The following is a 576,716-nucleotide window of genomic DNA, read 5'->3' as shown; positions in this document are numbered from 1 at the left end:
AGTATCCTGCCCGAGTTAACTGTAGCTGGTACATCCATGCGAACCCAGGGGAGATCATTACTATAAGGTAACAGTGCTCCTGTATTATCCATGTGGATTGAAGAAGTACTAACCAGACATTTTTAACTGCCACTTGTGCACGTACCAGTTTTCTCTTCCGTCCTGTAAGTGAAGGATTTCAGTTCTGTCCTTTGCCTTTCCTTTTATCTGATGTGTTCTCACACAGCCATGTAGCATTTGTTTTTAGCTGGAGAATTGGTGACTAGAAAAAATGTCAGTGTGCTCATTTATTTGAATCCTTTTAATGTGTCTGAAACATAAGAAATTTTCATTTAAAAGTGTGTAGAGTAAATGCTGTAATGCTTCATTGCTGTGAAGTCCCTTGGTGTGCTTAATAATGTCGGACAAATAGTGAGTCAATAGATACGACTGCAGTTTAGGAAGGGCCGAGTTTTGATATAGGGAGCTCCTCACAGTTTCCCATATCTTGTAACTTTTCTAAAGTAGTAATGTAAAAAACTTGTGGATTCAAGTTCTCATCAGTTCATTACCAGTTACTGGTTTCTTGTAGCATTAACATACAAGTTAGTACTGCTTAGACTTGATCATAAAACTGCATTACCTGTAGATTTTCTTCATTTTCCAGTATAGACTTGTTGACCTAAGGAATCTTTGACACAGTTACTTGTTTAAAGTACTGCTTCTTAATTTAAACAATCTTTCTACTGAATATTTAACTGGCATAAATGCAATGTAAAGTAGGTAAAACTGTTCAGCTACTAGAATGCTTTCTACACATTTCATACTGTTTATTTTTAATAAAACTCTTTTTCTTTCATGTTGTTTCCTTCCACTCATATGTATCACATTTCACTTCTGGCAGTGCTCTGTTGTCTGTGCAGACCTGTTTAGCACAGACTCTCTCCCCCTCACACATCATTACCATGGCAGCTCGTCTTGATTGAGTGCAGCCACACCATGGCATTCCATGACATAAAGGTTGGGTAGCTGAGTAGTGAGACTGGGAGGAAGTCTTACCTGAAAACATAGTTTTGAACAATTTAGCTGTATTTATAATGTCAAATCATATTATTGCCATAAGTGTAGCATTAGCTAAAATTCTCGTGAAATTTGGGTTAGACAAAATCACTTAGTAGTATATGAAAATCATTAAATGAGACACATAGGGACAATTTCATTAACAGAATTTATTTTTAGATTAAGACAACGTGTGTTTTTGTATAAAACTGCATTTCTGTAAGTGGTGGATGCAATATTTTATCTGACAGAATGCATTCTTGCTGTCCTCCTAATCTAGAAGTATCAGCACAAGGTTAAATCCTATTTCTACATGGGTAGAAAAGCTACTTTTTTTACTTCAGAAATATTTCTTTATTTCAAAAAGAACTTCAAGCTAATTTCCATGTGTAGTAATTAATCAGATTGTTTGTGTAATATTGAGTTCAGTAGCAATTTTGATATTTTTCTTTTTCAGCTTTCAAGATTTTGATGTTCAGGGATCTCGACGATGCAGCTCAGATTGGTTAACAATTGGAAGCTACAAGAATATTGAAGGCTATAGAGCATGTGGCTCTTCCATTCCCTCACCATACATCTCTTCACAGGATCATGTTTGGATAAGGTTTCATTCAGATGATAGCATCTCCAGAAAAGGCTTCAGATTGGCCTACTTTGCTGGTACGTTTCAAATGATACTTAGTATAATTTCATGGTTTCACTTTTTGTTTCCTGTTCCAAGAATTATGTCCTTCTAACGGGGTAAGTATTGACTATGGGTATTTCCTGTAGTCACCTCAAGGTTTATTGAAATCAGAGAAAATACAGATTAGGTAATGTATTTTGATCCCATGCATAACTTGAATATTCAAAGTGGGAATATCAGTAAGCAGATTGAATGATTTTTTGGGAAGAAAAAGGTTAGCCATTAGTAGTAGGCACCTAGAAGTTCTTTTAAAATAGTTTAAGATTTGAAATGTTTTCATCAGACTAAAATAAATTTGTTAAAGTAGTTGGGTAAACTTCTGAGTATCATAAATACAGTAAGAGAGGAAAGAAATGGCAGGATATTTTTTTTTTTACATTTCTCACAGAATGTGCATCATTTTTCCCATTTCCAGAAGGCATACTATCTTTTAAAAAAAAAATTCTGAAAAATCCCCACTGCATTAATATTACAGATTAATCCAGCCAAGAGCAGACATGGTTCTGTACCTGCAAAATTTTTCTTGTGTAATTACAGGATGTGATATAAACTAGTAACCAGTAGTAATAGTTTGAGAGTGTTTTGTGAGGCATTCTTGCTCTATTGGATCTTGCCAAGAGGAGGAAGCCAGTTGTGGCTCAAGACTAGTTCCAAACTTTTCCTGACTTTAAGAGGTATTACAGTTTTATGTAATAGCATGATTATGGTGTTCTACATCATGATCATCCCAAATACTGGATTAGATTTTTCTTGGTTTTCACAATGGTTTCATGTTACCTTGCTCACTCCAAGTGTATGCCTGTATCCATTCACTGGCCTGCTCCAGATCTCTGTGCACACTGACTTTTGGCTCCTCTCCTCCATGAAACAATTCATACTCTTACACATATCCAGTGCCACCCACCTTCAAAACAATTCCAACAAGATTCAGTAAATCTAGCCCTGATCTCTAGTCTAAGCTGTATTTGCTCCTGTTCTGTACTCTGCACTCTTCTTGCCTAGTAGCTTCCTTCACTGTGGCAAGTCTCTCGCAAACAAATGTCCAAGCAGGCTTACCCATCTCTATCACCTCTTCTCAAGTCTACAAAAAAGCTCCTTCTGTGGTTCAGCTCCTTGCAGTTTAGCAGGTCTTGGGGAAGTAATGCAGCCTTGCATTTGATGCTGGCCCAGCTCTCAGGGCAGTGCTCTACCTGGGTTTGGTGCACCATCTCACCAAAAAACGTATCAGGGAGCAGGGAAGAAGCCAGTGGCTGATCAGTCATCCTGTGCTGCTTTTTCTGCCAGTGGCCCAGGTGAACACTGTTACCCTGTGTCAGGCATCAGCTTCTGCCCTTTTCAACTCCCTCTCCAAGTAGGCACAGAGGAAAGGCAGCATTCCTTCCTGAGGGATTTTGAGAAGGAAGGGTACCTTGGATTAGAGTGTGAAATGGGTAGAGGAGGGAAGCCATGGGCTTTGTAGAATTTTTCTGAAAACCCTTCCCTTTTTCTCTGGTCTTGAGACAATTTTGTTATGTAACCCCTCTTGGAAGAAGCTGTAACATTTTCAATAATAAGCAGGTTTTTATGTTAATTGATTTCTTCTATGTTGTGTTGTAGATTAGAGTGCTTAAGACTTTAATCCTAAGTTTATGAATGTCTTTTTTAAAAGAAGGAAATACTATTTTGGGGAAGTTTGTTCATTTTTTAACAAATGAGCCATACTGAAACTTTGGCTTGAGTTTGCTCCCTATGTTTGATACAATACACAATTGAGATGAAAGTGTAGTGTTTCAGTGATCAGAGTGGTCTTCTAATGTTTTAAACCAATCTGTATATAGGAGAAGAGTTGACAACTGCTCTAATAATCATCTGGTCATTTCTGCCTTTGAGTGTTAAAAAAAAGCTCTTGAATGCTAACACTTTTGCTATGCATTCAACTGTGCCATTATGTTTGGTTTCTTCTTCTTTCTTCATTAGCACTATGCAGTAGTGCTCAAATTAACACCTCAATAGACTATTTAATTCAGTGTTTTTAAAGCTACTCTCAAAGTTGGCAAGTCATCGTAGAAAAAGGGGAAAAAACACTAATGCATTAGTTATTTGGATGCAAGTTAAGCCTGTCTGTGCTGGAATTATAGAAACACTACAGATTCCAAGTGCAAAAATGACCCTTAGGGAGCCCCATGTTTAAAATCTGATGTTGAAGATAGGTCATGTAAATTGTTTGAGTTAATTCTTGTTTAAAGAAAATAATAGGTAAATATTTATAGTTAATTTAAAACAAACAAACTAATAGAAAAAAGCATAACGGGTAGGAAGGGTACTGGGCTAGAAAGTAAATTTTGTGCCACTTTTACTTGCCTTTCTTCCCTCTGTCTTCCTCCCGCTACTTATAATTTATTAGCCATTTTAATTTGGGGAATTGAAATGGGACAGAATTTACTAGTGGTGATGTAGAGTGAAAAATAAAGTTATTAAAAGCACAGAGGTCAATGTCCACGGTAAATGCATGAAAGACTTGTGTTAGTCCTTTGGCTGTAACTATATATGGGTGCTGCTAATGATCTTGTACTATCCTCAAGTCTTTTGTGGTACAGCTCCCAAAGTTATTCTTACTTAGTACATCTCTTATCATTTTAAGATTCTTTTTGATTCACAGGTGAATTTTCTTTATGTAAGGATTGCATGATTGGTGATTAAAAATGCTACGTCAGGATCAAGTATCCCAACTCTTTTCTGAGATGTTTAAAAGCTTTTAGAAGGAAGGGCTTGGGTTGAAATTTTATCCTCTTTTGTTACTGCAGTATTCCTGTCAAAATTTATAACTCCATGTTACAGCTTTCTTTTCAAGCTCTTCCAGGTTCTGCAATGCAGAAGAACTGAGCTAGATTATAATTAGTACTTGTACAGGTTCATTGATGCATATTCTATATTGCCTGCACCTGTGAAGCATAGTCACTCAGTTAGGTAGGACTAGTCTAGCAGTTCAGTTTTACAGGTTTTGAATTCAAGGCCAAGGTTCCAACTTTGCCATACTAATATTGTGAACCATATGTACGTGTGTGTACTATATATATATAAATACTTATATATCTGTAACAGAACAAGAAGATGGTATCATTTATACTGCATCTCTTCGGACTTTTTCTAGTGAAATTAACGTTTTCTGAAAATCAGTCACTGGCAGCACATACATTTTGCTCTCCTTTCATTCTTCAGTCTCTGAAAGCAAATTTGTAGACTAAACATTCTTTAGCAGTGCTTGTAACATTTATCACTGTTGTTGATTTCATTTTTTCTGCATTCACTTTTTAAAAACCTTAGCATTTGTGAAATTTAAAAATGATGTGTTCTACTTTTCTAAAGAAGAATTATTATTTTAAGTTATTTAATGCTTTCTGAGAAGATAAAGTAGAAAAAAGGAGAACAGAGGTATGATATGACTTGACCTATCAGAGCAGATTAGTTGCAGCAAGGAAAATTCAAGCTAGCTGTGAAAACTTTTATCATGTTGCCTAATAAAGCACTGGAACTTTAAAAATACTTGATTGCAGAAGGTGCTGAAAAGCCTAATCAAACACCAGTTAGCCTTTTTTTGAGCAGATGATTTGATTAGATGGCCTCCATTCCAATCTGAATTGTTCTCTTGTAAAAAAGGATAGAACATGCTTCTCCTGGGAACATCAGGATTTCAGTGAGTTCATCATGCTGTCTTTCCTGTTTCCTTATTAAAACCTTAGGCATAGTGTTCCTTAGAATGAATATATATTTGTCTAGTTTAGTTTCTGAATTACTGCTGTGTAGGACCATCTGCATTGCAGACTCATTTTAAATTTTTTGACCATGATAGTTTGTTTTATAGCAAATTTTACATTCTGTACAGTGGTTTGTAGAAATAAGTGATTGAAAGTGATACAGCAGTGTTTGACTCAGCTGAACTGTTGCAGAGCTGAAATAGCTTGGATCCCAGGTATATTTGCTGCACTCTCATCTTAGTTGCTCCAGGAGAGGCAGGAGCAAACAGTGGGAAGAGGAGAGGACAGAGGTTTCTTTCTATGGTGGTAATGTGTAATCTTCAGCTGTCAGCTTCTCTCTTGCCTTAGATCCTTTGGTACAAAGTAGGAACCTCCAAAAGCAGAAGAGAGTCTGACTGCTTTTATGGGAAAGAATTTGAGGAGATAACCAGAAGTGCAGCACAAAATGTTTCTGTATTTTGAGTGATAGATGGGAGAGTATTTTTCTAACTTATTGTTAGCATATTAGAAGACAGATTTCTCAATAGCTATAAATGAGCATTGGTTTTGTTGCTTGGGTTAAAGTTATTTGACTGAAATCAGCTAAGGATAAGGTTCATGCTGATGTGTTGATGCAATTTTGCCTTGAAAAAACTGTTTTATCTTGAAATTTGCTGAAAGTTGTCATGATTTACAGACACTTCAGGCATTTGCTTTTCCCTTCTGAAGTACCTGGTACAGGAAATAAATATGCAACACAAACCATTAAAGTGCTAAACTCTAAGAAAAAATTTTTTTCTACTTCCAGGGAAATCTGATGAACCAAATTGTGATTGTGACCAGTTTCATTGTGCTAATGGGAAGTGTATTCCAGAAAGTTGGAAATGTAACAATATGGATGAATGTGGAGACAACTCGGATGAAGAAATGTGTGCCAAAGCTAATCTTCCAACAGCTTCTTCCTTTCAGCCTTGTGCTAACAATCAGTTCCAGTGTCTTTCCCGCTTCACCAAGCTTTACACTTGCCTTCCAGAATCTTTAAAATGTGATGGTAACATTGATTGTCTTGACCTAGGAGATGAAATAGACTGTGATGTGCCAACATGTGGGCAGTGGTTAAAATACTTTTATGGTACTTTCAGTTCTCCCAACTATCCTGACTTCTATCCACCTGGCAGCAACTGCACCTGGCTGATAGACACTGGTGATCATCGCAAAGTAATCTTGCGATTCACTGATTTTAAACTTGATGGTACAGGTTATGGAGACTATGTCAAAATATATGATGGGTTAGAGGAGAATCCACGGAGGCTGTTGCGTGTACTGACAGCATTTGATTCTCATGCTCCCCTCACAGTTGTTTCATCCTCAGGACAGATAAGAGTGCATTTTTGTGCTGACAAAGTGAATGCTGCAAGAGGGTTCAATGCAACCTATCAGGTTGATGGCTTCTGTTTGCCCTGGGAAATCCCATGTGGTGGAAACTGGGGGTGCTACACAGAGCAGCAACGCTGTGATGGCTACTGGCACTGTCCAAATGGAAGGGATGAAACCAACTGCACCATGTGCCAAAGAGATGAGTTTCCCTGCTCTCGAAATGGTGTTTGCTACCCTCGTTCAGATCGCTGCAACTACCAGAATCATTGCCCTAATGGTTCAGATGAAAAGAACTGTTTCTTCTGTCAGCCAGGCAATTTTCACTGTAAAAATAACCGCTGTGTGTTTGAGAGCTGGGTTTGTGATTCTCAAGATGACTGTGGTGATGGCAGTGACGAAGAGAATTGCCCAGTCATTGTGCCCACTAGAGTGATAACTGCAGCTGTCATTGGGAGTCTTATTTGTGGATTGCTGCTTGTCATTGCACTGGGATGTACTTGTAAATTGTACTCACTCAGGATGTTTGAGCGAAGGTAAGTTGAACCCAACTTTATTACAAGTTTTGGTATCTTGGTATTGTCTGTACTTGAAGCAGTTTTATTGCCATACAAATACTGTTGCATGTGATTTGTAAATATACTGTTCCTTTTTCTTTGATAGTAAAAAGAGGTTAGTTAATCACAGAGTTTATCAGGTTGGAAGGGACCCATAAGGAATATCAAGTCTAACTCCCTGCTTCTTGCAGGACATCTAAAACTAAACCTTGCTTAGACCTATGGCTGAGCATTGTTCAGATACTCCTTGGACTCTGAAGGCTGGGTGCCATGACCCAGTTCCCTGGGGAGCCTGTTCCAGTGACTGACTGCTCTCCCAGTGAAGAAAAGAGGATCGAAGTATTCTGATCACTTCACTGTTGAGGGTTAAGCTTTCAGACGATGTTAATAAAAAGGAAGTGTGGAAAAACTGCAGTTAATTAATTTGCAATTTATATTGCAGTTCTGTGTATGACAGCATGTTTCTTCTCTTGTAGGCTAGTTCATACCAGGATTACATATCCTTCAATTTTTTACAATAATATAAACATTACTCATGGTGCTTTTTATATTCAGCCCGTGGGTTTCGGCTGGCTTGTTTGTTTGCTTTTAAGAAACTTATTGCTGGGTTGGTTTTTTTACTCCCATTTCAGCTGGACGGACTCATAGGAATGACTTTATATTCTTTGTCAATTAAATTTCAATTAAATTAGCAAAATTTGATCTTCTGAAAATTTTTTTTCAGATTATAATAGTCTGATGTAGTTTTATTCTTTTCTATATGTATATGCATCAGTGTCTTATGTATTCTGAAATTTCTTTTCTCTTTGAAAGATCATTTGAAACTCACTTGTCAAGGGTTGAGGCTGAACTGTTAAGAAGAGAAGCTCCTCCATCCTATGGACAATTAATTGCCCAGGGTTTAATTCCACCAGTCGAAGATTTCCCTGTTTGTTCCCCAAATCAGGTAAGATTTCAAAATACCAGGCAGACCACTTAAATTTTAAGGAGACTGAAATAAAGATATTTTAACTTTCATGTACATTCTTTTGTTCTAGAGCATTTCCTTTTCCTCTTTCCAAGTCAATAATGTTACAGGAAAGATTAGCTGTTGGAAAAAATCATGATACAGTAACACCACAGTTTCCTTTGCAGGCTTTCTTTTGATAATTGATAGTTTTGATAATTTGATAGTTGATAATGCCAGTAATGCACACTATAGAACCCCTCTTGCATGAAAAGTAATAGACTGGTAGATCTAATTTTATGTTCTGTATTACTGTTGTGAAAGTAAGGATTGCATGATAACACTTTTTGTTTTGGGAAAGAAGACCTAAACTTCTAATGCAAAATGGTAGTTCACATGCACAGTGTGTAGGTATGTTCATGCCTGCTGTGAATAATGAGGTGATGGAGAAGGCCAGGCTGTAGTATCATATAAAATTACATGGACAAGTTACAAAGTAAAAGCTAGTAAATGGCAGTTAATAGTTCCTAGTCCTCCAGATTCAGAGGTGGATGATTAGCACATTTCTTACTTGGGTGATTAATGAATTTCTGTCAAACAACTTTTCAAGTAATTAAAAATGTCTTTCAGTTATAGAGCTCTTTTGAGAAATAGAAGGAACATCTTAGTCTAGGAATCCTGCATTAGAGTTGGCATTAATTATATTATGTTGCAGTTAATACAGGAAAGTTTACTGTAAGAAAAAATTACACTACTATCACATGTTCTTTCATGCACACATGTTCACAAACAGCTAGGATCTGTCACAAAAGATTTTTCAGAGGAAAAGAGGAAAATAAATTGCAATTTGCATGAGAGGCTTTAAAAATGTGTCAGAACACATTGTAAAGATTTTTTAGTAGCTAAATTGGCACTGAGCTTCATTAATTAAATAAATGCCTGTAGTGGACACTGTAGAATCCCTTGTTCAGTGGGTTACTGGGGTTATAATAAAGATCAGTATGTTACTGTTTCAAACCAATTTTGTACTTCTACAAATTTGGCTTGCTGTCCTCTTTTCCAAAATTAAGCTTCACCAGTTTATGATGGATCTATGTTCACAAGTCTCTTGAGGTAGGGTTTTAGCCCAAGAAAGTCTGTGGAGACAATGCAGTTATCATGCCCAGATGTGTAAGTCCTCTAGTACAGGTAACTTGGAACAAACCAATGTTTTCTGCAGGTGTGCGACACTTCAGGTTTGGGGTACATAAATATGTGTAGGAACAATTACGATTTTCAGAAAAATCTAGCTTGCTCAGACCCATTTTTCGTCATGAAATCACATAAAGGTGATGTAAAGATCTTGGTTTTTACTAAGAGGAAATCTTTGTCATAGAGAGGACAGTTCTGAAAGACCCAGACGTAGTGGCTGCAGTCAGAGATTGGTACTGGAGCTTTTGAAAAGCTGTGCAATTACTGACATTTTCTTTACTCTTTAGTTTGACTTAAATTGAATTACCCACTGTTTCTTTGGATACATTTTAAATTCATTTCAGAATATATTGAAATTATATGGCAATCTTTTGTAATTAAACATAACAAAATGTAGTTGCTTGATAGTATTTATACGTAACCATGATTTCACACTCCATAAAATATCAATGCATGTACAATAGTTTTGAACAGTGAGAGTGTTACTGAATTCCCATTAAGAACACCAGCACTTCAGATAAGACTTGAGGCCTTGAAAACTGAAGTAACTATACTGACCAATTAACTAGCATAGAAATCAGGAGTAGTAGTGAGCAGGCCATCAACTTCAAAAGTAATGAAAATGTCATTCTAAAGCACTGATGCTTCCATGATAAAAACTTTACTCATACTTGAACAATGAAGTTGCATTGCTTAAAACCTTTGTTTTTCAGAGGAGACAACATCAATAAAAACTCAAGGCAATGTAAATTGAATTCTATAAATTATAAAACTCGATTTTTAATATGGTAAAGTGTTGGGGGAAGGGAGTCAGTATTACATCAAGGTGTGTTAAAATTTGTTTCGAGCAAAATATACATCTTAAGATTGCAAACCTGTGTAGGACTGAAGATAGTTATTCAAGATTTCCTAGAAGTCTCAAGCTATAGGAATCTTGGATTTCTGTGTAGTGCTTTCTGCCTAAAACTGATACATGCCTTCAGAGCTGGATTTTCAAGGATGAGTAGCAGTCTCTTTAGCAGGTTTTGAGAGTAAGGCTGCTGTACACACATACTGTATGCTTGAATTCAATCATCCTGTGAACTAATGGAAGGGAAGAGGTAGGTTGTGCATGCAGTATTGTTCAGATACTCTGCTGTGTTGTCTGAAGAATGGTGGAAAGGAGGTGAAGGTGACAGCATGAGAACACTAAAGTTCCGTTTTTATAAACGAAGGGAAATACATGCATATATGTTAAGAGTTTAATTGGGGGAAAAGGGCTATTTTGAGGAATATTCTACATTTTTGCCGTAAGTGTCATCAAAAGTTGTGAATATGGGCTTTATCCTCTAATTATACACATTTGTGAATATTTTTAGAATGATGATAGACAATCTTCCACCCTATTTGAGAATTGAGCTACTTAGCTGAGGTAGTGTTCTCTCTTAAGTTTGAGTTAGTGATGCCTTAGGTTTTAACTTCCATATTTTTCAAATCCTGTACTGCCTAGTGTGTAACTGAAGTTTCCTGTAGCCTGTTCACTTCTGCTCTCTCATGCTAGGTAGGCATAACAAAGCCTGTCCAGGCCTGCTCTCCAAGGACACTCAGATCATCCTAGGCCCAAAAAATATAAACCAAAAGCCTCCAAAGGGAGGGGCAAGCTTGGGGAAATTACCTCATTAACTGAAGCTTTAATTGGAGAATTAACCCTGATATGCAAATGAACCAAACTTACAAAAGTGTGAAGAACTCGTGACCTGTCATCCATCTTGGGGTCCACCTTGGCAGTAGCCTCTGGCTCCCCAAGGGGTACCTTTGAAGGCCCTTCGAATAAATACCTACCTTCATTCCCTTATTCTTGTCTAGTCTCTGTTTTTAGGTGGCCACTTCAGGCATCATTAGGGATCCCCAATTCAAAGGAGTTTGTATGTTTGTGTTACCTTGCAGTTCAAAAGTTATACAGGGTTTTAAACAGGAAAATTCAGGTATGCATTCTTCTGTAGCTAAATGACTGGAAAACATATAGTGAATTTGGGAAATGTATAGTTTAGAACACAAAAGATAATTTTATTTCAACAGAAGCATAGCATTTTGAAACTGGAATTAACTGATGATACCAGAAGGGGGGGAAAAAAGTCAAACTATAAGCCTCTGCTGGAGAAGATATTTAATTTAGTCCCTTTGAGGCAGCCCTATGGTAATGGATAAAGAAGGTGGCCACCTTTGTTAAATCTTTCTGGAAGACTTTGTTTTTAAATCCTAAACTTTCTGAGACATGTTTCTATGTGCTGTTCTCTAAAATCCACAGTGACTACCTTTTTGGTAAGACTGTCTGTAATAGATTTAGTATGCCTGCTCTACTGGCTCTGTGGTTGTACTTTCCTTTAATCAGTGTTCCATATCCAGGCTATAGTGCCTTGCTTTTCACATTGTCTTATTTAGAGATCCTTGATTAGGGCAGAAATGTACCTTATATAGAATTCATTGCTCTTTTATTATCTTTGCATATGTATTTCCACTTAATTTGCCTGTTTATAATATTTTTTGCACTAGAGCATCTAAACTTTTTTCATGCCCACTTTTTTTTTTTTTAAATAGCCTATTGCTACATATACCAGATCCTTATTATGAAAGATGCAACATTTTTTTATATTTAAGACTCTACATTTAACTTCGTTAAATGCTGTTTTCCACAACAGTTATCATTCATTCTTTGCTAGTACCAGCAGACTGTCAACACTTGATTGTTGCTTGTCTTCTCATTTAGGCTTCAGTTCTGGAAAACCTGAGGCTGGCAGTACGATCTCAGCTTGGATTTACCTCAATCAGACTTCCTATGGCTGGCAGATCAAGTAACATTTGGAATCGAATTTTTAATTTTGCAAGGTCACGTCATTCTGGATCGTTGGCATTGGTCTCGGCGGATGGAGATGATGTTGCCAGCCAAAGTACTAGTAGAGAAGCTGAAAGAAATAATACTCACAGAAGTTTGTTTTCAGTTGAATCTGATGATACAGACACAGAAAATGAAAGAAGAGATGCAGCAGGAGCAGTTGGTGGTGTTGCTGCCACCTTGCCTCAAAAAGTCCCTCCTGCAACAGCAATAGAAGCAACAGTGGGAGCGTGTGGGAGTTCCTCTGCTCAGAGCAGCAGTAGCAGTGCCACGGATGGTGGAAGAGAAGTGACAAGTGTAGAGCCCCCAAGCACAAGTCCCGCACGCCACCAGCTCACGAGCGCACTAAGCCGTATGACTCAAGGCTTACGCTGGGTACGCTTTACTTTAGGGAGATCAAGCTCGGTGAATCAGAACCAAAGTCCTTTGAGACAGCTTGATAATGGGGTAAGTGGAAGAGAAGAGGATGATGATGTTGAAATGTTAATTCCAGTCTCTGATGTAGCATCAGACTTTGACATGAATGACTGTTCAAGACCTCTACTTGATCTCAGCTCAGATCAAGGACCAGGGCTTAGACAGCCTTACAGTGCAACACATCACAGTGTGAGGTCATGCAGTCGAGATGGCCCCTGTGAGAGCTGTGGCATCGTACACACTGCCCAGATACCCGACACTTGCTTAGAGGCAACAGTGAAAAATGAAACTAGTGATGATGAGGCATTATTACTCTGCTAGGTACGGATTGTTTAGGAAAGATTGTGTACAAGTTGGAGCAATATCTGTCATTGTTTTGTACTTCACAGTTAAAATTAGTTTTTAGTTTAAAAAAATCCAGGACAACAATATGTTAAAGCTATTTTAGCCTGTGTGGTTGATTAAACTTTTCTTATACTGGATGACATTATGGAACTATAAGAGTGAACATTTTAATGGCTCTGAATACACAATGTGTGTATCCAGTATAATCAGATTACTCTTTAAACTGAAGTTTTCCCCATTAGTTTCAAATTTAGTTTATCCTGGTACTGTAGTTAAAACCTGAAACATGGCTGCTCAAGACTTATTGGCTGCCTGTTTAACCCCATATTAACAGGTGAATTTGTACAGAATTATTTTCCTTTAGGAATTGACTCTGTTGTATTATTGCCAACATACTTGTAACTTAATATACTAAATACTGGTAAGGATTGTTTATGTAAAATATGTACTTTCCTTTGAGTTTATTCAACACTGTCTAAATATTCTTGAATTTCATCATAATGTGAACTTACTTAAAGGGAGGAGAAACTTTCTCCAGGAGCATTCTTTTTCTTTCAGAAGTACAAAATGCAATGATATATGAAATTTAGGCATAGTAGATAAACTGATGGCAAAAGCTTTTTTAGCACTGACTTTCCTAAACTGCAGTCTAATATGGTACAGCCAAATAGTATGTAAAATCCCCAGTCATTAGTCTTTTTGATTTGAAGTAAAAAAGGGCCGAAGATATTACAATATGTGTTAGTTCCTTAAATATCCAATATGTACAAATACACTACAGAATAAGTTCCAACTGGTAATAGATCTTTCCCTAATACTGTAGGGTATAAAGCTTGTTTGGACTCAAGGGATTTGCACTAAAATCATATTAAGGTCTCTAATGAGCTTAGTGCACAAGCACTATCACTTTAAGTACTATTATTGTCTAATATTGCAATGGCTATATATTTCCATGGCTCTTTTCTTGGGGTGTTGCGTTTTTGTTGCAATTGAATTTGCTTTACTAATTCCCTATTTATTCATTGTATTTAAAAACTGGTTTACTCGGTCGCAGACTGGTTGTTTAAAAAAAACCAAAAGAAAACCCTTTTAGTGTATTTTTTTATGATACTACATGTTGGAGCAAAACAGATCAGTGAGGAAAAAAGCTCATAACTCCCAATTTTGTGATAAGCAGGTTAATGCGTGGCTACTAGCGTGACAAGAAGAAACTACACCTTTTAAAATCAAAACTGTCAACTACTGTTTTATTTATTCTTTGCCAGTCTGTTTTTAGTAGGCTTAAAGATCCAGTATGAAATGTATTTGTGTGTGATTGTATGCTATTTATTAAATTTTAAATACTTTGTTGAATGTCATTTTAAAGCATGTTTAAAGTCTTGTGCATTTCTGTCGTGTTATGCTGTCGGGCAGAACTGACTAAAATTTTAATATGTATCAAAATTAAATTGAATTTTTGTTATGTTTTTGAGGTACTTTTAAAGATAAATCTAAGGTCTGTCTGGCTTTTTTATTTTTTTTTTAATTCTCATCTCTGGAGTACAAATCACATGCAGAAGAAACAAACAATTGAATAGGTTCCAAAGTGTCTGTATCTTCTCCCTCTTCTCTTCATTTACAGACACTGAGATGAGAAAAATAAACTATTTTACCGTCTGGTTAATTTTTTCATGCAGGTTAGCAGGTAAATTCTGAGTTCAGGATGCAATTATGTAGATTTGTGCTTTTGAGGAACCTTATGTGCAATACAGTTGTAAAAGATTTTATTATAATGACCCATGCGGTTTCAAGTTTCAGAACAGATCACATCACACTGGTACCAGATCAGGTACAAGTTGGCCCATAATTACACATACTCAAGTAAAAGTCATCAATGGCCATTTTTATTCACATTGAATAATATCTAAATCTGTGGGTAATCTTTAGTCTGATTTCAGTAGCATTGCTTATAGAGCAGGCAGCTTTGCAATAGGAACATGGTAACACACCCTGAAGTATATGTGAACAGTATGTCCTGGTATAAAATACTGGGTTTTTAAACCTTCCTAGTTAATTGTCATCAGAAAGTGGTTGTGGAAATGCTTGTCCCTGAGGCAGATAAATTTTGAAGAAAGAGTCTTCACAGAATACCTTCGGTGTTGAACACACACAGTGATCTAAATTTGTTCCATTAGATGCCCCAAATAGCATGTACCTATGGACTCCATATTGCAGATGTAAAAAGAACACAATGTTTAATTTGTTTTAAAGGACAAATGCTACACATTTAACTGAGAAGCTGGATTTGATTGATATTTGGAAAATTGTAAATAAAATTCATATTTGTATGAGGTGAATTTGTTGCAGTGATTTTTTTTTTTCTTGGGGATATTAAAAGGAGTGATTGGTTTTTGTTTTCAGTAATGTATGAGTGATTGGTTGCATTTGTTTAGTTTGGTTTTACTGAGGTTTCCGGTAAGTCATTATTACTTTGTTTCTTTGTATTCTGGAGAGCTTGAATTAGTGTTTTGTTTAATTGATCTTGATTTAGCTGTGCTACAATACCAGGGCGGTTTGAACAAAAGTCAGAATTACTTACTGTGGAATTACCTTGTTTTCTGTAATAAATCACTTTCATCTGCAAGCTTTGAAGAATGTAGGTTATTGTGAGGCAAGTTTTCTCCTCATGTAAAGTTATTAAAACATGGAAAGAGTTTGTCATTTTTCTTTTCCACATACCACACTTTGTCACTTGGTTTGCACTGAAACATTAGGGGGGCTGACTGAGCTTCAGATGGTGCAAGGGGTTGTTTTGTATCCAAAATAAAGGTCATTTTCAGTACAAGTTCAGCAAGTGTTGCTGATAACTCTTCTTTCAAAACAGGTTTCTGGAGAGGATGCTGGAATTAGTTACAGTATTATGTGTTCCACTTTCTATCCAAATGCCTAAGCATGAACTTGTGTCAAAGCTTGGATTCAGTCCAGGGAATTGAAGTTCAAGTTGGGACACAAATACTCTTTCAGTGAGGTTTCTATATTAAATACTCACTGCAGATCAAATCATGGCTTTTCCTATTGGGATGAGGTTTTGCTTCCTTTCTGAAAAGTGAGTGACTTATTTTCCTATATATATGTATATCTCCAGATACTCAACTGTGACAGTTGTACTGAGGAAGTGCTGCACATTTCCTGTAAATCTTGGTTTAAGTCAAAAGTTTTAATCTTCTGTAGTTGGGATGAAGCTTTTTGTAAAGTGTTTTGTCAGTTTGTGGTGCTTTTTGACTGTATCTCTTTTCTTCCTCCCTTGTGAGTTTCTGAAAATAAGCAGTTGGTAACTGAATTCCTCCAGGACATCAGCTACAACTCAGTTGCCCAAAATGGGGTGTGTTCTGAAAGGACAAAGGAGAAGTCTGTCTTGTCCCTTTGCCAAGTCACCAAACATATGGAGAGGTAAGCAGATTGATAGTTAAAACTCTTTCCCTTCTATCCTGCATTGGAGTTTCACTCTTGTAGTTAGATTTTCGCTCATCTAAGGAAATTAAAGTCCATAATTATTGGACTTGATACAGAGAAGTTTTATAGCACAACATTCATGTCAATATGTCTAGTTGAGATTTCTGTTCATATGCAGTACCCACTATGGTGGGTAGTAACTTGGGGGAAGAGAATGTAATATCCACTAAACTGAAGTATTATCTAAGAATTTGGATGGACAAGACTTCCCACGTCTGATGGAGGAGGTAAGAGATGTTGCTCTGAGCAGTGTCAGTGATTCCTAATCACATTTTGAGAAAAGGTATTGCGGCGGGGGCAGATGGCGAGGTGCCGCAACCTTCCAGAAGCACCTCCAACAAGGGGAGCCGCTCGGCAGGCCGCTTCTCACACACACACACCAGATACATTATAATCCACAAAGAGGCCGACAACAAGGAGCAGGGAAGGGTCTTCGTGTGAAGTTCCACAAGGTAGTTTATTACCACCCAGCTGAAGGTGTCCAGGGACGAAGACAAAGGAACAATGGAGGGCCCAAGGTTTAAATATAGGATTGGATGGGGGCAGAGAAAACACCAGGGCCCAATGGTCGGGGAATACAGGGGTGGAGCATAGGCGGGGTTAAGGTAGGGGAGCCAGTAAGGGAGTAGTGAGGGTGGAGCAAGGGAACAAAAGCCAATGGGAGAACCGGGAAGGGAGAACTTTTCAGAGGGAAGACATACAGGGTAAAAAGGGGCAGGGAGGCCAACGGGCCAACCAGGAAAACAGAACTGGGGTATATCAACATAATTGACGTATTTAACACAAAGCCTCTTGGGAGGGACCCTTTTCTCTCAGCCTAACCTAACAGAACCCTAGGGTTCATCCTTCCAGGGGGCCCCTGTGGTTCCTTCATTGATAGGTTCAGTGGTCTCCACAAAAGGGCATTTACCATAAACACAATTTAGCTTATCTTTGTGAATATCCAGCCACAAATTAGTGATATTTCTCCATGCACATTGAAATCTAGCAGAAGAGTTTAGCATTAATTTCTCCCTGTGACCAAGTGGCATCCTGTTATCAAAGAACCAAAGAAAACACTCAAATGCAAGTGAAGTTTTTCAGATTGAGATTTTCTTCAGTTTACAGTTACCCTGTGTGATGCTTGTGCAGGAAAGAAATTAGTGGAAAACACAGGAAGGAAAAAAAACAGATAAAAAGAGGAGTCTCTGAATTTTGAATTTGAATGATGGGAAAGTTGTAATAGACTAGAAACATTAAAGGAATATAATTGTATTACATTGTACAAAGGATTTTTTTCTCAGACAAACAATTGCAGGAGGCCTTCCCAAAAATAAGTCATAATGGGTAGGACATGTCAAATCAGAAATGTATAAGAAAAAGAAAGAAGCAGTTATGGTTCAGTGTGGACTTCCTAACAAATAATAAGGGTTTATTAGGCAAAATGTAAAGGACAAAGAAATAAACTTGTTTTGAGGAATAAGGACATGGTCCCTGAAATAAGCATACAGGTATCTGAATTTAGAGCAGAAATCTCAGATTTCATCACAGCATTGTTGACTTGGGGTGTTACAGAGGTTTAGTTGAATTGCATTTGTACCTTTGCAATGAAATAGTCATGCATCTGAAGGTATGCCAACAGAAATGAAGAAATAGGTTTATCTGCTTTTCCAGGTGTATAAAATTGAGGAAAAACAACTGGTAAAATGTACTGGTTTAAATCTGTCATCTTTCCTGTGGTTAGTTAAGAACCACCTTGGACAGCCACAGTTGGAGGAAGACGTTCTGGTGCGCCAGAGGAAAAACAGGAGCAATATACAGGACAGTGAGGAATGTCATAAACTGACATCATAATTCTGCAGTGGCATGGCAGGGAACAGAGACGTTCAGTTTTGCTTTCTCTCACCTACTCTGTTGGCCAGCAGTTACAGTCCTGACTTAGTGTTCCTTCAATAGAGAGATGTTGCATTTGGGAGTCGGAGAAACTACAGTTAATATTTTGCTGTGTTTTTCCAGATAATGCATTAGTAAAAATAACAGTTTCCAAAGATAGCTGTTCTCTGTGCTTTTGTGGTTGTGCTTCTTGGAGTCTGGAAAAATCCCACCTAAGAACCTAGTTTCTTTGACTGAGATTGTCCACCGGGAAATAACTGACAAGTATGATAAGTCTTTCTTTCCCAGAGCATTGTGAGACTTAGAATTTCAATGCCTGAGTTGAACTGTCTCACACATATTTATAAAGCTGGCATTTTATTAAACCCTTATTGAGCCAATTAATAGTGAAAAGAGCAAAGAGCACAGTATGAAGGTTTCTTAGATGCTCCTCTGCTGGGTTCCTGGTAATTCTTTCTTCGTTATTGGTTGTACTGTCTGTGGTTCACCATTTGTGTTGATCAAGGAGGAGGAGGCACTTGGCCTTATGAAAATGAGAGAAGAGTCACTAATTATTGTAGCTCTAAAAAGCAGGATGGTTTTCAGTACATGCACACCTTTGGCTGCCTTCCTTTGTGTCACACACGTGGGACCCAAGGCTGGGTGCTAATGGGCTGCATCACTGCTAATGGATCTGGGGAAAGACTGGCACTAGGATCTTGGATGTAGCCCAGTACTTAGGAGAGCATACTTATAATAGTTCATGTGATGTGGAACTAGAGGATTGAACTTCTTTCTTAATGTTTTTTAGCCCTGTTTTATTATAGAAAACCATAGGGCATGCTTGCTAGTTTGGGAAAGCTTTTACAACTGAAGAAGGCATTAGAGATTAGATTTTGAAACCTCACACTTGTGTCTGAAAATCCATCCCATGAAAGTAGTCAGCACCAGACTCTTCTGAAAACTTGTGAGGTTTTGACAAGGGCACCTGACTGGTCTCACAATTATGAAGACTTTACAGGTACAATTATGTTTCGACCATCTGGTTTTATTGAATGAATATTAAATTCCCACTGCAGAGGAGTGTGAAAGTAAATCTCAGGTGAACAGACATTATGGATTCTTTGTAGTAGTTGCAAAGAAACAAAAGAGTATTCAGTCCTTCTGGCTTTCTGAATATGGGAAAAGATAACCATTCTTTCCTTTCTGCAAATCCAGAGTGCACCTCAAATTGACACATCCTTTTACCAATTCTCTAACACCTAGTGCTTTATCCATCATTACTGAAAGTTGTTGGTATCCTTTTTATTCATTTTCTCATATTGCAAATGTGGTTCACGATCCAGTCTTTCTTCCTTGGAGGAAAGTTGTCAAAAATAAATACTAATAGCACATCTTCATTAGCTGAACTTTCTTCCCACTGCTCATTATCAATCTCTAGATTCCTTCACAAAATACTCTGTTTGTTCAAAAGCCTATTTGTCTGCCACTCCTGCATTTTGAGATACATTTCAGCTTCACCAACTTTAATTTGGAGGTTAATGCCAGTAAGACTCCTGGAGTTAAGAAAAAGCTGAAGACTGAGTGACAATAGAAGAGCTTTACAGAACTAGGGTATGGCAGGAAGAATGTGAAAATGGAAGCAAAGGGAGGATAAGAGTAAGGTGTGATAATTAAAGGAGAAGTTAAAAATTAATAGTATTTTATGTGGGGAGGTAGCAGTTAAAGGTTCCAGGATGAAGTGGATATGTGTGTCTCAGAAGACTTTAAACTGATTATGTCTGCATTACAATGACTTTTAGAAGACATCCTCAAGGTCTGCTGGATGTTCCAAACTTCAGTCCTCTGTTTCTTGCAAACTTATTCCTGAATTTGCAAAGTTATTTTCATTTGGTAAATCATAGGTGTGGATTGTGTTTTCTTCAGGGTTGTTCAAATGGAATCAGTTAATCATTAGGCTACTGAGAAAATTCTTACGATTGTACTTCTCTGGTAGCTCCACTAAACGAGACACTCCATGTTTAGATTTCTTGAGGATTTGCTTTGCTAGACACAACAAAAGTATTAACGTATGATTCAACTTCAGATTTGTGAGTTTGGGAAGACTTTCTGCAGTGGCTGTCAAATCACTGAGCTACTATGTAACATTTTAGGATCAGTAAAGTCTTCTAACATGAAATTTCTCTGCAGGGTTGTGGTTTAAGCCCAGCTGGCATTTGATCACCACACGGCCACTTGCTCAATCTATCTGGGTGATAGTGTGAAAACTCATGAGTTTGAGATAATGACAGTTTAATAGGTAAAGCAAATGCTGCACTTGCAAGCAAAGAAAAGGAAAGGAATTCATTCCTCACTTCCCAGGGGAAGGCAGATGTTCTGCCATCTCCAGGAAAGCAGGGCTCCACCATCCACGAACAGTGACTTGAGAAGACAAATGCTATTTACACTGGTGTCCCTCCCCTTCCTTCCTCTTTCCCCAGTTTTATATGCTGAGCATGATACCATACGGCCTGGGGTATCCCTGTGGTCAGTTGGGATTGGCTGTCCTGGCTGTGTCCCCTTCCAACTTCTTGTGCACCCCCAGCCTCCTCACTGGCGGGGCAATATGAGCTGCAGAAAAGCCCTTGTCGTAGTGCAAATGCTGCTCAGCAATAATGAGAACTTTCCTCTGTTACCAACACTGTTTTCAGCACAGAGTCAAAACAGAGCAATACCAGGTACTATTGACAGAGTTTAACTCTCTTCCAGCCCAGACCACTACAACAGTGCAGACTCAAACATTGATTACAGAGCAAAGATTTGTTTTAAACTGTGCAAAGAGAAGAACAAAAAAGTAAAATGCTTTGTAGGTGAGTAAATACTACAAAGTCAATTAGGAGCCAGAAGCCCTGTTGGAGAAGCAGTAGATAATCAGCGACCACTAAGAATATGGAGCCAGTTGTCTTCTCATGATATTTTAAGTATTATTTCTGTTCCACCAGTGATATTTCAAGCTATTTTTTCTAGGGACAGCTGAGCTGTGAAATACTGAATATTTATCAAGTGTACATAAATGCAACTGATGTGAGATTATCTTTTTGGTCCAAATGGATTAAATAAAAGGGCTTCTTAGACAGAATCTTGTTATGTACCAATACATTAAATAATGTGTTCAAAACCACCTGTGGGGTAAATTCAGTTTTCCTATGCACAGCATTGTAAGATGTTACGTTGCTGGTTTGTGGGCAGCTCTGCAATTCTGAGCTGGGAATGAAGTTACAGATAGAAAGGTTTAGGCACTTAAGAGTAGGATCCATAAAGTCTAAATTAGCCAGGAGGAAATCAGAGGAGGGGAAACAGTTCAAGCCTGTTCTTGTTCAGAAACAGACATAAATAGGATTTTGAGCTGTGCTACTCTTCATGCATTTATGTATAAAATTGTATCAGCTCTTTCCTGTGCAGCACACACAAAAAGGGAACTGGATATTCCAGTGTACACTACAATCTGCTGTGATGTGGCTGATCTGCCCTCAGATCTCCCTCTGCCCAGTTTGGCAGAAGGATTTGAGCATGAACAGTTTACCACTGCCACTAGCCCAAGAGCATACTCAGAGATGACTGTCTAGGTCTGTCACATAGAAACTCCTTTCATAGAAAATACTAAGTAATCATCTGCCAGGGAGAAATTACAAGAAAGTGGCTATTTTAGGTTGGCAGTTGAGGTACTGAAGTGGTATTGAAACTTCAGGGTGAAGTCTCTGCCAATAAATACTGAAAAATCTGTTGACACTGTTCTACATCAAATCATTAAATATCCATTGGGATGGGCAAAGGAACTTGACTGCTACAGCCCACATGACTGCACATGATCAAAAGAACCTCTGACCTTGCTACCCCTCTCCTCACTTAACAAAGGTCACTTCATTTATACAAAGTGAAACTGCTTTCCCAAATGAGCTTTGACCTGTTCTGTTGCTGTGTCATGTTATGAATCCCAGTGGGTCTCTGTCCCACTGCAGAAAGGTGAGGTGTAAGACAAGATACCTTGGGATGAGCAGATAGAAAGGCAAATGTATGGTAATGCTCTCCTACCCATCATGAGGGAAGGGACAAAGGTGACATGCCGATGGGAAGGTGAGTTTTTTCCAATCTTGTGTCCTTTGTCTAAATGGCTTTTTGGTGCCCTGTGTGTGCACCCTCTCACAGCCCTCAGAGACAATGTTCTATCTTGCTAAATCATCACCACTGAACTGGAAGAGGTGAGGGAATGAAGATGCAGGTGCTCAGCAGATTCAGGGACACACTTGAGTGGTGTCACTGCTGACTATGCAAATCCAGGGTTATGGCAGGAGAGAAGTGGGAAAATTCCATAGAAACTAGTACCTGTGAGATAGGACAGAGCAGGTCTTTCCCCTTCTGCTCCAAACCTTTAGCTCATTTTCCAGTTGTCCTCATTTTACTTTCCCACCTCTTTTTCCAGGTCTATATTCTGAAACACACAGGCCACATCTTTGCCAAGGTCACAGCAGCCTTGTGTGAAAGCTGCCACAGAAGATCCTGACTCTCCCTGGTGTAGGAGCTTGGGTGGGTTGGACGGTCGGGACGGACGGAGACGAGAGATCTCTGTAGTCAGATCTTGGAACATGCGGTTTATTGCAAAGGGCGTGGGTACAGGGGCACTGCTTAGAGCTGCAGCTGGCAGCTCTGAGCAGGCCCAAGAGAGCAAGAGTGTAAAAGTAAGAGCAAGTAGGTAAGAGTGGAGTAAGAGTGAGTGAAGAGGAGGTAAGTAAGAGAGTAAGCGGGTAAGGGAGTAAGTAGAGTGGATGGTGAAGTCCTGGTTACAATACAATAAATCATCTTCTGTACTGAATATTCTAATTTTCACTAGCCAATCTAATACAAGATACAAATCCTATAGCATTTACATCCAGCCTATAAGAATTGTTATATTACCATAGAGTGTTACATCTTAACTCCTAAAAACTACTCTTTGGACCCCTTCTGCTGAGCTAGTAGGGTCTGCTCTGACCCTTGGACCTGCCTGCAAGCAGAGGGTATTGTTCAATCAAGAGGGGATTACCTTCAGTCAGCCATACCATTGTTTTCCAGTTGTTCAGTAACTAAGACTTGGTATCTCAAAGGTGGCCTTCATTTCGATGTTGCTTATAGTTTTCATATTCCCAAAATCTTTTGTCAGGCAATCATATTTATAAGGCTTTCCTGTTTCATCTTCCCCAACACCCTGGCCCTCGGGAAGGGCCCCCCTGGGGTAGGGAGATTTGAGGGGCCAGCACAGCCTGGGGCTGCAGCTGGAGCCGGCAGTGGTTGTGTGGGCAGCAGTGTGGGGCTGTGGGGAGCACAGGCTGGGCCTGCCGGGCAGGCACAGCAGGGCCACGGGGCAGATGGAGTAGGGCATCAGATGCTGAAATGGGATTTTCACATGGATGTTGGCACACACCCCGGCTTCCCCCTCAGTCCAGAGTGCTGTCCGTGTAGTGTCATTGCAGGGGCAGGGGGGAGCTGTGTTTGGATCCTGAGGGTGGTGTGTCTAAAATCATTTGAGAAACAGCTTTGGAGCAGCGTGGACCCCACCATCTCCAATGAGAAGGGTGCATTTCCCTCTGCACAGGCCAGACCCACAGGCTCCCCAGACATGGCTGCAGGAAGCTCAGGTTACCCTTGGGCTCTCTGGCTTCTTCTGTGGAGAGCTCAGGTCACCCTTAGTTTCCTCAAATGCGGCTGCAAAGAGCTTGGTTTGCTTTTGGGCATCACCAGGTGATAAAATGGCCACATTTTCAAAGCAGCTCAGCAAGTTGCAAACCCCTGGGTGCACAGAGCAGGCTGGAACGAGTGCCATGAGAACACCCTAGGGCCCCTGAAAACCTGGCTTGCTTTATCCAGGCAGAGTCCAGAGGAAAATGGCCCGACGCCAGTGCTCTGCTCCCATTCATGTCACTGGGCCGGACAGGGGTGGGAGGTGGAGCCGCCGGGGGCAGAGGGGGCAGTTCCTCCAGTGTCTGTTTAAAGAGCATGGTGTGGTGTGTGTTTAGGGCTATTTGGAGATAACTGCTGCTCTGGGAGGAAGGGGCAGTGAAGTGCTCTCAAGCAAGAGCAATTTCTGAGCTGAGGTCTCACTCTTACCTGCTGACATGCCACCCCAAAAGCAGGCTCGGCAGAGACTTTTGATCAGAGGGGGAAAAGTTGTGAATGATGACCTCTCTGTGGTGGCTGATGTGTATGTGGAAGATGGAGTGGTGCAGCAGGTGGGACCAAACCTAAACCCGGAGCCCTCGACTGGACTTGTTGTGCTGGATGCGACCAACAAGCTGGTGATCCCTGGGGGCATCGATACTCACACACACATGGAGTTCCCTTTCATGGGTAGCAGGTCAAAAGATGACTTCTATACTGGAACCAAGGTGGGTGCACATATGCACATCTGTGTGTGCATCTGCGCTTTCTCAGAGAGGGATGTCTGCTGCTCATTCAGTATTACTTCTAAAAGAGAGAATAGAGTGTGACTCAAGCATGGGCAATTGTTCCTGTCCCTTTGATTGGGACATTGTCACAACACAGTTGGGGTACTCAGAGGTCCACCCTCAACCAGTATGTTATTTGGGTTCCTTCAGAAACTATTGTGACTGCGGGGGTCAAGTGGGGCAGGCATTTACCCTGGCTGTCAGCATGCAGACTATAACCTGCATTGGTACCTGCATCAAGCTTCATACTTTTCTGAGCAAAGGTTAACTAAAGCAACAGTTTAATTCTCCAGTGCCATTTGAGCACTTTTGTGATAATCTGATCTTTCTCCTCTGTTAGCATGAAGGAATGCAGGTTTTTCTTCTGTCATTTTCTTTGGTGCTTACTCTGTCTCTCAATGAAAGTCCACTTAAACACTTTCTGAAAGTACCTAATTTCTCCCAGTTTTACACTCAGAGTGGGGGTTTCTTTCAGCTTTTTAGCTGATCTCATTATATTCCCTGCATATGAATAGTGTATCAGTTACTCATATTAATGGTATAATGTATCATCTCCATACAGCTTCCATACCCAAAATTTTCAAGGTATTTTTCTAAGAGCTTTGTTGGGCAGACTGAAATCCTTTGTTCACAGAAAGGATCACATTGCCCTGTGATTTGGCTTGTCTGCTAGCCAGCACCTTCACAGAGACCGTTACACCCAGTTCCTCTCACAGCAGAACTGGGTTTACTAAAAAGCAGAAAATAAGTTTTTAAGGTTTTCTGAGTAACTCCGAGGTACTTATAGGACAGGGAAGCTGCAAAGCAGAGGCTGCGTACACAAAATAGGATGTCCAGATAGTCACTTCAGAGCCTACAAGAAGATTCTAGATCCAGCTTAGAGATCAGATAGGTCAAAAGTTAGATATTGGGGATATTCTTAAACCAAGTCAAAGTGTGGAGAGTGTTCAGACCTATTCACTGAAGGTCATCACCTGGCAAATATTTTGGCAAGAAATTCAGGGAGACAGAGTTGTATTCCAACTATTGCGAAATATGCTACAATGATTAGCTAAGATTTACCCATTCAGTTGAATACCTAAAGGCACCTCTCTTTACAAGTTGAGGGGAGAAAAAGTTGTAGGGGATAAAAAGAGTTTGAGTGGAGTTATGGAACCCACGACTTTTTTTTTTTTGGAAGTCTATAAATTTTCTTTAAATCCTGTTTAACAAATAAGTCAATCAGTCTTGTTGAAAAATATTTGACTGGTGGAACTTTTCCTGGAGAAAATATTTTGCTCAATTCATCAGAGATTTACAAATCTCCAAACTTCTCTTTTTGCAAAATATTTACAAATATTTTACAAAATATGTAATATTTGTAAATATTACATATTTACGAATTTTCTTCTGATTTCTAAGTGAACAGAAGGAAGGAAGAGAATGATTTTTCATTAGAAAAAGGAAGAGTAATATAGCATGAGGGACTGGGACAGGCTGGATAGATGGGCTGAGTCCAACAGTAGAAGGTTTAACAAGTTCAAGTGCTGGTTCCTGCACTTTGGCTGCAACAACCCCCTGGAGCACTACAGGCTGGGAACAGAGTGGATGGACAGTGCCCAGGTAGAAAGGGACCTGGGGGTATTGGTCGACAACCGACTGAACATGAGCCAGTGTGTGCCCAGGTGGCCAAGAGGGCCAGTAACATCCTCACCTGTATCAGCAATAGTGTGGCTGGCAGGACCAGGGCAGTGATTGTCCCTCTGTACTGGGCACTGATGAGGCCACACCTCGAGTGCTGTGTCCAGTCCTGGGCCCCTCCATCCAGGAAGGATGTTGAGATGTTCAAGCACATCCAGAGGAGGGCAACAAGGCTGTTGAAGGGTCTGGAACACAAGCCCTATGAGGAGCGGCTGAGAGAGCTGGGGTTGTTCAGCCTGGAGGAGGCTCAGGGGAGACCCTGTCACTCACAACTCCCTGCAAGGAGGATGTAGCCAGGTGGGGGTCAGGCTCTTCTCCCAGGCAACCAGCGACAGGACAAGACAACACAGTCTTAAGCTGCACATGGGGAAGTTTAGGCTGGACATTAGGAAAAAATTCTTCACAGAAAGAGTGATTGGGCATTGGAACGGGCTGCCCAGGGAGGTGGTGGAGTCACTGTCCCTAGAGATGTTTAAAAAAAGACTGGAGGTCTTTTTTACCTCACCAACTAAGCCATGGTCACTTAGTGCCATGGTATAGTTGGTAAGGTGGTGTTAGGTCATAGGCTGGACTTGATCTCAAAAAATTAACCTAGTTAATTCTGTCGTTCTGTGATCCTGTGAATTTGAACCATGCATATTTTGATCTGAATTAGTTGTACCTGCTTTGCAAAGGGACATTGTTGAGAGCAATAGAGAGGATTTCTTTTGCTAATCTGGAAGACAGCAACCATTTCAACAAAGGAATTTCTGTATTGGATCAATTTCTTTTAGTCAAGGATCTGGCATCTGAGAGATGTTTTTCCCCTCCAAAGGAAAACAAAGTAATAATTCAATTTTCATAAAGAAGAGAGAAAATTATTGGTTAAAAAGCAATTTTTGATCACCATACATCTATAAAGTAAGGTTGTAGTTTATTTATCTACTTGACAATGTTTATGTAGAGGATGTAAATTTCTCATTCTATTTAAAGCTCTCTGTACAGTTTTACTAAATGATACCCCGTTACTAATAAAAATACACTTTCGAACACCTTTAAAATCTTTTGGTGTTAGACAAGGGTTTGGGAATTTTCATACTGTATTTTCAAACTCAATGTGGATTTTTGTTGTTGTTGTGTATTTGTCCCTTAATTATTTGCCTGTCACTCAGGCTTGTTTTTTCTACTACATAGACTCTGAGGAAGCACGTCTCAAGTGGACTGTGCTCTTCTAGTGCTCTTCTTTCTCACTGATTCCACACACTTGAGGAAACTCACTGATGCATGAAGGCTACAGACACATCTCCAAGTCTTTGATAAGTTTTTGTACACGTGCGAAAGCTTCTCCTTCAGCCTGAAATTTTACTTGGATTCTCCTGAATACATTTTTGAGAACATTTTTCTAAAAGCAGATGAAATTAATCTCCACAATAATTTTGCGAGTCTGAACTTTACTCAGGGATACTCCTCAGTGGCTTTTGGCTTTTCAGTGTATCCAGATTAATTGTTGTAAGGGAGTGAGAGAGGGTGGGAGGAAATTTGCGTTCTTCCTGATTGCTAAATAATAACTTTCTTCTTTTCAGGCTGCTATAGCAGGAGGAACCACTATGATCATCGACTTTGCCATTCCTCAGAAAGGTTGTTCTCTTACTGAAGCTTTTGATACATGGAAAAGCCGGGCAGACCCTAAAGTCTGCTGTGATTATTCATTGCACGTGGCAGTTACATGGTGGAGCAACAAGGTAGACAACAGAGCTGGTTTTCAATTCCATAAACTGATACCACACCTGCTTTGAATTAGTCTTCACATGCTAAATATTGCTGGTTAGTGTTTTTGTGATTAAAAACAACATTTGAAATAGCCCCTACCCTTCTGAGAGTACACGTATTGAAAAAATAAAGCAAGTCTGTAGATAGCCTATAACCCTGGATAATACTGCACAAAGTTAGAGGTAGCGCTTGTGCAAGACCAAGACCAGGCTGGTCAGAGGGGGAAAGTGGTGTTTACAATAATTTTGTCTTTTGTTACTTGAATACTTAATATTTTATGCTCCTTCTGAGCTTTGGTGGTTTTGTTTGTTTGTTTGTTTTTTTAATAAGGGTATACATGAAAAATATGGTACTTGACTTCATTTGTAAAGGAAAACATCTTTTCCTGGGTGACTGCAGTAATACCCCTTTGAAGAAAAGCAGGACTGGAGTCAATAGTACATCGAATGGGAAATAATCTAAAAAACCTTTTTTGAATTTACATATGGGAAAATCATCTTTGCTGAGTGAATGTTGCTGATAGCTTAAATGAATAAAATATTTTTTCAGGTGCTCGATATCTATCTGAATGTGACCCATGTTTTACAAGACGACTTTGGATTCTCTGAGAACTATGCATCAGTACACAGATATGTGAAATAAATTTCCTATTTTGTATATGAGTACTTCTTCTAATTTTTAAATTCTAAAGTATATGCACCAAAGCCTTCACTCTGCAAACAGAGTATTTGGTATTCTGTGTACTGAGTGCCAAAATAGACTGACCACAACTTCTAACTTAAGGCAAAGACATGACATAAATTCTCCAATGAAGTTTGAGTAATGTGCATTTGAAACAGGCTTAGCAGACAATAGTGGAATTGTACTGCAAACCAAATAAAACTAGGGAGGTGTAAATCAATGAAATGTTCTAGTTTATCTTAAGAATCTAACTGTTTTTAAAGGCCAAGACTAAAAGAAATGGAAAGGTCAGGCGTTTTGTAGCTGTGAAAGGCCTGGGTGAAGAAGACTGATACTTCATGCCCATCTGATTAGCTCTCATCTCCTCAGGATTTAAAGTATTAATTAAAAGTATGCATTCTTTACAATGCCTTCTGTTAATTGTAGTAAATAGTGAAGAAGAGGATAAATGACATGTCTCTATAATTGTGCCAGAGCAGGGCCTTTTGTCAGGTATTTATTTGACAACTCCCACTCAAGATGTGCTCCCATCCCTCCTCTGGATAAATTTCTGAGTTTTTTATAAATCTTACCCTTCGTGGGCAGATCCAACCAGATCATTAGAGAGAAGATGAAAAATATTATTTTACTTTTTGAAAGGAATGAATCCCATGGAAATTGTAATAGCATTACAGCTACATGTCAATTACTGTCACCATCATTTGACTGGGAAGGGAGAGCCAAAGTTATGCAATATATGTTTCTAGCTAACCAGTTGTGAAAGAAGCCTTCAGACAAAAATATGTGTCTTTCTTTGGGATGTAATGTTTTTGCTGGGCTTCATAGGCTCTAGCAGAAGTGGGGAATCCTATCAAGCAGTGCATGCCCAAAAGAAAAAAAAAAAAAGCACAGGCTTACACTTAGCATTTTGGAGCTGTTTTGTTTGACAACAAGATGTTTCAAAAGGCTGTGTGTATTGTTTAGAGTCAGGACCAAGCTCTAAAAGATGAAATCTTTCCTGTCACCATGTTGTTTACCAGAAGCTGCAGCCTATTGCAATCCAATTTTGAACATCAGTTTTGCACAAATATCCATGTTGTCTTGAGTTGGGAACATTGACTGTAATATTAGAATGGGTGTTTTCAACATCAGGAGGTTTATTTGAAATAAAATTCTGCCTCATTACCTTTTGTAAAAAGCATTCCCTTCCTACAATTAGCTTGTGCTTCCAATATTTGCACTGCAGTGCTACTCTTTTATATACTTTGAGAATCAATTTGATATTAGAAGAATAGTCTAAGTCAGTCTTTAAATATGTGATTTGGCAGATCTGTACTGAACATATGTTTGATGGGTGAGTAGAGGCTCACCCTTTATATTTACGATTTCTTTATACCAAGTTATTAAAATGTAAAGTGTAATTGCTGTATTTTTCAGGTGAAGAATGAAATGGAAAGTCTTGTTCAAAACAAAGGTGTCAACTCCTTCAAGATGTTTATGGCCTATAAAGACATATACATGGTCAATGATGAGGAGCTGTATGAAGCCTTTTCCTGCTGTAAGGAACTTGGAGCAGTTGCTCAAGTCCATGCGGAGAATGGGGAACTAATTGCACAGGTGCACATTTGACATTTTGTCCATGAAAGTCAGGAATACAGATGGTCCTAACCATAGGGCTGTCCAAACATAGCTCATGTAACAGGAGCAAATCCAGAGGTATGAAGAAAGCTTCACTGACTGGGCACAAAAATCTCAACATCCCTCTATGCATAATTAGCCTCACTGCACACTTGCTACTGCCACCTTAGTGCTGTGTGGAGGCACTGAGAGTTCTGAGGCACTGAGACTGTAACTACACTGATTGTACTCGACACCAGTGATAACTTGAGTGGCTATAATGGAATAGTTTCTTCAACTGTTCCAGTCAACAGCATTTTCACTGTGCCCCAGGTCCCATAATGGAAATTAATTCATTGCTAAATAATCTCAAATCTGCACATCTTAAGTTTCTGAACAGAGTAGAGACAAAACCTTTTGCCTCTTAAAACCACGGAGTTTTCAGAGGCTCTGGATATGCATCTTTGTGCTTCGTAAGGATTTTTCCTTTTTTTTTCTTTCCAATGAGGGTTAGTAGCATCACTGGACGTCACTGGCCTTGATATTTAAGCATACATATTGTGAGAGGGGTAGGGTTTTCAAGAGCAATGATTTAATCCTGCAAGCCAGTGGAGTGTGTTCTCTGAATTTAATTAGGTATTCTGAGACCTGAATTTATTGAGAGATATATTGGATTTCAGATAAAACTACAGTAACTTCTTTTTGAAAAAAAAAATCATAACTGTCTAGTTATTTTTTTCCTTGAACTGGCTGCAACAGCTGGTTCAGAATCCATTTGACTGACAGGATGTTCACAACACCATGGCTACACTTTAACTGACTCTTACATGCTTTTGTGTGGTCTTCAGGGTGCAAAGAAGATGTTGGCAATGGGAATAACTGGCCCTGAGGGTCATGAGCTGTGTCGTCCTGAAGAAGTGGAAGCTGAAGCTACACAAAGAGCAATTACCATAGCAAATGCTGTGAACTGCCCCCTTTATGTAGTCCATGTAATGAGTAGATCTTCAGCAAAGGTGATCAGTAATGCACGAAGAGAAGGTAAAAGTTCTAATTCTTTTATGCTTGGACAATGGCATTGGGGGAAGGGTCATGGAAAACCAAACACAGTATTAGTGTCCTACTTGTCATGGGTGTCATAAGCCTCAGAATTTCTTGGAGTGGGATGTCTAAACTCTGTGTGTGTGTGTGTGTGTGTATGTTGTTGGGGCCCAAGGGGAGCAGTGTGGAAGAACAGCAACCAGAACTGAGACTTTCCCTTCTCCCCAGAGCAAACTTTTTTTCTCTTTGTACTGTACCTCCAAAGTCAAAGTGATGGCCAAGACAGCATTATTGCATTAAAAACGATGTGACCAGTTCAAGACAATAAATGCTCTACTATTCTCCTCCCTTGAGTTAGTCTGCAAGACTTTACCAGATATCTTGATGAGAAATTCTACATTAGAGACCACACCAAATTTTTACAGACAGTGCCATGATGTGACCATGACTCCTATTCACTGGGCACTTAGAAGTCATGGTGAAGATGATAGTGTCTGAAAGCTTTGATTCCCACCAGTGCAGGGTTGCTCAGGTTTGCACTGCAGTGTTCATGAATAATTCTGTTCAGCCAAGGGGGCCTGACCTTCCTGACCATCTCTTGGGCAGACTAGAAGCAGCCTGAAGGCTGTAGGTATTCAGGATGTTTCATCTCCTCATCTGTAAGTCCATTCAGAGCAGCACATGGAACACCAGCACCGTGAGGAGACATTATCAAGGTGGAAGCAGCAGGACAGAAGCCCATGTTTTGGAGGACCTAAAACTATCTGTCCTCATTATCTTTTTACATCTTTTTTATTATGTTTTTACATCTTTTGTGTTTACAGCTTGTTTTCACCTGACTTGATATGAATTTCATACAGACCTCAGTTTCCCTATTTCTTGTCTTCAGATAGTGCCTACACAGGGGGCATAGATTATTAATATTAAAATGTAGAGTGTGAGATTGTGATAAATCAGAGCAGTGTGATGTCATTGTGCTAATATAGATGGATATGTTTATGCACAATATGTATGACCATGACTTCTAGTAAGTATTAGCAGGAATTCAAGTTTATAAAAGAGTTTACCAGAATATATTTTAATAGCACATCTTTTTATACTGTGCTATACTGGATTCCTCCACTAGATGCCAGTGCTGCAGGGAATGTGGGTTATATCCATCAGTGCACGTTTGTTTGTACACTTCACAGGCGTCATGTGAACATTACCTACAAGCAGCTATAACAACAGTTGAAATACCCAGATTAAAGATGAAACACCGGCTGTGAACATAAAAGACCTAAACCAGTGTTTTATAATACACTGTTCCAGTAAAGAATTTTATGCTTACAGTAAATATTATAAAACATTGGTTAGGCGTGTTTTGTAAGAACAGTCTGCAGTGCCAGTTTGATTACTGAGGATAAATGTATGCTTTTCCAGTATGTGCAAAGAAAAAATTGGGACAATTTATGTACATTGTGGTGCAAATTGTATTTTATACCTTCCTTGGCTGATGCAGTCAGATTCATCAGTGTTTGCCTTTGTGCACAGCAACATATATCTTCATACTTTATATCTATCTGCATAAAAATGTACTGTTTAGAAAATAGAAATCTAAAATTGATTAAGAAATTTCAAAAGATAACTAGAGTACCACAAATGTAGTTACAAGAATTGTAGTTTTTAATGAGACTGATCTGTATAAATTCTGGTAATTGGAAATTTGTCATTGTTGGTTTCAGTAGATGTTATTTTCCATTTTTCAGTTAAGAGTGGTAATAGAAAGCAAGGAGTTCCAGGCAAAAAAAAATTCTCAAAGTATTTTATGAATGACATAAATGGAACTCAAATATTTCAATGAAAGACATTCAACTTGGACAGGTTAAAAACCACTCTAATATGAAAGTTGTGTAAACTCTTAAATATTGGGAGCCTCTCAAGCATTTGAAATATTCACTCTAATACAGTTTATTCATCTTTTCAAGATAATTTCTCCATGTCTTGATGCTAGGTTCCTACTATTCACAATTGTGAAATTTTTCATGTTCCTTTCCAAGCACTTAGCAAGAAATAAAAATTGTGTGCATATTCATCCCTGCCCATGTCAGAGAAAGACTGATATCCCTTCCAATTCCATCACTGACCTCAGAAGGGGAAAAACTGATCTTCAGTGAGTGAAATCTATTTTCTGGTTGAGAGTGTGATACCAGAACTGAAGCATTGCTTCTCAAATTCTATGGGATGGTGATTTTCCTAGTCAAAAATGTAAGTCAGAGCCCAATTCTTCCTTGTCCCTCATTTAGCTATACAAGATGAGAGCTAATACTGGAGGCTAAAGGCCTGATATAACTTGCTCAAGACAGTAGGCATAATTCTGTTGTCTTCAATGAGCTATGGCTCAGACCTTAAAGGTTAAAATCAGTCATACACTCTGTAAAGGAATAGCAGTTCTTATTCTAGATTAAGCAAACTTTAAGAGAATCAGATGAGAGAAAGTCTCTCCTTCTCTCTTCCATGCCAGAGCTCTGACCTACAGCAACACCATTCAAGGAAGGAAACCTCCAGATTATAGCAGCATGTTTTTCATGTACATCAGTAATAGCTACTGAATATTCAATAGGGAATCCAAAATTCCACATTGTGACCATGTTGGAGAGGGACAGGCTAACTCCTGCCCTCATCCTGTTCTTTTTGGAGGGTTCTACCAGCCTGTTTGCCAAAAGCAATGTTTTTTCAGTTCTTCACTGAGAGGGTCAAAGAATCTTTGTGAGAACTGTCTTTTCTCAGTGGGCTGTTTCTTCATCCCTATGTAAAACATGACCTTGAATCTTGAGAGAATAGGTAGAGGAACTGTATTCTTCTACAGAAGGAAAGTCTGATACATTTGTGTGCATGAAACTCTCATTCCTTTAAGCGGGAAGACAGAAGGGATTCTCTTCCTGCTATTGCGTAAAATCTTCCCTCCAGTGAGACTACAAGGCTGTAGAGCTCTGGTGTCAGGCAGTGCAGCTCCTTCTCCCTATTAGGATTACCTGATGTGAGCTTACTGGGGAAAATTAATGTGGCCTTGTCACCCATTCCTGCCACCAGAAATACTTGTGGAGAGAGCAAGGCTAATATAATGTGATTTAGGGGTAGATGATTTATACTGTTTCCCCCTAAAAAATTCTTTCAATTTAAGTGTGCTAAAGCTGGAGACCATAGAATCATAAATAGTTTGGGTTGGAAGGGACCTTAAAGATCATCCAGTGTGATGATTAAAGACTATGTCCCTTTCCTCATTTAATGTGCTGCTATAGCCAGGAAAATGGGACTTTCTAGTGGAGACCTGGAGAGCAAAATCTTACTGAAAAAGTCAATTTTTAAAAATGCTGCTTCTTTTTTTTTAAAAAAGTGCATACAAAAACATGTACTTGGCCAGATTCTAAGAAGCTTACTTAGACTTACAGGGTTGGTTCCTACCATCAGTCACAGGTTATGTCTCCTCTTAGTGAGAGGAAAGACCTGTCCATTGCTGAGAGTATACAAACTCTCAAGCTGATTCTGAGCACAGGAGTGCAACTAAAAATGTCAACTTTTTAGCTGTCTCATGCAGGACAGCTCAGGTCCGGACTGTATATAGCCTAATGGATGCAATGCTACCCCTGATTCAGTAAACCCTGCCTTGCACTTCTGCTCCTTTCAGAGCATAGCTTGTGAGTATCTTTGCCCCATATGACTTTATCTTAAGTGCTTCTAAACTTCTACTAGAATAAGAACATATGGACCAGTTTTTCAAGCCTGTAAATGTTAGTTGGTGTTTATCAGTGTTGTAACTCTTTTTGAGTTCTGGTAGCTGGTAAAAAAAATTGCAATTGAATGCTCTTTTTTTTTTTTTTTTAATAAAGTAATCTATTAAAAATAGCTCTTGCTAGCCAGTTTGGGCATCTGATAAAAAGTCACCAAATACACAGCTATTTACCAGCTGCTCAGAGGTGTCAGGAAGACCAAACAACAGAACACTTGCTGGTTCCTTTTTTTTTATTGAATTCTGGAAAAGTTAACAATTTGAAAGACATGATTTATTACTGCATTACTTCACTTTTATGCCTATAGGCAGAAGCCAATCAAGCTAGAAGAAACTTAATGCAGAATTTCCTTGTTGCCAGTCAAACTAAAAGAGCCTCAGTGCAGAATTTCCTTTTTATTGGGATTAAAGCAGAATCTTGATATTACTGTATCCTTCAGTCTGGCTAGTCATGGCCCAAATGAAATGTAAGAAATTGCACATTCAGCAGAACTGTCCAGAGGTAGTCTGTTGAAACTGCAGTGTTCAGACTCAAAATCACTTGACAGAACAGCTTCTACTCCTCGCCACTCATGGGAACAAAGGGAGATAGTAATCTCAAACTCTGACTGCAGAAACACTGTCATCAGCTACGGTACATGAGTTAGAATCAGTTCAGCATATCCAACTGGGAGCTTGGAAACTTCTTTTCATTTTCATGTTGTGAAGCTGAGATGAGAAAACTATTTTCTTGTTATTCTCTAAATTATTTATTAAGCTAAAAATTCAGTCTTGTCCTGATAATAGTTTGTAGCTATGTCTTAATTATTCATAGTTCAGGTTTACTTTGGATGAAAGCTTCTTTAGCTTGTTTACATGCAGTAGGAGAGACACAAACCACACTTCCCTCTCCCACCCCTTTCTGGTGAGTTTGATCATGGAAAATCTGTCAAAAGACTGATAGGTAAATATGACAGATTGGTTATATACACCAGACCTTCTCTACATACATCTAGATTGGTGGCAGCCTACCCTCAAATACAGTGTTTGGGGTTGCCCAGGGAAGACCAAGAGCCCCTGCAGGAGTCAGGGAAGACCCTGAACTAAGGTGAATTAGGTTTCATCCAGCTGTCCTGGTTTCATCCATCTCTCTTCTTAGGTTTCATCATTCAGCTCTGAATTAAGAAAACCCATATCTGCTTAAATCTCCTCATCAGTGAGTGGTCATATCACTTCCATGCATGGCCTCATAGTCAGTGCTTTTAAGTTCTGAAAACTAGGTGCAAAAAACAGTGAATAACTACCAAAGTCATGTTTTCAAGTCTAAAAAATGGTGCTCTCCCTCTGAGCGCAAGTATTAATCTATAACATACATAGGTAAGTGGGAGTGAGATCTTAGAATGCTCCAAGATGAGGCATCAGTCTGAGACAAGCACATTCAGCAGGTCAGAGCATGCTGAGGTGGTTGTAGGAAATCAGTAATGCTAACAGGGAGTCTTTAGGCTGAGGACGAAGTTGTACTAATATTCCAAGTACTCGGAATAAATACACAGTACAGTGACACCAGAGCAGACCTTGATTACCATGTAGAAATAATATTGTGTGAGGCCTTTTTGCAAATCTAGCACCAAAAATTTCAGGAATGGCACCAGTGCAATGGGAAATGTATTTTGAAAATAATTGAGCTCCTCAGTAGCTATCTATGCTAGTGCAGGAGTTACAATCCAGCAGCTCACAGAAGTAGCAGTCTAATGTACAGAGAGAAATCTGCAAAGGTTTGCTTTGTTGTTTTCCAGCAGGTAGTATGACTGTATGACTTACACACAGAAAGACAGAGAAAGGTCACAGTCTTGTATCACCAAGCAATTACCAGCTGTGGCCTTGCTGGGGCAATGCAGTGATAGTTCTAATAAAAATTATGCCTGGAGTGAAATCCAGCACCCATAGCAAAATACCCACTGCCTGTAGGGATCAGGGGAGAGAGAAGGCTCTTGCTGGGACCCAGCAGAGACTTCCTTTAACCAGCACCAAGCAGCCTCTGAGTGGGTATGGGAGGTCCCAGCTCATTCTGGTTCTTTAGTGACCACTGCAGTTGGAGGCATCAGCACCTGCCAGCTGCAGAACTGCAGAGTGTCTGGACCACTCGCTCAGGGAGTCAAACATTTTGTTCTGATGAGTTTCAAACCCATGTTTCCCAGGAGGAAAAAGTAGTTAAAATACGTTAGCTCTGTTTAAAGGCTAGCATTTAGTCTGGGCTGGTGTCCTCTTCTGAGGAAAACAGGATCCTGTGCAGCAAAGAATAAAAGATTAAAAATTAGGAGATAACTTTTAAAATTGAATTACTTATAGTTTTTGATTTGGGAAATGTTTCTATACTTCTTAGTTTATGTCTCCTGCCATATTGTTCTTCCTGGCACAATTATAGCCTGACAATTAAAAGTAGCACCTTGCAAAGTCTGTATGCTGTATATATTAACTTACACTGTTATGCAGTCAGTAATTTCAGAGCACTGAAAAGGTGCTACCATGTATATGAATCTTAAACATAATTAATTCAACTGAGGACTGCATTCCTTTTGAAATCTCAATCACATTCCTAGTAAACAATGTGTAAAACCCATTATAGTATATCTGTCAACAATTTAATTAAAAAACTTGCCCGAGCAACGTTCTTAAGAGGAAATATATTGGGAAATCACTAGCAGAATATTCAGAACAAAGATGCTGTGTTATAGCTTAGTTTATTATGTCCTTCCATATGTTGGTGTTTAATTTGAAACACTCATTAAAAGTTAAATTCATTGCCACCAAAAATATCCTCAACAGAGAAAATGCAAGTTACACATTTTTATGTTTGATGATGATACCTTTGCTTTACATTTTTCAGGAAAGGTGGTTTATGGGGAACCTATTGCTGCAAGTCTTGGCACCGATGGCACCAACTACTGGAATAAAGACTGGGCTCATGCTGCAGCATATGTGATGGGACCCCCACTGAGACCAGATCCATCTACTCCTGGTTTCCTCATGAACTTACTGGCCAAGTAAGCAGATGAACAAACAGTAGCAGCTGATACCCAAATGCACAGCAAATTTTGTCAGGAGTACATAACAGCAGGCTGATGCTCTGGAGATTTTCTAAGTACAGAATGTTACATTATCAGAAAGGAGAAACCGAAATAACAGATGAAAAATATTTCTGTTTTCATATTTTATTTCTCTGAACCCTTATGGCCTTCTGTCCACACTTGATTTTATTCAATATGTCTTGCCTTGCTCATACCACAGGAAAAATTGTAACATGACCAGGAAGACAGTAAGGCTGTAAGTCAATGGGAAATGTGTAAAATGTGAGGTCATAGCTAGATTTTCTGGCCTTTGTTGTCAGCTGCCTTTTTCACTTGAAATTCAAATGTTGCATGAAAATTAAGTCTGCTAACTTCTGAAGGTACATGTAAGTTGTCCACTTCATAATGTCTACTTCAGAACGAAGTGAAAAAAGAAGTATCTTTCAGATACCTGCAGTTTACATTATAAGATGTGTGGTTTGCTGGTATTTTATGACCAATAAATGTTAACTCCACAAAAGGGTTGAATTTGACTGAAGAGCCTGTACAGGTATGCCTAAACACTGGCTAACTGTTGTGCAGAGCCGTGGTAATTTCAGAGTTCATATGGAGTGACACAGACTAAAACTGCCCGAAGTGAGGATGAAACCAAGCTGCTTGCTCTGGGCAAAGAAGACAGTCCTCCATTTGTGGGACACCTTTGACATATCCAGAGCAAAAGTGTCAGTGTTGGTGCTTTTTTCTTCTTAGGGATTTCTGAAGAGGGAACTGCTTCCTAGGGCAACTGGCTGTTACTGTGGAGCCAGTCTTGGAAGATGGAACTGAAGGTAGGCTGGCAGGGCATATCAGTTTTTATCTTGAAGGATGGATGACTTGGTCTATGCAGCCTTACAACAGGTTTTCCTATGTGGTGCTGTCTGGTACATACTCTGACTCATAATGAACTTTGTTTCTCTGCAGTGGTGACCTATCTGTGACAGGGACTGACAATTGCACCTTTGACATATGCCAGAAAGCTCTGGGCAAAGACGACTTCACAAAAATCCCTAATGGAGTGAATGGTGTGGAAGACAGGATGTCAGTCATATGGGAAAAAGGCGTTGTAAGTATATCAAAATGTCCAAACATAGAGGTAATTGATTTCTCCAATAAAACATAATCTCTCAGCAGTTATTAACTCTTCAGTTTTATCAAGTGTGTTTATCATAGGATAACTTATTCAATTGAAAACCCTAACAGTCCTTATTAGCTCTCACTTTACGGTCCTGGAAGATGGAAGAAGATTCTTGGTGCTTAAAATATTTCCCTAAAGAATCATTTTTATTGTTAAGCAGTAAGGAATTGCTATTGTTTCAGTGGTACTGCAAGTACGTTTCCTTGAAGCATATTTTTCAATTCAAGAAATGAAAGTAAAAGGGAAGAGGTGCCTACAGTTTCAACTCTATCAGCTGTGTATTTTTTTCCTCTCTGATCTCTCTCAAACTTAGCCATTGGAGGTGTTTCTGCACTGGTGTGCCTGTCAACTTCTAATTTATGTTTTAAGAAATGCTTGTCTAATGTGTCACTTAGCCATGTGATAACATGAAATGGGCACTTTCACATCCCACTGACTTCAGATTCTCACTATCAACACAAGAATGGTCAGTGTTTCTCAGATAATGCCTGATGAGGGGGAAGGTAAGGAAATCTCTTGAGGAATCTGCTGCATACTGGGTTTTATGATCGCTCTGGCTTGTGCAAAACTGTTATGTTCTGGAAGATCTACTTCTATTTAATATTAAGTTTTCTTGCAATAGTGAAGTCATGCTGATAATGCACTGTGAAGCATATTCATTTGTCACAGTATAATTACCTACTCACACACTTGGTAAGAATGTGGTTCATGATGTCTCATTTATCTGTATCTGGGATTCAGCTCCAGTTGGTATGCACAAAACACACACACTTGTGCCTATACTCACCTGTGGCACAGCTCTAGTGAGATTTTTTTTATGGTGTAAACTGAAATCTAGCTTGTGGTTTGTATGAAACTGAGACATGAATGTGCTCATCAGTGCTGCTTTTGAACAGTGCATCCTGTTGGGCAAGACAATTTTTAAAAAGTTCTTCAATTGATAATATCCTCCCTTTTTTCACTTGTAAAATATTACATAGCTGTGTGAGTTTGTCTGAACAGCTTCCTTCCCTTCCCACATGCCATTACTTAGAAGAGCAGTGTTCACCATTTTCATTATACTTTTCTTCTCAGATGACTGCTCACAGGCCACCATAAACATGTTTTTATGACATTCTGATTCCCAGACTGACCTATGCACAATATTACAGCCAGTGTAGCTGGCTTTCCAAACAAACAGTCATGGAAGCTGGATTAAATTACACAGCAGTGTACAGTCACAAGACACAAGTAAATCCATTGTTATTTGCAATTTTGCTGAAGTGTCACATCTGCAAATCTGTTTTTTATACTACTTGATTTCAACATTTACTGAGCACTACTCTGCTCTGTGTTATTGCTACAGAAATTTGCAAATCAGTTTTCCTATACTACACATTGTGCCTTGCCTTGCTGTTACCACCTTCAAGACTCTCCTTAATACTGTCTCACCACTTTCCAAAACCTAGATACTTGAGAGATGGTATGTTTCCTGAGGAAATCGCTGAGCAGGACTACAGATTTAAAGCCAGCTAAAACAGTTGATTTCATTTGACTTGAGACTGGATCCACAGGGTGTTTGGTTTAAAGTTGTCCTTTTTTTCTCTTTGCTGTGGGATAAAGTAAGATAAAGTTACTGTATTTAGTGAAAGTACATTGCATTATGGGCATCTGAGACAAGTAGTTATTTTTACTTCTAAACTCTTCAGTATGACATTTAAAAAAATTGATGTGATGTCACTCACCCTAGCTTTTTCAACAAGAAGAGCATTGTTTTCATTCCTTGTTTAAAAAAGTAATGAGTTTTCTTTCGCGTACTCTTTTGCAGCACAGTGGAAAAATGGATGAAAACAGATTTGTAGCTGTTACCAGCACAAATGCAGCAAAGATCTTTAACCTTTACCCAAAGAAGGGGAGAATTGCTGTGGGCTCTGATGCTGACATTGTCATTTGGGATCCTAAAGCTACAAGGTATGTACAGGAAATTATTTCTTGCTCCACCCCCGCCCCCACCATCCCCCATCCAGCCTTTCTGCAGGAAAAAAAGCATCACAAAGCCTTTGTACAACAATCAGCCTTTGGGTGAGATTATGGTGGTTTCAAATAGCACCTCGCATGAATTAATTACAGGATTTTGTCTCGCACAATAGTGTATGTAAGGAGAGCTCTTTGATCTCTAGATGGATTCAACAACATTCTCTCTGATTGCTGACCAAGTGCAAAAATTAAAAATCTGTACATTATGCAGCCAGGGCTTGGTATCCTAAGAGTAAAACTAACCCCTTTGGGATGTCAGAGCAACTCTTTTTAGTGCGGGAGTATGTTTGAATTCCTCCCACTGCAAAGGGCAGGAGAAGAGCCTGCTGCAGCATGACCCATTACAAACTTGTGTTTTGAACTTACAGTTGCTTAAAAACTGTTCAAAGGTGGCTTGAACTTACTTTTGAAGCTCAATCTGTTCATGCTTATGCTTTTATTTAAGGAGTTTTCTGATTGTGTGCACAGTAATTCTGCTAGAATAGAGCTTGTTGCACCAACAGACACACAAACAGCATCCTGGTGTCTCACCCTGCATGACTTGATACCATGGTACATTTTTGCTAGAAGGGGCAGGAAGTGTTTTTCTAGGAGCCTCAACTCACCCAGCATACTGTGCACTACAGCTGATTCCTGTCCTCAGGTATATTCACACCATCAGCCAAGCCCATAGTCAGGACTCTATAAATATTTCAGGAATTACATCTTGAGTCTTGCTCTGTCTCTTGAGCCCATCCTGGTCTTGTTTAAACTGCCTGGAAATGGTCTGGCAGCTGTCTGTCACAGAGCCAGATCAGCTGGGGAGTTGTCTCTTAGTTGAGATGCCACTGAACTCTGTGAGTGCATCTCCACTGTTCCAGTGCTGGGCAGGGTAACTTAAGTCTGCAGGAGATTTAAGAACCGAGTCTTACCTCTGGCCACCTGTGCACACAGCAGCAGCAGCAGGTCAGGAAGTGTTCTGGGGTGGTTTTCTTCATGGGCTCAGCTCTAGTGAGCAGTGTGACCATACAACTGTGCTTTCTGCCTTTGATTTTTGAAAAGAAAAAAGCTGAACACTCTGTTCACGGTGTAGGAAAGTTCTGAAACGTAACTGGACATGTCTGATTTTGGCAGACAAATAGGTAACATGCTCCCCCCACCACCACCCCTGCCCAATCCTAGATTTACCTTACACAAGCAAAAGTCTTTTGACCAATCTTCTGGTGTTTTTAATTTTTGGTAATGTAATTCTCACTCATTTCAGTATATTAATGCATACCAAAAGCATGTGAAAGTGTGAAGAAAAGTCTTCTGTGTCTTAAGCTACAATATTTGAAGATATGGAGGTTGCTATTCAGAAGTCCCACAAAAAAACTGGCAGCACCAGCAAAAGAAGTTTCAGGAGTGTCAAAAACCCAAATAAATATAGAGGCCTGCCCAGTGCTGGGTCAGGGAGATTTTTGTGTGCATTATGCCTTCTGGCAGGTTGAGCAAGCATATTTTGAGATACCAGCACTGAGCTATTTCAGGACAGTGAAGTTATGAACTCTGATTAAAAAAGCCCTGAAGGATTGTTTTCTGAACTCTCTTCTGCTCTGCCAGGGGACAAATGAATCTAGAAGGATAGCAGAGTTCTGACAATGTTCTCAAGGTGCTTCATCAGCTCCTGTAATTATTTATCTTTTTTGCCTCTCAAACATTCCTTCTGCTTCTTCACTCTCTCCTGAGTGCTCTAATTGCCTTTTCACCCACTGCAGCTGTGAAGGTGCAGTTTTTCTTTAAGTATTTTTTAAACATTTAAACTGTATTTTCTTACTGAGCATGCTTATTTTAAGTTCAGCCAATATTTTTCTTTCTGATCTGGTACTGTTCCCATTGTTTATCAGTTTGGCTTTGCTGGGAATAGTCTCTCTGCAGGTACAGTTGTGTGAACTATATGAGTAAGTATAAATAAATCACGCTGGAACTTGTCTATTAATTTCACTACAAATCCTGAAGAGGGCATAAACAGCCCAGAAGAAAAAAGGAATCTAGCTAATGGATTTCAGCCATTTAAGATATTACACAAGGCGCAGCCTTGCGTGCTTTGTTGATTCTGGGAAGTGATTTTCAATTTCACAATAGGCTTGTTCCTCTTTCTTGCCAAGTTCTTCCCCTTTTGTGCATAACTTTTTTTCTTGTTTGCAACTCTAAGTCTTGTAAGGGGAAAATGCAATTTTTCACTTCTGGTTTGAGGTTGTTTTGCTGTAGTCTTGAAATACTGACTGATACCAGCCTAAAGAGTTAGCCAATTGCTGAATATTGCTGTGAGGAATTGGTATTATCACAATCTGTCAGAGATAGTCTATATGGAAGATTCTAGAGTCATTCAGAAAGGTAGTGCAGCTCTTCAATACAAAAAACTTGTATCCCTACAAAATCAGCTGCATTTCCCTGTCCATGTCATTGCACAGTAACAACATGTTGGGTGCTATCTGAGCATTCAGGATTGTTTCTTTCCAGGTTACAAAACCCTCATGAATTCAGTGTGACAGTTCTGCAAGCTGGAAGCAATTGCAATTTAAGGTTCTGCTTCCAGCACTCTGCTGCTCTAGCTGACGCTTTCCTTTTAAGGGTCAGCTTCAGTGACTGGCCTATTTCTGTAGCATTTTCTGGTAATTTCTGCAGAAAATACTGTATCAACAATTATCAGATTTTCTAGTGTATTTAAAAGCATCTGAATACTGGTTTTTGCAGAGCTGAATGACAGCAAGCATTATTGGGAAGAAACATTAAATGTACAAATAGGTTAGAAAATGCATTACCAAAGATGTGTTGTGAGTCCTGCCAAAGTGGATCTTTTTGTTAGCTTCCTCATACTTATTCTGTTCATTAAAGACCACATAAATATGAAAGGGATCTGTTAGTTTATTGCAAGCCATGTGCTACCAAATGTCATATTGCAGACCTCAACACCCTCAGCATCCCAAGTACAGTCTGTGCAAACAGGATTGTTCTGTGAAAGTTCCTTGGGAAAATGCATGTAGGCAGCAAATGTGTACTCACTGTACCATCTTATTTTAATCTGTGTTTTGATCAAGACTGTTCACTGACTTCTTTCAGCTGCACACAAATAATAAAAAAGCCCAAATTCTGTGGAACAAAAGCAACTGTAAAGACTTTTTCAGGAGGAGAGAGCAAAGTAAGGGAGAGGGAATTTCACCTGTCAGCAAGTCAGTGTCCTCTATAGCTGATGCCTTTAGCTATTTGAAAGCAAGCAGGAGTATAAAATCTCTAGGGTTTGTTTCAGCAAGGAATCTAAATACTGCAGTACCCAGTTCAGGCAGTGAAAAGAGCTGAGCATCCCTTGTAAAGGAGGGGCAGAAGGTCCTAAAGAGCTCCAGCTCCCAGCAGATATTAGGGCTCAGTTAATGCAATGTAGCCTGTTGGAGCCTTGCAAGTAAACTCTGGATCAAGTCCCAAAGGCAAGATCAAACACCCATAAGGATAAAAAACCTGTCTCAAATAGAGTTCAACTTTCTAAGTCCAGACACTTCATTATAACAACATGCAAATTGGGAAGCCTCACTCCCCAGGGTTTTTCCCTCATTCAATATAGCTGAAAAGTTAGATACTTCTGATTGCAAAGGCAGAGCTGGCTGTGCAGGTAGCACCATCCTCTCTGGGCTTTGCTGGAGTGGCCCTCTTTGGCAGGCCCAGCGTGTGCCCCATGTGTGCTGGTGGAGCTGGGCTCAAGCTCTGAGCAGGACAGTGGTGGCTGCAGCCCTGGTGTTCAGCTGCTGGACTGGGGTCCCTGACCAGCAGGGATGGGGGAAGCCTGAGGTGAGGATGGCAGGGAGGAAAACAACAGGTTATCTACCTGCCTGACATGACAGAGGAAGATGTGTTTTCTAGTTGTTTCCAGTATTTTGGCATTTTAAGGGAAATAGTGACTGGATGTGAATCAGCAAGAAGTCAAGAGTTCTCCTGTCTGCTGGCATATGTTCCCTCAATGCCTTTGCTTGCATGTAGATATGTTCATGGCTAAATCTTCTGCATTTGTTAGAACCAAAATCTGCAGCCTATGTCTGTCTTATTTGTAGTCAAGTCTTCAGCCTCAGAGGCTAAAGTGGGGATGTTACAACGTTTAAGCACTCTGCCAAGTAACTGCCTGTAATTTTTAGTAACAAAAGAGAGGAAGAAACCAAGATGTTAGCAGAAGATTAGAATAAATAATGCTGCAACTGTCTTACTCTTTTGATGAATGAGCATGATTTTGAATACTGAGTATATGGATAACTGCATCTAGTCACAATGAGACAAAATGAAAAAATGTGCTGTACAAATATCTATGCATAGGACAAGTATGTTCTGACATTTTCAATAGCCCCATGTTCTTTTGCACAAGTGAAGGCATGTGCATGCATGAATGTACACTAATTCACCAGAATCCTGCCAAAGACCTCTTATCTCAAATTAAGAAAATGGGGAGAAAGAAGCAATAGGCACAAATTAAAATATAGGTAATTTCATTTCCATAGGAAGTAATTTTTTTTTTCTGTGATGGCGATCAAGGTTGCCCATAGAGCTTGTGAATCTCCCTCTTTGGAGGCACTTATAACCCAATTTAACATGGCCCTGAGAAACCTACTTTGGCTAACCCTGATCAGAACAGAGGGCTTGGAATAGATGATCTCCAGAGATGCTTTCCAACCTCAGTGACACTCTGGTTTTGTGAACTGTAACAAGATAAGCCTCTCTGAGAGTGCATGATGTACGTTTCCCTAGTAACTTGCTGTTTCCAGAATGTCACTTGGTCTCTTTAGAGAAGTGAAATTCAGAAATATTACCAAAAAAAATTAAATCTTTCTTTATTTTCTCCTTACATAATTTTTAATTTTTCCCTTGTAAACACTTCAAGATCTTTTCTAGTCATTGAATAGACTAATTTGTGTTTTCCTCTTTGTGTATGCTTTTCTGCAAGCTAATTTCTCATTACTGCTTCTCTCCTGCCCACAGTTTTTCACAAATGTTCACTTCCATCCTGTAACAGCTTGGAGCAATTGGTAGGACCAGACTGGATAGTATTGTTGACAAATTAGCTACTTACCATAATATAAAAATTATTTAGTTGTCATTCTCTACCCCCCTTAAAATGATGAATTTTAGGAGATTTGATTGCATTAAATAAAGATCCCATTCCTTCAGATAAGTCACTTTGATCTGATGCTCCTGAACATTAACTTCCTGCCTCTTCTTGCATCTTCATGAATAGTTGCCTGTATATATTTGTATATGCAATTATTGCAATTCCTTAATATAAAGTAGGCCATGGGGTTTTTAATCCACATTATAGGCTTATACCTAGCATTTTCACACACAGATTGTTAGAATTTCTTATTTTTCCCCTTTTCTTTTTCCTGTTCTTTGCTTTTCTTTTTAAAACTCTTAATTATCATTATAAATGAGTGGTGACCCAGAAAACACAGAAAAGTGAAAAATTTATTTTCTCTAGATTTTAGAAGAGCAGGTTAACAATATGTGGAGTTCAAAAGCATCTGAAAGTGATGAGAAGAGGCAACTCACAAAGGCTGATACTGTCCTCAGCAAAGTGGCATTTCTCACCTACCCCCACCTCTGAAAAGCTCAGAGCGCTGTTAAGCACTGAGAGAAGTTGCTTACAGCTCAAATACTCACTCCTACACAAATTGATTTTCTTTGGCAGCTGTCAACAAAGCAGTTGTTTTCAAGGACAGACATTATTACTATTTTTTAAATTAAGTAGTTAATTGATTATATAACAGGCGTCCTCCCTTTACTGAGATGTTGAGCAGCTATTCTTGCCTAAGGGCTGTTGTCTACAGCATTCCTTCATATTCCTGTATCTGAAAGCTTTAAAGAAATCTGGGTGAGGTATGTATCCATTTCCATTAAATGTAATTACATTCTTCATTTGCTTGCTTATGTAACCTTGAAAATTAAAGGGATAACACTCGTGGTCAAAGTTTTGGTTCTAGAGCTGATGTATCTTCATGTCCTATGCATTACGTAAGGTAGAAGATCACTCTAATTTTTAATGGGTTCCCTTCATCCATATTCCCCTCCTGCCCACCTGTAACTCACTATTTACTGTTTCAATCTCTGACTGAGGCATAGACATGTTTGTTGAGATGAAAACTGGTACCTCTAACTCCTTAACAAAGCTTTAGGTCATAACTTGACCTGTATAATCTTGACTTTCACCCTACGTGTTGCTGCATTATCTTATCTGCTGCTCTTTTCTAAGTTTCAAGCTGCAGTTTGTAGTTTGTAAGTCCTTTATCACACAGAGCATAAATAAATACTGTTCTACTAGTCACTGAATCTTCACACAGTTAGAGGAAATCTGTCAGTTTTTCTTGGACTAAATTACTCTTTGACTCCAAACTAGTTGGACAGAAATATGGTGTTGAAAAATGACAATTTCAGAAGCATGTCTTCCTCTTTGGTACCAGAGGAATGGCAATGTTTATATTAATAGCTTTAAATTTCTTTGCAAGCCAGGTGTATCAAAAGAAGCTGAAGTGAACTGCATGGAAGCACTGATGTGAGTAGGAGCTATACAGGAGCAGGTGTCTTTACAGTATCCTCTTTATAGAGGAAAATGTTCTTTTACATTTTGAAGTAATTGTTCTGATCTCAGTCTCCATTTAAGAAAGGTTGTTTGAAACAAGAGCCACTGTAATTTATAAGCAGAATTTGTGAATTTTACAGATTTTATTTAAAAAATACAATACAATTTTTTGAAACCTGGATTCAGAACCTGTTCTCATGATGAGTAATTCCTTATGTCAGGCATCACTTAGGATGCTGGAGACAGCTGCTAAGTTGTACTCAACTATGGTGACAGTCCTGGTTTCCTGGATTATTAGTAGGTTACAACTGTTTTTGTCGTTAGCTGAGAGCAAACATCAGAATTTTGCTAAGCTGCCTGCTACTGAAATTGGTGATACAGCTGTAAGCAGTCTGTTGCATAAGACTGCTGAATTGTGATGTTGGGACCCAAACAGACCATCTAGTTCTGTTTTATTTGGTTGCTTGCTTGCTACCTGAAACTTTCACTGACATTGACAATGTCAGAGGGTTAAATCACAGGCAAATTTTTGGTGATTTCCATCAGGGAAAATGCACTTCACCTTCAGAAAGGGCAGCATGATCTACAGCTTGTTTCAACAGAAGAGTTATAAATGAGTTCTACAGAGGTTTGTTGTTGAGACAAGCTCTGGAAATGAATTTTGTCATGTTGCAAGGTTTAGATGTACAAATGGATATTACTTTTAAATGTGCCAACTTCCATTCATTTTGTATCTTTAAATTAAGGACGTACTTTCCCCTGAGGCATGGTTACCTCTAGTGATCCTGCTCTAGCACATTTAAACAGCTCACATGTTGATGAAGGATCTTGTTTATTTTTCTGTGTTTCCTCAAATTACCTTCTCCATTTTTCTGTTCATGTCCTGGTACTGTTGTGCAAATAGATAGGATATATAATCAGAGAATGCTAAAGATAATTATATTACAGTTGTTCTTACTTACTGCTCTAGCAATTGAACCCATAAGGCTAATGCAATAAGCTAAAGGAGTATGCTCACAAACTCCATATAGGGCTATAACAACACCCATGGATAAATTAGTTTGATAGTATTCAATAGGACCAGTGAAAATAAGAGAGGTTTGACTTTTCCCAACGTGAATCTACCAGGTGATGCTGATATTGGCGAGCAGGCATGCATAAGTTTTCTGTCCAAGGTGTGCTGTATAAGGCAAAGTTTTTATTCCTATGGGCAGATTGGTCATAGACAGTATTTACATATATACAGCCTTTGAAATGTCAGTTATCACCAAGATTTAAATGTAGCCCTTAGAAGAACCAATTTCTCTTAATTCAACAGAATGATAAGAAAGGAAAACTAAGTATCTTTCCATGAATTCTTTTCTCCTCTGTATAAGTAATCATGTCAAATATTTAATATGATTAATTTTGAAAGTGACTGTATTTCAAGTAAGATACAGATTTTTTCTGGTTTTCTCATTTTGAGGGGGATACTGAATGAAGTTTTAGAAAATTTTTCTCCAAATTGATCAATATTTTAACCTATTAATATTTCATATTGCTTGTGACTTTGATAATTCCTTTGCAAAAAGATGTACTCTGGAAAAATATGAATGCATGTATATGAATTATAATATATGCATGATAGACTTTTCATTGCGTGAGCACCCATACTGGAAAAAGCCCAACTGGCAGCCAAAAGCATGAAGCTTCCTTCTTTTCAGAAATGATGAATGACAGTAAAAATATAAACATTCCAAATAATAGATATAATCTGTAGATTGGATACAGGAAGTTAATAAAATAATTAGCTGAAATTCAAAATTCTTTTGACCAGCTGTAGTTACAGTACACAGTAAGTAGCTCAGTAGGGAAAATAAACAATAAAGGAAGTATACACAGCCTGCACTTCCAGATAGTAATGTCAGCTGTAGCATTGGCTCTGCCTTTAAATTAGCCAGTTAGAGTTGGAGAAATTGTCTAGAAAAATGGAAATCATATAGAATGAGGTCTACATATACACAAAGCAATAATACCATCATTCAAGTGAGTACTGTTGAAGTCTGAAATTATAATTTACTTAATACCCTTGGAGGAAAGGTATGTAGCAGTGTGATGTCATTATCTTTTAGCAGCATTGAGATATTTGGGCCGTCAGTCATTTAATCAATCCAGCTCACACTAAGAATTACCAAAAATCATTACCATCTACTGACTTCCCAATGAAATGGTCTTTTTGTGAGACTCAATATTTGAAACATTGCAGCTGTGCTTTTCAAACTTGAAACTGCAAGTCATTCCAGTTAAAAGGTCAGAGCTTTTTCTGATCGAATTGTGCATAGATATTTGCTTGACAAGGCAAAGTGAAATCATGTTATCCAAAGAAAATATTACAGCCTGGGTTTTTTGCCACTAATCTCTTTTGTAGTGGAAAATTTTGCATTTCAAGGCTGCTGAGTTCTGTCCTTTTGACTCCCCCTTCATTCTTTTGAAATGCAATTACTGTTCAATGAAATGTTATTGTGCTATCCTATTTTTACAGCTGCTCTATGATGTACTGTACAGTGTTGTAGTCAAATAACATTGCTAAATTTTTTTCTTACATCAATTTATCAAAATTTTCTAATGAAGTAAAAGGCAAGGATCATAGTAATTTCGTGTGTTGTTTTGTAAACACAGGAAAATATCTGCAAAAACACATCACCAGGCAAATAACTTCAATATATTTGAAGGAATGGTCTGCCATGGAGTTCCAGTTGCGACAGTTTCAAGAGGCAAAGTGGTTTATGAAGGCGGAGTTTTCAATGTCACAGCAGGAGAAGGCAAATATGTCTCCCGTCCACCATTCCCTCCATATGTCTACAAACGAGTCAGGCAGCGGGAACAGGTTAATTAAACTAATAAATCTCTGAAACGCCTTGTACAACATGAGGATAACTAGCTCTTGGGAAGAGAAGTTTGGGGATTCAATGGTAATTTTCCGTACTAATCAAAATATGCCAAGGTGGGAGGAAAGGAAACGAAGGACTCAATTTTTATTGCTCCTTATCTTACAGAAAAATATTATAGACTAGTTCCTGCTCTTACAGTAGTCTGTACAGCTTGTGAACTAAGCCTCAGTACTTTTAAAAATAAACATGTCCTACTTTCAATAAAAATGGACAAAGTTTTTCTTCTGAGTAATCTAACTGCTACATTTCATCACTGATTTCACTGAAAATCAGAGAGCCTAAATATCATATGCAGAATGAAACCTTGCACCAAGGAAGAAATCAAAAATTTTCTAACTTTTTCATGGATGAAATATTTTGAGCTAAACCCTGCAGAGCATTGAACATTTTGCTGTCTTCCAGCAAGAATGTGTTAAAAGCTGAATATGTGCAAAGGGTACTGCTGGGCCAAGCAAGATAGCTCTGTTCAAGCTTTTGTTCTATTTTTTAAAGAAAAATATTTCAAATACATAAAGATTGAATTTTCAGTGTCTATTTACTGTGCAAGCATTCATGATGCTTTTGCATCCTTACTCTATTGTGAATAGGATTTTCAGAAGCACACTGAGGAAGTACATTTTAAAATCACCACCTGAATTAATGGGATTTGCTGCAGGACCTAAAAATTGAATCAGACTAGCATCCTTGTTTAATACGGCCCAGTGAAATGCCCCCAAGATAATTCTGTATATTTCTTTCTGCTGTTGTCTTGATGGACTGAGAAGGGCTTTGCTCCAAAGACCACAATTTCACAGGAGGTAGTGAGCTGCTTGCAAGTTCATACACATAATACAGTATCAAAACTACAATAAACTGAAATTTGTAAGATATTTGATAATTACACAATTCTGAAAGACTTCCATGAACATAGCAGTTTTCATTTCCCTTCAAAGCTAGAGAGGATTTTCCCTTAACCCAAATATCAAATGCAGCATGTTTTCAAAAGTGATTTTTCAACCAGCTTGGCCTCCTGTAGCCAGCAGCTAGGATAGTGGGTGACAGATATCCAAACAAGGCAGAATTTGCTTCGTTTCATTGACATTTATTAACCTGATGTAATTAATCTGATGTATTAAAAACATCACTGGAAAATGTGAATACTCTAACAAATAGAAAAATCCATAACATGAGGTGGAACATGTCAAGTTGCTTCTTTAAAAAATGGATTTAGAATTGGTTTGTTACAGTGTTGAACATATTTAGCCACCTGACTCCTGATGAAAGCTGAAAATGGAACAGTTTAATCCCAGTGCATTACATAGAAAGATGGATTATCACAGGACTTCTATTTCAATAATGCCAAATTAGCAATTGCAAGGGAAGACAAAATAGTGAAATATTTTAAAAATTTTATTGCAGGTATCTCAACCTGTTCCTGTCAAGAGGGCACCATATACAGGCACGGTCTCAGGAACATCCGTCACGCGAAAATAACAGGGTCATTCCCCAGTTTTGGCTGTTGCAGGTAACCATCTCCTTTGGTTAGTGAAAACTATTTAATGCTTCTCTGAAACTTCAAGAAAACAGAAGTGTAGCAGGTTGTCTATCTGGTGACAGGCTTGTCTGAAATAAGCCCTCTCAGAAGCTGAGTTGTCTTGGTATCTGTAAATTTGACGAACAAGGTGTGGCAGCCCAGGTATGGAGAACCTAATTTTGACTGGAACCTCATTTAAAAAGTCCAGTTGAAAGAAACTGAGGAGTCTAACTGCTGGACTGAGACATGGGTATGAAGGCCCATCCAAAACCTGAGTTCAGTTAGCAACAGGAGAACAAAATGAAGGATGAATATTTGACTTCCAACTTTACAGAAAAAAAAAACAAAATCATGAACAAAACCAGCTTGATGTGAAAAACTAAATTGTCAGTGTCCCTGTGTTACATGGTAGAATAGCCATTGAAAAGAGAATAGGTTTAGATTAGGTATTAGGAAGAAATTCTTTACAGTAAAGCTGGTAAGGAACTGGAACAGGTTACCCAGAGAATTTGTGGATGCCCCATCCCTGGAAGCATTCAAGAGATGCTTGAATCCAAGCTGGATGGATGGGGCTCTGAGCAGCCTGGTCTAATGGAAGGTGTCCCTGCCCATGGTAGAAAGGTTGCAACTAGATGATCTTTAAAGTTCCTTCCAACCCAAGCCATTCTGCGATTCCATGAATTGCTGCAGTCAGTGCCAGCAGTGTTTAATTAATATAAGCTCATCACTGCTAACAGAGGAGTAACACCCAGCATCTCCCCTTCCCTCCTCTCCAGTGTTCACAGTGTGTAACTTGGTTATTGACAATCTTTGTATATGCCCTGGTGCTTGGCAGATCTTTCTATGAGCTGATTTCCTTGCTAAGGCAGCAGAAATCAATTAGCCTTGTTTTCTCAGTCAGTTTTCTGTTAGCTTGGTGAGTTGAAGTGTCTCTTAGAAGGTCTTAAAATCAAGAATCAAACACGGTTAGAAGGGAAAAAGGGGTTTTACCTCTGTATTTATTTAAGGATCCTTAGGTGCACCACATCCAGGTGGAATGCGCCGAAATGCATGCCGCAATGCACCCCCACAACAGACTGAGTGACACTGTTGTATTGCCCGAGGCAGCACAGCATCCAGCTGCAGATGTCCTTGGGGTCAGCTGCAGCCTGCAGGGAAAGCTGGCTCATTTGCAAGGAGCGAGCCCCGAACAAAGGTGGTGTAAAAGGATCAGTGGAGGCAAAGGACAAAAGCAGGGTCTTTGCATAGGTTCCTGCTGGTTTACTACAGCTGGAGAGTCCATGGACAAAGACCAGGGATAAGAGAGAACACAGCCTTTTATATGGGGGTGAACAAAGGGAAACAACCAATGGGGATGGACTAAGGGGGAGGACCCAACAGGGAAATATCCAATAGGGATAACCTAGGGGAGGGAATTACATGAGTAGACCAATGGGGGCGTCGAGGAAGGAAGAACTTTCCAGAACTAATACATAAGCAATTAAGGGAAATGCATAAACATGAGCTTATACATAAAAGTGGATGGAGAACTCCTAAACCAGTAAACTTAAAACATGTAAACTAAGAACCACTAGGAGCATGGGAGCTCGCCATAACCAAGGGGTGAGGATTAGACCATGGTGGAGACCATGGAGGCCTGTCCCCCAGTCTTCTGAATGCTCTGCTGCAGTGGCCACTGCCACATGCACCACAACAATTGAGTATAACATTATAGGTCTTAATAATTGGCATATCCATCAAAGATTCCCCAATGAGAGGCTCGAATGAGCCCTCCCTCCCCAAGGAACCTTCCCCTGGATGGTTCTATCTTAGTTTACAAAACGTGTTCTGGAGAGGACCTTGGTGTCTGAGGCATTCTGATCCCTAACTGTGAGGCTTCTAAGATGTTTAGTCTCCCAGCTTGATAAATAAGTCTAAGAATGTAGGCTAAAAACCACTAAGAATACAAAAGCTATATAAAGGTATATAAAAGGGGTATAAAAGAAAAGGCAAAAAAATCATCATGGCATCAGAAGAACCTAGCGAAGATCACTGCAGTGCAGCATATGGATGGGGTGAGGCAGCTGGGGACATGGACTAGTGACAGCCCCTCACTCTCTAACTGTTTAACAAGCAGAAGACCTGCTTCAGGAAAAGGTCAAAACTAGGTAAGTCCTTCAGCAAGCACAGTTAAGCCATGATGCTGCTGTGTGCCAGCTGCAGCTGAAATGATGTCTGCTACAGCAGGGGAGTTGATAAATATGGGTTGGGGGAACAGTGGGTGACAGGAAGCATGACAAAATCCAGGCTGAAGTTTTGGGTGCGTATGTGTACCAACAATGAGATCAGCTGGTTTGAGAAATGATTTCCCAACAGATGAACAGAAAGCTCCAGTTTGCACCTCACTAAAACGAGCCTGTTCTTAGTGCTAATTAATATGGGATAGGAACAAACCTGCAATATTTGGGGGGGTGAAATTAGCTTTTCCACATTTCATGGTATCATTCCTTTAAAGCTACCTTACAGCGAAACTCATCCAGGGCATCAGTAGCAGCAACAGAGTGCAGTATCCTATTTGTTTTTCTCTGCCATAAGGGAAAAGCTTTTCTAATAGAGAGCACTAAAGGCTAAACCTTCAGTAGAGTGAGGGAGCAATAATCATTCTTTCTAGCTCCTAGCAGTCCTTCTCCATTATTACCTCTGAGTGAAAAATTGCAAAGAAGAGATTTTCTTTTGAAATATGATATCATATTGTCTTTTTCTTCTCTGTAGATAAAAGCAAATGAAAATGACCTTGCTGCCCCCACGAGCAGTGCCTTCTGGTTCCAGCAGTCAATCCACAATCAACTTATCAAGAGCCAACATGAAACAACAGTAACCAATAAGCATTATATTTGTCTTCCTACATAAAATTGTCCTTGAAATTTTTCTTTGAAAAGATTTTTGCTATAATAATTGGAAAATTCCTTTTAGAAAATGGAGTAATAATAAAAAAAATAACTACAATTATAATGTGGCAACATCTCTGTACATTCTTAAAGTATGTAAGTTTTGGGATGGTATTTCTTAATGTTTATCTTCAAAAGGTATCAGCTAGCCAATAAAGTAAAAGCAATGAACAATGGTGTTTAAGCACATTTTTTAAACTCCTGCTCTTTTGGGTCCCAAGAGATGAATCCTAATTGTCTAATTTAATATGTTAGGAAGACCTCTATTGTGCTTGGCAATGCAGAGAGTTCTGAGAGCAGATGCTGAATTTTATTTTTTAATTTTCCCTATCTGGAAGGGGTCAGTACAGAAATATGCTGATTCAGCAGAGCACTCACTATTTTGGAGCTGCTGCCACATCTCCATGTTGCTGTCTTTAAAGAACTTTATATGTTTTGTCACTGCCAGCTGTACCACCAAGCATTTTTTGTTGGGTTCAAGTATTTCCTTCGTTGCACTCCAGGCAAACCTATGTGAACCATACTCAGGAACTCACCTACAGTAATAGTTTGTATTCTGGCTTTATGGAGAGACACACACCCATCACCTGAAGGCTTATGAAATGAGATCACCAGAGAAAAACATAATGCATTAATGTCAAAAAACATTTTTAACTGCAAGTGCAAAGTTTTTCTCAATGTAACTAATACTTTGTTTTTTGTAGGACAGGATTCCTAATTAGCAAAAAATCTTTTGCTCAATTATCTGATTTCCCTTTTCAGAGGTTGTTGTACTTTTAGAAGCATGATTCCGCTACCATGTCTAGACATATTTTGATTTGGAGAACTTGAATGTTGGTTAAAGTTGCACTTTCATATGTAATAGCTCTTCTTTTTAAGCAGCTGTCACTGGGAAAAATTTTAGAGAGTGGTTTAATCCCAGCTGGCAGCTAAGTACCACACAGACACTCGCTCAATTTCCCCCCAGTTAGGTGGGGAAGAAAATCAGAAGAGTAAAAGTTAGAAAACTCTTAGGCTGGGATAAAGATGTTTAATAGGTAGAGCAAAAGCCATGCACACAAGCAAAGCAAAACAAGGAATTCACTCCCCATCATCAGGCAGCTGTTCAGGCATCCTCAGGAAAGAACTCTGAATGTCCCTCCTGCTTCTTCCCCCAGTTTAACATGCTGAGCATGAGCACATGGTCCAGGGTATTCCTGGGGTCAGTTGAGGTCAGCTGTCTTGGCTGTGTCCCATCCCATCTGCTTGTGCACGCCCAGCCCTCTTGCTGATGGGCTGGGGTGAAAAGCAGAAAAGGCCTTGATGCTGTGTAAGCATTGCTCCTTGATAATGAAAACATCCTTTAAATTATCAACACCATTTCCAGCACAGATCCAAAACATAACCCCACACTAGCCGCTGTGTAGAAAATTAACTCTACCTCAGCCAAAAGTAGCACAGAGAGAGACGAGGCCAACACAAAATCACCTGTACAGTGAGTTGACTGTCCTCTGTGCAGAAACAATGTAACCTGTACTTCTGTGCAACCCACAGGCCAAACAGGCCCAGAAAGTGCTGCATATTTTAAGACATACCCATTAAACATATGATAATTACTAATATTTTTGACAGTGGAAAGCAGACTTGCAGTTCCTGCTATATTCACAGCCATACAGTGATGTATGAGCTTGTATGAAAAACAAACTCCTATTAGGTCAGTAGTTCTGGTGTCTCTAAACAGCAAAGCAGGGTTTTCTTTGTAAGATGATGGAGGATAGTCATGGGTATGGTCGAGAAGATCTAGCACCACTTCCTGTTTCTCAGGTTTGTCTTTGGGGTGGCAGAACAGCAGAACCAACAATCCAGCACTATTACAATGACTATTACAAGGAAACGGAGTTCATTGTTCAGTACAGACTTCTGTACTGTCATGCTCTGCATCTCAGTTTGTTGCCCAGTCTCCCTGTACAATCAACAGAGAAAGAGATGCTTTTGCAACTTCATTTGTCTCTGCATCAAGATCTCACACAGGTTAGATGAATCTGTCTGGAGCTGTTCTCCTTTGGGATGAGGTGGGCAGTTTTCTTGCAGTGCTGATTTGTCTCCACTGGCTACAAAGATTATGCAGTGTGTGTAACTATGGTGCTAATTTCTACTCTGCAGCTGCCTTCCATCTGTCTTTGCCTGTCAGAACTGGAACTTTCTTGTATAAAGGATGCCAGTCTTTTCTTTTGTTTTGTCTCATCAGTAGTGCAGGTCAACCATGAATCCATTCTTTCCAATTAATCTTTTGCCACCTTGGAGTAAGAGCAGAAATTCAGTAAGAGTAATCTCCAAACCATGAACATGTATTATCTATGGAAAAATGTAAGATATTTTTAGGTTTCCTACTCATTTTTATTAGAAATGAGTGAGCTTCCTCCTATATAATTAGCAAAGAATTCCTGAGCCCTATATTGGTACTTACTGCTCTGTATCATGGATTATTCTTCCTATGGGGGTTATACCTTTTTTTCTTAAGAAAAACCTACTTTTTAATTCCAGTGAGTCTTAACTATTGTGCAGATGTCATGAAAGAAACTACCTGCATTTTGTGAACTGGGATTTACACCAAATCATCTGCTGTATTTTTACATCCTTGAGTGCAACAAGTAATTGAGCCTGTCAGGTTTGTTATATTTATGAACATTTGTTTTGCCATGACACGTGCTGACCCTAGTACCTGAATCCTGCCTCAAGCCACAAGGTGCCAAGTAATAGCCCTTGAGGAACACTGTGACATCAAAAGAATTTCAACTGTGCCATTCAGGCACTCCTACTAAAGTTGAGGCTGTCAGACTGCAAATCTCTGTCATCCTTGTTCTTTTTCCACTTACATGGGCTATGCTATAATGGTGGGATCTTTGTAGGATGTAATTTTGGGACTGCCCAGGTCTCTACAAAGAACATCCTTTCCTTCCTCAGCACTTCTCTTTGGAATGCTACTGGTTTCCACCTCTTTCTTGTATGGAAAGGCTGAAGATTCAAACACACTGTTGAAGTAAGGAAATAACTCATATTTTCATCGCTCTCCCTACTCAGACAGAAATTTGGGATCTTTAGTACTCCATTCTCTCTGGTGATGTGGATTCCAGAGGCAGGAGCAGAAAAGCAATTTGGGAGCTCTGATCCCTGCTTACACAATACTGCTTTCATCCACATCATTTGGCAGTGAAAGCCTCATATAGACAGTAGGTGTTTATTGCCCGGTTGCTGGCACTCAGTTCACCACCTGTGACACTCACGGCTGTGGTGCAGACACCCACACCTGCAGCACTTCTCTCTTCAGCCTGCAGCACCAGGGATGGATCTCTGCACAGCAGCAGTACTGAGCCCTGTGGCTGTACTGGGCCACTGGAGGGCAGGGCAGGTATAATCTATCAGCAGTGAAAGGAGAAGGAAAGTACTCTCATGCACAGCAGCACCCCTGAAGCATGCTCACCTTTTGAAATCTGTGCTCCTAAAGTCGACAATAACATCCCTATTTTCAGGCTTTATTTCATCAGCAGCAGAGACTGATACTTTGATCCTTACTCTCCACTTCTGCGATGTAAAACAGAATTAGAGAAAAGGTTTTGATTATTCATTTCTTTTTTAACTGCATCTCTGGGCTATTTAAACTGCGATGGAAACTGAGTCCATGTGATAATATTGACAGAGCAGGGGTCACGGTTACAGCAGTTGTAAACCCCGCATCCTCCGACTTTGCACACCCAGCGGGTCACACGAAATGCTGCAACAAAACTAGCACAGAGGAAAAGAAACCTTTAGCTTGGCTTTGCTTTAGAAGCCAGCCAGGTTTGGGGGTATGGGGTGGTGATAAGGAGAGGTTCATAAACACTGTTACTGAAAGGAAATAGCCTTGTTTGTATTCCACTCCAGGAAGGTCAGGAGCACTAGCATGTCTCTCTGAATTACTTTCACAAGACAATAATTCATTAATTTTACAAACCAGATTTGATCCAATTGAAGGATTTTTCACAGTAAATCAAACAGCTTCTACACTAGTGAGGAATGTTTTAAAAGGAAGTTGAGTTCTGCTGTGAGCTGAGCAGGACAGGGATGAATAAGTCAAAAGCCAAATCCCAAATCCAGACTTCTCAGACTCTTGTTCTGAGAATGCATTTCTGACAAGCCCTAGACAGTCATTTAGAGACAAAGCCCAGTAACATGATATTAAACCAACAAATGAATAAAAATCCTTAATTTCAACGGCACCTATAGTTCCCTTGTGCTCAGCAGAAAGAAAAGTATTGTATACTTTTATGTATGAGAAAGAATGATGTTGGAGATGAAGAGAAAAGAGGAAAGAAGATTATGAATGACGGAAGAGCCAAAATAAAATGTAGGAAATCTGAGGAGAGGGTAGGCAAGAAGAGGAACAGAAATAATTGTGGGTGGAATGCTGTTTTTTTATTGGAACTTGTACACATTTTTTTTAAGAAAAGAGAACAACTGAATCCTGCGGTTGAGGGTTATGGTAAACAGAGAGGCCAAGGAAATAGCTGAACAACTTGCAGAGGAGACAGCTGAAGATAAACAAACCCCCAGACTTCCCCTACTCACAGGACAGAAACAAATGGGAGAAAATAAAAAGAAAATAAGGTCTGGAGAAAATGAGAAGTATGTTGCTGTGCAATTTCAGGGGAGCAACAGACCTGTACAGCTAAAGAAAGACACTGAAGAGCTGAAGGAATATGTTTAGTCAGGGTCAGGGTAAGAACTGTCCTACCACTGAGATAAAACTCAAGGCTGAGGTATAGAAGGTGGACTTGATTCAGAAAAGATTTAGAAAAAATAAAAAAAGTAGGTTCAGAATGTTCCATTTCCCCTGATAGACCAGGTTTAGCGAGATGGGGGAGAGCAAATTTATCTCCTTTGCCTGCTGTTCAGCTCATCTTCAGCATACAGGTATGTATGTGTATGGTCACAGAAACAAAGTGTATGTTAGTCCACTCAAGTATGTGACTCTTGTATGAGTGTAATGGTAACAATATTTGTCAGGTGGCACCCTTGATGCTGGCACAGCATATTCACAAATTAAAACCTGCTTTTGCTGTGCATATCTAGTATTTTTTCCTGCAATGTGCTGTGTTAACGTCAATAATCACAGAATGGCTGAGGCTGTCAGGCAGCTCTAGAGATATCTCCTCTAGCCCTGCTGCTCTGAGCTGCTCAGAGCCATGTCTAGTGGGTTTTGAGTATCTCCAAGGATGGAGATTCCATAACTGCTCTGGACATCCCATTCCAGTGTTTGACCACACTCACAGTAAGAAAGTTTTTTCTTGTGTTTCAGTGATATACCAGTCAACTTTCTGGCCTTTATGTTTGGAAGCAGCTACGAGGGGAAATTGTTCAATCACCTTCCCACAGATTGAGATGAGTCTGACAAATCTGTAGTTTCTCAGATTTTCCTTTTTTCACTGCTTGAAAATGGGAGTGACACGTGCTTTCTTCCAGTCCTCAGTAATCCCTCCTGATCACCATGACCTTCTACAAAAAAACTGAGATGCCTCTCAGTGACATCAACCAGTACCCTCTATACCCATGGATTCCTCCCATCATGTCTTGAGGTGTTTGAGTGCTCCTGTGTGTTTGAGTGCTCTCTAACCATTAGGGGTAAGTCTTCCTTGCTCCAGCCTTTCCTTCAGGTCTGAGTGGTCTGGTATGGCTAAAGATCAGTCTTACCTGTAAAGACCAAGATAAAGAAATACCTCAGGCTTTTCCATGTCTTCTGTCACTAGTAGTGTGGTCAAGCATCTAGGTAAAATATTTACCAGAACTGAACATGTACGGAATTACAATTATTTACCCAAGAAGGATTGTCTTTTACCAGTTTGAAGGGCAAACTAAGCAATACTTAATTGTCCTGACAGATAGCAGTGGGAGCGTCCACATTCAGCATTGGCTGAATTTCCTGAAGTGCAGGTATGGCATTGGCCTGAGACTCTACTCCAAAACTCAAAGTCCTAACAGATTTAGGCATCTCTCCCAACGACTGACCCACATCTGAGTCCTTTTGATGAACCATTCCCATGGGCTCCAAAGCTTTCACTTGCTCCTTGCAGAACAACAGAGAGAAAAGGTATTCTGAGTGGCAATACCATCAAACAGGAATGGCAAGAAACTCCACAGTTTTCCTCCTGATGACAAGTGAAGCAGGTGGTGGTGTTTTGTCAACCAGACTTGCCCCCATATTTGGGCTTGTCACCAGCTTGTCCTTTGGGATTGAAAGGAGCACATACAACTCCTGCCAGCAATTAGTCAGAACGCTGCCAAAAAATGTTCAGCTCTTAATGACATGTAGCTCTTCCCCTTTCATGTGCAATGGTAACAAGAGTGTATCTTCTTATCAATAGTACCTGGATAGCTATTCTGTTCTATGAGTCAAAATTTACAGCAACCTTCTAATTGCTTCTCTCTCACCAGAATGCTTCTTGCTACTGGTGCTTGACAGTAGCACCTAAAATACAAGCTGATGTTCTGCTACTATTCAGGGGTGTCCCACTTCAGCAAAAAGGACACAGTCAGGCCTCTCAGAGACATTCAGCACAACCCTCAATCATGCACGGCTTTAATCCAGCACCATTTTCCAGAGACAAATTGTTGTCACACCAGGAACCTGAACCACCTGCATCCATGGAGAAGTGAGACTTTGGAAGGCCCAAAGAAAAGAAGTCTTTGTGTTTTTCAGTGGTTTAGGCAGAAAATAACTTCTGACACTTGCTATCGTAGAGTTTTAAGTCTTAATTCATTCAGATAACAGAGACATTGATCAATGGCTGTCCTGAAACCATGCATTTATTATAGAGGAAGAGAGCAGAATTTCCTATTATCCAGCCTAAAAAAGGAAGTTGGCTGTGGCTGAAAATCAGAAATATACTGCCTGTTGGGCACATTTTTTAGCTCTACATTAAATCTCTAAAGCTACATCAGTCATTCCTATGTCTTTAGGCATTTTGCATTTGTTCTTGTATCATATGAATGTCACATCACCAATGTTGGCTGAATGGGTGAAGCGCTTCAGTATTGGCTCAATTTTATTTCATTGAGGGCAGTTGTGCTTATGCAACATATGCAACATATGCAAAGCCCATTTTTGTCTCTTCTGTAAGGTTCCTCAGTCTGCAAGATTTGAAACATTGTTCACCTCTATGTATATGCCCCACCCTTTAAAGACACCCTGTTGGCACCCACAGCACCTGATTCCTCTCCTAGCTCTCGTGAGCATTCTCACTTCTACCTGTTAACATGACCTCTCTCATGATTATCAAAGGCATGGTACAATCTGCTAGTGGTACATTCTATAGATACATGGAAGTGGGAGACTAAGACCAAGTAAGGAATTCTGGGTGGGAGACTAGGTAAGAGACTAGGAGCTAGGGATGACAAAGATCCAGGCTGAAGGGCTTGAGGCTTAAGAAATAGATAAAAATGTCTAGAAATATCTAAACTGCATCCCAGAAGGCAAGGGACAGCCTCTGCTGTGTCTTCTATCTTCAGTGTCTGGCAAACATGAAGAAGACAAACCTGCTGCTGCCATTACATCCTCTGTTAGCTGAACCCAAAAAGGTTTGTTCTGTAGTCCTAAAAGCTCCAAACTGTTTTATTGCTTTTAAACAGAAGAACAGATCATCCATGATTTTCTCAAGTTTCTCAGATAATGCAGACCCCAAGTTGAAAAACAAGTATTAATTCAGTCCAGGGCAATCTGTGGTGAACTGCACACTATCCACAATGGCATCTTTTCCAAAATACTGCTGCTCACCCTTTGAGTTTGAAATTTTTACATTTTAGAATTGACATTCCATAGGAAAGATGGCATGAAACACAGGTGGAACTAAAGCATCTCAGTCATATCCAAAGATTCACTTGGTCTTTTTCACATCATGCTGTCATTCTGCTACACTCCTTTCTTTCTTCCTCACTGCCTCTCTTGCCTTGAGTATTGGAAACCAAAAGTTGACCTGAAAAGACAGAAATATGATCTATATGGTAGTATTACTGAGTTAAGCTCACCCAGACACTAATAGCCTGTACAATCATTGAAGGCTGTAAAAAACCCAAACTTAAACAAACTGTATGTCTGCTGCTATCTGTCTGGATTTGCCTTAGATATATACATGTGTGTTAGTTATTTCCATTTGTGTGTGTGTATGTATATGTATATATATATGTACAGGATAAATGTTTTAGCAAGCAAAAAGTTCTGTTTCCTAATGGTATTTACAGTCACACTGTGTTTTAAAACAGAAATGTACCACCTTCCATTTTGCTAAGCAATATTGGAACATCTTTCTCAACATTTAAGGCTGCTCTTACTGCCTAGCACTTGCTGTCTAGATTGCAGGAATACTCTAAGTGCTTTTCATATGTTCATGAAAACAAAGTTTCTTCTATGCAGGACTCTGAATCGGGGAAGTATTTTCTTGCCAGCACATAGTCATTTGAGCATACCAATATCATGTCTGAGGCATGTGTGTTGAAGTACAGAACAAAACAATTAGATGTTCTAATCTTACCATTAAGTAATTTGTCTCTGGCTCCTGAGCATAGGGGAAAGCCTATTAGCACATAATTGAAGTTAACAAGTGTTTAAGTATTTCCTGGATCTGGCTACCACCCAGTGAGAAGATTTGGGTTTTTTTCCCCAGAGCTAATGGCTTACCGTTCTTGCAAACATGTTCTCCCCAGTTTTCTCTTGTAGCTTTCCTCTTTTTTTGAGTAATTTTGCATGCAAATAATGTATCCGTTTTATCTCAGTGTCAGGATAAAAGGAAGCTGACACGAGTATTTTAAGTTGGGTCAGGAGGCCAGAGAATAACCCAAAAATGATTAAGAAGAAGATGATAACTCCAAGCTGGATCCATGTCGTGGAGAGAGAGAGCTCTGGATGAGGGATGCAGTTATGCTTAAACAAAGGGATCTTGAAAGAATCAGTCTTTGCAATATGCTCTTTCATAGAAATGATATAGCTTTTCTCATTCTTCTGCACAAGAAAAGGTGAAAAAAAGGCATTGGTTATAATACTGACTCCCTCCTTTCTTAATATTTCTCCCACTGGACATTCAGATTTACAAAGGACCCTAAATCATCTAGACCATCCAGTGTCTATATATGGTATGCTCAAAACAATAAATTTATTGGCTATTTATAAATGTTTTGGACTGTATTTTCACGACTTCTCTTGGGACAATGTCCAGCATTTTGGACCATTAAGAACTTACCTTCTCAGTGGCTCTGTTGGGGAAATATTTGGCTAATCTGGTTAAAATGGTTTAATATTTTTCCACTCCTATGACTCTGCTCAGATGCCCTGTTGGAGGGTCCTTCGTTGAGAGTAAAACTGAAGATCAGGGTGTCTGTCCCTTTGGTTTTGTCTCAGCACATGATCAGCAGTGCTTCCACACCATAGTGGTTTAACACCAGCCAGAAGTCAAACTCCAAATAAGCCTCTCCCCTTCTGGTAAGAGAGGAACAAAGGCAGAGACTATGGGTTGAGATAAGTTACTGAAAGCAACAAGCAATGGAATAAGAGATGCACAGTAACAGCAGCAATATTAATAACAAAAGTATATAAAAAGAGAAGGTGGTTTACCCATGAAAGGTATTCACCACCTCAGTTTAGTTCCATGGTGCCCTGGGACAAAGACAAGATGGTGGATGCTCCCCATAGGTGACATCTGTGTGGCCTCCAGATGGTGGCTCTTCCCATGCCTGCCACCACATGGCATTCCCCAGACAAGGTGACAGGCACTCACCACAGCACTCTCCCTGTCCCCACGCCCGAGCTAGCAGAAAACAATAACAGACAAACTCCTGAAAGCAAGACTGTCTGTGTCACACCATGCCACCGCTTTGGACGCTGGATTCAGCTCTGTGCAGTTGCTTCCAGTACCGGCCCTGCCACTATTGACTGCTCCACCCAGCTTCCCTTGGCTCCTTTTGGCTCAGCTCAGACTTGTCTGGGCTCAGGCTTGCCTCTGCCACTCTGTTCACTGCAGCTGCCTCCCACACCAGCACTGTTTTTCAGCACCATATGCCTGAGTCAAGTCTCAGACGAACAGGAAGGCGGTGGGCAGCAAAGGACAGGGTAGGCAGGGGCAGGAGTGATCCTGACAACCTTCCTGAAGGAGAGAGGGAAGCAAAAAAGTTGCACATCCAGGGGTGCTCACCCTTTCTTCACCCTGAAACCACACCTGCAGTGATGTTGTGGGTGGTATAGAACAGCAATCCAGCCATGCCCACATGACACAAAGCCCCATCCCCTCTCTGCATCCAGGCACCGGCCCAGGCAATGCTCTGACCAAAGGTTGTCACACAGACAAGGCTGCCTGTCCTCCTCTTGTAGGTGCCTTTGCTTAGCTGATGTCTTTCACTGCTTGTGGACCGAAACGTTTAATGAGAGCAGTAAATTAGACATGCTGCTGGGACCATACTGGCAGGCAACTTTTCTGTTCTATGTGTAGGAACACTGTAGAGACACTGAATAACCCAGTCTCTTTTCTGATCATGTCAGAGGAATAACAAACTCTTCCTTGTGGATTTTCTAATCACCTTACAGAGGCCAGGCACTTATGTTAGGTGTTCGTTGGAGAAATCAAGTTTCCAAAGCATGCTACCCATTTTCAGCCTGTAAGCCTTTCCTTGACATTATCCTGTTCCAAACTATCTCAGGATATTTTATCCCTAAACTGAACTGATCTATAGGCAAGGAAAATCTTAATTAGGAACTCAATATGAAACAGGGGTACTAGTGCATGAAGAACTTTATTGTTCATGCTAATTAATAAACATCTCAAGTCTCTGAGTCTGTCCTGCTCACCCGGCTTCCAGACTCCCTGAGATCAGCAGCCCTGAGGCTTGATATAACAAATCTGTTGAGATTAAATTTTACATTTTAATGTAATTAGCTTTCCTTGGGGAACTAGAAACAATCTGATGATGGCATAGTTTTCTGTTTTGAAGGAGTCAACCAGCTTTCCATGTGAGTGAACAATGCACATAGAGAAAATTCGTAGTGCAGGAACCATGAATCAGCCAGGCATGGTCAGGCTCAGGACTTCTGTCCATAGGTAGTGGGACTAAGCTCCTTTGCCCTGACTTGGGTCATGCCCAAGGCAGGTGGTAAGAGGCTGCCCTCAAGGTACAAAGGATAGAAAAACAGGCAAAACCAAACACAACAGTACGCAGCAAATGTGAGGCTACTACAACAGGTTGATTAGGGTCATGATCAGTTGGGTTCTTAGTATCTCCAGGGATGGAGACCCCACAACCTGTCTCAGAAACTTTTTCTATTGTTTGATCACCTGAAGATTAAACAAAAATGTATTTCCTTCAGTTTGTCCTAATTGTCTCTTCTCCCTGCACTGTGCACCACTGAGAAGTCACAGAATCATAGAACCATTAAGGTTGCAAAAGACCTAACTCCATCATGGAGTCCAGTCGTTGACCAAATAACACTATAACAACTAAACCATTGAGTTGTTTCTTGAATACTTCTAGGGATGGTTACTCCATTACTTCCCTGGGCAGTCCCTTCCAATTCTTGACAACCCTTTCACTGAAGAAATTTCTCCTCTGTCTGGCTCCTTTTGTTACACCCACTCCTCATCACTTATTTACACGCACTTGTAAAATCCCCCTGAATCATCTCTCCTTCAGCCTGAACAGCCCCAGCCTCTTCTCACATGACAGTGCTTCAAGTCCCTTAATCATCTTCCTGACCCTTTCCTTGGCTCCTCACTCCAGTATATGCCCTTCTACTGGGTCTCAGCAGTGCTAAGCAGAGAGGAAGGATCACATCCTACAGCTTACTGGCAATGCTCTGCTTAATGCAGCCCAGATTAGCACTTTCTTTGCCGTAAGGGCACATTGCAGGCTTGTGGTCAACTTGGTGTCCAGCTCTCAAGGCCTTTTTGTGCAAAAAAAAGCCACCTCCCAGTCAGCTCCCAACATGTAACGTGCATGGAGTTGTTTCTCTTCAAGGACTGCAAGACATGGCACGTTCCTTTGCTGAACATTGTGAGGTTCCTCTCGGGCCAGTTTTCTAGCCGTTTCAAGACCTTCTGACTGATAGCACAATCCATTGGTATTTCAGACCTCTTCCAAGTTCTATATTGTCTGCAGGCTTGTGTGGCTACAATCTGTTTGTCTTTGCAGGTCATTAATGAAGAGGTTAAATAATATAGGTTCCAGTGTCTACTCCTGGGGGACATCAGAAATTGGTTTGTACCACAAGTCAGAACTTTTTGAGTCCAAGAGTTCAGTCAATTTTCTGTTCACATCATTCTCCATTTATGTAGCCCACACTTTATCAGATTGTCGATGAAGATGCTGTATTCCAGCGTTCCAGCATTGGAAACCTTAATAAAAGCACAGTCAGCATCCACTGTTCTCCCTTCATCCAGCAACCCAGTGTTTGTATCACAGAAAACTCTTAGATTGGTCAAGTATGATTTAGCCTTTATAAATCCATGCTTAATACTCCTAATAGATTTCCTGGCCTTCACATGTACAAAAATGACTTCCATTATTATATCCTCTGTCATCTTCCCAGGGATAAAGGTGAGAATGACCAGACTGTAGGTCCCTGGATTGTCCTCCTTCCCCTCCCTGAAGATGGGAGTAACATCTGCTTTCTTCTGCTCTCCAGGAACATCTCCCAGGCTCCATGACATTTCAAAGACAATCAAAAGTGGCCTTGCAGTGACATCAGCCAGCACCTTCAGCACCCATGCATGCCTCCCATCAGTTCCCATGGTTGCACATTTGCTTAAATGTGCCCTAGCTTAATTCTCCTCCACCAAGGGTAAGTCTTCCTTACTCCACACTTGCCCTTGTCTTGAAGGCCTGCGATTCCTAAGGGATGGTCTTCCTAGGAAAGGCACAGCTGAAGATGCCATTCAGTACCCTGGGCTTTCTGTGTCCTTTGTTGCCACCAGGACCCCTCCTGCTTTTCACAGTGGACCTACATTTCCCCATGTCTTTTGTTTGCTGCTTATGGACCTGTAGAAGCCCTTTGTGCTGCCTATCACCTGCCTTACCTGATTCAGCTCCAGGTGGGCTTTGGCTTTCCTGTCCCCATCCTTATACAATCAGCGTATCTGCATTCCTCCTGGGACTGCTGTCCCTTCTTTCACCTAGTCTATGCTTTTTTCAGGAGCTCCTTGCTCACCCATGCTGGCCTCCTGCTGTCCTTGCTTGATTTAGTTGGTATGAATAATTCTTGAGCTATCAAATTGGGCAGCTTTACTTTGCAGTAAAGGTGAAATCTCCACCTTTAAGTGTATTCGGACAAGATCCTGAGCAATCTGATCTGTCTCTGAAGTTTGCCACAGAATCACAGAATATTCTGAATTGGAAGGGACCCACAAGGACCATCAAGTCCAACTGTTAAGTGAATTGCCCACAGCCTCAAACCCACAACATTGGTGTTACTAGCAGCATGCTCTAGCCAGTTGTTCATCCAACCTTGCTTTGAGCATGAGGTTGGTCTTGATGGCCTCCAGACTTATCTTCCAACCTAGTTAATTGTTCTCTATGCTGCTGCTGCTGCTCCTGCTAGAGGAACCAGGAGCTTTTGGTGACAAGTTACTATTTCGTGTGTACACACCCATTGCATACAACGGATGAGCTCCTCACGCTACTCAGTTAAAGAAAGGTAGGCATCTCTTACATTAGTGTCACAGTGACTTTTGACTATAAAAGTAGTGCTTAACAAATATCTGTTTTGCGAGTTGTCAAATTTACGCTTCCAGTTTCCTTCATATATATATATATATATGGAAGAATGAAAGTCCTTCTTCTAAAATTTACCATTCTCTAGAAATATTACAATGCTCTGGAAAGAACTGGTCAAGTATGATTTAGCCTTTAGTCTGGTTCCATCCAACATACATATCTGTAGAGGCAATGGCCCTTTTTGAAATGAATGATATTCCAGGAAAGAATATGCTGAAGATGAAGGGAAAATTTTCAATGCTAAACTAAGAAATATATGGTACTGATAAGTACTTACATTCTGAAAGAGACTGAGTTGAATGTCTAGATCTGGTACTTCTTGGAGATATTTGTTCACAGAAATAATTAACAAATAAAACAAAGAGTCTACTGCAGCAAACAGAAGCCAGATGCAAAGATGAATAATTACAGGGAGAAAAGAACACAGCATTTTTTTCCTGTCCTTTCTTGTGAAGAAGAAAGATGGGATTGTCACATAATCTTTTCTCTCTTTTCTGTTAAGTGGCAGAAGACAGGGTCTTTGCTGTTGCTTTTGGTGCTCATCAAATGCAATGAACTGTTTTGTGATATAAGTATTCTTAAATTTGGTGCTATGAGAACCCACAAATTTTTTGATAAAGAGGCCAGTTCCAAAGGAAACTAGAAAAACCCCAACTATAGGCAATACTTTCTGACCTATATAGGGCAGTATAGTCAACATAAAAGATAGCTGGTTAGCCATTCTCTGGATTTCTTGCTCTGTCTCGTTTAGCTCTTGTTTTAATGCACCATCTGAAATTGAATAAGATGGTGTGAATTCGTGCTTTAGGACCACTATATCTTTAGATAGTTCAGCAGGAAGCTTGGCTGCCTCATAAATCCATTTTATTGCCTCAACATAATATTTTATCAAGGCAAATTGCTCATGCTTTAAATGACAGGTTATACTGTCTGCCAGAACTTTTAGATTGTGAAAAATATTTTGTATGTTGCTGGCCACCACAACACCAGTGCCAGCAGTTATAAGAGCATCCCTGCCATTTTTCAGTCCACAAGAAAGGAGGAACAGAACACTAAAACAGCGCAGGTGCTTGAAACAGAAGAGCATGATAGAAAGCAAAATCCAGATGAATCCAGAAATCAGTAAGGGCCCCAAAGAATGATGTGCCAAGGAAAAGTGCATGCTAAGGAAAAAAAGAAAGCTGGAGAGGAAGCCAACTGCAGAGCAAACTGCAAAAAGCTGTATCTGATACTTCCAGCCAGGCTTCCTTTCAGATATAAAAATTTCCCATGCATTCCGAGCTATTGAGATGCAAGTTGGCATTTTCTTCTGATTGTTGCTGCCACTGAAATGGCTCAAACTAAAAAGAAATGAAAAGAAAAACACTGTTATTTACAGGGTCACACTACTGACAATGATGTGTTTTTAACTGGCTGTCCAATACTTTTTCACACTGCAGGTCTGACTCATGTGGGGCTGAACTGCCACATGAGACCAAAATATTTGTCCTCAATGTCACAGATATAAATATTGAAGACGTGACTAAGAGGATTTCTATCTTTTGTCCTTTTATGTTTTGCACACTTTGATTTCCCATTAGCTGTGTAGAGATAGTGGTTCATATGTACATGTGGGTGTGTGGGTGTGGGTGTGTGTGTGTATGTATAAGAGAGACACCAGCCTCCTGTAGCACCCACTGCTCCCCGCAGACACTAGCATTGCCTTGTAGGCACCAAGAAGGGAAAGAGAGGAGCATGGAAACTTCATATTGGTACCCCCATGAAGAGGAGCATGGCTCGATCTGTGGGGAGCAGCCAGAGCAGCTTCCAGGGAGGAAGGAGCTGCTAAAGCAGCATGTGCACACTCCCTAGGGATGGGGAGTGAAGCACAGCTTCTTCAGCTGGCAGTAGGTTAGTACAGAGCAAAGAAAGTGTGCCTCAGAGGCACCATTCCTTCTTTGGGTCTCTCCTGGAATAGCACACCTACAAATTGGTCCATATATGACAAGCTGTCCATGAGCCAGCAGTGCCCTCGTGCCCAAGAAGGCCAACAGAATCTTGGGGTGCATTAGGAAGAGCACTGCCAGCAGGTTGAGGGAGGTGATCCTGTACCTCTGCTCAGCCCTGACGAGACACATCTGGAGTTCTGCATCCAGTTCTGGGCTCCTCAGTGCAAGAGAGACATGGAGCTCCTGAAACAGGCTCAGTGAAGGGCTATGAAGATGATGAGGGAACTGGAACATCTCTCTTAGGACAGGCTGAGGGAGTTGAGCTGTTCAGCTTTGAAAGAGATGACTGAGAGGGGAATCTCATAAATGTATACAAATATCTAAAGAGAAGGTGCCAAGAGGAGGAAACCAGGCTCTTCTCAGTGGTGTCAGCAACAGGAGAAGAGCCAATGGGCAGAAACTGATGCACAGGAAGTTCCACCTGAGCTTGAGGAAAAACTTCTTTACTGTTGTAAGGTGCCCAAAAACCTTGCTCAACATGGATCTTAAAAGGGCTTACAGTTGTTCATGTACTCTGAGCAAGACACACAGGACAAATACAGACAAGATATTCTCAAGAGGTCAAAACAACTAAAATACTTTACCGTCAACTTTAGAAAATCAGAGAACTTTGGCAAAAGATTTAGTGCAGCATTCAATCAACATAAAACCCTTCTCAAAGCATTAACTTAGCAAACTCTAAGCCTGTTCCATGTTAAGTTACTCAAAATTTCTAAGAAGGAAGAATTAGAAACAGAAAGAGAGAAAGACAGAAAATACATAGAAAAGGACACACATAACTACCAGTCCTGGGTTCCAGTGTGTTCAGCTGATAGAAATTCCAAGAGGAGGTAGAGTCAAGATGTGCTTGCCTCATGTTCTGCTTTCAACACTCCTTAGTATTCCTGGGCCCTTGCTGCAGGTGGGACTTCCAGTTATTTGGCCACCTAGGAGCTGGGTAAAGGGCTCCAGGGGTGGGGTGTGGAACACTGCCTCCAGTGTGCCAGTGATTGGCAGCCACTGCCAGGCTGGGATAGAGGCTCTAGGGGCAGGGGGTGTAGGGCAGGGCACTGCCTCACCAGGGCAAGGCTCGACCTGCCCCTTCCCCCACACACATGCATCCCAAAATGTCTCGAAACATCAATCATTCCAGTCTCTCATAACTGTGAGGGTGACTGGGCACTGGAACAGGCTGCCAGAGAAGCTGTGGAATCTTCCTCACTGGAGATACTCTGGAACCATCTGGATGCACTTCTGTCCCATGTGCTCTGGGATGATCCTGCTTGGGCAGGGAGGTTGGACCAGATGACTCACTGTGGTCCCTTCCAACCTTACCATTCTACAAGTTTGTGTTTAACCCTTTTAACCTTAATAGCCTGTGCTTGTCACCATCTCTCCTGCCTACCAGCATGCCCATTATGTAAATTACAGAGTATTTCTGTGATTCCTTTCAGTTTGATGGGAGATAGTTCAGTGCTCATTTCTTCCCTTCTTCTTTTACAATATAATATTTATAGTGCAATTTGTCCAAAGATGCAAGGTCAATTTATATGCATATTAGCCTTTTAACATACTAGAACAAATGTGATACTAATTAAATAAAATAAACAGTGGTAAGTTTATCTTAAATAGGGAATAGTTGTCTTTATAAAATACATCCTGAAGATATTACTTTGTCTTTTGCTTAGCTTGAACACAGCAGGTAGCCAGGAACTAAACTATAATTTTGTACACATACTGTATTTTATTAGCATCAGACTTTATGAATCCTGCTAGCATTCACTGCACCATTTTCCCCTTTTTCTCATTATAATTAGTTATTAGTTGTGTCATTATCTCCTTTGCATGCAACAGGAGCTGAGCATGATGGGAGCAAGCATCCATCCCCAGCTGGGACTTTCTTGGGCTGATGTGCTGCTTTTCCTTGGCCTTACTTGGGCCTGCTCCTTTACAGTGCTGAGGACTATCCTGAAAAATGCTAAGTGTTTTCTGTGTTTAACCACTTCAGCACAGGCAAACAGTGGGCAGTAGGCTCTCAGGGTGGGCTTAATTCTTGGCACTATCACAGGGCCTGGGAAGGCTGAGATAATTGCTTCCCTCCAGGGCATAAGTGAATTCAGCTGTAAATGGCGTGTAAGAGCAATTAACAGCTCCTTCACAGGTGCAAAATTAGTTGATCAATGCCCCAGAAGTAAGTAGAAGTCGCCATGTTTGGGAAGGTGCAGCAAGTGCAATGGGGAGGAGAGTCAGTACATGAGCCACCTGGCTCTAGCTCTGCCATGAGCAGAGCTGCCCTTCTGCTTATGTGGATGGTCTGCATTGTCCTCTTTCTACTAAAATAGGTTTTTAGGAACCAAAGTCAAAAAGGAGATGTTTATTATCCTGAAATCAAGCAGAACCAGACCTAACAGCCAGCAAACCTTGTCATCAAATCCTGTACTTCTGTGATCAGATTGTTAGATGGTATGTGCCACCACAACTTCTTTGTATATCTAAGAAAAATTGCTCTGCACAGAGAATACATCGGGCATTTTGTTCTTGATTTAAGAAGCATTAACAAAATAAAATGCAAAAAGACTAGCATTTATCTAGCTTCACACTCACATCCATGTGAGAATGCATTTTGAGTTTCTTTAGCAGCACCAATTTCACAGCTGTTTTCGGGTACAGTTTTTGCATGGTTTTGAGTGTTTTCATGTATGGGTATGGTGAATTTGTGTTAATGCTTATAAGCATTCAGTAAATGGTTGCAATATGTGACTGGGATTTTGGCATGACTGCATCCTTAGATTTAACAAAAGTACTTCTGAACTGGGAGGCTGGAGACTTGCAAAATATGGACAGAACTTGAAAATAATCAAGAAGTCTCCTTTTCTGGGCAGATTCAATGCTGTTACATGACATCCTGCAGTACTCAGAACATACATGGTAGGTTTGTCCCTAACCTGCATGAATCCAGAGCTTTAAGGCAGGAAAGGCATTATAGGGACACAGTGAATTTTGGAGCCTGTGGCATGAATGCTCAGGTGTCTCTCCATGGTCACTGAAGGTTGCAAAGGGAGCATTTCCACCCCTTCCAGAGCCCATCTCTAAGCTCAGACTTTTCCAGGGTAAGAGTCAGGCTCACAGTGTGCTTTTATGTTGCTTGTCTGACATCTCAGTTTTCCCCTCATAATGCATCAGCAACAGACATAGATGGTCAGCATCGAGTACAGGAGAATCACTCAAAGGAAAAAAGCTCTAAATCTTAAAAAAAACGTTTGGAAGCCGAACGTTCTTATATCACCAGGCACTTAAACAGCCGTGAATGCTTGGGAAAGGAATAATACTCTGGCTTAGAGATAGAAATGAATTTTTGGCACCACTAAAGAGGCTAATTCAGAGCTTAAAGAAATAGTATACCTTGAGAGCTTTTTAGAATGATTCCTCTTAAAAACATAAATCACAAAAGCTTTCCTGAAAGTGTTAGGTGCAGTTAGGTATTTTAACAGGAGGCTGACGAGCAAAACCCTCATTTCAATTGCAGTCTGAAGCAAAGTACTTTTTCTTCTGTCCTGTAACATGAACTAAGGTGGGGGCTGCTACCATTATTTATGTAGCATAAGGAAAGAATTATTCTTGGAAAGGACTTTCTTGCTCTTAACTGCCAATTTCTTTCCACCATAGTTTCTAGTGATGAGAAACTCCCAGTCCCACAGAGGAGAGCTGGAAACTCTTGTGCTCTAATTCTGCCTCTGTAACTAATTTCTTATTTGGGTCCAAGGGGAAGTTCTCTATGCTTTAGTTTTCCTCTCTAGGAAATTTTTACTCAGGTCTGGAAGCATGATATTCTTCTACCATATGGTGTGCTGGCAGGAGTGATTATAAAAACAAATTCTCCAAAGGAGCTTCTCTGGCAAGGAGGTTGGGCCACAGTTCTTAAGGCTTGTGATGTACTGAATTTAATGCAACATATTTAAAAGGTATTTTTCTAGTTTCATTTTAAAATAAATGAGAAAAATTTAAAAGCATTCTTAAGATCCTGCTTGTGATATTTCAGATATGGCTACAGATTTGAGTAAGCAGAAGATAAGTACATAGCATCAAGAGTCCCTAGAAAATCCAGCTCAGCCATGAGCCCTGTGATAGAGCTATGTAATTTTTTTATAGTATGTGTTCACGCTATGTATGATTTTTCCCTGCCTTCTATGGAGACTCCTCCATATTCATCATCCAAGTAGTTGTGGCTACCTCAAACTACCAGTTTGGTTCTGTCCTGTCCAGTTTGGTCCCTTGCTTACCCTGCAGCTGATGATGGCTTGCTACAGATAAAATGGAATAGAATAGGATAGTTGAGTTGGAAGGGGCCAACAATAATCATCTAGTCCAACTGCAATAGATTGAAACTCTAAATATTTGCAGAGTGTTTCTGAAACCTTCTCTACCCAGGCTATTCCTTGCTTAGAGGTGAGCAGCAGGTCTACATTTCTAGTATATGGATTAGTCACCGATGCAAACACCTTGCCAATTTTTAATATAATGGAAGAAGCAGGTATATCTGAAAAATATATAGTGAGTAAAAGAATGGGATTTACTAAATAATTAGGGGTTTTTTTTAACAGAGACATAGCTGACTTGGCAAAGCATGACAAAAGGAGTCAGATCTCTAATTCTACTTTCTATTTTGATACAGACCTAAGTCAGGCAAAGCCTGGGGACTACAAGTGCCACTGAGTTAGGACTGAATAGTACCACCTAGTTTTTGCACCTTCACACCAAGTCGGATACAACTTTCTCTGTACAGCACTGTTGTTTGGGCTCATCTCAGGAGGAGTATGGAAGTTTGGCAGGCTCTTTGCCCACAGTAGTGTGCAGGATATTTACACATAAAAACAAGGTCTTATTAAGAGAAACATTAGGATAAATGGGAAACACATCCCATTGATGCCCAGCTTCACAGTGATCTTTGCCTTGCTTCAGCTACATAGTGATCTTTGCCTCATAAATCCTATCGGGATTTTATACAGGAATTAAAGAAGAGAAGGCACACAATAAGAATATAAAAAAAATATTTCCTTTTTTGGCAGTTTCAGGAGCCTTCTTTTCTAGCCTGAATCAGTTACATTGAAATGTAAGAAAACTACTTCTCTTTTTTGTACACTGTCAAAAAATCCAGTGCTAAACTATGGCATAGTAAAAGAAAAATACAGGAGGGAGTCCCACTTTATCTCCTTTGGTCAATGCAGGGCATTCAACAGAGAAATAAAAGCCTAATCAAAAATCCAGCAACCTTACTGCAGCTATCCCCAAGGCTTCATTGGCACCATAATAATTTCTCATGTTCACATTATTTGCTTTTAACTGCATGAGGAAGGAAGGTAAATGGTACTAAGCACATTAAACAGGAGGGATGACTAAATATCTAATCATATATGTGCATAGAAACTTGAAATACTAAACACAGCAATGCAAATATAACAATTTATACACAAGCAAAACCAAGCAAAAATAGCAACTGATTGAGATTTCTTTTTCTTCTTGTATTGAAAATAGATAGCTTGGAATAATTCTGAACACTGCAAGATATTGCAAGTTTTTTAGGATGCCACAAATTGATTAAATGTCTTCTGAGATGTCTATAGCACTGGAGGTTGGACTAGATGATCTTTAAAAAGGGTTCTTCCAGCCCAGGTCTCCTGTGATTCTGTGATATCCACACCTGAGCTGTCTGTATGTCAATAAAGAGAAAAGGGCAGTTACCCAGAGCCGTTACTTCAGACCTGTTTTAGAATTCCACCCTCACAGAAGATGGATTGTGTCCTGTGAGAACTTTTTCTCTAGCTCCGCTGTGAAAAGTGTCTGGGTTACTCAGACAGAGCTATCCAAAGCCAGGGGAGATGAACCTCTCCCTGTGTTTCCTAATTGCCCGCACAGGTTGTATTTGACTAAGCTGGGCACTCGGAGAAGGACACAGGAAGTGTGGGCAGCCATAGAATATGGACAGCTATGGAAGGGCCATAGAACAAAAAATCAAATTTTCTCATAACTCTGTGGGCTGTGTTAGGAAGCTGTGATGCAACAAACCTACAGACATATTCTTCCCGTAAAGCATGGGAAGGAATGGAGGCACAGTTTGGGAAATCCAAATGGCAGTTTGCCTATTGCCAATAACAACTCTGCAAAACACAGAAAATTCCAGTGTGAGAGATGGAAGGGAACATATGAGATTACACAGTCCCTTCGCCTAAACAGAATAACTCTATGCATACTTTTGGGAGAGTTTAGGAGTAAATTGTTTCACAAACTTTAGACTCTCCAATCAGTAAGGTGACAACAGTTAACTTAAAGCAAGTCCTTTTACCTTAGAACAGCTAGCTCAGTTCATGATTACTGTCCAAAGTTCCTTGATATTAACCTTAAAGTGTTACTTACAGGCACTCCTGTAAAGCGCTTGAAGGTCCTTCACAGTGCTGTGTGTCTCTTGACTTTGGTGGGGAACCAAGACGGACGGTAGTACAAAATCTCACATGAGTAATTGTTTTCCTATACCCTCCCTCAATGAGTCAGACACACTACAGTTTTGAAATTGTTCTGGTTTTGACAAAGATTCATGTCTTCTTTATGCACAAGACCAAAATAGTATATCATTTGCAAGTGCCACTTTCCACCTTTTTTTCTGGCAGAGTAATAGATATCAGCAAATGAGTTCAGGGCACAAATTTCAAAGATTTAATATTATGTTGAGTAATGCCTTAGGTCTAGAACATTTTAGCTATTTTGGTACTTCCTTTGAAACTAGCAGCAATTCAGTACCCAAATAAATCTAAAGCTGTAAAATTTTTCACCCCACAAATGTTCCTACTGAGATCTGTGAAAATACTTTTGCAGACAGTCTGTCAGAATACAGCCCTTAGAATAAGGCACACCTTAAATATACAATAAAGACACAAATTATATACAAAAGATAATTTATATACAGGAGGGTAGAACTGCTATGCAGAGGAACTTTTGCTTTAACTTTGGCACCTAAACTTTTATTTTATATCTACTGTTGGTTTCTGAAGACACAGTTTGCATGTGCATTTTTGTGTACAGAGGAGAAAGATAATTCTGGACACCCATACTCCCCACTTAAAATGGGTCACACACATTCTACCAATTATTGATCTGTTGAACCACTCAGTCCTTTAATTCAGTTGTCATCAGGACCATCTGATAAAGAGGACAATAGATTTAAAGGAAACCAAATGCTGATACACAGCTTCACAAGGGGAACAGCAACAAAAAGAGTAAGAGGATTGTTACACACCTATGATACCTTTTCAATAACATCCTTCATACACTGCCTTTTTCAGCCATTTTCAGGACTAACTTGCAATTATGATTTTACTGTTTATGTTTAATCTTTCAGATTCATTTTTCTCAGAAATGTCATAGGTGGTTTGGTCCATTGCAGAGTTGTTACCTGCTACATGTAAGGAATTCTAAATTTGAGACTGACTCTCATTTAGACTCTGATTTCAAAGATCCAGAGCTGCACACCAGTCTCAGTTCTGTCCTTGGACTCTTTGCAGAATCCAATCAGCTACTACTGTAGTGCTGGCATGTACGCTATCTATTTGCCCTTGGTTGAAATGTCCCTGCATGTAATTTTCCAGACAGCTGGTTTTCCAGCAGGTACTGATAGCACTGAAGTAGCAGGTTGAGTCCAGATTTCCCTTCCACAGAGCAGCCATAGCCCTGCTCTTCCAAAAGCAGCTACTGAACAAGTTCAGAAAGCTGACAGACAGCAAGATGAACATAGCACAATGTTCATAGCATCTAAATTATGCATAATGTAGGGGTATAATTAGATACAGTGGACCATCTATAACTGGAGAAAGTCTCTGATTATTATAGGATGAATGGATGAAATGATCTTTTAGCAGAACATATCGTTCATATTATGAAATAAGGGAAAATTCTCTCAGGGGATGCAGGTAAGTGCATATTAAGTCAGACCAAGCCTCCATTGAACCCAGCATCTCAGCCTTGATAGCAGCATATAGCAGATGTTTACAGAATCACAGAATGGGGATTATGGACCGTTTGGACATGGTCTAGGTGACCCTGTGTGAGTGGGGGGGGGGGGGGGGGGGCTGGACCAGATGACCTCCAGAGGTCCCTTCCAACCTCAACCATTCTTTGATTCCATGACAATTGAAATTCCTCTTTACATTTTTCCAGCCTTTGAGGCCAATCCAAATGGCAGCACAGCCATCTGGAGTATCAGGCACTCCTCTTAGGTTATTATCATCTGCAAAGCTTCTGAGGGTGCACCCTTTCCAGGTCAATAATGAAGATGTTACACTGATTTGGCCCCGGTATCAACACGTGGGACACACCACTAGTGAACTTTGTATGACTGAACTTTTTGTTGCTCATCCATGGGCCCAGTAGTTCATCCAGTTTCCAGTGCAGGTCATTGTCCATTTATCTACATCATTTATGACACTTTGTCAGCTTGTCTATGAGAATATTATGGGAGACAGTGTTGAAAGCCTTTCTGAAGACGAGGTAAACAGCATCAACTGCTCTCCCCTGCCCCACTTAGTCATCTCACTGCAGTCTGTCACATTGGGTAACCATGAATTCCCCTTTGTAAATACATGCTGAATAGTCACTGCAAATGGTTTACAGGATTAGTTGCTTTGTAACCTTCCCAGGGATCAAAATGAGGCTGACCAGCTCCTTGGATCCTCCTCCTTCCCTCCTTGACAATGGGAGTAACATCTGCTTTCTTCTGCTCTCCAGGAACATCTCCCAGGCTCCATGACATTTCAAAGACAATCAAAAGTGGCCTTGCAGTGACATCAGCCAGCACCCTCAGCACCCATGCATGCCTCCCATCAGTTCCCATGGTTGCACATTTGCTTAAATGTGCCCTAGCTTGATTCTCCTCCACCAAGGGTAAGTCTTCCTTATTCCACACTTGCCCTTGTCTTGAAGGCCTGGGGTTCCTAAAGCCTGGTCTTCCTAAAGCCTGGTCTTCCTAGTAAAGGCAAAGCTGAAGAAAGGCATTTTTGCATTTCCTTGGGCTATATATGAGAAATAAAGTTGTTTACAATCATCTAGACGGACTAACTATTTCCACCCCTTACATTTTCAAGAACAAGGAGTTGTATGGCAGCCTTTACCCATACCCTGCAGTTTGGATCAAGTGGTGGCAGTGACTGGCAGCATTTCTAGTCTCTCCTAGAGAATCAAATATGCTCTAAAGTACATAGAGACAATGTAGAAATCAACCCCACAGTCTGAAAGATACCTAAGGCCACAGCTCCCTTCAGAGATACAGCATTTTGATAGAGAGCCTCAGCTGGCCTTTCTCAACCCATATGCTGCAACCAGATGTGCTGGTGTCACTGCATTTTTTTGGCAGGTTTTTTAACATAGAATACTTTAGTGACCCACTCACAGCACACCCTCACAAATTCTTGTCAGTACCACATTTTCTGGGATCAATGTGGATGCCTGCTGGCTGAGAGTGGCTGAGGCCACAGGATCAGCACAAGCCTATGTTGGGGGAATATTATCTCTAGCAAATATCAGCTGCTAGGGCTGGCTGGTTCCTGGATTTCCCTGCTGACATTGTCAACTACTGGCCACTGCGAAATGGGAGGAACTGACAGTTTACAAATTTGAACAACAGTACAAAAATGGTTGTTTTTTTAATTTCTGCTCTGTCTGCCAGTACAGTATAGATGCTTCTGCACTCAGGAAGTGAGGATCATTTCAAAATTAGTGCATTTATGACCTTTTTCCCAATTTTCTTCTTAATCCCTGCAGAATGACTAGCAAAACTTGCTTGCACATAAAGTATGTGCATAAGTCTGAAAAATGTCACTCCTCAAGATCCTACTGTTGTGGCAGTTCCTCAATGCATTTCAACAGATGTGATTAGCACAGTTTGCCTGTTAATTTCAACCGTGAGTAGCACAGTTTGGATAACACTGTGCTTCAGCCATTGTTACATGGAAACTGGATGAGTGTTTCTTTGGGTTTTTCTTTAGGATGCTGAAGATTTCTTCCTTTTGTGGGACCTGTGTGTGGCAAAAACAAGGCAAGTTCAGAGCTCTGAATACCATGTCTCATTAAAAGCACTCCCTATTCTGCTTTGCTTCCTCGTACCTAAGGAAGACCAGCTAGCACCTAATAGTCCTTCCTCCTGGCTGGCTTCCAAAGTGCAAGGAAAGAAACAAACATAAGCATTTGTAAATATTTGCGCCCTTGTTTTTGAGTCATGGCTTTAATTATTGTTTCTGTTTTACTGCTACAGCAAAAATTTAGATTAAAATAAGACAATTGCATTTTATTTTCTAAATATCTGAGGAAATGAAATAATGACAGTGGATTGTTACTCCCAATGAGCAGAGTTCCACCAGATGAGCAGTATGTCTGGAGCCAGCAACAAAACAGCTATGAGTAAATGGTTCTTGGATTGAATCAGGATTATAGAAACTCGGTTCTGAGGGGCCCCAGTGAAAAACCCAATCCAAATACTGCTGAGCTTGGGTAAAGTTTGTATTTAATGCTGGTAGCTGAAACTAATCTTAATATGATATACAGGTATTTGTTTGAGTCTTTGAAAACACTGACTGGATGTTTGCTATAAAGAATTATTCCAGTAGGCAAAGCTGGGGAAGATTCCTAAAAGTCCCCAGGAAAGTAGTTGAGCAGGAAGTTTTCAGCTGTGTAATTGTCATTGATGGCCACATAAATGCTTCTGACTTGGCCCCAGGAAAATGAGATCTTGATATCTCTCTATGGAGTCCTGATTGATTGTCCAACAGATAACATGAAGTGGCTGCCCAAGGCACAGATTTATCACATCCTTCTTTTTATGAAAGCTGGAAGTGCCTCTCTTTGCTGCTATAAGTTACTTTACTTTGTTTATGTTTCATAACCTCTTCTATATAGGAATTGCCACATCCAACAAATTATAGAGCCAGCTACAGCTGCTACCTCCAAATGCAGAGAGAATAGGCATTTCAAATGGAACATAAAATCAAAGTTTAAAGAAGCACTTTTATCAGTTTCACAGTTATAATGAGGAGCTGCACCTGCCAAACTAGCTCTTCCAGAAAAGAGGATACAGCATCTGTGAGATCCTGGATTAAGGAGTCTATAACAACAACCTTATTTGGAAATAAATGCTGGTTGGTTCATGGCTGCCTGTGGGATTCCTGCCCTTCACTCCACAGACTGAACTGCTGAGTAGATTCATGGGCACATACTTTTGGGCTGGAGTTTCCCCTGGTGCAGTCATGTACCTTGTTATGGACTCATGTGAGTCCCTGGCCTGAGCATTCCCACCCTCCTTAGCATTATGTACACATCTCCTCATCTATTCTTGCTTTAATTCATTTCAAAGTCCCACTGCTTGGAAAAAGTATATTATTAAAAACTTTTAAAATAAGTGGTATCACTTTGACACTGCTAGACTGGCTAGAGATTGAACAAGAGGTTATTCCAGAAAATTTGAGATGGGAAGTATTCTCTGCTGAGCCACAATTATGGGAATGGGCTGGGAAGAGCACAGAAAGTTCTCAGGCTGAAGATGCCATGTGCAGTCCTGCTTGGTGGGGGTACAGCTGGGGATACTCACAAGGCACATTTCCCAGAAGTGGCTTCCAGATTATTTTCATCTTAAAGTGACCCTCAAATTATTCATACATTGATAACTGATTTTTCATTCCTTTTTTTCTCCTTTGTGTTTTCAGCCAAATCTTTACTCAATATCCTATTAGCGTTTACACCAAAGCAAAAATACACCAGATGTAAGAACTGAATCCTTTAAAAGACTCTGAGGGAATTGAAAAACAAATAGGATGTGCCACAAAAACGTTTTGCCCCAGACAGTTACACTGTAATGAAATACCAAACAATTCCAATCCCATTTTTCTATAATATATGTTATTCCAGACAGCTGAAGCCAGCATTGCTCCACTGAAGATGCCCAAACAGCAAAGACTGACAAAATGATAAAGGAAAAAGGTTATATGGAAAAAAGAGAAAAAATGTAATAACAGCATTTGTTGGACCATATCTTACCAGGAAATCTGATACATTACTAATAAATTTCTTACTGTATGATATGAAAAGAATCAGTGAGATAAGGAAAGAAATAATGTATCCAAGGAACAGCAACTAGATATCAATCTTAGCTTAGAATAATGTAAGTTGAATTTATAATGGATCTATCAAAGCATCTGGCAATGTTGCTATAAAATAGGCCTGGCATTTCAATCTTTACCCCTCAGTTACTTTGAAGGCATTTATAACTTTGCTAACCTGATTGAAACTTGTAGTAAAGTATTATTTTCCAGCTTGGGTGTTTGGGTATTGTTAGTGACTAATAAGAAAAGTGCCTTCTGACAAAAAAAAAAAAAAAAAAAAAAAGAAGAAGAAGAAGAAATAAGGCAGCCAGAGGCTTACAAGACAATATTTGTACAGTTCTTTCCAAAGCCCTTCCTTGTGCTGCCTACGTCTGACCAAAGACTGGAATTTCTGTTTTCTGATTTCTGCCTTTCACATGATTTTGCTAAAGAATGGCTTCTTTATATTAAGAGAAATGACAAGGGAGGAAGTGGTTGATGCAATGAAGTAAGTTCTTGCGCACAATGAATATATGATACCAAAATCAGTATAGAAATAGAGTGTTTTGAGAAAGAAGAAGTGGTAAAACAAAGGGGAAGGCACAGAACGAAACCCACAGAGCATCGTAAAACAAACCTCAACACATGTGAGTTTGCAAAGTTATGGAAAGAGTTAGACTTTCATGAGACATTAATTTACAGGTTCCCATCTGCCCTATAACATTACAGGACATGCTATGTCCCAGGCTAATTAGTGGTTTGTGTTGGAAGGGATGTTAAAGACCATTTAGTTCCACCCCCCTGCCATGGGCAGGGGCATCTCCCACTAGACCAGGTTGCTCAGAGCCCCATCCAGCCTGGCCTTGAACACTTCCAAGGAGGAGGCATCCACAGCTTCTCTGGGCAGCCTATTCCAGTGCCTCACCATGCTCATAGTGAAGATTTTCTTCCTAACATCTAATCTAAATTTAGTCCCTGTCAGTTTAAGATGTATTATTTCTTATGGAAGCAAGCAAAGAGAGATGGTGCACAGCCTACCAACTGGAAGTTGTAGCTCATGACAGTTCTGGCCAGGAGGAAGATAACTCAAATATGTAAAATTTAAATGTTTATTTATAAATAATGTTAGAACACTAGTAAAAAGTGAGCTCCCCATGTGAAAAACTGAAAGGTGGTGTTGCTGCCTGTTCTGAGCTTCCCCTCCCCCTCCCAAAGACACTTGCCTCTGCCACGTGCTCTGAGCTCCTTTGTTCTAAGGGCAGGCAAAACCAAATGTAACTCAAACTCTTTAGCAGTGTCTGATTGGCCGGTCACCCTGGGTCCACCCCCAGTCCTCCCCTTTCCCCTTCTCCGAATAAAAGAGATCGTGGAGGGAGACCCTACCCTCTCTTGGCTCAGCTATTTTCCTGGGCACGTCTGGTTGTCTCTCTCTCATTTGAAAGCTTCTAACTGCAGGAAATTGAGTGACCAGGGAGCTGTATTTCTCCCTCTTTGCTTCTGCTGATGGTATTTGCTTTGCAGCTGATACAGGTACCGATTTTAGAGCTACTAAAGTGCTAGATCGCCCTTGCTACCTCTCTAGGCTGCTCGAGGCTTTCTAAGGCATTAAAGTACTAGCCTAGCCAGTATAAAGCTGAAAAGATACCTTCCACAAGGTGGGAATCCTACTCTTCTTCTGACCTATATAGAAAATTCTTCACCCCAATATTTACTAATAAAATCAGAGAATTACCTGTATGACATTTTAAAAGAAATTTGATGTAGTGCAACAGTCAAAGAAAAGCATTTTCTTATTGATGATATAAATACTGCTAGTTGTCTGCAAAGAGTGGAAAATGGAAGAAATTTTCTGTGGTTATACACTTTTTTTTTTTTTGCATCTTAAACTGGTTCATTATAAGTTTTGAAGTAAGTCTGGTACAGTGATTGCAGCAATTAATTATTTGTTACAGGTAAGCACTCAGCATACATCAAATGAAGCAAAATACAAAACCCAACATTAAATGGTAAAGTATATGATTTATAAGAAAATGAGTTTCTATTCTTGCAGATGTACTTCCTTCTGCATTTTTATGAAAATCAACATTCAGGCTTCCCATATATTATCCTTTCTTCAGTACTCACAACTTCAATTAGCATTTGTCAACATTTGTACTATGTTAGGAAGAAAACAGCTTATGAGCCATTTCCTTTCCTGCAATCAGGCAAAGATTGTGTTCAGGATGAGGCAAGCCAATTTGGAACTACAAGACTTTCTGTAAATATGGGAAAGATTGGGGGAAACAGGTTGCAGCATGGAAGACTTGTCCAGTAATAGAGCATTTGACAGAAAACAGATGGGTAAGGAGGTTTTGAGGAAGACAACTTTCCAGCTGAAGTTAGCCAGTCAGAGCTTGAGTTTTCTACAAGCACTCAAACAGCACAGATCACACTCCAACACCAGGCAAACATGATTAAAAACTGATTTTAACAAGAAGATTTATGGGAAAGGTAGCTGTCTTGAGGACACTTGTGCTGAACTGTAATTGCTAATGGGATGAATTACGCTGTGCTGAAAGAGCTCAATAATAGCCATGACACTATTAAGGATTATTTAGAGCCAAACTTCCTGGAAGCAGGACAGGGAGAGAGCCTGAGGCTGGTTCCTCCCTGCCCTATGAGAACCTGCAGCAGTACAGCAGAGAGTTTGCAAAGAGAGTTAGCCTGGGATGTGCTCAAAATCTGAAATGTAGATTATACTGTATTTGAAAAGCTCTACTATATGATAATTAAAGTCAATAATTCGTGCTGAAAAACTTGCTCCTAGCTGGCAAATGCCCTATTTTGTACTTTTCAGTGTTCCCAAAGAAAATATCAGTGCTCTGACATAATTATTGCGTTTTCTTTGCTTTTGGCATGCTGTAAATGTTTTACTCAGTTGGATGAGAATAAAGGAAGATGCACAATACACTGTAATTACTTTTCCTATTTCTTGATTTACCAGTTCTCAATGAATCTTCCCTCTTCATCACAATTATACTGAAAGCTCTTTATTTCTGTATCTTTTCCATAGAGATTGTTTAAATATGAATGAGATTAAATGACTATAAAAGGAAGTGCAACCAAGTCTTTTCAGTAAGAGTCAGTGAATTTCCTCCTTGTTTCACTTAAGTTTCATAACAAGATTTATATCTTAGTTACTGGAAAGAAAAAAATCCTTGTCATATCTTTAGTCAAATTGATTTGCTACCATTTATTCGGAACACCAATCCCATGGAGAGTTTAATCTTGTTCTAGTATAATGTGTAACTAGTGAAGTTTGTCATGTATTAACCCTATATTTCCTGTAGTTTGCTAAATGTCACTTAAAATACAATTCACTTGTTTCATGTTTTTAATGGAAAAACTTTTTTTTCTAAGTGCCGTGGCTCCAGTGTCACTAGAAGGGAAAGACCTAGTCCTCATCAGTGGAAATTATGTAGGTGGTAGTAAATTTGATTCAATCAATATGCCCTCTTTTTGGCAAAAAGAAACCCAACTTGGACCTTGTCCTACAGCTCTAGTCCTCTGTTCAAGCAGAAAATCTAGTTTTTGATTACAACACATGATGTCTCATAGCACACAAACTATGTTAACATTTCTAATACACTAATGATTCCTTTCTTCATGCTACCCAAACAAACCATGATGCAGACAAAACAATATAATACAACTTTCCATGCCTCCATGCTTCCCCACTCCTGACCATGCTTTGGGCTTTTATCTTTCTCCTTGGGAAGGAAACCCCATGTTCCACACCAGGCATTTTCTTCAAATCATGAAGTATCTCATATCCTCTCATATCCTTCTCTCTTTCTAAAACATCCAAACTTCCTTTCTGTATAGTTTATAATCCATATCAGGATGAAGACATGAAAAAACTCTTTTCAGATTGTTGTTACTGTCCCCATCAGACCTGTGGCTTAGCTACCAGCCAACCCAGGTGCCTTCTTGGTCTGGCCATACCCTTGTCCAGAGATTCAAGCAGAAGTGTTTTAGAGCTTCACGGAAGTCTGGTTTTAGTCCTGTGTCACCACATCCAAAATTTCAAAGATGAAAGCAAAAAATTTGCAGATTTGTCTACTCCAGTAATCAACATAGCAGTGGCAGTTCATAACTTCAGATGGAAATATTACCATAAGTTGGCTACAGATCACAAAATTGCCATGCAGAGGTGGTGATTGTATTCTTCAGCCTGGATACATTAGAAACTGGCTGAAAATGGGCTTGTCTCCAGTGCTCATGTAAAATCATCCAGGTCAGATCTGCCATGGTGGACAGATTTCCTCAAACCCTGCTACAGGGTCAGAGCTGCGACGTGCATCACAGGGCCACCCCGTGCTTCAGCTTCATCACAGATGTCGCCCTCTCCGCCTCCAGCCACAAGCCCAATTAGCAGCACTCTTGCAGCACTCAACCCTAACAGCTCCCTGCAGCTCCTCAGTACCAGCCCAGCACACCCAACACTCTCCTGTGCTCCTCCCACACAGGGGGAGAGGAGATATTGGTGGGGAAGGTGGCAGGAGAGAGGAAAAACTAAGTTAGACATTTTTAAGAACTTTCTGGGAACATGGGAAGAAGGAGAGCTTTAACCTTGGCCACTAGTCTTGGTCCACTCTCACACTGTAGTCAATCACCTACACAGTTCCCTCTTTAGACAGGACGGGAGGCTCTCCCAACCCACCCCATAGCTGGGTGTCAGTTTGTTTAGGGATTTTATGTTTGTTTGTTTGGGAGTTTTTGTGTTGATTTTTGGTTGTTGTTGTTGTTGTTTTGGGTTGGTTGGTTTTGATTTGATTTGTTTCTTTCTTTTTTGCTTTTTTTTTTCCCCTGTTCAGGATACATTTTTCCTTTTTCATATAATATAAAGAAAACTCTCACGCTGCCTTCTGGTGGGAGTGTGGAGTTGGCTTCCCAAGGATCATTTGAAGGATTTTACCCCACACATGTGTAAAGCTGTGTAACAACTGTATGTGCATTTAAAGTTTATTTGACCTTTTGTAAATAAAATACTTACCCACCCTCCAGGGCTATTCTTTGATGGCCCTTTCTCATATGTCTTTGCATTGAATAAATTGCTTTTCAGTTTCAGAGTGGTAGGGTGTGCTTCTGTGTGGGTGTGTGTCAGAAGAAATGTAAAACTCTTTTAGAGCCTAACTAAAATGTCTTGTTTCCACTTGTCTAAGAATTGTAAGGAATAAGAAGAGCAAACAACCTCTTCAGCTGATCATACCTGGTGGATGCCAGGGGGATACACATTACTGACAGTGCCATAAGGTACATTTGAGTGGGCAGACGAGTTCTTCCTGGGCTATCCAATGGCAAAACAGTGCACTTCACTTCCTATCCAAAAATCAGGGTTACTCAGCATGTACCACAGAGCTTGCTGCTGATCCTTCACCCCAATGTGATTGCTAAACATGTTCTTGAAATACACTAAACTGATTTAAAAACTCTTTGCAGGCACAACTCCATGCAGAAGGCTAAGATATATTCTGTCCACAACCCAGGGCTAAATAATATTTTCAGTATAACTGTAAAACTTTAATTTTTTGCAGAATATTATAATTTTATTTATGAAGGCATGAAATTATAACATATTTAGTTTATATATTTATCTCCCTTTTAACTGCAAAGCAATACTTGAAAGACCATGGAAAATGGCCTGTGGATGTTTTTCCATCAAAGTTAAAGTTCTTTACTTAAAACAGGTTGAGATAAATGGCTTTGGTGACACAAATGCAGCATATTAAAACTGGTTATTAGCCCATGTGGCAAAGAAGAATGGGACTTGTTTATTTTTCCCAAACTCAGAATGATTGTGTATATTTTATTTTATTTTGGTTTTGGTTTTAATTAAAACTTTAGTACAGCATCTTTTGTGTTTGTGGTAATTATGCTGAACTTTGTATCCCAAAGGAGAAACGTGTAAATGGTTCACTCTTTTGTGGCTATATGCTTATGCCATTAGCTCAGGAAATGTATTTTGAAAACTCTGCATTAGTTTGGCCAGCTGGTGTCAAAAGTAGTCATTTGTATTAACACAAGCAGAACAGAGTTAAACAACAAAATAGACTAACATAATATGACCATCTGAGGAAGTAGTAACTGTACAGAATGATTTGTCTTAAGTTTATTCTTTATTATTCATATGCTAGTTTTCAATGTGGATAGAGAATGGCTTGTAAATCATTGACAGCTGTCACTGGAAATGTTTGTCTTTTGAGAAATTTTCAAGCTGTCCTGCAGTCCTTGAACCCAATGTGGATACTACTCTCAACTTACAGTATAATAGGGAATTTAGGCTTTGTCCACCATACATAATATTGCTTTGGATTTGAAGGATCCACTACAGACTCTGCCCTGAGTCAGCAATGCTGCAGCACACAAGCAGTGATGCTGAGGGCCACTTACGAGCTGTCAGAGGGGAAATAACTGAGTGATCCTTCACCAGCACAAATAAAACTGGTATGGGCATGGCACGGGCATCCGTGAGCTACCAAACCAAAGATTTTGGAGAAAAAGGGGTATGGATTCTGAGACAAAAGCTTTGAAGTCAGTGCAAGTCCATCAACTTACAGCGAGTTCCCATGGAGGTAAATGTTGCAATATGCACAGTTTACACTCTTCAGGGTCCATTGGAGAATACAGGACAGATCTGGATTCCAGTGGTATGATGGGATTCAGGACAGTGATACCTGCCCAGTGGTGGTGAGCCACCTCTAGAGCTGCACATGGTTGCTGGAATGTCCCACGGTGCTCCTGGATTCCCACAAGCTCACTGGGACACAGAGAGGGACATGGACCTTGCACTGTGTTTACAAACTCCCATAGGGCTCCAGAATTGCAGACACCTGCCAAGCTCTCCTCCTGGCTGTCCTCTAGATCCACGTCTTGAAAGTCCCTGCTCCCTCCCCAAGTCCTTTCCATCTCCTCATTTCTCCTCTGGGGATCCCAGGGCTGCCACTTCTGCCAGGTCCACTGCCAGCCTTCAGTCTTGGCTGATCCTGCCGAAAAGCCAGCCTGAGTTTGGGCTGGCAGCATCCACGTCCCTGCAGACAGCCTGCCATGACCCTGAGCTCCCTGAGCACCCCAAGCTCCCAGCCCCATGCTGTTCCAGCCCACACCTGGCACAGTCTGTGCCTTATGCCAGGTAGCTGCCTGCTTCTGCAAAACTGCTCTGGAAATACCTTTCCAAAGAGCTTCTCAACTTAATATCAAGAGTCGGCATGGAATAGTGCCGGCACATTACTCAGAGTGTCTGGCATGCACTCCCTCTTAAAAACATCACCACTAAACCCCTTCTGTGTTTCAAATACTCCTGTTTTGTACTAAAACCAGGAGGTATTCCTGTAGAAAACTATGAAATGTAATAAATCCTGACAAGCAGACTTTTGCAGTTATCCTGTAAGTTTAAATTTCACTACAGTTTGCACTTCAAAGCTTGAATCTCATAAAAGGTGCATGTTTTCTCAAACGTGCCTGAAACTGAGGATCCTCCCATCCCAGCCAACTTCACCAGGTCACATCACCTGTACAATGATGTCCATATGCACTCAAGTCTCCTCCCCAGCAGGAGGCTGGACTAAAGTCCTACTGAGGTCCCATCCAGCCTGAATTACCCTATTATGATTCTACTGTTTCTTTCTAGGTACAGGACTTCGCATTTGCCTTTGTGGAATCTGTGCTTTTGGCCCAATGGCACACAGCCCTTGAGCATGTTGGCTGATTCCTGCCTCCCATTTTGGTGTTGAATGCAAACTTGCTGAGAGCAAACTCCACCAGGCCGTCAGTAAAGATGTTGAAGTTGACAAGTCCCAGGACAGACCCCTGAACTCTACTCCTGCAGCATCCAGAATTCCATGGATTATATCCCATTAACTGGTGCCCTTTGATCCTGACCACACAATCAGTTTTTTACCCACCTAGCTGTCTTCCCACTTAGACTGTCACATCCTATCTCTGATACTTGACAGACTTAATGTTTGCAAAACAGAGCACATGCTCTGTCAGCTCTTACTTCTTGAGTTTTCTAAGAACTACCATGAGGGTCTATTGATCCATTTTTCACGTCTACTCTACAGTCTTTAAAAGCTTCATTGTATGTCCTTTCCTTGTCTTGGATCTGTCTCAAATGAGTCTGAATCACTGATTATCCAAACTTTAACTGGAGTTTAAAGTCAGAGTAATCTTATGTGTCAACTAAGTTTAGAAAATCATTACATTGTAAACACTCTAGACAATAGCTGTTTCAATGATTATTTTATGTGATGTAGTTGAGAGCTGAGAGCTTTCTCCTGTCTGACTGTTGCCATTGACCTGCACTGCTTGTATTTTCTGTAATGACTCAAGGACAGATGAACAAGAGGCTATTCTGTCCCTCACAAAATACTGATCTTTTTAACAGTGTGCTAAGGAAATCAGACATTAGGAAACTAGAGACAAGTAATGCTTGGCTGGTTTTCTGCCACACTGAAGCACGCAAGCATGGTTTTGCTGGCCAGTGCACTCTGCCTGCTATGGACTGTTCTGAATCTTTCCTTAAAAGCTGAAAAAATCTGAATGATTTTGCCACCAGACTCCATAACAGAAAACATTAGAAATAGCAAGGGATATTGTTCAGTGTTTATTTATAGACTCATTGCTAATTGTTAAAGCCCAAAGACATTTCTAGACAAAAATGGAGATAAACCTGCTTGTCAGCAAGATAGGGTAAGAAACGCATACTCCAAATCACCTACTCTGAGCCCAGATGATTCAAACTCAAGCTAACAGAATTATGCTGACTACTAGTGATGTATCACTGAGACATCCACAAAAGCTTAATGCTTCCCCAGCAGTGATAACGTAAAAGAAAAAGTTTTCAAAAGCAGGTCTTTAAAAAAAATCACAAAATCAAAGAGTACTTGAGGCTGACAGACATCTCTGGAAACCATCTAGTTCAGTCTCCTATTCAGAGCAGTTTTGGCTACAGCAGGTTGCTTGGGACCATGTCCAGCTAGGATTTGAGTATCTCCAAGGATTGTCAGTCCATCATTTTCCTGGGTAATCTGCACCACTGTTTGACCAATCAAACAGTAATCTTATTATTTTCCTTATGTGGGAGTGCAGTTTCCCATTTCAGTATACCCCCATTGCCTCTTGTCCCCATACTGGGCACCACTGAGAGGAGTTGAGCTTTGAGAAGAGGTTGGACTGAGAAGTAGTTTGGACTCAATGATCTCAGAGCTCTTTTCCGATCTAAGTGATTCTTTGATTCTGTGATTCTAAGACTGAATCCTCTTCTTTACACCCCCTCTCTATCAGATATTTACACACACTGATGAGATCTTCCTGGGCCCTTTCTCTTTGGCCTCTCCTCATATCCCAGACGCTCCTGTTCTTTCATCAGCTTTGTGACCCTTCACTGGGCTTGTTCCAGTATGTCCTTGTCTCTCCTGTACTGGGAAGCTCAGCATGGGCACAGCTTTCCAGATGGGCCTCACTAGTGCTGAGCAGAGGGGAAGGATCCCCTGCTGCTACCTGCTGGTGATACTTGACCTCATACACCCCAGGATACATTGGCTTCCTTGCCACAGTGCTGGTTCATGATTAACCTCTTGTCCACACTCACAGGGTTTTCTTTGCAAAGCGTCTTCCCAACCAGCAGGCCCCCAGCCTGTGATGGTGCATGAAAATCCTTTCAGTCTGTCAAGAAAAAAAGAAGGGTAACATTCACCAAATGACCAAAGTCATCTCAGAGGCCTCCTTTTAGGGGTGCGCTGAGTGTCTCATACATGCTAACAACACATTGCACAAAACCTGCAGGTGTGCTGCTGCCTCTTACTGCTGTGGCTGTAATGGTCAGGGCACCAGAAAGTGTTACTTTTCCTTCACTCTTTGGTCCTTACCCAAGTTGCCCTGTGCTGAAGGCATATAACGGGGAAGAAAAAGAAAAATTACTTTTAATCACCTTAGATAGTGCAAGGAACTGACACAAAGCCTCCTTCCACGGAGCCACTGGAGGAAAGATACACACAGTGGCTTCTTTATAGTTCACTTTTTAGGGAAAGAAATGTAAGCCAGTCATTCCCATCCAAAGAATGTGACTGCGCAAAATGCAGTCCCACAAAAGTACCTCAAGGCTGCAGGTAGGCACTTCTGCCCAGAAAAGAAAGAGAGAAAGAAGAAAAAAGTCAGTTGCTTCTTCAGAATCATAATTCCTTTTTCCTCCCTCTCGGTGTACAGTTGTCATCTCCCTCTCAAGATAAATGGGATGGCTATGGGATTTCATCTTTGCAGGGCAGAAACAAAGATATTTGGATGTTTTAAGGATATTACAAGTTCATTTCAAGTTACAATCCAAATACCATTTTCTAGGTTTGTAATGAACAATTTTAATATAGTTATAAATTTCTGATGCTCTATGCTTCCTTTGCCTTCCTTTTCCTTCAATGCCATCTTAACATATCTGGGAACATCAACAAGAAAATTAATTCCAGTTTTTCTGTTGTTTTGCATCTCACTCTACATGTTCTTCTATAGATACATGTTCTGTACTACTGCTAAGAAAACTCCCCAGATTCTGACTATTCTTGTCATAAAGTATTTGTGTTATTGAAGCTGTAGATCCAGGAATGTCTAAACTTACTGAAACAGGGACAAAAGGTTGGAGGCTTTTTTGCCAGGAATATGTATGAGCCACTGAGCATTGCAAAACCTGAGGGTCAGGGTAAGGCTACAACAGTGTTGTACCCCCTCAGCAAGTAGAAGTTTCCTGCACACAGAAGAAGCTGGAATGACTCAGCAGCAGGGTGCACAGTGACTGCAGGTTTTAGGAACAGCTGGTTAGGAGTGATCCAAAAATATCTTCTGAATCACTGAAGGGTCCCAAACTGCATTCTCTGTGATACCATGACAAAGCCAGAGATGATGTGGCTTGTTTCTGTTTCGGGTCTTATCTGAGAGTGGGTGAAGCTCCTGTGTGCTCTTGAAATGTTGCCTGAGCATGTAAAGGCAGGTTTTTCCTCTCTTCAACTACAAGCAAAGAACACATTACTGTCAATCGAGCAAATATCACCAAAATCAATGGATCATGCCCATGGATCTCTAAATTCTGTGTGGATTTCACTTTCACGGCACTTGATCCTCAGTCTGTTAAAATCAATGAATTTCATGTAAGGACTAAGTATAGAAAACAATATATGAGAAGTATATAATATATAGAATTAATATAATGAAATAATTGGCTAATATATTTCATAAGCAATATATTATATTAATAATGTAAAACAATATCATAGTGATGTATGAGAAATATATAATAATAATAATAATACAGAAAAATATGTAGTATGAAAGTATAGAAAGGTCAGATACTATGACTGAATTTTTAACAGAGATTACCAAAGTGCTTATACTTGTGCTTTTTATGTGTGAGGCACAACAGACATAGTGGCACAAGTCAGCCATGTACCAGTGAGGTTGCTCAGTAGGAGCAGTAAGTGACTCTTTAATCACATCAGCCTCTTCACATAGACACAAGCAATGCAAAGCTCTCTTCCCAGCTGAACCTGCAGGGATCCCTCTGCCAGGAAGATACAATTGCCTGGAGCAGCAGACTTCCCGTCACATTTCTTACATAGTCCAGTGGCCAGAATGGCTCACCTTCAAACCCAAAACCAAATCCACCCCTTTAGGAGAATGTTGTGCATAAGGCCATACATAGCATCAGTGCAGCAGTTCTCAGTGGGAAAAGGCCACATCCTACATTGACAGTGCTGCTTTTCAGCTCTGTTGTGCAGAGCTATCCTGCCAGCCTCCGGCCGACCCTGAGATATCCCACTGGAACAGACACAGCTCAGCTCCAGAAAGACAGATGAAATCAGAGCACACAACCATACAGCTGGAGACCATCTGCTCTCTGGACTTAGCTCCAGGCAATAGGACCTACAGATGTGTGAGCATGTGTTACTACAAAGCACAGAACAAGAAATTGTGTGTGTAGTGAGGATGAAGATGTGAATGGGAACAATTAAATAAGTGCAGAGGCAGAAGGAACTGCAGGATTTGTGAAAGGAGTGCCTAGGGCATAGATCTTAACAATTGTGTAGCAGTGCCCTGGTCTGGTGCTTCTCTGTGGTCAGTGAATATTTGATTCTTACTCATCAAAATTAGGACACTTAATAGTACAGGTGGTGTATTCTGAAAATGCTTCTTAGTTTGTGTCCCCTGCCAATGTAGTCAGAGAATCTAGGTAGGACTTGGTAGCAAGTAGGTTTAACTAAATCATCAGATGACAATGCAGCTTTATTGCTTAAACCTCCCTGTTATCAGGGAGGACAATGTATTACTATAGGCAATTGCAGGATGGGGGTCCAATGTTTATAGAGGCAGTTAGCAGAGACCAAGAGTACATGTGCATCAAGACTCTGCTCTGTTGCTCAGGAGGTGCATGCAAGCTGCTCCAGTATGTTGCCTGAAGCCAGGTCCCTGGAACAGCGCTGAAATCCCAGAACAGACTCGCCCTTAGAGTGCAGCCCTGCAGCCACAGTACAAGCTGCTTCCAGGGAAGGTGGTTCCTCCCTGCCCTTACTCTGTGCCCATGTATTCTCCACACCACCTTCTGCCAGCCCTAGATTCACAAAAATGCATGGTTACTGGATCAGAGAACTGATAAGACCTACTGCTGGGCATAATACAGCTTACTTTTATTTGCAGTGTGACAGAGCTCAGCCTAACTTGACCTGAAATCCCACTCAGATTTATGTGCTTTGCCTTGAGGAACAAGGGGTTGTTCAAACCCAGTGCCAGACTTGATACAAAGTGGGCAAAGATGACCTGTTAGCATTCCAAAGGATCACATGATGACTGTGTGAATAATAACTGAACTCATCTTGTCCCACTACCAAAACAATTACCAAGGAAATTTGCAGATTTCTCATATGAATTCTCCCTGCCAGTCTCTTTCTCAGCTTTCTGCTCAGGTCTTTATAATGCGTCTTCTGAGCTTATTTTCCTCCCTTTAACTGGTAAGAAAAACTTCGCTTTAAGTTGAATGGAAACTGAATAAGGTTTGTATGAATAAGTTCCTCAGGTAAACATAAAACTACAAGGGTATAGGTAAAAAATTGCAGTAAGCCCTTCTAGTGGCATCAGAACATGATTTTGAGTAGCATTTATCTGCTAATGATCACTTAATGGTTATGTTTGACAAATAACACAATGAGAGGAACTTTAAAAATGTCTCAGCTGCTAGTTATGACTACTGTGGTGAGAGATAGAGATCTGTCTCGGGTGAGTCAGAGGTAGGGTATGGGAAACATTACAGTGACAAGTACTTGGTTTCAGATGTTTCTCATAGTCTATGGAGAAACACCAGTTATGGAAGTGTTGTATTTCATTTGACCCTGTAGGAAGACAAGTTTTCACAGATTGTGGTGGGGATTGTGAATCTTTGTCCCTTTGCTTTAAAACACAATAGCTGGCTCAGAGACGCAATCTTCACATTTTTGGTCTGGCTGCAGAACATGTTCAGCTCCACAACATAGCTGTGGTTTTCCTTCCTATTAAAACCAGGATATCATGTATTCAGCTATTACATTTCTTTATTTTTGTTATGTAAATGTGTAATACCAGGTATTACAAGAGGCTGTCCCCAGCCTACAGCATGAAATTCCATGCTATTCAGAAACCTTCCCACCACCATGAAGAAGAGTTGATAGCCCTGCCAGTTACCTCCTGTATGCCACTGTCTGTCTGTTCCCACCACAGTGCTCTCGCAGCCCTGGGGAAGGATGATAAAAGTAATTCCTTAAGTCAGGCACATTTGCATAAAACGTGTGTACAAGATAAATCGTAGCTTTAGGCTGCTCAGAGCTGTATTTTGGAGGAACCTTTTTCTAATCTTTCTCTAGTTTGTTTTATAGCATTTCTGTTTTCATGGCTGACTTAGCAAAGCAGGAAATCATGATTTACAATCATGGGATAAAAGCACATGTAAATATAAATAAATAAAAATAAATAAAGTGAAAATAACAAAATCTAAATATAAGAAAGAATCATCTGGATACAATCCTGTGTAATGTATTCTAGGACAACCCTGCCTGAGCAGAAAAGTTGGACCAGATGACCCACCGTGGTCCCTTCCAACCTTACCCAATCTGTGGTTCTGTAAATGGAAGACCTGGTGGCTCAGGACTTTGAAGGCTGTGGTACTTAAGGATATTTTCCAAGCTATTTGTTCCATCTAGGTTATAGAGGCACTTACCTACACACAATTTCTATGCATGATGTTGATCACACCTGTCTTAACGGGAAAAAAAATCACGTCTGCTTCTGCAATTGCTTTTGATTTTGCTCTGTTTTCACTAACACAGGCAGCACATCCCTAGACCACCACACTGGGACATCAGGGGACTGTGCAAGAACAGAGCCCTGGACTATCCTATTGCTATCCCTAGTAAGAGACCATAAGCTTTGACACAAGTCGGCAAGTCCTCAGGACTGAGGCTGGTCAGGCTTGCCTTGGCTGAGCTCTCCCTCACCTGCCTCCAGCTCTGGCTTACTTGGTTGAGAGCAGCTTCTCTGACTGTTCAGATGTCTATGGCTATGTCTTTTACTTTGTGTGACACAGAGTAACAAGCAGTTAGTCTGCACTGGATGAGATGCACCACTCCAACACTAGATGCAGTGCAGAGAAATACAGACCTGGTGCAACAGCAGAGATCTTGAGAAGCAGGGATATGGGATGCAACGTAGAGAAGCACAGGCAATGCATGATAAGAGATGGGGTGTAGGCTGTCACCAGAGACCCTGTAGCTATAAACAGTGTCCTAATGGTCAGTTTGTCTCTCCAGAGACAAACCTGGAGAAAAGTGGGTTTAGGGGTAACAAAGAGAATAAAAGGTAGCATTTAACCTATGTAAAAGGCAGCATTTACAGTAAATGTGCACACAACATGAAGATGCAGACTGGTGGAGAAAGGACAAAGGTGCAAGAGCATGTTAGCAAAGGATGACCTAGGTGGCTCTTGGAGAGAGGAAGAAGAAACCATCAACATGAACATTATATGCTTTCAGAGAGGCACCCCAGATACTGAATTCTCCCTCTTCAACGCCAGAATGTAGCCATCAGCCAAGACCCATTGGAGCAGCAGGGGGATGAGAAGGAAAAGGGGTAGAAAATAATGCGTATGTGTACAACAATTTTTAATTGGATTCTTGTTTTGGAAAGCACCCTCTAAGCACAAAAGCGAAGTACACAGAAATCCTCTGTGTTCTGAGCGGTGGCATTATTATTGTTGTTGTTGTTGCTGTTGTTGTAATTTTCTTCTAAATTGGGAACTGAGCTCCACGGGAATATTTAGTGTACTTACATATGGCTTCAATGACTACTTCCTGATTGTATAAGAAATCTGTGAAATACAGGCATCTCACAAAGGGTCACTGACTATGCTCCTTTCAGTTGCAGGGCCCACATCAGTCCTATTAGATAGCTCTGAAACCTCTCATGATCTATCCATATAGGCTTACTTCTCCATTTAAAGAAAATTGAACTAGTTATTCCTCCCTCTTGACATAGATCTTCAGTTCATTCAGTGAGTATTTATACTTTCTGACTTGATATTATTAACACTATAAAATATATTCTTAATACTAAGGAAATATGTGGACAATATTTTTATGGTTACTGTATAGCATCCAGAAACCTTGTTTCATGTCTCAGCCTTAACTATTCATGAATACATTCAGTTCCTAAAAAAGTCCCAATAGGCATAAACAGTCCTATTGATTTCTGTTGCATTTGGGAGGTCTGGAGCCAAGGTTTTAGTGCAAGATTACTCATGAGATATTTTCTGGGAACGGCACAAGTGGTTTAAAGTCTGCCAGCACTTAGAGGCCATGTGGGGATATTTGTATTACTACTGCTTTAGTGGGTAAAAGGAAAACTTCAGTGTCCAAGGATATAGAGCTGGCTCTAAGTATGTCTCCAGCAGCTTTGGTTCATTGTTGGCCAGAGAAGGGCTTGTGAAATCAGTTTTCATTATCCAAGGTAATCCAACAAGATGATGAATGGGCAAAATCCTCTTGCATAGTGAGTATAAGTACTCATGCAGTTTTGAGTGATGAAAGTTGTGATTTGGCATTTGCCTTCTGAGCAAGCTTTCAGGCAATTTCAGCCAAGTAGCTGCTGATACTATAGCCCAGATATTTATCAGTCTGAAACATGTAAAACATTTAATGTCTATACTATGACTACTGCATTTTTGAGGTTTTTGATACACAAAACCCTTGGAAGTTAAAAAACAGATTTGAAATCCAGTCCAGCACTGCATGTGTGTTGTACACAGTCACCCTTGCCTCATAGGTCAGGGAGACACATCTGAGAAGTGAAACTGGTTGCTGCAATTAGCAGAGAGCAGTGATTAAAAAACATCTGCACCATCTTAACATCAGTGGTTTGTAGATCTTAGGATTTAGCTTGCTCTGTGTGTGAGATGAATAAATGAGCAGAAAGTAATGCAGCTTGAGTAGACTGCAAAAATTTTTCTTGTCTTTCCTCTTTCTTTTATCTAATTATTTAATGGCCCTTATTTGTAAGTATTGATTCTTTAGTAAATGTTAATATGGGATTCTCCTCCAAGAAAAAGGTCAGAATATTAAACCATGTACTTTAGTGATCACATAACAGGGTTAAGTGGGACAGTGATGCATCTCATATCTACTGGAGGGAAAATGCCATCAGAGCTAGAGGATGGAAAAGAAGATGTCAGGACCCCATTGAACAGATTCATTTCACTGCATAGCCTATCTGTACCCTGGTGTCTTCACTGTCCCTGTGTGTGCATGGCTGGCCTCTGTCTGTCAAATGCAGTGCATGCAAAAGATAATGCTGAACAACAGGGAACAGAAGAATAGAAAAAACACAGAGAAAGGCACAAATGCCCATTGCTAAAGAATGCTCTTTTCTAGCTGGAAAAAGCAGTACATGTAGCACAGTTCAGCAAAAGGCTTTTCAGAGAAGGGCTGTGATGGCTGAGTGTCTCATTGCAGCTGCACTTTCCATGGAGCCTTGCACTGGAAGAGTGAGATAATCTAACCTGAAGTTCGTCTCTGTCCTGCACATCATGTGCGTGGGAATGTGACTGCAGAGCCCGCCACGGACAGGCAGCCAGGCAGGCGAGGGCCGTGCATGTGCTGGCAGGAGAGTCTGCTGCCAGCCTGTGGCTCTGCTGCCACGTGCCAGTAACACTTAGCACGATCTAATGTAGAACTCTTTTTTCTATAATCTGAGTATGCCGTGATCTGCAGTGGAATAAATTAATCCTCTAGCACAAAGATGAGAAGGAAAACCTCTTTCTCCACAGGTGGGGCAAAGTCCTCAGAACTAATTCGCAAAGAACAAACTAATGGTAGATAACCCTCCACTTTTCCTTTCTTGGGCAAGGGAAAGCAAAAATATTCAGACCACCACTAAAATTGAAATTTATTTTAGAGATCAAACCTTCTAATGCAGGAAATTAGAGGCTTTAGTGGAGATTAAAAGTTCTACCTTTTTGTTTCCTGCCACTCTTCAGTGCACAAGGCAAGCCTGTTATTTCCCACCAGTTTCCTGGGACTCTGCAGGGCCCCTAGGGACTCAGAGCAGAGGCTGCAGATCTTTCTCCAATCAGTCACCCTCAGCTGACTACTTCTTTCCATGGCTCTGTCCTCATCCATTCTGGAAATTGTCTCCCCTCTCAGTGTAACTCTTTATTTACCTTTGTTATGTCCTGGAGAAACATTCAAGAAAGAATCTTTTTGTGTTTCTCATCTTAATAGTCACCATATTAAAAAAAAAGAACATTGCATACTTTTCTCCACTCCCAAGTTCCTAGTCCTTAAAAGTCAATGGACAGATGTCCACCACAAATAGTTTTAACCACAACAGTCAACAGGAATTTTGTTGTTGACATTGATGAAAGAAGGATCTGAGGCTGGTATCTCCAAGGCTTCTCGAGTTTAAATAGTAAATTGTTTTAAAACAGAGAGTACAATTCCTGCATTGTTTTTCTGTGTTCTTAGCTTGTACTGAAAACACAGAGACTGACTTGCAGGTTCCAGTATCTTCCTTTATACATTTTTTCTACAAGCTTGGATTCAAAATAAGGTACAAGTTAAATAGTAGCCAGTTCAACCCAAGGTTAATAGCAGAGCCAGAGAGAGTGGCATAGGCAAAAATAATGGCATTCATCTTAATTTCATCTGCTTTAGAGTTGATATCTAATAATAAAAATAAATCTGAACAAAGCTGCTCTCCAAGGTAACAGTTATGTTTGTTTACCAACATGCTTGCACAAATCTGGTTTCAAACATATGATTATTTCCCTATCCTCTGAGTGTAGAGGAAAACAGATGAATGTGAGAATGGATGAGCATATTTAGGCCACAGAACCCTTCTCTAAAATTCCTTTAATCACTAAAATCACTGGTCTCCTCTCATACTGAAGGTAATCTTTTAGTACAACAACCAGACCTTAAAAACTAACAGTAGTGCTAAAAGCACCATGTCTGCAGGTTGGCAGCATATTAACTGATAATATCCCAGTGTTAAAGAAAAGGTTGCCATTTCATTATTGGAAAGTGTCAAATGCCTTACCACTTCGTCTTTGGTCTTGCTAAGCCTTTTCTGTGGGACTGGAGACCTGTCAATAAGCAGTGTTGTTCCTGAATAGACCAGGTTTGAAAATCTGAAAAGGGAAGACCAGGAGTAGCATACAGAGAGAACTTTAAGAAATACAAATAATATATTTCCCTAGTGTGCTCTGGCTTGCTTTCTCCTAGCGTCTGTTTGGTTGCATGCCTCTGGAGCAGCCTCAGGTGGCAGCACTCCTCCTCTAACTGTGCTCTGAGTGTGGTGCTGTCACCTCCTTGGGCTGGCCTGGCCTTTTGTTGTCCATAAGACTCATAAAGAAACCTCTATTACATGTTTGTGGTTTTCTTAACCAATGTCATGTATGTATTTTAGGCTAAGATATGTCTTACAAGAATGGCCCACTAAAATCAGGCTTAGCCTGCAAGTGTAGCCGCAATTTCTGCAGCTCATACACAAACCAGATTCCCTTTAGCACAACACCATAAGACAGCCTCACAATATTGGAATTTTCAGTCTAGACAACAACACCACCTTCCCCAGCCATGGGTTATATCAGCTGCTGTCCTACAGCACTCAAGATGTATCTCCAGTGGCTTCAGAGTGGATTCTACAGCAGGGCCTCTTCAGTGCTAGAGCAGTGTAGCAGGCTTCAGTCAAAAACCCATTTGAGTCAATAGCAAGACTCAGTTTATGGGTTTCAGTGGACTAGATGTGTATCTGAGCTTTTCCCTTCCTAGTTAGTGACAAGAATAGGTACAGCTAAGCTATGACTCAGTTTCTTCTTAAAGGAGTGTGCTGGTTTGAAAGTAAACTGGTGAGAGAAATGAACCCCACACAACTACCTTAAGAGAGATTTCAGGTCAGAGTTACAATTCAATAGAAAGTTTACAATAAATGCAATGATACACAGAAAACTGGCCTAAACCCACAATGTCAGAGTACAACCTAGCACCCTGTTGGTCAGGGTGGTGGCCATAGTTGAAAGCAGTGGTCCTGTAGAAATTCTGATCCTCCTCTGGATCCATCAAGTGGTGGTGGTATCCCGAGTCCCCAGTTATATATGGTCAGGTTCAGGTGGGAATGCTCAGTACTGCCCTCAGGGCGGGGAGTTTCACAAAGGAATGATGTAATCCTGTGAGTCACTGCAGCTGCCTATTCTGCTGGTGCCATTGAGTCCATGATGGCCCATTAGCAGAGATGACCCCCTCAGGATGGGTGGGACTGTGCTGGTGCTTCCCTGGAGGGAGCTATCACAGGTGAGTCATTTGTGAAGAAAAAGAAACACTGCCCTGCTTTGCAGGGTTGCTGCTTCTCCCTTACCTTATTTAACACCCAGCTTGTAGCTGGTGGTGTCAGGTGTGCACTGGGCAGCTACTGCAAAAGACCCATCATTACTAGTTTGTCAGAAATGATATAGGGGGGAGTAGAATACACAGTTTGGGTTACACCTGCATAGCGCTAAACTTCTTCTGTAACCAGGACAAGGAGACATCTAAAATATGTTTTTAAAGTACCGTTTCCACTGTCTATACAGAGAGACCAAAATACCCATATCCATCTGGCTGACCACTGAAGTTAGGTGAGATGAGTCATATCCATATAGATTTGCCACACAGAAGAGCACCCTCAAGCTTCAGCACCTAGTTGAAGGCACTTTAAGACACAGGGGAGGTGTTGATACAGTTAAGGGGCCTGCATAACCACAGACTAGGCATTTATGAAACCCATGCAGCAGGGAATAGAACCTGATGTCAGGGCAGGAGGAGAGCCCAATCTGTAACAGGGATCAACCATCACAAAATCTGTCCAGTACCATTAGATGCAAAAGCTGGAGCAGTCCTTTCTCACAGGGATACCCATCAGAGGGAGGTAATGTACCTCTTTTATGCAGATACCTGTCATGTTTCTATTAGATGGCAACATGCCGCAACCTTCCCAAAAGCATCTCCAAGGAGGCCTCTCGGTGTGGCCAGCACACTGGCGCACACACACACACCCCCACCCTGGATAGCCAGCTAAAACAGTCCGACGGTGAATGAACAGGAAGAGTTTTCGCATAGGGTTTTACAGGAGAGATTTGATGCACCCGCACTCATGAGAGGTTTCAGAGAAGTTCGGGGGTAGAGCAATGGGGGGTCCAGGGTAAGAGAACTAATCGAGAAACTCTGAGGACGTATCAGGTAACAACAGTTGTGGCAGCCAACAGAGCCAACCAGAGGAGCAGAACCGGGGTACATTAACAGAACAGAACAAGCATTCTGGGGAAGCTTTTCAGTCACCATAAGCTGGAAAGGAACCTAGGACTTATCCGACTGTAGGACTCCTTTCATTCATTGTCCAGCAGGCCCACCAGCCTCCACAGATACCAATGGAGAATTTATTTATCTGTTGTGAGCTGTCCCAGTCTTCTAGGGTAGGGGAGCACTTAGGAGAGGGCACTTCTCAGACAATGCATTGAAAGGGTTCAGTAGGTATAACGTAATTCAGTGCTGACTGGAGCAGTGATTAGAGGGCAAGCCTTGTTTCAAAGCTACATGCTGATCACCGTCTAACTCAGCCATGCCCATCATCCCTGAAGATCTCGAGGGATCTGTGTGGTTTCACAACCCTCACAAGTGGTTCCTCTGAGGCTGACTGGAGCGCGTCTCCCAACAAAGGAAAGTTCCAGAGAAAGCTCAGTGGGAGATGACTGCATCACAGCTCCTTCCAGCTTATTCTTCCCCTGCAGAGCTCGGGTAATAGCTCTTCACTTCCAGGGAAGATGATGTATGTGATTTGGCATCAGTTAACAATGGCCCATTGTGGAGCCATGCAAGGCCGGCACTTATTCCTTAACTTTCCTTTTCTGCATGAATTGTGAGCTATTTCCATCCAATTTGCCATGTTCTTCTTGGCTCTTACTCAATAAATCACTTTTTTTGCTTTTTTTTTTTTAAGAAGAATTGAACAATTGAACAATTCGAGCTGCATTAACAGTTATGACCTGAATACATGTGGTCAATAAATAATAGAATGGTAAATTATAAACCAAAATCACATTTGGGTGTAAGGCTACTGTTACAGTGGGGATTACTGTAACACGCCTATATCAAACCAGGAGTCCCATGGAAAGGAAGTATATATGGACAGATTCGTGGTAGATGTTTCAGAGGTCTTTATTTCTCCAGCCGCATGGCCGGGGCTCTGCTCTGGAACTCCTCAGTCACGGGACCCGAGGGTCCTTGGCCACACCAGGGAACACAAACCAACCCATGGGGAATGAGGCTGACCAGGGGCAGGGAAACCCCGTGTCTCCCCCCCAGGGCACCTCTCCCAGGGCTCCATGGCAGGGGGGAGGGACCCCAACAGGCTACTTGAGAAAGAAAGCATGTGTCACTTGATGAATTATAAACAAGTCATCTCATCTTTGTGCCATCTCATTTCACCGTTATTTGGCATCCTTAAAGACAGATCAGCAGCAAGATTAAAGCTGGCCTTGAAGAATATGGGAGTCACCATCCTGGATCTCAGCCTCTTGTTTCACTTTGGTTTGACAAGTATCCCTGCTAAATGCTTCAGAAGAAAGTATATGATATCCTTTGGATAGAAGCAGGGTAATCTGACCTAAAAAAGAACTTATCCTCTGTGGTGCTCAGAGCCCATTTTCAGCCTTGAAACTTGAGTAACTGCATCACTTCCAGAAATTTGTTAGGAGTGGTTATAAAATTGAGATCAATTATGGCTCTTTATGAGGAAACCCACCTGCATGCTGGTTTGTTATTTTACCTGTTAAAACAACAATGGGATAGTATCACAAGTGCTGAACTAGACAAGACAACATCCTGGTTGTAGCCAAGGGATGGAGAGGAAATAAGTAACACCTTAGCAGGTGTTTTGGTTTTTTTTCCTTTTCCTCAGGCTTAATTACTTTGCTTGGTTCATTCATGTTACCCTTATTAATTGTGATTGACTGGCCAAGAGTCTGGTCTCCTTTTGCAAATTTGTACAAGTAGGACCAACTTGAGCAATGTAAATATTCAGCCAGGACAGCAGACTTCTGGAAAAGTGGAAAATGGATCCCGTTATTTACTTTTCCTGCAGCATCTCCTCAGCAAGCTTGTTGGCTCTTACCCTTCCTGCTGATGGGAATCAGGGTATGTGTTGTAGTGCTTTTTAGTACCTTCTTCTGCTCCCACACCTCCCAACTCTCCTGTGGTGGCAGCAGCACACAGTGGTCCTTAAACACCACCCAGATGTTTAACAGAATCACAGAATTGTTAGGGTTGGAAGGGACCTCTGGAGATCATCCAGTCCAGCACCCTGCCAAAGCAGGGACACCTGGAGCAGGTGACACAGGAATGTGTCCCGAGAGTTTTTGAAAGTCTCCAAAGAGGGAGATTCCACAACCTCACTGGGCAGCCTGTTCCAGTGCTCTGCCACCCTCAAGGTAAAGAAGTTCTTCTTCATGTTGAGGTGGTACTTCTTGTGTTTTAGTTTGTGGCCTTTGCTTCTCATCCTCTCTCTGGGCACCACCAAAAACAGCCTGGCAGCACCATCTTAGCATCTGCCTTTGAGATATTTATACATATTGGTGAGATCCCCACTCAGTCTTCTCCAGACTAAACAGGCCCAGCTCCCAGTTTCTCCTCATAAGAGAGATGCTACATCCCCTCATCATCTTTGTAGCCCTGCTGGACCCACTGCAGTAGCTCCTTGTCTGCTTCAGACTAAAACTTCCAGTTTTGCTCACAGTGCCCAGGAGCTTGGCCATCTTACAATAGCTTTTAATTTCAAAATTCTTGTTGATTTCAGCCTTTCTCCCTTAACAGACTTGCATTTATTTACAGATTTATTTAAGACCACATGGAGTGAAAAAACAGGCTTCAAATCTGGCAAAAGAAGTGCTGTGTTCTCAGTTTGAAAAGAACTGATTTACCCTTTGCTCATCCACTTGGGTTCCCATCTGGCTCTGTGTCCCCACATGCAAATGTGGCCAGGCTGCATCTGTAAGCAGGAACAGACCATGCCCTAAAGCCCTGGCTTGTACCATATTCGCTGTCCCATCACTGGCATGGCCCCTGCCATGGTTTTAACCCACAGTAGACAGCACTCTCCCAGGAAATGCTTTGTGGTGGCATTGGCCAGCCCTTGTTCCCAGAAATTTGGGAGAGGAAAACTTATTTGAGGCAGGAAAGGGACAAGAGAAAGGAAGAGAGTTCAGGTGTACAGATGCAAAGCAAGCCATGCTGCTGGGTCTCCATGCCTGCAAATGGGAGCTGGCATGTTTCAGTGAGCAGTGCAGATGTGACCTAACTGAACAAGAGCCAGAGGCTGAAGGGAGACAAGGACACCAGAACAAAGCTGTTGTAGGGCTCCAGCAGCCAGCTGACACTTTCCTGTCTGCAAATGGAACTCACATAGCTGTTTGAGAGCAGGAATATGACCAAACCTCATGTCACGGCCTCTCACTGAGGCAAAGGTCAGCCATGGTGTTAGTCTGAAGGTCTGAGGTTTGCATGAGAGGATGGAGAAGCTTCAGTGGGTCCATTTTTCTGTCCCCCACATTTTTGCTTTCACAGTGTTCAATTTCATTGTCAGTCAGTTCTCAGGAGGAAGATTTTACCAGATGTTTTCTGGGAGCAAAAAGTACTGAAGGGAATAAGGACCTGTTATGTCTTATCCTATATCTTATCCAGAGAGAGGGCCTCCTGTCTCTTCCCATTAAGTGCGATTAAATAGACTCTTAATTTTGGCCCTCTGAGTTTCACCTAATTTAGATGTCTGAACACAGCCTGAGCATCCATCTTGGACTGCAGCTATGGCTTGATGTTGACACCCAGCTGTCACAATTAAGTTTGTAACTCAGCACTGGTTAGGAAAGCAAAGCTACTGAAGGTGTCAGAAAACTATATTCTGAATCTGTTGCCTAAGGCACCTGCTCATATTGTAAGTGTTAGATATGTATTAGATGTGGAAAAGTCACAAGGAAGCAGCTTGGTTCTGGATCATTCTTAATGAAAACAAGGAAATAAAAACTGTGCCTAAACAGGTAAAGGAAACAATATAAAAATATGTTCTTAGTTAAACATGTATAACTAAAGAAAACTAGCCCTACAGCTGTACACATACTGTGATCTTTACTGATAACATGCTAATTGTAAACAAGAAATCCTGGGTTAGAAATGAGAAGAATTCACATCCCAAAATGGGGAATCTTATATTAATTTTCTTTAGTTTTTCATCTTAATGAAATTTTCAGAGCTGGGAACTGTGCCAACGTATTTTTGTTTTGTTTAAGATTCTTTAAGGTGCTGACAGGAATATGTCACCTCTGTATCTCCATTTAGCATTTCCTTGTCTGTCACCTGACTCATATGTTTAGGGGACAACTTAGAGATGTAGTTGCATTTTAAGTGGTTTGGTGGCCTTGTTCCCTTCATGTGACCCAAATACTTCTTGTCCCACTCTGAGGTCTACCCTTCTTAGCTCTCACTCTACTTCAATGGCCAAAGTGCATCAGGATATATAAAAAAATGTCAATTCTCGAAGTTGTATTTTTTGCTAGTGAGGAATGAAGTTGTCTATTGGTGAACTGCCATGCTACCCCAGGGCTGTCCCTAGAGTGCCAGAGCTGCTGGCTTCCAGACTGTTGGGCCAAAACAGGGTTTGTACAGCCAAAACACAGGGAAGGACAGGACTCATTTGTTCGTGCATGAGGTTGTGTAACTGTGTGCACTGACACCTCAGGCATGTGGCAGATGGTGACTAAGGTATCTGGAAGACCAGGTTAGCAGATCTGAGAGTAAGCAGTTCTTGAGTACAAATTCCAAAAGACAAAATCACACCTTGGAATTTGGTATGGAATCAGAATATGGGCTGAGAAACTGATAAAGAAAATCGTTGTGTCATTTCTGGTGTGTGGGAGACTGTAAGAAGAAATTTCAAATGTCCTCAAGCTTCATAACTGAGTTTCTTCCCATGCCGCAGAACTCTCAGTGTGCTGGTCCCTGAGAGAGGATGCCTGGCATAAATGACTCTTCCTCATCTTCAGGGATCTGTCTGCCAGTATTCAGGAATGTTGCAGCTAAAATACTAATTAACCAGAAACAAAAGGGGGGGATCAGAATGGATATCAATAAAATATTTGCTACTTTGATAATTTCACATTTCTACTTAATCCCTCAGTATTACCTAAATCTCTTTTAATTATCATCAACAGGATAATAATTTTGGCTGCTATTGGCATTCAAACTAGGTTGCCATGCACTGGCAAGTAGTACTGGCCCTTTTCTTCACATGTCAGTGGCAGTATCAGCATAGCAGGACCTACTGGTTGAGTTGTAGCCTAGCAAGTGTTGGTGTTCTGCTTTGTTTACATTTCAGTGAATGGTGTCACCTTAATATAAATATCATCTTTAAAACAGTGATCATTCCTTTACCAAAACTGTAGCTGGATAGGACTTTGACTAACTTTGACTAACAGCTAACAACTTCAGATAAATCATGGAGTATCTCAAGTTGGAAGGGATCCATGAGGAGCATTGAGTCCAGCTCCCTGTTTCTCACAGGATCTCCTAAACTATGTGACTAAGAACATCATCCAGACACTCCTTGAACTCCTGACTGCTTCCCGGGAGAGCCTGTTCTGGTTACCGATCACCCTCTGGTTGAAAAGCCTTTCCCTAATGTTCAATCGAAACCTCGACCAATGCAGCTCTGTTCCATTTCCCCGTGTCACCAAAGAGGAGATCAGTAACTCCCCCTCCACTGGCCCCCTGGGAGGAATCTTTAGACTGTGGTGGAGTCACCCCTTATCCTTCTCCAAGCTGAACAAGCCAAGTGACTTCAGCCACTGCTCATGAGTCTTGCGCTTGAAACACTTCTACCAGTGCCAAACCTGCTCCCACCTCACTGCGGTATCCTAAACCTTCATGTCTATAAAATTAATGGCAACCAGTGCCACGCACCCATTCCATCTTCATGCCAACACCACTTCCATAATATGCACATTTTGGATAGCATTTAATAAACTATTCTTGGTTGCAGGAACAGTCACAGAGGACAAGGCACTTATGACAAACTTTCCTTAGTCCCACACCCTGCACTCTCTGCAGATCTAGGATGCTTTTTCCTTTCCATGTGGCCTCATGTCAAATATATTTTGGAACATCAATGCCCTGTGGTTTAATTAGTATGGCTGCTTCTCGTTCTCCCTGGGACTGGGCTGAGGAGTGACCTGACATGACAATGTGTCAGATCTGGGAAATTAATTCACAGCCATTTCCTCCTTCATCAGATATTGGCTGTCTGCTGCCCTCAGTCCTGATAATTATACAGGCAGCTCAGATAGGTCTTGCTACTGAAGGACTATGGAATCCTTATTCTTCTTTCTGGCTACTATGCCTGGACCTGCTTCTCCTAAGCACAGCTGCTATGAAGGTAGAAATTCAACACAAGCCAGTCATCGCTTTCTGCCTCTGTGGCCAGTGGAGAGAGAGGGAGAGAATGTGATGTCCCCAGTGTGACTCATCCCATCCTAAACAGGACATCTAAAAGAGACAGGTATTAAGCAAATAATTCCAGAAGTTAATCTTTGGTATTAGTAGCAGATAGCGGTAATTTTTTTTTTGTGCCAGCTAAGCTAGGCACAAAACCTGTTCTTTAAAGGTGAAACACTTTTTGCTGGGCAAATGTGCATCTTCTTTCTTGCATTGCTACTTGCTCCGGGTAAAGCATTGCTGTAAATATTTACCAAGGAAGGGACAGAGAGGACAGTCACAGTTGGAAACTGTGAGATCTACAGCTGTGGTGTCTGCTCATTGCTGCTTGGGTATCAGGGAGGTGAGAATTGCACAGATAGGAGCCAAGGGAAGAAGTACGAACTGTTCTAGACTTCCACACAGCATTACCTAACTTTGTGAGGAGGCTATGAAATCTATTGCTTTGTTACCTTTTATGCCATATTAAACCTCTATATAAAAACTATTATATCTTAATTATTGTTATACGATTGTGAACAGATATTTGACAGTAGTGGGAAGCTGCGAGAATGCAATGGTGAGCTGGTTAGGAGGGTGAGCCCCATGCTCACCCTCAACATGGCAAACATCATGCTACTTAAGCCTTGAAAACTTGAGGCGTGGAAGCAGAAAAGCCCCATAATGAGGGCGTCATGGTGTTTTACTGCATTTTTTTATTGGCACAAACTCTTCCCAGCATAACAGATGAATCAGCCATCTAGGCCAATGTTTCATAGTCATGAGTAAAGTGGTACTGTTAATATTAAATTATCTAGTTTTGTTTGGTTTAAAATTAAGTGGACATAGACAAGAAGAAATTGGAGAGGAGAAACAGCAAGCAGTCTTGAGAAACTGTTTCAGAGAATAGGACCCTTTAGAAAAGTGTATGTTGTAGCTGTTTTGGCCTGTACAGTGGTGTCAAAAGGCCTTCTCAAGGATTTGCTGAGTGTAATTGTGTTAATTTATAGCAAGTGCCAAAGGCAGAAAAGGTTTCATTTTCAGCTGTGGGAGGAGGTTTTGCTGCTCACGCCATCACAGGGCTGGAGATGATGTGCTCTGGGGCATGGGGCAGCCTCACCTGCCCCCATAGCCCAGCTCCCACCCAGGGACTTGCCTGACCTGGAACCCTTGCAACAGCAATGTCAGCATCAGCAGAAAAGAGGGACCTGCTGGGGTATTAGTGGTTTAACACACAAGGAATCTGGGTCTGTTCCTCCAGCAACCCAGCTGCAGATGCAGTGCAACAAATGGAGTTCCTATCTTCACAGTGCCCACCACTGCTCAGCCCAAAATACACTTGCTTGCTTTTTTGGTTTTGTCTCATGACAGTACTGCAGTGCTTTTCTTTCACCTCATATCTGGTAATACACACGTTTTGCTGTTGAAACTGTCAGCCACCCTCTCACTCTTCAGTAAATTTCCAAGTCGTAAGCTCTCAAGTTATGCCCAGTCTCCACTGCCTGTGCTGATGCTGCCCCTGAGGGGTCAGGCAGAGATAAAAGTCTCTACTCTCCCATCTCCACCCACTCCTCACATCCCTGTAGAAGTGTTGGACCACTCCTCCCTTCTGCAGAGACTGCATGAGTCCTTGCTCACTATCAGGTGAGCACTCTGTCCTCATTTGTACCCTGCTCATGAAAAAAAAGGTAGCTAATATTAGGTAGTATCTAGGGTCAGGGTAGAAGTTTAACTGGATAGTGCAGCCACTCCACAGCAGCTGGTGAGAGCACTTCATGGTCTCAGCATATTTAGTGTATCAGAGCTGGAGCACGTCCTCGCAGCCAGAGCTGGCAGCTTGGAGCCAGCTCCATCCTGGGAGCCGTGCGCTGTGGGCATGGGAGAGCCTGAGGGCCGGAGCGGAGCAGAGCCTGCGGCCTGGCTGGGTGACGGGCAGGCCTGGCCTCCCGCCGCTCCCCGTGCCTGGCAGTGAACGTGGCATCTTAAAACTGGCATTTCACTGGCAGCCCTGCTGGGAGAACAAAAGCATGCTTGTGCTCCAGCTGCGTGAGCTGCTTGCCACCAGCTCCGCTGAAGGGTATGGAAGGATGCTGCTGACCACCTTAGAGAAAAGCAACAAAATGCTGCACACAAATTCTGTAAAGAAAATGTTTTATTTAAAGTGTTAAATACCATCACCAGAATGAGTTTGATTTACATTAGTTGGTGTTCATTACAGGCCTAATCTGCCCTTTTTTTTCCCCCAACTGTAATTCCTTTTAGCTTTTTAAAACGTACTATTTACAAGACAGCAGTGATCACTGGAATAGTACTATTTACATGACTAAACCATAAGCAGAGTTGCAGACATGTGAAAATTAAAAAAAATACATTAATTTTTTTTTAAAATAAATACTGCATAATGACAATTATGTACAAACCTTCCATGCGTCATGTCCTTGATTTTAAAATTTGAAATAATTTATAGAGGACTATGCATACAAGAATGTGTGAGCACATCTCACAGTGTCAGGAAAATGGCTATGTATTTTTGTTTAATATCCTAGGGGATATTGTAGACTGCATGTTAATAGTTATTTGCTGCTGGTAGACAGGTGTCTAAATTATTTCAATAAATATAATTTTACCAGTCTATTAACTTAACAATAATCCATTATATAAACTCTGCAGACAAGACACAATCTCATTTTCTATGATATTGCACAAAGTAAAAGGCATTATAAGTGATACTGTTATTACTTCTTCCCTCTTAAGAGGCATGTACAATTTGTTAATGGGAAACTTCAATAGATTTTCAAATAAAATCAGAGTAATTCTGTGTGGCCATAAAGGTAAATGTAATGTACTTCAAAAATTATTGCAAGATTTCAATATTAAACCTTAAGTAGGTAGTCAAGGCATACAAAGACCCAGGGGAAAAAAAAAAAAAAAAAAAAAAAGAAGGATATTTTGTTATTAAACATTAGCCAGTTACATTCCCTTTAAATAAGGTAATTTAATGAGAAGCTTGAACTTGCAGCACCACCCAACGGTAGTTACTGTCTGCTACAAAACCCAGGGTTTTGAAGATCCATTAACTGCAGTGAGGTTCTGGTAATGGTGTCAAATAGCTGTCAGAGTGGTACTGATAAGCTTTCTTTAAGGCTATTTTACAAAACAAAGACTGATATTTTCCAGACAGATACTACCTAATTATGTCTTTTGCAATGCAAATGTAATTTATGAAAATTGAACTTTACAGCAGAAGAATTGTATGGATTTGTAACCTTTGTTGCTTTTGTTATTTCAAAAATGTAGCAATCAATTTGGTTCAGTGCAAATAAAAGTGCTTACATTTGCTTCCTAAAAATCAACCAGGTACTTAATTTTTCCTCTTTCCAAAAACCTTCAAGAAATGATAGCTCAGTCTTTGAATGAAAGATGCTGGTGCTGAAAACAAATTTATTGAAGACATCTTACAATGGCCACATGATTCCAGTATTTTGCTGTAGAATTCAATTTGAAGGTGAGAAAAAATGAAAATAAGTTACCATGCACTGTACAATAAATTGCAAAAGTTCAAATATCTTCTTTATCAAATACATGCTGAATTACATTAATGTACTCCCAAGCCATGTTGCAAAATCCTTTTCAACATGCTTGAAAAAAAGTAAGCTCTTAAACAATATTTTTCTCAAATAATTCAGAAATGCAGAACAATCTGCAACCCTGAACCAAATATGGGGCATAAGAGAGTAATAAGTCAAAAGGTAGCCATTTTAGAATATGCTGATCATCCTGGGAGGTAGAGGGGAAAAAGAGCAAAAGGAAGAAGGGAGATTGGGAGGAGAGATAGAGAAAGGAGGTAAAAGAAGTGTACAATTTGCACATTATGTTGAACTTTACAAGGCTTGTACCTTTTACATTTAAATAAATTTAATATATTACACTTATTTCTTGTCACATAAACAGAATTTTAAATATTTGCTAGAAATTATTTTTTATTTTTAATAGAAGTCTGCAAAAACACAGACCATGACTGGTTTAAAGAATGATAAACGTGGTGTGTCTTTGTATCACCCTGTTGCATTCTCTTCCCTTTAAAACCATGCACTAGTGAAATTTATTTTTAAAAATAATATAAACTGTTGAAAATGGCTGATTTATTCTTTTTTTTTTTTTGCAAGTTGCAGCCTCAAGAAAATAATTTAAGTGTTCAGCTAAATCTGTGTCCATGCAAAAAAATTTCTTAATTTCATACAGTACAGTATATCCACAGAACTTTATTTTTCAGAGAGTCCATAATGTCTGGGGTTTCACTGTGTGAATAGCTGGAGGTATGAAGCCCGCCACTTTAAGTCTTGAACCTTTTCAATATGAAGAGTTTTCAGATCTCAAGCAACTGCTTCAAGTGTCAGTTGACTTTTCCAGCATCCTTACATTCTTCCTTTCTTCCAATGTCTGCTAATCCACTGACTTGTAACGTGGCTTCATGGGAGGGTAACTCCGTTTCTGTGGCATAACCAAGCTTTAGGAGGGGAGGGCAGATAAATAAAGAAACGGGAGCAACAAAACAGATATGCCATTGAAAAGGACTTTTGTTGCATGAAACAGATTGATTTTTTAGTTTAGTCCATGGCTTCAGATTGGACCATAAACTGAGTCCCTGAACTCCAAACCTATCAGTTCTTCATGATTTCAGTCCATCACCTGAGGGCCTTCCATAGGGCACAATGTGTGCAACTTCCTTGAGAACACAGGATCGCGTTGCAGCCCTAGAAACAGGCTCAGAAGACACAACATTAAGCATGCAGTGTTACCAGGGTTTGCGACCTGTAATTTTATGGTTTTGTAACGCTGGTTGCTATGACAACAGTTTCACAGCTGCTATGAGCGAGCATACGAAGGTCCTGTTGAACTTTCAAGAGATGATTGGGAAGCTCTTCTAGTGAGAGGAGCTAAGGTTGGGTCTACTAGGGAAGAAGGAGGGAAAAGTTTGAACCACCCAATCACCATGTTGGACAGGTCCAGTTCATCTAAAAGTATCTGTGCCACTCCCATAAAAGATTTGTGATCCATACGTCCATAGTCTCCCCAAACAATTATCTGTTAGGAAAAGAAACACAAGAAAATTGAAAAAACTTCAGCAAAAATTACAAAAACTTTAATCTGATTTGTCAAAAGTCTCTGCTTAATTAATTACAGTAAGGAATGAAATATCTGACTGCAACCATAGTTTAGTTCTGTGTGTATATATATATATATATATATACACACGAATCATGATGCAATGACAGAAATGATCTGGGCACAAACAGCACTTATCCACAATACCAGAGAAAACCCAGTGAGAGGAGCCCATACATATATTAGAAGCAAAATAATCTATAACTGACTTTTGCTCAGTTCTATTTGCAAACTCAGTTTCTACTTACATGAATAGCTATAACTATTGTATTTATCTGCTCAACAAGTATATAAAATGTGAGAATTTTTTGCCAAATGAAGCCTGAAGGAAGTTTGAAACTCATTTAGTGAAAACTGTACAGGTGACATTTTCAGGTTCAGAGGAATGTTAATGCAAATTACCTGTAAAACTTTCCCTTGGGGACTTTCTTCAAATGATAGAAGTTGCTGATAAAGTGGTTCCAGCGTTTTTCTTGCTACCTTTGTTTTCTTTTTGGCTATGCAGACTCCATTTTCTAATAGATACACCTTTACATATGGTGCTTAGAAGAACAAAAATAAAGAACAGTAAGTAAAGAAGTCCAGATTTTTTGGTGTAACATACACACTTTCTATCACCATATAAAAATCTGCTTTTAATATAACTTGTAAGAACAAATCTCCACAAGCAGTGTTAACAGTTATTCCCATACAAAGCAGCCATGCATTTTCTTTACTCTTCTCCTTGGGTGTATTTTTTTTCTTGATGTATTTTGTATGTCTCTTCTACCATGAAACAATTCCAATTTTGACCTGAAAAAATCAGGTATTCCTATATATAGCATCCCTATACTGTGTAATATGCAAAATAGGGCTATTAAGTAAATGCACGACTTGCAATGACTTTGGTGAGATTTGGATCAATGCTCCAAATTGTTAATAATTTAAAATTATTAATTTTCACAAGGTGAAAATCAGTGAAGAAAAGACTGACACAATTTCTATTTTGGCAGAAGAGCTTGCTAAAAATATCATTATATTGTCCTTTTCACATAGTGTTATAGGACATCAGATTATAAAACAAGGAGTAAGTATCAAATACTGGTCTACTTTTTGAGACGGTCCTATTCCACATCTCTTGATTCCCTCTTCATTCCTAAGATTCCTATATAAAATCTTCAGTATATACCTTTCTTTCTACCCCATAATAAAGGATGCCTTTGCTATTATCAAAAACACTTTTGTGTCTTCTGGCAGCCTGATTTTTAATTTTCTCCTGAAGTAGGGCTGATTTTTGGTGTATCATTTCAATACGTTATGCATTTCAGTGTACATACAACATTGTAATCTACTGAGATGTGACTTTGTTAAGAGTTGACAAAACTGAACAGAAAAGCCACAGATTTTTTTGGTAGAATGCTATTAGAGTCATAGAATCATAGAATATACTGAGTTGGAAAGGACCCATTAGGATCATCAAGTCCAACGCTTGGCCCTGTGCTAAGATTGTTACTAAGGTTCCTCTTCCTTACCTGGCAGTGTCTTTGAACCTGGTTTTACAACAAGGCCACGGGCTCGGATTATTTCTACTTCCAGTTGTCCTTTCTTGTCCATCATTCCCACCTGAATATCTCCTAGAAAACAAAAAGAAACCCCAGCACTGTAATTCAGAACTACTTTAATATATGAAATGTTGAGATAGTTTCTAGGATAAGTATGTGGCGATTTGTATCATCTGTTTTCTATCAGTAAGTATGATCAGGATTTTAACACTAGATAATTTAATACTTATCCTCTTCACTGCTGTTTATGTTAGTAAACAATTTAAAACCTCTGCAATAACACCTTGTCTCCCATCTTCCATGCCTCTATTACTTCAAATTAATTTCTCTTTCTTAAGAGTTTCATATAAAAAAAAGGCAGCAAGGGAATTAATACAAAGCAGCTCTGTAAAACTGCCAGAGATCTCTTCACTGTGCCTCTAGTTTAAGACAAGTTATGAAAACATAACTTGTGAATATAAAAGTCTGTAAACACAATAACAAATATTTTGCACCTAAATTACCTATTTTTATACAATATTATCCAAGTGATTCAGAGAAGAGATTAGTCTCATTAGCCCCATTTTAAAGATGGAAAACTGAAAAAGAGGTAAAAGGTTGAATTTTTCAAAGCACCTTTCTACTTTTGCATGTCTTCATAAGCATCCACGATTACATTCAACTTTGGCTGAGGTTACAGCTTTGGTCTTAACTGAGTTGTTCAAAACCACAAGAGAAATCCATATTTAAAGAGAATCTAGATAAATTCTATGTTCTAATTACCTGACCAAATAGAATATATCATATCTAGAGGACATAAACACTTACCCATTGATGGTGTTGCTAAAGTCTGTCGTCCTACAAGCTGGGCAGGACCAAGTCCATCCAGAAAATCACTGAACTGGCTGTCTGCAGCCAACCTCACACCAGGGAAAATCAAACTAGAAATAATATTGAAAAAGCAAAAAAATAAATACACTTAAATTTGCCCTCTGTTTGTTTGTGGTTATTATTTATTTGGTTGGTTTTTTGTTAATTTTATTTTGGCTTGGGCTTGTTTTTTGTTTCCTAGGTGTTTTGCACTTAATGTTTGTGGGTTTGGTAGTACTGTAAGTAACTTACAAAACAATTACTGTAATTTTCAAAACCCACAGTGTTCGACAAGCAGCAATTTACTCTCCATCATATAAACAAAAAGGTAAGAAAGCACTAATCCTCAATAACTTCCACATTAGTATTCTTCCATCATGTTCTCCTTTTCCAATATATTAAAGACCACTGTTAATTATCAAAGTATTCATATGAGACCAGTTCATTAAGATACTAACACACACCCTTACCACTGATTTAGAAGGTTAAATTGCTCACAGTTCTCAGTTACTCTGAATTCAATGGCTAAATATCAAATGTACACAATGAAATGATAACATTAGACCAAATACTGGTTGCTATTTTTAAAATTGCCATCATTATAAATATTTTGTTTAAAATTTCTTTGAGAATGACATCTATTCAATAACAGAACTGAAATCCCTTGTGGCAAATGACCAAAGTAACTTAAAATTAAAATGCTTGCCATAAATTATCTGTGACCCATTACAGGGCAACAAGAACTAATGAAATTTGTAATGAGCAATCATTAAGAAATGGCCATCTCAAATGCTTATAGTGCATCAACTTGGACACATAAGATATATTGTGCAGCATAGATGTATTGTCCACTAATAAATCAAACTACAGTAAGACTTTTCTGTGCAATGTCTCATATACATCACTCAGAACTTAGGCTTTTATGAAAACCATGATATATGACAGATTCATTCTTCTGCCCACGTAACTTCTTCAGGATTAAAGCAGCAGAATCTTTGGAAAACTCTTGAGCCCAGTGAATGACACCTGAAAATGATCTGGAAATGCTTTGCTCTGCAAAGCACTGATGAATGCCAGGAGCTTTTGGAAGAGAACTTGTCCATATCTGTGTTTTACCTGGTGTATTGTACCTGTACCCCTCCTGACACACCTCATGATGATGATCTGACCCACCATGTGCCCTTCCCATGGCATAGCAGAAATGTTCCTCCTCCTTTCTGCACCAACAGTGGGAGACTCTTCTAGTCACAGGGGAAGACTTAGGCTTGGTCCATCAATGACACTGGCTTGTGAAGGGAATTCTGACTGAACAGGGCCTACAGCGCTCACTGTGCCTCTCTCTAATGACCAGTTTCATGGAGAAACATCAGGACACCAGAGTTGTAAATGCTGCTTACTTTCCCTCAGAGCTGTAGCTGTTCATGCTCCCATCCGTTGACTCCCGGCTAGCCTGACGAGTCATCCAGTTCCTCATCTCCACAGCCAGCCCTGTCTCAGTGCTCCTTTGGACGGTGCTCCGCAGCTTCTTGCCCCCTGCTTCTGTGGAGACAAAAGAGAAGCCCCCATGGCACTGTGCTGTCGCAGCTGGGCAACCGTGCACACCCATGCTCCATGTGGCACAAACACTCAGAGCCACAAATTAATGACCTGTAACAAAACTTCCATTTAAAAATTATCAATTTTTTAGTAACCGGCAAACAGCATCATAAATCTCTTTTACAGGATCTTAGTACTGTCACTGCCTGCTTTCCAAGGTCAGACAACACAAGTCTGCCCACGGAGGTAACCAGATTTAAACAACCCATAGTCTAGTATATTTAAAATATATTTTCCCTGGATGAATAAATCCCTCTTAGGAATTCAATTAAAAGGTTAACATGATGTCAAAACCTGCAGAGAAATGTTCTAATTCAGATGAATTATTGTTTTAAAAACATTTGGTCATTATCTGCTAAATAAGTCACAGATACCAATTAGTGAGGATAGTAAACCACAGATCGAGAACCTTCCCATGCTTTCTTCTCTATTCACTAGCTGCTTTAAATTTATATTTAAAATATACAGTATTGATTTTTATGCACAATATGAAACTTTATTTTCACCTCCAAGAATAACAATTTTTCCATCTATTTGCATAGTTTAATTTTACTTGTAAAAACAGCAATGTGACAGATGTCTGGGTATCAGATGAGGGGAAAAATAATCAATATATAGTAGCTTTTTAGTGTAGGAATTTTGATCAAGACCTCAGCTGGAAGAAATGAGTAGAAATGAAACCTCAGTTTTTCTTTCATGAGTAAGACAGCCACTCCATGTCATTTCTGATTTTAAATGCTGTTCCCTGCAATAGGGCAAGGAATTCTGCATCCTGCTTTCTTTCAATTTGTTCTATACACCTCTGAGTGCAGCACAGTGATGTGTGATATACTGATGTTATAAAAGAGCAAGAACTCTAAATACGCTACAACAAATAATAACAGAATTCTTAAATATGGGTAAAATGAGGGTAGAGTAATATCCAATATCCTAGGATATCGATGGACTCAACTTCCTTCTGCAGTTGTTCGTAGCATCTGCTACCCTTTACACCTTCTCTGCCTCGTCATGTACCAGAGGTCAGAAGAACTTCTGGACCTGTGAGGTTGGTGAAGCTTTAGGGATTTGAAAAAGGAAATGAGCAAAAGGAGGAGATTGTCTTGAGATGAGGACTATCACACCTCAGGGGAATGTATGAGCACGGGGACTGGTTTATAGGAAGAGGATCTCCATCCTTGGACAGGGAATGGGAGAGAGACATCAATTTCAATGTGTGCACTCAGTGTCACTGTCCTACAGGCTGCAGCATGGGTTGAAGTCTCCCAGGCCCATCAGTCAGGAGGAACATTGGGTAAGACAAAGAACATGGGAAATTTAGTGAAGTGGGAACTAGACACCAAAAATACCTTGAAAACCACTGGCTCCTCATCAAGAAAGATTAATAACTCTGCAATATTTAGCAGCAGTGAGACATTTCTACAGCAGTATCATGAGTGGTTGAAATGATATTGCTTATTACAAGCCTTCTACACATTCCTTAAGACCATAAATTTTAATCAGTACATACAAACAGGAATAATAATAGAAGTAATAATTTTCATCTAGAACTTCAGCTATCCAAATGAAGTCAGTACCCAGTAGAATGAAAAGATAAATTTTACTGCATCAAAATTACGTCTAAAAATGCCCATCAATACCTGATGCAATAAATGCAAATAAAAAAGATACCAGGCTACTACAACGTATGAAAAATGAAGGTCAGAAATCAACAATTTCTTTTTTTGGGGGGTTGTACCATTCTAAGTGCCTGCTGGTTTATTATTTATATTCAACTAATGAAAGCTGGCAGCTGACTTCCAACAGCGGTCTGGAGCTGTTCTAAAATACAAGCACTCATTTCAAAGAAATATTCCCACAAAACTCCAGGAAAATATTGTGCTATAGTTTTGTAGAAAAGGTACACTGCATCACAGTTACATGTGAAAGGCACACAACTCCTGAAACCCCACAGGATATCACGCTTCTGTTCTAAGAACTCTTTTGAGGAGTAAGTATTCATTTTCATTCAGCCTTGTTGAATGATGGTCATTCTCAATTCATTCTTGAAAACATGAAGTCTCTAATGCAAATTTAAAAGAACATCTCTATCTTGCATGATTCTTCAATATCTTCACATATCTTTCAAAGATTTGAGAGTTTGGGAGAAATATATGTTCAATTATGTAATATATGAAGGAGTATATAGTAACTTTTATTAATCTGTAAAGCAGATTTTTTTTCTGAACTAGAATTGTAAGTCTGTATGCCTTCACTGTAGAACAACAGAATAAAAAAATAAACACATCCATTGCACATCAATTTACTGAGAAATCAAGAACTCATGCAACTGCCATTCAAGTCTTCATAGAGGCACACGTGTAGCTGCTCATAGCATCCCTCTAAACCTTATTTTTAAGCAGTTTTACTTTCCCACATTAATTTTAACTGAAGTGGTCTGGTTCAAATGTCAAGAGGCACACAAAGATACAACTTTTATACAGCATTAAAGTTAGGCATGTATCCAACTTTTGTGTACGTTTGAGTGGTAAACAGTAATTATTTTGACCTTAACACTGAATTTAAGGAGGGCTGAAAGGAGGCTATGTGAATAACTATTTCCCAGTTTTCAGCAGAAATAGGCAGCGCTCTCTGATGGTCCCCAAAGAGAAAGATCTGACCTTTCATCAATAAAGATCATAATCATGACATTTGATGCTCCTTGAAGTAAGAACTGAAGGTTTTAGCAGCAAAATGGCAACTTGGAATAGAATTAACAGAAGACCTGGATCTGGGTGGTGTGACTCCTGGGTCACTGCTTTTGATGTGAATATTCTTTCAGATGAAATTTGGCTAAACTAATATATAATAATACATGAGAAATACCTCCACTTGCTTGCCCACAATACTAGCAATATATTTGTCCCTGGAAAAATATTAATAAATCAAAAATAATCCTACAATTCCTCAAACAATTTAAAAGCAAAGACAGTATTTGTGTCATCCATAATTCATGTTTCATAAACGCAGCATTAAAAATTTTAAAAGGTTTCAAGTGGCAATGAAAATGCAAAGTAGCTACTCAAGTCAAAGAAACAGCCTTTGGTGCCATACTTCCAAGCTGTAGCTGGTAGAACATCTGATTGAAGATCATATCACTCTAGTAAATGCAAACTGTTTTCCTTCATTCCTGCCTGGAAATTGACACCTCCTCTCTTGTGTTAATTCAACTATTCATGTGGCTGCATTCCATACTGGACTCAGACCAAAAGGAACAAACCAACAAAATGACTGAAAGTTGTTCTTTTACTTTCAAGACAGGTAATTTCTGAAATAAACATTTGTGAAGACAAGCATACAGTTGAATGAACCCAACTAAGGCGATACTAACCTCTAGCTAGATTAGTAACTTGGGAATGCAGCACTAATTCAGAAACAAACATCTAACTGGTGTCACTGTAAAAGTAAGGGTTGGGTTTATAATCCTAAAGTATGTTGTATGTGTATTTATACACTCATGTTATGCATGCTGTTTTAGTCTTACCAAATTAAAGGATATGGAAATGAGAGCTTAGAAGTGCACTTTGTTGTTACATTGCTGAGTACAATCAAAATAATTTTACTCACAATTTCCTAAACTCTAATAAAGAACATCGAAAATGTTCTCCAAATTAGTATAAGCTAATTGCCCTAGCAAAAAGAAATTTCTCTCAAGTCCCCACCACAAAATATGGAATACATTATCTGAAAAACACTAGTTCAGATTCTTGCAGCCATATTGTAAGGAGTGGAATAAATTGCTTTGGTATTTATGAAAGCACATTCATTCTTACAGTTAATCACACTGGTAATTTAACTAATATGGTTACTGCAAATAGACTCCGCAGGCCACATTTTCTAAGTTATGCATGGAATTATTTGTTCCCACAACTTGGGGTGCAAATCACTTACAAATTAGGGATGCAAAAATACTGATATGATCTTCAATAGCAGATAAGGACAAGTCAAAAACTGCAGTGAATGCAACAGATTATTTTCCATCATCTGGGATCTAGCCAGATGAAATCTACCGCTGGCGGTGAGAACAAGAACTCTCAGCTTGCTCTCCACAGGAGCTTCCTACAACTGCTCCCCAGCAGGCACCGAGCCAAGAGAGGACATGGCACAGGCACAGGCAGGTTGGCTATGCCAGTCCCCAGCTGGTATGTGATCTCTTGGTAGGACTTGTACAGAGTACAGAGCAGCTGTGCCTTCAGAAACACACTTAAGCACTTGAGGTGGCTCCTCTCTGCTCTCCCCACCTCACCAGAAAGGCTGCATAAAAACTCCTTCAGCATTTTCATCTGAACTCAGGAGTTAGAACCACAAAGAGAATAAGCTGCCTTAAACTGCCCATTTTTAAAGACTAAAATTCTTTACATACCTAGTTACCTGCTCTGGATATGTCAACAACTGGCTAGATAAAAGACAGTCTAAGAAAATTTGAACCTACGGAAGAAAAGGGAGACAGGGCAGGTCACAAATTCACTTGCAGCCACACAGCCCTGTTTCTGGAGCAGCCCAGGTTTTGTCTACATTGAACAAGGCATTTAGCTCTTGTTGAAGCACTAGGAAACACAGCCAAGTTTTTTCTTTCTTTGTGTTACCCACAGACCCCAAGCAGAAGACATGGTTTAGGATCTGCTAATTTAAGCAGGATTTGGGAAAAGTAGATTTCATTGTCACTTGAGTTTGAGCTCACTTCACTGATTCTCATATGCCAGTGCTAACAATCAGCTTATGAAGTTTTATGTTACAGTCCTTCCAATGGACATTTTCACAGTGCAGGCTGTCAGCATTTCTGAAACCCAAAGTGCATTGCAAACCCAGGGGGAAACTATAACCAGGGGTTTTCCCTTACGTGTAAGGCAGAAGGGAAGATCTGCATTCTAGTTCCTGCTTCCATGAGTATCTGAATGTAAAATACTGATAAATTTTGACTGGCACAGGAATGGCCTGCTCTGACAGGCCCAAAGCAGAGCTACCTTCAGCAAGAAAGCTCTTCAGTATGAAAACAGCCAGGTTTGGAAAGTGTGAGAGAGTCTGGGCTGACAGCCTCAGTCTGCCCCATGCATTTTTAAATTTCTTGGGAGGCTTCAGTAGTTTTACACTTTCAGTCAGAGCGAAGAAACACTTCTTCACTCTTGTCCTGTTCTTTGTGCTTCCTCCTCTCTCTTTCCTCTGGCCATAATGGAAACATGGTTAACTAAGATTAAGAGTAATTAAGACAGCACCTAAGAAAAAGTAAAAGAGAGAGCTGAATTAAATAATCAGCTGCAGAACTGTTGCTTGAGCTTCTGGTCAAAGGCTGGTATAGAAGATTTGACATCTCATTCTTGATGAATTTCCTACAGGACCCAAGAGGCAGCCATCATGAACCTCATTTGTTCCTGGTCAGATTGCAGCATCCATTGTCTGCACTGCACTTCCCTATCATGGAAAGGCAGGCCATTTGATCAGTCAACCCTGTGCCTTGTTGTGGCCTTGTGATGTGAAGTCACTTTACCACACATGGCTTCCAAGCAATGCTATGGTTTAAGGCAAGCACCTGCTCCTTATTGTCTCCCACATCTTCGTGTGTCTAAAGCTGTATTCTGCCACTTCAATTTCACTGCTGTTCTGATGTCCATTCTCCAGTCTTAACTGATCCTTCAGCAAATTGTTAAGAGCATCAGAAAAGAGAAACTGTTTTTGTCTGCATGTGTCATCCATCGCTTTAAGATCTTCAACTTATGGTCTTGTGTTCCCAAAAAGGTTTTGGAAATATTTTTGCAGGACCGAAGCATTAACAAAGAGCTGTTTTCCTACATACACAGTAAGTACTTAATGTTCCTAAAATTTTAGTATCCCCGGCGTTATTATTCAGAATCACATGCTACATATAAAAAGGACACATAACCATCTTGAACACCCTAGGGCTTGTTTTCAATATCTGTGCTAAGTAACACTCCTGGTAACCCCAAGTAAGTATACACAGAATCACAGCACAGAGGTTTGATGCTTGGCCATTCCCTTGACAAAGAATTTACCCCTGATAAGAGACAGCTGTCCCAGGGAATCAAAACTAATTAACCACAGCTGTAAGGAAGAGATGGGTTAGTACTGATGTAATTTCCACTTCTCTTTTGGTTACCTGGCTCTCACTATATAACAACAAACATGCAGGCTAGGCAGGTCTGGTTGGATCCTTTGTTTTACAGATGCTGATTACAGATCTTGACAGCGAGATGCAGATCCAGAATAGAAGTACACACAGCCACTCAGGCCTTTCCAGCACCACTGCAGAAGTCTCTATTTCTGTCACTGATAAGGCCATCAGTTTTCTAGGTGTGGTCAGAGGATTTACCTGCCAAAAGCCATTACCCTGCTGTAAACCTGAACACAGAGATACAACAACAAACAAGCACACGGCTCTGCAGCCCATAGCTGTGTGTCCCACGTGACAAGTGACCTGAATGAACAGTTCTTCAGGAGCCTTCATTTAGACCAGTTGTGATCTCCACACAGAGATTCTTATCATTCAAATGTAATAGGTCTATAATAATTTGTGCATATTTTGTGCATGTGTCAAAACAGAATGGTAGCATTTTATATCCACTTTGTACATCCTGTACAACAATCTATATAACTAAACAAGTGCAAAGCAGTGGGAAATCAGTCTCATCCCCAAGCTATTAAAATCCTGAAAAATAGAGCAAGCAATTTTGTGGAATTACATTCTAATTCTGTATACCATTTATATAAATAATAACTAGATAGGTGCACATCTTCATCACAGGAACTCTTCACATTCAGCCTCTGATTTTGCCAGTGACAAAGGATGATCATCTTAAGTAAACAGAAACCATTTCTGCAGTTTTAAGAGATAATGTTTTTATGTTTACACGTACATTCAGTTTTCTGGATGTATACCATTATAATGTATTTATTAATAAACATTATTTCGTGCAGTCCCAAGAGCAGATTAAAAATGCTTAAAAAGCAAAGAGTACCTATATTGAGAAGCTTAGAATTGCATTTTTTTTGCCATATATAAAGTGAGAGATACTTTCTAAATATGGAATAATGGCAGTAACACTACTCTTTACCCGAACCTTGATTATTTTTATTATAGCAAGGGTCACTGCATATACTATCAATCAGACAGATCTGTGCAGCATTTTTGAATGATGTAGCAAATGTGTTGAAACAATTCAACACCCTCTATTAAGGCTTAATGAGGTAGACGGTGCCAAGAAGTTGGATGGCTACTGAGATTACACAAATTAGAAACAGCTCTTTGCCCTTTGCTTTGTCTAAGATGAGTAATAATCCTATGCAAATATCATTATTTAAATAACCACAGCTCACAAAAAACTGAGCAAATTTCACACTGTTATGACCCATTTTCAAACTACTGCTGTTAAATACTTACCTCTTCAAATTGAAACAATGACAACACAGTGTGTTGCTGCTCTGATTACACTCTTGACCTTGACATTGAAAAATGGCAATTACAGCACACAGACATGAGACAGGTTTTTACACGTTTTTACACCAGAGATGCAACCTATCATAGACTGTAGCTTCACTGCTGCTGCTACAGCTACACCCGAATTATCTGCCAGCTATTCACGTACATGCTGCAGTGTAACCAGTAGCTCAGAAGAGAAACACAACTATAAGAGGAACACAGCTTTAAAAGTCTGCTGGGCATTTCTAACTCAGGTTGAAGTACGTTGTACTTTGAATGTCAATCATTCTGCAGTTTCTTCTACTTTTCCCTTAGTTTTCGAGAATACAAGTGAGTTTTTTTGTCATGCTCTTTACTTTGTCAGCAACAGTACAGTTTTTTCTATACTTTTTTTTTAAAGGTCTTATCAATGTTGGCATCTACACCTACTTCATTAGTATAGTACCTGCGTATAACTGGTAAAAACACTTGTGACTTGCTGGAAATGCCTGCTATATTGCCTCCATCCTGGAACTCAGCCCATGGAGCTGCAGAAATGGGACAGACCCACCACCATGATGGAAAGGCTGACTCAAGTCAGCCCCTGAACTGTATCCTAACAGCAAACAGAAAAAATTATCAACTATAAACTTAAATGTCATGCAGATTTTTACAGAACAATTATTATTGCATATTCAGAGTGCTTTTTATCCTCCAAGATGAGCGACCCCACTATTGCATGCAATGTGCAGCAGATGAGCTCTGGTATGTTAGCAACTATCAAGCCAAGATCTTTAAAGCTTCATCTCTTACAGTGGATAACCTGTCACAGGGCATTATACCCTTCTTTCATATCCTTCCTTGGCTCTGCCTATGAACATTCCACATAAATAAGGTCATCTTTACCACCAAGGCCAAAATGTAGGCCAATTCCCCCAAGATGATGTAGTTATTCTCATTTTCTTCATTGTCTGATACTCCCATATTACTTTATTCTTTTTAAGATGGTAATTTTAAAGCATAACTACTTCATGTGCAGGATTCTCTTCACTTTAATAATTACTGCGCTAATGAATTTATTGTTACTACTTCCCCCATGTTCTATTTCTGGTCAAATTATTGTCTGCTTGTTATTGTCTACTGGGACCTCCAGAGGGACACTGCGATCTGGCGGTCTAACCACAGGAACAGAATCCAGGAACTGCTGAGTTTTATTCCAGCTTTACCAATGCACAGTGAATAATTGGTGAGAAATGCCACTGAAGCCATTACCAGTGCTGAACTGAGCAGCTCAGAGTACCTTTAAATGAGTCCTGAGCCTTCACTGAGGGGCAGCACTCTCGCTGACACCTACGTGGGATCTAACAACCCCTCCAGCAAGTTCCCCAGCTAGTTATCAGCCAGGTGACAGGAGAGTATAATGTGCTTCTATTCCTGCTGAACTCCTGCAGCAACATTCAGATACTTCCTTCGGTAGACATCAATATGCAAAACTGTCATGTAACTTCTCCTCAGCTAATGCAACTAATTTTTGCTATTTTTGGCATGATTGTGTTGGACTGAAGAACATTCTGTGGCTTTTTTTTTTTAATTGCCTTTTGTTTTTCTAACATACTGGGAGACCAAGATGCTTTCCGGTTTTTCTGAATTAATCTATGTCTTAAATTATCATAAATTATCTCTTGAATTGTCTTCAGCACCTGCAAAGCATTTGGCTTTCCCCTTCAGTCTCATAGCTTCACTACCACCCAAAAACTTTGGCAAAAGAAGATATTAAATTGAAATGTACTCCCGTTTGATGGGCATAGTTCTGCACACAGATCTTGCCCTGACCAGCAGCTCCACAGCTGCATTCCTGGCAACGTGCTATTTAACTGTTTATAACAACACCTCAGTGTAAATGCAAATCAGAAGTGAATGTAAACAGAGTATAAAACGGGAACCATAGTGAAAATTTATTACAGTAAACAATACACACAGCATAATTTGAGGAAGCACCAAGTTACCAGTCCCACTCATAAAAACAGACGTAGGCTTTCTAGTGATCACATCATGTGATCTGACCCTCTCTTCTTTTCTCTGCATGTTCGATAACTCTACTTCTCCAGTAAGCTTCTCGTACATAAGAATTCATTTGCTCACAGGAAAGTTTAGTACACTCATGCACTACTTGTAAATACATCATGTGCATGAGATTTTGCACTATGTCTACACAGACATCTAAAAGGATGTCACATGCATTTACACTGGAAATTTTCTCATCTTTTGACAATCAAAAAATTCATTTTATTTCAACAAACACAAGATTTCAGAAAAAATATGAGGCTTGGAAGGCTTCAAGAGCATTCACACAGATACTGACTTGTACTCTGTCCCCACACCTCTTCAACATTTCCATATAATTTAAGTCTCTTATTTGACATGTTATTGTCAAATGTGTTATTGTCAAATGTGTTATTTGACACCAATTCTTAGTTCAGTATGCAGGCCATGCATCATCAATGAATCTAACAAAAAAAAAAAAAAAAGCAAGACACCTCTTTAAAATCCTTGATACTTCAACAACATAAATAATTTGCTCAGGCACCATGTTAGTCCTGTGTGTACACATGCAGAAATGCCAGAAAGAAACTGATGATGCAAAGAATTATCTTCTAACACCTTTTACTAGACGTGGCTAAGAATAATAAACTCCTAAATAATGAATGTGCATAAACTTGAAGGATTCATCTTAACTGATCAGTAGGTAAGAAATGCTACTTTGAACAGCAGTTCCCTGTGCTGCAAACCTGGCCAACCATGGCAAGTTCAGGCCTAGCCATGGCGAATTCCCCTGTACTCCACATTGGTGAGGCCACACTTCGAGTACTGTATTCAGTTCTGGGTTCTTCACTTCAAGAACGACACTGAGGTGCTGGAGGGTGTCCAGAAAAAGGCAACAAGGCTCTAAAAAACACAACTTATGAGAAATGGCTGAGGGAGCTGGGCATGTTTAGCCTGGAGAAGACTCAGGGGGGACCTCATCACTCTCTACATGCACCTGGCAAGAGGCTGTAGTGAAGTGGGGGTCAGTCTCTTCTGCCATGTCTGCAGTGAGAGGACAAGAGGAAATGGTCTTAAACTGAGACAGGGGAGATTCAGATTAGATAATATTAACAAAAATTCACTGTTAGGGTGGTCAGGCATTGGAATAGGTTGCCCAGGGAGATGGTGGAGTCACCACCCCTGGAGGTGTTCAAGAGGTGTCTGGATCTGGCTCTGGGTGATGCGGTTTAGTGGTTTAGGGGTTACAGTGTAGTGCTGGGTGGACAGCTGGACTGGATGTTCTTGAAGGTCCCTTCCAACCTTGATGATTCTGTGATTCAAGTTCATGGCTACCAACTGAAAACAGCAGCCTTTCCACAGCCCACTTGTTCAGTACATCACAGCTTGGATGCCAAGGCTTAAGAGGCCTCCTTCTTTAATCAGATGACATGTAAAGGGATCTTCTTCATCATCATGCTCAAAAATAGCTTCAAAAATTATTAATAAGTTGTACTGAGTTACTTACTACTAAATTACTTCTGAACTTGACAGTACTCATACTCTTTCCTACAGAAAGATACATCTCTGGACCAGTGTATTATTCATTTCAGCAGTTAATAAGAGAGTATCTCAAATAAATGCTTCAACAGATCAGGTTTTCTATATTTGTATTAAAAATATGATTGAGTGTGAAATGCAACAAAACAAAGAAAAGCACCCTTGTAGCAGGTTATCTTTTTTTTTAAGCTACACATCACACACAGAAATAACTACATCTTGAGGACAGTTAACTTATGAAATGGGTTTGACATTGATCTTTTTTCAAATTAAACTGTAAAAGAGCATTATGTATGTGGACATGGGAGCGCATGTACCACACCCACTTTAATTATGTTACATTAATATAATTGCATAAACACTCATAAGACAACAAATTCCAATTTGAGTGCAGAAGAGACTTGCCATCCAAAAAACACATCACAATTTTTTCTTTCTAATCCCAGTGAGAACACTTGGGAAACGATCTTAGCTGTCATGCCTGCCATTCCTTCTATAACCCGATATGTCTAAATTCAGGTACCAGAAACTCAAATCCATAAAAACTGCACAGCTATTACATTTCTATTTTTTCATGGGGATTAATGAAATGCATTTTCAAGTGTAGCCTACATCTAAACAGGATCAGGTAAGATAAATCAACACAATCTGTGACAACGTGTGAATCAGTATACAATCTTTTAACACTTCTGCTTAAATAATTTGCCAGCACAAAGTAAAACATTACAATTACCCTTAAATTTACACATATTTCTCTATTGACTTCCATGTACTTTCTATTTCTTTGAACCAGAGAACAGTTTTAAACAAACATAGATTCCACCAGGGAATAAGTAAAATACTTCCTAGAGAAGTAAAGAAAACCAAGTAGAACAAAACAAATCAATACTCTGGTTTCACAAAGGATTAATGCAATTACTGTAGCTAAAATTCAGGACTGAAAAGAAAATGCTTCTGGAATGATAAAGAAAAATAATTTTTAAAGAATACCTAAACATGTTTAGGATAATTTATTATATTTTCTGGGAGTGCTTTCACCCATAGTGTTTATTAGCACATCAAGAGTATTAAAAATGCCATGTGAAGCCTACCCTGCAGTGTACTGGCAATATTTTGCAGTTCACTTCATTGTTCAAGGCAGGGAGCAGATGAGAGTACTGAAGGACAGCACAGTTTGCCCCAGGGAGGCAGCCACTTCCTTTCCACTGAAAGGGGCAACCTGGCCAGCCATAGAAGAAGGGCAGGGAAAAGGTGAGGGACCACACCTAGGCATTCACATCAGAAATGAGAGACGCTTTGAAGAAAAAAATTCAGGGACTGTTGCACATGAAAAGATAAATCAAAAAACACAAAGACTGGGGACACACATTAGCCACTGTACTCTCAGCCTGAAATGTGAAAGGTGATAAATGAATAAGCAGATATTTTAAATAGATCATGAGTGGTGTACACACATAGCTGACACGTTTGCGTAGCAGCACTGGACATTGGTATCTCTGTTTTATAGTGTTCAAATCTATTGAAGGTGCAATTTGCTCTATTAATCTTAATGAAATTGAAAATCTTGAATTAGTTGTGATAAACAAGGGAAATCCCATCAGTTCATTCTATATATAAACATATTTAAATACACCAGACTATTTTCTTTATGAAACCAGTATACTCAAAACAAACTCAACATACAAGTTCCATCCTGGATAGAGTTTGGTGCCACACTTAACTATACATGTACATTTGCTACACACATTCCCAATAGCAAATCGTTTTGGGGGGCATGGCTACACAGAAAATCCATTGCATTTCTCTTGTTATTTAAAGTTCTGGTCCTGCAACAAAGATACTAAAATTACACACGTTCTTTACTGGTTGGACTTACTTTTACGAGTAGAGATTAACAATGAGTGAAACCTGCAAGGTCTATTTGTACACAGCCCTCCACATACACTGCTCCCCCTAAGGAAAGGTTACTCGGGGCCGGTATTTAATTGCTCAGTTCTGGTGTTCTGTGTAAATTATGTTGCAATGACAGGCAAGGGATACCTGAACAAGCCCGCAGATTGTTTGAAAACCACCTGCGAGGAAGTGTGGGTTTTCGTACGAACCAACAGAAAATGGAACGAATGGGAAAGACCCTCCATCCTTTGGTTTTCCCCCCAACATAACTAAAGTTCAGCTACTAACTTCATTCCCAATGTGACGGTAAACATCATCTGTTAAATCACACCTCACTCTCCAGCTACAAGCACGGTGCTACCGATCTCTCAGCCCAAGTCACTCGCGTTCGCCCATCCAGCTCCTCGTCCAGCACCGACCCCCGGCCCTTCCCGGCGGGCGGCCACCGCCAAGCCCAGCCCGGGCCGCCCCTGCAGTGACCCGGAGCGCCCGCGGTCCCCGCACACACCTGCCGCGACCCTGCCCCGGCCCCTCACCTCCGTCCTCCTCCTCCAGGGAGTTCATGCAGGGAAAGTAGACCGCCAGCGCCTCGAAGGAGGCGGAGAGGCTGCTCCGGCTCTGCGACCGCTGCATGGCGCGCCCGCTGGCCGCCGTCTGCCGGCCCATCTTGGCCGAGCGGCACCCGCCTTTGGCGCGGTACAAGAAGCGCGGCGTCTTGGCGGCGGCGGCGCGGAGCGGCGGCAGCGGGTGCGGGGCCGAGCCCAGCCCGGCCCTCCGCGGGGGCTGAGGGCGGCGGGGAGCGCTGGGCGGGCTGCGCGCCGCGGAGCTCGGCTCTGCCGCGCTGTGCCCGGCTCTGCCCCGCTGCCTCCGCCGCTGCTCTCGGCGGGGCGGGCCGCCGCAGCCAGCACGGAGCCGCCTACCAGCGGGGCGAGCAGTCAGCCGGCGGTGCGGGGCGCCGGGGCGGGCGGAGCGGGACGGCGCCGTCGTGCGAGAGTCGCGGGCGGGACGGCCCGGCCGCGGCGTCTGTAAATACCGAACGCGCCGGAGGCAGGACCGGGGCACGGCGCCGGCTGGTAGCGGCGGGACGTCCCGCAGGCACCGCCCGCAGACTTTGTTCTCCGCCCGGTCCCCGCTGGGCTGGCGAGCGGCCCCTGCGCGGCAGGAGGCGGGAGGGGCGCGCCGGGGCTGGCCGGGGGCTCACAGCGATGCTGGAGGCGGGGGCAGGCCGTAGAAGGGGCGGCCCCGGGGCTCGGCACGGACCGGAGAAGGCAGCAGCGGTCCCAGTGGGGAGCGGGGCTGGTCAGCGCTGCCCCCGCTCCTGGCCGGCAGGACGCACCTGCAGCCGACGGGCGAGAGTCTGCTCTCGGGTGGCGTCTGTAAAGAAAGGGAATGAACCACTGGACCAGAGAAAGGCTGAGGTGGGAAGGGGACCCTGGGTCACGAGGAAGGGTCACGTAGAGCCAGCTGCCCTGACTGGGGCCAGACGGTTTTGGGTATCTCCAAGGATGGAGACTCACGGCCTCTCTGGGCAACCTCACTCACCGATGCTCACTCACCCTCACAGTGAAAAAATGTTTCTTGATGCTCAGCGCGAACCTCCTGTGTGTGAGCTTGTGCCCATTTGCTTCGGCTTCTGTCAGTGGCCCAGCATCTCTTGAGGAACTGGCCCTGCAAGCCACAGGCAAATCCTTTACCTCTCCTCCACTTTAAACCAAGCTGTATTTCTCTAAAGCACATCTGCCTCCTTAGCAAACATGAGTGTACCTTTTTTGAATTCACAGGATTTGCTCATAGCTACAACACATAATTTTGGCGGGTTTTATCCAATCTTACTTCCGTATCTTCCTCAACACTATTTAATGTTACCCTTTTTTTTCTTTTACCCAGTATGTTATATTAATTGAGTGTATAGCAATTGGCAACCTTCCCCCTAAAATACTAAGAACTTAAAGCACTGGGCATGATTAAAAAGAGGCACTAGCTACTGTAGCAATCTTATGCAGCATCAGTAACTTATTCCACTGTAGTTCACGACAGTGCAAAAGTGCTATCAAACCTTGAACATAGTTGTTGTTTCCTTACTGGCCCTTTAAACTGTAATGATAGTAAATGCAGGGCAGGGGCTGTGTTCAGTTTTCTTCCAAATAAAAAAAAAAAAAAATCTCAAAATAATAGTAAATAATATTTAGGGTTTGATTGAACAAACTTTGCAGACAGAATGATGGTTTGAAGGGAACTGAAACTCTTCAGGAAGGAATTGTGTAGAGTGAAATACACTTCACACCTCTGAAGTGTATTTCACTGAGTTGATGTTTGAAAAGGATAATAATAAGACATTAAAACCACCCAACACTATCACTGACATAATTTGCTGAGGAATGAAAACTAGTCGGAACTTTAGCATTCAGGGATGGAACCCATCATCACTCAGTCTACAGCAAAGCAGTGAGTTTTTACAGCTATTTTTACAATTTGCACAATAATTTGATTTCTAGATAACTATAATCCAATAAAGCATGCATGTTTCATGTGGCATCATAGGAACTTATTTTAGAAGAACATCAATCCTTTTTATCTCTGTACTGGCTATAAAAGATGTCCAGGGCAACTTCTCTAGGCTCTGACATATTTTAAATGTCTCATTCAGGTCATGCTCCAATATGTGTGTTTAGTTGCTCGTTATTTTTCTCTGTCCACATGCCCAAGTTTGTCACCTCCCAACATATCTGTGATGTTTTACAGATTAACAAGAAGGTGAGCTGCCAAGACAGACACCTCTCTTTCATGCCACAGGCAGGCCCACGGGCACTCCATGATGGCAGAGACCTGCTGAGGTCTGCAGTGGACACCTGGTTAGCCTGCAGTACCTTTTCCACTAAAATGATCCTTTGCATTACATCCCATTAAAATACATTCAAGTGGCCGAGTGAACTTTTCTTGTTCACACTTTACTCTAAAAAGACATTACTAAAATACTATAGAGCAAACAACTCTAAAATAAAGTGAAATGGTAGTAATAATAATAAATGTCTAATATACAAAATCATGTAATTGGCAAAACCCAATAAAATGTGTTGAAGTAATTGCTAAGGATATTTTTAAAAGACTTGGTGACTATAGAATTTTCTATCTATAAACACTAAAGCAGACAAAATTACTTCCTTCAACATTTTTATGAGTGTAAGATATGGCAGAAAAGTAAATGTCCATTAAATAATAATTCATGACTGCTTTTGAGAAGTTGGATAATAAAAATGAGTTAATGTTCATTACATTTCAGATGAACTGCTGATTGCTTTCATGAAAACAGCTGAATAAAAGTGAAAAGACATTGAGAATGCAGGAAAAGGCAAAACTACAGTTGTGTGACTCGGAGATATTTACAAAAATATAGATAAACTGTAGAATACATATTCAAAGGAGAGCAACTGATTTGGAACATCTGTTTCATCTACTTTCACTCACATTTATAAATATTCTTGTGCAAGTACTCTCCTTAGAAGAGTAGGAGAAATCTCTTGTAAAAGAAATAATACCTGCTTAGGAGCCAGGAGGCTTTAAAGCAGTCTACACTTGTTTTCCTTCCCAAATAAGAGAATAAGCTTGTTCACCACCTCCCCCTAAGCTCTGACCTCAGCCGAAGCTGGAAGTCTCCCTGTGACACAGGGCCCTGATGGCACACTGGACCAAACAAGACACTAATGGGGCACTTCATTGGTTACGTGCAGCCTCAGTGGGAATTTGGCTGCACCCACAGGTGTGGCTGTCCCACAGCGCCAGAGCCCCAGCATCTCTCAGCCCCTCAGCACGGAACCAGACCTGGCAGCCACAGCTACTAAAACGAGTTAATGTTTTTGCTAGTATTGCATAGTATATAAAAAACCTGTTATTGTCATTGATAAAATAAGCCTCTACCAAGAAAAGCACTTTAAAACCTCAAAAATCTGTGGTCAGTTACTAATTACCCCAAACAGACATTGGGATACTAGGCACCTATGCAGAAATCTGTAACAAAACACTGGATCACCATCCCATTCAAGCTTCCTCAATATGCTTCTGTCCTAATTTTCTTTAAGATAAATGTTTAAATGAGAGAATGAAAATGGACACAAAACTGAGATGAGAAATCCATAAATTCTCATGGTATTTGGGGAGGCTGTCCTCAGTTTCTAATAATTACATTATACAAATAATCTAATCGATGGCAATCTAGACACATCCTGAACTGCAGAAAACAAGTTTACTACCCTGACATTGATAACATCCCCCAGTTGTTTTGCTGATTGTTTAAATTTTAACTGATACTCATTGATTTGTGTCACCAGGTGGAAGCGAATCAAATTCTTGTTAAAGGAACTGCATCCAAATTCCCATCTCAATGCTAAATATTAAGACAAAGCAAGAGACTCCCAGGTATGATATTTCTTTAACATTTTCATAGTTTGCTGAAAGAAACTATGTTGTAGGAATCCAGGTCAAACAGAACAAGGTCAAACATCTTCTATAAATGTATGTACTGTCCTGAGGAAAGTCTATTTGTAGGGTTGCATTTATTATAAAATATTTTGGTGGCTCATCTAAAGAACTACGGAAGCAATTGCTTACTAGTTGTAGTCCCTGAAAATTACCAGAAGATGAATTCGTGGCACTGGATATTCAGTGACAACCTACTCTAAATACAGCCAGCCAACAATAGGATTCTGAATCTAATAAATGTATCTTTCTCTTTCTGTATAGATATACCATGTGTGGTAATTTAAAAAATAGTATGGAAATCAATGTATTCCCCATGTTTTTCCATGTTTTGGCTGTAACTGGGTGTATTTCAGCAAGCATACCTCAAATAAACACAAATTATTAGACTTTAAATGGAGATGCTTTGGAAAAATGATGATTTGATGATTCCTTCATGAAGCCATACCTTTTTTCAAGGGAAGAAAAAAAAAAAGAAAAATGAAATTTCTTCACTTCCCATTTCTACTTCTGTGTATTGAACCCAGATGTCAGAATTCCCTGGAGAGAAGAATGCAATAATATTTATGGAGATTATTTTTTCATTATTGCCTACATTATGGATTAATTCCTAAAGCCTGCTTCAGCTTCTGAATACAAGATAAAAGCACACGTTGCCATAAAAGAGTTCTTGAGCCCTTGTGCTCATTTTGGAGAGGATTCTCCAGGGCAGTCGCTATGAAAAGGTGATCTAAAGTTTCTGAACACACTCCCTTAACCTGCAGTTAAGCAAGGTATTCTGGGAATAGAACTGGAAAGGAGTTATTGCCCTTTTCTTTGTCACCTCTCCTGTCAAGCATTGCCCACAGACTTCTTTTGTTTGCTACAGAAGGGATTTATTTTGTTCATGATTATCTTCAGAAAAAACAATTAAGCTGCTGAGCTCTTTATGCTGTTTAATTATCTTTAACTTGCACCACACCTATCAACTATTAGGCCTAACATATTACAATTATAATTCAAACTCTTAATGACTTCCCACTTTTAAGAAATCTTTGTGGAATGTGTTACTACAAGAGGGGCAAATTGCTTCCTCTTACAACAGGAGACAGAGTCCCCACACCTCCCACTGAGGTATAATACAGTGTTTTATTTCACTGAGTTTTGGCCTCTTCTCATGCCCTCAGTCTTCACTGATCAGAGACAGCCAACAGGTCAACAGAGAAGTAACACTTGTCAAGAGCCTCAAAAAAAGAGTTAACTGAATTGTCTCCCACTCCAAAAAATAACCCAGTTTCAAAACTCAGCAGTTATCTAATTCTAGGAAGACACAAAAGGAAAAAAAAATACCAGTATTGGTTGGAGGAAATGTTATTCTCCAACTGAGTTATTATTCAAGCAATTTCCAGTAATTTGTCCAGATTAAGTATCACTGGAATATACGACTGCTATTATTACTGAATTAAACCTTTTTTTTCCTTTGTGTAAAGCAAAAACAATACACTGAAAAGATCATTAAAAGCATGGCCCAGTTAGTATAAAACAGGGTTTATGTATGAAGATTTGTAACATTTAGTAACAAGCTGTTATTGCCTGTAATTTGCTAAATGTTAGGACTGTGCTGCCTGTCCTCATTGCCTACGGAGATGGCCATGTGCCAACTCCAGCCCAGCACTTGGAAAGGGCAGATTTCAGAAACCTAAAAAGTCCTTCACAAAGTAATGGCTCTTTTTACTAATTCCCATCTTATAAATTTCATTGTTCTTGACTTAGTATTTTTTGATCATGATCAAAGAATCATAGATGGTTTGGGTTAGAAGGGACAGTTAAAAGTCATCTAGTCCAATGCTCCTGTGATGAGCAGGGATGCCTTCCACTAGACCAGGTTGCTCAGAGCCCCATCCCATCTAGCCTGACCTTGAATGTTTCCAGGGTTGGGGCCTCTACTTGTTCCAGAGTTTTACCACCTTTTTTATAAAAAACCTTTTCCTTGTATCTTACCTAAACGTACTCTCTTTTCGTTTAAAACCATCACTCCTTGTCCTATCACAACAGGCTGTGCTAAATAGTTTGTCCCTGACTTGTCATGAACTTTGTCATAATCATGAACTCCTTCCCAGGGCAATAGCTCCCAGTCCATGCAGCACTGACGTTCAATGGTCTCCTACTCTTTTTAAAGTTTCATGATATAACAATAATTCCTACATTATTTCTATGTCTAGCAGTTAGATATACGTTTTCTAAATGCTACTTTATTTAAATCATACATTTTGGATTTTCTGAGGATCTCCTACTAAGCAGTCACAGAGAATGCAGGTACACTTTTCTGTGTGCTTACATGGTAACAGTAAATTTTTCCATTCTCCCACTTCTTTTGGCATTTTCTACTTTAAGGTCAACTCCATCCCAAATACCAAGCTAGGTACACAGTACAGATTTATACCAAAATAGCTTTTCTAACTGACACAGCTGTTCTGGGAGAATTCCCTAGTTGTTAGTGCAAGTGCAGTTATATCAGCAAAACAGGATTCTCCTAGAACTGCTTGTTTTGCATGCCCACTTTAGGACTCATTTACTGGTACGCAATTCCAATATTCCTATACAGGAAAAAGTGGTTCCACTGTTCCCATCATCTTAACAGTGTCTGCCAGCAGGATGCTACCTTTAACTAATTCAGCCCTTGTGGAGATAATTTTGAAGTCTTGCACATTTAAAGGATACAGATTTGAAGAGCTGAAAGAAATTATTTTCACTACATCTCTTCCAAAAACCCAACAAATTTCAATTTCTAAAAATAAAATTGGGAAATTTTAACGTAAAAAATGTTTTAAAAGGTAGAAATGGAAAAGTTGGGCTTTTTTTTCTTGGAAACAGAAGATGCTTTCAGATGTATAGAGACACCAATTTTAGTTTCTTAAACAATATAGATGGATTGCTTGTCCAGCAGCTGACATTATCTTCTGTATTAAGCTTTCTTTAATGAACTTAAAGGAAATCGATAAAAGTAACTATCTCTTTTGCTTTAAATCTAATACTAATCATATGTGAATGCTGTCTGTTCTTATTTAAACAAAATATATTTACTTTCCCCTCCAATGTTTATGAGAAAACCACAAAACCAAAATAAAGTCATAGTTTTTCTAAATAACAAAAGGAGTTTTTAATGGGCTAGCATGAAGCAGCACAATGCAGATAGCTCATCAGCTAAGAGGTTGGAGAGAGAACTACACTGCAGATTATTTCTGTTTTCATTAAAATAATTTCACATCTTTATGATCACAAGGCAATCTGCAAACCACAAGGTGTCTTAGAGCTTGGCAAAAAGTATTACCTCATAATGCTTCATCAGGGTGAGAAATCAAGAGCACAGAAGTAAAAAGCTGCATGCTCTTTTGAGGAAAATAAGTGTTTTTGAGAAAGAAACCCACAGGAAGAAATACCAAGCACTTTTAAAAACTAAAGCCAAGTGGTGGGGTTTTGTTTGACTTGGTTTGGGGTTTTTTTGTTATAAATGCATACATGCTATCTGCTTCCTCTGTTTTGGTCCCCATCCACCTTTTTGTCTCTGAGAATAACCTTTATAATTCATCACACCCATCAGCTTAGAAATCAGCTGTAGTTATTCATTTATATGCTCAAATTTTATTATTGCAGCTGCCTGTGTACTCCACTGAAAGTTTTCAGAATGTCTTGGAGGAGCACAGTGTAATTAGTTTCAGAAACTCTAACTTCATGAAACATGATTTGTTTCTCTAGTAATTCCTTCTTCAGTAGGACAGGACAAAACCAGTCCAGAACTATTGACACTTGAGTGGCCTGTGGAGCACAGTGTCCTGCACCTCTGTTGGTGCTGCAGTCTGCTGATGTTACTTAAGAGGATATACTGCAGAAAAGCACTCTATGATCTTTATGCTTGTATTCTCCCAGAAAAAAAAAAATACAAAAACCATCCTGCTGAGATGAAATGTGTTTTGCAAACAACATATAAAATGACAAACATGTAGACAGCAGGGAGGAAAGCAAGGTGTGTACCTGTTGCACCTTTTTCTCTGCACTCAAGAGCTGCAGTGTCTAGAGGGAACATAGTTTGCTGAGGACAATGCAGGTCTGGTTCAATATGTTTGCCTTTTAAGAGTAATATGTTATCATCAAGTGGCAAAAGCCTTGGTGAGTCCAAATGTCAGCACTGAAGAGACATTTTTCTTCCAAGTCAGTCAGGTAATTTTGAAATACCCTGTAGAAGGTTAATATATATTAAAATGGTGTAATTTTGCAAAGTTCTGTGCCTATTAGGTTATCTGTTTTCTTGAGACCACAGATTACACTCATTGAGAACACTGTGTGCCAGAGTCCTGTGCATTACTTCAGTGCTGAATAACCAAACAGGGTTTGCTGAGGCCTCTTATGCTCTGCAAAGCACTGCAGAGACTTTGCCACATCTGTTTTGTAAATCACACTCTTTCAAACTGCCTGCACTGTGTAGTCCACAGGTAACCAGCTCCATCCATCAGCCAGCCTGGTTTCCAGGCTGGCTGTAACCATCATATGGCTACATCTATAACCAAATGGTTACCATCCATATGGTTACTGCTAGCTGGCAGAGTGGAATCTCTGAACGCCTCGGAGTTCCACAATGTCATGGAAGCTACACCATTTTAATGAGGTCATAAATTTCCCTTCTTATGGGTGCAAATGTATGGGGTGGGAATACTTTAAATCTTAATGAGGATTTTACAAAGGGACCATATTTGCTAATGAAACACTATAATTTTAATGGTCAGCACTAAACTCACTGACTAGAATCTGAGTCAGTTGGTGGGTACTAGGATCTATCCAGAAATAACAATAAAAAATATTCTCCAAGCAAAGTTTAAATATATTTTTATCTACTGATGTCATGTTTATCTAACAAAATCACAGATTTCAGTTTTATTTTGTAAGTTGTCATGCTGTTTGTATTTCTGGCAGAGGAATGTGTGCTGTTGTCATTAAACTTCTCTCATTTCCATGGTGTTTTAGTCATAGCAGTGTCTCTTCAGCCATACTCACACAATCTGTGAATCCCAAAATTCCACTGCTAATGAAAAACAACTTTATTCTTCTCTTTCATTTGTTTATATCTGGCAATCCACAGCTATGTCTACATGAGCAAATACAATATCAAGACACATTCTGATGCATGGGAATCATAGAATGCATTGAGTTGAAAGGGACCTTAAAAATTATCTAGTTCAAGCTCCCCTGCCATGGGCAAAGACACCTTTCACTAGATCACATTGCTCCAAGCCCCATCCAGCCTGGCCTTGAACACTTCCAGAGGTGGGGCATCCGCTCAGCTTCTCTGGACAACCTGTTCCAGTGCCTCACCACACTGAGTAAAGAATTTCTTCCTAATATCTCATCTAAACCTTCCCTCTTTCAGTTTAAACCCATTACCTCTTGTCCTATCATTACATGCCCTCGTCAAAAGTCCCTCTCCAGCTTTTTGTAGGGCCCATTTTGGGTACTGGAAGGCTTCTATTAGGAACTAGATCATTTTACTGCTACATTTTTAAAAGAGTCTCTAGCACAGTTTAAAGTTCTAGAGCACTTCCAATGATGTTCTGATTCAGGAGTTCAAATGGGACAGAAATCACACCCAAAGTCTGGTTTTTGGTGTATCACAGTATGGATCTGCATAACCGCTCCAACTGGACTCAGTGCCAGGGAACCACCCTGTGTGATTTAACTCTGTAATACAGCAGAACCTTCTCTCAGGTATGACACTGCTACGGATTTAAAACTGCCAGTCAGGATTTGAATTGCAGATATAAAATATGAAGTTACCTTGCAAACAACTTATTTGGCCTCAGAGTCACTGTGCTGCAAATACCATTTCCTTAGTTAGATGTTTGAAAGCCAGTTAGCCATACTATCACCATATTAATCAGTTCAAATTGGATTTGAAACTCCATACAGGGAGGCTTAAATGTTTGTTGATAACCTGGAACTCTCAGAAACCTTTCATTCACATAGGATTGCATGTAAGGCCACACTGGACATAATTTCACAGTTTAGTATTTCAGGACTGAGAGTAACAGAGAGAAAGCAGTAAAATTTCATTGACTAAGGTTCTTCTACTACTGTTACTGTTGTTACTAGTAGCACTAGCTAATATTTATTACAGACCAGATATGCTGATACAAATTTGGCCTAATGCATCTGTTGTATCCTACAAAATACTGAATAACTTAAGCTTCTTTACTTACACTGACCTTTAAGAAATAAATTTTACTTCTCCAACTAGTAAGGTGTCCCATCCAAAATGATCTAAATATATCATACTTTCCAAAGATCCCTCAGATAGGAGGTTCATTCTCTTTCATGTATAATTTAGGCTGTGACCTAAAGAGTAAATAACTGAAAATAAGAAGGTGAGAAGTATGTAAGTAATATATAACCTCAAGATAATTTTTTTCATCTGCAAAACCACTTATGAGCATAGGTCTGTGAATAATGTTCACAATTTTGATCAGTTTTGCCATGATTATATGATATTTGCTATTTGTATTTCAGAATCTGGCTACTTTTTGCTGCATATTTAGTCAATGATAATGCTAGAAGAGCGAGAAAGCTTGGACCTGAATATAGAAAACACTGTATGAACTCATAATCTGAGGTTTTTTTCCTAAAAAAGTTTGCAGTCTGAATAGCACAGCAGATACAAACCTCAGGCTGCAGCATAGAAAGAAATGGCACCAAATTTACACTACGCCCAGTAAGTCAGCAGCAAAAACTTCCTGCCATCTGGATAATCTCCATCAGCATAGAATATTTCAAATGTACTAGCAAATAGCATCCTACAAATCTTTTCATATGTTTCTATATTAAGAGATAGTTTGTATCAACTTCCTTTTCACTAGTGTTATTCCAGACTGGCTTATTGAAGTGAGGACTGTGATTTCCTCAGTGTAAGAGACACTGAAGTGTGTGCCTCTTTCTTTATCTCCTTGTATTAGCTTTTTTAAATAAAAAGCAGCACCAGTATAATTCTAAGAATTCTATTCTTTTTCAAGGGTCATAGCAGTCCCCATTGCTAGTGGTAACTGACTCATCTACAGGCAAAGGTGTTGCTCTGGTTTAGAGAAAAAAAAAGAGTCTCTTAACTGAAGAGAAAGGAAAAAAAAACCCTCAGTGGTTCATGCTGAGTGACATAATATGTTTACTTACACAGCACAATGGACTCAGTACTTTAGCCCCAGCTCAGGTACTGGAAGCTAGATCAGTGCAGAGTCTGAGCAGGCTAAAGAGTTTTGCAGAGTATGACATATGTTTGTCCAGAGTTAGCTCAGGTATTTACAACGCTGCTGTGCTGTGTGACCGTGATATGCACCAAGAGACATCTCATTTCACTTCTGCATATTAAAACTAGGAGTCTAGTTTAAACAAGCAGCTTAGGCTCCCTCTGTACTCAATGGACAAAAATTTGAAACAATGTGACTGCAATGCCAGAGTACCAACTATAGCAAATGAATGAATTTTCAGTCCCAGAGGAGTTAACAGCCAGTGTTAACTGAAAATAGAAAGCCTATGGACTCCAATAGGAGCTACACTCGCCACAAAAATACCAGAACCAAACCTAGAAGATGACAGAACCCCAAACAACTGACTCAGCTGGTGTCAGCTATGTAAAAGGGCTTCTCAAACCTTTTCAGACTAGTAAAGGCACATCAAGATTTGAACTAAACAGTGCACAGTGGTACAACACAACTTCTTCTGAGTCACCTACTCAGAAGCCCAGGAGCCAATTTACAGGCAGATTAAATAGGCAGGTCACCTGTGGCTCCAGTCCAGACTGTGACTGCTCCTTTGCAGTACACACTTGAGTGTCTGTCTATATGCACTCACATATTTATATTCATACATAAAGAAATGCTATACTGTATTTATTCCCACCCACTTGTGTCTGTATCCTATTTTGTACAGGAAAAATTGTAGGAGTTGATGGTGGACTGATAAAAGCAATCAAGGCAACAGCCCAACTGTTTGACATATCCCACAAATAATGTATATTTAATTTGAAATGTTCTTATATATAAATGATACACTAAAAATAACACCCAAATATTCAACATAAATAAGTTTTTATAAAAAAAATAAATGTTTGTTACATCTTCCTCTGTAAATTTCAGCTGAATAGTACATAAGCTATTTCATGCAGGAGCTGAGAAATTTTCCTCCCACTTCTTTTGGAGCAATCTTTAAGGAACTCTGGGTTTTCAGAACCCTAAAAATCAAACCAATAATTCTTTTCTTATTTCTTTCCTCCTGCACTGCTTCTTTTGTTTCAGAAACAAAACAAAAAAGATACACATTTTGTTAATTAAAATTCCTTTTTTTTTTTTTTCTGTAAGAATACTGGCTATTGTTACTTTCTAAAATAATCCTTTGTGGATTTAACAAATGTCAGGATTCTGCACCAGCATTCTTGTTTAGAGAGCTCTACAAAATTCAATTAGAATAGAAGCAACCCACTAAGCTGAGCAAATGAGTTATTTGAATACATTTTGTTACATCTGCCTATTATGTAGTGCATCAAAAATAGTTGACTCTTTTCTTAATTTTATAATGCAAGCCATTAGTTAATGTTTTAATAAAGTTTAGCTAATAAGCTTTTTTAAATTTTCTCTACAGCTACCCTTATTCAGTCCCTCCAGTTTAATAATCTTAATATCTCTGTGTTTATTTTAGATTCATGGTCACTTAATACACTGATGAGTTCAGTTGTTCAGTTCTGTATGTATGAAAAGAGAGGAAAAATGTTCTCCAAGAATGAATGTGACGAATGAGCATATGAGAACATTTTTTCCCCGTAAATATTTAGAGAATGCTTTAAATTTTAATTTAAACCTTTTTTTACTCTATGAAATGTGATACATAGCAGAAAGGTACAAACTGCACAGCTAAACTATTGGTGTCTTCTATAGGCACCTCCTGTCTTTGCTTATACCCATGCAAATATGTAGCTATGCCATGAACCTCTCTAGATTATCATTAAATTTGATGTTTCATAAAAGTGTGCCAGGTAAGCACAGCAACCAGTTGAGTTATGCACCAATTTGATTTAAAATAATTTATACTTAAGCTAAGATCATAGTTAGAATATTGTTTTTAGGAGAAATGTATTATTGATCAGGAGTAAAGACAAAAACCTTAATAAAATGCTAAGCTCTTTAGCTGGGATTATGAAAACCAGCTTTGATATGAGCTACTTAGACTTTTGCCAAAAGCCAACCAAAATTTACAATAGATGAAGACTTCAGAATGAGGAAAGAGATGTTACTTTAAAGACCTTAATCTACCATGCTGGATAAATGACACAAAATTCTGGTTTCCCACATCCACATAGTCTAGTCATCAGACTGCTTTTTTCAAGTCCCAGACTAGAGGCAAATATGAACAAAACATAAGAAAATAAAAATGGCCATATCAGGAAAAAACAATTATTCAGTATCCTCTCTGTCAGCACAGCTAATACCAATGCCTAGGAAACATATGTAAGAAAAGAAAAGTATAGAAAGGAACACCTTTCTTTTGCTGACTGCTGGTTTAGAGGCTGAGTTAGAAGTTTTTGTGTCAAATTGCCATTGCTAGATCAAACCCAACTCATTTTGTCTAATCTCTTTTTGAGCCAGTGTATACATCAGCTCCATGCAGTATTGTATAGAACGGGTTCCTTAGTTTATATTTGTACTGTGAAGTACTTCCTCTTGTTTGTTTGCCTGGTAACTGTCTGCAATGCTCTAGTTCTTGCATTGTGGGAACAATTAATAAATCATTCTGTAGTCACTGTATTGCTGACTTTACAGCCCTCAATCATTTCCTTCAGTCATTTTTCTTCTGAACTGAAAAAATCCTGTTCCATATTCTTCATCATCCCTGCTGCAATCTCTTCCTACTTGCTTTAGCTCTGTGTTCTTTCTGAGGCTGTGGGGCCATTAGAGGTGCATACATCAGAATAATGATGTTTTCTGTGCTGCTTTGTTATATTATTTTCCTAAAAATTGTAGCTTCGTATTTGGGGGAAAAAAAGGCCATAGGAATTTGAGTGTGGAGTCAAAACAGAGGGGATAAAACATTAAACCACAACTTCAGTTTGGGATGACTAAATAAGAAGTGAACTCTTATTTTTTTTACAACTTCTAAGCTGTAAAGAGTGATGAAAATATTTCTTTTCTATTTTGGAAAGCCTTGAAACAAAAAAGTCTGTGTTCAGACAGTGACCAGCTCTGAGTGCTTGAACCAGGGATCTCTGCTTCTTTCAGCATACAGTGTTTGACTCAGGTACTATGTTTGCTTTCTGTTGCATGCAGAATGAATGAAGTGTATCAGATAATCCCATTTCAAGTTCATGTATAATTGACACAGACAGAAAATGATGAACTTGGACCATTTTAAAAAATGAAACTATAGAGAAAAATGGAAAACTTTTTTTTGGCCTTCATAAATAGGAAAGTCTTTGAGTGTAGGTAAAATTTTGTTAAGGGTTTAAGGAAAATTGGTGGCCAAGATGTCAGCAAACAGCTAAATCGATCTGTCAGAGGAAGCCAGCAATCACATCTGGAGAGAGAACTTAAATGTTAGGTGAAGATCATATACAAGTGAATGATAAAACAAAAGCAATTGCTTCCTAGTGGGAATCCTATGGTGCACACCAACAAATAACAGAGCCAAATATATATATGGAAACTGAAAACACCATAAAACACAGGAAAATACCTCAATCTGTAGTTTGATATAGATTTTACTGTTAATTTCTACATAAGACTAGGAGAAATCACTGATCTTCACTGCCAAATTTCAATTGGAAGGGAAGAAATATCCGATTCATACAATTCAGCATAGCCAGATAGTGAACTAAAAGATTGACTGTAGCCATGTACCCAGAAAATCCTTGGCCCAAATAACATAAAGGAACCTGTAGACAAAACCCCTAATGCCTTCAGAGGGATGGCGATCCTAATGAAAATCTGAAGGGACCTAAGGTCTGAATAGCTATTTACTAGATCTGCACCTTAGGAAAAGGATTTTTGATATAGGCAAGTACATGAACAGACCACTTGGAAGACAGATAATTGGTGCAGTAGTTTTCATTTTGAATTCAGTATGTCCAAGGATGGGATTTCTTCTAGAAGAGAAACAATTTAAAACAGAAAAAGTTAACTGTGAAAGGAAATGTCAGCAGTCATATGGAAATTGGGAGCATGGGGAAATTTGCAACAATTGCAGGGGAAAACACACTGAGCACACTGCTGAAGGTAGCTTCAGAAGATTGTGCTGGGAGGGTTACCTTGTGAGATTTGAAGAGCCTCTGAAGAGTTCAGAATTTATCCTTTTGAATTGGGTGAAGCTTGCAGAGAATTGTACCTATTTTTATTACAGAAACCACAGAGGCTTTGGTTATATTTTGGACTCCTAACCAAATGGCCAGATAACACACATAACTGACGTTATAGGAAATTAAGACCTTTTCTTCAACTGGCTAAAGCATCAAGTAATGTGGTCATTGCCTTTTCCACTGCCCTGAGTCCCTGCTACACACTCCCTGAGGTGCAGGGAAGCAGATCCTTTCAGCTGGTACCCTGACCAGCTCTGCCTGCCAGCTGAGGCAAACTCTTGGGACAGAGATCCAACAACTACACTGCAAATCACGACCTCCAGTCACTGTGAGGGAGTAAAAGAGGGAGTCTTCACTCAGTAACTAAGATTTATCAGGTCTGATACCAACTTTTTTTTTTGGCAGTGCTTTTGCAGGTATCCCTGCACATGGCAGAAGGCTTGGAACTACATGATTTTTACGGTGTCTTCCAACCCAAACTATTCCATCATCCCATGATTTTATGATTTTTCTGTTAATCAGACTAATATTTTCTTTTGTTTGCTTGTGCTTTCTCACTGTGGTCCTACATAGTGGCATCATATCCAAGGTTACTGCTAGAAGGCTGTTTTACATACACTTGGAGGCTGTTTTTTAAGATGGCATCATATCTTTGATTCACAGTTTAAACTCAAACATACAAATTGTCACACAAAAGCTACCTAAGCATTTTTAAATTAGGAAGACAGGCATTTTGTGTCATGGCTACCTCAAGAAATACCTCCTCCTTTTGTAATTACTCCATTAGAGAGTGTCAGCGGTACCTAATCTATCAAACAGAAGAGATGTGAAGAACAGGTTAGTTTTAGAAAAGGATCCTTCACTTTCTAATGTATTTCTGCTTAGAGATCAGGAATCACTACATTTTAGGGCAGTCTGTGAACCTTTCCTTCTTCCCTAGGATTTAATTTTTAGAAACAGCATTATATGAAAAGAATCCTTTAAGAAAATGTAAGAAATTTGTGGAAGATCATAGCACTAAATAAAGTTTGATCTGTGAGATACTGTATTTATAAATCAACTATTTGATTAGAAAGGATCCTTTAGCCTCAGTTTATATCAGGCTCATTTTGACTAAAAACACTGACTTTGACTGGGCACTGGAGGGGGTGTCAGTCCAAAACACATGGCTGGAAGGCACTCCTCGGGTCATTTGGGGTGCATGTCCCTTACTTCAGGACTTTGGAATACATGAGGTTTGAAAAGACTTAGCATTTGCAGGTGGCCACACTAATGTCTTTATTTTTCAGTCTCTCATCAAGATGCATTAAATGCTCTGTGCCACCTGCCCTGCTTTCCTTGTACTTCCACACAAGTGACAAAGGTGCATTAAGCCTCAAGATCTGTTTCTTTGCTACACTCCTGTTTAGGAAGATTAAGTAGTGAGAATATGGGAGAAAACAGTCAAATTCAGATTAATTGGGGTAAGAAATAATGATGCTGAAGTAAAATAATATTAGCATCGTAAGTTCTGAATATGATGAATCTGGGTAAACAGTCATGTGAAAATCAGGTTACCAGATTTCTAAAAGAGCTTTGGAGTTCAACAGCAAGGAACACATCTGTTCTTCCTCGCAACTGAGATACTTTTAGTGACCTTTTCTTTAAAAAGCTGTACTCTCAAGAATACATATTTATTATTTAACATTTTATTAAATCTGCAAAATCAAAAGATAATGTATGTGCTCTGAATGTCTAAATGATGAATTTGAGAGTGGAATGAAGTTGCATTCCTGTTCCTTTTATGGTTCTCTGTCTGTACTGGCAATTTATTTTCAGAACAAATAGAAGTTACACTGTAATTATTCTTTTATGCTAACAGTTTTGGTATTGTATTAAAAATGTTTTAAAAGGAGCACATGGCATTCACTGGCATAAACACTTGTGAAGTGGCTCCATTCTGCTTATGCTTCTTCACTGATACAATTTTCCACCAGTCTGTCTATACTGTATTTCTGTTACTGCAAGTTATCATTTTTATGAGCAAATACAGTATTGTTTGACAAAACAGAAGGAAACAGAGAAGTCCCGATCTACCTTATCAAGATCACATTATGTAATTAATTGCCACAAAACTTGTTAATTCTAATTTAATATGACCAGATGAAGTAAAATACAATAATGTTCAGAAAAATATCAGAATATCGTGTGCTAATGTTGGGATACAACTCAAAAGGAGTGAGTTTTTCTGGCATTTTAAGAAAAAAGGGTGCAAAAAAGAGTGTATGAAAAGTAAGTTTACTTATTTTAAATACATTATTAATGTTCATGCTCATCAGGTAATATGAATGAAGGTTCAACATTCATTCAGGAAGTGGGAAGAGCACCAAATGTGCAGAAAACCACATTTTTGTCAAAACAGCCAGAGAGCCAATGACATAACAGAGGTGCAGGTTGGGCAGAATAACTTTAGGCACTCCATACAGTCTACACATCAACCATGCACAGGACTAATCTTCTAATAAAAGTTAATCCCACTGAGATCTACCCTGTCTGACAAGCTTATATTAATTTCTCCATCACTGAAAGAGTATCCCCCAAAATTTCTTTTCTGAATGTTCATCTTACATCCCTTGTTGAACTATAATAATCTAAATAATTTTTTCCATGAAGTATAGTGGTATACATGTATATGCAAACAGAGTGGGTTAGAGAGAGAGGACAATCCTCTTCTCTTCCCATAATAAACATTCTTCATTTCCCCTCTTTTATGTAGACAAAACACTTTGTTCACATGCTCCATTGTTTTCTAGCCACGGAACAACGATGTACCCCAAACTTGAGGGCCTAAAACTGTAAAAGAGGTATTTTTACCCAAAAGAGAGATCATTTACCTAGTTTATAAATATGCAAGTATTTTGTGGAGCAAAGGAATTTACTCAAAAATGATGTATAAATAGGTATTAATAATACACTCCTTGCCATGGTCTATCCACAGTTGAGAACATAATTTTCTTGTTTTTCTTCAGTCTAAATGCTATCTGTGCATCTAGCTTAGCTGTGAGAGTGAAAGGAAGAGAAGTAACTTGGTGAGGAGCAAAACTGAGCTAGGACAAGAAGATGAATCATGAAGGATGTTGAAATTCAGGACACTGAGGTTAAATTTATGGACATGAAAAGCGAGGAAGTCTGTCAGAGCAATAGGTAGGGAAAATTATTTTTAACTGCCAAGTACATGAGGGTGTGCCGACAGACAGGAGAAACCAAAACCTGTTGGGCTGCAGGACAGAGCTCTACAGCACAACAGAACTTGATTACTGGTGAGAAATGGTATTACTATAAAATCAAGTTTGCCTTAAAAAATTCATTGTTTGTAATTTTCTCTACAGGCAGGCCAAGACTAATCTCTTTTTGCTCAATATCAAGTCTCATCGTTTCTGTGTCTGCCATATTCCTTCCCAGTAAAAATAAGTACTCTGCGCTTATGAAGCTAGGCAAGGATCTACAATTAAGTCCTGAAGAAAGTAACAGGAAAAAACCAGCTCCAGAAATAATCAATGCTGAAGTCGTTAATTTAATTTGAATTAATTTAATTTAATTTAATTGTAGTCATTCTTTCAATTGATCTTCTTCCTGCTTAGGGCTTAGGCTTTTGCAAAACAAAGCTTTGATGTGTTTTCAATCTGGTAAAGAGTGGGTGGAAGTAATAGTCACCATTATGAAATCATTTCCATGCCTTCATGTAAACCTCACTCTTCTTTCTTGGAGCACTTCTATGGTCTTCTTCACTCATGACTGAAATGTATTAAATTTTGCACATGATCTGCATATATATAGAGGGGGACCTGTAGATGGTCCCTGAAGCTGTCTCTTGACAGATCAGAAGAAAAAAGTTCCATATCCTTTTAATGCCAATTTTTTACAAAATAAACTGAAGCACTACCACAATGCAGAAGAACTTGCATGGAAGAGTCAGAAATCAAGCCATTGCTTGGCTTCCAGAGAAAGCGTAAGCATAGGCACTGTTACGTGGTGACTTTCTCATCATGTCTCAGTTGGGAAGCTGGGAATGGAGTTCAGTTAGAATAAAATCTATCACATATATAGAATACATCACTTTTGACCAAGAGAACTACAGAAATTAGAAACAGAGAACTCTGTTAATACAGCTACCCACTGCCAATGCCAGACCAAGTGTGTACACTCTCAGGAAGCCCATTCAGGAGAGGACCAAAAATTCTATCAGCATGAAACTATTAGTTTCTTTACGTTGCACAAATTGCATTTTTAAAAATAACTCAGCCTTTCTACAGTATACTATTAATTGTTATGTTAGGAAGGTATTAATTCACTCGCTTCACTTACACAGATTTGGCTTTAAATTTGGCTGAGAGCCCAGTTCATGGCAAAGTCCCTCAGAAAGACTTTGCAAACTTGATGACCAAATACCCAAGCAAACTCCCACATCCAGCTGGCAATTCTGTGCTTAGCCCAGAAAAATGACAGTGATGGTGAGAAAAGCTCCATTTCAGGACTGAAGTATACCACCAGTATTGATTATCCTGTCCTGGTGCACCAAGAACCCAGCAGTGCCCAGTGCTGCAGCCAGGCAGGGTCACTGCAGCTGCCCAGCACAAAAGCCAGGGATGTAATTCCTAGGTAACCCCTACTAAAAGGTTCTTATACAGCTGTGCTCTCTGCCTCTATGGACATTCTTCTCTTCTTACCAACTTTACAACCTATGAAACATTTTCATTTACATTCCATGGTAGATAGCAGTCTTAAAGGAATTCACTTCCTATGGGTTTAATGAAAACAAGGAGGCTGAGCTCAGGTGGGACTGTGCCAGTCACCATTTGCACAGCTCATCTCCCACAAGAGGGCATGTGGGAGGGAGATAAGAGACCTCCATGGATTTAGGAGGTTTGAACAAGAGCTGCAGTATACTGAGCAAAAGATGTGATATTATTGTTCAGATGAGAGATGTAGCTTCCAATGCTTCTAATATTTGTAGAACAACTGAAGTTAGGAAGAAATGAAAAACTTAAAGTAGGTATATAGAGAATACATATACATGTATATATGTGTGTTTGTTATAAATCTGTGACAGAAGTGTGTACCTCTCAAACATTTAAATCAGGAATGCTTTATTTGAGACTGTTGAATCTAAATTTTTTCAAAAGAATCAGACATTTTCTCTCTCATTTTTTGTTACAAAAGCAAAAGAGATACTTGAAAAAGACACCTTAAGACGTGTGTTAAGGTGACACAAAAATCCAGATGAACTTTTAAATCAAAATAAAAAGAGAATTTAACACAGCTGTCTTATTTTTTAATGCATTAAGCATGGCTTTGTGAAACTATAATCTCATTTTCTGTCCCCAACAAGGCAGCGATTTTCAATTACTATTTTTGCTTATTAGAAATGACATTTTTTATTATTAACTTTAATATGAATTATTTAATAATCAATATTAAAACAAAAAGGGGATACATTAACAATAAATATTTACTGAGCCCAAACAACAGCAGAAAGTTAATTAAGTCTTACAAGAAATGGGGAAGAAGAAAGCATAACACTGAGGAAAGAAAAGGAATTGCTGTCTGAGTTGCTCATGTACTCTGCTTTCTCAGGATTGCCCTGGTCACTCCAAGCAGTTCTACACAATTCTCCTTCACAAAAGCTTTTCTCTTTTGCTATAATTTTCCCCAGCTGTGAGTCTTCCTCTAACTCCCTTGTTCCTGATTCCCACACTCTAATGTGCAGCCAGAGCCATGCTGTCATTTAGTCCCCTCCTGTGTGTGCCTTCTTCTCCCTCTTTCACTGATATAATTGCTGAATTTCTCCATACTCCACTTCCCTCACCTCTTGACTTTCTTGCACATTACAGTCCGCTTGCTGCCTCCTGCTGTGGTTCATCCTCACCAATCACTTCTGCTCTCAGGCATCTTTGGCTCACCTTTGTTGAAAGTCTTCTCAACAGGCTCCCTGCTACCAGCCACAGACCCTGAGCCCTTCATCCTGGACCTGTACACTTTTACTAGTCAGATATACCTTCCTTTGATACCAGTATTATCCTGTATTAGTAAGTTCCATTCATACTGATTTAAGACCCACGTCTTAAAGAACTGTTTTCATAGAACAGTTGGTAGAAGGGCTTCTTCTTAATATTTTTAATTATCAAGTCTTTTTTTCTAAAATCTAGAAAATTCCTAGGAGGTCATTGTTTTCATATCTGGTATCATGTCAAGGATACTTACTTTTAGTGAGATCCAAACTCTCTGTGCTAAAAACAAAAAAGCAACCAAATATGTTCACATCTTTGGTGTTTAGATGCTGGACAGACATGCCATAACTCAGGATGAGAGATGGAGAAAAAAAGGGCTGAAGGTGGAACTGGAAAATGCAGTTAACTTTCCTAAAGGGAAGGAACTTAAATTAGCTAAAAATGGCTAACTAACCACCTACAAAGTATTTTCATATGAAAACAGAATTCTTGGTGATATGCCAAAAATTTAAATGGAAAATAAGTTCAAGGATTTTAATGAGTTTTACCTGTGTTGTAACTGACTGTGTTTTCAACCACTTCTATCCTGTCCACACACACACACACACACACATATATATGTAAAAGAAAAAAATTAGGGAACACAAAGCTATAAATCAGAATAACAAATGTGGAAATAGAGGCTGCAATAGGATTTATATGCAGGTATGTATTATAAGTACATTGATCTGCCATCTACCTTATCTTCCTGCATTTAATTATTTTTGTGGTCTACTTATTCACATGTAGATGAAATTAACCAAGGCATTATAAAATTGTAAGGAGTTATGGACGGTGCACACAGACAAATAAATCCTCCATCATGTAGTGGTGACTGCACAAAACTAATTTTCTCAGGCTATATTTAAAGTAGCAGAGACTGCAATCATTTTATTTATCCTTACAGATATAACCTTAAAAAAGACTGAGAGAGCTTTAGAGGTCTTTCCAGAAGGAGACCTTCAGGTTCCTTTCCATATACACTGCGTATCTTCAAATTCCAAATGAGTATAGGATGACACTAAGGTCAAATCAAATGACAAAAATTTTCTTTCTTAATCCTGAAGAGCTTAGAATATGCAACTTGGACAGAACCGACACATGCTTAGTTAGATTCATCGCCCCGCTGAGAAGAGACAAGCATGGTTGTAAAATCCAGGATCCAGCTCAAACCATCTGAAAAAAATTCATTTCAAAATTGCAAAGAATTCTTTTCCCAGTAGGGTTCTGTTCAACAATTCACATAACCAGCCAACACACTGCATTAAAGCATTTGCTTACATGGAATAGCAAAAGGCATGCAAGTTAATGACTTCTACTGAGCACTGAGCACACAGACTTCTTCATTCGAAAGCTGCTGAAGTGACTGATCTGTGTACTCCCATGCAGCCTGACCTCTGATGAGTGCCTGCTGCTGGCACCTGGCTTCAGCAGTGCAGTAACAGAACACGAGGAGTCTCAGCCTGCACTCTGCTGAGAAGTGGTGCTCTTGAAGGTAACTCCTATGGCTCTTCAGCCACAGATGGAACAGCACAGGCAACAGTTCTCTCCAGACTTTTATGTGCATTATTTAACTGCAAGTAAGCTGCAAGATACTTAACTGCAAGTAATTTTCTAAGCTTCCTGGCATTTCTGTCCTTTTCCTGATGAAGACATGACTTTGGCTATTGATAAGGTGGTCAAATTAAACCACAAACTGTAGCAATGGCGCAAGTGACAGACATGAAGAAGATTCATCTAGTTCTTGTCCCTTAGTGGTCTTACCAAAGAAAGAGAGCAGAAGAGGAAGCAGGGTTGCTTTTTTGTGAAAAGTGGATTCACATGTCTTCCCCCACTTTGTGAGCATCACAACTCCTCAAGTGAACTACTGGACTTCAGTGGAGCTACTCATATGCTTATTAGTAATCACTGTACTTAGCTAATTTCCAACATACATAAATAATATTAAAATTCAGAAATAAAATCAGAATTTCTTTCAAGCAGCAAACAACAAAAAGTCTGCCCAAACCTTTTTCTTCCTTCAAGTTACCCAGATTCATACAAACTAATTTTATTTGCATCCTCTAGACAGGAGCTCAATTTTCAGTCACTAATGCAACTCACTGTATGCAGAGATTAGGACCAGAAAGCGACCAAGGAATGGACCAAACGCTTCCTCTGTAGATAGGTCCAAGAACAGCAGGGAGGTCAGCATTACTACTGAAACAAGAGGACATAGCAACTGAGAAAGATTGACAGAACAAGGAGATATAGCTGGTAGCAGGGAGAAGTGCTTTGTCCTGTTCAAGAAAAAGAATCTTTTGGTGAAGCAGGCAATGCTTCTCACTAGACCTTCAAATTCAATGTTATTTTTCTGATGTTCATATATCCTAGCATATTTCTATGCTGTATTAAAAAAAAAAAAAAAAAGTAGAGTACTGCCTTGCTAGAACATGTAATTTACAAATTTTAGAATATCTAAAATAGAGTTTCTATAGAACTCAGTTTTATTTTTTTAAGGTGTTACTACATTATCTTTTCTACATAAATAGTTAAATTGGCAGTGCCTTAACACTGCAGTTTATACACAAAATATTGCATTAATTTTAAATTTTCAAATATATTTAAGATATCCACCTCATTAAAAAGTCAGTAATGCTGGTAACTATTAATTAATTTAATTAATCAGAGGGAAGTAATTTTTCCTTCACAGTACAAATTTGTTCTTGACAGGTCTGACTGCAGCAAATAGTAACAAGAACAGTACTTATTACTGTGAATATTTTCAATTAAGTCTCAACATGGTTTCATAGACTGAGCTAAAAATAATTTTTGCTGGCACCAAATTCTAACCAGACAAGGGCAAACCCAAAATATTAGAGTACCATAGTTACAAAAAAGAATAAAATCTGATCGTAACTTTTGGAGCAGAGATTTAATTAGTATAAGAAAACATATCTAGTTTAACATTTCATATTGTAATGAAATGATCATGACAGTAAAAAATTCAATGTCATTCACGCAAACACTTGCAAGCACAGAAAAAACTCCTAGAAGTAGTATAGAAGAACAACCCCCCTCCCACTGTTAAGGAAACTATGTTTTGATTACTTTACAAAAAAAATGTAAGACTGCTAAAAACGTATCTCCCAAAGCATCTTTTTATCTTATATAGATACACAAATAACCATGCACAAGTTATTTAGGTGATGAGGAAAAAGGTATTTTTTTGCATTTGTTATGGGGCAATTCACCTTTTCCTAGATACACTGTTTGCAAACAACTTTAATGTTTTCATCCTTCTATGAAATGTTCTCAGTGACATTTTTTTGCTTCTTAATATACCCCCTGAGCAGGCAAAGAGAGTTTAACTGAACTCACATATGCCTAACAGTATTAGAGAAAATCCTATCATGGTGTTCAACCAATACTCAAAAGGCAATAATAAAACCTGTACTGACATTTAAGACAAAACTTGGAGGAATTCCTCAGTTGTAAACTACCAATATAAAATACTGTTTCAAAAATACACAGCTCACCATTGCACTCTTTGAGTTGATTCTCATGTTTCTACTTAATTTAGATGCACTTTGGGATGTCTTTAATCTATCCATTTCCTTACTATCCATTGCCAAAGCATTAAGTATTTGTAAAGTGTAAGGATGTGTTTTACTTTCTCAAACTTCAAAAAAATTAAAACTTTAACCTGGAGTTCTCCAATAGCACAATTAATAAGCACAATGTACAATCCGGAAGGACAGAAAAAATAATTTCCCAAAATCCTTTTTGTTGTGCTAAAATAGAAAGTAGAGTATTGACAAGTTTTAGGTTTATATTATGGCACTCCATTGACTTCTGCTGGTCCCACATAATGTCTCTTTCCTGTTCTTTTCTTATCCTCCCCTGTGTTTGTCTCACTTCTCTACACAGACTGCAAGGTCACATATGAATGAAAAGCAGTTTAATATTGGATACAAGTCCCTAAAATGTACAGGAATCTGTCATCTCATTCCAAAGTAATAAAACTGGAAAATCCTGATCGTAGCCCCTGTGGTACATAAGTTCCTCAAATTCAGTGTTTTTATACTAATTTTCCTTCAAATTTTGATTCTGTACAATTTGAGAAACAACTGACTTGCCACCATGGAGATGGCAGGGACCTATCCTATACATCAGCGTTCAGAAAACAGAGGTCCTGAACATTCTGCCTCAGGGACAATCTGGAAGCTTTAAAAAATGCAGCTGCAGAACCTGGCTCAAGAAATGTGGTTTTGACTGCTGCTTTCTTTTATTATGTCACTAGAGAAGCAGACACCAAATGTCTCTCTCAGGTTGCAACTAACCAAGATGTATCTGTGATTGGAGATCTGTGTTCAGAGCACCTCCCTTTCTGAAGGAAAATAAAAAGTTTCCCAGTTTCTTGGAGAGTATCTGGTACACACCATCCGGCACATACCTGAGATGCTCTATTTTGCAAATTTAAGTTTTTGCTAGCACCCAAAAAAAAGGAAAAGGATGATCCAGTATGACAAATAAAGCATGGATAAGAGGGTAGGCTAGTAGGGTAACTTGATTGTGAGCAGATGGTTCAGCGTCCCAATCAAATGGTTGCTTGTGTATTTTTGGGGATTCATCAATGGTACACCTAACTAATTTCAAGTTACTCTGTTAATATAATTACTCCTGTAAGAGTTCTCTGCTAAGAGTTTGCTGTTAGTGGCACATGTAAGTTTTGGGTGATAGCATCATCACACTTGTTCCATGGAAGACCACACCAGCCTAAAGAGTCTGGAGATGCACAGCAATTCATAGCAGGAAAATGCCTGGAAGTATGAAGAGCACAGCTGTATTCTCGGCACCTGCATGATTTCCCACGAGCTGTACATCCTGTGTGGTGTTTAAAAGCAGAAGTTCTGTAACTTTTCCCTCCCTGTTTTATGCTACGGAGACCATGGATTGCTCATATTTATAATGCAGACACAGCAGCCAGCTTAAATGGGCAACAGGAGAGTGCAGTCAAACTGAACTTCTTTAAGACAGCAACATCCAGGTAACTGGGATACCAGTCAAGGCCAGAGAGCTGTTTTGAATTAGTCTGCACAGCATGCCTCTTTTACCACCTTTTCATGATCTTTTACTTTCTGGCAATTATTCTGTGCATTCACTTCTATCCTTAGAAAGAGAATTCCATTCATCAAAGGGTTATTAATAGTATTATTGATGGCATGCGTAGTGTTAAAGACATAAATTCAATATTAAGATGCAACTTGCCAAAAGGCATTTGATACTGCATTCCATTTAAGTACAAGGAAAGAAATCCTGTATTATGATGAAATGTTAAATTAAAAAAAGATGCAGCCTTAATGAATCTGTAAATATAACTGTAATATTTGTTTATTTTTGGTGCGCAAACCATGTCTCTGATTACTGTTCAACAGCAAAGTACTCCAGCCCTCTTCCTGCTGGCCTTTGGAGATCTGAAGTAAATTTCCCTTCACAGCACAGTGTTATGTAGTGATGATGGTTCACAGAGCAATGGATAGAATATTGTCCCTCTAGAACAAAACAAAGAGTATTCATTGAGGTGACTGTGTACGAAATTGACAAAACTAGAAAAATTATTTAAACTGAGAAAAAAACCCAACTGAATTTTCTTACTTGAAGTATTAACTACATTTATACACAGAATTGTAACTACAGGTAAGTATCCCAGACATTTCAGGGAAAGTGAAAACTGAATAATCGCCAAGGTATGAGAACGCCCTATAAAGTTCTTCTTTTCACTCTCAAGTTTCAGTATAATGAAATCAGAGCCCTCTTTCAAAGAATAATGAACAAGAAGTTCTCCTCTATTACATCACATGTTAACTAAGGGATTATAAAATCCCAAAAGGAGCTTTTAAATGGAAACTTTCTTAAGGAAAGCCTAAATCTTTCCTTATGTAACAACACAAAAAACCTCAGATCTTGTTTACTGCAAAAACAGAAATAAAACAGCTTTATAGTTTGGGGTTTTTTATGAGATGTATTTTTTTTTTTTAGCAGGGATCTTATGAGAATTCTTCTGCTCTGAAAAGGAAAAATAGTTTAGCAGTATTCTTACCAAGAAAGATCACCCTACATTTCTCTCTATTTTTACCTCTAATTATGGAAAGAAAAAAATCTTGTGGAAGGTCAAGCTAAATGTTCTGATCTCACTTAGAACTTTCTCCTTTTTTTCCCCTTATTAATGAGTTCAAGTACTAATAAAAGAAACTTTCTTTTTAAGTAAAGAAACAGAAAATAATTTTTTGAATGATAAGTATAGATTTTTAATATCATAAATGCCTACAGCCAGGGTTAGTTTTACTTCTACCACAGGCAGATGGAGATCTTACAGGTGTACACCTCACAGAGTGGATAACTATATTCCAGAAAAGTTCGATGAGTTATTTGTGACTGAGGCAGTATGGCTCAGTTAGTGTACATGGTCTGCACCTTATTTCCCTAAAATTAAGCCTTTTATTCTTACTCCCTAGTCTTACCCCAGGGCTTCCTTCTCATCTGCCTGGATTTTCTCCTTATATATGGCATAAGGTGTCTCCCACACTTTGTGTGTGAGAAATGTCTTCCAGAGGACTTGTACAAGATCATAGCTAGCATTGGCTGGAGTTCAGTTCTGGCATCTCAGCTCTGTGTTTGTTTTCACTGCATCCATCTCTCAGAAAAGCTTTGTGAATATGCACCTACTTCCTCTACGAAAAATCTGTTGAGGAAAGCTGCATAAATTTGTACTGCCATATCTTCTTTCCTAGTATTTTCCTACATATGGAGAAAAACAATTTAAAAACAATTTAATGACATTTAAAAGGATTTTTAGTTTGTAATTAGAGTCTATTTATTTATTAGCATACTTTTCAGAGTTTATTTAGTAAAAGCTGATTAATGCTCTTGGTAATGTATTTATTATAATGGTGCTTTCTCTTTGGTAAAGGATTCAGTTCACAATTATCAACTAATGAATAAGATAAATTTGCCTTAATCTCTTGTCAACTGCTAATCCTATACTTCTATCAATGTAATATGTGTTAATTTTGAAAGTAAATCAGATTACACATCAAGAATACTGCTGTAAGTGTAATACTACACATTAAAGCAATCTATTACATTAACAGTCTGTCTCTGGAATAGGAGAGGAAATAAACCACCAAACAAATGGAATGGCTTGTTTCAAATCACCTGAACTATATACATGATTTAAAAAAAATTAAAATACACGTCCAAATTAAAAGTAGAGAATGATAATTTCAGTTGCCATTTTGTCCACATAAATTAGTTCTAGGGATAGAAAATAACTATGTCTATTATGTAAACAAATACACTTTTATTCAGTAAATCGTATGCTTACCATATACTATCTCACTTTAGACAATGAAAGGCAATCAATGTAGCTTCTCCTTTAATTACCACGATTCCAAGTGATTAATCACCCTCTTTTTAATAGGAACCACATTGACTGTATGTGTAGTAGAAGAATGTTTTTATATAAATCAAATTTTGTATTGAGAAATGCGAAGTTTTATACCACATAAAACCCAATGTTACCAATAGATTCCCCTCAATTATTCCATAAGTTGAATAAATTGTTCTACAGGCTGCATCATTGGCTCCTGACAGACATAACTGAGACTGTTCTACTTATTAGTACAGCACTGCAGACTTCAATTTCAATGTATAGAATCCAAAATTTGGCTTATACAAATAAAATAAAACAAAACATCACTCAAACTTTTTGCTCTGAGAGACCTACTTCTCTTACATTTCTTCTAAGATGTAACCACAAAGCAACAAAATTTCTAAATACTTTAATCTTGTTCCACTTCGGACCTCTCCCGAATTTGTTAAAATGGAAGTGCCTTTTTTTGATGAAAACTATTGAATTCACACAATAGTAATCATCATTTTGTTGGTACTGAATCAGCTGATGTTTGTACTTTTCCTACAGAGAGCTGTAGCTTCAGTAATGTATGGCGAAGTTTAACCCCAGCAAAATTGTGAATGATGTCAAAAGATCTCATAACACTGTCTCAAAATTCCACTTTTTCAGCCATATAACTTCATGCCACATATGGCATCTTAGCAAGAGTTCTTAGGTGACATGGGGCAACATGTTGTAACAAAGCAAGTGCAGTTCAGGCAGCATCAGTTGCCCCCCAGCACCACCTGCTACGTTTACGTGTGCAGGGCCCTCCAGAGTGTGGCACCTTGGAGCAGCACTCTTCACAGACACACAGCAGCACTGATTTCTATCCAAACACGGTTACACCTCTCTGCAGGCATTGCTGCACTGGTCACTCTCAAGTCATGCTGTTACTTCCTTCTGTAATCTCTTTTAATAGATTCCATCTATTGTAATCACATACCCAAAGACATCACAGGACTCAGTCTCTAAGAGCGCGCTGGACCCTGTATTGGTGACTGAACATTCATATATGATGTTTTAGTATGTATGACCTGTGAAGTGCCCCAGAATCTGAAAACATACATTAAACTGCTTTGGCTCTTGGATATAATCAGCCTACAAGCACAACAGGTCTTGGCCAATGAAAGAAAAGACAAAACACTGACCTCGCTAGAAGAGAAATGTCAGCTAAATAAGGGAAGTGAAGGGAAGTGAAGGTATCTGCCTGCCAGAGACTGTGTGTGTAAATTGAAAGAGACACCTAAGACTGCATAAGAAGAAGACAGCAAAGATTTTACTCATTAATGAAATATAACTGATAATTAGGTCTGCATTTCTATAGAAGTCTGATCATCAGTTCCCTAAGGTCTGATCAGCAGGAAAACAATTTCGTTCCAGATATGAATAGCTAAGACAACACTGTTAAGAATTGCACTTTGCATTCCATTTTCCTCTATAAAGAAAGCCATTTTTTCCACTAGAAAATGCCTGTGGAATCAGGACCTGAAGGTTACAACATAAACTCCTTCTAACCCATCAAATGTTAGCTTCTAGGAATGATTGGTTGAATCAAGAATATGGAGTGTAACTTTAGCTATTTTTTGTAGAAAGGTACAGGAACCAGAACTAAAACAAATTCTAATTTATGTTGCTACTCTAGTCTTCAGTATCTTGTCATTTACTAAAGTCTTATCTAAAGTAAAAGCTACCTTAAGTAAAATTACTTTTATGTCATGCTCTTTACCCATAAAATAGCTGTTCCCACCTGAAAAGGACTACAGACCGGAATAAAAAATACATTTCTGTGTCTATTTGAGTGTCAACTTCTTAGCAATATGGAAAATAATAAGAAACAATATAAATAATTTGAAAGGACATTAAAAATGACCATATAAGCCATGTATTGTAAGCCTGATACACAGTCCTGAAAACAGTTATGATTACCTACTTTCAAAAAAACTTCTGGCATAGATTTCATTATAAAATATGAATGAAGAAAACCACTAAAGTAAAATTATACTTTACAAAATAATTGAAAACAGTTTCAGAGACACAGATAAGCATTTCTACACTGATTCCCATAGGAACACACAACTTCCTACTGAAGTAGTGTTATCTTCTGATACTGGTATGCTTTTTCAAGCCTGATATGTAAGGAGATATTTAGCCAGCCCATTGAATGATGTAATATCTTCAGAAAGTACCTAAGAAACTTTTATACTTTGACCAGTTTCTACATGGTACCAGTACCCTGACACCTGAGTATTTCCTGCCTCTCAGTTCCAGAAGATTATACTTACAGTATGCCTACAGGAAATTACTTTTTTGATTCCAGATTGTACCAATACATGATTCCTTGTGCAGGCACCTAACACCTGAGAAAAGGAACATGATGAGACAAACCAGAGAAATTCATAAATCCATTAAATACCTTAATTGCAAGTTTTATTCCTTTGGCATTAATGTACAATGCCGGTGTCCAACATTTTCTGTAAGATGTACCAATGGATGGAAACAGAATGGTTTGGGTTGGAAGGAACCTTAAAGACCATCCAGCTACACCCCCCCTGCCATGGGCAGGGACACCCTCCACTTGACCAGGTTGCTCCAAGCCCCATCCAGCCAAGCCGTGGTAATTTCCAGAGATGGGGCATCCACAACTTCTCTCGGCAACCTGTTCAGGTGTCTCACCATTCTCATTGTGAAGGATCTGAAGACATGCGAGATATTTCTTCATGGTGTGATCTCACCCTCACCCACGCTACAGCAGACACAGCACCATGCACACACCTCATCCAGGGGCTGACATGTGGCCACAGGCCTGTTCACCACAACCAGCAATGCCTGTATGACCCACCTATTTAAACAATTCTTGTGCCTGTGTTGTAGGAGCAGCCACATGTAGCCACCAGACAGGGCCCCTTGGAGATGCTTGTTAAATAGAGCAGCAGGAGCTGGTGTGAGGTACATGCTCTACAAAACAACCCTCAAGCCTTACCTGTATCCCTGTATCCAACCAACACGAGGGGCTTCTTTGGGAGATGGCAGCAGGAGCTGCACTGGCTGCTGTTATCAGGGCAGGCACAGGCCAGCCCTGAGCACAGGCCTGTCCCAGGGAGCATCTGAGGGAGAGGGGCTGACAGTCAGGGCCATGCAGGCTCCCCTGGCTCCTGCTGCTCTTTTAACAGCACTGAGTTACAGCTCCTCACTAAGAGTTTGTCAGAACACCCTAGTCACAGTCAGTGGGTCTAAAGACTTCCAGTACTCCTTGAGAGAATTATATTTCACATTTGTCCCTGACTTGAGCATCTAATCAGTCATTGGGCAACTGATTGGATATAACAGAGAGAAAAACTTCAACTTGAAAGTCCCAAATAACAAAGACAGCATGGTATTTAAATCAAATCTAGACCAGGCACACAATACAGATTCTCTCTAATGCTGAGACATACTTGAGCAATGTACGAAGAGCTGACATCCTTCCTTTGATAGCTCTTATGGCAAAAGAGACCAGATTAGATCTCTACAAAAAGTAGTGTAGTGCATTGTAAATGACTTGATATTCAAATGCATCTTACCAAGCTCTGTACTATCACAAGACAAAAATTTAGATTTCTAGATGAGCAAGTGATTAATTCTTTTCCTTGCCTAACCAGACACTTCCCAGATTTGTCTAAAGGTGACTTCATCTTTTATCTGTCATTCATTTCAAAGAAAATAGAAATGTACACAAACCTGCCATTTCCATAACCTGCAAGTGAGCTGGTAAAACATAAGACTGCTGCAAAGACTGGCCTACTGACAGAGTCACCAGGGTCTGCATGATATTCAGAGCTTCCACTGTATACGTTCTTTCCCCTCTTTTTCACTCCCTCCTGTTTCATACTGCATTCAAGAAGTCACACAGTCAAGCTCCCTGCCCTCTTCTGCACTTACCCCCCTTTTCTTTTTTTTTTAGTTCTACTCTTTACAGTACTTTAATCCCACCCACCCCCCAAAGTTTACTTAAAAATCTACCACAGTTTCTGACTGTGCAAATCATTGTTTTGCTCCATTTTGTTGTACATTAAAACTCTTATCACTTGGGTTTGGAGAGAACTGAAAAAATCTCTTATCTGTGTTTGAATGGTGGTTAGCACAATGGAGACCTTCAGATGGGACCTCACACAGCAGGGCACTGTAAACTTCCAACAGTTTTTCTTAAATACTGAGCATACAATATATCTTCTGTACACACCTTGAAATATATTACATATATGCATACTTATATAAATTTCTCAAACACTTCTTTTATATGAATGTTATTCAAATACAAGTAACTTTTTCCATGTAAAATACACTTGTCCTGTTCAGTTTCATTATTTGACATTGAGCTTTTCAGAGTGCATTATATGGATTTTCCCCACAAGAGGAAGAAATAGGAAAAAAATGTGTAAGATTTTAAACGCTTTAGGCATCAAAGCAGAAAAACTCTCAATTTTCCTTGGTAGCACATTTCAGTATCCAATCTGAACTAACAGAAACAGAAATGAGGAAAATTTCTACTGATGGCGATTATGCTTCTAGGCTGAAAAGAAATTAATTAGAAAGCAATAAAACATTTGCACTGAAGCAATATAACATATAATTTTGTTCAGGAAAATTGTTTTGTTTCAAAATAAGGTCGCATGTTCAAAGGTGAAAAAACCTCATGATGAAATACGCAAACACTATCTGTGACAAAAGCAAAGGTATCTTGCAACATTTCAGCAACCTTTCACAAACTGCTGTAAGGACTCCCCACAAATGCAAGTATGGCTCATGTCTGTTCCTGAAAAGCTGAAAAGTAAGGAATTAGTGTATTAAGCAGATTCCAGTAGGCAGAAAAGAAAAGCATCAGTACAACCTGAAAAGGATCTTTGCTTAAAAAAAAAAGTTTAGTAAATATTCACAGAAAAAAGATAATTGACCATTTTCTTCATTCCACAGAATATCGTTGATGACGCAACTTCAACAGGATCTTCAAATGATTAAACTGTAATACATAAATATTATGTACATTTAAATGGTAGTGTGAGAGAGAAAAAAATCTAGTTCCTACCAGTTTGGCTGAGTTGTGATGTGCTGCGGCTTTTTCTTGATAGCCCCACGATGGCGACCATCTTTGCACCAATGCTGGAGCGCCTCTTTTTGCTGCCACCACCAACAGTGCCCACCGCTGTGTCCGACTGGCTGCCGTCGTTCTTCTCCAGCGTGTACATCTCCCCGCTGATGCTGGTGCTCTTTGTCATGTTCTTTCCTGAGACGGCCATCTGTCTGCTTTGCATTTTGGATGTAAAGACACTGTCAGCCAGTTGACGGATAAACAGTGCAGACAAAGAGTAAAAAGGGGAAGACAGAAAAGGACAGGTTTCAGATGGAAGGTTTTGGGAGACTGGAGGGTAAAAGCAGCTAATCACACAGGTAGGGCTTGGTTTTGAGAGGTAAAAGGAGAAACTTTTCTAGCTTCTTGGTTGGTCCACTATTAATTTTCTCTGCTTCTGAATTTCGAGTTCTTTTACTCAGAGTTTGGATTAGAACTAAGGAGACACCAGGCTTTTCTTCTTTACTGACGTTTATTATTTCTTATCTTTAGCACAGCTGCACAGGTTGTGCTTTCTAGTTGGCAGGGTAGAAAATGGCCCCAAGTTCTAACTTTCAAGGCCTTTTAAAGTCCAGATCAACCAATTATGAAATACCAAGTAATATGTTTTTACTTATAGCCCAATTACTAAATTTTCATGTCCTGCAGTGCGGGACTTCTGGACCAATACCATAACGCCTAGATTTATGAAGAAGAAGGAGAAAGAAGAAGACATAAATCCACACCCAAAATCCTCCATATTGTAACTTATTATAACCTAAATCCCCTAAACCTAATTTTCTACATTTCTACATATTTCACCCAGTGATATAACTTTTAATTACAAAGCAACTACCTCGGTGTTATCACACAATTTAGGAAGCTTTTCCCAGGGTTTTGGATCCAATACAGTGTACTTCTGAGGATCACTGCCTCTCAGCACTGAAAGGCTGAAATTCCCAGAACCCAGGGTTCCAACAGCCCACTGTACAAATACTTGACTCATCAAATTTTGTTTTAAATAACAAGCTCTTACTTACTGATTGACTTAAAACTTATTACCAGCAAAAGCATACCAAAGATTTAATACATCCATATATCATATAATTGCTTTTTTGTTTGGAAAATTTAAATTCTGCAGTCAGTGCTCTGCCCCTCTTCTTCTCATATATATTCACACAAATAACCTATATTCCTCTGCGAAACAGACACTTGATTCATTACTGAGTGGAAAAGAATATCCGTTTGAAGCCTAGTTTTGGTTACTAAACATTCAGATATTTCAAGGATTTTTTCAGTAATCTGGTTAAGCTCAGTCATCATACAGTAATGAACACCCATAGGTTTTTTCTTCATCTCTGGATCAACAAATACAGGTACTACATATGCATTTCATACAACACTTGGCTGTTCCATGACAGATCATCATTACTGATAAAATGGAATTCAATTCTAATGCATCTTTTGTACTCATTTAGAGGCTGTGTAAATGTGCTCTGTGCGGCTGCATCTAAACTATCTGCTGCAGCATTTCACATGTCCCAGGGGAACTTCATCTACCAGTGGTCCAGGCTAAGGGACCTTTCCTTTCCATAGAAATGGCAATATACACTGATGACAACAGTACTTATCCAAATTTTGCTCTGACATCTAATTGGTAGGTGTCTAAACAAATATCCAGAACTGGAAGCTCTAGGGTACATGCGGGCCTGAGAATATATACAGAATTTTCTCTTTCAATTAAGTCCTTGCACAGAACTTAGCAAAATAATTTTTATTATTCTTTTCACTACAGTGCATTTCACCAAAAAATACCCATGAGATGTCATTTTAAACAATCCACAAAACAGGGGAATATTCCTGGAACCCAGGCGAAATGATTTTTGTGTTAAATCACCAATTTATAAGGCTAAAAATGAATATTTTTGCTTTTTAAACAGATTTTCAAAAACATGCAAAGGCATGCTCTGTTGCTAGAGGCATGCTCTGTTGCTAGAGCTGTAGTGCTCAGAAAATGGCTCTAGAGCAAATTGTTCTGAGTATAGCCTCACTCCTTTTCCCTTACCTATAATGACCTGAAATCTATTTCATAAAAGGAAGGTATTGTTTCTTTACGAAGTTTTTTGCAATACATATTCTGTCAATAACTTATCTATGGAATTAATGCACTCAAAAGTAAATGAAGACTTGTAGTTTAGCCACAATCCAGAGGGAAAACTTAAGAACTGGTTCATAGCAGAAGTAGACCTTTACCACTGAAAAATAGAGTGTACTTCTCAGAGAAGTTACAAGGAAAAATACAAAGGAGTGTTTGGATCAACAGATGGAGAAGCACAAAACAAAGCTGAGGGAGAGTCATAGTGGCCTTGACTGGACACACAATCACGAAAGACTGAACACAGTGGTAACCTGAAAGCTTTTTTCTTATCCTCTTTTAGCTCTCTTTGTTGTTATATGTTAGTAGACACCGACTCTCACTGCTACATTTATCACCAAGGGAGGAGTGGGATAGGATGTGGGTAAAGAGGAGGGCAGGGAAACAGTAAAAGAGAATTTGTATTTCTGTGTCTTATTAGCACTATGTTAACTTACTTGTTAACATGTTAACTTACTTGTTAGATGATAACATCACATGTATTTTTTATCAAACTAACACCTCTAAGAATTCAGTCACAGAAAACAGACGACACAGAAACTGGTTCTCAGTTTCAACATTATCTTGAATGTAAAAATAAAAGAGGCCTAGAAAAAACATTGCTGGGAAAAGCTAGTATCTTCAACTTTATCTTAAGCAAAATTTTACTAAGAATCAGAATAGAGCCCCTTATCCAGTAATGCTATTTTTAATCCAGGTTCTCAAAGGAAATAGGATTAATGTGAGTGTGTTTTCAGTCAGGTCTCTCTCTTCTCAATATTTTTTTAAAATCAGATCAAATTTGACAGAGCAGTAGGAAATGAAAGCTATTTAGTTTCTAAAACTGTTTTGAAAACAGATCCCTGGAGAGAGATCTTATGGATGCCTCTTTGGGGAAAGATTGCAGAAGTCGTCATTATTGAATCTCTCCTAATTTGCATATACAGGCTGATGGGAAAAGTAAGTTTTTCACTGCTTGCAGACCAACCTATTTAAGTGATCCATTTTTTACAAATAATATCCAGAAAATCAGTGAGTTCCTGTCATATGGAAAATAGTCATTAATGCATTGTTTTATAAGTGATATTACCATTCAATAAAGGTCCTGTGTAATCAGTGGAAACAGAAATATTCTGCATTTTAATATAAAAGTTAAACTGAAGAGGAAGTCATAATTTCCTGAGTTTAATGTGCCTTTGAAGTGCTTTTTGTGTCCTTTCCAAGATGTATAATTCTATTTAAGTGGAATGGATTACAATAGTTGCCCTTATTAAATAAATCAGTGTGTTTAAAGAGGTTGGTCACTATAGTTTCACTGTGCAGTTAGCTATGAAAGTACTATGAATTACTAAAGTTTGCTTCTTGGCTGCTGTCTAAAGGCTTCTCTATCACAAAATGTTTTGCTGTGTACTCCTGCCAATAATGATGTAGACTTCAGTCAGACACCTTTTCTTGGCCCACTTTTTGACAAAGGTTGGAAGGGGAATTCAAATAAGGAGAAAGGGATTTAGATATGAGTGGATATACCAAATACTAGTACAAATGGCTGATACTAAAATTCATTCACAAATCTCTATTATTTTTCCAAGTAGAGCTCTAAAACTATTTCCTCCAATTAAAGGTTTGGGTTTTTCCCTCCTTCTCTGAAAGCAGCAAAGACATCTTTGTTACAGTCCTAACTACAAACAGCCCTTGGAGAGAGCCATCCCATAGCAGGGACTTTGATTTTCTCAGCTCCTCTCTTAGCAAAAAAGCTTTGAGAACTACATACTAGGAGAGTTCTGAGTGGTATATAGTGCCTCATAGTAAACCTAGAGTGGTCATGAGCACTTCCTTCATCAGCACTCTGAATCCTTTCTGACCATCCAAACCCCCATTCACTAATTATTCTTGGTAGATGCCTGATATCCTCCCCAGTAGAAACCATCCTTCTACCCAGCCTGCTGTTTGACAGTGCCACAAATGGATCATTCTCAGAAAAACTGGGTGTTGTATGTCAGATTTGGTTCCTTTCTGAGATAACAGAAAGGTTGACTGAAGAGTAGAATTTAGAGAGTAAATCATACAACCTTCTGCCTTAACAGGAAACAGAAATTACTGGAAGTTTTCTTTACATGTACATATACACAAACATAATCTCACACACATCCAGTTAAATATGTTCAACAATATTGTAAAACAGACATTATATAAAAGTAATTTATGAAATTGTGTGAGTCAATGAATATGCAGTAAAAACAGGGTTCTCAAGGTGTCTTATAATAATCTTAAAAATATCCTCAGCAAAGAGAATATACAGCTGGATGCTGGGGGGATGGAGAATAAAATAAAGGGGGGAAAAAATAATTATCCTAATCCAAATAATATGTGCATAATGACATAATAATACCATTATTAGAACCAAAACAAGAACAAAATCAGCACACAACCCCAGCTGTGTGTCAGCCCACAGCCTACAGCAAAAGCAGAGTGAAGGTGGCAGCCAGGCAATTGTCTTTGGCTTAATAGGACCAAACTATCAACAAGAGCATGATGATGGGCAAAGCTCACACAGGAACATTGCTTCCTGCATTATCCCAAAATCCAGGAAACCTCTTCAGGAAACCAAGAGCTGCAGACAGGTCTCAGTGTAAGTAACTTTTCAGACACTTCAGTTTTCCAGTGAAAAAAGACAAAGGAAAGATGGATAAATTTTAGAGGAATAAGTTCTCAAAGCTAAAGCAGAAAGTTCTTTAAAAACACAAGTGAAAAACAAGACAATAGAAAAGAAATTACAGTAAGATATCTATATATATTTGTAATTTAAAACCAAAGGTGGAGTATGAGAACCCTAGTCACTAAATAGTATTCTTAAAAAGATACCATGTTAGCCAACTGAGGGGAGTCAGACTGACAGATACCTATGATGTCAAAGGTATTCTAAGTTTGTTAATGATACTAAATTAGGAGAAGCTCCTTACTCCCTTGAATGCAGAGAGCCTCAGCAGAGAGAATTTGACAAATTAGAGTCCTGGGAAATCACCAACCATATGAAGTTTGACGAAGACCAGTGCTGGATCCTGCACCTGGGATGGGGGATGTACATACAGACTGGGGAAGGAGAGTCTGGAGACCAGCACCCCAAAAAGGGACCTGGGAGTCACTGGCAAGGGAAATATGAGTCAGCAGTGCCCTGGCAGCCAGGAGGGCCACCCATGTCCTGGGGGGCATCAGGCACAGCATCACCAGCCGGGCAAGGGAGGGGATTGTCCCACTCTGCTCTGCACTGGGGTGTACCTCAAGTCCTGGAGGCAGTTTTGGGCATCACAATATAAGAAAAGTATTAAGGTCTGAGAGAGTGCACAAAGAAGAGCAACAAAGATGGTGAAAGGCCTTGAGGGGAAGCTGTATGAGGAGCAGATTAGGTTACTTGGTCTGTTCACTCTGGAGAAGAGACTGAGGGGAGACTTCATTGCAGTTACAACTTCCTCATGAGGGGAAGAGGAGAGGCAGGCACTGATCTCTGCTCTGTGGTGCCCAGTGACAGGATCCAAGGAAATGGATTGAAGCTGTGTCAGGGGAAGTTTAGGTTGGATATCAGAAAAAGGTTCTTCACCCAGAGGGTGTTTGGGCACTGGAACAGCTCCCCAGAGAAGTGGTCACACCATCAAGCCTGACAGGGTTCAAGATGTGTTTGGACAATGCTCTCAGACACATGGTGTGATTCTTGGGGCTGTCCTGTGCAGGGCCAGGAGCTGGACTTCGATGATCTTTGTGGGTCCCTTCCATTTCAGGAGATTCTGTGATTCTGTGAAATTTAATATGGTCCTTGTAGCCAATGAAGAGACCTGTGCCACACTTACAGCAGTTAATCAAATGTGTCAGGCCTGTTTTCTGACCTTGACGGCCTCTGTACGCACAGCAGGCTAGCTTACACCAGCTTACACCCTTTCCAAACCAGGGTTTTCTCACGCATCCTGCCTAGAGAAAACTGACCCCAACCCATGCTATCTCCTGAATTGTCCCTGATCTGAATCAGGGGCACCTTATCAGTGTGTCCAGCACAAAGCTATGCCAAAGAGAACACAAGCTGTTTAAACCATGTGGATGATCAAGACTGTGTCCTGGCCCTATCTCGCTTACTGGTCTAGACTTAGCCTTAAATTCCTTGAGGATATCAGAAACCTGAGATTGTTTTCAAATTCTGATATTCATCAGCCCAATTCTTGCCCATAAGCTTTTTCTGAATGCTTTTAAAGAAAAACAGTAAGCAACTATAAAACTGCTATTCAAACATGGCCTTCTGGAAATGCAACGTTAAGGTTTTGGATTTCTTAAAGGCATTAATCTTCACTCTCTTTGCAGAGACTCACCTGTTTTCAAAACATAGAGTGTAATTACTCTCTGGAAAAAAAAGTACTTTCAAAGTCTTCCAGACTCCTACTACAGCAGATCATCAGAAATGATCTGGTTTTTCTCTCCAGTTCATCAATATTTGTACTGAATTACAGAAAGATTACAAAACATTGCCAGAGAAACTTCCCAAAAACAATGATTAGAATTGGCTACTTGGAAAAAAATCCTTTCTGCAATTGTTGGATGGCCAGAGGGGAATTCCATAAAGTGCCTAAGGAAATCCTCATAGAAGAGAAGCAGACAAGTAGGTCTCACAAGAAGATTTTTGATTTAGTCTTAGTATCTCCTGCTTTAGGCAGACCGTTTCCTTGACATCTGACCAAGAAGGAAAGAAACTGTTTGCGAGGTTTGGGTTAAGGAGAGGGAAGATTTCACAGTGCAAAAGGATCCTGCCCTAAAGGCAGTGAAACTGATTTGAAGCCACTTTACCTGGGACAGTGTATGGGTTCTAACTCTTGCACTGGGTAAGATGGACTGCACTGTGGGCAAATGTTCTAGATCCTAAACAGCTTCCAGATAAAAACTTGGTTTACTCAATATCTTTGGATGTTAGGTAGTAAAAAACAAGTCAGAAACTTCATCCAACCTCTTTCAGTTTCTGATGGACTTGAAAGCATTTAATAATCTTACAAGAAAATACTAATTTTAGAGCTAATTGATACTATTTTTGGCTGTTATATTTTCCAGTAAGCAGGTACAGACACAGTAAATGCTCATTGTAACATATGTACTAAATGGAAAATCTCATCCTGTTGCCATAGGTAAAAAACTGCAGTCTTTGGTTGGAGGTTTTTTTTTTTAGTTGCAGACTTGGAAGGCATCTTGGTCAGATTTTTGTCTACAGAAACAGAAGTCTTTTCTAAAAACTGGGTGATTAGTACAGTAAGTGCCAAATTTCATCAGGAATCCTTTGTTTAGGCCAGAAAACCAAAAAACCCACCCCAAAACACAAACTGAAAACACCACTCTGATATCACAATCCATCTGCCAGCTCAAAGTAAGTCCCAGTGACAGGAACCCCAGCCCTTAGCTTCCTCTTCCCTCTTCACTAACCTGGTAAGTTCTACAGTAGTAACATACTGCTAAAGATTTATAAAACTGTCTTTTAAATCAGGCCCTGGCTCCGAACCACACCAGTCTATGGCAGAAAGCAGCACAGGGAGCAGTACAGAATCCTTATACCCAGTGACTTTGTAATGACTAACAAATTACAAAGAGTATCACTTATTCTACAAAGACTAAGTAAAGATGTAACAGATGTTATCTGTTTCCATGACTGATAGACTAAAATTATTACGAAAAACTTTTTTTTTTTTTCACTAATCAATTAATGCACTTTACTTAAACCAATGTTATGAAGTACGGCATTTTTCCAATCTACAATGTTGTTACTACTTTTAAATGTGAAGGAGAAGGTATCAATAAATTCCATTGTACTGTATATTGTGGGTAGGATTTTTGAGGATGTTGTTTGTATTTTTCAGTCGTCTTCACAGCAGTATTGGAAATGACAACTTGTAATCTCATTGCTCTGCTACATGCATATATATCAGAGAATCATATTTACACAAGTCATTTGGCAGACCTTGCAGGTTTCTTTATTTCTTTATTTCAAAGTCAAAGCAAAATTAATATTACTGATTTCCAGCTTAGTTCTCTGGTAATGATCCCGAATGAAAATAAGGCATCCATAATAGTGAAAATCAACGTTGCCATGTGTGTAGTACTGCTGTGGGCTGTGATGTCCTAAGGAAAGGATTTTAACAAACTTTCAATTGTTGTAATAGATATTTTCTAATACATGCCTCCTGTGAGACTGGAAGACCCACTGAAGACTTTGTTTACTGCTTTTTACATGCAAGAGATGAATTTTAATGCCATTCTTAATTGATCTTTTAACTCAATCAGAGAGGCTCTTATTTCATTAATTTACTGGAGAAATTTAACAAAAACAGCATTATGGGGACAGCTGTGATGTAGGAAATAACATTTCCATGGGAACAATGCTTCCGGCCAGTGCACGTACTCCTCTGCCAATTCACATCAAAGAGAGACACTGCAGGTTCAAAATTATAATGACTTAGTCTCTGGAGACCCACTTGTTCAAAAATTATTCCATTAACTTATTGGTGGTATAAATCTCTAATAGCTAATGGAATGACTTAATAATTAGGTTTATTTTATTGAAATTATAACAAGAAAGTTGTGGGGGAAAATAGAGCAGTGTTTATAATCTATTTTGTTATATATATTACTATTCAAAGAAGACTTATGACCACATCTCAAAATATGAGTAGCAATATTTTGATATGAAATGTCAAGGGTCTCTTTCTTTACAAATCAGGAATACCTCACCTCCTACAGTACATAGGTTGACTTGAGCTGGATCTCCTCCTCTCTGGTAAATATAAAGCTGTCCACACTACTTTATTATTATAAATTAATAGAAGTATAACCTATTCCATGACATCTCTAGCATACTTTTTTTCAAACAGGAACAAATTTCAAAATCATTTGGGGTCAGGCCATTAGATTATTTATGAAACGTTGCCACAACAAATGAGTGATGCAGAAAAAGCACTGTTATAGCTAGCTGTTAGAAACACTAGCAGCTGAATTATACACAGAGCTTCAGAGATTTCTGATAAAATTTCTCACTTTCTCTGATGGAATAATAGGCTATTTTTTAAACTAAAAATACAGTTGATAATTTAAAAAATTTAAACTGAAATTACAATGAAGATTATATTAATATTCATCTAGTGTTGATAAATGTTCAAATTTTCCTTGACAAAGATATAGAAAAGCTTTATTACCCTGCTAACAGTAATGATTCTTTGATGAAATCCATTTCTTTGATACAGTGAACTAAACCAGCCATTTACTCTGTGTGGATGCAAAAGAAGTCTAGCTAGAAAATTAGTTGAGGTATAGAAGTCTTGCATTAGTCAGCTGCCATATTCATTGGAAATAAAAGAAGTCCATATGAGCTATGATGGCTTGGCAATAAAGTACATTGCAGTCAAAGACCGAGTGAGTTTTGAATAACATCCAAATTCTTTGAGTTTAGAAACCATCTTCTTTAACCCAGCCTGGCAAAAAGCAGTTGTGTTTGTAAAAGCTGGTAAGAACCAGCTTGCTAAATTAAAACTGATCATGAGCAACCTGACTTAATCGAGAGTGTTCTCTTGCAGACATGCACCTTGCATGTACTCAGTCTGAAAGTTAAGTGCTGTGTGCCTGTTCCAACTTGCTGTTGAATTAGTCTTCCAAAAGGGATGGAGGAGAGAGCCCAGTATTAACACTGCTAAGTCACAGTCTGCACTGCAAACTTGCTTAGTGCTGCTCAGTGTTGTTTCTGGAAGTGCTGAATAGAGATCTATGAAATGAAAAGCAAGCAGTGAATTGTGAAACCAGACATTAAATCCAGTATGTGTCCCAGACCTAAAATCACTAGAGAAGTAATGTAAAATCGAATCAGGAAAGTGAGAAAAATTTCAGACTTGAAGGCTGAAATGCTCAAAAATATACAGAGGTAAGAGACACCATGTTTTGCCTGAGGGTAAGAAGTACCATGATTAATCATCTTGCTTAACTGAAATTGCTGTGAGGGAAATTTACTTATTTAGAAAACTCATTGACAGAAAACTTTGGAAGGTAGACATGGGGGAACTGGACAGGATGCACTACTGAGATTACATTAGGAGAAAAGTCGCGTAATACACAGAGGAGATCCAGATATCCTGAAAGGGCTTCATTTAAATAAATTGCTGTCAGCAATATGGATCTCACTGTAGCTGCATCTATAGTTCACTCATGAAAGACTGTATTGTTTTGATTAGTACTGCACAAAGGAAATAGGCTCAGGTTCGTTTTAATGCTTATGTGCATGTATGTGGCAGTGGCTGTCTAAAGAATGAAACAACTCTAACATTTCCTTCATCCTTGTAAATTCGGGTTGCTTGAGGACTCTGAAAAATCAGGGTCAGAATAGGCACTGCTAACATCTCCCAAACTCATAGCATGTCTCTGAATTGATCTTCTGGGACTGAGAACTAAACGGACATGAGCAAGAGATCTGAAGCCATAATTACTTCAACCAAAGAGACAATATCTGGGACATCATGATCTTGTTTGTCTGACTTCTATCACTTTGACAAAATGACTTTGAGTCACTTTTGGTCTCTGGAGGAAATTATAAAAGCATACAGAAAACTTAAGAGCATCATAAAAGAATATGTTAAAAAAGAAAATGTTGTAAGGAAAGATGTCTCACATCTTTCTGAACACAAGCCTGCAACCTTTGTTTTTCTGAGCTGGAGAAGGCAGGTCCATAACTGCCTGTCCCTGCTGAGGCAATGTGGACTTTGCACACCATGCAAGTTTGGAGCAACTCTCCTCTTGTTTACCTTGGGTCTCCATAGGAATCATGTTTATGTTATGGCTACTATTTGGGAAGTGCTGGGCTCTCCGTGGTATTTGTATGGAAATTTTATTTCCTGCTAGGGGCTACCTGATGACACATCTCCCAGCTTGTTTAGGTAGCACCTTATGAACACTAAGAGAAGTATGAACACCACACAGGTACAGTGAAATTACTGAAAATGTTCAGATGTTTGGTCAAAATCCATTAAAATCAGATATGTGGGCAATGCCCAACCACTGGAGCATCATCTTTCCATAGCCATTAAGCACACAATAGTGAGACCAGCACTGGGCCTCTTATCTTTAGTTAAAGCAAAGTACTTGCCAGATGGGTCTGGCAATGTGTTTCAAAGGCAATGGAAAAAACCCAGCAACTACATTTTAGAAATACTTCTAAAAAGTAACTTGAAGGAGTTTATGTTTGTTTCTTGGAAGGCTAAGTGATAAACTTATTAATTATTTTTAATAATTTACTTTTTTGGGAATATATATTAATTTTACAGAATCTTCTCACTCTTCTATTAAAATAATAGAAGAGGCAAAAAGAGTGAGAACATACATCACTAAGACAGAGCCATATCTGTCAAATCATAATGTCCAAGAAAGAAAAGCCTTACAAGCCTCACTATTCAATCCCTTGTTTTTATAAGTTTCTACCTCACTTCTAGTTTTTGGTGTTGCTATTCTTGTCAACAGATGTCGTGCTCAATCCTGTACAAATAAAGATTAAAAAGTCTGTCATTTGAAAATCTTATGATTCAATCTAGTTTTAAATATTTTCAGAAAGTAAATCTTTTTATAAAACACTTAAAAGTCCAAAAACTAATTTCAATATTTACATTTGCTTCAAGCTGTCACTTTAATTTTTTCCTTCATCTCTGCTTCCCTAGATGTCTACAGGGCTTTCTCCCTGCATCTCTCGTGGGTTTGTTTTGTTTTGTTTTGTTTAAACTACTGATGCACAGTTTTAAAATAAACTTTAGTAATAGGAGTGCATCGGTGCTTTATGGATCACAGGTCAGACTGGCTCAACAGAGGTTAAAGCTGCAGGCTGCATTCCATGGAGAGGGAAGCTGTTATTGCATTGCAGCCAAAGAAAAAATGTCTGAATTCCCTGCTAGGCATCGTATGTCAAAGCTGCAGACGGTTTCAAATGCGGTATTTTTACTGTTCCCCTGTTAATAACGTATACTTCCAGATTCATTAATTTATTATATCCCAGTGCATCAAAATGAATTTACTAACTGTAAAGGAGCCTATATATCTTGTGTATTTACTCCAAAGTAACAGGAAAAAACAGGTCTCCAAGGGTTTTGTAGATGGTGACAAATAATTTAGAAACAGGTACCTTTACTAGATTTCTTAAGTTACTTGTATTCTCTTCTCAGTACAGATTTCACAACAAATGTATTTGTTCATATAATTCCTTTTGGAACCATTGATATTTTGCATATTTTTCCATAATATTTTTCCAGAAGCTACAGATAATTTTCTTCTGCATGTCATCTATGAAAATTTGAAAAACTACATGGTCCAATTATTGTCCATGTGTGTTGGTAGAGACCCAGTAGCTCTATGAATTTATAGCTTTTGAATATTTGCCTTGCTGTAGAAAACTGAAGTTAAAAATCTTACATAAAAAAGTAATGGCTTTGAATCTGTGCTTCAAAGAGGCAAGAGTTTGTCATAAACCTCTAACTCTACCCATCTCAGTAATACTAACAAAATCTTACTGAAAAAACCTTTATTTTAGGTCCTCTGATTTTAAAGACACAGACTGGCAATACAGAAGCAGCTGTGCTTATCTAGTCATAAGTGTGCAGAAAAGTTATGTTAGAGAGACACAAAATAAAATTGCTGCTTCTTGTTCAAGGACCCAGTGCATCACACCTGCCCCAATTGCCTGGAAAATGCAATGTTTTGCAGCTGAAAAAATGCTGGGGAACATTGTACCGCAACCTGCCATTCTCATCCCAGGAATGGCAATATCACTTTGTTGTCATGTTGAAAAAATTGTTAGACCAACATCTTCTGTTGAGAGCTGCAGGAAACTGCATGCTGGCATGCTTTCCCTGAAAAACTACATGAACATTGACATAACTGGACCCAAGCTCTCTCTCCTTCCATGGCAGAAATGAGAAATGGCACTGGGTGAACCTTTATCTATCTATCTATCTATCTATCTATCTATCTATCTATCTATCTATCTATTGCTACTGGAAGCACAGACTGCCTGTACTGCAATTTTGCTAAAAGACTGATCATGCACTGGGGAAAGAGTCTCAGGCCCTGTTTTCTCTTCCAAACATATGGCCTGTTTGACTATAAAGGTTAGATACAATTAACTTCTTTCATCCTGTAACGCAGTTGAAGCAATCGTTGTAATACTTTTGAAATAGCTTTAAGAGACCAAACAGTACATACACATTGAAAATGGATTCTTGGTGTTCATTATCTTTTGTACAGTTTTTTATATTTTTACCAGAATAAACATTTTCAAAAACTTTACTGGCTTCCACCACTGTAAAGGAGCTTGCAAAGACTGCATTGGCATGCTTTTTCTTCCAGAAAAATACTGCATTTAACTGTTAATAGCTGCAGTCACAGTGGAAGGCTCATAAAACCTGAAATACTAAAATTACAATCTAATGAAAAAATAAGGAACAAATATTCACCAGCAATCAGTTGTAAAACCTACAAATTAAATTCTCTAAAGACTTTTTACTGAATGAACTAGAACTAGAAAGTGAATTTGAAATGAATCTTTATACCTAACAAAGGAAGGGGCACAAAAAGCATGAAGAACCTTTAGGAAGAGAAAAGGTTTTGTATCTGAAGAAATACATTACTTAAAGCTATATGTTGCACTCTGTTTCTTGAATTTTGAAGTGCTCTGCAAAATTACATCCCAGCTGAATTTTTCCACTACAAACTTTCCTTTCTTGGTTGTGTCATCTTCGTACTTAATCAGCTCTATTCCTTCTACTGTCTTTTAGAATTCACTTCCTTTCTTCAGATGGGACGTCACTGATTCCTTCCAAATACACAGAGAAACTTTGTGACTTGCACATGCTTTTATTTCACATCTCTGCCCTCTCTGTCCACCCACACAGATAACTGCTTTGTCCACTCTCTCACGATTTCAAAAGACAGATACTGCAGTGCTTTTCTCCAGCCCTGGCAGTTTACGCAACAACCCCTTCCAGGATACCAGAGGAAAGGTAAGTTTTGTAGCCTTTCTATTTGGCTGTTTCATCTCCCTCCACACAGCAGTAAAGAGTTACACTGTCTTTTACACAGGTGTACATAATTCATCCTAATTTCTTAGTATTTTAGCACTTGTTCCTTACCATATTTATCTTCTCTCATTCAAGACTGAAAGACAACTTCTCCTGATCATCAAACATGCCCTTCATCCACTTGATATATTTTTAGCAAGCACCTCCTGTTTTGTCCCCATTGTCTTGAATGCTTGAAAAGAGCTCTCCAGAAACATTCAAAAAGATATCTTATTTTCTTTCCTCAAATCTCTTCTTAGCATTTATTCTCTGTTGTCAAGATGTCCCCAAAACAGTGTTGTATACCTATCTCCCATCATGTGGAATATCTCTTTGTCCTGTGCTTCCCTCTCTGGACTCATATGTTATTTCATGATTTAGACTCCATGTGCTTGGAACAGAGGTTGTCTTTTTCTACTGTATTCCAATAGTGAAATCCTGCTCTGTGATTACATTTTCTGTGTATTCATACGGTAAAACGAAACCATTGTGACTGTCAGAATTAATGCTTAGGATTGATACTTAGAAAAACGTTAAGAAAGGGTAAAATTTAGAACAGTCTTAAACAGAGTACCCTCAATAAAAAAGTATTAATTATCAAAGATTAAATCTAAGAAGGCTTTATTTTTGGCCCTGAGATTATCAGGGAGATGGAGTAAGAAATAATGTAAGTGAACTGTACATAATGAATACTTAACAGCAAAACTGGAGCCACCCTTTGTTTGCTAACATGTACTGCCAAGAAAAAACACAATTATGATTTCCCTATAGGTCAAGCATATGCCAAAGTTTAGTTTTACAAAGTTTAATGAAGGCAAAATCTGATGCTGCAACTATTTCTGCCAAGAAAGATTAATTGATTTAATGTGCTCCAGTGCTCCAAAAGCTAATGCCTTTTATTGTGCCAAGGTACTTTAAAATAGGCATAGGATGCATTAGAGATGGATATCTGGGTCCACAGTCATTTCAACCCACCCATGATCTCAGCAGATTGAAGACCTTAGTGGGACTATTACCATTTCTCAGAAAGTATATAAACACAGTAACATCAAGAGGTATGAGGTACCCTAAACAAGGTAATTTTTGATGATGGAGTGATTGTGAGCAGCCCCTGCATTCCAGTGTGCACAGAGGAAAGGTGACTCCTCTCCAACCAAAGATGCACCTCTGAAGTAAAAATACATGTTGAAAATTCCCATCTGCAATATAGCTTTTCTTGACACCCAAGATCTCAAGAACTAGATGATAGTTTACTACTATTCTATCAAGGAAGAGTTGGCCACCTTTGTTCTGCTCTTAAATACCTATTGATATGTTTAATTGATATGTTTGGTTGCTTTTAATATTTGTGGTGTGTCTGGACACATTCTTTTTTTGGAAGCTGAAGGCATTACCTTATCTTATAAATTGCCAAGTATAAGTTATTTTATAAATTGCCAGAGAAACGAGCAGAAGGCACTGGGTTTGCAAAAGTGCTGGCAATTGATCCTGCCTTCGGGGTTGTCCACCGAATACACAAGTCATAATATTTCAATATGTTAATGATACACAACTATGTGTGTATATAAATGTGTATAGATACCTATACCTGCCCCTATCCAGGAATCAATCTGGCTTTTCTGTTTGGTTCTTACCCTATAGAAACATTTAGACAATACTAAAAAATGAGCACTGAATCTACCCTGGGAAAGGAAGGTGAATATAAACTTTTCTGTGTATTCACAACTTCCATACTAAAAGTGGTCAAAATGTGCAAAGTGGGCAAATTAATATTAGAGACTGATTTCCATGAAGGGAGCCAAAATCTAACACAAACTGAAGTCACTGCACAGCAGTCACTTAATAACATCTTGTTTCTTTATCGAGTAGAAACTCCTGACTTGTGTCACTTCTTCCTGAAGGCAGAGAGCAGCTAGCAACCAGAAGAACAAGCTAGCACAGGAAACAAGGAGTTGTATCTCAAAGGGGATTTTACTTTCTATGGGGGACAACATATTGGCTAAAGAGCAGCCTGAGTAAAGTCTAGAAACCAGGAACAGAGTCATGCTTTTGAAAGGCAGGACTTCCAGATCCATTAGACTGGGAAATTAGTGGGAAATGGAAGAGAAAAAGGTCTTTAAATAATCCTTTTGCACACTACCATACAGCAATCCCTGAAACACATCTGCCAAGGCACTCCTAAAGACAGCTGCTACTAATTGACTGTTTATGCTAAACTCTAAAATGCACGAATATGAGTGAAGGAATGATGGCACAACATATAAAGGCAGTAGTATGGCTAAAATAGTCTGTACCACCCAAGACTATACAGTAGACATTTTGATTCTCTCTTTGTATTCCCTTGTTTTGAGTATGTTGTTTGTGTGAGGATATACAGGCTTGTACATGTGTAAGTTTGTAGCAAGGAAAGAAAATGGATTTCCATAGATTTCTGTGTGCTTGCTCTAATGTATATGAGCACAATTTTACAGGCAGAAGTTATTTAGAGGTAGTGCAGAATTGGCAGGCTGAAAGAAAATGTATTTTTCTGAGATTTTCTGCCATTCTTGTGTGACTTGAGAATGGCAAGAATATTCATCAAATCTGAAATTCATTTTTTTTTAATGAAGAAAGAAGGAATATTCTATTTCTTTCAATGCAACATACATGGGTTTTGCAATACAAAATGTCAGACCTTTACATTGTTGTAAGGATTTGTGGCAAAATGCATGATTCTAGAATATTATCTGATAAAACCAGAGTCAGTTGTGCTGCAATGTTTCTGGATACAACACAGCAGCTGAAGTGCATGACTCCTCCACAATACAGCAATCCTTGACAGTTATTAACATGGAACAAAAAAAGAAAAAGGAAGACTCTGCTTATCCACACTGATTGTCAATCAGTATGCACCACAAAGAGGACTGAAAAAAAAAAAATCTAAATTTTCTTCTTTGGTATGGCCGTAAATAAAAGAAAAGATAATTTTGATATTGCTGAGTTTTCACTCAAAACATTTTTCCATGAAATACTAATTCAAGTAGGGAATATAATAAAAAAGCTTACAATTTCTACTGTTTATTATAGTCAAACCCAAACTTCAGTCTAAACCAATTTAAAAAAATAATATGCTGCAGCTGTATGCATATTAATGAGCCAAGTTGGTGTGCTGCCTCATTTGGTATGCAGAACAAGTTCATTGAAGCTGAGAATGAAACTTGATTAAATATGAAAGCATGATGACTGAGAGCAAAAACAAACAAAAAAAGAGCTGCAGGGAGCACAGGCAATAAGCAAGCAAAGGGAATAAAAAGGGAAGACAGGCACTGGTACAGGAGAAAGAACAGATCTATATAAACAGAAGTTAATTTTACCTGTCATCCTCTTTCCCTTCCTCAGCTTGGTCTTCTTGAGCTTTTTCATCATGTCCTGATTCTTTGATCTCCTCCTTATCACAGTTCTCTGTCACCTCTTGCCCTTCCCCTTTTTCATTAATTTCTTGCTCTTTTGCTTTTTCCTCCTCCTCTTTTTCTTCCTCCTCAGGAAATACTTCATCTTGTTCATCCCCTTCCAGCCCTCCCTCTTTTTTCCCCTCTATATCCCTTGTCCTTCTGAAGTCAACAGAAATTGAAAAAGGCATGCAAAAAGAAAAAAGAAAATAAATTAAAGTGAAGGTCATGGGGAACAGCATGCATGAAGAAAGGAAATGCAAAAGAAATTAAATAAAAACTAAAGGATAAAAGCAGACATAAGGTAAGTCATGCTGGCTAGGGGTCCAGCCTACACTAGAGAGCCTTGGAACATATTATGAGGACAGTCTGTAAGTCCCTCTTCAAATAAAACTTGCATGGCAATACCTCACATTTAGAAAGAACTGTATGACAGGCACAATGTGGTCCTAACAATGCTCATATAAGCAGATACTTAATTTTTGCAAATGCTATCTTTCAAGAGGACAATTTTCTGAGAATTAATATAGGTGACGGAGGCAGGTTACACCTTCCAGAAAAATTATCTTTCATTTGTGCACCAAATGAAAGCCAAAGCTCCTCTGAGAGCACACAGAGTGTAGGCAAAGAAAAGGCTGTGTTTTGGTCACAGATACACAATGTACATCTTATTGAAGAGCAGTTCAGTGATTGTATACCTACAGTTAAATTGGACTAGTGTATTAAATAAATTGAGTTGGTCTGTGTAAGTATTAAATAATACATCTATAAAAATTCAGTGTTCTATTTAAAAGGAAAATAATACGCCTCTGCTGGCAAAAATTTTCAAGTTAAACTGTCTTTTCAACCATATTAAGTATATTTTACAAAATGGTTTTCAGAAAGTGTGTCTAATGCTTGCTGACAGCATATGTTTGTTATTTTAGTGTATGTTAGATAATCCTAGACAACAAAACTCGACTAAAAACAAATACCATGAAGACTTGAAAAAACATGAGATGAAAAAGACATTTAAGCCAGTATTTTGCAAAATCCCTGCAAATGTCATTCTAGGCAAAATGCTAATGTCAAATACAAGTATCAATAAGTGTTCCATTACAAAAATGAGACAGCTATAGCTGACACTCTAGCTCATCATGCTCACCTTATTTTCATGTTTCCCCTCGGACGCTCTGACTGGACGGACATGTAGCTCGTGCTGCTGAACCGGGAAGCGCTGCTCGTCCGTGACACGGCCGAGACATCGCTGACATCGCTGTCCGAAGACTTATTGGAAACATTGTCTGAGCCTCGGTGAGGATCCCGCCCTGACCGATACTGCAAGAGGAAAGGGACAAAGACACGGTGTTGTCGTGACACGCTACCATGCATCAGCTACGGACCTGGTCCCTGCTGCTATCTAAACTGCCTTTGTCACCACACTGCCTGAACTTTTATAATAAAGTTTTTCACTGATACAGAACAGAAGTTATGTCTAATTTCTACTAATTTTACTCTGCTTTGCTATCTCAGTCAAGTTAGCTCCTCAGTTTCAACTTGTACAAAATTTCCAGCATGTAAAAAAGTTTCACAAAGCTTAGAAAAGACATCTAAACCCTCACAGAATATTCTTACCACAACTGTTTCACCAGTACAGAAGGGAAAGCATAGAGATTAGTGACTTGCCTGTGATTACTGAGCTCATGAAAGATTAAACAGGAGACAGAATGTGCTGCATGCTATCTGTAAAGTACATGTCTCTTTTGGGGCCTAGCCTGTTTACAAGAACTTCTAACTGACAAATGTTATTTTTTTTCCCCCAAGTAAATAGACAGATAAGATTATCAAATCAAAAGACAACGCAATGATGCAGCTGTGCAAACAAACCCGCATCTTGCTGAACTGCTGGGCTGGAAAGTCTGAAAGAATTGGACTGGACTAGAGGTAATTTGTAGGGAAACTGTACACGTGCCTTAGAAACTAAAAGACTACAAAGGTATTTGAGCTTGTTAACAGTACATATCAAACATGGAACTGGCAGGTGACTGGTGATCAGCAGTAAGCCCATACAACATAGACAGTATCATGCAGCAGTATTCAGCTTCGATCTGAACAAAATATGATGGCTATTTGTTTTTGTTACACATTAACTCTGAATTAATCTTAAATCTACGCACTCTGCATGGCACTATATACAAATATAATAAATAGCAGAAAGGTATTTTTTCTTCTCTTCATGTACAGGCATTTATGTGTATACAGAAATCTGATGGGCTGCTACTGGTAATCTTTTCAGGAATATAGTACTGCAAGGTGAATTGTCAATGATCACCAGGTGATTGTCTGAAAATAATACAGTACAAAAGATACGAAGAACAGCACAGACATGACTGAAAGAAAACAATGGGAAAAAATAATCTACCTAACACATCAGTGCTTTGTTGAACTCTTGGGGGTAGGAACATTGTACTCAGCCACATGGAAAAAATAATTCGTGTGAAATGGCAGACCTGTGTAGTACTGCAGAAGAGAAAGGTATCCAGGTTTAGCAATTAAATTTGTCTCTTTTTTATTTTAGAAGAACTGTCTTTCATGAACTACACAGATCGTTTGTTTCTATTCTCTTTCAAGAATGTTACACTGGGAAATGTTCTGAAAGACTGTACAGTATCTAAATAGGATTTCAGAATAACATTTCAGTGCTCTTCCTCAGAAACTGCTTTTACACTTAGAAAAAGTAAGCTATTTTGCTCATTTTAAGACAGGGAAATTAAATAAAGACAAGAAAAAATGCTCATGAAAGTTAGACTGTACATCTCCTGCAGAGAATGACCAAGCACAGCCATAACTACACACTTACAAAAATGGTTGCACAATGTACAGCAATCTTTATCATTCTTCCTGATCTGTACTAATTTACCATACTTGTGTTCATCAACAACCACTCAAGTCCCTCCCAGCCTTTAAAGAAAACTTAGCCACCCATAAACTCAGAGAGTATCTCCATGATTATAATGCTCACAAGTTTTAGTATTTACTGACTGGTTTTATTGATGCCATTGATGCATTATTTTTTTTCTTGATGAAGAAGACAGTGCATATTATGACTTATAAATTCATTTGGGAATGTAAAAGCAATTATTAAACTGTCCTGATCATCAGAGATAATGGAACATTATGCCAGAATAAAAGGAGTGTTCTTTTTCAGCAACTCCATTCAAAAGAGCAACTACTTAGCCCTTTAGAGAAATAAAAAATAATTATCCTTAGAGAAATGTGTATATATTGAGCCCTATTCCCCCCAACCTTCCCTAGGATAATTCCTCATTTAAGAAAAAGTTATGAATGTGGTTTCTGTTGAAATAGCCTAAAGCTACCAAGACTGGACAGTACAGACTGGTGTACTGGGCTACCATCACAAGTTATGGAAAATGCAACGCAGAGCTATGCTCAGGCCTTCAGCACCATCTGAGCCCCCAGGCAGATGTCACAGCTGTGCCAAACCCTGTGCTGCCATGGCTACACTGCCACTGGCTCTCACCAAACTAAGGGAAAGTCAAGACTTGGATGCCTGTGTGAACACGGGTCCTGCTGCCAGTGGCGCTGCCCCCAGGCCGGGAACACCGCTGGCATGGCAGAGCTGATGTGGCTCTGCTCTGGGGCAGAAAGATGGACCCTAGTGCCACATGGGAATCATTGATTGAATTGTTAACCATATTGCAATCAGGGCATAGATAATTAGGTGTGGTGATTCATAGAATAACAGCCCTCAGCCTGCAGATTCTACACTGAGCTTGCCCAGCAGTCCATGGAAATGAGCCCTTCTGAATTAAACATGAAGTGGCAAACAGTATCAGCATTGCACAAAGTTATTCTGAAGAGTCATTCTGCAGCACACAAAGTTTCGAAAACATGTGGTTTTGATTTTTTCTGTTCCATTTCCACACCTAGAGAATGTCAGTTCTTATTTGTGCCGTATATATCAAATCAGACATTTCCACAAATAAAAAAACCTTATTGTGTTGGTTTGGGGGGGTTTTTTAGCCAATGCAATAGTAATAATCTAGTGGTATATTGTGAAGACTGAGAATTGTTTTGGCAAGAAAAGCAACTTAAAAGTAAATAATTTTAGGAATATAATGTGAAAAAAGATCATCAAATCATTACCTTGTCTCTTTTTTTCTCAGTTGTACATAAAGGTATTTCCCATCAAATGCTTTTTGTTGGACCAGATGTCACTGAAATATTATTTGACTGTTACAGCTTCAGGATGTTTTAAGATTAAAATTGGGTAAGTTAATTGATCCTTTCATTAAATCTGAATGTCTTAATATACAATATTTTTAAAAGGTTTTATTAAGACCTTGTCTGAGTTACCATCTCAGCATCTGCTAGATGTCTAGCAAGGTAACATCAAGTAAATGAAATTAAATTGTCTTTCTTGCTGGATGAAGTTCAGATACCTCATATTCACTCATTAACTGCTCCTAATCAGTCTTTATTCTGCTGCTGAGGTCTACTTTGAACCTTATATCTGACTTGATTTTGTTTAGGAAATGGCTTACAGTAGTGTATTTACTGCGTGTCAGTGTTTCCATAACTCCAGCACAAAAGACCAAAGGAACCATACTGCTTGTCTGACAGAAGCCATGCTGGCACTTTAGTTTTACATTTATTTCTTAAATTGCAGTTCTATATAAGGCAGCTTTTGAAGTGCTCCTTTGCTGACTGCCTCCAGAGAAAAATGGTACTTCCATTGTGCAAATATTGATTTGTTAAAAAGTATTCGGTTCTTTCATGTCATATACTCCAACCATAAAATGCAACCATTTTTTCAGTTTTGTGCTATCACTTTTTTAGTTTTTGTGTGGTTAAAGTTGCCCCAAGGCATCGCATCTTCATATACTTCACATATTTCCTTGCTTTCTTCCTCCAAATTTCACTTTCTTATTTTCTAAAGGTCATTCACTTTCAATTCTAGATCAACTATTGGACTGAAAAAGTAATTTTTAACCAAGTGCAATCCCCCTATTATATCTGAAAAACAGATACCATTTCCCATCCCTCTCCAGTGCTGTCCCTATGTACTGTGCTGTAGGATTTGCACCATCTGAATGCACATTGCCAAGGAACTGCAGCCCACTGTGGCTGGATCAGTATGGCCACTGATTTGGATCATTGGCTTCAGCAACTACCCTGTGTGCTCCACTATCCCTCAGCAGAACACATGGCTACAGGGACAGTAATGAGCCTCATACCTCCCCTGGGTTGGACAATCGGGTGGTCCAGGGTATGGTGAAATGTACCTGCCCACTACGAAGGTTAATTTAAAAGTTTATTTCAGATTCTTTTTTTTTTCTTTTTTAAATACCAGCCACAACAGTAGGAAAATTATCTCCTGGCTTTCCCCACGCTTGAAATACAGGCCTCTTTTGTTGGAATATGGTTAAATTTTCATTTCCACCCCAATAAAGACTCATATAATAAAGGCAACATTCTGGACACTATGACCCATTAAGCAGCCAACCCAACCTCTTCAAGCTGTTTCAAAAATAGGAAGTCTGCTGAAAGCAGAGGGATTGACTAAAAGATGTTTTTGTAATTTTAATAGTAAGATGGTTTTGTCCTAATTTTCAGTGTTGAAGAATGAGAAAAACTTCATTATTACAGATTCTATCAAATAAGTATTCCAAAGTTTCTAAAAGCATTTTTACCTGTGTTAGGAGAATAATCAGCTGGAGAGCCTAACAAAAGGACAGTCAGGTGACAGCGTAGTGCCTGTGCCTTTTAACTTCAAGAGATTAACGTCCTTTTAGTGATGAATTCATGACTACTAAAGCTGAAAAACAAATACCTGCTCTGCTTCCTAATACAACAACCTCTGCAAACGTTTTGACCTCTTTGTGAACTACCAGCAAATGGCTGACAGGCCACATGGAGCTGGAACTCGTCTGACACTAATGCTCTTATTTCCACAACGAAACTGGTTTGGAACTTCTAGTTCAAAGGGAGTTTTAAAGTGTTTCATGTTGCTTTCCTCTAATGTTACCAGTCTTCCATCTCAGACTATACAGTCATGCAGTTGTCCAGGCAATTGACATTGTCAGTGATTTCTAACTGTCTTTCTATTTTATTATCTTTTCTTTTTTTATAGTCTACTCATCAGGTTTTATTTGCTAGCATTTACATAGGGACATACAAATCTGGTCAATGTTTTTAGTGATCAAAATGCTGGGAAGATGTTTCAGACAATTTTCCATTGTGCTACTACCAGAAGATTAAAGAACCATTCTGGACTATTTCAATAGTTCTTTGACTCCCTAACAAAAGCTCTCAGGCAGCCAGAGCACAGCAATTTGAAACGTTCTATAGCTTCCAGTGTGAATTCACAATTCTAAAGGCATTGAAAATTTTAGTTACCACATATCCTTTGAATGAATGTTACTGGATTGTTTGATTCTTTCTAAAACTTTTGTTAATGGCTGCCTAATGAAGGCTGCCATTAAAAATAGAGCCAAATACTTACTAATAATTACAACAATAACATTAGATTTATATAAAGCAAAAAATGCAGACATTTTTACAAAATAACACATACAAATGAGTACATAAAATACATGTTTATCTGCAGCTTTCATACACAGAAACTCAAGATGAAGGCTATGATTAATCTGCCCTTTCATGTAATTTATACTTAGCCAGCTCAGTAATCTGTTTATGTTTGTCATTCCTCTCAAGATCCATCAAGGCAATTGAGATACAGGTCTGCCTTTGGCAGTTCTGCTTTAGCTATCACATGGCACACAGCTGTCCCTCAGGAGATTAATTCTTGCCCTGCTCTTGTATTAGGTATACAATGAGATCCACAGTTGCCTTGATCTTCTCAATATGGAGCTTCAGCCAGTCTACCTTAGACTCATTCTTGGCTGCTGATCATGTCTTCTGCTTTGTAGTCCTGGATCCTATCCTATCTTCCTCCTTTTTATTTCTAATTCTTGGATCCTGCTTTTTTAACCCTATATTTTGCTTCTGATGAGTCACATGGGCATTGTTCCAACTGTTCTCCCTTTAGCCAGTTCTTGCTTCATATTCAGCACCTTTGATCTCCTGAGCCTGGCCCTGTGCACCTCTACTGACATTCTTGCCTTGCACTAACATAAAGGAGAGAGCTAGACATGGTGTTGTTACTTCTGAGCAGCACAGTGACTGGACCAGTAAATCTAGCTGGACGTACAGTGGTTCTCTGTACATTCATCCCTCACTCCCATTCCTTATCCAATAATTTTTTTCCTCAGTATTCAAAACATTCCAATCCACTTCTACCTTGAATAAAAAGAACTGACTGTAACTTGATTTGCAAAACCCACCTTCTAAACCACCCAATTTTCCAATAAATTTAGACCACAAATTAAAACATCAGTAAAAAGGAACATTCATATTTCTATTGAACATGTGTAAAAAACTTACTTCAAAAGTTCTCACATCCCTTCCCTTTGTGGTGTGGTGCCATCTATTTATCAATTTCATTAACCAACACTCACATATGCAGGCTTACAAAGGAGTTCCTAAAACCTGATTTCACCATGGGACTAAGCCATGTTGCAAATAGCATCCTACTGCCAAATTAGGGAAGGAAAACAACAATGAAGAAGATCAAGTGAGTCAGCAGTGGGCCTTGGCAGGAAAGAAGGGCAGCTTTGGTTATATTGACTTGAACACAAGTAGAACAAGAGAAGCGGTTATTCCCCTGTAAGCAGTTTTGAGACCCAAAGCAAAACACTGACCTCAATAAACTAAATTAAGTTTATTTGAAGGCCACCAAGATGGCTGGGGGAGCTGGGATTGTTCTGCCTGGAGAAGTGATGGCTGTGGGAGTACCTAACAGCAGTTTATGAGATCATACAGGGGAGAATGCAATTCACAGCAGCTCTGACTGCTATAAGTAGGCACATTTTTACCATAGGTACAGTGAAGTAATGGATCAAGTTGCCCAGAGAAGTTGTGCAGTTTTCATCCTTGAATGTTTTCAAGACCTGACCAGCTAAAGCCCTGAGAAACCTGTATTAATCTCATGCTGACCTGGCTTTGGACTCCTGCTAGGGGTTTGACCAGACAGCTCTTGAGGCCCTCTCCAACCCAAATTACTCTGTCATCCTATGGGTCAGGGTGATCCAGGAGTTGAAGTTAAAACTCCAAGGGCAGAAGTAATACAGAAGTCACCGATGTATCAGTGCCTAAGGACAACTGGAAATCCAGAGGGAAGTAGTCCAGAGGCAAGACAAATCAAAAGGCAAAAAATCATTGGCTTCACATATGTTGGCATATGGTGTAATTTTTTTAAGAACTCCCAAAGTGCACAATATTATATAAATACAGGAGAGCACTAGAAAATATTCTGGCATTACTTCAAGAGAACTTACAGACCCTGTAAATATTTGGTAAAGTAGGAAGCAGTAAGGCAGTTCTTAAGTATTTGTGTCTTTAAGTGAGCTTGAAAACTAGCTTGACAACAAGTTTGTCTCCCTACAAAAAATATGTTCCTGCAGTAATTTTCAAACACTAAGTAGCTTTTTGCTCTGACAGGTTTTTTAATACAATACGACTTTTGGAATATCGAGGCAACCTCTAATTTCAACTGCACTAATATCTATTCTGAAATCAAGCTGTTATTGATGCAGAATTAATTCACAAAGTTTCATCTAGTCTAGGGAACTAAATGTTATTATTTAATCTTACTTTACATCAGGACCAAATTTTAAAAATTTTGAAAGGAGAGAGCACTGCAAACTTTCTTCTGAAATATATAAAGTTACCACATTATTCCAGACCGTTCAAAATCACAAATACATTGTTTAAAATCCCATCTCTCATATGAAAAACACAGTGGATGAAAAAATGTTGTTTAAGATAAAGTAAAATACAAATAAATCAAGAGAAGAATCATTATAAGCATCACCACAAAAAATTCTTAAGAGGCAATCCAAGATGTGTTAGACATTGGAGTGAAACCACAGGGTTTATGTTGGCCAAGCAGGTGTCTCCTAATATCTCATCAAAAGCTACCTTAAAATCATTATACATAGAGAGAGCTTCTACATCAAATCATAATATAATTGAAACAGGACTCTGGGACACCACAGCTACACCACAGAGTCCTTTGGTGGTATGCCTTATCCACTAGATAACCAGACATCATCTTTAAAAGTGCAGGTAACTACTCTATTATTTAGCAAGGTAATTGAGATGTTTAAGAGGAGTTTTCACAGCTGGAATAAGAAAGTTGATTCTGACAGATTAACTGAGGCAAAAGAGAGACCCAGGTACAGCACATGGTTAGGGTGAAACAGCTATAATTGACTATCTAAACTGGAAGGAATAGAAAATTCCATGTGTCCTGTGGATGGACTTCATCTTGTTACAAGAGCCAATGCCTTGTAACAAGTTATAAGCGAACCACAGAATGCATTCTTGCAAACAGGATATTCCCAATGGTTTTTGAAAGAAAGCCAACATCTTGAAGAAATATGAATCTACATAATATGAAGGTGAATAACTAAGAGCTTCAAAAGAAGAACCCCATAATGATAATTAAGGGTAGAAGGATATCCAACAATCAGCCCCCTTTTCCAAAGTGACAGTAATTCAGGAAAGCAGAAAAAATGGAAAACAAAACTCTTCCAAAGACTTCTTTGAAACATTTACTATGCAAATTTCCTTTCATACTGCTGATCTCCACCGGAATTTTAACTACTATTTAAAATAGGGCACCAAGTTTCACTTTAGAGAAACGGGTCCACAGTCTGGCTGTGTGATGGCGGGTAATAAACTCTAATGTACATCTTCTCAAACTCCCCAGGATCTTTTTGACTGCCACACATTAACTTCTATTCTGTCTTGCACAGAAGGAAGAAAATTGATTTAAAATAGACACCAGAAATCCTTTAGCAATCCACAGCACCCTGTCAAGACTCCTTAAGATGCATCATCACGGACACTGTTCACTGTAAAAAGTCTGGGCTGTTCAAGTCAGGGCTGTTGCAAAACACAGGTATCCAGGGACTTCACAATTTACTGTGCAATTGCATTTAACAGTATCTCCAGTACTTTATTTCCTGGTGAACTTCAGGATGTTTGTAGGACAGTCTGGTGAGCCTACACTTGCTCAATGGGTCCAGTTTGAGTGATAATTCTGTTTTTTCTGATCCTTATTGGTCTTTTAATGCTAGTACATCCTACTCACATTGGATAAACTAAATCAAAGCATGCTTCCTGTATTTGTTTCCATTCCTCAAGTGGTTCACATGCCATTTCTGCCCCCACTGCACTCAAAATCTCTTGTACTTCATACAGACCTGGCATCCAGTCAACAGCTCATTTTTTAAAGAGAGTAACAAGGCAGAATTTCTGATTTAAAAAAAACCTCTTTTGTTTATGATTGTTCTACCTAATTTGGGCTTCTTTAAGATGTTACTTTGCAAATGTCAGCTAGGAAATCAAATAATATGCAGATTATTAATTTTTTTATACATTAACCTGGATTTTAAACTTCATTTCCATAATTCTTTTCAGTCCTTGGGTCTCATGAAAACAAACACAAATAAAATAAAAAGATGGCAAGGCAACCATCTTTTCTTATCACAGAATTTCTGTTTCATTACACTTTATTTTAACCCAAAAGCCTGTTAAGAATTTCAGCATACCTGATGGCTTAAGAACAGAGACATGAACTTTCCCCTTAATCCTACCTTCACTATGTAACATTTCATATGCCTTTCACCAAATTTGTCCTGGGACACAGCACCTTCAAAGGAATTTATGCTGAAGAGAACAGCTGGATTGACACATGGCCAACTGGTGAGTGCTTAGTCCTGTAAGCAGAAGTGCCTAAGGCCACAATTGTTCAAGAACTGGATATAAATATATCTTTATACATCTATGATTCCACTTTTTAAGTCCTTAAATCCATAGATATCAGAGCATAGCCTGCAAAATTAAGCAGGATTTGAAGGGACATCACATAATCTTTTTTTCTTAATCTCTTGTTTTCACTGATTATTAGGATACATCTTGGAAAATCTCTGCACAATAAGAAAACACAAGCTCAGCTGATAACTCTCCTGAAAATTTTCTGCTGATTCATGTCAAGCTAACGGAGAAACAAATCTGCAAGATATAGATACCACCATTTCCTTATCAATCCATAAACAAGGTAAACTGCTTAGAAAACAATTTCCCTAAAACATATTTCCTCAGCAGCTTTACTCTTGTTTTATTGCAACTAGCGAAAAAAAGGCTGCAGGGAGATCCTGAGCAAGCAAACTGCTCCTACAGATCAGAAAAACTGAACTGTCTTTTTCTCTCAGTCATTGTCCTTGAGGGAGTAATTAGAAAAGAATTATTATTTATGTGTCCCATATCTCATTGTAAATACTGTGATCTATCTCTGCTTGCTTGTAAGGTCAATCTGAGTTCACTTTTACTGAAAACATGCAACATCTATTAATACTATTTACAATTTCATCTTTACCACATCTTTGTTGCAGAAAAGAAACAACTAAAAAATATCAATTGAAACTGCATGAGAAATTTAGTTCATTTCGCAAGACAGGTACCTAGATTGGAACTATTCTGAGATCAAAAGCTTCTGTTAACATTTTTGAAGATCTTTAATGTCTATGAATTCTTAGAATAACTTCAGTTCTTGAAGTTATTTTCATCTTACAAATGTTTCCTTAGGATAGCATTAACATAGTATTTCCCAAATTTATGTGACTCAAAACTAGCTTAGATGAGGGAAAGGAAATATTTTAAACTGCCTCCTATATATCATCCAATCTGCTTCTTTACAATTCTTGAAACTGAGAGTCAGCCTGTTAACCAGAAGTAAATTTAAAGTATTGTCTCTTAGTTACAGAACACTATGTCACAGTGTTTTGAATTTTTTAATAGAAAATCATATGCTAAGTAAAGTTCAGATATTTTTACTTATCTATTTGTTTCAGATTAAACTGCAGAACCATGCAAATCGCCGGAATTGTTTTTTACATTATGGCATATGTAACTCAAGAGAAAGCAGAAACAGAATTATGCATCCTGGTTCTCTGAAGATGCTCTTTATGATGCAACTAATATAAAATCCTTTAAAGATTTTCCATGGTTTGAAGAAAAAGATATATCAGAAAAATTTTACTGTGATACAACAAGCAGAAGCTCAGCCAAAATTGTGTTATTCCCTGCTATTATTCACTGACTCCAGACTGTCAGTGAAATCTCTGGTAAAACTGATTTCCATCGGCTGAAGGAGGATAATACTCCTCCTGATAAATTACTGAAGAAAATACTCTGTTGCCTAGCACTACACAATACTAGTTCTTGTATGCAAAGCCTTTACTTCCCAGAAACAAGTCAGAAATCCCACAGGTTAGCAAGGACACAGTGGTAATTTCATGTCTTAGTAATATTCTCACTACAAGTGTTGCTGAAGGCATTGAGACTTTACAAAAACCTCCCTATGCTGAGACTCCAAGGTCCTGACCCTACTTTGATTAGCTCCATTGTGCAGAATCACCTCTTTCAGAATAATGGTTGTGTGCTAGATCTCCCTAAATCCTTCATATGAACTACTTGCAGTACAGATGCTTGAAGCCAAAGTTGTATTCCTGAAAAATAACCATAAGAGTTTAGGTAGTTAAGGTACTTAATAAAAAAAGAATCAAAAACCCACAGAAAAATCTGATAGATATACATGGCATTCTTTCCTGTGTGACAGCTGGCAAAAATTCCTCAAAACCTCAAACCTACTGTTTGGAAAAAAGTTGATAAGCTGGTGAAATTTTCATTGATAATTTTGGGGTTGCTATCAAAGAAAATAAACCTATTTAATAAAGATGAGCACTCCCAGATGATAAGAAAACATCCACACCACTAAAACCGTTTCACTGGTTCATCGTTATAGCCAGAGTTAAGAATGGTAACAGTAAAGTGTGGGAAAATCCTCCCTCTAAGGTGTGCTCAGCTAAAGCACACGGAGCGGCTCTCCCAGGAGCACCTCCTGGAGCTGCTGTAGCACAGGAGAGCTGGGCAGGGCAGGAGGGGTGTGAGGTGAGGGGGCAGCCAGTGTTCCTGCCTCCAAATCTGACAGTGCTCTGTCCCTTCTGAACCACCCCCTGTGAAGCAGACAAAGGTCCTGCTTCTTCAGCCTGGAGAAGAGAAGGCTCCCGGGAGACCTTAGAGAAGCCTTCAGTACCTAAAAGGGCCTACAAAAGAGCCAGAGAAGGATTTTTCTACAAGAGCCTGTAGTGATAAAAGGAGGGGTAATGGCTTTAAACTGAAAGAGCAGATTTAGATATTAGGAATAAATTCTTTACTGTGAGGGTGGTGAGACACTGGAACAAGCTGTCCAGAGAAATTGTGGATGCCCCATCCCTGGAAGTGTTCAAGACGCGGCTTGATGGGGCTTTGATCAGCCTGGTCTAGTGGAAGGTATCCCTGCTCATAGCAGCGGAATAGGAAGCAGATGATCTTTAAGGTCCCTTCCAACCCAGGCCATTCTGTGATTCTGTGGCTCATTTTGGATCCTACACATTTAAGCAGGCTCTGTGCAAGCCCTGCACTGAGATTTCAGGTCTGTCCTTTCTAAGCATGTGCCACACTTTCCTTGATTTTTCAAGGTCACTAACCTAGCAAATTGATCTAGCAAACCTGTTTCCATCACGGAGCCACTGCTCTAGACTTGCTGTATTTGATATGTGAATAATGGCTTTTTTGTACATATTTGCATGGTACAGAACTAAGTAGCACAAAGTGGTGTGATACACGTTATCACAGATTATCATTCTCACTTCATAGAGTTCTCTGATTTTTGCAGTAATTCAATTAACTTCATATATTCTCTATTTTTGAATGTCACACCTTGGCACACAGATATTTAGTACGTATTTCCCACTTAATTTTTTTTCTTGTTTTCTGCAGATTTTCTCACTTATTATCAGCATAACACCAGTTTCAGAACAACTTAAATAATTAATTCAAGCATAGTCACAGTATTTTGTACATTAATTGCCAGTTAGTTCAATAACATCTTGGAACTTTTCAGCTTAAATTCAGATTAAAACTGTAAAAAGAAATAATTGAGTTTACTGTGAAAAGACAGCCACTCTGAACAAAAAGACCAATAGTTTAGCAATTTGCTTGTCTATACAAAGCCTTCTGAAAGGAAAATATTTTCTATTATAAAAAGGATAAAAGGATTTAAGATAAATTGCAGTGATTGCTCTGGCTGGAAGTTGATCAAAACATCACCATCGTGAGTTTAAAATTTGATTATTAATGGAATGGTTACAATACTCAATTGAACCTGGTTTTTACAGAAAGCTTTTGATATAAGTTTTGCTGTAAATTTCATATATATGTGCTTGCTAAATTTTTTTTTCTTGAAAATACTTACTTTTTGCAAAAGAATATTTACTCATTGCTGTAAAATACAAGCCTATGGTACACTTAGAATTTATGCTTTTTTAATGGAAATCCAATTCTCTGCTGTTGAAAACCCCTTTTTTTTCCTAGTGGACTCTTATAATGAATGAAAATTCAGAGCTAAAATAGGCTTATGGTTTTATTTTTTTACTTTATGGGTCATTTTTTCTCTTTGAGATTCATTGTAAAATTATAAGGTACTTTAATAACATTCTATAATGTATTTAACCTCTTCTTTCTGAACATGATTACCTATAGAAGCTTACACAAAATCTAAGAAAATGTGTGACAACAGAAAGCACCTGTTGATAGGTAAAGACAGCCAGTATCAGTCTACTTTCAGATATTTAAATTTCAGCCACAATCATCATATGTGAATGCAGTTTTTTTGTTAACCACAGAATTACATTTAAAAATACCCTAAATTTCTGATAGAGACATGGATACTCAGGATTAAAAAAAAAAAAGAAAATTATCAAAGCCAAAATAAGTGAAAAGAGGGCTTGAATTTAATGAAAAATAAAAATGACAGCAACAGAAATATTTTCTGAGAGTTTGCACATCTTTGACTAAAGAAGAAAATACTAGAAATCACAGCAATCCACATCTATATTCAAAGTCATTAAATTAATTCTAACACATCCGCAAAATACAGTTTGATAAAAATAGAAATTAAAGAAGAGGTATTTTCTACATTACCACGTATATAGAGTTCAATTATAGAATTCTGAATTTATTTCATTTAGTTATATTTTTAAGTCTTATAATTGAGCTTTAAATCCTGTACTTATAGGAGCCAGAACTTCCATTTCAGCAATTTATTCCAAAATTTTTTTGTATTAAAAATACAATTAAATACTTGATTGAAAATATAAATGCTACCAGCACTATGGACCAGAGAGAGTCTCTGCTACTGACCAGCAAAATTCCTTACATATCACACACACATGAGAATGATTGATTAGGTGACCTGAGCACGCACAGGCTGTTGGGAGTGACAGGACCTGTCATTCCAGACCAGCTGGTTGAGCTACCAAGTTTCTGTCCCAAAGTACAATACTCATTAGTCCATAGGAAAGCACAAAAGCCATGGAACATGCTATAAGTAAAATGTTTCCTCAGCTGGGAAGTTCTTTATTGGTCTAATTGGTGTTTGGTTTATTTTCCAAAGATAAGAGCTTACTGGTGTGGAGGTGAGCAATGGGAGATGAAGGGAATTACACACTGCTATTCCCATTTGTAAGCCTATCAAATTCTACTGGTTAGGCCCTTAGCTGAATGGGTATTCTACAGAAATTTATTGCACTGAATATTTGTATGTGGTCTTATCTCTGTTAGTCTTTGCTTTTTTAATTATTCTCCAGCAGAACTCCATTCTAATTATTTTGTTTTTCCAAGTTTTATCCAGATATTTAAAATTTTAAAATTTAAACTGGTATGTTAAAAAGAAATACATACAAAACAATTTATGCACTGTTTTGAGGGCATATGGATATCTAACTAGCCTCCATTTTGTATTTAGTATTTTGAATATTTCTAATTACATTCTTAACAACATCAGTTGTAAGAAACAATTATAGATCAAATATTCATAATTATTATAATTATCAAATTATTACTGGGCATATCATGATCCTCTGAGAACTTTAAAACAGTTGTCAATATAAAACCAACATAAATCAAATACAGCTTATAGGCAGCAAAATATCAAAGTTCTCAACATCTCTTTAGTTGGATGTTTGTTTAATTCCCCTCTCCACATGGGTTTCAAGAAGAAAGGTGGCAAGTGCTTCTGCTAGCACTCTGCTGCTCTGTGTACTGCTCTGCTTTGATTTTTAATGAGGAGAAAAAGGGATTCCCAAAACACCAACAAACGAAATCTTTCAATCAACAGCACAGGTCAGAGGATACCACATGTAACTGTACCCATGGCACAACTATTTACTGCAGGTTTCAGAGGGGAAAGGCAGCTCTTGGCAGCACTTCTGCACTTTACAAGATCTTACAATTAAGATCTGCTTCTGAGGCATTCAAATTCAGCCTCTTCCACCTCCAGATCTCACGTTCCCTCACACAGAATCACTGCTGAATCAAAGTGTCTCATTCTGAAGAACTGCAGCTGTTCTGTCTGCATGCTCCAAGAGCATTTCAGCTGTATCTACTACACTAGTCAAATAAACTAAGCATATGCTTGACTCTTCTTTTCCACAGTTTAATTTGTCTTGGTCTTGTTATCAGGTTAGAAGATCACAAAATCGCATGCTAGTATGCCTTATAGTACTATTCTCCTACACCAAATACAGAGAATTATGCTTGTATCTAAAACTTGAATTGTGGTTATTGATTATCAGGAACTGCAGTTTTACATACATCTGACAATGCAGAAAGCTTCAGTCTTATCATCAATATGAATCATTAAAGGTGGAGTTAGGAAATCCTCTTTGATGTTCTATATTATTCTGTATTTGATGTACTCTTTTCCACATTTGGCTAAATGAGCTTCTTCAGCAAAAAAATCAGGTTTTATCTGCTCTTTTACCTCTTTTATCCCAACTTTATTCCTTGTTGCACTAACATATTATATTACTAATTACTACATTACTGACTATTACTAATTGCTATATTATGTAACTGGATTTCTCTGCCTTTTTGTAGGTCATTATTTTTTCCTAATAAAACAAATAAAACAAGTCTCAAGATACTTAGAGGTTTAAATGTGTGTCAGAGAGCTGTCAGTCTCTGTTTTATCTTTGATCCTAAAGAAAGCTATAGTTTCTCTGTTGCAATTTCTACATAAATCCAGCTCCCTTTAGTTTGACATCCAATGCTTTTAGTGATCAGACTTCTCTGTAGTGGTTAATATAGCCTGAGTTAATGGAATTCTCTCTTGATTCTACACTGAATGCAAATACTTCTAGGGTTCCATATACAAGAAGTATCTTCTCTCTTTTTTTCTCAGTATCAACAAAGCTTTTTAACTCTCCTAAGCTGATCCACTGTGCACGTTATAATCGTGGGGCAAGGAGAGAGGAATGACAGGATTTCTCACATCCTTCATCCTAAGTTTGTCAGCAGGAATTCCTGAATCTGAGCACTGGTGGGAATGGCCAGGGGAAGGAGCTGCACACCAAATATAGCGCTACCAATCTGTTTGCCAGAAGAGGTAATGGTGGCAGTATCAAGCAGGAAGCAAGGCAGAGAGGTGCAGAGAGGTTTGATGAGGCATTTTGGGAAGTGACTTCAAAAGCCAGTTCCACAAAATGTGAACTATGTGAGTCCAGCATCTGGCTCTCAGCTCCCATCTTGGCCCTTCCCTCTTCACAGTACATCTTGCTTAACAATGTAGAACTGGGAAGCTTAGTTCTTATGCAAAACAATAAACTAGTCACAGAAAGATTCTTGAGCAAAACCACACAAATCAGGTTGGTGTTGCAGAGGCACAGTATGATAAATGGACAATTTTGTCTCTGGTGGAAAACTCTTGTGCTACTGTGGGTTTTTTCTATTTCCAGAATTCAGGTTTTCCTGTATGTCAGCATCTACCAGCCCTGCAGTTCACACAGTAGCATACATCCTATTTAGTACAAGCCTACTAGTACTCAATAAGCAGAAATAGTTGTTCCAATATCAGAAATTAATTTACCTGATTCTTAGTGCCTACAATGTTTTTCTATCTGCTTAGCTGTAAATATTCATATGAAAGTTAATATGTTGCTTGCTTTCCATATGTCTGTCCTGAAACCACACTTCAGCAGCTTCTGAAGGAAGTTATTTAAGGAAATAACTCTTCTACACCCTGCTAAACTAATGTATACAAAATTTTATAGAAGCAGAATAATTATTGTTCCAAAAATAATGAGCCACGTATAAGAACAATAAAAATACAATCTGAAATTTTATCAATCATGAGGAAAAAATATAAGGGAGCATCAATTTTATAATTCAGTAGCTTCTAAGAACATTGAAGTCTGGAATTACACTTTTCCCACAAGCTGCTTAATGTATGACTATGCACAGCAGAAGGGTATGTACCTTCTTCTAAAGCCTCTAGCACTGACTTAGGTAGCACAAAGCTAGAGAGATAGAATACAGGATGCCTATTTCAATATTTGAATATTTAATACAATTTCAACTTTTATAGCTTTTGCCTTCTCAGAAAGGAAAGATATTGGGTATTTTTTCTTAACTCAAAGTAATCAAGAGGGACATAAAGATGCTGTTGACCTGTTGACTTCTATTTAAAGAAAGAAATAGAACAGAAAAGGCAAAAGAAAATTCTATGTGCTGGCTTTCCTGAATGTGGCTTAATGCCTACTTAATGACATCCTTCTCAGGCATGGCACTCATGACTGCCTGCTTGTGCCAGTTGAGAGGTCTAAAAAAATTGAAGTCACTGTATACGGTACAGAACATTTCAGTCAGCACTTGACATACGTGTTTCAGTTCACGATTCCAAAAGAATTTTTGTAGAAACCAGGTAGATAAATTGTACTTACTCGTTTTCTGTCTCTAGATAATACAAGAATTTAATTAAGGGGAATTGAAGCAGTGGTGAAAAAGTGAAGACAGAACTCTCATATGGCTTATGAGAGTTATGGTTCTCATATGGCTTTGAAACTACACGATTTTAAGAATTCATGTTGAATTAATACATATATGTGAATATTCAGTGTCTAGTTCCACAGGTTCATTGATATAATAAATAACTCATTTTCAAGTACTGAAACTACACTTAAGCAGAAGAGTAAATTATATTTTTATTTCTGGAGACATTGTTTGATGTGTGCAATAAATAAACCACCATATTCATAAAATTATTCAATTTATAATTTTCCTCTAATACATTCCAATAATACTGAACGCAAAATTTTAATTAAAAAGATAAAAGATGCAGAGTGAGGCCCAATAATATGGTGTAGGTGAAATGGCAAAACAAGGGTAGTAAATACTTCCTTATGTAGATATATTCTATCTAACTCCTTTACATGAGAACCAATTTAATCTGCACCAGTCCTACTTCTGACTCAAATTTCAGTGAAGCATTGAGGGAGCAGGAAAATCAGCAGATCAAGTCTGGTCATACATACAGTACATAAAGTCATATTTTTGTGGTACATACGGTCACAACACTTACGATGAGGTCTGCTCACAGTATTACGTTCATCTCTAAAAAGGTGACACCTTTCAAAGCCAACAATATAGAAACACTTTGCCATAAGTGTCAAAATAAAAGAAACATCTAAACACGACAGTATCCAAGTCCCTCTTACATGTTAATAAACATTCCTATGCCTTGTGTAGTTAAAACGACATTTGCAAAATACCCAAATAACCATGAAGCACGTCTACAGAGTTTTGAAGTATCTTAAGCCATTTTCACGGTCTTGGTTTTGTCAATTCTATTTTCATTAACAGGGTTTTCCATTTGGAAATGGACTTTGCTAAAGCTCTTCTATTTTCCCACACTGAAATGTATATTCTAGAAATTATATGAAGTGTATTAGTCTACATTATCTTCAAAACTAATAATTATACTAATTATAATAATAATTAATAATTAATAAAATTGATTCTTTATTTCCATTCAAATACTAAATGTCTCATTTTATAGTAGCTTTGCCAATCCTGGGAGCAAGGAAGCAAGACCTGGAAATAAAAGTCTAAAACAGATTTCTCTTCCTCAGCCAGGTTTTTATAGGTCAGAAATCTCATGTTTTCCACTTATAATACGACCTCAATTAATGAAGTCTTTTAGAGGACACTAAATTATTTTTATATAATAGAAATTTAAATTGAAAATATCTTGATTATTTTAATTAACACACTCTATATGACATGACCCTGTTCCAGATAGCAGGAAATTTTGGATAGTGTATTTAAGGTTATACTACTACATAGAGATTCAGATTCTTGGAAATCTGCCACAGCTGGGGTGAAAGCTTTTGTTGATGTATAAAACACTTTTCCAAGTGCTAAAAAGCCACTAAGTAACACTTCATCTTCCAGTTTTCAATAGATCAAGATAACTCTCTGTTCAACTATATGAAAGCCATGAACAAATTTCAATAGCTCTCATTCCATCTGTCACTCAATAAACATCTTTTTTCCTTCTCTTTGAGTTTTTAAATCATGGCACTATTGTTCATTCTGATAGACAATTACACTGCTTCTTTCATTTGCTTTAACTTACCCTTCTTAAATTTTAATAAACAAGAACACTGTGTGTTAAGAATTTTGCTGCACATTTCCAAAATTTTATTATAGACACACAAGAAAATTTTACTGAAGAAACAACCTGGCACTCATCTATTACTTTCTAATAGAATGTTGGGTATTTCAGTTTCGCATATTTTGTTGCTTTTCAAAACAAAACTCCCTTGCCTTAGAATGATAATCTTGTTCCAGCCTGGAATCTGATCCTGCTACCTGTTTGTACTTGCTCATTTTCATTTGGCGATTCCTTTCTTCTACATCCATTGCACCTGTTAAGTTAAAAACAGAAGAAGAAAAGAAAATAAATACACAAGCAGTCCTCAATTCCAAGGTTAAAATTATGCTCACGGAAATTTTAATAGAAAGAGATGAAATTTGATTTACTTAAATTCTGTGCATATAATTTTAGTTCCTGAATTACAATTTTTCAGAAAACCAGAAAGTTGTAACACAAGGAAAATAGCAGATAAGTATTTCAGCAGAATCTTAGTAAGTGTTGTATTATCTACACAATTCAAATGAAGCCAACTTTGTGAAAAAACCTCAATATAAATGAAACACAATGTTTCCACAGAACATAATTTTACTTTTTTAGTAATATTCAAGAGAAATTGAGTCTTTTATTTAATAAAGAGGAATAGAAAGATAACCTGCTTATTTGGGGTAGAGATTCTGGTTCTGCATTTATTATAGTCTGACTTATTAAATTAATAATCAAGTAACAACCACAGACTAGCAGACCTTCCATTTACTATTTGAGTATATTCTTACTATGCTCAAAAAATTTAAAGATGACTAAAGGAATCTTAAAGAGCCACCCAGTGGCATCACTGTATTACATTGTAATGAAACACAGCTTCAAGAACAATTTCAGGATTCACTCTTCCTGGATCAAATACATGATTAGTTTCAGTCAGGGATGGGTTCTCACTACATGACTCAGGCAGCAACTGGTTTCAACAAACTGGTACTGTAATACCACGATTTACAATGTAAAATAATAAGGAATTAAGTGACAAAGCTGAGGTGGAAGACTGAGAAATAGAAAAATGAGAGGAAGAAAACAGCTTACAAAAGATTTTCAAACAAAATATATGTGTGTATACACATATTCAATTCTTTTCTGCTTTAACCTGGTATAAGTCAAGCATAAATCATTATCCGCCAAATGCTAAAAAGCATTCATTTTGACTGACATTTTTATTAAACTATCCATAATTTTAACACAAAAGTTGTCTAGGATTAAAAATTCAGAAACCCACTAGTCATAAATAGAATTTTCTGTATATTGTATGTATTGAGCAATCTGGACCATATTTATGGAACTGAGATGGGAATATTAGATTCCAGTGTATTAAGAAACCTGATTTAAACTCTGAACTTCAGCTGTAAGTCATAATCTAACAACAAACTGGGGCTCTGCACAGAACCTGGGCCTCTCAGCTTTGTATTTTCTTTCTTGAGAACAATAGGGGTAGTAGCATATACTATGCGAGCTGCCACGTAAATGTTGTGGCACTTCATAGGAAATCTGGAAGGAGAGGAGGTGAAAGGAAATGGGAATGCAAAAAGACTAAGCTGTTCTGTTCTCTATAAACCTTCTGGCTTCTAGTTTTTGTATTCTAACTCTCTATCTTTACTTCCTATAGCAACATGAAAGAAAAGACTTCATCAAAAATTCTAAGAGAAATTAAATTTAAGAAAAATTAATGAGAAAGAATAAATGGTGTTTTATAGGGAGAAATAAAATGAAAAAGAAGCAGATGAAAAATTCTAAAATAAAGTTCAGCTAGTTTTTTGTATCATAATTTTCCTCACCCATTATAGAACCCATTGCACTGTTTGTCAATTTATCATTAAGATGAAGTGACTTTTTTAGGATCTAGTTTTAAAAACTCTAAAGATTTTTTTTTCTCTTGGAAACAAAAACTTTACACTGGAAAACGGTATCTTCTTTTTTCAATGACAGAAGTAACATGTACATTTTTTTGAAGTAAAATACTCCAGCCTCCTCTCAAAGAAAGAAATCATCTTTTGCTGAAATCATAATATTCTGCAAATCTTCTTGTCATTTTTCAGTAATGTAAGAAAGGAGATATTTTTCACAAAAAGGGAAATCTTGTCAATTTTTCTTGTGTTTTCTTATTAAATCATTGCATGTGTTCTTTGTCTCCAGACATTCTGCCAAATTTCAGGAAATTGAAAGTGAAGAAATAACGCTTCTTGAGCATAAATTAGAAATTTCACAATTACTTGAGAAAATATTCATTCTTATCTATGATCAGTTGACAAAGTGGAAGTTAGATTTCCAAAAATCTAATTGCCTATGATCTATAAAAAGTATGCCACTCAAAAGGGGAGCATAATATATAAGACCTTGGTATGAGGTGTCTGCAAAAAAACAAGCAAAATTTGTAGCTTATGTTTTCTCAAGAGAAAAACAAGACAGAAAAATTTTGAAAAAAATTATTCAATTCTCATAAAATTTTATTAAAGGAAAATCTAACTTGCTTTGTATTTTTGAAACTGTCTTTAACAAGTGAGTGAATTCAGTTATGTGCAAAAGGAGGAAAACCTAAGGGCAGTGGAAAGTTCCTAATGCAGAAGACCAGCTCTGGTTCTACTGTACATGGAACTGACATGCAGCAGGAGAGTGCAGGGTTACTGTGTGCCCGGGCTGATCTCACTGTGACTTCAGCCAGATGCAGCTGTGACCTGGATGGGAGTAGGAAAGGTTGAGAGAGCGTCACAGCACTTCCCATTCCCGTGCTCCGGTGTGAAAGCATGTCACACTAAGTGGTGGGAATGCAGGGCTGTCATCACCTCCACTTCTGCTGGCAAATCTCTACTCAGCTGACACCTATGTGGGAAGGTTTAGCAGGAGCAGAAAATACTTCTAGAGAGTTCAGTAACCGTCTGGGTGCATTAAAAGTTTCAGCTTTCAACATGAGTTTGGTAACCAAGGCAGAGCACCTGTCCTATCCCAAGGACCTCACTGCAGTAAGGAGCCATTCATGGAGCATGTGTCAACAAAGCAGAACTAACCTGAATCTAACCATTTTTTACCAACAGTGGTTAAAATGTAGGAACATAAGCTTTCACACATCTGAATCACTCAAGGGCTGACTGAGCCCATGTTCTTAGATCCTTAGCTAGAGCGCAGTACAACACATTTTCAGGACTGACACTAGAAAAGTTAAAGCTGCTTCTGATATACTGATGTACTGCCACAATGTACCAAAGTGTTATGAAACCAAATTTTGGCCAGGTAAAATGAGTTCATTTCTGCCTGAACTTCCTTCCAGAATTTTGCTTATAAACAGTAGTTGTGCCTCCAACAGAAATATCCAACGAGATACTCATATTCCAGCCATATGAACACGAAAAATTAAGACTGAATGGAAGAACAAAGCCTGGTGCTACTCACCAGACCTAACTGGGGTCATTGCACAGTAGGCAACATTCTGGAGTTTTGCTTGTTTTGAACTCTCTAACATTAAAAACCCATGGCCTGAAGGTTAGTTCAGTGGGGTTTTCATGGGCGCAAGGAAATTCCTGGCTGACCAAGACAACTGCTGTTTCATTACCAGCCATTCCCCATATTTTGAGAAGAGAGTGTGCTGAGGGAAAGCAATATAACTACAGTGCAAAGACTCCCGAAATGCCAGAGTAAGGCACAGAAGGACTGTGCAGTGCAGCCCTGTAATCTCTCCTTAGATCCACAAGGACTGCAGTGAGAGACTGTTGTGCTAGAGCTTAGCTCTAGTGACTACAGTAGATTAAACCTTAGGCCACGTGAATTCGACCTTTGTTTTTATCTATGGAAATGTAACCATTAGACAATGAACTGTAATTTCGACTTTAGCTATAGGATATTTTGTAACAAAAGATAGGGAAATTTCTCAAGGCACAGGCAAAAGGGTGCCTGGAGGCTGCCGGATTAAATCAGAAGAGAAGACCCCAGATGCTGCAAGCAGGATTGGATAAGCAGAAGTGCAATTGGAAAATTAAGCCACCTATAGAGACTATAAAATCCAGTAACAAGCAACAGGCAGAGCCCCTATTCAGAGGCACCCAGCTTCAGCTGTAACTACTATTGCCTACTAAGCATAGTAGAAAAAGGAACTCTGCTTGATTCTTTTACTGAAGTGGAATCTAGGGATAAGCCCTATTGAGGTAAGATCCACAATAATTCCTATCAAGGTCTAGCTGGTTGCTGTATAATTCCATTCCTACAACAGGAGTCAGGACAGGCACTAAAATCAATGCTTAAAAAACATTATTTTCATGTTTTAACTTGAAATAAGCTAAGATTAAAAAAGATAAATTTCAGCTACTTTACCACTAAAGTGAAGGGCTGCAATTGGTGATTTGATTAATACCTAACTTTTCCTAACCTCAGCTGCTCACTGAGTCACAGTTTTACAAGGAGATAAGCAATCATTGAATTCAGCCTGGAGCTAAAGATTGTTATTTGCTCTTCAGGTCAAATACTGGCTACTCGCTAGGGTAAGACTCTTCAGTTGATAGCCTGTGATCCACACCAGAGACAAAAGGGACAACAAACTGGCCTTATCATCCAGCTCAGCCTAAGGCAAACCTATCTGGCTAAAAATCAAAATAAAACCAGCTGGGACCTCTGCTCTTTCATTCTTTCTTTCATTGTCTTCTCCAGTGGAAATTATTAAACCATTCTAGTTCCTAGAGGTGATGGTGATCCTATACCAGGATTTCAGTTTGGACAAGGAGTTTGCTGTACAGTGAGGTTTCTGGGGCACAAAGAGTTAAAGGGAATCAGGTATGGAAGAGTGGAGTTTCCCTTACAATATTAGAACCGATTTTGTTTTGGATACATATGGACAAAAGGGATACAAAATCTGGGAGGGACAGCCACTAAGGCATGGGGAAAAAACTCATGATGAGGGGACTAAAGTAACACTGATGCTTTAGAAATCAGAAACCTGTAACAGAGCAGAAAAACGTGCAGGTGAGCATGCTCAGTGTTTGGAGAGGGGAGGACAGAAAAGAAGTCTTAAAGTGTATGACATCTGCCTTTAGCTGATTCTGGTCTCTTTCTTCCCATTTCTCACCCTTATTGGACACCCTTAAAACAGCAAAGGAAATACATTCGGGAAAGCCCTCTCTTAGGTTCCATTTTCTAGTGTCTATTTTGAAATCCCCAAAATACATCAAAATTGCACTCCAACTCTTTGCTACATATTTGCTTAAACATAACAGATCAAAGAATTTAAGGGAAAAGCACAAAAATATTTTTAATAAGTCACCCTACCTGTATCCCCATTCTCTGGATCTGTTTTCTTTTCTTCTACAAACAAATGAAAGCAATACGTAAAGCAAAAAGAGGGGGAGAGAAAAAAAATGCAGAAATAATAATAAAAGTAATATAAAAATGCATTAAAAAGGAAAAAATTGACAAAACTCAGCAAATTAATATAACTTGAAGAATTTAGTCAACCAACCAAGTATGATGCTCTAAATCTAGAGGCATATTCACTGCATGCTAGTGTATACATTTGTGTACTCTTATTGAACATTTACTGAAGGGAACCCATGGATATTTTGTGCACTTCCAGAATCATTCGCACACTCAAGAAAGAGAGAGCAAGGCAGGTGTCAGATAGAGTTACTTTACAGTTTCTTTGATTGGGATGACACAAAAATAGAAGTAAAAAAATTTGCTTGTGCTCTATGTTTTATGCAGTGCACACATGAGATACAGTCTAATGGTTCAGGCATAAAAACTGAATGTGTCAGAATAGGTTTTGGCAATTGCTTTATATCTTCATTGGTTTAATCAATTCTCATAGCTTCTACAGGTTAAAAGGTTTAAGAATGATATTGCTGTAGCTTTTCCTAGAGTTAAAAATTATGAAGAACAAAAGACACTAACATCAATACCCAGAATCCAGTTCATGCACATAAACTCAGCTGACTGATGCCAGCAAATACTCTGAATACATATCAAAGGTTGTAAATGTCTCAGGGCAATCGTCTGTCACAAAGAAATGAAAATACATTGGATCCCTATCAAATAATCTGGCAGCCCATAAATAATCTGAAATCCAGTTTTGGTAAATAATGTGAAAGAATTTTAAGTTAAAAGAAATTTAATTTAATTAGAAATACATTAACTTTGAAATAGATTGTTTACTTTTCAAAATTATATTAAATTCAATTAAAACAATCCCATGAATATGGAACAACAGCCCCCAAGCTACACACCAAAAATAGTATACATTACTATAACTAAATATTTTTCCAGAATTATTGGTTATTGAGGGTTGCTCACAAAATTTTGATCTAATTTACAGTACATAGACTGAAATGGGAAACAGAGCTGTTGTATTTTAAGGAAATACTATCTTGTAGGTGGGCATCAAAGCAGAGGATGAAGTCAAACTCAGAGAGAAATCATATTCAAGCAAGGTAGAAGCATAAGAATGAAAAATATGTTCCTGCAGAGAGCATAAATAATATGCTACACTTCAACAGGATCTGGCTTCCTATCATGTGTGGGATCAAGGTCATTGTTCTGCTGGCAATTTCTAGTGGAACTATTAGGCAAATTAATGGGAAACGGATATGGCAGGTCATAAACCTACACTTTTGTAAATCAGTGGGTATTAAATCAGTTCTTGGAACTTCTCCCATTCCCTGACCTGTCCTGCCCCATACTCAATATCATTTTTCAGTAAGGTTTTTTGCATTCTTCTGAATTGGCCTTTGGGCAGCCTGGCCTTATTATCTATGTGGGCTGTGGATAGTGCTAGGAAAATAGCAGAGAATGATAGTTTTGTTTGCTTTTCAACCTTTCAATTTTATTTTTTTATTTTTCTTTTAGTTTTAAATTGCTGTCACCAATATAAAATCTACAAGTACAATGTCTTCTACTGTCTCATTACTTTCTAAAGCAGAAATTTGGTAGCAATACCACTGATCCAACATAATGTACAATAGAGGAAAGTTACTTAAATGTACAATAGAGGAAAGTTACTTAAAACAGCCTTGAGCTTGAACTCAGAGAGAATGATGACATTTCTGAATTATTCCATATGCATAGTGAAAGGAAATCTTTGCCTAAATATTATCTTAATACAGGAATCTTATACTATATAGGGTAATTAATTTTTTAAGATGCCCAGAAGTCCATTCATCCTTATGTCTGAACATCTTTCAAACACAAATTTTTAAATAAATACATTGTCAAAATAAAGAAGTTTGAAACCTTTCACTCCAACTTTCCAACTTTCACTCACTCTTGCACTAGGTTTAAAAAGTACATAGAAAAATATTTCCAAATGGGATTGTAGAAATGAATATCACAGTACTAGCAAACATAAAATTCTATTGGATTTTTGAATTTTCAAAGTGGAATTGAAGTGAAAAATATTTACAATAGATATATTCTTTAGATTTTTAATAGAAAGGTCAATACAGGGGATTCTACTCTTCAAACTGAGGTTTCGGATGTGTTGTGAAGAGCTGTCTGAAGAGGTACTAGAAGGAACCGAAGATTGAATTGAGAAAGATCTTACTTGAATGGAAGCAGTAGAACTCAACAAAATTGGTATTATCCATCTACCAAGTAAAACAATATTAACTTCATAGCAGCAAAGATCTTCACTGTAGCTATGGGCCTAGTCATCACCTCTAAAAGAATTCAGAGCAGGTTCAGGATCTTGATACTAAAGTAATTAATGCTTTTGGTTGCAATGTGTTCAAAACAAAAAAGTTCTAAAGAGCCTTAATGTCTTGAAACTGCTGAAAACCCATAAATCACTATGAGATTATTTTAAAATGTCTCAAACTTAATAATATGAGATGACAAAGCCACCAGTCATTCCTAAAAAATCTTGATCTGATGTTTTTTTTATGACCAGTATCATCACATTAGTCAGTATTTGTCTACATTACTTGATTTAACCTTGGTTTGCAAAGTGAAAAGCATATATTGTATCCTGTGGTGTAATGATCTCTGTTCACGAACTAATTTTTTTCAGAGCTATACACTTTAGAGAAAATAAATCAATGCTTTCATGAAGGATACATTTCTGCACGTTACAGAAAATAACTATGTTTTCAGCTTAATCAGACTACAGATTATTTAAGTATATTGATAGAATATAGAGATGAACTATAGCCATAGAGATTGAAATGCTGCAATATTCTCTCTCAAAAGCTTCTTCCACCATCACAGTAGACATTGCTATTATAATGACCACTGACATTTCTTTTAATAGTAGACACAGCCATGTTGCCCTAGTCTAACTCCCTGTTCTTTCTAACTGGTCCTAACATCTGAGAAATATCTAACAATCTAACATGCATCTGGAAGATAAAATTAATAGAAAAGAATTCTTAATAAGAGCCTCATTCAAGAGCAAGCTTGTCAAGAACTAAAACTAATTTAAAATGGCCTTGATTTTCTTGGAAATGCCTCAACTCAATGAGCTTTGCTGTTCTGATGGGTACCTGGAGGTGCCAGGGCCCCATCAGACTTCACCCATCTCATGCCAAGAAGTCTCACGTAGCAGGGACTCCAAGTTCCTTGGAACAGAACATGTCCATCTCTGTACATGACAGAATAGAATAACAGTTCCACAGAGGAAGCAGGTTAGCAGATTTCTCCCTAGTCGTGGATACTGATGGCAGCATTGAACAATTGCTCAAAAATTTCTGGTTTCCTGGTGAAGATAAGGGGCAGCCTGACTTTGCAGCCTTAAGGTTACAACTGGGAGGTGCTGGACTTCATAGTCTTCCTCCCAGGGTTTCTCCCTTCTCTCACAGCTGAGTGCTCCGAACTTAAGGTTAGATCCTGGTTCTGCCTTGACCTTTCTCTTCTCTCTCACCTGGGATCCAGATGAATGAGATTTGCATAAACTGAACAGAGGCCTAAAATAAATCTTGACTTCCTTGTCTTGAATGAAAAAGATTGCAGCCTCCAATGCTGGAGGATACACATGTCATTGTAAGAGACAGACATGGAACTCCTTGTTTGTTTCTGAGTTCAGGCATAAGATAAGACAATGACATAAAATACTTTATTCTTCTATTTTTCATATTTGCAGACACTTACTAACAGCAATATGACTAGGAATTATATTTATACAGTGGATAAAATAGCTCCTCTACTTCTGTGCTTTATTGAAAATTGAGTCTGATGTCTCAAAGTAGACCAAATTATTAAATAACATTTTATTTTAAAGATCAAATATACATGTAGAAGCCTAACTTTTGGTTACTTCAAAAATGCTAGCTGAATTTCTTACTAGAGATTTCTCTTGAAATGCTATTCATGAGAATACAGAAAAATCAATTTTATTCTGAAAAGAAGGTCCCTGAAACAACATCACAAAATCACAGACTATTCTGAGCTGGAACGAACACATCAGTATTGAGTCCAGATCCTGGCCCTGTACAGACAGCCCCAAGAGTCACACCATGTGTGAGAGTATTGTTCAAACACTTCTTGAACTCTGTCAGGCTTGGTGCTGTGACCACTTCCCTGGGGAGCTGTTCCAGTGCCCAAACACCCTGTGGGTGAAGAATCCTTTTCTGATATCCAACCTAAACCTCCCCTGACACAACTTCAGGCCATTTCCTTGGAACCTGTCACTGGGCACCACAGAGCAGAGATCAGTGCCTGCCTCTCCTCTTCCCCTCATAAGGAAGTTGTAACTGCAATGAGGTCTCCCCTCAGTCTCCTCCAGGCTGAACAGAATAAGTCACCTCCATCATTCCTTGTATGCCTTCCACTCAAAGCCCTGCGCCGTCTTCATAGCCCTATTATCAAATTAGGCAAAGGAAAGAAGATTGTCTCCTAAAAGTAAAATGTAAAATGTAGAAGTATTTGCTTTGAACATCAAAACTTGTCAATTAAAGGTCGTGTACTCAAAGGATTAAATTTCCTCCTGTTTGCTGAGCTATTAAATTCCAATTCTACCTCTAAGGAATTAGCTCTAAATTTTTTCATTCTGGCTGTCAACAGTGTGAAAAATATAACTGCCTAACTGCTACAGGTCTAGCAAAGTATCAGATGCTGTGTGATATGAATGGTTACTGAACTTCACTCCAGGGCTTTATGTCCAATTTGTGACAAAAATAAAAAAGGTACTGTTGCAGCAAACAAGTTCTTTCCAAGTCTGTGATCCACATCACAGACTGAATGAAAATAAAAAATAATTAATGGTTGTGGAAGTGTTCTTCAACTTAATATTACTTATATATTCCTGATACTTATTATTACTATTTAAATGTGACTCAAGTGTCAATTATTGCCCTTAAAAGGGCATGCTCAAAAGAAGACTATTTCAGCCAGCCAGCTTCCTAGCAGGGAAGATGGCTTCACATTCCTGTTTTCTATTTGAGGATTGCTTGACGGATTTTTTATTTTTTTCTTCTTGTTGGTTTCAAGCTTGACACACTAAAGAAAGACTAAAACCCAGGGGACATTTCTTGCCACTTAAATAAATTTTTATCACAATGCTAAAAGCATGTTAACTATGTTACTTTGGCTTATTTGCAGAATACATGGCACTGTTTAGTAAAATAATTGAATAAAATAGTGCGGTGATCTAAACAGGGAAGTTAAAGAATCTCTACAGTCCTTGGTTTATAAATTGACAGGGTCAGCTCAGGTCTCCATCATTAGGGATAGATCAGTGCAGATGGTAAAGGACAAAGGTCTTTTGAAAAAAGCTGCAAAGTTCTATTTTGCATATTTATTAAAGTAATGATTAGGGCTATGGCTAGCCCTTTTTTATGCTGCCTAGATCCTTTTCCAAGGTCATTTTTGCAGGGTAGCTGGTGACATTTTTCTGTGCTGCCTCATACGAAGGTCTACATACACTTTGGTGGCTTTCATAAAATACTGAGGCCTACATGGAAAACGAATGGAAGAAAGAAGTAGTAAGTCAAATATTAGCTAAAACATCCCATTTTGTTTCTCCCAAGAACTCTGGCACATCCTCCCTATATAAATGACATGAAATAGGATTTTGAAAGTGTAAAAGAAAAATATCTGAGTGGTCAGTAGGCCCTTCTATTCTGTACTCATAAAAATCCATTCAGATCAGCCACACTATAAACTCTGCATTGCTTTTGGGAAAACCTGAGCACAGTCTTATTATTAAGATTTCCAACATCCTGTTTGCCAAGCATGCTCCTCGGAGCTCCCACCACTGGCACACTCCACAACATAACCACAGAGTATTCCACATTCTGATACAGCCACTTCCAATCATAAGCACAAACATTTGATGATAATTACACCTCTGCTTTCAGAAAAGCTAACCGGTATTAATAGAGATTCTTCAGCTATCCTAAGAATGCAGGATATCTTCATTAGCATCTCAATAACCAGAAAGATGGTCAAAGGTTTAACCAAAGAACACAAGACCATCAATGGGGTGTGCACCTGAATTTAGAACTCAGAAGAACTACAAATTAATGACCAAATGTTTTGCACAATTATGCTGCCACTTTAAATTACATAATCTGATGGTTTTAGTATTTTAGCTTCAGCAGACTGATCATCAGACTTTATTTTTGTGGTTTAGTACAGATGGCTACTTTGGAAGTCTTTGGTTTCTGGATTTAATTCTAAGCAAAACAAAAAATAAGGACAAAGAGCCTCCCAGCCATCCAGTATGATAGCAGGGTAGCCAGCCATATTACTATGCTAAGTACCTATAAACTGAATTTGGAGTTTACCCTTTGGGTTTTGTTGACCAAATACAGATTAAGATGCTTTAAATGTCTCTTTCACAGTCTACAGCATCAGATTTTAAACAAGCCTGTCAAACTAAATATCACAGAGGTGTTCAGAGATGCACAAGTAATTTAATCATATTTGTGCTAAAATGTTACAAATTCTACCCAGAAATGTTTTTTCAACATAAGGAAAATGGAAATAGAACAAGGCACCATCCTGCTCTTTAAAGGAAAGTGTGTCACAGAATACTGACTACAATAATAACAACTCAAAAGTAGAGGGGTGTCATGTTCTGTTTATAAAGGGTAAGTACATCACAGTAGATCCACTCTTGGAAGGCTTGAAAAACCTCTCATGGTACCGATAAGAATGGATTAAAAAAACTGTGCTCCTTGTCTTCTACTGCAGCTGATTTCTTAAACACTCTGAATTGTACCATTCTTTTGTCCTTGCTTTCTCCTACAGTATATTTGCCACACCCTTTCACTGTTTTGCCCTCCACTATCGAGGTCTACAAGCTCTTTCTACTCATCTTCAGTAGGGTTTGTTAGTTTTTGTAGGCTTCATTGCCATCAATCATGTTATTACAAAGAGATTTTATAAAGCACAGAAAAAAATTTATTTCAAAGTCCTTTTCTATTTGAATTGCACTCTGAAAGTTAACAAAAACTCTAATCAAGCCTTTGTGTGCCCTTAACGTGACAGTTTTACTTCAGAGCTTGCAAAAAGGGACTTCAATATCTATTTCCCTGCCTTTCATGGCCCTCTAGAAATGGAACAGTCCCTACTATCTTCTGACTTCCATCTAACTTAGAAAGTTTAGAATGCCTGGGCATCACTAAGCCACCTCTTCTCATCCTGGAATAAACCTGGAATCAATTACCCAGTACTATTTCTGCTGTATGTGCACTGACTGCCTTTGTACAGGCATGGATCTGCCTTTCCAATGCTTTGATGATCATTTTTTGGGCAGTTACTTGAGTCAACCAGATTAATTTTTGGAATTCTGAAGAATGTTCTCTGTGTTTCATATGTTTGAAGAACACAGTAAGTATTACATGCACTTGCCAGTAATTTTTGGCACAATGATAACTGGTTGGTCTGACCAACGTTACTGACAAAAATAAAGATGTCTGCTTTGTAACTAAGGCTCTTTGGCAGGTAGGGGCTTACTTCTACTTCTCCTGAATGGAAGTATTCTTTGTGAAGCCAAGGGGATGTGAACAGGCACACATCTCCTCCACAGTTTTCGCAATATCTAAACCTATAAAACATACTAATTTGAAAAATATGAAAATCATGCATCTAAAAGCAGGTTTGTGAAAACCCTGTATCACAAAGCTCCTCCTTCACCCAAGCAAAACAGGGTTTAGTCATTAAGGATTCTATCAAGCTCTACTGCTGTCAGATAACAAAATTTATATTAAAATACCTTTGCTTCTTAGCTTTCTGAACTTGCTTTTGTGCTTGAAATATACAGCAAAAGCTTTGCACTCACTTTCATAAAACTTATAATAAAAAATCTAGATTTTTTTCAAGGAATAAAATTTTATTTTTTACAGTTATAGATTATAATATCCAGAGAGAGGAAATGGCAACATTTTTCTATCAATACAACTGTAACATATTCAGATATTTAGCTTTCACAAGACTTCTTGGACTAGTAACACCTAAAATCAATAGCTAATCCTCTGGAATACATGAATGTTTGGTAGCATGATAAATAATGTGAAAACCATTTCCTAAGAAAACCTGTAAAGGGATAATCCCAGATTCACTTCTTAAAGCAAATTCTAAAACAATGGGAAAACACTTTGTTCTAAAGTATGGCTTTGAAATGTCACCCTTGCTTTTTAGCTGTGCTCCAAGTGCCTTGTACTGAAATGTGTAACCTGCTTTGTTACACAGGCAAGCATGGAAGAGCACCTGTTTCAAATGTACATCTGAAAATATATTACTATACACAGAACTGTATTTTCTCTTGAGTTTAAGGGCAGTAATAACAACTATTGCAACTGCAGTGCTGATCATTCTTTTGCATTTGTGTGCTAGACAATTAAATTCATCAGTGCCTAATACCTTTACCTAACACTCTGAGCTAAGTAGTGTTTTGCAGAAGAACTGCAATGTCAATAAAATTTAGTAATATACGGGTATTACCAACTTATATATGTTCAAGAAACACAGGTGATGAAAGGATATGCTTTTTTCTGACCATTTTAAGGTCTGATTTCTTCCAATACAAAGAGAGATATGGACTGATTCCATATTCTGATTTAATATACTGATTCAATCAATAACTCAGAAGAAGGCTTTTGAATAAAAAGACCCACAACTTTTATTATGAACAGATAGGAAATGGGTCACACAATCATCTAACTTCAGTTTTGTAATACAAGAGATTCAGAATCACTGCACAGGGACTGGCAATGAATCATAAGCACAAGGTAAGTAAACTCAGTCTTTCTACAGCATAATTTATTAATTTCTAAGAGTGGTCATTTACAAAAGAGGGAATTATGAACACTCTGCCAGTTGTCTTTTCTATCCATACCCAACTTTTTTTACCCTGTAATTCTAACAATTTCTATCTTGAGATTTGTTTAACATGAAAACCACAGCAAACATCTGCAAGATTCTGTAAAAATAATCTATGACTCTAATTAGGACAAGAATAGTATGAAAGGTAAAACTGAACTCTGAAGGAGCCAGTCATAGTAGAGAAAAGATGAAAGCGTTTCACTAAATATCACCTAAGTTTAATGGACCAGTCAATGTACCCCAAAACTTCTCCAGATTTTCTAATCTAAATGGCATCCAAGTGGCTTTTCTAATTTGTTGGGATAATAGCAGAGATACAGGAAATTAATTAAAGCTTTTACACAAAAATTTTAAAATTTAAATTTTATTGCTGAATTTAATTAACTTAAATATGGGTAACTTTGCTGTTGTTCTACATACCACAACTGAACAAGCAAAGAAGTGTGAACAAATACTGCATTTTCAGAGCTAGGATGCCTTGACAGACGTTAGTTCTCTGCCAGTAATATAAAGTACGTGGAAAATTCAATAAAATGGCAGATTAAAATTTTTTATGAAAGAAACCATAAGTAATGCACAAATAAAAGCCTCATAAACAATACAGCTAAGTAAGAACTCCTTCAATGTTCTGACTTCTTGCTCTCATGCGATCATAAACTTTTGATTTACACTTTTTGGCATGAGAAAAGAGCTTTTTTCACTAAAAATTCAACTTCTAATTGAAACAGGTTTTATTCAAAAAACTAAGTTTGAAATTCTAATGCATGAAATTTAACTTACTGAAATTATTCAATTTTGAAATTACATCCTCTCAGAGTCAAAAATAACTAGTTATATAAGAGTTTCTGCAGTTGTAGCAGTTTTCATAGCAGCTTTTGAATGCATAGATAAAAAATTATAGATTATTTTCATGTGTTAAGTGGAAGTTTAAAGGCTAATTTACAGATAATTTGAGATGTAAAATAAGAACTGATATGGTAGAAATCAAATCAGTCTAAAGTCTTAAGGCATATTCTACTTGCCATCAGTTACCTTTCATCACTTTTTATAGTGACCATAGTTTACAGGTAATAGAAATTGAAATTACATAAGCGTCTTAAATTCTTACACCTTGACAATATTTTGCCAATATATTGAGGGGGAAGAGAGGGAAAAGTATGTGAGGTGAGCTGTGATAAAATCTATAGAAAAGGTAAAATGAAAAAAATAACACAGAGAAAAGCAGTAGAAGAGACAGACCTGAGTTTGTTCTCCTTGATGATTCCGCTTCTTCTGTGATCACATCGTGTAATGTACAGACATAGACAAAGGAGATGGGCGTGAGAGGATGTATTCAGAAGGTTAAAACTGACACTGAGGGAAAGGGCCAAAAATTGTTTTAGAGAGAAGTCTGCAGAGCAGAGTTAGTAAGTGGAGAAAAAAATAAAAGACACTAGAAGAAAAAAGAAAGCTGAGAAAGAAGCGGTTAAACTACTGTTGTTGGAAAAGAACAGTAAAGACAGAGTTAGTATAGGAGCTGAGGAAATAATAAAAGTTATAACTGACAGCAAAGTCAATTCTTGCAATGATGCTGAAGAAAAAGCTGGACAGTAAAAGGTATGTTAACTAGCATAAATAGTTTTGTTCATGACTGTACAATTTTTTTGAATGTTATCTACTTGAACGCAAGTATTATTTTTCTCTTTCAAGTATTGAACACTCAGTTTAATGTCACCACGGGACTTGTAATATTAGATTTTTCAATTATTAAATTATTGTAATTTATGCTGAACCAAACTTCAGATATCCAAAACAGGAAATAGATTTTTTTTTCAAACTTAGGTACAAGCTCAGACATTTCGGAATCCACATAACACACTCTGGAAAGGACTGCATTATTGTAACACTCTGCCAAAGGCAAAATTATCAAGACCAAAATACAGAACGTGAGAAAAGAGAATTTATAGCTATTAAGTCTCATGGTCAATTCAGGGTACTTTTTCAGAACCAGTGTTGCTCTCATCTCACAGAAGTCTAAGTTACTACAAATGCATGCAAGTTAAATGCCAAAGCAACTATCTCATTACTTACTTTATTACTTCACATTCAAAAGCACACTGCCATTTCAGACTTGGAAAACATCTGAGGGACAGTGCCATGCTCTGTACTGAAAATGTATTCTTAGCAAAAGAATGGGAGGAATTAATCTTGAAAAGTAATAATAATTACAAAGAACTGTGAAGCCACTGTTGCTAGCAGAACAAATGTTTTCTTACAAAAATCATCAGAAATAGAAAAAAAATCTATAAACTTGGTCTAATTTCAACATGCAGTTTTTTAATGAGTCACAAAACACTGCTCATAAATCATTAATTCTGAAGATGCTAGATAAAGAAGTCCAGAAAGTTTTACACACCGCAAAAATATCTGTAATTTTATTGTCATTTTACAGTCAATAACAAGTTACCGTTGAAAAAAACATAAAATTAGAATAAACAGAAATCAATAAAACAAAATTAAAGACAACACTAAATTTTACCTGACAACCATTGTTCTATACTTAAACAATTTTATATTAGAGCAGTAGATTATATTTTCATCTACTATCAAATGCCAAGACTGTACCAAAAGTGTTGCAAAATCAAGCAGCTTGAAACATATATAATTAGAATGCACTTTCAAGCAATTAAATTTGCTTACAGAATGAACACACATTAGTGCTCTATATATGATATGTAGTGTGAAAGCATAGCAGCTGTCAGTTTTGACAAAGCTTGCCATGTCTTTGCGTGTTAAAAAACCAGTAATAGAGTATAAATATTTTTTTTTATCTGGGCAAGACAAAGAATTCATTGGAAGAAATACAAATAAGCAAATAGAAAGATCTACTTCTCCATGGCATGTTACAGCTCACACTAATACAGTGTAGCTATAATTGCTGTAAGTGCTAAATAAATAAATAAATGATTATTAGCACCACCAAAACACAGCTTAAAGTATTCAAAATGTTCTGAAAACATTTTATATTACATTTGTATAGCCCTGAAGTGAGCACTCCTAGTATAGCAAAACCAGTTATCAGAAAGTCTCTGTCAAGACCCCACTACCCTTGGTTTATTATTTTTAATATACATAAGAACAAGCAGCTTTGAGACATATACTGCAATAAAATAAATCCTTCTCTACAAATTTTCAAATAATTGAATCACATTATTTCCAAAATTGGAATATATCTGGTATGATAATGCAAGGTATTCTAGTAATGCCAGACAGACACAACTGAATAGCAAGGAAGCTCTCTTTGAGTATTTTAGAATCAAATGACCACTATTTGCATGCATATCAGTCACATATACCAATACTTTTTAAAAATAGCATTTTTAAAAGTTCTCATGCAAAATATTTGTTATGAAAAAAAATTACATATCAAAGTGGCAATCAAAAATCATTCTTAATTACAAATATTTTTCAGTTGTAGGTTTTTACTTATCAAACATATTAGAAGAATAATTCTAATAGAAGTCAGAAGAAAGAAAAAGATAATAATTGCCTTCTCACTGTGGATACCTGATCAACTGATACCTCATCTGTTGAGATAAATGGATTACAATATTTTTGTATTTATTGTTGGAAATATTAATGAATTTGCAGAAGTTGTGGCATGGTAATGGACCAACTTCTTTCAATTAATGATGTGAAGAAGGAAGTACTAATAGACTGATTAATTTAAACACAATATCACTTATGTGAGTCAATTTTCTCCTGATTAAGAAGCCATGCCATAAATCCCAAAAAATATTTGAAAATTCTCCGTTTCTGTAGCTCTTAATCTACAAAATAGATCTTTTTTTATATAAATACATTTAAACGAAAAAATAAAACAATGTCATCAATTCTATTAAATTTACATCACATCAATAGGCAGTCTTAATTTGTAAACTTACTGCTTTGTTGTGGAATTGATGCAAATTTATTTGCATCAATTGTTCATCTCAATATATGAGAGTAGTATGTATAAGGCTATTATATACAGACTTGGAAACAAATGAAAATCTTAATAAATAAACATAAAAAGTTAATGAAAAACTTCAAGTCTGAACTCCCCCCAAAATAAGTACCATCTCTTTTATCATGCTTTGACACAGAACTGTTCATTGTAAGTAATGTCACCCATAGAAGAGAAGTATTTAGGAACTCAGTGTTCAAAAAAAACTTTACATGGCAAACTTGCCCAACTAAAATTCTTAAAGTAGCAGAGGACAGAGAGATGTAAGTTAATCACTCTTTTTTTTTTTCCCCTTAAGAGTTTTCCTAATTTCAGTTTTATCTTTTCCTATGAACCAAAGATCTTTCACTGCAAATATAAGCTCAGATTTGAAAAGTCTCATTTCTGGACACTCTTCACAAAATACAATATGCAATACCAGAATCAAATAAACATAATCTTAAAACATGGAAGAGACTCTTAAGATAGAAATGCTCCACAGAGTCTGTATGTTCCATAAGTACATGTCATTAGTCTGGATATGATTAAACTTGAAGAGTGATCTAATACATTTAACTCTCAGGAAAGATGTCCCCTGACACAATTCAAACTCTGCAATGCTAAGGATACAGATACAGAAGAGTAGATAGAAAAGTTAAGAGTACAAATATTTGTTAGCAGATTTAGACAAAAAGGCTATTTTACTAGACTGAGATGTGAATAGAATCAGTATCCTTTAATACTCTTTAAAAGCTTTAAGCCCCAACTAGATACAGAGCCTGTCCCACACTTCTGATTTTTTTTAATGAGGTAGCTCCCTCTTAGTTAAAGTAGTTATCTTAAGGCATAAACTCATATACACAAAATCACAGCTGTATACTGGATATATGCTGGCATTTTTACTCAAATATATAGCAAGAAAATACAAGAAAGACTAAAGCAATACACTTAATTCTGCAATTACATAATATAGCCTATATGTAATATATGCTATGTAAAAAATACAATAGGTAAAGACAGTAAGCATGAAAAATCTTACTCTTATCCAAAGATAAGAACAGTAGAGATGAAAGTAGAAAATAACAAAAGAAGAAACTGTAAATATTCTCAGTATCATAAACTCTCTAAATCAAATTAAATCATGTAGACTGCATAACTTTTTCATAAGTCTCAAGAGATAAACTAAATGAAGAATCCATAGAGAGCTTTTATTATTTTGCTTCTCTGAATAAAGTTCACATGGTAATTTTATAAAGGGGGGAAAAGACAAAATAGTAACACCTCAAAGTATTAATGCACTACAGTTACACATTGGATTGGAAGTATCATGAATCCAGAAAAGACAATTACGTCTCTCTCTGTCCTATCATCACTTTGCCTTCTTCAATCTATTTCTAACCATATCCCCCTTTTCATAATTTTCAGTCTCTCATACTTTCAATTCTGACTACAAACTTCTTTTAAAATAAACACAACTTCATTTTTAATTATTTTTTACCACTGTTTTCACACTACAACTGAATTCATGGTAATAGATAAACTCAGTTTTCGTCACATTATATTAGAGTTCTGGAAGTCTTTGTGTATGTAAGTGTCCAGGCATAGTCCTACCCAGGAGAGAGACATAAATGCTCCACAAATAAAAATAAGCATGATTCCCTTTAAATTGAAAGCAAATCTATCCATCTAAAGATTTACCATTTGTAAGCACACATTATATTTTCTGATGTGTTTAATCTACCATTGCTATGATTTCTCCAAAACTTTGTTTTACTTCCGTATTACAGAAATATGGCTTTCCCCAAAATAATTACAAGGATACTCAATTTTTACTTAATTCCATTCCGAGATGTATAAATCCATTATAACTATCCTTTGTCCTTTTGTTCAAACATATTAATATATGTCAGCACTTTCCCACAGTTCTGTTCTTCAACTGCTCCTTGGAAATCAAACGTTTCTGTGGCAAAGGCTGGATATTTGATGACACTGTAATGTTCTTAACAGCCAGTGATAATGAAACCATTACAGGATGGTTTCCAGGTAATAGCCATCAAATCTACTGCCTCTCTGTAGGAAAAACATGGGAAAGCCAATAGCATTTTCTTTGCTATCTTATAAAGGCAGTTTCTGCATTGTTATCTCTAGAGGGAGACACAGGTTGCTAGACTGTATTCAGCATCCAATATTTTGGATAGTGAGACTGATTGAACACTTCAAAAACAATTGACAGGGAACAGAAATTAGTATCTCTGCCATGGTACCCTAAACTCTGTGCTTTTTCCATTTTAATCACCTTGATGGGTTCAAAAGACACTAGTGATGATAAGGATGAAAATAATTGTTTTTTAAGAAAAACAGTATCCTGCCTAACTTTATCTGAATCAGTACAGGACACATTCCCCATGCATAACCTTCTTTTCCAATTTCTTCTCTTAAGGTGTCACATATAAAAGTGCATAACCATGTGAAAATGTTTACATACCGTACTTCTTTTTTTCTTTTCACCGAGAAATGAAATCTAATTACAGGACTAGAACTTTATTCACTTTTCTTCAAATACCATCTATTACACCTCAGGTGCAGGGGTGAGTGCTGATGGTACTTAATGATCTCAGGTATGAAAAAATAACTGTTTCTCATGCTCTTTGGTTTAGTGGTGTCCGAGAATGCAATATTTTCTGACAGAGTGCTGACATCAGCTAAAGGAAGGGCACAGATTCAAAATATGGCTTGAAGTTTTATGCTATGCTTACCTATGATTCTGCAGTTTTACTCTTCCAATCCTTCAAAATCTTTGCATAAATTCAACTGAATATTTGAAATAAACATAACACTAATTCTGCAAATTACATCAGAATTTAAGAGATTAAAGACACTGTTTAAAAAAAAAAGTATTGATTTCTGATATTCAGGAAGAGAAATTTTATCAGCATCTTCTATTGAAAAGTCTGTAATACAAGAACCATTTTGCTACTTTATTTAATGACCTTAAATTGTCTTCCAACAAATTTTTTAATCTCATTTCTAGTCATGCATATTTTTTGACTATTCATGCTATACAGGATACAGTATTACTGTTATTTTTCTGGGGTTTGAAAATATTTTTATTATCTATTTATGTTTTTCTCTACACTTCGCTCACAGATCTAAGTTCTTCACTCATGGTACTTACGTAATCAATGTCTGCTTGTTCTCACAAGTTTTCTTAGCTATAATACTGCCGTGACTATTTCCATGGGTTAGGTTAAATTCTTAACAGACAAACTATACTTAAAGACAGTATAAGCTTTCATAGCAGGTCATATCAGAAAACACATCAACAGACAAAAAAGCAATGAAAACAGGGGAACAACAATATTGAGGTGTCCTTGCCTCCATTGCACCACCTGCATCCAGGGACTGTTAGTATCACTTCACTGTTTTCTGTGCAGGCAGAACATTTAAAGCATTCTCAGACAAAAGAGAGTGCAGTCCTGTGCAGAGGGTAAATCCCATATTGTAAAGGTTCAAGGAATTTGAAGCTTCCTTAGGTATATTCTGTCAGGCTGCATCACCGTTACATCACAGTCATAGATACAATATAGCTCAACATCCCGATGGGAGTACGGTGTTATGGTGCCTTCTTCTAGATGTCCTGACTACTATGCCTTTAAAAGAACCTGTTTGAAATGATATAGGGATGTCTATAGGGAACAGCAGTGTGCCACACATAGCAGATTGTGCCAGTCCTGGAAGCTGCTCTGATTACTCCTCCACTCCTAACACTGAAGTACATAGGTCTTTTGACAGAGTCAGTTTGGAAAAGCATCTGAGGAAAACAGGGATGTGCCATTTGATGCCCACTGCAGAGTGCTCAGAACCACCTCAGATGTTTTTTACCTCATGTATCATCATCCCATACAGAAGACTGATAACGGAAATCAGTATCAGGCATCTTATCAGGCATCAGCCCTCATAGAAAGACCTAGGACTGTGCAGTGAGGAACACAACTTCTACTCAACTTTGTATCTATTCTACACTTTGACAATTGAGATTGCAACTTTCCAAACCAATTCTGTGTACTCCCTGCAAGCACTGGAAATGAGTGGTTCTGTTCCAGACAGAAAAATAGAAAAAAATCAGATAAATACCATTTTAATATACAGAACACTTCTAAAGTGAGAACTTTGTGTTGTTCATATTTGATTTTGATTTCTGTTCTTCTGCCTGTTTTTGTCTTTCGATTACAAGATTTCGCTCCTGTTCCAAAATGTAGAATGCCCGAACAGCAGCCATCTAAAAAATGTCTCCTCTTTCTAAAAATTGGAGAACGTGGTCCTAAACAAATACTGCTAATAAGTATAAATAAATCATCTGCCTAGAACACAGTCCTAAGCCCACCTCAGCTGGGAGATGGAGTTAGTGTTCCTATCTAGCTATTATGTAAGAGAAAAGTCTGGGCAGAGGCACTATTCTGCTGAACTTTCTGTGGAAATACAATAGTGCAGATGTGTAGACGTATTTTGAATCTGTCAAGCATAGTTAAAACAGCTGGAAAAGAAGACATATCACATTCAGCAGTATTTGTTTTCGCCTGTAACAACTTCTGATGCATCAAAAAGTCAGAAAACAGGCAATGCAAGTGCAGATCTGGCCTTTTACAGCTTGGTTGCCTAATTCCTAAGTTAGAGCCAAGCCAGATTTTGCTGGTTTTCTTCAGTTCTGAGTCTTGCACTTCCAGCTGTACAGTAGTTGAGCTTCAGAAAAAAACTTGGGTATTATCAGTATTATACTATTATGTAGGTGAGATTACAGTGTTAATTTAGGAGGTGACACAGCTGGCCAATCTTGTAAACTTTAATTCGTGTGATTGGGAGAAGTGTTGTTACTAGAGTGAGACAACTAATATGCCCAATAGAGAGTTATTTGCAACACAAAACTGAACCTAGGTATACTTGCAACTAAAAAATCTCCATTCACTTGAGTAGATGTGGATTGACCTTTAAATATAGGATGAAACCTGCAAAAAAAAGATTCCTTTCCCTGTTCCCCTTCCTTTCCCTTCCCTTTCCTTTCCTCCCCTCCCTACCTTCTCTATTCCTCAAAGTGTGCTTGCCCTTTGCAAGTGTATAAATTAATGTGATTAGGACCTTTTATTCTCTGATTCTGAAGACAGAACAATACTATTATTATCATCATCGTTATTACTAGGTTTACTTTTTATTGCCATGCATTTGTAGGAACGAAGATAGCTGAATAACTGAACTTGACATTTGAGGTGAAAGAAAGCTTATGATAGTTCTTAGTTTCAGAAGAAGTCCATTCATGTACAGAATGGAGGAAAGAAGAGGTTTTTTTAGATTTGAGAACTCCAGACGTTTGAAGATATAAACTGCAGCTTGTACAAAAAATTGCACTGGAACATTATTTCTGCCATGTGTGATGGTGAAAGATGGTTTCAGATTCAAGTCTGTAGAAGATTATTTTCCCACCATGCATGCAGTAGATACCTTGGTTTGGTCAACTAAACAGGAATCAGCATAGCTTGTACTTGGATTCCTGAGGCTTGCACAAATATATTGTCATAACAAAATTCAAAACCAAAAAGCAAACTATGTCTAATATTGTGCCAGAATACTTCTTTTCTAATGCATGTGCATTCTAACACAATTGTTTACAAAAGCAGATCTATTTTGGCTATTCTAAAACAGAACTATGTAATCTAAATGGTCTCTACATGCTAAAAATTCCACACCAAAGTGAAAAAATAAGGTACATAAAGCACACACGCATTACAAAAGCATGAAATGTGGTTTTATAGTCTCATGCTTTCATGTGGTTTTCCAAACCCTGACAAACCTGTCTCAGAATGGTGTTTCTTTTTCAGCAATGGTTTTTCATCAGTTATTGTACCATTCACCTTTTTCTGCTGGTCCTCCCATGTAACTTCTAGCATAAACCAAAAAAAAAAAATCAGAAATATGATGTAACTTACATTATAAGACATCTAATATAATTTGGGACAACTTGATCTAAACAAACATGTGATCATTATCATTAAAATTTAAATCAGTTCTTAGAGGCCTGTGGTGAAGAGAATTAATACACATCTTAAACATTCTGGAACAGAACATCTTATCTGAAAGTTAGTAGCTATGTAACTCGTCAAATATTCTGCAGTGTTTTATATTGAACAATTGGTATAAAAAACAGGGGCTTGTTGACACAATAATTTGGTCTGCTTTTAAAAAGTTAGTGCTCTACATTCTATAGCTTCTTACATTATCTTTGTGTTTCTGTAAATTATAAATGAAGTTAGAAATATTTTGGTTAAAAAGTCTTTGCAAAGATATAATTAATAAAAATAACCAAACCAAACAAATGAACAAACAAAACAAAACCTGAACAAGCAACCATGCATGTTTAATGAAAAAGTGTTTTTAACAATTAATTCTTAAGCCAAAACTTAGTCAGATTCACTTTCTAAATCTGTAACGTGATTTAAATTCAGCTTTTAATTTGGGCAGATTAAACTACTCAATAAGAACTCTTGTGCCAGTTATTCCTGAATCTGAAATTGGCATTTCTGATTTAACTGCTCAGGAAAAGAGCTATAGATAGAAGCATGTACACTGCTCCACAGAACTACATTCTCTAGACTTGCAAGATGCTAGTGGTTCTGAGACTGTAAATTTTTTTTTTTTTTCACTTTAATTATCTCTCTTCTGACAAACTAGGTAGTTAGCATAAATATTATCAGCTTTAAACCCTTTGGAATCTCATGCCAAAACCAAATCTAGACCAATTAACAGGACAGATTCAATTCTCTAAACTCCATTTTTGCTTTGCACTGTTAAGAATCTGCTTATTTTGGTGATCCCATGAAGTGAGAAGTTCCTCAAACCATTGCCCACAGATGTTATCACTTTTATGGTCACACAAATAACCAGTGATGGAGAATAGTATGAAAGATATGGAAAACATTTTTAATCTTACCAATTCAAAATAAATTGATATAAAATGATTTTATCCTATTAGTTTTTGTTATTTATTACTATTTATTTTTTTTTTAATATTTATTTTTAATATTTATTTTTAATATTTATTATTTTTATTACTATTTATTATTATCCTTGTTAAAGAAGACTAATGGATATCTAACATTCAAAATGTAAACATGTGAAAGTGTTATCTACCTGCAGCCTTCTTCTCTGTGGCTGTTGTTGGTCCATGACAGGCTGCTGTCCTATAAATGTCTGCTTTGATTTTTGAAACTGATGGAAATGTAGGTTTGAAGTAAAATTGTCACCATAATGATTTCATGACACCACAGATATGCATGCTGAAACAGACTCTCTTGTCTTTGAAGTACCATGTGTAGTAACTACTAAATGAGAAATTTCAAACCGAACATTCTGTTACCAAAACGTGGAAATAAAATCCTATTATGATTCTTCCCAGCAAAAACGTGATTCTTTCTTTTTCCCTATGAATATACACAGTCTTCAGTAAAATATCTACTGATGTCATTTATCCTTTCTTTTTCTCAAGTAAGCCCAGAAGTGTCTTCTTAACTAGCAAGTAAAGAAATTCAATGGCCTTAGTAAAACTACTTTTGAATTTAAGGAGTAGTGACTGCTATGAAAAAAAACATCATTAACATTAATTTAGGCCATACAGTGGAGATTATACTTAGAATAAGATAAAAGGTAGGCATACAGTGAGCTAAAACACATGAATTTTTCATGATATAGAACAAATAATCTAAATATTGAAGAATATCAGAAAGCCCAGTGATTTCCATGCCAGTTTTATGTAAATTTTAGAAGACTCTCTTTCTGACTCTAGGTCAGAATCCTTTTCAGAACTCCTGATTCAGTTCTGAACCTAAAAACTGCAGTTGGCTCAGTGACCAAAAACATTTATTATAACAAAGTTCCCTATCAGAGGAAAAGCTTTACTAAGCCTTGATAATTCTTTGAGAGCTCAGTATCTAGAAAACAGCTAAGCCTCTCCATAACACTCCGTAATAACACTTGAATTGACAAGAGTGAGGAAATAAAAATCAAGTAAAAATATAATTCTTTGAATAAATAGTTTTGCTGCATGTTAACCTTAAAAAGAAAAACAAACATTACAAAAAGCAAGACAGGCTACTCAATGTTTTTGAGGAAAGTGATAGCATGAGCATGCAAACACTTTCAGAAAAGGTTCTAATGACCTCTTTTCTATAGCTTCAGTTATATTTATGGCATATCAGCATTAAATTCAAATGGCTATATAATTTTATCAGCAGTTAAGTACAACGTTTAGATTGAGTATATGGGGTTTGGCAGTACTCCAGATCAAGTGAACAGCTTTCTTGACTTCTAGAACATTGCAAGAGTTTTACTAGTAATGGTTATTGTTCCAACTGAGAAAGTAAAATAGATGTATCCACTGGATTTAACCAAACATTTGACCTTTTCTTCACCATTTTCTAATTTTATTTCCATCTCTGTGTTTTACAAAGATAAGAAAATATGTTTTAAGGAGAGCTTAAAGGAGAGCTTTCTGTTTGGGAGCTAGCATGAGATGCTGAAGATTAGTCAAAGTGCCAAAATGTCAGTGTTGCCCTTACACTCTCTGGTTAGACAAATAAGTTACTATAATGTACTTTACACAATGTAATCTCTAAAATCTCTTCTTTTCCCCAAGGCAAAGGGCCACCATCTATTCCCTCATTGTTTTAACCAAAGCCAACTTTGGTCAAAAATATTTGGAAAGAAACCATATAGTTTTCTAATTCATCATTCTCCTATTATCACTCTCACTTCCCATAACATGAACTTCATCCTGTCTTCTGTTGTGATAATCAGCTTTGACTTATGAAAGATGTAAAATTATTAAATATTTATACAAAAAGACCTTATAGAGATTACATAAAATCTGGGATTCTTGAGTGAGAACATTTTAAGCAGCTGATGCACCTTTAGGGCTAGAAGGATTTGCCAGGTGCCCCAATGCAGATTTTTCTCATTAGTATGAAATGTACAATCTTTAGATGCAGTTGTTTCTTTAGACTGAGTTGTTGCACCTACCCCTGGGCACTGCACACCACAGTGAATAATGAAGCTGTGGTGGCACTTGGTGTTGTGCCCTTCCCTCATGAGAATGATACTCACCTGTGCTGCCTGGGGGGGAGGGGGGGGTGCTCCAGTCCACCCTGTGTCAAGTACAACCTCAGCATTTCTTACACTTTTCTTTAGAGTATTTAATATGAAAAATATTAAAAGTGTGGAAATAATATATGAGAAGAATAGTTGCACATATATAGCTTTTCTGAATTTCTAACCATGCCAACTTAGCACCAGGAACGTTGCAGCAAACTGCAGAAGGACGAGAATTGGAAATGATGCAGCAAACTGCAGAAGTATGAGATGATGCAGCAAAATACCAGATACTAATGATGAGGAATTTTTGTATGCAAATACTTCCCTCCTCCCTTCTTTTCTCAATACTATAACCAGTAATAGTCCTTCTCACAACTACCCTTTACTTGAAACACTTTTATATTTTTTCTCTTTTACTGGAATTTGTCTTTTTTTTTTTTTTTTTTTTTTTTTAAATCCACTTCAGCTTTTATCTTCTTTTCAGCACCTAAAATTTCTGGGAACCAATTTTTATCAGTGCATTTCTAGTTTTAGACTTTTGATTAGGTTATCATAAAGTCTTCACTTTTCCATTAGGACATACTTAATTTAGTCATCTTTTTTCTGCAAATGAAAAGTACTCAGAACTTCTTTCTATTTTTAGTTTTAGATGATGAATGCTCAGAAAGAAACTATGTTATTAATATTATATGGTGACAACTACTGTAAAAATAAGTCAAAAATGGATTTGGCTAGTGCTTCTTAAACCAATGCATCACAAAAAGAAGTCATTAAAACTGTGGGGTAAACTGTCAAAAACTGAGAAACTGTTTTGAATCAGATACTCAAGGTCTCAACTCATGCATTAAGGATAAAAGAAAAAGAATTAATTAAGACTAAATTCACGGCATACAAGTTTTACTTTTTACAAAACAAAGTCCCTAAGAAAATTAAAGAGACATCAGCCTCCAGAGCTCACACAGAGAGAAGTATTCTCAGCATGTCAAACCTCCACTAAGGGAAAGCAAATGGCTTCAAACCATGATGTATGAATCATCCCAGATGTACTAAATTGTACCTGGAATGAATCCAGTCCCACCTTGCATCATCAGCAGGCTGCTAATGGCATCAAGGCCAACTCGAAGTGACACAAAGTCAGCAATCAAGATTTTATGCCAGAGTGCTGATGTTCCTACACCAGAGAAACCTTCAGGTGCCTCATTAAAAGAGTGTTGATGCTTCCCTACCGTGATGTAACAGGAACAAAAACAAGTACAGAGCAAGACCTCCTGCCTCCCCAGGTAGCATTCCACAGCCAACCTGAGGACATAATCTTTTAGCTTCCTCTTTTGTCAACATAAGAGTTGATCTACATTTTTTTCTCCATACACTGAATGAATATTTTACAGAATATCTCTAATGTATCTTAGAGATCAAGGCATTTACCTGAGACCTGATGATCTGTCTTTCCTTCAAAATCTTAAATGCTTCTTAGAACATTGCCCTGAGTACTGACGAAGTGTGGACAATATAAAGGCAGGGACACACACACGTATGTACACACATCCTTCACATTAAAATAGTTTGCAAATTAGTTCCAAATCAACAAATGAATGCTAAGAAATGTTATAAAATGTAAAAATAAATAAATTGTTCATAAGTGGCTTATATCATGGTTTTTAATGAATACAGTGCTCCAATAAAATTTCTGACATATCTTAATTATTTATTGTTTTGATTTCATCTTTCTTACTGATCTACATACACATTCTGCAAAAAAAAAGAAAAAACAAGAAAAAAACCCCAAACCCCAAACCCTGAGCTTCATTATCTGGGGCCGCAGTTGGAATACATTAAAAGAACTTCAATATAAGTCATCAGGTAAGCAATAAAAAGTACTGCAACGTATCTACATTTCATATTACTGTTATTAGTATTAAAAATTTGGTAGTGTACTGCAGGTTATTCCTTACTCCAAGAGTGTTTTCTTCAAGTTGACTCCAAGGCTACATTAATTATCTGTAGCTGTAAATCACTTGTTTAGACCAGTAGCAGTTTCTTCCCATCATATCCTCTACCTGCAAATTCATGTTTTATATTTAATTATAATTTATATTTAAAATTTCTTACTAGTGGATTCTTCTATATGGAGAATAAACTTATTGTAACTTTCTATTGCTTATTTTTATGAAAAATTGTAGATATACTCCAGCAAGGTCCCAGAGAGCACTTGTTGAAATAACAATCAGTAAAGTCATACCCTACCTTTAGCTAAAAGTCAGCTAAAAATCAGAGTACCATGTTGCTACTTTTATAAATAGAGTTGTAAAACATGAAGGAACACCAGAAAAAAATGTAATACTCCAAATAGCTGAGAAAAGACAGTTAATGTTACATTAAACATATGTACATTAATATTTAGTAAAGTATATTTAAAGAACACAAAGTAAAGATATTATTTGTAAGCCACTATCAAGGCTTTTTTTTCCTGTACCATTTGGGGCATGGGAGGATTTGTTTGTTTGTTTCACATCTTTGTTCATGTTTTTAAAATATGGCAGCTTTGCTCCCTCTTCTGGTTATACACCTGCACCACGCCAGACTGGTTAGGGCAGGCCCGCTCCCAGTCGGTTTCTTTGAACATCTGGGAAGAAACGCTCCCCCAAGTCACTTGTTTGGACAAGCACGTCGGGGCAATTTTGGAAGGACTGATATAAGGGGGAAGAAACAGTGCAGAGAACCTATGAGGGAGACGAAGACACCATGCAAAGACACCATTGCTGTTTATGTAGATTTCTGAGGTACAAATCATAGGAGACTGGGCAGCCAGTATCCTGGATAAGCTTTACTACACACTTGTCCTGCTTATATCCCTTTCTCCCAGCAGCCATGCCTGGTCTACTGAAGACCAGACACTAGACTAGATGGATTTTCAGTCTGAGCTGGTAGGGTATCCTCATACTGCTGCAATAGGTAAACACAAGAAAAATCAAAATATCTCCAGAATTTAATGAACAGTGAATTTAAAAAAGGAAAATTACAAGCAATGTCCAAAATAAATGTGGAGCAAAGTACAAGCTTCTGCTCTACACCTCTCTGCCACAGTGTCTCCTCAGTTTGCATTTCCATTCCCTGGGTGTCAGGGAATACTCTGTGCATGCAAGGAAATGTGAACAGCCTACAAATTCACTCTGCAGAATGCAGAAGGTAAGGTTTAGCTTGATATAGGGTTTGGGATATTTTTTCCATGTTATTTTTATATTTATTGAAAAAGGTGCAATCTTATAGCAAGTCTTCAAATATTTTCTAAGCAGAAAGATAATTTTTTACTATATGATTATACATTCTCTCACAAACACAAACACACAAAAAAGCGCTGCAGAAAATCACAGGTACTCTACCCTTTTTAAATGCAGCTAAGATTGAAGCTTATGGTGCAATTCTAAAATGTTAAAAAAATCATTCTAATCATAAAAGGGGTCTGAAACTAAGTCAGTAGTTTTAAGCACTAATACTGACCAATGAAGAAAATAAAATAAACAGGTTACACAAAGATGAAAAATATAGATTTGTTTCTTCAGAAAGCTCTAGGTTTTTCTGAATGTCAAGTACTGCTACTTCATCATATAGAACTTTTCTTATTGCTCAAATTTACACACAAATTTACACACAAATTTTACATTCATCTTTACATGCAAATACTGTCCGCACCAAAAGGCCCATTTTATTCTTCTGCCTTATCTCTGAAAGGTTAGATTAGTAACCAGACAAACTGTGTTTGACTAGGAGACAAAATGACATCCCATTGTCACATACCAGTCTTAGAAATGCTATGCAGTGCTGTGATGTAGTTTCGAAAGATGCAAACTCAAAATTTTTATAAGTAAAATTTGAAGGTTTTTATGGAAAAGTTAGTAGCTAGACTCTTTCTCACCTGTAATACCTCCCTGGTAGTTTTAGAGCTAAATTTGTAAAATCATAAGGATATCACAAGGAATTTTAACAGAATGTAGGTTCCTCAGTCTAGAGCATTTTATTGGTACTTTACTTTTCCTGGTTTATGTTGTTGTGTTGTGGGGTTTTTTTAATTTCACTCTTTTCCCAGCATGAAAGTTGCACTTATGTGCCTGGCTACAACTAGCACAATCTAACCAGGTCTATACTTTATTTAAACCTTACTTTGCTTGAACTAGAATTTAATTAAAATGCAGTATTTCTCTAAGTACTCCTAACACATACAAATATGTTAAGTATTTTCACAGCACACATAAAACACATCCAGTATCATTTCTCATGCAAAATTCAGAAGCTGTTGTGGTCTCTTAGTGGTCTAGAGTCAGTAAGCCAGAGGAAGAGAAAGCACTTAGGAGACTCACAGCAGTCATATTCAGTAGTTCAGGGAAAGTGTAGGCCCCATTTCCACAAATCCAAGTGGTCTTAGATGGAAAAACTGCTTGGGTCAGCTATCAGGATGAGAGTGCCCTCTGGCCTTGTTTTTCAAAAAAGTGTATTTGAACACTACTTCTGCAAGTCAGTTAAGCAGGTCCATCTGTCAACACTTTGACTGGCATCCCTTTATTCTGCCTAGTTTGCCCTTCAGTCACCTAAACTCTAGACTGTGTCTAAACTGTGCAACAGTTCAGAATAATCTGGAATACAGCGTAGTTTCAGTTCTATTCCTTCAGGCATCCAGACTGCTCACAGAGCAGTGGGACTCCCATGCATGTGGAAATCAGAGTGCACAGAAAGGGCAGAGACTTGGGTCTTGTCTTGCTGTAAACTCAAGACACCAATATGCTCCAGACACTTCTCAGTCTGGGAGATGAGAACTGGAAAGCATTCCTGATTCCTAATATAGACAAAGATATGGTGTAATCCTATAAAATATTCCAAAGAGTGAGGGAATATGAAACACTTAAAATTTTGCTTTGGTAACTACATCGTTTTCTATGCACCCTAAATTAAGACAGTAAAGGGCAGAATTTTACCTGGATCCTTTTCTCACAAACTCAAATGACCAAAAGATGTCATACAAAATACATGAAAGAGAAATGCAAAAGACCTGAGGAAGATTGGAAAGGGATAACAGTTTTGGTAATAAATATTTGAAATTGAATATTTGGCACTGATCATTCTTTTGGAGAGTAAGAGCCCTGCAGAAGAAACTTCTAAAACATAAAATGGACTCCTTAGAGAACTAAATAAAAGTATGAAACAATCTATTTTAAATGCAAGTTAGTAGTATTTAGTTGATTGTGCAATATACATCTTCCAGGCTCTATAAGTGTATAAAATATTGGTTTTGTTGAAGGAGTGGAAGATAGACCAAGAACAAAAACTACTTTTGCCTGACTAAATCACTATTTATCATTTTGTCAGCTTTGTCAGATCAGTGGCAAAAGCTTCCAATTTTCCTACGACTGGAATTTAGATCTTAAAAGCATGACACTGAACCATCTGGTAAGTAGCATGGATTACAGTTACAGCAGCAGACTCCCAGTATTTGAATTCATTCAGGACTATGCTGGCACAGCCACCAGAGCAAGCCAGGTAACCCCGTGAACTGCTCTGCCAGTCTGGTGACACGGCACCTTCTCTGCAAAGGCACACCATTCAGTCTTGTCTACACTTGATAACAAGAGGCATTAAAAATGGTGTGGTCTTCCTTCCCAGACAATGAACTAGCACAGGCAAAACAGAATCCCTGCTCTCCTGATATCTGTGTTCCCTCCTCTGAGTTACTCTAGGGAATAGACAGCTAGGAATGGCCCATAACAGTGCAACTGGGTCTATACCCCTTGAAGGTTCCTGGCAGAGATGGAACTGTAAGAGTGAATACCCAAATTTTAATAAATACAAGAAACTACTAGTTTATATTTCATTCACTGGCAGAAGATGTCAATGACACAAAATCTAAATGTAGTATGGCCCTAGAAGTATATGGAAAAGTAGTAATATATTTCTTCAAAATTATCAAAGCAATTTGGAAGCATGAACTCGAATAAAACTTCAAAGTAAGCTGCGGTTGTTCATTGCAACTTTCTTGTTCTATTTTTTAGATAAGAAACCTAAATCTCCATGTTAACATTTCAGTGCTTTGAATTAAGCTCATTTCTACAGCATTTGAAAGAGAGGAGAACATCAAACATAATACACACTAGACAACAGAAATGATGGCTAATAACATAAGCCTTTCTCTAGAAGTATATGATAATTAAAATGGTCCATTTTTTCTAGGCACATTAAAATGTGACAAGCTTGTAAAATATGTATCCAAGCAATGTAAAAGAATATAGACCTGGTAAAAAGTGGAAGACAATGCAGACAATTTTGCAAGTGTCTGCAAACTGTACTTGGCCTTTTAGGGTAAGACAGACTGGGATTTCCAAAACGAGAAGAAATACAGAAACTACCCCCTTAGCTCTCCATAGCCAACCTGGTGAAATATCTGCCTAGTGTAAACTATATCCTCAGTAATACAGTTAGCTGCAAAAACATAAAAATGTGGAGCTTTTGATTACAAAAAATATTTTTAAACCACAGTTGAAATAATTATATCCAAGAAGTAAAACAACACACTGAAACTGAATATATGTGAACTTACTAGTTTTGAGCTAGTGAACTAAGCAACACACACACACGCAGCAAAAAAATAAATGAAATTTTTCAAGCACCCACAATTCATAAGCAATATCATAATCAACTTGCCTTTTCGCCCATTAACAGGTGGGGTTTGATGTTTTTCCTCACAATCTTTACAACATTAAAAACAGACAATGATGATTAACAACTGGAACAGCTGCTATGATGAACAATGTAACTACAAGCACACACAAACGTGTTGCAGCTATGTGAGCCAAACTCCATGCACTATGCTTGAGTTACCACAAAACACACAGAGCAAAGAGCACACAGTACATGCACCACTGAACACCACAGCAACAGAACCATTAAAAAAGCAATTAAAAAGTAAACTGTACTATAATAAAAAATGGGAAGGCAAAGATCTTAAAGGACACTTTGGATGCCTAAGTGAGAACTAAAATTAAAAAAAAGTAAACCTGCTTTCCACCTCTGAAATCATGAAATTACTCTAGCTACTTCAGTGTTTTGAACAAGTAATGAGTCCCGTCACAGTCATTATTCCTGACCTTTTTTCATAGAAGAAAATAGTAATCCATATTTTCTTCTCTTAAATAACAATGGGAAGAGAGTTCAGGGCACAGGATTCAGGCACTAACACTTTTAAGCAGCATTTAGCATTTTAGGCATGCATTTGTATGCTAGTAATTTTCCCTACCAGCTAGTACTAAATGTGTTTCTTGATTAGTTCATCTTTTTTATATTTTATTGCACCACACTTCCACCACTTGTGGCAATTATTAACAACTAATTATGGAAGACAGAATGTAACATATTACCAAGGCATGTAAACGCAAATTTATGCATTTATGATTCTTCCTTTGAAAAAGAAGCTGAAGAACAAAAAAATGATTGAAAAAGATCTTTAGATCTCTGCATATCTTTGAACCCATACTGGGCGTTTTTTGAAATTAGAAGTTAAAGTTTTATGTTTTAATCACATGGTGTTCCAGTTGAAAAAAGTATTTTCAACTGTTTGATTTGATCATGAGCTATCAGTTGTCACCACACTACCAACTGAACTGTCTTCCAAGCAGGATGAAGGACATTATACAAAATGGTCAAAGTATTGCCATGTAATGCAGTTGTCTACTATTTTTGTCCAGCATCAGTCTGCTTACACAAACTAAGGGGGAAAAAAAAGTGTCATGACACAAAAAAATTTCCTTCCCTGCTTGTAAAAATTATTAATGCAAAGTAGACTGTACCACATTTAAGAAGCATCCACCCAGATCTGCTAAGTCTGTAACTTGAGCATAGTGCCAGAGTATTTTCATAAAAAAGAATAAAAAGAGTAAAATAGTTGGGTACTTTTTCCACATTGAAATATTTTAAGCATTCCCAACTGGCAAATAAACAGTGTTACAATTAATTTGTTTGTGTTGTTTTTTTCATAAAATGATACAAATACTCTCTGGATTCTTTATGCTTAATCTGTTTACAAGCTGGCTGGTAAAGCTTCCCTATGTACTCAGGGGAGAACATATCTAAAGGAGATGGGCACTGTGGTCAGACAGACCTGCCTCGACCTCTGCCTCCTGAACTCCAGTACGCTTGTTTTCTTCATCTCCTGCTGCATTTGTATAGGCAAGGGATGAGAGGGGGGAAAAAAGCAGGACAAAAACATGCATGCTTTGTTACAAGCTGTTCAAATAAAAGATGAACATCAAACAAAAACATCCACAATAACATACAAACCCTCAGTCTGTGGCAGTGACTCAAAGATTAAATAAATTGTAGTGCTATTTTTCATTTATATCTATAGCTTAATCCAGTGAGATCTTTCTGCAAGTAATGATGCCCACATGCAGCCCTTAGTATTCTTTGTTGCCAATCTCTTACTAAATTTTTAACCACTGGAAAGCAGACAATGAGAACTAAAGAAGACAAAACAGACATATTGGTAGATAATTAGTTTACATTTTCTGCTTGGCTTTGCTTTAGTTTTTCCAGGAATAAAGTCCAAGCCTCCATTCTCAAACAGCATATTTAAAATTGTATATAAATCATAAGCTAGTGGACATACTTGGTACCTTAAAAAGTGCAGAAGAAACAAAGCAAAATATCCTCAATTTGCCAGATAATAGGCTTTTTTTACCTGGATTTCAGAGTAGTTAGAATGCCAAAAGAAATACATTTTCCACTAGCATCTACAGTTGCCTAGAGCATATTTAAATACTAGAGAATGCTGAAATAGTTGAGAACAACAGTGAAAGTGCCATTGATAATAAGAAACAAAGATATTTTTAAAGTCATTAATAAAGAACCACAACTTTCTTTGGTGACAAAGTTCATGAGGGTAACAACAGTAATAATCCTGAAGAGTCTCAAACTGAATAACTGATTTACCATACACCTGCTTTAATTTAAATGCCAGTTATTGATTAAACACCTTTGATGTGATGCAATATAATGCAGTTTTTCCAGGTTCCGATTTAAATTGTTTATTGATTTTTCATGTTCTCTGTTCCCGGAATTCTTTCCACTTCTCTCATTACTTGTATAAGTTTATGTGCAATTAAATAGCTCATTGAATTACTTGACTTCAGATTTAGCTAGCATGTAAAATTAATTTTAAAACTACTTGTTCTAGGAAGTTATTGTTAATAGATAAATTCAGGCTATAATCAAACCAGTGCAATGGAAACTAATCTGTGCTTAGATTTCTGCTCTACAATTCTGTGATAAAATCATTACATTTAAATTCCAGTTGAAATCATGACATTGAAAATTCCAATTAAAATATTCAGCAGATTTATCATCTGTACAGTCAACCTTCTCTCATAGAAACAAATGTCTAGAAGATGTGCCTAAGACTTTAAAAAATCATTTGCAGTGAATTGAATTTAAATGGTTTTGGCATGTTGGTACCCTGAAATGCAAATTAACAATGGCTGTCATGAGCAGAACTGTATGACTTCTCAGTGATTTTCCTTTATCCCCTTTCAGACCTAGACAGAAAGATCTTCAAATTTCATAAAGCTGTTTAATTTCTCCTTTTGCCAATATGAAGAAAATTATAAACTATGACTTCCCTTGAAAGATCAGAACATTTTAAGCAAGTACTTTAAACTCTGGGTTATAGGTAAAGTTTGTTTGAGTTTTTCTATGGAAATTGCACCAATGCAAATAAAATATTTTAATATTCTTCAAGGGCTGAGGATTCTGCTGCCTTTCAGGAAAGTGAACTAAGCATCCACAATTAAAACCCCAAGGTGCATTTTTGCAAATTCGTAGTTGAAATCAAAACCCCAAAGCAGATTCAGGAAGTATCCTAAGGAAGCCTTGTTACTGATGATAACTAACCTATTCTGTTTACTTTGCTGTCAAGCACACAAAATGCAAATTACACTGTGCAAGTATGAAGGTTTCTAACATCCCACATAGAAATATCCACACAAAAAAAAGGGATGGGTGCAAAGCTCCGTACTTCCATTTTTTGGACTGCTGTGTTTGCCTAAGTCATCAAATTCATAGCTAAGCTGAAGATAATGTAAGGTCCTATCCTATATTTTATAGATGTGATCAATCATTTTTATAAAACAAAATACCCATATGCCATATATTTTAAAAACCCTGCAAAATCATAGCTTATAGAGTATGATAAAATCATGACCAGTCTTAATACTGGTCCTCTCCAATTGCATTGTAACCATCTTTCTCTATCTCCCATCAAACTACGGTAGGGTTATGTAAAACACACAGTAAAATTCCTTTTAATTTTGCAAAACTGTACCTCATTTAAAGAAATTATGTTCTGAATGAGATAAAACCCCTTAAAATAAACAGCATGTACTTCTCTCAATAGTATCTGTGCTTTCCTAACCATCAGAATGTCTCTGTGGCTTCCATTCCAGACTGTATGAGTTGCAACACCACATTGTCACTAGACATCTGTCCTTTTTAGAGATTTGAATATGTATCTGAGAGATATAAAAACTGACTAAAGGTTGCTTAGCTATCCCTGATTAAACCTAATCGAGTATTCCTGTTAATTCCACTAATATCTAATTTTATTCTGGAAAAAGATTACCCACACCTGAAGTTAAGAGAGGACAGTTAATCAGCACTACTATCAGCCCTTAACAGGTTCTGAAATAACTTTCCCAAGACACAAGATTATTATGGGATCATATAATTAAAGTCTGTACCATAGAGCATAAATAGAAGGGCAAATCCTTACTGAGCTCTACTATTTGCTAAATATCTGAGCACTTCATTTCCAAATTTTAAGGTTTTATTACATCTATTTGGGTTAACACGATTTTCTAGTTTTTATGGTTGGGTGGATGGTTGGGGGATAGTTTTGTGGAAAGAAGAAAGAAAGGGCTATGTTTTATTTTTAAAAGGAAAAGCAAAAATCTATTATTAGGAAAAAATATTTTCTCTCTGATTAGTAATTAACAATGAACTGGAAGGGTGCATACTGAATACTTTCACTTTATGGTGTTCCATTTTAATTAGCAGCAAGCAGTCAGTGATTTCACCCTCCTGCCAAGGAGAGTAAGAACAAAGAAATACATTATACCCATATATAAATGAAAAAAAATCATGTTAATCCTTAAGAACTATAAATACTGCTGAATTCACTTCTTGGCAATAGTGTGAAACATAGCATGTACTTAAGGGTACATCAGCATTTCAGCACTAAAACCAAGTTTGATTTAACAACACTTAAACAATTAACAATGCTTTAACAATTTAACAAATGTTCATTTAAACATGGTATCTCTATCTCTACCATAATTTAAAAATATACAAACAAAATTTCAGCTGAAAAAAAGCCTTCAGGCACATCAGTAGTGAAAACTTGTTAGGTGGTCCCAGACATATTTTCAGAACTATTTTCTAACCACATAACATGAAAATATACTAAACTAATTATGTCTACAGCAAAACCCAAACTGCCTAGATGCCAAGGTATAGCCTGGGTAGATAAGCTAAAGACATGCATTTCAGAAATACCCAGTCTTTCTTCTGAACAGGCAAATCTGATACTGAAAGCAACACACCAGTGGCAACCTAAGGAATTAGCAAAAATATGATGACCATAAAAGGCTGTAAATGCAACATAACTAAGGATATTGTATGTTCTACTGAGCATGTGGGACACTGATAAAAATATGTTTGGGTCAGTACACCACAGACACGAATTCATAGCTACTCCCAGGTAGCTTTCTTAAAAGCAAACATCTTAGGCTATCTTGAAATAAAGTATTCAAGAGGTACCTACATGTCCTGGAGCAAAAACTCCCAACCACATAAAACAGTTCATTCAAATAAATCTAACCCAAATCAATGTATTTTAATTCTCATCCTAATTTGGAAAGCAATTACCCAGAGGGTTGGGTTTTTCCCTGTAGATTCCTTCCCTTCCATTTCTAGTCACACAGCCATAAGCATACCATATCCCATATTCTAATGAGTGCTGCCCTATAACAAAAAAATATCTCCAACAGCAAATTACTCCCTTCTTTCTACTTGAGTTATGGCATTTCTACTACATTTAAAGAAAAGGTATGCAGTTACAACCTTGTAAGAAATACAGATTATTCAAATGCATGCAAACAAAATGAGACCACTGTAGGAGTCCACAGCAGATAAGTTTTTCCCTCTTTTTCACAAAGCTGAGATGACTTCCAATTCATCGTTGTCTATAAGGTATCTTTTACTAACTCTTTTCATCAGTTTTATTTTGATTTAATCTAGTCAACAATAAAATCCTTGATTTCAAAATAAAAAAGTTTAACCTTCACAGCACGTTTCCATGGAATATAGAAACACCTCTCTCATTTGAGTCAAGTATGTGTTCTGCAAGAGCAGAAAGGACTACTCTGTGACAACATTTTTTGGTATGGTGATATAGCCTTCCCAACATGGCACAAAAGTTTTGATTATCACTGGGGCTTAAAAAAAGGCATTGAAACCTACTCAAATATCTACAAAACTTTCAGGTTTAATGATGGTATATTTGTTAAATAACAACATACACTCCTTCTATGGTAGTCAGTGTTTCCGATTCTATTAAATTTCAGGTTTTTTAACTGGTACTTAATTTGCCTAAAATAACTTTCTGTAAAATTCTCCACAGTAAAAAGGCTGCTATTAATCTTAATTACGTTCTGTCACTGAACGAAGTTAGGTAATCTGCTGTTCTTGCAGAGCACTATCCTTTATAAAGAAAATTATTGCTCCCTTCAAAGAAAATTATTAGAAAATCCTGAAGAAGGACAGAAAAAGCCTCAAAGAAGAACTCTATTGGTATTAGAATATGAGCTCTTAATTCATGACAGAAATTTACATAGAATGCTCTATGAAAGCTGTATCTATGGATTCTGTTTTTAAGAGTGTTTACTATCTTTATATGTGTAAATTCAATATGAAATGTGTTGAGTTACTGTATCTTGAGTCACTGATGATGCTTTGATTGTCTGTTAGAACATCAACATCTGTGGATCTGGAAATTTTCCATAACCCAGATTTTCCAAAAGACTGCTTTTTTTCAAAAGACAAAGTAAAAGGAAAATATTACTCAGTTTTCGAGTAAAAACAGAGTTCCTCAAGTCTCAGCAGTACTTACCAGAGGAAACAATTCTAGCACTCCTATAAAAAATAATTATTTTATTTGTGTTTGTTACATTTCTCTCTATAGAACCTACGATGTAAATAATAAGACTGCTACCCTCTCTAATCAAACACAGTAAAAATATGCAGTACTTCACAATTGCTGCTCTAAGGAGCGCACAGTCTAAATAGATACACTAAGCAAAGAGCAGGGAAGAGTGGTAAAACATAAAAGCATATACAGCAATGACAGCAAACATCATGGGATTAGATGTGATTATTTCCTGGAATATCTAGACTGTATTTCAAAGAAGCAATTCACAACACATAAGACAACAAAGAAATTAATATAATAGAGTGATGATCTGAGAAAACAGGAGTTTTCTTTTCATGAAGTTTTGTTTCCAAAATGGAAAGAAATACTGTAAATATTTGAAATACTAAATTAAAAAGTCTGATGAGACAAACACAGTAATACTACATAAAGACCCTCAGTGGTATAACCAAGGACTGCAATTGATAACTTGTGGCTTGCTATTAAGTAAATTAAGTGGTTTTAATACTATAAAATATAAGGGAATTTTATTCTAAGCAAAAATATTTTAATTTTTTGAAAGACTATTTTAATTCAATTAATTTTTGTTCCCATATTATTTGAAAATTGCCTACCAATTCAGCAAATGTATCACACTATAGCATATTTGCAATAAAAACATTGTTCTGAGTAAATGTATGGCTAACATAAAACATGTCAAATAGCCTCCAATGCTTATACTTAAACATGTGCCTGAATACCTGCTAATCCCAGAAGTGTACATACATAACTGCCAAAATGCTCTTATTTGCCATAGGGTAAATTCTAGGTCTTTAGAAATGGGTATATGTCTAGGTACTTTTCTAATGACAATCATATTTAGATAGTATTATTTATATTGTCTTTTTTCATGTAGAATCCTGTAAAATTTATGAGCCACAGGTCTAAAAATAAAGACTAAATCATATGACAATAATTCTGACTATGTGCAGTCAAGTAACACCAATTGCAGTTGGGTTTGTTTTTCCCTACACAGCCTCTGAAAAAGGCTTTCAGGTGAAAAACAAGTCCTTCTTTACGTACAGACCTTCATAAGATTCTATCTCCTTGTCTCCATTGTCTACGGAAAGTCACAAAACCAAAACAAACAAACAAAAACAAACAAAAAAAAGGAACCAAAGCACAGGGGTTAAAAACAACAGAAGTTTTTTAAAAGATACAATATACATGTTAAGAAGGATTTAAAAAAATGAGTGTATATGGCCATTTAGACTGATTTTGCACAGCACATCTAGTTACTACAAATGGAAGGGTGAAAATGTATCTGCTATCAAAAATGCATTTATATACCTGTTTCTAAACATTTTAGAAATGTCTCCATCAACCAGTGCTTTTAATAGACATTAAAGAGAAGCACAATTACAGTAGCAGTAAAACGCAAATCATTAAATACCTGACATTTCTAATTTTAAAGATTTTTACCTGTCTTCTTGCTCTTCGTGTTTCAAGATGCAGAGGTTTTATATTAGCAATCTGTAATACACTCCATGTGAACCTACAAGTGATCAGCTAGGTTCCTGACTCCCAAAAGAGCCAGAATTCTGTCACTAGACAACATACTAAAGATAATTTCCTGTGCCTGTTGAAGTCAATGACAAAACACCTACTGAGTTCAAAAGGAACAGGATCATGCTAATAGTCCACCTTGTTTCATGTGCATTATACTGCTGATTATTCACGTCAGCCAAGAGTATTGTAGATATTAAAACATAATAGAAAAAACCACAGTAAAAAATGCAATACCACTACCAAATTCTAATTCTGTACACCAAAACTCAAGAGATTTCAACTGTCATGGCAAAAGAGAATTAATAAATATAATTGACTTTCATGAGCAATTTGGGAGCATCATTAAGGATAAAACCATGCACTTACTTCTCTCCAACGTCCCCTTTGGTGGGAGCTGTGGTAACTGCCTGCCCCTTCGCCCTACTACTGGAGTACTTGAAGGACTTGTCTGGACAGACCCAGTTCGAGGATGTGACCTATGAGACACATATCAAAACAAACCACAACCATTAAAATACAAATTCATTCCTAAATATCATTAAGAACTGATAACATGACTAAGTAGACTTTACATCATTTGGGACCCTTGCAGTCCCAGAGGGAAACTATTATCTCTTTTCAGAAAAAGACCTGATTAAAAAGAGAAATCTCTCAATAAAAAGGAAGCCAAACTAACGCTGAGGATGCTTCCATAAGCTGTTCCCATAAGATGCTTGTTCCCACAGTCAAGCCAGAAAATGTGTTGTGTGCATATTCATGTGCATGTGGATATAATAGCCACACACACATAAATTTATTCACAAGTCAAATTCAATTATCTTTACTCAGCTTGTATTTTCTTAAATCACCTTTGAGTTGCAATGAGAGTACATGGATTTGTCTAAACAAAGTAATAAACTGAGAAAAGACACTGATATTTGACTCAATTCTCACTGGGGATTTGATACTAACTCTAACTTTCAGAAAACGAAAGAATGTACTCAGCAGTTCTAAAATAGAGGCTTTCCTGAACACGATATAGACCAAAATGTGCTCGTCTTGTTATCATATTATGTTTGTTTAAACTAAGAATAATGTATGGAAATCCTCAATATCAATCAGGGGTACTCAAACAGGAACAATACAGACTATGGCACAGTAAAATGTAGTCAGAGAAAATGGTGGTTAAAATGGTAAGTAATTGACAAAGTTAGTACAGTGCATCTAAAGAAACTTTTTTTTAAAAAAAAATAGTTTCATTTGATGTTTTGATGGTTGTTCCATAAGCAATGTCTGATGAACACAAATAATTTCTCATTCTGTAAGAGAAGAATATGATAGTTATGAGGTGTTTTATGTGGAAACCATCCAGGATTCCTGACAAATGAGAAAACATAAACAAATGTAGTTAAATACTGTTAGCAAGCAATTTGCAATGGTAGCCACACCATTATATCCAGAGTAGAATATAAATAGTGTGTTCGCACTGAACGGGTTAGTATCTATTGCTGCTAGTGATCAGCTAAGGATGAGGCGATACCACTTAGCTACTGGGAAAATAAAATGGTGAGCTGGTGGGGCAGAAGGGGTTTAGTCTGATTGATTTGTCTGTTTCACCTCGGTAAGGCAGGTGAAGGAGGGGCAGATCTTCCAGTCATTAATGAAGGCATCGACCTGATGAGGTTTGAGTCAGGACGCTCTGTGGATCGGGAGCGGGAGTTGGTCCGCTCTAGCACAGGACGTTGCTCTGTTGATCTGGATCTTTGATATGGCTCTCTATCTGCTGCTTCACAATTCCTGTAATGTTAGTCAAAAAGCAGCTCAGTTGAACTTTGACTTTTCTATTAATTATAAAATATGCTGCATGATACTGGTTTGGAGCAAATCATATTGTTATATACATTTTTAGGGGGAATAAATTTTCTGAGATAACTTCTTGATAACATACAGTTTTTTACACATATGATTTGACTTGCTCCATACTCTTGATAAATGGACTGAAATGTTTCCAATGTCTCAGTAATGACTATCCATGCAATAGTCTGTTTCCTGACAATTTTTGGGTTAAAATATTGTTGTTTTCTCAATTAACATATGAACCTGGGAATAAAAGAGTAGCTGACATAATATTAAGTCTCATTAAAGCTAAGGATTCATTAATTGTGCAGTTTAATTGTGCATTATTCCTCATATTAATAGATTTTTACAGATTTTTTACAGATTGCATTTTCTCTAGAGGTAGCATTCTTGTTTGTAGGAAAGTCCACATTCTAGATGTTATAATTACCATGTAGCACTGTTAACTGTTATTAGACTTGAGGATGTCTGTTATAATATAGGCTAGGCTATAGTGATAGATTCGTATGTGGTGCTCAGACTGTAATCAGATGAAAATGTACATCATTAGTACTTACACAGGTTCCAACAACTATAAAAATTTGATTTGTAATTTAAAAATTCTTTTAACCCACAGCCTACAGAACTGTACCAAAACAGCAGTGGAAAAAGTTATTTTTAGAGATGCAATGGGAAGAAATTAGACTGAGTAAAAGAGAATTTCTTGATCAAACAGTCATGTCTTCTACTATCTTAGGCAATTAATCAGGCCATTAACTTCAGAAATTAATCAAGCCCCACCTTTTTTCACAATGTACTTGGTCTGTTTTCAAGGAGTAATATTTGCTAGCAATATCCTCAGGTACATTAAATCAAGGCAATTTTAAAAGTAAAATCCATGCCCTAATGGAGCTATTTATTAAAATCTCACTCCTCCCAGTTCTCCTTGAGTAACTGAGCAGATAACAGAATACAGATGGGGAATGTGTACCCTTCAGGACTTTTCCTTGAGCGAAGTCATGCATTTTACAATGAAGTCAGTTAATACAATGAGTGGCTCGATGGTGATTAAGTGTAACAAGAAGTCAAATTTTAATTAGTATCAAAAAAGAGAGAGACATACCACAGAGTCATTATGAAGACTTTTATGTTAGCGACAGCATTTTATTTCTAAAGGCATTGAAAAGGAGTGTACTGGCTAACCTTGCTGAATGCTTTTATAAAACATTCATTAAAAGCAATGTCTTTTCAGGCCTTCCATGAGGTCATAATTTGACTCCTAGAGCATATGAAGGAATTGCCACAGACAAATTCAGAATAATACCATACATCATGAACCTACATCTATAAGCTCCTAACAAGCAAACACACCACAGCGTGACACATAAATGGTAATTGTAAGCTGAGGCACTAAAGACTGTAGGAAAAGTACAATGAGCCTGGCACAAAACCACATCAAAATTACCTCACTTCTTCCTCTATCAGTTCTGTTTCTGAATGGGAAGCTTCATCAGCAAAAATATCCACTGTCTCGCTTCTTTTACATTGTTGACAGACAGAGAAACACAACCTTAGCTTTGATAGGAATGTTGTTTAGTTCACGTAATTGTTTAAGAGATGTTTCAGTGTTATGGAAGGTGAGAAAAATGTCAGCCATCCGCATGATGGCAAGAAATGACCACAGAATACATTCTTTGACTATGGGAATAAATCCCGAGGGAAAAAAAAATCCTAAATTCAACAGAATTACAAAAAAATAACAATATCAAGGTCTGGAAAACTCACTCTTATCTTTTTTATCCACATATTTAAGAATATTAATGAGCCCACAAAGACTTTTTTGGGTCTGTCAGCATTTCCCCTGTCAGTGACTGCTGGAGGACTGCTGGAGCAGCAGGGACTGAGGAATATGGTAAGGGTATCATTCCATATTCTATTTCTCTCTCCTTCCAACAGCCAGTAAGACATACAGAGGACCAGGTGAGAGCAACCACATGCTTCTCATAAAGACTTCATGCGAAGTTACAGCTCCCACTTGTTACTCTTAAGGCCTCATTCTCTTTAGCTCTATAGGTACAAAAAGTAGTTTTTAGGATATTAGGGGTCTGACCTATTGCCTGATTAGAAAGAGGGAGGCATTTTTACCATTAGGATCAATACTAATGGCTTAGTGGGCAGGTTTTATGTTCTACAGAACATCATGGAGCCAGTCTAGCTAACCACTATGCTAACAGATAAAGGCCTCAAAAATTTCACACTTAATAGCTAATATAAATATTCAGTTTGCTACAATCTGCAGCAGGCATTTACTTCAAATGGAAAAGCAACCAGGAGTTCCCAGAAGCGAAGGAGAGGGTGCATTTTGGCAGTAAACCTTTGAAGTTTTGGCAATGCTGTTCTGTAGACTAAAGGATTTGAAGAGTGAGTCCTGAAGTTAAACTGAGTTGTCATCCTCAGGTTCCAGGCTACAGGCTGCAATCCTCTCAGTAACCACTATGGCAAATGGAGGCTATTTCAGGTGGACAGTTTTCCACTTGAAAGCTTCACTTTGTGGTTCTACATCATACACATATAAAGAGCAATTCAAAAAATAGTTTTACTGTCCGGTCTTCATCCTCACTTATTCTTTTATCCTTTTTAACAGTAAACACATGGACTGCATGATCCCAGTCTTCAGGAACTGTCCCTTTTATAGGAAAACTATCATTCAGATAGGCTGCTTGGGCAGTGAAACTCCTCCCTTACCACTGTATACAATTATGCATGAATATCAAAATCCAGCCATAATTATGGGAGGAAGTTAAATTAAAGATGGAAGTTTCTAACTTTTCAGTTATCATTCTTAAAGACTTATGCTTACAAATAACCTAGATGAAACTTTCTTCCTTTCTCATTACAAATCGTATCATATGAATTACTGATTTTTAAAGAGGGAAATATGGTAGTTTTAGTTAAACTATTCAACATCCATATGGTATTTTCATGTACACTAGCACTGTTTACCTTTGCTTACAGACTCTTCATTCTGAAAATACAGTTAATGAAAGGTCAAAAAATGCTGTCCTCCATTTACAGCCTATTTTAGCACCCTTCTACCTTTGCTAGGGAAGACAGGCATGGTAGACAGCTGATCTCCTTGTCAAAGTCTGCAAGTCTTGTAAGCATAACTATCCCCTATTCTGAGGAATGGGCACAGCAGTGTTTGCTTCTAAACCAAGCAAGCCAATCACTATGAGACTGTTTAAGCTCTCTGTAAGTCACTACACAGAAAGTTCTGTGAGTATTCAGTCTAACTTCTTATTCCAAACCCATTAGAACTAGAATCTAATATTATTTAGATACCACTGTAAACTCTAGTTGCTATAGTACCTAAGCAAAGGTGCTACCAAATTTTATTTTATATACTGATTTATCTCCATTTTTTTATATATATATACTGCAAATTTCAAATGTGAACTCTTTCCCAATGCAGAAAATAATAATTTCTGATTTTTAATTTCTCAGATTTGTTACTTTTCTTAAGAAATAAAATGAATTTTCAACAAATAATTATAGTCATTGATCTAAACTTATGGAAAGAGAAAGCTTTATAAAAGATTAACATTTTCCAACAGCAAGCAATTGTAAAAGCTTACATAACAAATAGAACTTTTTTTTCCCCCAAAATGACTGAAAACAATTTATTTAAAACCCCACATCAAACTCTTTTACTTTGTACAAACTATGAGATCATGCCAATCACCATTTTAGCATTAGGTTTTTCTTGTAACAAAAACCTGAAGAAATAAAAAGAGAATTGTTGTAGGATTACAGTACACTACAATTCAGCTCCTAGTGCATCTTTTTCATCTAGAAACACTGAACAGAACAAGAAAAATGCAACAATACACTTTCTAATTATTATAATTTCAAACTCCAGCTAATATACAATGGCAATACCTGTCAGTGTCTGTGGACGGCTGCTGGATTTCAATCCTTGGACATGTTATTCTTCTACTAGCTATAGGAACTTTGCTGTTTAGTCACAGACACAAGATCCTCTGTTAGCATAACATAGATAAGCATGTCTAAAAACAAATCAGATTTCTAGTACCAAGCAAATTTAAATTTGAGTTATAAATATTGCAATGGAAAATGGGAAGGAGCAGTACACTGCCAAATATCTAGACAAACTGGTGACAGGATACCTCACCAAATAACTCATCTATACTCATAAAGCAACTTAATATAAAATTATGTGCCTCTATAGTTTTTAAAAGACGGGAATGTAAAGCTTGTAGGTACTCTGGTTTAAAAGAAAAGTAAAGCAAGATATTTTGGTTGCTGTAATATTCTATAATGGTTTTTATAAATGTAACACATACACACACACATATATATATATATACACACATACACACACACACAGACACACATACATATATACATATCTACAAGCATCCATACACTGATATGATCTAGTCACATGCATATTACCCTGTGGTATATGTGATAACTACCAGTATATCTCCATGCCACTCAAAGGTATGATTAAACTGTAACATGCCAGTGTCTGAACTACTCTACTAACTCAGCTAAGAAAACAAAGCAGAGAACTCTCCTATGATCCCAGGCATGTTGTGCTCCACACTCCTATGTTCTGCTACAGCTACAGAAATTCAGTTGCTTACAGCTTGCTCGGGTATCTGGACATTGCACTGCAGTCACTTTGGTGACTTTGTTGTCAACATATCTAATGATAACACATGGCATGGTACAATTATAAAAATGCTTAAGGAAAGCATATCTATCTAAACCTGTTGAAATTTACTCTCCAAAGTATGTGTTGTCATTGATATCTGTGATGAGAAATAGCAAAGTCCTGCTTTACACAGGGAGTTGGAGCAGACAGTTTTTTCAATGTTTTTTCCAACCCAAATTATTTTATGATTCTGTGGATGCAGTTAGAGGTTTATACTAGCTATTGCAATCAAATATCAATAAAACCAGTAAGTAATGTAAAACCTGGGACAATTAAGACTGAAATGATATGCATTTCATATCCTTTTTATCTGTAAAAAAAAATTTGTAAAGTTTTTTACTTTATTGCTTTTGGTACTTGCAATGTACATTTTCAGTTATACAGCCAGTTGCCTTACATAGTATCTTGTATTTTGCCAACTACTTCTAACTTTCATCATCTTTAACACAGACCCTTAACTGACACATATAAGAGAATCACCCTGCAGGAATACACATCTCTGTGTTCATGAGATGATTAGCTGAAGATTATGATAAAGCCGATTAGGATTCAAAAGCTGGGAATTCAAAATTCTCAAAGATGAGAGCTGAAATCCTCTCCTCTCCTTCACCCCAGCTCAGTTCTATAACTGAATCTACTGCAGTGATTCCAGATAATAATCCAAACCTCCATTAAAGTACTGGAAATATTCCAAAATAGAACACTTTTAGCTTTATATTATATTTCACAGTTTTTCCCATTTCAGAACACAATATTTCACCCACTCAATTTGAATGTTATATCATAAGGTATGAGCAGAAACAGGAACATTCATGGGTTTTAATTAACATGTGTTTCATGACAGAAGTATAGTGGTATATAAGACAATGGATAAAGAATCTTGAGAAGGAAGCAAGGAAAAGGAAGAATCTCCTAGCAGGGCTTGAATGTTCAAATGTAGTTCAGCAGAGCACCTATAGACTAATCAATTGAAGTAGTCTTAGGCTTAAAAGTAAGCGTGTACTGAAATATGCCTTTTTAAAGTGAAGTTCTAAATGCAAAATACGACAAGTACTTGGTTCTTGGATTTTGTGGGACTTTTTCCTCAGATCTTAAATATAACTTTATTTCTACATGGCACATATACATAGTTGGCTTTTTTTTTCTTCAGTGACATTTTTAAACACCAATATTATGGCAGATATTTAAATAGTAAATGACCACAACCAGAGTTGTATCTATGCAGTTATTGTCTACACATACTGCAGCTACGTGTTTATCTTCTTAACTTTCAGCAACAGACCTGTAATTCTGACCTCTCTGACATCAAGAGTTTTGTCTCTTGATGAGACCGGAATTTCAATTAGATCATTCCAACAGGAGCAGGTATGTAAAACTTTATTATCTTTTAAGTTATTAAACTATCAATGAGCAAAATAGCATTCAGTTTCTGTTAAAGGCATTCTCTCAGTGCATTGTCTGTACAGAATCTGATCTATTTCTTTATTCTATTAAAGTGTTTTCTATGCCTCATGGTTTACTTAAAAGTCATAATGGTTCACAATAAATGATTTTATCTTTTATTTCTTTTCCAAATATTTCTGGAGCTAAATTTAAATGGAGACAGAGAGTAGTAGCAAATAAATTTCTTTTTCAAGTTAAAAATCTATTTTTAGATATTTAACCCTGATATTTACCTATGTTAGCATCTATTCAGGACTAAAAGTAAGAAGAGAGAAGTAAGCCAGGAGTATTTAATGTGACTATCAAAAGCAAAAGTTTTAGTTATACTAAGCACTTTTCAGCCTTCTTTAAATGCTGTTCCTTTTCAGTACACTTGGGCAGTTTCCAAGATGAAGTAGTAAGTATGGCCCTTGCCGTATGCTTAAAAATGAAGAGCCAATGAACAGTGGCACTGTGGCTCAAACAGTTAGAGAAGATATATGGTCTCAAGTCTCTGCAACCGCACTGATGTTTAGCCAAAAGACCCTCACAAATCCCTCGTCTCTAAAGAAGAGAGAAGCCTGCATTAAAATATTGATGCATTAATTCTGGGTTTTATCAGATCTTCTAAGTTTCAATTTAACAGTGGCTTATGTTCTCTGTTCACATTCACAAAGGAAGGAGGTAGAAATAAAGAAAATTCTTGCAAGAGCAAGAAGAAAATGAGGGGGAAGCAGTAAAGTCAACGAACTAAAAGCAAGGAAAATTTGTGTGCTTTCTTGATCAGAAGCCAGCTACAACTGGGAAGAACTAAAGATTGTAAGGCTCACAGCACTTTGCATGGGTTATGCATCAACCACAAAGAAAGATAGGTAGGACAGATAGAACTGGGATTACTTCTGAAAGTAAAAAAGTATTAGGTCTCAAAGACACATTCCTCAACACTGCAAATGTAGGCAGGTACTATCAGTAAAAAAGCCCCTTTTTATTAAAACAGCCCTGAACAGTGAGAAAATGTTTTAAAAATATTTCAAACATTATTAAAGTTCTTTTTCTATTTGTAAATGAATAAAACAGTTTAATCTTGGAAAAAAGACTAGAACATAAATGCCCTAGTTCTGAGTCAAGAAAGAAAGACATCAAGAAAAATACATTTATTAGGAATAAATTTGGTACAATTATAAATGAACTCTTATTATAAAGATTCAAAATACATTTTAGTTTTATCTATAACACTACACTCTTTACTTACCCATATTTTTCAGCTGAACCATTGACTATATCATCTGCCCATGAACTTGCACCATTGTACCACCTTTGCAATGCAGTTAAAATAAAGAAGTGTTATTAAAAAATTATGTATTACTATTATTAGCACTCTAATTCATGTGACATGACCACTTCTCAACAAAATGGGAAGATTTCCAAATGTTTTCAAATAATTTTGTACATTTGATATTTTCTTTCAGGTATGAAGAAAACCAACTTCTTCAAAACCATACACCAAGAAGAAGTTTATAGGGCTTTTTCCTGATACAATTATTATATTTCATCTCTAGTCTTTTCAGCCATGAATTTCAGTTCCATAAAGACTAATTGATCCCTTATCTTTTTGTACATAAATGTCTTCATGTTTTCAATGGCTATTGAGTTTGTGGAATAATTTAAAAGTAATTGTGGAGATAAAACATTAACAAAAATAACATTATATGCATTAATAGTTTAAAATACTGCTTTTAACTTTAAATACATGACCTTTCCAATTGTAATCTTTTTTTTTCTATTTGATACAGTAGTTGGTTTCTCACAGCTATGTAAGAAGCAGAAGAAAATTCACTTCAATGATTAAACACTGAAAAATAATTACATTTTATTGTGGCATTATTCTTCCAAGTACTGAATAGGGGCTGCCCAAGCATTTGCAGCATCACTTCAGAAAATCAGTTGAACACAACATAAAACACATACAGAAGTATTTTATCTTAAGAAGAACCACTGAAAAAAGAAATAATGGCACAAAAAAGGCTGCTTTAAGAAATCAGGGAATAAACTGTTTATGTGCCATTACTCCAGTACAATAAAACTAGATACAAATCATTCACCATTTGGTTAAGGAGTCTCAACTAAATATCTGGAGTTTTGTACTTTCAGGATCTTGCTAGGGTAAAGTCTTGCAACTCCCATGTTCTCACTATTCAGTGATTTCCACATGACAGTAAGTGAGAAGACAGGGATTATCAGAAATAATCAAGGGACCCCAATATTATAAATCTGGACAAAAATATTCCTATATATGTAACATAATATTATATGAAAATACTAACCATAGGCTAAAGGACAAACTTTTTAATGGCTTGAATACACTGATCCAAGAGTTTTCATGAATCTGTTCCTGGGAATCCCAGCAGTATTTTTCGCTTGACTGCCTTTTCTCCAAACTTTCATACTGCAGAACCTGAGGGTTTTGCAATATGCTTACAAACTTAATAACCCCACATCTCCTGGTCATGATGTTGAGGGAAGACCTTATGGGATGCAATATATGTGAATGTAAATCAGCTGCCCTTGTTTCTTCTATGTCCAATTGGATGGCATGGGGAATGGCTTTTTTTTTTTTTTTTTTTTGCATGGTTTATAGCCAGATCAATGGCTGAATGAAAGTCACTTTAGTTTAATCTAATTAAGTTTTAGATTAGATTTAGATTAAATCCAGTATAGATTAAAATACTGCTGGAGAATGACAGGTATATCTTTACACTGTCCCCGATAATCCATATCCTCGAAACTGAAGCCACTCTCTACAGTTAACCAGTATTTTAAATAAGATTTTTTGCTAAAACCACTTTATTGCAGACACCATAAATACATAAATATGGGTTCAAAATTGCAGTGCACATTTTTTTTAATATGACTGTATTTATTAATCGTAATCACATTAAAAAAAAAAATCTTGCTATTATTTAGGAAAAAATCCCTGCTTTACCTGTTCCCATAGCGTAGACAAAAATCAGACATTTACTTAAAAATGGACAGAGAAATATAAAACATCTAATTGTAAAGAGGGAGAGGAACATTGATTTTTTCCTTTCTTCAAATTTCCTTCTCTTTTAGCCTAGCTCTTTATACATGAAAAGCTGTTATCAAAAAACTATTTCCAGGGACACCAAAATTTTTCAGATTACATGTCAGATTTTAGTTATATTATGTTCACTATGATACATTATATGCATAACAGAATTTAGGAAGAACAATAGTACTTTGGTTCCTAGCACAGCAAACACTCAAAACCAATTCGAAGGCATTTTGTTTTCTAAGTCATTGTGAGCAGTAACATGTTAAAAGCTGAGCACCATCTTAAGGTACTCAGATTATTGAAAGAATGAAATTGAGGACTCTAAATTGCCCTAGAATCACTCCTAGTGACTGAAAAGGTTAGCCATTAGAATTATGGTGCAGTTAAGTTGAGAAAAAAATATTCAGTTGTACCTAAGCTCCTCTGTACTATTCAGTTTTCCTCCCACATCTAATGAATAAAAAATTTTTCAAGTTAAGAATTAAGCTTAAAAAGAATCCAAAGTCAAATAAATGGAGGGCTGAAAAGAAAATTAGGTACTTAAAACTATGGAGGTTAGTTGTTCTGTATTTAGAGAAATATGGCATAAAGTGCACTGTAAATTTAAATATCATTAGTCTAGGCCAATTAGAATTTTTGACTCTGGTTCATAAAAATTTATTACTCAACTCTATCTATTTTTACTATATAAATTAAAATACCTTTCAGGAGTATAGGCTGTGTCATCATAATATGAATTAGGCACTCTTCTCTCCTGCCTAGTCCTCCTGAATATGAAATAAATAGCACAGATATTTCAGACATTTTAGAGGGAGCTTTTTTCATTATGTATACCCTTACTTTTTTATAAAATGGAATGAAGATAGAGCACTTTTATGTTCAATTCAGCAGTATACTCTGAACATATATGAAAATATATAGATATATAAAATTTTAAACTTCTGCTTTCAATTTCTATTCAGAAATAATTAACAACATATTAAGAACATTTGATCAATGCACACATATTTCATAGAAGGAAAAAGTTACATTGACAGGAAACCAGTAGTTGAGCAACTGAGAATTTTCACCAAAAATAGGATATGGATGTTAGAAAATTTCTTCTGGGTAAAACGAAAGTCATGAAAAATCAGAAGCAAAATCTAATTTCCTTAAGTGAAACAACAGAAATTCTGCCTGAAATAAACCTCACATCCTGCACAAAACATACACCAACCAGCTTTTATGGACTTACAAACACTAAACTCAAAGGCTAAGTGGAAAAAATAAATAGCACATAGTGTGGTGTTCTTGCTGATTAAGCTGAGCTCTGAGGTAGGTAAGTTGACAAAGGATTTCATACAGTGAGGTTTTCAGCATATTTTTATTTGGAACAAACTGCTAATATTTTTTTTTAAACATAAGGATAAGAACCTTGAGAACCTTACTTTGTCACTGACAACGTGTGTGTCAGACAATTTAAAATGTGGGACTTACAGATATGAATTAGCCCTATATATAATAGAACTATAGGATTCTGAACTGGGGGATATAAATAAAAGTGTAAGTAGAGCTCAACACGTCCAGCCATGATGTCTTGTGTACATTCAGTGTGAGCAGCTGCAGCAGTGTGAACAGACACCAGCTGGTGCTACCGTGCTGACAACAACATTGAAGAGTCAAGGAAACTTGGGGGGCCCTACTGAGCAGCAGGATGTTCTTGAGAAGACCCCAGGTCCTAAGGGCTCTGAAGTCACTGAAGATGCACAGGTGCTTATTGCCTTTCTTAGGCATATGCTGGAATAAGTACCTTTATATTATATTTCACAGTTTTTCCCATTTCAGAACACAATATTTCACCCACTCAACTTGAATGTTATATCATAAGGTATGAGGAGAAATGGGAACATTCACGGGTTTTAATTAACATCTGTTTCATGACATTTTGTCATTTGACATTTTGTATCTTGTTAATGCTGCCGTTCCTTTGGGGAGGGAAAGGGCTGGATTCCTTCAAAAGGGGGGAGCTATCAGAAAGACAAAATGATGAATGCCATAACCTAAGAATGACCTCAGAAATTAAGATTTTTGATAATGTCAATGTGTCCTAGAACTAATGAACTAAAGTCTGTAACATCTGATAAACAGTAACCGAAACAAACTTCAGCAGAGAAAAGATGAAAAAGAATCAAGTAGTCATTCCGTGGGGGGAAAAAAAAAGAAAAAAATGCTAGAAGAGACCACAATTTAATGGTCTGGCTGTGAATGACCACAAGATAAGCAATGAAAGGAGCCATGAATAACAAAGGCAAGTAATTTTGACTAACATATCTATATGATATATTTGCCTGCAGGACACAGACTCTGGTGGATTCAGAGTGATATAAGATAAAAAACTCTCTGTCCCAGATGAGAGACTCTTTCCTGAATGCTGGACTGTACAGAACAATATTTGCTATTTTGATGAATAGTGGAAACTGGAAAGTTGTTTCATATGCTTAATAAAGTCAAAGATAGGAAGAGATGTGGTTGCTTCACATCAACAAGACATTGATTAAGAAGGTGGAACAAAGAAGACAGGAATAACACCTTGGCCTACAAAACAACGCTTTTTAGAGTAAGCATTATATGGGGAAAAAGAGTAAAGATAAAAGAGGAATATTGTTTAAAAAGTAATTTTTCATATATTTACAATAAAAACGGGGAATAGAAAATTAATTGGTGTTTTTCAATGTGCAAGGAGGAACTGGATAACAATTATGTTATTAATTGTCCTTAAATTGCTGTTAGAATGCAGAAAGACCAAAAGGATAAAAAACTAGGCACTATGATTGTGGCTGTGGGGTACTCAGAGGAGTGCATATCTGGTGGGATGATTCAAGTAACTTGAACACTAATGTTACCCACAGGCAGCCTGGATTCAAGAGGATCACAGAATCCAGGATCAGTTTCTAGGCCCAAGGAATCCCAAGATACTGTTCTAACAGTGAGCTAGAAATATTCCACTTCATGTCAGATTTTCATTTCTGATCCCAGGCAGAATTAGCTTTAATAGCCTTCTGTTCCATAAAGCCCTGGAAAAGATTTTCTCACTGCTTAAATCCCAGCTTTTTCATTTTTATGAAGTACTGTTACTTTTGCCCTTTACCACTGATTTTACTTTGAGAGATTAGTTTCAGAAACAAAGATTAAGATTTACAAGTCAAGAACCTTAAAGTAAGACAAATTGAGAAGAGCTTCAACTTCCACTAATATCCAAACAGTCACAGACATAACCAGCAATCTGAAACAGGTTCAGATAGTGCAAATCAGACTATATATCTAAGGCAAAAAAAAGTATATAAAAATTAATTATTGAAATAGCACACAAATGAGCACATTTCATCATGCATTTTAAGAAAACAAACCAAAAATCCCTCTCCTTATCAGAGTTTCTACATGTGGACAGACCAATTTATACACTTCCTTTATATTAGGTTTCATGTAAAACAGCATCATTTCAAAACAAATGTTTAACTGAGTTCTAAATGCTATAATGTCTAATATACTACAGCTTTGGAGAATTTTTAAAAAGTAATATTTCTTTGGAAGGATATTTTGGATCCTTTTTTGTTTCTGCTTCCAAAAGTAATTTCACATTTACTTAAAAATATGGTGACATATGATCTGAATCCAGAGCGAACATTAATGAACTTCTCTGAAGAACTCATATCCAGAGGGCAGTCATGAAGTTAATATATCGAGAGTTCTTTACTTCTTGATGTGGAAATTTTTACATGGCCCCTCTAGTAAAGCAATACCTGCATCAACCAGTGTATCTGATCTGAAGCCACCACTTCCTTTTTATTGCCTCACAGTTTTCAGTTTGATATTCTGATTTCTATTTGCACACAACTCTGTAAACTTTTTCCTCCTTGGCAATACTTCTGAAAATATCTTAATTACAGTACTACACCAGCATCCCTTAAAAGCCACTGTATTTCAAGTGGCAAATTATTTCACAGAAACTGCTATGGGCTCAAATTCTCTCTCCATACATTTAATGTATAAATAGGAACTATCATGTTCTGCCATCACACACAGGTATGAATATATACAAGTAATTCTGAACTACAGAATATGCGGTATACAAACACATAGAACGTAAGCTTATATAAGCATACGCTTTTACTCTTCACACTATTTTTCAGTTAAGCAAAGTATAAGACTTCAGAAAGACTCTTTCTGTGTACTTCAAAGTAGAGAGGCTTTTCCTTGTTATTTCAAAGAGAATAAAAAATGCTATAAGCACTCTGGAAAATTCCAGCAAAAATAAGGGTTATAAAAGACAGAGACATATACTGTCCATATAACCTATTTTAAGACTGGCTTCTGTGAAGCTATTCAGCACCTCTTGGGATTTACCCACAGCCCTGAGTAGTCAGTTTTAGATGCATACATATCCAGAGTATTATAAAACTTATTTACTGTATGTGTTTATCTCTTAAAATATAGATCACATCCTCAGTTTGGAGAGCAAACATGGCACTGTCAGTGTGGCAGAGCTAATGATACACTCCACAACAATTGTACCTCTCGAGATCATAGTAAGCACCCTCAGAATAGGTACGGCACATCTTACGGGAGCGGAGTAATCTGATTGCATCTTCACAAAACAGAGGATACATTGTGTGATCCTGGCTGCCAAAACATAATGGGTGAACACAAAAGAAAAGCAACAAAATGGTGAAACAAGGACAAAACAACATGAAAAGCAAGCAATGTCAGCAACATAACAAAACACTGGAACAAAACATGACTGGAACTATGGTGAACTTTGCAAAACTACTTTTAAAAATTAAAGTATATTGGCTCGCAGCTACATGAGCTACAAGACTGTGAGAAAGGTATCACTCTCCAGTTTTATCATAACCTTTAACACAGCCATTAATATATTATTTTCTGAATATTAAAATCACAGTATTAACAAGTATTAGTGTTTGATGACTAAAATTATTTTCTTTATATACTCTCTAAAAGACATCAGAGTGATGTAAATAAAGCATCATCTTTCTGGACCATCAATTACAGCTTATCAGCAGTAAAAAATATTCAAATGAAACACAGGAAGAATTACTCAGTGTTTGTGTGCATACTACATTATCAAATCTAATGATGATACTAACTCAACTTCTAAGTTTTCTACCACTATACACAGACAAATAAAACCATAAGTGGACGTGTAGGTACACAGAAGTACATGCATTATCCACACACAGTCACACAGAGGAAAACATATACCTGACGTCCCTGTAATGGTGATCTGTGGACTGGGTGTACCGGGAACGAGGTAAAGTAACATAATGACTGAGGTGATGGCAGAAAGAAAAATACAGATATGACACAATAAGATGGAGAACGAATGACACACCTTGCAAAACAGAACACATTATAATCTGAGAATACAGGACCTACAAAACATTGCTTAAGAGCACTGGACTTATTAACAAAAAAATATATGGTATATGGTTCTAAAGATAAAATTATCTAGATGATTCATGTATTTATTCTGAGAAGCCAGTGGGAGATTATGGATCAAAAAGATAGCTAAAATTTGGGATTTTCTACAGTATTTCAGTTAGGAATAAAAGATGCATAAATCTCTGAAAGCAAATCAAGAAGTCAGATTGCCTATTCCCTTGCTGGAAGGTAGTTATAACTTTAGTATGAATAACATCTTTGAAAGAAGTTTACCTAGTCTGTCTGAAAGGCTACCACCATTTGGAAATCTGTCCCCACATAGTTCCAGAGCTTTCCTGTTTCTAAGTGTTAAATTCTCCTAATACTGATCATATTGTGATAAAAGGTGAATTTAGATGAAAGTGTTTCATTATTTAAATAAATAATGAAGAAATATAACATCAGTACCAGAATATGCCAAAAAACCCCAAATGCAGTTCAAAGTAACAAAACTAAGTTATTTATATTTTGTTTGTATTTTGAAACAATGTCAAAATGTATACATTTTAAACATATTTGTTAAAACACTAGATATTCTCCAATCATCAAAAATAGAAGAAAGTTATTTTACTTTTAATATAAATGTATGCACACAGTACAGGGAAAAGGATTTGGAAAATAGAGGGGTTTACCATTAACAAGGAGTTATTGACTACGGTTTCCCTGAAGCTGGGATATTTCAAAGGAAAGTCTAATCACAACAGTCCACCTTGATTTCACAAGAACCATGGAAAACCTCATTCTTCATTTTTATTTCTCATATCTTAATTTAAAATTATAATTTCCTTATAATTAATGATTTTCCAGGAATCAAACACATTGTTACCAGTAGGTATATTACCTACACTTCTTATATTTGCCTCTTTTTCATGAGGATAAAATGTGCCATCACCCACATGAAAATATTCCTTATATTAGGTCAATTATGTATAGTACAAGAGGTCTTTGTGTTCACTTCTTGTCAAATAAATGCAAAAGCAGAGTCACCACTATAAAAAACTAACTTAAATCCATGATTATGCAATTTAAACTTTGCAGTTTGTTGTAAGAATGAGGAACTGTACACAATTCAACAGGGCACAATTTGACATGGTACAGTGAAAATTTGAAGAAGGACTAATAATTATTAAAATAGCCATAGAGTTTACACTGCAAACTGCAAAAAAACTGTTAGTGCTTTTAAACTAATGCAAATACCTAAGTATCAAAAGCAGTCTACCCATAACAGCCTGTCAGTCAGCATGCTGCCAAGAAACACTGAAAAAAATCCACCACTTAAAATTTTTTTTAGAATATATGGACACCCACAGGAAGAAAAATCAAATAAAAATGTAGGAGTATACCCCGCAGCAGCATACAGCAAATGTATGATGATGGCAAAGAATTGCATACCAGCTTATTCTCTACACTACATGGGGACATTCCCAGGCTACATCCACATGAATATGCCTTTAAATTATTCAGATGCAACCCTGGAATTAACACCTCAAAACACTTGCTCTAGTATTAATAAGCAATTAAGCGTTTCCAGCTGGTAGATGACATTTTAATTTTAACAATTCACTTTGCCTTTTATCTTTCCAGTGAACTGCTGACAAGTTCTCCTGGTAGTCTTTGAAAAATATATGACATTAATAAATACTATATATTTAACCATTATTTAAAAACCAAAGTCTTAAACAAAACTAGGACGTCAGGCAGAATATATGTTGCAGAACATGAAATTCATGGAAATGCACATGCTATTTGCAAGTAGATTACTTACTGTCCATAAGAAGGAACACCCCAAACTGTTCACTTCACTTATTTGTATGTGAATGAAACACCATCAGTTCATGTTCTGCTCAGGATTTCAGTCCTAACAACTTTTCATATCTCCACCAAACTATGTTAATTGTCCTACTTCTGGTATCAAGTTTTGTTCTAATACTTCTAGAAACTCAGAACTCTAGTGTTCTTACCAAGTTCCGGGAATTTTTCTTGGGAATGTCTGGCAGGCAGTTCAACCTTATCCCTTTTTTGTTTTTTTTTTAATTCATTTCAGGATCTCAGAGTCAGAGTAAGCTGGCATTTTGATACAACCACTTACAGAACTTGATATGCAATAACTTTTAACAAGTTTAAAATAAGGTCCCTCATCAGCCAGAACTTTGCTTATGTTCATAGAGGAGTGGGATAAGCTTGAGTTTATAGTTGACCTAACCCTCTGGAATTACTGGCTATTCATACTTCTCCTTTTCTTTTCAGAGCCCATGTTAACCATGCTATCTAAGTCTTAATAGAATCATAGAATCACTATCAAAGATCATCACACCCAACCTTTGACCAAATACCACAATGCCCACTAAACTATATTGTAAATTGCCCCTTCTACTTGTTTTTTGGACACATTCAGGGATGGTGACTCGACCGTTTCCCTGGGGAGTATGTTCCAATGCATAGACTCTCCTCTCTTTCCGTGGAGAAATATTTGTTAATACCCAACCTGAACCTCCCCTGGGGCAGCTTGAGGCCATTTGCCCTTGTCCTGTCACTGGTTTCCTCAGAGAAGAGGCCAACCCTCACCTGGATACAACCTCCTTTCAGGTAGTTGGAGATAATAGATAATAACTTAGATTAGGTCTGGATCAATTAAGAAGCGAAAGCACAGTTCTATCCATGAATCAACACAGTAAATTACCAGAGTACAAGGCATTAATCATAAATCAAGAATATACAGCCTAACAATTTTTGTGCATTTCCATAAAATCTCTAACTATATTACAATAATAATTACAGAGATATTATTCATGTAAGCAAGTGTCTGTCTGAAAATGGTTTCTATTGAAGCACAGTAATATTTTCCATAAGTAGGCATGGTTAGTCAAAAAGAAAGGAAAGGGCCATAACACATCAGTATGAGAGAATGACTGATATCCCATACGTCAAAGGATGCACAGTTTGAAGCAGCATATTTTCCTGTGCTTTGTGTATTTCAACATGCAGAGCAAAATGCTTAAATGCCATCTTTCTTCTGAGCACACAACCCACACCACACTAGTTGTTTTTTTATTATTAAATATATTACTATACATTTTTATGTATTTAGGTTAATATAAATTCTTTATGGTTTTATAAATATGTTAGCAACACCAAAAATGCCCATGATTTATTCTAAATGTCCAAAACTGAAACATACACCACATTATTTGGCCAATATCCAGTATAAACCAATTAAAATCATGAAGTAAATGTATCATAAAGTAGTAAAAACATTAAGCTTCGCATTGCCTAAGTGCAAAAGAACTTCAGTAATGTTCCAGATCTCCATCTAAACTAAATATATCATTTGAGCTGTTAATGAAAATCATGACCCCATGTGCACATATACATGGGAATGCTCAGAAGATGATGGAGACATGGATGAAATTTAGATATGTCAGATTTTTAATCTGACAAAAGAACTCCAGGATACCTTTTTTTGTGCAGCCTTGCTTTACATTTCTAGCCTCTTATCACACATTCCTTACTTCCTACATTATAGTAGTCCACGGCAGAAGTATGGTAAATGATGGTATGGCAAAATGAACATAATAATATGCATCCTCACAGATTTATGAAGCATTACATATTTTGTTACAGATAAATAGGAAATTTGCAGCAACAACTCATTTTACTTATATTAAAGTAATGAAGTTAGTCTAATAAGGCAGCATTTTAAGTTTTGCAATATGATCATTACTACAACACATACATACCCATCCCCTTCCACACTGTGGTGAAAAGAGATTTCCACTGTTCTGACAAGATTCCAGGTATACAGGTAAACAGGATAACTTTCTTTTTTTAAAGTGAGTAGAAAATTACTTAAAATTTTTCTGATACTGGTCACCCATGTGTCCATTTTCCTACACATTCATAAAAAATCAGTGAACCATTAGGGTAAGAAAACAGAAATCAGTGATTCAGCAACTGATTAGATTGCCTAATTGGAAGTAATTAGTACCCAGGAACAGGCTTAACATACCAGAAGAGTCACAGAAGCACACTTGAAAACACACACACAAAGTGCCTCACTTGAGCCTCATGGAATACCTTTCTGTTCTTCCTATGCGAGGGGAGTTTAACCTGTTCTCTACTGCTTGGGATATTTTATTTAATAGCAAAGAAGAGGCATTTAGGAGATAATTTATTCCTTTCAATTTTCACTCTCTGTGACCAGGTCCTAAAATTTGATTGACATTCCAGCTTCCCTACTGGAGTGGGCAGTAGTCTCCCAAGTGTTTCTGTGGAAAGGCTGAAGTACTGGAATATTATTACATCCTTGTGCTTGTTGAAATATCCAAAAATAATTCTGAGCGCAAAACAAGACTTTGTGCTCCTTTCTGCTAGAGACTGCATGAATGAAACTCAGCTGAAGCAAGAAATTTCTCTCATCCTATCACTGTTTATCTATTCCCATATTCAGGTTTTTCCAGTGTATTATCTGATTGCAATTAAAGTAATATAATGTATCATCGCCAATAGTTTAATCCTCTATTTTTAGTAACACTCCTTTACATTTTTTCAGCTGAAATAGGAAATTAAATGTATGAGAAATATAGAATTATTTAAATTTTTTTAAGTAAATATAATTTTTTTATCAGTATGAATTTGCGTTTAACCAAATACTCCCGAATTTCTCAAGTTACAATTCTCTGAAAAACTAGCAATGTGATAAAATAGAAATTAGCTTAATAAGACTGCAGAGTAAGAAAAAGGTGGTTCTTTGGGTCAATCAGTTGGAAATTTAGGGGGGAAAAAGTCATTGAAAGTGGTAGAAAAGAGAAAGCTGCCGTATGAAGTTTAGGGAAAGTACTGTGGGAATGTAGTTCCCTGTATGAAGTTCAGGGAATGAAGCAAAAAATTGTGCTTGGGATCAAACTGGCTGTGAGGTTGAGCACAGAACTGCTCAAGGGAAAAGGAGCCAGGAACCAGTAAAAGGATGTGGGTTCAGAGAAAAGGTGTGCTATACTTCCTATGAGCAGCTTACTCATTTCAACAATGGAAAGCAACTACTACAGCTAGTTACTTTTACCAGAGTCCAGTTATACCATTTTAAAAGATTATATTCTCATCTGAATAAAGCAACAGTTAGTGCTCTCTGTGGTGGAATGTTTTCCATGCTGCTTCATAAACACCTGACATATCACACCAACAGACTATGTGAATAAAATGTGAAGTCAAGCTCTTAACTCTTAGAAAATGTCAAATGACATTCAAGAATAAAGTGCTGGTTATGTAACTTCCCCTGCCACATTTCATAGAAAATATTACAGTTAATAGTTTTATTTAATAGTTTGGATTTTTTAAAGAAAAAACCAGATTTTCTTTACTTATAAACAATAACAATTTTTTCATCACTAATGGTATGGATGGTTTTTGTTACATCAATTCTATAGAAATTTCTTCTAATCTCCGGGGATAGATGAAATCCTGGAAATGTTCCAACTGATAGTAACTGACAATTTGAAGACTTTAATTGTGAAACAATAGCAATTATCAGCAGAGAATTTTTGAGCTGACACATATTCAATCAAGATGGCTTTCAATAAGAAAGCCAGTATCAAATTATCACAGTGCTCCCAATACTGCATTTTAAATCATTGCTCCAAAGGTGTAGCACTGAAGTCTTTTATCAGAACTGCATTATTTTTAACACAGGCTTTTTTTTTTTTTTTTTCTTTTTGTGCATTTTATTACAAGGAATATAGCTACGACTCTTGGGGGGATGGGGGGTTTAAATTCGGCTCAAAGCTTCTTCTTTGCCACCTTCCTACTCCGACATCCCTGTTGGAGATAATCATCCTTCAGCAGACTCATGGAGGCACCAGGTGGGTGGTGCAGATAATTGTGCAATTAAACAGTGATTTGAAAGGAGAAAAAGAACTTAAAGAAACACTGCAATTATTAAGATTCAAACTGATGCAAACATTTTATAACATAGCTATAAGCAAATTTTCAGCAATGCATTTCTTTTACTTTACTGGGTATTTAAAATAGGAAAAGAAGCAGTGACATTACATACCCCCATGTAGATACGTACCCACATGAGACACACAACTGAAACTTGAAAAAATTATCCTAAAATTTCCAAATAAAGCATCAGGAACCCTTTATACTTTACAATACCTTTGTATTTTAATTTACATTTAATTGATTTTACAGTAAAATATTAACTAAATAATAAATAAATGACTACCTAATTACATATTATTCAGTTATGTATTTAATAAAGACCGTGGAAAAAAAAATCTGGTTTCTTCAGTGTTTTAATATGGCAAAATGCATCAAAAAAAATCTTTACCTAGTTTGACTTAATCTGGCACGTACTTAATAAAAGTATTGGATTAGGAGCCTGCTCCCCATGGATAAAGCAACTGCACAGTTTAAGTGGCATTTAGAAATGTAGAATTTATGTTGCTCTTGCCCACGTTTAACTTGGTGTCAAATAAAAGAGGCAGGTATTTACACTGTGCTTTAGCTAACATGCAACAGACTCGTACTGAATTATTTTGGTCTTCACTGGTTTGATTATAGCGAATGGGATTTTTTGGCATGTATTTCAACATTTACTTTATGTTAAAAAAATCCAAACCACATTCTTTCAACAGCATGAAAAAAATGAAGTGTGTATTCAAATACACTAATGAAATCTCCTCAGTAACAGGGGTGTGATAGCCCTGCTGGTCCCAGCACATCCAGATAACATCTTTGAAGTGATTTTAAAATAATGGAGAATATTTCTCTAAATAACCATGCTCATAACTATTAGTTTGACAAAACAGATAGCAACAAAATGGAAAGTGTGCCATAGTTTTGATGAATGGATAGTGGATAACTTCCCTTTTCTCTTGCTTTCTTGTAAGTGCCTCTTAGAAAAACATTTATAATTTAGGAGCTTTCTCATACATTTCTCCTGCAAGACTATTTGAGTTAGGCATTCTCAGAATGCTCTGGCTTAACATACCTATGCTAAATTCACCATTAGCAGTGTTATGCCTCAGGGAGAACCCACCTCGGACATAGAATATAGTTAATAGTTGCTAAACAGTATCTAAATTCATTGAAGTTGTGGGCCTGAGTACAATTTTCTCACACTATCTTGGTGTTTGTTGTTGATATATCTTTCAGAAAGAAACACACAGGTATAGTTTGGTGGTTTTGTTGTTGTTCTTTGGTGGGTTTTTTTGGAACTACACTAAGATTCTCACATTATTCCTCTAATTCACCTAATTATATTGATTGTTTAAATATAAAACTCTAAGGTTAAATCCAACTGTTTCCAAGATTTTCTCAATGGTTTCTGTAGTTTGATTAGTTTCAGTTTCCCAATGAGGTAAAATTCAGCCTTAGAAAATTTACTAAAACCTGTCAAACTGACATTTACAAGGTTATCCCATTACAGATAAACGCTCTTATGGAACTTGGGTCCATATTAGGTCATGAGCATTCACATTTCTTTACATTACAAATTTAGGTTATTTCATAAGAGTGTGAGTACCCACAAAAAACCTCACATTTTGACAACAATTAACTAGTGGACCTGTATTAAATATACAGGTAAGAAATTAACAGGATTTCTCACTTTGAATTAGCAGTGTACACAGTAACATTTGACACTTTTGATAATACAGCAATAGATACAAATTTAAACCATAAATTTACCCTTATAATATACAAAAATAAGTATATGATATAGCATATTTGACATATTTAAGGGTTTGGTGTTTGAAATTACAATTATTTCCAAGTAAATTTAAAAAAAATGTGTCTTTCAGGGGGTTTATTAATTTTATTTCCTATTCTAACTATGCATTCAAGTTTGAAGGAATGTTTTACATTGCCATTAGTCTTGAGGTCATTAGGCTTTTTGTATGTGGCTTCAACTAACTCCTCAGTGCCATATACCTTAGAGAACTTAATGCTGAATTACCTAGAAAAGGAAGGAAAGAATTTTCTTACTCATATTCTCAGTAATACTTCAACTTAGCAACTGAGTATGTCTATAAGAGGGTACTGTTTCTAAATCCCCTTTCTGCAAGCAACTCCAAGGATAAGTGGATCGTGGAAACAAGAAAGCATCAGAGCTGTGGGAATGAAAAATGTGATTTGTTTTCAGAGCCAAGTGTGGGTAACGTAGAGAGATTACAAACCTATACAAAAATTCAGTTTTCAACTTCTCCCAACTGCCTGCAGTTCCAGCAGTTTCCAGGAGCAATACCATTGAAGAGCTACTTTAGGGGTACCTTTGGGTTTTTATTATATAGCAGAGACAGTATCATAAATATTCATTAAAAAATTTTGAAGTCTAATCATCTTTCCATTCATAAAATCACTGTCAAACTAACAATGAATATAAAACATGATAAATATTTGGGAATTGTCTTATCCTGTTCTCTCCAGTATTGCCTAAAACAAATATGTTTCAGAGATGTTGCAATAGAGGAATAACTAGTCAACAATTTGATTACATAGGCAATCACTCACCATGTGCGATGGGAAGAATTTCTCTGTGTGTTTTGGAAAATACAGACAACATATAAAACTGTGCTCAGAGATTCAGAGCACACCTATCAAGCAAATACCTATTAATCTAGAACGGTCGTGAAAATTCAATAATCTCATCACCAACAGCCTTCTGACACTGCTTTTCCAACATATTCTAAAAAACACAATAATTTTTCTCTAAATCAAGTCAGTCCAGCAGGGATTATTTGACTGAAATGATGGAAAAACATTGTGGTACAGTACTTCAAGCAACCTTTCACAGCTATGCATTTATCTGGGAGGCAACAAATGAACTTGCATAGTGAAAAAATGCAGCAGCGTTCCATAAGGCATATACAGGCTCTAAGGGCAAGTTTAGGTCCTATTTCAAGGATGACTGGTCTAAAAATCAATATAACATTATGTCCCAAAAGCATTCTGTAATCTTCTTTTAAGGAAACAGCTCGGAATCTTCATGTTATTGCCTTCTTTATGAAAATCAGATACTAATGAACCAACTGAATAGCTTTTCTTTTCCATAACTTAAACAGAAATATTAAATATTCTACTGCAAAAAAGAGGTTGACTTATGATCTACTGTACTTGTGATGAATCCAGTTACTATTCTGGATGAGAAACACTTGACTGTTTTTTCACTAGCTTAATTTTTGCCCATTTGACTTTTTTATTCACCAAATTAAATTACAAGTCACTTTGAAGGGATTTGGGTTTTAATTCATTCTGATGCTTTTTTTGTAACAGGTCTCATTGGGAACATTTAAATTTTTTTTCTTCTGAAATTAAAACATTATAGTCTTCTGAAGAACATTGTCTTGCATTCCATACAATCATTGACCATCACATTACTGGTCTCTAGAAATATTAATCTTTTCTGTTCAATATTGCTAACAAAAAGCCACTGATTTCTCAAATTCTTTGTTTTACAGTTAGAAACCCCAATGATGTGTTGTCGCTTGAGGAATAACCTGTAATGGATATCTGTAAAAGTATTAACTTCAAATGCTAGGCATATTATCACTCAAGATAACAAAATATATTTGTATTACTCCTTGGTATATGCAATTATAAAATGAGACAATATCTAGCAATCATGCCTATCATTATAAAGTGCAGGGATTTCAACTTGGTGCATAAAAAGCCGCAAGATTTTAAAAATTAAAGGTAATAAATACTTTTTGTTTTGATTTTCTAACCTGAAGACAACGAGGTGGAAAAGGCCAATAATTTTTTTGATGTCACAAACTCATTGCCACAATTAATTCAGCAAAATTAACTACATTGTTCAATTATTGCTGCAATTCTTTTTTACATCATTAAAATTCATAGAGGTTGCTAAAGCTCTGCTTACTGTTTGGGAAGTTCCATTAGGCAAAACATTAGTCACAGTCAGATGTGCTGCTAAACACAGAGACTCGGATTTCATACATGCTGCCCTAATCATTTTTTTTCTTTTTTACGAAATGTCTCAGAAGGTTGAGCGAAGACAAACACAGAACACAATACTGGAACACACTTTTGTTACATCTGTGGACTGTGCTGTATCCGATGGGAGCATTACATTAATACTGAGCTGAAATTATCTGGGTTTATGCCTCTTTATTCAGCAGCAAAAACAACCAAGTCTACTGATAGATTTTTCAAAAGATATTTAGTACTTAAAGAATTCACTAATCTAACATGCAAAAATACTTTTATAAAAAAAGACAACTAAACTATTCAACCTTTATATTATATATTTTTTCATAGATTTTTTCAGATTCCCTCCTGGCAAACACGTGTTCACTGAACAGTTTTCCAGTCTTATATGCACTTATATTTTGTAATGTATGTCATGTAACCAGTGGATAAACGAGTAGAGAAATGCTAATCTCTGGGATTAGGTATGTAATTTACTTTAGCAAGCCACCATACTGAAGTTACTCACATTGATGCATGTAGGCTACAGCTGTTCTAATTCCAGCCAGATATTTACCTCTCTCTGTCCGGGGAGTAGTGGTCATCTATAACACGGTGTCTGTCCATCCGGTTCAGGGTGTTGTAATGTGCAGGGGTAGATCGACTCCCTCGTGGTCCCTGATCCGCATTCCGACTAAGGACAAAAGATATGAGGTTCTGAGTTTTCAGTGTGCCTGGATGACATCCTCTCACTGGTTTGTAAAGACAATTATTAGCAAACATGTTGGTAACAAGATCTGTTATCTGACCAGACTTTTGTATACATTTAAAGTCAAATGATTTTAAATCTTAGAGTAAAATAATTTCTCATTTACAAAACAGTGCCAAGTCCATGATAGGGATAGAGCTCCCTTTTTTTGTTCCAATGTGTTTCTTCTGGAAATAAGAGTAAATTTTTTTCCTTCATTAAAAATGTTAATCTTAGACAAAATTTCATTAGTTTTTCCAGACTTCAAGGAAAAATTCCTTTCTAACTGAAACACACACTCTAAACAATTTTTTATGAGCTCTTTATTTTGGCTTTACTATAAAGATGTAAACTGTAGTAAGGCACAATGGGGACTTGTGGCTGTTACTGCGGAAAACATTGGCATCTGAATTAAATAATAGCTGCTTGTTTTGCCCTGGAAAACTCATTCTGTAATCTCACTAGAAAAAAATCTGAAAAAACCCAGAACTGTTTGTGCAGGCTTGGTTAAAGAGCACCAATCACCTCTACTATTTGAGACCAAAACTTCCCCTATTGATTGCTTTGCTCAGTTTATCTATCAATACCTGACACACACTAACTTCACTTTTGCTGCTCTGTAAAACAAATCCACAAGAATAGGAAAATAAAAGGCAACAGTTAACTGTAATAATTACTGGATAATTAAAACATAATTGTTTCGTACAGATTTGAAAATAACAAATTTCATGCTTCCCTCCATACAAGGTCAAGATTTAGACCAATACATTCTTCTGTCCCCTGTCCTTTACTGCAATCTGCAGTAGCATGAGCCTAAGTTTCCTTTTTTTGTTGTTTTATACCACTCAGTTCCCCTTTCCTTTCTTGTCACTTTGCCCTTTTGGTACCTGTCATACTTATCCTTTATCATTCACCAGTTTCTGATTAGTGTTAACTTGTACATGTATCCTTCATTGCTGCTGCCATGCCATCGTTTATTTCTGCATATAAGTGCTATAAAGATGTTGTGTTACACACAAACTTTTGCCTTCAGCTCCACCTCATTTGTTATAAAACATTTTCCACTCTGGCATTCGTAAAACCAAATACTGAGTTTATTCTGGCTGGTAAACTTTATATTTGCCATACTAAGAGCATAATTCTTCTGCCTTCTGCTCTACAACTCTTTCCTGCAACTTCTTTTCTGTATGTTTTTTAACTCCCCCTATTTATACTAGTTAGAAAATCCAGCATTATCTTTACCTGCCATTGAACACTGTCATGTGTATTTGTACTTTAGAATGGACTTTAACAGGGTTCCTCTGCTGTTCTTTGTTAACCTCTTTTTACTTTTCCCAACAACCAAATCTCAGTCCTCCTTACTGAGCTCTAGATTCTCTCTGACCCTTTTCCCAGTGTGTTTCTTTCATGCTTCAAAAAAAAAAATATTTTACTTTACTTATCTCTTCCTTGACTTAAATACTTGAGTTTTCTCAAGCTATCCTTTCTTTGAAAAATTTCCCAAAGATCTGGGCTATCTGCCTACATAATCAAAACTCCTACCTAAACTCTGATTATAGGACTTAGTCTGTAAAACTCAGTACCATCCTGTCTGCTAAAATCACTTTCTGTAACATTATTTTATTGGTTTTTGTTCTAAATAAATATTTATTTTCTTGAAATTTCTGTATTTTATCAGATTCTGACCATGCTTTTAACATCCTACACAACTGTATTTCTCCTGCTTCACAGTATTACTACTTTTTCAGTTCTGTTTCACTCTAGGGATACCTTTATTAGACAGATTTACTATTTAACAAAAAGGGATATACTTTCCCCAATGAACTTTGTTCTCTAAGAAAATTTTCTTTCACAACATGTGTCTTCACTCCCTAGAAACTTTCTTGCAGTTGACAGAACATGGATGGAAGCAACTAGATAACAGGTAAGCAGGTGAAAATTTGTAATTTCAGGTGGTGATGGTAGAGAATAAGGAGCACCCTACTGGATTTATTACACTATTTCAGCATAGTTACTTTCTACAGTCACCTCCATCTTGCTTTTTCAAGTGTATAGTCTTAGAAAAAGCTGAACCTGGTGTTATTTGGTGCCTGCCACAGTCTAAACTCCGTTCTGATCTACAGAGAAAATAACAGTACATTAAATATATTAGCTTAAAACACTACAAGAGCAGTAGCAATTTCTTGTCAGCTATGATGCAGTGGGCCTTTGGTGGAGTTTGTTAATAAACTTAAGTAGGACTGAGGACTGCAAAACAGTTTCTAAGATATAACCACAACTTCTATGGCCCAAAACCTCCTGCCTGCAGAGGTGTCAGTAATGGGAAATCTCGGGTGTGCAGCATGCTCACTGCAGTTAGGACATCTGTACGGCAGCACATGCACAACAAACTCACTTAACAGCGTGCAAATGTGATTGATAATTCTTATAGATTTCCTGAGTACACATTCATTTTCAGTAGAACTAGAAAAGACTAGTACATAGATACCTAATCTAGTAGATAGATTATACTTCTTTTCTACAAATCCTCAAGCTCTCATAACCCAATTTTCTGAGCTCAACAAGTCCCCAGAGAAATGATTTGGTGTGTGGGCAGGGAAATACTACACAAATAATGCATTTGATTCTGGCATTGTAGGAAACAGCTGCAATAAATCCAAAACTATATTTAAAAACTTAGCTTTAGGAAAGTTAAAAAGCAAGAGACATTTTGAACATGTAAAGAAATGCAAAACTACAAGAAAATGAAAAGTATGTTTTTCAATTATGTTAAACAAGTGTTAATTACCAGCTTGGGTAAAAGTTCTGCCCAAAATGCGCACAACATGCATGCAGACAGAAAAACATAAAAACACAAACATACACACACACAAAGAGATTTTGCTCACATTTATGTCTATATCTCAGACAAACTCTGGAGATTGAGCATAGGCAATTACTTAGGCTGAAATCAGTATAGTAAAAATCAGAATAGGCCCCTTTGTGTCTACCATTTATTTATGTCTCATTTCGAGTCAGGCTGTATGTTTTAGATGGGTTTAGATTTCAAGTAGAAACACGCAGTTTCTGCCTCTTAGCTGTATGAGATGATGTGGGATAATTTGGGATCCTAGAACTTCACTAATGCCAAAGGATATCATGTAGGCTACATCCATTAGAGGAAATGGCAAGTAAAAACATAAGTAGGATATTATGAAGTCAAGAGAATTTTAATTTAACAAAAAGAACAAAGGTAACAGAAAGGAAAGCAGAACACAGGAGAATCAGGATAGCTGCAAGAAAGGGAGAGGAACGTGCTCCTGTCAGGAAATACTGGATACCAAATCTTCAGTATTAAAGGGGAATTGTGGACATTATGGACAAACGAAGTAACTTGCACTTTCATTTCAACTGAGTTTCATAATCTGGAAACTTATCCATTCATAGCAAAAAAAGTGCTGGAAAACAGGTTTCATTCCCATTTACATCTGTCCTTCTGCTTCCTTTCTTTTAAGAAAGCTTATCCTTTCAATTAATTAGCAGGCAATATCCAAAAGGACTAGCTTTTGGAAGAAATTTCCTGGTCTTTTTTTCTCAAGATAAATAATTATCAGAGACCTTCCAAGATCAGGAGTTGATATCCTTCACTATAAAATTGTATGTCTGTCAGTCTATTCTTGATGATTCAGAAGTGTGGAAAAAAGAGTAGAAAGGAAGCTATTATGGACAGCAAGTGAGGCTCCCCAGAACCTTAATTCTACAGAAACAAAAGGGTTGAAAACATCCACTGTCATATGAATGCTAAGTTGGATCCAACTATCACATACTATAAAACATGGAACCTGTAAATTGCTCTAGAAAACGAAAATGTGGAGAAATATTTTTCTTTCCTTAGATTGGACTGCATGGAATTTTGATGAAAAACTAGATATAAATAGGCAGAAGTAAGATACAATTATGTAACCATATAATAAATAACATAGTAATAATAAACCATAAATAACATAGAATTATATATAAATTAGGCACATCACTATAATGTAAGAAAAATCATTATTGGCTTTATATAATTTTGTAAGATCTAACCAATTCATTGCCATTTTGAAAGTCTGGAGATCATTTCCTGTATTGGTACAGGATCAATACCACTTCAATTTCTATAACTGTATAGTTAAACAAGAGTTTACCTTTGTGGGGGAGGGACACTGGGAGACCACGATCTAGTCCGTCCTATACTATCTCCACGGTGAGGGGACCCTGATCGAGAACAATGATTAGATGACATTACTTGTTCTGGCACTGATAATGTTGAACTTTGAAGATCTCTCCCATTATGTCGATAATCTAAAAAGAAATGCAAATATTCAGTGAATCTGAAGTTGCACTTTTCAATTTCCTGCCATATCTGTAGTAGTGAGAAACTCAATAAAAGATGGGATTTGATCAACAGTGTTATCATGTGTTCTTGGGTTTTATTATGAAACATACATATGTAAAGTTGACTCCTGTTGTTGTGATTTATTTAAGTACAATTATGGCTCCTATAGTCACTAAAAATTAATACCATGCACCAAATTGGGGACTTACCATTTATGGTTAATATGATGTATTAAAAATAAAACAAATGAAACTGATTGTTCCTTAGAATAACAAAGCTGATTATGGCATTTTTAATTAAAATTGTATTGCAACTGTTTTGTACAATGTATTTCAAATAGAAATGTCCATAATTAAAAATTAATCCAAAGTTTAGTTCAAATATTTGGGACAGGAAGCTACTATGTAATTTAATAAAGAGACGGGGCTCAAGAAAGATTTGTATCTCAGAAACAATTAAAGTAACAGTGACTCAATGACATCAGATTTCACTCACAATTCTGAACTAAAAAACATGATTCCTTCACAAATAGCAAGCATCCTGGCCTAATCTTGATAAACCTTAATAGAAGGCATAAATGATCTAAGCAAAAGCCTCCAAGTTACACTGGCCTAAAAGGCTAACACATGGATATTTTACACAGGCTTTTAATAAAAATCTTTTTTAAAAGCTGGATGTATTAAAAGTGATTGTCTTCATCTAATTGAAAAACCTGAATTGACTGTCCCAGGGTGCAATACTCTCTGTGAAAAAAAGATGCCAGATATACAGCAATTTCAAGTAAATTTCCCCCAAATTTTGTGAGGATGAAATTAAAACATAATGATAAGAAATTGAAGATTTGCAATTGTTAACCTGATTATAATGCTTAGCAGGAATAGGTCTTCAGAGAGTTCCTGGTGGCTGTGACAACTGATATAACTGATTTCTTTGTTTTGAAGACAGTAACCAAGTAAAGAATATTTAGAGAGATCCACCTGGCACTGGAAAAATTCTTGCTCATGAAACTGTTAGGCTTTTCCCATGAGAATCTTCCAAGAGTATAATAATCTTCTGCTCATGATTTTTCTTATTTTTCTTCCTGGAAAATGTTCACTAAGGACCTAAACAAAACCTTATTAATTCATTCCACTTTATGGTCCCAAGTATGTTCAATACTTTCAACTGAATATTCATATTTACTGTATGGCCTCACAACCAAAGATATATTCATAAATAACTTATTCCTCCTATGTTTAGGAGTAAACTGCTTTGTGTGTATCTGGTATTCGTACATAAAGTGAAAAAAAAATCCACATTATCATTACATTACACTAATATAATGATGTTGAGGATCACATAGTCTCTCCTCACTACACAGCAGTCAAACCATGTTATGTGAATCTTCAGCTGAGAGTCAGTAATGAAATATAGACTTTTATCCTATATACAAAGTACATTTATTAGCATAAGCACTGACAAAACATGTAAGGGCCAGAGCAACATAATTCTGAAATCACCAAGGCAAGACAGGGGAAATTTCATCTGTGTTTGAAACAGGGTGTTACTTACTCACTAGTGAAGTGTAGGAGATAAATAAATAAATTTTTTGCAAGTCAGTCTGGAAATCATTATATTCTGCAATTCTCCAATTCTTTAACCAGAGGTAAAAGAGCTAAAGTAACAGTAGTGGGGAGCCCACCCTGCAGCAGACTCCTGGCAGGACCTGTGGACCTGTGAAGAGAGAAGCCCACACACTGGAGCAGGTTTGCTGGCAGGACTTGTGACCCACACTGGAACAGTTTGTTCCTGAAGATCTGCACCCCATGGGAGGTGGAGCAGTTTGTGAAGAACCCAATGAACTGACATTGGAGAAGTTCAAGAAGGACTGTCTCCCATGAGAGAGACCTCACTCTGGAGAAGGGCAATAGAGTGAATGGTTCTCCCCCTGAGGAGGAAGGAGTGGCAGAGACAATGTGTGATGAACTGACTGCAACCCTCATTCCCATCTCCCTGCGCAGCTGAGAGGGAGGAGGTAGAGAACCAGGAGTGGAGTTGAGACGAGAGACGAGGAAGGGGTGGGGGAAAAGTGTTCCAAAACTTGGGGGGGTGGGGGATATTTTCTCATTATCCTACTCTGATTTTATTGGTAATAAAATACTTTCTCTGAGTTGTCTGCTTTGCCTGTGACAGTAACTGTTGATTGATCTCTCCCTGTCCTTATCTCAACCTACAAGTCTTCAGTTATACTTCCTCTCCCATGTCCAGCTCATGAGGGAAGCGATGGAGCAGCTTTGGCATCCACTTGGCATCTAGCCAGGGTCAATCCACCACACATAAATGAGTAGCAAATTATTATAAATTTCTAGGTATTGAAATAAAAAACATGATTTGCAGTACAAGAACACAGAGAGAAATATTTTCTTGTTATCCTAATAATGCATAACTATTGATAGAAAAAAGACAGAGATGGTTCTTTGTATTTTGCATACACAGGGAGAATTTGTTGCATTTGGAGATGGAAAACAATAGAGTAGTAATATGAAGAAACAGATAAATCCTTTGAAAAAATTCAGCAGTTTATATAATATTATGTATGTACAGTCATTGAAGTATGAGGGGAATGAGCAATACCATAAGGTATTCTAGATGACTAAACATTCTGAGGGGCAAGGTAATCAATTAAGAAAACACAAACAAAAACCTTCTTTGTCTAAAAAATTCCTAGAAGTGAGAACAAGTAAATCACAATTATTGAATTATTTCAATCTGCACATAGAAACAGACTAATTACTTTGGAACAAAAAGCCTCTTCCAGCTCTAATTTGTTATTTTAGTTGACCACTTGCACAGTATTGTTGCAATAAATCAAAATATATCATTATATAATTAATTGTCAAGTCTAATCCTGATCGAATAAGTGCTTTACATTAATTTGGAAGTAGACATGCAGTGCTTTCTGGTAACTAACACTGGTACTGCTTCCTTATGACAACAACAAAGGCAAAAAAAAAATCAGCATTCCTAGAAATTTTGCTACATTTTGCTACATTTTTGCTACATTATTTTAACAAAACTAGATGAGTTTAGCTGTGATCAAAGAAATAGACTAATACTGTCTAATAATATTGTTGCCAGAAAATAAACTTTGACATTTGTAATTAATTTACTTAAACCAAAAATTATTATATTTATAAACTCCTCTTTTGCCAACAGGTCACACATTGAAAAGCAGATGTTTCAGTAAGGCAACCCACTAGCATGAGATAATTTCAAAACTGTCCTTCAGTTTTGTAGAGTTAATGTAGCTCTGATTGAACTGTTTGTACTGTAGGTATGATTTAACTTGCCATTTCAAAATATTGCATATCTAGGAGATAAGGTTAGAGAAAGTAGGTAAAAACATTCTCTTCTGAAAAGAAATTATAGACAGTAGAAACAGGTCATAAGCACAGATTGACCAATGAGTTGCTATTGAGCAAAGCAGATACTTATTTATAGCAGTAGTAAAAATAGGACAAACATTATCCTGCTTGCAGCTATAAATATTGAGTCATCACCATAGAATCAAAGGCTCTATAACTATGGCAAGCCTCTTAAATCAACATAGAGAGTACACAGAACCTGATAATCAGTGTAGAGATAATCAGTGATAAACAACTGTGAGCTGCAGATACGTAAAAGACAGACACATGGCAAAGATAACTGCAATGCCACCACCTTCTTCTTTTGTGGGAAGGTTTCATTAAAAACTGATACACATGAAAAGAGGGATTTTACAAGGCACACTAAATACAGCTTCTTCAGACCTTAAGTTTTAGTTTTATCTGATTTAAGAGAGACTATTAATATACTTGACTTAAAGTATTAATCCACACAGTATAGCTGTACTGTGCTAATATTATGCTATGCAGGGTACATATTCAATAAATACTGATATTAATGAATTGTTAATAAATTATGAATCTTTCAGGAACAAAACTGCAGAAAATCACAAACTTCCAAATATTAGGTTCACATCCTCAGCACTAAAATAGCCCTAAAAAGAATTAATTGAAGTGTACTAATGAAGATTTTAATTTAGATGCCTTGCTGCTTGATTTACTTGAAAGAAAGTCTTTGTATGAAAATTGTTCTAAAAAGGAAGTACTAGAATGGCTGTTCATCACAGGAGACATCATGGACTTGTTTCTGACGCTGATGCTAAGTGGCATTTTCTCCACTTTAACGTCTGTACTTGATTGAGGCGTCAAGCTTTCAGATATTTAACTTTCTAACACTCACAGTGGCTGCACTTAGAACAAGCACTAATTAAAAACAATTATATAATCAAATTGCCAGAAATGCTTAACATACCAAGATTTCACACATGGGCACTTTGGAAAGAGTTCAGTTATTTTATACAAATGTGCTCAGCTTCTGCGGTGATTTGAACATCTAACTGAAGAATTTGGATGTCCTCTAAAAAAACTGCTGACAGTCACTGATCAAATAAATTGAATTAATAATATTTGAATACTGTATAAGTTGCAGAAACATTATGCATTGCTTTGGGGAATAATTTTGTATCAAAATATTACTCTACAAATACGGGAAGAAGGAATGTACAGTGAAAGGAATCGGTAAACATGGCAGTGGGAACAGCTGGTTACTTGCTGCATAGCAACTCATTTCCTCACAGGTATATTTAGCTCTACAGCACTAACTGTATTTATGGGCCCATTACACTTGAGACAATTCTTTTCTTATGGGAGAGCATTCCCACACAGTAATAAACTACAGCTTGCTGAGTTTTCAGTGCTGTTCCTATACCCATCATGACATGAAAAGCTTGGGGAAAAACCCAAACCACCACAGGTAGTATTAAGATGTTTCTTCTTAGTTAAGCACTCATCCATGTATATTTTCATCTGTCCAGCAAGTCCCCCAAATTAGCCTCCTCTTCACACTGTTTATTGGAATTTATCAGTCTTTTCTTGTACATTTCCTTTTCAGAAGTGCTCTTCACCACAATTGTAACCCACCCCAACAAATCTTTCCCTTATGTGAGAAGTATTCACTAAGAGCATCTCTGATAGGAATGCAACTTCATTGCAATTTTCACTGCCTATTAATGCCTTTGTCACTCCATAGATACTAGGACTATGGTAGAACATAAACTAACACACCAAGCTCATATTTGCTTAACTTTCCTCGAAGAGAATGCGACTGGTAATTATTAATAATCTGAAAATAAAACTTGAATCAAATTCCATCTTTACTTTCAAAGCGGAGTGATACAGCTTATATTTTAAAAAGTTTTGACTAGTTTTGACTAGTTTAAAGAAAAGCATTGAGAGAATTTCATTGTTTAAAGAAAAAGATGATTTGTCAGCTGAGGAAATGATACGGAAGAATATTTTTTTTCTTTAAACAATAAAAATATTACATTCAAAATTCAAATAAGAGAACAAACGTACAAATGGAAAATATACATTAAGAAATGAAAGTAAAAATTCAAGGAAAAACTTGAAAAATTATAATCATGTGTGAAGAACTTTAGGCATAAAGTTTTAATTAATATATACATCATTTGTTTAAAAGAAAGAAAAGTGGTTAAAGATCCATTGATCTAGGGGGTCAGCATAATGATTATTTTAACATGGGTTGAATTTCACTTTCGGTTTGGGAGGGGGATTTTTGTGATACAAAGACTGACATTTTAACTCAAGGGAGAGCCAGATAGAACACATTTTAGACCAGGGCATTTGGTATGAGCACACTATAAAATAAAAAGCTTGTCAGTGTTAATGTCTGAAGTTATTGGGCTTTTGAGTCACTACAGACTCCCATTTAGGGCTAGCTGTTGATCTACAATGAAATCCGTGTTTTAGTAGGGATAGAAGTAATCCACTCTATGTGCTAATGCTGTAAGATGTCTTTCAATAGGCAGTTGATTTCAATCTGTAACCAAAGTGTGTTTTCTGCATCTGCTTTGAGAAGCAATCATCCACAGGATTCAGGTATAAAAATTCAGCCCACGTTATCAGCAAATTGAGAAAAAGACATTTCCTCTGCAGCAAAGGCTGCAACATGACAGTGAAATAATTCTTTTGAACAAAGGATTCCTCAGGTGTTCTGAGAAGTGAAGCAAAAATGGATAATTGCTTTTTGTTCTTCTTCAAACACAGAAATATTTTTGTAAGTCCAATAATATTTTCTGTATTGATTGTTACTATTTTTTCCTAATTTACTTATCTCTAACTATTCTCTGAATAAATATCTACTTTGTATTCTTATTTGCTCCTGAAACATACTGCTATCTTCTGCATAATGATAAAAACTAATCACTATAAATGTTTTTCTTCTCAAGGCTAGAGACTGCATTCTCTTACTTGGAAAAGCTCTTCTCTATAGAGGTTTGTAATGCAGTCTATGCAGAATTCACTGCCTTACATACTTCCACGATTCATCTGTTGAAACACATCTCAGATCACAAGTGTTTCATAATACATTATAATGGAGATAAGATATTGATGCAGAACTGAATTTTAAACATTAATATCCTACTTAATATTTTAGTGTTACAAAAATAATAGGTGAGAATTTTATGATTAAATGGTCTTGACAATACATGTCTCTGTTCATAAAGTCAGACTCAGTAGGCTGCTTTTACTCCCTAGGTTCTACATATACTATAAAGTATCTGTAATGAAAACTATTTAGGAATTACAGTCCATATTCACTGAATTTTTTAACTGTAATGTCTGCTCAACTTTGGACACTAGAAAGAAAAAAAAAAAAGCCAATCCGCCTTTCACGGGGTTGTATTTATTGTTATAATATAAATGATGTTTTGTAAACTTTTCTGACATTTAAAAAAATCAATATAAAAATACTGTATTGCTTTTATCAAAAAGCACATAAGAGCACTCTAAAGGGCATGTGTAGATGCTGATATACTCCCACACAGAACTACTGGTGACAGACAACTTTGAGGGCCAAGGTATATTTTTCAGGACAGCAAAATAAAGGCTTTAAATTGTTTGAGGGCTATGTATAACCATTCTAAAGAAAAACACAGAACAGCTAATGCTGCTTATTCCACTATCCTGGTAAGATGCCAGCAAAGATAAAATATAATAGAGACTCTATTCTAGTGTTTCCCAAGATGAATGTATATTATATTTGAAGAGAGCTATTTTAGAATCTCATAAAAAAATGCTTTTTAAATATGTAATATGTGACAATTGCTGTTGGAGAAAACATATGTAGCCAGAAAAAAGACATTGAATTTTTTCAATCTGTTTATCGCTATTTTCTTAAAAGCCTTTCCTGCTGACAGAAGCAACAGACTGACATTTATTTAGATTTGTCCAAGCAGACTAAGATCCAAGCCACAAGAATGATAGGTTTTGTGAAAAATTTTTCCTAGAGACCATAAAATCACAGAATGGTTTGAGTTGGAAGGGAACATCCAGTCAACCGTTATTAATAAAACTAAATGGAAGAGGAGCAAAAAGATAATTTTTATTGTTCTTAAAGATTTCTGGAGTTCAGCTCTCAGGGGTGATACTAGGAATATGCATTAATTTTATGGAAAGAATCACTGAGAGTACTTGAAAGATGTTAGCAAGCTTACTACATGTAATACACTATTTACATAGCAGACAGAAGAGCAAAGTGTCATGTTAAATAAAACTTGAAAATACAAAATGAAAGAACTGGGGTAAGTAAGAAAGAAAGAAAACAAACAGAGACAAATGGTTTCATGCAAAGAGAACATATTTAAACCAAGATTGTGATGAGTCTACAAACGAATAGAGGAACTTTAAATGATAGAGGGAATGATAAGGAGAATGGATGATAAGACAAGACAAGACTAAACCAGAAGACTTACAAACACAGTGACAGCAGCACAAAAAAAGTAAGGCAATAAATTAATATTTCAAAACCTAAAAACCATCAAATTTTCCTACCCACACAGGCAGGCCAAAATAAAATGCAACTAAGGTGTAAAATTGTTCAGCAAAAATTCAATAGCTTACAGATCCTAAAAAACTAAACGTATGTCAGAAACCCAGGTAAGGGAAGTAAATTCATTCATTGAACTGTAAAGACCATAATGGTACAAGTTGTCAAAAGATAAGTTTATTGAATCAAAATTGTAAATCTAGGTGTTTCATAAGAATCCTGTTGATGTTCAAGCACCTGGTAAAAAATTTCTGGAAAACCTGGTACCTTTTTCCAGGGCAGGAAAAAAAAGTCACTTTCAAAACGATGCTACACTGGGCACTTTAGAAATATATCCATCAAATCCAGTTCTTTCTTAACTTTATTTTTAAGCTCCAAAGTTAGATTGATACATGTTTAATATAACTGACCCACAGTAACAAAAAAGCCCCTATTTTTGGGAGGACAGGCAATTTGAATGCCTTAGAGACTACTAATTACAGAAAGAAAGCTCACCGAAGACTGAAAGTACAGAAAATAGGAGTAAAGGACTTCTGAGAATGACTGCCTCTTTGCTTCCAGTACTTCACACCACTCTGGCTACATATCCTTCTTGTGTTCTGACTGTAGTAAAGTAAACAGGGGAGTGGGTATATAAAAATGCTGTAAGTTTTCCTAAATAGCTTTCTAATTAAGGTAATAATCTGAAAACTGAGCCTGTTACTGTTTGAAGATTAATGTTTCAAGGAAAACAGAAACTTTAATGGTTTTGCAGCCCTAGTGTTCTTTTCCTATCTGCTACAACTGCTGGAACCCTAGCACAAATATGACTTGCTCTGCTTATAGCATGAAGTCTGTAAAATTTTTCTGTCAGTTTATAAAAAGGGCTATTTTATAAAACTTACATGCTGTTTATTAAAAAAAAAAAGAAAAAGTTATCTCCTTAAACCAGCAAGTGCAAGACCCATGGCATGGAATAGTAACCTACCAGGGTCAAAAATTAAGCAAAGTCTATGAGATAACCATGAAATAGCTGGAAATAAAAGGATGGCTATGTAGACAAAACAGAAACACATCTGAGCTCAGACTGTTAATAGGTTTTTGAAACAGAACTAGGCAAACATGTATAATTAGATAGTTCACTAAATGTTTGGATTTATCAATACTTGGCTTCACACCATCTGGCAATATCCAGGACTGCCTATGTCACCTCTTTTTTTTCCCCCTCTATTTCCAAGCTGAGCTGTATTCCTCTCATTCCTTTTTCCTATACACCTTTCCTTAGCCTTCAGCAGAATGTACTATACCCTATACACTGATGGGTGGCTGTGTGGCAGGAACATGCTTTGATTGACCTGAGCAGATCACAGTCTCACAGCTGCTGTGCAGACCAGACAGATTATATGCTCAGCCTCTGCTGAGTAAGGCCCAAACCCCACTATGTAACACTTGAGCTGGGCCTGACCCAAGAGAACCAGAAACTGTCTAGTACAGGATACTCTCTGTGTGTTAAAAATCCTGGAACTGCAGCAGGATAACAAAACATACACTGAGACCTGTAGCCCACTCTGTGCTGATACCAGTAGCCCTCAGTACTGGTTAAGGGTGGCATGGCTGCCTCCTATCAAATGGATACTGGGAAGAATGTCTTCCTGAAAGAGCTGTCAAGCAGTGGAACAGGCTGCCCAGGGAAGGGGTAGAGTCACCATTCCTGCAGGTATTTAAAAGACATGTGGCTGTGGAACTCAGGGACAAGGTTTAGTGGTGGACTTTGCAGCTCTAGCAGTTGGACTTGATCAAACCTAAAAAAAATCCATGCTTCTATAATCTTAAATATGTTCTCTGTTTTAGTCATCAAAAGCATATGGTTATGATTTTATTGTTTTCAGCTATGACTATTTTTTATCTAGTATTATCTTTTCTCTTGGAAGACGAGGAAACATAGTCTTTGACATGACAACTTTTATCTCAAGTAGTCTCAATGCCAGTACTTAGTGAAACAGATTATCTGCTAAAATATCTCCTGTCCTGCCTTAAACATTCATGTTTCAGACCTTTGGCAGTGTTATTATTCCATCATGAAATTTTACAGAATATATCAACCACAGATGTCTATCAAAAAAAATGAAATGAAGACTTCTTGATATTTAATAAAAACACTACCTTTATGCTATTTGTATCATTTTATAAAAGCAACAAGGACATTCACACACTGAATTTTTTCCCCCAATAGTAATTTTTGAGGTTAGATATGCATTATGCATGATATTTATTTTGTGTCTCTTAGAAAAATATACACTTAAGTTCCACTTATTTTTCACCAGAAAAACATTGTAAAATACATAATAAATTATAAGTAAGAAATATTTCTACTGAACATAGACAAGTAAATGTAAACATTAGTACCTGAAACAACACCAATTCCATCATCACAGTCATAATCAGAGACTTCACTGTCACTGATCCTTTTGGATCCTGGAAAAAAAAAAAGACATGTATCATTTTTCTTCCTGTAAGTTAAAACTACCCTCTGCCACTAATACCAAAATAAATGCATGGATTTCATGCTAGACCATGAAGTATTATTATCAGCATATAAAGATAATTATTCATGTTCTATTATTTCACATATACAAGTGCACCAGTTATTTTAGTTAAATCTTTAAAATGAAATGCTGAAATACATCTCCACAACATTTCATTTATGAAATACTTTTATATACTTCATATCTATATTCATTCCATATAGAAACTGGCATCACACTGTTCATATTCCAAGTTTTCATATACAAGGTATCATCCCTCCCCAAAGTCTCTAAATAACAGAAAAGTTAATAATAGCAATAATATTAAATACAGGTAGTACTTTCTTTGAGTTAATAAGGATTATCAGGAGAAAAGGCATCTTCACACATACAGTGTGCCATGAAACACAAGTAAACTATTAAATGTACACCTGCCAAAATAGCTAGAGCTGAGTTGGCAAAGCAGATTCCACTTCCACAACTAGAGCCCAAATGTAGGTCACGTAGGACAAGTATATATCTCAGTTTTTGTTCAACCTAAATTTGCTTCAGTCTTCTGTGGCATCTCTTAAACAGTATTTGATTGCTGATATCAGGGCTAAGCACTTGCATTTGACTGATAATTATTCATTTACTTGTTTTAAATGTGAAAAAAACCCCTGTTCTTCAGCAAGATGGTGTGTCTATTTTAATTTTTTAGCCATCTAAAAATGGGTAATTAGAAGGCAGAAACTCTAATTGTCACCACACCTCCAATCACGTGCAAGATTTTTTTTTTCCTGCCTCAGGACAATTTCTTCTGAAAAATGTAGACACAAAAATACCAGTAAAAACTTGGAGTAAACCTGAAAAAGCCCAGGACAAAGTAGTCTTAATGCTCTATCTGGGTGACTGGCACAGAAGGATCTCTACCCTCCTTCCCCGACAGAAAACTGGGAGAACATGTACTAAAGGGGTTTTTGGCAAACATAAAAAGTTTTCAACTTAAAGAAACTTTAGAAATTATTTGAATTATAAGAATTGCTGTCATTTTTTAGACTGTTGAATATTTGTTTACCTTCCCACCAGAGGATAGTGGAAGGTCCTTCTTATACAGAAAGAGTGTGCTTACAAGATCTGAGACTTCTCCTAAGCCATCCTGTTACAATAAGTAATCAACTTACTCTCCACAAATTCATACAATTTCATTTTTAGTCACAGTATTCTCTAGGCCTCTGTAATATGCTGTCAGTAAATTCTGCAGTTTCATTAGGCATTGTGTGAAACCAACTTTCTTATATTTTATTTCTATTACATTATTTTAGACAATGCCATTCAAGCTTTTGTATTCTGAGAAACATGAATCAGCATTCTGTGTTCTATAGCTATCTCTTTGGTTTGGGGTTTTTTTGAGCTGAAATATCATTGTTTGGTTTCTTTACATATACAAACCATTTTACATTTCTGATTGTTCCTGCCGTATTTGTTTGTATATTTTCTATTTCTTCTGTGCTTTTTATGAGAAGTCAAAGGTCACTGCAGCATTTAAGATGTGATTGTACGAATTTATAAGCTAGACTGTAGACTATTTCTTTGAGATAAAAATTTCTCAGTTTAAATATTATTCAACTAAAAAATGGTGTAAGCATGATATGTGCTAATTCTTAGAAAACAATATAGCCTGCCAATACATTATGCAATTTCAGTAAAGGAATTTTAATTGTGGTTATTTAATCGCAGTAAATGTTTATGCTTTCCCTAGAAACAGGAAATTAAAATTAGTTCAGGGAAAGTCATGCAATTCTCATACAGTAGCTCAATTTATTATAAAATTTTAGAAATAGCCATGTTGCAATGGGTAGGGGGACAAGTATCTTTGAATTCAAGAAATAACAAGTCTTTCTCTAAAACCAAAAATTACAAGCAACTGATGACAATTAGCACTCCAGAAAACCTAGAAAATGAGGGCAGAAATGAAGCAAAAAGTTTTGACCTACTCTGATTATTTTCTTAATGATAGTATTACAAAGGCCCAGTCTCTCTTTTTCCCCAAAGAAAGCATCCATTCCACCTGTGATGCTGTCCCAGCTGCCATTTTCAGGAGAACGCTCTACTGGTGTAGTGATATACATGCCAGTGAGCAAGAAGGATCAGTCTCCATTCTCCTTAGCCACGGATTCAAATCCAGGTCATTAAAGGAAGACAGTATTTGTGACCAAACACTAAGCAAGAGAGCCCTACTAGCTGGCTGGGGTTTGGCTGGGATCTAAAAGGCAAAGCAGTGGGATGCTGTCTTTTGGTGACCCTGACCCTGATGTGGTAGTGGGTCTGTGGCTGCTGTGCAGAGATCCCAATAAAGTTACTCAGGCCCTAAAAGAGAGAGGATTGGGGAATGGGAAGATGAGGGCAATTGAGTTTGCTGATGCTCATCACATGGATGCTAGGAAAGGTTTTTGTCATGAAAGATGTAAAAAGGCTGAATCAACTATGATTTGAATAGATGTAATTTACTCATCAACTAATTCATTCTTATGAATGAATCTAATTAATTACAACTGAGGTTGCTTTTTATTTATGTTTATATTTACAGCTAAGTACATCTGCTTTAACATATTTTTAGAATATTATATTCTGTATTTGGGAGAAGATATTTGCATCTTTGAGGATGAAAATAGTCAGCTGTTGTCACAGGGGGCTCTAGACTTCCCAGCTGTATAGCTAATATTATATCTTCTTGTAGTCACAGGATACATCTGGCAGAAAAAAAAGAGATTAAGAAGCTTCAACAGACCACAAGTATAAAAGACAGGGTTTTCTCTCTCTTTCTGTCTTCTCAAGCCACATCCATCTGTTCCAGAATCTCTTAATATCTCAGCTCCACATCATCTTCCAGGATCTACAGATTTGAGCTTCAGGGAAGAGTCAGGACAAGGGAAAGTGAATGGGCCAGGACTGAGACCTGCCCAAAGGATGGGAGTAGAAAAAGAATAAAAGCAAGGGAAAGATCAGATTTCAGTGATTTCTCAAACTGTCTTTGCTACTGCAAAGAGGAGAGTCTCTTGTAACACCTGACATCCTTAAATATGAAAGCTTGACCTGTAAGATGAGATATGAAACTTGTTCAGCTCAGATCATCTATTCTATCTCCTCACGCTGCTTCAAGCCAGCTCTAACAACTAACAGACATAAACCAGTTGAAAAATAATAATCATGTTTAAGTAATATTTTCATTTCCTTACAAATGTAAATTTAAATGATGGTAAATAAGTCAGGAGAAATTCAAAGCAGAATTAATTACTTGGTTTTGTCTTTGGCAATCAATGTTTTCAGGAAGGATGAAGGAAGGAAGGCATGTCAATTAAATATGTAATGTCAAAAACTACTGGCTGAAATACGTAACTTCTGCAAAGGAATCAGATTACACATATTTAAAACATCTTCCATTAACTTTAGAAATGGAACAAACTAGAAAGTGCACAGGTCAAAATCTTTAATTGAACCAAGTATTTGAAATGTCAGTATAATTGCTGGCAGATAGGTTAAAATTTCTTGAAATTTTTGCAACAGTAATTTTACCTGCTGTATATTAATTTTAGATTGTCATTTTCTTTTTAACCTATTGGCAATGTAAATGTGAATATTTAGGCATCTGTCCTACCTCAGCCATGTCTTTGAAAAATACTACTTCATTGAGTAATTTGGACCACTGATTACACAAAACAGGGAGAGCAATTCATATTTTATCTGGGAAATGTGACATTGAAGCCTCTCACAAATTATTGAAAATTAATATTGTGAATGAAACTGTTATTTATTATTCAGTGAATATCTTAAATGGTTTGACATATACATTATAAAATATGGTCCTAAAATCAAGAGCAAGGAGTTTAAATTCATTTTTACATAAATTCAGAATTCAGTAAAAATATTATATTCCAGGACTCTGGATACATTAAATGAATGCATTGGTGCCAATGGTTTGCCTGTGGCTAACCTTTTCTTTGATGCCATTCCACTAGTATGTGGTTTATTTATAAAATTTTATTGGAGGTAGTATTCCCCTTTTGTCTGATAGCTGAGCAGTAACAGACGGTAAATACAGACTGTCAAATCCCTTCCACCCAGATTAACAATTATTACAGTTATGGACTGAAGGCAAAATAGACCCCATGCTACAGTAACCCTCATAAAAATGCCTTAATTCAGCATAACCCCAGCCCCAGTGAAATCAAAATATATATTCCTATTCCCTTTAGCAAGTTTGGGTTTAATAGCCTTAAACTATCAATAAAACTTTTCAGGGGAGAGTGAAAAACCTCCCCATCAGAAATTGAGAATGTTTAGCATCCTCCTGCCCTTCCACACCTCTCTGCTCTTTCCCTGCAGTGCTGCTCAGCACAACACTGAGCAGCCAGCACAGCAACTCTGAGAGAACATGTACACAGCAGAGCTGGAAGTTCACAGCACTTGCCATGTAGCTTCCATTGCAGGGCTGGGGAAAAACCCCATCACTTAAAAACCATTAGGACCATTATTTTTGAGTTCCATTTAGCAAGTACTTTCTATTTAATTTTTTACTATTTGCATTTCTACTTTCTATTAGGCAGAAAGGGAATTTATAATACAGTAGTTTTTTAGTATAAAAACATTTCCATTTTCATCTTCATCTTCTGTGCTTCATATATTCTCCACAGAAATTTCTGATGGACCTCAAGAGAAGACTAACACAGAGGTTCACAGCTCTACTAAAGCCCATATGACCAACCAACACAGTTATTAAAATGAACTAGGACAGGGGATAGAATGAGAAATAAAATTAGTGTGAGTCAGCCTAAATACAGAAGGAAGTGCCAAATTTATGGCTCAGGAATTCTGTGCTTTACTTGTGGAGAAAAAAAAAAAAAGAAAAAGAAAGGAGACCAAGCTCCCAGTCCTGTCTCTTACAATGCAGGAAGCTTTTACAAGGTTTTGTGGACTCCTTGGGGGAACAAAGGGTAGTGAAGCATGCTTGTAGTTCCTTCCCTGGAGCTCACAGAAGGCCTTCACAACCACTTAAAGTCACTTAGCATTGCCTGTATTTCTTCTATGTTCAAAGCCGACATATAAGCAACCCCAAAACAGTCTCATAACAACTGTTTGAAGAATTTGCTCTCTGATATTCATCCAGCCTGTGCCCAAGGGTTCTTAGTGTGAGCTAATTTCTCATGCAGTCCTGCTGTCTCCACGTCAATCCGTCACTTTATCATCCTGCACATAATAGTGGGATTTTAGAGGTTTTTGACCCATTTCACCTACACTGACAGAGGAGTATAAATATCAAATTCTATTAAGTTCCTACAGATCTTTGAAAATGGTTAGAATAGGATAGAAGAGAGAGATAGAAGAGAGAGATACAACATGGAAGTCCTTAGTCAAAAAGAAACTTTATCAAGCTAAAATTTGTGTCTAATCCAAATGTCTGCAAGTCCAGAGATGCCACACCAAACTTGGTCTCTCCCCATGCAACGATATCATAAAACAGGAGTAGAAGAAATACGGGAGACTGACATGAGATGCAATGGAAACTGGATTTTATTAGTACTACTCTCAAGAAAGCTCTGCTCTATCGGGGTTTTGTTTCTCTCCACCGTGGTATGGATCTATTTCCATAACAATGCGTGTTTCGTTTTTTAAATGTAACTAAAAGATCATTAGTTGAACCAATTCTCAAAGAGATTCCAATAATTAAAACTGCAGAAACTGCAGAAAGTCCCAAATGAAATGCTCTACAAAATTTAAGTTCGTAAAACTGTATGTTATTAGTTTACTTATATTTAATTAAGACAAATTCCTCAGATATAGCTGGATTTGTAATGGGGGATTTAAATCAAGAAACTGTAAAAATGCATATCAGTGTAAATACTGATTTTGCCAGTACTTCACTTACCCCATGTCTGTATTCTAACCATACTTACACTAGTTCTCAAACAGCTGTAATATAATAGTATTCCTTTTAATACAGTTTAAGCAAAACAGCATTTTCGTAGTATAGTTAATAAAGCTCACTACAGTTTTCCTACCATAGCTCTACCTAAAATAAAGGCAAGCAAAGCAAGTATGGTGTTACAATATTGCTCCAATATCAATATTGAGATGTCAAGAATAGAGAAAGAAAGCCAACAAAAGACTTATTACTGAAAAGCAGACAAGAAAAGCCAAAGAACTGTTATGCAATTTAGCATCTGCACAATAGGTAGCAAAAGCACACCAATAAAATATCAAATTAAATTTTGCACGTATATGGAAGCAAAATGCATTTCTGGCATGCTGAAAATTTACCTGAATTATATGAATATAAGCCTTTATCTGGAAAACAAATATTGAAATGAAGTAGTGTCAGGGAAAAATACATGAATCAACACATGTAACAGGGATGATTAGAACCTTAAACTTTGTTATAATTGCTGCCACAGATGGAAGAATTTGATACTGTGGGCCACGCTCCTTCAAAATAAGAAAACTCAAGCAGCTAAGAGAAATTAAACCACAAAAATGCCAATCACTTTTGGATCAACATTTATACACAATAGCCACAGAGATCCAGAAGAGCAATTTCAGTAATTTCCAATTCTGACATACAGTTGCACACTTTTATTAGAAGTGTTTAACTTTTTAGGGCAAAATGTATATTTAACTAGGCATACAATATGAGCTGCTACCCTTAAAAATATTGCACGCTTCTGTTGACACTGCAGCATTAGCAGAACTTTCCCAAGATGTACTTTTGAATCCTACTTTAAATTTAACAGACTCAGAAGTGATACGTCATTCAGTGTTCTCCCTCCAGCTAGGTCTTGGTTTGGTAAATATGTACATACATGAGAATCTTAACTACACACTGTTACCAGCAAATTCAAGAATCCTAATATGAGCTCAATGATTAAATACTTGCAATACCTGAATTATTGTTTGCATTCCTTAAGTCTGACTGGTTTATGTATTTTAGCTTTCCATACAATCATACCAATTTTTCTAAACTGAACAAAATAATAGTATGTGAATATCTGGACAATTCTGGAAACATGAAGAGTTAATGGCATTTGCAGATTTTGAAAATATTATTTCCATAAGATGTCATAATACAAAGAAGCCAGGAAGCCAGAATAACATTAATAATACCTTGTCATAAGCAAGATTTTATGAATATTTTTATTCCTTATAGTTGAAAAGCTCACAGACATCATATTAAATAGAAAAGAATGACAGTCTGTAAGTAAATGATGCACCTCAGATTATATGATATGACAGTGTTAGAGAAAAAATTAAAATTTCAATTTCTTCCCAAATGGTGCTGTTAATGGATTCACTGGATGACTAAGTACCTTCTGGCAAGTCACATTTTTTCTGACATCCAGGTAAAAACTATTTTAATATGTGGATCATATCACTAAATCATCTACTACTTAAGATTTCTAACTCTCTGTATTTTCAACTTTGGTTTCTTGATAAATGTAACACATTTTTATATCCCAGACCCAGAATTCCATTAGGCAATATAATTTCAAAGTGAATGATAGGGGGTTTTTTCAGCATCATTTACAACCTTTTATATGTGATTTATTGTGTAACTTCTCTAATATTTGTATTCCTTAGTAGTAATCTTTTCTGGTTATGAATTTCATTTAAAAATGACAACTATTTGCCTACAAAATTATGAAAAATGGAGTTTAGAGACTTTGCCTAGTTTATCCTGACAACATCAGATGTAACCCAAACATCGAAGGTGGAAGCATGCCAAATGCCCACAAAAAAAATCAATTAACACAGTCTAGAAATTATTCATATAGTTAAAAATTATGGGGTTTCTGAATTTAACTGCTGAATAGATCTTTAAAAGGGTAGAGCTTCTTGAAGAGCACAAGAATATAAAACTAGTGAGATTATAATGGGATTGAGGACTAAGAAAGCAATGTTGGTTTCTATATGCACAGAAAGGAAGAAGTCAGAACAGTAATAAAACCATCTGAAAACTTCATTACACAACAGAAGAGCAATATAATAACCTGATTGTATCAAGTAAGTAACCAGAGGAACTATGTAATTCCCTTAAACGGCTTCAAATAGGTTTTTAAGTATTTTTGTAGTTTAATTACAATTTAATAAATTAATATCCTAAATTAGTTTCTTTCATTTATCCTAAATGAGTTTTCTTTTAGAAAAAGAAAAATATTTTGATAGTTTAAGGCCTTTTTAGACATCCCTGTATCATGTTAAATACCTTTTAATTAAAGTATTTAATAAACCATAGATGTACAATGAAATATAATAAATAAATAATAGGTGTACAATAAATACAATACTGGTATATATATGTCCATATTCTGTGAACAAAATATCAATGCATGCAAACAAAGATAACATGCCCAAGGCCTGTGCTCCATTAAAAGAAAGAGAAAAACTAAGGAAGAAGCATGAAAGAGAAAAATAACTGTCATTCTTGCTCTCTAGGGTAAAATTCTTATAATAAATTAATCATGGCCTGTGACACTGACCATAAAATGCTCCATATTATAATTTGGAAAAAAGTCACTGATGCATGTTTCCATTAAGTACAATTCACTTACCTACTCGTGAACAGCATTATTATAATTTCCTCAAGTAAGGTTCAGTGACATCCATTGAAAATTATCGTGCTGACTTAACCACACTCACAACAAACTAAAAGGAAATTGCTGAGACAGCAAGATCCTGATCCTGCAGTAAAATGAGCCTCTACAGAGCTCCAAGGAAGTAAATAACTTTCAGCAGAAGAAGATTTGCCATCATTTCACAGGGGCTCATATTTCACAGGTTAAAGATTCAGATACATTTGTAATTAATTATTGTTAAACATTAATGATTTTGGTACTATGAAATGTATATCTTGGTATTCTACAATATAGACTTGACAACCTTACCATTTAAATAATGCAATAGAAGGATTAAATTAACAGTTATGACATTCCTCCTTGATCTGATGAACATTCAAAAAAAAAGTTCTCATCACCCAGCAGTGAGAAGTCCATCTAGAAATGCTTTTCAAAAATTAATAAGTAATCAGATTCTTTATTTTTTAATTTTTGTTTTTTCTAGTCAGATTTAAAAATTTTAATCATGTTAAGGTCTCATCGTTGCCCCAGAAAATAGAGTCTGATGGAAAAATGTACAAAGTACAAAGCTGAAAAATGACAAGACTTTTCATGCTACCCAAAACACTTTGTTTATGCATTATAGATTTTCTTAATTCCCATCCAAAAAAATGAATAGAATTTGAAAAACAAATTTTATATATAGCTTTCTGCACACTATATGCAGATTTTTTAGAACATAACTATACTCAAATTTTATCCCCAGAGTTTAAATACTCATTACTGTAATTTCTCTCCCTCCAGATTTTTTATGTGCCTGGAGAATCATGAAACTCAGTGAATGGAGTCATTGATGAATTTAATTCTAAAAGTAATGAAAGTCAAATTCCCTTTAAAAGAAAAGTACTTCAAAGTCTGATTATTTACATTTATTTTCATTTTGATTGATTTTTCTGGTCTTCAGATCTGAAAAAAATACACCGTTTTGGACTTCTACATGTTGATTTTCAAACACTGTAATTTCTAAAATATTTTTGATCTTGTTCTCAGCAGAGTTTATCTCCCATAGATGAATTACTTTTCCCTTACTGAGGATGCCCAAAATATAAAACTTTTGTTTTTCATACCATATTGTGAATTCTCATGGTATTTGAAAACCCTCCTTCAGCTGCTGTACAGACCTATGCTGCAACAAGAGGCCTGAAAACGTCTGGGTTTACTGTTATATTCACATTTCTTCTCATTTGTAGCTGTTACCTACACTGTACATTGCACTCTCTGTGGGCTGCAGATCAGTAATTTAGACAGCTTATTTTTAAAGCTGAGAATCTGATCTAGAAAACCAGTGTCAGTTGCTTTTCAATCCTAGCTAATTGGGAAAGTCTTAAAACACTTGGAGTGAAACAAAACCTACTTCTAAAACAAATTCAGTGTCAACATAAAACTAAAAAAATTGTTGTTCTCCAAAATAAACAATAACCCCATCTTCTTTCTCAGTTCAACAATACCAGCTCACACTGCACAAATGCTCACATTACACGGATATAACTGTAAAAGTTGGAATAAGAATGCCTCATAGCCAATTTTATTTCTATCTCCATACTCTGGGCTCATGGATATGAAGTAATTTTTGATATGCAATCTCGTGGTATAAACCTTGCTTGATTTCTGTATCAGTTCTCAACAAATAGAAATACTAACAATAACTTCCACACCAGTGATCCTAACACCTAAGAACACAGCATCCAAAGCACATTCAGTTTTGTATGTATGCTCTAATAAGATACTTAGCTAATGTGAGATGGAAAAATAACCAACCAACAATAGGTCAAATATATTCCCTGAATATTTAGGGAATTCCTAAATATTCTCTAAAATTATTTTTAATTTTCTGGTTACAATCTTTTTTCAGAGGCAATATTAGAAGTTTGGCTGTAATTCTAGTTAATGTTTTCTGGAATTCTTGGTGCATGGCTGATTTTATGGTAAATGTTAGAGAAAATGAAGCAATTTTAAAAATTCACTTCAAAAGCTGAGCACAATAAGTAAAATAGGCCTACTTGTTACCCCGCATTTCACATTAGAAAAACCTTAAAATATACTCTTTGGATCAGGTTATGAAAATCTGAAATATAATTAGCTGAAAGAGCTAGTAAGTCATAATCCTATGTTCTATATTAGTTCCAGTTTCTAAGTAGATGTCTGTCAGAAAACACAAAAGAGAAAGTATTGCAATGATTCTTTATCACTAGGAAGTTAATGGAATGTATGGATCAGAGGACTGGGAAAGAGAAGGTGGACAGCTGACTTAGATCAGTCTGTACCACAACACACTGCCCACTCAAAGATATTGAGAGATAAATATATGTAGAAACTAAGCTACAGTCTCTGAAAGCTGGTTCCTAAAAAAATGGCATATGGGGCTCTGTGGGAAGCTTGCACTTTGCTACTGGCAATCTGTAAATACAACTTCACTCTTCAGGGCTGACAGTCTGCTCTTCTTCAGGAACACTGCAATCCAGTGATATTAAAAAGAGAATAGAAGTGGTAAGTGTAGGTGGTTCTTTTAAACTACCTTTAGAGAGTAACATTTGTCTTCAAATATATGTGTTTATCACTACTTGGCAATCATAAAGATAAAAAGCTTAGATGTGTAATGAGTATTTACACAAACAACAACCAACCTTATAATTCAAAATATCTCTCCTGTCATTGCTCACACTAACAATTTTTGGGGGTATTCAATAAAGTTCTTCATATTGTACTCACTAATTCTATACATAGAGGCATCACAGAAATGAACAAAAGGTAGGAGAACTGAACTGCTCAGATTTTACAGCCCCAAAAATTGAAATCAGCCTGCTTTATAACAGCCCAGTACATGTTCTAAGAAGTGCTTCAAAAAACACAGAAAAACTTGCTAGACATGCGTTGTCTTCATTCTAGAGACTTTTTTCACGTCATCATAATGTGCCACTGGATAACATCTTCTGTTTCATCATACAAAGAACATTATTGAAAGATACAAAAACATCTTCAGACACAGGAAACTAGTATACTAAGTTTGACTTCATACTCTTTTGAAACCTCAAAAAAAAAAAGTAAAAACCCCAGACTTCTCTATGTTATTAATACAGTATAAATATTTTACTTAGTGAAGGCAAACAATCTTGAGATGTGCTGTCTGCCCTTCACCGGTCCCTTGGTGATGACATTTAGACTGGGAAGAGCTTTTTTGGAGGCCATCTGGTGCAATGCCTGTTTCAGGCTTGGCCAATTTACACCTCATCGTTTACAGCCTTGTCCAGTTGAGTACTGGATCTCTCAGTAGGATATTGCATGACCTCTTTGGACACCAAGAACTACTTTTATTTCCATTTCAGAGGTGTGACAGCAATAAAAGAAAAATTGTATTTTTTCATTGCTAAATGGATTCTGCTGCCATAGCTGAACTCATATCAGATGCTAAATTTCCAATTGTATACCTTCTCAGACTCCAAAAAGTACGGATTTTAATTCCAGGACACCTTGTTCTGTACATTTAAAACTATCTGTTTAAACTGAAAATTATTTATGATACACAAGGATTCAAGACACGAATATATTCCTAGACCACTAAAGAAAATCCTTCTTTATGGGATTCCTATTTCCGTACAAATGGAAATAGGGTAATTAAGTGTAGGAGTATGCACGTTCTCCAGCAATAATAGTGAACACCTGAAACTACTTATTTGATTGAAGATTTTAGAGCCTGAGGCTGAAAAACTAGTGCTCTGGGAAAAGTCAGGCTAAACCATCCTCATTGAAAAGCAGGACTTCTATACCAAATCCTAGTATTTCACCAAACAAGAAGTTATGCTAAGTCCTTTCCTCTATATTTACAGACAAGCATATAAAATTGTTCAGCTGAACACATTATTTGTATTAGTATTTACTAGTTACTTTTTTATTACTCATTAGTACATAGTGCTATTACTATATAAAAAAACCCTGAATGTCTTTCAAATTTTCAGTCAATAACAATCAACAGATCTTTACTCAAACATCACTAAAATATGTTTAAAAAAAAAAGCATTAATTCATTCCTAATGGCAGTTATTTATTGCACAGTCAGAAATTCTGATAGACAAACAGGCTTTGGTAGCAGGACTGAATACTTCCTGAAAACCAGAATTTCACTAACTTCACATACAAAGAGTCCAGCTGGTCTGTAAAAATAGTTGTACATGGAATTTTAACTTCTTAAAATGTGTTGTAAGATGGAGTAAGCCATATAAGAAAAATAATTTAAAAACTTCAGTTAAATAACAGTCATGGCATATGAGAAGACTGAAGATGATTGAATTGCAATAGAACTCCTTACTTTCTAACTATCACTTCTTTCCTCCTTCTTTGGACAAGTATAATCTTACAACTTCAAGGCTATGCAGTGTAAGTCTCTGATAGTATGTCTATCTCAGAATATTATGATATGGAGCATTTTAATCCTTCTCACCATCAAGTGCACAGAAGACAAACAGATCAACCACTTGAAACGCTTGTATACAATGGGTTATTTAATAAAGACTCTACATAGAACATATGAAATATCCAAGCTTGTTTGCATGACTACCCACAGATTTCTGTGAGTTTGTGTGAAACGTATGCACACACACTCACATCAAATGACTCAAAGAAACTCCAAGTAAATCTTAGAAATTGGGTTTGGGTTGTTGAAGTTCCTTTGTTTTGTTTGGGGGGTTTTTTGCTAGTTTGGGGGTTTTGGTTTTGTTTTGTTGGGTTTTTTTTGTGGTAGTGGTGGTGGACCTTTTGGGTTCTGGGGGTTTATTAATTTGGTTGGTTGATTTGGTTGGGTTTTTTTATATAACTGCCAACTGGTATTTTATAAAGTTTATTCAGTGAAGAAAAGCTTTCTGGCAGCACTGAACAGTTAAACTAGAGAAACCATGAAGTATTAAAAAACCAGATTTTCCCCCCTTACTGTCTTATTCTTATGTATCTATTTTTATTACCATGTTTGATACACTGTATTTTCAAAATATCTACTAATAACATCAAACTACTATGGATTGGGAATAACAAACTCTACAAAGTAGAATTTGTAGAGAAATTCCATTTGTGAATCTAAGCACGTAAAATAGTATCAAAGCAAGGCAACAGGCCATGGTATTAATTTATCTACCTATGATGTTATATACAGGTTCCTTTAAGAAGTATGAGCTAAAGAGAGAGGTCCTGCACATTCACTTTTGCTTAAACAATGAAATTACGAACATAATATAAAAGATAGGTCTTCATGATAAAAAGAGCACATTGCAAAAAACCAAGATAATTTACTCAAGCTGAAGACCTGAACTGAGTTGTCTCATAAGAAAAAAACAGTGCAATACACAGCGGTTGACACCATTTCTAGCATGTCTGACTCTCGCAGTAATCACAAATGACCTAACTCATAACAGCTACAAATTAATATAAAAGCTCCGTCAGCTTTCCATTTGCAAGAATTTAATGTATTTTATTATGCATTAATTGAAATGGACTACACACAGAGTGCAGAATTAATGACCTACTTTGTAACCTCCGTGTGGGACTCTCGCCATGGAGTTGTCTGCGTGGCAAATACGGTGAGGGATGGGGAAGTGGCAATGAAGAGACATCATGTGTTTGAAGTTTGTACCAGTGAGGTTCATCATCTAGTAATGCTGTCTCTAACTCAATAAGAATCTAAAAAAGAAAGAATGGTTAAAAATAGGAAAGCATTATGTGACAGAATATTTTTAAATAGATGTATTCATAAATTTTATTCTATTATTCTCTTATTGCTAAGGACTTCGTCTGAAGTTATATAAAAACCTTGCTTTAATATGAGAGAATCTCCTGTGCCTTTTACAATACTAAATATACCAAAAAATCTTTCACAAAACCTTTATTACCTTATGAGAACCTTTACAGCATTCAAATATCTCAAATTAATGAGCAACATTCCAAAGTTTTGGTAAAATACAGCTATGGATAATATGGATTTTAATGAACAATTAGAATTGAGAAACCACATTCATGCTGTTACTAAAAGAGAAAAAACACAGAAAGAATCTCATATCAGGATTATGTGGTATGTGCAAGATCACTATTTGTTTACTACAAGTGAAAGAAAAAATAAAACTATTAAAAACAGTTTTGCTTTGCATAGTTAGTAATTTTTTCAAAAATACTGTATCTATACATGATTACGGGAGCAACTGTATTTCTATAGTAACTACCAATACTTGTATACCTCTCCTAAAAATTCACTTTCTTCCTCTCGAACTCGTGCTTGGTCCCAAAGAGTGATTTCTAACATTCGTTCTCTAAACTCTCTCCGATGAACTGGAGAATAAATAAATGTCTGATTCCACTTAGGTTCCAGTGTTTTCTTTACTGTTTTTGTTCTTCTTTTATTTTTATCACTGAAAAAAACAGTTAAATATTAAATATGTTCAAAACACCGTAATACTGCATTAAGTATGTAATGGAAAATAGGAAATCTTAAATCAGGAGTTCAGTTTGTAGGACCATGGGTACTACAATCTAAATCAGGAATTTTCCTTTATTATAAAGGTCAGCGCCTATATTGAGGATAATTCATACGTCCATAATAAAAGCCAAGGTTAGGTGATTTCAAGTTTATGTGCCAATTCCAATTTTAAGATGTTCCCCAAAAAACAGAAATGTTCTAATATGATTTTGGGTGTATTTTCTTTTATTTTGGAAACAGCATTTTATAAAGCAAAATGTACTTCCATAGATGGGATTTCCACAAGGCACAGTCTGACAGTAGAACATCTCTACAGACAACACTGAGCATAGCAAACACCTGCATTTCAAAAAAATGAGCCAGCTGGTTCTCAAGCTTCCAGTCCTACAGCAGCTGACTCCAACTGCAGAGCGGGAAGGAGAAGCTGGCCCACATGAAGGAATGGTCAGGGAGCTTGGGGCAGTGCAGGGTTTTCCTGACTAAGGGCTCCATATCCACCTGGGAAACCAGGAGCCCCAAAAATGAGTTACATGTTCTTTTCCAGCAACACTGGAAAAACAGTGTTCTCAAAAGCTTCCCAAATCCTTTGGTCACTCCAATGAACCACCCAGGTTGAAGGTGGACCTCCACTACAAGGTGAGGTCTCCATGCAAGGTTACCCTGGCAGCCTTGGGTCTGGCTCCAGGGTGTTATCGAAAGGAATGTATTTTGCAGAATATTTCTATTTGAAAGAATTAATATTTTATGATTGAAACAATTTTTGCTGGAAAACACCCACACTCCTCCTACTGAGAATACTGACAAGAGCCTCATAACAATGCTTATTTTAAACCTGCTGATTGCTGCATAATGCAGCTGCCATACTAATTTATGAGGATTTTTTAATAGGCAATGCAGATACAGTCCATTCGTTAATACTTGCAACTGTAATAACGTCATTGTATTTCTGAACTGTTACTTGGAAGATGGATCAAAATATTACCTAAGAGATAATATTTTTAGATACATGTTTAAAAAATAATTTCTAGAATACCAAAGGTTTACCCTTGTGAACTGAAGTAAGTTACATTGTACAACATTTTCAATTAAATTTCTGTAACCAAAGAGAATTCAGCATCTTTATCTAATCAAATGCTTGACTTACTTAAGTGTATTTTACCTCTAGCGTGTTTCCTTCAACTGCACAAGAAATATACTGTTGCTTACTTAGCTCTTAAATCTAAGGAAATGAAAATTAATTTCCACATCAGAAAAAACCCCACGATTCTATAAGACAAATTGCTGATCATAAACACACAAAACAACTAAAGAAAAAGTTCTGAATACTTCCCATAAATGAGAAAAAACATTATAGATTAATAAAATTTAATGTCAATGTTTTTTTTAGTTATCACAATTTACATTGTAAAAACATTGTGAACACAGACAGTTTCGTTAGACTTTTAATTTCTTATTAATCTCGAAAAAGCAGGCAAGATAATTTAAGCCAACCTGATTCTCAGTTTAGCACAGCTTCACCAGCTACAAACACACTACAGCAGTTTGAATAAACCAGAGATCTAAATCGACAGTTCAAATACTGGTGAGCCCAAGAAAATCTATCCAAAACCTTTTAATCATCAATGACACGGCAAATTAGGTAGTCGCAGAAAATTTTCATGTCAACATATGGTATACAATGAAAGTGGAAAAGCAATGTCTTCCAAAACATTAAATAGCTTTATTTCCTGCTGAAGTCAAATGGTACTGGAGATAGTTAACATCTTCCCAGTTTAGCTATTAGGAAAAGCAGAGGAAGTAAAAATATGAGTTACATCTATTCTACGGATTCAGCAATCCACTGATCCATTTGTTATTTTGAGTGACATTAAAGCTTTGAATTATTTGGTTGGTACATTATAAAATAGTGCTAAACATGCTCCCCTACTGACACGATCTGAGGAAATATCAATTTAAAAAATCAATTGGATAACACATTATCTCTTTTGCTGTTCTTCCCAACACCTAAATTAAAATGCAGAAAATCATGGACTAAAAAGTGAAGAAGCTGTTCCAGAATAGGGGTCCTACTACAGTTTCATTTTCCCTAAGTGCACCATCCAGATTAATATGAGTTCTGTGCTTTAGGGGAAGTTTTCAAAGTGCAAATGGGAAATTTCAATTGAGACCGCTTCAGCCTTAACTCACTTATACTGTGATAAGAAATCTGTGGGTTTCAGATGCCAAACCTGTTGTTACTGCTTTATTGTATAAAGATAGGGCAAACCAAACTGCTGGACTCATCAGTCCAGAAATTTATGAACCCAGCTCTGTAGCATGTTATTTGCTCTAGAGAAGAATAACTGCCATAGGAAATAAAGGTACTATAAAACACTAACAACATTCTTTGCAAATAACAGATCCCCATGCAAAGACATATGTTTACCTTTCCTTTTCTATTCAGTATTTTATAATACAACCAGGGAAAGCAAGTTTGTGCTTAGTGTTCAAAGACATCTTGCTGTTACATAACATGTTCAACACAAGAACCCACAACTTTAAGCTTTTTTCCATGTAAGTATGACTGATAAACTCAGCTGTGCATGTCACCTGAGTATCAGACTAATTCAAATACTCCTTGCTTTGCATTCTCCCTACCTTCGGTCTGGAAGAAAATAAATTTTAACATAAGGATTCCTTGGCCTCCCATCTTCCCTTGAAGGAAGATCCTTTGCTCCCAGTATGGTCACTATTAACTGATGACCAACCTTGTCATACCACAGTTTTATCTGTAGGGAGAAAATATTAATTAGTGAACTCATTTCTACAATGAAGTAGTATATTAATCCTTAAAAACAATTTTGCTCAAAAGCTTCTATTTATATTGGTTACTTAAACAGAAAATCTTATATTCTACTTTGAATTTATAACAAAGAATAAAAGTAAGTTAATATTGTAATAGCTTCAGTATGTACCAGGAGTTACTCTTTTTTTAAAACCCTGTACAGTAAGTACCTTACTTCACACTAATTGTTTTTCACATGGTGCTCTGGTTAGGATTATTCTCCCTTGTAGTGTATTGCTTGCATTACTAATGTATGGTACTCATACATTTCTGAGGAGTTTATGCACAATGAATTAATTAATTTTTCATCTCCTGTTGTGCAAAAGAGACTATAGGATAAACCCATAAATATTTCATATCCCTATATGTTTTTCAACATATATACACTTATTCTGAAATCATATAAGCCCTCCAGAAAGCAAGGCTCAGTAGTCCCACCCTCTTCATAGTCCAACTCAGTAACAAGGTAAAAACCACTATTATTAATTTTTAGAATTATTAGTAACCAGTCTAAGGCGTGATTTGCTATCCTTTTCCACTACAGTCATTACAAGCTGCTATTTAGCTGTTTCAGTTTGAATTCTATGACTGCAAACACATCAGCCAAGAAAGGGATATACCTACTTCAGAGCAGTCACTGCAGAAGGGGGAAATGGGGCAGTTAGGACAAAACAAAGCCTTCCAAATAGCCAGGGAGCCATAGCTACATGGTGGTAGCACTGCAATATCACTAACTACAGATTACTGAAGAGGCTCTCCTCATGAGGACTTTGCCTGAGACAGGACAAGCTAGGACATTTAAAGAAAACAGTGACCCTGCCTGAACTCAAGGGAATCAGAGAGGATAATGCCCAGCCTGCACACCAGGCAATACACCCTTAGGCATGAATATACCCCAGCTAAGGTAGACATGAACAGGAGAAAGTGCACTTTCTGCAGAAACCATCTCACATAATTTCAGAGACAGGGTTTCATCTGCCATCATAGCTCCTTATCTTCAACATTTCAGTCTCTTAAAGAAAGGTCCTGATGTAATTCTCAATACTTTTAACCCATAAAGAAGAGGCTGATTTAGGTCTCTGCCATTCCTAATACTTCACTGAGTGAGATTACACTAAGACATGCCAACTCAATTATTGGTGGCAGAGTACTTCCTCCTTCTCCACTGCTTCAGATCTGGCAATTCCTGTAGCAATCAACCAAATGTTTGAATGGATATTAAAAATGGGATACTTGTCCTCTATTATCCTGTCATTGGCCCTGCTACAGAATTTATAGGTTTCTGGTACTAATAGTTAAAGAGCTCTGTGGCTACTCGTCTGTGTGTGAATTTTAGATGCTGTTCCTATATTCTTGCAAGCCAGGGGCTTTGACAGTACTTTTCCTACACCGAGAATTATCTGGACTTCTATCTAGCTCCATCCAGCTACGGATCAAAAGCAGAAAGCTTTGTACCAACAGTACAGCTTTAATGACCTCTGAAGTGCAAGTCAACTTAAATGCTCTTTGACATGACATGTATCCACCCGCAGGCTTTCTTGGGACTCCTCAAGCAAAACACAGACTTTGCTAATCCCACAACCCAAGGGGAATAGCACAGAAGAAAATCTTCATTTGCTTTTTTGGGGAAATTATGCTTGCTTAAGGAGAACGCAATATATTTGTGATACAGACGCTATCACAAACTGTGACTGATGAACGTGAAATCATCTAGACACCAAAAATACAACCAGAATTATGTGTTCATATTCGAGCTAAATATTTCTTCACTATATTTGTTTCAGATTGAATTTTTACATGAAAACTTCAGTCAAAATATTTAGAAAATTACTTAAGCAGAAACTGAAATCATCTGACACCACTTCCTTGAGATGCTTTAACAACCGTAGCTTGGAAAAAGAGCTCAAAATTTGCATGGACTTATACCTTCTACTTTTCTCTTGATGTTCTGAAAAAGATAATTGGAAAAACTTGTACATACTGGCCATATTTTCCCTGTAATTCCCTTTAATTTGTCTTGTTACAGGAGAAGTCAGGAGTCAGAATTAAGACCAGAAAGCTCTCTCTCTCCTGTATTCACCCTGCTAGCACTCCAATACACAGCACAGGTACTTGTAACCCAAGCAGTCACTTGACTAGGATGAAAGGAGAAGAATGGAAGAAACTGTGGGAGAATGGTCAAAGAAGCACATAGAGAGAAGAATGGGATTGCATTCTCATGGGATTAGAAGAAGGAAGAAAGGACAAATAAAAAACTGCTTCATAATTACTGTGAAAGTAAAATATAAAGGATATTTCTTGGTGAAACAAAGGAAGAATGGAACAACTAATATCAGGGACCAGAAATTAACAGAGGCAAAAATAGACTGAATGAGAAAAATGGTATGAAGCAACAAAAGAAATATCCATGCTAACTGGCACAAAATATGTTGAAAGACAGACTGACAAGATTTGACTGACAAAATCTGACAAGATTTTTTACACACACACTTTTAAAAGCTTAGAACATCTAAGAAACTTCAACAAAGAAATCCTGATCTAAATGAAGGAAAAGAAAAGCTAAACTAACAACACATAAAAAACACCACAGAAAAAATTATGCTGGCTGATGCTAATGGGGAGGCTAACACCTGTAAAAACCTTCTTGAGTAGGACTTGGTCTATCTAGATTACTTAGGATATAGGCACCTAAAATTCACTTACTTTCTGAAGATCTTCCCACTTTGCATTGAAGTCCTGGAGACTAATTAGCCACACACCTGCTCATATACTTTCCGTCCCTGGGCTCTTTCACTAGTCAGACAGGCACCTATTGCTTTATTAAACTTCTGCTGTGATCTACATTCAGGCAAACAGGCACCTAAATTCAATGTGTCTTGATATTGTGTGATGGTCTGTTATTCACAGAGGGGTGCATCTGCTGCACTCCTTGAGACAGGCTTCCAGGTAGGAATAACTGCCACACAGAGAGCAGGAAACAGGAACTCTTCTGCACTCAGATGACTGAAGGAAAGAGAGATGAAGGTCTGGCCCTAGTTTCATTCTTTCTGGTTTTTAACCAGCAGTGGTTTAATACAAGAGCAATACTCATTTGGGGTATCACGTCTGGAACCTGCTATGCTAAACGTAAGCATGCTTTGACAACACCACACACTTACATTCAGCCAAACAGCATCTCAGCTTCAGATGAGACTTTGTACTCCAGAGAAGAAAGGCACGAGGAAGAGCATGATGATAAAGGCACTCTTTTCATACACAGATTCAACCTCTTCAGTCTAAACAGTATTTAAACAGCACAGGTCCTGTTTCTGGAATAAGCTTCCTACACAGACAACAATACATAAAAGCTGACTGCTGGTGTTGCATTCTGGCAAGTGAGGATGCAGGTATCTAGTATATCTAGTTAGTATTCCTGTTTCACAGAATCACAGAATGGGTAAGGTTGGTCCTCTGTAGCCTCAGCAGAAGGTGCCTCCCTCTGGAGAATCAACTCACCCTTGGGAGTAGCCTAAGTTTCAAATAGAGTTAATGGGCTTTGCTGTCTTTTATTTGAGTTGATCACTCACTGCAAGTATTGAGGTACTTAGACTTTTCCTTCAGCTGTACTAGTGAAAGCTCTTCCTCAAGGCACCTCAAACTTATTTGAAGTTAATATAAGTTATATTAATTAAGGGCATAAATTCAGTTTACTAGATTTCACCTTTTTTCTACTAGATCTCATCTTCACTAGAAGTTTTAGAGCACTGACTGAGGTCAGAGTTCTGGAAAAGAAGTAATCATGTATTAGAACCCCTACTCTAATACACATGCAAAAGGGAATCAGTTAAGAAAATCTAGATAATAGAATTGTTGCACTTCATATACTCCTGTCTCATAAATGTTTGACTGTTTGCTCAACTACGCAAGTCTAATGTGGTTTTATGTACACCACATACAGGCAAAACATATCTTCAGTCATAACTTAGATTTAGGAAAAGAATATTTGAAGTTTTAAATTCTATGCAACAGTTTTTTCTTTGTTATATAAGGGTTACTTCATGAATCTCATGAAAAAGGGATAAAACTTGTGCCACTGGGAGAGACCATCTGCCCTACAGCTTGATTTTTACCACCACAACCTATTCAAATATCACTGGCTTTTAGAGACAGCTGGTCAGGCATTTTTTTCTTCTGTTGCTCATTGTAAATTTTCATGTAACCTACATAGATGTTTGTTATGTTTATTATTATTTAAAAATTAGATACTACTTTTCATTCTCACATTATTCTGAAAAAAGAAATATACCAGTAGGATCTGTTGTTTGAAAAAAACCCCTCAGTTTATTTTAAAAAATTACTTGCAGTAATCATTTTATTGAATTTAAGCTTATGTAGATGCTGAAACTGCCCTGAGGTGATGAGATCTTTGACATAGCTGAGGTAAGTTTTGGATGGTTTTAAACATAACTCTAAAGAATCCTGAGTACTGAGGGCTGCTAAATCAAACTACTATTGCTTTCTGCTTCAGCTGCTGTCTGATATGCCTGAACAACTACAAGAAAAGGCTGTCAAATGGAAAAGCTTGTAGGATATAAAGGCCAGAAAATTATAGAAGCATTTAGGCTTCCCTAATCTAGATTTCTTTTTTCTTTTAGTGGTTTTACCTTGTATATGTATTAAAGCCAAAAGGATGGCTGAAATTTTTGAAGTTAGAAAAAACCCAGAGGCAACTCTGGCTCAAAAGAAGGCTTTGCCAAGTAAACAAGAGATACTGCGTAGAAAACATAAATTTAAGAACAGATTTTTCCCTACAAAGATTCATAAAACATCACTCTTAAAGTTAGAAAATTACTGGTATGCTAAACTGAATCTAAAAGTTCAGGAAATAAAGATGCACTTTTACAAGTACTGTAAAATTAGTAAAAGCTCAGAAGGGCTTTCGATAGGAAAAAAAAGAAAGAAACTGAGTGTTTTTCTTCCCAATAAAATAATGATGATTCTATGAAATCATCCAGTGAGCTAGAAGATTAATGGAATGACATGGAGAGAAGTGTGGGAGAGGAGCTTTTGCCAGAAAGGATCACTTTCAGACTAACAAGCAAAGAAGATGCAAGTAAGAAAAAAGATGTGCATTTCCTGTTGAGAGCAATGAAACAAATAAGTATAAACAGAATGTTTGGAGATCCTCATTCTTCTAAGGAGTTCTACAGACACAGCTATACCGCAGCCCACAATGAAATCTATACTTCCTGACAACCATAAACAGCAGCTCAGAGCTCTGATTTAGTGAATTTCTCATGCCAAAAAGGTAACCAGAGCTCTGCACTGCTGCTGGACTGCTCCTAATACCCTTGTTTGAAGACCACTGGAGAACTCATCTTCTTTCTGCAGCCTGCATGGCAAATATATCTGACATTAATCTTTACCATCACTACTAAAAGTGGGCACATGGATGACATTTTGTCTCAGACTAGTTGTAAAGATTTTGCCAAGGTCATAATTTTGAGTTCTTCAGGAACTCTTGTCAAAAGTCTTATGTTTAGCTTTGACTGTTACTAGGCTCTGCAAAAAAAAATTGTTAGAGAGGTCCACAAAGACTCCACAGGCACTGACTGTGTAGAGAAAAAACTGGGGCTAAAGACAATCCTTATCTACAATATAACAAATAATCCATCCAGAGGGTGAGCGAGTAAGCCTTGAACATTTTCACCTCTTGTTAGATATTTTCTAACAAACACGACACTTCTTTTCTCAAATGACTACCATAATCATTTGAGCAAGGTGGGTTTTTTTCATTAGCGGATATTAGTCTAAGTAGAACAGACAAATTTTATGTCTATTTCTTTGTTTTGTATAATGTGATTAAGGAACTACTACATGTTATTTCTACATTACTGTATTTCATGAAACATGCAGGTTTCAGGCAGAGATTTCTTTTTTAAATTGAACAATCAACTCTCATATAATTTTAAATTTATTTATCACCTATATAAAAAGAAAATAAATATTAAAAAACTACTTATGTCATACATAATATTTACCTCCATGAACTACTAACGACTTGTGATTGTACCCCTCTGATTTCATTATCATGAGCAGAACCCAACTTTCTTAATCATGCAAAAGGATGTTTTAAATTTTTCATAAAAAGCCGGTTTATGTCAATAGCACATAATATATTAACTCTAAAGCATACAATCAAGACATTATTTTATAATCTCTTTTTTTCCCTAGAATTTTTAAATTTTTAATTTATATTTAAGCAGTTGTAAGGAATACTTTCGAGAATACTATGTTGTGAAAAAGAATGTACTTTATCAAATATGAGTCATATTTGACGTTTTATTTACAGCCTTATTTAGATTTTTTCTAAATATATGACCTTTTAAAATATAAATATAAATATAAATATAAATATAAATATAAATATAAATATAAATATAAATATAAATATAAATATATTATCTCTTTTCCATTTCATAATGGAATTCAGTCATCTCTTTCTGATCACTTAGATCATCCTTTACATCTTCATCAATTGATCAAACAACAGAAACATTTATAAAGCTGCTACATAAAAGATTAACATCTTAAAATATCATAAAGATATTTTGTTAGAAAATCAGGTAATATTCTAGTTGCAAAAAGAAAATGAAAAACATGCAGCAAAGCAAGATAAGCATTGTAACATATTAGTAAAACCTACTTTTGCATTAATCTATAGTACCTTAGGAGCTTCCTAATGAAAAGGCAAACAACTTGTACCTAAACAGAGTATCAAAGCTAAAGAAATTCAATAAGACAACAGGAGAATTCATTTTTTATTCAAATAGAGTTTTGATTATTTTTATGTACTTAAAAATGCAAGAACCAAGTTTCATACACAAGAAATTTGTTTATTTAAACAAGGTACAAATTTTTTGCCCATCTTCTACTCAAGGCGCTACTATTATGTGGAAAATGCAAAAAAACATGTGTTAAGTAATGATAATGAATGATTTAAAGAGACATTCATCTTTATATAATAAACTCAAGCACAGAATTATTTATGGCTTAAACAATACACAAATTTTGTATGTGGGATGCATAGCCATCGTCACTATTGAAACCTGTATAAGTTTAATACTGGGCAGACAGCAAACAAAAACTAGTTGTCTCTTTAAATTTTTATTTAATATTTTAACCCCCATGCAGAATTTTACAAGCTGCTCACAAGATGACATGACAGTTGTTAATATGGTTTAAAGCAACACACTCAAAATATGGGAAAACGGACTACAATGTAACGTTTTCCTACTATGCATTTTCCATAACAAACAAAAGAAAAACCCACAACTTTAGTTTCTGTCAGGCAGACGAAGTCTTTACCTGAACCCTAGGAACAAAAGGCGTTGTTCTTCTACTAAGGCTTTGGCTCTGGTAAGCAAAATTAAAGAAAAAGCAATAAAACAAAACCAAAAAAGACAACACGCTGGAAACTAAAAGACCAAAAGTAAAAACAAAGACACATAACTATTACTTTAAACACAGCTTTACACCAACAACATTTTATCTAACACAAAATATTTTAATGCAATGCATAAATTAAATCTGCAAATCTGTTTCCAAATCATATCAAAACCCTGTGGTGGAAATTCTTGCCTTAGGGAAGTCAACAGGAATTTTACCACTGATTCCCCAGGAGCAAGGATTTCTCTTGGCAAGTCTATAGACAACATTTACAATAGATTTAGAAATAACATGTAACAAAAAGAACAGGTAGGCAAAGTGTGATTTAAAAGTGGGGTTGGAAACATAAGGTTGATTGTCTCTTTCAGGGAAATTGTACGTGCATATTCAGAGAGAAACAAGTACAATTCACACACTGACAGCTTTGGTTACTTAGGAAAGTGAGTAAAATAAAAGGTTTTCTCTTTTTTGCAACTTTATGAGTCATGTCTATGAAAAGTCCTCCTAAATAGTTTGAAAACAATTAAAAGAAAGTTAGTGCTGTTTGGTATTAGCATTACATGGGGGAAGGCACAATCTATGTATTTCAATTCTCTAGAAATCATGACAGAAATGAATATGGTATACACAGAAAACCCTTGCATGAAATGGGATCTAGAGCATTTAGCAAACTGCACATATAGATGCATTTATAACATATTTTTGTGCTGTAACATTTCAGACCACATACAACCTCATGGCCTGAAGTGGCTACATCAAGACTACATTGAGTACAGGCAAAACAAATTCCTGGACTAGCTGCAGATTCCAAGCAACCACTCTCCACCTTCAGCTTAGGGCAACAGCAAATGGAGTGGCACAGAATTGGTACAGAGTATGGGGCATGGACAGAAAAAGGAGCATGTGTTGATACCTCAGAGGACCAGTGAGGGGGACAGCAGGAGCATAGAGCAGGTCACAACAATCACAGCCATCTGACAGATTGGAATCTCCTTCACCTCTGCTCAGTTTTCCTGAGATTATTGATCTAATTCAAAATGATAGGAATAAGCTACTACTCAATATTCACTTCCATTAGAAATGAAGCCAAAGCATGGGAATAGGCACAGTGATGATGCTTCTGCCACCCTCCTTACTTATTTGGCATGCACAGATGCTGGAGAAATCTGTTCCATAAAATGTGTGAAGTAATCTATTCTTACATCAAAGCAAGAAGGTACGTAAGAAAATCTGACAGTCTGGATCACAGGTTTTGTCTGATGTGCTCCCTGTGCCCTGAAAGGTGCAGCAGCTGCACTCTACCTGCCTCTCTGCACAGGCAGAACTGCAGAGCCCAGTGTTAAGGTGTCAGAATGGGACCTACTCACAATAAAAGTAGATCTTCAGCTTGCTTCTGCTCAATTTTACAGGGGAAAAATAAATTATCACAGGATATTGCAATCCTAAGAGGGACAGAATCTCTCCCACCATGCACCAAGGGTCCTCACCTGTCATATTCTGCCTTGGAACTGGAGGACAATCAACACATTGTGTGCACTACTTAGAACTTTCCATGTTAGAGCAACAGCAATTTAATTGTATAGAGGTATAAAGGGGAGGAAGAAAAGGAAAAAGAACATGTGAAAGGGGGAGGGGAAGCATGTGTCATACTTGATTTCACCCCCTCAATGTGCTGACATATAGGCCCTTCATAATGTACAATAAAGGCTTTCTAGTATGCTGCATATACGACAACTATAATTAATACAATTGTATTTTCATTGCTTTATAAACTGAATGTGTACAGCAAATCTACTGAAGTGGTTCTGTGGTTCAAGTGTACTGGGAAATTGATTAATTTTATAAATGATATCACTTTTCTGTTAGAAGTTCCACCAGTACAAAAATTAAATACTGTGATTTTATACTTGTATCCATTTACATGGTCTTATAGTTATGTTATTATTCCTTAAACCTAACTATTGGAAAAGCATTTCAAGTTATACTTTTCATGCAGTATTTTAAAAAGTAGCCAAAATGCTGTAATGAAGCTAAGAGCACCAGCATACAAAGAATACTTTTGACTTTTTCAAAATTATATTAAAGGAAAAACAACTCAGTGAAAAAACACAGAAACAGGAACTAGACAAAGCAAATAATAAAAAACCTATAATTGCAATAACAGTCAGATACTCCCCTGAAAGAACACCATGAATAAAAAATGCCATAAAATAATGTGCAGAGAATACAGATAAATTTTATGCCTTAGTAAGTTATAACACACAATAGTTTACTGTAGTTGCACATAATTTGTTCAATTAAATATGTACTTGGGCAGAATAATTATTAATGTAAAGAAGATTTCCTGTCTGTGTGAGAGGGTTTACTTTGTGGTCAATCCTATTAGTCAGCTCTAGACTGACACTGTTAACCTCCACAGAAGAAAACAGTTGCACAGACCAATGCCAATACAGAGGAAAACTCAAGGGACAAAGAAAGACATCCCTGAATATTAGAGAGGAATCACTGCAGCTAAACTGGCCAAAACCATACCAAACATAAATAAATAAGTTCCAAAATACTATTAATTTATGAAAGTCCTTTAAGGATCTAGAGCACTGTCTGAGTAAGCCTACATTCAAGTATTCATTCAAATACTTCAGACCTCCCCCTGAACTGTTGTACTCCACTTCTGCTCACAACTCTTGTATTTCACTGCCTTTAATTTCACAGTAACCACAGCTGCACTAACAGCAAACCTTCAGGACTACATGCTACTGTCCAAAGGCACAGAGGATATGGAAAACACTTCCAAAACCTTGCCTTTCATCTGTTCCTTCAGATTCATCACACCTGTCTGAACTCAGCCACCATCACTCAGAAGGTCATTGACCCACCACTTCCACAAAGAACAGCAACCTGTCCTCATTTGCTGCCAGGGTTCTATAGTTATTCTCCTGCCTAGGCACTCACCATAAAAAGCACATTCACAACTGCATTCAGAATTTAGTATTTCCTTTCATTTCCACCTTACTCAGCTATTTTGAATGAACATGTGATCCATCAACTGTTCTGTTAGAAAAGAGCTGATTAAAACATGAAAAACCAAAATACTGAAGCACTTTCATTTTGTAGCGTTCAGACTAAAATATTTTTTTTAACTTGAGGAGATTTTTAAAATTCAGTTTTACCTTATTACTTTACCTTTGCTAAAGATGCAAAATTAGAAAATCTCATAGTTCATTCTAATTTTTCACATCTCCAGCTTTAAAACCAGGATTCTTTCACTAAGTCTTCCAAAGTTTCAAAACTTTTTAAAATTTTAAAATGATAAACCCAAATATTAAAAAATGAAGGAAAAGCTATTAATCATACTACCTTCTAGAACATAAACCCCCAAATCTGATGTCACAAAATTTTTAATTTTTCAAAACTATCTTAAAATATCAGATCAAAAAGAAACTACACTGATTTTTTTTGAAAATACTGTTCCTGTAGAATACGTCAATTCTCATAAAGTCCTCTATTTATAAAAATTCATACTAGCCTATAAATTGCCATGTGCCCAGTTAGATTCCATGTTGCTCTTATCCAGAGCATCTTCAGACACTATGACAGACACCCTTGCTTGCAAAGCAAAAAGTATAGCACTTGTCTCCCAAAGTCTTGACCCAACAGCAGCAGGAGCTGGGTTGTGCCCTTAACATGATTAACATGGAATACAGCTATTGCCAATGTTTCTTTAGCTGGGCAGATAAGACAGCCATCCAAACTTTCGAAATGTCTACTAATCTTACATGGCTACATTTCAGTTTTAGAGAGCTACAGAGTATTTCTGATTTCACTTTCACTCAGCAAAAGCTTTGTGTTCTCTGACAGATATCAGCTGCTCTCTGAGGGAAACACAGATAATATGTAATAGGGAGTACTGAATGTAATTGCAAACAGTGCATAAGGAAGTACCAAAAACAAATACGAAATATTTTCTAATTTCTCTTAACATTATTTGGTTTCCTTAGATGGGAAGAAACTTTTTAGAATAGGCGTTTATATATTGAAACATTAAAAAAATAAATAAAAATAGGAATTATGCCTTCTTGAGTTAAATGCTGAATTTATATGCCATTCTCAGAAATAAAACCTTTGGTTTTCTGTTATTCTCAATAAATTAGAATATTCCTCAAAATTTCCCAATACGATGATTATATACCTCAAACTTCAGTATCCTATCAAACCACTGAATCAAAAAATGTACTGACTTCACTAAAAAATCCTAATCTTGAACTCACGAAGATTTTGATCTGAAACTGAGAAAGTGGGAAAGTCAGTTCTATGTGGTTCCTGTTTGGACAATTACTCCATAGTGTATGTGCACTGGTCATCTGAGCAGCTAACTCTGAATCTGACATTTCATGCTGGGAGCAAGGCACCACAACTTTTTGACAGCCTAATCTTTTATGAAGTTTAGACAAAAGAAACTTCTTTCTTCCCTGTCTCCACTATCAATATTTTTTACTGTCTTGTAAACAAGAGGGTTGTTAGAAACTTTGGTCTGTGTATTCTGACAGTTCATGTTCCCTTGTCACTGTATTTTTGCAAAGCACTCTGCACTCTACAGTCAAGATTTTTAGTTTTCCATTTATCCAAAGGATTGAATCTTTCAAAATAGTTAAGTACAACAGCTACAGAAAATAAAAAATTATATATTGTAAATGGTTGGTCTGATGAGCAAACAAATAATGTCTCATGCACTGCAAAATGGAGCCAACATGGCCACTGAAGAGACAAAAATATTCTTTTTCTCCTCTATCAATACCATGAACCATTTCTGTGAGACCTAGAAACAGTCTGCTTGGATTTTATGCATATTTTTATGGTATACTCAACATATACAACTTGGAAGTAACATGAAAGTGACATTTACAAACTTGTTTAACACCAGTTTTGCACTGTTTCCATTCCATTTGCCTTTCCTTTCCAATATGTCAGGCCACAGCTGAGCACTTTTGAAAAATCACACTTTGGAATTGTAAACAACATGGAAAGGTGCACAAAACCCAACTTCTTCAGTTTATTACAAAAAAAAGTACCCTTTAAAAGAAAACATTCACGTAATGAACTTTCTTCTCAATGGGAGTGAAGAACAAAACTGAGTAACACTTGTGCAAATACAACATGAGTAAAATATCAGAGGGATATCTGGGGAAGTTATATATGAAAGTTAGTGCATAAGAAATAAGCAATAGTAACCTCCAAGCACACAGGTAATAAAATCTACCAACTCTACACATAAGTGCGACAGTTGAAAAAATGTTTACACTCAATAGCACAAACATAACTGGAGGCCAAGATTAGACCTTTCTGAAAATTTGATTCTACCAGTTTAGCTTACCAGATAAATATATATGGATATACCAAATTCAACTTCTATAAAATCTCCAAACACTAGTAAAATGGAATACCATTATGAAACTCTGGTCCTGCCTAGACTGAGATGTATAGCATTAAACAAAAAACATAGCTAGTTCAACAAGAATTTTCTGTTAGAGGTAGCTAGCACAATAGTAAGGGCTGTATATGCTGCAAAAAGGACAATATTAATATCAATGAAATGTTTACATACTGAAAGTTGTCCAGACAAGAACTGTGGAACATCCCTTAACATGCCAGGACTCATAGGAGAAGTCACTGAAATAGAAGGTCGGTCCATTTTTTGAGATTCAAATGAACTAGAACCTGTAATTATAAACAAAAATATGTTATAAATAGTAACAGTTATGCATATTTTACAACATTCTTTAAACAAAAATTGTAGAAATATAACCAAACATGCAGTAAAATTGTGATAAGTATCACATTTTTTAATCTATTTTAAATTACCAAATAATGATACTCAATCTTTTGGTGATCAAATGTAATCAGAAGCTTTTATTTATAGAATGGAAAATAGTTTATTCAGATATTTCTGACTGTAATTATGTCAGTAAGTTGAAGGCCCAAAAATAAACACTTTACTGTGGTCAAATGAATTCAGTCTTCTGACTTATTATCTTGTACAATCAGACTAATTTTTAATTAGACTTTTACAAAAATATCAAGATGTATGTTATGGTTTTTTTGCATTTTGTTTCAAATCTACAAGGTCTGAAAATGGTCAGAGGACAAGTTTTGACATACAAAACATAGAGCAAAAGTGAAGTATTTTTATAAATACAAAAGACAATCTACATCTCTATCACATCTCACAAAACATAAAATGAATTTTAAGAATTGGCCAATGAGTAAAAAGTCATTGAAAGTGTTTTTCATATTATTATAATCAAGCTTATGTCATTTCATTTATTCATGGCTTTTATTATAATAGAGTTATAAAACAATGATAAAAAATAACTCCAGGCTGGAATCCATCTTATCAGATCTAAGCCAAAGAAGAACAAGTTATTTTTCCCTACAAGAAATATGTGTTTAGTCAATTTAAGTAGCACTGAATGGCTCTAATAAAGTAAGAGTATTCTGAGTTCAAAGTAGCTATCACTCAGGCTGTAAACAAAGAACATTTCTTTTCCATTTTTAGTTTATAAGATGCAATTGAAATGCAACACAAGAAAACAGGAAATTAAAAATTGCTATTAATGTCTTACATATTAGTTAGAATTATACTTTCTCCAATCAAAACTCATCTAAGCTTATAACCAATGTCGAATCTAAACCACAATATCCTGACTTTTGAAAGCTTATTATTAAACAAAGGTAGATAGATAATACAGTAAGATGACATACTGAGACAAATATAGACAAAGAGACAAGAGCTATACTGACTGCAGAGGACATTTTTCATTCTATTTGTGCTTACATAAAAGAGAGAGAAGATTTTCCTACCCCACAATTGAAACTTACTGGACTCCAGCTGTGCATGTGTGCTGTCGGGTATTCTGGGAATGTCCCTGAAATCAGGAAAATTAAGACAGGCTGATCCTTTATCTAACAAGAATATTTAAGTTTCAGTTACACTATAACACTTCCCAATCCACCATGGAATGCCTCAGGAAAGGTGTATGATCTGCTGGCTGTCTTCAGCCACTGGGACGATTATCTATTATCCAGTATAAAAAATTTCAGCTTCAAATTAAACCCAACAGAACAGATTTGGTGGATGTAGGAGACAGGCTGCACAGTCACAAATAAAATAATTCAGTAAATAAAAGAACAATCTCAGAGTTAATGGTAGACTAAAACTGTGAGTAGTAGATTTTATGATGACATTATACATTAATTAAATTTACTGGACCCTCACTCAAACATACTCAGCTGCCAATAATGGCTATCCCAGTACATTCTTTACTGTCCTTGAACCACAAATTTAATGAATCATACCTTTTCCATAACCAAATAAAATGTATAAGTTCATTTGGCAAAATTGCATACTTTCATATACAGGACATGTTGCAACACCTGCATTAAATTGTGTGCAAAGCCACGTAGTTTAAAAGCACTCAATCACATCCCCCCAAGCAAAGGAATATGTTCTTCCTCTGAGGGGCAAACATTACTGTATGCTAATAAAGACTATCAATATGCTAATAAACAATTTCAGAGGCATTTGAGCAAAACCAAGCAGGATGAAGAGCTTCAGTTCTGAGTCACAGCAGGACCAATATTTAAAATCATGTTGTGTGTTTCAGTGCAGTTGCTTTCTCCAAGACCACAGCCAGTCCTGAGGGGTGGCCATGGTGAGGGGAGGCTGCACCATGCTGGGCCCAGCTGGCCCCTTGGGTGCCTCTGTGAGAACACATTTAATAAAGGGTAAAACAATTGTGCAGCAGCTGTGAGAGAAAACAATGAGAAAAAAAAGCCATGAGAAAAGCATCATTGCAGACACCAAGGCCAGGGAACAAGGGGGAGCAGAAGAACTGGCTGCAACTCCCTTTCCCCATGCCATGGAGTGCTTGGTGGAGAGAGAGGCAGAAAAACCAGGAAAAAATGAGTGAATTTGAGCCTAAAGGAGGCTTCAGTTTTGGTTTTACTTCTCACTATCCTATCATTTTATTAATTCCTAACAAATTGATCTCCCTCAAGTTTGTTTTGCCCATGATGGTAACTGATGAGTGGCCCATGAGCTTTTTCATCTTATTTCTTCCCCCAGTTCTGCTGAGGAGGGAAATGGAGAGAGCAAGTCTCTGGTGCTCAGTCAAGATCAACCCACCAAAAGGTAAATGAAAAGGAAAGGGAAATTATAAATGTTTCAGTGATATGCACTGTCTCATACAATGAAAGAGTCAGTTATGATATATAAATAACTTATCTATTTTCTTTAGAAAAGCTTTTCCAGAATACCTTTAGTATACCTCTTCCAAACATTTTTCAAGACTCACTAGAAAGACAGCTTTACAAAGGAGACTGAGGAATCTTTCCAAGTGAGTTGACACACAGTATCCAATAACTTAAACAAATCAGAAGGCATGCAGCTGCTCTAAGTGCCCGCTACAGATAAGGAAAAATCTCTGCTGTTAGTACCGAAAACTTGTGAGAAACTCACAAGTACTATTGAAGAAGCAAATATTTAATTTTTTATATTTGACATGTAGAGAATTTATAACAGGAACCAATATTCGCCTAGTAATTTACTCAGAAATACACTCTTGAGCTTAACTCAAATTCAAAAAATTTCTTCTACCACATGCGTCTGAAAAGAAAACCTTGAAAACATATATATATCTATGTATATATAGATATAAAATATAAATCATTCTGAACAGAGTGAATAAGAGTTTTCTATAGATAGCTGAAAAAAACCACTTGAGAGCTGTGAACATTATCATTTATGCTCCTAAAGCATACAGATCCCTGTATTTCATGGTAATGTGAATGGTATTTCTTACAAGGAACTGTCATTGAGATAAACAGATGGAGGAGAAGTAAAATTAGTTTTATAATGACTCTTTGCATAATATGTTCCCCTGCAAACAGGTTGCATAGAGTAATTATTAAAACACAGTGGGTTATTTCTTCCAAATTCAAAGCAGATGAAACCATGAAAATAACACGCATTCTAAGTTTTCTATTTCTGAGAATTAGAAAGCAGAAGATAGGTAAGTTCTTCTGTACAACAGAAAACCAGCTCACACTGATTAGTAACTTGGCCATCAATTTTTATTTTAAGATGGAAAAAGTGGTAAACTGCATGACAAACTGGCATGTTTCGTGTTGTTGGGTTTTTTTAGAATGGCTTTCAATTTTGGGGGTTTTTTAGAATGGCTTTCAATTTTATCTGCCTTGTCAGCTTAGCTTGTCATCTTCAGTCTTCATAGCAGATAGCCTATAATAAAGAGAAAAACTAATAACTGTGTTTACTGGAATTTGGTTTTGTACTCAGAATATCAGGATGTGACAACATTCTCAGCTAAGTTAATTGCCAGTAACTGAAGATTTCTTGCACGATTTAAAGTGTTGCCATGAAACCATCAAGAAATTCTCCTTATAAGTAATAAGATTTATCTCAATGCAAAAGTGAAATCCTTCAACTGGGCATCAATAATTCTAATTAAAATAAATATCACTTCTGATATCTGGTAAATAAGAACTTTTTAAGATTTTACATACATTGAAACTTTATTTCCCAGAGCAGAACACGATCCTATGAAGTTACGTTGCCTTGCACAAGCGTAGGGCATTAATTTATATTGTCCATTTGATTAGGAACTGAAGTCTTCTAAACTGAGAAAAGTAATACAGTCTTTCCAGTTCATCAGCTCTAACCTCATGAAAAACATTTCTGACATTATGCTGTTCATATCAAACTCCCAAGAGTCACACACACCTAACAAGAATCTAAAACCTACCAATTTGTAGGAAGCATTCATCACTGGGACTCTTTTACATCTACTGCAAAAAGACAATGGGAATCAAATACACTGAACAACTCTTTTATCACTGATCTAGCTCAGTTCTTCAGACTACAAGGCGAGCAGTTAATGCAGAAGAAGGCATCTTGAGAACCCACATGACTGTTTAAGGAATTATAGGTGAGCTGCTCTAGTGACAGCAACATAAGAGAAGACGTGATGATAAGGAAGCTGGACAACAGACAGCAAATATAAAAGCACAAGAAATAATACAGGAGATTTTACACAATGAAGAGAATGCAGAAAGATTAAAAAATGGGTATTTTCAAGATGTAAGTGAGCTGTTCCTTGAAACTTTTGCTATAAACTTCTATTTGAGAGATACTATGAAAGATTTGTGTATGAAATTAATTTGAGACCTCCTTTTCTGAGACAAGTAATGTAGTCTGTCCCTTAGCATTGCTATTATACCCACACCTTCCAAGTTATGCAAAGGTTTTTAATGATAGGACAGATGATAGAGTCTTTACCCTAAAGAGGTTGTAATTCCATACGTATGCAGGAGATGAATTCTCATCTCACTGACAAGATAAAGCAGTTTTTGTTATTATCAAGTTTGTTTAAAATTGTAATAGCAAATTAAGTTCCTACACATGAAGTTCCTGATGTGTCCAACACAGTATTCCTACTATAGCTGAAACTCTACCAGTTGTCCCCACTGAAATGACAATCTCATATTATATGGTTCTAGACCTTTTCAGTACTTCTTAATTTTTAATCATGTTCTCTTATATTATGGTAAAGTGCATCTTATACAAAATAAAAGGAAAAATATATTTATTAAAATGTGATTATAGAATCCTAAAACAGTCCAGATTGGAAGGGCTCTTGAAAGATCATTTGGTCCAACCTAACATGGAAAAAGGGAACCTAAATCATATTACTTATCACCCTGTCCAGTTGTGTCCTGCACCTCACAATAAATTCTGGGAGGAAAAAAGAAAATTCTTAACAACTGTAAGCATCTTCAAAATCAGTGATAAGCATTCCCCTCTTCACAACCCTGATGTGACCAGATACAGAACTTCCAATGGAGAATTTAAAACGTGATGCATATGACTTTAGGGTGTAGGAACTTGAAAAAAAAAGAAAAGATGAAGGGGAAGTACTCACAGTCTAATACAATGGAGCAACAATTGCTATGCAAGAAAAAATTACGTTTAGACATTGAGAAGTAGATTTCAAGGTTAGTAAAAATAGACAATGTGCAGCACTGAAGAAAAGGTCTCCCACAGTTCTAACTATTCATTCAGATATGTTCAGTGTTAGATAACAAGCAATAATTTAAATGATTCCATAGATGAAGATGATGTGAATGTGGATTTGAGACTTTCCACAGCATATTGATTTTTTCATTAGCATATTATATTTCACACAAAATTTTACATTGCAGGCGCTTAGTAAATAAGAGTTCATCATCAGTTCATAGACCAAATATGATTTTACAATTTTATGTATGTATTAAAAAAAAAGGGAATGGAGAAATAAAAATCAGCAGTCAAGAATTACAACAAAGAGTATAAACACAGATTCAGAGCCAATATAGGCTGGCTCACCAATTGAAAAGCCAGAGAAGGGAACCTATTTTTAACCATAATAGCAGATGATGCTTGAGACTCTGAGAATACAGGATTTCACACCAGCTTTTTTTTACTCACTGGCATAATCTAGCTACACTTTAGGTTTACATAATTTTGCATAATATTATGCTGTTTACAATGTTTATAGATGTTTGATATACTCCATCCTAAAAGTGAAATTTAGCAACACTTTTATCTTATTTAATGCAAAAAATTCATTAAATTACTTACCCTATTGGTCTTGAAACTACAAGCTCTACTTGTGGCTCAGGTTTGGATTCTAAAATGATGTTATACACCTCCTCAAAGGTGGCTCCTTGTAGTAGCCTTCCATTCCATTCTAATACTTCATCACCTGTAAGTTAAGTAATAACACCCTGCTTAGGAAGTCTGCTGTGGACACCACTTACAATGACAATTTAAGCCATTCTACTGTCAGTTTTTTGGATTGTGAAACCTGTGTTGTAGAACAAATTTGGAGACCTTCGTGCAGGAAAATCCTGAGTATTAAAGGTTTTCTGCAGGTCAGCTTCAAATATGTAAAGTTCTGAGAAGCAATATCATCAGTAGGATCCCTACTGAGTTAGATGCTGCTCTTACTCTCTTTGGCAGCTGTGGCTTACAGAAATCCCAACATGCTCTTTAGAAAATTTATACCTTTAAAACATCATATCTCATCAACTTACTGTTTTGAAGACCCATGTACTTTTACAAGTTTAGTATTTAAGGTTCAGATATTTCTTATGTTAATAATTAATATTTCTTGAACATTCTCAAATCTAGCAATCTATGGTTTGCATTTTGGAATAGAAGCAGCTTCCTAGACAAGGTGATTCTGTTCATACATTTGTAATAGCTTGGTTTTCTCCAAATAATGCCACAAAATATAGACCACAAAATTACTAGGAAGGACATCAACGGAATATTGAGTATAAAAATGAGCAAAAATGTTAAAATATTTTTTGAACAACATGACAATATATATTTCACAAAAGCAACCATCTAGTAACAGGGTCAGATTGAATTCTGAAGTATTTCATCACATATATTTAACATAATTTCACATGTAATTAAAGTCTCTCACTTGTTATCACCTTCAGGAAAGCAACTCAGCAGTATAGATCTATAGTAGATACATACCTGGTCTAAGGTGCCCCACTGTATCAGCTAAGCTTCCTTTTTTAACTTTGGTGATAAATGCGCAGAGTCGACCTGATTCAGTCATCTTTCCTCCTACTACCTGTTTCAAAGAGGAAGTATTTTCATAGTATGAAAATTACTTTAAATTATTTAAATGTTCTGGCAATAGAAAGAAGAATTCAGCTTTTTGCTTGGGTTTTATGTAGCCCAGGTAACACATACACACTTGAAAAAAACACCACAGAAATTTGGCTATGACAGGTTATTTCTGTAGCTATTTTGGCAATTTGTACAATTGAAGAACAATGCATATAGAGAATGCCAAAGTTATTAAATTTTAATAAATACATGTATAGAATCTCATTGTATTATAAACTACCACCCAAAACAATCTAAGGTATTGGTCATTAGATTGCTCACTTCAATATTTTTTTAACTGGAAAAAGGTATATTAATACAACAGAACTCAGGATGTTCACACTAAGCAATGAAATTCCCTTTGGCTTGGCAAGTCAGATGAAAATACTTGTCACATTGAAAATTTCTCTACGGGGAACTTCAACAGGTTTGACTTTAATATTAATCTTAGAATCAGACTTACATGTCAGGATCAGTCATAACTGAATAATCTTCAAATTCTTAAGGTTTCTTAACAGTCTTCATACTGGGATTTAAAATTTGTAATACTAAACCCAGTTTAGTTTACTTTCAATATATAAATACTTAAAAATTCAGGTCAGAACTAACTGTTGGAAATCACTCTTTCCATATGTCTATTGAGATTAAAAAGTAGTTACTCTTGAATCTGAACTATTAATGAATCTCACTGAAGAGTTCATCTTCATATGAGATTTTAGAAACTTTAACGTAGATGTTTAAACAAAAACTGCTTTCTAGTGGCACTGTTAATCTCTGGCATTTTCTGACAGTAAGACAAAAATAAACATATAAAACTTGAGGTTCAACTGGCTTCTCCACTGACTTAAAAGAAAATTATTTATTAATTAAATAAAAAAATATTTCCAAAACGTGTTAGTATCTACAATACATAACTACACTGATTTAATCCTTACTGAAAGGGTGTGACTACAACCTAATCTGTATACCTGAGGTGAAGTAAAGAGTTGTTCGAAATAGAGAACAGAAAATTTAAACTTCTTAATGATTTCTCACAGCAGGGATATGGAATCAAAATAAATACATGTTTGTTTCTTCCACTGTGTATAGTTTGTTCTCATTCTTGTACTAGTATTTCAGGAAGAGCAAATAATAATATCACACAAAATTGAGATCAATATATGAGCTGGAAGTAATTCATAATGTGTTTAAAGAGCACTGCATCATGAAAAAGAGGTTCACATACGAAAAAAGTTAGTACATTATTTTGTGATAAAACCCAGTAATATTAATATTAACAATAATATTAATATTCATTTCATATTTTTAAAATGTGGCAAATCAAACAATTAGAGGAGAAAAAAATTCAGAAAGAGGAAGTTCCATTGGCATACTCCGATCTGGATTGAAATATCATTAACTCCCAGATGTTCCCCAGCAAGGCAGCTGGTGTGGGGTCAGTATCTCTGACCGGGGAAGCTGTGACCGGTCTGGAGAGATGGTCCCGAGAGAGATCGTCTTCCCGGGGCCCGGTGTCTTCCCTCAGCTGCTGGCTGGAGGGCCCGTGCAGAGGCTGTCAGCTCTTTAGTGATTGTCAGCTCGTGATTTCAGCTCAGCTCTGCAGGGCAGCCTCCAGGCCGGACCAGGGAGAGAGAGACGAGAGGCTCGTGTGTAGCTGTTCCACACAAGGCAGCTTTATTAGTCGGGGAAGGGGAGGCCAGGGACAGACATCTCTCTGCCCTCGCAGGGACAGGGGGCTGGCTTTATAGGGATACAGGGGGTGGGTGTCAGAGGGTAAGGGCCAATGGGCTACAAAGGATCTGCATAGGGTCTCCCAGAGGATTCGGGGTTTGTCTTCTTCTCCCCGTAACTGCAAAGTAGCTGCCTTTCCAGGGCAGTTCTGCTGGGAGGTTAAGCACTCTCCTTATCTCAGCAGATGTCCCTCCAGGGCGGGGGCTGGGCGTACCCTACACGCCAGGCCTTGAAGAGAGATAATTTATTTTTCACGTTTTTTCCCTTTCTGGGGAAATAGAAGTTATACCATGGTACAATGCTCCATACTGAAGAACACAGGAATTGGCTTGCCTAGCAAGGATGCAATTAGTACTTTGCTATGAAGACATTCTGGGAAAACTTGTGAAAACACGTCTAGTCTTTCAGAAAAATACAACTTTTTCATTCTGCCAAGGACCCTGCAAAGTTACCCTAGGTAAATGAACATAAAATGTCTATATTGTAATTTTGCGAATGACATGGCATTATAAATACTGGTATGCATACACTATATAATATGAGAATACTTTCATTATAAAATTAGCTAATTTAACTGAGAGTTGTCCATTTAAAAATTATTCATCACCAACCTTCAATCCGAGCATTGCTCCTGAATCTCTAGGCACACTTCCATCTTTTAGTCGTTTATTTAACAAAATCCGACCAATGAGACGATCTCCATCTTTGGATGGTTGCCAAGTTACTGGATGCTATCATATGGTGTTAATGGAAAATACAGTGAATAGTATTTTAATGAAAAATATTTCAGTAATACTTTTCATTTCTTGATATATTTCAAAAATTCTATGGAAGTATTATGATTACACTAATATTTAATGTAATAAAATGACAGAAAACTGTAATGGAAAATATTTATTTGAACATATCATTCATCACAATGGACGTCTAATATTTAATAACATTATCTATTTTACTTAATCCAATTTGTAAATATCTTGAATTGACAGATACATACAACTACACATAGTTATCTACACACAATGAGAATCACACCTGAGTACTGAGAAAAATATCGCTAAAAGTCTAGTGTAAGAGTAATACTGGAAAAGAAGTTTAACTCAAACTGCAAATTTGATATAAGAAATGTCTTATTTTTCCACTACTTCAAACACGTCAATTCTTATCCAAGACCAAAAAATATTTTCAGTGTTTTACTTTCTCTCAGTAGTAGTAGATTAAAATTTAAAAATACAATTAAAAGGTCTATCCATTACTTCATTTGAATATTCTGTTTCTTTCTTGGAATAATTAATTCACATATGAAGCACAGTTACAGTGAGCATTATTATTCCATTACTATACATGTGCACACTTATACTTGTCTATTGGCCTAATTAATAAATTTTTAAGATTTTCTTTTGTGTAATCATAGTACTTTTTCACAGAAAAATATTATTTCATGCTCTATTTCATGCAAAATTAGCAGGCACAGATAAATCTGCTCCCATTACAACTAATAACTCTAAAAAGATTTATCATAATCTCCACCAAACAGAAAGCAAAAATAAAAAATACCAAAGCAGATGGCAAAGCCTTTAATTCTGCACAGTACTGCACAAAATTGCATGGCAACAAAACAAATGAACAACCATGACAGTGAAAGGGAAAAAAGAAAAACAACTTTTCTGTGCAGAGAGACCCAATTTTCTCCCTTTTTCACCTGGGGTTTGAACTATTAATTTAATTTCAGCCCCAGGAGTTTGGAAATAGTAAATCAAATAAGCCAATTGGTAGAATCCTTATTGTTAATTACTTTATTCTTTAAGGTAATATCATGATATGCTAATTTGCAACCATAAGAACATTCCTTTATGCCTCTCAATTTTTTTTCTTAGGCTGCCAAACAGTAAAAGCTGCAAGCATGCAAAGACTTTTCATTTGTTTTTCTTTTCTGCACCTTAAGAAATGCTATATTGTCTCTAGAAAGACCCTATCTTTTATTTTATGCATTATTTTAATGAGTGACAGAGAGCAAACAAAGACCAAATGAGCAGGTTAAAATGCAGGCTCCATAATCTCAGTACCTTCTCACTATGGCTATGTTCCTCGTTTAGAGTTGTGCTACTACACGTATCTACCCCAGAGTCTTTTATCTGAGGCTCAGACCATTCCAAGTCCTCTTCCAAAGAGTGGCCACCAAAGCACACCATTTTCTTTTGCCTCTCGGATAAGGTGTTAGAATCCGACAAAACTGCCTGCTCACTAGTTTTTCTTTTTCCCCTTTGACTGTCCCCTATAGGTGTGGGATAAAAAAAGGATACAAAAAAGAAAACATGCAAAGGTGTAAATAAAACCAAGGAAATGTAAAATGATAAAGGAAACTAAGTGGTAAGGCTCCACATGTCTCACCAAAGACATTGGGGATGCCTCACTGCTATGCCAAGACGTATGGTCCAACCAGTTGTAATCCATGTCTCCTGTGAGAATCAGACAGACAAGATAGTGCAGAAAAGGAAAGGTGAAAGAAAGGACAAACAAAGATACAGTAAAATTGTAAAGACTTCTGATTATCCTATCTGATTCATAACCTCTGCCAGCAGGACTTGCAAAGGGCTTCCAAGAAAAAGTTCAGGCTCCAACAACAGAGTATATGGAATATGAAAAACAGCGAGGAAGGAGATACATTTGTGTGTGTCTATATTTGCATAAAATTACGTACAGTGTAAAACATCATTGCGCCAGGTTTATTAACCGTCCCTACAAAATTATTTACAGTAAATTAAATGAAAAGGCAAATTGTATTTCTAACAGAATATCCAGAAGGGAAAGCATTTAAATACAGAATGTCTTAAGGAACTTATTTCTTTGCTTCTCTAACACAAATTAATATTTTTTCTAATCACGTCAATAAAATACTTAAAACAATGGCACTGTATATTTGCTTTGAATTAGATGATGCTTTAAGGAAGGTTAAATGAAAAAAATTCTACAAACTATATTTAGAATAAAAAGCATATTAACTTTGATTTGTCTCCTGGTTAAATACAAGGACAAATTCTAGTAAGTACAGGTACCCCACAACTGGGAGTGTGTAGGGTTTTGATAAAACATATAAATATTTCATACAGTCAGAATTTAACCTCCATGGAAGACATGTGGTAGAAAAAAAAGTTTGAGAAACAGTTTTAAAGAAGAGATCTAAATTAATGCTGCTGTCCAAAGAATTTGGGAATGACTCATGTATTTTATTAAAACATTCTCTTTTATGTATGTACTTTAAACACTAAATTATGCCCACACATTCTGCACTATTACGTGTCTCTCTTTTTTTTCCCTCACCATTGTTGCTACACGTTACGTGAAAAATATTTTGTTACTGCATGCTACATAATATTTTTATATTACTATATTCAGGAAACAAATGTTTCATTTTCTATCAAATTTGACCAAACTAAAGCAAAGTAGTTCTGGGTTTTTAAATACAGACCTCAAAAAACATTTTTCTATTTCTGTTACTTCAGACCCTGCTTTAACATTGCTCAACCTATTCCTCTGGAACTACATCAGTAGGGTGGTGAAATGTAACTAACAAGTCTTAGCACTGTCTTAACACTTGTCTAGAAAACTTTACAGAGAGGATGTGAAGATACGGCCTTATAAAACTACAAGAAACTAAGAGATGCTTTAGAAAAGTAAAACAGTCTCCTTGGAGAGGTATCACAGAATTAACTAGGTTGGAAAAGCCCTTTGAAATCATCAAGTCCAACCTAGTATATTGTATATGTACAATGAAAAATATAATCTTTTTCCACTCGTTTCCTCCTAATATAGAGATCTGCACATGCTACATGGAAAAAAAAATCGTCTCATTTTCATTTCAAAGAAGTAAACAGTCAAAATACAAAGGCTTTGGTTCAAAAAGATACTTTGAACTTATTCCCTTACACATTGTAAAAATATGTTAGCATATTAAATAGCCTTTTCTTTCACAAAAACAGTGTTAAAGTAACTTCATAAAGTTATTTTGAAGCCTTAATTCATTCATATTTTCTAAATAATAAATAAACTGTAAATCTATTAACTATGTTTCTTGACTCTTGAAAGGAAGATAACATTTAAAAATCGGAAATTCTTACCAAAACTGCTTTGCCATGAATGTTAGCATCTTGCCTGTATTACAGATAAAAGTGTGGCTATCCTGCTAAAGGAGAAAGAAATACTCTTGAAAGCTAGTAACATTTTGCTAAAGGTACTTCTGCAATGGAATTTCCAGTGCTACTTCTGCCTCCAGACATTGTTTCAAGGGGTACTGTGTGAAATCATCAGTGAGCTCATGAAGATCTAGCCCTTACTCATAAATATACGTTTAGAGATATCCAGAAGACAGAAAGAGTTCCTGCCTACATATTGCCTGTTTTACAAATTCCCTGGGGCCTTTCAGCACTGGTCCCAGGCTCATCTGTTGGTGTAGCTGGTTTCCACTTACTCCAAGTCCTCTAACCCATGTATTACTGTATGGTGCATCCACAAATTGTCTGTGTCCAAGACTAGATTAGGTTATTTTGCAAAAATAGTTACTCTTCATCAAATGATAATCCCTGGAACTAAACCTGCACTGAACACTTGCAAAATTGAGCCTGTTACCTAATCAAAGAACTCCCTCTTCTTGCTCTACCATTTTCCCTTCTCCTTTTCAAACAAGGTGTAGAAGGCTGACTTTCTTTTTATTTTAGTTGTTTCCCATAGTAACTACTAATTAATTGGCATTTATAAAATGAAAATTAGATTAAAATAACCAAGAACTCCATCCAAACACTGGTTTGGTTTTACCTGTGTAAAATATGTAGTTATATGTTTCCAAAAATTATCATATAAATTAGAAATTGTAAAGCCATTGTAGATCTTATAGATTTTGCCCTTAACACTGCATTAAGTGATCTAAATGACAGGCATAAATACTATGCAAGTTAATAAAAGGACGGCTGTCTGGAAGCCCTGTAGTGCATTACATTTCTGTGAGAGACACGTATGGCTCAGTATACCTACAACTTTTTGAGATAAAATGAATGGCTTGATAAAATCACTGGACATAAATTTTTCAGTGCAAGTTCTATAAATATTAAAATCTTGACTAGGTAAATTATTTTTTAAATCTTGTAAAATTAAAGGTAATATATGTAAGGCACATAGGTTTTTGCCTACAAGAAAAAAAAATTAAGTAAATAAACAAAAGAAAATAAGGTAAAGAAATAAAAGTTTAACCACGATATTTTGTAACAAAGACACTGTAGTTTTAACTCTGAGTACCACAGAATGTACTTGCTGCTCTCTTAGAAATTTCTCTTCCACAATAGAAGATACTTTATTATTGATAATATATACATTTAGGGTATGCAGCAGAAATTACTCAGGAAGAAAATGTCACTCACAGATAAATTACATAAGCTATAATATCAAAACCACCATTCACAGAAAAAAGATCTAATATATTACTAATTATATTATACAATCTTAGCTTATGCCATTACAACAATATTCAGACGCCTTGTGAGTGCAGCTGGATATAAAAAGGACATATGCGAGGTCTGCTCTTATTAATGTCAGTGAGTTCTGTGTGTATATGGAAAGCTGTGCATACATCAGTAACCCAGCCTTTCTGTAGAAACAAGGTTAAACTGAAGCCTTTGTAACCTTACTGGTGTTCAGTGTGTTTTGCTTATTTTTCTCAGACAAAACCAAACAGGAGGAGGAAAAGATCTTTTTCTTCCACAGTCAGGAACCCCCAGCAATGGGAACTTCCTGTAGCAATAGGAAATTCAAATGTCAGAGTATATTTTAAAAGACTTTTGTTCAGTTTGTTTCCCTTATATTTTAATGCTTGATTATGTAGGTTTTTGTTTCCTATAATGGGTTTGCCACACAGAAATATGGTAATTGAATATCATTTATAAAGCATTAAGAATTTTGTAGCTAACCTACAAGGTGCATGTTTACTCTTTTATGAGTGTTGTTTAAGCTCATCGTCAAATCCAAAACCATTAATCTTCCAAACAGGTTAGATATAAAGCACTCAATTTAATTGGCTATTCTACTTATACAGGGTAATTTGGATGCTCTGAAGTGCCCAAAATCTTCACAAAGGATATAGGCATAACCCAGGCCCTTTCTATCTAAACCAAGACCTCTCTAAACTGTCAAATGTTTCCCTTAGTAAATTAAAAACATAATCTTTGAACCAAATAAACCAAAACCTTGTCTTCAAATTCGAATCTCAATGCCAAAAAGGATGGGTCATATAACTTTAAATTCTTCGGGCTGAGGAGACTACCTGACTACATAGTGTATACTGAGCACATACTTCTGACTACTTGAGCCAATAATGGTACTTACATATCATTACTCAAAACTGCGAACGATTTAACCTTGCAATTAAGTGAGTATATTCACCCTCCAAGCTAACTTCCAGCATAAGGGTACAGTGAGCCAAACACATCCTGTGTGTCTTCATCCTTCTCCTAACTGCACAACTCCCAGTGCAGCCCTGTACCAGAAGGCCTCTGGAGCAGAGTAAAAAGTGAGCTACAGCTATTGAAGAGCTTCCATTCCAGAAGGTTACTTTCTGTGTTTGCAATACTATCCATCTAGACTGCCACACAGTGGGTGACTCCAAAGGGGAGCTACACAGCTGAAATTGCCTGCAGGTGATTATATGAGTGCTTAAACAATTTGTCAGCTCTGGACATATCAGGGACATTCCAGCTTTTGGTGCAGGAACAAATGTAAAGTTGCCTGTCACACAGTTGATTGTAAAGCACAGAAATATTTTTCAACACAGTCACTGATGCAGTTTGAGCACTGATTACAAAAAGAAGCACCTTCTTGCAGGTCTTACAATAGGCTTTGAAACTTCCTACCATGCATTTCAACATTTCTTGTTAGGAAATAATTATTCCTCTGGATTTGTCAACTTTTAACATGGAACAACCTAGGAAAATGTCTGAAGGATCTGGTCCTACCAAAGCAAAAAAAGAGAAGCTGTTCTGTATGCAAAGGATATGAAATACATTTTGACTTTTAAAAAATATGTACAGAGAAATGCAGCAGTTTGGAAAAAAAATGTATAAATCTTCATTAGTGAATAGCAAAGTGCTGCATTCCATGAGGTGGGTGAGTGAAAACCTGGGGGAGGCAGAAGGAGGTAACAGTGCATACCCATGTGGAAAGAATGATGACACTGACAGCATACAAGCATTGAATATAGATGCTGCTATCAAAAAAATGTCTCTGGACCCCATGGATTAGTCTTTGAGAACTTAGAAATATCCTGAATTCCTCTGTTATTTTTATTTAAGGGATACTGTCTGGGGGAAAATCTTACTAAAATTGAAGACCCTGGTTTACCCCCAAAAACTGTGTAGCCATGCTTTGAACTACTACAAGGACTGATTAAAAGATATTACTCTTGATGTAAAAGCCTATCTAATGTAAAGGGGAAAGGGTTTCAGCATGTCTGTTTCATTCTGGCTCTCCTTCTGAAACTGAGACTTAGGATCACTATTAATAGAAGAATATTTACTGAAAGTATTTTTTAATTTATGTTTTGCTGCAAGGATTTAAATTGCAGGAAAGACTTTCTTCAAAGTTACATTTTCTAGAACAAAATTATGCTCAGTCTGTTAGTCACATATATTTTGATAAATGTCTTTCCTTGGAATAAATTGAAAGAAAGCATATCAATATGGCAAATACATTTAGTCACAGCTCACTGCACAAACTAGAGGACCTTATACACTTACAATCATGTCTCTCATATGACACCTGAAGTGTGACCCTATATGCCACACCACAACCTCTATCATATGATCCAGTACACAGACTCACACTCTGGATCAACAAGTCAATGGACAGGTACTCTTTAGTTACGAGAAACAGTCAGAAATTTTACACTGTCCCAGTCTACCACTGCCAGTTTGTCTTCTTATTAGGATTCAATTTTTTCAGATTTGCACACCGTTGTTATATACTTCCTGCCCCTTTAATAAGATCAGGGAAAACTAGAACTGATTCAGCATAATATCCTATGGATTTCTCTCTTGCTTGATTGTCTTTAACATTTTATCTTAGGAAGATGTTTACTCCAAATTACACTTTTGACCCTACTTGTAGCATTTTCACTTTTTCCCTTCTTCCTTCTTTTGTTACGAAATTCAGAGCCTATGCTTGGAAAAGGAAGTTCTTTTGGCATAATAAAAAGGAAAACTGGAAAGTTTCAATAAGACAGTATTTTTGGATCATGCCCAGCAGCAAGTAATCAAAAGCAATTTTTTACTCTTTTATTATTATTTTTAAAAGATGCCTATTTTCCTGTTTCTTCCCTTTTCACATCCACAAAGACCCCATATGTGTTCATGGGCTGACCTCACACATCTTCCCTGATTGTCTGTTTTAACCATGCATGTTATAACCATAACCATGTTATAACCATCCCTTCACCTTAGGGCTGCAACTGACATCTTGATCACAAGTTCTTCACCATCTCAGGCCTGCAACAAGTATCAGCAACATCAGCTTGCCAATACCTGAATGAGGGACTCATATAAAGAGGAAACAATGCAGCAGAGAAAAAAACCTGTTAATCCCATTAAAGAATCCCATATCTGGCCCTCGTTTCCACAGCTTGGTGTTATTTAATGCTGTGATAATGTTCTCACCAACTAAAACCAAATAGCTCATTTACATGTTCTCAATGAGCACACCCTTTTTCACAGACTAGTCTCCTGAAAGTGAAGTTCTTGTATATAATGCACAGAGGAATTAACTGGTATCTAGAAGGTGAGAAAAAACCCTGTATTTCCTGAATCAATGAAATTCTGAATCAGAAAAATGAGTCATCTTGGAAAACAACTGCTAAGGAAGCACGGAAGATCCAATGGTTCTGTGATGTGTTGGAGTTCCTGCACAACTGGGAACCAAACTGCAAATGTACAAGAAATTCCTTCCTCAGACTTTGAAACCAGTCCAAGCAAATTCAACTGTTTTGCTGCCAATGGGAAGGCAACAGTAAAACCTGACAAGCCAGTTGGAAACAAGCCTTATAGCCCCCTGGAAGTGAATACAGTTCATAATTGGAGCACTATGAAAATTTGTGCGAAACAGCTGCAAAGTTTAGGAAACAGGTTTGGGGTTTTGTGTGCTCTCAGTACCTATTTCCATTAGACTTTTCTTTTTATTACCGTTTTATATACACTCACCAAAGAAGGCTTGGTTAAACTGAAGAAATAAGTAGCTTCAGGAAAACTCTATTTAGCATTAGTAGACATATTTGCTTACGCAATTCACTTTGTGCTGGCTTAGCCTATACTCAGCTTTCCAGAGATATACACTCTTTCTACATCCTGAAGTTGTAACTTTGCCAAAATGATTGTCAGAGTAGCTCCAACAAGGCTGCCTGGCATCTCCAAGTCTCAGGGCCATAGGACGTAATACGTATGTACTGAATCCTAAATGTGACCCTATTTCTATTTGGACAGACATAAGCTCTCTACCTTTGACAGGCAGTGTATAACCAGGTGCATTTTAATTCCTTTTAGTAATGGACATATGTTGACAGGGAGCCTATAATAATGTTTTCCATTTGAATTGTTCCTTCTAATACTTATTAACAACAGAAAAAAGAAACTAACAGAGAAAAACAAACAAAAAACCTCCCTTATATTGTGTACTTATTTACTTTCAAGCTTTACTGCTTTGATGTCAACACTAATTATTACAGAAAATAACCCTAAGCTACTTTGAATCACTATATCTTAATTAATAAGTAAGCTTCAAGTTTGCATAGTGAAGACAACAGGAGACCAAGAAAGACAGCAGAGGAATGGATTCTTCATGAGGCATGCTGTCAAATTCACAAATAAGGACATGGACTTAACATGTCAGTTGTACTCATGACACAGCTGTACTAATTTCATCAAGGGAACTATCAGCCATAAGTAAAGCTGAAACAGTGAGCATGTCAGGAAGGAAAGTCTTCTTAGCTTAGCTTTAAAGAGACATATTTATTCATAACAGTTTCCTATCTTTTATCCCCAATGCTATGTAGAGCTAATCCTAATGAAAGGAGACATTACTAACATAGACATGGCTCCTATCATAGGCATGTCATTATCTAGAATCAATTTCCATCATCAGCCCAGCAGCCACCCATATATCATGACTGAAGATCAGCCAGTTGTTTCATTGATCACATCTTTTTCCTCTCTTTCCACTGCTTCCAGTCAAGATCACTGACATCTTGCTACCAAAAAGTGGTATTAAGAATTACTCATTTTGTGATTTTCAGTATGAGATAACCAATATACAAATAATATATCTATTTATCTAATAGAATTCATCAACAACAACAACAATAATAAATTTAAAATACCAAAACATTTAAATTTTTGAAGTGAAACAGTCTTATAAAATATTCAAGCCAATATCTAAGTTCCAGATACTTGCTGCCTTTTTCTGTTCAGTTATTAGATTTTGTTTGGGATGGGAAGATATCCTCCACTTTTACCCTCGGACATGGTTGTTATCCTACAAGGACAGATGAAGGGAAGGTGTAATGCAAAAAAGGTCAATAATTTTAAGCATAGTATTACCAATAATTTCTCTCAGTGGGTACTGAAGAAGACTCTAAATTCACTCTAAATGTCTTGATCACTGATAAGGATATGCACATTTCAGAATAGAAATAAAAATAACCTTTAAAAAATCCTCTGTATTACATGCTTGAACAACTAGTATTTGAATAGTAAATCACCATTCAGAAGTTAAGCTGATTTATTTTCTTGTCTGTAATTCTCAGTTGACATTATGCAAAAAGATATTGGCAAATTTCAAAATTCTACCTAACAATCAAGAGGGAAGTACAACTACTGTGGTAAATGTTACCTTTTGAAACTATGTGTAACAAAGAAACACAGCATTTCTTTACAAGTCATAGCAGGGTTTTTTTCTTTAAACCTGACCTAACACTTCAACATGGAGTACAAATGACTTTATGGTTGTCTAAACAAGTATAACTTTTAACCTGCTACTTTCTCAATACTAAACTGCAGGAGACACAACATACATTCACTTTACTTTTAAAATTATTTTCTTTAAGAAACAAGAGCTTAAGAAACAAGTAAGTCCAAAGTATCATCCATCCCTGGCAGCACACATGCCATAAATGATCTATAAATATGCAGTGCATCTGCTGATTCAGTAAGCTGCAATGGCAGCAAAAAAAAACCAGTGCAAGAGGCTTTTACATCACCTTGACACTGCAATAAAAGCCTTTGTAAACTAGTAATTGGATCATTAATTACTGATCTCCCCTTTAGCAGTCATGATGAAGAAAGTAATTTGGTATATGCAAAAACACCTATTGTTTTAGAGTTTGGTTACATGTTATTTTTGTCAAATCACTTTCTTTGAAGGAAATTAATTACCTCTTTAAAGAGGAACAGAAAACTTGAAAATGAAACTCCAGTGGATCCCAGAAGTAAAAATCATAATGAATTGTCCAATTTAGTTTCATACCTTCTGTGCACAGGCTTGACAGTGTGATACTGTATAATCAAATTAGTTCAGAGCAATGACCTGTTATACCTGGGTTACAGCTTAAAGAACAGATGTGCAAAAATAAAATACCAATGACTGTGGTTGTTTTTTAAGACACTTCATCACCATCAAGGTTATTTTGCTTATGTATACACGTTTATACATACATGCAGGAAAACTCCCATGCACCTTACATTAAGAGGAAGGCTACGTTGCAAAATTAAATATTCAGAAGGTAAGGGTGGTATAAGACTTAGCTTGTCATGAAGCATTAATTTAGTCCCTATACAAATATATTTACATGTAATATTTCATAATACTATGGTAAAGGCCCCCATCCCCACAATCACCTTCTGTGCACAGAAAGAAAGGTGTAACTTAAAAAAGTTAATTAAAAAATAATATAGTCAATATCATTGCTTCTTCAGTTAATGACCTCTTTCACTAGTTACTGAACGTAATCTAAATGCAGATCTAAATGCAAAATTCTTTGTCTCCTGAGAGCTCTGGTGCTGTGAGCATGTTCTCCAGGAGTCAGGGTTGAATTCAAGGAATTGCTTCCTTGTGGACCATCTGCATAATGAAATGAACAGGATGCTACAATTACCCTCTTAAAATGAGCTGCTGACATACAGACATACCATCAAATACTGTGAGATGTTCCAAACAATTAGTGCCAAACTTGAGAAATACAGGGCTTGATTTTTCTTTAATATTTTCTAGAATTTTAGTTCTGCCTTTTCCTAGCTCTATTACACCCATTCTTAGAAAATGGCAAGAATTTACAAAAAAATACTCACCAAATAAGCAGTAAATTTTATTACATGATTAAAACAAACAAAAAAAAATCATCTTCCCAACATCCATCCAAGGCTGCTCATGTCCATGTATGCTGGATGTAAAATTCCTTTGAACAGAACTTCCTTAAGAATGTTCTTCAAAGAAAACCAATATGGTTAAAAATATGTTGTGGAGATACAAGGTTAAGATTGTTAAAGTAATAAATAGAGAGACAGAGATGCAATTTGCATTTTAAATTAACTTTGAATCCTAAAGAAAAAAAGTAGATTTCTTAATTGTAATTTGCACTGTCTTCATTATTTCAGAAGAATGTGGAACAGTGGAAGAAGTCTCCACAGAAGAATAGTGGATGTTAGCTCTGTAATTATTTCATTTCACTGAATACATAAAGAAGCACATTGCTCAGGGAGCTTTCCACAGTCAACAAGAACTACACTCATAATTATAGCCTTCATGGTAGCTGAAGCTGTAATAAAAATTACATAAGGGATTTAATCTCAGTCTCTTGTTTTTGTATGATCACAATTACCCAAAAATATATCTCCTGAGGCTAAATATTTCCAGAATGAGTTTAAGTAAAAGGTCAGTATTTTCCACTACTTTTCAAGGAAAATTCCCTCACATCCTCTACTTGTTCATGTTTAAATTTCTGGAAAGTTGTGATAAGAGGAGAAAAAAAAGCCGCAATACTTAATGCTTGCAAAACCATCAGGGAATTCCACCTCATAAATTTGGCCAGGCCCTACATCTCATTGCACAAAGCAGTCCTTCAGACAATGTAACTTGTGTGGCTCACAGCAAAAGAGTTCTTCAGAAGCAAACAAATTGTGTAGCAGAGCCTGGACCACCCTTCTCTTCTCCCGGCAGAAGAGCCATATTCACAGAATAGAAGGTGCATAATTGTGATGTAAACACAGAGACTATACTGCTCCAAGCGAGGTCAGTAACTTACTCTTGTTACAAATGCATTAAGGACAACAAAGCAATGTGCTTCAAAAAGGCACCAATTGACTTCAGGTAGCGGTGTGTACAAATAACACTTGTAGTACAGCCATTTTCAAACCATCCTCTCCCTTGCTTCAGTTGCTCATTTCCTTAGGTGTGCACCTTAGTTGACAATATAATTTATCCAGATTAACACAACTCTTCAAATGAGAGGTTTTTTACATTTGTCTTGTGACTCTCAACTTCAGTTTTATTTTCAGAAAAACTGCTATTGTACTATCCTGCCTAAAGAAGACTAACAGAAAATGCATCATGTCATCTCCATGATCTGTCCAAAGATTTATGCACTTCACTCATGAACTACTTATTCCTCTCTATGTAGTATGAAGCTGAAAGTCCTGGGTGAGGAAACATAACAAGAAGTATGAAAATTACATGCAAATATTTTTGGTTGATTGTTTGGGATTTTTTTAAATTTTAAATTAAAGAAGCTGCCTCTTCTCATTATGCATTTTCGATATCTCTGTCCAGGACTCAGACGTCAAAAAAATAGATGTGGGATCCAGCTGGCACAGGTATCAACACAATGACCTTAACAGATATGGCCAACTGATTTGTAAACAACAGAAGGATCATTCCCTGATTTAAATCTGGCAGTGAACACTTGGAAATGCACCCATTAGTCCCTTGGAAGACTGCTCAGCAAAACACTTTTCTTTCCTGCCTGTGTCTGCTCAGCACAGACAAAATAGCATAGAACATCTTTGCTGTACTGTAAGAACTGCAGTCCTTGTCAGAGTGAAGGCTTTATAAAAATGCAAAGCATGAATAAGCCATAATAAATTTATTATGTTTAGACTATTGTATTACCTGAATCCGACATTTTTTAAAAAGTCTGTGATAATATTTTACATATTTTACAGAGAATAGAAATTTTAACCTCAGTATTCTTCTGTTGCTGTTTATTATTATGAAAGTAAATTTGGACTATTCGTATCTATCAGAAGAAAATAAAATCAGATTCAAATGAAATTTTGATTGGTAATTCTGAAAATATACAAATAGTGACACTATTAACACTTTTTATTTTGCATTTTATAATGGACTGTGATCTCTAATTCCCATTCTAGAATTTGTTGAAACAAAGAGATACCACAGGATTTTGCAAATGCAGAATCGGCTATGCTCGCAGCTATACACTGTACACAACACAAGCAGTTAATGACTTTTTAGGGTGACATTGCTTTTCCTGCTTTTCTTTTTTTTTTTTTTTAGATCACCCTCTGTCAAATCTGATAAAGAACTGGAAAGTATGATATGCTTTGGGAATAACAACTTTGGCAAACTACACATCTCAATGAAAACAGTTACAGATTTTATCTGTTTCTCTGCCACAACTCAGCATCTTTTCTTTTTCTTTGTTGATTTCAAATGAGGTCTTATGCAAAAAAAAAGATGGGAAGATCTCTAGTTCCAACATTAAATTTCGTAAATGACTGTGTTATTAAGATGTTTCTTGTAACTTTCTTTATTGCTTGTTTTTTCAACATCCTTTCTTGTATAAGCAAAGTATAATAAGGAATTTTTTATTTCTTGGAGTAAAGTCAGAAGCAACAAAAGTTCATAATAAAAAAATATCATATTCCCTGGCCTTCATATTTTTCCAAGTATTAAACCTCACTGCACTTTTTCTTTAATTTCAGGTACTGCACACACCAAGAATTTAGTAGGAGTTTGTCTGTTCCTAGGAAGAATAAAATTTCAATAGGATCTTTCAAAGCCTTTTACTTAAGTATCCCTTGCAATCATAAAATCTTTTGTACTTATTTCCAAAAACTCTGCCACATGCAATCAACATCGTGTAATCAGACATGGGAGTTAAATAAATAGTTGAATGCAATCCTAGAGAGAGACAACTTTGGATACAATTTTACTCAGCTACTTGTCTCAACTTGTATCAAACCATGAGGAAAGTTCCTGAGCCAGCGCAGTGCCATAATCTTCTCACTGGCAGCCGCTGCTTTCACGCTTGATTCTTCATGTCCCTGAACATGACAAGGAAGCATTCCAGGTGACACCTTACAGTAAGGCACAGCTTATGAGTTACCAATCCACAGGGTAACAGAAGACCAACGTGACCACTGACCTCATCTTGACAGCTTGGATACACTGAGGAATGGGAGCTGTCTCATCTAAGACAGGCATAATAAAATAGTTGACTCTGCAAGATTCATGCACTTTTTAGTTTCTGTGGAAACTGTCCACTCCAGCAACAAACACTTCAGAACTGTTGTGTAACCAGCAAACTGGGTATGGTGGATGTCAAGACTGCAATTCTTTCCCTGGTTTAAAGGCCCCCATCAGGAGAACTCGGGGGCAGACAGCACAAGAAAGTACCGGTGCGGATTGTTCTTCCTCAAACACTGTATAACAAAGGCAGACATTCCACATTGGAGACTTCAGGCCCTGTTCCCAGCCCTGGCTTTGTACAATGCCTTAGTTACTTAATCTGCTAGAAGAGATTAATCATAAAAAGAGCAAATTTGGGAAAGCTTTGAACACAGAAAAGGGGTTATGAAGTCAATGTACAGGAATGAATAAACGCTAACAGAAAAGAGTGAAATGTGTATCACAGTTTAAGAATTTAGAAGATTTTGATTTTTGCAAATTTTACAAGACCCAGAAGAAGACTGTCACACAGAAAGTCAAAAAAGCAAACGTGGCAGTTAGAGGAAAGTGAACTGAATATAGGAAAAAAATCGATCTTTTGCTTTGTTTAAATGCTTTGTGCCTGAACAGAACTCAAATTTTAGCAAGTGACCCCCGACTGAAATCTAATAATTATAAAAATAGTTAGCAGAAATGTGGATCTTCAGTTTTTCCCAAAAGAGTAATGAGCAAAGAATTCAAAATACAAGGAATCTGAATGCTAAGCTTTGTTCTGACAGTGATCCATTGATTTCCAGTCCATAAAACCAAGATAATAAAGCTTTCTTCCACTTATAGAGATAAAGGAATGAATGCAAGCCATTCAAATACTACTGTGACGAGTGCTCTGCAAAGGACCATTAAAAAATTGGAGACTTAAAATAATCCAGGCTCTTTTAATGAGAATTAAAAGAATAAATATGTCTCATTTCTCCAGATACCATCCATTCCCTACAATAAAAAGGGAGATGCTGAAAAAGGACCATGGAGTAATAAGCAAAAAGAGATTGGTAACAATCATTTCAGGAAGCAAAGTATAGCTGACCACGAAATCTAGTTACTTAAATTTTTAAATTCATATGTGATTCTGAAACACAACGTTAAAAGGAAGAAGCAATGAGAAATGGGCTTTGATTCTGTGCACAAAGGAGCAAATACCTTCTCAAAGGTGAATGCCCAGGGCTTAGCTTCATCCAGCTGATATGCAGAATCTTATTTTTTCACATTGTGAATTTAGTTTTCAAGAGTAACCTTAATTTTTTACACCAGTAACTTTTTTTAAAAGCTCTTCTTTACAGTTCTTGTTTGCTTTTGAGTTAAATCACATTCTAATAGGATAATTTGGAAAAGAGAAAGAAATTATATTAAAAAATCACCTAGTTCACCTATTTCACATAAAGCTAACATAAATTAAATTAGTCTATGTATAAACAAAATAAAAGAATAAATAAATAAATGTGGTGACAGCTATGATGTTTGGGAGTACACATACCTACTTTTTTACTTAATTCAGATATTGTTAATTTCAATATTTAAAAAACATTCATTATATCTTAGCAAGTATTATGTGGTATTTACCAACATCAAAATACTGTTCTTAGTACGTATTTGATATCACCCAGAATGCTGTCAGATTGCTTTGCAAACACAGATGTGAGAAAGAATCTGGTCAGCATTTTTCACATTGTCTTTATGGAGTAGTTCATTTCTTCTGGCTTAGGAAAATACTTGGCTTTGTTTTATATAGATATAGCACTTTTAAGTAAGTGTTAATGGGGATTTTTTGTTTTGTTTTCTGCTAACATTAGAGAAATGAGGATCATTGAAACAGAAGTATGCCCATTAATTAAACTACATTAAATACATTGAACATATTTGTGGACACACTTTTTTTTTTTTTTTTTTTTTTTTTTTTTAATTGAGAGGAAAAATGTGTTTCTTCATACACTAAATTCTCATTTTTTAATTTATAAAAATTCTAATACATCACTTTCATCTGACAAGAGTAATTATTTTTATAGCTTGAAACACTTTGCCTTTGGTGACTAGGGTCACATGAGTTATACGATGCCAGAATGTGCATTATTACAAAAGCCTTATGTGAAAATTCACAATTTTTTGGTCTTTCTATAAATTAAATACAGCAGCTAATGCCGTATTTAATGGATTTTTTCCAGAACTTCACCATTAAAAAGAGCTGCTTACAGTAAAACAATACACATTTTTCAGATGTTGAATACTGCTTTGTTAATCAGTTCTGCATCAATTGTTTTTATTATGTAGCTCTTCCTCACACAATGCACATAAATCCCCAGCCTCTTTCTCATTAGAACTTTCTCTAAAATCTGCACTATATTGTGCACACTATGGAGAACACAATGCACTTGAAAAAGAAAAATGATAGCATTATGTCTGCTTCAACATTACTATAAACAGTCAACATTTTAAAATATTACCACACTGTTTCAATACTTACTCCAGGAAATTTATTTCCGATTATTTCATATTACCATATTGTTCATATTGTTTGCTGCTGGGAGAATATGGAGTAAGTTATAAACAAGCTCACTAGATTTCTAGCTTTGACTATGCATTAACATTATACTTAGTGAAAAAGATAATCATAATCAATATAAATGCCTCCAAAGGAAATAGAAAAATTCTCAGCTGACTTATGATTTCATGACTTGCATATTTTGCCCTTTGCTCTGCCTTGTTCATTATTTATGACTCATGATAACAGATACCAGGACACATTAACATTTCAAATTGAAAAGAAATTTCAATTTTTGTACCCTTTCCTACCAGTGGAAATACTTCTCAACTACAAGCAAAAAGTGTCTTTGTGCACATATTAAAATCTTTCCCCAAAGCAAGTTCCATACTTTAGTGAAGAGCATTCAGTAACCCAACATTAGGTATCACATGCACTTGCCATGCTGGATTTCCACTCTCAATTGCTGGTATTTTTTAGCCATTTTCTTTGCAGTGTTGTAAAGGCCTGAATAGGAGGCTGGGTAAAAGACACCTAGCATATAATTTCTTAGGAGCTGGCATTAGTGGAAACTCATATAATTTTAACTTTCAAAACAAGAACTTCAAAAAGTCACCTTTGCCCAGAGAAAAAGCAAAAGTTGCCAATGAACATCACAAATAGAACTAAGACTTCCAGTCATTGCTCAGCTGAAAGGAACTTTAAAAATGTGGAGCTCCATACTGAACTCTCAATGATTTCTGGATGAAATCTGCCCATACTGCAACTTTAAAAGGCAGTTCGTGTCACTGTTTTCACAGGAAAATCAGCCTGTACCTCAAGAGCCTCTTCAAGCTTGTACAACTCCAGCTGGAACTTGCTTTGCAAGCAAAACTTTTCTGAAGTTTGGCATTGAGAAATAAACCCTCTCCTTCTCCCAGCTCTATGGGGTGTTTACAAGGAGCACAGCAAAAAAAGATTAGTGAAGAGATTTGACTCTTTGAAGGGATGGCAGGTCTTTTCACCAAGATGCCAATTTTAAAGTCATCTTTCAGAGGAAATAAAATACTTTTTTTTAGCTGTGTCTAAAGAAGAAATAATACAACTGATATTAAACAAATATATTGTGCTAAGGATACAATCTCATAAGATTCATGAACACTTTGCTACTTTTCTGAATTTCTACATTGAATGAGAAAGTAACTTCAGAGTTTATTTGTTCCCCATATTTTTATTTACTTATAAATTTGACGTATAAATCAAATAATAATAGGACTCACCACTAGGCGCAATGAGATATATGAAAACAATTCTTGTTATAAATCATGACAGTCAAAAAACAAATAAGAAATGGCAAATGCTTTGTTAGCGTCAAGTTCTCTGTTTTGTGTCTACTTTCTATTTCTTTAGTTGTGAGTTCTGTGTAATAATGCAGAGATGTAAGTAAAAACAGGTGAAGTGTATAGCAACCTTAGATTATTGCATAGTATACAATCTGCATTTTCTAGTGAGTTAATGCTTAGGAAACATTTCTAAAACTTTGGATTCTTCTGGCTGTTCTTGAATTTACTGATGCTAGTAAATTTTTTCTTTTGAAATAATAAAAAAAATATTCATATTGCAATTCATATTGCAATGAGCGCCTTAACAGATAAATATCTCTGGTATAACGGACTAATTTCATATATTAAAAAAATTGTTTTAAAATATTGGTAGCATGCAACAAGGATTTAGAGCATCACCAGGGCCACAGTCACATATTTGCCTATTTTCTTCATCAAACTCCAGTACAGCAAATTTCACCCTTAAATCTCAGAAAAAAAATCCTATAGATTCATAGAACAGTTTAGATTTCAAGGGACCTTTAAAACTCCTCTAGTCTAACCCCCCTGCAATAGGCAGGGATATTTTCAACTGCGCGGCTCAGAGCCCCAACCCACCTGACCTTGAAAGTTTCCAGGGATCCCCATTCCCATCTACCACATCTCTGGGTATCCTGTGCCAGTGTTTTACCACGCCCTTTTGAAAAACTGTCTTCCTTTACTCAATTCAAAATTATGGCTCCCAGGAAAAACAGGTTTGTCTCTCAAGACTTTTTCCAAATAAAAATTAGAAAAATATAAATACTGTCATTGAAAGTGCACAAGCAAGAAAAATACTTTCTTCTTTATTTCTTTTTTAAAGTTTTGTAATATATACCCAGCAGAACTTGTTCCACGTATTTACAGGTCCTCCATATAAATGTGGACTTGCTTCAAAGTCAGATATTTAAATATTTATTATTAACAATTGTTTTTCATTCATGCTTGTGCCTGATATTAAAATTTTCCATCAGCTTTAGTTTTTCTGTTGTTTTACTTGAGAAGATTTTTTAAGAAATATGAGTCAAATGACCACTTAAAACTTACACAAACTATCATGTTCAGCTTCTATTGGCTTCTAGCAGAAAAATCTAGTCTGCAAGCATTAGTCTTTACATGAAAGCGGCTGAGCATTTGCATTTTTTTAAATAGGTTACCTTGAAGGTGCTTAGGTTAACTGGATTAATTTTTTGTAATTAAAACACAAATCCTCACTCTGATGCATATGAGAGATTTCCTACAAAAATTCAGGGAAGCCAGAAATATTCTGACCAGATGAATTCAACAGAAAATAATCCCATTGTCTAGATCTTCGTGCAAACTCTTCAAATACACATTTAAAATAAAAATTTATTTAAAACTTAAATGTAGGAAACACACTAGAATCAGACAATTTAATGGCTTTATAATCAATTATAATGCTTCTCTCAACATATAAACTGAAACTTGGCTGCACCTGAAAAAGGAGCAAAACTCCCACTGAGTGCAGAGCCTAGATTTCTCTACTGCAGAGCAACGTGGAGACACTACTGGCCATCAGGCATCTGCAGCTCTCACCTTGTCATCCTGGAGACAAAACCTTTGCTTTCAGACTGCTTTACTCACCACAGCTCTTCTTGCTGATTATCTATATGGGTCAGACCAGAAACCTGTGAGGTCATTGGCTGAGTGAACCTGAAACAGCCTTCAGGAATACACTCAAAACCACTGTTATATTTTCTCCTGCACCACACTCAATTTCCTTTTCTGTCATTTTCTTGACTTCTATATAACCAGTTCTAAAACTGTCCGGCTTTTGAATTGACTTCATGCTGTCACAACCATCACAACTAGTATGAGACATTCAGACATAGTTAGCAATATTGTCCAGACTGATAGCAAAAGGAAAGGAAGAGAAAATCAAAGCAATTAGTATAACCCCAAATGAAGGTCTGGAGATTAAAGCCTACCTATTCTTAAACATTATGTTTTCATATATTTATTTATACATATTCCTGTACCTATTGCACCAAATAAAAATATCACCAATGGGAAAGGAGTTTTCCTATTTGTTTTTTCTGTTTTTTCAAGAGTACTATGATCCTAAACTGAAGAAATAAAGTTAGCAAACACAAATGAGACAAAAAACCTCATTTTTTTACCTCTCCTTTTCCCCAGCAGTAACAATTTGCACATGTGTGAGTCCCTTTAACAGGGATTTTCTTCTTCTGAGGATGTTATGGAATATGAAAGAAAAAGAGTTGTTCATTATTTCCCTTGAATATTACAGTTATTTACTCATTTTCTGGTTTTGACTGTAGATATTTTAGATGTCAGTAGCATTAACTTTGAAAAAAATTTTTCTGTGGAAGAAAAACCTGTTTTTAAAGGCCTACAAACCATGAAGAGCTGTTCTATTGCTGCAATGGTGAAAGTAAAGTGGTACCTTTACACATATTATTCCCATCCTAAAGGCTGGTGATGTCCCATATTTTGGGTGAAGGAGGCAGAGGAGATGAAGATGCGGGTTAAGGATTCAGGGCCAGGTTTGTTGCTCCTGCTTCCTTCAGGCCATGACTGTCACTGCAGCCTGAGGTGATCACTCAGCTCATCCTCTCCCCGTCTTCAGCAGCAACCACTGCACCAAACACTAACCTCTCATACAGCAGCAACAGCAAGCTCAGCATGAAAAATAATCAACTGGGCAATTTCACCAACCTTAATTATTCTGGGCTGCTGCCTACTTAGATTAGTCCTGAAAACCATCCAAGACATTATCTACACAATCAGCTGCAAAGTCCGACATGCTTACTTCTTCTACCACTTCTGCCAAAGATGCACAAACAAGCCCTCAGCTGGAAAGGGCATAATTGTATTTATGCAAACTGTGATCATGCTGGTAACCCCAGCCACTCTATTGAGCTTATTATCAGTCACACACTAACGTGTAGAAGCAGCTGTTGGCAAATGCTGCTCTAGTTCAGAGAACACAAGGGGCTGGCATTTACCTCTGAGGATACGTTCAATTGCTAATTTTACTCATTTGCATCTTGTTAGAAATTCAAGCCAATCCAAGTAACAGAATACATCAATCTTAGGAACACAGAAATTTCAGCTCTTTTCAGCAAACATGAAATACTTCATTTATTTTAATAGTCTCAATATGTTACTTCTACATGAAAAGGTGTTGCAAAACGTGATGCTAAGTTTATTGAGTATCCACAGTTTGCATAAACTCTATGTTTTACTGCAGTCCATTGCAAGTACTTTAAAATAGAGAATACTTTCACAAAGCATTTCAGCCTGTGCTCCTTCAGGTTGGTGTTATCTGCTCACTCTTTCAGGAAGGAACGTGAACTCAGCACAAACCCTCCCTGGCATCAGCCTGCAGCAGGATCTGCTGTGCCACAAAAAGCTCAGTGTTTATCACGTAAGAGCTGGCAAGGGACTCTTTTTCCACTTCTCACCCCATCCCACCAGCGAGGAGGCTGATGGTGCACAAGAAGCTGGGAGGGGACACAGGTGAGACAGCTGGCCCCAGCTTGTTGTCCCCAGCAAGGTGCCCCATAGCATACGATGTGTTGGTCAGTAACAAAAACTGCAGGGAAAGAAAAAAAAATCTGAAAGAACAAAAGTTCTTCTGCAGCCCAGAGGAAAAAGACTTCATGTCTGTTCTCACTCTTTGGAAAATGCATTAATCAAGAAAGGGATGACGAATCTTTTAGCTCTTTTACTTTCTTTCTTCAGTACTTGACTTTCAGTTATCATAAACCTCATTTTTTCTCTTTTAAATATTATCTGACTGTTTCATCAAATCAATACAGCTTTCAGATTTGATGTAGTAAAATACTGTACTGAACTTCAACAGTCATGAACTAAGTAATTCCAAATAAATTTCCAATTTTCAAGTATATAAAAATATTTAATTAATAATTTGAACCTAATTTATGAATCTATATTTTCTCCTCATATAATTTTAGAACTGCCTCCCCTCACTGATTTTAAATTCACCAAGCATCTTTTTCTAATAAAATAAATAGTTAAATTATTACATCATATAACTTACTCTCTCTTATTACTGGAAGGGTAATGATAGAAATAACCCTTATCTTCTGGTTTCTTGGATCCTCATTTTAAAGACCAGGAAAGTACTTTCTCTAAATGCAATTGGTTTTGAAATTTTCTTTCAACAAAACCTATTGTTCTCTTCTCTGTAGATCTTTTCCTATATAAAAATTTATTTAATATTTTTATTTAAAAAACATTAATCCATTTACAGGTTTGTTAGCTCACAACATCTAGAAGACTATGCTGAAAACCTAAAACAAATCAGCCAGTTCATGAGGCACACAGCAATGCATACTCTCAAACATAAATATCATTCTATAATTAAAACACAGTATAATATGTTCTTCTTATTTCTTCACATCTTTTAAATTCAAAACTTCTCATATTAAAAGATGGAAAAAACATCTAACTGAACTCCAGAGCAAAGCAGTTAGGAGATCTGTTTAGGCATTGAACATTGAACTATTTTGTCTTTTTTAGGTAGGCTCAGTCCTCATAATTATTAATGAACATGCATTCAAGTTTAATGAGATGAAGTTTTACCATTTGCAGCAATCCTAGGAGCCCAGATTACATACAGTTATGAGTGTTGCTCTCTATTTCTGTTTACACACAGTCTTAGGCAAATGCAAAAGCTTATACTTTAAGATTAATACCACTGACTTTACCAGGATGATTTAGAATGCATAAAAATTACGACTGTATCTTTCAAGATGAAGGTTGAAAACACATGCAAGGCTAGATGAATGCTTTGAATGTAAATCCTCACCTTAAATGACAACAGGAATCATCTATTTAAATGAACTATTAAGAGACATCATAGATTCTCATATCTCCTTCACACAAATGCTGGATGCCTTTCAAGAAATGCCCTTTGATCAAGTACGAGATGTTCTTCAGTAATACAAGTTATTGAGCTCGATAACAAATTAACAGCATGTCACTTAATGGACTGTGATAAATAGCAGCCTGTATTAGATGTTGTAATGGTAATTATTCATTCTAAATTCTGTGAAGCTTTAAAAACAGTTTAGAAAAAAAACAGCAGAAACACTCCACAAGTCCTAAAGCAGAGCTTTCCTGCTTAATAAAGCATTGTCAGTTGACCAAGTTAAACTCTAGACAGCACTATATTGGTTCTATCAAAATAGTACCGAAACGCAGCAGTCAAGGATTAGGACTCTCTTGACTATTCCTCAGCCTGTAATTTGGAAATGCAGCTACAATTTCATGCTTATGTTTTTATCATAAATAGTTCACAAGTACATGATCCGATGGGGCTGTCTAGTTCAGCAAAATCTGCTTTATTTTTGCAGGGAATATAACAGCCAAAGCATTTGGTGGATTATGCTACGTCATACCAAATTTAAACCTCTGATAGGCAGGCAAGATCCCTGGCCTTGAAAAAGACCAACTATGCACTCCTAAGACATCCAAGCGGGCTTAGTGAGGCTTCTGATGAGCCAGCCGGAATGAGAAAGTTTTGGGGTAGCTTAGAAATGAAAATGCCAGCTACTTAGCATATACTTGTGGAACCAAAATACTTCCACACCCCAGCAAGGCTCACCTAATCAAGAATAAATTGGAGAGGCAAAAGTATGTATCTACATTTCTAGTGGACACCAGGGCATCACAAGCTGATGTGATACAGTCCAGTCACAGCTGTGCAACACTTGAACTGCAGCTGTATCCACCATGAGTCACACTGAGACCCCAGCCACTCTGTCCTCCAAGAACAGTAAAGCATTTGGGAGCTGTTATGTGTGTAACTCCAGTTACAGATAAAATAAACAAACCTCATGAAGTAAGATCTACAAATGGAGATCCAATGTGGGAGACAAAGAGGTCCGTGTGTCTTGGTTCCCTGTTGCTACAATCCAAAGCCTAAAATGCAGGGGGAAACTCAAATCCATCAATCATCTACAACTGAGTTGAATTCCCTTTTGTCACTTGCTATTAGACAATCCATTTGAAAATTATTTACAACCCCTCTAGACAAATATGATTAGAAGAGATCTGGCAACAGTACTAGCTGCAATCATACAAAGATAAATCTTTAATAACATCTACTCTTACAGCAGAAGAGTTTTCAAAAGGAAATTGGAGAAAAAACACTCAGCTAGAAAGATCTAAAGAACAACAAATACTCAGAAAAATATAGAGCAGCTAAAAGAAGAATGATGAAATATATTAAAAACTAAAAAGTTATTGAAATTGATTTCACAAAATGCAGTTTCTGAAGTTTTGCTTTTTGAGCTTGCTTACCCCATTGCAATAAACTGCAATAAACCATGTAATAGTGAAGAGACAGTTTCTATGGCTTGTTATTGCCAAAGAAATCACTTAATAATGTATTTTAGTGCATTTCTGCCAGAAGTCTTGACTGCAGGAATTTACTTAAGGAACAATATTTTTACAAGTCAAAATAACTTCTCATAGTCATCTTAATTAAATTTCAGAAAGTACTATCTGAAAAATATTTAACATAATTCTCACCAGCCAACATAAGGAGTCCTGGGGTCAGCAGGATGTAGAAGACATATCAAGAATACAAAATATATAGTCTTTCCTTTGTAATCCTGTACAGCCTTGGTTCAGAGCAGTTAAAGGGAAAATCCTCTTGTGGAGTAAGACAATCCCTTAGGAAAAGTCCCTGTATATTGCAGTGATACACAGGAGACTCAACAAGTTCTGCAGAGCCATAGATATTAGCAACCAAATACTAACAATTCTCTCCTAACCCTCTGTGAATTGTGATTTTTGTTCAGAGGATTCTAAAAACTCTCTGTTGGTATTTTTAGTGACATAAAATGCACACCCTCAGAAAGAAGGTGATGCACCACTTCAAATTAGTGTCTTAAGTATTTTAACATGGACAAAACAAGTCATTTTCCTGCAGACTCACTCTTCAACATGGCTGAATTGCATTTTCTGAATTGTTATGGGGTTTAAAAAAAAAAAAAAATCAGCCTGCCACACAAATCCAGCAAGGAAAACTACAGCACAAACAACCAAGTCTCACTGATACAGAACCTATAGACAAAGTAGGAAGTCTGAGACAGTGCGGCAACCTGGTTTTTTTCAAACAATCCAGGTGACCTGCAACTGTTATCTATAATTAGCAACAAAATTATACAATTACAATGTACTTTCATAGTACCTCTTACTGCACAATTTACTGCTGTCAATAAAAAGTGAACTTCAGCTTCACACAGCTCATGTAAAATGCTCAGCGATCTGTATCTGTGCAGAGTCACTGAAGGTCAGTGCCTTCATAGGGTGATGGGATTTCACACTCACACAACGCAAATGTAAATGCCTCAAAGAGATAGGGCACTGTGTACAAGCCTCTTTCCAGATATTTTAAAAGAACAAAGGTGTTGACTAAGCATTCTGTGCTCTCATTGAATTTCATAGACACACTGAGACTTCACAGCTTTTGAAAAATAAAGCTTTTATCTTCCCCTGCAACACATGTTGTCTAATCATCTGATATACTGGGGAGTGAACACAAGGAAGGTGTTAGTATTAATATTAGCAAATCAGAATATTAATGTTTTACACCCACTTTTTAGTTACTTTGTACAGATAAAAAGAGATGGGAACAACAGAAAATCAGACTCAGAAAATGTTGAATGAGAATCATGTCAGGATGCCTTAATGTGCATCTATTTTTGCTGCATTTTTTCTTTCTTACAGAAGACTACTGGTAAAAAATGCAACATTAAATAAATAATATATTTTTCTGGTACAAAGTTTGCCACAACCATCTATTTTGTGAACTTATCTACAGCAGTAACACAAAGTATTGGCATTTTGCTAGATGCTTGTTCTCATCTTACACAGGTGCCGTAAAGGATTCTTATTTGCACAAGCTTACTGCTTAGAGAAGTCATCTTGCAGAGGCCAGGGCTGGAAAGCTGCTTATCTCACAGGGTATCTGTACACAAGCACAGCCTCCGTAGTAACAAGGACATGGGCACAGCAGCTCAGCACACACCCACCACGTGAATATTTACCCAGGGTCTCAGCAGTCAGCACTCTGCAGCTCCAGCCATTAGCACATTAACTACTGCCCTCAAAACTAGTTCTCATCTGTCAAGATGAGCTGCAGTCATGCTTTGGACTGCAGTGCAGACCTATCTTTAGATAAGGTATGCAGTTTCAGGTTTAGGAAAATAGGAATACCAAGAGGCTCTCACCTACTCTGTCATCTCTCAAGCTGTCACATACATCATCCTTTATAATTTGCAATTTTGCCTATGATGTTGCCAGCATTGCTTGAAAGTCATACTATTATTTACTGTTTCATGCAAATGTGGTTCATTAGGCAGCTGAGTTATCTAACAGCTCTTTGTCACTGGACAGGGCTCTCATTCTTCTCCATGCTGTTCCCAGAAGTGTGACTGGGCTCTTTTTGGCCGTTCTGGCAAAGGTGCAATATGCCATAGTAATTCTTCAGCTTACTAAGGTGAAAGGAATGTGTTCATTTGTTGTAGAAGTTTAGTTTCATACCAGTGTAGCCACCTAGAATGCCTCACTAAAAATCAGGTAAATGATGGATTTGGTGCAGACCAACAATCGTGAGATAGGATGAAAAATAGGGCTTTCATTCCAGACAACGAGCTTCTGGCTCCCCTCAGTTTGCCTTAGTGAGCCACACCTCAAGACAAACCCTTGTGTTCTCAGTATCTTGAAGCGGGACACTAGCACTTGGTGACTTCTCAGCTTTTTATGGGGTCTTTAAATTGGTTCAGCCACTCTACTGGGCCTGAGTCTCCATGAAAATTTTATACATTTACAATTAAATTCATGGGTTTGAAGGAATCAACTTTTTCTTGCAATACTACACACACAAAGCAAATAGGAGAAAACCTTCTCCAGCTACCTCTGCTTATACTGAATTACATCTATGAAGATTTCAACTTGACCAGCCTTGGCTTTTGTAAGGGATCATAGTGATTGACTTGAGGCAATGGATTACATATGTCAGAAAACCAGGAACTTTCAGCCACATGAATACACTTTGTACACTGAAGAAACAAAAGCAGCCCTTTAAATTGTGCTGGAATAATTAGTTCGAAGTTCAAACCTAATTCTGATGACCTTCTTAAGTCAAAAGCTTTCAAGAACAAATTCAATTTCTTCAAATCACCAATATGCTAGCTTTAAAAAATGGGGGTTTTGTAATATTCTTTTTTAAAGTGTATTAAAATTACGTAATAAAAACAGAACATGGAGACTTTTCAAAGGAACTCATCTTTTACAAACTTTCAGTATGAACAGATTTTCAGAACTAAGCTTAGGAAAAAAATTAAATCCAAACAATAATATGCAGAAATGGTAAAATTATTAGAAATAACAAAATCCAATGAAACATACTGCATTCACTTCCTAGTAGTAGTAGGAAGTGTAGTATCTAAACATCTTTCACAGTGCATCAGAAGCCAAGCCTTTCCTTGTCATAGATGTATATAGAAAATGGCCTATAAATAGGCAAAACAGTAAACAGCCATGGAGGTTTGTGATTAAATCTTTTATTTGATTCTATTTAGATTATGTAACTAATGCCCATATATTTACATTTTCCAAGTAAACAGATTATATAACTAGGAACCTAAAAGATATTCATAATCTAAATGTTCAGAAAGGCAGAAAGTATAAACACCAGAACTAATTCTTATAGAATGTTTCTCCAGCATACCATTGATCTGAGTGCACTTTCATAAGAATTGCTGTCTTCAATCTGGTCTAAACCTTGGTGTGTGACACAGGTATTTTTTATATACATATTCATTCAGTTCATCTTTCTTTACACATTTCAAAAGAATATCTTAACCCAGAATAGAGTGCTGCATGAATACATGCTATTAAGTTCACTTTTCTATTGAAACAGCTGAGACATAAACCAGAAGCTCCAATACCACACACTTCTTTTGTAATCTACTTCTCCATGCTCATAAATGCTACTCAAACATTCCTTGGAAACAAGCTGCTTAATCAATGAGGTGAAATGGAGAAATCAGATGTATGTGCCTTCCATAGCACTTTCGACAATTTGGCAAGTTAAATATTAACTGAAATAAAATTTTTTGAAGTATCTTCAAGTCTGAAAGTCTGTTAAGTGCTGCAGCATAATCAAACAAATAATTGCCTAAACTACATGGCTTCAAAAGAGAGGAAAGTGTGGAAAAAAAATATAAGAGAAAAATGTAAAATTCAGTAAAGGGAAAAAGAACCTCTGAGTAATGTAAAGACTCTGATGGGCTATACAAGGGGGGACCAGGGTGAAGTGTAAATAATGGCAATGTTGTTGGGGGAACTCAGTGAAATTTCTATGTGATATCTCTCCATTTTCGCCTTTCTCTTTTATTCTGCAATGCTTCTGAAAATATGCAACAATGCCCAACCATGTTCATCTAGTAGTCAGGACCAAAAGTCTGCAGACCTGCTTTATCCTCAATACAGCTGAATGTTATATGATGTCATTATTTTAGCAGAAAAGCATGATATATTTTGTGTGAAATATTTTCTGAAGTAAATTAGAAATTAATTTTTTTTAATCCTTTCATATTTCAAAGCCACATACTGCACCATAAGGCAAAAAAGTTATGATTTATAACCAAAAAAAAGTGGGCTAAATGCTCTTGTTTTCATTGTGCAATATTCTTTAACCTTCCCATGAAAAATAGGACAAGTTCAGTAGAAAAGGTAAAAATATTAGCCTATATGCTAGCATAAAACTTCATTCTTAAGAGAGTTGTGCCTTCGTATGCCAAGGCAAAATAAATTTCTCAACACAACCTTATAACAAAACCACTGAGCACTAATTTGATAGAGTCCAATGACACAATTCTCTTCCAACAGTTTTATTTAATATCTTCTTAATTATCATAAAAGTCATTATCATTACATCACATTTTTTCTACCTTGCCCCTAAAAAAAGGATTTCAATATCAGTGGACCATCACAGAAGAAATGCATTAATGATCCTTTGATATTAATGACAGACCCCAAATACTTTAAAGCACATTTATAGGATTTTAAATATACTTTCAAGAGAATATTATTACTGGAAAAAGTTAGCTAGAATTTTCACAAATAGGGTGAAATTGCATTCCTAAATCAATAATCAGATTCCTAGGAGGATGCCCTGATTTTTGAGGCACTCATCATCCAGCACCTTCTGAGGGCTCTGACTGGGAAGGGTTTCTGTAGGATTGTCACTGTGACTGCACAAAGTGTCTGTCTCACCCCTCACACTCAGGAGCAGCTTCAGTGTTATACAGCAGCTCCTGAACAGCTGCTGCTCAATTTACAGCCAGACAGAGAAGGACACAGAAATTGGTGCCACTTTACCCAGAGTATTCGTACCAAATATTTCTTCCTGGTGCCCAGATTGTGAATTGCAACGGACGAGGCTTGGATGGAGTGAGAACTGCGAAAAGATGGAAAGAACACGCTTTCCTCTGACAAACATATGCTTCCAGGTCTCACCCTCGACAATATTCAGTTTAATCTCAAGCAGTTTCTGGGAATAATCCCAGGTCTTGAATGGCACATTTAGGGGAGCTTGGGACAACAGGGCTAAAGGACAGAGCATCTTAGGAATACAGTTTACACATGAATGACATATGTACAGCCCGTTCTGCTTGTTTCCCCTTCATTTTGGTTTCTCTATTTCTCCCATACTGATTATCCTATCCTTAATGAAATCCACATAAAAATAAAAACAGAACAAGAAAGACATGTTTTTAAATAAAAATATATTTTTAAAAAAACCCCATACAATTGATAAAATACTCCCAATTAAAATATTTTTAAAAATTTAAAATAATTTTTTTAATTAAGTACATTTATTTGACGGTGGCCCATTTTGTTTCTGATAGTTAACAGAAGAAGTAACTAAGTTACCTGCATAATTAATTTAAATATACCATAGGAAAGCACTAACATAATCTAAAATGACACTGAGTATAATCATGACAGATAGGTTTAAGAGTTTTGTTTTATTAGAAGAATAATGATTTCATCAAAGTATGAAGAAAATTATAATTTGAAAAACACGCTCTTCATGTATTCTGGAGGTATTACATGTCTTTTTTTCTTTTTGTGCTGTCATTATTTCTGTTTGCTGGGACTCCTCTGTAAAAAAGACTAAAAAATCACAGTATTTACATAAATATTCAGAAAACTTCAAAAGAAAAACTCCGTGATGGCTTTTTGTTCTATCATGGCATTGTAAAGAACTGAAATGTTTTACACAGAATCCAGCAGGTCTTCATTTTGCCTTATCTATGCCAAATATGCATTAATTATTAGCACTTATCCCCGATAGAAGATTTGGTTAACAAGTAAAAATTTCTAACTTATTTCAACTGAAATAGTAGTTTGAAATAAGTGGAGCAGGTTGAATAAGATAACAATTACCTACATTGGAAGCCTTGCATTTTGTAGGATGACACCCTTTCCAGCCATGTTTGTACAAAAATTTCTTTCATCACTATTATAAAGTTAATGGGTATTTATTGATTTTATTCAACAAATATTCCACCTGCCAAGATGGAAAAGGATAGTGAGAAATTATCTTGGAATGATAACTCAAGTTTCTTTCATTGTCTATTTAAATTTGGAAAAGATAAAAAAAGGGTACAGAGAAAGCAAAAATGTTTTTATGATACTTTTAATATTGGTCACTCATATAATTGGGTGGTTTACCGTTTCAATTGAAAAAGAACATCTTTACCTTCAGAATAGAAAATTTTCACAAATTCCAGGGTAAACTACATCTTGCAGTTAGTGTTAAAAAGGTAAACTGAAGATAGTTCCAATGATAAAAACCGTAAGTTAAAAATATTAAAAATCATATTGTCTTATTAATAATAAACTTAATCTCATCTGAAACCATAGATAACTACAACAAATGCACTAAAATACTTTAGTAATAACTCATAGTTCTTTTGTTGCATCACTTCAGAAGATAATTAATCTTTTGCCCAGACAACATTTCTTCTATAGCCATAGTTCCAGCAAAGTCCCAGAGTAAAAGGAAACAGGATTAAAGACTTACAGTTTTAACTATTTCTGTACATTTGTATACAGAAGGTTCGGACTGCAATTTAGGAAAGGTTTTAATCCATAAAATTGAGTATTAGACATTTTTGTTTGAATTGAAGTGCTATGAAATTATTAATGTTCATTCACTTATGATAAAATATTCTGTACTCCCTTATTATGATATGAAAATATTTCTTCTTCCTCACTTCAGGAAATCCCTGTCTATCCTCAGATTCTGAAAAGGCATAATCAGTTACACACCATCTTTTCAGCATGTATTTTAATATCTTAGAGGACAATCATCATCATTTTATAAGGAAGCTTCAAATGTTAATATTTACCATCTTTTTGCCTACTTAGAGTTACCCACAAAAGTTTCCTGGCTTGATGCAGTGTGTACCTGCCTGAATGCTTCTTCCAGCAGGAGTGATAATAAGGATGTGAATATGCAGCCAAGAACTGGGAAAAGGCAGGGCTTTTTCTGTGAGGGATATTATTGTCTTATGCCAAGTTTAAATTACAGCAAATTTAAAATATTTTACAGTAGAGTCCTCTAAATGCTGCAGAAGATCACACCATTTTCATATATCTTCTAAGGAACATGGAAGTGTGTAAGTAGGAGAAGGTTTGGCAACGACTTTTCTTAAAATTCTCTACAATTAGAAATTTCTGTAGCTTTAAACATTCTAGTTCTGTTCTCATCTATGCATCTGTGAAAAATATTTTTCTAGAAAAAATATCATAGGCAATACTAATATTTTAAAGTAGTTTGGTACTTCTTAGTCAATGCTATAAGAAGTACTTTCAAAGCAGTGACTTTTTATTGCTTAGAAATATACAGAGAAAAGTGTAATATTTCTTATCTCTGAATATCTCTTATATTTGCACTTAAAATAAGACAATTCATAGGAATAAGCTTAAAAAATGGAATAATAGAATTCTGAATTTCCAAACTCTTTATACATTGAAGTTACATTTACCTTACGTAAGAGGAAGAGGTGTCTATGAAAAAAAAATTATTTAATTACAAAAACAAAACACAATCTCCTATTCTGCAATATTAAGTGAAATAATAAGAAGGAATTTTGTCACTCACTGAAATCTGTTTTAATAAAACATGTCAAACATTTCAGCATTTTAAATAATCAATTATTCTTCTTTTGACCATTTAAAATTTGTACTTTGAATTCTAAGATATTTCTATACTGCAACTGTGTGAAAATTCAAAGTCTTTTTGTTCAACTGCTGCAGCTCAGTCCTGAAATTTTGCCTTCTAGTATAATTTGTTCTAGTATAATTTGTTATAAGAGAAGTTAGACTTTCAGGAACTCTCTAACCTGAATGATACAAATTTTAGAAACAATGACCTCATTCTGATTTAATTTAGCTCAGTGTAACTTTGAAGCCAAAGTTGTTGAAGATGTATGAAACTGGCACAAGTAGGATTGAAATCAGGTCCCTTATTTCTCTGAATTTAAAAGTGAGAGCGCTATGATGGAATCCCACTTCCTTGGCATCTCTGCTCATGTAAGACATGCACTGTTCTTGCAGTAGCACTCAGGAAATGTGCTTTCTTCTCCTCACACCATGAGCTACCATATTTTTTCTAACTTGTGACAAGTATATTGTTTTCAAATAGACTTAATTCTCTGTCAAAAATTAAACTGGATGTCTACCAGATTGTTTTCAATACTGCAATAAACAAGTAGGACCTGAAAGCTGTTTCATACATGAGGACATTTTAACATTCATCATGAAAAAGGGCAGCTCTTCCTATGTTTGTAAATGACCATAACACAGCCAATGCAAGGTTATATATGTATGTTTTCGATGCACTTAGTGACAAAGAACAGTGTATTTCCACCTGGTCCTGCACTCTGTGAGCACACATTTCTGCTCACACACCCTGCACTCTGAAGCTTTCAATCAACAACACAGAGACGTTGAATATTTTAAGATCGCTGGAGTCCGTCCACATGTTGTGTTGGGGGTGTTGGTCAACAGCTGGCTGAATAAGAGCTGGCAGCATGCCCAGGTGACTAAGAAGGCCAGTCACATCCTGGCTGGTATCAGCAATAGTGTGGCCAGCAGGACCAGGGCAGTGATCATCCTCCTGCATTCAGCCTGGTGAGGCTGCATTTTAAATACTGGGCTCAGTTTTGGGCCCCTCACTACAAGAAAGATTGAGGTGCTGGAGCATGTCCAGAGAAGGATAACAAAGCTGGTGAAGGGTCTGGAGCACAAGTCCTATGAGGACTGGCTGAGGAAGCGGGGTGTTTAGCCTGGAGAAAAAGAGCCTCAGGGGGGACCTTATCACTCTCTACAACTACCTGAGAGGAGTTCTAGACACGAGGGTGTGGGACTCTTCTCCAAAGTTACAAGAAATAGAATGAGAGGAAATGGCCTCTCAGTGGAGCAGGGGAAATTCAAACTGGATATAAGGAAAAAATTCTTCACCGAAAGGGTTGTCAAACACTGGAACAGGAACAGGATGCCCAGGGAATTAGTTGATTCACTATTCCTGGAGATATTTAAAAGGCGTGAATGTGACACTTGTTTAGTGGTGAACTTGTCACTCTTAAGTTAACAGCTGGACTTTATTCCAAAGATCTTTTCCAACCAGGATTCTATGTTTCTATGCATATGAGTTTCTCTGATAATAAAAACTATCTAGCTATCATGTTTTAATAAAATAAGAGTGAAAGCAAACACTAAATTTAAGAACTGCACCTCTGACAAAACACAAACACATTTGCCTTTCCCACCACAGATTCCACCCACATAAGATGTCAGCCACCATTTGTGCAAACAGATACCTCTCACAGGGTGCTCTGCAAAGTGGCTGGGAGCATGGTATGTGTGTATGCCTGAACTGTTTACCATCATTGGAAAATCTACTATGTCCTACTTTATATTTAGAACAAATTAGAGCAATATTTGGAGCTATCACGCACCTAGATTTCCTTGAATGAATTCTCTTCTTCAGTGTAGAGGTTGTCCCTTGCTGAAATCCTAAAGTTTGAGAGATTTGTAAAGAATTGTAGGGTGTTTAAGACCCTCAAATGTTTGGGGAAGGTGCAGAAGGAACTCCAGCTTCAGTGCAGGTCACCTCTCTCATGCCGGTGGTCTGAGTGGGGGTACAACAAGCCCAAGGATCACAAGCTTTCCTGAGTCTCTTCAGATTGGTCCTTTGGCAGACTGCAGGTTTGACAGTATTGCCATAAGGAATACATGGGCAGTGGTACTGTTTGATTTTCTAAATTTACCTGTAAAGCCTGTGGACACACAGAATTAGCCTGCAGCACTCTGCTTCACATCTGCTTCATGCTGGCTAACAAACTATGGGGGCCCTTTCAAACCTCCCCTAAGGCCTACTCCTTACAATTGCACTGAAAAACATCTAAGTGAACATGCAGGTAAAAAAATACTCTAACTGTCCCTCACAATAGAAGACACTTAAATTGGACAAGCAATGTAAAAAGGCTGGCCTAACTTGCACATCACAAAATACAGCTTTATTTGGACCTCTGTAGGTGACATAGTTCAGTGTTCACTCTACTGCAACAACATCACAACTGTTCTCTTCTTACAAGACACATTTCTCAGAGCCTTCGAACTGAACCACGTAAACTGAGATGGTTTTGAGAAAGAACTGGTGATTTGAACAGTCTAGAACATTTATAAATATGTCACTATAATCCCTGGGTTTAGTGATGGAGGATCTATTTTACAGCCATTTAAAATTTACAATTTCATAAAAACATTGGCATTTCAAGAATTGTTTTTCTCTAACATTTTAACCAATTTTGATCTTTCATTATTAGGGAAAATAGCAATATACCTAATATTTTGGTCCAAAACATATAGGCAACTTCTTTTTTTTCTCTCTAAAGTGTACTTCCTAAGACAGGCAGGAGGTCCTGTCATGGAGATACAGCCTTGAACCATCTGCTACACTGATCTCAGGACTAGCAGTAAGTGTTGTAAATGGAGACATCTTTGCAGTTTCACAAGCCTGGTATTCACAGCAAGAGTAAAGAAGGGTCTCTTACATAATGTGGAAAAAATATTGTGAGTTTCAGAAAAATTTAAATAGCACAATAAGAAAGAGTTGTTTATCCTATTCACGGAGAAAGGCAGAGGCCATCTGGTAAATTGGTGTTCAGTTATGTCACTAAAGAGAGCTCCAATGTGTATGAAGACCTGCACAAAATTCAGTCTGGAAAATATGTCTAATCCTGGCACAGCCTAAATTTCAGGTAAACACATTTGTAATCTCAGCTATGTCCATTTAACGCTGTTCTCATGCGTTGTTTCCTGAGCTTCTAAAGAATGAACTCCTCTGTCACACTGTCAGCTCCTGACCATGGTCTTAGCACATCTCATCTCACCAAACGCCCTCTCAGCCGCCATGTCAATGCTGCCAGGTCCACATTCCTTGCTCAGGGAGTCCCAGTCTCTCTCACCAAAAAATTCCAAGCCCATCTTAGCCCTCCTGATCTTTTCTCTGAATGCCCTTTTCCCAGCCACTCATCATCCCTCCCAAAATGCTGGTTCTGCTTCTCAGAATCCTCTAACCTACCACTCAGGAAGTTCCAGTTCTCACCTTCCCTGTTATCTTTAGAAGACCTGTCCCCTTCACTTCATCTGCTCTTCCCAAACTACAAGTCACAGGCACTGCCTAATTGATCTACTAGTTTAGCTCCTCCCACTTCTTCTACAGCCTGTCAATCCGCTGGTTTCCAGACACCCAATGACATTTTGTTGCCAATCCTAAACTACTTTCCCTTTTCTCCTCGTCCTCATAATGCGTCCTAATTCCCATTCAATATGCCAGTCCTCAGCCTGGCATATGACTCAGATTTCCTGGTCCAAGTTTATTTGCATTACAAAAACTATTCAGTATCATAAGGATCTAGTTCTTCTGCAGTTGAATCTCCATCTGCAAGGATTCTTCAACCATGCCTGTGTTTCACACGACTGTCTATGGGGTACCAGAGTCTTTTCAGGGTATTCATCAGCTTTCTCTGCTCACAGTTTCCCTTGTCCCCCACAGAAAAGAGGCAGGAGCATTCCATGGCACTATTTCTCCGGCCATAACAAGAAACATGCATAAAAATAATTTTGCCTTGTCCCTCCCCTGAAAACAACTACATTTTTAAAAATCAAGGAAAAATTACCTTAAGGCAGATAGCTACTGAAATGAGGTCAGACCCAAATACTGAAAGGCACAGGCATTTAGCAATAACGGATGCTCTTCCCAGAGCTCTTAATCCAGCAGCTGGTCACTGTCTCCATTGAACTAATAGAACTAAATCTCTATCTTCATTTTGTATGCATATTTATGTTCCAGCCTATATATGTATCAATTCTTTTCCTTTTGAAGATAAGCTTAAAAAGGCAAACTTTCAGTTCTTTTAAGAGCATATGACTACAATTTTTTCCTACACTTTTGGAAAAGTCACAATTTTCAGACTAGTTTCTTAAAACCAGTGTTAGGGCTTTGTAAAATCTGTGATGCAAATCAGTGAACACCTGCTCCTGCAGCTCAGACCCAGGTTGGTCCTCACAGCAGAGCAGTTGTTAATATTTATTTGCAGAATTTGCGAAAAACTATGGGTATTCCAAGGAGAAAGAGATGGAAAAAAAATTGTTCTCCTCCTTCGGAGAACTCATTATTACCACAACCAAATCCCCACTCTAACACTCCCACCCTTCATCACTCCAAGGACAAATATTTTATATTCAGCATTATATCTTGGGCCAAACAGACTTTGTATGTGAATTTAAAGGACAGCTAAGAAATATTCATGTCTGGGATGTTTTTAAAGAGTGGAAAGCAAGTAATTTGGGAGGAGAAGAAACTAATTTCTTATAAAAGGTGTTTAAAATAATTTTATTTTATCTATTAGGGAAATAATATATTGCAATACAAGGCGGACTGCTGGTGGCTTATGCGCTGGATTCGCTTTGGTGGTATTCATGAAGAAATCACTCTGAGTGCAGGCTGGTTTACACCAGAGGGATTCATGAAAATAAAAATAATGAGGTACGACTCTCTATGCCTACCTATAGCTATCCAGAAGGCTGGATCCAGGTAGTGAGATCCAATCTTCCTCCTCATCTTAAAAGATCTCTTCATTCCTCCCACATACCTAGCAGCAGCCAAATCATCCCAAATTCACTCAAACACTTTTCTGGAGCTTCCACTTCTGTGGTTAAAGAGCAGGGGAGAATTAGGAGGGTCTGAGGATATTCAATTATGTGGCCAGGGCTGCTGAGGCTAGCACCAGCTGGCTCTGGTTCCAGGTACAGGTGTTACTGTTGGAATGACTTCCTGTGCTATGCATGGTCACTTCCTCCCAGCCCAGGACCTCCAGCACAGACTGGGAGCAGACACAGTCAGAAGCAGTCACATTCTTTCCCAGTTCAAGCAGTTGCTCTTCTCCTTTATGAAAAACCAAGGCTTTTGTCCACATTGGTTCCAGCCACAGGCCATCACTGGGCCACACTAACACAGTTACACTCTGCATGTCATGACAAAGTGCTTACATTAATTCAATCAAGATTAACGAAGTACAGAGCATTTTTCTTCCTGCAAAATTTTTGCAACCTTTTTAAATTAATTTATATAATAAATATCTAGCTTCATTCACTACCTCAGAAGTCAGGACAGACATGACATTGTCATTATTATTAACTGTTGTTATCAGTAAGAATGTTTTCTTTGACACTTAAAATACAGAATTATTTAAGTGAAAGCTATAAGTTTTGTAAGATTATTATTATGGAAGAGAATCTAGCATTGTACAGCATGTTTTAAACTCCTGTCTGAAGGGAGCCAAAGGCCCAATATGTAGACCAGACCCACTTCTTGGTGAAGTCTGGTGCATCCCTGGGACCTGGTTGTGAAGGCAAAGGTTCCTATCCTGGAAAGGCCCTCAGCCATTACAGATTTTTCAGGGGGCAGGAAAGTTGCAGTAAGAACTCCAAAGGCAAAGAGACATCAGGGCTTTAGGATGACTGGTTAAGGAATCAGGAGCACAAGCGGTCTTCTCTATTCTCCCAGTTGCAGGAAATGATGAGGGAAGAGAGGGAGATCCAGCAGATCAATATTTGACTCCGAGCCTGGTGTCAGCAGCAGAATTTTAGGGGGTTTTGATCATGTTTACACTTTACATGACACCAGGCCTGCGGATGACAAATGGGGGTCACCTGTCTCAAAAGGGGAAAAGGATCTTTTCTCAGGCATTGGCAGGGCTCCTGGAGAGAGTTTTAAACTAGGTCTGAAGGGGAAAGGCATGACACCAGACTTGCTACAGATAAATCAAGCAGCAGCATTCCAATGTCTGAGAGACACTGTGCTAGTGGGGTCCTTCAGTCGCTGTCTCCATGGAGGTAGGGGATAGAGATCCATGCAGCAGCAGACTCAAGGGTTATTGACATGTTAGAAGCCATGGAAGTGCTAAATTAGTGGTAATCAATAATCCTGCAGATCTTTTCCAACCTAAATGATCCTATGCTTTTATAATCCTAAATGTATATGCTTTGTGTGTTATGTGTACAAAAAACATATTGTTTGTATATTATTTTGTATTCTACATTTCCTACACTGAATTGCCATAAATAAACATTTTGTTACTACTTCCCATGTATTCATTGGTCCTATTTTCCTCAAGGTCACTTCTAAGAACAAAAATCATGAACACCATAAAGTTGGTACAAGTTTTTTCTATTCATCAGGAAGACTAAGGGGGTCAAGGTTTCAGCACAGTTGTTCCACATAAGTACATGCAACTGTCTACTTTGACCTGGTGAAATCTTGCTCCTTACTTATCAGATCATGGTTGCTGATATTGACATATGAAAATTCAGAGTTATTTCACTGACTCTAGTTAATTACTTGCTTCAGAATGAATTAGATAGTAATATTAATAACAGTAATAGTAATAGTAATAATAATAAATAGTAGTAAATTTTCTATCCCAAATCCACAGGAGCAGATGACCATTTAGGAGAAGTAATAAAGGTTCACTGGTATAAGAATAATAACTCAAAAAAAGCTTAAAACAGCACACACGAGGGTAAGCGAACTAATAATATTCATTTGATCGAGTTTAAACTCATGGTCCAACGTTGTCATATTTAAGTCATAATTTATCTTTTTACGGGCTGGGAAATCATTTCAATCAATCTTAGTTTTCTGACATTGGAGTAACTCCAAAACTACATCTAAAAAGCACTACAATAAAAAATCATCATAGCACTGCAAGAAAAAGGAACCTCCATTGGTTTAAACCATATCAGTCATTTTAAATTTGTTTCAAAACTTCAAAGGGTTAACTTTATACACACAGGTCTTTTTGCAGATCAGATGCTCTTTAACCTGCAGCAGACAGCACAAAACTGGCATAAGGTCTGCATCATGTGCCCCAGTTAATTCAACAAAAATGCGGTCATGCGCCCACCCTTGATCCAGATCAAATATGCACTCATTGTGATCCAGGAGCACGCAAATCTGGTATTAGTTGACATGAAACCATGGCCTTATATGACAGCCCAGCTTTAGATACTTTGCAGATTTCATTGACAGGGTTTTCAGTAGGAATGTTGTCTCCTTTAACTTATCCAAACACTTACAGTAGCTGTGATGTTTTCCACGTAAATCATTAAATTCAAATTTACGTAAATTAAACACATAATCAGAAAAAAAAAAAATCTCAATTCCCATCAGAACAAAGTTGAGTCATCTGTGAAGGGCTGTAGATGTGCGGTTGCAATCAATTTAAAGAGCTAAAATAAACTTCCAAAGTAATGGAAACCAAATCAAATCTATGTATTGAAACAATCAAAAAATTGGAACTCTTACCTTTTTCACTAACACTTTCACTTTCAATCTCTACATCATCACAACTTGTATATTCAGGAGTGGATGCCAATTCTTCTTCTGAGCTACTTAATGAAACCTGGCGCATTTTACCTCCTTTTTTCGTTTTATGGGGCTTTGGTGGTGGAGGTCTGACAGATTCAGACTGGTCTGAGCTGAGTGAATCATTCCGTAACATGGTCTCCATCTTTTCACGTTTTGTTTTCCGTACAGCAGAACTGGGATCCAAATGGTGCTGTTTCCTTAATGAATCAGAGCGCCTCATGTCTGGTCTTTCCAGAGGAATCGGACTCCTCCTAGGTGTAGGAGGGCTATGATTTGTGGTCCTCTGACGATTGGGACTAGGTCCCTGAGCCTCTCGAGTTCTTTCCATAGAGTATGAACGTTGATTTTCCATGGCAGCCCTGCGCTCAGACACAGATCTTTGTCTTGATGGCCGTTCCATCCTGAGCATGGACATCCGAGAATCTTCCAGCTCTGTATTTGCCAGTGAGACATCGCTATGTCTCCGTTCATGACGTGCTCGGGACACTTCAGCATGGATACGCATTTGTTCCTCATATGGCTGTGGCTTGACTGGATAACGAGCCAAATTAGGATCACTTCGGTATCGTGCCTGGTATTCCTCCTCCCTCCTTTGCCTTTCATATTCTTCCCTGTTTTGTGCATCTTCTTCTTCTACCGGATACTCCTTGGAACGCCTGCGGCTCCTTCTGTTGGAATCTCTATAATCACCCAGTTCAGGTTCTTCATATAACTGAGGCCCACGCTGTGACCGCCTATCTGAATAATCTGATGGTGACCTGGGCATTGCACTGTCTGATGTAGCATACTGTGAATATTCGTCTCTCTCGTCCCTTTGGTCGTATCTTCTGCTCTGTTCTCTTGATATTGAAGGGCTTCTTTTCCTAAATAATCACGGCAAGAAAGCAGAAAGAGAATTCTGTCAATATTTTATGTAGCACAAATATACAGCTAATGCTAGTTAAAAGATAGCATGACCAGCTAATGGAAAAAAAATCCATTCATTGCGTTTCTTTGTGAATGTGCTCTCACATTTTCTCTACTAAATTAAAGAAAGCATGTCATGCTATAAATCTGCTTATGGTGCACAGATTGAAGAAAAAGCAGCTTTGAAGGAAAAATGCTAATACGACTTCATAAAATATAGAATACAAATACTTAGGCTACTTTGTAGTCATGATTGCTTTACAAGTACCAAAATTTTATAATCCTTTGTAATCATTTTACAATATAACTTGACCATATACTTCTATTTCATAGAGTTTGATAATCACCATAGAAATTAGGGCTAGAAGAATCATTCAATTAGTTTGCTCTTTCAGCAGCTGTTATTGCTCAAAATCACACATTTCAGTTCCTACAAAACTATAATTTGTGCCAAGGGCAGAAAACAGACAAAGATTCAATGGCAGCATCTGTCTAAATCAGATTAACTCAGAAGTCCTGAACTCAGAAAACAAGCCACTTTTTTGTGTTGTGAAGGGAAAGAGTTTCAAAGTGCTGCCTGAGTTGAGAAAAGAATCCTTCCCATCTCTATAGGGATGGTAGCAGTATTAGTCCAAGCATTTGTTCAAGACAGACACCAGAATGGAGTTCTTGCGCCACATAAAGCATTGACTCTTTGATGTCATTGACACCATCTAGCTACAGACAACTAGAGACTTCAGAGGAAGGTGGAAGAAGAATTAACAAATATTCTTTCCTGACAGTGAAATGATAGATTGAAGCATGTGATTCATTTATATGTAGTATTTTCATAAAGGGTGTCTCTGGAACATACAATGAATGTCATGGTTTCTGTTTGACCCAACATTGTTTGATACATGGTTAGAAGTGATCAGTTACAAGGGAAAAAAAACAAACTGGATCTTCAAATTTTGCCTTTATCAATCCTTATAGGGTAATAAGCATGCAAAATGTTACTTTCCAGATATGTCCTGATTCATGCTTGGCTTTTCACCCTACATGGATCTCAAGAAGTTACCTGAAGGAAACTGGAGTAAAGATCCCAGATAAAAGAGACTGAGAGGTGGGCCTTCTCTGGGATAATGTAGATCAACTCAAACTTTAAGCAATAAAAATACAAATGAGAAGCTATTTTTGTGTTGTTAGTCCTTTCTTCTTATATTTAGTTCTACCTTTATAATTAAGATCCCTTTTAAAATGTTTTCTACACTCACAAAATGACCACTGATTCCAAAGGGCAGCCTTGCAGGCAGCAACCAGGAGATCCTGCCTAGTCTTTAGGACACAAAAAAAGGCGAGCAAATAAAAAGCCCTGTTGTTGCCACAGTTGTCCAAGAGGAAGAAAGGAAACACTTCAATTTAGTGAAGGGGGGAAGGAGAAACAGGTTCTCCTCGGTGCCCAGGAAAATATAAAGGGCTCTGTCTATCTGATAGGAGAGAAAACACTCTTTTCACAGCCAGGAAGGAAATGCAATCTCTGCTCAGCAAGGGAAAACCACAACTGTCCATGCAGAGTGTGTGTGGTGTGTGGGGTGACTGGCAAACTGGCATTCTGTACTGTCTTAGGTACCATACAGGACTATTAAACTGTGCTTGAAAGATTTGGACCCAGTAGTGCCTTGTAAATAGTGAAGTACTTTAGCTTTGCAATGGCATCTGCAAATGAGAACGCTAATTCAATCTTGCAAAAATGAAACTCTTTGTGCAAAGCATGACAAGTACTATAAGCTTCACGCGGATGCTTATTTGATTACGGTGAAACTAAAATGTCCAGTATGTCTTGTTACAGTAGCATGTTAGTACCAGCACAAATTATAACCTCTGTAGGTTTAACAAAATCTCTATATTTTCTGCTACTGGGGACTCAGCTTGAATCGCTCTAATGCAACATGAACAGAATTTTGTAAGTCTAAAACCAGAATGGCCAACGGGAATGGACAATCAGAACAACAGAACTACTCAAATGCAGACAGTTTGCAAAGACATAGAAGTTTCGTTTAGACAACAGAGATTAGATGCAGAAATGCCTTAAGGAAGATAACTATTTTTCACTTAAATACTTCAGATGATGAAAATTGCGCCACATCCCAAAACAAGTTGTTCCAAGAGCAAATTACCCAATCCCTGAAAATTTCTCTTGGCTATAGCAAAAGTTTGCATAACTTCCACACCCCAGTTGTGGCCCCCATACAGGAAAAATCTGCACTCATCAGATACAGGCATTCATTCATGCAGATCTCATTGCAAGATTGAGACAAATACGTGTACACATGAAATGTATGCATACTATACTGTTAATACACTGTCTGTACTCAGTCTATATTACCTACAGATCGTATGTCATCATAGCCACACTTCTTGTATAAATTTGATCCTCCAAAGCATTAAAACACTCTAGTAAATAAGGTTTATAGGATCAGCTCCAGGATGAACTGTGTAACACACAAAGCCATATAGATTCTAGTTTGGCAAATCTTGTATGTGCCTTGGAGCAGTCTGAGCGTACACATGCTTCAGTATTAAACATCTACATACTTGTATCTACAGCAACATAAACAACACAATAGTAAGAATTGGTTTAGCTACAAATAGATTATATAAATACACACACTAAACATGTGTGTGTATATATATACACATATAAATAAATTAATATGACTCCATGTCACAGTGTCCTCATATGCATACAATTCTTTTCTGGTGACATTATTGCTATAATGTCATGGGGGGAAGGCTGAGGGGGATAAAATAGATGGATTACTGTATGAGTAAAAACATTATTGCAGACTTGTTGCCGAGGAAAACATGTTTCTATTAAGGAAACATCATCTGATAAACTGGCACACGACTTACTAAAAAATACACCCTCCACAATTAACTGTTAATGAGAGGAGGATGTGGTGATTTAGCATTATATATTTATACCACTTGCACAAACATTTTCTAACCTCGTGTACTACATTTACCACAAACAGTCATTTTTCTTCCTCCATTTAAGACATCAATATAGGAATACTATCTATGGCTGACAGTAATGTAAAGAGCAGCTGGGTCCTCAATCTACTTCAACCTTTCATTAAGGAAACAAGCTTTGCACAGCTGCCCTTCATGTGGCAACTAATAGGGCACATGCAAGAAAAAGGACCTACCTGAAAATGTACTGCTTTTCTTCAGAGAAAGCAACCGGATAGAAAAAAGTAACTAATTTAATTCCTGGCCTACGCTGACTAGCATTATCAAACCCCCTTTCTAATTAATTTTGTTCCTGTCATCTAACTTCACTACTGAAGTTAACCAGAAATTGTAGGCCTGTCCATCAGAAATAAATTAACTGTACCTGTACACCTGATTTGCCAGAAACCTTCTGTCAGGAGAGGGCTCATCCTGCCCTGCAGTCACCACACCCTTAGTATTAAAGTCTGTCATTCTCTCTACTGGTCATCACAGCACAATTACCCCCCCTTTAACATTCAACATTTTTTTAATTTCAAAAATACCTGCTATATACATAGCTGTACAATGAATGCTAAACATTTTAAATCAGAGTTATGAAATCACGGTAGGAGGGAACTAGTACTGATGAAAACTTATGGCCTGTCCCTACTACTAAAAATCTGCTGCTATTTTTAGATCACTAGCTAATTCTCACTCACCTTCATGAGCCTCTGTCTAATCCATTTCTCATCATTAACTACCTTAAAGACACCTTAATGAAACCCTTTCATCATGCATCTCCAGCTGGATACACCATGGAAAATAATTATTCCTGCCTTTCCAGGGCTTTCCTAGAACTTCAAAAGCTAAGTGAACTTTAAGGGTGTGATATGCACCCTCCAGCTGCCAGCTGAACTAAGCACTATGTATCTCTTGTCAGAAGGATTATCACCTTTTCTGAAAAGGCTGTAACACCTCTGAAAAATCCTCCAGGCCATTGTGATTGCTACTTGTCTGAAACAGCTAGTAAATAAAATCTCTATTATGGTTTAAAAACTCTAATATCTGCAAAAATCTCTTTGTCAGGCACATTCTATAAACATTGTTTTTTTCAGATACAGAATATAAAACCTTTTTTTTTCCTACTTATTACTGTATATTTATTTTTTTATTCCAGTTTATCAATACATGACATTTGGTCTTTTAATACACAACCCATAACCTTACACTGATGGAAACCTTATTTGCAGTGCAGTACAGATATCACTAATATTATGGAAAAGCAAATAGCTTGACTGTAATCTGACCTCATGCTCATAAAGTTAAATTATTCAACTCCCCCACAACGCAATAGAATTAAGTGCTTAAAATATGACATAGGAAGAATATAAGACAGCTATTCGGCTTTGATGGCTGTGATTTCCATAATGGAACTAAATCACTTGAAAGTCTTTGACATTCATTTGTATTCTTCCTTACAGAGAAAACACTCTCCTGCTTTGATTTAGGTTTTTAGAAATTTAGCCCAAATGTATTGTAGAAAAGGAAATTTTAAAAATTAAGTATCCATCACATTTCAGAAGTCAGAGATATTAAAAAACATTGTAATATGTGAAGTATTTATATCACTGTCAAAACTAGATGTCAGACCCTCCTCCTAGTAATCATATTCTCAGACTAATAGAATACACATTTGAGCCAGAGAAAACTCATGAAAACATCATTCTGAAGATGTGTTTAACCACATAAATTAAGTTGCATTTACTTGAAGATTATTATTTATCCAAAGCTTTGGGTCAATTAAAAAATGATAAGGTCTCGGTGGGCCTGAGCCATCAGCTATTTGAAAACTGAATGTTGGCCATCTACTTGTAAGACCTAATTATAATTTACTTGACAATACTTTAAGGTTTTGTTCTCTCCTATAAATTATCAAGGAATAAAATTGAATGGAAAACTAAAACTGAAAATACCTCTCCTGCACACACTGCAATTTTGCTTAACTCAAAATGTGATCCTTTCAGTACATGAAAGAATAATTCATAGAAGGCAAAAATTGACATTTTCCACCAGAACTTTGTCACTAAAGCCATGCAAGATACAGGGCTTCTTGTTAGAGCCTCACCAAATGCACTGAACACATCTTCATCTTTCCTTTACTATATGGCTCCTGTCAGGGAAACAGCATTTGTTGATTTAAGAATAGTTCTTCTACTATTTGAAACTTTTGTATTTCTATATGTTGGGTTGGACAGACAGGCAAAGCACTTGTTTTAAAACAACGAGGACAGGGAGCAGATAAAGCACCTTGCCAAAAGTTCCCAGGCTGCCAGGAGGTGAGGTGAGCACACTCTGGACCTTGTACCCAAAGCTCCATGAGTGCAATGAACCCAGAAAACTCACTGTGCACTTTAAGATCTGCCTGCCTTTCCCAAGTAGGGATCTATGCTCTCATTTAGGAAAGCATTTCCACAGACTTCCTTTGCCATACTGAAAAATCAGCAAAATGTTTACCTATTTTTGGCAATGGCTTTAAAAGGCTAGCTGGCATTGATTTAACTCATTCTCTGCTTATAACTTCTGCTTTTGCTGAGTCATACTGTGCAGGAGAATTCATTTTGCACATTCTTTGAAGCAGCTATGGCTCCCTTATTGAAAAAAGAGGGATTTTTTTTGACTTCTAAGCAGTTCCAGTTTCTACCAAGATCTCTCTTTACAGTTCCTCTATGCTGTCTAGTTTTATACTAGATTAAACTTCTGTTTTGTCAGTTCCTCTCTCCTTAGCTTCTCACCCCCTCAAAAGAAGATGAAGAATGTAAGCAACCAGTGCAGAATTCACAAGTTAATTAAACAGCCTACTTTGATAAATGGAAAAGGTGTTTATTGCACTTCTTGACCAATAGGGTTTTAAAAAAATTGTCCTGAAGTACATCTAACACTCACATATCTAAGGAATCCATTAGGTAAAGCTCATGTGAGACAATATTTCTTTCCTCATTTCAGCCATGCCCTGCAATTTTATTTTATAGTAACCATACTTTGAACCATTAGAACACATTCCAGCTAAATACCTCCAAAGAATATGAATTAAGTTTACAATGATGATTAGTAAATTTACTGAAGCATGAGACTGGTAGAGCAGATGTTGATCTCTATTAGATTTTATCTGAAAATATAAATTCACTGACTGCAGGCTTGTATCAACAGAATGAAAGGAAATCTGTAGTAACAAAACGTTCTTTTAATTAAAGTCACCACTGATAACAACTTTGACTTGAACTTGACGTGATTGCACAGACATATGAAACAACTCATTTCTCTTCCGCACAAGTAATTCAGCAAAAATTCACCATTGCAGAAGGGTTAATTTCAATTTGTATCAGGAAAAGAATTATAACACGTAAAAAACAAGCAGCTACTGAACAAAAAGAGTGAATGTAAGTATCAATTACTAATCTACAAATATTCAGGTAATATGTTTTTTTCACTTTTTTATTTCTTAAATCAAGAACATTGCAGATAGGAAAACTGGACTAACAGTAGAATTACTTTGTCCTCCTTTATTTTGCCTGAGTAGTCAGTAGCCCTTATATCACATAATATGATTTTAGAGAACTGCAGAGAAATAAAAAAACTATATTTTACTCTGAGCATTCATTCAGATACATTGATGAATGCTTACCTCTTATAAATAGGTTAAACACTCTAAGATTTTTCTTTATTTCAACTTTTGAACATTTTCAAAAGTAATATTTTGCTAATTATTTCCACTTAATAGATAAGCAATATTGCACCTTTTCTTTTAGTAAAAATTTCATCTCAAAAAAAAGATAATAATAAAAACAATAATAAATAGCAAATGGATTAAATTTTTTTCAAGAATAATTAGTTAAAATGGGCATTCATGCTATCTGCATCAATACTGACACTACAGAAATCATTTGCAGAAGGGAGGAATCAATTAACAGCTGTCCTACAGCAGGATCCAAATTAGATTAAAACACATGGTGTTAAAAGAATAGTAGGTCACAGTAACACTAACATAAGAGTGAGTAAATATAATACTGAACTTATTAAAAAGTACAAATAATATAAAATAAAAGGACATTTCAAAATTCTACATACACTATTTTTCTTAAAAGAAATACAACATTTCAAGAATTATTTTTTCACAGAATATAGAATATGATTTAAGAAACTAAATTAGAGGGAAGCACTAGATTTGGTTAATGATAATATTCTCATATATCTGAAGCACAAAAAAAAGTTTTTCAGTACTTCCTTGGAGTTTTTTACTCAAAGTAAAAAAATCTCCCTAATCATCCCCCAAAAGAACAAGAAATGCTGAGCATTAGACATTGTTTTCACACAACACATTCTGCATCTTTCTTCCCTGCTTTACCTTTTGATCAGCCACTGCACATCTGGGAAGTAGGAAGCCTCGGGTTCATGAGAATACATCAATTTCTGTTCTCGCTAGCGCTTTCATTTAATCCTCTATGTTCAGTGAAATCATATAAACTATCCCTTAATTTCAAGACACATATGTTTTACAAACCCTCCCCTTCCCCCACAATGCACTTATAAAATATAAGGCATTTAGGGAAAAAAATAAAGTTTAGTATCTGAAACAACAGCAATTCAAGTCAGAGAGCTGACCCAATGGGAAGCTATTGAGAGCATGAGAGGAGTGTTAGAGTTTAATGCTGTTACCATGTGCTGTATATAGCTGGAGGTCAAGTAAGAATTTACCCTATAAGGAGGATTATGGTACTTAGCTGATTAGTGCCTTGCTACAGTACTATTACCTACAAATGTACATGCTGGTCAGGGCATTTCATTTAAACTATTTTTAAAATTGTGCAGTTCCAGTATTTTATGTTTTGTGATACTAGTTGCAGCATTTTCTTTATGCTCTAGGTCTCAAGTTATGTAATATCTCTACTTTCAGTTTGTAAGAAGTCAAATTTTGGCATAATTTTCAACTATTAGGCTAAAATAGCTGTGGCATCTATTTCAGTGTGATGTGCTGCACATACCATAAAGCTGAAAGTACTTTTTCATACACAGTTAAAAAAAAAAAAAAAAAAAAAAAAAAAGAGAACATCAATGGACTAACTATTTCCAGAAACAGTCATCAAAACTCACATTTCAAAATATGGTGAAAATGTGAAAATAATAGAAAGCAAATGTATATCCTCATTTGCCTTAAATGAATTACAAACACTTTTTTCTACAGTTTTCCACAGCATCTTCTACCTATCGAAACTAGCTTACAAACACATAATGTTTAATATGAAGCACCAACCAAATCTGACTGCAATATGTTTAAGCCATGATGAAGTAGCATGACATGGGAAAAATGAGACTTAGCAGAAACCTAGATTTTCTCCACCTCAATAATAGTGAGTTCTGACTCCTAGGAAAGGCATTCTGACACCAAAATTTATTTGCTGAGCCATCACGGAGAATATATCATAATAGAGTTCATCTATACATCATTTCATCTAATATTGAGTCTAATCTTTTTTAAGTGTTTCAGTTTCGTGCCCCAGGGATTGTTCAGCAGGTGCATTTACCAGCAGCTGAAAGTATCCTGGTTCTTCAAAGGAAACCTTTAAGTCTGATGAAGGGGAGAACTTTCTTCAAAAGAAACACTCCATTATTATGTGGGTATTATCACCGTTACATAAAAAATAAAGCTATTTCAATAATGACCAAACTAAGAAAATATCAGCAACATGAACTGTCATTTGAGAATTGTTTTCCCTAATAACATCTGGAGGCTGTTTTGGACTGTTGAACTCATAAAACTCTAACTTTACTAATGAACTTGAGTCAGTATGTATTTTCTTTTTTCTCTCTCTCTTCATTGTGCCCACAATTACAATATAAATGTGCTATCATACAATGAACTTTAGTTTTAAAATATCTCAGTGATTCATATTTCAGTCTGAAAGAGATTAAATAGATCATACTGAGCTGTTTTGATGCCTCCATAAAAGAGCAAGCATAAAATAACCGCTGTGAAAATGTCCAGTTTCCTCAGCAATGGGAAGTACAGGCCCATTATTAAATCCAGTGAATTACATCAGTGGTGGCTCATCAATGAATGATGGGCTGTCTGCACCAGCTTCTCCAAGACAAAGCCATCAGGGTAAATGTGTTCTTGCTAGGGAACATCAGCTGGACCACTGTGAAATGAGACAGGTGCATTCACCAGCTCTTGGAAATTACCACAGTACATAAAACTTTAAATTTCTGATTCAACTGTCATTCTCCACATGTTGGTGAGACAGGATCAAATGTCTGTATTTTAAATCAGCACCTAAGTCTATCATAGAAGCAGACCAGAAGTTTAGAGAAAAATAAGTTGTATTTCTGTAAAAACTATAGCACCTACATTATGTATGGTATAAACACATTATGTAAAATCATGTAGGACATAATTTTATAATGTTTTTCAAGCAAAAGAACTTTCTCCAGAGTTGTTTAAGCAGTGGGCTCACAATCCACAGCTGTTACATTCCAAAATGTTCAGAATCAAATTGTTACAGCTGCCTAGACAGAGCTCCTTCAGTTCAGAACCCCTCAGGCAGGAGGTTAAGATGGAAACCATGTCTGTGTTGCCGGGTTTTCAGAGACACTATGTGAAAAATTTCCCAGCATACTGCCATGTAGTAACAACATCACATGGATAATAACAGCCTGGATTCTGAAACATCAACAAAGAGCCATCCTTAGACACTCCATTCAGATCCCTGCTGAGACCAGCTCTGGATATTCCCCCCCATTATTCTCTTATCACCTCTTAGAGATGTCTGCACTAGAGCAAGTCTTCCACAAAAGAGGCTCAATATGAAGCCTTCTAAAGAAGAAAATATAGTCATGGATGTTTGCAAAAATCCATATGGAAGACCACTAAGCACTCTAGAAAGTGTGTGGAAGTGAACACTTGGAAGTGAAAAGGTTAACCTGGCTGCTTAGCAGCTTCTATACAAAAAGGTAGCACCCAGTTAAGATGACAACAGTACAGACCACATAGAGGAATATAGCAAACCAATATTGAATAGTCCTTACAGAACTACTAGAAATGCAATAGCAATGAATAAAATTCACTGCAATATATAACTATGTTTCTTCTACGATAGTTGTGTGGAAATCTAAGGCAATTTAAAACGAAACGACTAAAATAAACTTCATCTTGTAACATAACCCCTTAGATGTATTCTGCATACTACTACAAAGAAGGTAGACTTAGTTGCTCTATTTTTACTTAAAAACTAAAATAAGATGCCAGGTTTTTGTATTGCACAGGAGAAATGAATGCTCATTTTGTAACTGCATGCATATATAAACACCCCAACTAATTCATGCTTTACAGTTCCTGTCACCAGCATTTTCTGCTTTACCCAATAAACCTGTTTTCAATAGGATTCTACAAAGTCAAGATACAAATTATGAAATTCTAACTGAAGTTTAGGCTATGTATTAGCAGATTTTTCACGTAACATTGGTCACTTTTTCCATCAATTACAGAATTTCTAGAAGTATGAGAATAACCAGCGGGCCTGTCAATACCAACTAGACTCAACTGGCAAAGAGCTGGCAAACACTGAGAGGGAACTGTTCAAATTATACAGGTTCTCAGCACCTTTGATAACACAAGTCCATTACAAAAGTTACAGAACACTCAGTAATTCAGTCTTAAGTAGAGTGGGATCAATCAGCTAAGGCAACACAGAAAGGAACAAGAAAAAAACAATGGAACAAGAAAAAAGTAAAGGAAAGTAATGATTTAAAACATTTTGTGAAGACACTCATGAAATCTTTCCGAGATTAATGATGACTTCATCACTCTCAGTACTGTTAGTGTCAGATTTTAGGGACCAGTAGGATGTTTTAAGTTAAACTTTACTTTCATTGTTGACCTGAACAAGAAAGGTTAAATGTATGCTCACTGAAGCACTTTTCAAGTATGACATCAAATGGGTATCAGGCTGGGGAGCCAGGCAAGAGACTATAAAAATTATTCAGGATGCTTGAGTTGACAGAGCAGAAAATGACGATCAAGTTTCGGTAATTTAGTTTCTGTAATTTAAATGGTCAAAACAGCTAGTTGGACAGATCTGACTTTTACAATTAGCAAAGAATATTTCATGGTATATAGTTATCTTGAAATGCATATTGAGGTGAACTAACACAAAACAGTTACAATATTAATAGATTCATATAATGAGAGAAGAGTAACTGTGATCAAGTAGTTTGATTTCCTTCCTCCTGGATGCTTTTACAGAAATGAGATTAATGCCAGATATGAATGAAGCATTGCTGAGAAGGAAAAGAAAATCAAATTAAATTCCTTGTATTTGGCCTTACTGTGTCACCAAGCTCATTTACCCTCATCATTAGGGAGATATTTCCCAAAACAATATTATTTGGATTATTTTGGTTTATATGGATGACATGCTCCTAAAAGCACAACCTGAAGAACTATTACATTTCCACTATCTGGCCATTTCCCTACTGCTGCAAGTCCTGCAGCAAGGTGAGAAGAACCAACACTCTGTTGGAATTTTGAGTTTGATTCATGAATACATATAAATTTGTGGTAGAGGAGGGAGAGGCAGAGAAGAAAAGGAGGTGGATAATTATAGCTGTGTTAGAAAATTCTTGCAGCAGATAAAAACCACTTAAAATACAGTAAAATTCTTAGGAGAATTATCATCATCAATACTTCATAGAAAATAAAAGGTTTTCAAAGATCAAGTTTTGTGAAAAGTGGACTGAAATATATTACTGGGGTAGAGGCTATGGACATCACTTCTTCAGCCCCTTTTTTCCTTTTTAGACTGGTTTCAATATCTTCAATAACACATTAGAAACTGTCTCTGAATGGAGAAGTCAGGTGCAGTTGCTGATCAATACTGTGAAAGCTAAAAGCTGACATTAGTGATACAGAAGCATTTTCTAGATTGCATTTGCCCAATATTATCAAAATATTTGGCATATGAGGAAAAATTCCACTTTAGAAAAAACATAAGAGGTATTTGATCAGTTTAACTGAAAGTAGAAACTTCACCTATGACTTCGACAGGGTATTCCATGTTATAAAAATACATTATAACATAAATTCCTTTTCAAAAATAGAGGAACATTATGACTTATTTTCTCTTTCTCATTTATTTAAGCTAAGAGGGAAGCATTTTATTTATGCTTTATGATGTAATAGTGCCTTACCTTGCTGATCGTTTATTCTGCACTTGCTCTTGTGCCTTGGGATATGTCTGTTCCACCAGACCATTAATTATATACAACAAAGTTACACTGCACCAGCATTAGCTGGGAGAGGATATTTTCTCCCAGTGCAACATACCCAGAGACCTCCAGAAATGAGTGCCAAGGTAGATTCAGATTCACCTACTCTGCTTCAACATTAAGGAAATGTCAAGTAGAAATTTTTTACACTGAAATATGAGAAAAAAGTCAAACTTCTAAAGTCATTATGAATAGCACATATTTCTGCAGGACAGAAACTTAGCATGAAAAACTTGTTCATAGCCAAGAGATTCAACATTTTGCCAGACATTATGAACAATCTTTGCCAAGAATCATCAAAGGTAGAGACTCAGAGGCAAAGGCTGGTCCAGCAAAATACTTGAGGATTTTGCAAGGCTGGTAAAGGTTGGCAAATATTTAATTCATCCTAATTCGACTTAATGCAAAATTCTGTTTTCTCTCTTTATCAATATTTTGAGGTCAGGTCAACCTAACAGAAGGGCCATGTGGTCTCAATGACTGCAAATGTTAATTTTTTGTTCAAAAATTCTGGATTTAAAAAAGAGCCTTTAACTTGTACAAGAACCTGGACTTGAAGATTTAGTTCCAGATTATCAAGGAGCATGGATCTATTTATTACATAAAATAGAATTATGAAAGATTTTAATAGAGACAATGAGATGATTGGCATTTTATGCAAATTATGTATAAACAGAGGGACTACCACAGGACCCTATAAATACAGCAAGAACCTGGACTGAGAACTGTTGTTATCTTAAAAATATTGGGGAGCTACAAACAAGCACAGGCATATGCATTTCAGTGAAGTGGGCTAAAGTGCTTGCATTAATTATTTTACACGGAAGCTGTAGGTCTTGCAATCAGGATTGATCACTAGTTGCTACAATGGGTGAAGAAGCTCATCAAGGACCAAGTATGGTAAATTCTTAATCTAATGAAGTTGTACTCAAAAAGATAATGAAATTGTGTTTAACAGCAATTTGGAAAAAAAAAAGATAGAACTGTAAATTGAGGTTACAGCTTTACAAATACTGCCTACAGAAATCAAACAAAAAAACCCCCAGTGCTAGGAAAGATGGACACAAAATAAAATGCAAACCAGGATATTTCTCATCTAAATTTCTGTCATTTCATTCTCCGTAATAACAGTGCTTGTTAGAAACAAGAAGGGGTGTTGTACATTCTGCAGGAACTATGATTTGCTGGGTGTAAGTACAGGCTAAGTACCTGGGCAGGAAACAAACCATGATACTCTTTTTATTTAGTTGCCTAAACACATGTACAGATATATTCCTGCTTTCAAATGTACCTTATCATTCCCACTCCCAAGTTTTCAAATATGATCTTGTTAGGCTTTATATGATTAAGAATTATTTATCTCTTTTTCTTCCTTCTTGGGATGGATATTGCCCCAAGGAGTCTTCTGGTCTGGAATGGGACAGCATTTCTTGCCTATGGCATTTTGGCATTTGATACCTTCTTGTCTATGAAGTCAAAGAAAGGAGGGAGTTAACAGACAAACTTATGTCCTAATCAGCCTTAGACTAGCAACAAGACAATAATAATTTATTCCTCACCTTAAAAAACAAACAAAACAAAACAAAAAAAACCCCAAACCAAACCAAAACAAAAAACAAACAAACAAACAAACAAACAAACCACACATACACACACACAAAAACAACCATGCACTTTGTGTCTCAAATAATATGGGGATAGCCAAGATTAAGAATTCAAGATCACAAGGGCCTTACCATAAATACTCACAAACTCTTTAATATTTAGTAAATCTGCTTGGTAGAGTTTAACAAGGAGGAGTACAAGACTCCATATTTCATTGTTTATGGCAAGCTTGAAGGTGTCTGAAAATGTCTTGGTGGTGATTATCTTATAAAAAACAGGAACAACTGGATGAGTAAAGCTAGGATAAGTATAGCAGCACTAGGAACCCCTATAAAAATGCTCATATGAACAGCCTTCAGAAGTGAATAACAATTGATTTTGAAGAGCACATGTGAAAAATTAGTGTTATAGCCTGATTCCATTGCCAAGCTCAATCACCAGCTTCAAAGGGGGTTTTTAATATATATTACTTTCAAAGATCAAGCGACAATTAATCCTCTGGACTTCTTTCTTAAGCTCACTGACTATTAAAGGGAGCTTCAACACAGACTTGATTTCCTTTCCTGATCCCCTCTACTGTCAAGCTACGTGCTGTCTAACAATAATTATGCTAGTTTCATGTAGCACACATAGAGACATAAATACCCCAAATATTCTAATGCAGAGGTTCATTTGTTCGGGTGTCCAAAACGCAAACATAGTTTTCTTCCAGCAATACAACCTGCACACACGTTTTACTGCAAAACTTGTTTTCTGCTCATGCATTTTTTAAACTTTCCAATTCTTTTTATGTCCAGTAGTTGACTGGCATACTGAGGCACATAATATAGGTGGCAAAAGAGAAAATAAAAAGAAATGCACCTTATAGAGATACACTTTTCATATTTTGGTCTTCCTGAATCCACACATATTCCTGTTTTTTGCCATCAAAATATCTTGTGACCATGGTTAAGCCACAACATTACCAATACAAGGGATCCAGGACCTCTATAATCTTACACATTTTTTAACAAGAGGCATTTAGCTTTCAGATGCAGTGCTATGAATCAGATTTCTTCCACTGGAAAATCTCTTTGCAAATCAGGCCTTCCAATAAAGTATATTTTTAAAGCATTTATCTTCAGAACCTTTTTCTGACAAATCATACTATGTTTCTGGATCATCTTTTATGACACCCCGTTCTCAGGGTAGGCAACAATAAAACAGGCATTGGACTGAACAGTATCTCTTAATACGAAGAGGACTACGCAGGCTTTCCTCAAGCAATGATTCAAGATCATCATGGGAGATAAAACTGAAACACATTGATATCAGAAGTGGATAATAAGCAAATACAAAGATTGAAAACAGCAATTTAAATTAGAAAACTCCCAGAATTCTTGGTTTGAGGTGACCTGTGTGATTTTCTTACAGTAAGTAGTACACTGAGGAATAATGGTACAATTACTCTCCAATTATTAACAATTACTTTTACAGCTAAAATTATTTAACATGCTATCTTCACCATTCTTATGTAATATTGTGCAGAGTGGTGCCTAGCCTTGAACACAGGTTCAGGTGAAATCACAACACTTAAGCAAAGCCTCCAATGCTGCAACTGTATGAGGAAGTTTCAATGCTGATTGCCCATATTCCCTTGTATGGAAACCAAGATGCACAAAACACCAACACACACATACTCTGATTAGAAGTAATATTTCATTCTTCTGAATTTGTTACTTTAGTATTGGATGAAAAAGAAGAAAGTCCATGGCAAATATAAAACCTCTATTTGGAATTTAGATGGAAAATGCCAAGTATAAGAAGGATATATGACTCAATCTTCACAAAAAGGCTACTGTGCATTCAGAATGTGACCACAGATTATTCCTCAATGCCTGCAGCATAAAAAGAAATGGAGAGAAGAAGAAAGAGGGAAGAATGCATCTGCAGAACTTCAAAGAGAGGCTGTAGAAAAAGAAATAGGAAGAGAAGCCAGAGAGCATATGCAGCATAATCTGCACCTACTGTAAATGACATTCTCTTCATTACTTTTGGAGGCCTATTTAGTGGTTCTGATATCAACAAATTTACTCCAGCAAGCAGTCTGAGATTCTCAAAAATGCCTAACATCTCAGTCCATGTTTAATGACTTTTCCCAAAACCATTACTTTAAGACAGATAATCTCCACCTGAAAAACTGTTTTCCCCTTATTACTTTTATCTCAGTAGAAATGCTGCTGTAGGGGATTTAAAACCTCTTTATAGCTTGTTCATAACACCCAACCAAATAGCACTCTGAACTTCAGAAATCTATGTGAAAAACTGTTCAAAATAAATGTTTCTTAAAATAGTAAGTCCTGACTATTGACCATTTTTTTCTCTCAAAGTAAATTGCAACAGAAAAACATTAATAAGTCTGAACATTCTTTGTGAATATTCAGTATAGAAAATTCAACTAAAAAGTGAGTGGCTGAAACAAAAAATGTTCTTCTATCCAGACTACTGTTTTAACAAAGTTTTTTTAAGTCTTTATTATGCTAAAGAGTAAAAACTATTCTAGTATCACTAGCAATTTTCTGTGACTGCAGAACATGCATTGTCTCACCTTTGAAGAGTTAGTCACCTATTCCTTGAAAGCTGATGTTCCTGTCACACATTTTGTAGTGGTGGTTTGTAAAACAAAAGTTATCCAGATAGGATAACTATCAGCAGGCAGTAACTTTCAAAGCCTATTTAAAATGTAAGTCATTAAATCAAGTCCACTTACTCAGTCATATCCAGAGAATTCAAGATATTTCAACAAGATTTAAGACATGATTTTTACAAAATGAGAACTGACAATAGGAAATAATTATTCCATGTATCATTGGATTTTTTTTTTATTGTAGCTGACTGCACTAAAACTTTACATTTGCTCCTTCCTGGTATTGTGATAAAAACAAGCCAAAAAATAGAAGTATTGGTTGAAATACAAAATGATGCATTTATAACAAAGCATAATCTGACATTTGTCATATGTGATCATCTCTTATGGATATCACTATTAACAATAATGTGGCATCCTCTAAAGAAATCCAGACCAGATTATAAATCCAGCTTCTAAATAAGGAAAAATAATCCATTAAAAAAATCTCATACTAGGCTAGATTTTCTGATGAAAAACAGAATGCCAGAAAAAAAAAAAAGTCTCTCTATGGATAACCTCAGCCTTTATTTTAGGTGGCTAAAAGTAAGTATTGGTGGGAAGCCTGATTTTAAGAAGGACAAAGATGTCCAAGCAGACATAACTTTAATTGTAATTCCAGGCATGACCAACATATACTGCCAATTTTTAGAAGACATCCAGAGATCTGCCAGTGAGACGAAAGCTGGCTGAGACAGTGGGCAATCATGCCATAAGTTTAATAAAGTTTCAAATCTTTTAACCAATTCTACCAGACAGTTTCACTGTAAACCAGTTTCCAGGGCTTAAACAGCTAACATCAAAATATTCAGTAAGTGCATGTTTATGAACTCTCTGGGCCACTTAATATAGATTAAGGTCTATACTTTTATATAAATCATAATACTGCTATTTTACCACACTCTGATCAGTAAAACAGGTATTCCTGTTATGTTTTCATAATGAACACAAAACCAAACATGGCAAGTAAAAGTCTTTAGAATTCAAATCTTTTTTCCCTAAATCCCACATTACACTACTTCTGGAATAGAAAACTATTAATGATTGTAAAACACTTTTGAAATAAATGAAGGTAAAATTAAACATGTTATGCTGTTGTAGTTAAAACTGCAGATGTTTTTCCTCTCAGGATCTAATGGGGACATTATGCAGGACATAAAATGACTGCTGGATTAAAAATGTGAGAGGGAAAGATGGTCCCTTATCTACTTTGGAGTGTTTCACCTACATTTGTCATTTTTCCAAAGGTATTTATATGGAAATTTCTCAATTATCAGAATTCAATATGCCCCTGAAGAATGATCCTCAGACTAAGAAAGCCTTGGAAATTTTTACATGTACTTTTTTATCTTGAAAATCATACTTCAGTGAATTCATTAATATGAGGTTTCTACACATCACATCTTTTTAAATCCATAGTATCCCTTGCTTCCAAGACAATGAGGTTGGGCCACTTTTTATTATCAGCTTAGAACAGAAAATATACCAAAATACAAATAAATTATATTTCCCTAGTATTCAGAACCAAAAATTTTTTTTACATTAAATATATTAATATTTTATTAAAATTTCGATCCCTCTGGCATAGAGCATTTAACTATTTTTACCTATCTTTCCCCAATATTAATTATACAATGAGACAATTATATAAAGCAACTGGCTTAGTGTCAAGGTGGTTTTCTATTCTGCTAATGCCTGTATTTTTCGAAACTTTAAAGGATTAGGATTTTTTCCAGACAGGAACAGTTTTTAAAAATCACCACAGTATTTAATCAATTTTCTCTAAAACGCCATACTTTTCATAGTGGAGAGCACATGCTGGGGCTGCATTGTACTTTCTGGTTGAAAGAACAGCAGAGGAAGAGAACTGCACATTTATTCTGATATTCACTAGAAAAAACCTTCAATCCTGCAAAACAAAAATCATACATTTCACTCTGAGGGCCACAATAAAAATGCGAATACAAGATCCTTTCAGCAAATAATGACTCATGCATTTAGTCTTTGTTCATCTTCTCTTATGGCTCATATGAAATACTACAAAATACTGGGTCACTGAATATACAAAATGTAACTGCACCCTGATATCACAAAGATGTGTTCCTTTACAGACTCTTTTAATCATAGGACATAGCTAACCAATTCAAAATATGCAATGCAGTCCACTGAATAAACCATAAAAATGATGTGTCTCAGTTTACATTTGTGCCTGTGCTTAAGAAATGTAATTAACTGGTGAAGAAAAAACAGAAGAATATAATCAGAGATGGATTTCTCAGAGAATTCAGTGCCCTGTACAAACATAGACATTTTCAGCAGAATTCTCAGAAAAAGCTAATGAAAATAAAATCATCAGAGGAAACCATACAGTAACACATAAGCAGCCTGTTTTTTGTTTATTTTCCAAATTGCAGACACCAAAAGAGAAAATTATCTACAGTATTTAAGATACTAGGTCACTTACTCAGAAGCATTCTATTACAAAAAAATTTAGGATGACCAAAGAATTTAAAACCTCAAAAGGAGATTGAAATCTTTTGCAAACTATTACCTTTACTTTTCTGTGAATCACCAGATACTATGCAATAGCTCTGGATATTTGAAAGCGTACTTAGTTCTTCCACCTGTGTATGCAATAAATATTTCCTTTATCTACTCATTGTTTAGTCACTGCAGACCAGGCAGATACATAAAAATTTCACAGGAAGAGATAGAGTTTTTGGTAGTTTATTTTTAAGATTAAAGGCTAAACAAAATTTTTTTTTAGAGAGAGCTTTTTGCAGTCATCACTTTCTCACATAAGCCCTTTAACTCATATATAGAGACTTAATCAGTTTGCCTGTTTGTAGGAATAATCATGGGAAGAGAAAAAAAAAAAAAGAACAAAAGAGAGAATTACTTACCTTACAGTAATTGGAGTTCTATGAGATGTATCGCTTTGATGCACAGACACCTCAGACACTCAACATGTAATCTTAAGGCCATCAATATTTTTTGGGGCTGTACCTGACTGATGACACCCTACCCCCTACAAGGATTGAGAGGGCGATGTGTGGTCCTGCAGCTCAGGCCACTGCAGAATCCAGCTGGGAGATACCTCAGTGGTGAGGACAGAGGAAGCACCAAGCCTGCACACGCACAGGATGCCTCCAGGAACCACAGGTATTGACATCCGCTTTCTCTGGCAAATGATGGGTCATCAGCAACTCATTTTTGCTGACTCACAAACAGTAACCTGATATGCAGAATCTAGATGCTTCAAGTCCATCTAAAAATGACTCATACAATTCTGCCAAAATGAGCAGCATACCCATAAGCCTTTATAAAGGAATGCTATCCCACAAATGTCCATATTAACCCCAGAGAGGAGTGGTTTAAGAAAACCTACAATCCAATTCAGAAAGCAAAGACTCAAGTCCCAGCATGTTCATATTCCTTTAAAATAATTCACTAAAATAGTAAAAAACAAACAAACAAAACCAAACAAACAAACAAAAAAGCCTGACCCCAAAATAGCAAATCACCCAATGATTCACAGTGTTTTATTCTAGACAGAGCTCCTGAAACAAAAGAATTAAGAAGGAGGAAAATGTTGAATGTGCGTCTGTAGGCTTGTTTGAAATAAACAACAGGGAAACATTGAAAGCTTATAACTCAGGGTTTCATAAACCTCTATCATAAATGCGATGAAAGGGTTAGTCACAAATAAAATCTTTCTTCTCAAATTCACTACAGAAGTAAACTTGAACATAAAACTGATACTGTCGAAGGTACATTGAATTTCAGTCTTGCTAACACAGAAATAGTGATTTTCTGGACCATTTTGCTCCATGAGCCTTATATTGCATTAACCCTGTTATGCCTATCTGTCTAAAATAATTCAATTTCTATTTTACTACCAAATGACATCAGAAATACACAGGGATTATATTTTTTCTTTTACTTTGAGGTACCTATATAATGCTATTTTAGTAAATCACATTTACCTACTAAAAATTAATAAATACTATGGCTAATATTATCAAGACTACATAAAGTTAATATCAAGATAAAATTCATGCTTAAATGTATTTTTGCTGTGTTCAATAGTAATAAAATTTGATCTTTCACATAATGAGTGTGTGTATGTGTATTTGAAAGCTTCTATCTGAAACTCAGCGTAAATAGAAAAAAGTCAGAAGTAGAAAACTAAATAATGCATGTACTCAAAACCCTATCATTCTGTATCTTAAAATAAAAATTAAAGCTGGTATATTTTACCCTAGAATTAACAGATTTTACTCCATCTGACACGCTACAGTGTGATACTGCTTTTAAAGATCCCAAGAAAATAGACTATGGTTTACTCCCTCTATACAATATGGGAAAATAACCTTAATTTCCAACGTATACCTTAATGGGTGTACACTGACCCACAAGTGCTTCCAGAGCATCAGACTTCTCTGTGAGCTTACACAGGGATTTTCAAACACTCTAACTTAGACCTGAGAATCTGCTCTCCCAGGTTCCCAATACAGTTGGTGGAGAGGGAGGCAGAAGATTCCAATGGGAAATTCAGAATAGAAAACCAAGTTTAGGTTCTCTGAATGATCACCTAGAGACCCTGTCTCTCTCCATTGACTATAAGGTGAGCCAAGGGAGACGACCTTCAAGCTAAAGTTAACGTTTATGAACCTGTTGCATGGTACCACATTGTGTAAAACCTGAATAAACTATCACAGTCATCATGGCTAAGAACTATTTACACCTCTTTTGGATGATGTTTTGTGGGGGGATTGGGAAACAAAACAAAATAAAACAAACTAAACAAAACAAAACAAAACAGTAGAGTTGTTCATTTACATAGGCAGCTTCCAAAAATTCTAAATTAAATTGAAATTTTTGCCTGATACTGAACCCTACATGTTAAGATGACCAAACTAGAAATTGTAATCATCACTAAGACTCAGTTGTAAATCCAGATGAAGAGCAGCCTAAAAACATTAACAATGGGGTTTTCAATAGAACCAGTGACTTTTTTACATTTAAAAAAATGAACAATTTCATAAAACAAAGGGAACAACAAACCACAGACCCAAGAGACCAGGTGATCTCACCTTGTTGAAAAAAAACAGTAGTTTAGGCACTCCAGAGTAAAGTCCTTAAGTCATCAGTCAGTCCTTTAAACTAGAAAGAAATTGCACTTGCAGAATCTAAATTTTGGATGTCTCTCACGGAAAGAGATTAATTTTTCCCTAGAACTGCTTATATTTCTCCTTTTAGTCTAAAGGAAGACTAGACAACTAAGATACAGACTTCTACACCATAGACTTATAAAGTTAAAACAGATTAATCCAAAATGAAGGCAAAAGCACTACATTATCCCAACCAAAAAAAAAAAAAATCCAAAACAAACAAAGGCAAACCAATCATGTAAGAAAAAACGAAATATAGGAATACAAAAGCTATGCTCTAAGCTGTAAAATAAGTTTATAAGAAAAGCAAGTTTTATTAGAATCAAAATACAAGGAAAAAAAATTCCTGTCCTTAACTTAGGACTGTGTAGGTGGGGTATGTGTGATGCAGCTTCTGCATCATGAATTGAGATGAATGCTGATCTAAAACTAAACAAGTAATACTACATGTAGTGATACCTAATCTGGATGTTGTTTAAGAGTCTATTTCTAATACTCTGCCAATGATTATACAGCTTGTCATGACATGAAATTAAACAATATTAAAACAATTTGTTTAATAGAACCCCTGTGTATCTTGGTCTCCTTTTGATGGTGTTTCCACTGAGAAACAGAAATTGCATAAGCAGGTTATTTACTATTAGAACAGGGAGCATCTCAGAGAAACATAGAAAGGTTTGGGTAAGAAGATACCTTAAAGTCCTTCTAGTTCCAATCCCCTAGACATGAGCAGGGACACCTTCCACTAGATCAGGTTGCTCAGAACCCCATCCAGCCTGGCCTTGAACACTTCCAGAGATAGGGCATCCACAACTTCTCCGAGCAAGCTGTTCCAGTGCCTAATCACTTTCATAATACTTTTTTTTCCTTTAGTCCAATTCACCCTCTTTAGGTTTAAAACCTTTGCCTCTTGTCACTACAAGCCCTGAAAAAAAGTCTTTTTCCATCTTTCTTTTAAGTCCGTTTATATATTGAAGATTGCAATCAGGTCTCCCTGGAGCCTTCTCTTTTTCATTCTTTGGTATTTATCTGAAATCTTTGAAGCTGAATTAGAGTCTTAGAAAACCATAAACTCTCTTGCAGAACAAGAATTGAAGTCGCGAAAATATAGTGTATTTTTGCATCACTATTATCCTATTGTTGCCCTTTTTCTATGCTGTAAAGCCCAAAGATAACATGTATGTTGCTTTCTGGGACGCAAAGGATACCTGCCCTGCATTGGTACTTATTCCATTATTCTGCAAGAAAAAAGATTTAAAGTATATGTTTGACATCTATATTTCTTGCCTCCGTCTTGTTTCTCTTCTTGCTGCCCAACACACATGCTGTCTATCACCATTACATATCTGATAAAAAGGATGAGACCATCTGGCATGAATGCTCTTTTCTCTCTCTGAATAACTGCCAGCCAGGATGACAACATTGCCCTCCAAATGTCCAATGTGAACTTTGAGACAAAAAGAGAATTGACTGAGACCTCACCATGTTTAAAGCAGGGTCTGAAAGCAAGGACTTTTTCCTTGATAATGCCTCAGCTGGTTTTGGCTTATTTTCCAAAACAGTATCAAAGAATTTTGTAAAATAATGCAGAGAGCTTTGAATTTATTTCAATAAGCGGTTTCATGGAATAATTTAAATGTCAGGAAACACTGAAGGACTAATGAAACCATTATTACAGGATTGATGTATCTTGAACAAATGGTTTTAAATTTAAAATATATCTTTTTAGTTCCTATTAACAAGAGTTCATGATTTCTGAACAGGCAAATATCCTTTTATATATTTTAACCAAAAATTCATAAAATTCATAAAATTTTACTGGGAAAAGGCCCTAAGCCTAAAGATGTTTTGTAAACTGAACAGAAACAGTATTGATTACTTAATCAATAGTGTTCTTGGAGGGTTCTGATTTTTGAATTGATATTTAGTAAAATTATTTTGCATTATTGAGTCAATTTTTCTGTTTCTAACCCTGAACTATGAGCATCTCCAGGCTCTGTGTACAAATATAAAAATTATTACATTTTACTTAGTCAAAATTAGTATTCTACATAGGTTACACAGCTTTAAATTACATAGAGTCATAAACACCTCCCACTAGACCAGGCTGCTCAGAGTCCTATTCAGCCTGGCCTTGAACACTTCAAGAGCTGGGGCATCCACAGCTTCTCTGGGCAACCCGTGCCAGTGCCTCAGCACCCCCCTCATAATTTTTCTTTTCCTTTTGTTTTATCTTAATCTACCCTCTTTCATGGTTTCAATGGTTTAAAACCATTGCCTCTCACTATTACTAAAGAGTCCCTTCTCCATCTTTCTTGTAGACCCCCCCTTTAAGCACTGGAAAATACCATAAATTCTCCCTGGAGCCTTCTCCCTTTTTTTTTTTCTTTTTTCCTTTTTTTTTCCTAATCCAAACTCTGCAGAGCACTGATCATCTTTCTGGCTCCCCTCTGGAACAGGTTTATGTGTTTCTTTGGCTGAGGATCCCAGAGCTGGACATAGGACTCCAGGTGGGGTCTCATAAGAGCAGAGTAGAAGAGCAGGAACACCTCCCTCAACCACAGTTCTTTTGAAGCAAGCCAGAACAGGACTTTCTGGGCTGTGAGCCCACACTGCCTTGAATACTAGAAAAATACACATTCCTAAGGTGTATCAATGCCTCACGAATCAATCCGTATTACTCTGACAATTTATTCATACCAGTTTAGATAAAATTAAGTGAAGCCTATTGCATCAAATTTTATAGGAAATTCTAAATTTTTGTTAAATAGAGAAGACATTGCTGCAGTCTGTTTTGTTAGATGACCTGCCAAAGAAAAACAAAGAAATAAACTTTAATAGTAAATGGTTTTAGATAATGTGCTATTTTCTTGCCAATATGTTTTTAAATAGTTTGTTGAAGTTCTGTATTATTATCCCAAATACAATACCAGTCCCACAGAACAGTTCCAGCCAATGTACAAAAGCTCTTTTTAAATGCTGGTGAGCATAAAAAATTTCTTAAGTAAGTGCTAGTGAAATATATATTCATTATTTTTCTGAGAGACATTCAGGCACTGTTCATTACCAACTGACTTGAGTAGGGAACTTTAGCAATCACTTGAAAACCCCATTCCCTAGCAGGGTCTGAAATTGGATGCCTTCCTTAAGATATTTTACTAAGTTTAAGCATTAATGTGAGCTGACAGACCAACTGGCTCATGTTCACAAGGTCAAAATGCAGGGCTGTGTAAAAAATACACAGTTAAACAGTGTAGGAGAGAAGAAGAGGTTCTTATGTGAGTTAATTCCATTTCAATAGAGTCTGCGTTGTTTCACTATGAGATCTGAACTTCTACACTTCCTGGCTAAGAGATCCTCAGTTGGTGAGACAAGAAAAGCATGTCCCCTAAACAAGAAAAGCTTAAGTATACACTTGAAAGTCACACATGATTATTAAGGAACCATTTTTGTATTGCCACCTATAGCTGTTATTTACTGAGATTATACCAAATAACACTCACAGCTGTACCAAAACTCTAATTTTCTGCATCTTCTCCTTAATAAGCATCCATCCTTAATCTTTATTCAAGCTATTTAGCAAGAGGAAATACCTTGAAAATTTACTAAGGAAAAAAATGCAAATCATCTGCAAACTTTCAGTGTATGATACAAAGGAAAAACTAATTTTGTATCATCTAATGTACATCAAGTCAAATCACTTTGATCATGGTTTTTAAATTTTTAAACTTCTACTTAATTTTCACCCTTCAATCAATTCAGCACCTTCTTCCCCAGTTTCAACACATTCTCACGCTAGGAAATTATGGTACTGCTCTGGTTCCAAAAGGACTACATTGAAGCTTGCATTCTTACAAAGACCTCCAAACCCAAATTTAAGTATTTATTTAGATTTTGAAAGATAAAATGGGAAGTTATGTAAGCAGCTAATTTTACACCCAGCAGGTATAAGGATTAGAAGAGCAAATATTCAGAAAGCTGCGAAACAGTTTAGATAAACATTCCTTTCCTCATCCTCAGTCAAAATATACCCCAAAATTTTTTCCCGCTAGACCTTTACAGTAAAAAAAAAAAAATTATTATCTCAAAGGTGGTTGACGTTTTTATGGGAATCTAAAGCCAAAATGAAAACTAAATCTCCATGATAGTTCAATTTTAATGCTAAGATCAAAATAGAGAACTGTAATTTTTAACCTCTGTCATAAAAAGCTGTGGAAGCTAGAATAATGTATATATTTAGAGCCCATTAAAAAAAGAAAAAAAGAAAAAAAACGCACCGGGTGTCAAAATTAAATAAAGCTGTTGGAAACTAAAGGCTTTTATAATAACACTAAAAAAGGAATAAGAATATTTTAGGAGCAAATTATTTCTTAAAAGCAAATGAAGGCTCAATTTCTAGTAGGACTTGCAGCATGTACAGTGGTCCTTAAGTCAATTACTGGGAGCAGGTACATGATTCAGTGGTAAATTTCAAATATGTTACATGAACATTCTGGTAATACAACTCAATTTTGTTCGGAGACAAAAGGATGTTTCAGTAATGTACAGTCCAATTTAAATACAGTATATCTAGATTAGCTGGGCAAATAACCCGGGCACTCCAAATAAAGAAAAACTTGTAGTTACGGTATAATGGAATGTGAAATATTTTGCATTCTGATCATTCTTGGCATTCTCAATTGTGCTTTCACAGTTCACTGCAACCTTAGTCAGCTATTCATCTCAAAATAACATCAGCTTCAGCTAAAATTTTAGCATTTACATTTTGTTCGTTGAAGTTATTGTATTAATTCACTGTAAAGCGATTTACAGAAGGAAAAAACGCAAACAGTAAAAACTTGATTACAATTCCTCTTTTTATACCATTACAGACTAACCCCCACCTTTTTGGTAATGGAATATTATACTTTGTGCCATATTATGCTTTGCTACATTCTATATTATACACGAATATTAGCATACTTGTGCCCCACATAGCCATTCAGTATTCAAAAATAATGTGAAGAAAGTAAAGTACCTTCATAAAAATTATTAATATCTTTTGTCCTTCATTCTGGGACTAGCCAAGTAAAAAAGAATATTACTCTGCTGCCAAAAAGTAAAAGAAAAAAAATATATAATTATACTTTTCTTTTCAAGCTATCTTTTCCTATGTAGGAATAGCCCATTCAAGCCAGAGGCTACATGAATACCTTACCAAGCAAAAAGTCCAACGAACTAATTAATTTACAGTGTGATCTCATTTAAAAATTTATTTCCCAAAAATAATACTTCAGCAAGCAAGGACCATTTTACCACGTTTACTTAAGAGGTATAATTGTAAGGAGCCTGTCATTAGTCAAAGAAAAATAAAAAGTAACAAGAGAAGGTAAGAGATGCCTATTTTAGCTGTGTAAGCATTACATGTATAGCAGTTTGTAACTCAGCCTGGAAAATGAAATTAAAAAAAAAAATACAATAGTTCACATGGGATTTTTCTCCTAAATGAAGCTTCAAACAAAAGTTCAAGTTGCCTATGGGAGCTAATTACACAGCCTTCAAAGACAGTTGGTATAGGTGTTTAAGGGCATTGAGAGTAAAAATAGAAGTCTGAACTAGTAAAGTATCTCTAATCTAAACTTTTTTAAAAGAAAAAAAAGAAATCCCTATATAATGTACAGCTACATAACTAACAAATTATCCCTAAGCACTAGTATGGAGTTAAGATATATGAGGAAGAGTGATGTAAAACCAATCAGGTTTGTAGTGTATTTGCACTAAAAAAAATTAAAGTCCGGTCATGTATAAGCAGACTAACACATTACCTCTGACTTTTATTTACAGATAGTCTCAATAAGAAATAACAGAATAGAAAGCTATGGCACAGCAGAACCCCTACTAGAGCACAGAGAGTACAGGGTCCCCCATATCTATGCTTTCACTTTGACTCAAGTACAGTTTATTTATTAAGTATCTAAAATTCCAGAGAAAGTCATACAGCATGCTGCTCAAGGATGCACCACCTAACTTGAAGGAGCTATGAATGAGCACTTGCAGCACATCTGTCCAAAGGGATGGTAAATTGTGTCTTTAAAAGAGGTGGGAATGTGTGAGATAGGATATGGGACAGGGAACAGACCAAAAATTCTTCAGCTGTCAAAGACAATATGTCATCTAAACTGTATTCTAAGCAGGCTAATTGATGACTCACATATTCAAACTTAGGCATGTACTTCCTTATCTTCCTGCACAAGATAGTCCCTTGCATTTTTAAAGCTGTTTTTCATCATATTCATTTCATTATAGATGGTATTTTTTTAGGAGTCATCCTATTTCACCCCTTTTTTTTCAACTCAGGTGTTAGCAACTACTCTCATTAAGCATCATGAGGATGTTTAATTCACATAATATTAATCTCAACATACTTCAACAAAAATGTAGCATGTGATCAGAGTACACATTGCTATACAATGACCTTACACTGATGTTTGGATAATAGGCTGGCTTATAATACTAAATGTTAAAAAGTATAAAAGAGCAAAAATAAACCTAAGCAGACTTAATTTATAGAAGACAATAAATAAGCTGTTATCTACTCAAAAGCCTGAGATATTGTGGCCATTTTTCTGAAATATCATCTTAGTGTTCAATAGTGGTCAAAAGCATAGAAATAATGCTTTGAAATGTTGAAAAGAAACTGTAGGCTAATGGAAGAAGATTTCAATTCATAAAAGCATGTATAAAAAGGAAAAGATAAAAGGAAGCACAGCATCTCAAAGCTGAGTATACCTGATGAAACTGTCAAGTTACAGATTTCAAAACTAGCAAAAAGGAAACACTTTTACTCCCCAAAGGATGTAATTCGTGTTTTTGTAGTAGTCTGTGGATGCGAAAACACTAGATGGAATAATAAATTTATTTTAAAATGTGAGAACAGATCTACCAGAGATAATCCATGTATAACAATTCACCAAAAAGTCCCTGAATTTTTTGGCAGCTAAGCTGCTCTACACTTTCAGTGCTGTTCATATTCCTCCCTAAACATCTGTTGCTCATCACTGTCAGAGACAAGACACCGAAGTACGGAAACCTCTGACCCATATGGCCTCACTTACATCATGAAAAGGTCAATAGGGTGGGAGAAGAAAATATGAAGGTGGTGCTTTAACAGGCACAAGGAACCAGACTTTTACATTATCATTATACATCATAGTCCTACAGCATTGGAGTAGGTGCACAGTTATAAGGGGAACTACACTGCCAAAATAGTTTTTCTATTTTCTCCAAATATGTTAGCTTTCCAACATATCTAATAAATTTTTTTGTCACTAAAGAATCAGATGGTGAGTTCTGTGTATGAGTTCAGATGCTGAATTGACCATGTTTTATCCCCTATTAAGTGATGGACTCATTGCTTCTTAAAAAAGCATTACTTAGATGATCTATGTATTTAGCAGAAAAAAAAAAAAGAAAAAAGGAATCTCAGCTCTCTCATTTAAAAAACAAAGACATAATTTTTTAAGTAAGTTTGTAGTTCTTTCAGTTACAGAAAATACTGAATCCTAAAGATACCAAAATGAAGACTTATGACACAGATTCTTGGGAACAGAAAAGAAAAAAAAAAATCCAAACCTATAATTTCACAACCAACCTGAACTGAGTCTTTAAACTTCCGTTTTGCTTGTCTTAGTCATAAAGCTTGGTTACACGAGTGTCATTTTATAAACTTATATAGTGTCTGGCAGAAACTAAACACAGAAATGAACAGTCCAGAATGATTCATGTTTATCAGCCAAATTTGAGAGTTTCTGGATATGAAAAATTAAGCACAATAACAGAAAGTGGGAAAATTTAATATTAATGAATGAATCTTACTTAAATGCAAACCCTTCTGCTGTAAACTATGTGGTATTTGAAGCTTTTAGAGGAGGCAAGGGAGAAGTTTCTAAGTCAAATGCAGAACACATGCAATGGCCAATCACAGCATGGTTGTAGTATAATACAAAGGTGTGACATAGGAAAAAAGACAATCACGGTTCTAGGACAAATCAGAAAGTTACTTCTGGCAATAGAAAGAAGTATTGGTAACATTGTATGATGCATTGTAAGACTGTTTAGACTACCTTTGAGTCACCTTCAAAAAGTAAGTCACAAAGACCCACTGGAACGCCTAAGAAAATAGAGAATTTCACTAAAAAGTATTACTAAAATAGTTTGGCTTATCTAGCTATGCAAAATCAAAGTCAAGAGGGAATATTATGACTCCATGTATGTAATTAGGGATAAATATTGAGAGAAAGAAACAACTTTAGCAACAGGATAATGCTGTAACAAGATGAAATACATACAAATAAGTCATGAATAAACTAAGACTAAAAACTGAAATGTAACCTAATCATCTAAGAATTATTTTTCTGTGATTGTGTTCCAAATAGAGTAATACAAGCATGAAATCTGCATTGTTTTACAACAGAAACAGTACTTTTAAATAAGGTATCATCTGACCAAGATACAGAAATACAAACCTTAGTTTTAGGCACATAGAAGACTGTTTAACATTCACAAGGAAATGTTGAAAAACAAGGCTTGGATCCTACTTGTTCCACCATCTTATTAACTAGTCCTTCACTTTGTGGCTTTCAGTGACCACATTCTTGTTTCTAAGAAGCATAATTTGATTTTAGTTTTGCTAGACTTTAGTTTTCACTGATGTGTGAGAATTTGGCTCTATCTAGCAACAGATTTTTGAGAGGAGGACAAGCATGCTCCAGATGGTATGAAAAAAATCTCAGCTGTCTTATTGTTGCGTCTTCTTTACCCTTTCATGGATAGCCTAATTGATGTAATTGAGGTCAAGAAAGAATTTTAGGTATGTCAGATTGCCAGGGACTTATTTATTCTTTCTCTGGAGTATGAAGTATGGTCTACTTTTTCAGTTCATTGGGTGTTCTTATTGATGAGTGCTTTCAAAACTATATGATACTGGTAAAGCTCTTGGTCATTCCTTCCCTTTCCTTGAAATCTCACATTATATGTCTCCTTTTTTTGTGTGTTAAAAGAAATGACAAGACAAACAAACAGAAAAAAGCAACCCACAGTGCTTTGTACCATGAAGTACTTTGGAAACCTTTCAAAAGTATCAGTTTGCATCCTAAACAGCAATGAAAGGGATTGGACTCAACTACAGTACCTTTCACATTATGTTCTATTTGAAGATATATGATCTCCTTTGAGAACCTCTATACATTTCTGAAGGTAATACACTAATTAGCAGCACAACCCAGCTGAGAAGAGCCAAAGGGTTCTCATCCAAACAAAGACTGTACCACTAAGTCAGAGTAAGTGTATTGAGTAAATGGATCAATTCAGCTACAAAGAATTGTTTTATAGCCTGCAATATTGAATGTTTCTCGAGTAAATGTGACCATAGCCCTGCTTGGCTGAGCTCTTTATGCAATAAGAATGTAAGTGTTCTAGTAAGTTTTATTACATGATCTCATTGATTTGGAAAACTTTAAAAGGAATCACCTTTGCACTTTTCCCCATAGGGTACACACGTTCCATTTTAGTTTTTAAAGGTCTTTCCTCTGTCTCTCTCTCTCTCTCTCAAAAAGGATTCTTTTTCACATTAGGGGTATGCAAAGGTTCGTGGGTTGTTGCTTTGTTGGCTTTTTTCCTGAGTAGACAGGAGCCTAAAGGAAAAGGACAGAAAGAAAAATAGGCTGTTTCACTTAACAGTGTGCAAATACTAGGGAAGTAGGAAAGTGACCTAAGGGACATTTTCTTTATATGTCCTGTAGCACATAGTAAAACACTACAAACTTCAGTCTTGCAAAATATCTACCAAATATTATTATGGCTATAAGAAGGCAGCTTTAAGTAATAATTGTGCAAAGGAACAATGTCTTAGAGGAAAAAATACTGCTTGCCTTTGCATTTTAATCCATTCAATTTCATTCCAGATAAAGGGCTGGTTTTCTCACTAGTAGAAAAGTATAGGCAAGGTATTTGGACAGCCTCTAAACTGTCAGATCAGGTTGTTCAAGATGTCAGTGAAGTAAACTGCCAAAGAATGCAACCATATTTTGTTCACATACTTGTTTTAAGAGCTATCCAGCCCAAAGAGTGAGACAAACATGTCCAAAGACAGAGAGCAATAAATATTCAAGAGATAGATATGGTCCCTGATGATCTCTGCAGAGAGAATATAATGGAAACTTTTTTAAAAATCAGTGAGAAATAGATACACAACTGGATGCCATACTGCCTTCTAAAGTTGTGTTACAAACTATAATTATTGCCTGATGGTCTTCTGCCACTGGTAATGATATATATTCGAATTAATGACAATGCCACACAACTCCTTCATAGGTTACAGATGATTTCAGAACACGAAGACCTAATGACTAATTTTGAAGACATTATTGATCACATTTTGGGACTGAGCATTTTTCTACGTGTGGATTTAAAGAATAAATGCGCCATCTCAAAAAAGACTCATTTCTTCTTACAATTCATGTCACTGAATGGGGATCAGATAATTCACTTTTCTAAATTACTTCCCTTTAATTGCTTTATCTATTTTACATTCTCTGAATAACTTTCAGAGAAATTATCTCAAACATTTTAACATTTAAAAACAAAAGAGTACAAGCTTGCTATAATTTCCCAGCCACACATGAGCATCATCATGCACATACTTTGTGCCATGTGACAGGGCATCAATCAGTTGTACTACATTCACGTATGGTTGTTGAACTTCAGTCGATCTACAAAGCTGTCACACGAGCTGGGTAAATGACAAATTCATTAAGACTATAGACTATAACCTATAGAGCAACAAAAAAAACCTTTTCAATAATGGGGAAACATTAGAATAAGCACATATGTCACATACTGGACATCACAGGCTATCAAGGCCAAAACATCCCTAGAACTTTTTTAGAAAGCTGTCAATAGTGAGAAAAAAATACTTCATCAAGAGAAGACAGATACTATCGTGAGAGAGAGGTTGATGAAGGGCAGGAACTAAATCTGAGTAACATCCTAAGTACAAATGATCATAATTACTTTGTATTTGTTATATGATTAACAGTCAAGTCCTAGTCTGTAATGCAATGGGGTATAGAGTAATCTGTATGCCAAAGCTGAAAACAATTTCAAATCAGGAACCAAATCTAACGACCGAAAAAAAACGTGAACTGAAAATTGGAAATTCTGATCTATTACTCTTAAGAACATTTTAGCACCTGTCCTTTATTTCAATGGTAAGTGAAAGCAGTTACACAAATACAACATGCAGAAAAGAGGGAAAGATGAAAGTAATCAGCACAAAACTAGAAGTTATCAAAAACCTAGCAATGGATCCAAAAATATATAAGGAAAATCCCTTGCCAGTTGAGATTAGAAAGGCATGAAGTATTTCTGCAAGTATATTAAGTGCACAGGAATTCTAACAATTCTATGAGTCTTGTTATGAAATAGAAATTTTTTCATTTGGCAGACAGAAACTGTACACAGTAAGTATTGCTCTCCTTTGGTTTGGAAGGAAGTCCCATGATATATTGGTATTAGGTGATATCAGGTGGTATGATCACAATATTTCCCATTCCATCAGTAGCCAAGGAAATCTCTAATGTTTGTAATGATTGTCTTTATGAGTTTATACACAGTAGCTTCAAACGGGCTACACAATGAGCAAGGTGGTGTGTTAACTGTGATTTCCTAGACCATGAAGCACTGGGGGTGCTGTGCCAATAGTTATTTACACATTGACATTTCCATATCTCCCAAAGAAGCATGAACTTGTCAGGATGACACTAACCAAATGACTAAAGGGAGGAATAACTTGAAAAATCATGTTGCAGAAGAGCTAAAAATGCAAATTTTAGCAGCTAGATAAAACAGGCAAGTCATAACATTAGGATGGAAGTCTCCAAATTGAGAAGTGGTCACTTCCATTTTCAAGAAAGAGCAGAGGTACAATCCTTGAATTTATAAATAAGAACTGAGGAAATTTAATTCATTACAGAATTTGTATTATTATATTAAATTTATATTGCAACTGCCTTTGAAAATCAGGTCCACATCTAATGATTGAACTCCAGCAGGAAGTACAGATAGGCATGGTTCAACCACTGGGAATACATCACTTAATACAGACTCCGTCAACACAGTGTATTTAGTTTATCAAAGGAGAAACAAATTTCCTAATACGTACTTTCTTGATTTAAAATAAATAGTAACGTGATCTAATACATGGAAATGGAAACCAAATTATGAGGTGTGCTTCTTTAACAATAACACTGTTAGGATTGGAATGATTTGGAAAGACTATGATGAAATGGAATGTAATGAAACCTGTTGCTTGAAATACGAGTATTTTCTAAACAATAAAAAGCCATGAGTCCATTGTGCCTTGACATTTGTGAGATGAACTGACAAAAGGACAAACAAATTCATGAGAATCATCATAAATACTTTAATGGGGGCTATAGGAAACAGCAGTACACACGACTGTGTGGTGGAGTTGTGAAACAACAATACACACCACCTGGACAAGCTTCTTAAAATGCACAGAAACTATATCTACTACTAAATTCAGACATAAGGAATGTAATAAATACAATACAAAACACACAGTAGTATGTATTTAAGTAATAAACAAGATTTAAAATAATATTTTCAGGTAAGATAACTGAGCCTAAAACTTGTTTTAAAGAAGAATTAATGATAACATCAGTTTTACTTGAAATGTTTGCTATGGAAAATTTGCTTGGATTAAAATATATGTTCTTGACTGCTGGCAGCTACAAAATGCATTACTAAGGATGTCAAAAGAAGAGCAAAACTTTCTGAAATCCAATAGTCTGGTTCACTGGAAAAACATGAATGTCATAACATCCTTCTGTATAATATCTTATTATCAAGATAAATTGTTAAATTCAAAATAAAATATTAAATTCAAAAATTTTGCTTCAGAAGTGAAATCTTTTTCACCAGTTTGTGCTCCATTAATACTGCTGCTTTTTCATGTTATTGTTGATACTGTTCTTCTATATAGATAAAGCAACAAAATGAAAGAATATTATGTTCACAAGAAATAAACTTGACCATTTCACATGGGAATACCTGGGGGAAAAAGATCTATAAGATGACCGTGCTGCCTTATATATTTCCAGCTTTGACATGCCATGTGTCCATAAGCAGACTGCATTACTGCTATGCACACTTACACTCTCCTCCTATATAACATAGTTTTATCCCCACCCAGACACTCACTCCCTTACATTTACTACAGTCTTCCTTATCTTCCTTTGTATCAAATCTCTGAGGATATAGATTTTCATAGGTTTATATCCTCCTCTAGTTACTTATAAATATATCTTTAGTTAGTTTATAAATTACATTGTAAAGGAATTATTCTTATCAACTTCTGTTCTTTCTCAGGTTACAAAGACTAGAAGATTTCTTGCATCAAAACCATAAATTGCATTCAAGTTGAAAAATAATTTTCTGAAAAATATTCAGTTGTGATTTAGAGTATTTTGATGTCAAATCTCCAAATCCTAGAACAAAACTTCCAACTTACTCTAGTCTGAGATGTTGCTTTCCTTGCAGCTGATGGATTTTGTTGCACCTAAGAAAACTTTCCAGGGAGCAGACACCTATCAAATATTACCAAGCAAATATTTCACCTTCTTTAAATATTCTACATCTTTAGCCTCTTAAACTTTAAGGCAGTTTTTCCAGACTTTGAACTCCACTATAGAGCTTTCTTAAGCTCTTCCCGGGAGGGAAAATCCCTGTGGAAGACCTGAATCTAAAACTTGCTACAGTTAATGACCTTACTAATATTTTTCACACTTATCTCCCACATGGGTGAATCTGGTCATACTTGATTTATATTCACACCTCTCTGAAAAACAGAATTTTGGATAAATAAGTAAATCATGAAACACAAACCAAAAGTCACCAAAAAAAAAGCTACTGACTCGTCAAGCCACTACCCAGTGTCAAACTCACCCATTTGAAATTCTTATTGTTCCTTTATTAGTATTCCACCCAATTGTCTTAGAATTTTATCCCTATCATGAGTGAACTTTGGAATTGTAACATTCCTATGAGCAGTTTCTGAAATGTCAGTAATCCATTCAATTTTTCAGATACTCATGTTGTTGCTCCAAACTGTACCTCACCTCCAGTCCTGCTTGAGCTTCCTCAGCTCTTTCTCTTTTCTCACATGTAAGATTTAATTACAGTAACCATAATAACTTAGCACAATAACCATAATGATGATAATAAGTCATACACTGCTGAGAAGGTGACAGATTTTTTGCACTTCACTTATGATATCCACAGAGAGGCTTCTTCCTATGCCAAAACCATGGCAAAAAGCCTTCTGATTCTTCCCTGCCTCTTTCACTCCCCTTCATTAAATCCATCATGTTGACTATATTGACTGCACTGTTTGGAGGCCAGCTGGGTATCATTTAACCACTTCTACAATATACTGTGTTGGAAAAAAATGTCCTTTATTACTCTACTCCACAACTTGTAAGTGATTATTTCTGTCAGGATTTGAGCATCTTAGAGCTACAGTACTGTACAAGATTACAGCGAATACAGTAGTGCTCAGCAAATTTATACATTAATAGTTACCAAATTATTAATTAATTAATTATCTATTTATGGATGGCAAAGTAATAGCAAAATAATTTTTACGCTGGACCACTATTATTATTGTATTATTATTAAAATACTTTTATTTAAAAGAGAGAGTTGCATGGACATTTTTCACTTAACTTATGTTTACAATTAAATGTTCTCAGAGCAGTTTAGAAAAAACATCTAGTTTCTTTCTAACCTAGAAATTAATCTTCTAACAGTGAAAATAGAGAATGGAGTTTCTTTTAAATGAAAGGAAATATTTGCATGATACAGCTTTGTTGTTGCCAATGCTTACCTTGTCATCTCTAATCTATGGACAAATGGCTACCACATAATTGATAATAACAGTGCCTACTCCTACTCTAATCCTTAGGAAAATCTCAACTACTGCATCAAAACCCAAAAATATAGATTCATAGAACTGTCTGGATTGAAAGTGACATTAAATATCATCTAGTTCCAATGCCCCTGCCATAAGCAGGGACACCTTTCATTAGACCAGGTTTTTCAGAGCTCCATCCAACCCAGCCTTGGACACTTCCAGGGATGGGGCATCTAAACCTCTCTGGGCAGCCTATTCCAGTGTCCCACCATCCTCACACTATTTTTTCCTAATATCTAATCTAAACCTACTCTCTTTCAGTTTGAAGCCATTCCCCCTTGCCCTGTCACTACATCCCCTCGTAAATAGTCCCTCTCCCTCTTTCTTGTAGGTTCCCTTCAGGTACTGGATGGCCTCAATTAGATCATCCTGAAGCCTTCTCTCTTCCAGACTGAACAATCCCAGCTCTTTTAGCCTAACCTCATAGAAGAGGCGTTCCATCCCTCTAATCAACTTGGTGTCCTTCCTCTGGACTCGTTCCAACCGGTCGATGTCCTTCCTGCGCTAGGGACCCCAGGGCTGGATGCAGCACTGCAGGTGGGGTCTCAGCAGAGCAGAGCAGAGCAGAGCAGAGCAGAGCAGAGGGGCAGAACCTCTCCCTTGCCCTGCTGCCCACACTGCTTTTGATGCAGCCCAGGACATGTTTGGCTTTCTGGGCCACAAGCCCGTATTTGCCAGATCATGTCCAGCCGCTCATCCACCAGCACCCACAAGTCCTCCTCAGGAAGGCTGCTCTCAATCTGTTCATCCCCCTGCCTGGATTGATACCAAGGGTTGCCCTGACCCAGGTGCAGCACCAGCACTTGATCTTGTTAAACCTCATGAGATTTCCATGGGCCCACTTCTTCAGTTTTTCCAGGTCCCCCTGGCTGGATCCTGTTCTTCATGCATCAACCTGCATCAGCTTGATGTTATCAGCAAACTCACTGAGGGTGAACTCAGTCCCTTCATCTACGTTATTAGTCTGTTTTATTACAGTCTGAGAATGCATTTCAGATAAACAATTTCATTTAAATGAAAATATTTGAATCAGTCCGGTCTCTCTCATGCTGCTTCTAACAACGAACCTGTTAATCAGGTTATCAAGACCAATCTCATAAAAAGAATTCTGACCAATATTCCTTCATCCATCCCATCATTCCCCCCCAGCTTTGGATGCTAACCCACTAAACAGGGGAAAACAGAAGGAAGGTAACTTTTCAGTATCTCTAGCTAGAACCTTAACTTACCACACTACCATCTATAGCTGAAAAATAGGAAAAAACCTGCTGATAACACAGATTATTTGTATTGTAGACTAAAGTTTAACAGGTATCTTTAAAATTCCGATAACATCTTCAACTATGAGAATTCATAGAAGGAGACTCCACTGGTAGCTTAAGACTCCACTGGTAGTTTAGGATTCCTTTGAGCTCCTTTGAGCAGAAGAGAGGGAGAAGGAATGATTAGAAAGGAGGGAGAAAGCATGATTAGACTAAATTACTCGCAATTTATGTATGTGACCTGATGATATTTTTAAGATAAAAAACTTGGCCCATTTGCTCAAAAAGCTGGACAATACTTATCTTGGTACACCATAATATTTTTTTTCCCATATCTTCTCTCAAACTGTCCATCAGTAGAGACCTGGTATATTGCGTATTATTGTATCCTCCCACAAGAACTTATCTACAACATATTGCTTAATGTGCTTAACAAGTAAATTTTATGCATTCCATATCAACAGTTAAGATATTTAATTACAGTTATCAAAATCTCAATATTTTATGTAAGAGGGAGTATATAAAACAGTGTATCAAAGTAAAACCAATATTCAATATATACTCTTGCTATTAACCTATTAAGATTCCTTTATTTTCTCCAATTTTATGAGATCTATCCACATCAACAGCCTGCTTTCAATACATATTTTGTTGCTTGAAATTTTGTAAGCTTTACATTTACAGGAAATGAACTGAAACAGAAACACTTACTTGTTCTTACTCTAAGAGATAATGATATATTTTCAAATGTGCTGCTGCCAGATTTTGTTACATATGTGCATAAATAACTACCCATTACACATATAAGAGAAAAATAGATGCAACTGTTTGTCCCACCTTCTAATAAACCATAGCTTAAAATCAGAAAATAAGATCTGACTATGCTTAGGGTGCAGAGTCAAAGATGAGAAAATAAGATCATCTTGCTTCCTTGCAAGAACTTAGGTATGAGAACGATGAAAATTTCTTACTAAGTAGTTCATGAAGTGAGAAATAAAATGCAAAGTTAATCATTAACCATTCTTACATAGCAAATTAGAAGATGTAGGATTCTGAGAATTTGAAGCACTTTGTTTCTAAGCGTATATGGGATACCTAAGACAACAAATATGGGCCCCTGCTCCAACATTTCACCAGACTCCTGGCCCTAGTGAAGCAGGCCATATCATCAGCAGAGAAAATTCTTTGCAGGTTTTGGCATTTTTGGTATGTACTCTCGTTCCCTCATCTCCTGCTTCCCTTGCCTGGAGCATCTGCCCCCTCCTCGGTGCTTCCGGGAAGTAGTGACCACTGCCTGGAGGGCTCTGCTTGATGTCTCTCAACTTTGAGCCTTTGACTGTGGTCATCTTCTAGGATGTCCTTATTCTTCCACTAACAGGGGAAAAAAAGATCCCAGGCTGCAGCTGTGCACTCCCTAACTAAGCTGTTATGAGGGTTCTATGACTGTGTGTGCGTGTCCATGGTCAGTGTGCCTTGTGCTGGCTTCAGGTCTCTGAGTGTCCTCTGCTTCTGGGCACTCCTACTGCATCAGAGTGCTTCACTCAGGAATTTCATACAGTACCACACGCTTGTTAGGTGACAAGCCACTGCAAAACTGGCAGGAATTTCTCAGAACTGTATGAAATATGCAAATTGAGTTATTAAAATGCACGAGTCCATGATCTATCAACTACCTGCATACTTCCCCACAGATTTCTATGACCTGTTTGATTTCCAAGATGCACACATATTTATTTATTTTTCAAAATGTACACCAAATATCAAAAAAAGTAATTCTTCTTTAGGACAGTCACAAATTTTTTTAATTATTAAATCTATTTGAAAATATGTGTGGCTGTGTATGTATATATATTCTGAAAAATATCCTTGATGAACTTTTACAATAATTTACAGTCTAACAATGCATCTCTGGATGACTGAACAGAAAACTTATCTGGATCCAGACAGTCTGACAGTGCAGTTGGATATGTGTTCTGAAGCATTTGGTGAAGTATGCTTTTTAATTGAGTGAATTAATTCTGCTTGTCTCTGGACAGCGTTTCAGAGCTATTCAATTAAATTTTATGTGGCCTCTACTTTACAGAAAAAGAAAAAAAAAGAGAGAAATTTCTGGAAACTGTAGTACAAGAGATGAAATGAAGTTAAAACAGAAATAAACAGATAATGATAAATCTAAGTTTAATTTTAAACGTTTACATTACATTTTTCTCTTGTGGCTATTCTTGAAATACAATCAGAATCAACGCAACCATCTTCTTAGACAAATAAATATCTGACAAGCATTACTTATTAATTCTAATGAATTAGTATTATTGTTTTTCTTTCTGTGCACAGAACCTCAATTAATATTCTGGAAAATGTGACTATATTTTGTGCTGATTCTTTTTCCTTTCAGTCATTTGGTTGGAACAGCTGCTGTTGACAGCCATAAGAAAAGCAAAGGTAGGCAGCACTGTAGTTATCCTTAGGCTACCATGGATGCAGAACAGATTTAAAAGAAATTCAAATAAGCCGAAATAGACTCTTTTAAAATGTACCCTCGTTGGGAATATGATGATTTTTTTATGAGTCTGAAATATTTTCTGATTTTTTTTATGCAAGATTAGAATCGAAGGTTTCAGTTTAGAAATCAATCTCTGTAAAGTGCAGGAAGTTGAATGGTGTTAAACAGTGAAGGTGTTTGAAAAAATAACTCTGAAAGCAATATATTGATACATAGTTTAGTTGAAAATCACCTGCTTCTATGGCAAGTATTACAGTATTTGTACGCTTTACATTTACAGCTCGTTGGCAAACCACATTACACTGTGTTTGAACTGAAAATTTGATAAATTTACCTTCTGAAAAGTTCCACTGCTCTCAAAGCATACAAGGATAAACAAAAGTTGCTGCAGGCTTGCACCCTCACTAAAAGAACATTCAAAGATTTTTTGTATTCCAACAGATATATTTGAGTAGCCTCAGTCAGCATTTTAATTTTCACAGACTCAGGCTGTGGTAATTTGAATTTAATTAATCTTATATTATGTATTTCTTTTAACTTTCACATAATAAAATTTTAATGTTCATTCTCTAAGCAGCACTGTTGCCCCTATCAACAACCATAGCAGCTAGGGGAAAGAACAAAGGGGTTTTTAATACATACTACATATCAACTACTACGGAAAAGGATAGCATTTCTCTATCACACTATTTGAGACATGATTTCTTTTCTCTGTATGAATCTTAGGATCTAAGTAGAAGCAACTGCTTTGCCTAAGGAAAAATAAAGAAATTATTAGTGCTATAAACAAATACTTATTCTTTAGCAACTTCAGTTTTCTTTAGATTTTATATTATCATTAAATATTTCCACGCATTACTATGCCAAAGTAACCACTCAAATCTCTGTAAGAAGGATGCACTGACGTCATTTAGACAACTGATTCAAATCTGGGTGCATCTATGCAAGACGGTAATGTGAGCCAGGAGCATGAAGTGGGGATCTAGGCATCAGGGAGATTTTCAAGGAATAGTAATTGCATCCTTTGCACTCACATCCCTCTATTAACGAGTTCCCCAAAACAGTGAAGCTACTACTGCCTCACCTCTTCAGGTCAGCCATACACTTAAATTAACGAGGCTGCCTAAAACATGTCACATGACTCTGCCCTAAAATATTGATGTCTCCACTGATTTCACTCGAGGCCTATGGTACTTCCAATCAGCACATGAAGTCAGGTGAGACAAAAGCCTCATCTCCTTCTTGGTATCTGATACCAGCCTCTCAAGCACAGTGTTAGCTTTTGAAATATTCCTTCCAGATTTTGAACTTTTAATATAAGCTCCATTTCATGTGTTAGTAAATACACTGTCTGACTCATAAAGTTTATATAACTGAAAATTGTTTTAGCAATGCAAAGGCTAAAATCTTTCTGCTGAAAATTTAGAAACTGCAGATAAGTGTAGCAAGCATTAAGAATGCCTTCAGAATCTCTATATTCTGTCCCTGGATTTTTTTGCTACTTCTTTATATTGATATTTGATTTCTGAATTAAGTTGTGTGAAGATAAACTAAATATATAATTGGAATTTAAGCAAATACAACTGCTGATGATGCCTTAACTAGAAACTTCTCGTGATCAGGTCACAGTTGCCTCTTTGGAAGAAAGAGTATTAGATTAGTGCTAGGTCAAATTCATTTTTAACCTTATGGGAAGAAGTTCACATTTCATCTGCAATATTACTCTTCAGAGAATCCTCCAAGCAAATAGTTTATAAAATCTTGTATGAAAGGTAACATACAAACATGGCACACACATTTTTCTGAAAACAAGGTCTTTCTTGTCAAAGGGATAATTTAGATGAAGGATAAATAAGAGGAATTAATTTTAATTTCAGTTCTTTGACTTGCCCTGCATTGGACTGAGAGACAGCACAATTAGAAAAATATAATAGAAGTGAGGGTCACATGATGCAGAAAACAACAGGAACAGTAATAGCAGTATTTGCTCTATTATTAATGCGATTTAGTCCGTGTGTTTTAATTAGGCATTTATGTTTTGTAAACAATAATTCCTAGGTGATCTTAATGAAGTGTAAACTTTTTGAAATAGTACTTAAATCTCAGCTGTTGTATACTATACTGTAATGCCAGACAGTGAAAATAATCAAAAAAACCTCCATTTTCAAAATTCACCTGAAAGTGAATGGCAGAAATAGAACACAGCTAGAGATGGAAAATGTTTATTAGATAATCTAGTTTGTTTCCATGACAATGAAAGATCTTTCCCCACAGTACATTTTCTAGAATTTACTCAATCTAATTTAAGGCTTATACCATTTCCTATGGGATTCATTCTACAAAGTGGTAGGTTAAGAAATTTGCACGGGCATTCAGTCGAAGCCTTCCATTCTTTACACCACATTTCATGTCTTTTTTTTAAAATCTCCCAAATAAATCTTTTTTCTTCTTGTGATTTAAGTAATCACTACATATAGCTGCTGCTAATCTGTCTCTTTTAAATGCTAGCTAAACCAACCTGGCCTGGACATATTCCATCTCTCTTCATTACTCTTTTCTGAAATTATTTACCTTATGCTTTTTCTGAAATCCAGATTTGCTAAAAATGCATGTCCAGAATTATGCACACTGATCCAAATATCAAGGCCTCAGAGATGTGTAGGATAGCATGTCTCCCCTTATATTTTACAGTTAGAAATACCTAAGACACTCTTCACAACTTTTTATTTAGTTGATAACCCACCAGTCATGGTCAGCCCCAACAGGCATCTGTGGACTTTCTGTGGAAAACATTTAAGTTGCCATGCTACAAATGGTGTTTATCTGAAGTTCACTGCTGTTTCTAAAATATTTTCTATATTACCTCAAGCTCTGCTTCCGAGTTACATACAATAAATATCTGTTCATCATTAAGAGTTCAAATAAAAAGCTCCTTTTTCCAACTAGTTCTGTAGAAGCTAGAATTTTCATCAACGTACAGAAAGATGGTTTACAGAAGAATATAAGGATACTTGGGAGGGATACCGATTTTATGGCAAAATGTATACCTATTTTGTTGTGTTATATTTACTGAGGACAACAACATTTAGGTCAGGTTGAATGAGGCATTGAGCAACCTGGTCTAGTGGAAGGTGGACCTGCCCATGGCAGGGGAGTAGGAACTGGATGATCTTTAAGGTCCCTTCCAATCTGAGCCATTCTATCATTCTGTAACAATAGGTATTGAATCCTCTTTTAACAAATTCTTTCCAAATATAAAACTTAAAATAATTAAATCACCAGATTAAAAATAATCATAATTGACTAATCAAGATCCATAATGATTCAGAGAAAGCAGCATTAGCCAGCTGCAGTCTTTTTTTATATAGTTACAAAGAAACTGGAAAAAGTTATTCTAATACCTTATTCCTTGTACTGTTTGAACAGACTTTAAAAAAAATTAGACTCAGGTTGTACATATTTAAAATATTATTTTACAGGATTAAATATGAGATTTCAAGATACTCGGGTAAGTCTAACTTTCCTGAGAGAATGCTAGGAATACCTGAGACTGTTTTCCTTCATACAAGCAACAAAGTTAAATATTCTCCTTCGAAAGAAAAAAAAAAATTACCAATTAACTATGGAACCATAATTAATTCATGATAATATATGGATACCTGCATAAATGTAGTATTGTTTCTGGTTAAATATTCAAGCTTCCTTATTTATTATACATCATTATATATCACAAATAAAATGCAGCAGCCCTGCAGCAGAAAGTACAGCTAATCAGCATAAAGTATATCACAGACAGAAAATACAATCATGCGAAATGGAGGCTATGCTTTCACTGCAGTTAGTACAGACTTCTGCTGTGATACTGACACTATTCTCCATCACAGCTCTCAGAACCCCCTTTTTCCATTTTAGTAATGCTTCTAAATTGGACTTCACAGTAAGTTTTGAGTAGTGGCAAAGTCTAGGTCTACATGCAAAGGTCCCTATTACGACTGTTTCTTTTTTTTCTATAGATGTATATAGATACATGAACATAAAATCAGTTTCATGCTGGCACAAGTCAATTTGCAATCAGTATAAAGTGCATTCAGATTATAATGATTGTAGCAATTCTTTATTTAGTGTATCTAGTTCAGTCTTTGCTAAAGCATGCTCTAAAATAGCACTGTATAGAAGTAATTCAGTACAAAACCTATCAAATAATAGAAAATAAAATTTTCTTTCTAGATCTACTCAATACATAGACTAATCCAGTGCAGTGCTGACAAAAATTCTGTAATTAATTTATTAGACTGAGAAAATGTTGCCTTCTCTTGGTTTTGGTTATATAACTTAAAGTAGTGCATTCTCTTCTGGAAAATAAAAAAACTACCAATGGTCATTAGTGCAAAATCATTTTAAAATTTAAAAAAAAAAAGGTTAAGTTATTTGGGTTTAGCTATTGATATGAACAAAGAAAGACATTGGAGTTTTAATTAAGTGCTTTCATGTAATAAATTTTGATTCAATCCCATATAAAGTAATAAGGAAAGAAATTAATTTCTGTAATGTCTTATTTAGGTACACGGAGATAATGAAATATTCCACTCTATTGCCACAGTTTAAATTTTGCATTGCATGAGGATACGTGAAATAGGATTTAATGAGATACTCTATTATTTTGCAGCATTTTTTCACCAAGGAAGGAGAAGGAAAATAATACAGATAGGCAAGAGACAGAAATGACTGCAACTCTGTGAACAGGTCTGTACAATAAACTACTTTTCCTATCTTATCTCCGCCCTGTTGCACTCCTTACATTGCAGTCCACTTTTTCTACACATTTTCATGCAAGTTAACATTATTTTCTGGAGACAAAACTATGTCACATCAATAGCACATCACTCATAATTTGGAATCGTTATAATGGAACTCCCAGGATTCAAGTAAAGCTGATGTGCTGCCAAAGACATATTAAAAGATATGTTTTTCTTTCTTCCCTTTAATTAGCTCATCTCACTTCAGCTGAAGGAGCAGTAGATTTGAGATTAGTTCTCAATCTGATCTAAACTCTTGTTTCAATATCCACTTGCTCCCATCAAAGGTGAATATATGCAGCAGACTTTTTCTATATGCCACAAATGCAGTTCAGATATCACCCATATGTGATCAAAATTAAATACAACTAATGTATTTTTCATAACTTCCATGAAAAAAAGTGATTTTTGAGATACCATTTAGATACCAGTGATTATTCTGAAACTTTCCCAACTAAAAGTAAGTAGGAAATGGTTTTATTTCTATATTCAGCCATTAACTCCAAGATACAGACTTATTCATAGTGGATTACATCAAAAGACCAAAATCAAGTAAAAATCCTTTTGCATTAGTTGCATGGAAGTAATAATAAAATCCAAAAAAATGTAGATTTGCAGTTTTTTCACCAGTATACTGTCATGAGGCCACACAAAATTCCATGCAGAATTATTAACACATAAATAATTATTAATTAATAATTAAAAGTAAGTTTCTGTCTGTGCTTAACAGGAAAACAGGGCCTTTTTGTACACTACTGCAATCTTGTGAGCATAGTCCCTGAGTAGCTTGTATGGTTACCCAATTTTTTAGTGTCTCCATTACTCTTTACATTATATAGCATATTACATGACAATATTTATATTATTAATATGTGTGTCATATATTACATGTAATATAATAAATTTTATATCATATTGCTATTATTAGGGACATGATTTAATGGTAGACTTGGCAGTCCTGGGTTAACAGTTGCACTCGATTATCTTAAAGGTCTTTTCCAACCTAAAGAATTCTATGACTCTACAATTTTAACATGCTTACTGTACATCCTCACACTGATAAGAATTTCTTTTTGAATACATTTGCTTTATTCGTATATGAATAATATTTAATATTTGAATTGTACAGAAGTTCTGAAAGACCTATCTGAAGAAAAAAACTCACTGTAGTGAGGACACATCAGCTGTGTAGCTGGCAGTATGTAAGGAAACAATCTAGTTAGTAATATGAAACAATTTGCAGCTGCTAAGACTAAGGGTGCAAGTGAAGGTCAGGGCACAAAATCCTTGTGTATCTCTAAGGTACTTAAGCTACTTTGTCACATGTTCTAATGTCTAACGATGTACCTAAATTCCAAAAAAAAAAGAGAAAATTTAATTTGTAGTTTCATTTTCTGTATGCTTACACACCCAGGATATAAGTCCTCTGCAAATATTTATAAATTAAAATTCATAGATGCACATGAGGTATTAAATAAGACATATCTCTGGGAACTCCAGCTGTGAAGTTCACATGATTTTCCTGGCACTACAAAGGAGATGTTGACAGTGGCAAGTGTAGGATTCAGACCTCTGTACCTGCCAGGTTCCTTGACTGAACAACACTATACTTTCTTCTCACGCTTTATTATAAAAAAAGAGATTTGAATTATGATTGCAAGTAGTCCTTATACATCCTGATTGTGCTGTGTCTTACAAATGAGCAACTTTAACATTAAAGATACATGTTAAGCACAAGCAAGCATTTGTGCACATAGATAATTTGAATTATTCTGGTTTTTATATTGTAATCTTTCCTGAATTTTAAAACCTTTTCTGTCCTCCCTGACACTTCTCAAAAACTTCCGAAGTATGACAGGCAGATGAAGCATATCTTACTGGAAGAGTTCTTGCAAACAGGGCACTTAGAAGATTTTACTGTAGGTTATTTAAATAATGATCAAACTATGTTAGACTCACTGTGATACAGAAGAGCTAAAAAAAAAGATTTTTCCCTAAAACACTCATTGTTCATGTAATTTTGTAGCAGAACAATGCCACCATTAACAGGGAAAAAAAGAAGGTCCTTAAGTGAATGGAAGACTGACTACCCCTGGGGTTCTCAAATCCACACAAAATGCACTTGTTCTGATAGTAATCTGAAGACACAGGAGCAACAACCTAAAATATAATATTAGGAAAATCAAGAAATGTAAAGAGAAACATCGGTGTATAGAAGAGGAGAGGGCAAGAGGAGAGGAGAGATTTTAAACATCCTGTTTCAGGCAAAGATTTTAATGGTATTTTAATTAAGTTTGTATATCTATACTTGAAAACGTATTTTGTAGGATGAGAAATAATAAATCAATAATTGTAGTGTAAAGTCTTCCAGAAATTCTGAGGTTCCATCTTTTAGTAACATTTTATTTGTCATCTCCTTCAGTCACTTTAAAAATACTTTGAACTACTTATATAGAGGAAAAAATACAAAAACTTGCAAGAAATATTCTTATTTCATTATTCTACTATTTATTTAATATTTAAATGTGTCGTTATTTATGACAAATATATGTACATAACATATGCCAAAAGGTCTTATATTTGGTGCACAGTAGTTAAACCACACACTAAACTTTTTCATTTAGAGCATTTCCCTGGTGACTATATGTCCTATTTTATAGGTTAATTATAAAAACTATCTTAAAGCAATTATAATTGCACTACTTGCTTGTCAACTTAGTTTTGTATACCGTTAACAATTAAAGGTTATTGTTCCTATTATGATATATGTGACTGTAACTTTCTAAGAGACAAGGGCTTAAAACTTATTTATTCAAAATATCGATGAAGTTTCATGACAAAAAATTGCCTTGAATACCAGAAGATGGGAATTTGAAAGTATATCTTAATCAGAAAGATGACTCAAATATTGCAGCAAGGATAAACTGTATTAATCAAGACATATTTCATTCTTATAAATAAAGACACCATACAAATTCATTCTGACTTACAATATATCCAACTATCCAACTCAATTCTTATTATGAAACAAATAAAATTAATGTTTCAGCATTTCAATCTGTAATCCCTTTCAAACTTCGGCAACTTCGGGACAAATTTCTCCAATGGACAACATTTTTATTTCATTTCTCTATCCCATAATTATTCCTTGCTGGGTTCAGAACAAGAAAGCAGAATCCAAAAGCAGCTTTCAGAAGGCTGACTTTGCCTCCCTATTGCAAAGCACATGCTGAAGTGAAGCCAAGGACTTGAAATACCCCCAGGTTCTGCTTCAAACCTTTTACCTCAAGGTAAAATCATGCTGTTACCTCCAAAACTAATCTCAGATTTCACAATTTTTCAGTTTTATATTCATTTATTCCTTTCTCAGAACCCTACAAATCATTTGAGGCTCAGATACCAATCTTTCTTGAACCATTTTGAAACACAGTGCTTTCTATGAGTAAACTTTCATTCTGCTTTATAGTGCAAAATCAAGAGTATATTCCTGAGAAATCTAAAGGGATGATGGGTCCATAGTTAGCATAGTCCTAGACTGGTAGGACAGTCCCATCACACCTGAAAGGAAAGGAGCAATATGCAATATCGCAATATGCAATACTCCTCCCTTCCATTCTCCCCAGCTTAGCCAGACCTACACAGCCGAACATTCCAAAGTTATTTGTGCTATTTTGTCCATCTGCAAGATGTGATATTAGAGGTTTTAAAAAGTTTGTTTTCCCTTTTAATTCTTTTTCTGCCTGTAATCATACTATACCCAAAAGAAAAAAGAGAAAAATATAATGAAGTGTCCGGAGCCACACCAACAGAAGTGGTCTTCATTCCACTGCTTCAGTAAATAAATAACTGTGGCAGGAACAGCAGCAAAACTTTTCAGCCAAGGAACAAAGCAAAGACATATTTTTTTCTGATAAGGAAAGTTTTGCTCTTCAAAGCCCCATGTTTCTACAATGCAGTATAGTTACCGCTCCTGGCCCTGCTCAGCACCATCCCCAAGAGTCACACCATGTGCCCAAGAACATTGTCCAAAGGCTTCTTGAACTCTTTCAGGTTTGATGCTTTGATCACTTCCCTGGGAAGCCTGTTACAGTGCCCAGACACCTCTGGGTGAAGAGCCTTTTTCTGATATCCAACCTAATCCAACTCAGAATATTCGGTGATTTTTTAACATACTTGGTAATGAGCAAAGAAGGACTGGTGAAGACTCTCACTAAGAGCTTTTGACCACACAGGTGGGAAAAATGAAGTATTTATGAATATGAGTCTGACCAGCTACAGGAAACAGTCTGAGGTATTGACTTTGCCACACACCGATACAAAAAACTAACTCTCAGCTGAGGCAGGATGGTGCAGGTTTGCTTAGCACTCATACCAGTTTTATCAGAGTGGCAGCACCCTGAAGAAGAGTCAAATGGATACATGGGGCTAGTTATTGTTGTAGTCACCTCAGCTCAATCTGTCCTGAAATACACCTATTATCTACTCAAGGGTCAAGACTAGCAACCTTGATTTCTGGATGTTGGAACATGCAGTTTCCATAAAATACTGGGCTCTTGTCATTGAACAAATCTCTTAAATGTTGCAACTATACAATAATAAAGTCATCTTTAATATCATGATCTCTGCCTTTTCTTATTCCAGAAAAAGAAGATAATACCCACATCTTATTGGGCTGTTCTGAGGAATGACAGGAATCATCTGAGTTATTCAAGAATAAAAGAGATTTTTTTACATGTTCTCTTCGAAAAGTTGTACTTGGTAACTCAATTATACCTTCAATTTCTGTTGCTCTCATCCAGGTGAGGAAAAAAAATCAAGTTTTAAGGCATATTTAATCATTTCTAAATTTAGGATTATTTAAATTTGTGAATTTAACATACTAGCTGAATTGAGAAAAATTATCCCCCTCTGATCCATCATCTTTTTTCTTCCTGGTGGGAGGTTAAAATCATATGCCAGCTAGGATTTTATTGCCATCATCAGATAACAGCAGTTGATGCACAATGAGAATAGAGAGAAACCTGTTATGGCTGCAAATATCCACAGCTCTGTGAGATTCATGGAGGAAGCATATGTCACCTTATTAAATCTGTAGCAATTGAGGTGGAAGTAACAGAAGGTATCTCTCTCCAGAGCTGGAAGAGATGGGAAGAAAAATGGTTCTGTAAGGAAATCTCTTACTTTTCTCTCTCTGAAAATATCTGTAACAGAATGTTACAGGGATCGTTTTTCCTAGAAATAGGGACTTAAAAACAAACCCAAAACCCAACAGCTGCCAAGACGGGATGGAATACAGAACTTCCTCTGAGAAAGAAATAGCTTTGGGGCAAGTTAGTATGTTCAGTTGCTTCCTCCAGAGGAAATAGACACATGAGAAGAAGATGCAAAAATTCATGCTACTTGTCCCACTTTGTCCCAAAGTAGGTAATCAAGGGCCAAAGGATAGATGGAGTTAGATACACTTATTTTCAGCTCAAAGAGGACGTAAGAGTGCTCTGTGAAGGATGTATGGCAAAGGTGCAGAAAAGACTAAATACAAAGCTGTATGAGTTTCTCTCTGCCTTTTATATACAATTTGCTGTCCCAGCTGCCAACCTTCCCTTTGTGTTTAGAGAAGTTCATATATATATATAGATATATATGCACATAGGGGTTCACCTGAATATGGCTTATTTCTCTAATTTTAGGAAGAAAAGAGATAGAGGAATATTTGACATGAACAACCTTTCTACAGTAATATAGAGATCTAGGACTGGGATTAGCTTAGTTTTAGAATTCTGATTGAGTCTGAGGCAAGACACAGACAGTTAAGAACAAGGGCAGGAAATAGCTTTGCTATGTCTTTAATTCATTAAGGAAAAAATACATGGTAGGAATACACATAAATTTATTTACCAACACTGTATATTTTTTATTTGAGAAAGCACATCAGCTACAGATTTGAGGAATATACTTAAAACAGGATTCTGTGAATCTAGTAGGGAGGTAAAAAGGAGCAGATGTGAAAATCCTAACAAACTACATTTTTAAAGTTAGCTATAGAAGAGCTAGTTTTGAAAAGGGAGGAGAGGCAGTTTCAGTTACAGTATTCAGCAGTATTGCATCACAGAATATGGACAATATACTGTCAGTTCTAATACCATTATGGTGATTTTATTCTTGGCTCTTAAACTAGCAATACTTGAAAATGCAACATTCTCTTAGAATATTAACAAACCTCTTGCTTTGTTGAACCAATATAGTCAGGGAAAAAAAACCCTCAAATCTATTCTACAGAAATATTCTGACAAGTTTATTTCCAAACAAGGAAGAAAAAATGATCTTTTTCCTTCAATGTCAAAGTTAAGATTACTAACACCATAAAAACTAACAATTTTAGGTGCCAGTAATTCTTGACATCATTTGATGGCTTCATTATAAAATGGAGCTTTGGTAAATACCTAGTAGATATATTGAGGAAACAAAACAGAAAATTAAATAATGAAAAGAAATCATACGTTTCTGCTAAAATAGTATTTTCAGTGTAAATGTCTAGTATTACCAACTAGCTAATTTATTTTGGCATTTTAGTAATCTTTTAAAAATCAGTGTATTTATGTAAAAGATGCTTACCAAGGGATTTCTAAAGTGAAAACTCTTAAGAGTCTTCAAAAATACTGAAGTTTAATTAATGAAAGAAAATACCATTTGTTTTTTAAACTAGATGTGTCTCATTTCAAAATGAAACAATTCCTAAGTCTCTATTGTACAGAGAATTTGGTGAAAAATCTTTGTACTGGTTTTGGGCTGAATATATTAGTTATCTTATGCCCCTGTGTGGCCAAGCTGACAGTAAGCTCACTTTCACAGAACTGTAAAAAAATCCTAACAATATGTCATGTGAGAAACCAAGTTTAGGTAAATCCCCACTTTCCATTTTCTGAGAAAAGCTTCTAATATAAACAGCAATAGCAAAATTGGACTGATAGTCCTCTGTACACTTTGTATCAATTTTAGTCACAAAAGATGCTTGCCATTATGCAGTGATGTGTTAATCTGAATATCGCCCAAAGCAATTGTGACTTTGCAAAGCACGCTGCTACAAATAGAGCATCCGACAGCACAGTATTTGTACACCAAACACTAAATGAAGAATGGCAATCTGAACATCCAGCTTATCTAATTAGTAAAGGCTTAAAATATATTTTGAAACTTTATTGCATTGTCTTTTGTCATTTGAATGAACAGTATGTCACTGAAAGTAATCAGACAAATTTTAGACTGCAAAACAAGCAAACCTCCTTTAGATGCTGTTGTAAAATTTGGATGTAGTGTAAGCACATCATGTGTTTTCATAAAAGGTCTTCTGATTTCTTTTCTGGACGTATGAAGAATTTATTCCATAAACTAGCTATTTGCCAAATGCTCAAAATGCAAAACAATTCCTATGGTTTCCCAGCATGAGAACATTCTAATAATTTTTCAATAAAAAATAACTTACTACCCAGGAAATAGCACCAAAATCTCCAACACAAGTGAAACACAATTTTGAGGTAAAATGATAGCTCTTACTGCTTCAGCTGGCTGGAGTTGGTAATGTCAGACAGAGCTGTGTGGAACAGGAGGGAGGCCCAGCAAACCAGCTCTCTCTTTTACACTCACAGTAGCATCTTACAGGAAAGTGCTGCCCTGTAGCTGGCAAACGAGAACTCAGCTGCAATATTCCTCCATTAGAAGCTCTGGGAGGGGATAACTAAGCCCATTTAAATGCTGAAATCAATCTAACTCACAAGGAGCTTAGCATCGTTTGGGTCCTCTCACATCAGCTACTGCAAAGCCAAACTATGCAAATAAAAATCCAACTCATGTAAAGTTTTTATGGGAAATGATAAAAAACAGTTTAATGTGTGTTCCTGTCAATGTTTAGCATAGCATCAGAGAGCAAAGCCCGATACCTGTCCTTCCTTCAACAAAATCTCAGCATATCTAAACTTTCTGAAGAACAAGAACTCCAAGAATAGATATGAAAATTACGAGGAATGTGTATTCAATTACAGTTACCTGTATAGTACCTCATTTCCTACGACTTTCTGGTTTACATTTCATTATCTACACTACAATTTGTATGCATTAACCTGTTTTCTTCACATTATTACTTTGTGAAAGCAGCAGTTAATCACTCTGTGTGTAATGTCAGCCTTTATCTTTCTGGACTCTGACTTGTACTTTTTAGATGTAAAAACAGAAAAAAACTCATTCAAAAGAGAAAGGATCACCAAAGGACAAAATACATAACTTTGAAGACTGAAGAGAAAGACCACATTATACCTCATCAAAGCAAACTCTTTTACATGCTGGAGGTACACCACCAGTTCTGAAGCATTAACTCTTAACGCATGAACAATTAGTTTTTAGAAAGTGCATTACATTTATCGTGCAAAGCTTTAAGTCAAAAATCTACCTAAATTATATACTACATTGATTTACTTTTAAGAAATAGAACACTTTTTTTTTAATCAGTAAGACAATCAAAGGACTACTCTCTGAAATAAATGCCAGTGAGATTTTTAATTACTTTAATGATTTAATAGATGACTTCTTCAAAGCCCTTTTATCAAGTTTAAAATACAAATACTTATTTGGATAAGGGAATCTTTTTACTCAATTACCTTAAAAACTTTCACCTAACTTTAGTGTCAGAAGACAGAGAAAGCACAAATTATTCTCTCACAATTACTGCTGCATATTGTTTAAAAATTGCACAATGTTTTCTTGAGGCCAAAAGCATTGATACCTAGAAAAACACGACACTGCTCCTTATAAATACAGAAATATTCTCATCCCAAGTACAACAGCCTATAATAGGTAGGAGGCTCAGTTTCCTAACAATCCTTTCTTGTTTGCCAGTTTTCTAGAATAAATATACTCCTAATCTCAGGCACAGCAAATGAATAAAATGACTCTGTCTTTTGATTTGATACCATATGCAGCTTTTGCCAAAGTCTCACAAGCAAAAAAAACACCAAAAAGCACCATGCACATGTATCTGTAAAAAAAAATTATCAAAAAGCATGCACCTTGATCTACAAAAAGCATGTACTCTGATCTGCAAAAGCAGATCCAAGGAATCAGGACTGGGATGGTAGCTGATTAGAGCAGTTGCTAAGGGCTTTGTTGGTTGCTGCAGGCCTGAAACTATGCACTTGGAAATATGCACAGTTTTACAATCACAGCTGATAATACATAAATTATTGCTCCATTTTGTAGAGCTTCAAATATTTCACAGTATACCCAAGGGACATAAGAAAAATTTCATTGAATACAGATTTAATATATACCTAAAAATACCTTAATTCATAACAGTGATTATGATTGCTAAAACTAGCTACATAATTTTGCATACCTAATTAGAAATTCATAACCAAGATAACAAAACTTGAGAACAGTAACATTAAATAAATATTAAAATATTTTAAAAGGAAATATCAGCAGTAAGGGAGAGAATCCTTACAATGAAATTCTGGGAAATAAAATTCTAAGAAATTTCTGAACTATTAAGTGCAAATATCCCTGTATTTAAGAAATAATATCCCATTTTTAAAAGATTTCTCCCACAGAGACAGAGAAGATTAAAATGCTGGATATAGTCTCTGCCTATTACTTCCACCCTTTTTCCAGAATGTTTCCATCAGTGCACTACCTTTATAAAAAACTACAGGATTGTTTTTCTTCCTGACCTGTGCTCCCACTCTCTTAGATAAAATTATTCTTTTTTTTTTTTGGTTAATATTTAATAGCAGTATGAAAAAGTTCTAAACAACGGTGCTATAATATGTTTACTGAATAATGACACAGAAATGAGGCATAATTAATTCATTTTACCCCTCCAAAAATCCTAAGAAACCAATTCAATAACTGTCTCACACCAATAAACAACAACTTCACCCTATCATTTCTAATTCCCACAAAATAACACTATTCACAAAAGGATACCCTACAGAGCTGACTGACCTGCTGCAAAGCATCCACTAATCAGCTATAATTTGGCCAGTTAAAAAGATTATTGAAAAGCATCACACACAGGATCTAAATCTTCTAAAAATAAGGAACTGCTTTCTATTTTGCAAAAGGTATGCATGACTACAATTTGCATCTTCCAATAAATTATGTATGGTTAAACAGACACATCTCTGAGCATTTAATCTTTTCACTGCCATATCCACACAGAAATCATTTTCTCTGACAAATTTGTTTATGAATATTTAATATACTTTAAGGATTACAGCTAATAATGCTAGCTTCTAATGGCAGCTAATGTACTTGAAAGATACATAACCATCTTAAATATTTTATTCTATCTTTGCTGGCTTCATTTCTGCAGATTGAGTTCTCATGTAAACACTTACATAAAACATAAAAACACTAACAGACTCACTGCTACCCTGAAAATATTAGTATCTAGGAGTGCAATTATAAAATACCCCACTGAAAAGCATGCAGATAGATTGCCATCAGCATAAAAATAGAAATGATAAAGCAAAAATGTTTCATTTCTACTTACCCAGTGTTGTTCAACGTTTGTCCAAAAAGATCATTTTGTAAAATATTTGGAGGGGATGAGAAAACCCCATGAAAATGAGATAAAACAGAATTGCAGACCTGGCGCAGTGTTTCAAATTGCATTTTCTCTCTTTCTTTCCCTTCTATTTTTCTTCACCACCTGTCTTAAAAGTCATCTATTTTGTACACACCATCAAATACAAATATGCCAATCAAGTTCCATATTTCTCCTGATCTCTGTAAAAACTGTGCCTAAATGAGCAGGGGCTGATAGTTAATTGTACAGTCATTATTCTTCTAATTCAGTCGTAGAAGATTTAGTACCCGAGCGGCTTTCTCCTGACTGTAGCAAGAATTCTAAACAGCAGTAAGCTTTTTGGGCATTCCCAGCTGAAGTGTGAAGCTGAGCTGCTTTCATGTACTCTACTCATATTTCTCTAAGCCTATTAAAAACACGCAGTGAATAGATGCTGTCGTCAGGAGTTTCAGCACATCTGGCTGCCAGCAATAAAATCTCAGAAGTAAAAAAAAGGAGGACGAGGCATCCTCACACTGTTACTACTGTCTAAGAGGAGGAGGATTTCTGCATCTTCCCCTCCTCCTTCCCTCCCCTGTAAAAATGACTAATATCCGTGACCATGTATGTAGAATTCTTAATTTTTTTTTAATGTAAAAGCAGCTCTAAAGGGCAGAAAGACCACTCTAAAAATATTCTTCACAATAAAAACATGTAGCACTGAGACTGTAACAATAGATCTTTTGTCTCATATCTGAAAAGCTATACTGTATCTGAGATAACAGGTTTTTCAGTGCAAACATTTAAATGTAGTATCGATTCATGTATACTGAAGCAAACAGTATACATTCTATACATAGCCACTCTGTCAGGGACTGTAAATACAGCATCAAGGCAATGATGTACCATGCCAACTTGAACAACTGCTAAAAGGAGTGGCTGCATTACACATAAGCACTGCATTTTAAAACGAGACATCTTCAGTATCTTTTAAAAGTTTATTGCACTGAATCAGCCATGATAGAGCCGAGAAAAATCAGTCACTTCTTAGGGTGCTCCAAACCTGTCTACTTCCAGGAAAACCCACTATTTTAGGAGCCTGTGTACTGGTACACATAAGTATGGGATATCAAAGAGCAAGAAGCAGAATCTGTCGTCTAACAGAACAGAGTGAGATTTTGCAACATAATGTGCATTGTGAATACCATGAAATGTACAGAAAATAAGTATCCCTGACTAAAAGCCTTTTTTTCCGCTTTTCTTTCAATGCTTGTGCCAGAGGATGATATTACATAACAGTACAGAAAATATTTTATCACTGTCAAATTGAAAAATAACAATTAAAAGTCTTTTCTTTACGATATCTGATTTTCTATCCATAGCTTTTAATATCTTAGCACTAATTACAAAATCTCCAAATAAACCAACATAAAATGAGGTCCATTACTAAAGCTTTTCCACTGAAAACAATTTGAATCTCAGATGATGTGGGAATAAACATCTTTCCAGCTAATTCAAGTGTGTTGATGTGCTCAGAAGGAAGAAGCCATCCAGGCTTCTTTGGCCAGAAGGATGGCAGCTACAACACAGATTTTAAAAGAAAAAAGAAATAGGAACAAATTCATCTCCTGCCCGCCCCCCAAAAAAATATAGAAGACTCCCCACTACCGTTCATGTTAATTTTTTTTTTTTAATTGTGAAAATATCTGCTAATAAAGCTGTTTGCAAAACCCATGTGAAACCCTAAAAATACTACCCAAAATAGTTTTTAATACCGATTTTTCTGTCCATAGCATACTGTGCATTTGTGTTAAAACAGGCTCTATGTCTGTCAAAGCTGGTAAATTTTGAGATCCTGAAGTAGGAACTGATGGATATTCGTGGCTATCTTGCTGTAATAAAATGAAATAGTAATACTTGTGAACCAGCTTACCTGTATTACAGGGAATTTGTGTTTAGAATATAAGAAAATTTGCCTTTACATTCATTCCATCAAAAAAAATCCCAAATTTTCTTATCTGCTCCAAGAAACAAAATCATCTTGTCACAAAAGATTCAAGTCATTCCAATCAGTATAATATGCACCACTTAACAGTTCACAGACAATGTTGTCCATGGAGTAGGTACAAGACCAGTATTTTATCATATATTTCAAGTATATTACCATTTTGTTGTGTGCCTTATGAGTGGTCATCACAATCAAAATACTCCTGTAGTTGCAACCAAGTTTTGAACATTTGACATTCATCCTTCTATGTCTTCATTCTCAGATATTTAAAATGGAAATTATGGTATACATTCTTTTTTTTTTCTTTTTCCTATTTTTTTTTAAGCTTGTTCTAAAACTACTCACAAAACACACATATTTGAAACTTTTAATTTTTTGATTTAATTTTGGGTAAGGAATAAAGAGTACTCTGCAGATACTCATGCATGTAAAATGTTTCATAGGGCAAAAATAAAAGTAAAAGAATACTTTTAAAGGCAAATACCTCATAGTTGCTGCTAGCAGAATATTCAGCCATAATGAAATGGTGTTTGTGCAAATACGTATTTTTTCAGACATCTGGAATTTTCATCAAAATTGAATTTACTGTTGATTTAAAATGCTATTTTTTATTTCAAAGAATGAAAATGAATGGTACAGAATAAAACAGAATTGCCTTTCTTTCCTGACCCTTCTAACGAACTCCAAGAGACCCTTTTGCCAATAAACTGCTTCCTGTATTTATTAGGTTGCCTACAGTATTGTATTGACCCTATAATGTGGACTTCCTACTAACATCTCTTTTTAGGTAAATTCCAAAATTTCATCATTCATCTGAGAAGAATCAATGAAGTAAGGAGACCTAACAAGAAAAAGCTGAAGGGAATGGAATAAATGAGCATGAGCAGAGTAGGCTCTGCCCACTGAAGCACCCATCCTTTGAGAATCAGAATGCAACTGACAATCAAAAGTCAGTAGAACCACACATAAAATTTATCTTCTGTACATTGCTACTGTTTGAGAACAAAATAGTACAGGTACTAGTTACCTTAGGTCAATGCTGTTATGGATCTTCAAATGCATCACTGTTTCTTGTACTAAAAAATTCCTATTGTGAAGGGCAGTGATTTAGTGTAATTTCTACGATTCAGGAAATTATACCCTCAGCATTCCCAAATTAAAAGCTTCACATAAGAATGTGGGAAAAGATAGTGATTAGTTTTCTACCTATTTGATATTTAACTTGAGATCTCCTTTTCTGTCCTTCAGGGCTCTCACTCCACGCTCTCCAATACCTGTATTAGAAGAAAAAGAGGTCCTATATGCACAGGCTTCTTTTTTTTTAGAACACCCCTAATTGTGTACTTAATAAGCACCAGGTAAGCCAAGCTCTGCTCAAGCACTTGTGTTTCTAGCATTTCCTATCCTTTGAGGGCTTCACTTTGACAGTGATCTTTATTATGGTATTTGGTGTATTTGTACTTGATAAAATATATATGTACATGCTTTTGCTATGTATGGTTTAACAATGATAAATTTCATTTACAGACCAATTTCATAGAGGATTTCATAGAAATGAAGACCAAGTACTTCAAAGATATTGCAGAGAAAGAGCAAAATGAGTACCAGATAGTCTGAACAACTACCTGACATGGTTGGCAGCCTATTTCAAAATGAAAAGACAAGCCTGAGAAAGCATCATTGGATCCATTAAGCCAAGCTACATTGAGGTCCATACACATACCTCTCTCTGTAGCCAAACCGAATCTTAATAAGCACCCAGCAGCTACAAGTTTTTAAGAAGAAAAATTATTCTAGAAAGCTCCCAAATATGGGCATTTTTCAATTTATATAAAATGTTTCTATTTCAAACATAAGATTAAACTTCCTTGAATTGATTCTAGATTTCAGAAACATGAATCTGTTATACAAAAAAGTTGACAATATGTACAAATGTTTGTTATCTCAAACATTACTTACATGCATCGCTTCTTATTATAGGCATATAAAAAAGATTTCACAGGACATTGTATTTTAATCAAGGTGAAGTCATACAACCCTATTAAAGCTATACATTACAGCTTATAAGGCAAAGATTTTTCTGTGATAAAACACACTATCAAGAACAATTTTGGATTCAATTCCATTCTAATCTACTGGATAGTATGTAAGTATAGTTGGACGGAAAAGCAGAAGAAAATGGTAGAGCTGAGTCACTAAGAGTTTGGGGATAAAAGTGGGATTTTTTAAATGTACAGAAAGTCTAATGTCTACTGTTTTTTCCATCTAGATACTACAAAAAGTTTTGTAATTAATAGCACATAAATACCTGTATTACACCACCACTGCTCTCCAATACGCCCTTATCAAAGCATTTCATTAAATACTCATTATTAGAAATTTTTGACTGACATTCATTATGAAAAGAAAAAACTTCTGAACAAATTCTTTTCAAACAGATAAGTTAACAATAGTGGCCTTGGACATTATATAGTGTTGTATTATTACTGTTGATCAGGCTACTCCTTTTGGGTCAGCAAACTGATGCTCCAAGGTGGGACATGATTTTAAGGAATATTGGAAATTCCATTCAAGGATGGACATTTCACTTCACTACTGCAAGCGATGCAAGCAGACTTTCTTTTGGGATAAAGCACACACTCATTTGTATTTCATCACATCAATGTTCAAAGGTTCAGTTTCACAAGAGAAGTTCAGCAACTAATGCAAAATCTACAACTGTAAATTTAAACACATACAACAGGAACCAGAGAAGTCAGTATTCTGAATACTTACTATAGGAAATAATAAAGAAAGGGATACTGAGAAAGCCTCAAACTCAAAAGGATAAAAGTACCTAAATCCAGGCTACAGGGAAGCATCAGTCTCTGTCCAAGAATTGTAAAAATGAATCCTCTCGTTGTGCTGGCACCTGAGCAGTCATTCAAAATGCACCATTCTTCTTATTACAAGTAGTTGGGCAGTTAGAACAATGTTAGGAAGCATGGAAAACTGAGTCCCAGGCTTCTCTACTGGCTTCCTAAAATATATCCACAAAGCTTTTATCAACACCCCTCTGGTTATTCCTAAGGGAATTTGTCTTTGCTGTTGACGCTGTTCTCTCTCACGTAAAATAATTAAATATTGAAAGAACTATTTAATTCACTGAGTTAAACATTAATCAAGAATGGAAAAGTGATACTTATTTTAATCCTTGGTAGTCAGGTCACAGATCTACAATGGAAGATACTGAAATTCCAGCTAAGAGACCAACCCTTGTTACAGAAAATATCCACAACCAGAGTATAGTTATATAAAAGAAAGTAAATGCATCTTCATCTTACACCATAAAATACTGGGGTTTTCTTTCTGGTGTTTTATTCCCAGTATCTTCACATTTCTTTGTTTCTTTAATTTTTGAGGCATTCCATCTATATTCATTTAATTCTTTTCAGTGTCCTTCTTCATATTTCTCCCATGTAGCCATTTAAAAGTAATCTATACTCTCCCTTTAGTATAAGTTACACTGTTTAAGCCAATATATGAGACTTAGAAGCCTGGACAGTCCATTCATCCCTTTTCCCCTCCATATTACCATCTATCATCATAACTAATATGCTTGAGGAGACAGGTTAATTTCATAGGGCATAAGTGTTTATATAGTTAAATTCCAACAATCTCTGTGAAAATTTGTATCATCACAGGAGGAGAAAGACCCCAGTCAGTGTGCATAGAGGAAGAGTGGGTAGAACTGAGAGCCATCACTCATTGACTTTCACAGCAGAAAGACTGTCAAGAGTATGGTCAGCAAATAGTGACAACACTGCCATCTGAACTTTGACAAAATTATCAAAAGTGATAGGAAAAGATGCTTAAGTTATTGAGGTCCTTCACCACATCACAGAAGAAACAGGACAGAAAAACATGAGATACCATTATAGGCTGTACTGATTCTGGAGATCATGGAACTGCCTTTCCAGGTGTATTTAACTCCCTCTTCTTCATTTTCCCTCAGACTTGCTGTCACTGACATCCCATGCACAAAGGACTCACAAAAGTTCATCTCCTGTTCCACCAGCAGTAATACCAAACAACAAAATAATAGTAATTTATCCTCAGAATAAGTTTCAAAAAACAGTTAATTATCACAAACCTTGTAAGCATATTCTCTATTAAATATTTTAGGATATGAAGCTTAAGTGATGTGATTAAGGCTGCAGGTAAGAGTAATGTCACTGGTCCACACAAGAGGTGTTGACCCCAAGCCCCTCTCATACTTGCTGCATAGGATACTAGAACTTTGCTGTTCCAAAGTCTGTTGAGCTACACTCCTTGTAGCATCAACTGTTTAAGTAGCCGAATTCCAGTGAAATCAGGGATAACACTGCATGCCAACAGTCTTTGGATTAAGGCCCAAAAGCGCAGTTCAACACTATGCCTCTAGCACGTTTCCAAATACTGGAACTGCTCTAGTGCCAGTGGAGGCAGTCTGTGCACTGTTCCTCAGTCACAAACTCACCCAGCAAGGGCAACAATACTCAAAAAGGTTAAGAGGATGCTCTGATTAACCTGCTTACATTGAGGATAAAATAAATTGTCAGTTTACCTTTAGCACCTTTACAGGTATCTGGATATTCCCATCTCTGAAAATTCTCAGTTCTTATGTCTTCAATACACAAGGAAAGAAAGGTAAGCAACTGTTTACTTTCTAATAAAAGACAAAACTAACCCTGACATGTATAGATTCTCAAGGAAGTCAGGGAGTACAAAGTACATCAGCCCAAAAAGCCAAGTCTTGATGGGAAATTCCAGATTAGCTTTGGACTTCCTAAGCAGAAAAGTGCCAACTTTCCTTAATTAGTTGTGCTGAGTTCTGTGAGGATACAATGTAACTCATTTGCCTGTATCTCATCATGGTCTAAGGAAAGAAATTATCATGATCCACTGATCAGAATGGCTTTAAAACATTCTAAAATGTGGCAAGCAAGTTAAACACGATATTTTGCCTGCATACTTACTAGTTAGGAAAGACCATATTCTACAAATAAAATACTTGGAAGCTGAGATTTTATATTTTTTTAATCACTTTCTGTTTAATGAAATTCTAAATCTATCAAAGGAAAAAATAAAGACTTGTGAAAGTTAAATGCCAGATGACTTAAAATAAATACTTCTACTGATAAAATAATTCTACATTTTTTAAAACTCAGATAACACAAAGGTAGGTCTAACTTCTTTCCGTACCCAGATACTAGGAAATGTGCCATATGTTCACTTGGGAAATCCTACTGTTAAGCCTGGTATGGACACATACGAAAACTGGCACTGACCACACACAAATTGCGCATTTGAGTATGACAGAGGAAAAAAACAAACAAATTAGACAAGGGAAATAGGAAAATGATAATTTGAAAACCTTCTGCTATTTATTATGATAGACTATACCACAACAGTACTAATTCTTAAAATGAATCAGTAAGTATGCCTCACACCTGGGTATACCTCCCAGTATAATTATTTCTAAGATATCTTTAAGATTAATAACTTTGACTTAATGGTTAATTTCCTTAGCTCAATACAGATTATGGCTTCTCAAACCTCTCTGCGGAATTCTCTTTAATACGTTAGCTGAAAGGCAATACGGGAAATTTTATTTAAATATGACAAGGCATAGAATAGTTGAAAATAATTACATAATATGTATCATTTTAATTTCCCTTATCTTTTTCCTTCTGAATATTACACAATATATACAGCTTGCCTGATCTGCAATAAAACTCCAGTGCCTTGTTCTACCTCACTGCCCACAGTTCTGGGCATTTCTAAGTATTCCTTGCTAAGGGAAGTCTATGCTTAAAAATGAAGATGTTACTGATTTTAGGCAGATTCAGAGGTCGTATTTAGATTGTTTGACCTTAATAACAAAGACAATCGGATTCATCCCACCTAAATGTAGATGGCTAAGGAGTGCAGTTTAGAAAGCTAGCCACCTTTTTCTTTCTGTATAGTTAATAGAAAGAAAGGGGAACATGTAGGGGGAAAAAAATCATGTGACCCAAAATTACATGAGCACCCAAAAATAGGTTTAATGAAGTGTTCTTATGCTTGTCTAATTACTTTATTTATGAGGTAGGAATATAAATCTGTGGTTGCATTTCTATTGCTAGATCTGAGAACACTTTCCAATTCCTGTCTTAGCTGTGTTCTGACACCATACCTGAAAAAAATCCAGGTGTGTGCATTCTCTTTCTTTTTCCAACTCATGCGTTTTCTCCACATATAACACAGGTATTTTAGGGATCTTCATGTTTTCTAGCAAAACTCCTATTAATGGCAGACGTCACATATAAAAAAGAAGCCTTCAAATCCAGGGATATGGGGTTTTTAAACCATTATCCTGACCTAAGACGTAATTTATATAAAGAGCTACTGAGGCAGAAATTGCATTTGGCAAACAAGAGAAACCAACCCATTTGTCTAATAAATGTACAAATCAATTCTTCAACCTGCAAGAGCATGATTCTATTTTGTACTAAAATAATTCCTACATGCTACTAATTTTTTTTTTTTTTCATTTCTGCAGGGCTGGTCAGTTTCCTACAGGAGAAATTCATCTCCAAAAAATAAATTTCTGGAAACTCTGGGTTAAATGATGATCCCATAATCAGTTCCCTGCTTTCCTCAGAGCTCTGATAGTTTACTGAAATGGCTAGGCATCCTAGCCTTTTAGTATAAATACATACATTTGTCCATGTCCATACATGTAGTGTATAATATATAAAATTTCTAGAAGTATTAAAGGAGTACTACTAAGGTTGAAGAATCAGAGTCAGAAAAGGTCCAAGTGAGACTTCATTCCCCTGGCTAAAAGAATAGTTCCTTTACCCAACAGGAACATCAAGTTTTTTATACACTGATTGAAGAAGTAGAGAAGTACATGGATACAGAAGGCCCAATATTCAGTAGATGCTGCACCTTGCAGAATGTGTGGTTTAGAATAATATATTTCAACTAATTTTACCTTCAGCTGACTTAAAATTAATTGATATTTCCTTGCACCTCATTATAGTACATGAATCCTGCTTTATGCCTCATTTGCAGTTCAGGATGGTTCACCAATGAGATGTGTCTCACTAGACAAGAACTACTGGCCTAGAACAGAGATGTGATTGATTTTTGCAACAGTGCACTGAAAACTTCATCTGCTACAAAAGAGATTTTAGTTCCTCACTTTCATAAAAGGGGATCATTTTTCACCTTTCAAAAACACAAAATGTGATTTAAAATACTACTAACAAAGTATTATGCATGATTAATAACATAAAATACTAATAGCAGAACCTGAAGATACACTCACTAACAGTTTCCAGATACCTGTCTTTCCTCTCCATTTCAAGATGAGGTATTCAAGGTGCAAGTTGATTTCTTCAGTGCTCACAGGCAGTTTGTACTTATATCCCTTATTCTCCAAGTTACAGAAATTTAAGCAGTCAGCAAAAAATAAATCCTACGACAATCCAATGATGATTACCAACTACATAAATGCTCCCAGCACAGAAATTATTCCAATACACACGCTCAGATAAAGAGACAATGTTTTCTTCATGAAAGACACAGTTACCACAGTTATGACATCCTTTGCACAAGCTCTTTTTTGGTGAGCAGGCTGATCATAAAGTTCCTTGTTATGTAAAGAAAGTAACAGTTACATTGATCCTGAAATCCATGGTGGTTATACACTGCAGAAATTGGCTCTCATTCACAATGAATTTGGGAGTTTAATTAATTTTAGAAATTACTTTTATTCACTTGGAAAATATCTTGAGATTTATTGCTGTATCTCTACTTTCAGATGACTGATTTGGTTCTTAAAGGTCCAAACTTGTGTTGAGTGTCAATGTGTCCAGGTGATCTGTGATGGAAACAAAGACTAATATATGTGCAAACTAAAAGATAGATCGTTGTACAAATGACAGTAAGATTAATATCAGTCTTTTCATTTAGTTTAACAGAAGCTATGACAACACATCTATGCACTAGATTGTTTATTAATTTTTGCTGTTCAGTATACTGATAAAAAATTTGAGTCTTCCATATCTTGGGGATGAGTTCAAAGAGACTAATTTATCTTCCTTTCCTGTCATTATGAGATTTATGGTCTCCTGGGTTGCTCCTATATTCAGCTTATTGGAATACCAGAAAAATATTTTCCTGCTGATCACACACTTCTGGAATTTATTTCCTTTGACAGTGCCATGGAGCCTGGGTTTTATAAGCATTAAGGCTGTGTAAATATTTTACTTTGGAAAGATTTCCATTTAATACAGGAGTTCTATTTTAGTGGCATAAAGGCAGCATTGGCCATTTGGGAAGGGAGTTAGGGTTAATTTCATAATTGATTGTTGCAACTGTAAGGCTTCATGATACTTGGTGACATACCACAGAATAAATTTCTAAATTAATCTCATTTTCAGAGACCAAAAAAAGTGCTTCTGAAAGAAAAATCTGTATGCCCCTTAGAGAGTGAAATTTAAAATCCCTGCCTTGAGTGAAATCTCCTGGTTTGGTTAGCTTCACCAGGCTTAATGCCGAAAACAACTGGCAGCTTTTGAGAATATCTACCAAAAGGACACAAACATTCTTGTAAATGCTCTTGGTTACTTGAAGGAGGAGCAAAGAAGTAAAGTAGGTAAAAATTATCCAGATCTATGTTAGTGCATCAGTCATTACTGCAATGCAGTTTATCACTGTCCAAAACAATTTTTTTGAGAAGTTGAGACACTGTTAGTACTGCACTTAATATCCAAAGCTCCAGAGTTTGAGTCCCATCCACAAAATATTCCTATCTTTTCCATTATTTTAGTGATGTATCTTCCTCTTTTCCTTCTTATTCTGGTTCTCAGGGTCTTTATATTTGATATTCTAATTTTGGAAAGAATGTCTGCATTAAAAAAAATCTGCTGAGTAGAAATTAAATTATTCTTTACTTCAATTTTACTTTATTCAGAAGAGTAAATATCTTGCTTCAAATATTGATATACATTTTGTAAATGAAAGTCAATTCTTCAGTCTTCATTGTATGTACTTGAGACATGAGAAGCACCCCAAATTTACATTGTTTTATAAGAAATGCATATCCAAGTTAAATTTGGTTTCTTTCAAGAATAACTTTTTGTTCTAGATCCTGTTAATAAATGGTACAGGAAGATTAATCACTACATGTCCATTTTAGGAATAAAATGCAATTATCTCATCCTAGTGAGGAGGTGGAATTGCTGAACTAACCTTTGAGTTGTCAAATTTCTTATATTCAAGGGTTGAGATTGTCGAACTAATTGTGATTCCTCTTCTAGCTTAAATATTTTTCACAGTTCTAACTGCAGCGTAAAGATACAACTGAAGAAGGTCATTTTTTTGTCAGCCCAGCACCTCATGCCAGAGTCAAAAAGATTCAATTAAAATTAATCTACCTCTTGGAAAAAAAAAATGAGTTTGTGCACTGATTTGGAACTTTAGACTACAATGTCTTTCTGAAGCTTCCCAATTTATTTGGTATTATAAAGTAAATCAGATGTTTTTTGCTTTAATCTCCTCTGCCTTGCTAGGCATTTTTAAAATTTTTTAAGTGATCATCAAGAACTCATTTTAAGTCCAGAATTTTCACAAATTCATTACAAATGTAACCTCTTGCAGCTAAAATGCATTTCTTTCTATCCCAACATTGCCATAAAAACTCTTGTCCTTGCCATTTTCTTTTTACAAAGAGAATGGGGTTTCTGCAGCAAAGTTCATGGTTCATCCTATTACAAGCTGCATAATAGAAACTTGCTTAGGCAGATAAATTATATCTAGGGACCAATTCAAGCATATAATACCAGCTGACAAAACACTGGACCAGAAATTTGGAAAACTGTGTTTGGAGCAACTTAACCTCTTGATATTCTATGAAGATGATACAGTGACTGAGGTCCCTAATAGCATTCTCAGAAAGCTCAGTGCTGCAGAACCGGGTATTTGCTGATGTCATTTTCTAAAAACACCAGGGCATAATTACAAGGCACAGTGTTGCATAGTGCAGGAAGTCAGAACAAGTTCCATGTATACACAGCCCATTGCATATCATATACAGATATTACCTTGGATTTTAAAACTTCACTTTAAGAGTCACTGACTTCAGGTCACCTACATTTGCTACTTAACTTGAAATGACATTGTACTGCACTAATTTGCTGAAACTATTCCCTTAAAATGTCTGTGGCTGTCTTCATTCTGGTTCATAGAGAATGTAGAGAGCTCTGTTTTTTTCTGAAAGGCACAAATTAAGATCTCTCAAAGCTTGGGAGAGAAGTGTCCAATCAGTTCACCACAAAACTGAAAGGACGCTTAGGAATGGTTGAGAAATTGTTGGTTGTAAAGTGAGGAAAAGAAGTAAACTACACCAAGGGGAAAGTAAAAGAAGTGGCTTAGAGAAGAAAAGAATGTCTGGGTTTAGGTGAACAAAGATCATGAGTATATCTTTGAAAGCACCTTCAGTGTCTAGCCAGCACTTGGTTTCGTTTCTCACACCAGTGAGAAAAAGATGGTGATATGCAAAAGAAATGAGGCAATAAAACAACTAACTAAATAATTCTATAAGGACATTTCAGAGTAGGCAAAGGGATGAAAGGATTTGTCTTGAGGAAGGGGCAGAAAAAGAAACAGAATAATCATGATAAAGATGAGGTAGAAAAGAAAATCGTCGAATTACAAAAATATGGTCACCTTGGTCCTATTAAATTCATTTTTGTTACATTTTTTCCTCAAATCTGACTTAATAAAATAGATTGACAGTTACTAAAATTTTTTATTTTACCATGTAAAAGATAAGTGACAACTAAATTGCACTACATAAGTGATTTCTTTATCATTTGTGACTTCTAGAGACACAAAAGAAAAGCCAAAGAATTTGCACCAGTAGCAACTATGAAGACTCATTTTTTTATTTTGGTCTATATAGCTATGGTAAAAAGTATGAAAACAAAAAGCCATTCATTGAATTGCTTACTGCAGATCCCAGAATCACTTGGCTGCTAGAAACAATAAACTTGTCTTAGCAGAGTTCTTTAACAAATGTTAGAAATTTCCCTCAGCTGCACTCCACAGATGTATCTTATTCACCTTTACACATCATTTTCTTTTAAATACGAAATTTTAAAAAATCTTCTGTTTATATTTCTTAAGAGAACTTAGCCTCCAAAGAACAGAGGACAGTACAACTAAGGATTATGAGCACACAGTGAGCGCTAACATTCGAGTTTATGCAAGGTCAACAAAACTGTACTTGAAGACGATATGCTCAACCCAGAAAGGTATTGGCCTCATTAATTTTAAAAAATAAGTTATAAATGCTGCTACCCTCAATTTTTTCTGATATTGCTTTTTTACAGGATCAGTTTAGTTAAAAGCAAAACTACATTTAGTGTCATAAATGTTAGCTGCAGTCAGTACTTATAAAAATGTTAAATATTCTGATACAAATGATATCTGTGCTTATAGATTTAGGTTATTAACAGTCTTAGCACAGGTGAAGACACAGCTGTGCTATACAGAAATGTAACACTGCAATGGAAGGTCAAACTCCCCTTCAAAGATACCAAATATCAGCACTGAATATCCAGACTTCCCTGAGCTCAGGACTGAGTTAAAGTCAAATAATAAATGATAGCTTTTAATAAGTAACATGCAACAAATGTCAATTGAGAAAAAAAATAAAGTAATCAGTAACAGTAAGCAAAATAAAAACATCACGTTGTAATGGAATTATTTTTGAGAAGGCTCTCTACTGCAAACTGTGAGAATGACATTCTCTAAAATCAACATGAGATTAGCTCACTGCAGAGAATGATTGCAGCTGAGTTAACATTGTCGCTTACAGCTGGAATTAAATATTTTTGTTATGTTCTCAATTAAAACACTCTAGTGTTTGAAAAGGAACATGGCAGTTTTAGACTGTTTATTAAGGTAGGTTAGTTCTGCTACAGTTACAGAATTTTCCTCTTCTCTTTCTCTCTTTTCCAAACAGATTATCTTTCTCAAAAAAAAGGATCCAAAATTGTAGCTAACTTTGGTCAGAGGCCCAATGCTACACAATATAGGTTCCAGAGCTAGATAAAGACTCGTCTTAAAATTATAATAAAAGGTATCTTTTAGTAAAAAATAATCAGTTAAGAGAAAAAAATGGGAGGAAGGGAAGCAATGCACAGCTCAGAAAAACCACACTGAAGTCACAGTGTCACTGCACATCCTGAACGTTGCGCCAGAGTTGACACTGTTCACGTGAGCTAGAGATCCACAAAACCAGTATTAGGAGACAAAGAACTGTACAAGGAGTTCCATTTCTCAGAAAACAGACAGCTCTGCAAAGGTAATGGAGAGTAAAAGCTCCGCCTCTTTTCCAGAAATGAGAACAGAATGCATATGCTACAGTCCATTGCAACCTAACAATGACAGGCAGAAAATAGGTGTACCCACTATAGGTAGTCTGGACTGTTAGTAGACAATGTAAATACCATTCAGGAACTCCTTACAGAGACCTTGCATTACAAATGATATCAAAACCCTTACTCATCTTTGTAAGCAGGTGTAGCTTAATCCTTGTCATAAGTGTCTAATTATTCCATTAAAATTTCCATCTTAAAGGATTTTTGACTTTCTTGGACCCAAGGTACTTATTCTCAATAATTAAATACTGCAATTTCTCTGGCTCTCTTCCCATAAATTTCTATTGCTTCCTCTGTCCAGAGTTTTTATTAAATTATTTTTAATGTCATTTGAGATTGAGACAGCAGATAAACCTAACTTCAGTTTCTACCTGAAAACTGGAACAGCCATTAAATGCTGATCCATGTCCTTAATCCTATGTGTAGAGGAATTAAATAATCAAAAGAGCAGTTCTGTGAATAAAAAACTAATTTATTTGTTCTAAACTGTTATCTCAAGAATCACAGAAAACATACAGTGAAATGAAAGCTAAGAAACAAAAGCAAAACTACGGAGACTAGTTTTAAGTTATTGGTTTTACTTTAAAGCTTTAAAGACTATTAAAGTGGGAAAAAATGCTGGAATGGGAGTAGGAAGATGAATACAAAACCTTATTGAGATGCAGTTCCAATCCTGTAAAACTTCAATCTTTAGCTAATATGTTACAAATACTGTAGGGTACATCTAAAGCCCTTTGCATCTGCTCCAGCACAAGTCACTGAGAGGTCTTTGCAGTCATGCATGGAAATGAATACTGATTCAGTTTGAAACTCAACCTGCAAAATTCTTGTATGGAGTATTAGATTTATTCATTAAGTGAAAGAATATAATTATGCTTTTCAACAGTTGTGGGGGTTTTGCTGTTGTGGTGGTCAACAATCTTTAAAGAAATCATACCATTTTTCATATCTTACATAAAGAATTCCAAAAGGTTTAGAGACCCTGTTTTCTGAGTATGAACAAATCTGCACACAGCTTTATCAGTCTGACTCTTGAATACCAACACACTTATTTTAAATACTGTCTCGACACAATTATTTTAATATTTCTCACTGTCTATAAATATGTCAACAGGTAAAAAAAATTGGTAAAAGAGTTAAAATACCTCTTTTACTTGAAAATCAGGTAAAATACTTTGCTTTCAAATATGCTTAGTCTCCACAGGTCCAAGAAAAGAGGTTTTAACACATCTGGCCTAAAAATCTATCAACTCAGGTACTCAGAAATAGAAAAAATCAAAATCAGAGGTTGCACTACAGTGATGTGTCATAAGTGTTGCAGCAGAAAAATAGTGATAATCTCAAGAAATGGGCAGTTTTCGGCCTTTCCAAAAGAAGTATAATTTACTGACTTTAATGTTACACTGTCATATTTTAAATTGCAATAAATTACCATCAGTGCTGTTCTCAGTGTCAGTTGTTCATGATCCAGCAATTAAAGAAGAATCATTTTAAAAAGATATGAACATGAAACAGATGGACAGACATTTTCATTTTTTAATTCATGCTGCTCTTTCACATTTCTCATCTCACTTATGCCTGCTTTTTCCTCTCTACTCCTTTTCTCCCTTGTTTTGGTCTCTTTTTTCCTCTCTTTTCACACCCTGACATCCACAACTGCAGTCCCAAAAGACAGATCCTACGCTGCCAACTCACACTGGCATTCCTCCGAAGAATGGAAGGATAGGAACACAGGAAACCACTTTCATGCTACTGCCATTGGTAACACAATAGAATAAAGCCTTTATATGTGGAAAGCACATGTATACATTTAATAAAGAATACATGCACAAATCCTGCATTTTCAGACCCAAGTAGCCTCAACACTCTTGTTTGCATTTCTCACTGAGAATAAAATGCATTCTCCAAGACCACTATATAGTGTGTAGAAAACACCCCAAAAATCCTCTTTTTCTTCTGAGGTAAGAGGGTTGATAGAAAATAAACCCCCAAATACATACGTAACTCTGTAAGGAGAAGACAAGGAAGAGGGAAGTAGGATATATCTTTACTGTGTCTGCTGGCCTGGAAAATAAATACCGCTGTTGTGCAACTCTGCAGCTGCTCACTCTCTCAATTTGTTGTTTTCATTCTGGTTTTTATGATTTAATCTCATATCCTTACAGTTAATCTGAAAAGGGTTCAGGCAGCTTTATTTATTAGTCTTGCTTCAGATCATGAGCTTACAGATCATGATCTTTTCCTGTACCAAGAACCAATTCTCTTTTTGTGATAAGGCTCACCCTCTGATAGATGTAGCAGGAATAAATTGACTAAGGACACATTAAAATGAACTTTCTCACAATATTTTCACTTTCTGGTTTTTTCATTGAATCTCATGAAAAATATCCTTGAGGAAGTTTTTCTTCCACTAATACAATGCATGACAAATATATATCGTAAAATTAAAGTTATAATTTTCATATTTTGAAGAACTTTTTGGTTTCATAAAATACAGATTAGGAAAAATAATAGTAATTTTTTTAAACCCTGAAAAATTCACATCTACCTAAACTCCGTAACACCATTTCAGATATATATTAATACCTGTGTCATTGTAACCTTTCTTAGGGAAGATACGAGTCGTTTACTACTTTTAGAGAGCTATGTATACGTACAGAATAAAGAAGCAACACCTCTGGAATGTCACAAAATATTTACAGTCTAAAACACTGAGTTCATATGTGGAAAATTACTGAAATGGCTTTACAATGGATCCTACTAAGACTAAGAAAAATAATTCTTTTACAAGCCAAGTATGGCAACACTATGTAAAGGTCTAACAATTCTAAGGCAAAGAGAATGACAAATAAAAAAGCTTCATATCAGCATTACGGTTCCCGTTTCCCAAATTTTCATATTAGGATGTTGTACACATTTTAAGATCATATCATATCAAATAATATTATACATTATAAATGTGGGCTTTGGAATGAAGAAACCAACCATTTCACAAGCTGATTGCCTGCTGCAAAATGACTGAAAAAAAATACTATGTCTGTTGAAATTATTTCCCTGCTAGAAAGAAAACACATACTGTATGATGAGTAGTGTAGGTCTTGGGAACAACAGACTACTTGAAAGATCTTGATGAAAATAAAATCAGACTCCTTTACCTAATCCAGAATTAACTTGAATCTGTAGATCAAAGAACTGCAGCCACAAATCTACCATCTGTGCTCAGCAGACCTCAGAATAGACCTTCTGAGTCTATGGATTACTTAAAATAATATTTCACATTTCTTTGATTCACGTCATTTTGTAGTTTTCAGGGAGTCTAGTGTTACACCGTATCAGCATTCATACAACCCGCACACAAGCTTGAGTCTGTGGAAACCACTACATACGATCACAGTTCAACTGTGCTGTAGTGGGTTGAACCTGAGTTGATGGACAGTCTTTTAGACTAATGACGCTTCTCCCAATTGACGTGTTTAAACCGCACGGAAAGGCGGGAATTGCCTTTCGTTCCAACTCGCCTGCCAGAAGGTAGAGGAGGCCTCAGAGCCTGCGGGCCCCACTGGGCTGGGCCAGGGCCCCTCCCCCCCTCCCCTTTTCCCAACGCTGCGGCACGGACCCTGGGCAACTGGGGGGGAATTGTCCCAGAGCCACGGGCAGCTCAAACCAGCCAGGGACTGCTACGCAGCTAAACCAGCCATGGACTGCCACACAGCTAAACCAGCCATGGACTGTCACACAGCTAAACCAGCCATGGACTGCCACACGGCTAAACCAGCCAAGGACTGCCACACAGCTAAACCAGCCATGGACTGCTACGCAGCTAAACCAGCCACGGACTGCCACACAGCTAAACCAGCCATGGACTGCCACACAGCTAAACCAGCCAAGGACTGCCACACGGCTAAACCAGCCATGGACTGCTGCACAGCTCAAACCAGCCATGGACTGCCACACAGCTAAACCAGCCATGGACTGCTGCACAGCTCAAACCAGCCATGGACTGCCACACGGCTAAACCAGCCATGGACTGCTACGCAGCTAAACCCAGCCATGGACTGCCACACAGCTAAACCAGCCAAGGACTGCCACACAGCTCAAAGCAGCCATGGACTGCTACGCGGCTCAAACCAGCCATGGACTGCCACACAGCTAAACCAGCCATGGACTGCCACACAGCTCAAAGCAGCCATGGACTGCCACACGGCTAAACCAGCCACGGACTGCCACACAGCTAAACCAGCCAAGGACTGCCACACGGCTAAACCAGCCATGGACTGCTACGCAGCTCAAACCAGCCACGGACTGCCACACAGCTAAACCAGCCATGGACTGCCACACAGCTAAACCAGCCATGGACTGCTACGCGGCTCAAACCAGCCATGGACTGCCACACGGCTAAACCAGCCATGGACTGCCACACGGCTAAACCAGCCATGGACTGCCACACAGCTCAAAGCAGCCATGGACTGCTACGCAGCTCAAACCAGCCATGGACTGCTACGCAGCTAAACCAGCCATGGACTGCCACACAGCTAAACCAGCCATGGACTGCTACGCAGCTCAAACCAGCCATGGACTGCCACACAGCTAAACCCAGCCATGGACTGCCACACAGCTAAACCCAGCCATGGACTGCCACACAGCTAAACCAGCCAAGGACTGCCACACAGCTAAACCCATCCGGCGCGGCTTCCTGGGATCGGCGGGTCCCTCTCCCCTCCACACACAGAGCCGGCAGAGCCAACAGGAGCCGGCAGAGCCTCCTGTCTGCAGCCAGCACACTTCGCGCTGAACTGAACAAGACACCATGCAGCCAGCAGCACAAAGGGAGCGAGGCTTTCTCCACCATAAAGCCTGAGCAAGAACACTCTTCAATGTGACGGATTCAGAGCCAAAGTGAGTCATGTGAGACGGAGCTGAACATGGCGATGGGAGAAAAGAGGGCGGTGCCACGATTCTCAAGCGTAGCTTAAAAAAACTTCTTGCATGCTGTGGTAAGAACCTGTAATATCACAAACTGCTTGTCTCTTTAATCCATTTGAAGTACATGGGGGGATGGAGAATTCATGTGTGGCCCGTGAAGATTTCTGAAGAGTGCCTATGCCAGGATAGATAGTAGCAGTGAGGGGCTTTTAGAGACTTGTGGCAAAGAAAGCCTTTGTGTTCAGGACAAAATAACTCATCCTTAAAAAGGTTAATAACACCATGTGATGGGCCATGTTTGGCAGTGTGAAGGAACTGTGAGATTTTTCATGGGAGAGATGTTTTACACCACAGCAGATTGTTTCTTTCTGGGCAGGTCTGCTGTTGGTGGCGGTTTGGGAACCATGTGCAGCTGAAAAAAAACCCTTTTTTTTTCCTTAAGCCTAAGAAAGAGACTTTTCAAGAACTGCAGCACTGACTAATACCTCATGTTCTGTTATCCTTTGTGCGAGTTGGGTAAAACAAGGAAAGTGCTGGAAGGGGGGGAGAGGGGAGGGGGTTTGCTTTAATTTCTTGTTATTTCTCTTTACTTCTAATTCTGTTAGTAATAAAACTCTCTCTTTGTACTGCAACTGTTTTAAGTTTTGTGCCTGCTTTGCTTTGTCCTAATTCTTATCTCACAGAAGGGAAATAAGTAAGTAATGGATATTTTGAACTAAACCACTACACTGAATTGGTGTTTCCACCCTGTTCACGAACTGAAGCCGCTACATGTGCTTAGCACAAAACCTCCATGTGGTACAAATTACATTAGTCTCACCTCAAACAATGTCAAATACACCATGGCCATTTACTGAATCATACACGTGTGCCTGCTGCCCCTGCCTTACCCACGCATCTACTATATAAAAAGCCGTCAAAGCACCATAGGCCAGATTGTAAGTCCTGTGGTAAAGAATTTAAACTGAAAGAGGATATACTTAGGCTAGATATAAGGAAGAAAATCTTTATTGTGAGGGTGGTAAGGCACTGAAACAGGTTGTCCAGGAAAGCTGTGCATGCTCCATCTCTGGACACGCTCAAGGCCAGGCTGGATGGGGTTTTGAGCAACCTGGTCTAGTGGAAGGTATCCTTGCCCATGGCAAGTGGGGTGGATCTAGATGATTTTAAGGTTTTAGTCTAAGTCATGCTATAAATCTATTATATGAACTAGAAAAAAATGTCATGAGAAACTGTTCTGCTCTTGGTAAGTACAACTTGCTTCTGAACATTTTTTTTTCATTTTACCTTTTTTCTGTAATGGATCCAATATTAGAAAAATGTCCTTGGAGAATGTGCAATCCAAAATCATCCCAGGCTTCTTCAGGCAACAAATTACAGATCAGTCAGAGAAGATCTGTAATCAGGTACCTATCTATCTGTCTAAACAGGCTGGGATCTACCAATTGCAAATGGGATTGTTGCTTACACCAAGGAAACAGAATACTAGTCTAATGGTTGAAACAATAAAATTTTAATGAAGAATAATATACATAAAGAAAACAGGAAGAAAATATGGTGAATACTACTCAAGAATGGAAAAACAAAAAGGCACATCCAGAAACAACATAGTAAGTAATGAGACAGAAAGGACATTGATGATCCTGAGATTAAAGGAGTGAATGTTGCCCTTTACTCTGTGACCAACTTGTCTCCAGATGACCAAGATAAGACATATGATACTTGATTTAAAGAACTACTAAGCAACGATTGCTGCAACACCCATGGAAGCTGCAAAGGTTAAAAAAACTGTGACAAAAAGAATGTATTTTACCTTTCTATTCAAATCAGAACCCAAGTGCATAAAGTCTTAGCAATACCTTTTTTTTTCCACAAGTGGTTATTGTTTTTAACATTTTAAATTATTTTTTATGTCAAAACTAATGTCCTTGGGATGAAAAATAAGACAGAAACCATAGTTCTCACTTTCTACTTACTTCCATTATCGTGATTGTGCAAGGCAAGCATCAACCACTTCTAACATTGGAGACTTTTTTGGCTATTACGTTATTATTTTGGACATTTTGAATGGCTGTGTTTTTCTCGAAGAATTCCTTCATGTAGACAAATGGTCTAACATACTAGTTAGTTGCTCAATTTCTGCATATACCTAGTTACGAATAGAAAAAAAAACTTGTCATGATGATCTCCCATACAACATTTTTCTCTATTGGTTGGCTCTTTCAGTTAATGTTAAAAAACAGCCAAAACCCAATAACATGAAGCATTCAAAAAGAAGACAGAAGCCCTTAGAAAAAGTTGTATAGAATTTCTTGAACACAACAGCATGTTTCAAAGAGATAAAATTATCTTACTTAATTTGTTCAATAATAATAAGCATAGCATACATAGATTTATAGATTTTAATATTAAAATTATATCAAATTAGGATATATATATATATTCTATGCATGACTTCAGTGTAAAGAGAATATATTATCTTCTCCCCTTAAAGGTGTTGAATGTAATAAAATTGTGCTGGATTTAAAGCCCAGCTGGCAAACAAGTACCACACAGCTGCTTGTTTACTCCCTCCCAGCGAGATGGGAGAGAGAATCAGAAGGGTAAAAGATAGAAAACACAAGAGTTGACACAAAGACAGTTTAAGAGGTCAAGTAAAAGCCACTCACACAAGCAAAGCAAAACAAGGAATTAACTCACTGCCTCCATGGGCAGGGAGGTGTTCAGCCGTCTCCAGGAGAGCAGAGCCCCATCAGGTGTAACAGTTACTTGGGAAGACAAACTCCATCACTCCAAATGTACCCCTCTTCCTCCTTCACCCCACTTTATTTACTGAGCATGACATCATATGGTCTGGAATATCCCTTTGGTCGGTTTGGGTCACCTGTCCCAGCTCAGGACAGGTGTTGTATCTCCTCCCAATCTCCCATGCACCCCCAGCTTCCTCACCAGTGTGGCAGTACGAGAAGCAGAAAAGGCCTTGCCTCTGTGTAAGCCCTGCTCAGCAATAGCACAAACATCTCTATATTATCCACCCTGTGTTCAGCTCAAATCCAAATCATGGCTCCATACCAGCCTCTGTGAAGAAAATTAACTCTACCCCAGCCAAAAACAACACAAATTGTAAGCCTTCCTGGTATTATTGATGAGAATAGCAGTGGCACCACAGCACATACAGATTTCTCCCCACCATTGAATTCTGGGCTAGTCTTTCTCAGCACTGTTGATATTCTCCTCTAAAAGCCCATTTTACCAGTAAGACTTTGGTTGGGCATCATGGAGGAATCTTTTTCATTAGGTCCAGAAAAAAAAAGTCTATGTGAGGAACATCAGGGAATATAATTATTCAGAAGACCCTCTATCCTTCAGTAGAACATAATATATATCATATTCTAAGCATACTTGTATATGTTCATTAGGGAACCTCAGAATTATTATCAAAAATAAAACATGAAGAGGCCAATGAGTGAAAAAACTGTCTGAGCTTAAATAATATATTAAGTAGAAGTGATCACAACCAGAAAAATAGTTCTGTTTTCAGGCACAAAGCCTACATTCTTCCCGTTAGAAAATATTACTTTATACTCTCCATGTTTATCATTTAACTCCACTTAGAGTAAATGCATACTTTGTATCTCAATTATATATTTATTTATATATCACTCTCCCTCCATATTTCTGCATGCATATAATGTAAAAACACATTCAGAGTTAAATGCTGTGGCTAACAAGGGTTTGGGATTTTTTGTTATCACATGATCTATGATATTAATTTCCTGGCAAAATTAAGGGGCAAAAATTAACCACAAGAGAATCAACCTTTGTCTCCTGCTCCCTAGTGTCAAGTTAGGGTGCCAGCTGTGTTTTTCAGAGACTACACATATAACTGAGGAGCACTCAGGACAACTAAGTACTGAACCCAACAGCCAAAATCAGAGCAAAAAGCAATAGGCAGAATAAGTTAAAAAGGCTAGATTAATTACATTCAATTTGTTCTCATGTAAGACCAAAAATAGGAAATAAAATATGGTGGAATTCAAGAGGTGAGGAAAAAGGAAAACTATTTTTGTTATACTAAATGTAAAAGATACTATATATGTCTAACTTGCTTCAAGCTCGCAGAATAAATGCTGTAATGAGGTCATATTTGGGCAGCAGAGAAAAGCTGCCAGCTTATACTGTTCTGGCTGCCAAATTCCAAGGCAGTTGGAGGTCTCTCACACACGCATGAGGATATCATTTCCATGGAAACACCTGAGCAACCTCACTCTCATCTTTCCCTTCCCACCATATTTAAAGTTCTATACTGGTGTTGCTTAGGAAAAAATTTAATTCATTCAATGAAACCATTTTTATTTTTGTGTTCCAGTAAAACTTAGCCACAGAGGTTGAGAGTTTTCTAGTGCCTTTTAGTATAATCATATCAAGAAAAAGGGAGGAAAGTTCCTGCTCCAGTCTCCTACTAAGCCAGCTCTTACTACATTTAGCACCGATAGAGTTACAGTTTCAAACAACACAAGTAGCATCAACGTAAACCAGTAAAGGAAAAAATATTTATACTAATGACAGTAACTAACAGCAAGAAACTGAGAAACCACGAAAAGGCTCAGGTCATTACACAAAAATTTCACCATTCTCAATACTATATACTGCAAGTACAACCAGATGTTTTAATTCAGTAGTCTGAACAGACACTGTCTTCCATTAATCTGCCTTTCTGAGTCCTATTTTGGATTACTAAAACTTTGCTATAACGTTAGTGACCACAAAAGAAATATGGTAACATTCTGCACAGCACAATGACTGTGATTTGACAAAGTTGCAAGCACATGGACAAACTCTGTCACACTGCAACTGTCATGTCCCACATTTTTTCCGAGAAGGAATGAAGAGCACACACTGGTTATGACCATCTGAAACCAACAAAAGACTTCTCAGTGCTGCTTCAAAATGCCATGCTTTATTCTGTAGCCTATTTTATAGGCTACAGAATAAAAATAAGACAAAATTTTAAACGATACAATCAAATTTGTAGCATAAATTCATCAGATCTCATCAGGATAAACATTAAATACTTTCTTACCTGTCTGATGTGTCACTAGTTACTTGATGCTTAACTGTTGAACCATTCTTAATTGAGTCTTGTCTTGTGAGCCCTTGTGGTCTGTTTTTGTCCAGAGCTTGTGTGGATATGTCACCTGGTGGTCCTTGGTACTGCGGATGCTCCTGCAGTTTTGCTTTTTTCTCCTGAGGTGCTTCCTCGTTCCGCAGAGCTCTAACACCTTCTTGGTCCGGCTGCTGGGGTGCATGTGATCCGCTGTTATAGAACCAGGCTCCTGATTTTGTGAGGATTTCTTGTTGTTTTCGGCACAAGTTACATACCCACATTACCTGTTCAGACATATTTAAATGTAAAATCCGTTAGCTTGTAAACACTGCATGCAAAGTTTTCAGCAAGCACACATCAACTGACTGTTACCATTTCCAAAGGTAGAAAGGCTATGGTTTTAAGTCTATTAAAATTACAGTATCTTAGCTCAATACAATAAAATATGTCTGTACAACCTTGGAGTAACTAGTTTTGGGAAAAAATACAAACAAAAATACTTTTAGTCTTTTTTTTTTTTCATTATTTGCAATACAAGGAAAAACAACAGATAGTAGCAATATAAATGAAAAGGTTCTAATACTGAGGTTCCAATGGTAATAAGTGTAAGCTTTGAAAATTAACACTATAATTTGAAGATGATAGAAAAAAATTAATTAAGAAGTCATTAAATTTTTAATCCATTTTAATTCTCTCACTAACAGTAAAGAACTTTAGAAAAGGTAATCTGCTGTTACAAACAAGTAATTTCATAACTCTCCAAAATGCTCCGCTGATTTACTTCCATGGTGGTCTATATCCTATGTGTACATGTAGATGCTGACTTCAAGAAGTGACTTCAATTTCAGAGCAATTTTAAATTAAAGCCATTTTATAACTAAAGTAACACAATGTATAAGGTGGTGTATCTCTCCACTTCATAGCCACAATTTAGCTTTCACTATATATTTACTAAATTATTAAAATTACTACAGCTTCCCAGTTATGTGATCTTGCATATAGTAATGAGATTTTTTTAATATTCTAAAATGTACTTGCTTGCAAAGCTTTTGTATCTGATCACCTTAGTCACATGGCAGTTCAGGAAATAAACAACACCAATTATCTGTAAGTTAATTTCACATTCAGCTATTAAGTTATATGAGAATAAATCAGGATGCAGTGAATCAAATACAACACAGCAGTCATGAACACATTGGACCATTCAAACTGATTATCATGTTACCCTAAAATTTGGATTGTAGATAGTATTAATCTACTGCAAGTTTCATCCTTCACTCCTTAATCTTCATTTTTCTTAAGCCTTAGCTCAGATTTCCTTTTCTTTTTCTTCTCTTTATATATTTTTGTCTAAGTACACCAACAAAATTGCACCAGTTTTGCTATATATTCCTTGAATGTCTACACTCAGCCTTCAATCTAGTTATCATGTCTCCAGTTCTAATCCTACAGCAAGCTGCCTTTTCTCCAATGATTTAGAGCATAGGACATTCAAAGGCTTACATCAGTGCTCATCACTCTTTTAAATGCAGCCAGCTCCATGGAATCACATTGAAGATGTAGTTCCTACCTCCACAATACATTTAGCTCAGTCCAGTAGAAAAGGTTTCAGAAGCTGCAATCTGTATCTTGCTTTCATTCTCCAGGCTGTTATCTAATAGATAACTTGGGTCATGCTCTCTAGTCAAGTCTCACAATAAATCTTTCAATGAGGGCTTCATATAGAAGGTCACTTGGATGCAAGGTTCATACTCAAACTAAAGTCACCAACTGCCTCATTCACAAAGTGTTGGGCTGGGGCAAAAAAAGGAGGCATCAGTTGCCCATTCAATGGTGGTGGCATGCCCTATTCTGGTAAACTTCCTTCTTATCTTTTTATAGGGCTGATGTCATTTATGAGAACTCATGTCTGCTTACATCAAAAAGACAGAACAAACCATCAAAGCACTGAGGACAAAAAAAGAGAGACCCCCCCCCAAGTAGCAGGTTGCTCTCTGAGATACATTAGATGTCCTTAGAGGACATTCAAAGGCCAAAACTGTGTATGCTTCAGGCCTGAACATCATTCAAATACAAATTTAAGAGCAGGCCTGTTTTACCTTTGCTAATTAAGTTAGAAAGTACATGAGAAAGCACCAAAGTGAAATTTAAGAACCCAAGACAGAAGTATTTTTGCCCTCTATAATCAACAGCAGTTAAAAGGCTTTAATATTTCTGCCAGGTCTGTACATAGCAGAAAGTAGTTCTAACCTTTTCATGCATGTGACAGAGCAATGAAAGGAACAATTATATGAGAATGCAAATATATAACAACTTGAATGACAATGAGATAAAATCCACCAAAGTCCTCATTTGCTATTTTCACTTCTATTAGTAGATGTTAAATATCACAAAAACTATATACTACAGTCAAAACACTTGGGCAACTTTGTCCTTGGCTGACAGTCATATTTTGTCCTCAGACAATGGACTCCAGGATGACCAGTATTATTCTCTTGTACCCAACAGAATAAGAGTTCCCTCTGAATGAATATGATTTCCTATCGCCTCCTCTAAAACTAGAATCAGGAAGAGTACTCCTGACCTAACCTGAATCCTGAAAAGTTTATTTAGGGTATTTCAGTTTGAAAAAAAAAATCAAACACATGGCGTTAAAAATGCATAGATTCATGAATTTTGCGGATTCTTTTTCTGCTTTCATAGAAGCATTTAATGATAATTACAGGTCACGCTTCTGATAAAGCCTTATTTTCAACGTCATTTCAACATGCAGGATTTCATAGTGTTAACCCTAACAGTCATAATTTTAGCTTCAAATAATCACACACACTGAGAAGAATGCGAACTGTCACACAGACAGAAATGTTTGTGCTTTCGGTGAGCACAAAAATCACAAGCCCGCAAATAGTACTGGGCTAAATTGACTTCCCCATCTTATAAGAGCATGTAGAAGCATTCTTGCAATTTAAAAAATACTGGCAATTTATAGTGCAGACCTCTCAATTAAATGACAGACATACTTGTAAGATGGTGTCATAAGAGCACAGACAGGAAGGTGGCATGTTCCTGGGCAGGATTTCTCCTTCTGCCCCCAGGTGCCCGGGACAGAGTGCTCAACAGCTCACACACATGCAGAGCGGGTCTGTCCCTGCCAAGTCCCTGCCAGGACATAGCATTTACTGGGACTGTGACAGCAGCACTGCAGAGAGGCAAAGACCACATGAGTAGGCTGCATGCTCAATACCTGCATTTTGACAAACCTGCGAGGAGAAAACGTAGAATTTTCCCTTCTGAAAGAGAAATTTAAAAGGACTAATCCCTTAAATCAGAAATCTGTGCTCCAGAGTAGGCACACTATCTACTGCGCCCATTTGCAACTCTCCTAACCACCCTCCTACAAAGTTCAACAGTCATGAGCACATTTTGTACACAAAAATCTGTGTTGCAATCTGCAGGTGTCAGTCCTGCACACCAGAACACTGCCAATTTGAAAAGGAAACCAGGGGGAAAAAATCACCTCTCCAGCGTTAAGTACTAGTTCAGAACTAGAATTCCAGGCGCTAGTGGCACTGGGTCGGGATGTGCGTTTCCATAGGAAAGGCTGAAACACCACCTAGTGCATACAACAGGCATTGCTGAAGCTCAGTTCAAATCAACTTCTCATTGCGGAAAAGAACGCACTAAATATATCTGACATTTTCACATTAACCCTTATATCCATTTTTTTCAAATAATAATTTCTTCTTTTTATACACAACACTGAAAATAAGTATTCTAAATTTGCATTAGAGAGATACACCTTAAACCTTCCATCTGCTTTCCATTCACAAAGGTTAGTTCTATACACTGAACTAATAAGTTCTAACTCGTTTTTGATTTCTTCACTATTTTTGGCAAGATTATTCATTATATGCTCCCACTTCTAACACTGCCCAGCAGCTTTCATCACATATTATTAGCACTTTTTACTACATGGGCCCATAAAACAAATTCTGCAAAACCTACAGTAATCAGCCATTTCACATCTACGTATCAGAAGTAATGAATGCACAAAAATTACTTCTTTGTATTATTCTAAAAAAGATATTACAGTTTTTTGTTCTTAGATGAAATTCTTCAAAACACATTTGACACACCACTTTAACTTCAATAAATGGGAAATATATTTATCAAGAAATTACATCTGCAGATATTTCAAGCGAAAACAAAATGCAGTTTAATAAAAGGATATAGTATGACATTCATTTTACTATTTTCAGATAGATCATGTGAAAAGACAGCTACCTTACAAAACACCATTCACTATTCCCATAAGTATAGTTATAGATGGCCTAACACTAAATCCTGAGAACAAAATGGATACCTTACTTTAAGATTAGATTAAAAGGCTCAGTATATTTGATTATATATAACTTGAGTTTAATAGCTTTGACACTACAACCTAAGAAATAATTATGCCAAATCCTCATCAGCCTTCAGAACATTACTTCGAATTACAGGTGTACCGAGGTGAAAAATTGTCCTGGAAGGCTTCCACAGTATTTCACCAAATCTATTAGAGTTCACCTGCTTGGCACAAGCATCTAATATATATTGGCATTACATTAACTGTTGCACTTGCTGCTAGTAATCTTAAGCAAAGTTCATATGTTTTAATTACATTTGTGTTTGTGTTTCTTTTTGGCTCTCACATTTCATGTAAGATACAATTCCTTAAAAATTACACAAGGTAACAAGACTGTAGCATCAAAAGAAAGGAGGCAACAAAAGGAAGAGTAGAAAAACTCTTTGCTTGGGTCATCAAGGTAACTAATCATGATTACTTACACATTACTGCTAGTCCTTTTTTTCCCCTAATTTGTCACAGGTGCAAAACTTCATTACATCATGGAGCAGTGCAATGTTTGAAGCCACCCTGTACTAAGGAAGTTTCTTCGAGGACATAGTACATCTCTCTATTCATCACTATGCTGATGACAGGATCACGGAATCATGAGCATTGGAAGGGACCTCTGGAGATCATCCAGCCCAGCCCCTCTGCCAAGGCAGAGTCATCTGGAGCAGGTGGCATAGGAACATGTCCAGGTGGGTTTGGAATGTCTCCAGAGAGGGAGTGAGATGCCTGGGCAGCCTGGTTCAGTGCTCTGCCACCCTCAGTGTTAGTAAGTTTTTCCTCATGTTGAGGTGGAACTTCTTGTATTTTGGCTTGTGGCCGTTGCTCCTTGTCCTGTCACTGGGCACCACCAAAAAGAGTCCACACGACGATGTGGAATAGACACTGCAAACCAGCACTGGCACTATGTAACATGAGTCACCTTCCTCTGTCCAGTCACAAAAACTAAAATTTACTGTAAAATCTGCTTCTTCTGCTTCAGGTAATATAGACCCAGTATCTGTACAGGCCAATAGTATCTTCCTTTCCTCTAGTCCCTGTTTCTGCTAATCTTGGCTCATTTTGCCTATTTGAAATGTAACAGTGTTTCTGAGGAACTGTAAGTTCAATAAGAGAGCTTCCTGGATTTGGGACTGTGAGAATCCCTTTCAACATCACCTCCCCAGAAAATGAGATGGAACTGTTTTTCTGGTTATCTTTTTTTCCAGAATACATTAAGATCTCCCAAAATTTTCCAGTAAAATAACAACATTATTAGTTGTCCCTGTCAAAAGTAAAACTTTTTAATTTTCTGTTTATTACTTAGAATTCAATCTTCCTTGAATTGGACTATAAGACTTCTCAAAGTTAGCTAAAACATAAAATCTTATCTATTTGGTTATATACACCACCAAAACATGTCTCATGTTTGCACTAAAAAAACAGTAATTCCCTTTTGCTCTCCCCATCTGCAGTCTATGCTCTCTCTTACAGCCAAGAGTACTGATTTCCACTACTGGTGAGGGAAAATCTGTTTTCTGAGGTGCTTCCTTTAAAAATTTCTGGGTTGACATTCCTTTTTAATGAAAGTGTCTATGACTGTGGAAAACTTATATATAGCATGTGCTATCCATAGCCAACATTCATATTTTTGGAAGACACAGAGGCTTTTGCAATGTCTCTAGGATTTCTCTATAGAGACATAATTCTAGAGGTCTGTGTCCAGAATACAGATGCATCTTTTGCAGCTGCTAAGATCTATTTTAAAGACACAAAATCATTATTTTGGAGTGAATGGAATAAATCTTTATGCTCATACATTGTAAGCAGCAGAGTCTGGTTATAACTTTAATGAAAGTCTTCCATTTCATTTTACTGCTCTGACTGTACAGACAAGTTCCCTTTTCATTTCCTTCTGTTACATTAATGCATTTTGTCAGTAAAATATATTACAGGAGCAAAGTTAATCTCTGAATTTGTGACTTTTATAAAAGTTGGTAAAGATTACCTATTTTTTCATTATTTTGATATGCCACTAGTCTGTGCTATGGTACTGACTTTCATGTTACAATCAGTTTGACTGAATGCCAAAACTGCTATAATGTTTATTTGCCTTACATCTGTAATGACAAACAGATACCTATACCCCAAAATTGTATTAAATATCAGAAGAATTCCAATACCACTTAAGAAAAGTGGGAAAGCTTATAATACTGGTATGAAACAAACACCTTTACATATATTTTAAGGGATAGGTGTATTTGCACTACAAAAATTCTTTGTACTGGGGGGTGACTATATTTGCTCTTGACTTTGTAGTGAATGGATATATCATGTATGAAAAGTTGTAATGGCCATAAACGACCAAGTCAGCATGAAATAAGTGTATCACTTCTTGTGCATGCATGTGATGCAGTATATTTACATGACACTATCTTCCAAGAAGAAGAGGAAATTATGTGATTACATTTTTTAAAAGGTACACACTCTTTTGTACCAGTGGTGTCCTTATCCTAATGGACAGTGTATCTCTTTTGCATCACTCTTTTATCATCCTTAAGACATATACTAGTAATTTTGTTCATACATTTTTTCAACCTAGAGTATAATTTCTAATCCATGAGCAAAATTGCTCATATAATTATCAAGTAAGACATTTGACTAGGAAAACAGATTATTTATGTTCACAAAAATGGGGGGGAAAAAAGCCCTCCATGTGCACAGTAGGACTAGAAACTGTTAGTTAGAACATTAATCTAGCTGGGTTAGTATAAGCCAGAGTACATCCTTCCTAAAGTATATTGCATAAAAAGAAGTTGTTCATGTATAAAATATATTATATTCTTCAAGATCTGTAAAGGCAATACTTTGGGTTTTTTCACTATGGCACAGGCACAACTCAACACTGCCCAGTCCATGCCAAGGAAGACAGTGCATAATTCCCACATAGTGCCATATTGACCATACTCAGCTCTTTCATGAGCTTTCATGATTTCATTAAGTAGAATGGTGTACAGACTTCCAGTGAGACAATGGCTATTGTGACATCGGGTGTGATTTGGACATAGTACAAACTGGCCAATATTATGTCTCAACAAATACAGCTGCACTGCTTCCAAAATGGAATTCATAAACCTACACAGTACTCCGGAGGGTCATGAGGGTCTATTTAATAAGTGCAGTGGGTTTGGCACGAAATTAACCTGCTCTAAGTGAACAGAGTTTACAACATGGTTCACAATGGATACCTTTAACCTTGGAAATTTGAATAATTACTGAATATATTGAGAATGTACAGTCGACCAAGCTACACATTTACTAAATGTTCAGATTTGTAACAGTCTCAGAAAAGCAAGAGAACTGAGCACACATTTCCTGCACTTTTCTTAGGAAACTTAAGCGCCTTAAGAATACTGGATAGGAAGAAACCTCATGGATTGCTTCCAGTTGCCTGCTGCTTCAAAGAAAAAAAAAAAATTAAATTTGTAATTTAATAAAATTTTATCTTAAAATTAACTATAAATAAAGAGCCCAAAATCTGTCAAAAGGCTTTTCCAATCCCTACAGCTACAATGGAAATAATGCCTTTCAATTTCCAGTGCTCATGTATTCCAAACTAGTTTCTTGCTATTTATTCTTGTACCAGTATTGTCATTAAGTGTAAATAGCTCCTTTCTCTCCTCAGTGTTTGCTGCCTGATGATTTTATAGTGACCAATCACATACCCTCTCTGCTTTCATTTTTCAAGACCAAATAGATTTTGCTCTTTGAGACTACGCCTATATTAGCAAGACACAATCCTGTCACAGGGCCAGGTGCTGGCCCAGGATTGCCTGCTAATTCTTATGCTTCCTGGCACAGTCAGGCCTTTGCTAACCAGCATCTCCCAGACAATGCCAGCACACAGTGTAGAAAAACAGCATGGAGCAGAAACTGCTCCTAATAAGCAGTTTGCACTCAGTTACCCTGCTATGGAAAGCAGAATTCAGTACTGTTGATCAAGACTGAGCCACAGAGGAGTCCCTGGCCTGTGTAGCTCAGAGAAGAAAGCCTTATTAGTTCTTAAATTCCTGATTTTACACTTAGTGGTATTTTACTGCACTCATTTTCACTACAGGAGTTCACAAGGTCATCTGGTTCTCTATTTTGCAGTATCCCATTGCTCCCCTGTGCTGATAAGCATCCAACTTTGTGTAACCAATGTATTTAATTACAGCACTCTTTTCTCTATGCCAAGGGCACTACTGAAAGTATTAAAGATCTTCCCCAGTACAAAGGCTTGAGGAACTCAGCTAGGAAGTTGTTTACAGCTTTTCCCTCTAATTCTTTATTCAATTAATCCTCATTGTTTCAGTTTAACCAGTAATTTCTGGTGGTCTAGTAAAATTTAAGCTCCTGCAAAGTTAGTTATTTTTACACTAACCCTTAGCCATCCCTGCACAAAACCAAGTTCCTTGAATTCATCAGTCCAATTGGTTTTGCCTATCTGTTCCCTTAATTCCTCAAAAAATAAATCTCTCAATAAAGACTGTTGTTAGAGCAATTTTGCTCATGGATTAGGAATTTGTGAAGGAGGAAAGACAAATTTTTGGTAAAAAATACAAATAGGCAATTATGGTTGGAATAAGGCAATACAAATAGGCATTAGAATTACTAATTTTCAAAATTTTTCCAGCAAAGTGGTTGACATTAACAGCTTTTACACAAATATAGAATGTCTGAAAATATTAAAGGGGTTTTTTAATAAAATATTGTTACAATAATTTCTTAAATATTTTAATAACAATTATTATGAGCTATTATTATGCTAAATATTTTTTCCCACCAAATTTGGGACATAGTAGAAATAATCCAAATGCCACTTCTAAGTTTTTTTTATTTTATCAAGACTTTTACTCTCACAGGCAATGTTAAATAATATTCAAAAATCTTAAAGTGATTTCATTTTGAGACTTTTGTTTCCTAAGAGTCTCAATTAGATGTTATTTATGCCTCTTTGTGTTCAAAAATCTGGACTAATGTCACAGCTTCATTAAGGGACCAGCTAATAAAAATAACAAATGATCTACAGCCCAGAGGTGTTGAGCATATTCATTAGTTAACACTTGTAAACCATCGGAAGATGAATGGCACTAAGTGTTCACAAGTTATTTATAAATATAAGACACAATGTCAACATCAACAAGGGACCAAAAGGGAGGAAATGTGACAGGACCACAATAAGCCTGGGGTCTGTATGCAGATGGCACTAAATTGAAATCAACAGAATTACACCATTTACATCATCTGTGTCATCATTCATTACTGAAATTGTCTGAGAAAAATGAAAGATCCAACTCTAATGAAATGTAACATAATGGTAATAGAAAAATTGAGATGCTTATCATGTAGTTACTGGTGTATTGAATCCCACATAAACATTCTTCAACTTTACATGAACTTGCTGCCTGGGCTCTAACAATGTAGTCACAGCAGCACAGCTCTCAGACAAAATATAAAACAAATAGAATCATCGAATATATTGAGTTGGAAGTGATCCATAAGGAGTATCAATTCCAACTCCCTGCTCCTCAAAGGACTGCCTAAAACTGAACCATATCATTATGAGCATTATCCAGATGCTCCTGAAACAAGCTTGGTGCCATGTCCAGTTCTCTGGGGAAACTGTTCCACTGACCAACCACCTTCTGGGTGAAGACCTTTTCCTAATGTCCAATCAGAAGCTCCCCAGCCCCCTTCCCCATCCCTGTGAGGAAGCCGTAGTCTGCAATGAGGTCACCCCTCCGCCTTCTCTTCTCCAACCGGGACAAGCCAAGTGACCTCAGCCACTACCCCTAAGTCTTGCCCATAGGAAGAATTTTCACCACTTTAATCTCCTTCCTCTGGACTCACTCTAATAGTCTGAGGTCCTTTGTACGCTGTGGTATCCCAAACTGCACACAGCACTCAGTGAGGCCACACCAGCTCACAGTATGGTGGGACAATCACCTCCCCCCACCAATTCTCAATGCTGTGGTATCCAGCCTGGAAACCTACACTGAGTTGCACACTACAACAGCTACACATCTTATGACTGCAATAGCTGCAGCCACAGTTAACCCTGACAGAATAGTAAGAAAATCTAACATTAAAAAGAAAATTATATGTATGTCAGTATGTTTGTTTCATGAATTTCAAAACAGAATAGGAGACTAAGGGTAAAAAAGCAACAGACTTAGTGACACCTTACACAGTCAGGTATATACGCCTATCAATATGCCGAAGGGAACAATTATATTTAACAAAAGGAAAAAAGGAATTTATGAACAATGGAATAAAGCTCTTTTTTCTTTTTTAATCCAATGCCAAATAGTCCCCTTTGTTAGGAAGCAAATAAAGTTAACTGCCTATATTTCTACTTTATATATATTGACATGTTTCTGTACTTCCATAATTATTTCTTACTTTAAAATATCTACAAATTCCACATATGCAAAATCCTTCTGCTACTTCAGCAGAAGCAACTAGGTGAATGCTTCCCCTTCTCTGCTCGTATAAATTAGCAGGCTTTGAAAGCATTATTAGTGAGAATTATCACCTTTCCTAAACTTAGTTCTATTTCAAATTCACTCAGATAATTGTATCTACAGTTTAATGACCACTTCCTTCTTTATAGCTCTTTTGCACCATTCCCTCTTGCAGGAAAAGTGAAATATATCATGGAAGAACTCTTTATGTACATATTATGTGTATGTGAGCTGACAGTCCAAAGCAGTCATACCTTAATAAGTCCTTAATGTTCTTCCAAACTCTTAATATGAGAATCCAGATGAAGTAAGAACAGCAAACAAGTCATGGAGTAAGTGTCTTGAAGAACATCAATAACTGAATTTCTCATCAAAAAAGAACCCACACTACAATTTCAATTTGCAGCTAACAACTAAGTATTAGACTTTTCAAAGAATATTACTGAATTACAAAAATAATTTTGTCCTGAAAAAGTTTGCATCAGTATTTGAAGCTCTCACAAGAATAAAAGGCTTTCTAGAAGTATATCCTGGAAACTATGTCTGTGCCTTAAAAAGGACATAGAATTGGCCTTAAAAAGAGCATATAGTTTGTTAGGAATTCTTTCTAAACAGGCTGTGTCGTTTTACATTCCAACTTACAGCTGGAAGCTCTTACCAGTTTACCCTGTTAAACCACTGAATCTTACTATTGATACATCTCCATGTGGCTTCTGTTTCTCCCTTCATTTTTTCAATATTCACTACAGACAATGTAGAAGGAAGCAAGTCAGCTCAGTGAAGACACCACATGCAGCCTATATAAATGGCTAGACTAAATGTTTGAGGCTTTAGAAAGAAAATCTCAACTTTTGTTGAGATTAAATCCAGAGACAATGGTTTCTTTATAAAAGAATTTTTAATCTTCTCAGAAGGTGAAGTTATATGTGTTTTAATTCGCAGTTCTGGACTAACCCATATTTAAGTCCATGGAAAGCGAAGACAGTGGTCTACTTCTCTCTGGTAAAGCCCTCCCTTTGTTCCCTAGCTGCTAAGTGTAAGTTGTAACTGGTGGCATGCTCTCCCTCGAGCAATGGCCTTACACAGCAGGCAGCCATTCTCTGGACTTAGGGCCTGAATAAACCCTCACCTATGATAGTATCCCATTCACAGTACTAAATACATCCACAGCATTTTATTAAGCTTTTGGTACGACAGAATTACAGTAGTCTAACATTCTAGGATCATAGCTATTTTATTTCAAAGTCTTTTATAAATAGCCAGTTAAGATAAACAGATGAATAAGCTATAAAACAAAAACAATCATATTAATCTAGAAGGACTCCAGAAACATAAATTATGACCAAAAAAATCTTTTGCAACATGGTCAATATTAATAAAGCATTTTCTCTTGAATAAAATATAGCTTGTTAGACATTTTTAATGAGTACTTGAGATTTGTGTCTGAATCTATACGCTAAATTTTGAACTAATTTTCACTTTTTGCTATACAATGTTAAGAAAAATGTAAACAATTATGCTCCTCCCAAGTTACTGAGGACAGACATTCACTACATAGAAAGTTTTCTTTGGCTACTCACAATGATGTCAATAATAAACAGAAGCCAAAGAAAGATTAGATAAAACCAAAAAAAATAATTCAAAGCAAAGTAAGAGCAATTTGCTTCACAACTACAGAGTAAAATAAATTTGTTAAAAAATATATAATCATCATGGTGTTATAATCTAAAAATTAACTAATATTGAATGCAAAGACACTAGGCAATTGCACACATTGGGAGAAATGGGCATTTGAACCCTATCTTCAATGTAGAGGTTAAACTAGTCTAATCTCTTAGAAAGGTACCATACTTTGCCTACCTAAAACTGGAAGAAATACAAATTGTTAACAGCAATAAAGATCATCTTTCATAATCACATGACCAAGTATCTGAGAGCAAGAACACCTTAATTAAACAGGTCATGACTCTGAAGTTGTGTAGCAATTACACTGAAACTGAAAGATGAACAGGTTAAATGAACACTAGTGATTAACACTGACCAACTTTAAACATTTAAAGATAAATGGGAGGTACATGTATACACAGTAAAAAAAAATTAGTCAGATACCCACTTAAATTAATAAAGATACATCTGGATTCTCTCAGTATTAAAACATTGTATGGATTTATTTTGTGAAAGCATATTATCCCCAATATCAAACAGAAATCCTTTTAATTTATGTATTTTGTTTACAAACCATTGTTATTTTATTTCTTGCAGATCTAATGCTAAAAGGGGCTTGTGAACAACATGAAACTAATCCTCAAAAAGCCACAAACAGTAACACACATAAATTGACCGAAATTGAATTAGCTACCTGAAATCCAAGCTTTTCCATAGATCTTCTTGATGCTGAATGAAGGCATCTTTATAATAATTCGAACCAAGGAAATTTTAATTTCTGAATACCCTGTTTATGGTTCATAGGTGACATCTTGTTTAAACACAGGATTTTTTACATTTATTTAAATTTTTCCTTGAATGCACTGAAGTTCAACATCTGCTAAAACTGTCTACATAAGTGCACTCATACTAAGCTAATAACTGCCTTGCCTGTGCATACAATATTTTGTATATGAACAGATGCTGGCCATGCGAATTCCTTTTTTCACACAGCAGATTTAAACAGCAAACAGATATCAACCCAGATGCAAGGCCTTTTTCATTTAATTCCCCAGCCTACCACTAAACTGTTCCTTGATGACACTAGCTAAATAAAGCTCTAAGTAAACATTCAAGGGGAAGCAAACACATTGGGAGGTTTGCCGCTTTACTCTATTCCTAGCAATGTCTTCATTATTTATATATATAGGCACTGGTTTCCAGCCACTGACGCTAAATCTAGATAATTAAACATTTATACCATCCCCTGCTGTGCTATAATGTCTAACTGTGTCCAAAGAGTCCTAGGTGTGCTGTTACACACCTGAGACTGAAATGAGGAATTTGCTGAGCTACCTTTGATAAAGGTCTACACCTGGAACTTAATAGCACATGGTAATGTTTCTGAATATTGCAACAGGTGGCAAATAAAACTTACTGCTCAAGAACTGTTTCATCTTCTGGCTCCAGAATTGCTATTTGTAATTGCTCTTGCTCTATTAATTTGAACAAAAGTGAAAATTTTTTGATGTGCTATAGTTTTTATTGTTATAGCAATGTTTCCATACGTGTTTTAAGACAAGATTATCTTAGGACAGCTTGCAGAAGAATTTCAATGGAAAATTAATCTATTTTGAACAATTTGAAGTTAAAAGATAAATTTCTAGTGCTATCAGGATGGGAAAAATAGCTAGCAAAACAAAACCTGGTCACTCTAATTTCACCAGACTCTCTAAATCACCTCTAGTGCTTTTCAGAAATTCAGTACCATCTAAAACCAAACCAGTTACCTCTAATTTCTGTACAGTAAAATTACACCACCATAGTGTACATGTAAAGGACAAGGTTTATAGGAAGAACTAGTGGTTTTTACACTGACTGTTGTGGGTGAAAAAAATTATACAAGTTTTTGGGCATATAATCCCTTGCTCATCTAATACAGAAGTACAAATACGACTGTAAAAAGAATTTCAGGCTCACTTTCATAGTCAATTTTCTGTACGTTCTTAAGCAAGAAACATATTGGTGTTCTTTAAGCATGGAGCACAGATAACAAAAGTAAAGTCTCCTTACATCGGATTGAAATAGCTAAGACCATTTTGAAGCTACATCATGTCAAGAAGTTGTTTTATTTTTATTTTCCAACTAACTTTTAAGGAGAAGCTGGAAAAGGAGATTGGCAGTTCCTAGGAAGACATTCCTCCTTCCTTGAACACTGTGAGGGTAAGCCATTGATCTGTGCATGAGAAAATAGGCCAAGGGGCATTGCAGTGATGAGGGGAAAAAAAAAAAAAAGATGAAATCTCACTCCTTCCCCATATCCCCCAACATCTCCAACAGCTCAGAGAAGTTAATGTAAAGTGGGACTATGGACTACAATGCTGTGTAATCTCCCTGTTCTTTGACTGTGATGGCCAACAGACAGTGTATCCTGGAATGACAGTAAGGCCCTAAAAGCTAGCAACACATGGGATCTAATTTAGGGAAAACACTTGTATGCCAATTTAACCATTAACAGGAGATATTTACTATGTATGGTCTTCACCAGATTTCAGGCAAGTTTAAGTCTGTTACTTGCAGATTTAGAAACCTTTGTATACTGACTACATTCTATCTTGTCACATCATGACAGTCTTGAAAACAGTGAAAATAAAGCTGGGTAACATTTTGAGTAGAGGACGTGACTTGATTGCAGGATAATTTTGACAGGCAAAAGGAGCAACCTAGTATTGAAATATGTTTGACAATCCAATTTCAACCAAGATGTTTGTTCACCTTCTGCTACTGGAGGTGCATTCTGTTAGTGATCAAGGAAACAAGAGTGTGGTCTGAACACAGTAAGATAAAGCAGAGCAGCTTAGACAAATGGATATGTGAGAAACAGGATCAGAGAACAGGCTTGGACAAGCGGCCCAAGTGGATTCAGGGAGATCTAAGCTGCCAACTCTCTGAATGACTTTTAGAGATCCCAATCTGAAAGACAATACTCAACAGCTGAGGAAAATCATTAAGCTTCCCACAGCAAAGAAGTAGCTCAGAAAATGATCCTATAGAATAGCTAGTACAGGAGACTTTTGTCAGAGGTATTCTAAGTATAGGAAATATTCTATAGTTTTTATGAGTCTCCTTCTAAAAAAGAGGTTTTTTCCAAATTTCATTGATCTGGAAATCAACATATTTCTTTGTTAAAATAAACACACAGAGCATACACAGCCCATGAAAATCTTGATGAGACTCTGAGTGTGTTTCTTCATAAGAAACACAAAATCAGCTTGCGTCAAGTATCAAGAACAGGGTAAGAGTTTCCCCAAACAGATATTTGCCAATAGCAAGAAGGCAGAGGTAGGAGAAGCAACCTACAGATTCTAAAAATATTTGTCACATTTGTGCAATTCCAGATGAGAAGGTTGTTGAGTGCTGTGGAGGTACAGTGATGGTTTAGAAACAATAGGGAATTTGGTAGGGCCCAGGACCTGTTCAGAATGGCAGAAGTAAAATGAGAAAAACTTTCTCTCTTTTTTAAAAAGTGAAATTTTCACAAAAGTGACAAAAAACGTTATCATCAACACATCAACACCTCTCCTGACTGGAATAATAATTTTGATTAATTTGGAACATGGTGAACAAAAACTGGGGAGTAAGAAGTTTTAACTACAGTAAGACAAAGGGATGGAGAAAAATGCCCTGTGATAATTGCTTTTTATCTTTTCTACTGTAATTTTATATAGAATTGTTTTAGGAAAAAAGTATTCTATAAGTTCTTAGGACTAGTGGAGGTTTCAGAATTGATTTTTAAATACAAGCTATTTGTCTGTGTCTTAAGTATTTCAAAATTAATAACATTAGAAAGGTAGAAGGCTTATTTCAAGGGAAGTGCCAAATATTTTATTTACTTGCACGGGAAATAAAGACAGAATAAAAAGCAATTTCTCGTGCATTGCTCCTCAGGTTTATCCTGTACTAAATTATAAACAGTTTTGGTGAAGGCTTTGATCTGTAGCAGTTTAAAACAGATTCCCTAAAAACAAGTTCCTGAATCCATTGAAAGAGATGAATGAACCGAAAAAGTTCCAGAAGCTCTGAAGGCCATGCCACTGCTGATTTCATGTCACTACAAAACTTGTCACTTGAATACAAACACTTAACACATATGAACTGATTTATCTAAACCTTAAATGTCCGTAACAAAACACTGTGCTGGAATTTCATCAGTTTTAAAAAGCCAGACAATGACCAGCAAGTGAAGGAACCATGTTTTCTCTTGTCAGCTCTTTCCAAAAACCTATTAGTTGTCTCCAGAGTATGAGTGGTTACTTTAAAGCCATGGTCTCAGAGAAAAGGTACAAAGTCTATCATTTCATTTAAATTCAGGATAACATTCAGTAAAGATTTAAAAATTCTACTACATTTTCATTTCCTACTATTTAAAATGAAGATATATTTTTGCCCAAATTGTATTGCATTTCCTAGTTCCTCATCAATTTAATGACACTTTCCATGACTGTCAGTGATATAGTCACACAGTTTCACTATTCTAGCTAATGGTGTTGCTCATTTCAATAAAGTTATTTGATTACGAATATAATTGCCAAAATCTAAGTAAAAGGGAGATGATCCTGTGTATCTTTGGTTTTTTTAATCAACTTCATTTTTATCAGCCTTAACTGACTCTGATTTCTCAAAGAAACCTCTACCTCATAGTCACATTTTGACTGAAAAATAGTGACAGAAATACAGGAAATCCTGTAAAATGTACCTTTATTTCTTCAGGAAAAAACATCCAGAAGTTGGAAAAAATTCACACTATTTTTCAGTTTTAAAACATCAACTGCTTCCTTCTCAGATACAATCTAACTCTTTGATTCTTAATATACACTATTCCTGTCTGGCACTACTGAGACACTGGGGTCTCAATTTTGTAAAAGTACTTCTTTATATACCTGACTAATGAAGTACATTCATGAGTCATTCCCATGTTCTGTGTGGGAAAAGGCACAGTGAGCTGTAGACTCTGAAACGGCAATGATACCATAGAACCATAGAATGGTTTTGGTTTGAATGGACCTTTAAAGCTCATCTAGTCCAACCCCCCTGCCATGGGCAGGAATATCTTCAATCAGATTGGGCTGCTCAGAACCCCACTCCATCACCTCTCTTGCCAACCTGCTCCAGCGTTTTACCTCAGACAAATTAAAAACCTTCTCTCATATCTAATATAAACCAACCCTCCTTCAGCTGAAAACCATATTCTCTTCTTCCTATTGCAGCAGGCCCTGCCAAAAATGTTAGTCCTCATCTTTCTTATAGGACCCCTTTAGGTGCTAGAAGGCTGCTATAAGGTCTCCCCAGAGTCTTCTCTTGGGATTGTTTAGCCTGAAGAACTGTCTCAGTCTTTCCTCATAGGAGAGGTGTTCCATTCCTCTGATCACCTTGGTGGCCACCTCTGGACTCACTTCAGCTTCCTGTGCTGAGGACCCCAGGGCTGGGTGCAGCACTCCAAGTACGATGTCACAAGTGGAGTAGAAAGACATGTGGTGTAAGTTCCCTTCTGTGCATGTTTAATGGTACAACATTCAAACATAGTCAGGATCCATGTCTAACTCCATTGCACACCACCATTAATAGCACCAGTAAACTGCTGTATGGTTGTCCCAATTATTCAACTCCATGTGCAGTCCAAGCTTTTCCCTGCAATCTTAATCTTTATCGAAATATATAACAAGATTTCTAGAGGGGACACACTAAAACATGTTTCTAACTCTTTACAGACCTGATGCTTTGAATATACCTCATTTTCCAAATCCCTGGTTTTTAATTGGGTCAACAAACCATCAACAGTCACCAAGTATCTATAGCTTTATCTAGGAGCATTTTCTATTGGACTTGGCATTCTGTGGTTACAAAATACAGAATAAGCCTCCTAAGAAATATTGGAATTCAGACCTTCTGCACTAACACTAGAAAATGAAGGATAAAAAATAATATTAAGGCTTCACTAGGTGTGTTAATCTACTGGTAAATGCTGTACCATACAAAAAAATACTGCTTATATTGAAGTACCTATTTTGATAGTATCTTCATTCAATACACCAGGGCTCTTAACCTTACAGTTACTACTAAAATATAAAGAAAACTACCACTGCTGTTCTTTCTTCACAATGTCTGTAGTTGAGAAAAAGCTGACTCAATATATTTGTTGGTTCTTCTGCCTTCATAACTTCTAAATCATCTTTTTCAAAATCAGCAGAAATAGACATTACATAAAGCGGCAACTTGAGCCATTGCCCTTATTCATGGAAAAATCTAACTAGTTGACTAGCTAGGGAAATTCCTGTCCCTTCTCTCCTTAACACATGTACACAGTAAAGCTAAATAATAATATAACTTTATTACTGTGGCGTCCTTCACAAGTTTTTTTAAATTTTATTTTCCAGGTGAATTTAGTAATTGACATGGCTCCAACATAGATGGTATCACAGACATCAGTTGTTGGACTGACTGTGGGAATAAATACTGTTAGCACACATCAATTACTTGCAAAATGATACAGAAAGGGTACATTCTTCAAGGAGAAAATTGCTCTTTTTTTCATCTACTTTTTGTAATCGACAGCTACCTCTGTATTCTACTATCTGGTGTTACTTCACAGCTTTTGAACTTTCACAGCCTTTTAACTGTGGAAAAACTGTGATGATGTAGGCCAAAAGAAAGCTGTGTACCCTCTAACAGACCTGGGGCACCAGTGTATGGCCCATCTCAAGTGTCACTTGCCCGCTACTAAAGATATATCCTATATGGTAACAACAGCACATGGCTTAAAACTTGTGTGTGAAGCAAAGTATTTCTGAACCATAGGTGCAAGTTAAATGTGAGCCTTGACACTTCTACCAGTAAGAAAAAATTACATTTTATTATAGAACAAGCCATTCTCTGTATACATTAACTAAAATTATATGAACACTAAAGAATTTCTTTACTCCATCTCATACAGGAACTTATTTGCCAAGCACTACAGGGCAAATTGCTTTTGCAATTTTAGTTCTTTAGAATACAGCAGAGAGTTTCATGGAAGAACAGCTTTACGCCAGCTCAAGTAGTTTTCTCAATTCTGTTATTTTAAAACAATTACACTAATTTGGTAAAATATTGAAACATATCCAGGCTTATTCCCAAATTCAGATTTACACTACCATTTTTAAATATTGCTAAAATGAAAGACTAAAATATTTACTCTGCGTGTAATATTATCAAGACAAACAATGTCAGTGACATGCATAACGTTTAACATTATTTCAACATTATGCTGAATACAATATGTGCACTGTATTTTAGGAAAGCCTACAAACCAGTTTAGAAAATAATTTATATTAGTGGATAACTCTATGACATTGCTGGCATTTTCCTAATGTTTAGGATAAATATGTTTTCTTAATATTTACTGGTATCTAATTGTATTGTCATTGAAAATCAGGACCATGCCAAAAAAATTACAACCTAAAATGTTGAGAGAATACATATCAGTGATACAGAGTGGAAAAATCATAATAATTACTTTATGACATTTCTACAATAATACAAATAAATTTTATCAAAGAAACAACTATGACACAAATGACATTTAACTTTTTTAAGCTGTGCACATATCATATTGCAAAAGCAAAGGAAAGGCAGGGGCATGCTCACAAAAGCTGCAGACAGGAAGATCATGCATACTGTTCACAACTCACAGATCATTAGTAAGCTATTTGAAAAACAGGTAAGCCTTTTATGCCAAGCATTGCTTTCATTTTAATGACAGTAATTCCCCTTGCCTTCAGTAGGAATTACACCTGTGTAAATGAGAGCAAATGTAGGGCAGGAAGTAAGTCTACCATAAAAGAAAAAAATTTTAAACAGAAAAAAGGCTCTAACCACTTTGTCCTCCTGGAGTTCATATCCACGAAAGCAAGAAAGAAAGGATAGGGAGGAAAAAAAAATATACAAGGAAAGAGTCACTTCCATGTTGAAAGCAAGTAGTAGAATTTTTTAGTAAGATAAATAAATAAATATCAAAGGAAGTAATATATATCTTTCTTATTTTCCCTAATGGTGAAGGATATATAGTGAAAAGTAAGTCATTTTAATCATTTTCATAATCCTTTCATGAGTGAAATTGAGACTATCTAATACCTTTTTAAAATTGTACCAAAAATGCACAAAAGAAATTATTTTCATAAAAATAATTTGGGAGTCATGTCTGAATTATCTTCACCAAAAAATGGGTCATCTCATCAAAAGGATGCAGCATTTAACTCATACCTTGGACCCCAGTATTGCAAATCATTAGCATTCATCAGTGCTTTGCACTTGCAAAGAGTTCAGTGAAATTAAGGATGTTTGATTACTATAGACAAACAGAGGGTATTCAAAAATGGCAAAACTGCATGTTAGCCACTCAGCAGATCTTTAAAATCCTGGAGTTATAAAGGACAAGGAGACAGAGTTTCTCACAAGTGTTCACTGCATGTCATGCCAGGTCTATAACACGTATACTTTCTTTTTCATACCCATTAGTATTAAATACAAACATTCCTATTGGTTATCTTCCTTGAAGAAATTGTCTTTTTAGCTGTCTAAAACTGTAAATGGAATAATACTTCAGAAAAAAAATATTCAAAATGTTTCCAGTCAAAAATATTCCCCATTGTGGTGAATGAAGAATGATGATTTTTATCTGGTATTTTAATTTCACATGCCAATACAGAGACTAAATCTAGGCACTTGATTAAGCATTGGCTGTGCTGGGAATACAACTGCTTACCAAAAAAGGGTGACAATTAATTTTATAGATTTATTGTTCCGGTACCTGTATGACATGTAACTTTAAAACATGTAACTTTTAGAAGGCTTAGGTTCCCTCCAATCTTAAAGTTACAAACAAACAGGAGAGAATACAACAAAGGCCAACAAGACAGTCAGGCAATAAAACACAATATACAAGGAGAAGCTGAGGAAGATAGCCTTGTTTAGCCTAAAGAAGGCTGGGGTAGGGAAGGATGTGGGAAGAGGGGAACTACTTGCCTTCCTTGACTATTTAAAGTTCAGCTATAGGAAACACAAAGACAGAATTTTCTTCAAGATGCACAGGTAATAAACAAAATGCAACAATTAAGGGATTGTACTGCATGTAAGAAAAAAGAAAATCACAAGAGTTGTTAATCATTGAAAGAGGTTGTCCAGTGGGGTTAGGGATTCTCTCTCCCAGGAGGTTTTTACAATTCAGTTGAACAAGGTTCTAAAAATCTCATCTGACTTTGAAGTTAATCCTGCATGGAGCAGGAGATTGGTCTAGAAAACCTCCGCAGGTCGGATCTGACCCAATTTATTGTATGATCCTATGTTCAGTGGCAAAAGATTAAAGTATTTTCAAAGATGTTATGGGTTTTAGCAGTATTCTCAGTTACACAACTAGTAAATAGCATGGGAAGCTATCTAAATCACAGGACATCCATACATTATCACTCTCTGTGCAGAGACATGTTTTTCTGCTCAGTACCAGGTGGTGTCATACTTTCCTAGCATGGTTTCCTGTCCCACTGCAGTAAGAAAAACAGTAGTACTCAGAGACATTTTATATGGAAACATCCAGAGCCTTGACTTCTCATCCTCACCTCTGAAGAAATACACTCTACTATCCAAGAGGATTACAGTCCATAAGCATAACTCAAAATCCTGTGATTCATACTTTGATCATAATAGTAACCAAGACTTGATTCACACAATCAACCTATGCCAAATAACATCCAGGATGAAGAACCTCTTTTCAGAAGCAAGCTACCAAATATAAAGATATGTGAAGTTCAAGACAAGCCATCACACTTTACCAAACACCTAAGACTGTCTCCAGCCTCTCAGCTTCCTCCACACACACTGTCAAACATTCTTCAGTTCATAGCAATACACTGCAAACAATAATATTACTGATGAAAGACAACCCAGCCAGGCATTTCAATAGCAAAGACATTAGAGAAATTATTCAACTCAGTTTTCAAAAAACTGATACTAAAAAAGCAACAAATCAGTCTGATTTCAGTGGTATTTGTCCTGCTCCACATGAAAATGCAGGTATATTTTAACAGTGGTTTTAAGGAGAAAGGCCTTATCTCCATGAGTATTCAGACACACAAAAATGTTAGCAAAATTAGTGGAATTCCATCCTATACTCAAAATAAAACTAGAATGAATCAGTATCTATCCCTTATCCTTTTTTAAAAACGTCTGTCACAAGGTCAATCTGGCATCTGACAGCATGAGTCAAAGCTACTCTTCAAGACTGTACAATTCTCACCTTTATTGCCTGAAATTATAAGTCTGGGTAAAATTGTGAGTTGTTCATTGTATCAGGATCAGAATAACCTCTAAGGTTTATGAAAGCTTTAAAGTAGTAAGAGTTCAAACATGTAGCCTCTGTTGAAATTGAGACCATCACTTGCTGTTTATTGAGATCAAAAGAGCTATCAAATGTAAATAGTTTCAAATAAATAAAATTAATAACAGAAATAGTTTGTGCAGTTGTCATTTGAAGGGACTGATCATATCCACATAGCTTGTATTAAAACCACAGAGGGTTTTTGAACAATCAAGAGAATCCAAAGTATCAATACAGAAATGCAGATTCTGAATATCAGTTCTGCTAGGCATTAGTTTGGAAGCAAAGTTTACAGACTTGAAAGGAGCAATATCTCCTGGTTCAAAATGGCAGTTGTGGCAAGGTTTTTACTCTTAGTACTAAATGAAGCAATTTGAAGAAACGTTTTGCTGAAGGGTTTTGCTGGGACAGCACTACTTCTATACTGTCCTGGCAGAGGCAGGGTCAGCAGCTTGGCCAGGGCCAGGAGAAGGCACAAAGGGTGGCATGAGGTAGGTCATACTCTCACCTGCAGACCTGTGTCCCACAACAGGCACCCAAGGGGAACCCAAGGACAGGGCCCACTGTCAGCAAAGAATCCAGGTCCCCAGCAAGGTCCATGGTGATGAGGTAGAGCTGAGGCAATCCAGGAAACCAAGCTTACAGACTAGGCTCAGCGAGGGAACCATCCAGGTAGTGGCATGGCTGAGGCAGGGACCAAGCCTGAGCACCCAAGCAGTTCCCAGGCAAAGGACTGGAGCTCCTAAGGGGGTTACTGCAAACCATCCTCACACATCTCTTTCCCCAAGGCTGATCCCAGGTTACAGCTGCACCACATCAGAGAAGACAAACTCCACTGGGAAAGGAGTGGGGAAAACTACTAAGGACCATGATGTATACTAGCTGAACTGTAGTCCTGGTAAGTTTGGGTATAACTTTCAAAAGAATAAAGAGGTTGATCACCTCAAATACAATGGGAGGGTTTGATCATTTTAAAATGATCATCATTTAGAGATGTCTTAAATGTCATAGATGTTCCTATGGCATTAACATTGTTCCAGTATAATCAGGACCAAATTTAAGAGTGGAAGTCTTCAACATATTTGATAATACAAATTCTATTCTATCCATGGGGAGACTGAGATGTGAAATTCACCCTAATGAGAACTTTTACACCTTCCAATTGTGAATTCACAGCTTCTGAATAAGAGATTGTCTTTGGAATAATTTACTGCTGACTTTCCTTTTTTGCAGAAATACTTGTTCTCCAGAGATATGAATACAGTTGTAGGTTATCAGTTTTTACAGGTGTTACGTGGATTAAACTGAAAAGAAAAACCACACAAATGGTTTAGAGGAATCCTTTCCTCATGTTTACAGTGTTATGAGTCTTTTGTAGAGAAATGCAAAGTCAAAGCACATCTCCTAAAGACCAATTTATTTGTATACAATAACAAATCAAGGAGTTTATACCAAATCCTAGTGACTTAGAAAACTTGATTGTGACAGACTAAGTCTTCAGTGCTTGCTAATTCTCAACAGAATGAAATGGATTATGCATTAGCACAAGTATGCTACAGTTTTGTGTTGCAACTCCATGCAGATGAACACATTGCAAGTCCTGCAGTTAGAATCATTCAGCAAAAGGAACTTGATGTTTTTTTAAAAAATCAAACAGCCCCAGGGAAATAATCAGAATGCAAAGCTTTCACTGAACCATGGGAACTGAGAGAAGTTCCCTACTTACACCTTACGTGTTTCCCATGTTGTTGGGTCTTATAAAACAACTGAAAATCTCTCGCTTTTGTTCTTCAAAGACAAAGAAAGAAGGATGTTTCAGTGGCCCCAAGTGTTAGTAAGTTGCCAAATACCCTGCAAGTAGGTATTCAGCATGCATTAAGTTAACTTTTCAGACAAGCATTTTTTCCTTTCTGTGCAAGTGAAAGGTTGGTTTAGTGAACTGGCATTCTGAGGTGCTAAAATTTATATTTGATGCACACAATGTTGTATCAACCTGGCAGCTGTATTTTTCCAACATTTTAGCATTTAGATTCTTCACCTGCATAAACCTCATTCTGCTGTCTACTGACTCATTCAATATTCATTCCCCTATATAAATCAGTATATTCTTTTAAAAAAAAGAACAGGAGTATATTTTATGTATCAGTGGTACTCTTACTACTAAGAACGATTACTGCTTGCTCGCACAGGATTTATTATTTCAGTTTTAATCAATCTGAAACTTTTCATAAACATAAAAGATGATTGTTCAAGGTTTTTTACTCCCTTGAAATTTAAGTCCCCATTCTAGCTAAATACTCCATTCACCCAGATATTAAATTGTACAGAAGCAAAAGTGCCACCATTATAATTTTTATTTGTTTGAGCTAGAAGGAACTCCCACATAATGATAATTTTTGTATAGCTTGAACTGAATGCTAATGCTTATACATTTCAGGCACTTCAATGAGACTGAAAAAGGAATAAATCATCCAAACATTTTGAGAATCCTAATCTAATGATCTGACAACAGTCAAAACATTTCCACTCCCTGCTCCTACTCATGGCCATGAACCTTGTAAGCAGTAGTCAGCCCTGAGACCTTTGAAAGAAGAGTGTTCTTTGCAATTGTCCATCACCTGAAGTGCATGCTGCTAATACTGGTCTGTACTAAAAAATTTAGTAGCAGAATCTGGAGTAAAAGGCAGGAGTTTATCTTGAAACTTGGTACTATGAAGATTTCAAACAGATCCATCAAAGAACATTTCAGACAGTGAAATTGAAATTATCACCTTATATAAGGTCCAAAGCAGACATATATATATAAAATATATATATAATGTGTCAAAAAATGTCTACAAAGACCTAAAAAAGCAAAGGTAAAACAGGAGGTTATTAGAAGTCATCCTTCAAGAAGCTGAAGTAGTATCCAGAAAAGAAAAGATATAAGAATGAATGCTGGTAAATTCTGGTAGACAAAAGAGTTTTAATAGCATCATCTGTGTAGGCATAAAAGAGATCATAAACAGGAGACTGCCACAGTCTTTCTGAATCAGATATTTTTTATTCATATTCACAGTGATTAGGAAGGTACTTACTCTAGAATATTATTTTATGCAGAATAAACTGGAGCATATACTTTGAGCTGATATTTCAGAAAGAGAGGCTATAAAGTGAGTCAACAAAAAAAAAAAAATTTTAATGAGATGATAGTGTAAAGCATCTCCAGTCTAAAATAATTATTAACTGTGATACAGTCTCATTGATAAGAAGTATAAAAGTTGGCAAAAATACCAAGATATTTTTAAGGAGTTTCAACATTCTATCAATTGAAGAATAGAAAAGTGAGTCTGACATCCACATTGGACAGATTTTTAGAAACCCAAATACAGAATAAAATTAGCAAGCAGATTGATAAATTGTGATAAAGTCTGGAAAAGTTAGAATGGCTTTAGTAGCAGGAACACGTCTGTTACATGTATTAGAATTCTTTCAAGTAGTCACAGAGAAAGTGAGAAAAAGGGACTTATTCCTACTGCTCATTTGGGACTACAGGCTTTTAAAGAATCTCAGCTGCCATGGAATAGGAATAAATTCATCCATGAGAAAACTTAATTAATGAAAGGACAAGAAGAAAAAGACAGGAATAAATGGTCAGGGTTTCTTTAAGGGAAAGTTATCACCAGCGAAGCCTGACAGGAAATCAGTCTAGAGATACTCAGTTCAGCATATTCATAAACTATCTAGAATAAAAATGAACAAGGTGCAGGAAAGCCTCACACTAAATTAGCAACAGCAGTAGAAAAAATGCCAGCTGATAAGAGTTGCAGAACAGTCTCAGACTGAATGGAGAAGTGGGCTTACTGAAAGACAGATTTAGGTTAGACAGTAAGAAAAGCAGTCTGTGGTGAGCATGGTGAAGCACTGGAACAAATTATGTAAGAGGCTACGGAAGAATCTCATTGGAAATCTGTCAAGAGAAGTCAGACTTATATCTGTCAAGATCAGATGATCCATGCCAAGGAGAATTTAAATGGTGTATCAGAATGTTTCACTAGGAAATGAAGCATTCTTCCTAATGCTAATTCTTTTCTACAAAAGACTAGCATAATACTTCTTGAATATTGTCATACGTCTTCTACAGGTATCTGTCAGATTCTGAGAAAGATTCTGTGTATCAGATCTGAACATTTTATCTAAAATGTTGAGTAAAATGATCTCAGAAGGGTTTTCTGTGATTACATCAGTTGTGCTGAATTTTTTACTCTATCATTCAGCTTTTTTAAGAAATCAGATTGCTGGTTTACCACTTGTTATACAATAAACACCAGCATATACTAGTTGTAATATATGTTAGTGCATTTAATTATTTTCCAGAAATAGGTTAATATTTGCATGTGTATGCATATATAAATAAGCATAATATGTGTGCATATGTATAAGAGATAATAAATATTTAAAAGCACTGTATTATATTACATATAATATTCTAACAGTAATTTTACAATAATCTTGTACAGATGAGCCTGGGCAAGCAGAAAAGAAATAAATCCTTGCTCTACTTTGTAACAATTGATGTCTCAATATTAGCATCACTAGATCACTAGATATACTTCTGTTTCTCAAATAGAGTCTCATCCTCCAATCAAAGAAATGTACTTGCATGAGTCTGGTAGTCAAAAAATGGTATGTATTAACTTAAAAGCCATAATCATAAATTCATATGCAATTGGAAATTACATGAAATGAGGCCAGATCTCTTAGAAGGCCCTGAGGTAGATATCATCTCCTTAAAGGAAATCTGTTTCAGCAGTTATGTGATTCGGATTCATAAGCAATGCATAAGAGATACTGAGTTTAGGAGAAGCTTGCTGTTAAACTCTCGTAACTCCATACCTTATTTGAGCGCAGAGACACTCTTCCTCCGCAGCGCGCACAGAATTTAGTTTGGCAATATGAACAGTTATGGCCACAGCCATCAGCAAATTTTGTTTTGTGGCAGATGCCACAGGTTGGGGCATCACCCTTCTGCTCCTGGTGCTGCTGTGATTCTTCACCCATCTTCTTCACTTGCTCCTTATACATCTCAAACTGCTGATGTAATTTTCTGCAGAAGAGAAGAGATCATTAGCTGTTGATTTACCTTTGCCCACGAATACTTCACAGTCACTAAACTGCAGTAACTTTTTACAAATCATAGAGAAATACGGTAGTAAAGCAAATATATTTGATTTATGATGCTCCAGAAGTGTTACATTCAAGAATTACCTCTTTTTCATTATAACTAAACTCTAGGAGGAAGCTCAACACTGGTAACATTCAGCTAAGAGTCCAACTGTTACAAAGAGATGTAACTTTGCTTTAGGATGGGACCAGCTGTTTGCTACAAATACAACAGCTGGAAACATGGGTAAGTGATCCAAGAGCCCATGGTACTAAATAATAAACTGGCTAAGAGGAGGAAAAAAATCTAATTCATTCTTTAAAGTGTACTTTTACCAAATTCCACCAGACAGATGCAAATATCTTTTCTTGATCTAGCTTATCTTCATTCATCTAAAAATACTGCATAGAATAATGATTCCAAAATGCTCTTTTTGACTTTTCAATCACTGATTTTAAGCCTATAAGTTACCTCATCTTAACAAGTCATTGTAAGTCATTTAAGCCATTTGTATCATTGGGTAGAACTGTCATCTCATGAAACGTAAAGTAGAAGACTACCTTAGGTGTAAAATCCAGGAAAAATTGCTTAAGATACACACACACACATTTACCATCTATTTCCAGAACTAGAAACACATGCAGTCAGTGGCCATCAGTGTACAAAACTGTGATGAATCTTTCAGTCATGTTAATTCATCCACATTTCTGAGCCTACAATCATCAGATCTCCATATATGATAATGAGAAGTGTCTCATTGTGACCAAACCTACAGATGCATTTCATGGTCTATAACGACAATTTTTTTTCTCACAAGCCCTATTTCTGAAGGTAAATTTTGTCATGGGAAATTTAATTTTCTTTGTAAAAAGCCATAATATTTTAGCTTTTGCAGATTCTGAAAAAGATGGGAAGGGTGACATAGCATATCATGAGAGTTTCAAACACATTGAGAAAAAAAAAAGAACTTTGACTTCTCTCTTTTTTTTTTATTCTTGTGATTAAAAGGGGTTTGAGCAGTGATATTTAAATTCCTAGCATGGAATTCAACTTGCCTAATTTTGCCAACAGAGATTGTAAAGTTTAGTAAATTAAAAGATATTAATCTAATTTAAACAGATTTTTTTAGTTCCTTGAATAAGCTCACGCAAAACCCAAAAAATTAAGCACTTTTTATGAAACATTAAAAAGATAACATAAGACAAAAAATAAAATTTCAAAAGGCATTTATTTTTCCTTAGAATTATTCTTCTTGAGAATCTTTAGATTAAGTTAATAAAAAACATACATGAATCATAAGATAGAGCAAAAAATAACCTCCTAGAAAACAACTAAATCCAGGAGACAAACTTCCTGAAGCATAAATAAATCCTTTATATAGATCACATATAAATCAATGATGCAAAGCTACTTCATCAGAATTTTCAGAGGCACCTACCAAAACAAAAATTCCATGAGTCAGTTAAAAATTAAACTGTTATTTACTGTGTATATTCACATTTATGGCAAGAATTGTTGGGATTTACCTTGTTTTTCAGGAAAACTCTGCTAAGCATGTACTTTACGTTACACCACAGAGGAACTGTAGGAACAAGCAGGCAGCTCCCTCTCTCCACCAGGCAAGACAGAAGGCTGGAGTCATCCCTCTCCTCTGTACTGACCTGCTGCCTGAGCTCTCAGCGGCCACTCACCCTTTCCCAGGAAGAGGGAAAGAGGGAAAGAGGGAAAGAGGGAAAGAGGGAAAGAGGGAAAGAGGGAAAGAGGGAAAGAGGGAAAGAGGGAAAGAGGGAAAGAGGGTTGCTTCATTTGCTTATGTGTCATTTTTCTAGTGTACCTGCTCTTGTCACTTCAAGACCAATCCTGAGTCCACGGGCTGTCCTCAGGCCCAGCAGGGTGGACTCCCACCAGAAGTGGCTCCCTTTTCCCTCACTTTCAGCCCTTTCCCACCTGCACCAGCCTTCTGGCCTGCAGCAGAGCAGGGAGAGGGGGCTCGTCTGAGGCCTCTGTGGGAGGGATGGGAGAGCTGGCACTGCCCTAAAATCCATTTGGGCAGTCAGGAATAAGGGGCTTCCTCTGCCTTCTCCCTTCTTCAAAAGAGCTCACCGTTGAGTGCTCTTTGTTGAATGGGGCAGGACATGAGTTACTAATAAGCAAGAGCTGAATGAAGTTGAAAACAAAATTTGGAAATCTGGAAACCTGGCACATTTCAGCATTTTACACTGACAACACTATATAATTGCTAGTCAGTAGTCTGGCCTTTTTCCATCAATAACACATGTAATCTCTGAGACCTTGCCTGCCTTTTAATTTTGCTTAACGTTGCATTCTTCATTTAAAGCACATTATCTATGCTGAACTCCAAGTTTATTTTTAGGCTGCGTTCAGTTTTGTGGCTTCCTTATAATCTACGGCCTTTGTTTGTATGATTATTTGCTTACCAGTCTCACTGATGCATAAAAAGCACAAGGCTTTTGCCAAATCTTAAGCCTCATGTACTGAAATAATTTCACTTGTGTTTCCTCCTGGGCACAAGAATCTATGTAAAGGTCATAACTTTTCCTTTAAAGTATAAACTTTGCAAGGTTATACAGAGTAGTTTTCCAAAATCCTTGCTCTACTAGGAAACAACTTATCATCTGCCAAAATTGTTCATTATTACATCTTCTTCTGTTCGAGAAAAATATTACATGTATTGATAGCTGTCAGAAAAAATTAAACAGAGAAGACAAGAATCTATGAAATATTCAGTTAGACACAATATGTGTTCTGTTTACTAAGCAGAACCACCTGAGATGAATATGTATACTTGAAACAAAATACAAAGTATTCCTTTTAGGAAGTTCATTTTAAAAATTTTTATCTATTTTGTAGATAAATAATTATTTTTTTATCATCTAGCCTGCACATATTTAAGCCAAAATTTAAGCCAAACCACACAGCAATAATCAGGTGTTTAGAACAGCACAGTATCTGAAACACATTTAGCAAAAACTGTGTAACATATACTTTTCAGAAAACATACTGCAAAATGAAATTCCATTCTGTTCAAGCTGTCTGCACTAATCTTTCTACTCAGAACTTAGCTGCCTGAGGTGCTCGGGAGTTCATTAGAAGGGAAATTAAAGTAACCAGTACCAAGGCAAACTTCAGAGCCTGAAACGGAACTCAAGTATCTCAAAACTTTCCAGTCCCTATGTCCAGTGAGTTACTCTGCTAATGCAAGAGGTCAAGAGCCATGCAGGATTAATAGAACAGTTTGGGTTGGAATAGACCTTTATGATCATTGAGTCCAACTGTTAACCCAGCACTGCCAAGTTCACTGCTGAACTATGACCCCAAATGGCACATCCACTCATCTTTTAAATACCTCCAGGGATGGTGACTCAAACACTTCCCTGAACAGCCTGTTCCAGTGCTTGAAAACTCTTCATGAAGAATTTTCTCTTAATATCCAATATAAACCTCCCCTGGTGCAACTACAGGCCATTTCCTCTGATCCAATCACTTCTTACTTGAGAGAAGAGCCTTAGCCACACCTGGCTATAGCCTCCTTTCAGGCAGTTGTAGAGAGCGATAGGGTCACCCCTGAGCTTCTTTTTCTCCAGGCTAAACATCCCCAGCTCCCTCAGCTGCTCCTCAAGGGACTTGTGCTCCAGACCATTCAACAAATTCATTGCCCTTCTCTGGACACACTTCAGCACCTCAATGTCTTTCTTGTAGTGAAAAAATGGGTTCTGTATAAGAGTTGCATTTCAGGTCAAAATGTTTACCCATAATGAAAAGCCTTGTTTTTAGGCATGATAGGGATTTTATTTTTGTTTGTAAATCCAGATAATTATGAAACCATAATTAACAGATTGTTTAAATAGAAAACTCAGCAATGCATATCCATAACCCTTATATATGCAGTGGCCTCTACAGCACATGCCATCTATCTGTACAGATGCAAAGTCTCACTCCTTTACTACATTTGTTTCAAAAATACAAGTCTATACTTCAACAACAGCTATAAATTTTAAAGGAAAAGGAGAAGTTGGTATGAGTTTATGCAAATACCTAATGATAATGAAAATTTAGTCTGGAAAATTGATAATCAAGTTCTGCTCTTGTGAGAACCAGTTCCCTGAATCACACTTGTATCTGCTGGAAGTAACAGTGGTGAAGTTGAGACTTATATGACCAGTCAAGCTTTTTTTTTAAAAACAACATATCCAAGACAACTTCATAGAGGACTTCTCAGAGTGAAAAGCAACTGTTTGTAAGGACTTGGATTGCTCTGTCAACATCAAGAAGTAGTTTCTATTGGAATACTTGCTTTGTTCTGGAATGGAGGTAATTTAATTCTGCTTTTCCTGATTGCCCACACCTTTCTAGAAATTCAATATAAGTCAAAAAGCAGCAAACTGTGAGTCTCTCATGATCCATGCCAAAGGCAAGGAAAGCAAGTTTATTACAGAAATTTTATTATTGTACAGAAGTTTTTATTTTCTCCTCCCCTCCAGGGAGAAGGAAAAACTTTCAGCATTTTACCAAAACTAAAAAAAAATTATGGACAAGAAGTTCTGAAACTATACCTGCCTTCCAAAAGTTCACATAAATGTTTCTGAAATTTCCAAATCTGCTTAAAATCTATCATTAGAAGGGCAACTGCTAAGAAAGAATCCAGGATGTTTAGGTCAGATGTTAGTGTAGAAGCCGCTTCTCATTTCCTGGCTACACTTCTCTCAAAGTTTTATCACAGACATAGCCCTTGCCTCATTTCCTATTCCCAGGCACGGAGCATAGATGTGGCTTTAATCCAGGCTTCAAAAGGAGTTTGTTCACTTTCAGTTCTGCCAAGTCTATTCATTTAACAATTTTTCTGCTGGTGGCAATCACTATCTGGTAGCATATGACATTCTTTTCTGTACTATACACTTGAAGTTCTTCCTCTTACAATAGTGCCAGCTAACCTGCCACTGAGTACACCCACTTCTTAATGGATACTATTCTTATATATATAACCCCATGTGTTGGTAGAGGCTGGGAAACAGCAGGCTGAAAAGCAGTTCTGCTGATAAGAACCCCTGGAAAACAGGGTGGAAACCAGGCAATGAGCCAGTGGTGTGTGCGCTCACATTACAAATTGGACAAATTACGTATGGGTCCATATTAGCAAGGGTATGAGCAGCATCAAGGGAAGCTATTTATTGCCTTTGACTGGCACTGTCAAGGCTGCACCTGGACTATTGTGCACAGGTTGGTGTCTGCCTGTTGATGATGGACGTTGACAAATTGGACACATTTGTCAAGCCCAGTTTGTCAACAACAACAAAATAATGATTATGTCTTTGCTCAATCCAGTGAAGAGGAATGGACTAAGAAGTGATCTAAAACCTGTCTGAAACTAGCTAACTAATCTAAATGTTACCTGAAAAGGAAAATTACAGAGCCAAATTCTTCCTGGTATCCAAATCAAGGAGCAAAAGGCACTAAAATGGCACTTCATGAGGAAGTTCAGGCTGAGCATTAGGAGAAGCAAGTTCATTTAGAAGGCAATGCAGCACTGAAAAAAGTTGTCTCAAGACACTGTAGGATCACTATGCTTGGAGCTTTTCAAAACTTGCCCAGATAGAGCTCCAGTTGTCTTAACTGAGTCACGGCAATAACCATGCTTTGAGTGGGAGGTCAGTTCAGAGACGCTCTTTAAAGAACATTTCTATTGTTATGTAATTGGAAAGGGCTTTATGGAATCAGACAAGAGAGAAGAAGTATAAACCCAAGCAGAATCATAAGGAAAAATATTCAACAACAACTATTTGGCTTAGCAGTGCTGAAAAGAAAAAAAGTGACGACTTTTACTGACAGAAAAAAAAACAGGTCTTTATAAATTACTGTGAGAATAGCTAACTCTCTCAAAGTCTTACCAATGAACTCACATTTGCTTTCAACTCTGTGTAGTGCAAAGGGCAGAAAAACCTTGAGTTTATGCTTTGATATGGATATGTAGAGGCAGAAAAATAGAAATCTAAAAAAAAAGACAAAACAATGTTCAGCAATGCAAAATAGAACTTTCTTAATTGAAAAATTATGATTTTTCCAATATTCAAATGAAATGAGAAAGGGCATCACACAAAACTTCTCTTCAGAAGACCATGATTCTGCTTTAAGTCTACCAGATAAAGAAAAATTATTAAGTAACCAAAGACTCAAATGTAACTTGAAACAAAAACCTCACATCCAATTCTATTTGAAACTAATGGGTTATCATACCCAGGCAGATAACACAACTAGAGTATTAAAGCCAGTCACAATTCAGACTTTTCAGCTTTCAAGTCAGTGAAAATGAAATATTGACAGAAAGTAGAAGTGAGCAGAGATCTCTACAAACATTTGCTCAATTCACAGCACTTTAACTTTCTTGCTGGCAAAAATCTCGACTGCCTCGTTGGAATTGACATACTATTTCTAACTGTCTGCTTTCCTCAAATAAAAATTAACTATTTTCTTCTGTCAGTAGGTTTAACTTCAGGGGCACCTATCTAAGTGAAATGTCTAAGCATAGACTTGAGATTGAAAAAAATACATTCAGAGAATGCAAATTGAAAGGGCTTACAAAATGCAACTGTAGAGTAAAAATGCTAGTTTTTAATCTATGCCCTGGAATTCACAAAAACTAGGAGAAATCCAAGATATTGAAAAGAGCTAGTCAGAGGCACTTACTTTGATTCCTGCTGAAAGTTTTACCCAAATTTTCACAAACTTTTCCTTTTAAAACAGAAAGATACCATAAAATCCAATTCATTTTAATTTCTAGCAGCCCTGAGTCCAAGAAATCTATGCAGAAGCAATAACTCCCAATCTTATCTCAAAACGGTGCATAGTCTCTCCTGTGAGTTGCACTTAGTATAAATAATCTGATTTTTTTTTTTTTTTTTTTTTTTTTTTTTTTTTTAAATCTGTGTAAGTGAAGAATGTAGTGGAAAATGAATTCCACACTGGTTTTTTTCAGGTGGGAAATGCATCTTCCCCACTTTACAAGTTAATAGACAGATTTTTCTGAGCATTTTCAGTATTTTGTTTAGAAAAAGAAGGTTAAATATAAGCCATATAATGACAGTCACAGCCCTGTTCAGCAGTGTCAAATAGCGACATATTTCACTGTGACTTTTTTTCTTAAGATAGAGTAAATCCTCCTGAAAATGTCAGTAGAAACAAATCTGAAATTTTTAGCTTTTTCACCTATCATGGTTTGAGCTGGTTTACAGGTGGAGCTACCTAGGAAAAAACCCATGAGTTTCATGTTTCCTAATCTCTAACCTATTAAGGAATATGTACTTTAATTATTCTGTGATATTCATTAACATGAAATAGACACAGAGAAACAGTGAGGTAATTTCAAGTGCAGAACATCTTTAAAGAGCCTACAGAACTGAGTAGTCAGAGAATAAAAAGGCCCTAAACATGGTGAATTTACTTACTTACTTACAAAAGAAATAACTTTTTTCACACTAAGAAAAATACTACTGCCTCTCAATCACTGAAGCGTTTATTTATCAAAATAATACTCTTACTGAATTCACAAAAAAAACCAAAAAAACCCCACCACAAGATGGCCAAAATCTGAATCCTAGGTTAAAAGGGCACAGACACAGTTAAAATAAGTTCGCACATATGCAACATTATATCTTTGGATAGCTTTCCATGAAAAAATACTGTAAAATTCATGGATTTTTAATCTAAGTGCATATATATATATTCTAAATCTAAGTGAATTATACTGACTGTGCCTGAAATGCTAAAGAGAAGAAAAAGAGAATGGAAAGAAAGGAGTGTGGCTGCTAAATGATCTTGCCCTTGGTTTATACCAGTGCTGCTGCTCACTTATAATTCAAGCGGGAAAAGACAACTACATCAGAGCTAATGAGCATCCAAAACTACCAGATCTCTGTTTCAGTCTCTCTTTTCCATGCAAGGGAGCAAGGTAAAGATGTCCTGTTAAGACCTAACATCATTTGCCTCATGCTGGAGAATGAACCCAAATAGTCTCTGCTGGTGGAAACCTTGTAACAGGCTATTCTTAGAAGTAAAATACATGCCCAATATGATGTCTTCAAGTTGGCCTGGATCCATTCTTTCTTTTCCCCACTTACGAGGGCTTTCTGCAAAGGCTTGCAGGTCACACTGCATCACATTTTGTTCACAGCTTATTTGACCTCCCTCACAAAATAGAAAATATTCTCCCATTGCACTCTTCCTGATGTCAGAATGAATTAATTAATTTGGTATGACCCTAAATAAATTTTTAACTACAGATGAAGTCATGTCACTGACTCTAGTTTAACTTAATACATTCAGAAACTCAGTAAAAAAAAAAAAAAAAGACAAGAAAGACTGTGGGGGGAAAAGCCCCTGCATTTTAATAAATGAGGATATGACTCTGTAAATAAATCAACTGATAACACACCAGCTGGACAAAAAGCCTAGCTGGAATAGACAGGATTACCTTACCTATTTTTTTTCTCTTTATAGTGCTCAGTATTGAATAAAACTGCAGCCTTTGTTTATTAACTTTGTTTACTAGCAGCAGTGAAACTGCTCTTTGTTGACAGGGGAGCACAGAACAATAACTAAGTACAATAGTCCTGTGAACACAAGAAAAAGTGAACATGAAGAAGATGAACATATAGGCTATAAAGGACTGACACAATTAATGTTATCGTATTTCTGTGTGGGTTTAATGATATCAAGATAAAGCTAGACAAGATGCATAAAAGGAAAAAGGAAGTAGGTAGCCCCTGGCTATACCTGTTATTTCCAGTTTTCCTCAGAATAACATACAGATATTTGCTTCTACCTTTTCCTCAGCAGTTCCAACACTGCAAGATTAAACTGAGAAGTGGTGTCTTTCTAATTGTTTCTTGTTTGTTAAAATTCATCTTCCACTGAATTGTTTATTGTACTTTTACAATCCATAAGAGACATAAAGCTAGAAAGTCACAACAAAGTTTTAAACAGACACAATATAGTAAAACATCCAATTTATCAAGATCTTTTCCAACACTCCTTTAGTGATAATAAGAAATATGGGCATTTAAAATTAAAGATAATACCACATTGCTCCAAAAGTTTAATGGCCAAATCATTCAGACAAAGCTCCCTCATTTCTCCATAGCTGATAGTTATGAGAGTAATCACCTGTAAACAAGGAAGGTTCCTTCATAAGTCCGTATGGAAACTACTCTACACCTTTGAATACTTTCACACCACTCTGTTTTATTTCAATGTAATTGAGAAGATTCTAACTATTCTTTACTGGATCTTATTTCAAATCCTACATTACAACAGAAGTTTCCACAACTTTCATGAAAATATTATGGTGATTACAGTGGGGGATTTTTCCTCATTCTCCATAGCTGCTCATGTTGTTATAAAAAAAAAATTAGAAAATCATTTCTTAAACCACTGTGAGTCTGTCTATTCCTATTGCGTTCTTCTCATTTGACTCTAAAATAAACATTCCTAGTTGAATTTTTAGTTCTTTCTCCCTAAAAAAATTCTTCATTTTTCCTTTAATAGATTTTGCCATCTAGTTCTTTACCTTCTCCAGCTGCACTGGACATATCAGTATGGCTCTGGTTTTAATGTTTAAACATCAAGCGGGTAAGCTAAATCCATACTGTTACACACAACAGTGGTAGGAGTTTTCCTTCTGCTCTTTACCCTTGTGACAAGGCCAACACCTCCCAGGTAATTTTAGATCTCATTTAAAGTAAGATTAACCATGCCAGTTGAAATTGAAAAAGTGCCTGACTCTCCAAGGAAACTCTCCAAGTTCACTCCACAACTGCATTCATGCAGTTAAAATATTTTATCTCCAGTTTCATGGCCTTGTCCGTGTGTTTGCAATCCACACTATCCCAAAGGAGCTGCTTTGATAAAGTGCTGAAGCTGTAAGAACTGAACCTCAGCTGACAATGAGGATCAGGAGCAAGCAGTTGAACTCACACTAAAAGTAGGCTGCCAGGAAGTGTATCTGTGACAAAGCACAAGACCAGGACCTTTAAAGTTGGGCATATGCACCATCATTGCATTTATATTTCATCCCAGTTATAGTAAGTAAAAGAAATTACAAGACTGTAGATTAAAAATAACAGATAATTATGGTCAATTTTTTTTTAACTAACTCATGACAAAAAAAAGATGTAAGCAGTCAATTTGCATGCTTTACTTTACATCCAGATACCTTCAACTTCACTTAAATAATTTCTGCCAATTCTGATAGAAAAAAGCAATTGTCTCAAAGACAACTGTGTTTCAAGTTTGGAAAAATAGTCATAGTGACAGAAGAAAACTTTTGGAACTCTCTCATTTAAGGGTAACAATGCAACATAAGCTCAAGCTTTACTAAGTTTTAAAAAGGACACCATCAGAGACACATTTCAAGAGGTGATATTATTTGAATCTTCAGTCCTACTGATACCATAATATTATCATGTATTACTACTGCTAAGTACTTTAGAGAATTGAAAGTGGAGTTTTCAGACTGTGCATAGGAACAGTGAGCCTTTCTTTCCGGATTCAGTCTCATATTGATGACAACCAGCATCTGTCCTTAATTTCTATGAGTGAAGGCACAATGGACAGGGAAAATCTATAGCCTGTATATTGCTGTAAAATAAGCGCATCAGGCATGGCATTATCCACATCTAGAATCATGACACTCTCAATTACCACCACTTGCAGTAGTCTATCTATTAGAGAATCCCAACCAGAAACCAAAATGTCTGTAGACCAGTAAGTCAATCAACCATAAAAGATCCCCAGGTTAAAAAAAGTAGAAAGGGTCAGAGCTCCTTGCTGAACAGAAAGGAAATAACATCTCATGAGTTTGTATTTTTTTTAACAGAAAAGTACTTCATTATCTAGAATTAGGATTATTTTGCAGCTGTTGCAGCACCCTTACTATGTTATGAGCTTTATGCAAAACTCAAGACTCCTATTGGAATATCTTCCATACACATTTGAGACAGGATGTACACAGACTTTCATATCCTATACAAAAATTCTCACCTGAAATCTAAATTCCTAGAAATACACTTGGCTTTCATAAAAGTTTTCTTTTACAGTCTATTTGTATCCTATCATTCTACTTTTTCTATCCAAAAAACATGCTGATTTTTATAGTTAGATGTTTCTTCCTGATTCACTTGAATGCTGTTTTGAAGGAGAAATATTACACTAATGTAAAAACATTAGAAATCTAGCTGCCTCTTGACTATCTCTACATTTTTGCTGATACTGCTTATTTTAGGAATTCTATTATATATCAGTTCTAAGGATTCTGAGCCACATTTATATACATTTTGATTACTAGATCTTTATTTTTTAAACAGCCTTATTATTAAAAGTATAAAAATTACTGTTCTCTCTAAATTATTCACTCACAAGAAGTTTCACAGTTTATCTTATATTTTACTTGATTTCATAAATGACATTTTTATTAACTTTATTCTAAATTTCCTCTTAAAACTATATGGTATTTGCCAAATGTTCCTGAAAAAGAGGTTAATTCGGTTGTTGGCAATTAAGCACATTGCAACATTATTACATTTATAAAGGGCATCTCCAGCAGAGATAGTATTTCTCATAGTAACTCGGGTTACTTTTTTTGCATCATCTGTTGACTTACAATAGAAAGCCATTCACTTCACACTTGTCATTTTAGAAATGTCAAAAATAACTAAGGTACTGTGATAAACATTTTTATCCTTACTATGAAAGGAAAAATTACTTTTTCATTGGACAATTACACACATAGCCAAAATAAATACACACTAAATAATAGGTCAGACTGTCTCAGCTCCGAAATGTAACACCTCCTGACATTGCAGTATCATGATTAGAATGAGTTCATTCCACATTGTTTACAACATTCATGAGCATTTTCAATTATTAAATAACCCCTATCTTTTTACTTCTGTGACAGGAGTGTTCCTATCTTGATGATTTTCCTTTTCCAACAAACAGGAAATAAATGTGAGCAATGCTGGGAAAGTGAATGTAAGCAAGTCTTGGTTGTGCTCACCGTATGGTTGTCTCAACTTCACCCAAGCAAACTAGACCAACGTTTGATGATGAATAATCACCACCAGAAGTGGTATTTGCAATTGTTTGTGATACCTCTTGGCTTTGACTGTGCCAGTATTCTTACTGTAAAAGTAGCACCAGTGAAGCCACATTGCTAGCAGCACTCTAGGGGGAGAGCCTCTTGAAACAGTTCGCCAGTTCTCAGAAGACTGTAATTTTCCATACTGCTCACATTCTTAAAGTAACAGAAAGTAAGGCCAAAACACAAATTACTTTCATCATGCTAATGTATTTTTTTTAATGAGGAAGGAGCTCAGAGGGACAGATGTTCTCACCTGCAGGAGGGTCTTGTAAGTGCATAAACAACAAGGTGTTTAACAATTTTCCCCACACCAATTATATCTAAATCCATGCCTCTATACCTCCCCTTTACTGAAAAAGTGCACTGAACTCAGACTTGTCTCTCAGAAGTAAAATGTGTCAATTTACGTTGCAACAGTATTTCTTCAGTTAAGATTAAAAGTATTTGATAAGTATTTATTAAAAGGCAATTAATTTGTGCTTCAAAGACTGTATAAATAATAGTTAATCTACTACTATTTCTGACAGATAATGCTTGAGTTTTTCAAGTAAGTGGAGTTGTACAAAACCCAACTAATCAGTGTCAGAGAAAAGATCAGAATTTAATCCTATATTGAAATCCTTTACCCTCTTAATTAAAGCCTATTAATTAACCTTCAAGAGCTCAGAGTTACTGGGTATACATGAGGGTTGTAAGAGAACGAAGTTCAGGACACCAGCTGGCCTGCTGCCCATGCTCGGCTGCCCATAACCCCACCAAGTGAAGGAAGCAGCAGCAGCAGGCCCCGGGAGCTACCAGAGGGAGAAAGGACACTGACGGCCCTGTGAATATCTGTTTTCCTACAAAGCTTGAATACTGTACTAAATACAAACAGATTTTACTCATATTTGCTTTAGCACAATGCACTTAAACAAGAAGAATAAGTCTTAGTTCTGCTCCTCACCAAGCAATTATTCTCCTGCACTGTAGTTCTTGTGTTCATGCATTTTATTTTTTCATGTTATTGATCAGGGCACATAGATTACCATATTGTTATGCCATCATGTAAATTGCTGAGAAACCTTTTTTCTTTTTTTTTTTTAAATAGTAAGGTCTGCAGGCCTAACCCCTGAGTGGGTTCAATGCAAATCAGACTTGGCAGACTCTGGCAGAAGGAAAGCCTTACTTTATAATGTGGTCTTCCCTTTGCTCTTTCTCACAGAGGTATCCTCAACTGCCATGACTTTGTAAAAAATCTATTAGCCTAATTATAGACATTGTGGAGTAAGATTTGGAGAAAAAAACAATATTTATTATCTTCCCTACTGCAAAACCTGGTCAATTCCACCTGTAGAAAATAAATCACGTCCAAAATCAATTGCCATTCTTATTTTGCATGTCTTTTGTACCCAGGACTGACCAGACATCACTATTCAAAGATGACACAATATCAATACTGATATATTCCAATTCTTTCTGCTATTGTAACTAAGCTTCTACAACAGGATCTTTGTAACAGTCAGTTGCCAACATTGGAAGCAAGAGCTGTCGTTAAATATGGACACCCAAAGAAGCAGCTTACTATATATCCATCTCATTTTCATCTTTCCCTGGCCTCTAAAGGTAGAGCCAAAAGAGAGGCAAAAGCATGGCTGTGATATCACAGCCAATACCTGAACAAATCACCAGAGGAGGTAAAGGTGTGATCCTAGGATTATCGCAACTCATCAATGTTGCATGTCAAAGCAAAGAAAGAATATTCATTTAGTGCCCATAGGTAATTATTATTGTAATAGCTAGGAAATATACACAATGAAGTCCCAAATCCAATGGCAAATCTTTTAAATAATAGTTTCCAACAGAACACATAGCATAATATTTTCTTAAGAGATTCAATATAGATACTGTAAAGAGAAGAATGCAGCAACATCACTAGATATGAAGAAATACAACTACAGTATGCTTGCTACTTTAAATTCACATTTAATCTTGAAACAGACAACATGCTGCTGTTGCTGAAGTTACCTGTTAATCAGATTTTTGTCATACAAATATGAGTGATTTTCACCCTGTTGGTGAACACTGCACTAGAAACAATAAAACATGTTTAGCTCTTAGGCACATAACTGGGAGAAGGGGGTCTCCACAACTCTCCCAAAACTGTTTTGTGACACAGTTTGTATACATGGATAAAGTATGCCTGAGATTAGAGGTCTGACTGTGTTCCTGCTGACAAAATCAAAGTTCTCTCTGCTTAATATCCTCACACTGAAACAAGAAAATCCATTTCCTACAATAAACCTATTCTTAGTAATCAGCTGTAAAACCAGAGAATATATAAATGGATGCAAAACTTCCTAAAGGATAAGAAAAAGGTGACATGTAGAAAGAATAACTAGAGTTACTGACCAGCTTTCAAATTTTGGAGTCATTGAATCATGTTAGTGACAAATCCAAATTCCAAACAGGCCCAAATAAAAACTGGATTTTTGTTTCTGTGGCAGTGCCTTTTTTTGCTCTGTGAGAATCTTCACCGTCTGTTAATATTATTCATAGATGAGACTTTGTACCCAGTAGTATTCCTCCTCACCCCAGGCTTCTGATCAACTCACCCTGGCACCATCTGTCTGTGTTTGTTCTGAGTCCAAGATACTCCAGGAGCCACATCACTACGAATTTACTTCAACTTTCTCTCTATACAGAACATAATCAGAAAAACATCTTTTGGAAGTGATAAGTATAGTCTCTAGTTTTGTAAAATCAAAATTACTTCTACTACGATCACAGAAAGCCACCCATGAGTGCACAAGTAAAAGCAAATGGGAATGATGATGTTGAAAAAGTAAAAAATTACATTCATCTGTAAAATAGAAGAGCTGACTAAGGGTTTCATGACATAAATATTTTGAGGACTGTCCTCCTTTTGGAGCATACCTGAATGTTCTGCCTAGCTGTTCAATTGTCCTCAAATCTCTAAAACCAGAACTAGAGTGAAGACTACCACCAAATAGCAAAAATCTGCTCCTGGTGATAAAAGACAATGGTCTCATCTAGCATGTCTTCCCTAGGTAAACATGGCAGAGCTCCACATCCTGTAGTCAGCCTTTCTAAATCAGTCTAATCCCTTCCTGCCTCAAATAAATAAATAGATGCTTCATTCCTCTAGCCTTGCTGCCCCATAACACCTCTTCAATTAAGGAATGAATTTTTAATTATATTTTTATATAATTAATTGACCAAATACTACAACTACTCTTTATCAAAGTAGTAAGACAACAGTGATAATAGCACTTTACTCACCCTCACTCTGAAAACTGTATCACAATCAACCACTGCAAATAATCAAAATAAAAGCACATAGCTGCGAGAATAAACCCTCCCAAAGGCAAATACTCATAGCTATCAATTATACAGAAATGTTGTTGAAAAAAGTTGGGAGTTTAAAAGCATGTAACCAACATTACTGAACTTTCATCAGAAAAGCTCTGCAGCTGGGAAGCCTAATTGTATTTTCAGCAAGCCTAATTGTGTTTCCTGACTCCGGGGGACAGGAATTCCCCAGATGCTGTTGACTGACAGGTCTGGTTCTGCTTTCAACCTGCAAGTAAGCAAAAACGTCCACTGCTGTGTGAAACTAAGTATGAAAACCATCACTCTTTTCACTGGTATCATCAGCAGCCAGAAGTGCCCAATACTTCATATTAGCATTCAGCACTACCCACAGCTGGGCCATTTGTAGAATTCCAGAGGTACAAACTTCTCTCAGTACCTGCATTCAGTAGCAAACCTTAAGATGTATGGTTTAAACACAGAGGTAGCCTTTGTGAAGTGCCAAACATCTTCAGTATCCACCAGATCCATTTCTAGAGTTACTGGCATTAACTATTTTAGAACTTGCTTCCTGGTTCTGAAATTTGGTATTGGTTTATGAACCTAATTGTTGATTTTCCAAGAATTTGATCCAACATCTTGAGGGTATTTATGCAGTTATGATGTTATAATTGATTCAACCATGATCACTGAATCTGTCTTCTTTCCTGAATATTTATTCAACATTTTTCATTATGCTCTTATCTTGATATCTCTACCTACAGTGCAAAACAAAAATATTTAGAATATTTTTTATATCAAATTACCATTCATTAAAACTATATTTGAAAGCCTTTTTTATTGCACCAATCACTACTGATTTAGGAAGCCTGATGTATTTGATACAAACAGTTAAAGGTCATCAGTAAAGCCACTTTGATTGTTTCAGGAAATGTTACTTTTACTCCTAAATAATCTTTTATACATCTCTGACTTCAAATTCTTCATCAGTTGTCTTCCCAATTCATCCAACAATTAAAATACTTCTATTTATTTCCAGAAATTTTTCAATCACTCAGTAGCATGTACAGCAGTAGCATGTACAGCAGAAGAAATGAAGGTATCTTTTGATCCTGTTTTCTTACTAACAGTTTATATGGAAAACAACCTAAACCAAACCAAAATGGGAATTACTCTGGGATAAAGACACTGCTCTCAAAAAACTATACAAGTTAGCACCTTTGCATGAGTCATACCCTTACTCATGTGTGATACTCAATATCCTGGGAGGTTATTCCTCTTTGGTAAAAGACATGCTGAGTTTTTCCAGGTAAAATGTTGAGAGGATGAAATAGATTGAAAGAAGGTGATAAGGAGAAATATATTGAGGAGCGGTACCAAAGGACTGTTTTGATCTACAGTCTCATGCAAAAGGTCTAGAGAATCATCCCTGGAGAAAGTAGCTCTTAGCCTATAATACCAGGTGAGCCTAATTACAAGCATTGAACACACCAGAAAGCTCAAGTCAGCAGTTTTCATATGAAAACAGAAGCTGTAAGGCCAAAACAAGCCCAAGTTAACTGTGCCATAATTGTTTTTCCCAAGTGATGAAAACAGACACTCATAACTCTGCTGTCTTGTGTGAGTGCATCCTGAACATACCCTACATTTACAGTACTATGAGGGTGGATGCATGACTCACAGAAGCATGGCTTTAGGGAAGAGAGAGATCAATTCCATTAAAGTCTAACTAGTTCCAACATCCTTTGATTTTATGATTCTGACTGCTAAGCTTATTATTTTCTCTTGGAAAACTCAACCAAAAAGAACACTAACCTATAAGCATCTATTTTGACATATTTTTAAACTAGATAATGCAGAAAACACTATAATGTGTTGACCTATTCTTCAAATCCAATTGTATTAACTTAAATTTAAAATGTTTAGAATACAGAAAATACTGACGAAAATAAAAAATATCCATGGTGAGGAAAACTGTAACAGTGGAGCAGCCCAGAGAGCCAAAAGAAAATACATTGTGAACTTGCCAGAGAGAGATCAGAAAATCTTTAAACTAGAAAAACAGAAATCTTGAGTTTGAAGAAGATGTCTATGAAAACAACTTTTGTGTTATTAAAAGGAATTGTCTCAGCTAACTGAAGCCTACATACACCAAGCACAGCCTGGCTGTACATTCTGGTTTTCTCCTTTAGGTCTCAGACTAGGATTCTGTCTATGCAGGAAGGCTGTAGAACTGCTGAAATCCCAATCTTCCCTTCAGCTTCAAGCACCCTAACTGTTGCTTCATAGCATAAAGTTATTGTGCTAGGTTTATATTCCTAATGGGAATATTAATTCGATAAGAAAAATTACCAGAGGGCAAATAATGACATAAAGCATGCCATGCCATGCAAAGTGATTGAGGTAATAGACACCCCATGGAAGTTCAGATTTTGGTATTTGTTATGTTCACTGTGAGAACCATGAACCTGACCACAATTCATCAATGTAATATCACACATTTTTATTTTTTATCCAATTATGAGAAGACAGTTGTTCCCTGCTTAAAGAGAAAGATGAATGTATTTAAAAAGTTGATAACATTTTCTATCAACCTGCAAACAAAACATAAGAACCAGAAGATACTCTCTTTTCTTTTGCTTAGTCTCTGCCAAGTAATTTCCACAAATGTGACTAAGAGATTATTTTTAAAAAATAGAAACTTTGTAAGAAAGGTTAGAATGTGTTGCTTATGACAATATTTTCTTGGTTAAAAGAAAAAAAACAACAATTATTAAAAAGCTACTTCCACAAACTTAAATTTCCCTCAAATTGCCATAAATAAAAACTTATGTACCATGAATGGTTGAAAATTTATAGATAATCTGTGAAAAAGAACTCTATACATAGTAGCAGCCATGGGTGCACTGAATAGTCATTTCTAAATTTAAAAAAATCAGATGCCTCTACAATGTAGATCTACATTTCCAAGAATTAATAATCACCTTTTTTTTTTTTCGTATTTTCACCACAGCTTAGTCAGAGTGCCTCAGCAATAAAAGCCACTTCTCTGCCAGTTTAGTCCCTGACAAATTAGGAAAAAAGAAAAAGGTTCAGATTTCATTTAGCAAATCAAAACCACCTTATGCCAGTTCTTGGAATAATCTTAATTGGAAGTAGTAATATTGCACATAAAATAGGGTTCACATCACTTCTACTCCCAGAATATAACATAAGGAGAACAACATTAAATTATCATGAATAGTGTCGAGCCAGTTGTGCGCAGCAGCTGAGGCCTGATCTTCTCTAGAAGTTTTGACCTTCCTAATACAAGATCTGACAGACATTATAAAAATTGATGCATGATCTTCTTCATCAGTTCTTCACAGAATGAAATCCACAATTCTTTTTTGGCAAATAAAAATGAAAGCATTCATTAGGCTTACAGTTAGTGCCAAAATGAGTGTATAGCCTCTATGTTTTGCAAGAACACCTTTTGCCTCTGTCCTAAACGTTCCACTGGAAACTGAGGTCACTGATTCAGCTGCAGGCTTAATGTGCTTTCCTCTTATTACAAGAGTATCCCTTCTGTCTTGTTTAAGTTAAGCTTAAGCCAGCATTTTCTAAATCTATTTGCTTATCTCATTCAGACAACCTGTCAGCCCTCTAGGGGTACTGTCTATTTCTTTAGGAAAGCAGTTCAAATCAGGATGTTGTCAGCATATTAGTAGTGCCACAGCCTGTGACATTCACAAACCCTGAGAAATTGCAAAAATTAGAGAAAAAATACTTCCCACAAAGCTTTTAGGAGCTGCTCTATGTTAATGTATTGCAGCCTGTATTGTCTACTAAGCAACACCTTACACCTATATGCATATACATATGGAAACACTCCATTCTTCAATCATATATTATTTTTTACATCTATTTATGTTACATAACACAAAACTTCTAGAAATTTCAGTACACATTTCTGCTGTCAAATTAAATGATTGACCTCTTACGGTTCTTAGCAAGCAACCAAACTTCCAGCCTGAAAATAAACAAAACTGTTTATGGGAAAAGGGAAAAAATCCTGCCATCTTTTCAATATTTGGATGTCTTTAAGCAACAAATATTAGAAACTTTCTTTCCTAAACCACTGCATAAAACCAGAGAGCTCTCATATCTTGAATACTGTGACACTGATCACTGTTAACTAAAGAAGATCTAATAGGGCTTTTAAAAGGAGATAAGACAACAAGGATGACCAGAAGCAGTTCCTATCACAGAAGGAAAAACTCTGACTCTGCAGCTGAAAGGGATAACTGTATGAATTATAATAGACTTCATGGAACATAACAGAAATGTTTAAAGGTTCTACATAGTATAGACAAATTATATAACACAAGACCAGCAATTCCCATTGAAAATATCAGGAAGTAGTTTTAAAGCAGACAGAGGGTGACAACTTCTCTATACAGATAATTAAATTGTAGAATTCATTTTCACCAAATTCTGAAACCAGGAATAGAAATAGGTTTAAAACAGGATTGCAAATAACTATGGCAAACAGATTCCTTATTGCCAGGAAATAAACCCAGCAGTATGCGTGCAGCCACTGCCTCAGGAAGTCACTAAAATACCTGTATCAGAACCAGGCTATGCATAGCCTTCTCCTTATGTGTGTTCTGGGTACTCATTGCTGGGCACTGCCAACATACGATATTACAACAGTGCCTTCTAGCACGGCAATTCCTTTATTGTGATTGGAGCTTAACACCATTACATAACATTCCAAGATTCATGCAAAAGAAAAATATAAGCTCCAAGTCAAACCCTTAGGCACAAGGCCACCATATCCTAATGAGAAACAACCTGAATACACCTCTTACAAAATATATACCTTATGAATCTGAAGAAATAAAAATTGGTAGGCTGATTGTTGAGCATCAAAAGCAGTTGCTTCAGGGGGCAGCTAGGAATTTCTACTCTGTATGGATTAAAATATAGAAATAACTCAAACACTGCTGATAAAACTCATGATGAAGTACACATGTGCTGGAGATAAAAGTATTCTTCATCAAGACAAGACATGCAAGACCTCTCTCAATATCAGAACAATCACAGAAATTGGGAGAGGTGCCTAACATCTGCAGGAAAGAAAATGTCACTTCCACTCTGGAGAAGCATAAGGATCTATGGAACCACAGACTAGTCAGACTCACCTCAATTCCTGAGCAAGTAATAGTACAACTAATCCTGGGAACCATCTCTAGGAACATGAAATACAAAAAAGTGATCAGAAGGCATTTACCAAGGGGGAGTCATGCTCAACCAATGTAATGACCTTCTACAATGAAATGACTGCATGAGGGGAGAGCAGTGAATATTGTCTCTCTTGCCTCCAGTAAGGCTTTTCCCATTGTCTCCCATAACATCCTCATAGAGAAGCTGATGAAGTACAGACTGGATGAGCAGACTTTGAAGTAGACTGAGAACTGGCTAAATGGCTGGGCCCAGAGCGGGGAGATCAGTGGCACAAAGTCTAGTTGGAGGCCAGTTCCTAGAGGTTTATCCCAGGGGTCAATACTGAGTCCAGTCCTGTTCAACACCTTACTCATGTAGATGATGGACCAGTGAGTACCTTCAGCAAGTTTGTGGATGACACCAAACTGGGAGGAGTGGCTGATATGCCCAAGGGTTCCATTGCAATCCAGAGGGACCTTAACAGGCTGGAGAAACGGGCTGATCAGAATCTCACAATGTTTAACAAGGCAAAGTGCAAAGTCCTGCACCTGAGGAGGAACCACACGCACCAGTACAGGCTGGGAACTGCCCAGCTGGAGAGCAGCTCTGCAGAAAAGGACCTGGAAGTCGTGGTTGAATGTGAGCCAGCTTGCCTTGAGGAAAAGGAAGTGAATGGCATTCTGGGTTGTATTAGGCAAAAGCATTACCATGAGGCAGAAGGAGGAGACCCTGCCCTTTATTCAGCACTGGTGAAGCCACACCTGAAGTTCTGTCCAGTTCTGGCCTCCCCAGTTAAAGAGAAACATGGACGTACTGGAGACAGTCCAGCAAAAGGCCAAAAAGATAGGGACTGAAGCATCTCTCACATAAGGACAGACAGAGAGCTTGAACTTCTTAGCCTAGAGAAGAAAAAGTTCAGGGAGGGGACCTTGTCTGAAGGATAATACCTGAAGGAAGGGTGCAAAGATAATGGATCCAGGCTCTTTTCAGCAGTGTCCAGTGACAGGATCAGAGGCAATAGGCACAGACTGAGGCACAGAAAGTTCCCTCTGAGCAGAAGAAAACACTTCATTCTAGGGGTGACCAAGAACTAGCACATTATCTCTTGCCCAGAGATTTTCTAAAGTCTCCATCCCTGGATATATTCAAAATCCAGCTAGACATAGTTGTAAACAATGGCCCTAGATGATCCAGTGTGAGAAGGAGGGTTGGGCAAGATGACCTCCAGAAGTCTTTTCCAACCTCAACCATTCTGTGATTTTGCAGTACAGAATTCGTGTCCAAGAGCATCAGACTAATCCTACCTCTGCCCATAAGGGCACATGGTCAATGGTTCTACAAAAATAACTTCTCCAGAGCAAAAGTGAAATCTGTAACACGAGACCTTGTTTTCAGACACTATTCTGCTTCCTCTCACCGCATTTAGTCCTCCCCAGATTCACTGTAAATAAACTTTTTCATCAGGAAAGGTGGACAATCAGATATATATTGAAATTAGACTCAGATACTGACAGTGATTTCAAGTGGAAAATGCTCCACTATATATGAATAGTGGTAAAAATTTCTACAGACATTTATTCTCCTGCCCAGTGTCCCACAGTGTTCCCTGGTACAAAATTCTTTGCAAGCCATTAATGTCAGAAAAAAAAAAAATTTAAAAGTTGTACCATTAGTATTTCCGTTCAATTTTCTCCCTGAAAATTTACAATAATCACAAAAATAAATCCTAATAATTAATACATTAATGAAGTTATCACAAATAAACAGTGCTGGAAGACACTTTTAAAAGTCACTTAGACCATTCTCTTGTCCCAGCACAGGACCAGCTACACTTTTGCCTCTTCTAACAGATATTTGCCAAACCTGTTCCTTAAGATTTCCACAGCTTCCACACAAGTCCTAAATAAAGTATGGAAGGATTTTAAGTTTTCTTTCCATTAAAAGGTTCTCTCTGCGAAGTTCAGTCCTCCCTAATTCAATTTAAGTTTACTTCTTTCAGCTTCACCATGAGATGAAAATGGAAAAGTGGTAATTTCCTTAAATTTTTCAACAACTTTCTGTATAATTAAAGACTCGTCCATCTCCTTCATTCCCTGGGATTTTCTCTTCAGGAGGTTAAATTAACTCATGTGTTTGATTCTTTCCTAATACAGACCACGTTTTTTAGACACCTAATTATTCATTCCTATTACTCTCCACTGAATTACAACTGCTCCACATAATTTTTGAAGGGCATGCTACTCCAGTGAGATCTTACCGAAGCCTAGCGGTGTGAAAACCTCTTCACAGTGCTTCCTGGCTAGTGTCTGTACACTCCTGTATGACATTAATCTCTTTCAGGATACTGGCTACAGCTCAACTTACATACCATCATGGCTCCCTGATTCTCTGCCAAAGAACATTACCCTACACCATTTTTCTTTGTCCTATGTCAACCACATAAACTACCTCTACGTAACACCACTTCGCATTTTTCCTTTTGAACAGCATCAAAACATCATAACCATATCTTGGGGTTTTCAGGATAATTTTTGAATATAATCCTTCCATTAGATGTTAGCACAAGACTGGGAGAAGTGTATCTATACATTCAGTGAGTATACAAAGTAATTAATTTCTTAATTATATAATAAAAACACCGAACAAAAGTCGTTCCCAAAGAGATCACCATTCAAAAAAATCCTTCCATAATAACAGTAACCATTTATAAATACCTTTTGTTAACTACAACTCATCTGTTTACACTACCCATATAGTATTTTCAGTTTCTTGAAAGCCATATGCTTCATACGTACAACACTGGTAAGCAGAACAAATTTTGCTGAGTTAAGGAAAATGGGAATACAAAATACTGAGTTGTTGTGAACAAACTGTAATATTTCCAGTATCTAACAAGAAACAAAAAATAAAACATTCACTATTAATATTTTATACAATTTTATAAGCCCTTAAGTGAGAATAGCAGAAAGAGAGCTCAGAATAATACATTGCTTTATAGAATATCGGTTTTATGCCCTATTTTTCCATTTTAATTCAGGAAAATTTTTCACTACGTATTCGCAAAAAACAACACATCTTTCATGACCCACAAGTATGAAGGTTCACTTAAATATATGTATTAAAAAATGAATGAACATTGATTCTGCCTGGAAAATAATTAACAAGTTAAATGCGTGCTTTAAACCAGTTATGCATGAGTTCAAAAGCAAACATTTCTTTTATCACACGAACTTACAAGGCATTCACCTCTGAAAGAGACAGCAACTTAACTGTTTAAAGTTTAAATAACATCTGAAGTACATTTTAAGAATTTGAAAATTTAGAATAATAGAAATGTTTTAGTTTCTCTTTATGAACGGAATATTTTCAGCTACATACGTTAAGTTCTCCTCTAAGAATGAATGTCCTAGCTTTGCCAGTTTCTCTTAAAACTTTAAATTTTCAGATAGCAAAAAAAGTACTGGCTTAACTGTATAAAAGGTTCATGGATTAAATACTAGCACCACCAAAGTCAAAATTTCCTCAGCTTTGACTGACCCAAGATTTCACCTCTTATCTGCTGAAGTTCTGAAACTTTAGAGATACTTTAAAAGCAGGAAAAAAATGACATGATGTTTTCCTGGTCCTTAGAAAACTCTTCCTACATATTATGTAGATTCATATAGCATTCTATGCATGACCCAGACCATGCATGTGCATAGACATGCTATAAATAATGCTACATGTCTTGTCATTCCAGCTCCTCATGCACAGAACACACCTCACCTGGAGTTTCATATATGAAACATTTGCCAAAAAACAAAACAAAACAAAACAAATGAGCAAAACAAAACAAAAAAAAAAAAAAACGCAAACCAAATGGAACAGTAGTAACTCCTTAAAGCAATCACTTAAGTAACTGATAAGCAGAGTAAAACCTGATTTTCAGTTTTCCCTTTGCAAATGAGGGGTTGGAAAGCAATTGGTGCTCAGCTTGTAAAATGCCCTTGGCTGAATGTTCTAAATGGGCAATTATTTTAAACATACTCTCCAGGATGTTCTAATGCTGTACAGACATTACTTAATCTACAGAGAGCAGCTTACTTACGTCTGGGGCTCCTTTTCATTTTGCTGTTTTTGCTGTGGTTGAAGAACGTTATTTACCAGCTCAGTGATCCCACTAAAGGGAAACCACCTGTTTAAACAAGCAAATAATGTGACTGAATAACCAATAAAACCAAACTAGTTTAAATGTTTTCTTATCCAACGTTAGTAGAAATACACAGGCGGAAAAGCTAGAGCCAATGGGAATGTTAGCTGCAGAACTAAGTCAGCCACTAAGGGTGTAAGGGAAGTAAAGTTCTACAATTCACCAGTTCACAAGCAGGCAGCAAGAGCCTACATCCAGCTAACATGTGGATGGAGTAAGAAGCTACAGGCAGCTCTCTTACAAGCCAGTCAGGAAGCAGATGACAAACTACCTGCAGCCTATCAGGTATCAGTGAAAGCTAATACCATCAAAGGTGCAGAGAGCAGAACACGGCAAAGGTAGAAAAGTCAAGCCTATTGCATCTTTAAGATATTTTACTTACTGTGTCGGCTGTGGTTTTTGTTCTTCTTTGACCCTAAAAAGATAAGTTTGCACAACTGAGTGCAACACGTTGAAAACAACTACCCTGAAGTACTAAAATCTGTATCAAATGGGAAGGGTAAAGTTTCTATTTTGAGTTTAAAGGATTTCCTTTAATATTTGTTGTATGTTTATATTAAGTTGTACTATGGGCTTATTTCCATTTAGTTTTAAAAATGGGGAGTGCCAAGTATGGAAAACTTTAATATGTAACTAAAAATTAAATCAGTAATGTTATATGCCTGACTTTCAATTTTTTGCACATAATACCGTGTTAAAACATTTCCAGCAATACATACAAATACAAAGGAAGGTGCTTTATTATGTGAACTACAATCTATTTTTTTATTTTTATTCACAACCAAACTGCCTGTCATAGTTCATGGCCAATTTATAACATGTAATATGACATTTAAAACAATATACTAAGCTAATAAATTAAAGGAAAATCTGCATTATATTTCTTAAACTACAGTGATGTCAGGACCTGAAGACAACCTAACTAAAAACTGAGGGAAAGCTAAGGAATTTTAATCTTGAGTGAACTTTACTAGGACTTGCTTAAAGAAATACCTGGATAACACATACAGGAGGTCTGTTTAGTACTGATTAATATTTGTCCACTGTCTTTAGGAAAAATTCCATCTAAAATACATGCTTTAACTTAAGTGAGCAAGCTGATGTTCTCTTACTGAGCCTGTGCTGGTTTCAGCTGGCATAGAGCTAACCTTCTTCACAGGGGCTGGTATGGGGCTGTGTTTTGAATTTGGCCTGAACACAGGGTGGATAATATAGAGATGTTTGTGCTATTGCTGAGCAGGGCTTACACAGAGGCAAGGCCTTTTCTGCTTCTCGTACTGCCACACTGGTGAGGAAGCTGGGGGTGCATGGGAGGTTGGGAGGAGATACAACACCTGTCCTGAGCTGGGACAGGTGACCCAAACCGACCAAAGGGATATTCCAGACCATATGATGTCATGCTCAGTAAATAAAGTGGGGTGAAGGAGGAAGAGGGGTACATTTGGAGTGATGGAGTTTGTCTTCCCAAGTAACTGTTACACCTGATGGGGCTCTGCTCTCCTGGAGACGGCTGAACACCTCCCTGCCCATGGAGGCAGTGAGTTAATTCCTTGTTTTGCTTTGCTTGTGTGAGTGGCTTTTACTTGACCTCTTAAACTGTCTTTGTGTCAACTCTTGTGTTTTCTATCTTTTACCCTTCTGATTCTCTCCCCAGTCCTACTGGTGAGGGAGTGAGTGAGCAGCTGCCTGGACCTTGTTTACTGACTGGGTTTAAGCCATGACAAAACCCAAAAATAGAGACATACATCCATAGGAATATTTACATCCTCTAATTGCAGATAGTGTTCTTATATATCCAGTTAGAATCTACCTTCCCTATATGTTCAAAAACCCAGAAAGGTTCCTAAATAGATATTCTGAATGTCTCTACAGAGAATACTCTCACCTAACCATACAGGAAGTGCAGGCTCATAATTTTAAGTGGATGCTTAGTGTTGCACAGAAAACTAAAGCTCACCAAAATAGCTCCATATCTTCTCCACCATATGCTATCACAGGAAATAACTCCATAAAGAGGATTCAGTGACTACATAACAATTAAATAAGTGAACAATGAGAAACACTGAAGTCTTTCCAAAACTGGGTACAGAAAGGGAAAACTGAACATGCAACACACATTAAATTGTCTTCTAGCATGATTTTGCCTCTTCAGCACTTTAGAAATTTAAATACAAAGTAACATTCCAGTACAAAAACAAAATAAATGAATAAATAAACAAACCCCACAAAACCAAGCAGCTATATTAAAAAAAAAAAAAAAAAAAAAAAAAAAAAAAAAAAAGTAAAAATAAAAATAAAGATTTGTCATGATGTTGCAATTCCACTCTACCATGCATCTTAGTCATAATATTATCTTTAATCAAGAGAATCCACACTGGTTTTTCAATGTAGAAAATTCGAAGCAGGAGAAATGGGAGGGACAGGAAATCAAAGCATGTCCATACTTTCCTCACTAGGTAGTTCAGGACATTTCAGATTCCTCAACATTATGAGCCTTAAGGCTCCATGGTCAGCTGTAAGCAAACACTCCCAGACAGTAATTCAGAATTCCTAAGTGGCATACACAGAACTATACACTGAAATGTGACCTCCCTGACAACTGAACACTGAAAACTGAATATATCACTAATCTGTATATTCCTTTCCATACATGATTTCCAAACATACTTACTTGACACTTTTAAGTTATTACTTCATTGTGAATTGTTCTATTGAACTAAACAAAGGAAATTTGAGCCCTTCACATAACCAGATTACAACACCACCTTTCCTTTGGATAGTGACCGTGGTCAATAATTTTTCATGTGTGGAATCAAATTAGTGTAAAATCCTAAGTGTGTAGTTGAAATCTGTGGTAGGTTTTTTTTCAAGAGGCTATAGCATCTTTACATAATAGCATATATCTGGTGTCTTCATGCAGCTGCAAACCCTTGGTATTTTTGAAAATCTTATAATCAACTTTTAGTTTTGCACCATTAAATAAAAGACATTGTCCATTATCAGACATGTTGAAAAACTGCATTTAAAATTAATTTTTCAGCATTTGATAGGAACAGTGTGTTCTAAGTCAGGATATAATATGACCCTACAATTCAAAATATCTCTCTTATAAATTAATCTTTTCTTCTCCTAGAATTCTGTGTCTCATTCACTATATACTTTCCAACACTGCAGTTATGTGAGGACAAGAGCTTCTATAATTATATAACAGTGACGCATTCCATACATCCTTCATTCCCTGGATTAGGAAATTATCTTCCTTGACATTATAACGAACATGGAAGGCAAATTACAATTTGAAAAGCAATTATGAAAAAATCTATTGAATTAATAGATTCTACCAGATAATTTTAAATTAATATTAACCTTGTGGATCAATAGGCCTGAACCTGGTGTACAACACAAGTATTTATCTTTCAAGGTCAGAGAATGGACACAGATTCTGGATCTAAATCAGAAAACCACAGACTAATTTCTGCTACATTTTTTCCAAAAGACTTCATTCAGATGAAATTACAAGTTATAGCAACTGACAGAAATAATGATATATTAGAGGAAAGGCACTGAATGTATTTTTAACATTGCTGTGGTTTAAATGTCTTTTTCTATACAGAAAAGGACTAAAGAGACTCCAGATACTTGAACCCTGTCTACATGTACACATACAGTTGTATTTCCTTTGGTTACAAGAGTGGCTTTGTGTTTCACCGGATTGTGTACTGCCATATTTATGCTTTGTTTTCTCCCCTCCTTTCAACAATCAGCAACAAATAATTGCTTAAAAGAAGTGTCTTTCCAGGTCAGAAAGAGCCAAAACTTCTATTTTCTCAACACACCAACTGAAATAGCCCAAGAAGTATAACTGCATTCTGCTCCTTCCAGGCAACCTGTCTTCATTTAACCTTCCTATGTCTTTTCAATCCTATCCACTCAAAACTCTTCCAAGAACAGTGCCAGTTCTCATTATTCACTAGAAACAAATTCTGATCAACACCTGTTTACTAAAACCACCAACAGGCTGCAGACAGTGTGTCTGATCAACAGTGACTGAGACAATGCATTCTAACAGTGCAGAACACTAAGTATTTTACCATCTATTATAAAATGTCAGAGGAGTTTGAAACTTTTGTCACAATTTTTTTTGCAAAGATCACAACTCCATACGCTACTCCACTTGAAAACAAGGATTTTTCTACTTGCCAACAATACAGAATTTTTTCACCTTGCACTTTGTTATCAGAAACCTCTGCCCTTTGAAACATAGACATCACCATTACTCCTGTGTTCCTCTGCAAGCCTACACAGTGCAAGTGCCAGACCCCTTTGATCTTTTCCAGTAGATAGAAACATTAAGCTAAATCTCAAGTCTCAGTGAACAGTTTTTGATGTCAGATCCTCTCCGTGTACTAAAAATTTCCTCAAAGATTAAGGCTATTCCCACTGGCACAGGGAATTAATATGAGAACAGAACAGAAAAAAGAGGGAAGAGAACAAGAAAAATGGAAGCAGGAGACTAAGTAATGGAAACATCAATATAAAAATTATTACTATCCCTTTAAACTCCTAATACTTTTCTATTTTTCAATCTACTGCCACCAGTAAAAGCTTCTCTCTAAAATCTACTGCATCAAAACCATAAAACATTCTTTTCAAAAGGTGCTTTGGAGACAGGTAAACTAACAAGCACTCTGTTATCAGAGCTCATCTCTATTTTAACATACTTGGATGCATAGCCACAGAAACATAGGGGAAGAATTCAGGTGCCTCAATCTATGAAAATAACCCTTAAAACACACTCTACACTACCTAGATATCTGTATTAGTTCTTCTCAAGTGAAGTTCGGGGAATCCAAATTTCAGAATCAGCCATCCGTGGCAGGGATAAACATCATAATATCTACCTCTAACCCAGTAGTACTCTCAAGATTCACAACTTGCCATCCATGGACCTACAAGCACAAGGAGACAGGTTAGCTAATCTGCAGGAATAAACTGAATGTACCTAATGTCTCCTAGAAACACTGAGTTGAGCACATAGCATATAACACTCTGTATCACTTTCATTTAAAAATGCTACAGGCCAGGAGTTTCAGTCTTTCATTCAATAATATTCTATGTTTTCCTTATTTCCTAACCAACTCAGCGGACGAGGACAGACCACGATGGAAGTTTTTTCTAGTCCTTCTGTTGAAATTGAGAAGATTGGAAAAGCAAGTCATCTTTTGCTTGGAACTCATCTATGAAAAAAAAAAATCTAAATATATTTTATTATTACTATTAATGCTGTAATGTTGCTAGTATCAATTTAATGAAGCTGTTGATGTTTCAAGAGTAGTTATTTTTATCAAATATATTGCTTAGGAAATCCAAAGAGTGGGACACTTGCACGAAATTTTTAAGTTTAGAGAACATAGATCCTAATGGCAAAGCAGGATATATGTGCAGTAGTCTCAATGAGCAATGCATGTTACACTAAGCTTGATTAAGACTCAACATAAGATCAAATATTAATGCACCAAACTATCTGGTTTTCCTAAAGCAAATCATACAGGAAGGATGAGGGATAGCTTCAGATCTATAAAAAGAATCGTTAAGTTTTGCTTCTTCTGCAGATACCATACTGACATTGACCTCCAGCTTTGCTCACAATAAAACAGAAATAGTTCAGAGAAGACAGCAGCAAATAATTTGTCTCAGACCCAGATTAATATTACACGCAGTAAAAATCTACAAAGCTGCTATCATTCAAATAAAAACAGCAGCATGAATGCTAACTACTTCATAACCTCTTATATTATAAAGTGAATTAAAATGAATACTATTCTCAGGATTAACATTTGTTCTTAGCACTCCAGACCCCACTAGCCCAGCTGACAGTACAGAGACTCAGCTTTCTCAAGAGTCAGGGTGCCAACACACAATCTTTGAAGTGTTCTCTCTCTCTTCAATAACTGTCTACAATTATTAGCAGATTTGAAATATTCCAAAATCATTTGATAATTAGCAAATGCCTTTTAAATGCACAACTACTGAAAAGATTTTAATGAAGGTATGGAACTAGCTTCCTCTGGAATTTATATATTCCCCTTGTCATAGTACATGAACATCATAACCTCTAAAAGTATTTACCATTGGCAATATTTCTGAATTTAGAACAACTTCCTCCCCTGAAACTTATACCCTTGAAAATGGCACCGAAAATAAAATAGATTTAAAGAAACAATGATAAAATTCTGACCTCCCTTCCCTCTTGTTTCCCTGTCCTTCCCGTTCTTTCTCTCCAAAGAACGGCATTCAATGTATAACTACATCCAAACAACTGTGGGGATACCCATTCCCTTGGTTTAATTGTGCTGAAAAAGAGGGAAGATCATGAGCTCCAGCAACATTCAGAGGTTTCCACCACCCTGTATTAGAATGCAAGGTCCATTAATGCATTTTCCCAGATTGCCTGCTGTGGACCCTTTCTTTTATTTTTCTAAATCTTTGTAACAGCATTTCAATTATATGCCCTGCACCAAATGAGCAAAAAAAGAGGAGGATTAGTTGCAGTGACTGCAGTGACTACACTCTCACATCGGAAGTCAAGACACATGACACAAACAGAGTATATAATTTTGTCTGCATCCACTCTTGACAAAACAGCAGAGTTAAAACAGACATATACTCAAATACAGTCAACTATTTTCTTGAGAAGGCACCTTTACAGATTAATTAAGTTAAATTATGTAAGTATGTTTAACTCCAAGAAAGGAGGTCAAATATAAATCCATGCCAATTGCATAACTGTAAAATATTAAATATTAACTGAATTGATTCTTTGCATTGATTACCCTATTGATGCTATAAGAATATACACATAAGAACATGCAGCTTAACTATTTTTGATCAAAATTAAAGTCTTTAATTTATATTACTGTTTCAAGTGTTTGATTAATTTAGAGAGTATAGGCAGTTGAATTGAGAAGGATCATCTTTTGGGTAATAATGTCTTTCCAAAGGAGTATTATCCTGAAGACATATGCAGGTGATTTTACTAATTTTGTTCTGTTTGTAACCAAAGTACCAGCACTTTCCAGAAAAGCACCTCCACAATCAGTAGCTGGGAGGTAATCGGATATTTGATATTAGTGAACAAACAGGTGGAGAAGTTGGGTTCTTGGGCTAGAAACAGTATCTGTTAAACAGAATAAATTTAAAACCTATCTAAATCCAAGCTTAAGAGGTTAAACATCCTCTGAAGCTCAAACTAAATTTATTGTAGATGCAAGACAAACAACAAGAAAGCACCAGACATACTTTACAGGTAAGCACATATACATGTTCCTGTATAGTAGTCTAGGCTGAATGAGCTCTTTGAATGAGCCTCAGATGAACATCACCCCTAAACACAACAATTTCTGTGAAATAAAGATTACTCTGACAATTAGATGATAATTAAAATGGGATGGTTTTATCTAAGGTTCCAGACAAACAAGTCACAAAGCGAAATTTTGACACTAATATTTATAAAACATCTACTAAAATGTGTGGTTCGCTGTGACCAAAAACAAGAGTGCTCAACAGCCCTGTACTTTTAACCCTAAAACTGAAGAAACAGTATGTTTTGATCATTTCAGAATCAGCAAAATAAATCAGGTTCTGCTTATCTTAGGATATGAACTCTTCAGGGCAGAAATGCTTCTTATCGTTTGTTTCTGGGGTAGGAGATAGAGACACTGTGTTCTACAAATGAAAGCTCTCTCACTTCTCACACATCCTAACTCAGCCAGACTTTTTCCTTGCTATTTGTTATGGTGTTCATAGTAAAAACATAAAAATGAATGTAAAACTCACAAATCAGCACATTAGAAAATAATTATAGTACAACTGTAATAATAAATAAGTACTACACTGAACAGTAGCCATTATGTTATATATAGTTCCAATAATTAATTCATGGATCAATGCTCTCTTTTGAAGGTTATACAAAATTGCAAGCAGGGGGCCTATACCAGGGAGGTGACATTAAAAGGTCTGTGCTAAAAATCTAGTGGTTTTCCAAACCCACCACATAGTTTAAAATGGGCTACTGCAGCTTTTCCCTATATTTAGTAAGGAAAAGAGTATTTTGGTTATCACAGAGTAAGTGGGAATTTCTAAGACAGAATTTGTGAGCCGTCAGCACTATAATTTGTTGCCATGTGGAACAGGCCAGCTGCTTCCCACTTAGGTGTCGTGTCTGCTGAGGGAATGAGGCATGTACAAAAACCTGAAAAAGCAAAAAATTATAAAATAATAAATAATAGAAAGTTGGATCACACAAAGTTGTCAAAGAGGGGCAACAAAAACAACTAGAAAAAAGTATAAACAATTTTAACAAAGGAATTATATTGGGTGAAGTTGTGTCTTTCAATCCTAAGGCTCCACAAGTTTTTTTTCAGATTGGCATATTACTAATATTCTTGAATTAGGAGTTTCACAGATTTGCTTTTCTCTGGGTAAAGTGTCTAATACCTGTCAGTTGCTCATCTCTAACACCATATTTAATAGGTGCAAGATTGGACCAGCTAACTTGCAACACATAAAATCAAAACTTAGCCTGTGTTAGCAATGCAGTAAGAGCAAAACAAAGATCAAATTAATGCATATGAAGGGTGTCACGTGCAGCAGATAAAAAGAGCACACAAGTTTAAGGAATCCTTGAGCCATAGTAAATATTTCTTTAAAAGGAGTTTACCTATTCAGTTTCTATCAGCTTATTTAAAGATCAGCTAATGTTACATAATTCTTCACTATAATGAATTCCCAAATCCATTTCAAGGACATGAGATACAAGTAAATATCTTCTTGAATCTAATCAGTTTGTTCTGTCAGTAGACCCCTTTTTAGACAAAAAAAAAAGGGCAATGTTCCTACAAATAACTTCTATTTCTTTAAAAAGTTCAACTCTGAGACAACAGTCACCTGTCCTGCTATATATTTGATCACACTAATGTCTCCCTCACACAATCTGAAAAGCCCTGACTTCTCTCTGATCTCAGTGCTCAGATTATATACTGGCTGAAAAGCCTCACATGGGAGCCTGACACTTGTTCTCAGCCTTTTATTTTTAATAATAGTTTTACTTGGATTCAATTCTTCTTCTCCAATTTAATAAGTGTTACTCTCCTAAATCCTGGAGATATGTGGATATTTCAGTTAGATGACTTACAGAGAATAAAATAAATCAAACTGAGACAGCAGGCATCAAATCTGAAAATATTGGACTTTTGTCCAATTTTCCAAGAAGGAATAGAGACAAAATTGTCTAATTGTCACATAACATTTGTTATTAGATGCAACTTTCTGTAATTATGGGGACCTCATAGCAAGTCTTGGGTGAGATTTGCATTGAAAAAATGTTTAAATTACAGATACTTTTACAACCTAAACTCTAGCAAAGATTAGTATTTCACAGCTAGCATTCATTTGACTGTATCTATTTTCAAAATATCGAGTTTCTCCACACAAGTGCTGGAATAGCACTTAGGTCGGTCTGCCAGTGTAATCTTGTATATTTTGTGTAAAGAGAAAAAAAATGTTTTACATTCTTGCCTACAGGATGTGTGAGATCTACCACAATAGCTGCATTACAGTGAGCCATACTTTACTTCTGGAAATAAGAATGACTGTAACAAGATGACTGTGAAATGCATAGTCTTGCTCATTATCCAAAATGCAAACAGTTACCATTATTATAGTAACAACACATGCATAAATACATTCAAATGTAACATAGAGGTGTACAAGACTACTCAAACTTTAGTAAATCTATAATCTCCAGACACAATTTTACCAGAGTCAACTTCAGTAATGGATAATCAAATACCATATAAGGTTTTGTCCTAAAATAGTTTTTCTTAGAAAGGACTCAAAAAAGGCTTAAATATTTTAAATGAAAATTTTAATCATAAGGAATTTTAAGGGATATTTATTTCAGTGTCTGGATCACAACTTTCCTTAATACAATTTCTATTAATTATGTATTGGAAAGATGAGACTTTATTTTTTACTTATGCTTCAAACTGTTTTGCAATTAACTGAAATTCTCAAGGAATTCATACAATGAAGCAGAAACCCTAATTTTAAAATGGATAAAAAAGCTAGGATCTTGAAATCAAACACATTAGGACCTTCTCAGAACATTATTTGAATTCTAATGTAAGCAGAATTTCATTTTAGAACAAACCAGTAAAAAAAAAGAAGTTTCTCCTAAGGGTTTTGAGTTGCTTTTGGGTTGGATTTTTACTTTGTCAACAGTAGATGGCATTCCAAGCATCTCCTGCAGAAAGTACTTGTTCTGTCACCAGCTGTTAGTGAAATATGCAACCCTGGGCTCAGCTGCTAGCAGGTGAATTTAAAAAAATTCCTTTTAACTCTGTAATTAATTTTATATGCACTGGTAATTACTTTGGACTTGGTATGTTATTTTGTGTTAAATAGCAATTTTATAACATTATTATCTCTAAGATATCCACCAGGTGAAAATCATATACACTAGAGCTTCAAAACTACACAGCAGACAATAAGTTAGCATTTCTCAGACTGTGACATTTAATCGTGTGAAATGGATTCAGATTTCTTCCAGAGTGCAGGCAATCCTAGAGGAGAATTATTTGCAAAGGATACAAGAGGAACAGAAATAACAAATACCATGAATTTGTTCCTGTTCTCCTCAAAGCCAGCCTTACAAAGAGCCCCTTTTTGGAGCAGATTTGTTTCCTGCACCCTCTCTACACACGAAGCTCTGGATCACTATTGCATAATGAACAGGGTGTTGGCAGTACAAGTCACTTCAGCTGGATTACTAAATGGCTTGAAAAATGCAAGTTCCCTACCAAAAAAGAAACACAATATAACTTCTGCTACAAAAACAAGATTAGAATCTAAGATTCAAACAGGAAGTGAAAAACCAGGAAAAGAAAAATAAATGAGAAATACAACAGTAATGCATACAAATTTAATACAACAGTAATGCATACAGATTTAATGACAATACTTTCAAATAGTCTATTTATCAAGGAATCATTCATTTTTCCTGATTTGATGTTGCTGTTGACATAAATCTTGAGAGTTAGAAATTTTATTATTATTAAATATGGTTTATTTAATATTTTTGAGGGAATCATGCCTATATTATTACCTTATTCTATTATATATTCTATATAATAATATAGAATATTATACATTATCTATTATGATGATGATATCATTATATTATGACGTTATTATACTATTATTAAGACCCCTTTCTTGAGAATAAATATAAAATACTGGGGTTTTTCCTGATCATATATTTAGTTAAATAAAAATATGAATGGGAATACTTGTAGATCACTTTGAATTCTCTATTCATATATTCTACAGAATTTATAGTTTATATCTGGAAGACACAAGAAGTTACTGTGATATAGTCTTGTCTATCTGTGATATGATGTCTCTGACTACATGAGACATCTGAGATAAATACAACATCCAGTTTACATGGTACTTAGAGAAAGCCCAAGTGGTTTTCTTTAAAAACAGATGTTGTCTGGTGATTCATTTGATGCATAGAAAAGTTAGAATCATAAACAGAATATTATTATAAACTGTCTGCATGACTAGTTATAGTAATACATTTTACAATAGTAGAAATGTTCTTTTCCTTTAGTTTTATATGCCTGAATTAATGTTCCCCTAAGAAAGAAAATATTCCAGTGTACCTTTTTTCAGAATAGGTTTGCTATTTCTGTCTACATTTCTCTTTTTATCAGTACTCTGTTGAGGTTTGCTTGCTATTTGCACCTTTATTTTAAAGTGAACCGAAGTTAATAATACTTGGAACTCAGCAAGATTTTCTAGATTTTTTTTCCTGATCCTTTCTTTGTACGCCCTTGTCTTGTACTCTTTGCATGAGTAAGGATTTCCTAGTTTGAAGAGTTTATTTAAATTGGTCATTTTTGTGCACATTTTTCCTTCTCATGTTGTACAGATGTATTTACAATGAGAAGCAAAGTGATTCTAGAGCTGTATCACAGATGCCAGTTAAACTGAGGGGTGGTACTTGTTTTAGTGAGCAAGCTTTGGGCTCCAGAGATTAACATAATCCAATGCTTTGAGCACAGCCAGATTTGAAACTACTGACAATTTTGAATACATTCCACTCTCTCTGCACTTAAAACATCCAACTTTTAAGGTTTTAAACCTGATATTCAGAGAATACTACCTGTCTTTAAAAAAAGTAACTACTTTAGCAAATGCCTTCTAAACAGAAAATGACTCATCTGGTCTTATTAATGAAGGAAATAACACCTACCAAAAAAAAAATAGATAAAATAAAAATAAAAACTCCTACAGAACACATTTGCAAAATTCATCTTTACAAATTTTGAATTTTTGGCTCAGAATTAAAATTCTTTCAAATAGTTTCCATGTCACAAACCACACTCGAAGCAGAAGCTTAGAAGTATTTAAGTGATCTGCTATAAAAATTAATTAAGATATTTTATTTCAATCTAAGATGTAAGGGCCTCTGATCAAAATATCTTGTTTTGGCTGAGAATGCCAATAGTTTTAAAAGCTAAAACTATATTAATCAGCAAACTATATTAATAATGTTGATTAATTTTAATTAAGTCCTGCCACATATGATCCTCTGGAATGGCCAGTGGCTGAATCTGAGACATTTCCAGGTCGAGGGAGTTGTAGATTTACTCAGCCTATGAAAATCTTGCTGGTTTGGGTCCACTGGTTTTGACATTCCAGAGTACAATTCAGGTTGATGCATCAGGCTGTTCTAAATTTCAAGGCTGTGGTGACATCATGCATTTATTTTTGCTTTGGTTGTTAATTTCCTTCAGTGTCTTTTTACAGGTTATTCAAAAAATTGATTTAATAACCAGTGGAAAAAATCCCTTGAATTTCTCCTCTGCCTGCATCATAGAATTAAGAATGAAATGAGAATCTGATCTGCATAACTATTCCCATTTCTCATTGAAAACAAAACATCTATTTTCTAAACAGGCTCCAAGAAAGAATTCTGGATTACAAAAATGTGAGATCACAATTAAATAAAAATTGTACTGTTTAGTAAATTCTGTGCTTATTTAAACTTCTTCAATTGGGTTTCATAGGGCAACTACTCAGACATTATTATAATTAGTGCTCTGAGCAAACTATCTAACCTCTGAGATCTTACATAAATTACAGTTTAAATCAATAGTTGTTGTTGAAACTTTTATTTTCCTTCTTCTGGTTCCCAGTGGTTCCTGAAAGTAGTACATACATTTCTATAAAAGTCAAAACTCTCTCCCAGAATGATGAAAAAGTTTGACTGTGTGATCACTTTTAACATAGATTTCAGAAATCAAATACATGAAATTGTAACAATTTTACAGTTTTCTGTCTGACTTTACTTTTTTCTATATTTTTACTAAGATTAACTTTCCTAGTCAGGCTGCAAAAAAATCTTCCAACAGTCAGATACAAACTCAAGTGTTGGTAATTCTAAACCTTTTCACCACAACCTATGAAAATTTTAAGTGTACAATTAAACATCATAACTCTAATTAAGAATACAGTTTTCTCTCAATAGTTAGCATGTTGATGTTGACCCAATACCTGACCTTCCTGAAAGAATGCAATGTCATTTGCATGACATTATAAAGTAGAATCTAAATTTTTCCCCCTTTGTTTTCTGTTTCCTGGGAATAAATTTAGGAACTAATTAAGATCTCAGAACCCTCTGCCTGACATACACCTTACCTGAAACGCTCATTACTCCTTTATAAGAGTGATCAGTTTGGGATTCCAGAAACTTAGGATTGGTTATAATAGGTTAAAGACATTTTCAGCAGGGGGAATGCAGAGATAGAAAAAATAAACTTCAGATCTCACGTCCCTCCTTCAGCAAAACTAAACCTGTACTAGAGGCATTTAACAGAATGCTACCTGTAGAAATACTTACTTTCTGAGCATCATTCTTCACAAACATTTGTTATTCAAACTCTTATCTGAACAGAAGTTCTAAATGTTTAATAATGAAATGCTGCATAGCAGCTTTGGATGATCGTTTAACTCCTAAGTCTTTATTGTAATGCAGACACCCATTGTTCTCATCCCTGGCTAATTACAAGCATTCATTCATGCCTGCTTGCAATTAGAGTACATTTAAAATGAACAGAACTGCCATTCATGAAGACACTAAATATAAATGAAAATTAGTAAACACAAAGTGACATCAAAACCAGCTTAGACAATAGTCCTATGATTTAAAATGTAACACATGCTAAACATCCTTGAAAAACTCACTAGTTAACAGATTCTGCAGAGCTGCAACACCAGTACCAATTTCCAGTGGGGAGTATGAAACTGAATTTTGTAAATTCAGTATTTACTTATACCTATACTAGTAGTATAAATGAGAAGTAAAGGCAATCTAGAGAAAACAAGTTTAAAAGTTATTCTCAAGATCATAAATTAGTGTATTTCTATGTTGCTGTTTTGTAACAGAAATACTCACTCCTTTCTTCTGAGGAAAGAGGTGCATGCATTTTTGTTTAAAGAGACAGTGAGAGAAAAAAAATTTACTTCTTAGATGAAAAACCTACCCAAAATCAACACAAGGAGTAGACTTTTTAAAATTACAAAAATTAATGATGGAAGGATGAGATTACTATGTTTCAGAATGGTTATGGTCATTAGTCATTGTCTACTCCAAGCACAAGTTCAATACACTGAGTTGTGTGAGAGACAAATGAGAAAACAGTACATTAAATAGCTTAATGTCTAATGAAACTTAGACCTCCTATTTTCTATCTTCTATGAATCTCCCAAACTGCAAGTTAAGCTCAATATTTCTTGTCCCATCATCTGCTCAGGGTATGAAAAACAGCAGCTTTTCATTTCTTTGAAAAATCTGAAGTTCCCCTAAGCCTTATGTCCTAAAGCTTATCAAAGTGTTTAGCCTCTTCTCACGGAATGTTTTCTAGAGATCTCACCTGGACTACTGTCAACTTATCCACTGCTATTTTGAGCTGTAGTTTTGAAAACTAGACTCATTCCAGCTGGGCATTTAGTGATGCTCATTATTGCCTCACAGTTTTGTAGGACGTTGTAATGTAATGTAATGCCAATCTATGATGGCAAGTACCCTTTCCATAACCACATGTACAATTAAACTTCATTTTCAGCATAAGAGGCAGTTTAGAGCCTAGACAATGCATTTGGGAATTGATAAATAGTCAGTAGCTAACTTCAACTTAAATGTATGATTATATGTAAGCATAGTACTTACTGAATAATATCCTTGTTGAATATCATTCAGTAATTTTAGACCAAATCTCTAATTTCTCAAACTCATTTATAAATTTTCTAATATGCTTGTAAGTGCACTCTATTCCAGCATTCTGAACATTACTAGATGTGCTTGACAACTTCACCAAAGTTTCATTAGGTAAATCTTTGTTTAGACAGAAAACCATCCATAGATACTAAGTAAAACTTTCTGGTCCATTACTCATGGGTACATATTACTATTCTACAATTCTACAAAACTACATAGTAGTTTTCTCTATATCACCTGCCCTGGATTGCTTAGGAATATGTTTTTCAAGATGATATTAAAGCCTTCCTCAAGTCATCTATTACCACTTCTCTGTCTACGGAAGCTGGTATCTCTTGCAAAATTAAATTAGATTTTTCTGGCATGATTTGTTCTTGATAAATCCACATTGATAACTAGTCTTTTTTTTTTTTTTTTTTTTTTAATCTTCTAGATACTTACAAGAACTTTGCTTATTTCTTCCACTGTTTTTCTTGGAATTTCAGTAGGCTGATTCACTGCTAATACTCTGGCTCTTCTTCCACTCACACCACCCAATTTTCTAAAGGGGGATTTTGTTCTTGTTGTCTTATAGTCTTATATAAGAGCATATCCAGAAAAGAGATTCCATCAGATTTTCTGAACTCAAAATAGCTTAAAATAAAATCCATAAGACCACAATAATCAGTAATTTTATTATTCCTTTGCGACTTACAAATGCATTTTAGAGACAATCTTAGCATCTCAATTAAAATACTACTTCAGCCAATAGAAAACTACTTTCTAAAGCCCTGTGTATTTAGATTACTTAGTCTGAATAAAAACTTAGTAGGAAGTGTGATCTTGACCTTCTAGAATAAAACAAAGTATAGAATATCTGCAACCACTTTTGAAATTTTTCTCATTCGTATTCTTGAAAAAAAGAGGCAATGGTCTTGTGCAGGTACTAAATGCTCTCTCTGAAAAGTCATATTAACCCATTAAAAATTTTAAAACTGATTAATACTTTTGGGCAACACTGTCTTGGAAAGTAAAATGGTTTCATACTATTACAGATGATCCCTACTCACCAAAGACAGAGCAGACACATATATCATAACCCTGTGAGGCCTGTCTGTGGTGCTGCTTGCCTGCATCAAACATTCCAGATTTTCTTTAACTTATCCCTCAAGATCTCAGTATTCTTACTGACAGTTGAACTCTTACTTGAAAAACCAGCCCTGATGGAGAATAGAAAATGCAGAGATACAGATATTCTTGTCACAGGTGCAGAAACAACACATTTTGAAACTGACAGTCTCATTTTTTTCATATAGTTAATAATACACTTTTTTTCCCTTTAAAAGGAACATCAACTCTAAGAAGGACATAGGCAGCTAAGCTGAATGCCAAAATTCATGAACAGTGTACACAGTTCAAAAATTTAGTTAAACCTTTCTATCCAAATCATGTACAGCAAAACAGGAGTGAAAAGTGACCAACAACATTAAAGAGTTCAGAAAAGATGGGCAAGAGTGACATGAGAATTGTGAAAATGTGAGACCTGAGTTCAGGATTTTTTAACTTTATTGGAAAAGTGATAAAAGCATTGTTTTGATTTCAGTCTTATCAATTTTTACGTACACAGGAGACACACTTTAACAGGCATTTTGACTGTGAAGCTGGTTCATTTTCTCTTTGGCACTGTAACGCCTTGATCATTCAAAGTGTGCACATATTATTTGGTAGTCAGGCCCATTATGACTGAACCAAGCTGTTATCTTGATTCAGAAAAAGCAGCTATGGAGGAAAAGATAATACATATTGGTCTGCATGGTGAATACAAGTACCAGCTGGCTTGGAAGCCTGGGCTTGTTTCCTAATGTATATAATAGGATTGATAAAAACTGAAATATCTATTCTCAAGGAAGAGACATTTGAAAGAAAGGTGGAGGGGAGATTAGAACAAAAATTCAAATTTTGAAGGTTGAGGTTTTATAAATATTGAAACATTTTAATCATAATAGTAGTGAAACTTAAGTCAATACTGGATGTATTTTGAAATATGTTCTGTTCCAATCTCGTGTTCTTGACCTTGATGCAATTGCTCAAAGAGATTGACCACATATGTGATGCACCAGATCTTAATGGTCCATCATCTGACTTTAAAATCCACTTAAAGATTCTTCCCTTCTCTTACTATGAACTCAGAAATTTTCCTCTGTGTGAATTCAAATTTGCAGCCTTTTTTCAATTGATCACACCCTTTCATATAAGTCACCATCTATGTCCTAATGACAAATTAACAACCATCTAACTGAAAAGCGAGAATAATTAACTTTATGTGAGTACTTTTCACAGTTACTTAAACAATTTCTAATTGGATAAAGGACAACATGCATTGAAAAAAAATAAGGGCTGCATTCCATGCATGAGGTGTATTTTATGTTAATACAATGCCACCACCACAAAATTTCAAGGTATTTCAAATGTATACTAGATAGATATTTTTAAATTACAATTAATAACATTATGTAAAAGTATATAGGGGTTTATGTGTCCATTTTGCTCATGAACTACCAAACAAATCTCTGTAGTTTGCATAGCTAAAAATATACAAGTCCGTTTCTAGTTTGCCTTAAGTTGTTTCAATATCTCTAATAATATCTGTAATACAAGCAGTGCCCCTCCCAAATAAATGCAATATTATCTCACTAATTGCATTGACTAAAAACAGCAGAACTGCACAAAAGAAAGGGCTAAATTTAATAAGACTATAAAAACACAAAATCACAAGCTTCAGAAGGAGAAATTAGCAAATTCTTCCAACTTATGGGAAAAGGGACCTTTTTTCTTTCTGAAGAACTTGTATACAGTGGCTTATATTGCAGCTCAAGGAAGAAACCATAATTGGTTAGCATACTACTTAGATAATGGAAGCATGGAAGCAACCTGATTTCTACAAAAAATACAAGCACTCTAGACTGACCTATAAAAAGCACATAAAATTACTACCTAATTAATTACACATAATGTTTCTCACTGCTAATACAATAACACTGCAGAATAACACTGATTTGCAAAATGTTCTTAGAACAGAAAGCAGTGCTAGAAGTACTCTGCCATCTTCCACAGTTCTCAGAAGGAAATAGCAAGTTCTTTTGATTTCAATAAAAAGACATGCTATAAATAAAATGTATTTATATCTTCGCAAATAAGCAGAAGAGTTGCACTGATCATGGCTTTAGAAATCTTGCCTAATTTTTCTAAGATGTTTCAAAGCCTAGCTTAGCATCTGGATGTGCTGATTTTTATCACTTTTATAACGATAACAGGGTTTCACTACTTAAACAAGATCTCCTTGGGAATGAAGAACAGCTGGCGCAAGCTGAACAAGAAGTGAATAGGCACAAGAGACCACTTCTTGTATCTCTATTTTGTTGGATATATATATCCTCAAACTGTTAAATCAGTCAAATATTTAAGAATTCTCTTAGAATTCCTCCTGACAATGGCTTACCATACAGCACCTACAGCAGTTTTCTCCTTTCCTAGTTTGCTAGGAGATTCAATTTCATCTTTAAGGGTGCCAGTATTTATCAGCTGCCATTATCATTACCTACCCCACCACAGTAATGCAAAATTCATCAGCAAGAAGCCATCAGCCATTATCATATTCCTATCTACATTTTTCCACCATAAGCACTGTAGCCTAGTTTTCTACTCTCTGCACTGATTTTTAACAGAGGAGAGCATCGAGTGGGACGTTTCAATTCTTATGTTCAAAATGCTCAGCATCTTGTGTCCAACATGTCCAAGATAAAGATCATGGTCAGAAATTTCCCTCCTCAGACATAATAATGGTTTTAGTCTACATGGAATGGAGACAGAACTTTCCTAAAACAATCATCCACTCCTAAATCATCCTGTCTTTTTTTGTAGGTGCAAAAGTGCACTGATCTCATCTCTTCTAATATGAACACAAAGAAATATACATATTTTTAAAAAAAACCTCCATGTTATAACAAACCCCACTAACTGCACATGAAATTCCTCCCCCAGGGAGAGAATGTGAGAGAACAAACCAAATGTAACAGATGTTAGTCGTATCATTTAATGCATGACTGAAAGACTAAAGATGCTATGTCAATGAGGACAACATAAGAACCTCTGCAGAACAGAATGGGATTAGCACTTCAGTATCTATTGTTAAAATGAGAGAACACTATAAAATAAAAACAAAGCCAAATCTCTTTTGCACATTTAATTAAATTGAAAACTATAGAATGATCAACAAAGGCACATCAGAATTTCTAATTTTCTATTAAGCCTGTCAAAACCCCAGAAGCCTATAATTCAAAATGAACATTAAATCAGCCACAGATGACCACACCACAATACTGTGGTCAAACTTACTGACACTAATAATACCCTTTGTGATATCTTTTGTTGTTCCTGTGTATGGTTTCAGGACGTAAATGGGGAGACTTCATCATAAACATTATCTAAATTAGTTACTGAAACCACAAGTGAATGTCAAAATTCCTATAATCATTGTATCATTAATTACAGATTATTGCTTCCAGAGAGACAGGGGTGGACAACCCAGTGTGCCACGACCTTCCTAGAGTGGAAGGGTTCCTGCAAGGAACAACTCTTCAGGGGCAGTGGCAGGTCTCCCTGGGCAGCAGGGGATTCCAGCTCTTGTGATTCAGCTCTTTGTGAAATCACCCAAGGCAAACTCAGGGACAGAGAAACACGAGCCTCGTTTGGCTATTCCACAGAGGTAGCTTTTATTATCCAGCAGGCTCTGTGAAGAAAACTCCCTCCATCAGGGCTTGGGGACAGAGGTTATATGGGGAAGGCAGGGGGTGGGGTAGAAACCAATTAGCCAACTGGGTACAGGCTATTGCCATATAGAAACAAGGCATGCTGGCAGTGGTTCACTTCCTCACCATGACCCAGAGGAAGGTTGCTTATCTCTGGGGAGAGTCTTTTTTGCCTCAGGCCTCTCTCCTCCAAGGGAGTGCAGGGGGCTCTTGTGCCAAGGGCTCACAGGCCTCCACAACAGATATTATTACAGCATGTCAAAAACCAGGGAATTTGTTCTGTACATCCCTAACAGTAGCTTTGAAAAAGCTATAATTAAAAAAATATTAAAAGCTATGTCTAAAAACCCTGTATAATAATTGTATTTATTGCATTTACTTAAAAACCTCATAGCTCAACATAAACACTCATAAAAAGAGTACATAAATTTTAAATGTCTTTAAATATCATTGAAAATATTTTTTAAATGCTAGCCATTTTCCTAAGTATTAGTTGAAGTTAAGAGAGTTATTAAAGCAGGTGGCAAACTAGCAATTAAAAAAATATGTATGATGTCAAACAAACCTGCAGAACAGCCACTGTAGTCTTTCCTGTTATGAAACTTAAAGTAGACAGGAAATGTAATCTATTTTCTATAAAATGGAGCAGAACAGCAGCATCTGTGATGACACTGTTATAATTAATGTATTTTATCTTAAACTGTCATCTCCATGATAACTCTACAAGAATATATTCTGGTTGGAATGTCAATGACTACTTAAAATTTATATAGCTCTTTAAATAAAAATCAGTTGAGGATACTGCAAGTTCTTTCTAATACAAACAAACCACAAATTCATTATTATTCATTCCCCAGGAAATAAGGGCAAATTCCCTGTAATCATCCCTGAAAGGAACTCTATCACAGGATTCCTAGTCTTGTATACAATTGATAGCTTAGAGTTTTTAAGCACTCAGAGACAAAAATCTTATTGCAAGAGCCTTAAAGTTTACAGGTTTCTCATTTAAAAATAACAGCATTATCCTATACATGTCTGATATTTTTTACTCCATCAGGGATAAATCCATATGCTGTGGCCATAATATAGACATAGATATCAGGCAAGCATATACATAAGTCTTACACAAGGCAAGGCTAAATCAACCTTCAAGAAACAGAGTTAGAGTTACAACAAAAAATATTATTCCTCTGCATAAGGATATAACATAGAGGATATAGCAGGCAACTCCTTTCCTCCACTTTTAAGTCCACAGATAAGCAAAAGACTGCAAATATTTAGGAACATCCCTAACTTCATACAAGTGTCTGGAAAAACAAGGACTAATAGCAAGATTTAGCAACTACTGTGGTGCACTCTTACAAGGCCTATGAAGTACTCCAAGAAAACTAAATTATGCACTAATTAAAGAAGTTAAGTATCCTCAAAACATAAGGCAGACACCCAAAAGTCTGACAAACAAACTTTATAGATCTAGCCAACAGAAAGACAAGGACACTACTCTTCTGAATTTCAGTCTTTTCCATGAATTTGAGTACCTGACTGAAGCCTCTCTACACGTATGAAATTTTAAATTATGTGCAGTAGTAGCACGAATTGTCTTGTCACAGAATATTCTTGTAGAAGTCAATATTTAACTGAAGAACTTCATTTGTTTTATAAATATGGTATTGATCCTTTGGCTAATAGCTTGCCTGGCCAGAAATGAAAGTAATGGGATAGAAATCCAGATTGTTTTGCACTCTCAGATGAAGTCTGTACTTGTAGGACTACAGAGCTTGCTTTCCTGTCAGCCTCTGCATTGTCTGCAGAATATTATAGTTTCAACACCTGGGAGAATGAATGTCCTATCAGACACTCATGGAAAGTTATGGAACATATCCTAGTGGAAGCCATTTCCAAGCACAGGAGAATGCAAACATGTTTGAATTATCCAATTGCCACCTCTGATGAAATGACTGGCTGTGTGGAGAAGTGAACGTAAAGCCTGGTGACCTGGTCTCCCATGGCATCCTTCTAGACAAACTGGGGACACATGGACTGGACACCCAGATGAAGAACTGGTTGGACTGCCAGGCTCAGGGTGTGGTGCACAGACATTGAAGTCTTCTGGTAGCCCAGAACTAGTGATGCTCCCCCAGGATCTTTTGTTGTCTGGGCTTGTATTCTGGCCACCTTCTTTCATTTCCTTATTAAAATACCTTTTATGACAGACTCAAAACCATAGGTTTTCATAAGTTGAGCCTGTGGTATGTCTGATGATGCTCAGACAGAGTTTAGGAACTTTTCTGACTGTTTTTTGATTATGACAAGCTGAATCTCCTGTTTCTTCCTGTTAAGACACATCTGTGCACATGCTACGGCCCAGACTTAGACATGCAAGGAGCTCTAGAGCAAATACGTGGTTTCATGGTGATAGATAGGCATAGGTCAGAAGATAAATTTCTTAGACATCTGGATCTTTCATATATTCCTAAGACTGTGAGTAACCTTGGCAATTTCAGAGATTATTCACTTTTCTCAAGTTAAGCATAGCTGTCCAATAAAAAGTAGCACATTCATTGTTCATTGCTAGTATCAGTGTTGCTTTCATTCTATTTCAAACAGAAATTACTCATTCCACAAAAAAGTATCAGCTCCACTTTTTAAATTACATTTTATTCTGTCATCATTCATTACACTACCTATCCATTTCCAAATATTACTGCAGTTTACAGAACCAAATATTTGAAGGAGGATTCAAAGAAGCTTCTAGACAAATAGGATTTGCCATTTGGCTAAATGATAGATAAGCACTAGTGTAAAAAAAATTAATTGTGCTTTTCATTTAAGTCCAAAAGAAAGAGTTGAAGTATCACCTTAGCTGTGTCATCTAAAAAGCTGAAGCAGCAAAATCTATGCATGTTCCAATTTGTGATTATTGGAACTTATTACAAAAATGTACTAGCTGTAAAAAAAATAAATAGGGTAACAAATATTCGTACTGAAATGTGAAAACACAGTTCCTGGAATTGTTCTTACCTAAAGCAAAATACATCTAACAAATCACTATATCCAGCAACATGATAGGTGGGTTCTAACAGGTGCCATCAATCCTTCTTTGTTTAATACTACATGACAAAGTGAACATAACATTCCTAGAATCATTTAGGTTGGAAAAGACCTTTAAGATATTCAGTCCCACCATTAACCTAACACTGTCGAGTCCACCACTAAACCACATTCCTATCATTTGCTTTGCAAAGGATTCACCACAACTGGCAACAAGTGGAACGGCTACTTCCATTTTTAAATTATTTTCAAAACATACTGTACAAAAGGGATAAATTCATCATCTTGATGTCACGGATATCAAACAGGCATTTCATCTTTGACTGTTCACAGAAGTTCACACAAGTTATCTAAGGTGTTTCAATGAGTTGATATATAAAAGACATCTTCCTTTCTAATAGAAAAGAAGAGACTTAGAGTTCCAACAGCTGTCCCGCTATGAAAAGTCACTCAAACCTAAGGATTAAAATAAGCATACAAATCAAACATGCTCAGGAGAGCAGGATAAAATTTTTTAAAGATTATGTTTTATGACTTTTCCAATTGACCAAAAATGTTTAAAACTTTGCGCTTACACTAATACACATTTGGAAGACAAGAGATCATGTGATGTGTATTGATAAAAGCATGAGAACTGGCTTTTATCAGTATTTCTTTTTAGTTTTACAATGAAAGGAGACAAATTCTGCTAGTACTCAAAACACTAAGTTGCATATCCAAAAATGAGGTGAAGATATAGAAGACTAGCTATATATTTTTAACTTGCTCTCATAGCCAAAGTTTTTATCATAGAAATTACTACAAAAATTCTACAATCTGTTATACAGAAGTTAGACCATATGGTCATAATGACACCTCTTTAGGAGGAGCTTCTCATAGCTGTAAAATCAATGACTGAACATTTTAACTACAAAATGTTAGGATGCATGCTGAATTAAGTTTATGACAGCTTGAAACTTTTTGAGTAGAACTGACTAGTGACAGCAACTTTGTATTTCTTTCTGAAGAGGAAGCCTAAGATGTCACCTAAAAAAACTTTAACTATATCAAACAATCACTATTGTTTCAGTAGTGCTATATATTTTTTTTTTTTAGTTTAAAAAATTCAATGCTGTCCTACAACAGCAAGTCATTCTTAATTTTCATGGTGATTTAGTTATGACATACAAAGATACTGATCTTTCACTATGAATTTAATACAGAAGTGTACTTTGAAATAATGACACTGATAAGCAGAATATTTAGAAGTTAACCTAAATAAATAAATCAGTACAACTGTTTCCCTCTAAACTGATTGATCTAATTGATAATTCAATTAGATCAATAAATAAAATCAATCAACTAATTGATCGAATTAACTTATTTCTATCGAATGTTTTTATTTCCACTAAAATGTATTTATTTGTGCTTTCTATTATTTTATAAAACAAAATGGAAATCCACAAAAAAAATTACATTATATATAATTAATGTATATATTCTTTTCTTCTTCTTTTACATTCACAGGTACAAAAATAAAAAGAAGGAATTCTGAAGGATGAAAATGGTCCTCTTACACCAGTGCAAGCTTGTACTTTTTTCTGTCTTGAGTAGAAGGTTAATGTGACATCTTAACTGATACAATGATAACTGTAGAGTGAAAAAAAATACAAAAAAAACTTCTAGGTGTAAGACTAGTGTAAATATGAATCTGACAAAATTTGAAGACCTAAATTTCATTTTAAAATAACCAGTTAGGTTATTGTATTGGAACTGTGCTTCTTGAAGTCTCAGCTGTTCTGTCACTGTGCTTCATTCCTAATCAACTCAGGACATGAAGATGCTGAACAAGAAGGAATTCTACTTTTGCAATAAATCATAAATCTTGCATGTTGAATTAGTATAAGGACTCTTAACATTTCAAATATCTTAGAACAATTATTATTGACAGGAAAAGATACAATAGGCAGATAAAGTGAGTTAGCAACTGAATAAAACTTTTATTTCAAAATATACTTCTATCACCAAAGGACAGTGTGTTAACGATGCATGGTAAACTAAACAGAAGATCAGAAACTAGTCTTAAATGATGGAAAAATACCAACTGAAGAACGGGCTATATTGGATTGTGTCTTTAGTCGTCATTTGCCAGAAGGACAATTTGCATCCCTTCATTTCTTGAGACCCACTAACCAAAGCAGCAGTAACAAGTGCTCATTGTGATCCTAAGAAATCTCCTAGCCAGTCCAAATTTTTAATAAAAGGCATCTCAAATAGCTACTCATAAATCACTAAAAAAACTTTGAGGAAAGACATATAACCTGTCTATCTCTTCTTTGCCTTTTACTTCCTCCTTCGTTTCACCTCCCATTGGCACCAGATCAGAAACCTCCTCCAGAGCCCCAGACTCATGACTGGAGCACCCCCATGAGCCAGCACTGAGTACAACAGCGAGTACCAGACACCCCAGGCCAAGACCTTGCGCTCTGTTCTTCTGTTAAATTATTTGCTAAACTCATATGTCCCCTCAAAACTGACAGAATATCACTCCTCTATTGCAGCTCAGTTAGTCTATTATTATTGTTAACCTGCGCTCGGGCAGCCTCCTGAGTGTTAAATGTTGTATGAAGTATAAGGCAGCATGACTCCTCCTACAACAAATCACAACTTTCAATCACTAAAGAGAAAAAAAACACGGGAAAGTAATCCAATATTCAGTAATTTAGTAGTATCATACAGATGGGGTGGGTAACCACCATCAGATCAGAAACACACCTTGCTAACTGAAGAACAAGCAGCAAAATGATTGGTTTCCTAATTCTATTTGAGAAAATCGACACAATTTAATGAACAAAGAAGTGAAATGGAATTTATTTCTCCTAAATATCAATTACATAGTGATGTAGAAAATTCATTGGTTTTCTGCAAAGACAGAAAGGCCCATGAACTACAGTTACTTAAGGCTTCCATTTTACCAACCACTACAATGTCAACGAAGTATTCAAATTATCTATTTTCACACTGATATAAGTGCCAAATACATAACATTATTTAATATTTATACAAATATTAAGTACACTTCTGAAGGCTAAGTCCTTTCAATAAAAGTTTCCATTTAAGAAAAAAAAAATCCCTTGATACAGTGCAAAAACTTTCAATAAAATTTCAGGACTATTTAGAATCCTAGAAAGAAAATCTACAAATACATATAGCTGGATATACTGGTTCTTTCTGTGCTTTAAACAGGCTGTGTGCATCACAGCTGAGATACAGCACTGCCCCCTAACCAGGAGCCATCCGTGGGAAATGACCATTCCTGGTCAACATTCCCTCATGCACATGAACACACGCCAAGTAATGCAGAACCTCTGCAGGCACAGGCAGCTGTGGAGATTGACACTGATACGTGTTCTAAAAATAAGAAGTCAGCAAGTCAATTATTTTATTCCATGTTTACACCAATCAAGCTAGGTACTCTTTTAACTTCAAATCTGATTACACTTGCCTCACTTAGCATTCCCTAAAAATTTGGCACTTTTTCTTGCTTTGTACTCCTTAATAAAACAGAAGAAAATTTTATATAAACATAAAGAAATTAATGTATGTAATACAGACATTTAAGTAAACTATCCTACCTATTCTCCATAAAAACTAATTTCACAATGTAAAAGGTTTTCTTCAATGCACACTTGAAAACAAACTGCAATTCTCTTTTTATGAAATGTAAAGATTGTAAGATTTGTACAAATTGTAAGAATTGTAAGAATTTACGAATTGTAAATTTCAATTCTGTAATATGTGAGGCATACCATGTTTGCAGTATAAGTGTACATTTTTGTTTAACAACAAACTTCTCTCACAAATACATTTACAGTGAGGAAAAAAAATGTTCCTTTACACATGTGAGTTGTTCTAGAGTTCTCCCAGTGCTGTCAGAGACCATAAAAAGGGCAAAATTTTGTTAACAATGTATAATTTTTTGAAAGTTAAAATTAATGTATCAATATGTTCTCTCTGTGTTTTTAAGTCACTTTCCTACTTTAATAAGTACATTTTCATGAATTTTTCACCTCCATTAATTTATCCAGCATTTTTCTGACAATTAAATAAATTCTATTTCAATTTACTGCCTAATTTTTCACTGTGCTATATTTTATGTTACTTTCAACCTCTATTCATTTTTAGGAAAATATTTACTGACATTCCTTTTCCTGATACATGAATTTGTGTAGGATAAAGAACATAAGTGAAAAAGCCATGAGTTTAATTTAAAATTCCCAGGATTTAAAGTCTAGCAACTATAAAGCACTAAGATTTTGTTTCATGGGTTTTCTTTTTTCTTTTTTCTTCTTTCTGAAAGGTGGTAGACTCAACCACATCTACAGGGAACTCCATACTGTCATTTTCACTTAACCATTTTTCAAACATAACTGCATGATCGGTTGTCTTTAGCCTCTTCTGTTCTCATACACTGTACAAAAGACATAATATTTCATACAGAAAGCATCAGCCCCTACATCCTACCAAATGTAAAATTAATCTTACTGAGTTTCCAGAGTAGATTATGGACTTTTTTTTAGCAATATCTGTGCCATGCTCTTAAATTATTTTTCTGTGGTAAAAAACCAAAATGAATCCATTATAATTTTAAAGGGAAAAATAGGTATATACACATATATGAATTCAGGTAGGTTTAGCTTAACAAATATTCTTCATTATTAATAGACAAGAATGATCATGCACTTTCTATTATAAAATACTCTTTTCAATTGCATAAAATGTTGCCACTTTTCAACCATTCAACCTGACATTCTACATCACAGGTTTTAACTCACTCTTTCTTTAAATACCTCTATAAAGGTCTTTATTTACATAAACAAAGCTGCAAGAGAACAAGCTGCTTTATTTTTTTTAAAATTACCCCAAAAAAACGATGATATATTGAGAAACAACCTTTTGAGGAAGGCCTTAATATTTAACAAAGGATGTGCCATTGGATGTCATACAGAAACCAGAAAAAAAAAAAAAAGTTACTCTGAGAGTAACTTTAGATCACTCATACTAAAGAGAATTCTTATATTTTAGAAGCCAAATCCTCCAGACATTTCATCTGCAACAGAGTCTTCTAACCTGGGCTGAAGACAACCATATCTAAAATGATAGGTCTGAGCTTCTGTGAGTCATATCAGGTTTTGATTCAGACAGTTGAAATAAGACTAGAAAGACTCTTTTTCCCGAGCTCCCTGCTGGGTTCAGGCATCTTATAGGAGATGCATTATAATCTTCTATAGATCCTAATATGTATTACACTTATTTCCCAACTCAACCAAACCCAGAACCCACAATCCAGAACCCAATCATTCCTCTGCTAATACTGCTGATAGTCACTGACAACATATCCCATCATACTCTTTCTATGTATTCAGGAGAAATCAAGGAACAGTCAATGCTAATTCTTTAGTAGCTCCTGTAACTGAGATCAGAGTTGTCATTCTAAAGGCTCCATCCATATGAGGATCAGTGCAAGGCAACCTGATGTAGTATCTTTGTACACCTGCACTTCTGTTTATGAAATGAAGACCTGAAGAATTAGAAAATATATTAGAAAATTGACAGTTTTTCTGTGTTCTTAGTGCTTTCGTACCAGTCAAGAATTTTTATGCGCTTTACTGTGAGGTCTTTGTCTGCCTCTGATTCAGAGACAGAAAGGCAAAATAATTCTGTTTAATATAAAATGTAAATTATTCTAGACAACCCATATGGAAAGTGACATCCAATATGTGAAGCAATGGTTCAGTTCTGGAACAATATACAATTTTAAAAGGGAAGAATTATCCTAATTGAAAAAACACTTTGGAACTTATCTTGGATCCCTTTCTAAGTGAAATCTTATTGAGAAAAACATATAGGGATAATCTTCCATAAGACTCTTTCTACATTTCAGGCAAAAGTGGAAGCCAACAACCAAAAAAAAGAAGTGTTGGTGCAGAGATGAAGGAATGACTGTATTTATAATATGTAAAATGTATAGAGAATAAAACACAGTAAAGCACATGGGCACCAAATGAACCTACCATCACTGATATAATTTATCAGTGTCTAAATGGAAGAGAAAGATCACCAGAGGGTACAGTAAGGAAAAAAGAACTGTTGGGGAACTGGAAGGAGAACAAAGGAATGTTTCTTCAATCTCCCAACCACCTGAAGAGCTGTGTGTCCCAACTGAAAGGCACAGCTTTGTTCTACACAACACTACTAGATTCCAAAAAATCCCCCATTCTCCTGTCTCTATGTGGAGTTCTTTTAGATAGGATCTGTGCAGGTGTACTGCTTTTGGCTTGGATGGAGTCAATTTTCTTCACAGCAGCCTGTATGGTCCTGAGGTTTTTTTGCGTTTGTGACTAACACTGTTGATAACGCACCAGAATTCTGGTTATCACTGAACAGGGCTTGCACAGTGCTAAGGCTTTTTCCCAGTTTATCCCTCCAGAAGTAGGCTGGTGTTGGCAAGAAACTGTAAAAACACACAGCTGGAACAGCTGATCCACATTGATCAAAAGGATGTTCCATACCATATGATATTTTGCTGAGCAATAAAAACTGGAGAAAGGGACATGGAAGCAGGGAAAATCATGGTTACGATTTTTGAATTCTGTGTGCTGAGGCCAAGCTTACCAGAAATTGGTTAAATATCTGGCTGCCAGTGGAAACACTGAATAAATTCCCTTACTTTGCTTGCAAGTATAGCTTTTGTTTCACCTATTAAACTGCCTTTTTCTTGATCCACAAATTTTTAGGCCTTTCTTTTATTTTTCCCTCCATCCCACAGGAGAGGGGAAGTAGTGAGCAGCTGTATTTAGCTCCTGGCCAGGGTCAACCCACCAAAGCAGAAGAGGAAGAGCATCCACTAATAACTGTGCAGTAGGAGAAAGCATGATAATAGGGTCAAAATTATGTTCTAAAGACTAATTCTGCAGATGAAACACACTAGGTATTAGAATAATTCTGAAAATTCTTCATTTGTTCAAGCATAAGTCCAGAGAGAAGCTCATATGACATTCTAATTAAATTGATCTAAACTACCAGAGTAGAAAACATCTAGTGAAACTCTTACACAAGTAGTTTTGAGACTTTTTTGCAGTTCCTTCCTATTTCTGAGCTCAAACGTCTGGCAATCACTGAATTCTTCCAAACATGTCTTCTCCCAGACACACATCCAAGAAGGTAAGAATGGCTGTCTGACAGAAGGATGCTATACTGCATGCCAAGCAAGGCCGGAAGCCAGAGCAGTTTTTTAAGAAGCAGATTTTTGAAGAAAATAAACTGAAGTCCAGGGAAAAGTTATAAGAAATTAACTTTCCCACTGATTATGAACAGACAGGAAAGGAAAAAAGAGTCAATAAAACTTAAGTAAATAAAGCAAATGGGGGGGGGGGGGGGGACACACAAACAAACAAACAAACAAACAACAAAAAACCACAGAAGAGGATCAAAATGAAGAGTTGTTCCAGCTTAAAGATGAGGCATCCAGGATATGCCTCATTTATTTGGATTTCTGAGGAAGGTATATAGGTCTGAAGAGGAGTATGCTGCACGTAAGTCACTAAGGATAACAAAGTTCTTGAGACCATTACCAAAATCACTCATGGGCAGGGACTCTTTCCACTAGACCAGGTTGCTCAAAACCCCAACCAGCCTGGCCTTTAACTCTTCCAGGTATGGGGCATTCACAGCTTCTCTGGACAACCTGTTCCAGTGTCTCGCCACCCACACAAAAAAGGATTTCTTCTTAATATGCAATCTAAACCTGCCCTCTTTCAGTTTGAAGCCATTCCCCCTTGTCCTGTCACTACATGCCCTTGTAAAAAGTCCTCCCTCCTTTTTATAAGCTCCATTTAGATACTGGAAGGTTCTATAAGGTGTCCCAAGAGCCTTCTCTTGTCCAGCTTGAACTACCCAAATCTCTCAGCCTGTCTCCATAGGAGAGGCGCTCCAGCCCTCTGAGCATCTCTGTGGCCCTTCTCTGGACTCACTCCAGTATGTCCATGTCCTTCATATATTGGGGACTCCAGAACTGGTTGCAGTACTCCAAGTGGGGTCTCACAAGAGAGGAGTAGAGGAATTGAATCAGCTCCCTTGACCTGCTGGCCACACTCCTTCAGTTGCAGCCCAGGATACAATTGGTTTTCTGCTCTCCAGGAACACATTGCTGGGTTGTGTCCAGCTTTCCATGCAGCAACACCTCAAAGTCTCCTCACAGTTTCTCTGTCTATTCCCTGCCCAGCCAGCATCTTTGCTTGAGGTTTCCCTGACCCAGGGGCAGGATCTTGCACCTGGCCTTGCTGAAGTTCATGGGTTTGGGAACGACAGAATCACAAACCAAAAGGAAATAACTGTTTCCTCAGTCATCAGTATTGTTCTGATGTGGGCCTCCTGTAGAAAGTCCAGCAGGGCACAAATACGATTAGAAGGATGGAGAACTTTTCCTGTGAAGACAGGCTGAGGGAGTTTGGATTGTTCAACTTGAAGAGAAGAGTCCAGGGAGACCTCATTGCATCCTTTCAGTATTAAAGGAAGTTTTTAAAGCAAGGAGAGCAACTTTTTACACAGGCAGATAGTGGTACGACAAGGGGAAACAGTTTTAAAGTAAAAGAGGAAATATTAAGATAAGATGTTAGGAAGAAGTTCTTTAGTGCATGGGTGGTGAGACACAGGGGGGGCAATTATAGATGCCCCACTTCTGGAATTGTTCAAGGTGAGGTTGGATGGGGCCCTGGGCAACCTCATGCAGTGGGTGGCATCCTTGCTCTTGGCAAGGGGGTTGGAACAAGATGATTTTTAAGGTCCCTTCCAACCCAAACCATTCTATGATTCTATAATCTCCGTTCACAGAGGGTCATGTAAGGAATTGTAATGCTGACCCCAGCTTTGCTCCTAGGCCTTGTCCTCTACTCGGTGGAGCAGGGAGGTCACATAACTCATTAACATCAAATCTATCTGTGATTAAGTGTGCTGCTGGTATACAAGCTCATTTAGTCTCCATGCTCTCAGTTCCTTCTCAAAGTGCTACAGCCAGTTGTACCCAGTAAAAGATCGAGTCTGTGAGAAGCCAATGTACAAAAGTTGTTCGTATCACAGAATGAGTAGGAATGGCAAATAATTTGCAGAATAAAAGAGAAGAGCAACTGGAGAAAGAGAACTAGTCTAGCCACTTATGCTAAAGAAAGAAGCGTTAGTGCCAACACAGTGGTCCTGTGAAAACTTCACCTTGAATATCACACACACTCCTGTTTATCCATCTTCAAGGGAAATGGACTTACACCTAGAGATTTAGGAGGACGATTAGGGGATACAGAGCATAATTTAAGAAATAGGATGAGAGATCTGAATTGTAGTAAAATAAGAAATAAAAAATTCAAGTAAAAGTACAGCCAAGTATCAGAGAAAGAAGAAAAACAATAAAGAACAGGCATAAATTGGCTGGGACTGGTTTAAGCAGGAAATTAGAAGATGGCTTCTAGCTGTAAAGAGAATGCTATCATAGTACATCTTCCACTAGGAAAAGTGAGAGCAAAATGCAGTTAAACTAATCACGCTCTACCTATAAAATAGTTATGAAAGAGACTATTAAGACTGCTTGTCTGAGAGCTAGGGTTTGGACTTGATGAGCTAAGAATCATTCATCCTGTCTAGGGACTCATCTTCCATTCATTCCATACATGCTAAAAGAACAGGAATAAAGAATAATTATCATGTTTCCTCTTAAAATCAGAAGAATCAATGAAATTTTAATTTGGTACTAAATATGTGTATATCAGTAGAAACTTGGCATTTCTCCCTTTTTCGTCAAACACTTTCAGGTATTTTTAAGTAACATGCCCTCCCTCCCCCCCCCCCCCCCCAAAATATCTACATTTTCAATAGTCAGTTATAAAGGTGCCCTGGATATTTAAACATACTAGTGACACTTAAGGAATAGTCTTCAATAGGTGTTTCTGTCTTATGTGGAATTCTCTGGCTTGTAGGAGCCTTGTACATTTCTCAAGCACTGCTCTCATGGAATACAATGTAAATGCAACACAGTAGGTGCATTACAATCTTCCCAAAACTATCAGAAAGTATAGTAATGCCAAATTTTCTAAATATTTTACCAAAACAAACCAATCAACCAACCAAAAAAATTAACAACAAAAACAAAAACCAAAACCAAAGAAAACAGAGATGGAAATGGCTATTAAATATTTAAATAAATAAATTTTAAAACCTTAACCTGAAAAGAACAGCACTCCATCTGTTCTGTTATCTAAATTATAGTCACATATACCATTTTAACAGGATTTCCAGCTAAGTAAATAAATCTTGTACTATGACCATATACACATATGTCTGTATTCTCTAAATTGTTCTACTTAGTACAGCTTTGCTCTTTTTAAGGCAAACCAAACCTTTACAAAAATTCTAAACAGAAAAAGAGAGTAATTTTTACTATGAAAAATCATATTTATATTTAAACCACATTTTTCAGAATTTCTCCTACATTTGCATATATAATTATTACAGTCTAACACTAATAAAAACTGTTGCCTTGTAGTTCTGAGGTCCAAAAAGATTTATGTTCATTAACTGGAGCATTAGAAGGCAAGTAAGTAATATTTATATTCAAATCAACTTCAGATCTTATCAATTTATTAAAATTATCAAACTACAGGAATTCCTCATCCGGACTGTACTTAGGACAAGAAAAATCTGAGAAAACCTCCATAGGGAGCATTAAAAGTTTCAAATTAAATATATGTGTCTAACCCCATATCTAGTGCATTCTCATTTCAAAAGGGCAGTTCCCAAAGCCTGGATTATTGTCATCCAAACACAAGGCAAATATGAAAATATATGCTTTGGTGAAAGAACTCCCCAGTGGTACAGACTTGCTTTAATCTTGTAACTAAATGCTAGAAACAGTCAGTGTGGGTACGTAAAAAGTAATGCACATGACAAAAATAACCCTAGCAACAGATATAAAGCTCTCTGATAAATTAGCTATTATGTTTGAGGAAAAAAAATCAACTTGTAATAGTAATCAAGAAAAGCAAAAGCAGTAACTTTGGGGTTTATTATGAAAGACAATATACTACTATATATACTTGATAAATCTGTGGTATTCTCATATCTTTAACTTTTTAGTTCTAGTTACCACTCCTCAGAAAGAAGAAAATTTATTAAATAGAACTAACAAGAAGGACAGTAAGGGTGATCAGAAGTAGAGAGTATTTCCATATTGGAAAAATCTATGCATGGTACTTTTAAGAACCCAAGATCAAATTGAGATAAACTGAAAATATCTAAACTGTAAAAACAAACAGTTGAGGGGGCATGCAGAAAATTCTATCCAAACACAATGAATTTGGTCAAGGTGGATATGTTTTTATATAGAGCAAAAAAGGCTATGAAACTGCCTGGTGAGATATTCTTTCTTACATATTTATGCCTAGCTCCTGTCAAAGATATCAGCCTATATATCAGCCTATATATGGGTGCAGGGGACCAATTTGGTAGTTCGTACATTTTAATCATTTAGTCTGTCATTGTACATATTAATCTTTTAGCCTGTCATTCACAAATAAAATTATTTTGTCTGTCTTTTGCATTATTGAGAAGGTGAGGCAAAACAAGGCATTTATTACTTATTGAATTTATTATTTATTGAATTTATTATTATGAATTCAAAGAGATTTACAATCCACAGAGTAATCCAGATCATTCTCCACTCTGCAATGAACTGTACCAGTCTAGATCAGCCTCATTACTTGTCAAGATGGAACAAATGATATTTCATTCCAACTCTTACAGAAAAATGCAGAAAAAATATTTTTATTCCTGTTCTGTGCAGAGAGGGGGGAAAAGACACATCTCCTGTAGTGTTTAGAGATTGTTTCCTGAATTCCACTATAGGTTCTTACTACATCAGGTTATTAAAAACCAGGGAAACTGTGGTTTCTCTTACTATTTCAACTCCTGATGTCTCTGACCTTTGCAAAATGTACATCAAGCACATCAGAAGACTCTGAGAAAGGCACAGTGCACCATTTCTTTCCCACCACATTTATCAATGAATAATCAATGATCACTTAACACAGGACTTCAGATACTTATCTACATAGTAATTCATATCTGTATTAACATCATTTTACTATTGCCCTCTCAAGAGAATGGCTAACTTAGTACCTCATATTCCTGTGGAAGTTGACAAATTGTACTTATTTCTTCACCACTATCTGAGGTGAAAATATTAAAAGTCTAAAGATGCACTCACACGACATGCCTCATGTTGAAGGTTGTTTATCTTCGTGCACATGACTGTATCATTTACTGAATTAGTGAAAGCCCCCTTTGACCTCAAGTCAAAACAGTCTTATCTGATTCTTCTGCAAAACCCTAATTTCTCACATATATCTGTTATATTCTATAACATTTCTCTTGACTAAAATATCATTCCATAGCAAATAATATCCCACTATGAATACACTACGTGTTTCAAAAATAATAAATAGATACTTATATCCCCAGCTTCATCCAAGAGGTTTCACATTATTTTTAATTCTATTCCTCACCAACCAGAGGAACAACAGGGACTACTGTTACAGACCTGATACCAAATGATATTGCATGCTACATGACTTGTGCCCAGAAAAGACATCTGTAGATAGGCATTACCAAACATGATTGGGTTAGGAAAGCCCTTCAGTTGTACTGCCATTTTGTAAAGCACTGTAGGAAGTGAAAATAGTGGTCTAGAATTAGCAAACTTTTTCTCAGCATGCATTTACACATCTGCGACTGTTTTGCCCCATGAATTAGTTTTATGAATCTCATTCACACTGGCTTCTTCTATGGCCTTTACCATAGCATATCCTGCAAAGTTTGAGAGATCTCATAACATTTCTCTGGTGTCAAGTTCCTCAAAACAAAGGCCTCTAGCTTCCCCCTTATATTTTTCAATCTCTGATTTTACTATATCCCTTTTCATAGATTTTTTTTAACATACTCCTGGCAATATGAAACCAAATTCCTAGCTCTGATAGTTGTCTTGGGAGTGCATACTACCAAATGTGACTGTTTTCTCTATCATCTTCTACGCTTAGCTTGGAAAATGATTACTTATAAAAATTAGAAACTGAAATTCCTGATGTTCCCAAGACACTTGAGCCTCATTAATTGAAAAATTTTAATCTACAATTATTTTATCATTTGAGGAAAAATTAATAGCTTCATTTTTTACAGGTATTACAAGCCTGTGAAAGCAATCCCAACTCCCACATTGTGCATTTGGCAAACAGAAAGGCTTTTCTGGTTCTGTAATTGGACAGAGGCAAAACAACACACCCAATCTGTAAAGGCTTGAACTTACAAGTGAAGCTAGGTCCATAGGGATCCCAGAAGTGGCAAAATAGCATTTTGGAAAGACCCATAGAGTCATTCAAACACAACTGGCAGTAATATGCCAGTTGAGCTTTGGATCAATAATGTAACAGAAAGCAAATGGGAAAATGGGCTAAATATAGGCATAGCTATAGCAAATAATGAAAAAAATTATAAAACATGTTTGGTGATTTTACATGGCCGTATTACCAACAGACCTTCTGACCTATGCCACTTCAAAATACAACAAAAAACCAAACCAAAAACAACCAACTTCTCTAAAAGTCTACATTCTGAGAATTTCTTTAAAATATCTGTGCATAACACAGCACAAAATATTCCTTGTAGGTGGTTATGACCATAACCTTTTGGGTGGCCTCTTTTCTAAATGTTCTGTAGATCAAATAGAAGACACCAGATGAACACAAAATTAAATAGAAATCCGGATTTCAATAGACATTCTCAAAAAGTAAGCCTATAAAAATTTTATTATGCCAATATTTGATAATGATCTGGTATCTTCAGTTTCTTCATTCTCTTCCTGGAAATGGGCAGTGACTAGAATCAGCAAAGGTTTCCTGTGAAAAGCCAGAGATTTCCCAGTGGTCTTCTGTTATCTTCTAACTCGGAGGAAAAAAAACTCCTTTTCAAAACAGTGGAATCATAGAATCATTAAAGTTGTAGAAGACCTGCAGGATCATCAAGTCCAACCTTAGACTAAATATCACCATACCCACTAAAGCATATCATGATAATATCCAAACTGACCCCACCCCCCGGTGCAACTTAAGGCTATTTTTCCTTGTCCTATCACTAGTTGCCTGGGAGAAGAGGCACTACCCCCACCTCAACACAACCTCCCACCTCACCACAATAAAAGAGGACCCAGGGAAGTTTCAAATTTTTTATTTATTCAGAATTCTCCAATGTCTCTTTGTTCAGCCTAATCTTCTGACATTTAGTCCTTCAGACTTTTTGGTTGGCATGCCCTTTTATAACAGAAACTGAAGAAAAAAAAGTAATTTAAATAACCTAAATCTCAGAAGGGCAGAAAGAACAGGCTTTCAGTTCCATCACTCCATTCTACTCCAGAGAGAAGCCCTGAAAATCTGCTTGACAGACTTTCCATCACAGAAGACAATGAGCTTCTGATGGTCAGGCACAATCCGGACATTTAACCCTTCCCAGAAAATCCAATTCTTATTTAGAATGAGCAAGGAGTTCCAGATGTAAATTAAGTACCAGGCTACACAGTGAAAAGTACAGTTTGATCCAAAATTTCTTTATATATTTTCAGTCTGCTATGGATATCAGGTACGGAGATTAAAGTCAAAAACTTTCAGAACATAAAAACTGATAACTACTCCACAAATTAATTCCAAGATAATAAAAAATTCCTCCTCAGTTTCAAGGATTTCAGAAAAAAAGAATATTTTTCCAAGAAAATTACTTCTGTATGTATGAAACAGTCTGGCAACAGCACCACAGCACTCCCTTTCATGCAGATTTGCATGTGTAGCTTGAAACAAGGAATAAACAAAGTTCTGGGAAAACATACCATAAAATCACTCAGGCTTGAAGCAAGAATGGTGAAAAACAGAGGGAATTAATTATATTTTTCCACGTGTAGATGAGCACTTTCTTTCACCCACAAGTCAAGCTTCAAGATTTCTCACTTGGAATGTTAAACAAACTTAAGAAAAAAATGAAAATAAAATCTTCATGTTTTTTAGGATATTGTGGTAATTTCCTCAATGGAAAGTGTCTGTAATTTAATCTGATAATACAGACCACATCAGTAAGACCACATCCTCAGCAGCTTCCAAAGCATTTTTGTGACTACAACACTTGCTCTTCATCATTTGGAACAAAGTCAAAAGATAGTACAGAAGAAATTGCATTTTTCTCCAAACTGTTTATCTGTGAATAGCTCAGAGAGCTTCCCCTTCTTATTCTCTTGCCTCTCCTTGTGCAGCTACCTATTTTTTTTCAGAGATTGACCCCTGAATAAAAGGGCAGCTGTCTGAGCGTGTGGAACTGCTCCAGTAAAGTAGTCCTGGGAGAATAGTTCAACATGAAATTCAGATGGTAGAGGAAGTTATAAACCAGGAAACAGATGGGTGCTATTCTCAGGCCCCAACCTTTTTTAAAAAACTGTTTTAAAATTTTTCAAATACTGGTGGTGACAGTGAATAAAAAAAAAACCAAACCTAAACTTAAAAAAAACCAACCTACCACCCTAAAAAACAGGTGAAAGTGTGAAACTACTTAGTTTTTATCTTAATGTCTTTGAATATCTGATGATAAAAGGAAAAAGAAAAAAATCCACCACACACCTGACTTAGAAGTTTGCCTCAATTATATTTAAAGAAACTGATTAACAAGAATTTAGCCTTCAAATAAATTTAAGGTTGGTATTTGTGTTTGTTCTAAGTATGCTTTATTATTCTCCTACTTCATTTATAAATGTTTATTCTTGCCTCCTTTTAAGTTTCCATCATGAGCTCTCTTCTGGATTGTCCAAAAATTAACGAAAGCAAAGAGGCTTATTTAAGAGCACTTCCTTTGGGGAATGTCACTCACAGTTATGTTTTAAAAAAAAAAACCTTCAAGGCAAATGGTTACCACAAATTTTAGCATAACCCAGAGTAGACATGAACATCTAAAATACTAAAAACTCCTGTCCCCAGATTCTCACAATACAAATTAGACAAGGAAAAATAAGGAAAGGTAGGCAATTAAATTTTTTCTCTACTATTCTGTAAGGATGGGACTAATTTAGTTTTCTAAGGAGTTAAAGAAGTTCTTGTTCCAAATTAGACAACAGAAGGCTACTTGTTAAGTGATAACAATAATTAGAAGTACATTTTGTTTGTTTTCTGTGTTGAATACACAGAAAAGTATATTTAAATACTATACAGAATAGATAATATCAAAGTTTTCATAGCAGAGGTTTAGCCCACAATGCTGTCAGATTAATATAAGAATGAAGCATTGGTTCAGCACATGATTTTAATCAAATAACAGAACAACACCAGTTTAACATTTTATGCCTATTCAGGCTAAAAACTTTGCAGTTTTATGTAGTTTGAGCGGTTATTTCAGAGACTTCAGTCCCCAGTAAAGAGAGAGGAAGTCAAAGTTAATAATAATCTCTCACTGTAATAGACTAACTGGGCTGAAATTTTTGTCTTACCTGAAAAACACATCAGATCATACATTCTTTACATTTCAATATTTCATTTGTGAAAGTACTGTTTAACCATAAACATTGTTCTATCACTGATGGAAGAGAGAAAGATGAATGAGAGAAAGGAGTTGCAATCATTTGAGATACCAAAAAGTCCAGAGAGGAGAACATTCAAAATTCACATAATGAAAGGATCACCTAGCAGCGATTCTGTTTTATGGAAGAATGAATACCACATATTCAGAATTTTCCTGCAAAGTGGAATTACTTTTTTTGACCCACTTTAATCAGTAGTTCAGGTTTCGCAAAAAGCTTCCCAGAATTAAGGGTCGTGGAAGCTCCAGATGTCTCTGTTGCTGAAGAACCAGGGACTGAACGAGTCAAAGGATGCAGAATATGGCTTCCCACCAGCCTGCCAGTGAGGCTGCCAAGGAGCTGGGGAGAGGACCTGGCAGAAATTCAGGTTTCTTCCATCAGAATCCAGATATCAAAACTTGTCTGGCTTTTAGCAGTACATGAAAAGTTCTGGCAAAAAAAATTCTGGCAAAAATTTAAAATAATCTCTCATTACCTCAGTGAATATGTAAATTCCCAAAAAGAGTTGAGAAGGTCTAATGAAACCTTAAATACATCAAGACCTTACTGAGGACGGGAAAAGATCTCAATGAGCTTAGAAGAACATGCACAATACACTGCAGTAGAAAAATCTGCTGGTAGAATTTGAAAATAAATAAAACCTTGAAAACTCTGCACAAAAGAAAGGTGCTTTCTCTCTCAAAAACTTCCTAATGTCACTTTTACTTGCAACTGCCTTTCAGTGGTTGCACTGAACAAAACCCAAACACTCTTCCTCCTGCCTTCCTTCTCCTCACATTTCCCAAATGCCATATCTGATGCTGAATGCCATTCCTTGTCATTGTAGGAGTGGAGTAACAGTTGCTCTAGACAAAACCTGCCTGTATCATAAAAATCTCTTACAAGAAATAAGCACTGCAGAGGAAAAAGAAATAATAATATAAGAAAGAAAACAAGTGCTACCAAATTCTTGTGCAGTCAAAATGGACATACTCACATACTTTATCCTTAAATACTATGCATCAAATAAAATCTTGTGTTTATCCCATTTAAAAAGTATACAAGGAATTTTTGTTCCTATTTTAACCAGAGACACTTAGAAAAATAGTATCTATTGAAATTGAGTGTTAGACCATAAAAGAAATTGGAAAATACACGAAAGCTTCCGAAGCTAACTGATGAGATCAGGAATGAGTAATATTTTGTCACAGATCACTTATTTGATCACTTCAAATGAAACCTGAGGAACTAATAGCAGCTGTGGTTTCTCCTTTCCTTGCCCTTTTTTTCTTTATTTTTTTCCATTTTATTTCCTCCAATGTTATACTACCTTTATTTCTGAAGCAAGGAAATTTATGACAGAAAGCTAAATTCATGTATCATAAATGTCCTTGCAACAGATTTTCTGATATATAAAAGCATTTTTTCCTGTTATGTACAAGGCCTGAAAGGACAGGTCAAATAAACCCCACCTAATAGTATTCAACAGCAAAACTGTTGAAACAAGACTAAATGTCATTATTTGCACTTAGATTACAGCTAGGGGCACAGCAAGTTAATTGCTTCATTACAATGGATGGATTAGATTATTAAGAGTAAAATGATTATCAAGTGCACAGTCATGGGGTCATACTGGATTCCTCATTTCTCCTGGCGACGCAGTTGTACTGATGGCAAAATAGTGGTTTTAAAACCTTAAGTATCCAGGAGGATACTTTCTGTTTTCAAATGAGGACAATGTCACTCTTTTTCATGCTTTAGTCATTTTCTAATTAAAGTACTTCAACTTTCCCTAAAAAATATGAGAAAACATAGTTTGTATAAAATTCAGCAACCTCCCTGTTCAACAAGAAACAAGAATAACCTGGGAGAACCCATCTCACCACATACTACAATTAAAAACATGGCTGTAGGGCAAGCTACAGGTTTTGCTGCAATAGATACTGCTATATTACATGGGCAGTAGGTACTACCATGCCATGCACACTGCAGGTAATGGAATTTAGGAGGGGACTGAGGGTAAACCTAAACAAATCTTTTGTCATGCATCAGGACTCAGATATCCTGACCTCTGTGATCAGCTATTTTTTATAGTATACCATAACTCTCACACAGATGCTTCCTTTTTGTGGGAACCAAGACACAGGAAACCTGGAGAGACTTAGTATACACTTGAATTTTGTGCTATTATGGAGTACTACCTCAAAGTTGAGTTGCATACCTGAATCCAGAGAACACAGAACATGTACCATGCTGGAGATACTGGGAATGTGTTCTGAGAAGCTCTTGGATTCTCAGTACTGAGAATAGTGTTCTATCTGAAACACAAGTTTTGCAACTTTATTGATATTCAACTACTAGACTTCCCAGTGAAAACTTTTGCAATAATAACATCCTTTCTCAAGGACAGAAAATAAAAGAGGCAGAAAGAGAGAGACAAAGATGAGCACACTAAGATATGAGTCTCGTGGATGATGTGCTTTTGCTCTATTTTTACCAAAATCCCAGAGAAAGGAACAAAACCTACTTGTGCTGCTTCAGGGGCAACATTTGTTCAAGGCAGTAAAAACGTATTTTGGGAGTGCAAAAGGATAATCTAAGTCAGATTTGTTCTTGTTTCTAATCACTTCCTTCTTTGTGAGAGTGCAGACAATTCCAAAACTTGCTTACAAATGTTAAGGTCAATTCCCTCTCCACCTCTGCCCAGGAAACACCCACATAGCTGCTGGAGATGAAAAGTAGCAGTCCTGAAAAAAGCTTTGTATTCCTCTTCAGTACAAGCAGAAACAGGGTTGGGTGATTTCACTGTACATTCAGAATTTTGGTGTCATTCTTACAAGCACCTTGACTCAATCTATCCATCCTCCAAAGAATGTAGACCAATCTGCTCTAATTAAAACTGGATAAAACAGATTATTAAAATAACAAAACATAGGGAAACAAAACTAGGGTAGAAATGTAGATTACAACTTCCTTTAAGTGTATCTGACAGATTGAGAAAGCACAAGTAGGTTGTAGCAAAGCAAGGAAGTGAGTAAGCAAATGAACAGAAACTGATAGGAACCAGGCTCGCTCATTTTGACTGGCACAGCTGTCTGTCAGCAGCAAATTAAAAACAGTACTTCAGCTGGAAATGGTGCAGCTGACAGCACAAAAAAAAGCTTCAACTATCAGATGCCAGCTCTTAGAAATAACATTAATCAGATATGCCCTTTTCAAATTTCTTTACTTTGATTCTTACTTACCAAACGGGATGAATTCATCAGGACAGGAGTTAATTTTGTTAGCACCCATTAATTTAGCAACAGAAATATAGGGATTTGCCACCAAAAAGAACTAGAAGAAAGATACAGGGACAAAGATCATTCTAGGCAATACGACAGCTACATTTACATATGGTCTACTACAGATAAAATAGTGTGAAGGAGTTTTATATTGTAGCACAGTAAAAAACTTTGGATCAGAAAGATTTTCTTAATGAGACCCCAAAGAATAATGAGACCCCAAAGGATATTGAGTAGCTATTGTTTGTTTTTTCAAAAATAGTTGTATTTTTTAATTAAAATCATACATACACACATACAGAGGCTATTTCAGATTTTTAGTAATAGCCAAGTGCATTCATAACTTCTACTTTGCACTTTATTATTGAAATAGCTTTCTTTTAGCTTTAAATCAGAAATATCTTCAAATATTTTTTATTTCCAGAAACATTTGTATAAAAATTGATTCATGTAACTCAAATAGTGTGCATGCTCTTAAAGGTGAGTAAACTGCCTGTAAAGAGAGAGAGCAAGAACCACTGAAAGCCCTACTGTCCCCCCTTTAACTACTGTAAACAAACAAAAACCTAAAGCTGTATCTACATAAAAGCTGATGTCATAAGTGAAGATATCAATTTGCAATTTCCTTCAACTCCTTCACTTTTTATTGCTGTAAGCAGAATACTTGCTACACATGTGATTATTCTTGAACTTTAACCCAAAGCTTTATCATGTTTGTGGAACATACACTAATTTCAGTTTATTAAAATGTGAACCTTTATACTATGTGTATTGCACAAACTGATGTTACACAAAAATATCCAGAGATAGCAGAGTAGTCAAAGATGTATGAGGTTAATGAAGTAATTAAGTTTTAAAAATAAAAGGAACCTACTCTAGAAGCAACAGTGAAAACCATTAAGTGCTGATACTACAAGACTTGCTAACTTCTTCACTTTTTCATGTACGGTGAATAGCTGAATTCATTTCAATAGATTAATTTAAATGGATAGCTGTCATTTTACTCTCTTGCTAGGGCATTTCTGGGCAAGGTGTTATTTTCTTCATTTATTTCACATATATTTTTTATTTATTTATTTATTTACATCTAGTGGAACACTAGATATTATGGTGTTTATCCGCTTCTTAGAAGGGAAAATATTATCAATTTTTAAAGAAATTACCAGAAAACACCTTACTGTGTAAGAAAAATAGAGACATCAGCAAAATACTATGAACCAATCTACAATCCATGCTTTCACTGCATGCACCTCCTGCTCAGGCAGTGGTAACAGTAAATGCTGATTTACTGCTAACAGGAAACTTGGAAGCCTGCACAGTGATTAAGACAAAAAAATAAGGGTCCTTTTTATCAAGTGAGAAGGGAAAAAATCTTCCAAGACCAAAGAATACAATTCCGATGTGACAGACTGTGTTTTTATTTGTTTCAACATTTCACCAGGATGGGCACTATGCCTCACTTCAGGTTGCTCTTCTCTCCACTCTTCTGGAGGCAGTAAAGACAGTTCAGGAAGTACAAATTCATGGCTTAAATTCTACAGGGCTGGAGCAAGGTTGTCTGCAGTCTCTCACTCCCACATGGCCCTTACAGGTTTTGACATAAATGATGAGGAATGATGGGCATAATTTCTTTTCTTTCACAATAAGATTAAATCAGAAGTGATCTAATGACATTACTAGACTTATAACAGAATAAAAGAATGTAAGTTAAACCATAATTTGGCTCTATTATTTCATTATGGTAACAAAATTTTCAAGAAAGCAAAACAAGAGAGCATGAAGTGTTTTATTTGCCAGTGATAGGGTCTAACCCAAATATTTTCTTACAAGCTCCATCCATAAAAATGAGCTGGGGGAAGTGAACTACTTCAAATTAGTCTGTATTAAAATATAAAGAACTGACAGACTTAAATGGTCATCTCCCAGAACACTTTTGTACATAAAGTAGATATAAAATGACAAAAATTGGAAAATCCTATCTTGTATAATCTAAATGAAAGGAAAATAAAAACATTAAACTAGAATTTGCTTAATTTAAAACTTCTTTGGAGCACTGGAAGAAATATATAACTTCTTGCATGGGAAAAAATTCTTGTTTAACATGAACATGTCTTTCACAGTATCTTTCTTTTTTCAGAATAATTCCATTATCATCTCAGGTAGATCTCTATAGAAGTTCTATCCTCATTTTCTAGAGAAAGAAACATCTAATATAAGAGCTCCTTCTTTACATATAACATTAGGAGGAAAGACCTTTTGGTGTTTCATTTTATACTAACACAGGTGTTCTAGGCAGCAGTATAAAACAGTAATGGAGTCACCGTAACCCAGTCAGGCACTGGAAATTTTTAACCAGCCACTGAAACAGTCTGAATATTAACCTGTGGAAAAGTAAAAGGTCACTATACCCTCCAGAAATGTGTGTCTGACACTGATAGGAAAAATGTTCAAAACGAAGTTGTAATAAAATTACTGGCTTCTGAATGAATATGACATTTTTTAAATGTATAATCTATTCAGATGTGGAGGTAGCAAATCTTTCCAGAAGAGTGGGCTTTGACTACGAAAGGAGGACCATCACAGTCATTTGGGGATACTACACATATTAACATGTCAAAATATTGCATTCGTAGTAATTTTTACCAGCATTCTAGAGGGGAGACATAAGAAAGGGGACAGCTGTTTTATTTTTCAATGTAATGCAGATTAAAGATGACAGTTATAGCAATCCAAGAGAAAAAAAATTCTAACCAATAGTAGAATGTAGGCCCTAATGAATACTGGGCTAATATTAGCAACCAAGTAGTACAAAATATGTGAATATTTAATATTCCTACATAATAGTCCTAGTCCTGACAGATTCATTTCTCTTCTGAAAGAATGAAATGTCCCTCTAAATATAGCATTGCTTAAAAATAAGATTGCTAGGTAGGCATTCAGAAAATTGCTACTAGCATGGCAATATTTTTAATTGCTACATTTCTCAGTCTTTTTTTTTAATTCAATTAAGTCAATGAGGCTACATAGATGCACAAGTAAGTCTGCAAGTCTGTAACTTAGCAGAATCAATTACTCTTATTGCAATTGTAAAAAAACTAAATGCTTTGATGCAAGGTCTGTCTTTTTCTTATGTGTTGGCATAGACAGTAGCATCGATAAGTTCAGACTTTGTATTTCTCTATGTAATCTTACAAATGTTCAGCAGTTAATTAATTCATGACCCTGGCATATTGAAAGTCAATCATAATTTTTTTCATCTACAAGATCGTTATTTAAAATTATGTTTTAGTAACAGATTAAATTAGAACAAAACTATTTATGTGTCCTCTTTTTTAAAATACTGATGTAGCCTATATTTCAAGCAAATTGCAAACAAACTTAGAGCCAAAGCCATCACACAATTTGAATAATCAGAAGATCTTCCCATATAAAATCTGAAATACTAGGGGTGAAGCAGCTTTCCCATTATTTTGCACAACAAAAAGACTGTCCAGTCACCTGTGAAAATACAAGTGCCTGTGTGTACAGCAATTACAACTAGGGCCTTCGCTACACATCTTTCATTATGTATGTTCCAGATCGCACTGGAAAATGCAACAACACAGCTTTACAGAGCTCACTCACTTAACCAGTGTCATCTGAGGTATTTCATTTCTCCTTTTTTTCTTCCTCCTATGAGCTGAACTAACTTATTTCTGAAAATCAGAGTTTTTAAAATATTAAAGAAGAAAACCTGCTGCCTGATACGGAGACACATAATCTAGTTCTATCTAAAGTAACACCAGTAATGGCTTTCCAACTCCAGTTATTCAGCAGAAAAATTTTATGAGCATTTTCTTTGTTTTCTTCACCAAAAAGGCTCTGAACATTAATTTTGGTGGCATTGATTCACAGACCTTAAACAGCAACTTCAAAATCAGAAATTAGTTTGTACATATTTGACTTCTGGTTTTCTCAATGATTGCAACACAACCAGTCTTTGCAGACTGTGGAAATAATGGTGGAATAATTCCACTTCTCTCAGAGAGTCCGAAAGTACTGTAGCTAATCTCTCTCAGCCCCTCAGCTGTGCTAGCTCAGCATTTGTAGGACTGCACAGTAAATCAGATGAGTTCCCTTCTATAGCTTAAAAAGATGCTTTGTCAAAGTGATGATGGGGGAAAATATTTTTTCATTAGCATAACCTCCCTGAAACAGTTTCCCTAGACAGTTCAACAGACACTTGCACCAGGGCCAAGATGGTGTCATGGAGGCAGGATGGAGCAGCTGGGCTGGCAATGGAGCTGCAGGTGCTGCACTGACAGCATGGAACTGCCTGGGGCTCTGGAGCTCAATTTAGCCTCTCAGATCTGTTTTCTGGAGAAGCCTCTCTTTTTCTTACTGTATTGATTCCACAGGGACCCAGGAAGAGTAGCGTTTCTAAGCTCAAGTTAAGCTTTGCAAATATATTTGCTAAATAAATATTTTGGTGGATTTACCTTGGCTGGCTGCCAGACACCCACCAAGCCGTTCTTTCATTCCCCTTCCTCCGCAGGACAGGGCAGAGAATATGATGGAAAAGCTCATAGGTCAAGATAAGGACAGAGAGATCACTCACCAGTTACCATCACAGGCAAAACAGATTCCAATTTTGGAAGATCAATTCAAATTATTGCCACTTAATAACTGGGTAGGACAGTGAAAAAAAAATCTAGAAACACTTTTCCCCCCTGCCCCTTCCTTCTTTCCAGGCTCAGCTTCACTTATGAACCTTCTACCTCCACACTTGGAGCAGTGCAAGTGGAGGGGGCAGGGACATTGTGGTCAGTTGAGAGCCCATCATCACTGCGACTCCTTTCTTCTCATACTTGTCCCCTGCTCCAATGTGGGGTCCTTCCCATGGGATACAGTCCTTACTGAACTGCTCCAACATGGTCCTTCCCACAGCCTACAGTTCCTCAAGAACTGCTCCAGGTCCCTTCCACAGCGTGCAGTCCTTCAGGAACAACCTGCTCCAGCACAGGGTCCCTGTGGAATCAGAAGGCCTGCCAGAAAACCAACTTCAATGTGGGTTCCTCTCTCCAAGGGCTGCAGTACCTGCCAGGAGCCTTCTCCAGTGTGGGCTCTCCATGAGGTCCCAAGTTCATTCAGGGTACATCCACCTGCCCTGGCATGAGGGCACAGCTGCCTCACCATGGGCTGCAGGGCAATCTCTGCTCTGGTGCCTGGAAGCACTTCCTGCCCCTCCTTCCTCACTGACCTTGGTGTCTTCAGGGCTGTTTCTCCCATATTTTTCTCACTGCTCTCTCTCACAGTTGCTGCACAGGATTTTTTATCTTCTCTTACACGTTATCCACAGAGATGCCAGCAGTGTGACAATGGACAACTTTGGCAGTGGTAGATCCATTTTGAAGCTGGCTGAAACCAATTTTCTCTGACATGAGGGCAGGTCTTGGTGTCTTCTGCCACCCCTGCAGCTTCACCCCAACATCTGGACACATAAATGCAGTACGAATACTTACTTCACACCGAAAAAGAAGTGATATCATTTTTAGTTGCTAATCTAGTAAGTTACATGCTTCCATATAAGTTCCATTTATTATGGAAATATGAACTTAATTGTGAATTAAAAGGCAAAGAATAGTTGGGTTGGTGGGCATCAGTTCAATAACTCCTTTCCTTCCTTTGTTTCACACACTGAGAAAATTTTTGAAGAAAAACTTTATTAAACTGAAACTAGGGGTAGAATACATTTCTGTGATGTAATTACAAAAACTATTATGCAGATGTTCAAACAGTCCCTAAAAAAGATACTAATGATGTCCAAACATATTGAGCAATAGAAAGACACAGTAGAGCTCTGGTATAAACCTCCTTCCACATCATAATACCATTCATCAACTTTATAAATACTGAATAAAAATACTTATGTCCAAATAGAAGATATTTAATGGCAATTTCCCTCTTTTAACACAAACCAACATCTTTCTTATGGGCAGCTTTGCTCAAAATCCAGCAGTCCCAATGGGAGGCAAGAGATGTTTTAAAATAGGTCATCATGCTTAGTCTTATTCATGTTAGGACCAGCACTCCCTTTGAAATACAAATTTTTTGTGGATTATTATAATAGAACACTCCTAAGCCCTTATCAAAGAAAATCCTTGTGGCTATGAAGAGTGACAAAACATGTTACCAATTCTAAACTGCTCTTTCTTATTTAACCTAAGAACAAAATTAGGAATATATCATTTAATTATTTCAATAATAACAAGAAAAAACATACATCAGTGCTTTTACTTATTATAATGACCACGTGATCATTGCGTATGGAACTATGACTTAGTTTCCTAGTGAAACTCCAGATTCAGTGAATGATTTTGACCACTAACATTTTATTAGCCAAAATTATAAATCTAAGCAAAGGCACTATTTTAACTCGTATTCCTTTTAATAAACAAACTTCTTACTTGTAAGTAACTGGTCTTACTGAGTTAAGAAATAGTTATTTATATCTGAGACGTTACGTTAGGACACAGTGTTATCATGGACTAATTCTATAATTTTTATCACTCTTGTTTGTGCAGAACAAATACGACCTTTCATACTAAAAGTTAAAAATGTAACTAAATGTTTATTTTGTCTTTCTCCAAATAAAGCTTTCATCTATACATGAGAATATGTTATAGAAAGCTCAGGAATATACAACTCAGACCAAATTTTAGACAAGAATACTCTGCAAATTCTGCAGAAGACATGTTCATGTAAACTCTACATAGCAGCTAAAAACATTTATCTTCCAATCACGTCTAAATAAATTCAAAATACGTAAATGTACATTAGTGCTCAGCTATAGCCCATTAAATTCCATTCAGCTTTGGCCACCTGCATTTTCAGATATCAAGCAGACAGAAGAATTCAAGGCTTTCAAATAACAAGTGCTTTCTCTGTACTCTAAACCGAAAGCACCTTTTCTTGGCCTAGTGCCTTCAGAGCACCCTCTACTGCAATTTTACAGATGAACCATAAAGAGGGCAGAAAAAAATACATATGGATTTTTTGATATATATTTTTAATAATTGGAAGATACATTTTTTTTAAAGAAATAGGGATACTATGTAAAAATACAGTTTTCTTTCAGTCATACTGGGATTTTGCTTAACTTTAAAAACTGGTGGAATCTCTGGCAAAGTTTTACAAAATAATTAAAATTACTGCTTCACTTGAAATATCTTCTGATGTGATATGTATTAGCATGGAAGTAGTACCAACACTTGAGAAATATTTACCATTCACTTAAAGTTAGCTCCTCCTTAGCTTACTATTTATATGTAAGTCAGACTATCATCAAAGTATCAACAGGCATAATCTTACTACCAATCCAAAAAGCCAACACATCAATAAAAACCAGAACAAGCTGCTTCATTCTATGCATAAAATAAAATTAAGTTCTTAATTTTAAACAGTTCATAGTGTTTACTGTGGTATTTCATCACTTCATTACTGTAACATTACAAGTAGTTTGAAAAAAAGCAAGATTTTCCTGAAGCAGTTTAACTTCAGTAGAAAACACGTTTGACAAAAGCATAATCCTCAGCCTTATAACGTAACAGTGATGCTATTTTTCTAGCTGTTAGATAATACATGATTTAGCTGTCACTCACTGTGCAGCAGTCGGTTACACAGAATGAAATGAATCATAATCACAATGACTAGCCAAATTAAGGAAAGCATGCTGAATCAAAACCCATGCTCCCAATGGGTTGCTTAGGGTCTGATTCAGCAAAAATATATTTGATTTCAATATCATACAGCATATTCCATAGATACCTGTTCATCCAGACTTTTAAAGCAAGAAAATGCTGAATTCAGAAGGCATAGCAAGACAACAGTATGTTTTTAACAGACTACCATCAAAAGTGATATATCAACTTGTAAATACACAGTACCTAAACAAATACCATTAAAACAGCACATAGTAAAAGAGAGATGGTGTGTGAGTTAAGGAAAGAAACTCTCAAACTGAGTTTATAGAGCTTTTTTTGGGTCTTAAATGTTACATTGTTTTAAGCCTACAAGTAGTAGACAAACCCTTTTTGTAACTTCCCATCTAGCAATAGGACTAGCTTCATCTATGAGATTCTACCTTAAAATATCTGTTAATCATTCTTATTGGTGAATGGCATAGGAAGGTTTTCTTTGCAATGTTCTTCTGATGATGGGCATGCTTAATCCCACATGCTGGAAAGATTTTGTATTCCAAGGTCTTCCTTTAGATCTCATTCTTCAAAGGCTTTCTGAATTCAGTATAAAAAATATACCAAATCCTAAGAATAACCACGGTCTAGAAGGGAAGCATACCCAGGTTCCCAGCAGTGAGTCTCAAATAGTAAAGTTATAGATAAATGAGCATACCCTAATTAATAATTGATAGAAATATAAGCAAAATATGCAGATTGACAAACAGCTTCTAGGGAACCATAAATGTCAGTGCCAGCAGGGAAAATGTCCATGGCATTCTTATAAGACTGAATAATAAGGAGTTACTCTCAAAGGCAGAATTCTGCAGGGCAGACTCAACTTACCTACTTCCAGAAGTCTGTGAGATAGACCTCTACATCTGACATATTCACTCTATCTTCTTTTTAAGTCCACAGCCAGAAATAGGCTCTGCAATTCATCTAGCCTATTTGAAATGTCTAATTTAAGATGAGATGGATCACATCCTAAAGGCACCTCTTTATTTCCACTTGCTTCAAATTGAATATAAGCGATTTCAGACATGGATGTCTTCTTCTGTAGGTATTCAGATCTTGTCAGAAGAATCCCAAAGAATTTCTGGGGTCAAATAGCATAATCTAAGTTCTAAATGATGTAGCATGGGAAAAAGATACCAAAACTGAGGCAATGATTTTCATTAACCAAACAGTTCTGCGGGTGCTGAACTTAAAGAAGACTGATTTCGTGAGGACTCACACCTCAGGATGGATTTATTTTGATGCCAATGTTGGTTCTCCCTTAGAAGAACTCCTTGGTATGTAGAATGGTGTGAGTCAACTTTTCCAGTCAGGAGTGTGGACAATCCCTTCCATTACCCATCTTCTTATTTTCACTGAACCCCTAGTAATTACGTACTCTTGGGACCTCACATTTTTGTCAAATTTTTTGTAAATCGACCAACACCTTGCATCTACTGAATAAATACAGCAGCAGATGCAACTGTTTCCCTTACAATAATAGAGCAGCCATGTATTTTCATGTTGGTGAAAGACCTCCTTTATCAGGAAGAGATTTGAACACAGCTCTCTCTCTTCCCAAATGAACAAGTTATGGGCAACACTGGCAAAGTTTATTCTGCATCCTAACAATGAAGGCATAAAATTGTGCAGTCAGGAATGCAAATGTATGGACGGGCAAGAGAAAGCCTAAATACCTCTGTGATTAGGATACTCCCTATCTAGAGGCAAGTCCTCATTCTTGCTCCAAGGGCTGTTGTGCATTTTATTTAAGTACTCAAATGCAAAATTCATAAGGAGGCATCTGATACAGACAGGATACAACTCAGTGGCACTAAAGACAAACACTGTGCATAGCTGAGGTAATCAAATTCAAAATACAATATGAGGAATGACTGATCCAACAAGACTTCTGCAGAAAAGCATGGTGAAGGGATAGTAGATCACAAGCTGACCATGAATCCGTAAGTGCTATATCACAACAAAAACCCCAAACACATGTGACACTGTCTTTACAAGGAAAGGCTTCTGTGCAAGACACAGTTTTATCCCCATGCTCTCCCCATACACTTCTGTTTGGAATATGTGTCTGGGTTTGGACACTGTGTTTCAAAAAAATCAGTCAAAAAATACAACGTGTTGAGTTTACAGAAAGGAATGATGAGAATATACAGGAGAAGCTATGATCACATCTGTGAAATGCAGAAAAGGTTGCTGCATACAGAAAAATAACAGACTGTATTGCATTTCCACTGGGGACAGAGCAACTAGCAAATGGCAGGAAAGAGATTTGGGTTTAACAGTAAGGGGAAAATTACAGGGGTAAGGATAAGGACTTTGAGTAACTGAGACAAATTATCCAGGGAATTCAAGAAATCTCCATCCCTGACTGAGTCAGTAGTGGAGTCATTATTCTCATACCTTTCAGTAGGAACCTATCATTTGAAAAAATGTAAAATTTTCATACTGTATACGAGAGCTTTACCCTAAGATCTGCTTGGCCCACTCTTCACCTTCTGCTACACAGGCAACACAGCTCTTGCAGAGATGAGTGTCTTGAATTCAGTGCATCATCTGCTATGTGCCCTTGCCTTGGCCATGAACGCTACTTACTTCACTGGTTAGGTGGGGTCTCACAATTGCAAATCACTAGTTTAGACAAATAAGTGTCAGGAACTGCTATCTTAAGAGGCGGTCATGCCTTGAGGCAAAGGATGAATTGCAAGACCTGTTGAAGTCCCAACCAGCAATGTTTTCTATTATTCTATGTGTTCTCTGGGTTTTAAACAGCTTTAAAAGCATTGCTTCTCACTCATCCTTTCTGTAATCAGAAAAATGTATAAATCAAGAGTTAGATAAACACTATATGGAAAAAGATTTCTTGCTAACACACTGGAGTACTCATTTCTGAAAAGTTATATGAAAGATGGTTGTAAAACATTTTCCAAAACAGGCTGACTGCTTCTAACTCACAATTTTATTCAAAGGTGAAAGCATTTTATGTCCTTCATATGCTTAAGATAGTACACATTCTAAAGAAAGTCTGCCCTCAAAAATACACAGAACCAAAATGCCACATTATATCGAATACCTAGCAATGCTATGACCTGTTAAATATTCTGTGTACAAATGCAATATTATATTTGCTATAAGAAACGCTTCACCTTAAAAATATTAATGTCAAATAAAGAATAGGTCATCAGGAAGTATTTAAGCAACCTCATGTAAGATTTAAGAAGGAAGAACCAACCCCATAGAGACAGTAAACAAAGAAAATAGGTTTCATGTGTTATTTAAAGTTTAAAGATTTTCTTAAGAATTTTCTAAATAGAAGCACTCAGACTTGTTCGAAACACAAGTTCAACTCTTGCTAATTCCTTCTAGAACAGACAGGATATCTCACCAAATTTTTAATAAAAGATTTCAAAGTCTAAATCAAGGATATTCTTTATGGCCTCACATCAAAACTTAAAACCTCCTAAAGATATAGATACATGAAGTTAATTATTATGACTATTACTTTTCCCCTATCAAAATGCATGAATTTGATTTCTTTATCAAAATGCAACTGAGACCACTCTGCAAGCATGTAATATGACGACAGCTGATACTTAAATTCAGGCCTATAAAAGAACTGCCTTCCACCTTCAATAACAGAAAACAGCAGAAATTGCTTTGAACACTTACTCTTCAAAAATTACATGTATTTGCTTCTCAAATGCACTGCTATTCCCCTGTACAATCTTATTGTTACATTAACTCTTATAGTCTCAATCCTTACTGACCCCTTTGCAGATTCAAGACCATAGCTTGGAGAAACTACACGAGGACAGAGTCACCACATGATATCTTGCAGAAGCAGCTCTTCAGCACAGCACTGATTTTTCAATGTTACTGTATCACCAGAAGTATAATAACTCCTGAGATGAAGTTACTGGGGTTTACAAATGCACTACTAGATTTGGTGCAAACTGTTTTTATTGATAAACTATAACATACCCTCAACAGAAAGTTACTTCAAGGACGCAACAGTTCCTCCTGTTACACCATGTAGTCCTGCAAAACAGATCTAAACTCAGTAAGCATTGAAAACAATATTGGTCAATATGAACTTCAGGTTTATAACACTAATAACTTTGTCTGGACAATGACTGCTTTTGAATGCCCTTTTTAGACAATTAGTACTTCAAGAGATTCTTCTGCTGGCAAGTTTAAATTAAAAGAAAGACTTGCCCACTCTTAGAGAGATTAGGTTGTCTATGGTAAATTGTAGCTATTAACCTTGATATAGTAAGACGTGATTAAAACAGCCCATATGATCTAAACTTAACTTAAAAAATCATCCCCACCTCAAAGCTCATTGTTAATGTATAACATCTCTTGCAGTAAAACAGGTATAGATGAGATCAGAAGTCATCACTTTTTGTGTTTCTTGGAGTTTTATCTCCCCAAGTCTCTGTCAAAAAAGCATCATCGGTGAAGATGTTGGGGGAAAAGGAAAGATCACACTAAAATAATTCTTTTTGGAAAAGGCTGGCCTAATGGTCTTAGAAACTGCCCTAGCATTCTGACTGACTGTAAATATGACAACGTAACTTGAAGAAAGCCACTAAAGCAAAAGGGTGAAAGGTGGCATTAAGCTAAAGAAAATCCCATTCCACTGGACTAAAATTCCAAGTTCAAGCTATTATTTTACTTCTTCCTCCCTATTATGGAACCTTGAATGTGTTGCAAGTATTTTAAAACTTCATTGGCAGGGTAAAAACACATTTTACACCAGTTCTGCAGTAACCTATCATTTCTGTGTATTTTGATACTTACAATATATACACTAATTAGCCACTGGTTCAATGGAAAAATCAATTATTTGACATTCTCAGTTATTTAGATGTTACCCAGCTCAGAGATGCATGCAGACAAAACCCAGAATGGACCATTCAGTCCCCTAACCTCACCTCCAGAGACCACTGCATTTCAGTCACTGCTTTCTAGGATACAGTCCCAGCACCTTAAAATTATGATCTCCACTCATCCTTTAGATGTAAAATTAAATGTTTTCTTCTCTTTTCTTTTCCAACTAAGTACAGAAAGGTATTTATTTGACAAGATTACAAAAAGCACATACTGTCATGTGTTCAATGTCTTTTTTGGACGTTCTTTGTTAACTAAATCCTGTATCTGTTTTATGATTTCTCAGCCCCATATGATGTCAAGCCTTTCTACACCCAAGCCATCCTACCAGTACTTCTTGTATGTGGGAACACCAGCACTACTGCAGTCTTCTAAAACTTTACTCAACATAAACATTATCAAGCCAAATAATTATTGTAATTGCCACTCTGTATAATCTCCAAATATATTCCGCTTAGTCACTAAGAGGAAGTATTACTTTAATCATTTGTAGACAGTGCCTGAAAGTGTGTTAGGTTCTTCAGAGAACAATTGTAAACACTGAGTCTTCTGTAAGAGCAAATGGTACAAGCCATAACAAACTGACAAGTATTATCTACAGTATAAAATGTCAAAGCATATGATAAGAGTGAAGAGCAAGGAATAATGACAATTTTGAGAGAGGCCCAAAAAGCAGTACAAATTATTAAAAGAAAGGGGAGATGATAAAGAATATTACGAGGGAGCGGAATGAGGCAGGAGGAAGGAAAGAGGACATGGCAGGGCAGGAAACTATATGTATATCTGTGCAACTTCCACTATCACTTATTTCATACTGCATAAACTTATTAGAGTCACTTTGACCACATTTTATTTTATAATGCACAGAAACAAGAGCAAAATAATGAGTGGTGTAGCAACAAACTGTTCTAATCAGCACTCCAAATTCAGAGAAAATGCAGTGCAAAGTTATGGAAGCATAACTTAACTAACATTGCCTGGAGTCCTAGTTTACTATTTAGTCAAAAGCAAATACTTTTGCCTTACTCTATAAACTTTAAGAATTCCTATACATATCTCCATTTTCCAAAAGCAAAATCAATAATTGCCACATATCTCTCTTTCTTCTCTTCAGCTCTGAAATCCAAATCCGAAACACACAATGCTTTTAAGACAGTGCAAATCAGAGTCGATTGTTTACGAAGTAGGATAATTACTTATAAAAAAGTACAACAGCTTTGTAAGTCTGATATTTACACTTCTGTGACTCATGGCCATCAGTCACAACTGCTTCCTCTTCCCCAGGTGAGCATCCTGCCCCACATCTCACTCACAGTGTCATACAGAGCCCACACAGCGCAGCTTCCTTAAGGTTGGTTTGTCAGAGATTTTGTTTCAGTCAGTGTAGCTACCCCATTTTTACCATGCCTGCACAATCACTACCACAGTAACTGAGCACACACAAGCCTGCAGTCAGTTGTACCTTCCTACAGCTCACTCTGGACTTGACATTGGTGGATCACAGAGAGCCACCACCCTCTAGCTATCCCACTGTGTTTCCACCTTTCTTGTCCCCTTAGGTAAATCAGCTGACAAATCCACACACACTTTTAAAAGATATCTTTTATAAGGACCTCATGGTAAACCTGTAATGCTTTGCAAATCTATGAAAAGTTGGATGATTTCATAACAAAATTTCTCTTCGGAAAATTTGTCTTCGACTGGGCCAAACCGTCCATACCCATGAAAAGCTAAAATACATATCTTTTCAGAGCTATGAGTCTGACTTTATGAGGAGAGCATTTTATCTTTAGAACTGCTCAGCAAAGAGTTTGAAACTCATGATATTTCAAGTACGAAAGTGTAGATGCACATCACACAGGCTGAAACAGAAGTCTTTATAAATAATGGCAGCATTCCAATGTCTCCTGTAATTTTTTTCCTGTATGCGTCCTCTCAATACATTTAATACAGAAATAAAGTACAAATTAAAAGTAAAAAAGTACAAGACTGATCATACAAACCAGTCTGTATGGAGGCATTGTGCTGTCTAAAATCTGTTAAAAAGCTCACACACACAAAACCAGATTTTAAAAGAGGAAGGATGTGCATAATGTAAAGGAAAAGTCATCATCAAAAATTCTATGCTCTATCCAAGTCAGTAAAACATCCACAAAGAAAAAGGTTGGAAATATGCAAATATTCTTAAAACAGCAAAGACTTACACACAGAGTACAGACACAAATTCACTCTGTCACGCATTATGCATATTAAATATTATGCAAAATATATATTCAATAACCTTGTCAAAAAGACACCTTCCTAGGACATAACACTTAAAATGCACTCCAAGGGTCCCAAAAGTTCCAGAAGAGCGACAGTCAAAGCAGCAGAGTTTTCCACCCATCCTTTTTAAAGCAGAAGCTCCACCACAGGAACACAGTGCACAACTGTAGCTCAGCATATTTCACAGACCAAACCAGGCCAAAGGAGACAGCAAATCTGAAAAGCTTCTGCTTTCCATGCCATCATGTTCCATCAGATCCTGGCAAGAATTCATGCTGACCCGACCACTATTAGTTGCTACAGATTACAACTCAATAACATTTGTATTTCCTTTCCCCAAAAAGAGTAAAACAAGCATAAGGAGAAGTTATATATCTATTTTAAATCCACACATATTTACCCCAGGGAGTGAAAGGAAAAGAATAAATAGTCCACATTACAGATGTGAGTCACACTACTTAATGCTCTTTTGGAAAATGCTCAAATACCACAGTGGTGGGCACAGCATAAGAATTTGAAAAACACAAGATAGAAATAGAATGGAGAAAGGAAGTAGAGCCCAGGGACTAGCCATTCATACTGACACTCAATCACCATAAATTATAAAAAAAAAAAATAGAGGGAATACATGCTTGCTGCTTTCTTCAACATTTGAACAGTTCTTGTGTTAATATCTCTAAATGTCAACTCTTGTTTTCAGCATCTTTTTTTTATCCTGCTATATTTCTCCATGGAATGAAATGACACAATTTTATTGCTGAGGCAAAAATACCTTCCACTTCAAAAGAAGCTTGCCTTCGAGGAGAATTACACTTGAACAAAGACTGCAGGATTTAGCTCTATATTTATCTCTATGGAATAACAGTGGTTCATTCATATAAACATGGGGGGTTTCTTTTTTATTCTTTCTCTTCTTTTGACAGAAAGAAAACATCTCTTGAGAGAATTAAACTCAGTAATATCTACATAAAGATGATGGTATGACTTTGGTGGAGGGCTGTGCTTGATAAATCCACAGATATTTTTAGAATAAACATGTACCTGGTAGTTCAAGGAGACACTTCATTTTAAGAAAAATGAAACTGGTGAGTTATTCATCTGACACCAGCTCACTTCTCACTATCCTTTAAAATATTTTGGGCCATCTATTCAAATTCCATTGACAACAGCATTTTCCTAATAGAGCTGCTTTAGGCCATCTTTTATGTATAAACTACACCATACCCTCTCCCTTGCGGCTTAAACAGAACTCAAGTGGACCCTTTTAGTGAGACATAATGAGAAACTAAACCCCACCCGAAGTTTATCTTTAGATTTGATGAAGACCTTTTTTTTTGCCCATTGTCTGCTTCCAAGATTCTGAGTATTACAAATTTAAACAATTCTGTTTCACTTCTTAAGTTAGTTTTACCTTGCCATTACTTGAAAATAGTTTATTCTTCATTTGCAGGCTTAACCATTCAAGCTGATCCCAGTGCTGTACTGAAATTGTACTTTATATTTGATCATAAATATTACTGTCCACAGCAAAAGTTGACAGGAGCTTTCTTTAAAATTGTAATGCTATTATTATATATTTAAAATGCAAACTTAATTCCTTGAATTCCTGCAGCTTCCAACTGAACTTCCACTTCCTTCTTTGTTAATGATTTTTAAGAGTGCAGAAATTTTAGACAAACATTTGCATTTATTTTGCTATATCATAGAATTTAATAAAATAAATCAGTCTAAATTGTCTCAAAATAAAAGCATCCCAATAGCAAACAAATTGTAGAGCAAGAGACTAAGATGTGGTGACAAAAGAAGGTATGGCACTTCATTTCCAGTGCTCACATAACACTGACATGCTTCAGAATGTTCACCCAACAAAAAACCTTTTTAAACAGACTTTGAAATGTTTTTAGGAGATCTCCTTAATGCTTAGGAGCTGTCACACAAATGATATTTGAAGTTGTTCATATGATGCTAATAATAATGCAATGAATCTTGGAAACGGACTTCCAAAGTCAGCAACTAAAGCCCAGAAGACAGCTTCCAGGTGCTGAGTGTGAAAGGCCAGCTGCAGTTAACATGTCCAAGACACAACACGAATTTTGGTACAAAAAAAATGCTTCAGCTTCACCACACTCATCAAAGTCATGTCCACGACAGCAGCAGCTTTGCTTATTACTAAGGCATTAGAAGTCAGCGTGGTTACTCCATCACGGAGAGAGAATAGTTTTCTCGACTTTACTCAGTGTCTGCCAGCCCGACTGGGGAAGGGCGTGACCCACGCTGTGCACGGCAGCGGGACCCCCGCGCCTGCAAAGGAGACCGGCGTACCCCCGGGGCTGGGGCTCAGCGCACGGGGAGAGCTCGCACCTCCCCGGGCCCCGCGCTCCTGCCCCGGACACTCCCGGTGCCCAGCCGGGTGGCCGCGGACAGCTCCCGGTGCTGAGCTGGGCCGGGTGGCCGCGGACAGCTCCCGGTGCTGAGCTGGGCCGGGTGGCCGCGGACAGCTCCCGGTGCTGAGCTGGGCCGGGTGGCCGCGGACAGCTCCCGGTGCTGAGCTGGGCCGGGTGGCCGCGGACAGCTCCCGGTGCTGAGCTGGGCCGGGTAGCTGTGGACAGCTCCCGGTGCTGAGCGGGATCGCTCCCGGTGCCGCTGCCGCTGCCGGAGCCGAAGACGGAGCCGGAGCCGGGGCTGCCCCCATGCCCGCGCCGGGCAGGCGGAGGGCGTCCCGCTTCCCCCGGCGCCGGGGCTCACGCTTGGAAAGAGCAGCGGGGCGGGGGCGGGCGGCAGACACGTTGTCGGGGGAAGATGGCGGCTGAGGCAAACCCACCCAGCCAGGCGGCCGGAGCCCAGGCCCCGGCGGTGCCGCTCCGCCCGGCAGGGCCGCCGCCGCCAGCGCGGAGCCCGCCGCGCCCCCGGGACGGGGCCCGATGCTGCCGGTCCGCCCCCTCCGGCGGCGCCGACCGCCGCCCCGACCCACCCCCGTCCTCCCGATGGCACACGCCGGGTGAGGACGGCACCTGTGCGGCCATGTTGGGCGTCTGGTTCCCGCCGGCGCCGGGGCGTGCGGAGCCGGAGCCGCCCCGCGGAGCGCGACCAAGGCAGGCGCCGAGCCCTGCCCCGTCTCTGCCCGCTCCCGCGGGTCGCCCCCGCCGTGCCCCACACTCGCCCGGCGCTGAGCACCCCTGCCCTCCCCCAGCCGCCCGACTCCTCTCTCCCGCCCTGACCCTGCCGGGGGAGAGACTTCCGCGGCCGTGGGCCCCGGAGGACGATAAAGGGATGCGCTCGCCCTTACTTGAGCACGGATTGCTCCTTCTCCTCTTCCTTCTTCTGGCGGTCCATGACGGCCAGGATGATCTTCCGCTCTTCCTCCGTGAGGTGGCTGAGGTCCGGCATCTCGGGCTGCGGGGCCGGAGGAGGCTGAGGAGCGGCGGGGCCGCTCCGGGGCCCGGCGGGAGCCGACATGTTTGGTGGGAGCTGCCGCCGCCGCTACGGGAAGCGCTGCCCGAACTCCAGCAGCACCAGCGGGAGCGGCCGCCGCCGGCGCCGGGAGAAGCACATACAAATCAATACCCTGTAATCAACCGGCAGCCTAATGACGGCCCCGCCGGGGAGGGGCGGGGTGCCCGGCAGCCCCGACCTCGCACCCACCCGCCGGGCCGCCGGCGGCAGCGGGAGGACGGCGACGAAGGGGCCCCGGGGGGCGAGCAGGGGGAGCAGGGAGGGGAGAGGGCAGCTCCAGGAGAGGAAGGGCCGGGGGCGGGGTGGGGAGGGTGAGGGGAGAGGGCAGGATTAGCCGCGGGAGCGCTGTGGTTTGGGTGCGAGCGAGATTATCCCAACCCTGAGCACCCGGCGCGGAGAGGGAGGACGGAGCGAGCGGCGGGGGGTCAGGAGACGGGGGCAGCGGCTGCCGGGGGGGCCGAGGGGGATGCCGTACGAGAGCGGAGCCCCGGCGCCCCAGGGCGCGCAGCAGGGGAAGCCCCAGCGGGCGAGCGCCAGTCCCGGCCGCCGGCCGCGGCTCATAATTCCTCGCCGCCGTCCATGGAAGGGACCGCGGGGCGCCGCGCCCGCCTCCCGCCGCCGCCGCCTCCCGCCGCTCCTCTGCCGAACCGCGCCGCTTCCTGGCGCCGCCTCGCTTGGCTGGTGCCCTCTCGGCTGCGGGATGGAGTCCGCCTAACCCATGGCATGGCGGAGAGCCGGAGTCACGGGAGGGGGCTCCGCATCGCCCCGCCGCCTCCCTCCCCTGAGCCGAGCGGCGCGGGGCGATGCGGGGCCCGGCTGCCGCCCCTAGCGGCGCCGCGCGGGCTGGCGGCGGGGGGCGGCGGGCGGCAGCTGCCCTTATTTATTTATTTATCCTCGCACGAAAAATGGACGCGATAAAAATCACGCGAGGAAGGACAAGGAGGAGCCAAGGCGCCGGCGACGCGCTGGGAGGACCGAGCCCTGCGGCCGCGGGGGGGCAAGGGGGAGGGCGGGGAGATGTTGCGCGGCCGCGGCTCCCGCATCTCCCGCCGCTCCCGACGCCCGCGGGGCGGCCGGAGATGGGCACCCGCTCGGTGGGGCCGGTCCCCGAGCGCAGCCCCAGGCAGGAGGATCTGGCGCGGGGGAGCGCCGGCCCCGGGAGGAGGAGATGGAGGCAGCGGGAAAGGCGAGGGGGAAGCGGCCCGGGAGGGCGGCAGAGCACCCATATCCCCGTCCCGTCGAAGGCCCCACGGCACGGTCCTCAGTTCGGGCAGAGAACCGCAGAGCAACATCAGGGGAGCCGCGGGCTGTGCGCCGGGCCGGTCTCCGGCTCTCCCGGGCCGGTCTCCGGCTCTCCCGAGCCGGAACGGCATCGCTGCTCAGCCGTGTGAGTCCAGCCCAACAGAGCTGCTGCTCCACGACTGCCCACATAAGGTCCTGCTGGGGTGTCCTTCACCCCACGCAAGGTGTAAAATCTACCCCAGCCTCTGTCGGGACAGATTCCTCTAACCCACAAGAGCAAGAGTGTGACACCCATGAGAGAAGCTGGGAGCAGAAAGTCCTCCTCCCACATGGACACCAGGTAGTGGTGGAATAAATCTCTAAAAACTCTTTTGCTACCGCTAAATCCCCCATCTGAGAGTCATTTTGTAGCAAGAAATAATTTCTGGAAAAAGTATCCTAGAGTACCCAAAATGTCATTCAGACCAAATAAATGGGAAATACCCTATCCAAGAATGCCGAAGAAAACAATTCAATCCAAATCTGTATGGTTTTACTCTGTAAGACACAGTAGAGTTCTGCTTGCTGTTCTCTCACATTGTGAGACATAACATCAGTGTTGGATAACATCTAGGTGTATGCAGCAATAATAACGTGATTTTAAAAGGTTTAATTTGAAAGTTTGAAATCTCACCCCAGATCATAGAGTCTTGGAGCTGGTGCTATTTGTAATCTGCCATGGCATCAATTTATAACCAGGTGCAAAGACCTGGGGAAAAAAGTAATCTTTCTGAACCTATTATGGTCCTCATTAGCTGTATTGCCACAGAGAATAAATTCTAGGATCCAGCTTCACTGACTAAAGAGTTTTGCCTGCAATATTGGTGAAAACACTGTTCCTTTGTGGAAACAAATTCTGGAGGAACAGATTGTCAGAAGGACATGAGAGGTTTGCTGTGATAAAGCAGGTCTTAACAATAATCTCTACCTATTATCAGTCACATATATTCATTGAATTTTAATTTTGTCTAAGACATGTCACTGGCATCCTTAGCTAAAGGAGACTGTTCCATTTCTTGATGTAAAATTGTGTAAAATAGACCCTTTGTTATTGTACATACACCATCGTGTAAGACACTGAGTGTATTATATTTAAGCAGATATCCTTGTAAAATAAACGGTATGATTTTTCATTCAGCCCTGAAAGCATTCTGCTCTTCCAGTTCACATCACCTTCACCTTTCGGACTGGATTCCAGCCAGCTGGCTCTCACCAAATTCCTTGTTTCTTCCAGGCACTAGATAAATCTGGCATCGAAGTCAAAAAGAAGAGGAAATGTAGATCCATGTGTCATCAGATTACCAAAGATGCTGCATTCTTTATCAATCTATGAATGTTGAGTGGAAGAATTAACTGTACAGAAGCCTTTGGAAAATACTTTTTATCCCAGGGAAGTGAAGAACAAGAGAAATCACTCAATTACTTCTAAGAATGATTACAAAGAACCAGACCAATTGAAAGTAGTCATTTCAGCCTGTCAGGTTATTGTTGGTTCAATAATATTTCATGGTGTGCCTCAACCATAAACACAAGCAGTATTCAGACTGTAGTTTTGGTTGCAAGAAATCACTACAGTTCTTTGTGCATTGCCTCATTCGTCTGAGATTCTTTCTAATGGACATTTAACTTTGAATTTTCTGGATTTACAGTGCCTGCTTCATTTCAACGTGCCTGTCAATTTTCATCCACAAATTACAAATACTTGCTCTCAGCATTACTGTAGAATTTCAAGAGCTTTCTTTTTTTCTTGGTATTTGCCCTGTTTCCACTAAATCCTCTACCATTACATGGGTAAATGCAAACAAACAAATGCAGGGACATTAACTGTAATCCCTATATGTTATCTAGCTATTTGCTTTGAAAAGAGAGAGCAGATTCAGAGCAGAAGACCTCCTATCTTGATGCCAATGAAAAATGGTTCAACTTGACCATTCTATGCTTCTACCTTCCTTTCTCACAATCAGTTCCACCTATCATTCCTCACATTTTTCTGAAATTAAACATTATTTGTTCATGTTCCTGTCAGCCTGCACAGAATTGTCTCATGTTGTTACTGTTACTTACATTACCCAGGTGACATATTGATGAAAACATACTCAACAGCACAGACTTCTCTACCCACTCCAGAGTAATGATGTCAACAGTAATCTATAATCAACCAACAAATTATCATACTATCATGTAGTATGATCATTTACAAAAATGACTTTTAAGGAGCATTCATTTGTAATTCTGACCTTCACATTCATGTGTCTCCAGGTACCAGCCCTTCCTGTTCGTCTCAGTCCTCATTCTGAACTCACTACCACCCTCAAAAAAACCAGATTCCCATTCCTGGTTTACAATCTTCTGCTGAAATTGTTCTTCACTGCAAAATCTGTAAATGAAAATTGATTCTAATTGCATATCAAAGGTATGTGATACTTTCTTTTGGTGGCTTCTCTAAGTCATCTAAATGTACTGACACCAGCAGAGTTATTAATATAATTTTTCTGATACCCTTTTTTTATCTGTTCCTTTTCAGTTCTGCTAGACATGAGGGGTTCCCAAGGAAACAGTGATATTGTAACCTAGTTTTATATATCACCACAAAATGTCTTTCACTAAGGGTCTCATTATACTTACTCACATTTCCTTCCTCATAGCAAATACAAAAGTAAATGAGTTGGTAGATTCATTGTTTAAGCATGTCAAGTATAAGTCTTCTCTGAAAAGGAAATGCTAACATCTGCTTTATAATGTTTTGTATAAGGGGAAAAAATCCAGTGTAACTAATTATTTGTTATTTTTGTCCCAATTTGAAACTTAGAAAACATCTTTATGTAGCTGACATGAAGGGAATTTTATTCTGTTATGGATCAGTGAATGGAGGAAATTAAAAACATATTCTTGGTTGAAAATGTCCAGTGCTCAGACTCTCAGTGGATCAAATCAGATGTATAACCAGCAAGAAATGTATCCTGCAGAACACTTCATGTAAGCAGTCTGTGAGGGACTCCTCAAATTCCCCCAGAGGAAGTGAAAACTACACTGCAACAAATTATGTTTTCCAGGTCCTATACTAAGTGCTATCAAACCATCATGGGCTGGTTTTCTGGTGCAGTCTTGGATCTTTCCCAGCTTTCTCCTGTCTAAATTGAGGAAGCTAATTATATTATATAATGTCACCAAATTGCCATTTGATTTCTTTCAGGAGGATTTTGCTACTCTCTACGCAATTTTTTTTTATGCTCCAAGCAAATTTCTGTTAGTTGGATACTTCCCCACAAGTGATTTGAACAATGCTAGATATTTATGGGTAGAAGTCAGATTTGTTACTCTCATTCCCTATAAAAGAGGGTCATCCATAGTATGCACACTACTGACCATAACCAACTATATTCAGTGAAATAGTCCACCCCAATGTCATTGGTATTAAGGATCTGTCTGCAGTAGATGGAAAGGTATTGGTCTTTTAGCTAGAGACCCCATTTTTCCCTCCACTCCATGGATATGATCAGTATCTTCACAGAGTCAGAAGGGTAAAGTCCTTAAATTATGCTGAAGAGTGTAACTTTTTACGCACTTTCAAACCCTTTCCCTGCTCAAGGACTACCATTAACAAAAACATTTTAGATTAGAGGATTGTGGGCTCTCCATGGGCATCATGGCAGCTGCTGGGGTTATGAAGGATGTCCAGCCTTATTCCTAGATCAGCTGTGGTGGGAAGAGATCAATTTGCCTTCCCTCAGTGGATCAAGGAGCTGGTATCCAGGTTGTATTTTGTATTGAAATGCAATATGGTAGAGGCCCTGACACATAGGTTTTCTGTAAGCACAGTTGGCTGAAAACTGAAGAGAGGCTCAGATCATTTAGATTGTTTTCTGGTTTAAGGTTGGGAGAGTTGGGGTTGCTCAGCCTGGAGAAGAGAAGGCTATGGGAACCTTACCATGGCCTTTAAGTACCTAAGGAGTGTCTAAAAGTTAGATGGGGAAATATGTTTATTGCCTGTTGCAATAGATGGGGGGGGGGGGGGGGTGTAATGGTTTTAAACTAAACTGAAGTGGATATATAGGAAGAAGAAATTTTTTTTGTCATAGGGGTAGAAAAACTGGAACAAGTTGCTCAGAGACTTGATGGACTAGATGACCTTTAAAGGTTCTTTCCAACCTGAAGTATTCTATAAATGGGATACTTGACAAACATGATTTCTGGAGCTTGGATATTTTGTCCAGAGCAGTTATACACAGAGTACATAAGTTTGTAAATATGATCAATGCTAAAAACTTTATTATGTCTCATTCCTGCAATTTTGTCTCCATGCTCAGTTTGAAATATTCTGTCATATTTGTAACATAAAACATGCTGCATTAAAGGTGCAGGCTGAAGTTTTTACAGGATCAGTATTTTCTGTCTGAATTTGACAGTTCAATTTTGATTGTTGTTCGGCTAGTCGGTTGAAACTCAAAGGAGGAAGTTTTGAAAGAAGCTAAAAATTCCTGTCTAATGACAGTTCTTTGGTTATACATTTCTATTTGATTCTCAACCTGTACCAGCAATGTTTCTAAGTAACTGGGCAGCAAGTTAATTCTTGTGATCTAACAGTCCTGATAGTAATAAATCAAGGATTTTGTTTTCAACAATGTAGCAATTGTCCAGCTAAAAGAACTGTAGAATCAAGAATCCTACCAAAACCATATGAGTCTATTTCTTTTGGTCATTTACAGACCATTCATTGGTATTTAATACCTTTATTGGTATTAAAAATTGTCCCCAGCTTGAGCACTTAGGTTTCTTTTTAATTGTTCTGAGTTGTCAGATACTCCACTGGTTTCAAAATAATGAGTATATAGACATTATTCAACACACAGAGCACAGGCTCACATTAGCACAATAGGTGCTTAGGACATTATCGTATGTTCCTGTAAGTTATGGATGCAGCATTGTCTTCTGACTTTGCTGCCTTCTAATCCCTCTTCCCTGACCCCTCCTGCATTTCTGAAACTCAAGCTGCTTCAGAAGAAACACCAGCATTCTTCAGTCCTTGTGATTTTTTTTTTTTTTTATTCAGTCATAAGATTGTCCTCCAGAGTTGGTACAGAATATCCTGTTCCAGATCTCAGGAATATATTCATTCCTATTGTAGTGACATCTTGAAAGTCCCAAATCTCCTTATTTTATATAAGATAGAAATGACTGTTTGCCCTTTTTCCCTTTTTTTTCCCTTCTTTTTTTCATGGACTGTACTAAGTGATTCTGTCTCTCAAATTATTATTCATTATTAAAAGTATTAATAAAATCCCGAATTATTATTATTATTATTATTACAGTCACGCTTAGAAAGCCTAGTCATGTATGAAGAGTCTAGTGCCCTAGAAATTAATAGAAAAAATAGCAGAGGCAACAGCCTGTTGCCACAGAAAACTCAGAGAGCCATAAACAAAACACGATACATGGGTAACTCAGACAAAAGCAATTGAAATGAGAAGACAGCAGTAAGGTAACAGCAGCAACACTAGAGAAGTGGAAGATGACTATTTTCTCATGGACATTATCACAAGATGATGTTAAATAGATCTTTGAAGAAAAATGGCACACTTTGGGAGACAGAGCATCATTACTGGAGTAGAGCTGTTTAGAGTTTTCCCAAAGTAGCATTTGAGTGGAAAGTTCTGAAGGTAACATCCATTCATGCAAAACCTGCCCATTACTGAGGTCCCTTTTTCACTGCACCCAGATTAAGTTGTGATCTCTCTGTTGGCGAGAAATAGAAAATACTGGTTTGACTGTTTGCTTTCCTCAAAATCCAAAGGCAGCAGGGCTTTAGCAGTTTGGATTTTCAGCTACAGCTAATTCTCACAGACCTGGACTATAGCAGCTTTGATAATGAAAACATGCCTGAAAGGGATGATAATTAAAATTTAGCATCTGGTATTTTCTATCTAGAAATCTACCTTTCTAGGCTTCACATCTGCCAAACGATCAGCAAATTAATCAGGAAGTTCAATTAATTCAAATAATATGTAAGGACAGAAGTGGTAGCACTGTGAAACTTCTCCTAAAAGCATAATGGTACAGGCAATTTAATTTTTTTTTTTTAATTCAAGCAAGCATTCATTACAATTTTAGCTCCAGTACATGAAAAAGGAGCCAGTACCTTATGAAAGTTCATTTTATACTCCAGAGACAAAAGGCACTAGAATGAAAAAAGCTAAAGTCTAATTGGAAAACAATTTCTTTCTTGTATATTGAGATCATTAGCACTTGACACTTCCTAGCACTGTTTCCCTGAAAAGGCTCCCCATGAGATCCTAGTTGACATACCTCAGATAAAATCAAACTGTGCAGCATGAAAAGTTTATGAACAGTCTTAATCAACGTTAATCAACTTTGGCATTTTACTAGGCTAAGGGGAAAATTGCATTAGGCCAAATGAAAGTCAGCAAATGCGTAGTAACATGATGATGGCTGCTTTGTGTTCTGCTCTCCAGAGCAGGATTCTGCCATACTTAAAAGTATGATTAAAACAAGATTCATTCACTAGCTACATTAGTATAATTACATTCACAATGATTTTCTAATAAGTAGAAAATCAAAACATTCTGAGAAGGGATTTGTATCCCTTTCCACAAAAGCTTAGCTATTTTTACTACCAATATTAGTCTCATAAAATACATAACCTTTGAGTACAATTATTACATTTCTTAGGCTATAGCATCTTATAAATTGATGCAAAAAGTGTATGTTAGGATTGCTGTCAGACAAAGGTATTTCAAATATTAATGGATGGATGATAGTGAAGTATGAGCAGTAGCACTTGAACACAGTCTGTTTTTATAGTGGACAGGAAAAAAATAATTCTCTATGAAGAATGCTCTTGCAAAGGAAAGGATGGAAGGGAAGGAGTAATAAAATACAAGCTCATTTTTGACATTTCATCTTGCATTTCAAAGAGGTATATAAAAAAAAGAAGGTGTAGGGAATTTCCTTCTTTGAATGCAAAAGGAGTTACCTCACTGCCACTGTGCAAAGAATCTTTTAGACACACAATACTTTAGACTATCAGCTGCTACAGTCTGCCTTGTCTCTTACCAAAGGGACTACATCCACCATAAAATTAGTGGATGACCCTTTCAAAAGCACGGGTTTCTGAGTTGGCAGGGAAAAGAACAGAACCAGTAACTACCCCAATAACGAGAAAGTATGAAACACTGAGCTAAGACAGCTGCTTAGCCTAAAGGTCATTAACCACCATACTACAGTTCAGCTTAGTGCTACAGAATTGATGTATTACAAAGCCAAAGAGGATACACTTGTGCAGAAAGACTCTCCAGCCTTGTCTGTACTTTACAATAGGAAATATTTTCACAGCAAATGTACATGCTGTCCCCCAGAGAAAACTGAGCAGGCATTGACACTTTCTAGCATTGACCACACAGTGGATAGAGTTTATTCTACACCTTAATTTGGGGGGGCGGGGGGTAATAAGCCTGGTGCATGTGCAAAAGCAAGAATCTATCCAGCTGCACTGAGGGGCAGATGTTGCTTCAGTAAAACAGTCCTGTCCTTACAATTCTTGTCTCATTACTGCTGTACTTCTCTCCATAACAGTGGGCAGATTAATAACCTTTTTTACTTCCCACTGTGTAAGTGTTAACAGTAAACATCCAAATACATTCCTCTATTTATATGGATTCTTTCCTACATTTCTGTCTTGAATATGAGCTGTTCTGATGAATAGCCACCTTCTGTGTGTGTAGTCTCCCCTGTGCCAGCTATTTCAAAAGATACCAAGCAAAAAAACATCAATAACAGCCGATGGCATTTTGTTGGTGATACTGTGGATTTCATAGGTATTCATCTATCATTCACAGTCGTTTTCAAAAGTATTCATGGCTGTCAAGAGTTCAAAACCTATAGAAAGTAGTCTGTAACACATTCAAAACTCAGCCATAAAAATATAGAGAACTGAGTTATACACTAAAATAAAGCATTGCTTCTTATGTACAAAACACTGCACTCCAAGATGTGTGTTGGATAAATCAACATTTGACAAATCTGCATGCAGAGGGAAATGGTGACAAAGGATGAGGAAAAGGCTGAGGTACTTAATGCCTCCTTTGCTTCAGTCTTTGATAGCAAGACCAATTGTTTTCTGGATATCCAGTCCTCTGAGCTGGAAGACAGAGATGGGGAACAGAATGAAGCCCTCACAATCCAGAAGGAAATAGCCAGCAACCTGCTATGTGATTTAGACCTCCAGAAGTCTATGGGGTTAGATGAGATCCACCTAAACGTACCAATGGAGCTGGCAGAAGAGCTTGCCATACTGCTTTTAGTCATTAGCAGTAGTCCTGGATAACTGGAGAGGTCCCAGTTGACTAGAAATTAGGAAATATAACACCTGTCTACAAAAAAGGCTGGAGTGAGGATTCAGGGAACTACAGGCCTGTCAGCCTGACCTGAGTGCTGGAGAAAGTCATGGAGCAGATCATCTCGAGAGCCACCAAGGGTGAAAATGACTGTGTGAATGACAACCAGGGGATCAGGCCCAGCAAGGCTGATTTTATGAAAGGCAGGTCCTGCTTGACCAACCTGATCTCCTTCTGTGATGGTGTGACCTGTTCAGTGGATGAGGCAAAGGCTGTGGATGTGGTCTGCCTGGACTTCAGTAAAGCCTTTTAGCCTAGCACCTAACCTGCAGTAGCAGGTGACTGCAAGCAACTACAACACTGCTGACTCAAGTCCTGAGAGCAAAGAGGACATGTTGGACACATGGCTGTTTGCTTCTCTCACAAGGAACTACTTCTCATTTCTAGTCAGAGTTGCCTCCTGTGACTTTGTCCACTTGATGTAACATCTTTGGCTTTCATGCATTCATCTGCTATTGCCCTACACTGTTATTGTCCTTGATTTCATATCCTGTGAGCATTTAACTCTGTTGTTTTATGTCCTGTTTCTTTCTATCAGTTCACAGGATGAGAAAGACATGCAAAGATGTCTCAGCTTTGCTTTATTCTCTTACAGAATATCTTAAAAAGAGGAAAAGGTAAACCTGTTCACT

The 576,716-nt window shown here is 36.9% G+C and overlaps 4 protein-coding genes across 27 annotated transcripts in view; 2 read left to right on the top strand and 2 right to left on the bottom strand.

The window, feature by feature from the left end:
- The window catches only part of LRP12 (LDL receptor related protein 12), a 51,483-nt gene extending 36,009 nt beyond the window's left edge, over positions 1–15,474 (top strand). Inside the window, exons 3-7 of the mRNA XM_082285700.1 lie at positions 1–67; positions 1,496–1,698; positions 6,245–7,346; positions 8,181–8,313; positions 12,251–15,474. The exon at positions 1–67 is cut by the window's left edge and continues 69 nt beyond it. Coding sequence (XP_082141826.1) covers positions 1–67; positions 1,496–1,698; positions 6,245–7,346; positions 8,181–8,313; positions 12,251–13,114 — 2,369 coding nt within the window. The 3' untranslated portion in view covers positions 13,115–15,474. The remainder of the gene's footprint in view (positions 68–1,495; positions 1,699–6,244; positions 7,347–8,180; positions 8,314–12,250) is intronic.
- Positions 15,475–24,609: 9,135 nt separating this feature from the next.
- Positions 24,610–52,663, top strand: DPYS (dihydropyrimidinase; the record flags this gene model as incomplete). Its single annotated transcript, XM_082290649.1, has 9 exons — positions 24,610–24,879; positions 28,182–28,340; positions 30,466–30,645; positions 31,494–31,683; positions 38,319–38,475; positions 39,460–39,601; positions 41,481–41,623; positions 50,919–51,126; positions 52,589–52,663. The coding sequence occupies 9 exons, from the start codon at positions 24,610–24,612 to the stop codon at positions 52,661–52,663; spliced, it is 1,524 nt and encodes a 507-aa protein (XP_082146775.1).
- Positions 52,664–63,418: 10,755 nt separating this feature from the next.
- On the bottom strand, positions 63,419–70,694 carry DCSTAMP (dendrocyte expressed seven transmembrane protein; the record flags this gene model as incomplete). Its single annotated transcript, XM_082295111.1, has 3 exons — positions 63,419–63,615; positions 64,317–64,637; positions 69,669–70,694. The coding sequence occupies 3 exons, from the start codon at positions 70,692–70,694 to the stop codon at positions 63,544–63,546; spliced, it is 1,419 nt and encodes a 472-aa protein (XP_082151237.1). The 3' UTR covers positions 63,419–63,543.
- A 44,732-nt stretch (positions 70,695–115,426) lies between these two features.
- Positions 115,427–566,395, bottom strand: RIMS2 (regulating synaptic membrane exocytosis 2; the record flags this gene model as incomplete). Of its 24 annotated transcripts, XM_082292380.1 has the most annotated exons (40): positions 115,427–115,645; positions 116,129–116,268; positions 117,238–117,339; positions 118,075–118,187; positions 119,514–119,655; positions 166,990–167,231; positions 184,596–184,829; positions 185,815–185,987; positions 205,506–205,606; positions 210,628–210,663; positions 220,852–220,884; positions 247,018–247,050; positions 247,866–247,975; positions 249,096–249,275; positions 250,780–250,851; positions 253,254–253,328; positions 256,730–256,792; positions 259,252–259,317; positions 263,102–263,209; positions 263,810–263,875; positions 274,530–274,646; positions 278,867–279,023; positions 289,375–289,443; positions 295,791–295,817; positions 303,649–303,802; positions 304,353–304,524; positions 307,230–307,360; positions 314,764–314,811; positions 320,447–320,559; positions 321,721–321,767; positions 326,537–326,660; positions 327,446–327,541; positions 329,922–330,045; positions 331,381–331,589; positions 370,647–371,572; positions 451,970–452,277; positions 479,799–480,009; positions 504,822–504,908; positions 505,306–505,338; positions 566,226–566,395. In XM_082292380.1, the coding sequence occupies 40 exons, from the start codon at positions 566,393–566,395 to the stop codon at positions 115,427–115,429; spliced, it is 5,631 nt and encodes a 1,876-aa protein (XP_082148506.1). The 24 variants fall into 24 exon arrangements, with proteins under 24 accessions (XP_082148506.1, XP_082148517.1, XP_082148523.1 ...); XM_082292391.1 differs by lacking the exons at positions 247,018–247,050; positions 250,780–250,851; positions 253,254–253,328; XM_082292397.1 differs by lacking the exons at positions 184,596–184,829; positions 220,852–220,884; positions 247,018–247,050; ... (5 more) ...; positions 504,822–504,908; positions 505,306–505,338 and adding an exon at positions 331,706–331,773.
- Positions 566,396–576,716: the final 10,321 nt, after the last annotated feature.

This window comes from Coloeus monedula (assembly GCF_965178545.1).
Source record: "Coloeus monedula genome assembly, chromosome: 1".
NCBI lineage: Eukaryota > Metazoa > Chordata > Aves > Passeriformes > Corvidae > Coloeus > Coloeus monedula.
This window is presented reverse-complemented; position numbering and strand designations above follow the sequence as displayed.